Raw genomic sequence first — 576,716 nt, forward strand, 5'->3', positions numbered from 1 at the left:
GGGGTGGACTGTTTCCACAAGGATGGCCCTTGCCGCAGGAGGGTCCATCTGTGGACCAGACTGCCCATTCAGGGAGGTCCCCAGCTTAGAAGTCTTCCCATGTGGTGGAGGGCCCCCTACCACTGGTAGAATTCCAGTGGTGCTGAGAAGTAGCCCTTAATTGGTCAATGGGCAGGAAGACCGTCCTTGACCTGCCCTGCCTTTGAGAGAATTGCAGGGTGTAGGGAAGGTGACAGGCACTCCTCCAACCACCACCTCCTTTTTGATTTCACCCCCTGCTCCCCAATCAGCTCCCAAGGACACCCATTAGATTCCACTTATCAATTCACTCTGTGCCAATGGAGGTGATGGCTGTGCATGGCTGTGTCATGTAGAAGTTCCAACACACTGGTAATGAACTAGTTATTCAAAAGCTGGAGTAGCAGTGAAAAATATTCCACTGTCCTTCTAAAATGATAGAATTCAGTCAAAGCCAAAAATATATCAGTATTAGCACTGATGTTAAAAAAGTGTTTTCCCCTAAATAGTAGGAGATTTTAAAAAATAATGGTGTTTTATTTGTGTGCTTTTAAAGGCAAAGGATATTGGTGTGGAAAATAGCTTTGTTTTCACTTTGGCTACTCATCAAGCTCTCCACATCAGGTATATTATAGGCTAAGTGCAGAGTGAAGCTTCCTGTCCTCTTCCCTAGAAACATGCTTCCAACCCAACCTTTCTGTACAAGCATGATTTTTTCAAATTCAATTTTTTACAGGCTATCCCTTTGGCTTCTCTGAGCACCATTGATCATTTTGTGTCAGATTGGTCAAAAGTAGGCAGTTTGGTTGTGCTGTGCTCCACCATTCACGGGTAAAGCCTGCCCAAGGTCTTTCATAACCTGCAGGCAGACACAGGAGACTTCCATCTTTTCAATCCAGGCTGGGTCCTGACTAAAGATGAAGGACAGTGTAATAAGCCACTGCATCACTTTGTCCTACTGTGGACTATTTCTAAAACTATTGTTCACCACTGAGATGATCAGATTATTAACTCCACATTTAATTATATGAGAATCAATATTAGTTGTATTTTACTGTGAAACAAGCATATTGAAAAATTTCCTAACATTTTAATAGTTGTTACTTTATTATCTTAACACTGCTCACAAATAACATGGAGGGATGTGACTGAGGTCTGGGAATGTGATGACGTTACATTAGGAAAGAACATTTTCAGCATTAGGCTGTTGGGAGATTTTCACTGTTGTTAATATGAATAATGTCATTCACACCAAAGATTACATCATTGTTAAAAAGATCTTTAGGTTTAATTAGCAATGCTTCACTCCTTTGTTCAAAAATCACATTGCATCATGCTACAGCAGATGCCACATTTAGTGCATTGTGAACATACCCAATAATATCATTTAAACACAGGCTGTTCCTGGAATTGAATCTATCAGCAGCGGGTAGATAATCAGCCTCCGTGACTTTACCGGCAGCGACTGCCCCAGCCCATATCCCCCACAACCCAACCCCCTCATCTTCGGCTGAGGCTGGAACCCAGCAGTTGGCTGGACACAGCCTCCTGGTGGCAGGCTGGAGGGCCATTATAGCCTATTTTAATTCACTCCCCCCAACCTCCAGAGCAGTGTGTTTCAGAGGGCATGCCTACATCTGCAGGCCATTCTGTGGGGGTCTACCCCTCCTGGCACCTGGGGCCACAGTTAACTTTAATCTTTTTTTTCAGTCTTCAGAGGGCACCCCCATCTTGAGGTGCCCTTTTGCTCCCCTACCCACAGTGGCAGTGCCCACCTCTCCCCATGGAGCTACTGGCTGCCAATAGCCTTGGGCGGTCCATTTAGCTTTCCGCCTTCACAACCAGCCATCCTTAACTGGCCAAGATACCCGGAGGCAGCCAATTAAGAGGCCTCCTTAGGGAAGAATGCATTGGTAGGCAGATCTTAAAAATGATTGTGGTTAGGACCTGGAAGTTGTCCTGACCGGGGGTGAAAATCCACGGTAGTAAAGTTCCACCCTGTGTCTTTTTAATGGAGTTGTATATTGTCAACACAATGTCATGACATCTCCATAGTATTTTTGGTACAATTAGCACATCCTCAGTATGAAGGAAGTTACATTGTATTTGCAGTTGGCCTCCATGGCAGCATAAAACAAGGCATTAAACCTATTGACCCAATAGGAATCATTAACCAACTGCAAATCAAAAACTGGAAAGCCCCTTTCTGATAGACACTCAAGCATCACACTCCTACCACCTGAATTACAACGGATAAGCACTTGACCACAGGGGTTCTCAACCAGAGGCCCATGGCCCACTAGGGTTTTAAGAGGTTCACCACTGCCACCCCATGGCTTCTCCCAGTACCAGTAATCTAGCCCCCTGGCTTGGTCCAACTCTTACCGACTGCTGATCAACAGCCATCTCTGTTAGCACCATAACAGTCATGTGGCAATCTGATCTTTCACCTCTCTCTCGAACTTTTGCAAAGTTCAACATTAAAACTAAACTTTCAACAATATTTAATACATTTTCACAGTTTATATATAACAAACTGTTATTTCATGATTCCATAATATTTGATTTATTGCCATTCTCTCACAATTCATACCCCCTGACCCTGCCCTTTATGCTTTTAATGCTAGCCGCTGTTCTTTTTGAACTATAGGAACATATAGGTTCGTAAGTTTCAGCAGAGAGAGGATTCTGGGTATTGGAGACAGTGAGGGCTTTGGGTATTGGAGACGGTGAGGATTCTGGGTATTGGAGACAGTGAGGGCTCTGGGTATTGGAGACAGTGAGGGCTCTGGGTATTGGAGACGGTGAGGGCTCTGGGTATTGGAGACGGTCAGGGCTCTGGGTATTGGAGACGGTCAGGGCTCTGGGTATTGGAGACGGTCAGGGCTCTGGGTATTGGAGACGGTCAGGGCTCTGGGTATTGGAGACGGTGAGGATTCTGGGTACTGGAGACAGTGAGGGCTCTGGGTATTGGAGACAGTGAGGGCTCTGGGTATTGGAGACAATGAGGGCTCTGGGTATTGGAGACAGTGAGGGTTCTGTGTATTGGAGACGGTGAGGGCTCTGGGCATTGGAGACGGTCAGGGCTCTGGGTATTGGAGACAGTGAGGGCTCTGGGTATTGGAGACAGTGAGGGCTCTGGGTATTGGAGACAATGAGGGCTCTGGGTATTGGACAGGGTGACGGCTCTGGGTATTGGAGATGGTGACGGCTCTGGGTATTGGAGACGGTGAGGGCTCTGGGTATTGGAGACAGTGAGGGCTCTGGGTATTGGAGACAATGAGGGCTCTGGGTATTGGAGACAGTGAGGGTTCTGTGTATTGGAGACGGTGAGGGCTCTGGGCATTGGAGACGGTCAGGGCTCTGGGTATTGGAGACAGTGAGGGCTCTGGGTATTGGAGACAATGAGGGCTCTGGGTATTGGACAGGGTGACGGCTCTGGGTATTGGAGATGGTGACGGCTCTGGGTATTGGAGACGGTGAGGGTTCTGTGTATTGGAGATGGTGAGGGCTCTGGGCATTGGAGACGGTCAGGGCTCTGGGTATTGGAGACAGTGAGGGCTCTGGGTATTGGAGACAATGAGGGCTCTGGGTATTGGACAGGGTGACGGCTCTGGGTATTGGAGATGGTGACGGCTCTGGGTATTGGAGACGGTGAGGGCTCTGGGTATTGGAGACGGTGAGGGCTCTGCAGGTACTGGAGACTATGAGGGCTCTGGGTATTGGAGATGGTGAGGGCTCTGCAGGTACTGGAGACTGTGAAGCCTCTGGGTGTGAATGTTCTGATGAATACAGCACTATTTCTTCTGCAGCGCAGGAAGTGTTAGTCCCATTTAGTACAACCAATACATGCAAAGCTGAATTTTCAGCAATGAAAACAAAGTACCAAACCAGGATGAACATTGACAATTAAGAAAAACAAAATAATAAATATGTATGCTTAATTTTATAATTATTTTTATAGATAAATACTACTTGTATTGTGTTTTATTGAGTTCTTAAAACATGTAGGGGAACTCAAAAGTAAAAAATGGTTGAGAACTCCTGCTTTATGAGATTGAACAAGCAACAATGCCAACACATTTTTATCCTGAAATATTCAGCATATAACATTACCAACTGCTGGTTGAGGTACAGCACTATATTAAAAGTGCCTGTCTCAATCATGGTGGGAAGTGGAGGTGGTAGTTGGTGGTAGACACAAAATAAATTTATTCCCTGTTTATGCTCCAGACCCCTTTCTCATTTGGTACTCGATGGACTCATTCTTTCTTAAAATGATCCTAAAAAAATCCTTGCTTTTAACATTGTTATACAAATTAAGCCAAACTACAAGCAAAATGCTGAAAGATAAACATGAATATCTAGATGTTTATTGAAGCTGCAGCTGTTAAAGAAACAGTCACTGCATTTGTAGCAAGGATAAGTTTCAATCGTGCCCATGCCACTGAGCATCTAGATAGTGATTGAATTTTAGCAGACACCAGAGTGATCTGTGTCTATTCAAAGTCTGGAGAGGTTAAATACATTGAGTGCCCTTGTTTAAACATATTGGGCTGGAACTTGCTGAAAAAAATAACAGAGTGAGAATGACACATTCTATCATGATGTGTAAATTTGCTGGCAAGTTCAATGATCAAGTGATTCGCATGATATGTGAATCTCTAGAACTTGCTGCTTGTTATACAGCCCTTTGTTGTTTGCTTTGCACAAAATGACACCCTGATCTTAGCTTCCTGTTATCTTTAAAATTTCTGGATTTTCACATTAATTGCCCATTAAAGTTAATAGAAAGTTCATGATAGTAATTAATAGCCTAAGTATCCTTTTAACAATTGATAATTATTAATGACTATCAATAAATGACTCTGGCCCAGAAAATGAATAATTTAACTGTGGACTCTCATTCCTTCAGGTTGTGAATTGTTGTTGGAGATTATAAAAATGTCAAATTTTAAATTTAAATTTTGTTCTTACTTTTCCTTCCTGTTTCCTTTTTCTCTTTCCCTTAATCCAATGTTTCTTTCCCTCTTTCTATTTCTATTTCTGTAACTGATTTGATTTGAGAGAAGTTATTGCTCATGGCAAAATTGGCTGAAAAATAGGAAGTAGAGAGCAATGGTCAATGGATAATTTCTGGCTGGAGGAAGGTTTGTAGTGGAGTTCCCCAGGGCTCAGTATTGGACCCCTTGCTTTTCCTGATACATATTAAAGATCTAGATCTTGATGTACAGGGGACAATTTCAAAGTTTGTGGATGATACAAAGCTTGGGAGTGTTGTAAACTGTGAAAAGGACAGTGTAGAACTTCAAAAGGACATAGACAAGTCGGTGGAGTGGGCAGATAGGTGGCAGAAGAAGCTCAATGCAGAGAAGTCTGAGGTGATGCATTTTCGTAGAAAGAACATGGATAGACAATATAAAATCAGGGGTGAAATTTTGAAGGGGGTGCAGGAGCAGAAAGACCTGGGTATATATGTGCAGAGATGATTGAAGGTGGCAGGACAGGTGGAGAGCAGTTAACAAAGCATATAGTATCCTGGCCTTTATTAATAGAGGCATAGAGTACAAGAACAGAGAGGTTGTGCTGAATGTATATAAGACACTTGTTAGACCGCAGCTGGAGTATTACATACAGTTCTGGGCACCACATTATAGGAAGGATGTGAACACATTGGAGAGAGTGCAGAAGAGATTTACAAGAATGGTTCCAGGATGAGAAACTTCAGCTATGAGGATAGATTGGAAAGGTTGGGACTGTTCTCCTTAAAGAGAAGAAGGCTAAGAGGAGATTTAGTAAAGATGTTCAAAATTATGAGGGGGCTGGACAGAGTAGATAGGGAGAAACTGTTCCCACTCATAAAAAGATCAAAAAAAGAGGGCACAGATTTAAAGTATTTGCAAAAGAAGCAAATATGACATAAGAAAAAACTTTTTCACACAACAAGTGGTTCGGGTCTGGAATGTACTGCCTGGAAATATGGTGGAAGCGGGTTCAATTGAGACATTCAATAGGGCATTAGATGATTATTTGAATAGAAACAATGTGCAGGAATATGGGGAAAAGGCAAGGCAGTGGCTCTAGGTCATCATGCTCATTTGGAAATCCGGTGCAGACACGATGGGCCAAATGGCCTCCTTCTGTACCATTAAAATTCTGTGATTTGAAGTTATCCATTCTAATTCACCTCCTTCTCAGTTGTTCCTCTATTTATTTCTCACTGTTTAAGTCTCATTGATTAAAGAGAAATACTGTTGGTCCTATTGTTCACTCAGGTCCCAGAAGCCATGTTGCCCTCATGTTGTCTTTATCATCTTACACTTCCAACTAGTTAGGGTGCAAAGCCTTTTTGAACTGAAGGTACGGGAAAATGGCCAACTAAAAGCATATGGCATGAGATGCTTTATTCCAGCAAGTTCTGGCTGATTAATTCCACTGGAGGTCTGCTGGTCTCCTGCCGTAACTGCAGCAAGAGATTGATGGAGCCCCTCAAAATTGGTGTAAATGGCTGGCTCTTTACTCATTTATATCGTGTTCCTGTGACTTCAGCTGGTCCCCCCATTGCATCTCTGGCAGGAGAACTAGAGAAACTACAGAGTTTCAGGGCCACTAATTCTATATCCAGACTTTACAAAATGTGCTTTATTTATCTTACTTCACAAATACTTTTGGTACTGTTTTGATTATTGGACAATAGCCATCCACATCAAAGGAAGTTCTACCAATATCAGTCATAAAAATAACTAAAATCCTATTTAGTTAGCTGCTTTAAACAGCTTAACCTGGCATATGTTCATAGCACTGTAATGCCCTTTTTTTATTTCATTGAACTCTTTTCAAAAAAGAAATACATTACAAACCACCAAAGTATTAGACAAGAATTTCTTTTTCAGGTTGCTCAATGGTGTTAGAGCAGGTACTGAGGGTTAATATTGCTAGATCCCAGCACTTTTGGATGTGCATTGGGTTTTCCGTCTTCACCATCCCTAGAAATATCAGTCCTGAAAAATAGTTGGGGTGGAGCATTTAAAGGATGCGATAACCTTAAAATTTTCCACATTTTCCATCATTTTGACAATACTGATTGCTGGTAATCCATATTTCAATAGGCACCCAGTATTGCTCGGAGAGGCACAGCAATGCAAGTAATTTAATCACTCAAGATTGTCCAACAATCTTTTAAGCAGAATGGAGTGACAATTCTAATTGGCAGGTTTTGCCACTTTATTGGACCAAAGACCAAAGTTTTTTTAATATTCACACTGACTGCCTCTTTAAGCTGCTGTAGCTATGTGTGTCCTGTAGCAGCAACCATTTCCTACTCTCCCCAGTGACAGGCCCCCAAGAACAGGCGGCAATCCGGCCAAAACAAATTTAGAATTTAAATAGGTCCGATATTTTGGCAGGCTAGTCCAACAACTGCAAAACCCACCCTGCCACACTTCAGGCTGAGGATGGACCTGGTCATTTGGTCACAAAATAACTCTAAGCACCTCTGCTTTGACAGTTTGGCATGAAAAAGTGCATTAAAAATAACTGTCATGTAATCTGACAGAAATTCATATAATTCTATCCTGCAAACACTAGTGCTTGTTTCTTAATTTGTTGGCTGCTCAGTACTGCTGCTGTTGAAGTAGCTTGGATGATGCTCCTGGACTGCATACCATGCAAATGTCTGATCAAACCCACTGTTACTTTCTCACCTGAAAGTAATTTAGCTTGTTCTTGACCTCTTGTGTTGAATTTGCAAGTAAACTGTGTTGCACAAGAGACCCCTCATTTGGCACATTAGCTGTGTCACTTTGCCACAGTTGCTGTGACTGCAGTTCCCTGTAGCATTTTTCAACATCAATAATCTTATGGTCAGATGGAGCTTTGGTTAAATTCTTGGCTCTAGTCTGTGAGAAAGCTGAAATAATGTCTGTTGGTTGTCAATAACGTGCAAATGGTCGACATAAGCTTTCACATCCTGATGGTCTTTCTGAGTACCTTCTGTACCTGGAGTCAGAGGAGAAAATGCTGTAATTACTTTCACATTGAAGCTTTCTCATTGGTTAGCTAGGTGTCCTATAAGTGTGGAACCCTATCACCACAGGTGGAAATGTACTGTACGTTCACTGCAAGTGGTGTGGTAACTTTGTTTATATGCGTAAACGGTGTTTCTGTTACACATCTGGTGACATTGTGGTTGCAGAGTAGGAGTAGCTCTAAGGAAATTCATTTATGTTTAGGATTCTCCAAAACAAACTGGTAAAAAGTCCACTAAAACCAGCTTGAATATTTATTGACACCACTGTGTTAGTTAATGAGTTTCAGTGTCAGGCAATGAGTTGGAGGTGGGGTGGCACTTATGGCATGACTTACGGCAAATTGTCTACCGTAAAACAAAGACTATTTACTCAGCAGTACAGTCTGTTTAACCAGTGCACCATAGAAAACAGTCTAAAGAGTCTTTTTAAAAAGGATCTCCATGATCTATGGCAAATTGAAATCATGACAAAAACTACATCAATGCCTCCTGATAATGGAAAGGTGATCTCTCCAGCAAAAGGCAGAGTGAGGGTAGTTACTCAATACAAATCAATTATTTCCCCTGAGGCATACAGTGAGTAGAAGATAGTTATGTTCAAATTTCATGTGCAAAATTAACCCTAATCATTTCCAAACATGCTTGATGGAGGAAATCACCAATCTCCTCCATTCTGGTCAGGAATACTAGTGTAACTATATGCAGCTGCTAGATTTTCCAGTTGCCTCGTCTGCAGTGCATACTCCCACCCCCCGCCCCCCCCCCCACCCAAGGATTGGCCTAAATATCCAAGTGGTTATGGTACCGGGTTTGTAACCCCAAGATGAAGAGTTCAAATCTCACACTGGCAAACTATGAAACAATGTAACTTCATCTGAAATAGATGGAAACGGGTTTGTACTCGAAAGAGTTACAGATAGCCCAACAAATCTCCCACCCCCAAGTCCAGAGCCAAGGCTTAGGGAACCTAAGTGTAGCCAAAGCAGTATCTGAGCATTCTTTAATGCATGCAGTCCTTATCTGAAATTCCTTCAAATATGCTGAAGTAGATTGGAATGTGCATTTGAAAGTTGAGAGTGCTCATCTCTAAATATATTTCAAGCAAATGTTAACTTTTAGGATGAGGTTTTTTCAACAAGCGATCCATTTTTACAAAATCAAAATGTTAAATAATTAATTTTCTCCTTTGTAAGCTCAAAACTTTTGACACTTACTGATCTGATTACTTCTGCAGTGTCTCAGCAGCCTGATGGAATCTGCGATCATATGCTATGAACAGAGAAGCATGTGATTAAAAACAAGAGCAGAAACTACTTAAAGAGCCAGAAATGAAACAGGAATTATTTTCAATTTTTTTTTCCTAGAAGTACATTTGATTGTTGTTTCTGTAGCAAAACCTTTCCATTTGGAAGCAGATAAAATGTTGAGATTGCCAATAGAACATCCCTTGATTGGTGAAATTTAAAACCAAGTACCTTTGGATCTACTGTAGACTTATGCACACCAAATACTTAAACACATGGATATGACCTTTGAATGGTAATCATTCAAGAAAATTACTAAATATATACAAAAATACTAAATATATACAAATTACACATACCAGCTTTTCAAAGTTGACAAGATTGTCCAGGAAGGTTTTGTTTCCCTCATGGATAAACGTTACATCTAACAGAGAAAGAAATGAGCAACTGAATAACAAAGTCTCAAAAACATTTAAACACAGATGCAGTAAACGGTTTCAATAATAGTGCACTGAATACAGCAGAGAAATCAATTTGGACAACAGTGTTGACTGGGGAAACTATAACATCTCAATTCATTTTGTGAGCAATGTATTTATCATTTAATTGAAATATTTGGGCAACTTGCTTAGGAACAATGGGGTAAAATTGTTTAGTAGGAAAGTACTTCTAATGTTTGCACTAATTTCATCAATTTCCAGGTAAAATACACATACAACACTCGTGTAAATTTTCACTTTCATTGCCTGGGTTATAATCTGATGGAGCAAATCATTCAGCTTCTACTGAACCCACCTGATTTTTATTCTACTTAATTCAGTGAAATTAATGGGATGAGCATTGGATTGGTTCAATAATGAGAAAAAAAATTGTTATCTAGGTTCACGCCTGAATAAAATACACTTAGGAGAGACACTGGGCCATGCCCAGTACTTGTGCAGCTGTAATCCAACAAGGAGTCAACCCCATCAGCAGAGGAAGGGGATGGTGGCGGGCATGGGGCAGGGGGGAGTTGTGTGGTAAAGGGAAGAATAGTGAGAAAAAGGAAATTTAATAACACAGTAAATACACAGGCCTGGTGCAGGTGGAACAGCAAATTCGGAGAGGCAGCCAAACATCCATTGACTTTGGGTGGGAATTTCCTGTCCTGCCTGGAGGATCCCGGTCATACATTTGGTTTTTCAGAAATTTTTAACAAGGTTCCATCTATTTTTATAATTGGGAGTTGAGCATTGCTGGCTAGGCCAGCAATTATTGCCCATTTTTAATTGCCCTTCAGAAGGCGGTGGTGAGTTGCCTTTTTGAACCGCTACAGTCCACCCACAGTGCTGTTAGGGAGGGAGTTCCAGGATTTTGACCCAGTGACAGTGAAGTAACAATGGTATAGTTCCAAATCAGGATAGTTTGTGGCTTGGAGGGGAGCATGAAGTGGTCATATTCCATGCATCTGTTGCCCTTGTTTTTCTTGGTGGTAGAGGTTGCAAGTTTAGAACATGCTGATGAAGGAATTTCAGTGAGTTGCTGCAGTGCATCTTGTAGATGGTACACACTGCTGCCACTGTGCATTGGTGGTGGAGGAAGTGAATGTTTAAGGTGGTGGATGAGGTGTGAATCAAGCGAGAGTCGAGCTCCCTGAGTGTTGTAGGAGCTGAGCTCATCTGAGCAAGAAGGGCTTCCTAGAGGTTGGAACTTAAGCCACTTTTCTCCTTGATTTCTTTATATATGTAATTCTATAGAAGCCAGAAGTCCTATAGAAGTCTGGGGCACAATTTCAAAATTAGCACATGGCACAAAATTTGTGAATATTTTGAACTGTGAGGAGGATAAACTTCAAGAGGTTGTAAACAGGATGGTGGAATGGGCAGACACATGGCAGATGAAATTCAATGGAAAGAAATGTGAGGTAATACATTTGGTAGGAAGGCCAAGGGGAGGCAGTATAAAATAAAAATATATAAAAAATATAAAATAATCCTAAAAAAGGTGCAGGAACAGAGAGACCTGGGGTATATGTGCACAAATTATTGAAGGTGCAGCGCAGTTTGAGAAAGTGTTTCAAAATGGATCCTGGGATTTATGAATAGAGACATAGGCTGGGGTTTTCCAACTCCTCCCGCTGGCGAGATCTTCTGGTCCCACCGAAGTCAATGGGCATTTAAATAGCTCGCTGCATTTTCCGGCCCCATCCCCCGCCGCAGCAGGACCAGAAAATTTTGCCCATAAAGTACAAAAGCAAGGACGTTATGGTGAACATTTATAAAACACTGGTTCGGCCTCAAGTTGGAGTATTGTGTCCAATTCTGGGCACTGCACTAATAGGGAGGATGTGAAAGCTTTAGAGAGGGTGAGAAGAGATTTAGAATGGTTCCAGGGATGAGGTCTTCAGTTATGTGGATAGACTGGAGAAGCTGGGGTTATTCTTACAGCAGAGATGGTTGCGAGGAAATTTGATAGAGGTGTTCCAGATCATGAGGGATCTCGACAGAGTAGATAGGGAGCAAATGTACCCATTGGCGGAACGGTCGAGGACTAAAGGACACCAAGATAGGGTGAATGGCAAAAGAACCAGTGGCATGTGGATAAACGTCTTTATGCAGTGATTGGTTAGAATCTGGAACGCACTGATTGAGAGCTGGTGGAGGCAGATTCAATCATGGAATTTAAAAAAGAATTAGATAAGCACCTGAAGGGAAAAATTGCAGGTCAAACGGGGAAAGACAGGGGAGTGGGACGAGAAGAGTTGCTCTTGCAGAGAGCTGGCATGATGGGCCAAATGACTTCCTTCTGTGCTGTAACCAATCTATGATTCTATGATAAAAATGAAGAGTTAGAAGTTTGTAATTTGGTTTGAAATTTACTAATAGACAGGAAAGAAAATTATAGAGGTGATATGTTATTAGAATGTAGGTTCAAATTCAACATAATAGAGGGTCAAACAGTTGTTAGGAGAGCTAGCTGAAGCATGTTTATGCAGAGTCCAGACAATTCCTAGTGGACCTCTGGGGTTTGGTGTGACCCCAGGTGGGATTGAAGAGGAGAAGTGTCCTCAGTATGTGTTAATTGAATAGTTGCATGGTGCTAATTAGAAAAAAAAAGATCTAGAGTTCATAGTGGAAAATATGACACTTCCAGCATATCATTTAGCTGCAATAAAGATTTTTAAAAAGGGAAAAGGTGGCATTAGCAGAGGCACAGAGATTGTACTGTTGCTGCAGAAGGCTAATCCTATCTGTGTAGATCTGTGATGTGCGTAGTTCTGATCACCTAATCATACAAAGGATATCATTGCTCTTGAGATAGTATGGAGACAAATACTGAAGGTGGTTCACAGTATCAGGAATTTAACTTTAGAGAAAAGGTTAAGGAAGTTCTTTGACATAGGGTAGACTTTGAGATGATCATGATTATGAAAGAGATTGACATGATTTTATCTGTACAAATTGTTCATGGGGGCATTAGATTCAGATACCAGGAGTTGAATTTTCTCCCCGTCGGGCAGGCTGGGCAGGAGTGGGTGCCCCAGCGATTGGCTGCGCGCTGCCTTTTGACAGGCCAATTAAAGCCCGCCCAGTGTGACGTGCACTCGGAAGCGCTCAGCGCTATCTATGCGGATGGGGGGAGGAAGAAGAGTCGGGGCCTGCGCTCTTTCACGCTTATGTGCGAAAGAGCGCAGAAATCTCCCTGAGGCTGCCTCAGGGAGATTAATTTCATAATCAAAAATTGAAAGAAAGAAAAATAAAATTACTCAGAGATGTCCCCTCATGTGACATTGTCATATGAGCTGGGGCATGTTTATGAATTTTAAATAAAATTTTTTATTTAATTTATAAACCCCTCATGAAACCTCATCCCGCCCGTGGATGAGGTTTCATGAGAAATGCGAAGGCCGCCGGGGCTCTTCGTTTGTCTGCTAACCTTAAGATTGGACGGGCAGCTCAATCAGCTTAATTAGATTATTAACGGCCTTAGCAGGCCTTCGACAGCTTGGCAGGCGCGCAGCCGACTCCTGTGCGCGCCCACCAAACTGAAGATTGGAATGACGTGCAGTGATGTCAGGACACACGCATGACGTCGCCCCGCGTCATTTTATGTGTCGGTGTGCGGGGCCCACCCCTCGCACGCCGAATGGAAGATTCTGGTCCAGGGAATGCATCTTAAAATTGGAAAGCTAGGTGCAAGATCATGAGGCAGGCAACAGCTTCTCACATAAAGGGGAATAGAATTTGAGTAAATTCGCAAACTAAATGGGTAATAGAAGCAATAGGATTTGTTTCAGGAGAGAGAAGGTTAAGGGATAGGTGAGAAGGCGAGCAGGTAGGCACAATAGTCCTTTCCTGATCTATAGGCATTCTTGGAGCTCAATTTTCATGGTGGAAGACACGAATAACATCCACAAAGTTCAAGAAAGTCAGGGGGCAGAGGTGAGTATGGTGGCCATTACCAAGGAGAAGGTGCTAGGAAAACTGAAAGGTTTGAAGGTGGATAAATCACCTGGACCAGATGGATTACACCCCAGAGTTCTGAAGGAGATAGCTGAAGAGATAGTGGAGGTGTTAGTGGTGATCTTTCAGGAATCACTGGAGTCAGGGAGGGTCCCAGGGGACTGGAAAATCGCTAATGTAACCCCCCTTTTTAAGAAGCGAATGAGGCAAAAGACGGGAAATTACAGGCCGATTAGCCTGACTTCGGTCGTTGGTAAGATTTTAGAGTCCATTATTAAGGATGAGATTTCAGAATACTTGGAAGTGCATGGTAAAATAGGGCAAAGTCAGCATGGTTTCATCAAGGGGAGGTCATGCCTGACAAATCTGTTAGAATTCTTTGAGGAGGTAACGAGTAGGTTAGACAAAGGAGAGCCAATGGATGTTATCTACTTGGACTTCCAGAAGGCCTCTGACAAGGTGCCGGACAGGAGGCTGCTCAGTAAGATAAGAGCCCATGGTATTAGAGGCAAGGTACTAGCATGGATAGAAGATTGGCTGTCTGGCAGGAGGCAGAGAGTGGGGATAAGGGGGTCCTTCTCAGCATGGCGGCCGGTGACTACTGGAGTTCCACAGGGGTCAGTGTTGGGACCACAACTTTTCACTTTATATATTAATGATCTAGATGAAGGAACTGAGGGCATCCTGGCTAAGTTTGCAGATGATACAAAGATAGGTGGAGGGACAGGTAGTATTGAGGAGGCAGGGAGGCTGCAGAAGGATTTGGACAGGTTAGGAGAATGGGCAAAGAAGTGGCAGATGGAATACAATGTGGGTAAGTGTGAGGTCATGCACTTTGGTAGGAAGAATAGAGGCATAGACAATTTTCTAAATGGGGAGAGAATTCAGAAATCTGGAGTGCAAAGGGACTTGGGAGTTCTAGTCCAGGATTCTCTTAAGGTTAACTTGCAGGTTGAGTCAGTAGTTAGGAAGGCAAATGCAATGTTGGCATTTATTTCGAGAGGACTAGAATATAAAAGCAGGGATGTGCTGCTAAGGCTTCATAAGGCTCTGGTCAGACCACATTTAGAATATTTTGGGCAATTTTGGGTCCCGTCCCTCAGGAAGGATGTTCTGGCCCTGGAGAGTGTCCAGAGGAGGTTCACAAGAATGATCCCAGGAATGAAAGGCTTAACATATGAGGAACGTTTGAGGACTCTGGGTCTATACTCAATGGAGTTTAGAAGGATGAGGGAGGATCTGATTGAAACTTACAGAATACTGAAAGGCCTGGATAGAGTGGACGTGGGGAAGATGTTTCCATTAGTAGGAGAGACTAGGACCCGAGGGCACAGCCTCAGAGTAAAGGGAAGATCTTTTAGAACAGAGATGAGGAGAAACTTCTTTAGCCAGAGAGTGGTGAATCTATGGAATTCATTGCCACAGAAGGCTGTGGAGGCCTGGTCATTGAGTGTATTTAAAACCGAGATAGATAGGTTCTTGACTGGTAAGGGGATCAAAGGTTATGGGGAGAAGGCAGGAGAATGGGGTTGAGAAACTTATCAGCCATGATTGAATGGCAGAGCAGACTCGATGGGCCAAATGGCCTAATTTCTGCTCCTATGTCTTATGGTCTTATAGGTTGACTCCTTTACTGTAGTAACTTCCGTCTAGCTGATATTTAAACCCCAGTGTTGACAGACGTGAGTTTGGTAAGCGGATGTGGAGTTTCAGCCGGGCAACCTGGAAGCTGCCTCCATTAAATCTGGAAAGGGGTGGGTAGTTGGTGGATTGGGATCAGATTTGACAATTTTTAAATTTTATGCCTTTTATTACTGAATCTGATGTTCCTCTGATAACAAAATGTTGACAATATTCAATTTTTCAATTGTTTAGCAGACTGTTAAATACTGACATTAGTGGACTCTCAGGTTTAAATGAAAACCTACTGCTCAAATCAGAAAATAGCTCAGGTTTAACCTTCATGCCTGCTTACTCAGTCTGAGCTCTATAATCATCAGTGACACTGAATTACTCTGCAACTTACTTCAGGGCAAGATGAACTCTCTTGTTTTTCAAGCATAGGATTATGTTGCCATAGAACCCAAACATGTGTAAAGTGGCATTAAATTGATCTATTTTCCCATCAAACGCAACAGTAAAAAGTACTCAGCCCTCAGAAAGAACCCTGGCTGAGATTACCTTTCAGTAGCAGAGGCATGAAGGGAATCTTTGGTGGCTGCATCTTTTTGAAAGCATCCCTATATGCTTTATGATTCAGAGATGGATCCTGTAAAATGGTGAGACATTTAATGTGCTTAATGCAAAAAATGCATTGATAACAACTATATGCAACTTTAATAAACCATTGCCACTTTCTGCCTTTCAACTTTTTAAAAAAGTAATTGCCAGTAATTTCTGTGTGGGTTCTCTTGATCGTCAGCTGTAATTTGAAAGGAACCCCCAGAGAAATGGCATTAATTGGTGTTTATATTTTTTCTGGGATTTCTGCTGATCTTCTGTCGAAATGATTGTGAGCAGACATGGGCCTGAATTTTTCGCTCGTCGGGCGTGTGCAATTGGCAGGCCCAGGACGCACCCGACTGCAATCGGCCCCCGACCGCGATTTCACTCTGGCTGGCCAATCAAAAGGCTCAGCACTGCCAGTGGGGTTGGGAAGCAGGTGGGCGCTAACGTCACCGTGGGTGCTGGTGAGCACTTCCAGTGGGCACTCTGAAGGCAGACAGATGCCTCAGGGAGCTGCAGGCCTCCAAAGAATAAACAAAACAACAAAAATGCTTCAAAATATGTCCATCCAACATAATCAAGCAACCTAAAGCATACCTCATAAAAAACTAGCCCCCAGATGTCGCTTTCTATTTTCTATTTCCACAGAGATCTCACCCTGCCCTGGACCAAGGTTTGAGCAAAAATGTAAAGGCCGCCTGGCCGCTTTGTCCGTCTGCCAACCATATAAGTGAATGGGCCATGAAAAGTCGCTTTCAATTGCCTCCTTAATGGGCTTAATTGCCTCCTTAATTGTCAGTGGGTGCGCTTCCGACTGCCACGCGTGCCCGCCGAGCGAAATGTCGTGAGATGCCATCGGGACACTCGCCCGACGTCACCTTGCGCTGTTTCACGGCTGGATGGGTCAGGCACGTGCCCGCCCACAGGACGTAAAATTATGGCCATGGAAATATTACCATATAAAGGAGGGGATGGAAGGGAAATAAATGTTGGCACTAATCAAAGCAAGAGATGCTTATGTTGAGGTTTGGAAAACTTTTCCTTTGCCATAACCATCAATCAGTCGCAGGTCAAAGCACTGGTGAACCCTGGCCTGTCCAATCATTTTGATGTCAGCCAGTATGGCTTTGGAGTTCCATCTCTATTCTGCACATAGGAGACAGTCACTTGTTTTTAGCTCCCAGGTTTGGCCTGTAAGTCTGTGCGGTTTACAACATGACCTTCAGACTGGGCAAGTTGGCTCTCCGCAGTTCTCAGTTCATTCCTCTGCTTGCCACCCCCAGCCAAGTTTTGATTTCAGCTCCCTAGTCAGCCAAACCCAGCTCTACCATCGGCTCAATCTATAGGTTAGTTTTAGGGGAGAGCTCTTGAGACTTTATAGCAACAGCAACTTGCATTTATATACTGCATTTAAGGTAGAAAAATACCCAATTATGCACCTGAATTTCAATTTCAAGGGAGAAATCCACTGTTGCAATAATTTCCAATGAAAAACATTTCCAGTTCCTTCTTCAACCATTCTTATTTTCACTCTTTGTGAGCTGTGAGATTGACAGTTTAGGACCAATTGGTGGTAAGCTGTGTTTCCTTTTGTGATAATTAATCATATCAAATAAGAATGGGGCTGAAAATGCTTAAATTATTTTATATTGGACTGTGACAGCCAGTCATAGAATCAAAGAAAGTTTACTGCACAAAAAGACCACTTGACCTATTGTGTCTGTGCTGGCCAAAAAACGAGCCACCCAGCTTAACCCCACTTTCCAGTATTTGGTCCATAGCCCTGCAGATTATGGCACCTGAGGTGCATATCCAGACACATTTTAAATGAGCTGAGGGTTTCTGCCTCTACTACCCTTTCAGGCAGTGAGTTCCAGACCCCTACTACCCTCTGGGTGAAAAATGTTTTTCTCATCTCCCCTCTAATCTTCCTCCCAGTCACTTTAAATCTATGTCCCCTAATCACTGACCTCTCTGCTAAGGTAGATAGGCACTTCTCATCCATTCTAACCAGGGCCTGCACAATTTTGTACATCTTAATCAAATCTCCCCTCAGCCTGCTCTATTCCAAGGAGAACAACCCCAGCCGATCCAATCTTTCCTCATAGCTGCATTTTGCCAGTCCTGGCAACATCCTCGTAAATCTGTGCCCTCTCTAATGAAATTACATTCTTTCTGTAATGAGGTGACCATGAGAACTGCACACAATACTCAAGTTGTGGCCAAACTAATGATCTATATAGTTCCAGCATAATCCCCCTGCTCTTATATTCTATACCCCAGCTAATAAAGGAAAGGGTTCCATATCCCTTCTTAAATGTTGTACTGGTGCAGTCAGTGTACATACCTCTTTATTTCTGTAATTGGATGGTTTAGAGCCCAACTAGAAAGCAGTGTTTAACCACTGTGGGGCTAACTATATTTTAGTTATAAATCACTGTTTTGTCAGGAATAAAAGAAAGAGTTTGCATTTGAATAGCACCTTTCATGACCTGAGCATGTTTCACAGCCTTTCATAACCAATGATGAGCTTTTGAACTATAGTCACTGTTGTAATGTAGGAAATTCAGCAGCCAATTTGCATAAGTAAGGTCCCACAAACAGCAATGAAATAATTGACCATATCATCGGTTTGATGAAGGATAAATATTGGCTAGGGCACTGGGAGAACTGTCCCACTTTTCCTCACATAGTGTTGTGGAATCTTCTGGATCTACCTGAGATTATAGTCAAGGCTTAAATCCCATGAAATCCCATTTGAATGATGGTACCTCCAACATTGCAGCACCCTTTCAGTACTGAACTGAAGTGTCAGCAGATTATGCAATCATACCTCTGGAGTGCATTTTGAATCCTCTAACCTTCTGTCATAGAGATGAATGCATTACCATTGAGCCAAGGCAATGAGGGTTTGTATACCTGCCATGGAGCAATGCCCATCAGCGCATATTAGGAATTTGGGCATGGAGATTAGAGGATCCTGCATGATTTAACTTCCAATCATTTTCTTGGCATCTACATCTGAATTCCCAACATGTGAAGCTTTACATTGGGAATGTAAATTCATGAAATGACCCCTAAAGTGGTGTTCTGAATATTGTAAATATTCCGAAATGTACTGGCACTTACTGTTAAATGTTCAAGTTCTGAGAAGAGCTTCTTAAATTTCCCAGGCACCTTCTAAGGAATGAACAAAGCAGTGTAAATATAAATGCTCTCATTAGATAATATCGCATAAGCAAAATAAATAACAGGCAGTTGTTCTCCCCCAGGATTACTTTCCAAATGGTGAAAAGCCAGAATCAGTGGAGGTCCAAAAAGACCTGGGGGTTCATGTACAAAGACCATTAAAATGTCAAGGACAGGTACAGAAAATAATCAAAAAGGCTAATGGAATGCTGGCCTTTATATCTAGAGCAATAGAATACAAGGATTTAGAAATCATGCTTCAGGTATACAAAGATCTAGTTAGACCACAAGTGGAGTACTGAGAAGTTCTGAGCACTACAGTTTTGGAAGGGTATATAGCTCTTGGGAGGAATGCATTGTAGATTTATTAGAATGACACCTGGGGGCAGAATCTCATTTCCAAACGGAGGCGATTCAGGGTGCAAAACACTGCACTTAAATTTTTTTGGAGGAAAAACAATTTCCTCTGTCTAGCCAACCCTGTGCTATTTTCGTGTGGCCTTTTCACAGATCAGGAAAGCCTGGTGTGCAAAATGAACATGCACCTCTTCTGAGTTTGGGGGCCCCACAGGAAGGACTACATGAGGACCACAGGGAAATTGTATTTCCTCCCGCACACCATTTTTGTATGATGGTGTAGGGTTTTAGCATGTCATGACCATGGGGGAAGCCTGCTGCAGAATTGGGAACATTCTTACAGAGAAGTCTAAAATGTTTTGACACCTTTAAATGTCACCATTAGATGCTGTTTTGGAATATAAATGTTTTTAATGCAGTGATTCACCATAGGGACCTGTCCTACAAATGAAAGTTGACTCTTACATTGACCAGCATTGTGTAATTGTTGTTATACATTGCAGTACTTTTTGCAATTCTCATAAGTACCATGATGCATTAAAAGTGTAAAAATAAATGTCCTGTCAGCCTCTGCTGTCAAGTTGTGTGCTCTGATTTAAATTGGTTGAGAGGGCTGTTAAAAAAAATGCGCTTTTGAAAGTTGAAAAAATCTTTTCACCTTCTCCCCTCTATTGATTGACAGGCAGACTACTTTGAAATGGAAATGGGACACCATTCTGTTCTATCAATTTCGGCAATGTAGCTGGAAGCTTTTGTTATGACAGCTGCAGCCATTATGAATGCTTGGCTGAGTTTCAAAATCTAACCATGGCTTCAGGTCAACAGGTGATCTATTCATGCAAGAATGATTGACAATTTTAAGAGGCTGTAATAATAAATATACCCTTAATGTGGTTTCTTTGTTTACAAACCAAGCAGGCACTTAAAGTAGTTTCTTTTTCTTTCCGGTATCAATGATAGTGTGTTTGAAATCAGGGTTTTATTAGATTTTTAAAGGTTTTCTTTCCAGTGATTTAAAAAATAATTCCCATTGCTATTTCATGGCTCATGGATAAATGGACTCTACACAGTGGATACTGGTGCAGTGGCTATGGAGGATACATGGGGATCATGGTGATGCCATGAAGTGTCTGAGGGGGTGTAGGGTGGCATGGGAGATGGGTGGTGGTTGGGGGGCATGGGGGTGCCATGGGTGATCTAAGGGGCCATGGGGGGTGGGTGAGGGGCAAGGATTAGGGGCCCTTTAAACAATGTTGGGAGCTGCCAATGAACTAGCTGGCTTGCCATAGTCATGTGACTCTGCCATGAGGCAAGCATTGTAGGCTGTCATTTCTAATGAGTTCAATAAAGACTCTCACTGAGGCAGATGCTGATGAAGACTGGTGTCCTTTTACCTGAAACAACCACTCTGTAACACACCCTGACTTCCCATAATGTTTAATTTATTTCTATTTTCTTATGGTTGCACAATGAGGTCTCACATTCCTGACGATAATAGTTTGAGTCCTTTAATTAAAATCTCGTCTTACCTCCCAAGTCTGTGAGAGCCGGCAGATGGCAGCACAGTTGAGACCCATGATTATGGCGAAGAAAGAGTTAAGATTCCTCAATGCCCTGCAGCTAGAAATTAGAAGAGGTTTCAAGTTAGACTGTTGTGGAATTAAAAGCCTTGTGTTATGCACAAATCTGAAATATCTGAAACACTGCAAACTGCTCATTGAATAAGGATGTATTATCTGCTATCCATTACCTTACTGTCACACACAACTGGCAAGTTAAAATTAACACGGACATTTTTTTTCCTATTCTAACTTTTCTAACTCACTAGTACAATAGGTTCTTCATGTGATAGGAGTAAAACATGTTGTTGCTTGTTCCTGTGGGATCATTGATTATTTTAAATAAGCTATAAAATATTATTCTCTTAATAAACTTAATGTTCAACTTTATTTCTGTCACACCTAAAGGGTCAGGTCATACACAGTTCTGATCTGCAGTTACCTCACATTGACATCTCATTACATAATAGTCATATCTTTATTTATACTAGTATCATCATTTTAATGTAATAAAGGCTTCTCTCATGCCACATTAGGTGTTATTATCTAACAAAGTATTGTAAATAACAAAGTCTATCTAAATAGACAAAGTACACTAATAGTAGCAAAATATTGTGAGCAAAAGGGATGGAAGCAGTTTTAGTTCATAACAAAAAACAACTAAAACTGCTAAATCTGATCTGCTAGCATTTGGTACATTACAAAAATGCTGTTGTTGCTTGTGAAAGTTAAATGTTTCTAATGCCTGGACCTGAATTTTTAGGTCAGTGGGCGGGTGCATTCGGCCACTATCGGCTCTCGACCGTGATTTCATGCTGGTTGGCCAATTAACAGCCAGCCAGCATGAAGCACGCGTTGAGAAACTCAGTGCTGCCGGGTGGGGGTGGGAGGATGGTGCGGACCAGCACTGAGAGTAGGCTTCCTGAAGGCAGAGAGCTGCTTCAGGGAGCTGAAAACCTGAAAAATCAATAATAAAGGTTTCAGAAGCTGAAAGAATGTGTCTATGCCTCATAATAAATCACCTGAAAATATAGATGGTAAAAATGCTACCCACAGATTTTTATTTTTATTTTATTTCATAACGGAAAACAGGTCGCCCGTGGATGAGGCTTCATGTAAAATGTAAAGACCGCCTGACCGATTTGCCCGTCCGCCAACTGTAAGGTTGGATGGGCCACGAAAAAGCAGCGTCAATTGCTTCATTAATGGACTTAATTACCTCTTAATTGTGGGCGGGCACGTTTCTGACTTCTGCCCATGACCACCGACAGAAGTATGCTGCAATTGCGGGATGACATTGGGACGCTTGCCCGATTTCATGCTGGATCGGGTTGGGCACATGCCCGCCCGCCGAGCTAAAAATTCTGCCCTGATAATGTACCCTCTATTTTTTGTAGTGCACAGGCAATTGCTTTAAGCGATTGTAAGACTTGCGTATGGCTTGCGCAGCCACACAGCCGTGCAGCTTAAAGGGAACATTGCTACCTGACATCAATAATAAAGACCATGGCCAGAATATTCCCCCCATCGGGCGGGTGGGGGCAGTAGGGAAGCCGACAGCTGCCTGTGATCGGCTCTGCACTACGATTTCACATGGGCGGGTCAATTAAGGCCCACCCTGCATGGATCGCGAGCGGCAGCACTCAGAGCTACCTGTGCGGTTGGGAGGAGGAGGGAGAACCGGGCCTAGCACGCAGTTTCATGCATGCGCACGAAACAGCACTTCAATCTCCCTGATGCACAGAGCCGCCTCAAGAGGATTAAAGTGCTTCTTAAAAATATTAATAAAGACAGTAAAAATTTAATAAAACATGTCCCTTCGTGTGACTCTGTCATATGAGCTGGGACATATTTTTAATTCACAAATAGTTTTATTTAACGTTTATTTGCTTTAGGAAACCTCATCCCGCTCGTGGATGAGGTTTCCTAAAAAATGTAAAGGCCACTTGGCCTTTTTGCCTGCCTGTTAGGTTGGACAGACAACATAAATTTGAATTTAATTAGATTGTCAATGGCTTTAATAGGCCTTTTAATTATCGGCGGGCGGGCAGCCGACTCCAGCACGCGCCCACCAAACGAACTATTGTGAGACTGCACGGTGACGTTGGGATACACGCCCCCGTCACCGTGCATCATTTTACGCTCGGGCGTGTTGGGCACGCGCCCGCATGCTGAGTGTAATGTTCTGCCCCATAAGCAGCATACTACACTCAAGTAGTTCCAGAATGCTGACGATTTTTTTCCTCAGGCTAACACTGCTCAGTTTAGATCAGACCAGTTGACCAATGGTGAAGGGTGTAAAACAGGTTTTGCTAATCTGTTTTCCACCCAGCATGAACAGTTCAGATCAACCTGAAGTGCTTTTATGCTTTAAATCCATTCTCCTTCCCTGTCTCTCTTCTGCTGCCTATATTCTGTTCTGGGCTTGGTAAATTGTTGAAACGTCAGTTGAGTTTGGTGAATTAAGCTGCTTTATAGGGCTGAAATGATATTTCTTTGTGTTATGTCCCATTGTATTTCTTTTCACTTCGAATTCAAAGTTCTTAAAACAGTCATCAGCCACACTGCTGAGGATTGTTATCTCTGTGGCGGAATTTTGCATGTCTGCTGGCATCAGGCATGATCGGTGGCAAGAGTGGACAACATGGCGCGATCGATTTTACGGCAGTGGAAAAGTAGTTCTCGATTATCTGCTCAGCCTGCAACGGCGGGCCGCATTTCCTGCATCCCTAAAATGCTCATGACTTTGCAGTCTGTGCTGGGGAATGGGCGGGACAGAAAAGCTCTGGAGCACTTGGTGGCACTTTGCCTCTGCCTTGCTTGAGTGGGCAGATAATCTAAGAGTCCAACCCCAATCACATCAATGCAGCTACGCCTGAACTGTCTCACTTAATACAGGTTTCCCCAACGCGTGGCCACTTCCCTCGCCCACCCCAAACGCTTCTGCGTTATATTCAATGGCAGGGCTGCCCTTAACCCTGACCCCCTGATGCCCCTGAAGCTTGAAGTCCAAGAGGCGGCTCTGGTGAGCCCTGCACAACGTTACTGTGTACTCACCTCTGAGATCCCGGGAAACATTAAGGAGCTGTCACACTTAACCAGGTGTTATGATCCCAGCTGAGGTTACCCCTGGACAAGCATGATCTTAGAGTGGAACGAGCTTGACAGATCCTAACTTTTATTTGTTTGTTTAGATACATGGAGAGTAGCTGTTGAACAGAGTCACCGGAGTCAGCTGATGAACTTTTAACAAAAGAATAAAACATTTATTCAACAAGAAAAGAAGAACTATATTACAATACTCCTTCACCCACAGCTATACCATTACAAATGAATACAGATTTGTAAGGATAGCGCAAGTTACAAAGCTATCTTATACTCTAATGTTTACAGTAAGCACACAGTCCATGTAAACCTATGGCACCCTGTGGTCAGACACACCACACTCTGAAACCAAGTTGCAGGTGATACCTCAACCAGATGTTATAGATCTCTCCTCAATTTCCCCAGATGCTTGTCACACCTTAAACCAACCAGTCTCACTGAATTCCGTCCTTCACACGAGGATTTCCAATCTCCACTCTTGAAGAACTCACTTTGGAATCTTCTCCCAAATCCAAACTTTCTCTCAGATGCCTTCTACAAGAGTTCACCTCTATGGTTTTGAACTCTCCTTCTGATGTTCCTCTTCCCTGGGTCACCACATGCATTCAAGCTATCTTCCACACACTCTGTCTCTCTGACTCAGCCATTAACAGTACACCACTGCTTCACATGCCCAGAGCAAAGAGTCACAGACCTTCAGTTGTCTCTTTGGACCTTCGAGCCTCTTGCAAGCTGCCTTGCTTTAAATCTGCTTTCTGCAGTTTTGTCTTTAAATCTGAAGCTTGGAGCTTTTCTTTCTGTCCCTCACTCTTAACTTCATTAACAGGACCTTTTCCAGGTTCCTATCCTTCCTTTAACTAGAAGGCCTTCTCTGGACTTTCCCCTCCTCCACTCCCCTGGACCTTTGGGAGTTTTCTTTAGCTTGGGACTGGCTATCAGTCCACTTTGCTCCAGTCTCAGCTGGCAGCAAATTTTAGAACCAACTGCACTCCAACAGCTTCCAAAAAAACTGCTGTTTCTCTCCCTCTGTGTGTGTGTGTCTTTGGGAGAAAGCTGCCTCTCTGGTCCCCTGCTGCTAGGTAACAGTCCAATCCGTCTATCCCTGTATGTTTACTTTCTTTTCAGGGGTCATAAAACTCCTCATTAAAAATGCAAGCACCTTTTTACGGTGAAACTAAAACTCCATTTGACCTTTCTTAACACAGAGATACAGAAATTTAAATCAAACTTAAACTTTAAAGCTAAAACTCATTCCTAACACCCACAAAGACCAATATAACTTACTTAAACTATCTCTATTTCCTCACACCAGTACAGGTTCTTAGTACACCCATGCTAATCGCGTGTCTTTCTCTTTTATCTTGCAGGAGCAGGTTCATGGACCCTGGTGACCTAGCTGTATGCCTGATGGCCTACAGAGCATGAAGAAGATGGAGGAGAGAGCAGCTGAGGCTTCTGGCTGTGCAGAGGCAGGAGCAGCAACCACAGGAAGAGCGGGCAGCCAGGGCTCCCGCACACGCTGCCCAAGAGCCACAGTGAGCCATCGCAGGCCAGCTCCTAATGACACCCAGGATCCATAGACACTGCCTTTCATTCCTGCAGATGACCGAGAACCAATGTCTCTGAAGACTGTGCATGTCAAGGGAACTGGTAGGTCACATCTGGCAACTACTGCAGGATTTGGTGCCATAGGGGCGTGGAGGGCATCCACTGCCAGTGGCTGTGAAAGTGGCCACGGCGCTCAATTTCTATGCCAGTGGCTCCTTTCAGGGCCCCACAGGTGACCTCTGTGGGATCTCACAAGCCTCCACCCACAAATGCATCCATGAGGGTCATGGATGCCATCTTTGCGAGGGCACACAACTTTGTGCATTTCGCCTGGGACTGGGGCAGCCAGGATGCACTCATGTGGCACTCAGATCTCTGCCGCCACACACGGTGAACTACGTCAACCGCAAGGGGTTCCACTCACTGAACGTGCAGCTGGTGTGTAAATACCAGAAACGCATCCTGCAGGTGTGCGCACAGTTTCCAGGGAGTGTGTACAACACCTACATCTTCGGTCAGTCACAGATCCCTGCGGTCTTCCAGGGTCCACAGAAGCTGCAGCGTTGCCTCCTCGGGTACAAGGGCTACCCGCAGAGGATGTGGCTGATGACACCCATGCGGCGGCCTCAGACTGCAGCAGAGCGACACTATAATGTGGCTCATGTTGCAGCTCGCAACTTGGTGAAGCAGACCATTGGGATGCTGAAGATGAGGTTCCACTGTCTGGACTGATCTGGTGGAGCCCTGCAATACAGTCCGCAGAGGGTGTCATGCTACGCCCTTTACAACCTGGTGCTGCAACAGGGAGAGGAGCTGGCTGAGGAGGAGATGGAGAAGCTGCATGTCTCCTCCGATGAGGAGGACACCGATGGAGATGAGGGTGAGGAGGTCCTCAGAGGCAACGATGACGGAATGAGGCCCTCACACTGTCTAGATGAGGCAGGTGTGCTTGGGAGGCCGCTATAGCTGCCAGATTTGTGGAGGATGATGATGACATGCAGTGAGGAGACACCATAGATCCTCACATTGCATCTGTGAACATTTGACTAGAATCTGGCTTATGGCAGCACGAATACCTTCTGTGATAATGCTCCTGTCATGCGGACGCAGTGGAGGCCGTAACAGTCGCTCGATCGCAGGAGGATGATGATGACATGCAGTGAGGACACTCCATAGATCTTCACATAGTTTCTGAGAATATCTGACTCCTGGTTAGCTTCGCTCAGCTGCCTTGCACTCTGTGAACAGGATCATATGGAGACACAGTCATGAAACTTAAGAAGCACCTGACCATTTGTCTGCCTTCAGCAAATGAGCCCTTCAGGAGCACAGTGTTACTGGTCACAGGTGCTAAAGAGATGGGGGCCAGCCCCACCTTAAAGGTGCTGAGAGTACACAGAGAGAATGAGAGAACTCTGTGACGTCTTCCCACTACATTCTGGCAGCCATGACCAGCACTGGCAAGGTGCAGGCATCAGTAATGTTTCCAGGGAGTGTGAGGCCCGACCATCACTTTGGTTCGAAGGCTGCACAAAGTACAGGGAAGAGGCCCTGGACTGAGACACTTGCCTTTATCTTGTGCAGAAATGATCCACATCTGAGTGACAAGAACACTGCTCATCAGTACAAGGAGCCATAGGCAGGGATAGATTCTTGGGAATTTATTGAAAATAGTGAACATTATGTACAAGCGATTAACACCCGTGCCCAGGCTGTGCAGCTAATTCTCCTTAACTTTCCTAACCCTGCTGCTACGTCTTGGTGCTCCCTGGACACCCACAGTGGAGGTGGAGGCAGCCTGCTGACTGCAACACCCTGTCTGTGATGACCGTGGCGGGCGTCCACTGGAGGGCCGAGACTTGGAGGGCCCCGGCCTGCTTTCGGGGTCCTGCTGTGTGGCCATGGCACCCTCCTCAGTCTGTGGAGCTGGAGTTGCTTGGGCATCAGGAAGAGGGGATTTGAATGGGCCGGAGTCACCTGGGTGGATGGGCCCAGAGTGAGAAACCTGCTGATCCTCCTCCTTATGGATGTCCAGGGGCCCCAGGCTAACTCCTTGAGGAGTAGGGGTAGCTGGAGTGAGATCAAGCTGCCCGGCATCCCTCTCGCATACGCACTGCTGGAGGTCAACTACGGCATCAGCGATGAAGTTCAGCCCACGCAGCAGTGCAGGAGAGAAGTCCTGGACCAAGGTGTCCATGGCAACTGCCATCCTACCAGTGTTGACCTCGGTGCGTTGGCATGAAGGCAGATGGACTCCTCCTCCATCATGCCTTACAATCTGAGGAGTGCAGCCGACACCCCTTCCTGATGTTCCCCAGCTTTCCTTTGCAGCTCCAGCAACTGTGACATGATCGAGTCGAGGCTCGTCATCTGACTCGGACTCAGCAACATTCTGGCCGCCAGCAGCCTTCTGACTGCCAGAAACCTGGGAGATCCCTGCCTCCACCTGCTGTGGATCAGACTGTGTGATGTGCTCGCCAGATTGCGATCCTGTGGCTATTCTAAAGCTAGGTCCCACTGAGGTGTTTGTCTCTGTGCTGATGGAGGGTATGGGTGAGTGCTGTGACAGGACTTCAGGGAGGGTGCCTCCAGATTTCTTCGGGGCTTGATTGGATGCCCTGGGCTGTGGAGTCAGTCGGCTGTTTCCCAGATGTGCCTCTGAAAGCAAGGGGAGATAATTAATGTTTGGCACTGGCCTGTCAAAGAAGACATATCACTCAGAGCATAGTTGTCTGATGGATGTCGCACTGCTGGATCCTCACTTGATAGAGCAGCGCCGACCTCACCATCAGCACAGGACCGGTCCAGATGCTTGAGGTCCAGCTGGATTGCTCTATTTTCAAAGTCCATGAAACCTTGATTTCGGGCATTCCGCCACCAATCTGAGACCTCTCCCTCTTGTTGTGTGCCAGCTTGTCCTGCATGGATAGAGATAAAGAGAGTGTAAGCAGGACGCCTGCCAGGCCAGATGATAAGTATGCTTGGCCTGTGTGGGTAGTGAGTGGTCCCATGGACAGGATGAAGACAATGATGGTGAGTGTGTGAGAGTGAATGGTGATGTCCCTTGAACTGGCAGTGAGTGAGGGCCCTGTGGATGTGTGATGGGCTTGTGAGTGTGAGTTTGAGAGTGATGAGAAGAGTGACTTACCCTGTCAGAGTGTAGGAGATCATTCATCCTCTTGCGACACTGGGTGGCTGTCCTCTTTTTGAAGGCTGTTGGTGCTGACCAGCACTGCACCGCCTCCCAAGCCGGGTTAGTGCTGTTGCTGCCCATCCTTCGGCCAGAGTAAGGGTAGAGGACATCCTGGCGGGACTCCACAGCATCCAAAAGGTGCTCGTGGGATGCATCACTGAATCTGGGGGCTGCCATCTTCTTCAGTTTCAGGGCCATGTATTCTGTGCAGCAGTGGAAATCTGGAAGCACTGAGATGTCTGCTTGTGGCTGGACTTTAAACGTGGCGCCTGGCGTGATGCAGCGGTGGGGTGATGGCTGGCGGGCAAATGAGAGCCATGGAAATGGTATGTTTCCTGGGAGTGCATAAATAATGTGGTGGGTTTAGGACGATAGGGCATGAGAACCCACCATCATGGCTGGAGGGTAAAACGTTTTACCTGCGCGCTACCGCACTTAGTGCAAATCAGGGACGATTCCACCCCTGGTGTTCAATTGATCGGTGTTTGATTATGTGTGTCTGTTATCTGCTCTTTGTTCTCTAGGTGTAATTACTTAGAAAGAGAGACTGAACTAACCCATATTGCTGTAAGCATGGGGGTAGACATTTTAAAGCATTAAACAGAACTCCTGTTACACACATATAACCTGGAGTGTGTCATTTCTGCATATCTCTAAGGCACAAGACACAACAGTATTCTTTTGACAGCTCACTTGTCCTTATTTCTTTAGCCAACATCATTCAGCCTCACTAACCTTTGATGACTTTTCTGTCATTCACATTATTCTTATACACAAAATGACATGCAGTGTTCTTTATACTAAAATAGGATTGCAATTTTAAAAAAACAGCCAATCTTCAAAATTCCCATTATTACTCTAATCTGATTTTTCTGGAACAACTATAACCCCTATCCCCTCCCAGGATGGTTGGGGAATGGGTTGGGGTAGAATATCAAAAATCAGAAATGCAACACCAACTAGCCTTTTACACACACACTTTTGGTTTGAATAGTGGTGTATTGGTGGGGAAGGGGGCAAATAACCTGCTATACAGAGGCAGGTGTGCCATATGAATATTTTAATGAGGTTGTGTGCCATAAATTTAAGCAGGCTTTTAGGGTTATTGCCTGTGGGCTAGGTTTCACAGGGAACAGGAAACCTGACAAGGGGACAGATAGAAGTCCCAAGCTAGCGAAAAACCCCAAAAATCAAGGAGAGTGGAAGAGGGGAAAGTCCAAAGAAGACCTTGTAGTCAAAGGAAGGACAGGAACCTGGGAAAAGGTCCTGTTAATGAAGTTAAGAGTGAGGGGCAGAGAGAAAGGCTCCATGCTTCAGATTTAAAGTGAGAACAGCTTGCAAGAAGCAAAGGGATTAAAGAGACAACTGGAGGTCTGTAATTCTTTGCTATGGGCATGTGAAGCAGTGGTGTACTGTTGACGGCTGAGTCAATGAAAGAGAGTGCATGGAAAACAGTTTGAATGCACGTGGTGACCCAGGGAAGAGGAATATTGGAAGGAGAGTTCTAAATCCTGGAAGGTGTCTGAGAGAAAATGTCAGTTTGGGAGAAAATTCCAAGGTGAGGTTTTGGAGAGTGGGGATTGGAAACCCTTGTGTGGAGAATGGAATTCAGCGAGATTGGTTGGCTCATGGTGTGACAAGCATCTGGGGGAGTTGAGGAGAAATCCATAACATCTATTTGATGTGGCATATGTCACTTGGTTTCATTGTGGTGTGTCTGACCACATGGGGGCCATAGGTTTACATGGACTGGGTATATACTGTGTGCATTAAAGTACAAGATAACTTTTGTGACTTGTGTTATCCTTACAAATCTGTATAGATCTGTATAGGTTTAGTTGTGGGTGAAGGTGTATTGTAATATAGTTCATCTTTTCTTGTTGAATAAATGTTTTATTCTTTTGTTAAAAGTTCATCAGCTGATTCCTGTGACTCTGTTCAGTAGTTATTCTCCACATGTCTAAACAAACAAATAGGAGTTAGGATTGATCAAGCTGCGTTCCACCATGGGATCAGGCTTCTCCAAGGGTAAACTCAGCTAGGGATCATAACCTGCTTAACTGATAAATATTTATGGCTCTAATTTACAGTGATAAATTCTGCTTCTGTGGATGATCCTTTGGCTGAACGTAATCAATTAAAATGCTGTACAAGATCAGAAGCCAAATATTTTTACTACTGAACTATGAAAATAAATCAACATTTAAGCCCTTGGAACTTCTCCATGGGACCTTTCCCTTTGCACATTTGAGAATATGACCCTATTGCGTTGGACCTCAACAGAAGTTTTTCATTTGGCGATTTTAATATTCTATAATTGGGTAAGTAATTAAAAATAAACAAGCCTTTTTTTTTTGGAACAGAATTCTGAGTTAACAGAAAAAAACTATGGGAGTAAGCAATAAATTAATTTCCCTATTGGGTGGTAATTCACACCAGTGAAATATAAAACAATAATCTATCCATGTAATGAATTATCACTTGAGAGTTAGTATAATGTTCCAGTAATAAATCAAACACTCCCTAGCATTCCAGGACTCATTTCCATTCATAGTATAAACAGAATTGCTCTCTGATGACTATGAGTTCCAAAAGTTCTTTCACTTGTGTTAAAGACATGGGTATAACTCACTCAGAATATTCCTCCAAAGGCCAATGAACAAGGCCAGTGGCTGCAGAAAAAGCCTCATCATCAGTATAACTCTTACGGCTCAAAGTATGAGGAAGAGCATTGACTAAATGTGCTCACCTCTAGCATTCTACATTTTTCTGCTGCTTACGTTTTTTTTTATTCATTCAGGGGATATGGCCTTCACTGGCTGGGCCAGCATTTATTTTCCATCCCTAGTTGCCCTTGAGAAGGTGGTGGTGAGCTGCTGCCTTGAACTGCTGCAGTCCATGTAATGTAGGTACACCCACAGTGCTGGTAGGAAGGGAGTTCCAGGATTTTGACCCAGCGACAGTGAAGGAATGGCGATATATTTCCAAGTTAGGACGGTGAGTGACTTGGAGGGGAACGTCCAGGTGGTGGTGTTTCCATCTATCTGCTGCCCTTGTCCTTCTAGATGGCAATGGTCATGTGTTTGGAAAGTGCTGTTGAAGGAGCCTTGAACTCCTGCAGTGCACCTTGTAGATGATACACATAGCTGCTATGTTGGTGGTTGAGGGAGCGAATGTTTGTGGATGTGATGCCAATCAAGTGGGCTGCTTTGTTCTGGATGGTGTCAAGCTTCCTGAGTGTTGTGGGAGTTGTACTCATCCAGGCAAGTGGGGAGTATTCGATCACATTCCTGACTTGTGCCTTGTAGGTGGTGCACAGGCTTTGGGAAACCAGAAGGTAGGTTACTTGTCGCAGGATTCCTAGCCTCTGAACTGCTCTTGTAGCCACAATATTTATATGGCTAGTCCAGTTTCAGTTTCTGATCAATGATAACCCCTATGATTTTCATAGTGGAGTATTCAGTGATGGTAATTCCATTGAAACCAGGGGGGTGGGGGGGGGGTGGTTGGATTCTCTCTTGTTGGAGACACGTGCCATTGCCATCTTATGTGGCAAGAATGTTACTTGCCACTTGTCAGCCCAAGCCTTGATATTGTCCAGGTCTTGCTGCATTTGGACATGGACTGCTTTAGTATCTGAGGAGTCGCAAATGGTGCTGAACATTGTGCAATCATCAGTGAAAACCCCACTTCTGACCTTATGATGGAAGGAAGGTCATTGATGAAGCAGCTGTGGACACTACACTGAGGAACTCCTGCAGTGATGTCCTGGAGTTAAGGTGCCTGACCTCCAACAACCACAGCCATCTTCCTTTATGCTAGGTATGGCTCCAACCAGTGGAGAGTTTCCCCCCTGATTCCCATTGATTCCAGTTTTGCTAGGACTCCTTGATGCCACACTCTGTCAAATGCTGCCTTGAAGTTAAGGGTAGTTACACTCACCTCACCTCGGGAGTTCAGCTCTTTTGCCCATGTTTGAACCAAGGCTGTAATGAGGTCAGGAGCTGAATGGCGCTGGCAGAACCCAAACTGGGTGTCAGTGAGCAGGTTATTGCTAAGCAAGTGTCGCTTGAAAGCACTGTTGATGACCTCTTCCATTACTTTACTGATGATCGAGAGTAGACTGATGGAGCAGTAATTGGCCAGGTTGGGTTTGTCCTGCTTTTTGTGTACAGGACATACCTGGGCAATTTTCCACATAATCGGGTAGATGCCAATGTTGTAGCTGCATTGGAACACCTTGGCTAGGCGCAGCAAGTTCTGAAGCACAAGCCTTCAATATTATTGCTGGAATACTGTTAGGACCCATAGCCTTTGCAGTATCCGGTGTCTTCAGCTGTTTCTTGATATCATGTGGAATGAATCGAATTGGCTGAAGATTGGCATCTGTGATGCTGGGGATCTCTGGAGGAGGCCGAGATGGATCATCCACTCAGCACTTCTGGCTGAAGATTACAGCAAATGCTTCAGCCTTATCTTTTGCCCTGATGTGCTGAGCTCCTCCATCATTGAAGATGGGGAGATTTGTACAGCATCCTCTTCCAGTGAGTTGTTTAATTGTCTAGCACCATTGGCGACTGGATGTGGCAGGGCTGCAGAGCTGAGATCTGATCCGTTGGGATTGCTTAGCTCTGTCTATCATTTGCTGCTTATGCTGTTTGGCACGCAAGTAGTCCTGTGTTATAGCTTCACTGGGTTGACATTTCATCTTTAGGTATGCCTAGTGCTGCTCCTGGCATGCCCTCTTGCACTCTTTATTGAATTAGGGTTGATCCCCTAGCTTGATGGTAATGGTAGAGTGGGGGATATGCCAGGCCATGAGGTTACAGATTGTGTTCGAGTACAATTCTGCTGCTGTTGATGGCCCACAGTGTCTCATGGATGCCCAGTCTTGAGTTGCAAGATCCATTTGAAATCTATCCCATTTAGCACGGTGGTAGTGCCACATAACATGATGGAGGGTATCCGCATTGTGAACGCGGGACTTCGTCTCCACAACGATTGTGCGGTGGTCACTCCTACCGATACTGTCATGGACAGGTGCATCTGCGGCAGGCAGGTTGGTGAGTATGAGGACAAGTATGTTTTTCCCTCATGTTGGTTCGCTCACCACCAGTCGCAGACCCAGTTTAGCAGCTATGCCATTTAGTGCTCAGTCATTAGCGGTGATATCGAGCCACTCTTCGGTGATGGACATTGGACACTCAGAGTACATTCTGCACCCTTGCCACCCTCAGTGCTTCCTCCAAGTGGCGTCCAACATGGAGGAGCACTGATTCATCAGCTGAGGGAGGGCGATACATGGTAATCAGCAGGAGGTTTCCTTACAGTGCTCTGAAGAAAGGTCATACAGACTCGAAACGTTAACTCTGTTTTTTTCTTCACAGATAGTGCCAGAACCACTGAGTTTTTCCAATATTTTCTATTTTTGTTTCAGATTTCCAGCATCCGCAGTATTTTGCTTTTATCTTAGTGAACCAGATGGGTTTTTATAACAATCATTTCATGGTCATCACCAGACTTTTAATTCCAGATTTTTAATGGAATTCAAATTCCATCTGCCACAACGAGATTTGAACTCATGCCCCCAGAGCATTACCCCGGGTCTCTGGGTTATTACCCAGCAACAATACTACTGCTAAGCCATCACCTCCTAGATCATATGTGATGGTGACGTCATTGGTGAGGCTGGCTTGTAGGAGTGACTGTCTCAACAGAAGAAGAGATCTGAATTAGCAATGTAGATATTACTAATTAACGTAATGACCTCCAGCAATTGTCAGTCCAGTTGCACGCATGTTAGTTACATTTCATTGTGCTATAAGTCTCTTGAGACAAATGCCTAATTAGAACATCACTCTTTGTATGCAAATAGAAAGAGCAGAAAGAAATTATGTTACAGTTCATTATTTTTCAGCTATAGTTTTTGAAAAAATTGTTCTGCATGGCTCCCTCATTATTGCAAAAGGTCTCATAAATCTTCATAAATTTCTCCACTATTAAGAAATTTTTTTATTCTTTCACAGGGTGTGGGTCAGCATTCATTACCCATCCCTAATTGCCCTTGAAAAGATGGTGCTGATCCGCCATCTTGAATGGTTGCAGTCCATGTGGTGTAGGTACACCCACAGTGCTGCTGGGTGGGATTTCCAGGATTTTTACTCAGAGACAGTGATGGAACTGCATTTTGCAAATGTAACGATGCAACTATGCAAATTGTACCGAAATGTGTGGTTAGGTTGTTTGTGTGTGATGTAATGAAAATGGTGAAAAGTTTTTGCTCCCTAGCCAAAGAAAAATTGGGATACAAACAATGTGAAGGGTGTAAAGGGCACAAAATTCTTGAACTGTATTCGAGAGAACTTTTTCAGCCAGCATGTAACATGCCCAACAAGAGGGGGCGCAATTCTAGATTTAGTCTTAGGAAATGAAGATGGGCTCGTGGATGAAGTAGCAGTGGGTCATCATTTTGGAGATGGTGACCATAATACAGTTAGATTTAGCATCATTATGGAAAAGGACAAAGACAGAACAGGAGTAAAAGTTCTAAATTGGGGAAGACAGAGTCTACAAAGCTGAGAGGTGAACTGGTGAGAGTGGACTGGATACAAATACTAGAAGAGAAAACAATGTCGAATCAGTGGGAAGCATTCAAAAGTGAGATTCTACAGGTACAATGTAGACTTGTCCCCGCAAAGAAAAAGGGCGGTACTGCCAAATCTCGAGCCCCTGATTCCAGAAGCATACATGGCAAGATAAAACAGGAAAAGAAAGCTTATGACAGTCACAAAAAGCTTAATACTGCAGAAACCCTAGAGGAGTATAGAAACTACAGAAGTGAAGTAAAAAAGGAAATTAGGAAAGCAAAGAATCAAAGAAAACCCAAAATGATTTACCAGTACATTAAAAGCAAGAGAGTAACTAAGAAAAGGGTAGGGCCTGTCAGAGATGTACATGGTAACTCGTGTGTTGATGCTGAAGATGTGGGTAGGGTACTTTGTCTCTGAGTACTTTGTCTCTGTCTTCACTAAGGAGAGGGATGATACAGACATTCTAGTTAAAAAGGAGTGTGAAATATTAGATGCTTTAAGCATAGTGAGAGGATGTGCTGGAGGGACTGACATCCTTGAAGGTGGATAAGTCACCAGGGCCGGATGGATTCTTTCCTAGGCTGTTAGAGGAAGCCAGGGAGGAAATAGCAGATGCTCTGGTGATCATTCTCCAATCCTCACTAGATACAGGAGAGGTGCCAGAGGATTGGAGGTCTGCAAATGTTGTACCATTATTTAAAAAGGGTGTTAGGGATGGGCCAAATAATTATAGGCCAGGCAGTCTGACTTCAGTGGTGGGCAAATTCATTGTCACTTAGAAAGGCATGATTGGTCAGGAATAGTCAGCATGGTATTCTTAAGGGAAAGTCATGTCTTACTAACTTAGTAGAATTTTTTGAGGAAGTAACAAGAAGGATTGATGAGGGTAGTGTAGTGGATACTATCTACATGGATTTTAGTAAGGCATTTGACAAGGTCCCACATGGCAGACTGGTCAGAAAAGTCAGATCCTATGGGATACAGGGGAAGGTGGTGAGTTGGATCCAAAATTGGCTCAGCAGCAGGAAACAAAGGGTAACGGTCGATGGATATTTTTCCGGATGGAAAGCAGTTTCCAATGATGTTCCACAGAGCTCAGTGTTGAGTCCCCTGCTGTTTATTGCATATATTAATGATTTGGGCTTAAATGTGGGTGGCATGATTAGGAAACTTGCAGATGACACAAAAATTGACTGTGTGGATAGTGAAAAGGATAGCTGTTGTCTCCAGAATTATACCAATGGTTTGGTTGAGTGAGTGGAAAAGTGGCAAATGGAATTCAATCTGGAAAAGTGTGACGTAATGCATTTGAGGAAGGCAAACAAAGCAAAGGACTACTCAATAAATTGTAGGATATTGAGAGGTGTTGAGGAAGTGAGAGACCTTGGAGTGCATGTCCACAGGTCCCTGAAGGTGGCTGGACAGGTGGATAAGGTGGTAAAGAAAGCATATGGAATGCTTTCCTTGATTAGACGAGGTATTGAATACAAAAGCAGGGATGTAACTGTGGAACTGTATAGAACACTGGTTAAGCTACAGCTGGAATTTTGTGTACAGTTCTGGTCCCCACATTACAGGAAGGACATGACTGCTCTAGAAAGAGTTATAGAGGGGATTACAAAAATGTTGCCAGGGCTTGAAAATTGCCGCCATGAAGAAACATCAGATAAGCTAGAGTTGTTTTCCTTAGAAAAGAGGAGGTTCAGGGGTGACCTAATTGAACATACGTACAAAAAAGCAGGAGTAGGCCATTCAGCCCCTTGAGCCTGCTTTGCCATTTAATGAGGTTATGGCTGATCTGATAGTAACCTGAAATCCGCATCCCTGAAAACCTATCACCCCCCGCTTGCTTACCAAGAATCTATCCTCCTCTGCCTTAAAAATATTCAAAGACTCTGTTTCCATCACCTTTTCAGGAAAAGAGTTCCAAAGATTGACAGCCCTCTGAGTGAAAACATTTCACCCCATCTCTGTTTAAAATGGGCAACCCCTTATTTGTGAATAGTGACCCCTAGTTCTAGATTTTCCCACAAGAGGAAACATCCTCTCCACATCCAACCTGTCAGGATCTTATATGTTTCAATCAAGTCGCCTCTTGCACTTCTAAACTCCAGCGGATACAAGCCTAGTCTGTCCAATCTTTCCTCATGAGACAACCCACCCATTCCAGATATTAGTCTGGTAAAGCTTCTCTGAACTGCTTCCAACACATTTACATTATTCCTTAAATAAGGTGACCAATACTGTAAACAGTACTCCAAATGTAGTCTCACTGATGCCCTGTACAACTGAAGCATAGTCTCCCTCCTTTTGTATTCAACTCCCCTTGCAATAAATGATAACATTCTGTTAGCTTTCCTAATTACTTGCTATTCTTGCAGACTAATCTTTTGAGATTCAAGCACTAGTACACCCAGGTCGCTCTGCAACTCAGAGCTCTGCAATCTCTCACCATTTAGATAATAAGCTTCTCTTTTATTTTTCCTGCCAAAATGGACAATTTCATATTTTCCCACATTATACAAAATTATAAGGGGCCTTGATAGGGTAGACAGGAAAGACTTGTTTCCCCTAGCTGAGGGGTCAATTACCAGGGGGCATAGATTTAAGGTGCTTGCTAGAAGGATTAGGGGGGTTATGAGGAAGAACATTTTCACCCAGAGGGTGGTGGGCATCCGGAAATCACTGCCTAAATTGGTGGTTGAGGCTGAAATGCTCAACCCATTTAATAGGCACCTGGGTCTGCATCTGAAGCACTGTAACCTGCAAGGCTACAGACCAGGTGCTGGAAAGTGGGATTCAAATGAGTGGCTTGTTACTTTTCTTCCTATTTTTTTGGCTGGCGTAGACATGATGGGCTGAATGGCCTCTGTGGCTCTATGATTCTGTGGTTCTAAAAGCTTTGCCAAAACAGGCCGCAAGGATAGTGAGCACTGCAGATGTGACCTGGAAATGCAATGACCTTGAGATTGTTCTTGTTTTGAAATCCTTACATGAATTATTTGTACAGACTGCCATTTTCACTTACTGAGCAGCAACCTTTATGAACTTTTTGACAAGCTGCACACGTTTGGACAGCTGGCTGCAGAGGAGGACTTCAGTAGTAACCCACAGTTGAACCTCATTGCACCGCTGCAGCAGAAAGTCAAGGTTGGCCGTGGTGTTCCCTCTGCGGAATGTGTAATAAATCAGTTCCTGCTGCAAAGGAAACACAAACAAAGGAAGTCAGTGTATGTCCTCGTGTTAACAATGTAGGCACCGATGAAAAACAAGTGTCTATTATTTAATGAAATAACTCAACAGAACCAAAAGGCACCTGCATGTTCACTCTCCTTTAGCCCAGATGTTTAACTTTCTGTGTAATATTTCATGGGTTGCAATACATTGCCACAAATCACATTTATAGAATACAGGTTAATGTGTATTTATGCACCAGCCATGGCTCAATGGGCAGCTCTCTCACCTCTGAATCAAAAGGTTGTATGTTCAAGTTCTACCTAAGAGACTTGAGCACAAAATCTAGGCTGACAGTTTCTTAAAGTATTGAGGGAATTCCGAGCTGAGGAGAGTGTGAAAGAATGAACCTGGGACAGGCAGCCAGCAGCACCTAGAGGACAGTGTGAGAGGAGGACCCCAAGCCAGGCTGTTAGCAGCACCTAGAGGAGAGCAGAGGAACTATAAAAACAACACACAAAGTGGCGAGAGTTCGAGAGCAGAGGTGACAGAACGAATTTGGTGACTGAGGGAGTTCAGCGAGGAGGGAGGAAGTGCTTGTTTCATTTTCTACCTTTCCTCAGAATGAAGAGCGGCGGCTTTGCTAAGTAGGACCTGGTGAATAAATTAGATAAGTGTAATATTTTAAACAAGTAGCTATACTTGGATTTAACTGAGAAGTGCCAAGAATAAGGGAAATTTAGGGCCAATATAATGAAGTTAAGTAAATAATCCAAAGTAGAATAAAGCTAATGTAAGGGAAGTAGAGTTAAGACATGGCAGGACAGCTCAGTCAAGTGGTATGTGCGTCCTGTAATATATGCGAAGTCATGGACGCTGCTGGTGTCCTAGACAACAACATGTGCAGGAAGTGCTGCCAGCTGCAGAAACTTGAGCTCCAGGTTTCAGAGCTCGAGCAGCGGCTGGAGTCACTGTGGCATATCTGTGAGGCTGAGAGCTACGTGGATAGCACATTCAGAGAGGTGGTCACACCACAGCTTAAGGGTCTGGAGATAGAGAGGGAATGGGTGACCACTTGGCAGTCCAAGAGAAGTAGGCAGGTAGTGCAGGAGTGCCCTGGGTTCCTGCTCACAAATCAGTTTACTATTTTGGAAGCTGGTGAGGGCGTTGGTTCCTCAGAGGAGTGCAGTCAGAGCCAAGTTTGTGGCACCATAAGCGGCTCAGCTGTACAGGAGGGGAGGAAGAAGAAAGAAAAAGCAATAGTGATATGGGGATTCATTAGTTAGGAGAGCAGACAGGCATTTCTGTGGCCGTAGGTGTGACTTCAGGATGGTATGTTGTCTCCCTGGTGCCAGGGTCATGGATGTCACAGAGTGGCTGCAGGGCATTCTATTGGGGGAGGATGAACAGCCAGAAATCATGGTCCACATTGGTACTAGTGACATAGGTAAGAAAGGGGATGTGGTCCTACAATCAAAATTTAGGGAGCTATGTAGTAAATTAGCAAGCAGGACATCAAATGTAGTAATCTCCAGATTACTTCCAGTGCCACGTGCCAGTGAGAACAGAAATAGGAGAATAAGGCAGATGAATGAGTGGCTGGAAAGATGGTGCAGGAGGGAGGGCTTTAGATTCCTGGGACACTGGGACTGGCTCTGGGGGAGATGGAACCTGTACAAGCTAGACAGGTTGTACCTGAACAGAGCTGGGACTGAGTTCCTTGCGGGGCATTTTGCTAGTGCTGTTGGGAGAGCTTTAAACTAACTCAGCAGGGGTGTGGGAACGAAGAGAAAATATTAGAGAGGAATACCAGGGTGCACAAAATAATGGGAGGGACAGATGGCCCTATTATCGAGAATATTCTATTCTCGATAATATATAAAGTTAATAAGTGAAGTCGGGGTGAGGGAGAAAGTAACAAAATCTAAATCAGAAAATGCTGGAAAAACTCAGCAGGTCTGCTGAATTTCATCTGCTAGAGCTGCTGAGTTTTTCCAGCATTTTCTGTTTTGGTTTCAGATTTCTAGCATTGGCAGTATTTTGCTAAAATCTAAATCAAGGTTACTATGCACGTGTGTGAATGCATGGAGCACAGTAAATAGGATTGGGGAGTTACAGGTGCAGATTGCCACGTGGAAATATGATGTTGTGGCAATAACAGAGATCTGGCTCAAGGAAGGGCAGAACTGGGTGTTAAATATTTGTGGGTACAAGGTGTTCAGAAGAGACAGGAAAGGAAAGATAGGAGGAGGGGTGGCGATATTGGTTAAGGAGAGCATAACAGTGCTGGAGAAAGAGGATGTCCCAGAGGGTTCAAGGACAGCATCAATTTGGTTAGGGCTAAGGAACAAAAAGTGTGCAATTACATTGCTTGGTGTAGTCTATAGATCGCCAAATAGTAAGGAAGATGTAGAAGGACAAATCAGCAGGGAAACTGCAGAAAGATACAAGCATTATAGAGTAGTTATAATGGGGGACTTTAATTACCCGAATGTAGACTGGGACAGTGGTAGTTTGAAGGGCAGAGAGGGGCAATGTTCAGGAGAACTTTCTACAGCAGTATGCATCCAATCCAACAAGAAAAGATGCACTCTTGGACCTGGTTCTTGGAAATGAAGTAGGCCAACTAGATCAAGTGTCAGCGGGGGAGCATTTAGGAGACAGTGATCATTGTATTGTACGTTTTAGGTTGATGATAGAAAAGGACGATAGGAATCCAGAGTAAGAAAAATTAAATGGACGAAAGCTGACTTTAAGGGGCAAGAACGAAGCTGGGCCAGGCAAAACTGGAACCAAAGAATGGCAGGAAAAACTGTAGCTAAGCAATGGGCTACCTTAAAAAAATGGTTCTAGCACAGTCAAGGATATTCCATCAAAAGGGAAAGGTAGGACAAACAAATCCAGAGCCCCCTGGATGGAAAAGGAGAAGAAATTAAGATAAAGAAGAAAAAGTGTGCTTATGACAGATATCAGGTAGAAAATACAATAGAGAACCAAGAGGAATACAAAAGGCTCAGAGGGGAGGTGAAAAAGCATATTAGAGAAGCAAAGAGGGATTATGAGAAAAGATTGGCAGCCAACATAAAGGGGAATCCCAATGTCTTCTATAGTCATATAAATAGTAAAAGGAGTAGGCCCGATTAGGGACCTAAAAGGGAATTTGTACATGGACTAATAGGCCATGGCTGAGATAGTAAATGAATACTTTGCATCCGTCTTTACCAAGGAGGTGGATGCTACCCAAGCTATGGTGACAGACGATGAAATTCAGTCGCTTGAAGAGTTCAAAATTGATAAGGAGGAAGTGTTGAATAGATTGTCGGTACTTAAAGTTGACAAGGCGATGGGACCAGATGAGATTCATCCAAGAATATTGAAGGAAGAGAGAGTAGAAATTGCAGGGGCACTGGCCATAATTTTCTAGTCTTCCCTAGACTCAAGGGTGGTGTCAGAGGACTGGAGAATTACAATCATTACGCCCTTGTTCAAAAAAGGTTGTAAGGATAAGCCCAGCAATTACAGACCAGTCAGTTTAACTTCAGTGGCGGGCAGGATTCTAGAAACAATTATTCGGGATAGAATTAGTAGTCAAATGGAAAAATATTGGATGATGAGGAAAAGCCAGCATGGATTTCTAAAGGAGAAATCATGTTTAACTAACTTGCTGGAGTTTTTTGAAGAGGTAACAGGAAAGGTCGATGAGGGTAATGCTTTTGATGTGGTGTACATGGACTTTCAAAAGGGATTTGATACAGTGCCAGACAACAGACCTGTGAGAAAAGTTATTGCTCATGGAATAAAAGGCACAGTAGCAACGTGGATACAAAATTGGCTGAAAAATAGGAAGCAGAGAGTAATGGTCAATGGATAATTTTCGGGCTGGAGGAAGGTTTGTAGTGGAGTTCCCCAGGGGTTGGTATTGAGACCCTTGCTTTTCCTGACCTTGGTGTGCAGGGGACAATTTCAAGGTTTGTGGATGATACGAAACTTGGCAATGTTGTAAACTGTGAGGAGGACAGTGCAGAACTTCAAAAGGATATTGGCAAGTTGGTGTAGTGGGAAAATAAGTGGCAGATGAAGTTCAATGCAGAGAAGTGTGAGGTATTGCATTTTGGTAGGAAGAACATCGTCAGACAATTTAAAATAAGGGGTGAAATTTTGAAGGGGGTGCAGAGCAGAAAGACCTGGGTGTATATGCACATAGATCATTGAAGGTGGCAGGACAGATGGAGAGAGCAGTTAATAATGCGTATAGTATCTTGGGCTTTATTAATAGGGGCATAGAGTACAAGATCAAGTAGGGTATGGTGAATTTATATAAGACACTCGTTAGACTGCAGCTGGAGTATTGTGTACAGCTCTGGGCATCACATTATAGGAAGAATATGAACAAGTTGGAGAGAGTGCAGAAGAGAGTTACAAGAATGTTTCGGGGGTGAGAAACTTCAGTTACGGAGATAGATTGGAGAGGTCCCCACCTTCTCTCCTTGGAGAGAAGGTGGCTTAGAGGAGATTTGATAGAGATGCTCAAAATCATGAGGGGGCTGGACAGAGTAGATAGGGAGAAATTAGTCTCGCTCGTAAAAGGATCAAGAACAAGAATGAGAAGGCACACATTTAAAGTGATTTGCAAAAGAAGCAAATGTGACGTGAGAAAAAACTTTTTCACACGAGTGGTTCGGGTCTGGCATACACAGCCTGGAAATGAGGTGGAGGCAGGTTCAATCAAGGCATTCAAGAGGGGCATTAGACGATTATTTGAATAGAAACAATGTGCAGGGGTACAGGGAAAAGGCAGGGCAATGGCACTAGGTCATAATATTCATTTGGAGGGCCGGTGCAGACACAATGGGCCGAATGGGCTCCTTCTGTGCTATTAAAATTCTGTAATTCTGTGAACTGTTGGAGTGCTATCTTTTGACATCAAACCAATGCTGCATCTCCTCTCTTAGGTGGATATGAAAAATCCCAAAGTATTTTTTTAAGGAGATCAGGAGAGTCCATTCCAATGTCCTAACCAATTTTAACTCCTCAAAGGAGATCACTAAAACAGATTATCTGTTTATTATCTCATTTCTTTTTTCTGAGATCTTGCTGTATGCAAACTGGCTGCAATGTTTGATACATTGCAACAAAGACTATATTCCAAATATGCAGTGATGGTGTGAGACATATAGATGCAAGTTTTTTTCATTTTTTTACTATTTAGAGAGTACATAGCTCAATACGATTGCAAATGAGTCTTTCATGGGTTTGATTTGTAGACAACCCTGGAGGCAAATTCTGGAGCTGTTTCTTGTACTTGTTGTTCCTCAAACAACATTTTTTGGCTTTAAGTTAAGTAAGGCTTCCAGTGCAGAAATTATATTTTAAACAATTTGTACACTGTGTGTTAATATACCACTATTCTGCATAAAAATGATGACAATACAGAACTTTTTGCTCTTCTCTATGTTCTGACACAATAAACATTGGTCTGGCTGAACCATATGGATTCTTTCCTGATTTTCCACAGTGAATCCTCCAATTCAACAAAGGAAGTTCCGAATGGCATCAAACCCAAACTCAGAGGAAGATGAAGTGAAGAATGAATCCAACTATAAAGTTCTCACAAACCGCTTACTTTGTGCCTCAGGCAGAGAACTGAGCAGAGATCTTATCCATCCTTTCACAAGGAGATCAGCATCAGAAGAAAAAAGGCAATGTTATGTTCTCAGAAGTGCCCAGGAAACATAATTTAAATGGAGACTACAACATCTGTGCATTTCTCCCCCTCAGCTCACAGAGCCATAGTAATCGACTGATTTCAACATTACCAAGGCCATATGAAGCCTAAACAGTTGTCCTTAAACCAGAGGGCATTTTATTTTTATTCATCCAGGGGATGTGACGTCACTGGCTAGGCCAGCATTTATTGCCCATCACTAGTTGCCTTTGAGCAGGTGGTGAACTGCCTTCTTGAACTGCTGCAGTCCATGTGGTGTAGGTACACCCAGTGCTGGAGGGACTGACATCCTTGAAGGTGGATAAGTCACCAGGGCCGGATGGATTCTTTCCTAGGCTGTTAGAGGAAGCCAGGGAGGAAATAGCAGATGCTCTGGTGATCATTCTCCAATCCTCACTAGATACAGGAGAGGTGCCAGAGGATTGGAGGTCTGCAAATGTTGTACCATTATTTAAAAAGGGTGTTAGGGATGGGCCAAATAATTATAGGCCAGGCAGTCTGACTTCAGTGGTGGGCAAATTCATTGTCACTTAGAAAGGCATGATTGGTCAGGAATAGTCAGCATGGTATTCTTAAGGGAAAGTCATGTCTTACTAACTTAGTAGAATTTTTTGAGGAAGTAACAAGAAGGATTGATGAGGGTAGTGTAGTGGATACTATCTACATGGATTTTAGTAAGGCATTTGACAAGGTCCCACATGGCAGACTGGTCAGAAAAGTCACTAGTCCATGTGGTGTAGGTACACCCAGTGCTGTTAGGAAGGGAGTTCCAGGATTTTGACCCAGTGACAGTGAAGGAACGGTGGTTTATTTCCAAGTCAAGATGGTGAGAGACTTGGAGGGGAACTTCCAGGTGGTGGTGTTCCCATCTATCTGCTGCCTTTGTCCTTCTAGATGGTAGTGGTTGTGGGCTTGGAAGGTGATGTCCAAGGAGCCTTGGTAAGTATGTGCAGTGCATCTTGTAAATGGTACACACTGCTGCTACTGTGCATCGGTCATGGAGGGAGTGAATGTTTGTGGATGTGGTGTCAATCAGGTGGGCTGCTTTGTCTTGGATGGTTTCAAGCTTCTGGAGTGTTGTGAGAGCTGCACTCATCCAGTCAAGTGGGGAGTATTTGATCACACTCTGAGTTGCGCCTTGTAGATGTGGACGAGCTTTGGGGAATCAGGAGGTGAATTATTCATCCCAGGGTTCCTAGCCACAGTATTACATGGCTAGTCTAGTTCAGTTTCTCGGTTGTGTTCGAGTACAATTCTGCTGCTGCTGATGGCCCACAGCGTCTCATGGATACCCAGTTTTGAGTTGCTAGATCTGTTCAAAATCTATCCCATTTAGCACAGCAGTAGTGCCACAGAACAGGAGGCTATCCTCAATGTGAAGGCGGGACTTCGTCTCCACAATGACTGTGCAGTGGTCACTCCTACCGATACTGTCATGGACAGATGAAGCTGTGGCAGGCAGGTTGGTGAGGATGAGGTCAAGCACTGCTAAGAGGGAAGCTTTTTTTTAAATAAATGATTACTTTAATGTGGAGCCAACAGCAGCAAAAGTCTCCTCCTGTTTTCTTAGCATTACTGTATTTTGCTGCTGACCTCTACTCAGTCCTTCATCCTGTTTCCTCACCCTCTCAACCTCCCAACCCCAACCTTCCCAGGGTGAGGCAAATGTTGAATGTGGAGAGGACCAAAGTCAATTAAAATAAACCCTTGGATCATTTTCCTTAACTGAATTACAAACAACAAGATAGCTGTTTAAAATATACTACAGGCGGAGTTTTTCCTTCCAGGACTATGTCCTGTGGCGGGGCCAGGGCCAGGGGACGGTGGGGGAGGGGGGAGGGGGGGCGGGGTGTTCCCCGTCAAGGAGGCTGCAGGAATTCATGCTGTAACATGTGACCCCCACCTCATTAATTATGCAGTTGGGGGTTTCCTGACATATTGCGCGGCGGGACGGGCTGGATGGAGCCCTCTGCACTGTAATATCCAGGCACCGTATTTGATAGGTGTCCAGACACCAACTCACCCATCAGGCTGATTGAGGAGATGGCCAGAAGATGACAGGGACCTCTGGCATCCAAGCTCAGCGATGCCTCCCTGGGCATCCTCCTTGGCCAAGTGGAGACCAGGGGGGACGGATTTATCCAGCCAGTGGGAGGAGGAGGCCGGGCAGGGATACAAACCTTTCATAGGAACATGTCTCCAGGACAGTCAGTGCCCAGGGCCTCCCGGAGGTCCAAAAAAGGATGAATGACCTCATCCCGCCACCAGGGTAAGTGAGCCCTCAGCTGCTCACACTCACCTCAATGAATGTTCCAGGGACATGGGCCTCAGTGGCAACTTGATAAGGTCATGCCTCATAGCCCTAATGCAGTCCCTCCATTCTGCAGGGTGGAGAGGCCAGAGTGCGCCTCTCACCCTTCCACACAGGGACCTCACATGCTGTGTGGAAGGTGGCAGGAGAAGTGGGTGTTGAGGGCACCAGCAAGCACTGCTAATGACACACCTGTCTAAGCCTTATTCTTCTAACATGGCCTCACCGCTCTGGAATGTGCTAGCCCAGAACCCTTCCGGACAACCTGCAGTGCATCAACCACATGGCACATAACCCAGTGGATTATTTGTAAAAAAGATATGTGAAGTCGCTATATACAATTAAATGATAAATACAATTGCTCTCAATCCCATCTTCTCTCTTTGCTCAGGAGAAGTTAAGCCATAATTGTCAAGAGAGGGAGAAGATGGGAAGGGATTGGCTACAGTTGAAAGAGTTCACTGATTTTGAGGAGTGGGCAGCCTAGCTGGCAGGGGTGGAGTGGGACAGGGTCATTGAGATGGAGAGATTGGCTTTCAGCCTCCATCCAGTAAGGATCCATGTGTGTCATAGAAACCTCAGGAACAAGGGAGCCTCCATGTTGGAGGCAGCTCATGCAGCCACTTGTGCTCTTCTCTCTCACTTTCAGGTGTCTCCAGGAATAGAGCAAGACCTGAGACTCAGGAAGCCGTGTCTAGCTCTAACACCAGCCCGGAGAGGAGCGAGGACATCGCTGATGAAGAAAGTGCCCTTGTCAAGGCATCACAGCAGACACCTGCACCCTCCAGCAGCCCAAAGACACACACCTCGGTCAGTATTACTTCTAATGTAGGAAGGGTCTCACATTCTGGTGGTCTCTGCACATATATGTGTCTGCAGCAGGAAGAGGCAGGGTCAGCCAAGCTCACCAGCACTTGGAGGAGTGCTAGGGAAAAGGCATCTGCAAGGCCCGAATCTGATGACAGGCCTCTGGAATCAGCCCTCCAACTGATGGTGGAGAGTCAGCAAGAGGCAGGGGAACTTCAGGCAGAGGTGTTGGAGGCCCTCAACAAGGTGGCATGAGAGGTGGAAGAGGCTGTCCACCTGCTGGCTGAAAACGTGGTACCGACTTGTGCACAGTGGGGAGGGTGGCGGCCTCCACAGATATTCTAGTCCAACAGATTCTGCCAGAGATGCACGCAGACCTGCACTCCATTGTTGTAGCCATGGGGGCAGCTTTTACAGTCGGACCTCCCTACAGGTGTCCTTTCCCCTCAAGGAGTCGGGCAGGGCCTTTGGGCATCCAAAGGGAGGGGGAGCGGCAGCAGGACACCCCTGGGTCATCCACTCAGGACTCACTGAGGTTGTCTGGCCTTTCCAAACCCCTTTTCCTGTGACCCCTACAACCTCGTCCCTTATCACTGCAGATGGGGCAACTGGCCCATAGCAGAACAGCCAAAGTAAGCTGGGGTCCTCCAGGCCTCAGGTCTCCAGAGAATGGCTGCCAAGGTCATCCAAAGCAACAGGGCCAATAGGTCAGCAGGCTGCCTCCACCCCTGCTGCAGATGTCAAGGGGAGCTCTGGGTGGTAGGGAGAGAAAAGTTCAGAATTCCCAAGTGGTTGTACGTTTGAATGTCGTACATGTCAAACTTTGGTAAATATGGTTCACTTGCATTTTAATCATGTCTAATGTGGTGTATTTGCGATAGTCCTTCAGCCTTTGTGCACCCACCTACCTCTTCATCTTCCTGGGGACACCCTGATCCCTGGAATCAGGCATGTGCAGGGAGGCAAAGGCCTTTGACAGGACCCTTGCGAGCCATGTGCAAAAAGTCTCCCACGCACACGCTGAGCCTTTGCCCTTCACACTCTCATCTGTCCCAGGGTCCTAGCACTGTGAAAACTACATGCTGAGATTCCCCTTCTGTTGCCCAGTTGAGCTGACCTGCATCTCCAACCACTCCCGATGACCCAATTCCCATACAGTATCTTGAGACCTCCACCATGAGGCTCTGCATAGTTGCACCCAGCCATGGTGGTAGTAACATTCAAGCTGTACTCTAACACCTTTCCCCCCCCCACCCAGTCACCCACACCCTCTTCCCCATAACCATTGACCCCACCCCCGGAATGACCTGTGACCTCCCCACTGTCACCCTTCACCATCTCCCAACGCCTTCCATCAAGTCCAGGTTAATGTATAAGTCCCCATCCTTCCTGAAAATCCATCCCCATTATGTTAGACATGCCACCCCACTCCCCCCCAATTCGAGTCACTTCCCACATCACCACCAACAACCTTTGGCGCCCCATCACACGACATAGTCGCACCCTCACCTTCCCACTCTACCAACTCCCACCATTCCCTCCTTCATTGGTTACCCTCAGTTTTCCCCCCAGGAATCCATCATTGATTCCATCAACCCCTCCCTGTGAATCTCTTCATAACTCTATACCCCTCAATGCCCCTTTCACACCTTCTATATATCCCTTCACAAAAACACCTGCCCTCACCCCCAAGCCCGCAACCCAACACGGTCCTTCCTACCCTCCAGCTCTGTACCAGCTCAATCATTGCAAGACCTCTGCTGAATCTCTCTCTTTCCCCGACACTCCCAACCTCCCTGTCCCCCTCTAGGCCTGTACAGCGGCCCCACCTCTTCATTCTTTTCCTCCCCATCTTTTGACTGCTCCCCCTTCCCACCCCTCCACAGACCCTTGCCACCAAACAGTACCTGCTGCAGCCTTCCACCTGCAGCTTGAAGATTCAAAACTTGGGAGAAGTTGCTGATTGAAGAACCAATCCCTGGAGGAGGTTTCTGGTTGAAGACTTGATCCCTGGAAGAAGTTGCTGCACCAAGAACAACAACCCCCTGGATGCTGCTACGCAGAGAAGGTCCACATGGTTGGCGCTCTACCCACCCACTGCTGATCCACTGGCGTTCCAGGGTCCAGTCGCTGGAGGTCTCCATTTTGTCCTGAACTCCACAAGCTGCCCAAGGCCTTCTGAAGGTGAGTGCTGACATTTATAAGCCACCTTGGTCCAGACGTGCTCTGGACCAGCGTGACTTCCTGCTGGCGTCATGGACAGTCGGACGGGGGGGGGGGGCGGGGTTTGGGGCGGCGATTCCAGTTGGGCCTTCATCTGCATCCCACTAGCGGGATGCAAATCAGTTTCATGCTGGCATCTGGTGGAAACTGTGACCCACCATGGCATGTGGGTGTGGAAGATCCCACCGTCACTTTATGCCAGTGTGAAACCAATTTTTGAGCTCCCACCGCATTGCTTCCCCGCCACCTGCCATTAAACCCATTGTTGAGTGGACAATATGGTGGGAAGGCCAAAAATCAGAATTGATACCAGTTTGCAATCAGCCACTCCGCCCAACAATGGCGCCACATTTCCCGCCATCGAATGTCGGGAACTTCATTGTAATACGTGTGCATATCATAGTAAGCCCAGCTCGCCGGAATCATCCCCCACATCGGCAGGAAAACACGCCAGTGCAGAACACATCATGACAAGTGTGACATATAGAAGTTGGGAATTACTGTCAGGGCCTGGCTCACATTGCAGACATCCAAGGGGCAGAAGGTGCTGAAGCCCAACAGCAATGGGACTCCGGAGGAACATCCATTACATGCTGAGTGGATTCTCTTGGGTATGGCATGGCTGCAAAATAGCTCATGGAAGGTGGAAGGTCACCATTGACAGTCTGCTTTGGGACTTCAGTGTCTTGGCCGTTTTATGGATGATTGTCGAGTGGATGCAGAGCAAGGTCCAGCTGTGAGTGTAAGAGGAAGGCGTCGTGAAGGTGAGGTTGGGAGGTAGAGGGAGTACAAGGGGAGGAGGGGGTAATGGGGGAGAATAAGGCAACTGGGGAAGTAGATGTAAGGGAGGAGGAAGGTATAAGGGAAGGAGTTTGGAGGAGGGAAGGAGTCCAGAGAGGAGAAGGAGTCCAGGGGTGAGGAATGAATCCAGTAGGAGGAAGGAGTCTGGAGAGGGGAAGGAGTAGGGGCCAAAGAAGAAATGAGGAAGGGGGAAGGGGTAAGGCTGGAGGAAGAAGTATGTGGAGGAAACAATCTGGCGAGGGGAAGGAGTAAGAATGGAGGAAGGAGTTAGGAAGGGGGAAGGAGTAAGGGGGTGGGGTAAGGAGTCTGTGGGGGAGAGGAGTCTGGGTGGGGGCTGGGGGGTGAAGGAGTTCAAAGTGGGGAAGGAGTTCCAATTGGGGGAATGAGTCCGGAGTGGGGAGGGGTGTCCACGTGACCATGCAAGGGAGGGTTCTGTGGAGTTTATGACTGCCTCCTGGGGCAGGGTGGAAGGTTGAGGTGGTACAGTCGGAGGGTGCGATGGTATCGGTAGAAGGGGCAGCAAGGGTGGCTTGTGAGGACTCGGAGGCAGATACAAACCCTGGGGGTGGGAAGGAGGAGCTCGGGAAGGTTAATGTGGATTGGGCTGGGATTTTTGGGAAGGTAGGGTACGTGCACATTCACCTGGACATCCTTGAAAGAAAAGGGTTGTAGCTGGTAGGTGACAGTGGGGACTTGGAAGGTGGTGCCGGGGTGTGGAGTCAATAGTGATGGGGAAAAGGACATGGGTGACGGGGGAAGGGGAAAGGATGGGGAACCTGAAGAAGAATGTTAAATGCACCATGCTTGCAAATCCGAAAGTGAAAGGGGACTCGTGGTGGGCGGGAACAGGTGCTGCATGGGAGTGCTACAGAGAATGGGCAGAGATGTAGGTCAGCTCAGATGGACAACTGAAAGTGAACCCCAGCAGGCAGCATTGAAAATACTCATTGAAATGAGTGTGAAAAGTGGAGGATCTCTGTGTGTGGAAGAGTGCTTACATGAGGCTCCGAAAGTCCCTGCCACACACATTTCTTCCTCCAGAATCACTCGTGGGCCTGCTGTGTACAGCTGAACTGCTAGTGGTTGGGGGGGTTGGTGAAGAATGCATGGGTAACACGCGAAGCCTTTAATGAAACTGAAAGACACCAATACACGTTATTCAGTGAAAGTGAATATATTTTCACATTATAAAGTGACAAAACGTGTTCACCCGTGAAACCAACTGTGATCAGAATTTCCTAACTTTTCTAGCCCTTACATTTCTAGCTGCTGCCCTGATATCCGCAGCAGGGGTGGAGACAACTTGTGCAATGGGTGGCCCTGTTGCCTCTGATGACTTTAGCGTGGGTCTTCTGGAGAGCCGAGTGGGTCCTCTTGGGGGCCCCAGCTTGCTCTGACTGTCCTTCTGTAGGCAAGCTGCACCCTCCGCGAAGACAGAGAATGAGGTTGAGGGGGTCACAGGCAATGGGGACTAGGAGGGAGTGGACAGCCTCTGAGATTCCTGAGTGGATGACCCACGGTGTCCAGCTGCCGCTCGTCCTCCCTTTGGGTGTCCAAGGGTGTCCGGCCTGACTCTTTGAGGGGAAGGGCATGTGGGCACCACTTCATTAGAGAGCAGGCAGACACGCTCCTCTGACTCATGTACAACTCTGTTGAGGGCTTCCAATGCTCTGCGTGATGTTCCCTCACCTTCTGCTGACCCCCCAGGATGAGTTGGAAGGCCAAATCCAGAGCTTCATCATCTGACTCTGAACTCACAGATGTCTCTTGCCCAGCAGTCCCCCCAGTACTGGGAAGCTTGTTTGCCTCCTCCTGCTTTGGACATGTGTCCGTGCGGTGACCACAAGATTGTGAACCTGAGCTGAGGTGTGTGAATCTGTGCTGGTGCGTGGTGTGGGTAAGTGCTGTGACGGGTCTTCCAGGCTGCTTATTTCCAGCTCTTTAATGGAGGAGGTGTCCTCTTTGGAGGTGAGGATGTGGATGGAGCTGAGGGATTGGCTGGCTGAGGCTGTCAGTCGCTTGGCAGAGCTCCCTGTGAACCAAAGTGGAGATAATTAGTGCATGGCAGCAGAGTCAAAAGCAGGAGAGAGAGCACTCATTTCCATTGAGAGAGGGATGATGTGATGCAGGACCCTCACAGGATGTTCGCCGTCGACCTTACCATCGCCGCAGGCACAGTCCATGCCCTCATCTGTCAGCACGATGGTGTGCTCCTCAGTGTGAGTGAGGGGCCTAATGTGGGCCACTCCACCCCCAGTCTGGGACCTCACTCCACTGTTGTGAGCCAGCTTCTCCTGCATGAAAACAGATGGAGAGAGTGTGAGCTGGACACATGGCACTGCACGGAATGTTTGTGTGGTGAGTGGAGCCATGGACAGGAATGAGAATGTGAGCTCCAGAGGATATGAGCCTGATGGAGATGTGAGGGTATGTGTGAGAGTTAGTGGTGTTGTCCCTTGAGGTGTGAGATCCCTGTGGATGTGTGATGGGTTTGTGAGTGTGTGAGCTGAGAGTGATGAGAAGAGTAACTTATCCCAGCGAATGGAGGAGATCATTCTTCCTCTTGCAACACTGGGTGGCTGTCATTTTTTGCAGGGCTTTGGCACTGACCACCGCTGCCAGTGCCTGCCATGCTGGATTAGTAACCTTACTTGCTGGCCTTTGCCAGAGTAGGGGTTGAAGAGATCATGGCTCCTTTTGTTCGAGGGTCACAGAGAGATATAGCTCCAGCCATCTTAAAAGGTCTTTGTCCAGTTTTTTAAATTATAGAGATAGACATAAGGATAGCTACATATGTTTTATAAAAATATACAAGGTGAGATCTTAGTCCTCTCACACTGTTACAGCCTTTCTCAATCCCAGCCACCACTACCCTCCCTCATGTTGCAGCTGACTGGAAGGTCAGAGTCTTGCTTATGGTCTGGACAGAAGTCTACAGCAAAGCATTGACCCAGTCTGCATTTGGCCTCTCCAATGTAGAGGAGAATGCATCGTGAGCAGCAAGCACAGTTTACTAAATTGAAAGACGTACAAATAAATCATTGCTTCATCTGGAAGGAATGTTTGGGGCCTTGGGCAGTGAGGAGAGAGGAGGTAAAGGGGCAAGTGTTACGTCTTCTGCAATTGCATGGAAGGGTGCCGTGAGAAGAGGATGAGATATTGTGGGTGATAGAGCAACGGACCAGGGTGTCGCAGAAGGAATGATTTCTTCAGAATGCTGACGGGATGGAAGGAGACGATGTGTTTGGTAGTGGGTTCATGCTGGAGATGGTGGAGGAAATGGCGGAGGATGATTATTTGAATATGGAGGCTCGTGAGGTGCAAAGTGAGGACAAGGGGAAGCATCTTGTAGTTCTGGGAGGGAGCGGAAGAGGTTAGGTTGGAGTGTGGGAAATAGCTCGGACAGGGTTGAGGGCTTTGTCACCACTGGGAGTGGTGGTGGGGTAATCCTCGGTTCAGGTAAAAGGGAGGTATGTCGAAAGCGCAGTTATGGAAGGTAGCATCATCTGAATAGAAATGACAGACTCTAGAGAAACTGGCAGAATGGGATGGAGTCCTTACAGGAAGCAGAGAGTGAGGAAGAGTAGTTGAGGTAGCTGTGGGAATTGGTGGGCTTGTAATGAACAATAGAGGACAGTCTATCCGCAGAAACGGAGATAAGATGCCAAGGAAGTAAAATGTTGGTGATGGACCACGTGAAGGTGAGAGAGGGGTGGAAATTGGAAGCAAAATTGATTAATTTTTCTGGTTCTGAAAGAGAGCAGAAAGCAGCACCAATACAATCATCTATGAGCTGGAAAGAAAATTGTGGGAGGGAACCTAAGTAGGACTGGAACAAGGAATGTTCCACATACATGAGAAAAAGATCGGCATAACTACTGCTCATGTGGGTACCCATAGCCACAACTTTTATTTGTAGGAAGTGAGACAGGTTAATGGAGAAATTGTTCAAAGAGAGAACAAGCTCAGTCAGGCAGAGGAGAGAGATGGTGGATGGGGAACGTTTGGGCCTCCATTCAAGGAAGAAGTGGAGAGCTTTCAGACTGTCCTGGCGAGGCATGGAGATGTAGAGGGGTTGGATGTTCACAGTGAAGAGGAGGTGATTAAAGCCAAGAAACTGGAAATGGTTGAAATGCCATAGGGTGTCAGAAGAATCACAAATGTAGGTGGGAAGAGACTAGTCTTATTATGATTCTGGTTCAGCCTGATCAAGCTGACCTATTTCGCTTTCATAAACAAAACCAGAAAATGCTGGAAAAACTCAGCAGGTCGAACAGCATCGGTGGAGAGAGAAACACAGTTAACATTTCGAGTACGTATGACCCTTCTTCAGAGCTGACCCTTCTTCATCACTTTCACACCTGGATATTCACTCTCCTCAACAATCAAGTTACATTTTTTTCTGTTAACTTGAATGACAACTCCAATAACAACAATTTGGAGTTAAATAGTGCCTTTAAATTAGAAAAATAAGTCAAAGAAGGAGTTGCTACGAGGGTTGACAAAAGGCTTGGCCAAAGAAGTTTTTAAGGTGAGTTTGAAAGGAGAGAGAAGTGGAGAAGTCCAAGGGTTTCGGGTGGGTGGGGGCAGGCAGGAACTTTAGAGCATCGGGTCTAGGTGGCTGAAAACATGCAATTGTAAACTGAAAATACTGGAATCAGAGGAATGCGAGTTTGTGGTTGGGGGCTTGGGGTTTGTGTGCCAAACAAACATTTCTGTAAGGACATGTCCAATAGTTCTGAATAGAATAGTTATCATAGTTTTGAATAGCCATCAGACAGAAATAACTTTAGGTAAATGTTACATCATTATAAGTAATTCAGTGCACACTGATTTATGATCCTCTAGCTAATGACAAATTGCTTGCTCTGCCACTAGTTCAGTGTTTGCTTAATATAAACTGCTGGCTAAAGGGAACAAACAGCATGGGGCTTCTTTCAGTGCATTGTATGTACTTATTTCAGGAATTGTTAAGAAGATGTTCAACCGGTACTCAAAATGTTCACTTACAACAGTGAAGTTCCTGAACAGAACAAATAAATGCTTTGACGTGTGCAAATAAGTTACTCGGTAGCTTGTTTAATGGCTAACACTTACTTCACATATGCAGTTAAATAAATCCCAATCAAAATTGGTTAATTTGTTGGCCAATTGCCAGGTGTTCATTCCAAGCATTTGGATAGTTCGCTGTGGTATTTCATCACTTTCTGCTGTAAGAGTCTGGAAGAGATACATGAATATCAAATTAATAACTATATGTGCCTTCTATTGAATAAGTTATGAAGTCCTATAGTACTGGAATGATACGGTGGGATGATCAATACAAAACCTGAATGTGTTTGTCTGAAATTTCACTTTCTGCTGTGTTAGGTGAAGCGCTAACCCATTTAAAATGATGGTCCCCACTGAAGTATCAAAGAAGAGTTTCAAATTAATCTGTGATGTCACACTGGTACAGGCAGCAAAAAGAGAGAGCTGTATAAGCTTGGTAAAAGTAATACCCATGTTGAGCTGGACTAAATGGGTGTTTATGTCTGTTAATTTTCAAAATTGAGCTTGGCTTAGTGTCTAATTTACTTCCTGTTTGCCCTTGATTGTGTCACACAGTCCAGTGCCCAGACTATCTTCAGTTTCCAATACAGCCACATTCACATCTGCTTTGCATAATTTAATGCCTCCCAGCTGAGATCAGAGAGTAGACTGAGAAACCAAGAATGTTGGTGCATGGTTTACTGCACAAAAGTAGGACAACTGTTTCTTACCAAGAAATCAGTGGGATCTTTTTTACAAACAAATATCCGAGTGGTGGGATCCAGAGATTTAAAAATGGACACGTCATCAGGTTGAAGAATTCGCCTTTCTAGAAACAGGAAAAAAAAGCTTGAATTAGAAATCAGGCAAAACAACCATTTCAATTCCTAAAATCATGTCAAAACAGCTATGGGTAAAACCACTTTTAACTCTGCATTGAAACAATTAATAGTTTCTAAAATTAGGAACCTAAACCTAAATAATAATGGAAGCATCATATTTTGCATTAAAACCTTTAATTTGATATTGCAATAGGAAACTCACCCTCAGTGGAAGTGACTATCACTGGTATCAAATCCTCCTCACATTGCTGAAGCTTTTCAGCTACAATGTGGAGAAGCTGCTGTGCTGACGTTGACATTTTAGTTCGGAAACTGACATAAGAATGGTCTGCCACATAGACACGACAGAAAACTGCAGAGAAAATGAAATTAAATGTTTCAAAATTAATTAATTCCCAACATTTTGGAGTGTATAGGTAAAGCCTGCAGACAATAAGAAAACGTGGAATATTTTATTTCATGAAGCAATAAACATTATTATAAGACCATAAGACATAGGAGCAGAAATTAGGCCATTCGGCCCATCGAGTCTGCTCCACCATTCAATCATGGCTGATAGGTTTGTCAACCCCATTCTCCTGCCTTCTCCCCGTAATCTTTGATCCCCTTACTAAGCAAGAACCTATCTATCTCCGTCTTATATACACTCAATGACCTGGCCTCCACAGCCTTCTCTGGTAATGAATTCCGCAGATTCACCACTCTCTGGCTAAAGAGGCTTCTCCTCATCTCTGTTCTAAAAGGTCTTCCCTTTACTCTGAGGCTGTGCCCTCAGGTCCCAGTCTCTCCTACTAATGGAAATATCTTCCCCATAGCCACTCTATCCAGGCCTTTCAGTATTCTGTAAGTTTCAATCAGATCCCCCCTCATCCTTCTAAATTCCATCACGTATAGACCCAGAGTCCTCAAACGTTCCTCATATGTTAAGCCTTTCATTCCTGGGATCATTCTCGTGAGCTTCCTCTGGACCCTTTCCAAGCCAGAACATCCTTCTTGAGATACGGGGTCCAAAATTGCTCACAATATTCTAAATGTGGTCTGACCAGAGCCTTATAAAGCCTTAGCAGCACAACCCCACTTTTATATTCTAGTCCTCTCGAAATAAATGCCAACATTGCATTTGCCTTCCTAACTACCGACTCAACCTGCAAGTTAACCTTAAGAGAATCCTGGACTAGAACTCCCAAGTCCCTTTGCACTCCAGATTTCTGAATTCTCTCCCCATTTAGAAAATAGCCTAAGCCTCTATTCTTCCTACCAAAGTGCATGACCTCACATTTCCCCATGTTGTATTCCATCTGCCACTTCTTTGCCCATTCTCCTAACCTGTCCAAATCCTTCTGCAGCCTCCCCGCCTTCTCAATACTACCTGTCCCTCCACCTATCTTTGTATCATCTGCTAACTTAGCCAGGATGCCCTCAGTTCCTTCATCTAGATCATTAATATATAAAGTAAAAAGTTGTGGTCCCAACACTGACCCCTGCGGAACTCCACTAGTCACCGGCCGCCATCCTGAGAAGGACCCCCTTATCCCCACTCTCTGCCTCCTGCCAGACAGCCAATCTTCTATCCATGCTAGTACCTTGCCTCTAACACCATGGGTTCTTATCTTACTGAGCAGCCTCCTGTGCGGCACCTTGTCAAAGGCCTTCTGGAAGTCCAAGTAGATAACACCCATTGGCTCTCCTTTGTCTAACCTACTCATTACCTCCTCAAGACTTCTAACATTTGTCAGGCATGACCTCCCCTTGATCGTTATTTTATGTGTTATCAAGTTACAGCTATCAGTACTTTCCATATGTAAACACTAAAATTATACAAGAAATTGGAAATGAAATTTTCAAAACTATACCTTTCTGTAAGTTCCCATTCTGTTTGATGAGTGTGGACTAAGGTCATAGTGAGCCAGTGTGCATCTTACCTACCAATGGACTATTCTAAGTGGGGGAGGGGGTATGAAGGGCCATGGGGGTGGGTGGAGGGGCATGGGTTGGCATAGAGGGGATAAAGGGGCATAGGGGGGTGAGTGAGCAGCATAACCCGACCATCTCCCCCTTCCCACACCCATCAGAATCCAATTGTCTCTAAAATAGAGAATTGACATACCATTTTTCAAGCAAGAACACTCTCCGCTGCTGCTGAAATTCAGGCAGCTTCGTGGTTTTCTGGCGTGATTTTCAAAAACAAGAATCGGAACCACAAAGCTCCCCGAAGGTCAGAAGCAGCAGCGCAACATCTCAGTGAAACTGACTGACCGACAAGGAGCTCAGCCTCAAGGTTCAGATTTTTTTTAAAGTCGGTCTTTCAGTATGAAGATCTGGCTGTTCAGGCTGGGGGGTGGGGGGGGGCAACAAAAGAAACTCCGTTTGGAGCAATGAGGCCAGGTCCCAGCCCCAGGCCCCGGAGTTTGGCACCGTCTGCACACCCACCCTCCCTTTAGCCCTGCCTGCCTCCACACCCTGCTGCCTCCAAACTGCTTCCGGGGGGGGTGAGCACGACTCCCATAAAACCTGACCTCCACTAGAATGAAAATCTGAACTTCCGGGGCACTTCTTCAGGAGTCAGGTCTGTGGAGCCAGGAATTCTCCCGACTCTGCAAACCCAATTCAAGATCAAAAATTCAGGCCTTTGCAACTGGAAAAACTCCACATGTTCTCGAATTAACCAGGAAGGCTTGCAAACATTTCTGAAAATTCCAGAGTGGGCGAATAGCCCAGCTGAGCAGAATTAGAGTCCTATTGAAAAGGATCAGCAATAAAGAGGAGGTGAGGGGCCCCTTATCCTCAGTTCTCCTCCAAAACCAACCTTCTTCAGCTTCATATTCTTTAGGTTGCAGCCACTTCTCTCTGCAACTGAGTTGGTGGAAAATTGTTGTATTCTGTAAATAAATAAAAAATGGAGCATATTGACAGAGAAATGATACCATTGCTTTCTAGATGCAATTATGTAGATTAGCATCTTCACAGTAAGTTGTTTTACACATTTGTTCTGAAAAGGTTGTTTCAAAATTTTTGGTGTGTATACACTAGTCCGTTGATATTGTAGGAATTTATACATTGTTATCTTATAGACGTGTAATAAGTGCACTGACAAAGCTGTAAGTGGGAGGCCAGCACTGCACTAGAGAAAGTGGAACAAGGAAAATAAATCTATGTAATCCGCTTTTTTGATTTATAAAATAAAACTCATAAGGGTGTTTAAGTATTGTGGCTTTCCATGGAAGGTCAACTCACCACGATGGATAGTTACACCATAAAGATTCTGGGAAGGCAACTCAGGAGTTACTGGTTAAGTTGGATATCATGGGGGGAAAAATGGATAACATAAGAACTCCACGAATGGTATTGAAATAGTTGCCAAAACTCTTCATTAACTGCAGGTAAAACTCCTTTTAGGCTTCGCTACTCTGAGGGCTCTGCAACATTTACCCTAAACTTTTGTTTCTGCCTATTCAATAACTTTCTACGCTTTCGCCATACAATTTAAGGTTTGTAGCATGACTCCTGTCAGTTAACTCATTGAAAGCATTCTGAAAATTTACTTGCACCTATGGTAATCCCTTTATTGAGGTCTGATCTCATTATATAAGGTCATTAGATGTATGGGCAAATGTTTAACAGAAAGCATGTCTGTAGTAATAGAGTCAGGTAGAACTAGGACCGACCTATACAAGCTAAGGAAGCAGATTAAATATTTGGAAATGTTACTTTTCCCAGAGAGCAATTGAACAATGACCCAGGATTGTGGCAGAGCAGGTGGAATGGTCAGTCGCAGTCAGGCTCTGGATATGATCTGGAGGAAGATTGGGGATAAGGAAGGCTCAAGGCTTCCTTGTGAAGCCTGAGATGTAATATAAATAAATAAATTGGTGGAGGCAGGTTTGATCGCGATATTGAAAAGGGAATTGGATTGCTATCTGAAAAGAAAGCATGTGCAAGACTACGGGAGTAAGGCAGGGGAGTCGGGCTTTCAGAGAGCCAGTGGAGACTCGATGGGCCGAATGACCTTCTTCTGCACTGTAAAGATTCTGTGATTTCTCAGAGAAAAATTGTTGGAAGTAGTTTAATGGATAACTTAATAAAACTTGGTAAGAGACATTTAATGAAACAGAATGCGTGAAGCACGGAAGGAATGCTCTAAATTTATTAAGGACCACAAAGTGAAGGCAAGATTCTCACCCTTCCTGGAAACTTATCCTTTCTCCAAGTGGACCAAAGGATTAATAATAGCAACACTATGGCCAACAAGGTATAACATAGTGCCAAACCAGAACCCACATGGAAGCAGGTGCAGTGCTGGGAAAGGACGGACAGATGGAACGGCTTCAGTATGGGAGCTGGGGAATCTGAAAAATTATTTACAGCACTGAGCCCCAGGCAATCCCTGCCCAATCCACCTCTCAGTCAGGATGAAATGGGGGCATTCTTTAGAGAAAAAATAATGGGAAGTATTTTACTGATACCGTTCACTATCCTGAAAGGTTTACAGAGGATCAGATTAACCATTTCTCATTCCCCATTCCACTTCCCAAGAAAGTGGAAAAGTAAATAATAGCCAACAATTTGTGTTTAGAGACTCCCCATTACGGCTTTTTATATATATTCCATTCTGAGAACCCTGAAGTGATAAAGCATTTGAAATGGTAGAAGCAAAAAGCCCCCTTGTTAGGGGTTGAAGTGGCTGACTGAAATAATGTTAAAATGAGCAGCAAATTATGGTCAACCAACTGTTTGATGCTCCCGCAAGCACGACAAGCAAAGTTTAAATAAGCCAAAATCCTACCCTCATCCCCCACACCTAATGATGCAGCAACTTATGGGCTGAATTTTCCCCCCGCTGGGGGGAACGTTGAAGGGTGGGCACGTGCAGGCACGCTTCCGATCGGCGCCTCCGATTGGAGGTACGGTGCCATTTTACATGGGCAGGCCAATTAAGGCCAGCCCAGCATGACGTCCGCACGGAAGCGCCAAGTGCTCCCTACGTGTAGGGTCCTCAAAATCAAGAGTGCACTCTTTTGCGCATGCACACGAAAGAGCACATTCATCTCCCTGAGGCTAAGTGCAGCCTAAGGGAGATTGTCTGTAAATGTGAAAAAGACAAAATTAGAAAAATAAAATTTCCCTTACATGTCCCCTCATGTGACCTCATGTGACAACGTCACATGAGTTGGGACATGTCTGTAATTTTTACACAATCTTTATTAAAAATTTTTGAAGCCTGCATGAGACCTCATCCCGCCCTTGGGTGAGGTTTCATGCTTTTTCCAGTTCGCGCCAGGGCTCCTGGCTTGCCCACCAACCTTAAGGTTGGACGTGCAGGTCCTTTAGTTGCTTAACTGATCCTGTCAATGGCGTCAATTGGCCATTGACAGGTCGGCAGGCACACAGCTGATTTGGCTGCACTCCTGCCTTCCTGAAAATTTAAATCAGGCACAGTGACATCGAGAGTTCCCCCTGACGTCACCAGGCATCATTTTATGCGTCGGCAAGTGAGCCCCGCCCCTGCTCGCCAACTCATAAAATTCTGCCCATAGAGTTACAAAACTGTTGTTACAGGCTTTCTCATAACAAGTTACTTTAGTGTAACAAAAGCTTTAATGTTTCTTTTTCAACCCTGTCTAAAATAACAATAATGTATATATGGTTAACAAATCACAGTTAGAGGCTCTCAATTACCAAAACCAAACACAACTACTTGACAAAAGATGAGATTGATTCAGCAGCCATTCTTATTTCAAACTTTTACTACTTCATTTCCTCTCCAAGGACAGTCCATAAGTTATTTTATTCAGCATCATGAAGATATATTTTTCTGGTTTAGTGTAAAGTAGGTTCATGGGATGTTATTCTGTCTGCGTGTGTAATTTAATTACATTTTATAGCCAAGCAGACTGCAAGCCGAAGTTATCAAAACAAGTAAGGTGCAGAAGTATCTTTAGTATGCTAATGAGTAAACATGGTCTTAACATGAAAGATGTAAAGGGAATTTGCATTTTAGATAGATGAAGGGGGATTTGAATTTCAAAGAGGTTAAGGAGAATAGTAGCAACATTAAAAGATTTATATTATGAGAAAGGTAAAAGTTCCAAGGACACAAAAACATATGGAAACAATGGAATTTACATGCTAAAAAGGGGGAAACATGTATGAAGGAGAATGAGTCAGGAGAAGGCATTGTAAGATCTAACAGAATGGTGTGAAGCCTCCAGTATTTGTGCATTAAGCTTGCTGTCTACAGAAACTGAAGCTGGGGAAAGCTACTTTGGGCAGAATTTTCAGGTCGGCATGTGGGTATGCGCCCGACCTGCTCGAGCATAAAATAGCACATGATGATGTCAGGCAAGCGTCCCAACGTCATCCTGTGTTCGGGCGCATGCAAAAGTCAGAAGCACGCCCGCCTACAATTAAGGGGGAAATTAAGCTCATTAAAGTTGTAATTGTCCCCAATTTTTCGTGGTCTGTTCAACCTTATGATTGGCGGCTGGACGAATCGGCCAGACATTTTTCACGAAATCTCATCCAAAGGCGAGATCTCCAAGACCTCCTTTCCAGGGGACAGTTGTCCACTAGGTTCCTCGATGGAAATTGGCAGGTTTGTCTCTCTAGCCCCCTCGGGTCCCACAGGCTCCACTGGTACTTCCAAATCATATGACATGCAGCACAGACTCAAGTGTGGATGAAGACTGCATTTCTTTTTGTGCGACTGGCGTTATTTTGCGGAGATGATTCCATTATTAAATTAAAAAAATTAAAATCTATAGGCAGCATTTTTATAATGTAAATGTTCAGGTGAATGCTTGGACATTCTTGTTCTGATTTTAAAATCTTTATTTAATTCGTTGGGAGTCTTCAGCTCCCTGAGGCAGCTCTTTGTCTTTATGGAGCTTTCATTCCGTGCTTGCCCGTGCCCATGCTTATGTCAGCACCTGCCCTTCTCCTGCCCCCACCTCGGCAGCGCTGAGCATTTCAGCGCATGCTTCACGCTGGCTGGCCGTTAATTGGCCAGTCAATGTGAAATCGCAGCTGGGGGCCGATGGCGGTCAGTGGTCTGTTCCCCGGCCGCTCCCAGATCTGCTGATCGCGCCTGCATGCTGCTCTTTGAATTCTGCTGTCCAGGGTATTAAGTTCATTTGCTGGACCTGTTTAATATCTGAAAATCTACTTTTGGACCATTGCCTTAAAAGGGGTATAACTGGGAGCCAGGTTAATTTGGGATTTTAGGAGTTAATATTGTAGTAATTTGTATGTGCTTGAAATATTTTCTTTTGTCAATAACTTTTTATGTCTTGACTCTATGAGTTCATTAGTTGAGTAAACTTGAATTACACACCCTCACATACACCCGTTAGTTGATGCTTGCTGTCAATAATGGAGAAAGACCGACATAAGAACAGACTGTGATTGTTTATTGCAACAGAAGGCAGAGCGTTAAATCCTTGTGTGCTCCCACAACCACCTCCAGCTGTAGACTTACAGTTGAACAGGAGCCCGAACTGTACGTTGATTGGTCAGTACTGTCACACAGTTAGTCCACTTGTATTCTCTTGAAGGTACATGGTACTCCACTTTACCATATAAACATTTTAATTTTAGTTTTTTAAAAAAAATCTCTAAACTTTTGGTGTACTTATTACTGCTGAATTCAGGGTGCACATCTCAAAATAAATACAAATTGCAAAACTGTTGTGATAGCGGGATCAAGTTTCCCTCGTGGATTTGATCCGCCTGGCACAGATCTGCCATGTCATAAAATCAGGCAAAACTTTTAATTATAAATTTATGTTTACCTTAGGCTGACTAAATATAATTTGCAGCTTCTTTCTCCCTAATTAAATTTTGGGAAAGATTTCGAACAAATGAGGTTAGGAAGGCGGAATGAGGTAAAGCAAAAGGGGGGAGGAAACTGTCGTTAAATAGAAAATAACAAATCATAGGCTCTCAGCTTCTCCAAACACACAAACTCATAGCTCTTCATCCACACACGCTCACTTACATGCCACTACTTTCCAATAGGCCGCACAGCTAGGTGGTGCTGCAGTAACACACAAATCACCCACAGATTTTCCTTCCTTCCCCCTTTCAAGGTACAAATAAATGGATATCTACTAGCAAATTGAATGAAAGCTCTAAGGTAGAAGATTATTTTTCTTTTGTTTAAACTGCACCTCTGCTCCTCCAAAACTGAAAGACAAGGCCTTGATCATGGGATGGATTTTGAAAAAAAATAAGAGTTCCACCGTTCTCTCTGTGTAAGATGAAAGGTCGGTTCAAAGTACATTAAAATTAACTCTGACAATTTCTCCTTTCCTGGGCGAAGTGGGTCATTGTCATGCCTAGTAAAGACGAACCCTCTTCATAACTTCAAAGCTGTACTATTTTCCAGTGGAAGCTTCTGGAACTGTATTTTATATTTTAAAATGGACACTCATAAGATGGCTAATATGGCTGCCAAAGGGTCAAGAGACCATTGCAACTTCAGCATAGAATGTCTCAAGCTTCTGGGAAGTTCTTAATTGAGTCATCCTAAGTGGGGGATTTTGCTTTGAATGGGCATACCTAGACAGGGCCCCTTTATGGAATTCACACCTGTTCAAAGTTCACTCCAAACACAGAATCAATAGACCTCTAGACTTCTTGGCCAGAATTTTTCCGCCTGCTCACTGACGCGAAAATAATGCGGGATGACGTCAGGGGAAATCCCCATTTAAATATTCAGGCAGGCAGGCAGACAGCGAAATCAGCTGTCCGCCCGCCAACTTGTCAATGGCCATTTGAGGCCATTGACAGGGTAGTTGACCCAATTAAAGACCCTGCCTGACCAACGTTAAGGTTGGTGGGCAGGCCAGGAGCCCCAGTGGGCTTCTGATAAACATCAAACCTCATCCACTGGCAGGATGAGGTTTCATGTCTGTTTTTAAAAAGTTTAATAAAGTTTCTGTGCTTCTTATTAACATGTCCCATCTCGTGTGACATTGTCACAAGGGGGACATGTTAATCATTTTTTTTATTTTTCTATTTTTGATGTTTATAAAGTTTTCACTGATCTCCCTGAGACAGCACTTAGTCTCAGGGAGCAGGGAGCTGTGCGCTCTTTTGTGCACATGTACAAAAGAGCGCACTTTAACAGTTGGGGAATCCCTCCCCCCACATAGTAAGCATATGCGCTTCCTATCAGGCAGCCCACTGGGCGGGCCTTAATTGGCCCACCCACTCAAAATAGCAGCAGGGCCCATTTTGGTGCTGGCGAACAGCAGCCCGCCCGCCACTGAGCCAGAGGGGCCTGCCCACTCAACAAGGGCAAAATTCTGCCCCTTGGCTCCAAGATCCATGCTTAATAAAAGAGAGCGAAAGAGTCTAGTTATCTACAGAATACGTGTGAAAGACCACCAACTCTCTCCTATGATGTAGTGATATATTTGGATTTCCAAACCATTCTGGTTAGACAATGCCAGTATTGGTCATGTGCTGGAGAAAGACCCAGAAAAGATCTGGGCAAACTGCAGGAAGATAGCAAACGCTGCAGAACAGCTGCAACAAAAAGAATGTGACATCTTTGCTTTTTAAGAGCCGGGAGGCTGTAGAGTCTTTAAAAGCCTCCCAGGCTAATTCCAAAACTCCAAGTCCACCTGTAAAGAAATTTGACCTCCTGATAAGAAAAGAACAAGTGCCTAGTTTTGCAACCTGCTGAAAATTTGTCGCTTTGAGGGAACCCTGCAACAATCTGGATATCTGCATTCAGCTATTTGAACCCATCTAAACTACAATCCAAGAGTAGAAAAGGACTTCTTTCTCTACAAGATCTCCAATAACTGATTTCCTACAGCAAGCTAAGCATGTGAACTGTTAACTATCATTTTGGTTGAACATTTGTATAAATAAGTACACTATCTTCTTTAATTGTATCTTTCTTGAGTGTGTGATGTGTGACTGATGTAGCGTTTAGACTCGGGGTAAATTTGTGCATAAATAATCTTCTTTATTTTTAGACTCACAAAAGCCTGCTGCTGTTTCCTTTGATTGATCACACATAAAGAGGACTTAGAAAGGCACATGCCTACCTTTCCAAAACAACCACACTGATTGTAAATAGTAAATGATGGGAATTGGTGGTTTCATTTTTTAAAAATGGCTATTAGGGGCTCTGTAACTCTCACTCAGGATGCTTTATGATGTCCTGAGGTTGTGAAAGGTGCTATATAAATGCAAGTTTTTCTTTTTCAAGTCTGTCCAGAGCTAGGCAACAGTGCTGATGATGTACTGCAGGGACTCAATGGTGGGAGGATATAATTACACTAAGACGAGTTTATACAGGAGAAATCCATATTAAATGTGGACACAAGAAATTAAGTGAAGCAGTTGACCTAGAAAGTGTGACAAAATTATGACAATATGAAATCTAAGTGGTGCAGCAAGGAAGTGCAAACTGCAACACATATTTTAATGCATAATTACTTATCTACGTGCTATAGTGAGATCTCTGCCATACGCACATTCTCCATAATATAGATTTCTCACCTCAGAACAGAACGGTTCTACCCTTTCCTTAACTATTCTTTCTCTTTTTGTATGATTATAAAAGCTTTTACTATTTCCTTTCATATTATCTACTAGCATTTGTCCATATTCCCTTTAGCCCCTCTTATCTCCTTTTTCACGTACCTATGACAGTTTCTATATTCCTCATAATTTCATCTTTTTAGCTGCAATCTTATCATGTGCTTCCCCTTAAGTTTCAATCCCTGTTTAGCCATGGAACATTATACTTTGGTGAACCTTTTTATATCTCATGGAATATATTTATTTCGTCTTTTATCTATTTCATATTTGAGGATTTCCCATTGTATCATGCTTGTTAACTTTCCTGCTCAGCAAATTTAAATCAGATCACTTCTTATCTTGCTGAACTTTGCCCTTTGTTGATTTGAGCATGCTTAATGTTGACTTTTCATATTTCCTTTTTATTTTCACATTTAACCTAATAGCATTGTGTTCACTATTTCCCAACTGTCCTCCTACTATCACCAGTTACTTGACTATTTCACTTCCTAAAACAAAATCAAACAATAATTCTATTTCCAGTCTAACTCAGGATAGGTAAAACAATTCCACATTATTTCCCTGTTGTTTTAACATATCTGTATGAATTGTCTACATATCTTCCCTTCTCCACTGTTTGGTGACCAATAGTTGCGCCATTTCTTTTCCTATTAAAATAATAGTATCTTACAGCACAAAAAGAGGTAATTCAGCCCATTGTACTATGCCAGCTCTTTGAAAGTGCTATCCCAGTAGTCCCACTCCCCCACTCTTGCCCCACAGCACTGGAACATTTACCTTTTCAAGCATATTTACAATTTCATTTTGAAAGTTGCTTTATGAAGGTCTTTCCAAATGGATGTCAGCTTCATGCAAACCCCCAGAATAACCATGAAATTCCTACATTGGTGGCTAAGTAGCACCACCAACAACAAAATGACCAAAGGCATTTAATTTACAGTCACCACATAGGGCGGAACTTTAAGCTCAACCCAACTGGATGAGAAATCGCGTGAGGTGACGTCGGGCAAGCGTCCCGACATCATCTCGCGCTCGCGCAATATTTTGGTCAGCGGGCGCGTGCAAAAATCGGAAGTGTGCCTGCCCACAATTAAGAGGCCAATTAAGGTAATTAAAAGTGCAACTGTCTCCGATTTTTTTGTGATCTGCCCAACCCTATGGGCAGATGGATGGGTGAATTGGCCAGGCGGTCTTTGCATTTTTCATGAAACCTCATCAAGGGCAGGATGCAGTTTCTGTTATTAAATGAAAGAGAAAGAAAAATCTATGGACAAAATTTTTATCTTGTATATGTTCTGATGACTGATTGTGGTGCTTGCATATTTTATTCCTGATTTTAAAAACTTTACTTAATGCTTTGCAAGCCATGAGCTCCCTGTGGCAGCTCTATGCCTTCAGCGAGCTTTCTGTCAGCGCTCGCCCGCGCCCACGCTGATTTGAGTGCCCTCCCTCCTCCCACCCCGGCAGCACTGAGCTTCTCAGACCATGTTTCACGCTGGCAGCCGTTAATTGGCCAGCCAGCGTGAAATCGCGGTCAGTGACCAATCGTGGTTGGCGGTCCGTTCCCCAGCCGATCCTGAGCCCGCCGATCGCGCCCGTCTGCAAACCTAAAAATACTGCCCATAAATTAGACAGAGGCCAGAATTTTGATGTTGGCGGGTGGGTGCAGTTGGCAGGCCCGGGAGTGGCTGGGAAATGTCCAGTTGCCCGCGATTGGCCCCCGACCGTGATTTTGCGCGGGCTGGCCAATGAAGGGCCAGCCAGCATGAAAGGTGCACTGAAATGCTCAGCGCTGCTGAGGTAGGGGCAGGAGGAGGACGGGCACTGAAGTCAGCATGGGCATGGGGGATTGCTCACAGAAAGATCCCTGAAGGCATAGAGCTGCCTCAGGGAGCTGGAGAATTCCAGTCCCATCAAAATAGATTTTAAAATCAGGAAAAAATGCCCACATCAGAAATAGTCACCTGAACATGTACAACATGAAAATTCCATGCAAATGTTTTCATTTTTAAACATTTAATGACGGAAACCTCCTCCCGCCCTTGGATGAGGTTTCCTGAAAAATGGAAAGGCCGCCTGGCCAAGTCACCTGCCCGCCAACTGTAACATTGGATGGGCAGTGAAAAATTCCAGTTAATTGCTCAGTTAATGAGCTTAATAGCTTTCTTAATTGTCGGCAGGTGCACTTCCTAGTTTAGCATGCGCCCGCTGACTGAAATATCGCGCCTGCACTCTGAGCGAAAAGTTCCACCCAGGGTGTACAGCACAGAGACAGATCAATTGGCCCAACTGGTTAATGCTGGTGTTTGTGCTCCACACGGATTTGCACCCACCTCTCTTCACCTAACCGTATCAGCATAATCTTTTCACCCTTTCTCCCTTATGTGTTGATCTAACATCCCCTTAAATGTACAGTGGAATGTTCTAGACTAATATAAATTTTTGTAATATTAGTGAAAAATGATAACAAAAGAACTGTGCTTCACACCACTATCGTCAATTTGAAACACCACGACAAAATCCAAATTGTTTCTATGATAATAAGTCAGTGATCATTTAACCCAGGCCATGGACAAGATTTTAACTAAATTGAACAGAATTAAAATCCGGTCCCATTGCTCCACTCCGCAGACAACAGCTAAGAAAATGCCTTGGTTTTGCTTATACCTACGTTTAATTATTTAAGTCTGTAAAATATGCATCTAAGATCGCCATGTGATCTTCAATGTACTCTTATGTCTCACTCAAATATGTATACTTTGCAGTTAACAATGTTATTAGGTTGTACAACAATTCCTGCACACACTTGGATTAGCACTAACTAAAGAGCTGATGGTCATTGAAACTGTATGCCAAAATAACCTTTGAAATAATAAGCTACATACATGAAAAGGTTACCACAGAGCTGTGAAAATGAATCAAGTAATCAACTGACAAATTAACATCTAGAAAATAAACTGCAATTCACTGCATTCAATATTAATTTGATCACTATGTTGAGCATTTTGAATTTTGGTAGACCTGAAGTCAGCAGATTAAAATTTCTGAAGTAATTAGCTTTCACAAACACCAGTTCATTTGGGTTCTGTAGGCCCACATCAGCAGGAGCAAACTGCTGCCTGTACTGATTTCTCTATTTATGTAATTATATTTGTCAGTTAATCCCTTTCTAAGGTATTATCTGACTGTGAGTTCTTTGAGGCTGGATGCTTGCTCTGAGATCCTGGTTGGTCTGAATGCCTCTGCTTCTAGAATATGTTATTAAATGTATGTCTTCACTTGTAAATATACAGTCCCAGAAAGTCTCTTTGTATAGTGAACCAACTCAATTAATTCAATATTTTTCCAGTCTTTACTGTGCTGTTACATGTGGTTATTTCAGAATATTTTAAACTTTTGATTATTTTAATTGGTAGCTTGAATAAGTTAAGACCTCCTGATACTAAATTCAGTACAATTTGTTCTTAATAGCAGTGCCACCTAACTAACATCTGGGCTTTCGTAAGATTGATGAAACTTCACGATAATGCGAGAAAATGTCCTAATGTAGCAGCATTTATTCAAATAAGCATGAAACTCACATATTCACATGAAGTTAAAATATGATACTAAACAATATGTTTGGACTATAATTTTAGGGTGTATAACAGAAGCATATGTGCAAATTTGCCTTATTCTCCTTTGTTTCAGTGTCAGATTGGGCAGTAACTCCAGATGTACTGTACAAAATGTTAACATTGGTACAGAGCATCCCAAGACTAAGTTGTTGTGTAAAAGCAACTTAATCCCTATTTCATTGGGTGGAACTTTTTTTGTCCTGCATACAAGCTGTGCTTCAAAGACTTAAGATGAAGGTAAATTAAGCTGAGATTTGTTGTCTGTTTTAGTCTGATGCTAGTTTGCACAAGCTAGTTGAGTGCATGGCTTTGTAGAAGCAAAGCGGCTCCAAAATTGTCAGTAATCAGATACAGCTACTTCAATGCTTCAATTTGCATGAGGCTACTCAATGCTCAGAATGTCACTTATGGCATAAAGTCCACCCAGCAGTTTTAGGAGTAAAGTGTAAACTGTTATGGTAATGCTGCTCAAATCCCAAAGGGAAGCTTGAACAACTGTCAGAACTGTTTTGCAATTTGTGTAAATTTTGAGATACGGGCCTTGAATTCAGTAGTAATAAGACCACTGAGTCTTATAGGTTTCTTCCAAAACTAAATTAAACCTTTATTAATAGAAGAAATTAGTTTAAGTACACACATAGATGTACAAATTACTACTATGGTAACTTCTAAATCCCCTTTTTAGTCCAATTCCCAGCTACACTTTCATTAAGGCAACAGTAAGACACAAAGATTTTAAAAGACCCAGGCAAAGAAACACGATACCCTGAATAATCCAATTCACAGTGAGTTTTCTTAATTTAAGTTCTTTGTAGACAACAGCTTGAGCTTAGGTTCTGGAGGCTTTTCACACTTGTTTTAGACATTAGAATGCCTACCCTTACTCACAACCTTCTCTCCTTTATACACATTTTCCCTTTTGAATGCAAATTCCCATTGTTTCGCTATGTCTTTGGACTTTACCTCTCTAATAATAAAAATCTCTCACAGTACCAATTTTTCCAGTAATCTTTGAGAAAAACAAACACACTGACCAGGATGTTGAGGTCAGCAAGTGGGGGGGGGGGGGGGGGGGGGGGGGTGGCGGGGCCCATTTGCCAATGCATAAAATGACATCGGGCGGAACTCCCGACATCACCCTGCATCATTTCAGTTTTCAGGTTAGCGGGGGCGCAGCCAAATCAGCTGTGTTCCTGCCGACCTATCAACGGCTAATTGAGAGGCTACTTAAAAACTAATTGAACTAGTTAATGGACCTGCCCGTCCAACCTTAAGGTTGGCAGGCAGGCCAGGAGCCCTGCCGGGCTTCAGAAAAAGCCTGAAACCTCATCCACGGGCGGGATGAGGTTTCATGTCGGTTTTTAAAAATTTAATAAAAGTTTAATTAATAGTGATGGACATGTCCCAACTCATCTGACAGTGTCACATGAGGGGGCATGTCAGGGAAATTTTATTTCTCTACATTTACCATTTTTAAATTTGAAGCCAATCTCCCCAAGGCAGCACTTAGCCTCAGGGACATCAGTGCGCTCTTTCATGTGCATGCACGAAAAAGCATGCTCTTAGCTTAGGGAATGCCCCCCCAACCGCACAGGGAGCGCACAGCGCTTCCTGGTGGACATCACACTGGGCGGGCCTTAATTAGCCTGCCCACATAAAATGGTGGTGCGCCCACAATCTGGAGTGCCGATCGGAGGTGCACCTGCACGTGCCCGCTCATGAACTTCCCCCCCCTGCTGACGGGGGGAAAATTCTTCTCACTGTTTCTTAACTTATCCTGGCTAGGTGAAACATTTCACCCCTCCTTTGAATTCAAGCTGGTCTGGTTTATTTAAAATGCAAATGTTCCTTTTACCACTTACATTCTAAAACTTCCCCCATGTTTACCTACTTAATAGGAAAATTATTATATCTTCCTGACATAACACAGTGGGGCAATCATCAGCAGATTTTGATTGGTTGCAGGTATTTCACATATCAGTAATGACCCAGCAATGAAGGAGCACTTGTCACTGGCCTCTGAGAAAGCTGCCCACAAGGATCTAGTGATCTGTGCGACGTGGGCTTCTCTTTTTCCAAATCTGGCACCAGGTCAAAGGGAATGCCAGGTATTCAGCAACTGCAATGTCAGTAAACAAGATAAACAGCCAATCATATTAAAGCATTCTCACAGTTAAAAGCACTTTATCCATCACTTTTAATTTAATTTTTCAGATTACAAAATAAACGATTGTTTCAAATTAGATAGAAGCTAAAATGTCAATGCAAACAAACTTAAAAAAAAATTAAATGTCGATTTTTGTTATTGTAATGCAGAAATTTGATATTTCCTAAATATCAATACTGGGCTTTTCAGGGCCCAGTGAGAGTGTTTAGTGGTAATTATGAAACCCACTAACACTTCATTCAACAGAGTGTAACTTTTTCAACGGTTTACACAGTGAGATTAACAGCGAAAGAGTGATAGTTCCAATCAATTCATAGATTTTTATTGATTGCTGTCTGGGGTTGGGTGTTGGAGTGGGTGGGAGGTAGAGAAACCTCATCAGCGTACTTTCTAGGATCACTGACAGCAATTTCTGGATTTCTGTGTTATTTTGAGCTTGTGAGAACTCCACAAATTGCTGTCAGTTTCAGTGGAGTAATGACACCAACATTCTAACAGTTTGGCTATCATTATCACCACACATTTGGACATATATATAACATTGCATAAACAAAGAGGTTTAACACTGATATTATTTTCAGCTAGATAAAACACAGTTGTTTTGAAATGTTAATTGAAACAGATCCAGTTTGATGCCTTATTAGTTACAGCATTGTGTTCTAATTGGCTACAGCCTGGAACCAGTGGGTAAATTTGACAAATATTCCATCCTGTACCACCATAGTCACTATACAAGACAACATTTCCTCTGGAATAGAACACTGCAGCATTTTCAGGTTATATACCGGAATGTTGTAAGTAACAAATCTTGAACTTATCATGAATATATTACCTTTTTTTGTGGTGAATATTCATCAATGGTGCTGAAACAAAAATAAATTAATTCAGACTTAATGCAATTTCGAATGTATTATTTCTTTTTTGTACCCTTCTTTCCTTATACTCGCATCATGCCGAGAGGGCAAATAACCTCCTCCAAGCTTTCTGTTCCTCTGAAATAATCCACTAGGACATGTGTGAAAGTGGCTGAGATTAACTAACCCTCAGTCCTGCACCGTGCATATGACTGGACTCTGTTGATTTGTGGCAGGATAAATCAATATCAAAAGCCTATTTCCTGTGAATTCAGATTGCATCTTCATTGTTGTTAACTATCTGCTTTAAGCACAGACGGTCAGCTTTTCAAGTCTGGCTCACATTGGCAAGAAATCTGTTTGAAGATGCCTGAACATGCCCCATAATGCATAGTGTCTTGGCTTTATGCAACTAAAGAAAGAAACTGAAAGAAGCAAAGGGCCTGTGTGGAGGAGGAGATGAGGAGGTAAAGAGGAGAGGTGGAGGGGTAAGAGAAAAAAAAATTTGGGGGCAATCTGGATCAAAGGGAAACACAGACTTTGAGATGGGGGCAAGGGGAAAAAAACGGATGGCGAGATGAGAGCACAAAGGGCAGATTTTTACTGCCCACCACCCTACCCCCCCCCCCCCCCCCCCCGCACCCTTCGCCTGCTGGAGGATTTGCAGGCTTGCAAGTTGGGGGGCCCCGTAAAATTTTTCAGGTGGCCTTCCTGCCACCCTCATTCTTGCCCTGGCCTATCTACAATTTTATGTGGGGATGGACAAGACCCAGGACAGCCCACTATCCCTCGCCTCAATTCAGCTATGCCCTTAAATGACCAATTATTTTGAGGTTAGTGGAAGGAGTTCACGGGAAGGGTAGAAGCCCAACAGGTCACTTTGCTTCAGCCATGGTCAGGAAGAGAGCGGCACTTCCCTCAAGGGGCCCTTTCCACGTTGCTCCCCCCACCCCACCACACAAGATCTGTCCCTTGTAGGTGCTCCCTTCACCCACCTCTGCCTCTTCATCAAGGTCCCTAACACCTTCTCCCCACCACCACCTCCCTCTCCAACCCCACCCATGCCTTACCTCTCCTCCCCGCCTTGAGATACCTCACACTTATCTGGCCCTGGCCTCCAGAATTTAGAATCTAGGGACTGCTTGTAGTCTTAATCCTGGCTGTTACAGTCTCCTTCTTCAACATAAAAGTACTACTCATACACAAGGATTGGTGAAGCACTAATGTGGGCTCTTTATTTGAAGATAAGACCATATACAGATAGTATTCACTGGGAGGCTAAGTATGGTATATCTGAAATCTATCCTGTGGCTTGTAGACTACCTACAAGTAATGGGACTAATACATCATATTCTGATGAGGTAGCAATAATTGACAGTAGTTTAAGATATGTTCCTTTGAAGGCACAAGCACATCATTTCACAATACTGGCTGCTACTGCCGATGGTGGGAGTATAGAGCTGCCAGCATATCTGATTGGCCGACAGCTCTCTGAGATGGGAATTCTACCCGAAAGAGGAGTGGAAGCCCCGACTCCAGCCAATTAACAAAGGAACATAAGATCAGGAGTAGGCCATTTAGCCTATTGAGCCTGCTCTGCCATTCAAACCAATCATGGCTGATCATGTATCTCTGTGCCATTTTCCCCACTATCCCCTTGTATCTTGATGATATTGTATCCAGAAATCTTACTGATTTCTGTTTTGAACATGCTCAATGACTAATCTTTCATGGCCCTCTAGGGTAGAGAATTCCAAAGATTCACCGACCACCCTCTGAGTGAATAAATTCCTCCTCATCACGAAAGTCTGACCTCATTAACCACCATTTAAATGAGTATAAAGCACATTACAAAGTACAATCAGGGGCAATGCAAGAGGCAGCTGCAAATTATCAGCGACCAAAACCACATGCCAGGAACCTCACCTTGTCATGTATTCACTTGTGATGCTTCACATAATGCCAAAATTGAGTCAAACATGTGCAGGGATTGTAATGCATGCTGGGAGATGTAGCCTGCTCTGTTATGTTTTATGCTTGCTATCATGGACTGTGGAACTACAATTCCCAGGAATGTTTTGCCGGTATCATTATCAAAGATGACAGATGGTAGTTTGGAAGAAAAGAAAATAGTCATGTTGGTGGCAATAGTTAGAGGTTGGGGGAGATATTACTCTATCAGGGCATCTCATGGCATCCGCTGTTAGTTAGATTTGCCCCTGCATCCATCAACGCAAAAGGTCTTGGCCCACAAAGTTTCTGAAATGTGAGAGCTGATATTGATGCAGTGAGGAAAACAAGGCCTCTGAACCTGAGTAAACAGGAAAACCAACAAACTGGCCTCCTTTACAAACCAGAGCTTCAGTTGGGAAATAAACAGTGGAAGGAACATGAAGTAAATGGAATCAGGTCCAGTAAGGCAAGTCAAGGGAGAGAAAGAAAGATTGGATTAAAAGAGAGAGGAAAAAGATACAGAAAGGAAGGATATGAAAATTTTAAAAAGAGACCATTTTAAAATCTCCTAAAACAATTCACGACCTAAAGGAATACGATTCCATACTTTTAATGGTTAATTTTTTGGTGCCAGAGAGATTAATTGGCAGTCATTAACACTTATTACATCATTAACTGGGTATTTACACAACTACTATCCCTATCTGCTGGGGTTTAGTTCCTATCTACTGTGCAAATACTGCAACTTCACAATGTTCAATACATTTCAATGGTGAGGCTGACAGCAAGATACCATTTTGTAAAGCTAGCGGTAAAGTGGTGCAACTTGGCTAGAAATTTGTTGATATTCACATTTAACAATGCATCTGTGCCTTGTCTGACTGAATTCGGCCATTTACACATAAATAATGATGAACACCATTAGTCTTAAGTTGACAATGTTATTTTGACGGAATTAACAGGTCAAAAATATTGTTTATCACCTAATAATCAGCCACCAACAATAAAGTGACAGTGTGCAAAGAACTGGAAATTATCATGAGGCTGCCATAAACAGCCTTTTTGATATGGAAGCTCTGGATGTTTTCATATACTGAAACACAGTTTCGCAACTATGGGGCTGTGGAAAACCTAATAAGAATAAGGGGATAAATTAAAACAAATGTAAAAACTTGTAAGCTTTGAATTCATCATCGTCATGTAAATTAGTTAAGGCCTCAAAGAGCAGGAGTTCATTACTGTGTGGAGATTGATAGAGTGGAAGCCATTAATAATTAAACTTTGTTTTTCATGAGAACACTTTTATTGATTAGGATTTTCACTAAGCCAGAAGTCATTGGACTGAGCATTACTAAGTGACACTTTGATGAAATGACATAGCAACATGTCCTAAACTCTGAAACTGACTATATGTACATCCTAGTACCATGCATTACAGGATTAAAATAAGCATGGGATCCACAGACAGATTATCACATTTTAGCTAAAGATGTATTTTCTGCTTCTTCTGTTCATGAATTAGATCTTAAACCTCACTACGAAGCTCCTATAATGGATCAGATGGCAAGTGTACCTGATGCCTGATCCATCATGAATTAGATGGTCTCAACCTGCACTGCTACAGTTGGTTTTGAAGTCCCTGGACTGGTGAGGAGGAAAGAAAATCATCTAGGGTTCTATCTCCTCATCACTTAAGTGCCTATGCGTACACACCAGATTAAAGGCCTATTTTGCTTGGTGTGCTTGCTTGCATTTCCCTACAGTCCAAACACCCTTTTTGACACTCGGGCCTAGACTTTCTTGGAGAAACCTCTCCAACTTCAGGTGATACAAACATACTGGAAAAAGGAACTCGAGCAGAGAAGTTAACTATCATTCTGTGACTGCCTCGTCACACTTAAATGACAGCAGGGAGAGAGGGCCCAGGAACAACATCCCGGGGTTATCATTAACCAGAAGCTGAACTGGACTAGCCATATAAAAACTGTGACTACAAGAGCACATCAGAGGCTAGGAATCGTGCAATGAGTAACTCAACTCCTGACTCCCCAGAGCCTTATCGCCATGTACAAGGCACAGGTCAGGAGTGTGATAGAATATTCTCAATTTGCCTGGATAAGTGCAGCTCCAACAACACTCAAGAAGCTTGACACCATTAAGGACAAAGCAGCCGGCTTGATTGGCACTCCCATTCACTCCCTCCCCACTGATGCACAGTAGCAGCAGTGTGTAACATCTACAAGATGCACTGCAGGAACTCACCAAGTCTCCTTCAACAGCACCTTCCAAACCCACGACCACTACCATCTAGAAGGACAAGGGCAGCAGATAGGTTGGAACACCACCACCTGGAAATTCCCCTCCAAGTCACTCACCATCATGACTTGGAAACATACTGCCGTTCCTTCAATGTCGCTGGGTCAAAATCCTGGAACACCCTCCCTAATATCATTGTGGATATACCTACACCATAAGGACAACAGCTGTTCAAACAGCTCAATACTACCTTCTCAAGGGCAATTAGGGATGGCAATAAATGCTGGCCTAGACATCGATGCCCACATCCCACAAATGAATAAAAACAAACCTGGCTGACTTCCTTCCCAAGAAGCTTCCAGGAGACAAACAGCAGTGTTCCACACAGCACTATTGGGAATCTGACTATTGTACTATACTAAAGAAAATCTGACTGAATGCTTTGTGGAAAAAGAAGTTTGTGATCCTAATATTATCAGTATCATTTCCTCCGTTCTTTGCAGTCTGAACAAGAAATATTTGGCACTCAATTTTACAATTCAAATAAGAGGAATTCATTCTAAAAAGCAGTTCTATCCAATACACAGAAAGTAAATGAAACTATGGATTAGCACACCAAATTAGGAAAGCAGTCTGTTGAAGAGGACTTTTGAAAATCTATTTAGCACCGCTTTGTACACAGCTTAAATTTATGTTAATTTATGCAAAAGTGATAAAACATGGTGCAACTAGCAAGTTTTAAATCTAGATCATCACAAAGATGGAGGTTTAGACAGAGATGGTAGTGTTTCATTTGAACAGTGAATACTCAGTTTGCTGCAAGGCACAATCTTTGCCACCTTACGTAACACCACTTTATGCGAGTTTACTATATAAGAATTAATGGCCACTATAGGGAAATCTTTGCTAGTCAGTGAATGGTAAAATATCATAGAATAGAAGTTGTTACTATTCTGTTGAAAGCATGTACCCATGGAATGGGTTGTTTATAGAGTGCCTCAAGCTCTATGCTCCTCCTTTTGCTCTGTTGCCGCAATGAATCCTAATGATGGAGCCACATCCTGTCAATTCAACAAATACTAACAGCAGTAAGCACAGTTCCAGGCAAGGAATATTATTTTCACTGTACTCACTGTCTGCGGGGTGTCCAAAACAGGCTCTGGAGTTCTTTCAAATCCTTTTCCAAACTGGGATATTCAAAAAGATCATCAAGCACGCACCTATAAAGATTCTGTAAAACAAAAATTAAGAAAAATGCATTTGTTTGTGAAGGCTTTTAAAAACTATATAAATATAACTTCTTTCTTTTCAAAGTACTGTACCTTGAAAACCAATTTAGTATTTTCATCTTCTCGTAATAAAGTCCTGTAAAGATGTACCCATTGTGACACAACGCGTAGTACTTTGCGCTTTCGGTACAAGTTGTTATCTGAGTCTTCTTGTTTTTCTGTATATGTCTTCGAACAATAGGTAGCATTCAGTCAAGGAAAATACCTTTATGATTAAGAAACGTCATATCTTTAATATAATGTAAATTTTGCCTGTTTCTGTGCTTGTGAAAGACAGAATTTGTTTAATTTCTGGTTCAAATGGTTGGGAGCAGTCAGTACAGGCAAGCAATCATTCTGTCTTCAAGTTTATTAGTGGCCAACAGAAAGGATGGTGACGGCCATCAGCTCACAGAGCTGCTCTGCTGCCTTTGCCTCCAGAAGTGCTGGGAAAGGACAGGAATCAATATTTAATTGAATATTTCTGAACAGCAGCTGTACAATATGCAGTATTTCAGGAATGTTGGTTTGCTCTAATACAAATTAGCATTGATGCTGTGGTTCCAAACACTGTCCACTGATGTTCAGCCTGTGCTCCAAGAGTAGTGTTTTAATTTTTCAATGTCTCAATGAAACTCTTCAATATGAAGCTCCTCAAATACATATCAGCCAGAACTTTCCCCCCATTGGGGTGGTTGTGCAGGGGCGGGCGCGAAGCTGATTTGTGCCCCTGATTGGGGACGCGCCATCATTTTATGTGGGCAGGCCAATTAAGGCCTGCTCATTGTGATGCATGCGCGGAAGTGCTGAGGTGCCTCAGGGAGATTTGTTTCAGTGTTAAACTTTTAAATAAAGGATTTAAAAACTTTTGAAACATGTCCCCTCATATGTCAGTGTTACATGAGCTGGGGCATGCTAATGAAATTTTGGAAAAGAATTTACTGATTTTTTTAAACACTTCATGAAACCTTATCCCGCCCATGGATGAGGTTCCATGAAATATGCGAAGGCCGCCTGGGCTCTTCACCTGCCCGCCAACCTTAAGGTTGGATGGGCAGCTCATTAAAATGCTTTAGTTACTTTTTAATAGGCCTTTGACAGTTCGGCGAGTGCCGCCGAACTGGAAATCTAAATGACGTGCGGTGACATCGGGACACACGCCTGACGTCACCGCATGTCATTTTATGCGTTGGCGAGTGGGCCCTGCCCACCCCCCCCCACCACCCCCCCCCCCCACTCGCTGACGGGAAAATGCTGCCCCTCATGTCTAAAACCTTTATCCACCCTGGGATTTATGCCTATCATTCCATACTCATGGTTTTCTGATTCCTAAAGAAGTACTGTTGTCACTTTAATATCCCTCTAAATTGCTGTGATAATGTCAACTGCATATTAGAAAATAATCACATCATTTCCATTCACCAATTTTTACTGGATTTCCAAATGGAGCATAGGGGATATCAGTGGGCATGACACCAAAACAAACACTGGCATGACCAGAAGAAGGTTCATAGCCACCTTCTCAATTAGAGACGAGCAATAAATGATAGCCTTGTTAGTGTTGCCCGACTCCTACTCTTTGTATTTAAAAAAATGTAGAACTTTTGTAGCAATAATGCAAGAGGAGAAAAAAAAATCACAAAATTGTCTCGGCGCCCTTTAAAATATTAATTAGTTCAAAAGCCTTAATGACCTCTCTTTGTGTTGCCTAGTCCCTCAAGGTGAAAGGTAATGTCTATAATTTTGCCTGCCAAGTAATACCCAACGCTGTCATCTTAAATCAACCATACCATCGTAATTTAAGCCATTTGCAGGAATCTTAGCCAGTTGGACCACACACAATAATAAGGCTTGCCATTAAATCAAATTATTCTCTTATCTCCTTGAGGAGGGCTCAGCCGCAATGACCTTCCCTGTCGGAAACATAACTGATTTACAAACTGCACTTTTCTGAGTATCAAGGAACCAACACGTTTCCTGCCACTAATTTTGTTGACATGCCTGTCGTTTCAGAGGACATTCACTTCTAGAATGTAGTTATATCATCAATGCAGTCATTCTGCAAATAACAGCATCACAGGAATGTAAATTTTGTCTCTGGCAATTCAGGTCCCGAATGCATTAGCTTATCTCATTCATTGTATAGGGATTTAGCACTACTGAGTTTAAAATATTAAATTATGTAATTAGACATCAACTGGGTGTTGTATTTTTTATTGCTCTGGCCATTGCATTTCCTCCCCTTCCTCTCCTAAAAGTGCTGAATCTTAGTGGGTTAAAGATCCCCTAGCACCAGCCACCCTATGGTATTTGGCCAAAACAGCCATCTTTCATTTTAACAAATTAAGTGATACTGATTCTTTAACCATTGAGAAGCATCCGAGCAAAGGCCAATCCTGCTCTCATCCACATATTCGTTATTTTCTGTTAGTCAATTGTGTTCTTGGGGAACAAGAACCTTGGTCGATTTTCTTCCTCTTCGGTCTAGGGGCATTCAGGAAAATGGTAACACGTTTACTCTTGTGCTGACTAAGCTAAAGAAGCACTGACCAGGGATCAAACCTGGTTCTCTCCTGGTCAGAATTGTTCAATTTCACATTGGGCAGTGCAATTACCACTGTAATCGCGTATCCTATGAACATTAATACACAGGTCAAAGTCTGGCAACCAGCAAATCCATCATATTTCGGAAATCACACATCACACAAAAGGCCACTCCTGACTGCCTCCAAGATACATGAAATGCACGTAGCAACAACACATTATCTTATAAACGAGCTGACGTGGCACTGTATTGTTCAGCGATACATATATGCAGGGTGATGAGGAAGCAGTGGTCTTAATGCCCTTAAATTATTTTGTTAAATGCTCCTGTTGCCAAAAAAGTGGCACACTAAAATTAACGCTGGGATAACCAAAAACACAATTGCTTCATTGAATGTGGAAATAGAATGGAACAGTCTTTAAAGGAGAATGATCCAGTTAACTGTATGTCATTTGCACTTGATTCCCAGTCTCAGCTGAGGATTCCCCATTAGACTAACAAGGCCATTCTGCTGCCCACACAACCCTATGGTCTTTCTAAATTAAAGGAAAAAAAATCTGCAAATTCTGGAAACCTGAATTAAAAGTAGAGAGAAAATGCTGGAAAAATGCAACAGGTTCATTAGTACCTGGTTAAGGTGTCAGATTTGGGTTAGTGGTGGTACTCTTCACCTGAGTTAGAGTCTGTCCCACACTAAAGACTTCATCATACAATCCAGCCTGATGCTTCAGTGAAGTATTGGGAAAGTGGGAGGGTAACAGACAAAGCTAAGGAATGCAGATAGAAAAGAGAGTTAGCGGGTTCCTGGCCAACCTCCCACCTTGCACCCTCTGTAAACTTGAGCTCATCCAAACACTGGTGCCCATACCCTAAATTGCTCCAAGTGCTTTCCAAACATCATCCCTGCGTTTGATGACCCACACTGGCATCCTGCAGACAATGGCTTGTTTATAAGATTCTTAACTTTTCTTTCAAATCACTACATAGCCTCATCCCTCCCCACCTTCTTCAGCTCAATAACCCTAAAGGGTATTTGTGCTCATCCAATTCTGGCCTCACCCCACCATCAACAACCATGCCTTCAGCTGCCTTGACCCTAAGCTCTGGAAATCCCTCCACCACTATCTCTCTTCCCTCTTTTAAAATGCTCCTTAAACCTACCTCTTTGACCAAACTTTTCGGGCCGAATTTTGCCATCGGTGAGCAGGGGGCGGGGCCCGCTCGCTGACGTGTAAAATGTCCCCTGACGTCATCCCTCCTCATTTAAATTTTCAAGAAGGTAGGGACACAGCCAAATCAGCTGTGCACCCGCCGACCCGTCAATGGCCAATTGAGACCATTGACAGGATCATTGAAACAATTAAAGGACCTTCCCGTCCAACCTTAAGGTTGGCGAGCAGGCCAGGAGCCCCGGCGATAGAGAAAGCATGAAACCTCATCCGCCAGCGGGATGAGGTTTCATGTCGGGACTTAAACAGTTTAATAAAGATTTAGTGTAATTTATGAACATGTCCCATCTCATATGACATTGTCACATGAGGGGGACATGTTGAGGATTTTCTTTTTCTCTATTTTTAATATTTTTAAAAGTGTCAGCAATTTCCCTGAGGCAGCACTTAGCCTCAGGGAGATGTGTGCTCTTTCGTGTGCATGCGCGAAAAAGCACACTCTCGCATTTGGGGAATTTCCGCCCCCCCCCCCCCCACCGCCCGCACAGGAAGCGCATAGTGCTTCCCGCCAGACGTCACACTGGGCGGGTCTTAATTGGCCCCGCCCACGTAAAATGGCGGCGGGGCCCGCTTCTCCGGTGGGGATCAGCTCCCTGCCCGCCGGAGATTGGGTTGGGCCTAACCGCCCAGAAAATTCTGCCCTTAGTTACCTGTCCTAATATCTCTTTAAGTGGCTTGGTGCCAAATTTTGTTAATGGAGTGGTCATCCAGTACCAGCAGCTCTTAAAGGGCTACCGATCACTCTTAAAACTATCCTGCTGCAGATGGTTTGGAGTGGCTTGAAGAACTGAACAAAGCAGGATTGGCTATATTTTAGGAAGCAGCTTTGGAGTTAATGCTGCAAAAACGAAAACATTATTGGCATGGACCTCCTTAACAGAAACAGATTTGCAGAATCAGAAACTTTTTTGAAAAGCCGGCCTCTTCCCTGCAGGGAAGTGTGCTTTGTTTGCAGCTGAGCCACATTCTCTGGTGAACAGCAGTTCCACTGCAGGCTGAGAGGAAATGGATCAAAGGCCATAGTTGATCATCTGTGCCCAATACCTGGGATCAGATGAAAAAGAAATTTACCACTCATTGGGAGTTTCTATGGTGAGTTTACTACTATATATCAATCTGTCACCATCAACCTAGAGCAGCAACAAGAGTGGGGAATACGCAGCACTCTGGCAATTTTTCATCACTTTCCAAATACATATACAAACATACATGTTTAGCAGGGCATTCTATATTTCTGCTTTCCCAATGTGCTTGCCCTGGTGTCTATTTAATGTTTCAGCTGTTGTTCAGTTGGCAACACTCTCACTTCTAAGTCAGAAGGCACAAAGATCTTGGCTGACACTCCAGTGCAGTACTGAAGGAATGCTGCACTGTTGAAGGTGCTGTCTTTCAAATGGAATGTTAAACTGAAGCCCTAACTGCTCTCTCAAGTGGATATAAAAGGAGTCATGGTGCTATCTCAAAGAAGAGCAGAAGAGTTATCCTGGCCAATACTTATTTTGCAGTCAACATCACTGAAGAAAAAAGTCTGCTCTTTGTCACATCACAGTTTGTGCGATCTTACTGTGTCTATGTTGGCTGCCATATTTCCCATATTACAAGGGTTAACACACTTCAGAAGTACTTCATTGCCTGTAAAGCACTTGGGGTGTCCTGAGGTCATGAAAGGCACCATATAAATGCAATTTCCTCTTTCTATTCAAACAACAAGCATGCTTGCAATACAAGGGGCCGGCTTTTCTGATTCTGCAAATCTGTCTCTGTTAAGGAGGTCCACGCCAACAATGTTTTTGTTCTGAGGAGACGGGTGTGAGATGGAGTCAGATCCACTGCCTCCAGAGGCAGCAACAGAGGCTGGCGGCTGGTGGACCAGCAGAATGGAGGGCTCACCTCCATTCACTGGGACATTGACCCAGGTGTAAACATGGATATCAGGTCCTCAAGCTTTCAACCCTCATCCTCCACCCACCACCCATGCCCCCTCCAAGCTCCCATGCTCTCTCCACGTAGCCTCTTATTTCTCATACCACATGCATGCACCCTCATATCTCCCATGTCCCCATACATCCTCTAAACCTACTCTCCAAGTATCCACTATGTACAGAACCAATGAGTCATTGGCACATCTTTGAAATGCTCATGAAACTGATACAATAAACCAGGGGGCTTTGAAAATCTACTGTGAAAAAAACAGCTTAACTTACAACTTCAAAAAAATGTGAATTAGCCACAGCCGTTCATAGGATCAATGACAAAAACTGTTATCCATGTCATTCCTCTTAATCTTGTTAAATAAATACACTGGCATTGAAAAAAACTCTTCAAAGAAAGCTCTGGATGAATAAGTGCCCAGCAGCAGAGAAATATCAGGAGCTGGCACAGATAATGGAGGTGTCACTTACAATTAAACTACATTTGCATCATTCACATCCTGCTCTAATGACACACGGTGTGTCAGACAACATTCAGGCCCAGGCAGCAGCAGCTATGGTGCCTGTACTTGTAGGGCCGCCTACTTACCTAGAACGGGAAGGGACTAATCCACTTCCATCCTTAGAGACAGATACTGACATATAGCAATTAATCACCTCACTTTTTCTACCACCGGGGAAACAGAAGCAGCACATGGTTAGGAAATAGGAGGAGCACCAAGGTAAAACTGAACACACCTGCACTGTACAATGTTATAGTGAATATCAATTGGGTTAGCTGATATCCCATATTGTGTTGCTATACTTAATTTGGGATAAGACAGAATAAGGTAGCTGTGAAGGAGTACTGTGATATTTGTGGGTCTTGAAAAGGCTGAGAACAACAAGGTATCTTTTTCTTTTGCCAGGGCTTTGCACAGGATGGTGCAGGCACTAAATTCACATCATGGGACTGGTGTCCATTGTACCTTTCTTGAAGCACCAGCCTAACTCAGTTGATAGGACAATACATTGATTCAAAAGTTGTAGGTTCAAATCTCACACTGAGCTCACCAAACCTTTTCAGTATTTAATAACCAGTTTTCTGCATGCATACTATTGATCCCATAATAATGTGATGCTTTAATTCACAATTTCATTAACTCACTCTCAATGTGACATCACAGCCACATAATCTAAAGTCAGCAAAATCTTCCATATTAGACTTGAATCGAACACACATAAAATGGCATCATTGTAGAGACAGAAAAGAGCACCTGAATTACCAGCTCAGAAATGACATAATTTATAGTTTGTGAGTCAAGATGGTCATCCTTGAATCTGTCATTATTAATCTACAAGTATTCTTTTTGACATCACTGCATCCAGTGATTTTCAAATGTAAAACATGTAGGAAGCCACACTTGTTAGACTATAGTTCTATAAATAAAATTATACAATATAAATTACCTTAAAAAAACGTAAAAGGGATGGAACATAAATGGTACATAAACACTACTTTTAAGATTCTGACTTCAATGAATAATGTACATTTGTTTTGCTGAAATTAATAGCACTCACCAACTAAGGTGATCTAGGAGAACCTTTAATTCTATTTTTTGAGACATTGGGAGGTCTGTCCTTATGGAAAGGTATTTGACAAACAGCTCTATAACCATAATTAGTTGCTTTTCAAACTCTGTAGAAACATGAAAGGATATTGCCTCAGTAAGGCATGACACAAGTCACTAGTTGACATGAAGACTGTGTATGTGAGAAGAAAATCATCCAGCAAGATATCTGCAAAACAAAATTTTGTTAATCCAAAATGACTGAACATTAAAGTTTTGAGGGCTGAACTATTCTCTTCACAAAATATATGAACCCTGCTTGCACCAACATTTAAATGGTTATTTCCTTTCACTGCTTCTTCAGCAGCCTAATTCATCATTACTGACTTCTCACAAATCCATGTGGAATAGCTGAAGAACAAACCCATAAGGCTCCGTTTTATGCAACTTTAATCTAAAACCATGCATTGCACCAAAATATTCTCTTGCACTCAAGTACACGAGTAAACCTTATTTCATGCTTGAGACTTCCTTTTTGTGAGCAACACATTTCTATTGAAATTACACGAACTCAAACTCATGCTGATGTCGTTACCCAGATGTTACGCAGAAACTAACAGTTAAAAACTTTCTTACAGACTGCAATGTTTGTTTAAAAAGAGAATTGTTTTAATTAAGACACCTTAATAATTATGGCCTAATTCTAATAAGCGTGGCTATTTCAAAAGAAAGTGATATGCATACTTGCACTAGAAAATAGCTTCACAAATGTATTGCATTTATGGTAAGGCTTATGTTGTACCCCCCCATGTTCTGACTGCTCAGAGCTTGTGGCTGACTACAGCCAGTGTTAGTCAAATGATGGTGTTTGTAATTGATCTTAAGAATATGTTGAGTGTTTTTTTTCATAAAAAATTGGTTAGCTCAGTTGGCTAGATGGCAAGAGTGTAAAGCAGAATAATGCCAACTGTGTGGGTTTAATCCCTGTACCGGTTGTGGTACTTCATGGAGGCATGCCTCCTTACCTTGCCCCATGCTTGATGTGGAGAAGCGCCCTTCAAGCTGTGTAACCTATTGTTTCTCTGTTATGAAGAGAGATGCCTGTGGTCCTTTGTGGGTATGGTTTTGCATAAAAAGTCATGTAGATGGAAATGATCATTCCTGAGGGAAAAATAAGCTAATGGCCTGATAAAGGAATCTCCTTGATTCTCCTTGCAGTGAGTGATGGTCCAGTGCCAGTATTTAACCTGATGCAGTTTAACAACATCTTTTGAGCAGCATTATGAAAGAGTTTTGAACAGATTCAAATATAGAATCATCATCAAGTTGCATTGTACTATCATGAGATTGTACTATAAAAAGTTAGCGCCTAGTACACAGTTGCCCCACTTGGTCACCTCTAATTGACTGTTGCTTTAAGCTGTTGGATGTACAGGGATTATATAAACATGATTTTTATATCGTGGACTGCAAATGGATTTTGGATGCACCAAGTGACATAAGACAAACTACAGAGATATAATCATAATCTCAGAACCAGAAACCAACAACAATTACAGCTTGCATTTACATAGTATCACTCATGAGACGTAAAGATACCACTACTGTATCTGCATTGGATGCCAGGAGAAATTTACATAGTAAGTACCTTTTAGAGGTAAATGGACATACTGCTCAAAAGTTTTTCCCAAACAATTTCTGTGCTTACACAAACAAAATAATTCAGTCTTATTGTAGGACTCATGATTTTGGGAAAATTGATTTGGTTTTGTTCCATTTGGAGGAGATAGTATTTCATTGAGATTTGGGAATAAAGTCGTCAAGCATTGGTACTCGAGGTGATGGGAAGAACAGAAAGTTCACGGCTAATTCTCTGGCTGGGGTTTTGTCAACAGTCTATCATTCCCAATGTCGTAATCAGACCTGGGTACCATTTCCACTTTCTCTCTTTTTGCCTTTTCCCACACGATTACAATTAAAATTCTAAGTGCCCGCGGTGTGCATGGAAGACACGTGATTTAGCAGTGGGGCAAGCTTTTCATTGGTGAAAACTGCATCAGCTGACAATATTGCATCTACTGGCAGATTATTAAAGAGCCTCCTGGTCAAACAGGGAGGCTCTACATCACGGCCACAACTTTCCTGTCCAACTCCATTGACATTAATATAAGACTTAAGAGCACAAAGGTGGCAAGGGTGTTTTTCAAAATTAAAGTGCATTGCTTTCACTTTATAATACCATAAGACCATAAGACATGTGAGCAGAAATTAGGCCATTCAATCATGGCTGATAAGTTTGTCAACCCCATTCTCGCACCTTCTCCCCGTAACCTTTGATCCCCTTACTAAGCAAGAACCTATCTATCTCCGTCTTAAATACACTCAATGACCTGACCTCCACAGCCTTCTGTGGCAACGAATTCCATAGATTCACCACTCTCTGGATAAAGAAGTTTCTCCTCATCTCTGTTCTAAAAGGTCTTCCCTTTACTCTGAGGCTGTGCCCTCGGGTCCTAGTCTCTCCTACTAATGGAAACATCTTCCCCACGTCCACTCTATCCAGGCCTTTCTGTATTCTGTAAGTTTCAATCAGATCCCCCCTCATCCTTCTAAACTCCATTGAGATAGACCCGGAGTCCTCAAACGTTCCTCATATGTTAAGCCTTTCATTCCTGGGATCGTTCTTGTGAACCTCCTCTGGACCCTCTCCAGGGCCAGAACATCCTGAGATACGGGGGCCCAAAATTGCTCACAATATTCTAAATGTGGTCTGACCAGAGCCTTATAAAGCCTCAGCAGCACATCCCTGCTTTATATTCTAGTCCTCTTGAAATAAATGCCAACATTTGCCTTCCTAACTACTGACTCAACCTGCAAGTTAAACTTAAGAGAATCCTGGACTAGGACTCCCAAGTCCTTTTGCACTCCAGATTTCTGAATTCTCTCCCCATTTAGAAAATAGTCTAAGCCTCTATTCTTCCTACCAAAGTGCATGACCTCACATTTCCCCAAATTGTATTCTATCTGCCACTTCTTTGCCCAATCTCCTAACCTGTCCAAATCCTTCTGCAGCCTCCCCACCTCCTCAAACTACCTGTCCCTCCACCTATCTTTGTATCATCTGCAAACTTAGCCAGGAGGCCCTCAGTTCCTTCATCTAGATCATTAATGTATAAAGTGAAAGGTTGTGGTCCCAACACTGACCCCTGCGGAACTCCACTAGTCACCGGCCGCCATCCTGAGAAGGACCCCCTTATCCACACTCTCTGTGTCCTGCCAGACAGCCAATCTTCTATCCATGCTAGTACCTTGCCTCTAACACCATGGGCTCTTATCTTACTGAGCAGCCTCCTGTGCGGCACCTTGTCAAAGGCCTTTTGAAAGTCCAAGTAGATAACATCCATTGGCTCCTCTTTGTCTAACCTACTCGTTACCTCCTCTCAGAATTCTAACAGATTTGTCAGGCATGACCTCCCCTTGATGAAACCATGCTGACTTTGCCCTATTTTACCATGCACTTCCAAGTATTCTGAAATCTCATCCTTAGAGACTCTAAAATCTTACCAATGACCGTGGTCAGGCTAATCGGCCTATAATTTCCCATCTTTTGCCTCACTTGCTTTTTAAAAAGGGGGGTTACATTAGTGATTTTCTAGTCCTCTGGGACCCTCCCTGACTCCAGTGATTCCTGAAAGATCACCACTAACACCTCCACTATCTCTTCAGCTATCTCCTTCAGAACTCTGGGGTGTAATCCATCTGGTCCAGGTCATTTATCCACCTTCAGACCTTTCAGTTTTCCCAGCACCTTCTCCTTGGTAATGGACACCATACTCACCTCTGGCCCCCGACTCTCTTGAACTTTGGGGATGTTACTCGTGTCTTCCACTGTGAAGACTGACGCAAAGTACCTATTCAGTTCCTCCGCCATTTCTTTGTTCCCCACTACTATTTCTCCAGCATCATTTTCCAGCGGCCCAATGTCCACTTTTGCTTCTCTCTTACCCTTTATATATCTAAAAACTTTATTCATTATTTGTTGAGACTAGCTTATGGAGAGCTAAAAGTATTGGCATGCCTCCTGGTTGGTAAATATTAATGGTTACAGGAGTAAGAGACATTTGGTTTATTGTGGAAGAAACAATTAAGGTTGTGTTTTTGCATTCATGCCTTAGTGAATGTTCACGTTAGTGTGCAGCGTTGTACTCATCACTCTGTGGGACATGGTTGAATTCCGGCATGGCTGACCCTCTCTTCTGTGTATAGTAAAGGGCATTATCTGATATGACTCACATGGAGGATAAATGAAATGTTGTAGGTGAACTCAAAGCCCTGTAAGGACTCTGCCAGCAACACTCTGAGATGGACACATATTTGGACAGGGCTGACACTGTCCTTTAGGCCCTTAATTTTCTTACCTTGATGGACTGTCCCACTATCACTCCTCCACCACACTCAGGGCACCAGGCCCATCTCACTTCACTCCTCCATGCACCTGACCCCACCCTCTGTCCTCCACTGGATCCCTCTTCCACTTCTCCATGCTCCTGATCCCACTATAAAACCCTCTCACCACCGGTCCTGGGCCTCCATGCAACAGTCCATTCTTCTGCTCCCCTCCCTTGTGTCATAGAATTAAACAATGAAAGCTGTTGACCTTGCACACAACTGCACAAAGCCGACTGGTGCACGCCACTTTTCAGCAATTGTGAACCGGGTGCCACAAGATTCTCATGTGCCGCTGACTTTATCTTGAAGGTAGGACACAATTAGAAAAGTTTTACGCTAATAATATTCATGGCATACAAATGTATTACAAGTAGGAACCAGCCACAGGCCAGTGTAATGCTGCACACACTGCACACACTGCAAACACACGGCTGACTTTATCAATGCACCTCAACCCATAGCCTGGAAATTGAAATTTTGCATCCCACCTAATTAATACACCCTGCATACTACGTTTCCCACTCTTCAAGGCTCCAGAAACCCCCTCTTCTGGACTCAGGCAGGGTGCAGCCCAAACTAATGGGGTGATTTTATCCCATAAAAACAAGTGGGTTTGGGCTCAGTGGAATGATAAAATTTAAAAAGTCTCAAACCCAAATTCAATTCATCTCAAACTGAAAGCAAAATACAGTGGATGCTGGAAATCACTCCAACCTGCCTACTTTTAGTCTTAATAGCGGCAGAATGGTTGGGTGTGGGGGCTGGGGATGGTGAGTGCAGGCAACCAACCCACCCTAAGGAGATGGGTTGTTTATGTAAATATTTTACTGAGATGATGTACCTCACATTTTATTTTTCTTCCAGCTCTACTGCTGGCCAGTGGGTTTCCCAGACCTCAGGAAACCCGGCAGCTAAAAGGAGGTTAGGATGGCTGCATAGAAGAGGTAACAGCTTTTCCTGCACACCTCTTAATCACCCGCAATCCAATTCCTCTCCCACCATTTGTCCCTTCCCCATGAAGGAATCTCAAGTGATCGGATCCTCTTATGATCACTAATCCCCCATAATCACTGACAATTCTGCAATTGTCAAACCCTAGCTCTGTCCCCGAACTCTCTCCAACCCCTTCCCTTCACCCCCACGATCACCAGTTGACCCTTTTAACCACACTGTGCCCACCCCAATCCCCTCTGCAATCACTATCTTGAATAGCAGGAACACACCTGCTCTATCTCCTGAGCTATGATCTCCCCTGCAGGGTTCTCTACCTGACAGGGTGCCAAGCCTGTCAATCAATGCTCCACAGCAATAATTATGAATTGAAACAGCTCTCTGTGCTATATTTTCAGTATTGGCACTGCTAAAATAAACACTGTATGGTTAGTTTGTGCTGTGTTTTTGTTATTCTGTCATATTGAACTGAGTCATACAGATTCGGTAGGCCTCATGAATTAAACTTCAGTCAATGTGTATGTGGGCAGCATTAGGCTCAACTCTGATACTTCCCATGGTTGAATATCTTACTGACACTTATTATCTATATCTTTGAAAGAAAAAAGAAAGATTTGTATTCATGACCTCACAATGTCCAAAAGCACTTTGAAGCTAAGGAAGTACTTTTCAAGTGTTGTCACTGTTGTAATGTAGGAAATGTGGCAATTGATTTGTGCATAGGAAGCTTCCACAAAAATGTGTGATTTTCTATTTTAATCTGTTTTAGTGATATTGATTGAGGGATAAATATTGTCTAGTGAATTGGGGATAAGTGCCCTGCTCCTCTTCGGAATATTGCCATGGGATCTTTTATGTCCAGCTGAGAGAACAGACAGAGCCTTGGTCTATTGTTTCATCCAAAAGACAGCACATCCGACAGTGCTGCACTCCCTCAGTATTGCTATGGAGTTATTTGGCTCTTGACATTTTCTTCATAGTGCTAAATGTTGGATCTGACATCATAGGGCTGAGGTGTTGATTTCTCTCCTGACCGAATGTGGAAATTGATCGCATGTGTATTGTATTTGAATGTCTTTGTGTGCATACTTTGTAGCTGAGTGTGAGTTTTCTGTGAACCCTGGGAGTAGGTGGAAAACACTTGTGTTTTTTACTTGTCTGAGAGAAATATGAAGCAGCATCTCACTACAAGTAGGAACTTGTTTCTTAAAACTATTTCTTTTACAAATATTCATTAAATTCCACTGGCAATGACATGAGATTATTCAGCCTATTCCCCCAACCTCATTGCACCTCATTGCCTGAGAGTGAAAGGCATCAGCATGTCCTATGTGTCACACATCATTTTGGACAGACATGCCATCACTCCTACTGCATATGAATCAGGTCTCCTTACTTTGGAACACAATGACTTTTACCATACAGCTGCAACATTTTATCACAGTTGTTATCCGGTGGCTGAGCTGTACTGCTAATGATAGAGTTGATCTGCGGACACTTCTTGGCCAGGATTTTCCAGTCATTGGGCAGGTTCGGCCGCGAAACAGACTGCTGCCTGCGATCAGGCCGCACTGCCACTTCACGCTGGCCAGCCAATTAGCGGCCAGCCAGCGTGAATTGCACGCTGCAGCATTTGGTGCTGCCTGAGTTTGGGGGGGGTGGGATGGAGAGGGCGAGGGTGCAATTTCACACATGCACGTGGGTGCACAGAACTGCCTCAGGAAGTTGAAGCCTTTTGAACAGAAAAAAATAAAGAATTTAAAAATGTTAATAATATGTCCCCGCTCATGTGACTCTGTCACATGAGCAGGAACATGTTATAAATTAGTTTGAAAAAATTTTTTTTTTAAATCACTGAACAAAACCTCATCCTGCCCGTGGATGAGGTTTTGCAAAAAATCCAAAGGCCTCTTGGTTTTCTAGCCTGCCCGCCAATCGTAAGGTTAGATGGGTGGTGAAAAATGCCATTTAGTTAGAACTTTAATGCTCTTAATAGACCTGTTAATTGCCAGTGGGTGCACTGCCTTTTGTGCCTGCTGTCTGAAATATTGCCCAAGTGCGCAATGATGTCGGGACAGTTGCCTGATGTCATCGCACGTCATTTTACGCTCATTCGGGTCGGGCGCGTGCCCTCTGACGAGCACAATATTCTGCACATTAAGTTTATTTACTACATACTCAGCAGCATCTACACATGTGCTTTCAACTCCAACTCTATCTCTACACTGCCTGCTGAGGAAGCCTGCGCTGCTCTCCTATTGGTTACTGCAGATCATGTGATCTTCCTTAACAAATATTATTCTTAAGGGTACATTACACACTTAATAAAACCAGTCTGCCCAGGACAGCCTGAGGCAGTCACACTTAGTTAGCTGGTCCTGTTGGCAATCAAATGTGGAAATTAGGGCTTCTATCCCCTTTCTGTGACATAAATATTTAATATTTTAAACACTTTGCAATTATAGTAGCCATCGTATAAGCTATAGCAAAATTAACAAAGAGTGTTTTTAACTCTCTGCTACACTGTTATAATGCCAACAGTACATGGACATATGTTGAAGATATCAGAAAATGGTTTTCGGTAGAGAAATTGCAATAATCGCCAAAAGAACATCAGAAAAGGGACAATTCCCTTTTACAAACATATGAAGATACAAAAATGATAGGCAGGAAATAAGCAGCTAGTCCATCAAACTTGCCAACACCATGGCGGCTGAACCATCATGTCAAAACACTTTTCACCATTCCTTTCTGTACCTCCTCACAGCCCTCTAATTTTCTGGGACCATAAAATGGAAAAACAAAGTGCTATAAAGGGAAAAAAATACTCTGGAAAATCCCGCCCCTGCAACCCATCCCCCCTGTCCCAAACACCCCGGCAATCAAACTCAAGGCTGGAACTGGCACATATTTAAACTCTAGTTTTCTTCAGAATCACTCTGATAGTGATTTTCAATATCACTCATGATATTGTCAATGATTTGCACACCTAGACCCTGAAATTCCAAAAGAAACTGGAAGAACCCCCACAGAAATTTAATTGCATAAACTTGGAACATCTGAAAGGTTAATTACCATTGCTCTAAAGTGCATTTTATTTCTACCTTCATTTCCTGTTCAATCATTTCTTCTCTCTTTAAGGTGTTGTCTCATTGCCAGGGTACAGTATCACAGATGTTAATCATTCTCTGACATCTTAATAATGTGGCCTCAGGTGAGCGTGGATAATAAATGTTAGCAGGATACTTAGCCATAGGGTGCAAGGAAGCTCAGCCTAATCCTCAACTGAATACTCACTGAATAGCTGATCAAGATCAGGAATTTTAGCTGATTTTCTGTTCTCTAACCTGGGTGACTGAAACGAGTTGTGGCTTTTTCTAGCACAATCTGAATTAGATGAAGGAATTCAGCACAGACCATGGTTTCAACTTGGGTAGTTTCTGCTCTCTATGTTTCAGCCTCTCATTGCCTTTGAGGACACCCTGAAGTTTAAAATGTAACACATCCAGTCTGGCACAACATAGGCAAACAAGTTGAATGCTCAACAGTTACATCAGTAGTAGGGAAAATGCTAGAATTTATTGTAAAGGATGGGGTAAATGCACACTGGATAATAATGATCTGATTCGGCATATTCAACATGGATTTATGAATGGGAAATTATGTTTGACGAACCTGTTGGAGTTTTTTTGAGGATGTTGCTAACAGTTTTGATAAAGGGGTGTCAGTGGGTGTCGTATACTTGGATTTTCAGAAGGCTTTTGATAAAATCTCCTCCGGGGGTTGGTTAGCAAAATTAAAGCATGTGGGTTAGGAGGTAATATACCAGCATGGATTAAGGATTGGCTAACAGGCAGAAAACAGACAGCAGGAATAAATGGGTCATTCTCACTTTGGTAGGCTGTAAGTAGTGGGGTACTACAGGGATCAGTACTCGGGCCCCAGCTGTTCACAATATGTATCAATGATTTGGGTGTGGGGACCAAATGCAATATTTTTAAGTTTTTTAAAAATTCATTCATGGGATGTGGGGTTGCTGGCTAGGCCAGCATTTATTGGCCACTTCTAATTGCCATTGCGAAGATGGTGGTGAGCTACCATCCTGAGCCGCTGCAGTCCATGTGATGTAGGTACACCACAGGGCTGTTAGGAAGAGAGTTCCAGGATTTTGACCCAGCGACAGTGAAGGAATGGTGATATATTTCCAAGTCAGGATGGTGAGTGGCTTGGAGGGGAATTTCCAGGTGGTGGTGTTCCCATGTGTCTGCTGCCCTTGTCCTCCTAGTTGGTAGTGGTTGTGGGTTTGGAAGGTGCTATCTAAGGAAGTTTGGTGAGTTTCTAAAGTGCCTCTTGTGTCATCAAAGATGACACAAAGCTAGGTGGGAATGTGTGGTGTGAGGAAGATGCAAAGCAGCTTTAAGAGGATTTGGACAGACTTAGTGAGTGGACAAGAACCTGGCAGATGAAATATATGTGGAAAAAGGTGAGGTTATCCACTTTGGTAGGAGGAACAGACGCACAGAGTATTTCTTAAATGGTAAGGTATTAGAAAGTGTAGATGTACAAAAGGACCTGGGTGTCCTTGCCCATAAGTCACTGAAGGTGAACATGCAGTTGCAGCAGGCAATTAGAAACATAGAAACATAGAAAATAGGAGCAGGAGTAGGCCATTCGGCCCTTTGAGTCTGCTCCATTAATCATTATGATCATGGCTGATCATCCAACTCAATAGCCTCCTCCCACTTTCTCCCCATATCCTTTCATCTCCTTCACCCCAAGAGCTATATCTAACTCCTTTTTGAAAGCATACAGTGTTTTGGCCCCAACTATTTTCTATGGTAGCGAATTCCACAGGCTCACCACTCTCTGGGTGAAGAAATTTCTCCTCATCTCAGTCCTAAACCCCGTATCCTTAGACTGTGAACCCTGGTTCATAATGGCCTTTATTTCAAGAGGATTTGAGCACAGGAGTAGTGAAGTCTTGCTTCAATTGTATAGAAACTTGGTTAGACTGCATCTGGAGTGCTGTGTGCAGCTTTACCCCTTACCTTCAGAAGGATATTATTGCCATAGACGGAGTGCAATGAAGGTACACCAGATTCATTCCCGGGATGGCAGGACTGTCTCATGAAGAGAGAGTGGGAAAACTGGGCCTGCATTCTCTCGAGTTTCGAAGAATGAGAGTTGATCTCATTGAGTCCTACAAAATACGTAAAGGGATGGACAAGGTAGATGCAAATAAGATGTTTCTCTGGTTGGACGTCTAGAATCAGGGGACATAATTTCAAAATAAGGTGGAAACCAGGTAGGACCAAGATGATGAGAATTTTTTTTACTCAGAGGGTTGTGAATCTTTGGTATCTACCCCAGAGGGCTGTGGAATCTCAGTCATTGAGTATGTTTAAAGTAGAGATTGACAGATTTCTAAATATGAATGGCGAAAAGGGACATGGGGATAGTGTGGAAAAAGGCATTGAAGTGAATGATCAGCCATGATCATACTGAATGGCAGTGCAGGCTTGATAGGCTGAATGGCCTACTCCTGCTCTTATGTTGCTATGTTCTTTTTGTAAAGATGGTTTGTATAATTTTGTTATTTTGTTAATTAAATTAATCAAGAATCAGCTACAATTTACCAAAAAAACAAATATCTGAAGTGACTGTTAAAACATGGTGTAATCATTCCATATTTTCTCAGTGTGGAATATTCTGTGAATAAAAATTGGATAATATTTAATAAGAACTATGGAAAAGTAATAGTATCAACATGATCAGAACAAATCAGTGAAAGAGCTAATAAAAATGTTCCAACAAAATACTTAGGCTAGGAAAGGGACAAATCATCTGTCAGGATTTTTACTTCAGCAACCTTTTTGGAAAGTGCAAGTGTGTGGATAATGGGTACAAAGGAAATTGGGCTTAATTCTGATGCTCTCCAAGGTGAATAGCTTGCTGGGCCTCACTGTCTAGATTGATACAATGGCTGCCGGAACAAGGTACCAAAAAGCTGCCAGTGTCATGGAGCTGAATCATTACAGTGAATCAGCAACTTCAGGAGAAAGGAGGAGGAAAGGTCAGGGTAAAAGACACAGCAATATTCCCTTTGGACCAAGCAATAATGTAGTCGAATGTTTGCCTATTGATTAAATACGACTGCGAGTATTAAAAGTTATAGGACTAATGTACTAAGGAAAACTAAGACCACGCTGCTTTTCTTATGAATGAATCATAGCCCACAGATATAAGGGATTGTCTTAATTGGGTTAAAGGATATCAATCAATACAATAATTAAAGGCCCTAACAGAGGATGTTACAGAACATTGTACAAAGGCTGAAATGCTGTGTGTATCTGGCAGAGATATACTACTTTTGGAACTGGCCTGCATAAATAAAATCCTGACTATGAGGCATTGTCATGATTTACAGCAGTTATATCTACAACAGTGGAATCTTTCAGTCACTAAAGATTTCACAAAACCTCATTGATTGTCGTGATTTTCTCTTAACATTTAATGATCAGTGCAGCTCACCGCTGTGCTGTATTGCAGAATGGAGTGTGCTGGCAAACTCACAGTTGTGCTTCAGTGATTGACGGGAAATATGCTGGTTGTGCCTCAAGGCGTTAACAGTTAAGTGAAGAGTTGGAACTCAGCATTCAGAACTGTTGGATAATTCCTGCAGTAACTTGCAATGCCTCTGAACATTGCATTGTATTACACGCAAGTTAAAACACATACCAGTGTGTTCTGAGAAAGTAATAATTAGGTTAGATAGGCCACACTAACTGCAAATTAAGATTTTATATCCTGCTGCTATTTTTAAACATTAAAAACATGCTTCCATTTAAAGCATTTAACATTTTTCAAGGGGTTTTGAAAAGAACATCAGTTCCTTATCAATTGATGAAAATTTACACAATAATTTAATTGAGATATCAAATCAAGTAATTAGAAATAAAAATCAGACTGCCTCATTGGATACTTTGAATTATAAACAAAAGTCCTGAAGGCAGTCACTGTCCCATCAATTTTCCATAATCTTTATCTAGAATTTAACCAAGGCTCCCTCAACAGCACCTTCCAAATCCACAACCGCTACCATCTAGAAGGATATGGCAGCAGACACTTGGGAACACCAAAACTTGGAAGATCCCCCCCCGAGCCATTCACCATCCTGACTTCAAAATATATCGCCGTTCCTTCACTCTGCTGCATCAAAATCCTGGAACTCCCTCCCTATTGCACTGTGGGTGTACCTACGCCACATGGACTGCAGCGGTTCAAGAAGGCAGCTCACCACCAGCTTCTCAAGGGCAACAAGGGATGGGCAATAAATGCTGGCCCAGCCAGAGAAGCCCACATCCCATGAATGAATTAAAAAAAATGTCTGGGAAGGAGGTCAATGGAGGTGAGCTGTTTGTGCAGTGGACAGGAGAGGGAAGTTGAGAGAGACTACAGTGGTGCATACAGTGTGCAATAGTCATGGTGCAGGATTAGCAGTCTAGGGCAAGAGTTTATGTCCCATGGCTGGGCGTGTGCCTGACCTGATCGAGCATAAAATAGCATGTGATATTTCGGTCGGCGGGCATGCACGAGAGTCGGCAGTGCGCCCACCAACAATTTAAAGGCCTATTAAGGCCCTTAATCAATTAATTAAAAGCAATTTTTCGCTGCCCGTCCAATCTGACGGGTGGACGAATCAGCCAGGCGGCCTTTGGATTTTTTAGGAAACCTCATACACAGGCGGGATGAGGTTTCCAGCAATAATTTTTAAAAATTTAAAAAATTTACACACTATTTCTAATACGTCCCTTTTCATGTGACTGAACCACATGTGGGACATGTTTTTCTCACCTTATAAATCTTTATTTTTGTATCCACAATTCTTCAGCTCCCTGAGGCAGCTCTGTACCCTCAGGCAGCTTTTTGTGCGTGCTCCCCTGCACATGTGTAGACTTCAGCGCTCACCCTCCTCTCACCCCCACCCCAGTGGCACTGAGCTCCTCAGCGCACCTTTCACGTTGGCTGGCCATTAATTGGCCAGCAAGGTGAAATTGTGGTCGGGGGCCAATCATGGGTGACGGACCGTTTCCCAGCCACTCCTTGGCTCGCCCACTGTGCCTACCTGATGACTGGAAAATCCTGCCCCTAGGGATCAGATTATGGCAAAATTTAATTCAACTAGCATTAGGGAAAAAAGCAGTGAAAACCGCAATCCCAGTTGGTTTACTAACATCCTTTAAGCCTACCCTACATTTAACTCCAGTCCTCCACTACGTGATATGAGAAAGAAGGTGGCCATTAGTACCAACTAGGGTTAGAGGAGCACATAGTGAGAGGTATATGAAATAACAGAATAATAAATAGGAATGAGTGTGTTATACATAGGAATTAGAAAAGATGTCAATGAAGGGATTGTACATAGGTATGAATAATATATAACTAGGGTGCAATATATAGAGGTTAACACATAAACAGGAGAGGGATATGAAAGATTTCAAGTGGATTTCTAAGCTGCTTTCATTTTGCTCTTCCAACTATCATCACACAATCTGCTTGGTCATTACAAGGAAATACAAATTACATCATGGTTAGGAAAGAATGAAAGCATGTTACAAGTGCATTAGGATTCTGAGAAATATCACTGTCTGGCATCAGTTCATGAGGTATCTGTTAGTGCACATAACAACATTCATTATGAGCAGAATTTTACGCTGATCAGGCGGGCATGCGCCTGACCCGATCCGGCAAGTGTCCTGACTCCTCCCGCGCTCGGACGATATTTCAGTCAGTGGGCGCGCGCAAAAAACTGAAGCGCACCTGCCGACAATCAAGAGGCCATTTAATGTCAATAACAGCGCAATTGTCTTTAATGTTATGTCGCCCATCCAACTTTACGGCTGGCTAACAGGCGAATCAGCCAGGTGCCCTTTACATTTTTCATGAAACCTCATCCAAGAGTGGGATGAGGTTTCCATGATGAAATAAAATAAAAATAAAAATCTGTGGGCAGCATTTTTAATCATGCATATTTTCAGGTGCCAGATTGGGATGCTTGAACATTTTTTTTCTGCTTTTCAAAACTTTATTCGAGGATTTTCGGGTCTGCAGCTCCCTGAGGCAGCTCTCTGCCTTCAGGGGGCTTTTTCTCAGCGCTGGCCCACACCCGCACTGACTTCAGCGCCCGGCCTCCTCCTGCCCCATTAATTGGCCAGCCAGCATGAAATCGCGATCGTGGGCTGATCGCGGTCAGTGGTCCATTCCCTGGCCAGTCCTGGGACCACCGATTGCACCCGTCCGCCAAGCTAAAAACTCTGCCGTGTGTGTGTAGCACTTTGGGACGTTTTTTGAGGGATGTAATAAAGCATTATAAATGTAAAGCTGTTAAAGTCAGATTTTATTGCTAACTTAGCTTTTTGGGGAGCCTTTCAGTGTTTATGTTTAGCCTTGAAAACTGGGAGAAATCAGGGGAAAATCAATTGATGCCGGTAACCATTTTACTTTGAATATTATTGGGCCTCAGAAAACAAGAAATGAGTTAAACTAAATGACAGCCCACAGTTATTTACAAATCAGCAGTGGGGGAATGTGAAAGTATGAAAAATTGAATAAAAGGAAGTCAAGTTCACCCTGATATGTATACCTTCAATGTGTAATGTAGGCTATTAAATTGTTTTGATTGCTCAGTTGCTTTGGCCCTAAGATCTGGAATGCCCTCCTTATACCTCATTGTCTCTCTAGTGTCTTAAAATGTTTTATTATGTTAAAGGCACTATACAAATATAAGTTGTTGTTATATGTAGCTCACATATCACTTTCTTTTCTCTCAACCTATTATTTTATTTGTGCCAAGAGCATACGAAACTACTTGAAACTCAAAATTCACAGAGTCGGGATAAATATATTAAACCAACTATGTGCACTAACAGCTATCACCAAGGCATTGTTTTCATTTCTTATAGAGTTGGTCTTGGATTATATGGCAATATATTTCACTTTCACCATGTAAACTGGGAACAATAGAATTCAGATCTCTCCTTAATCTATAAAAAATATTTTTTTTGTTTTGGGAAAACTGGGAAGCTTTCAGTCCTTGGTAATGACTTTGAAACATAGCAAAATAGTTATGCGTCTTTACTTGTATCTCTTGCTCAGTCCATTAACATAAATACACTGAAGGCATAAATATCATTCAGAAATATGGGCCAGAATTTTACATAGTAGTAGCGGTCGCACGCTCAACCCGAAACAGGTTCAAATCTTGAGAGAAGACGCCCCAACGTCAAAGTGCACTTGCATGATATTATGGTCAGCGGGCGTGTGCAGGAATCAGAAGCACACCCACCAACAATTAATCAGCCGCTTAGCGCAATTAAAGGTGCAATTGAAGGCAATTTTAGGTTGCCCCTGCGACTTTTTGGCTGTCACACGGGCAACACAGGCAGGCGGCCAACTCGTTTTTTCACTTTTCTCATCCATAGATTGTGTGAGTTGTTAGGAGTCCAGGTGTGTGCATTCACCTGTTTTCTGATACTGAAAGGGGAGGCAGGATATGATATGCTTGCACATTGTGCTAGAGACTAAACTCCAAAGGCAAGTGTCACTCAATAGGAATCACAAGCACTCAATTTGTTGTCAAAATGTAGTCTATTTCATGTATGTTACTCTGAAAAGAAAAACAACTCTATGTTTTTCTATGATTCTTGCTGATCTTAAAAATCACTTTGTTATTGACAACACAGCAAAAGCTCTTGGGAATTAAGGCCTTGTGTAGGTAATAAAATGAAGGTGAAAAGGTTAGAATAATTAAGTAAGGATCACAAGTAACACAACTGCTATAGTAAGTACCTATATGAGAGATATAGGCTGTTTTTCAATGTTGTAGTTTGGTTGAAACAGTACACAATTTATGAACAGTATCTGAATTTCAACATTGAGTTACACCCACTTTCTTCCCAATATTGATATTCTTTATAAATTAATGTTACATGCGTGTTTTCTTTTAAAATGACGACTTTACTGTCATGAGTTAATATTGGTTGGCAGGATCACATGGCAGCTGGAAATATATTACAGTTTTGGTGGCGTAAGTACTGCAAATATTTGCCTTATAGGAGTAAACTGCAAAGTTGGAATTTTGTAATAGCTCACCTTATTCTTTGCTAAGCATCATGTGCAGAATTATGCACTTATTAAATTGTTCTAAAACATTCTGCTGGAAGCATATAAAACTGAATATGACAGTGTACAAAACACAAACAAAATAAAGAAAACCAGAGCGACATTATTTTAAGTTCAATAAATTCGAGTTGCACTACTTTTAAACAAAGTCAAAAATAAGAGCAGAGAGCAAAAATAGTTCACTTAATCCAATAACACATTGCAATAGCGATTTTATGGGGAGAATTTTCAGTTCGGGATGTAAAATGACGTGGGGTGATGTTGGGCGTGCGTCCCGAGGTCACTGCATGTCATTTAGATTTTCAGATGCGCAAAAGAGCACACTCCTGATTCAGGGGACTTCCCCCCCACCCCCCCACCCCCCACCCCCGCCCCCCCAACCATCCGCACAGGGAGTGCACAGCGCTTCCAGGTGTGCGTCATGCTGGGCGACCCCTTAATTGGCCTGCCCATGTAAAATGGCAGCGCGGACCCAATCAGGGATGCTGATCAGGTCCTTGCCTGCCTGCCCCCGCACAACCCCCTCAACGGGGGGTGGGGGGGGGAATTCTCTCCTATATAAATCTTATTTAGAAAGTGATGACATGAACAATTCTTTATGTTCATCTGTTTCTTCTGGTTGCTGGAGGCTCCCCAGCAGAAATACATTTTGTTTCTCTCAAAGACAAAGCTTCAAAATTCAGACAATTGGGGAGGATTGTGCAATCAAATTATGAGCCGACAAATGGGAACGATTTTAACCCAGGCCATTTTAGGAGCGGGAGCCCACAGGGCCAGAGGGAAACTCCTTCAGAGAGTTCACCATGAAGCCCAGGCTAATTTAACTCCTTGGCTTACTTTCAATAAAGCAGACCTGTCTCCAAACTAAAACTGGTTGGAGTGATGTCAGGGCTGGTGGGCAAGAACAGAAAGTGGGTTGGGAGCCCCAGGACACTGGGAATGCAAAAGAACACCTGGCATAAAGTTAGTGCTGGGGAGGGGTTTAAAGGAAGAAACCAGCACGAAGAGGGACAGACAAGGTCGGGACTGTTTCTCTTAGCCCACAAGGATTCCATATGAGAGTAAATTTTAATCCTCATGTTAGTCTCCTCAGGCCACTCCATGCTTTCCCACCAAGCCATGCTGTTGTGTTTGATGCCATGGAGTCAATAACTAGCAGAAGAAGCAAACCAAGAATACATTTTTTTTAATGCTTTATAGAGCCCTGCAGAACCACTAACACTGTGACACAGTGGCTCAGATGCCATCCCTCCCTCACCCTGCTAACATGAGAGCCTGCCAAAAGCCATTGTACAACCCTGACCCCAGATTTTAGATAGATTTAAGGTTGTTTGAAATGGGTGGATGGAAGTTCCACTCTGCCCTGCTTCAGGCCTCCCCAAGAATCCCAATGCTGAAAAAGGCAACATTGTTTATTCAGGGACATACAGGATTTTGGAAATTTTCCAACATTGCCCAATTAACTGCAGCAAGGCGCAGTCAAGATCCAAAATAATGTGCAACGCATTCTATAGAATCCCATGGGTTTGATCACTAAGCTAGAATTTAATATGAATTATAATCAAACTTTTAGCACAAGCAAACAGCAAAAGTAATGTTTCAGTTTCAAGTGCTTTCACTAAATGTATTGTGTCACTGTTTGGCTCAAAGTGTTTTAACAAGGCTCATGATAAGACTACTGTAATATATGCAGATTATTTTCTGGCGCAACGTTCATCACCATATAAAAGTCAACAGTAATGAATGATTTGTATTTGCCTTACTTCTGAACCTGATTTATTTGACAGAGGTGTACACATAACCCCTAGACACAAAAAGTGAACCTCATATGATTCAGCAATTGACCAGAAGAATTGTAGGGTTGATGTTGACATTTAAAGGTCAGTAATAGTTTGGGATTGTTTATTCTCTTTGTTTTAAAGCTGCCATTAGGTGTACAATGCTCATTTCATTCCTCTAATTATTGTTAGGTAACAACAGTGCTTTACCACTTAATACATCATGAGGAAATCCTATCTCATGTATTATGTCACCACTTAGAATACAGATAGCCTCTCCATCTTTCCATCCGGAGCATAGTGCATGATTCAGAACCATTTTCATTCATTTTGTTATGGATTTATAATTTGTATCACAGGAAGGAAGAAATAGTGTTAACTAACATGGTGAAAATCATTGCTTTGAATTTAGCTTTCTGCAAACGATCATTTAAAAATTTGCTTCCAAAACTAGAAAATGGTAACCAAGGGGTAAAACCTGATAAAGGTCAGTAAGATCTAGAGAGCTGGTTAAAATTCCTTGTGGTACAGTATTGTATAAACTATATTCAGTTAAGCAATTAACAAAAATATTTATGTAAAGAAAAATCAAAATAATAATAAATCGAACTTTCAGCACCATGCAAGATACACATATAAATATTACCTAATCATATAAACGTATCCATAGATTCAATGGCAGGATAATAGCCCTTACCTGTCTCTTTGCATTCACCTTTGCCCAGGTGTATATAGTTCAGCAGATGCTCCAGAATCTTCTCAGGGGTTCCAGCCACAACCATGTACCTATTAGACAGTATAGTTCCGACTGAGTCATCTTCTGCTGAAGACTGTGAAGGATTACTCCATTCATCCTCTGAATCCTCATCAATATATTTAAAATAAGGCACATCAAAAGCTGGCAAGGTCACATCAGTACAATCTTCAAAGATTTTGGAAACCCTTTTGTCTTCCATACAGGGATCAAAAACTCTTAGTATTGAACTTCCCATACTGTTCCCTTATTATTTTATTTCTAACTATTAAAGCATTACATAATTTCAGCGTTGTCTTTTGCTCTTTCTCACTGTTAGACTCCAGCTGATCTGATCCATCTGGCTGCTGAGTGCTCTGCAGAGTATGTGAACCACTTACCTCCAATCATTCCGGGCACTCCCTGCTGTGGGGGCTGGGCTAGATGACGACACTTTTTTCAGGATGAGTACATCTTGGCCTCGTTCTTTCACTCGAACTGTGTTCACTTCATCATTCTGTTACATGAGAGAAGAAGCAAATAATGGATTTTCAAGTATTTTGCACAAGGAGCTGAACAGTGCAGCTTCATCATCTGAAACAGAAATTGCTGTGCTTTACAATATTCACTTAGAAATCTGACTTCCTATTTTTCCCTTCAGTTAATGCTGCCAGCTCACAGCTAAATGCCAATTAATTGTTCACGCACAGGGGGCCAGTTTGCTCAGTTGGCTAGATGGATAGCCTGTGGTTCCGAATAACACCAACAGCACAGGCTTCAATCCCCATTCCAGCTGAGGTAGACTTGGGGCCTGTCTTCATGCCTGAACCTATGTAAAATCGTGGCATAAGCCGTGGTTCAGTGATCCTCGAATAATTGAGGAAGCTACTTGGAGGAGAATAGTTCATGAATGAAAGAGAATGGTCTTTAGTTTTTTTATTAATGTTTTAGCACACAATTTTTTTAACACAATTTTTTTCCCATTCATTTTAGATGTATTCAGATTGAAAGATGGGAGATTATGAAGCAATATTCCAACTCTGTCAAGTTTTTGTGTGGATTTACCACAATGGGAAAAATAGCATTCCAGGCAGTGACTTAGGATGGTATTAATGGGAAATTGCATATTTTGGTTTACAAACATACAAACAAAGAGCAGGAGTAGGTCATTCAGCCCCTTAAGCATGCTCTGCCAATTAATAAGATCATGGCTGATCTGATAGTAACCAAGCAACCCCCGATAACCTAGCACCCCCCCTTGCTTATCAAGAATCTATCCACCTCTGCCTTAAAAATATTCAAAGGCTCTGCTTCCACCACTTTTTCAGGAAGAGAGTTCCAAAGATTCACAACTCTCTGAGAGAAAAAATTTCACCTCATCTCTGTTTAAAATGGGTGGCCCCTTATTTTTAATCAGTGACCCCTAGTTCTGGATTCTCCCACAAGTGGAAACACCCCCTCCACATCCACCCTGTCAAGACCCCTCAGGATCTTATATGTTTCAATAAAATCGCCTTACTCTTCTAAACTCCAGTGGATACAAGCCTAGCCTGTCTAAACCTTTCCTGATAAAACAGCCTGCCCATTTCTGGTATTAGTCAAGTAAACCTTCTCTGAACTGTTTTCGATGCACTTTCATCCTTTCTTAAATAAAGTGACCAATACTGTACACGGTACTCCAGATGTGGTCTCACTACTGTTCTGTATAACTGAAACATAACCTCCCTACTTCTGTATTCAATTCCCCTCGCAATAAATGATAACATTCTATTAGCTTTTCTAATTACAGGTTCCATTAACTGCTGAAATGAGTTCACCACTCCCACATTGTTTAAGGTCTGGCTAAATGTGAGTTATAATGCTGGTACAATACGTAAAGAAAGAAGTGTTTGTTCCTATAACACATTTCATAATTTCAGAATATCCCTAACCGATTCACAGCCAATGAAATATTGGCCGAAATCTTCTGGCCTCCAGATCGTCAGAGATGGGACGTACGTTGGAAGATGCTTCTCTGGACCTTGCAGGTGTCCTGATGCTAGACATACATTGGAATTGCCCAGGAAGTTTAAACTTCTGATGGACAGATTCCCTGCTGTCCAGGCCCCTCTTGAATGTCTCTGACCCTGAGCTCAAGCAGACACTTGAGCCAGATACGCAGGACTTACCTGGATACTCATCCAGGAAATGTGAGACAGTTTAATACCTGGTCTAACAACTGTGTAACTCAACCAAGCAACACAACCAACACTCCCAGACCTTAAACAATGGGGGAGTGGTGAACTCATTTCAACAGTTGATGGAACCTGGGCAGCATCTTGTCAGCGATGATGTGGCCAATCAGAAGGCTGGCAGCTTAGCAGCCCCTGCAGCGCGCCTGGGGGCAGTGACCATCGCTGGTGGTGCACCTGGAGGAGGAGGGTGCAGTAATGACGGTGTGTCCTCAAAGCCGGATAAGTGGGGTCTGGGGGTATCAGCAATAGTCAGACAGTGGTGGGGGGGTGGGGTGCGCGTGCTGTAGTGGTTGGTGAGGGCAGGTGGCACTGTTGCTGCAGGGGTGGCCATTGCCACTGAGGGGGCCCACCATGGACTAATGGGTACCCAAACAGGAAGACACCTCCTGCCTTGAACTTGCCGGGATCCATTTGGGTTTACTTGATAAGCACCTTACCCAATGAGGGCCCATTCACCACTGGTAAAATGCCAAGGGAAGCAGGAAGAATCCCTTAATTGACTGGTGTCTCAATTGGGCATGGCTTTGAGGGCCTGTTCCCTGAGGGCTGGTATAATGCAGTCCTAGTATTTCAAGAAAATAATGCAGTAAATTTCCATTTCACTGTAAAACCAAAACATGAATCAATTAACATATTTTCACTAAATATTTTTAAAAATTTGTTCCTAGGATGTTGATGACATTGGCAAGACTGTATCCATTGCCCATTTTCAGCTGCTGTAAGGAAATGATTTTAGGCCATCTCCTTGAACTGTTGCCTTCCTTGTGGCAATGCAGCTTCCACACTGATGTTAAGTTGAGCGATCCATGACGTTGATCCACCAATGATGAATGACTGGCAGTATATGTTTGAATTACAAGCACCTGTGATGTAGACAGGAGCTTTGATTTGACAGTGTTCCCACAACATTGTCGTTCCTGTCTTTATTGATGGCATAGGTTTCAGGGAAGGAAGGTGCTGTAAAAGTCACCTTACTGAGTTGCTGCAGTGCATCCTCCAGCTCATGCACACTGCACTGCTGGTGGAATTCGAGTCCAGCAATATGGATACTGATCAAACAAACTGCCTTGTGCTGGATGATACAGAGTTTATTGAGTGTTGTTGTTGCACTAACCAAGGTGAGTGGTGAATATTCAATTATACCCCTGAGCATTGTCAATAATGAAGGACATTGAGGGATCAGGAGTGAGCTACTCATTGCAAACTACAGTCCCTTCTCTGCTCTTATAGCCATGTTTATTGATATGGTTAGTCCAATTCAGTTCAGCTTCTGGTCAGTGTGGAGCCCAAGGTGTTGATGGTGGAGGACTCAGTGATCAAAGATCAAAAGGTCAAGGAAAATGGTGGGACTTTCAAAGGCCATTACCTGGCAACGCGTGGTGTGAATGTTACCCGTCACTTGACAGCCCAAGTATGGATGTTGTCCAGGCCCTGCTGTAAGCTAGCAATGAGCTGCTTCATTATTAGAGAAGTTGTGAATAGAGCTGAAAATTGTGGAATTGTCAGAGAACAGTTCCACTCCTGACCATGTTCACCATTGATGAAGCAGCAGAAGATGGTTGGGCTGAGGACAGTTCCCTGCAAAACTCAATTACATCCTGTGCCTTTGATGATTTGTCCCTGATAACCGCAATGGCCTTGCTTTGCACAGGTTATGATTCTAGCTATTGAATCTATCTAATGAATTTTGCTCAGGATCCTTGATGCCATATTCAATTGGCTGCTGCTTTAAAGTCAAAGGCAATTACACTCACTTCCATACCTGGATCAAAATTGTGATTGGAGCAGATTGGTGCTAAAAACCTGAACTGAGTGTTGAGGACCAGGTTATAAATGAGTAGGTGTTGCTTGATGGCCCAATGGATGACTCCTTTCATTGGTTTACTGATTATTGGGCGGAGGCTGATCGGATTTTGTAAAATCATCTTTGAGCAACTATTTCACTCTGTGCAAAACCGTTTCTCATTCTCATCAAGAAGAATGCATGGGCAGTCAAAAAAAATAAAGTAGTGCTTCTTTATGTTCAAATGCTTGTTTTTTCAATTGAACAAAGCAACACACAAAGGAGAGAGGCACTTTAGAAGCATAAGAGATACAACAACAACCATTCCTTTCGAATACAATTTCAAGTTTATTTGCAATTAATTCTAGCTCTTATCTATTAAACTGCTTAACCATTGACAAGTCAGTGACAAAGAAAGGAGTCATGAACTCTTCATGACTATCTGACACAACGCTAAGTGAACAGAACGCTGCTTGTGTTAAAAGTGTAGGACCCCCAGTCATAGAGCCTCAAGAATTTCACTTAATGGCTCAGATGGAAACAAACAAAACTGAGAAAGGCTTTTTGTGCATCAGATTACGCTTAAGCCAATATGGGAACTCAAGACTGTTACCCTTACTGGTGAGGCACAACAATTTGAACTGCTACATTAATAGTCTTTTCAGCTCATTCCATGTCAACTAAAATCTGATCAGGCGCAATGTTTCTATACTTCCATATAGACCCAGGGTGGTAGGGGCGCAATTTTCAGAAGTGCATTCAAGTACTAAAGATCCAAGATTGGTTTTGAACTGAAACATCAGTTATGCTGCCTTTAGTGCTGCCTTGGTAAAGTAAGCCGGTCCTAGGAATTGTCCTGAGGCTTAATAAGAGGCTGCATGGCATTTTGGTGGCCAGCGCTTGCCCTAATCCCTCTTCTGAAAATAATCAGCTGTTTGAGATGTGGCTTTCAAGTGCTACTTAAAGTGGGACTTCATGTTCACTTACTGCTGGAATTATGAATGGGGGCTCTGAAACACATTGGAGAATTTATGGAACACTTTGTCAAGACATTACAAACACTAAAGTATTTATTCAGCAACTTCTCTGAGGATTTCACCTAAAAAAGTGGGTGCTGTGCTGGTCTACCTCATTGGACACCTTATAGGAGAGACCAGGAAAAGGGAGTACGTGGTCAGGGACATCTTGCTCGAAGCCCCCACTTGGTCTGGATGAGGAATGGGAGGAGGAGATGATAACAGTGCCAGCTGCTGTAGGAGAGAGGGACAGGAGGAAGAATCCTTCACAAAGGCAAGTTAAAATTATGATAATCAGCAATTAGGATGAATATCGTGTGCTAAATCCAGACTTTAAAGCAGGTGTGTTTTATTTTTCATTATCACAGCACCTGATTAGTGCCTTCCCAAAGTAAACCATCTCACCCTGCCCCCATCAGTTACCTTAACGCCAATGGTGAAAAAGATACTAGAATTGTGGGGCGAAATCTACTGCCCGATCCAATGGTGATTTTGGTGGCTGGGAGAGCATTCAACCAGGTGGGAAGGAGGTGGATGCACCACCCCCCCACCACCCCCCCCCCGCCCCCAACCGCCACCCCAACCTCATCCTAATTAAGCCCATGGCAGGAAGGCCTGTGCTGTGAATTGCCAGCTTCTGGGGGGGTGGTGGGGGAGGTCCCTCATTCAAAGGCACTCAGTGCCTGATCAAGGGAACCAGCATCGGGAAAGTTGCTGAGAGCAACCCTAGGCCCTTGCTGCTGACCCCTTTCCCACCTCTGGTCTGGGATCCAGTGACGATCCTAGGCCTCAGATGAGTGTTGAACTAACGGCAGCCACCACCTCCCTGGTGGTGCTGCCATTCAATAGAGCTGCCAGCTTGTAGTTGACCAGCAGCTCTCAGTGGGCAGGACTTTCACCCTGGGGTCCTTGGTCACTGGGAAGGCCTGATGTCAAGTGCACAAAATGCGGTGGGCCTCCCCGAAAAGAGGCGACATGGGGCTTTCACCAGATATCCAGCAAGACTCCTGTTGCTGCCACAAGATTTCACCCTTTGGGTCAAAGATCAGGTAACAAAATGTCTACAGACTGAGAATGCAATTAAAAAATCATCGGCATGAATTTCAAAAAGGAAGATCAACCTTAAATAATCTTAATTTCTTTGAAGTTACAGAGAAAGCAGACAAGAGCATTGTTGTTGATGCGGTACACATGAGGGTAGAAATTAGTTTAGCCCATTTATGGGCCTCAACAGCACCCCAGCATGCATACCTTAACAGAAAAGGCTAGGTCTGGACAAAATTGAGCCTAGGGCCTCATCTAAGTATTGCATATGAGTTGCCAGGCCCTATTGCACCACCAAGCTCTTCTCCAGTGTTCATTATATATTAATTGTGTTTAATTGTATGCAGGTGATGGGCATTAACGTATGTTCCTATAGACAGGAACAGACTGAAATTGTGATCATTGGGTTAGGAGGTGCATGTTTGTAAACAGAAGTTTATAAAGGTGTGAAAGATTGGCCTCAAAACCAGACAGTTTTGTCCTTCACTGTTTAGCTTTCTGGATAAGAACATTCAGGATTGAATTTCGGACAGCCTGACTCATTAGACCGCAATCACTAGGACTATGGAGATGGTGGAGGGAAGGAAAAGGAGCATTTCTCCACCTCCTGGCTTCACAGAAAAGCGTTATAAAAAATTAAAAATAACTTTTAGTTGGAATGCTGAGATGAGCAGGCCTGATGCTTGCTTTGCTCATTTTGACTTATTTAATAGAGGGCCACTTCAACAGCCATTAGGCTCCCAGCCAATTTCTTCAAGCTGTTTAATTCTTGTTTAAGGCATTTGACTGGGATTGGACGCAAGACTTCTCACTGTTAAATTGATATGTTTTGCGCCCAAAAAATGGGCGCAATGCAAACCAATTTCTACCTCAAGGACTTGCAGAAGGCCTTTGAGAAGTTGCTGCATGAGAGACTCATGACAAAACTCAGGGCATGTGGAATCAAGAACTGGTAGTGAAATCGATTGAAGGCTGGCAATAAACCAGAAAACAGAAGATCAGCATTAAAGGAAGCTTCTCAGATTGGCAAAAAGTGGGAAGTGGTGTCTTGCAGTGATCCACTAATGTTCATTACGTAAATGATTTGAACTCAGAAACTTGAGGCATAGTGTTACAATTTGTACATTATGCTGAATTGGATGGTATAGCTAATAATGTGGAGGAATGTCCCAAAATATGGAAAAGATATATAGGCTTACAGACTGAAGGGTATAAATGGCAAATGTAATTATATAATGCGTGAGGTGATTCATCTTGGTAGGTTGAATAAGAAGGCTACTTAATCCTTGAGAAGTAAGAAATTAATTAGGGTAGATGAGCAAGGAAGTCTTGGAAAGCAGATACATAAATCACTAAAACTATCAACAAAAATTGACAAGTACATGAAGTGTGCAAACTGGGATTAACCTCTAGAAGAATAAAATACGAAAGTTGGAGGGGGAATGCAATGCTAAATTCATATAAAACCTTAGTTCGATCACACTTGAGCATTTTGTGCAGTTGCAGTTTTTACAGTTATGTGTAGGAAAGAAGGGCCAGATGAATGAGTTAAGTGCCTTTATTGCACTGCTTGTGAGTCAAGAGGGGTAGGAGTATTTCTGCAAGGTTCAAAAACGTTACCTCAACACGATAGGACCCCAAGATCAGCCAATTCCCAACACCTCATGTTGTCTGACACCATCCCTCCTCCCCTTGTGATGTCTTATTTCCCCAAGATGTCTGACCCCAACACTCACACCAATCAATGCAATGTCTGACTAACCGACTGCTTTCCCACTGGAGAAGTATCCTGTCCATCTGTCTGGAGAGTTACAAAAAATCGAAACGATGTCCCATCATTAAATTCAGCCCTCATTTCTGGGTTTCTTGTCTGAAAATCGTTCTCCTTGCCACTTTTTTCTCACTCTGGAGGAAATCTCAAGGCCAGAGAGTACAAGTGGCACATGCTACATTCAGTGACATTATCATATTTTGAGTAATGGAAGATGTTGGCAAAATATAAAATATCGCGAGAGTATCCAAATTGTAATATTTATATTATTACATAAATATGCATATAGAGTAAAGACAGGGATATGAAAATTTTTCTGGCCCTATGCAGACGGGGTCAGAGAGGAGCAATGTCAGGATAGCTCCCAGAAGCATTCCCTCCTCTGTGGGACTTTCCCACAGGTGGGCTGGGAACTGGGTCAACTGCTTGCTCCATGGAAGTGGGCAGCCAATTAGTCCAATAAGGCCCCACTTAGGGGCTATTTTGAATTGGCTTTTTACCAACGTCAAAGCGGTCATCACCCCACCCCCACTCCCACCCCCCCGGCCACCCAACTCCCCCAGAAGCCTCCAGCTCAATCAATGAGGCTTCCCTGCTACAGGTCCCCTTGCACTCACTTACCTGCTTCGGAAGCACTCCCCTCTCTGAGTGGGGCTGTCAGCCTAACATTGCTGTGCGCCCTTGGAACCCACCTGTCACCCTTAATTGGTTGGCGAGTGCGAAGGTGGCCAATTAGAAGGCCACCTCCTGGAAAGTTGTGCCAGTGTGCGTGCTGATATCATGGGAGGAACTCAGAATGTCCATATGGGCCCGAGATTGGGATCTCGACTCCCACTGGGAAATTCAACCCACAGAGTTAGGTCACAGATTAGCCATGATCTCACTGAATGTTGGAAGAGGCTTGTGGAGTTAAATGGCCTACACCTGGTCCCAGATTCCTATGGGAAGCATTTTCCCGTCGGTGAGCGGGGGGCGGGGCCCGCTCACCGACACGTAAAATGATGCATGGTGACGTCGGGCAGTCATCCCGACGTCACCACGAGTCATTCTGATCCTCAATTTGGCGGGCACGCAGCAGAGTTGGGTGCGCATCCACCGAACTGTCAAAGGCCTATTAAGGCCTGTTAAAAACTAATTAAAGCACTTAACTGAGCTCCCGTCCAACCTTAAAGTTGACAGGCAGGTGAAGAGCCCGGGCGGCCTTTGCATTTTTCATGAAACCTCATCCACGGGCAGGATGAGGTTTCATGAAGGGTTTATTAATTAAAATAAAAAATTTTGAAAAAATTCATTGACACTGTCACATGAGGGGACATGTTTTAAAAGTTTTTTTCTCCTGCGTGAAAGAGCGCAGGGAACCACTCAGGGTATCCTCCCCTCCCTGCCTGCACAGGGAGCACTCAGCGCTTCCGGACACGTGTCACAATGGGTGGACATTAATTGGCCCGCCCAGGTAAAATGGCGGCACGTCCCTGCCCCCCGCACAACAACCCGCCGCCCCCCCCCACCGGTGGTTGGAAATTTCTGCCCTATGCTGCTATGACACCTTCTTTTACTTGTTTGAGCAGCTCTCTGCTTTGTTTTCAACTGGTGAATGATTGCAGTTGCAGAGTGTTTTTTGTAACCTTCAACATTTCTACATGTAACCTCAATCCTTCTGCTGATAATAAATATAAGTAAAATATGAACTAAATACATGCTCCTTTGATCTGTAAATTATAATAATTTTTTGCCTTCCAAGTTACTTTCCAGACCAAGGAAGTAAATGAAACTGAGTTGAAATGAATAGTTTATTGCATCCATAATAACAGACCAGAGTAGCCTAGTGCAGTAACACCTCTGCACTTAAAAGGATGGGGTTCAACGATCCTGTCTTTAACTGGTAATCAATTTGCATGAACTAATATCAAGAATAAGAAAATAAAGACTGTTGAATATTTTGAAGTAATTTCCGAGCTTTAAGGAATTGGTACATCAGTGATTCAAACCATTGCTGGAGTATAAACAAAAAAAATGATCATCAAATGATCCCAAAGGGCAACCGACACCTCTACAATTCTATTTTTGAACTACTTCCAAAGCCATTCAACAGCACTCAGAAACAAATAGAGCACAAGAGTATTTATTGTACTCCTTTGAGCTCCTTTTTGACTAAAGATACACAAATGATCTCCCATGGAAGAGGGCTTAGTAATGCTAAGAAAAAATGCCTCATGAAGATAAACCTTCCCAACAGATTTAATAATTGGACTCTCTCCCCCGTTGTATTGAAATATTAATGTCTATATTTCTCCAAAAGAGTTCTGAAATTGATTTCCCTTAGGATTTATTGAGCTTTTTGTTAAATTCTTCACTATAGTCTTTCTATCCAATGGGGAATTGAGTCTCATTCAGTTTTGACACATATATCACAAGTAGTTTGGTAATGTAAGAGCCATATGTTAACACTGCTGTTTCATTCCATGACAGTTTCTTGTTTCTTATATAAAGGCACAAGCGGCATGAGTCTTTGGGGGTGATTTCCCCTGGATACTTCTGACCCTTGTGTGGTGAGCAAGACAAGGTCTTGAGCTGCAACTCCAGATTAGCACCTCATTCAGCACAAAATTACATCTTTGTAAAAAATGTGAAGTACACTTTAGGAATGACGGTCCAAAGGATTGTTGAGGCTCTGACTGACAATTAAATTTCCCGCTAGCACTCATTAAAGAGATCCCATATGAGTTTGCAGCTTAGTAATGCAATTAATGACCCCTAAAAGCGACCAGCTAAATGGACATAAGGAAGTTGTTGGTGAGGATTGTGAGAAATGCTTCCTCAAAGCTGTGTGGTTGCATGTTCCCACGCAGGTCACACACAAGTTGGCTCCATTAATTTACTGCATGAGCTCGTCTATGCAAAAAAATTGAAGGGGCCACACACTTATGCAAATTGCCCGAGCACTCCAAAATAAATTAGAGGGTATATTGATTGTGTGCGTTATTTAATGCCACTGTTCACATGCTGTTGAAAGTCAGCTGACTAGACTGTGTTTGAAGAGGACCTTGAAGACATTTTGGAAGACTTTCCAGGGATATGTCAAGACTTCACCAATACTCTACCAACATCTTTCCTGGAAAATCTCTGAGGAATCCACCTAAAGGGAGTAAGTGTTGTGTTACTGTGCATTATTGGAGACCTCATAGGAATCACCAGGAGAAAGTTAGTGATGGGAATCTCGCCAGGGTCTGATTGAGGAATGGGAGGAAGGCGTGACACTAAGTAGAAACACACCAGCTGCTGCAGCGGAGAGGTACAAGAGGGACAGGTGGTGAAGTGGGTTCCTTCCCCTCCCTGGGTACAAAACGTGCCTCCTCCTCTGGACTTCCTTTACTAGAACCTCTAGTGTTGCATCCAAGAACCTGTGTGGCCTCTTCCTCAGTCCCTGAACCATTTGCCATGTTGCACTGTGTGTCAGCCAGTGCACTCCATGCCTTCAGTGAAAGTGTGTGCATGGAGGCTACATATATTAACCCAGGGAAAATTGCCCCTAACCACCAGTTAAATGTTAAATATGCAGGGCTCTGTTTTAGCACCCCTGGGCACATCTTAGACATGGTAATCAGTAATCAGCCCCAAAATTGCATGTTAAAACCAGATTTTTAAACAGGCATGTCTTTTTAACACTTGGCACCAGTTTCTACCCTTTCCTCAAAGCATTCCTTTTCTGTGAAATTTCCCAAGTACTATTTGGGAAAATGCACCAAAATAAGATCATCAACGTAAAATTAATTGAATTTAGTCCGACTTCTCAATTGTTTTATCTCCTTGAGTCTGCTAAGTGAAATGTAATATTTCTTGCACGCTGAAGCATATGTGTGTTCAACTCCAAATGCAGCTCACTTATTACAAACACATCGCCAAAGTCAATCGAAGCAACTTTTAGGAAAGCTGAAATATCTTTTTTTGATGGTCCAATTTGCTTAACATGTTGTTTGGCTTCCTCATGTTGTTAGCTTACATTAAAAAAATTCAGCAGGAGAACAAAATGGGATTTCCTGCTTTGTACTTAAGCTGATGTTTTTAGTAAAGTTATAGGCTCAAAGAGTTCCCTTCACCTAACCGGGAATCACTAGTGCACTGAGCTTAATCAAGAGCTTTTTACCATTTGAGTCTGTGATAAACTTTCCATTGATAACCCTAGGTGTTTTGTGTCAGTCACCTCTTTAAAAACTATAAGAAGGTCTTTATTTTCATTATGTAATAACATAATCACGTTTTTTTCAGCGATTTTGATATATTCACTTTTGAAGCATCCACTGAGTTCTATTTGTACAACACATCAATATTTGTAAATTTATTAAATGTCTCGAAAGTAATAGGTTTAAATATTCTATGTCAGGGCAAGTAGCTAATCTGCAATTAGTTAGATTTACCCTTGCATGATAAGGGTTTTAAATTATTGCATAGCAAGTTGCTGAAAGTGTGAGTTGGGAATCAGGGCACCTGAGATCTGAGAGACAGGGCAAGCTGTACATCTCATTAACCAAATGGATTAAAGGATTGTGAAATTAACAATGCAAACGCTGAGGGCAGAATCACCCCAGGTTTGTACTAAGTGCGGAAGTGGGAGTGAAAATAGTTGTTACACCGGCCGGCTGCAATGGCAGGTTTTCGGGCCGTACCATCTCATTCCCCGCATGTCCAGCTTCATTAATAATGCATTCCTGGGAAACACGCCAGATCGCTGGCAGGGTGATTCGCCCGCACCACTGTCACCTCAGTCCTTCAATAATCCGGGCGCCATATTTAATGGGGCCCCTGCACAGAGCTAGCACTATCCAAGGGACAGAAAGCTGCTGGAAAGTAATGGCTGCCAAAGGGAGGAAATACGCTGCCCCCAAATTTAACACACTCCCTCGGGCATTCACTGGGTGCAGTGGACGCCCACCATGAATTCCACTACCTCCATTCAGGGCAAAGATCAGCAAGCAAGGTCACCACTCCAGCATGGGAGGCGGGGGTAGCAGTGGTCAGTGTCAACGCCCTGCAAAAGAGGACAGCCACCCAGTGCCAAAAGAGGATGAATGATCTCCTCCATTCCTTCAGGTTAGGTCACCATTCTCAACACTCCTCATCGCTGGCATGCTCATCTTCGAGGACCTCATCATCATCACCCACTTCGATGTCCTTCTCATCAGACAAGATGTGCAGCTTTTCATCTTCTCCTCAGCCAGGTCATCCCCCCGTTGCAATGCCAGGTTGTGCAGCACGCAGCAAGATACGATGATGCACAACACCCTCAGTGCACTTTATTACAGCGCTCCACCAGTGGGTAGCCCTTGTCCTTGAGGATCCAACCCTGCAGACTCTGTGGACCCTGGAAGAGACCAGGGATCTAAGACCCACTAAGGATGTAGGAGTCATGGACACTCCCTAGGAATTGTGCGTAGAACTGTAGGATGCGTTTGTGGTGGTTGCATACCAGCTGAACATTCAGCGAGTGGAAGTCTTTGCGGGTGTCGTAGTTGACTGTTTGTTGCCATGGAGATCTAAGCACCACATGAATGCATTTGAAGGCATCCTGCAACTGTAGAAAACCAAAGATCTGAGTAAATCTCAATGCTTTTGCTTCCTGGCTTTCCTGGTTCTGGGCAAAATGCATAAAGTTCCATGCCCTTGCGAAGCTGGCATCAGTGGCCTCCTGGATACACTTGTGTGTGGAGGTTTGTGAGATCCCACACAGGTCACCTGTGGAGCCCTGGAAGGAGCCACTGCCATAAAAATTGAATGCCCTGATCACTTTCACAGCTGCTGGCAGTGGATGCCCTCCATGGATGAAATGTATCTCAGGCTGTTGAGTGAGGCAAGGGAGGAGATAGCAGGGACTGGCAGTAATTTTCAATACCTCTTTGACCACAGGAGAGGTGCCAGAGGACTGGAGGACAGCCAATGTGGTACTGTTATTCAAGAAGGGAGGAAGGGATAAACCAAGGAATACAAGCCAGTCAGTCTAACCTCAGTGGTGGGGAAACTATTGGAAGCAGATGGAAACAGTGTGAGCACTGGCCTGTTATAGGTGTAAGCTTGGCATGTATGAGTGGTGACTGGTGCCATGGATGGGATAAGGACACGATCCACAGGGCAGATGAAGTTTGTGTGAGAGTAAATATAGTGATATTCCTTGAACTGGCAGTGAATAAGATCCCTGTAGACGTGTGATGGGTTTGTGAGTGTGTGAGTTGACAGTGATGAGAGGGTGGGTTGACGCCACTACAGCTGTTAGCAGGACCCAGGATCCCTGACATCTTCCAGGGTCCATAGAGGCTGCAGGTTTGGCTCCTCCCGGACAAGGGCTACCCATAGAGGACGTGGCTGATGATACCCATGTGATGGCCTCAGACTGCAGCAGAGCAACGGTATAACAAGGTGGGGCTGGCCCCCCATCTCTTCAGCATCTGTGGCCAGTGATGCCATGTCCCTGAAGGGGTCAGGTGCTGAAGGCTGGCAAAGGGTCAGGTGCATTTAAAATTTCATGGCTGTGTCTCCATGATATGACCCTGATCACAGAGTACAAGCAAACTGCCCTCAGCCAGACAGCAGTCAGACATTCACAGAGGCAATGTGAAAAGCTGTGGAGTGTCCTCACTGCATGTGGTCATCATCCTCCTGGAACCTAGCGATTATTAGGGCCTCCGCTGCATCTCCATGACATGAGCCTGAGCACTGAGAGTATGTGCACAGCCATCAGCCACACAGGAGTCAAACATTCACAGATGCAAAGTGAGGATGTCAGGACTGTTCTCTCTGCATCTCATCATCATCCTTCACAAATCTTGCTGCTATGAGAGCCTCCCGAGCATGTCTGGCTCATCTGGCTAGTGCGATGGCCTGGATGACCAGCTGTCCCCAAGACCTGCCAGGCTATTGGCGGGTCAGCAGCTCAGCAGCTTCAGCAGTACCACCGGGAGCAGTGGCCACTGCCGGGGCTGCACCTGGAAGGACACCACTTATCAATGAATGTGTGCCCTCAAAACCAAGTAGGTGGGGTCTGGGGATGGCAATGCTGAGACAAAAGGGACTGCGAATAGGATCCCCTACCTTAGACCCTACTGGGAGACCACCAGGTGCCCCCCATGGGGTGACGGGTCCCCAGCCACTGGTTAAATGTCAACAAACATGGGAGGAGACCCTTAATTGGCCACTCAAGTGGCTTAATTGTGATCTGGGTAGGAGGGCCACCTTCCACCTTCCCCACCACAGCAAAATGGCATGGCAGTAAGAAAATGAAAGACACACCGCCCCCTGCCTCCTTGCGCTATTTTATGATCCCCCAACCCAACCCCACACCCCCACCTCCTCCACCTCCATTCTCTCTCTAATTGGCCAAGTAAAATGTCAGCCAATTACTTCAGACTTCCCAATGCTTAATCGGAGGAAATTCTGCTCATCCAGTACTGGATAGAAATATAGAAGCATGGAAAATTGGAGCAGGAGTAGGTCATTCGGCCCTTCAAGCCTGCCCTGCCATTCAATATGATCAATGCCACACTCCTGCTCTCTCCTTGTACCCCTTGATGTCTTTAGAATCCAGGAACCTATCTGTTTCCTTCTTAAACTTGGCGTCCACAGCCTTCTGTGCTAGAGAATTCCATAGGTTCACCACCCTCTGAATGAAGAAGTTTCTCCTCATCTCAGTCCTAAATGTTCACCAGACGGTGAACATTTGTTCTAGATCCCCCAGCTAGAGGAAACATCATCCCTGCATCCAGTCTGTCCATCCCTGTCAGAATTTTATATGTTTCAATGAGATCTCCCCTCATTCTTCCCAGCTCCAGTGATTTCAGGCCTACTCGGCCCAATCTCTCCTCATACGACAATCCTGCCATCCCAGGAATCAGTCTGGTGAATCTTCGCTGTACTCCCTCTATGGAAAGTATATCTTTTCTTATGTAAGGAGACCAAAACTGCACACAATACTCCAGGTGTGGTCTCACCAAAGCCCTGTGCAGCTGCAGTAAGACATCCTTGCTCCTGTACTCATGTCCCCTCACAATGAAGGCAAACATACTGTTTGCATCTTTAACTGCTTGTTGCACCCACATGCTTGCTTTCAGTGATTGGTGCTCAAGGACACTCAGGTCCCTTTGTACATCAACATTTCCCAATCTATCACCATCTAAACACTACTTTGCCATTCTGTTTTTCCTACCAAAGTGGATAACTTCACACTTATTCACATTATACTGCATCTGCCATGTATTTGCCCACTCACTCAACCTGTTTAAATTGCCTTGAGACCCTCCTTATCACTCATATTCCCACCAAGTTTCATATCATCAACAAACTTGGAAATATTACATTTGGTTCCTTCATCCTAATCATTGATATATATTGTGAATAGCTGGGGCCCAAGTACTGATGCTCCCTGTGGTACCCCACTAGTCACTGCCTTCCACCCCAAAAAAGACCCATTTATTCCTACTCACTGTTTCCCATCTGTTAACCAATTCTCAATCCATGCCAATATATTACCCCCAATCCCATGTGCTTTAATTTTACACACTCACCCCTTATGTGGGACTTTATCAAAAGCTTTCTGAAAATCCAAATACATCACATCCACTGGTTCTCCCTTATCTATTCTGCTATTTACATCCTCAAAATACTCCAGTAGGTTTGTCAGTAGGATGTCAGTCAAACAGTCTGATAATTAAGAGACAGTTGAGGGATTGAGCGAGTTGGTGGTGAATTAAAGTTAGGGATCATCAGCATTCATCTGGGTGTTGCCGAGGGGCAACATGTAGATGAGAAATACGAGGGCGGGCCATTGATAGATTCTTGGGGTCATTAAAGATACATCCTTTGGATTACTATATATAACAGAGCAGAAGTGAGAAGAGAAGCCATTGATAATTTCCTTTGGTCACATACACATAAGGTGCCATTTGTAATTTTCAGAAGAACTGTTTCGGGACTGTGACGAGGACAGAAACCTAATTGGACGGATTCAGACATGGAGTTCTGGGGAAGATTGGCATAAATTTGGGAGGCAAAAATGCATTCAAAGACTTCGGAGAGGAAAGGGAGGTTGAAGATGTACGATAGTTTGCAAAGACAGAGGGGTTAATAGCCCTCTTTGAAGAGAGAGGTGATGATGGTAGATTTGCAGGTAAGAGGGACAGATCCCGAGGACAGAGAATCATTAACAATATCGGTTAACATGGGAGCCAGGAAGGGAAGTTGTGTGGTCTGTAGTTTAGTGGGAATCAAGCCAATAGAGCATGAGGTGAGATTCATGGACAAGATGAGTTCCGAGAGGGCATGAGGGGAGATAGGAGAGATGGAGAGGGATGCAAGTTCACAGTTTGGACTGGGGGGAAGCAGCAGAGGATATTAGGCATAGCTGGCTAGAGGTAGGGAGGGATGCAGCAGAGGCAATTGATGGGATGATCTCAAACTTGGTGACAAAGAAATCCATGAGCTCCTCGCTGATGTTGGAGGTGCGATTGAAGGAGACAGGAAGAGGGATTTACACAGACAACTTGCAGTAGAGAAGAGAAGCCGGGGATTATCTTTGCCTTCACAGATGACAGCAGGTCCTGATAGTGCTTTATGTGGTCCAGCCAGATCTGGCAGTGAATGGCTAAACCAGTTGTCCACCGCATCTCTTCAAATTGGCATCCCTTAAACTTTATTAAACTTCTTCCAGCACTGTACCAAGGTCCTTGATGGTAGATTTTATGCCATTAACAGCTGTGGCCATCTGCTGCCACAGCTTCTGAACACTTGTCTGGAGGGCCCAGGCCTCCTGAGACAAGAGAAATTCGTTCCTCCTGTATGTTCACCTCGTGCATCAGGGTCTCCAACATGGCACTTGAGAACCTTGAGGCACACTCTCTGACATACTGTGCAATTTCTATTGCTTCTTTCAGGTCTTCCACTCTTCTTTTAGCAGTTTCAGCCATCAAGCACCACACCTTTAAGAGGCACAGCCTGGCTGTCTGTAGTGCAGGTTAGCTTCATGTGGTAGCCTCACGCAAACCTGAGCCTCACTGAGACATGCATGTCATTCAGGAATGCATTCAGTGTCAGGCAGATGCCATGATCATTAAAATTAGGCAGCACAAAGTTTGCATGCAGTGTACATCACTTTGAATGGGAGCGGTATAATTACACATTGCAATCCACATGCCCAATTTTGAGGCCACTCAGCTTAAATACTATTAATTAAATGCCTGAAATATGTTGGCACTATCCAAAAAGCTGAAGGGATTCAAACATGAGAATGCCTTAAATGTGGATACTAAGCCATGACAAACATGGATTGTTCTAAAATATGTGTTCTATATGCACCGCCCCACGGACCTCATTAATTAAATCTTACATTTTGTACAAGACAAGCTCAACTCTTCTGATAATTTGAGAAAGGCATTTAAAGAGATCCTTGGGATCAAAGAGAAAATTACCGACATTCTTACTTTCAATATTCAACTCCACAGCACTGGAACATATGTTTATGTTCTGGTGGAAACTTATTATGCATTTTAGCAGGATACAGGCATTACTTGTTTTCATGAAGAAAAGACCAGAACTAGATTTGCTTTTCTGAATATTTTTATTTTGAAAAAACTATTGCCTTGAGGACAACATGTCAAAAATAGCAGCATCCAAGGATTAATTCAGTTATTCTACTGTAGCAGTCTTTCCATTGCCTCAAATCTCTACATTGTGTATAAAAGTACCAGATCAAGCTATAACTTGAAACAGACCAAGACATGACATGATGATCTTGTGTCTAGACACAGTTCTCAATAGGTAAGCATGTGATTAAATTAAGTGAGAGCATGATTGTCTGAGAACAGCATCTCTAGCTAAAGACTTCTTGAGATAAATCACACAGTTTGAATCTTACAGGGACCCAATGCACCTGGCTGGAAATTAAAATCAAGGAAATTAAAGATTCATATCAAGCTGTGTTGTTTGTGTTTCTCTTAACATCGGCTGTTGAAGACCCACAAAAAGATATCAGATTTGAAATTTGAGAATCTGTGAGAGGTTTGTACCAACCTTGTGCATATTTTATGGCTGAGACACGTGGGGCAGCCATCTTATCTATGTTGGGCGGGCTGGGCAGGAGCGGGCGGAGGCAGGGGCAGGCGCAAAGCTGATTGCCGCCTGCGATCAACGGCACACTGCCATTTTATGTGGGTGGGCCAATTAAGACCCGCCCAGCATAATGTGCGTTCCACAGCGCTCAGCACTACCTGTGCGGGCAAGGGGAGGAGGGAAAATCAGGGCCCACGCTCTTTTGCAAAAATATTTATGAGTGCAGCAATCTCCTTGAAGCGCACAAGAAACTTTTCAATAAATAAAGAGAAAAATTATTCAGACATGTCCCCTCATGTGACAGTGTCACATGTGACAGTGTCACATGAGCTGGGGCATGTTTGTCAATGTAGCATAATTAATTAATTTATTTTATTAACCTTTCAGGAAACCTCATCCTGCCCATGGATGAGGTTTCCTGAAAAACGCAAAAGCCACTTGGGTTCTTCGCCTGCGTTGCTCACAAGTTTAATTTGTTTTGTAATGGCCTTAATAGGTCGAATGAAGTATCAAAATGATGCGCGATGATGTCGGGACGCACGCCAGATGTCACCTCGTGTCACTTTGTGCGTCGGTGTGTCGGGCACTGACTACAATGTTCTGGCAATGGTGCTGCATCTTACCTGTGTCAGGCGGGCTGGGCGGAAGCGGGCTAGGGCGGGCATGGAGTCAATCACCGCCCGCGATCGGCTGCGCGCCGCCATTTTATGTAGATGGGCCAATTAAGGTAGTGCTTAGCTCTCCCTGTGCAGGCGGGGTGTGGGGGTGGGGAAGGAGGAAGAGTCAGGGCCTTTCACGCATGCACGTGAAAGAGTGCAGAAATCTCCCTGAGGCAGCTCCGTGCCTCAGGGAGATTAAGTTGGTTATGAAAATCTAGAATAAATGATCTGAAAATTAATTAAATATGTCCCCTTATGTGACAGTGTCACATGAGCTGGCATATGTTTGTGCATCCCGCAAATTTTATTTAATTATATTTTCAGGAAACTTCATCCCGCCCATGGATGAAGTTCCCTGAAAAACGCGAAGGCTGCTTGGGCTCTTCGCCTGCCCACCAACCTTAAGGTTGGACAGGCTGCGCTGTTAATTAGCTAACTTAGTTAAATAGCTAAATTAGCTAAATGAATAGACGTTTGACAGTTCGGCGGGTGCACAGCCGCTGAACGCAACATCGAAATGACACACGATGACATCGGGGCGCACGCCCAACATCACCTTGTGTCATTTTGCATGTCGGGGTATCAGGCCTGCCCCCACATGCCAACGGCAATATTCTGGCCACAGGCCTGAATTTTTTGTTCGTCAGGCGTGTGGAATCGGGAGCCCGGGAGCAGACTGGAAACGGGCCCCCAACTGTGATCAGCCCCCAAAAGTGATTTCACACTGGCTGGCCAATTAACCGCCAGCCAACGTGAAACACATGCTGAGAAAGGCTCAGCACTGCCGGTGGGGGTGGGAAGAGGGTAGGCGCCAATGTCATCATGGGTGCTGGAGAGCGCTTTCAGTGAGCTCCCTGAAGGCAGACAGCTGCCTTAGGGAGCTGCAGATCTCCAAAGGATAAATGAAACAACAAAAATGCTGCAAAATACGTCCATGCTACACAATCAAGCACCTGAAAGCTTATCTCATAAAAAAACAGTCCCCAGATATCTCCTTTTATTTTATTTCCCCATAGAGATTTCATCCGGCTCTGGATCGAGGTTTGTGCAAAAACGCAAAGGCCATCTGACCGATTGGCCCATCCACCAACTGTAAAAGTGGACGGGTCATGATAAATTGTTTTCAATTGCCCCCTTAATTTGTGCTTAATTGTTGGTGGGTGCACTTCCAACTGCTAGGCATGCCCTTCGAGTGAGATATCGCACAAGTGCGCGATGACTTTGGGACATTTGCCCGACGTCATCTCACGCTATTTCGTGGCCGGCCGAGTCGACCGCGTGCCCACCCGTGGGACGTAAAATTCTGGCCATAAGGTCAACTCCAGTGTGCCACTAGAGTCAGGCATTGAGATCTACTAAAGATCAAGCTTTAAAATGATGATTCTTTCTTAAGGTTTATTATGTCAGCAAAATCAAAAAATCATCAAGGGGTTTTTTTGCACAAATATTAAGGAATTAGGCTAAAGACTTGCGGATATGCCAGAAACAAAGGTGTCTGATCAATGCGTTCTATTTCTAACTAAGGCAAACTGTGCAAAATTGCTCAGGTTCAGCTAACATAAATCTAATGGTGAGTGCACAGGAAAATATCTATAATTATGTGTCACCCACCCTATAATGTTATATAACTCATAACAACTAGTCTCATTAAACTAACCAATGAGTCAACACTGACAGTTTGATTAATATATGTGTACTCATTGATAATTTGAAAACACCAATGCATTTTATGAAAAAAACATTTATTTGTAAATTGTATCTATTTTAATTATTATTAAACTCAAGTGATTCAACAATTTAAAATTAGAAAACTGTGGCAAATTTAAATTGGAATACACTAGCCAACAAAAGATGATTTTGCAACTAGGCAAGAGCATAAACTGAGGAATTATTGTGATTAACACTAGCCTGTAAATACTTTAGGCTTTATTTGGATGACAGGCCTTCTCCATTAGGGATACTGAAGCAGCATGTGATAGACAACCTGGGCTTGGAGTTGCAAGCGGCATTCTTATCATTTTCCAGACAGTTCAGTCAGAGCTTCGGACCTGAAAGACCGGCTTTAAAAAAAATCGGAACTGTCAAACTGACAGGTTTCACTGACAGTTGCTGCACTGCTGCTTCCAACCTTCGGGCAGCTTCATTGTTCTGATTTTTTTTTTAAAAGCTACCCACAACAACTGTCACAAGAGTGCGCTTGGTTGAAAACCTGGTTGAGAAATGGGCGGGGTGGGTACTTTTAAGGTCATTCTCGATGAATGAGATGAGCTGGGCTAGATGGACTTTGTCATCCATAATTATCTTGCAAACACGGGGTGCATCAGGGTTAGAGTTCTGTTTACTATGTTGCTAATAGAAGTTTACTGTAAACAGGCTTTGTGGAGTGAAATTGTGTAATGGGCTCATAGTGAATCAATAAGCTGTATTACACTGCACATGATTATCAACAGCCTTTCCCATTGACTTCAATTTTGTCCTTTTGTCTACTTACCTATTATCCCACTCTATCTTGGTGCTTTTATGAGATTTTTGAGGTATTGCAATATCTTGTTAAAGTTGTGTTACATAGTTCACATTGAAAATATACTGTAGGGAGAAGCAGCAACCAGCAGAGTCTTCAGACTTGCTGATCAAGAAAGCACAGCTACAATTGTGGATCATTCAATCTTTGTCCTCTGGCTTCTTAAAAGTTGTATCACACAGAGACACCTGAGGGTATCAACGCATTTCACTGACGGTGAAGACCTATTTTGTTCAATCATTCCACTTTGTTGCTCAGGAACCATTTGATCTTTCTACCCTATGAGATTACAGATAAAATAGAATCCAACTACATCCCTTGTATGAAATGATTGTATTGAATAATATTATGCACCCAGGCAGGAGAAAGTCTTCCACCTCTTTTACAGAATGTAAAAGATCTTGTGCAGTTTAAGTAGTCTTAATGGCTGCAGACCATCCCAAAGCCTTTTGCAGCCAATGAGCTACTCTTGAAGTGTAGTCACTGCAGTGAAACTGGCAGTTCTGACTTTTTCTTTAAAGCTGGTCAACCACAATGCAACCACAAATCTTCAGGCAGAAGGTCTCTCTCAGCAACTATAAGGACTTTTAAAAAAAATTGACTGTCAATTAAACTATCAGTTGCTGAGAGCGGAAACTGACAGCAGGTCAGTGATTGGAGGAGCAACATGTGCGGGAAAGACAGAGCTGGCCGAGAGACAGATTCTGTCTCTCCAATGCTGGATATGTGCAAGATTTTTCATTTTATTCTTTGATTTCTGGTGATTTGCTTCCCAAGCTGGTTTTCAGTGGCTTTATATGGTGCTATCTGTTCCTCGCTCCCTCATGATGATTGGCCTATAAAGCTTATCTAGCAATGCACTTCATTTTATACATGAAAAAGAAATGATCAAGTTATATGCTCTGAACAGATTTTCTACAGGTATGAGTATAATGCTGAGGGCTTTCTAATGAAATTCTCATATTATCTTCCTTTAATGTTAATCTTACTAAGACCAGTTGAATGCAAGTTATTGCGGAAACCAATGAGACAAGGCAAGAGACTGTGCATTCAGAGCTCAAGTAGTCATTGCTCCAGCTCCTCCAGTCACGAGTTCCCGCCCTCCGGCTCTTGCAACTTCTGCAGAGACAGAATCTATGATTGGAGGATCAGTAAGGGTGGGACAGGAAGGCTGTGATTGGAGGATCTGGAGAAGTAATTTTGGCCATTCCCACTGGTCACCATGCAGGACTTTTTCACCAGCACTGAACATTTTGTGATGGCATCTTCTGGGAGGCCAAGAAGAAAAAGCAGAAAATGAAATAACAAGAGGGAATCTCCACTAGTAACAAGGCTGGAGGAGGCTCGGGGGAGCTGTCACTCAGCCATGCTCCAGGCTGGACCCGGCTTTCATCTGCGTCCACAGAATAAGCCACTCCCAGGGAACTGGAACATTGATTTTAGTGATACAGAGTTATTTTGAATGAGGTGAGTGAGCTGTGTATCCAAGGAGGGAGGAGGAGGCTTAGGTAGAAGTAAGTGAATGGGACCGTCCCATCTCCTCCTCTCCTCTCTCCCTCCTTCTTTTCTTTCTACAACTCTTCAACTATGAAACAAGGCAAATTGCAGCATGGAGATAGTCTTTCTTTTCCATTCAGAACAGGTATTCTAAATATATAAAACAAAACCTGAGAGGTTTTCTTGCAAACTGGGCTGCTAGTATTGAATCTTTCCCCTCAAATATGAATTTATTGTCATCATGTATGTATGGTGCATTGTGCAGAACATGTTTCTGAATGTTAAGGCTGTCACTGAAATCAGTGTTATCACCTGTACAATGTTATAAATAATAGTGAGATATTCCTGTCAATTTAGCAATATTGCATGATGCTGTTAAAGCTCTGGTTTGTTTCACAGTCACGGTGGGATCACCTATAGGGCACACACAAACTACCATTGCATTATATTGTTGCTGCTCTTAATATTAATGACCCATGCTGTAAATAAATCGGACAATATTTGCAACAAGATGATAACAATTGGGGATACCATTTTACAAGGTCCTTCCTGTGATTGTTTGGTGAATCTTGAAAGGAGGAAAAATAACATGCATGATTGTGGGGGAGGGGGGTGCAGTTAAGCAGATAGGGGTTGGTGTAGATAAGGGACCCAGAAACAGGAGAAGCACCAGGGTCCATGATTTCTCTCCCTGCACTTGGTCATGCTACATCCAGTCGTGAATGGTGGTGGACAATTTAAAACTCACTGGAGAAGAAGGCTGCACAAATATCTCCATCCTAAATCACAGGGAAGACGACCATATCAGTGCAAAAGACAAGGCTGAAGCATTTGCTTCTTCAGCCAGAAGTGCCGAGCGGATGATCCATCTCGATCTCCTCCTGAGGTTTCCAGCATCACATATGCCAATTCAATTCATTCCACATGATATCAAGAAACGGTTGAAAGCCCTGGATACTGCAAAGTCTATGGGCCCTGACAACATTCTGGCAATAGCACTGAAGTATTGTGCCCTGGCCAAGCTGTTCCAGTACAGCTACAACGCTTGAATCTATCTGACAATGTTGAAAATTTCCCAGGAATGCCCTGTTCACAAAAATCAGGGCAAACCAACCCAGCCAATTACCATCTACCAGTGATCATCAGCAAAGAGATGGATGGGGTCATTTATGGCACTATCAAGCAGCACTTAATCAGCAATAACCTGCTCACTGATGCTCAGTTTCAGTCCGCCAAGGTCACTCAGTTCCTCACTCATTACAGCCTAGTACCAAACATGGGCAAAAAAGCTGAACTCAAGAGGTGAGGAGAGAATGAATGCCCTTGACATCAAGGCAGCATTTTACTGAGTGTGGCATCAAGGACCCCTAGCAAAAATGGAATCAATGGAAATCAAGGGAAAAACTCTCCATTGTTTGGAGTCATACCTAGCACAAAGGAAGATGGTTGAGGTTGTTGGAGGTCAATCAACTCACTCCCAAGTTATTGCTGTAGGAGCTCCTCAGGGTGGTGTTCAAGGCCCAGCCTTCTTCATCTGCTTCATCAATAACCTTCTCTCCATCATAAGATCAGAAGTGGGGATGTTCACTGATGCTTGCACCATGTTCAGCATCAAATGTGACTCCTCAAATACTGAAGCATTCTGTGTCTATATGCAGCAAGATCTGGACAAAATTCAGGCTTGGGCTGTGCCACAAAAGCGCCAGGCAAATACCACCTCCAAGAAAGAATGTAACCATCTACCCTTGACATTCAATGGCTTCACCATCGCTGAATCCCCCACTATCAACAACCTGTGGTTACCATTGATCAGAAACTGAACTGGACCAGCCATATAATAACTGTGGCTACAAGAGCAAGTTAGAGACTGGGCATTCTGAGGCAAATAACTCACCTCCTAAATCTGCAAAACCTGTCCACATACCTTCAAGGCATGAGTCAGGAATGTGATGGAATACTCTCCACTTGCCTGGATGAATGCAACTCCAACAACACTCAACTCCATCAATCCCAATTTCAACATCAAGCTTGCATGCTGAGCAAATGGCTTGGGCCCTATTTATAAGGTTGCTGATAGGGCCAATTGCAGGAATCCCAACATGTATATTGACCAGTGATGGTGGGCTTGCAGTAGCTCAACACCATCCAGGACAAAGCCATCCACCAGCTTAAACATTCAATCCCTCCATCACCGATGTAGAGTGGCAACAGTGTGTAACAAATACAAACTGCATTGCAGCAACTCACCAAGGCTCCTTTAGCAGCACTTTTCAAATCCGTGACCTCTACCACCTAGAAGGACAAGGGCAGCAGATGCATGGGAACACCACCAGCTGCAAGTTCCCCTCCAAGCCACACACCATCCTGACTTGGAAATATATCGCTGTTCCTTCAATGTTACTGGGTCAAAATCTTGGAACTCCCTCCCCAACTGCACTGTGGGTGTAACTACACCACATGGACTGCAATGGTTCAAGAAAACAGCTCACCACCATCTTCTCAAGGGCAATTAGAATGGGCAAAAAATGCTGGCCTCGCCAGCAATGCCCACATCCTGTGAAATTATTTTTAAAAAGAACAATAATTTCTAGGATGATATTAGATACTATAGCTCCAAGAAAAACGCCTTTTAAGTTAACTTAATCTTCCTGTAATTAAGATCCACTTTCAGCATCTGATAGACTATTTTGCTTTGTGCCTTGAGGATTAACTTTTTGAAATTGATCATTTTTTTTGAAAACATCTTTCTTCAATGAATAGAACACAGCTGTCTGCCTCGGAGTTATGTTTCAAAGGGAGGGCTTCAGATTTCTGGGACATTGGGACCATTTCTGGGGGCGGTGGGACCTGTATAAGGCTGATGGGTTGCACCTGTACCTGACTGGGACTAACATCCTTGCAGGGAGGTTTGCTAGTGCTGTTGGGGAGGATTTAAATTAACTTGGCAAGGGGATGGGATCCTGAGAGGAGGTTCAGCAGGGGGAGATGCACAGCCAAAATTAGAAGAGCGAGCAAGCGAGTCTGGAAGGCATAAAAATTGTAGGCCAGTTAAGGCACAAGGAAGTTTGGCGAGGTTGGATGGGATTTATTTTAATGCAAGGAGTCTGACAAATAAGGCAAATGAGTTGAGGGCACAAATTAACACATGGAAGTATGATGTCATTGCTGTCACAGAGACAGGGGCAGGATTGGCAGCTCAATATTCCAGAATATAGGGTCTTCAGGCGAGACAGGGAAGAAGGTATATGAGGAGGGGGTTTCGAAATAATGATCAAAGAATCAATTCAAGCAATAAGGAGGGACGACATCTTAGAAGGCTCCTCAAACGGAGCCAAATGGTTGGAATTTAAAAACAAAAAGTGAGCAATCACATTGCTGGGAGTGTAGTATATGCCCTCAAACAGTCAGAGAGAAATAGAAGAACAGGCATAAAGGCAAATTTCAGAGAAACATAAAAATAATAGGGTAGTAATAGTGGTGGATTGCAACTTCCCCAACATTAACTGGGTTAGTCATAATATGATAGATTTGGAGGGAGCGGAATTCTTAAAATACATCCAGGAGAGCTTTTTAAGCCAGTACGTAGAAGGTCCTACAACAGAGGGGACGGTCCTGGACTTAATTTTGGGGAATGAAGCTGGGCAAGCAGTAGAGGTATCAGTGAGGGAACATTTTGCAGATAGTAATCATAACTCCGTTAGATTCAATGTTGTTACGGAAAAAGACAAGGATAGGCCAGAAATCAGAGTTCTAAATTGGGGGAAGGCCAATTTTAATCAGATCAGATATGATTCAGCCAGAGTGGACTGGGAGCAGCTACTTTTAGGTAAATCTGCATCAGAGCGGTGGGACTCATTAGGAATAAATAAGGGAGAGAACAGGGCCAACATTTTCCAGTGAAGATAAAGGGTGGGACCAACAAATCCAGGGAACCCTGGATGTCGAGGGATAAACAGGATTCGATAAAGAGAAAAAGGGAGGCTTATGGCAGATACTGAGGGCTCGAAACAGCGGAGTATAGAATGTGTAGGGGGGAACTTAAAAAGGAAATTAGGAAAGCAAAAAGGGGGCATGAGAAAATATTGGCAGGTAAAATAAAGGAAAATCCAAAGTTATTTTACAAGTGCATTAAGAGTAAGAGGATAACTAGGGAAAGAGTGGGGCCAATTAAGGACCAGAGTGGTAATTTGTGTGTTGAGCTGGAAGATGTAGGTAGGGTTCTAAATGAATACTTTGTATTGGTGTTCACAAGTGAGTATGGAAATCAGGCAGAAGGACTGTGATATAATTAAAGAAATTAGCATAGAAAGGGAGGAAGTTCTAAGTGGTCTGACAGGCTTAAAAGTAGATAAATCTCCAGGCACAGGTGAAAAGTATCCCAGGCTTGGGTTGAGTGAGGCAAGGGAGGAGATCGCAGGGGTGCTGGCAATAATTTTCAATACTTCTCTGGCCACAGGAGAGATGCCAAAGGACTGGAGAACAGCCAATGTGGCACCTTTATTCAAGAAGGGATAAACCAGGGAACTACAGGCCAGTCAGTCTAACCTCAGTGCTGGGGATACAGTTGGAAGAAATTCTGAGGGACAGAATTAATTAACACTTGGAGAGGTAGGGATTAATCAAGGACAGTAAGCATGGTTTTGTTGAGAAAAGGTCATGTCTGGCTAATTTGATTGAATTTTTCGAAGAGATGACCAGGTGTGTAGATGAGGGCAATGCATTTGATGTACTCTGCTTGGAGTTCAGCAAGGCTTTTGATAAGGTCCCGCATGGGAGACTGATAACAAAGGTAAGAGCCCATGGGATCCAAGGCAATTTGGCTAATTGGATCCAGAATTGGCTGAGTGGCAGGAAGCAGAGGGTGATGGTAGAGCGGTGTTTTTGTGACTGGATGCCTGTGTCTAGTGGGGTTCTGCAGGGATCAGTATTGGGTCCTTTGCTGTTTGTACTATATATAAATCATATAGACTTGAAGGTAGAAGGGTTGATCAGTAAGTTCGCAGATGACATGAAAATTGAGGGGGTGGTAAATAGTGAGGAGGATAGCCTTAGAATACAGGAGGGTATAGATGGGCCGGTCAGATGGGCTGATCAGTGGCAAATTTAATTTGGATAAGTGTGAGGTGATGCACTTGGGCAGGACAAACAAGACACAGGAATACACTATGAATGGTAGGACCCTGGAAAGTACCAAGGATCAGAGGGACCTTGGTGTGCATGTCCACCGGTCCTTTAAGGTAGCTGGACAGGGAGATAAGGTGGCTAAGAAGGCATATCGGATACTTGCCTTTATTGGCCGAGGCATAGAATATAAGAGCTGGGAGGTTATGCTGGAACTGTATAAAACGCTGGTTAGGCCATAACTGGATTATTGCATGCAGTTCTGGAATCCGCAATATAGGGAGGATGTGATTGCGCTAGAGAGAATGCGAGAATGCAGAGGAGATTTACCAGGATGTTGTCTGGTGTGGAGAGTTTTAGTTATGAGAGATTGGATAGACTGGGGTTATTTTTCCTGGAGCAGAGGAGATTGAGAGGGGACACGATTGAGGTGTATAAAATTATGAGAGGCATAGATAGGATAGACAGGAAGGAGCTTTACTCCTTGGTGGAGGGATCAATAATCAGGGGGCATAGATTTAAGGTAAGGGGCAGGAGGTTTAGAGGGGATGTGAGGAAGAATATTTTCACCCAGAAGGGTGGTGGAGGCAGAAACCCTCAATTAAAGAAGTATTTGGATGCACATTTGCGATGCCTTGGCATACAAGGCTATGGGCCCAGTGCTGGAAAATGGGATTAGAATAGTTAGGTACTTGTTTGACTGGTGCAGACTCGATGGGCCGAAGGGCCTTTTTCTGTGCTGTAGACCTCAATGACTCTATGACTCTATGATACATCTTGAAGTGCTCTATCAGAACAGAGAATGCTAAAATGCTAATGCAGAGCCTTCCCTCTGCCTGTGTCTTGAAATATACTGGAAAGTAAAAACCTCATAAACATTTTAATAGCGTTGTACCTGTCACATAATGGTGCAGCCTTTATTTACATGAGAAAGATTGCACTGATCTTTCACTAAGCTCAGTTAGTTACAATGCCCTTTCACTGACATAAATCAAACACTGTTAAAACCTCTGCTGCTCTTTTAAAAGCATCAACTCTCAAAGGAGAAGCAGAAATGACTGTCAGTTAGCTCAAGCTCACCCCAGCACAACATTTATATGATAATTACTGAGTAATGAATGGCGCTGAATATATGGCTGTGATCGTGGCAGTTGTGCCAGCATCATGCTCAAAATTCTCATTCAGCAATGACCCTGCCTGGGTTTGGAAGATCACTGGGCGGGTACCAATTAACACAGAGCTGGCAGGCATTCATGTCCATATAAACATGTCTGTGGCATTGGCTTGATGTGTTCCTGCATCTAGCTGCAATGTCAGGGTGTGTGGTGTGCAGGCTTGGGGAGGGGCCTAAGAGACCTTACTAAGTCTTTTCTTGCCTCTGACTAAGGAAGAGAAATCCAATTTTTTTTTACAAAACAAATTCCTTACACTATCATTGGGGTTCTGGCCTACTTCTCTCATCTGGACCCCCAGCCTTTTGGGATGCACTCTTCTGGCATTCATTACTTCACATCTCCCTTGGGATATCGGCCTCCAGTCTTATGTCTGGTACCTTTTCTGAGTCAGGGAAGCTGAAAGTCCTGGATGCAAATTCCACATCACTGGCCCCTTGCCATTATTAGCCTTGTAAAGACCAGGTAGAGGTTCCACCCCTCACAAGGTTGACCAGAAACCCTGAGAATCAGCAGGGACCTGGTGTATATGTGTGTCTGTGTTCTATTTCTTCCTGACGCAATTCTGTGCAAAACTGTTGAGGTTAAACTAACATAAACCTAGTGCACAGATCAAAATATCTATAATTATGTGTTATTCAGCCTGTAAGGTTGTATAACTGAAAGCAGTCAGTCTACTAGACTCTGACAGACCCCCAAGGAAATTCATGCATGTTTAAAGTTAATTCTATGATCCTACACTCTCATTGAGAAGCTGTGCTCACAGGGAACACAGGTTAGAAAGTTAGAGTCACAGTGTTATAGCCAGATATCCAACCAACACATCCTTCCAGCATGACTCCCCCGCTGGCAGGTTGGGATTGTGAACTTAGCCTCGATATAAAATATTTTGTGAGGAAATTAGAAACCACAACCCAATTTCTGTTAATACATTTCTGAACTGCTTTCAATGCCTTTTTATAAAATGCAAGCTCGACAAGATGATGCTGGCTAAAGGAAAAAATACTTTTCCCACTGAGCATCAGCATCAAGCACTTCCCAGTCAAAGGATGAATGGGATGCAGAGTGAAACTCATTATTCTGTCCCAATAATGAACCACAAATTCAGAAGAGCACTTCCTTATGCAAAAGTGATTTTTTTTAATAACATGTCAGAGACCTGGAGAATCTAACAATTTAGCACTGAGCTGGGTTCAAACTCAGGTTCCACACTTTAAAAGACACCGGGGTTGGTTTTAACTTTCAGGATTTCTTTCCATTGGCCTCTATGGAAAGAAAAAATTGGCTGTGGCGCATACAGGCAGTCGTTTCAATACCATCCCTATTACACCATTGCCCAAAGTTACAATCACCCCCACAAAACACAAAATTAGCAAAATACCGCAGAGATCTGATAAAAGGCCATTGGCTTGAATCTTCTGTGCAGTGGCAATCAAAGTCAGATTGCCACGCCTCTCCTAGTTACTTACCTGGAAATGAAGTCACTCTTTTCTCTTCCAGACTTCCGACTCAGGCCAGATGTTACAAACAGAAGAGAAAGAGGCAAACTGCACTGATTTTCTCTCACCAGTTGTCCGTAAACAGAAAGCATTTGGAATTATTTTTTAAGTATGCGGTGGCATGTTTTCCCAAGCCCTTGGTTTGTGTGATCCGCAGCAAACTCATGTCATGATTAACTCAGAAGGTTAGTTTATTTCACATTTCACATTCAAAACCTGGGGGAGGGGTGTTTGCAGCTTCCCACTCTATACACACACACACACACACACACACACACACGCACATACAGTAAAGGGGACAAGGAGTTGGGATAGGAAAAGGAGTTTTACAACTATAGGTACAAGGACCACAGAAATTAATATTATTTCAGTTGATTTCCACAGAGTTCCGAGTCAGGGTCCAATGAGGAATTCTTTCACACAGGAGTTCGAGTTCAGCTGGCTGAGGGCAGGAGTTGTAGGGTTCAATTTGCAATTGGTGTGGATACCACAGATGAAGTACGTACACAGAGACTGGGTCAGTTCTGCAGGTGATGGTAGGAAATCTTTCAGCAGAGACAAGCTTAGAGGGGCTGTGAGAGATGGTAACCAACAGCTTGATCGGCTGGGTGGCTGGAGTCCTTTCCAGTTGATATCAAAACAGCAGACTGAGGATTTCTCAGTTCACAAAGGTATTTAGAGATTTCAAAATAGTCACTCGAGTCATGTGACTTTCTTTCTCCACAATTATTTTCAAAAGGGATATTTATCCAATGTCTAGGACTGGCTTTAATTTCAAGACTAATAATGTCCCAGTCATTAATTGTTGAAAGAGTTATCATCCATATTGAGGGTCTGGTGTTGGGAAGCCATTGTCTGGGCAGACGCACTGACTCTGCCAACAAGGTGTGCTTATCAGATGCAAATATTGTCCTTTTGGTTCCCTTTTGAAATGAGTGTGGACTGTCCCAGGTATGATATGAGTATGTTAGCAGCTCTGCAAGCATTACAAGTTTCTATGTGTGAGTCTCCTGTTGTTTTGTGATGACAATGGGTCTGTACAACGAGAGCTGAAATACCATCGGCTGAGAAAAGAATGATTTTATTCCCGTAATTCCTGGGGGTAGCTCCCAGACAAAGGCCAACCCTGTGGCCATGTGACTTGTAGCAGCCATCAGTTTGGTTCAGCAGGAAATCAATTTTTTTTAAAAATAGCGGTATGAACAACATTCTGGATTTCTTTTCATGTCTCAGGGAGAGAACAGTGTAATGCAACAGGTTCCCAAGGTCTTCTGTTGAGGGCAGCTGAGTCGAAAGTAAGAAAGACAGGCCCCCTTTTTTTCGGCACTAGCTGCTATAAAGCAGGGAAGTTTGAAGGGTCAGCCACTTTGAGTAGCTAGGAAGAAGGTAAGTGTATAATGCAAATGGGCAGGATTGGTGGTGGGGGAGTAGGGGGTCAGTTGGTTAGAGCGGTCGGGTAGTCGGGAGGGGTCAGGTGGTCAGGGGATGGTCAGTGGGGGAGTGAGGAGGGTTGCCAGCGAGGGAGGGGTAGTCAGGGTCATTTAGTCAGGGGCTGGAGAATGCAGTTGGGGGTGGGGTGTAGTTGGGGTGTAGTTGGAGGATAGTGATTGGGGATAGTCAGGTGAGAGGGGCTTATCGGGGGGTATTTTAGGGGTGTGCAGGGCAGTTGGGTTATGGAGGATAGACGGGGGTGTAGTCAGGAGTGGGGGGTAATTGGGGGATGACACTCAAGGGAGTAGCCGAAGGGGAGGTATTCTGGGGATGGGGAGGGTAGTCAGGGGGTAGTTGGGGATTAGGGGCTCAGTACCATAGCTACCCAGAAATTAGAAATGGTTTGGGGCTTGGGGGGATAGTTGGGGGCCATTAATTCTGTTGCTCTTCACAAATGCTGCCTGACCTCCTGAGTAATTCCAGCATTTTCTGTTCTTATATTAAAATCGTCTGCAGTGTACTCACTCCTGGTTCTTCCTATTACCTCTCAATAACATCAATTCCAGGTTGCATCACGTTTTTGTACACTTCGATCTTTTTTTCAGGATCAAGTTTTGGTTGTTGTTTTGCGTGTTCTAATCAGGTAATAAGTGACATATTTTCTAGTTATTGATGAATCAAAATGGCTCCTTTAACATTTAGTGCCAGCTGCAGATTTTTCTTCTTGATTTCTCACCAAGACACTGGACTTAGAAAACTTGACAGACATTAAAATTAACTTTTTGATATAAGTCAAAGATCTAAATATCTAAGTCATATTCAAATTTGAAATGGAGCAGTCAAATGAGCTCCCTTTCCTCAATGTGCTAGTTGAGAAATCTGCCGATGGGTTCTCTCTCACTGTCTACTGCAAGCCCGCCTTCATTATATGCGTTTGGCTTCCTACATTTCTATGCGCTATAAGATTGATCTTATCAGCAACCTCATAAATAGGGCCTGAGGATGATTCCGGTGAGATGGGCTTATAATTAAATGCAAGTTTATTAAAATGACATTCCCAACATGCGGCAGCGGACAATGCAGCACACCATTGATGGGTGGAGTGGACAATGGCAATCTGGTTTCACGACAGCATAAAGCCGATTTTTGGCCTTCCCGCCATATTGTTCCACCCCATCCCGCCCGCCATAACAACCGACACCAACGGGGCCAGAAAATTCCAGCCAGTGATTCTATAATTACGATGGTATTCATGAATAGCCCATGTCTTTATTGTCACTTTTCCTTTCGTATTTCAGTTTTGAGTTGTTTTGCATTATACATTGTTCTTTATTCAGCATTTCTGCATGTTTGGCATCCGAGCTGTAATATTTGGCATTGTAAGCTACTGAGGAAATCTATTTTTTGAATTCTTTTGACAAGTTTCTTAAGTAGACAAGAAAGCAATTGTTCACTTAATGTGACGACTTGAGAAGTCCCTTCCTGTAACTGTCCATTCCTTTCAGCAAGGCAACTATATTAATTTTCAGTTGTGCATCCAGCATGAAAAAGTAAGATGTTCTGATATTAAAAACACAGGAGTGATCATTGAATAAATCTGTAGCCGATTTGGACTACAACGCCACAAGCGTCTACAGCAAATCTCTGCTTCATTCATTTGAGCACATGAACGTAGAAATATAAATCAATGGTGTGGAGGGGCATGACTTTGGGAAGAACCCATTTCTACCAGTTTTCTACTGCTTTCTGTGTTTAAAGACCAATTCTGACAGGGAGGAAAGGTTTAAGTATCAGCATTTTGAGGGGTAGGGTTTTCTGTATCCCTGGCACCCCTTTAATCTCACCAATTCTACTTCCTGCTCAGCCAGTGCTCAAAGCAGGTAATCTTGCTTTGTAGAGCAGGAAAACAGGGCCTACAAGGCTGTATTCAAATGGAAATCAGTCCCAGAGAGATTGTTTTCTCTTTGGAAATCAGCAAAACATCAAGGGAGCAGCCCAGAATGACTGTCTGTAGATAATAGAGCTGGATTTTACAGGACACAGGGGTCCTGCCCTCCCCCGATTAAAAATTGGCCACTTAAGAGCCTCAATAGGCCAAGGGTGGGCGGGCCATTTGAAGCCTCCCCCACCCCACCCCACCCCCACTGTAAAGTTTCAGACAGATCGGGGGCAGGTGGGTAGGTGATGGGAAGGCCACCGACTGTATTATACGTATCAACTTGCCTGCAGGAAAGCATAAAATTCAGCCCATTGACAAGACCGAAGCACAACCCCATGGAATAGAGTGACAGGATGCCACACCAGAATTTGGCTCACTTTATGGAACAGGCTCCCTAGTAGCTTTGTTAATTACTTAGGCACTTGCAGTGGTTTCTCTTCCTGTTCCTGCACCATTACCTCTGGTGTCTCCCAAGGATCAATCCTTGGCCCCTCCTATTTCTCATCTACCTACTGCTCCTTAGCACAGGGTTAGTTGTCATATGTATACTGATGACACCCAGCTCTACCTCACCAATACCTCTTTCAACTCCTCCATTGTTTCTAAATTATTAGACTGCTTATTCAACATCCAGTACTGGATAAGTAGAAATTTTTTCCAATTAAATATTGGGAAGATGGAAGCCATTGTTTTTGGTTCCCACTACAAACTCTGTTTTCTAGCTGCTGACTCAAGCCTTTCCAACAGTCTGAGATTAAGCCAGCCTGTTCACAGCCTTGGTGTCATGTTTATTCCTGAGATGAGCTTCCAACTTCATATTCATGGCATCATTAAGACCATACTCATTTCCACCTCTGTAATATCACCCAACTTCACCCATGTCTCAGTTCATCTGCTGCTGAAGCCCTCATTCATGCCTTTGTTACCTTGACTATTCCAATGCACTCCTGATTCCACTCTTTTCTCTGTAAACTTTAGGTCATCCAAAACTCCGCTCCCTGTGTCTCAACTCACAGCAAGTCCCGTCCCCCTATCACTCTTGTACTCGCTGACCTACACTAGCTCTCAGTCAGGTAATAGTTTGATTTTAAAATTCTCATCCTTGTTTTCAGATCCCTCTATGGTCTGGCCCCTCCCTATCTATGTAGTCTCCTCCAGCCCCACAACCCTCTGACTTATTTACGCTCTTTTAATTCTGGTCTCTTAAGCATGCCTAATTTTAATTGCTCCAACATTGGTTGCCATGCCTTCAGTTACCTCAGCCCCAAGCTCTGAAACAGCCTCCCTACACCTCTCTGTCTCTCTACCTCACTTTCCTGCTCTAAGATACTCCTTAAAATGTAGCTCTTTGCCAAGGTTTTTGGTGATCTGACAAAGGCCCAGATTTTCATGGAGTCATGGAGACTCCACGGACCTTTAAAAATGGTGCATGTGGAATTCCCATCCCCATTTCTGACAGATCCCATTTTTGCCAGTAGGGGAAAGGGGGTGGGGTGCTGAACTCAGCAGGGCCATTTGAACTCAGAATGGGCCTTAACCCACAATGTGGGAGTCACAAATTTTTAGAGTAGACATAAATGCTCTTGGAGGGCAGATAAGGTCTATAGAACTATCATGATTTGAAGTTATTTAAATCTCCAGCCCATTTTCAAATAAATAAAAATAGGCTGCCCTGCAGAAAAAATTGTCCTAGCAGCTATAATAGCTGTGTTTTGCCATTCTCCCAAGGGCTCTATCATCTAATTATGAATGCTAGGCTGCTTTCCACAAGCTATAGTTATCTCAGTGCATTCGCTGGGGGTGCTAAGTGTACATTTATAAGGGATTACGCATTTAAGGAGATTTAAAAGTTTTGTACGGACATAGCTGTGAATAGCTGTGTTTTTGTTTTAACAGAGTGATGGTTGCTATAGATACTTAGACCTTTATTTTATTATTTCATCATGGCTCCTGAGATCTGCCCATGGTGGATACAGGGTGAGTTGGCATGGAGGGTGTAAGGGCCAAGGGTGGGTTGACATATCTTAGCATTAAGTTAGCATGGGGCTATACTGGACCATGGGGGTGGGCGGGGGGCATGGCTTGGCATTAAGTTGGCCTGGGGACAAGGGGGCAGCATGGGGAGTGGGTGGGAGGGTGATGGAGCGTGAGGGCGAGGCCTACAGAACCTAAAATTCAACAAAACAACTGGCAGTTTTTTTAACCAGCCCACCTCAGCACTCAGCAGCTGCTGTGGCAGCCTCCAATTTCTGTGCAGGGGTGGTGAGCACCTCTCTTTCCTGCACCTGTTCTGCTGGAACGAAGATTAAGCCACCCAGAAGTAGTTCTCCCGAGGCGGTGCAGGGAAGCAGGAAATTTCCCAACTTAACCTACCCAACTTGGGAGCGAAAATCCAGACCATAATGTGATTTGATGTCATTCCTTGTTTTATAACGTTCCTGTGAAATGCTTTGAGACACTTCAATATGTTAAGGACACTACCTAAATATTAGTAGTTGTTGCTCTGTGTGCCTTGAATTTGAGACCAAGCCCAATTCAAGTTACTTGAATCTTGAAATATAGGAAGACCAGCTGAGATCACATAAGGCACACTCACAGGGAGATTGGAATGGTGTGGAGGTTTTGGGGTGAAAGGAGGGGATTGTGGAAAATCATTCAATAATTGGTGTATTTTCTCCCAGCAATACAGCCGCTTTACTAAGTCAGAAAAACCTGAACACTAAAGCAAATGAAATAACTGAGCTTGGACTGAATGAATCAGAACAGATATTATAAACATTCATGTTATATTATAAACATTATAAGTATTCATATGAAACTGACCAGTTGTGGACCGAAAACAATTAAGGCAAATGCATAACATCAACTGTCTACAAAGTGCAATGACCCATTCATGAATGAACAGTTATCATAAAGTTTAGGCTTAGGCCGCAGAAAATATTTGGCCGTTCTAAGAAAAGTGACAACCAAAATCTTCCCACAGAGCATAAGAGAATAATGACAGTTTTGCAATTGTCCTTCAAGCTGCAAAACATGGCTTGTGCTTTTAGACCCAAATTATTCTTAATTTTTTCAAACTTTTAAAACAAAGGTAACATGGTACCATGCTGAAGGGATGTGGCATTTATCTGGACCAACAATTATCCAATAGTCCACTCTACATCTTCCACTGTTGGAATATGAGGGACAATTTTCACCTCAGTCTGACTGTTGGTACCCAACTGGCACAGTTTACTGGAAGCTCACAGGGCCTGCATCTTTCTTGACTTGGGCCATTTGCAATATCTGGACACACTGCAGGGACATCCCCTGTCAAGGCCTTGGATTTGGGTTTTGGGTGGGTGTGGTGGGAGGGGGGAGGCAGAAAGGGTGGAAAGATGGAGGAGAATAGCTGAAAGCCTGACAGCAACTGTGAAAAGGGCCCGAGCCCTAAAGATTATCCTGGAGCAGGGGAGAAATTATTAAAACGAAAGTAAAATACTGCTGATGCTGGAAACCTGAAATAAACAAAAAAGAATTGCTGGAAATACTCAGCAGGTCAGGCAACATCCGTGGAGAGAGAAACAGAGTGAATGTTTCAAGTTGATGACCTTTTAACAGAGCTTGGAAAAGTTAGAAATATAATAGGATTTAAACACAGGTGCTGTAATTGCTTGGGAAGTTTATACTTCCAGTGGCTGATTTGCGCTGCCCCAGAGCCTCCGTGAATGTCTCTTACACTGATCTCAGTGTTGGAGACTTGGGCTATATACTTGCAAATAACCCAGCTATATATCCTAGAAATGCCATGCAGTTTAACATCTGGTGCAACTCAGTGATTAACAGTATAACTCACCCACCACCTCGCTGATCTGATCTGACCTGATTACCACCCCAACCCAACAAGACACCCCCACCCCCACGATCTAAACTGACTACCCTTCCCAATCAACCCTCTCCGCCGACTACCCTTGACCTGATCTGATTATCCCCAGACTAATCCTCCAACCGAATGTGAGTACCCCCGACCTAACTACTAAACCCCCCAACCCGACTATTCCCATGATTTGACCTTACTACCCATCTCCCGACCACAGTGGAGGAGGGCATTGAGGGTGCAGGCTTGGTAGACTGGCAATTTGGTGTCCTCAGTCAGGTTGCTGTTGTACCACACTCTCACTCAGCTTGGACATAACTGCAACAACTTTTGCAATGCATATATTGATTTCAGCAATCAAGTGACTGTTTGCTGGTGACTGTGGAGCCTAGGCATGTGAAGCTATCAACAACCTTCAGTGTCACGTTGTCAATGCTGGTAGATGGAGCTATGGCAACATCCTGAACCATTACACTTATTACTATCAACCAGAAATAGACCGTAAGTTATTGTACTACTGTTGGTTATGAGGGTAATCTGATTGTTACCAGTATTGCTATTAGTTATTAGTGTAATAAAGTTACCATTAGTTAATGGTGGAATTAAAGCTCCTCCCCCAGCTTTAGTTTCTTCCCTTCCCCAGCTCAGTTTCTCCCCTTTGCCTCCTCACAGGTCGTCTCCTGGTTCTCAGAACATCTTGCACAACAGCTGCTGGCACAACACCATGAGTAAAAATATTGAACCACAGGGGACTAACCTTTATAAGGTAAATGCAATAATATTTGTAGAAATTCTGTGATGTCACGTGATCAGGAAACACATGATCAGATTTCATGGGGTCACAACATCATGTGACCACGCCTCCAGGATTGCCCCAAATCTTCGTCAGCCTCCACTCTCTCAGTATCAGCCCTGATGGCATAATTGATTTAAATGAGGGAACTCAGAAAATATCATACATTCCCTCCATGTGCTCACAATGTAAGGCATGCCCACATTGCTGCATCACATGTGGTAACTTAAAGATCTTCTTTAACCTGTTTCCTGTCTGGAAAGTTAATAGGAGACAAGTCCCAACTTAAAAATATATTTTATACAGCATTGAATTATTCAACATTCAATTTCAAAGCATGAAATCAAAGATGAAAGGTAATACAATTCCTCAGAAGTCAGATTATTAATTTTCTAAGTATTGAGTTTGTAGAGTATGTGTGTGCTGTTCAATCACCTCATCATTGATAGAATCTTGAGTAAAATGATTGCTAAAAGGAGATCAAAACAAGATGGCCAAAAATACTCTGTACTAGGTGGAATCTCAAAAAGAGCAACAATTTCTGTACTCCTACATGACCAGAATCTTCTGTTCGGTGTGCGGGGGTGGGGCCTGCAGGCTGACGCATAAAATGACCAGAGTGACGTCAGGTGTGCGTCCCAATGTCACCGCGTGTCATCCTGATTCCGTTCAGTGGGCACGCACTGGCGTCAGCTGCGCGCCTGCCGAACGGTCAAAGGCCTGTTAAGACCATTAATAAAACAATTAACTCAATTGAGAAAGCTGCCTGTCCAACCTTAAGGCCAGGCGATCTTCGCATTTTTCATGAAACCTCACCCACGGGCGGGATGGGGTTTCATGAAGATTTTATTAATTAAATAAAAAATTTTATGAAAATTCATAAACATGTCACATGAGGGGACATGTCTGAATAATTTTATTTTTTTATTTTTTCCAACTTTACAACTGAAGTTAATCTCCCTGAGGCAGCTCCGTGCCTCAGGGAGATTTCTGTGCTCTTTTGTGCACATGCATGAAAGAGCGCGGACCACGACTTTCCCTCCTCCCCCTGCCTGCACAGTGCTACCGGGCACGTGTCACACTGGGAAGGTTTTAATTGGCCCGCTCACGTAAAATGGTAGCGCGCAGCCGATTGCGGGTGGCGATTGGCTCTGCGCCCTCCCAACAGGCAGAAGGTTTTGCCCCAAATCCAAACATATTATACAATTGGCAACCCTGTGATAATTATGGGGTCCACAACCCCGACACTGTCCAGCAAGTGCAAAATATTGCTATGAGCCAATAACTTTAGAAGTTAATGCTTAAGCCATCCCTGCAAATCAGCTTTACTTGATACATTGTGTTTCTTGCTGTTTTGTTTGGTTCAGATGTTTCCATTCTATTCACTTCTACTTCCTTAAAGATGTTTATCCCAGGCAGACTTGGCATTTCCAGGAGTGTTATTCTTTGAACTCCACCTGAATTTGAAATGAATGCTGCCAGTGATCTATATGTTCTACTGATTACAAAAGTGATTCCTCCAGCAGGAACAGGCATCTTGAGTTGGCTAAGGTGTTCAACAACCATGTTACCTTCTGATTAACACTCATATCTCAGATAGACACTGCACTGAAACCATGTAATGAGATGGTTTGTAGGTTTATCTCTTTGCCAGTGAGTATATCATAATACCCAACACAGTCTGCTGTAGTGCACACCTGAAGCTATGAAAGAGTGATTTGTATGAAACCTTTGTTAAGATGTACCAGGTTAACAGGGAATTATTTTTCATATATATTCTTTTGTCATTTACCTTAAATAAAAACGCTAGGTAGCTTTACCCTGGCCGATATTCTGATGCTGCCAAGAACATAAGAACATAAGGAACAGGAGCAAGAGTAGGCCATTTAGCCCTTGGGTCTGCTTTGCCATTCAATAAGATCATGACTGAACTGACTGTGGCCTTAACTCTACTTTGCTGCCTGCCCCCATAACCCATGACTCTCTTCTAGATCCAAGGCCAGGATTTCCTGTTTGGCATGTGGGGGCGTGGTGACGTCGGGCATGCATCCCGACGTCACTGCACATCATTCCGATCCTTTGTTTGGCGGGTGTGCACCGGAGTCGACTGCATGCCTGCTGAACTGTCAAAGGACTATTAAAGCCATTAGTAACAATTAACCAATTTGACAGGGCTGCCCATCCAACCTTAAGGTTGGTGGGCAGGTGAAGACCCCAGGCGGCCTTCGCATTTTTCATGAAACCTCATCCACAGGTGGGCTGAGGTTTCATGAACAGTTTATTAAATTTATAAATATTTTTTAAACATTTGATAAACATGTCCCAGCTCATGTGACACTGTCACATGAGGAGACATATCTGAGTAATTTTTTTTTCTCCTTTTCTCAATGCTTTATTCTTAAATTAATCTCCCTGAGGCATGGAGCTGCCTCAGGGAGATTTCTGCACTCTTTCGTGCGCATGTGCCAAAGAGCGCAGGCCCCAACTTTCCCTCCTTCACCCGCCCGCACAGGTAGTGCTGAGCACTACCGGGCGCACGTCATGCTGGGTGGGCCAATGGTGGCGTGCAGCGGATTGTGGGCAGCGATCAGCTCCGTGCCCGCCCACACCCACTCCCTGCCCGATGGGGAGAAAATTCTCCCCCAAGTTTTTTCCTCATTTGCACTCAGGTCACTTAAGTTTTGGACATGTTGTTGACTTTGTATGCCCACTCCTTGTATTATTTTACACTAAAGAGCATGTTCTTCACAGTAGGTTGTACTGTGGAGAGGGTGCCCTTCAATGCCAAACCATGCACCCCTCATTTCATCAGTTCTTTGTGACAGCACTTCCATAGCTGCATCGGATTATGAAGAAATTGTCTGGAGGTACTAAAGCAATTTTAAACGAATTCAAGCATTTTCCCTCCTCTGCTATTCTGCATTACGATTTACTGCCCTTTAATGTATAGCTGCGGTCCATGAAGAACTGCAATATTTCCCACCCCAATCCCACTATTAGTGAACCATGAGCCACAGCCTAGAATTTTTATTCTTCTGTTCAGTCTGTAAGCATGACCCTGAGTTTCCAGTTGTCTGTCATTTTAATTCTCTCCCACACACTAACCTCTCTGTCTTTGACCTCCTGCACTGTTCTAATGAAGCTCAACGGAAGCTCAAGGAATAGAACCTTACATTTCATTTAGGTACTTTACAGACTCACCCTCGAGTTCAACAATTTCAGATCATAACCACTGCTCCCCATTGTTTTGAACAGCAGTTATTGGTAATAATTTTGCTACTTCAATTTACACCTCATCTGGACCCATCTTTTCTTTCTTTACTTATCCCATTACCATCCCTTCATCTTGTACCATCATCCCTTTTGTCATTTAGTACTTCCTGCCTTCCAGCCCATTCACAGATCTTTCCTTTGGGTCTTTCCTCCTCTTCCCCAGCCCCTGTAAGCACTTAAAACCTACTACATTTCAAACTTTTTCCAGTTCTGATGGAAGGTCATTGACCTGAAACACTCTGTTTCTGTCTCTCCACTTATGCTTCCTGACCTGCTGAGTATTTCCAGGACAGCGTCTTCTGTCCTGATTTCAGATTTTGTGCATCTGAGATATTTTGCTTTTGTATTCAAGTTTAATTCTTTTCCAATCACCTGATTCAATAACATTCAATTTTGATAGTGATGAAGAAAACTTCTTACCAAGTATTAATATCTTTCAACTCAATCAGCACATTAGGAGTAGGCCATTTAGCCCCTCAGCATGTTGCACCATTCAGTGAGACCAAAGCTGATCTGTGACATAACTTTGCCCACCTGTCTTGGCTACATATTCCTTCATCTCTTCAGAACAGTTAGCTTCTACTGTGGGGTGACTGTACATCTTTTTCACCTGAAACCTGAAATGTTAACTCTGTTTTTCTTTTTAGGAACGCTGCCTGACTTACTGAGTGTTTCCAACATTTTCTGTTTTATTTCAGCTTTCCAGCAACCACAATGTTTTGCTTTTGTAGATCTTTGTGGATGAACTAACATCAATGAGTTGAATAACCTCATTCATGTGTAAATATCCTGTGATCTACTAACTGACTGTAACAGCTCTGTGCGCAGAGCTGGGAATAGCTGTAAGATGGAATGACCTGCAATACAAAGCGGCACCAGGAATCTGGGGAGTGGCAAATTGTGGGTTAACAGAACGGAGTATGTGTTTTTATCAAGCTGAAATTTAACATACTTTCCTTACTTTAAAATTTTACCTAATTGCTGCTGACTTGTAATTCTTAGCAATCAATCAGCTGTAAGTGGGTATCTGACTAGCTGTTAACTGTGGCTGCTTATCAACTGACTAACAAAAACAGAATTACCTGGAAAAACTCAGCAGCTCTGGCAGCATCGGCGGAGAAGAAAAGAGTTGACGTTTCGAGTCCTCATGACCCTTCAACAGAACTTAGTGGTAACTATTGTGTTTCTAAAAGTATACATTAAATGTCGGCTACACATATCACTGTGTGCATGGAGCTGGAAACATCTGTTAAAAGTAGTGTTTTGCTAAACAGAATGGCAATGGGAATTTGGTGAGTGGGAATTCAGTACAGAGGGAAGGAGGAGCTATGTGTTTTAAATCAAAGGACAATTGTAAATATATAAATAATCAGCGTAATTAGAATTACATATTTTTTATAAAACAAAATGATGGTATAGCTGCGACCATTGTCTGCAATTCCAGTGCCATGTGGGAACTCCAGAATGGCATCCTGAATAATCATACCTACAGGAAGTGCTTCCAGTTGCTCAAACTTGAACTTGGGATTTTTGAGTTTGAGGAGTGGCTGGAGCCATCACAGGACAGATAGGGGGCAGCAACTTCCTGGTGAGCATGTTCTAGAAGGTGGTCACTCTGCAGCAACAGAGAGGGAATGAGTGGCCATCCACAGGGTAGAATGAGACAGGCAGTGCAGGAATCCTTCGGGGGGTGCATAACCCTCAAACCAGTTTTCAGTGCTGAATACCAGTGAGGATGATGATGGGGGAGTATAGACTGCAGCATAGCACAGCTTTGTGGGGGAAACCATGACAGAGCAGTAAACATAGAAATGCTGTGGTCATAGATAGACAGATGTTTCTGCAACCATTGTTGTGAAGTGTTTATGATGTGTTGCCTCCCTGGTGCCAGAGTAAAGGTTATCACTGAGAGGGTGCAAGACACTTTCAGGAGCAAAGGGGAACGACCAGAAGTCATGGTCTAACTGGAAACCATGAAGTCATGATCCATTTGGTAACCAATGAGATAGGGAAGAAGAAGGTTGAGGTCCTGCAGTTAAGAGTTTCAGGAGCTAGGGTGGAAGTTAAAAAGAAAGACTTCAAAGGTAGTAGTCTCTAGATTTATTCTGAGTATGTTGCACTGGTGAGCATAGGAATAGTAGGATAAACAGGTTAACATGTGGATAGAGAAATGATGTAGCATGGAGGTTCAGATTCCTGGGGCATTGGGACCAGTTAAGGGGAAAGGATGGACCTGTTAATGGTGTAAGGGTTGCACCTCAACAGAGCTGGGAACAACGTCTTCACAGGGAGGATACCTAGTACTGTGTGGGAGAGTTTAAACTAATTTGGCAGGAGCGTGAGCAGCAGAGCGGAACATTAGAGAGGAGAACCCAGGTGCACAGAGGATTTGGAGAGACAAATAGTGTTAAAGTAAAAAAAGAGTTCAGAAATAAGAGGGATCAAACAGACTGCTTTGCATTTGTCCCCTAAAATAGCTTTGGAGTGCATGTACATAAATACATAGAGCAAGGTAAGTAAGGTTGATGAGCTGCAGGAACAAGTCCCCACATTGGACTATAATTTGCAGCAATAACAGATGCCTGGATCAAAGAAGGGGAGGATTAGGAACTTAATATTCTTAGCTACAGGGTATTCAGGAAAGGTGGGGAAGAAAAAAAGGTGGGTGTGGCAGTATTGATCAAAGAAACTATAAACACTGGAGATAAATGTTGTAGTTGAGGGAGCAAAGATATTTGCTTAGTATTAAGGAACAATAGAGGAGCTATTATGTTACTGAATACATACTATCGGCCAGCAAATAGTGGTAAGGAGATAGAGGAGCAAATTTTCAGGTGGTGATAATAGGAGACTTCAGTTGTCCCAGTATAGACTGGAAGAATAACAATGTAAAGGACAGAGAGGAGGATGAATTCCTGAAATGTGTACAAGAGAACTTTCCTGATCAGTTTGCTTCCAGCCCAACAAGGAAAGAATAGGCACTAGATCTAATTCTGGGGAATGGCCTGGAGCAAATAGAATATGTTTCAGTATGAAAGCATTGGGCGAACAGTGATCATAAATATCACCAGATTTAGAATTGTTAAGGAAAAGAATAAGTAACAATTAAGCACAAAAATACTTAAGCCCTCCCCTAGTTATGTCCGTGAGTTGAAAAGGGATCTTCCCAAGGTGAGTTAGAATCAAAACTTGCTAAGCAAAACAGTCATTGAACAATGGGAAGCTTTTACAGAAGAGATGCTTTGGGTATAGACTAGACACATTCAGTTGAGAGGAAAAGGAAGGGCATCCAAAGTTGGATTTACCTGGATGACTAAAGATGGAGGTTAAAATGAAAAAGCAAAAAGAAGCCTATGTGAACTGTAAAGTTAATATCTTCAGTAGTGAACTTCCAAGCTAGATGTAGAAAGTATAGAGATCTATATGAGAGGCAAAGAGAGAATGTCCCTTATAATATAGAGACTAGACTATTCACAGTACTCCAATGCGGTCTAGACAATGTTCTGTGTAAGCTTAACATAACTTCTCTGCTTATCCATTTAATCCCTCTAGAAGCGAGCCACAGTGCTTTGTTTCCTTTCTTTAAAGGCTTTATGGACCGGTGTCTGACTTTGAATGATTTGTGTATCTGCACCTCTAGATCTTTCTGTTCCCCAACTCATTTAGACAATTAGGGTGTGAAATTCATATCTGTAGGGCTGCTGGAGATGGTAAGGAAATTGGTGGCCCTTGAGTTGGTGCACTGCATCTCCAGCTGCCTCTGGCATGGCACCTCATGTGTGCTGCAAATTGGCGCTGTTGTGGTGTCACTCAGCTCTATTTTCAAACTTGGACCATGCAGGTCCGCTTAATAAATTCGCTTGTCAATTACTAAAAGAACGTGCATTTAGCTGCAAGGGCAGTGGGGGCCGGGGGGCATAGTGTTATTTGAAGGGCAATGCACCCAACATGCAAGTAAGGTAATTTAGAATTACTTCTGCTATTGCAAAGTTTGTGGAGATGCTGTGGAGTGATTAGCAGTATTATGGTGAATATCCCAAAAAACTACATCTGTGACTCTTCTAATGCACTCTGTCACTTTAAGAGTTTTCAATTTCCTGCTCCTAACCGTACCCTCTTTACCATGGACGTCCAATTTCTCTACACCTCCATTCTCCACCAGGATGGTCTGAGGCTCCCCGCTTCTTCCTTGAACAGATGCCCATCAAGATTCCACTGACCAACCCTCTCCTCTGCTTGGCTGAACTTGCTCTCTCTGAACAATTTCTCCTTTAATTCATCTTACTTTCCCCAAATAAAAGGTGTTGCTTTGGGTACCTGCATGGTCCTAGCTATGCTGCATTGTTGTGACATATGTCAAACATTTCTGGTTTCGGTCCACTAGGGTCTCCTCCCTCAACTCTTTTTCTGGTTCATTGATGACTATGTCAGTGCCGCATCCTGCTTGTGCCCTGAATTGGAAAACTTCATCAACTTTGCTTCCAATTTCCACCTATTTCTCAATTTCACAACTCTTCCCTTCCTTGAATTCTGTCTCTATTTCTGGCAATATGCCACCAAAATCCTGGAACTCCCATATGGCTGTACCTACACTACATGGACTGCAGCAATTCAAGAAGGCAGCTCACCACCATCTTCTCAAGGGCAACTAGGGATAGACAATAAATGCTAACCTAGCCAGCGATGCCCACATCCTGTGAAAGAATGAAAAAAACTAATATTCATAATAAGTTCACTGACACCCACAGCTACCAAGGATTCCACCCCCCTGGCATTTTAATTCTCCAACTTTCTCTCACATTGACATCCCTGCCCTTGGCTTACAGTGCTGTTCTAGTGAAGCTCAATGTAAGCTTGAGAAACAGCACCTCATCTTTTAATTAGGCAATTTATAGCCTTCAGGACTCAACACCGAGTTCAGCGATTTCAGACCATAGTCTTGGTGCACACTTAGTGCAAACCTGGGGCGATTCTGCCCAAAGTACAGTAGCGGGCATGAAAAATTACATTTTACCCACCGACTGCAATGGTGGGTTTTTGCACCGTATCATCTGCTTCCCACCTCATTAATTATGGAGCCACAGGAAACACGCTGTTTCGCTCGAGGGTGGCCTCCAATTTGCCCACCACAGTTACCTCACCGCTTCCTCATGCCGGGCACCATAATTAAACTGCGGCCGCACCCACTCTTCTCAATGCTCGCATGCCCAGGGCTGCTCCAGCGAAGACATCGCCCTGAAAGCCAAGAATAGTTCAGTGACCCGTCACTGGAATGCCTTTTGGAGGCCCGCCGTGATGTCCTCTACCCCTGCTCTGGCCACAGGCGGTCCAGCAATTTTTACCACTCTGGCTTGGGAGGTGGTGGCTGTGGTGATCAGTGCCAATGCTGCACAGTAGAGATTGGCCATCCAGTGTAGAAAGAGAATGAATGATCATATCCATGCTGCTAGGGTAAGGTAACCATCTCATCACTGTAAACTCACACACTCACAAGGCCATCATACATTCACTGACATCTCACTCACTGCCAGCTCAAGGGACATCAACAGTCACTCTCTCTCATACACCCGTACATCTCCATCTGGTTTCATCTCCTCTGGAGACTGCCTCCTCAGCCCTCACCATCTTCGGGCCACTTGCATTGATCAACATGTGCCCCCACACACACCTTGGGGATCCTGTACAGCCCTCGCCCTGTAGCCTCTTCCCTTGCCTGAGGCCACTTCTCCATCTTCTCCAAACAAGCCCTAGTCCTACAGCCGTTGAAAAGCCACCCCCGCCTTGTGGCTGTTCTGGTAGGTAAAAACCTGCCCTTGAGCCCCGCTAAAATTGATGTGGTGATGCCTGCGAAGGCTGGCACTGATGACTGTGAGTGCTGCCCAAAGCAAGGTAGGCAACCAAATCTTGAAGTCCCAAGTGTAGTCCAGCTCGCCAGGTGCACGTCGCTTATGTACAGTTGTGAAACACATTGGCATGTGCCAGGGTGATCCAGTGTGGGGGGATAATCCCAGTGAGCAGGGCTTCTGAGATGCTAAAGTATTGAAATTAGGTTCCTGATGTGCAGCGGTGGGAAACACAGCCCACCATTGATGGGTGGAGCGGACAATCGCAAACTGGTTTCACGTTGGCGTAAAACCGATTTTTGGCCTTCTCGCCATATTGTTCGTTCATGCCCACCATGACGCACGCCACCAATGGGACCGGTTGATTCTGCCCATAGTTTCCTATTTTTTGCATGTTTTGATTTTTCTCTTATTTTTTGCTTTCAGTCACCTGCTCTAGGCACATCTGTTGTTTCTTTAATGGTTCTTTTCTTGCTCCATCACCATTCCCTTTGGCCCTGGAAGACTAACTCTTCTATCATTCAATCTCTCCTGTCTTACTCTATCACAGATCTTCCTTTTGTTCTTGTCCCACCCACCCCTTGTTCAAAACCTATTACATTTCGAACTTTCCCCAGTTCTGATGAAAGGTTACAGGCCTGAACAGACCCTGTTTCTCTCCACAGGTGCTGCCATAACTTGCTGAGTACTTCCAGCATTTTCCTTTTTTATTTCCAGCACCCAGAGCCTTCTGTTTTTCAATCTCACAAAACTGGCCAGGTCATATAAATGGAAAGTTTTCAACATTCAAATTAATAACATACACCAGAAATATCAAAGGATGGAAGTTATGGGCTGGGCATGCACAATTTCACAGTATGTGCTTCCAGCATGTATGGGCGCACCAAAGGAAAAAAATCTTTCTTCATAGTTCTGAAGATTTTCCTGGTTTTGTATGACCAAATTCCACTGACATCTGTTTTTATTTTGGATTCCCAGCACTCATAATTTAGAAAACTCTCATTATCCTATTATACTTGACATTCCATGAATATTCTGCTGATGGTTGAGCTGATAACTGCCTCATTCATTGTTTTATCCTCATTTTTTTATCATTCCCTTTTTATCCTCTCTTCTATCCTTTTTTTCCCCAACCACCTCACCTCCCCCACCCCACCCCCAAAAGGGCCATCTGTTACTTGTTCCATGTTGTTCTTTCGCAGAGTGTTGATCCTTGTTCCGCTGTTCTGCTTTCTTACCTTTATGTCACTATCAGCACCTTCTTTAGCCCTTACCACCACCATTAACACTCCCTTTGTCTTTCTGTCCATGACATCTTTGTCAATCTCTCCTTAGCTCCCACCTATCGCTGGCCTTCTATCCAGCTTCACCTGCACCACCCCCTTTAAACAATATAAATTTCAACACATTTCTGCTTCTCTTTAGCTCTGAAGAAGGGTCATATGGACTTAAAATGTTGATTCTGTTTCTCTCTCCACAGATGCTGTCAGGCCTGCTGAGTTTTTCCAGCATTTTCTGTTTTTATTTCAGATTTCCAGCATCAGCAGTATTTTGTTTTTATTATATTGATAACTGCTTTGTCCTGTGTGAAAGTGAAAAATCCTGACTTGGAACATCCCAGGTTCAATCCCTATTTTGGGCAAATCTCAGCCAATGCTGAGGTACTATTGCTGCATTTGGTCTCAGTGCACTGGGATACAGCTTCCCACTCCAGTGGGAATTTGCAGAAATGCAGAAATGCCCTGTGGATGTTCACTGAGGACAGGATTGGACTCTTCTGTGTTGCTGCCTTAGTTGAACAGCCTGCTGGTTTACTAAGGTAAAGTCATGTCTGACAAACATGATTGAACTTTTTGAGGTGATAGCAAGGACGGTCAATGAAGGATAGTGCATTTGATGTAATCTAAATGGATTTTAGCAAGACTTTTGATAAGGTCCCACTTGGGTCATGAAAGTTAAAGCCCATGGGGCCCAAGGCAAAGTGGCAAATTGGATCCAAAATTGTATCAGAGGCAGGAAGCAAAGTGGAATGGTACATGCATGTTTTTGTGACTGGAAGGCTGTTTCCAGTTGGGTTTCGTAGGGTCCTGTACTAGGTTCCTTGCTTCTTGTGGTAAATGCCAATGATTTGGAACTGAATGTAGGGGGTATGATTAAGAAGCCTGCAGGTGATGCAAAAATTGGCTGGATGGTTGATAATAAAGAAGCAAGCTGTAGACTGCAAGAAAATATTAATGGACTAGTTAGGTTGGTAGACCAAGGGAAAATGGAGTTCCATCCAGACAAGTGTGAAGTAATATATTTAGGAAAGCTATAAGGCAGGAGAATATACAATACACAATAGAGTACTGAGAAGTACAAAGAAACAGAGGGACCTTGGAATGCATTTCCACAGATCGCTGAAGGTGGTGGACAAGTAGATAAGGTGGTCAAGAAGGCATGTGGGATATTTTACATCAAATATAAGAGCTGGGAGGTTACGCTGGAGGTTAAGTCAGCTGTGGCTCAGTTGGTAGCACTCATCTCTAAATGACAAGGTTCCAGGTTCAAGTCCCACTCCAAGGCTTGAGCACAAAAATCAAGGCTGACACTCCAGTGCAGTACGAGGGATCATGGCACTGTTAGAGGTGCTGTTTTTCAGATGAGATGTAATTGAGGCCCCGTCTGTCTGCTTGGATGGATGTAAAACACCCCGTGGCACTATTTCGAAAAAGAGCAAGGGAGTTATTCCCGGTGTTCTGGACGATATTTACCCCTCAATCAACATCTCAAAAAACAGATCATCTGGTCATTGGAGTTTGAGCAGCATATATTGGCTGCTGCATTTTGTACAACAGTGACTATACTTCAAAAAGTACTTCATTGGCTGTAAAGTGGTTTGAGATGTCCAGTGGTCATGAAAAGCTTGGCATAAATGCATGACTTTTTTTTAGTGTATGAAACACTGGTTAGACCATAGCTGGAGTACTGCATGCAGTTCTGGTCACCACACTATTGAAAAAAAGGGTGTTTGGACTAGAGAGGGCCCAGAGGAGATAAACAAGAATCTTGCCTGGACTGGAGAATTTTAGTTATGGGAAAGATTGAGTGGTTTTCCATGGACCAGAAGAGGCTGAGGGGAGACCTAGCTGAAATGCAAAAAGTCATGAAGACTCCAATCCTCCTGGTTGAGAAATCCATAACCAAGGGGCATAGGTTTAAGGATTTTTTGAGGAAAACTTATCAGCCAAAAGGTGGTGGGGATCTGGGAGTCGCTGCCTGAAAAAGCAGTAGGGGCAGAAACCCTCATGACACTTTTACTTGGATGTGCACTTAAAGTGCCACAAGCTACAAGGCTGCAACCAAGAGCTAGAAAGTGGGATTAGGCTGGATGGCTTCTTGTCTGCTGGCATGGGCATGATGGGCTGAATGACTGCCTTCCATGCTGTAAATTTTTATGATACGCATAAATGGAAATGGCTGTTTGGGTAAGGCAGAACCAATTGGTTCTATTTGACAGTAGCCCAGCAGAAATCACTGCCTTCGACAGAATAAGGAAGACTTCTTCAAATATAATCCATGAAGAGAGAAAGACTGGCACATACAAATCACTTTACTTTTTCATCTCATATCTGTTCAAGGCCCTGTGTTTGTCTTCATTGATATTCAGATGCCTGTACACTATCTGTATGCATATGAAATTAGAAGGCATTACTTCCAACTTCTCAAACATACAATTTACTACATACAATTTACTAAATTCACAAAATTCAGCTACACAGATTTTTACCTCAACACCATGTCTTGGGGAGTAATGATTTGATTTGGAAGGGGTGTTGGAATTCTTCCTTTGCTGTTTCTATAAATGTGAGACACCACATCCTCATACACCAATTCAACAGGTGCACATCTTTTTAACGTCAAACAAAGGTGAGTCAGGTTCAAACCAGTTGCACTAGCACCTCTTCTACTTCCTTGTAAACACACATACACACACTCTTCTTCAGCCTGTGCTACATTTTACCATCAATCAATTTTCTCATGTGGTTTTAATAATTATAGGATATGCTCACAAGATATGCCTGCTTTCCTCTGAAAGTCATAGATGTCAGATTCTCAGGAGAGACTATTTATGTTATATTTATGTGCATCAATGTTTTCATTCTTAAAGTAAGTAATGAGGTGTTAGCAGTTTGTATTAAAAAATGATTCCAGGGTAGGAGTGAATGTTTTGTGTGTAATAATTCTGTTAATCCTACAGTAGAAGGTAAAAACCATTTAGGTTGATTTAGTCTGTTTCAGATTAATCGGCATAAATAACAACTTCTTCACTCTAAAAGACTTTACTCGGTTAGATTTATCTGTCATCAATCACATAAGCACCTTATAAGTGTGGATTGTCTTTGACAAATCCTGGTAGGTAGTCATACTTTACTCAGCGCATACCTTCCCCAAGTAATTGGTAAATGCAAAATGTTCTCCCTATACTACGAGGTGAGTAATAGCTGAGCTGCCTATGCCAAAGTGATGACATTATTTACAAACAGGGTATATCACGTGAAGGTTTATACACATTGGCTAACAGCGAACTCCAGGTCTCCTTTTGCAGAAAACAGATAAAGAACGAACCATACCCCAAGGACCTTGGAGTCAACTTTGACTGCACCCTCATGTAATGCAAACACCAGAAAAGGGTCACAGAAAGGACCAAGACCGGAGTAAACATTATCTGGAAACTTGCCAGCTAGGGATTGAGTGCACATGGTGTTTGTACTGCTAGCCTTGCTTCAGCAGAATACTGCTCTCCTGTGTGGGCAGAAGCAACCACAAAAAATGCTTGGATGCTGTCCTCAACACATCAATGCCGATAATCAATGGTACACTGAAATCAATCTCTGTACAATGACTCCCAGTCCTGTCTAACATTCCACCTCCTTACGTGCACCAGAAGGCAAAGACACAGAGTTTGACTGCATCGAAGCTGACCCAGAACTGTCAATCCACGGACACCTTAAGAAACTACCGAACATGCAATCAAATCATGCAGACCTTTCTGAAGCTCAGTGAATGCTTTGAGTAATACAGCTTTTGACAAAAAGGACAAATGATGCAACCTTGGGGCTGACACCAATATCCCCAATGAAGACCTGGTGAGTCAAGCCCCCAGGGATTTAGGGATTTGACCACCCTCAAATGGAATTGTACACTCAACAGATCTGCACTCTCCATGCAAGAGCATCACACCTCCTCCACAACTGGCATTTCAAGGACAGCTCAGCATATGACAATGGTTACCCGGATCAGATTGTTCAACACATTGTGAATGAAAGCATTCTATGAAAATTTGCCGTAGGATTCAAGGCAATCCACCTATGTATGAACACACAGTGTTGTGACTTAGTTGTCTTATGTGGACTTGGACCTGTAAAGCTGCAAGATGTCATATGTCAGAAGCGTGGATTTGAGGAGAATTCAGTCAATAAAGTTTGAAGCATGCAAGGTGAAGAAAATGGTAGTGGCAACAATATGAAATTTTAATAACATCAACATCTAACTTTAGATGCCAACTATTTCTTTAAGAAATGTTATCTCATATTATTTCTGAAAAGTCAAGAGAATATGTGCTTCATTAAAGCACAAGTTCACGTCAATGATAAGGTGGGCCTCAATCTTGCGCCCATTGGGCACGCGCAATTGGCAGGCCCAGGAGTGGATGGGAAACCGGCCCCTGACCATGATCGGCACCTGAATGCGATTTCATGCTGGGTAGCCAATTAATGGCCAGCCAGCGTGAAACACGCTCTGAGAAAGGCTCAGCACTGCCAGTGGGGCCAGGGAGAGGGTGGGCACCGACATCACCGCGGGTGCTGGTGAGCAATTTCACTGAGCTCCCTGAAGACAGACAGATGCCTCAAGGAACTGCAGACCACCAAGTAATAAAAGAAAGCACAAAAATGCTGCAAGGAATGTCCATGCAGCACAATCAAGCACCTGAAAGCAAAACTCATTAAAAAAAAACAGTCCCCAGATACTTAATTTATTTTATATCCTAACGGAGATTTCATCCCGCTCTTGCATGGGGTTTCATCAAAAATGTAAAGCCCGATTGGCCTGTCTGCCAACTGTAAGGTTGGCTGGGCCATGAAAAATCGCTTACAATTGCACCGTTATGAGCTTAATTGCCCACTTAATTGTCGACAGGTGCTCTTCTGACTGCTGCGTGCAATCATCGAGCAAAGGTGTGCAAGTGTACAATAACATCGGGATGCTCGCCCGACATCACCTTGCACAATTTTACGCCCATTCCGATCAGGCGTGCGTCCACCCACGGAATGTAAAATTCTGCCAATAATATATCACGGTTTTCCCCTTTTTTGAAAAATTGCTTATTCTCCTGGAGGAACTAGTTGATTCAGAATGCCTTTTCAGCTTGAGCATTTCTGCCGAATAATTACCCCCAAAGGCATCTCAAGGAGACAGTATTCCCATTATTGACTTACTGTACGATAAATTTTCCCTTCACTCTTTTTATAAAGTTTAGTGCAGAAAATGAAGATATCTTGCTTCCAAGAAAAAGAGCAATCTTTTCCTGAAGATCATCCATTTTCTTTCCTATATAATAAAATCATAAAATGGTTATGGCAACGAAGCAGGCCATTTGGCCCATTGGTCAGAATCTTGTGTTCTCCCCTGTGGTGAATTTAGTGGTGGGGAGGGCATTTAATCATGTGAAGGGCAGTGGGTGGTGAGGGCACCTTCTGACTTCCAGCTCGATTAATTCCATGGCAGGAAGGTCCGTTGACAGCCTTCCTGCCCCACCATTAAATGAGTCCATAAGAAGGCAATTAATCCTGGTATCCCTGGTATTAACCCAGCAGTGAGCAGGGGAGCTCAGAATGCGGGAGCATGATGATCAAACGCTGGTGTGTTTGCTTGATGGCTCCTGGGGGTGGATTCCTTGTTCAATGGTACTCAGTGCTTGACCAAGGGACCCGGCATCAGGAAGGGGGAGTCTGCTGAGAGCCACATCCCTGCCCTTGCTGCCAAGCCCTTCCCCCAACACCTGCGACACCCACCCCGCAGCCCCTGTCTTGTTTCTTTTTTTAATGATGCACACAGGTCATCAACATTGTAGCTGAGCTAACTTTATTGATAGCACATTTCCCTAAAATGAACACATATCTTCAGTGCCTGAACTCTATCAAGACAGGTTCCAACATGTGCTATCTGACCTTCAACCTCCAGGTCAGGTGACCCCCCCTATCTAGTACAGAGTACTGTATAGTATCTAATACTGGAGTCCACAACCACAATCAGCTATGATCATGACATTTCCCTTTTATTTTTTGAAAACTTTTATACAACTCAAGTACACAAGGTCTCTTATCTATTCTTTCTTACTCTGTTTTGATCAGTCTGTTTTATCTTTTACTCATCTCTGTATTTCTGTGTTTTTTTCAAAATTCTTCGACTGGATGTTCTGAATGGTGACAGAGGTGATTTCGATAGACAAGGGGCCTTCTCCAACTCTGTGTCACTATCACCCCTTGGATAGTTTCCAGGATTCTCAGGCTTTGTCTGGTTATCTGTTGCTTCATTGGTGCATTCTGGTTTTTGATCTTCAGCTACACTTTCTGATTCAGAGCAGGGTTGTGTTTTATTTGTCTTCTGTAAGAATTTCCTGTTTCTCCTGTACTGTTGTCCGTTTGGAGTCTGCACTATGTAAGACATTGGTTCTCCTGTGATTCCTCTGACAACAGCAGGATTCCAGATCCCGTCATGCTGAATCTTCACTGTCTCTCCCAGGAAAATTATATTTCTGCTTCTGCTGTCTCAGTTTGAGCAGGTCCTGCATGCTGTAGCTCACTGGCTGTGGAAATAACAGTCGGATGTAGTTGGAAGCTTAGTTTTCAGCCTTCTTCCCATCAGAAACTGTGCTGGAGATGATCCAATGCCCTCTAATTGAGTATCCCTGAAATCCAGCAGAGCCAGACAGGAGTCTCTTCCGTCCGCCTTTGCCTTCTTCAGCAGGTATTTTAAGGTCTATATGGTATGTTCCACCATTCCATTGGATTGTGGATATTTGGGACTTGATACAATGTGGCAAAACTCCCAGTCCTGTGCAAATTTGTGAAACTCAATGCCTGAGAATTGTGGACTGTTATCTGAGATGAGCACTTTAGGTATGCTATGGCGAGCAGAAATGGATTTTAAATGATTTATTACAGTGTTGCTCTTACTGCCATTTCTCAACAACACAGACTCAAAAAACCTTGAGTAATAATCTACTGCTAATAGGTATTCACTGTTGTCAAATATGAACAAGTCCACTCCAATTTTCTGCCAGGGCCTCTCTGGAACACTGTGTGGTTGAAATGGTTCTTTTTATCGTGACTTACTGTACTCTTGGCACACTACACATGCGTTCACCATTTTGTCAATTTGTGCTCCTATTCCAGACCAATACATTACTTCTCGAGTTCTTCTCCTGCATGTTTCTATGCTGAGGTGACTTTCGTGTATGCGCTGCAGTATTTCTTTTCTCAGTGTTGCAGGAATTATGATCCTTTCTACCTTGAAAATTATTTCTTCTGCTGCATGAAGTTCCTCACAGAAGTTCAAGTACTCCTGTACATCAGAAGGGGCTCCGCTCTGATGTGTGGGCCGCCAGTTTGTACAATCTGCTGCAGTTTTCTCAGGGTGGTGTTGTTCTTGGTCACTTCCCTGATCTCATCCAGTTTGGTTACAGCCATAGGTAAGTTCTTTGTTAGCATGTGAACCTGTGCTCCCGTTTATTTATCCTCTTCCTCCGTGATGGGTAGGTACGTACGTGACAGAGTGTCTGTGATGTACATTTCCTTGCCCGGATTGTACTTAACTCTGACCTGGTACTTCTGCAGATGCATTAATAATCTTTGGATTTTTGGTGGTGCACAGTTCAGGGGCTTTTTAAGTATAGCTTCCAAAGACTTATGATCAGACTCTACCTCCACATCTTTGCCATAGACAGAATGGTGGAAGAGTTCTAGGCCAAACACAATTGCTAGTATTTCTATCTCTATTTGGGCAGACCGTTACTGTGTTTCAGTTATTGCTTTTGAAGCATGTGCCACAGGTGCCTCATTTTGCAAGAGCACAGGGCAGGCTTTGAAGGTCCGCTGAGGTCTTGACAGGCTGACTGACATCGTAATACTTTAACACTGGTGCCTGGGTCAGTGCTCTCTTCAGACTGGCCAAAGCCTCCTGGTGACTTTGTTCCCAGTGCCATTCCACCTCATTTTGTAGATGTTCTCTGAGAGGTGCTGTCAGGTCTGACATTTTGGAATGAATTTCCCAAGATAGGTAACCATTCCCCAAAACCTCTCCAAATCTTTCTTAGATTCTGGGGGTGGCATGTTAATGACTGCTTTGCTTTTACTCGGGTCCAGCTTCAGTCCCTCACTTGTTAGCACATGTCCCAAGTACTTGATTTCATGAAGACCTATTTTGTACTTTTGCTTCTTCAACTTGATGTTCCTTTCTCTAGCTCTGGCCAGCACGTGCCTCAGTCTGTGGTCAGGCTCTTCTCATGAGACTCCCCAGACCAGCACATCATCGATATAGATTTCCATGCCCTCTAACCCTTCAAACAGCTGCTTCACTGTTCTGTGGAACACCTCCAGAGCTGAATTAATACAAAAAGGTAAGCATAAAACCTGTATCGCCTGTATGGTGTGTTGAAGGTACAGAGATAGGAGCTGAGTTCATCCAGTTTGACCTGCCAGAAGCCTGAACTCGCATCCAAGACTGAATAGTATTTAGCATCAGCTAGCTTACATGTGATCTCTTCTACTGTGCATAGCTGCTAATGCTCACTTTGTACTGCCTGGTTTAGGTCTCTGGGATCCAGACAGACTCGCAGATTCCCATCTGATTTTTCAACAAATACAATTGGATTAACTCACTTTGACGGTTCTTCAATTTTCTTGATGATGTGAAGTTTCTCCATTCTGTCCAACTCTGCTTCCAGTCGATTCTCAGCATTACTGGTATTTTCCTGGGTGGGTGTATTTTGGGCATCAGTTTTGTCAATCGTGATGATGTGTTCTCCTTTTAGGCAGCCAATCCCCTGGAACACATCTTCATACTCGCTCAGGATGTCATCAGTGGTGACAGTCATTATTCTCTTGATTAGCTTCAGATTTTCACAAGCTTTGATTCCAAGAATGGGTTTTGCATCAGTTTTCACCACTATGAATGGAAGTGCTTGAGACTGTTTTTTGAGGTTCACTTTAAGTGTGCCTTCTATTATAATTTTTTCATCTGTATAAGAAGACAGCTTCATTTTTATTTTAGTTAGCTGTTTTTTGTTGCTTATCTTACAATACAGGCTGATGGGAATGACATTTGCTTCTGCACCTGTGCCAAGCTAGAAATTCACCATCATGTTGGCAATTTTTAAATCAACCTTTCACTTGTCTTCTTTGGAATTTGTTGTTGCTGCACCAACAAAAAGTTTCAGTGTCTGTGTCATCAACTGCAATTGTGTGCACTTTCTTCGATTTACACATCTTAGTGAAGTGGTTTAGTTTATCACAGTTCTTAGACTGCTTTCTGTAGGCTGGAGACTCATAAGACTCCCCAGACCAGCACATCATCGATATAGATTTCCATGCCCTCTAACCCTTCAAACAGCTGCTTCACTGTTCTGTGGAACACCTCCAGAGCTGGATTAATACAAAAAGGTAAGCATGATAAATGCTCTGTTCCGCATCGACTGTATTTAAATGTTTTAATGGCAATTTTGTTCTTTTTACGTTCAGACTGTCTATTTGTTCTTTCCAGAGGCTGTTTCTGTTTAACTGCATCTAACTGCTTGACCTGTGTGGCTTATTATCTTCTATCTGTTGAATCTGGAATTTCGTTGTCTCTGCCACTCTACAAATATTTATTCCTTTCTCCCGTGTGAGATCAGCTTCTCTCAAAAGCCGTTCTCTCAGAGTGTCATTTGCAATTCTGCAAATTATTCTATCTCGGATGAGTGATTCTTCAAGATCCCCAAATTCATACTATTTAGCTCATTTTCTCAGTTCAGTTATGTATTGACTAATGTTGTCACTGCCTTACATGCACGTAAAAAATCGGTATCTTTCATACGTGATGTTTTTCTTTGGGCTGCAGTAGGCTTCAAATTTTTCCATTATTTCTTTCAAGCTATTTCGTTTCTCATCACTTTCAAAGATGAATGTGTTATAGGCTTCTGGGGCTTCTTCCCCTGATATGTCAGGAAAGATGGGAGACTGCACCTAAGGGTCTTTTTTTATCACTAACCATCGCTGTGAGATACAGCTTGAATCGCTGCCGTAATCGCCTCTAGTTTTCAGTGAGATTGTCCTCTAAACTGAGCTCTGTAAGTGGATTCAGAATCTCCATTGTTGTGGTTAGTTTACTTCTGATACCATGTCTTGTTTCTTGTTTCTTTTTTTAATGATGCACACAGGCCGTCGACATTGTAGCCGAACGAATTTTATCGATAACATATTTTCCGCACATGATCACATATCTGCAGTGTCTGAACTCTATCAAGCTGCACCTGCACGCTAACTTTTTGTGTTTCATACACAATAGCACCCGGATTCCTCTGCGCTGCACTTTCTGGAGTCTGTCTCCATTTAAATAATAGTCTGCCTTTTGATTCTCCACACCAAAGTGCATGACCTCACACTTTCCTACATTAAACTCCATCAGCCAAGTGTTTGCTCACTCACTCAACCTGTCTATGTCCCTTTGCTTATTCCTTATGTCCTCATCACAACATGCCCTCCCACATATTTTTGTATTGTCAGCAAATCTGGATACGTTACATTCTGCCCCCTCCTCCAAGTCATTAATATAGATAGTAAATAATTGAGGCCCTAGGACTGATCCTTGTGGAACTCCACTCGTTACGTCTTTCCAACCTGAAAAAAACCCATTCATCCCGACTCTCTGTCTTCTGTGTGTTAACCAGTCCTCAATCCATGCTAATACATTACCCCAAATACCGTGAGCTCCTGTCTTGTGCAATAACCATTTAGGTGGCACCTCATCGAATGCCTTCTGGAAATCCAAATACACTACATTTACCAGTTCCCCTTTATCAACTCTGCTAGTTATATCCTCAAAGAACTCTAGCAAATTTGTCAAAAATGATTTCCCTTTCACAAAACCATGTTGACTCTGTTTGATTGCATTAAGCTTTTCTAAATGTCCTGCTATTTCTTCTTTAATAATGGACTCTAGCATTTTCCCAATGACAGATGTTAGGCTGACTGGCCCATAGTTTCCTGCTTTTTGTCTCCCTCCCTTCTTGAACAGGGGCATCACATTAGTGGTTTTCCAATCCCCTGGGACCCTCCCAGAATCCAGGGAGTTCTGGAATATTTTGACCAATGCCTCCACCATCTCTGCAGCCACTTCCTTTAAAACCCTTGGATGCAGGCCTGGTGACTTGTCTGCCTTTAGTCCCATTAGTTTGTCAAATGCTTTGTCCCTCGTGATAGAGACTGTTACAAGATCTTTCCTCCCATTAGCTCCTTGCTTATCTGTTATCTTTGGAATGTTTATAGTGCCCTCCATCGTGAAGACCGATGCAAAATATTGATTTAAATTTTCTGTCATTTTCCTGTTCCCTGTTATCAATTCTTCAGTTGCATATTCATGAAGGCACAGAACTTTGTGCATTTTGCCCGGGAGCAGGCAAACCAGGAAGCAAGAGCATCAGGATTTGCGCGGATCTCAGGTTTTCCACAGGTGCAAGGTGCCATCGATTGCACTCATGTGCTGCTTAAATCTCCATGGCAACAATCAGTCAACTACATCAGCCGCCAGGGCTTCTAATCACTGATGTTCAGCTGATCTGCAACCATAGCAAATGCATCCTTCAGGTCTGTATGCAATTCCCCGGGAGATTGAGCTGCCCTACACCCCTCTCACGTTGACACTGATGGAGGCTAACTATGGCACCAGTGATGGAGTTCAGCCTGCACAACAGTGCAGGACCAATGTCCTGGAGCAAGGTCTCCAGGGCAGCTGCCATTCTACCAGTGTTGACCTCGATGCATTGGCATGCCGGCGCCATCATGTTAGACTGAAGGCGGACAGACTCCTCCATCGTGCGTTACAATCTGAGGAGTGCAGTGGACATCCCTTCCTGATGTTCCCGAGCTTGCCTTTGCAGCTCCAGCAACTGAGGTATGACCGAGTCCAGGTGCTCCTCATCTGACTCGGACTCAGCATATTTCTGGCCTCCGGCAGTTCTCTGAGTGCCAGAAGCCTGGGAAGTCCCTTTCGCCACCTGCTGTGGATCAGACAGTGCGATGTGCTCTCCAGATTGTGATCCTGAGGCTACTCCAGAGCTAGGTTCCATTGAGGATGGTGTGGGTGAGTGCTGTGATGGGTCTTCAATTAGGGTGTCATCAGATTCCTCTTCCAAGGTGTCTTTGGGGCTTGAGTCGAGGGCCTGGCTCATGGACTCCCTCAGCTGTTTCCCAGATGTGCCTGCAAAAGAGATAATTAGTGCATGGCAGGGGACTGCGGAACAGGGGAACTGACTCACAGCATTGTTGTCTGATGGATGTTGCACTGCTGGATTCTCAATTGGTTGAGCATCATCATCCTCACTGTCAACACAGGAACAGTCCAAATCATCACCAGCCAGCTGGATGACTCTATTCTCAAAGTCTGTAAGGACCCTAATATCAGGCATTCCTCCACCAGTCTGTGATCTCTCCCTTTTGTTGTGTGTCAGCTTGTCCTGCATGAATAGAGATGGAGAGAGTGTAAGCAGGACACCTGCCAGCCAGATCATAAGGATGCCTGGCATATGTGGGTAGTGAGTGGTGCCACGGACAGAATGAGGGCATGATCTGCAGGACAGATGAAGGCGTATGTGAGAGAGTAAATGGTGATGTCCCTTTATTTGGCAGTGAGTGAGATCCCTGTGGATGTGTGAAGGGTTTTGTGGGTGTGTGAGTTGAGTATGATGAGAAGGGTGATTTACCCTGGTGGAATGGAGGAGATCATTCATCCTCTTCCTGCACCGGATGGCTGTCCTCTTTTGCAGAACACTGGCGCTGACCACCGCTGCCACCATCTCCCATGCTTGATTAGTCACCTTGCTTGCTGGTCTTTGCCCAGAGTAGAGGTGGTGGACTTCACAGCAGGCCTCCAGGGGTGCTGGAGGGCAGCCTCGCTAAATTTGGAGGCAGCATATTTCCTCCTTTTGACAGCCCTCAGTTCCCAGAAGTTTCCTATCCTTGAAGAGTGCTAGCTCTGTGCAGGGTTGGCCTTTAAATATGGCGCCCAGTTTCTGAAGGCCTGAGGTAACGGCAGGGCGGGAGAATTAGAGGATGCCCCTTCAGTAACCCAGCGTGTTTCCCTGGAATGCATTAATAATAAGGCTGGGCACGCCGGGCAGGGGACAATACGATGAGAAATACCGCCATTGTGGCCGGCTGGTAAAACGTCCTTTTTCCCGCCCACTATCACACTTAGTGCAAATCTGGGACGATTCCACACATTATACAATTGCAAGCATTTTCTTCCTTTAGAAAGCCACATGCCCAATTTTGCTGATGATGTAAAAATGGGCAGCATTGTAAGCAGTCTAGATGGAAGTGTAAAATTACAGAGCTATTGAGAGATTAATTGAATGTGCAAAACATTAGCAAACAGATTTTGAAGTAGGCAAATATGAGGTTATTCACTTTGGTCCTAAAAAGAATAGAACAGGATACTTTCTAAAAGGTGAAAAGCTAGAAATAATGGAAGTCCAAAGTGGCTTGGGATTTCTTTACATAAATCATTAAAATGTCATTGACAGGTATAGAAAATAATCAAAAAGGCTAATGGAATGCTGACCTTTCTATCTCTAGGACTAGCATACAAGGGGGTATACAAATGCTTCAGCTCTACAAAGCTCTAATTAGACCATATCTGTTGTACTGTCATCAGTCTGGACATCATGCCTTAGGAAGAAAATATTGGCTTTGAAGTGAATGTGGCCTAGGTTTACTAGAATGGTAACTGGACTCTATGGTTACATTGCGAGGAGGGATTACACAACTAGGCTTGTATTGTCTGGAATTTAGAAGGTTAAGGGGTGATGTGATTAAAGCTATCAAGGTATTAAGAGAAATAGATAGGGTAGATAGAAACTATATCCACTGGTTGGGCAGTCTAGGACTAGGGGGTATAGTCTAAAAATTAGAGCCAGACCAATCAGGAATAAAATTAGGAAACACTTTGACATGCAGACGGTGGTGGAAATTTGGAACTTTCTTCAAACAGCAATTGATGTTAAATCAATTATTAACTATAAAACTGAGATTGATGTACTTTTATTAACCAAAGGTATTCAGGGCAAGGTGAATATATCAAGTTATCAAGAATATATCAAGCCATAATTTTATTGAATGGTGGAACAATCTAAACAGGCTAAATGGCTGCCTTCGTTTCCTTTGTTCCATGTATTACATATCCTACATGAACTATGATCAAACCCATCTCAGTCAGGACCCCACTGCACTGCCCAATTCCACCCATATTTTATCTGTTGCCTAGCAGCAGCTGGAAATGTATTTCATGCTACACTGCCTGCCTTGAGTTTTTGCTCAAATTTGCATACCCAATTTTAAACTCATTGACTTCAATACTACTCTCCTATGATGGGCAGCAAGAAATTAGGATGGTAAATCTTAAAAATGTGAAACATGACCCCTGATAAGGGTCCACTGCTGCCATTTTCTACAACAGGTAACTAAGCACGCAATGTCTTGGAGAGGTGGGACACTTCATTAACATATTCACATCAGGCTTCCAAAGTGCAAATTGGAGCCTGATTTCAATTTAAGCATTGCTAGCTAAATTTTTCAAGGCTCAGGAAAACTGGCAGTGTGGGACCTACTGGTTAAGTTCCTTTTTATAGCAGTCCTTCTGGGCCAGGAGGAGGAGGAGTATATCTCGCAGTCACAGACTTCCCTCCAACTCCCAAAAACCACGCACTGTTCGCCCCCCTCCCTACACCATGACAAGACTAGGGGGGGGCCACCGAAAGCCATTCCCTTTGCTTCTGATACCCTGTCTACCCTGTTGCCAGTGCCCCCACCCCCCTCATCATCCCGCCCTACTTGCCTCTCTCCAGCGATGCAGTGACAATCTTGAGTGAAGGCTACGGTGTATCACTGACAGCAGTCGCTGTGCCTGGTTTGCCGCCGATTCTGGGGGCGGATTCCTATTGAGGATTTTGTGCGTCTGGTAACTTTTAGCTTCTCCCAGCTTTTTCATTAATAAAATGTTGCTTCATTTTACATCTTGTACTTTGACTTGTTAATTTAAAAAAGAACCTTCCAGTGTGCTGTTAAATTGTGAATTACAGAAAGTCAAACCTCTGGTGTAACTTGCAGATTCCAAGGTGAAAAAAAATCTAATCTTTTTAAAAAAAGTTAGTCTGTCGGGAGGCCCGATGCTGTCCAGTTAAGTGCCTGATTACCTGGTAATGGCATCAGGCCTCCTGGAGATAAGTGACACAGGGTTTCCACCAGTATTCCACCCAGTGCAGAGGACCGCTGTGCCAACACTAAATTCCGCCCCGTTTCTCCTCCTCTTCCTCACACTTATCCCTTTAAATTGCATCCTATAATTTTGCTAACTGTCTATATCTTGCTGAGGTCTTTTAGAGCTCTCACAGTTTCCCAAGCCCTTTACCTTTGCACATGTTCAGATTGTGATCTTTGTACAAATCATCTATATGTTTGGAAAACAAAAGTGGAACCAATGCTGATCCCTGGGGTTCACAACAGCCAACCCTTCTCCAGTCTGAGTAATACCCATTTACCTTATAACTTTTTTTCTGTTTGTTAAACCACATTTATATCCAGGTTTTTTTGTACCAATTCTAAATTTTAAAGAAAGAACTGCCTTTCATGACTTCAGGATGTCTTGAAGTGCTTCAGTCATTAAGTACTGTAATCACTGGTGTATTATAGGAAACCACAACAACCAAATTGTGTACAACAAGATTCCAAAGCAGCAATGAGTTAAATGACAAGGTAATCTGAATTGATGGCAATGGTTCAGGGATAAGTGTTGGCCATTCCACTGGGAAGACTTAGCCCTGAATGCCTACAACCCTGCTCTCTAACTGTCCACTAAGTGATGCATGAAAACTGGATGGTACTCCTAAATATTATTCTCTCCATGACAGTGGGGAGGGAATTGTCTTTCACTTGCTGTCTCTCCCTGATGTAACATCTGAGTTCAGTAAGTTAGCATGCTTGGGGAATCAGTGCAGCATAACAAACTGACATGCTTAATAAGGCACAGTCCGCTGCTCCCACAAAAGGGGAAGTGTTTTGGAAAAATCTAGGAAACTGCATTTAATATTTGGTGTTTTTCAGTTGCTGTCTGAGAGTCAAAACAGAAAAGTCTATTGTCTTTTTGATACAGACTGTAATGACGTAAAGAATTTCCCAGTGAAACAGTGACAAGCCTAATATAACCCAACAAAACTGCACTGTGTTCCAATTAACAAAATGAATATGAATGCTGTCCATGAGTATGCAACTGTAAAAATGAGATCTTAATAAGGGCTCACCTTTGAAATCCTGCTGAAATTCTCTTGGACCACTGGCTGAATGTGGCAATTATCTTCAGTTAGAATGACATGAGCTGCAGTTGACTGTTTCTGGACTAATTCAATGCCATCAAAATCATCTTCCTCCCTGATACTGCACACTAGTCCACCCTGGATAGGAAAGGGAAGAGCAAACAGATATCTTAATCCACAATCCCAAGACATGCAGCCTGAGCTTGACTACCCGTACTGCTAAGAATACAGCTACAGATCACCAGAAAATATCCCAGCACTGTAACTATTCAGACCATTTTGTCATGTCTGAATATCTGTAATACTGTCACACAGATATTTCTTCTTTAAAAACAGAAGCATTGTCAGTCACATCTTCCCTGGGAAGCAAATACACAATCTAATAGTATAGTCTGATGCCATACTCAGTTAGCTTATTTTCTACTGTCAGACCTCTTTCCTGTAAATGTACAAGGGCAGTCCATCACTCAAAACCCCTGGGAAAAGTTGACCAAGCAGCATTTTAGGGAGGGAAATGAACTGAAGCCCTTCAAAATAATTAATTGCCGTAAAAATATGCCATTTGCCCAAGCAAATTGTCTGTGAAATATTTACTCTTATGCAATCCATTTTTTGCTTCCTACTCTGCCCTTTGAGAAAAGTAACAGTATCCGTGGGAGTCAGTTATTGTGAAAGTACTTTCTTGGCATTGGTCCAGTCTTTTATCTAAAATAGCAGCGTCATCGCTCAGGACTGATTCACAAAAACCATCAGAAGACAACATGAAAGTGAAACCCTGAAACATGGTAAGATTTTGAAAACATTGCAATGGATTTCCCCCATGGACCAGAGCCGACATTGGCCTGCTGACATCCATTTTGCTTTCCAGGCCTCATTTGGATCAAGACCATGGGCTAAGGCCAGAGTTCCGGGTGATATGCCTGAGAGTTAAAATCAAACCTGGAATGAATGTTGCAAGAATCGCAGGTAACAGTGCATCCTGCCAATAGAAAGCAGAGACAATGCAGAGGTCAGCCATGGGCAAAGAGCCTCAGGACTCAGCAGTGGCGGGGGGTGGGGGGTGGGGGTGTAGTGGGGGGCGGGGGACGGTCGTTCTGTTCTAAAAAGAGTAATACTGGATGAACTTCTCAGGCATCAGGTGCAGCACTGACATTAATAGTCAGGCTTTCTGGTGCATCACATTGTCTATAATTCACCTGTCACTTGCAAACCTTAACCATGTTGGGGCAGACTCTTCTTTCACCCATCCCATGTTAGGAAGGGTGGAACTCTGGCATTTATGAGTTCTGCTGCAAATTTCGACCATGCCCTCACCCCCAATGCCACCCCCTCCCAAAGAAATACATCAATTTTGCCTTAAAACATAAATCAATATTTCACTTTGTGCTTAATATTTTACTTTAAGCTATATCACTAAGTGTTTGTGAATTTCATACCTCAAGCATCCTGATTCATTGATTTAATTGCAACATGTTGAGATAAATTTCCCTGGAGTTCTCACATTATAACTTAATTGGAATACCAGAGAAATCCTGGAGAAATAGCAGCAGTTGGGAGAAACCCTATGGAAGTTCCACCCATTTGTGTTTTTACTGTTTCCAACATTTCCCTTTACATTAGGGATGGGTAATGGAAGAAAAATATTGAGTATTCTACATGTGAGCTGCCTCACTGCTCTCCAGAAGATACAAGCTGTTAGTTAAAAATTCAGGAAGTGAGGCACCAAATGGAAGCTGACAGCTAAACTACAGGGACAAAGGAAGAATCAACAGACAGCATCAAGTGAACTTTTTGTACTTTGAGCAGCATTTGCAGAGAAGAGTCATGCGGGCTCAAAACGTTAACTCTGTTTCTCTCTCCACAGATGCTGTCGGACCTGCTGAGCTTTTCCAGCATTTTCTGTTTTTATTAGCAGAGATCTTGCCTGTCTGACCATAGCCAAGACATGGTGAATAGCATGGGAAGGCAGGGAAAAATATATGACAACAACTAAACTGAAAAAAAATCTCCTGAGTGTTAAATTCATGGAGACATTTCAGCTTGAGCACAACCTGATTCATCAAGCTTTACTGTTGCTAGATTGGTGATGGTACAAAAAGGATTAAATAATGAACATCAGTTCTTCACTGAAGAACCCATCTGAGCATCATAAATAAAGAGATCAATAAAATTCACAGTTGGAGACAAGAGCCAATCTTTTTAAAGGACCATTCCAAATCACGGTTCATATATTATTAGGAATATAAAAGCAAGTGATTAATAAAATTAAATAGTCACACTTGAACTGGAGAAACGGTTTCAGCTTGATTACTGTTTATTATCAAAAGCATGATGGTCCTGACGTTTCCTCTTCACATCTGTCATTTTGATTGCTCTGGTATTAGTGCATGTATAGGGTTGTGGGAAGGAATGTTTCTATGCTATCTGTATCTGTATTAGCTTGTTTACAATTAACAGAAACACATTCCAGGAAGTAAAATTACATTCTAGGTCCCATTTCTGTTCAGTAAGCATTTGGAACCAGTTGTGATAATGGAGTAGAAGTTAAATTTTGTTGTGCCTGTTTTGCAAGAGCAATGAGGCCCAATTTCGGGGGCCAATGTCTTGCATTCTATCGATGCCTGCAGAACTTCTGATATAAAATTGGCTCAGGCCATTTTTCTGGCATCCCTGGCAGCTACCTAAAGCAGGCAAAAAGGCCTGGCTTTTTAGTTGCTGATGTGCCAGGAGATGAGTCTATTAGCACACAGAAAATCCAGAAATAAGTACAGCACATTGTCATTTACTTTTTTTTATAACAGCCACTGCTCTACATCACTTCCGGGTTTCTCAACCAATTTGCTTGAGCAGGCATGATAGAGGCTCCCAGGATTCAATTTGAATTCTTTGGCCAAAATTTAACTCTCGCGGGTGCACACCCGATCCAACCAAGCATAAAATGACGTGCGGTGATGTCGGGCAAGCTTCCCGATGTCATCACGCACTCGCGCGATAGTTCGGTCGGCAGGCACAGGAGTCAGCAGTGCGCCCGCTGACAATTAAAAGGCCTATTAAGGCCATTGAATGAAATTTTTCCCTGCCTGTCCAACCTTACTATTGGCAGGCAGGCGAAAAGGTCAAGCGGCCTTTGCAATTTTTAGGAAACCTCATCCACGGGCGTGATGAGTTTTCCAACAGCTATTAAAAATTAAATAAAAATTAAAACATTTCGTTAATAACATGTCCCTGTTCAAGCGTGAAGATGACTATGTCAGGCTGTTGCATGACTAGTCTGTGAGACAGCTCTCCCGATTTTGGCACTAGCCCCCAGATGTTACTATGGAGGACTATGCAGGGTTGACAGGGCTGAGATTGCCATTGTCGTTTCCAGTGCCTAGGTCGATGCCAGGTTGTCCATCTGGTTTCGTTCCTTTTTTGTGACTTTGTAGTGGTTTGTTACAACTGAGTGGCTTGCTAGGCCATTTCAGAGGGCATTTAAGGGTGAACCTCAATGCTGTGCAAGCGCGCACAAAAGTCAAAAGTGTGTCCACCGACAATTAAGAAGGCAATTAAGCCCCTTAATGGCACAATTGTCTCTGGTTTCTCATGGCCCGTCCAATTTATGGTTGAGCGAATTGGCCAGGCAGCTTTTACATTTTTCATCAAACCTCATCCAAGGGCGGGTTGAAATTTCTATTAAGAAATAAAATAAAAATAAGTATCTGTGGACAGCATTTTTATGAGAAAAATTTTCAGGTTCTTGATTGTGATGCTTGGACATTTTTTTGCAGCTTTTTAAACCTTTATTTCATCATTTGAAGGTCCCCAGCTCCCTGAGGCAGCTGTCTGCCTTCAGGGAGCTCTCTCGCAGTGCTCACCCTCACCCACAGTAACGTCATCGCCCACCCTCTTCCTGCTCTCCACCTCAGCAGCAGTGAGCTTTTCAGCACACCTTTCCCACTGGCTGGCTGTTAATTGGCCAGACAGAGTGAAAGCAGGATCGGGGGCCGATCGCAGTCGACAGTCTGCTTCTCGACCACTCCTGAGCCTGCCAATCACATGTGCCTGCCAAAGATAAAACTCAGGCCATATATTAGGAGCAGGAATAGGCCACTCAGTCCCTTGAGCCTGCTCTACCATTCAAAAGATTATGACTGATCTGATTGTAACTTCAACTCCACATTCCCCCCTGCCCTCGATAATGTTTCACCCTCTTGCTTATCAAGAATCTATCTAGCTCTGCCTTAAAAATATTCTAAGACTGCTTCCACCGCCTTTTGAGGAAGAGAGTTCCAAAGACTCATGACCCTCTGAGAGAAAAAAAAAAAATTCCTCATCTCTGTCTTAAATGGGTGACTCCTTATTTTTAAACAGTGACCCCTAGTTCTAGATTCTCCCATAAGAGGAAAAATCCTTTCCACATCCATCCTGTCAAGACACCTCAGGATCTTATATGTTTCAATCAAGTTGCCTCTTAATCTTCTAAACTCCAGTGAATACAAGCCTAACCTGTCCAGCCTTTCCTCATAAGACAACCGGCCATTCCAGGCATTAGTCTAGTAAACCTTCTCTGAACCGCTTCCAACACATTTACATCCTTCCTTAAATAAGGGGACCAATACTGTACATGTGGTCTCATCGATGCCCTGTATAACTGAAACATAACCTCCCTACTTTTGTGTAATTGGCCCACCCACGTAAAATGGTGGCGTGCAGCCGATAGCGGGCAGTGATTGGCTCCGCGCCTGCCCTTGCCCACTCCCACCTGGCCCACCCAACATAGGTAACTACAGCTTATGAATTGTTGGCATTTGAATTTATCGTCTAGGCTACCTTTGCCCTTTTTGTTTCCCAGCCTACATGTAGCTTAAGATCCTCCATGATAATGACTGTACTTTTCCAACAAACGCCCATTATGTCCTCCTTTATATGTCATCCTAACATGTGATTACTGTTAAGGGGCCTGTACAACACTCCCACAAATGTCTTCTTGCCTTTATCATTTGTCATCTCTACACAAACTGCTTCCACATCCTGGTTTCCTGAACTTAGGTCATTCCTCTCTATTGTGTTAATACCATCATTAATTAACAGATCCACGCCTCTACTTTTTCCTAGCTTCCTGTCCTTCCTAAATGCCATGTACCCTTCAATATTCAGGTCCTTATCTATGTCATCCTGCAGCCATGTGTCTCTAATGGCTTTCAAAGCATAGTTATTTATTTTTGTTTGCTCTATCCATTCACCTGTTTTGTTTTGAATGCTACATTATTTCAGGTACAGAGTCTTTAATTTTGTTCTTTTGTTATTTTTGTAAGTTCTAGCCTTATCTACTGATTTACTCTTAGATTTGTGCTCTCTGTCCCTTCCAGTAACAGCCTGTTTATCCTTTCTCATAGTAATACCTTTCTCTCTTGCCTTGTCCCTACTCTTTGATTTATCAGATCTTCCCAAATTTGATCCCTTGCCTCCACCATTTAGTTTAAAACGCTGTCTACTTTCCTAGTTATATGGCTCGCTAGAACACTTGTACCAGCATGTTTAAGTTGCAGACCATCCCAGCAGTACAACCCCCACATTCCCCAGTACTCATGTTCGTGCCCCACGAACCGGAACCCACTTCTCCCACACTTTGAGCCATGCATTCATCTCTCTAATTTTATTTACCCTATGACAAGTGGCATGTGGCTAAGGTAATAATCCAGAGATTATTACCTTTGAAGTTCTGCTTTTTAATTTAGTGCCTAGATCCTCATACTCCCTATGTTAAACCTCGTTCCTAGTCTTACCTATGTCTTTGGTACCTACATGGGCCATGATAACTAGATCCTTCCCCTTCCCCTGCAAGTACATCTCCAGCCCTGAGCAGATATCTCAAACCCTGGCATCAGGCAGGCAACATAGCCATCTGGACTCATGCTCACGACTGCAGAGAACAGTATCTATCCCCCTGACTATGCTGTCTCCTATCACAACCACATTCCTCTTCCCTTCCCTAACTTGAATGGCATCCTTCACCATGGTGCCATGGTCAGTCTGCTCATCACCTTGCAGTTCTTCTCCTCAACCACACAGGTAGCAAGCACCTCTTACCTGTTGGACAAAGTCAGAGGCTGAGGCTCCTCCGTCACTACATGCTTGTTCCCCTTACCTGCCTGACCCACAGTCACATCCTCCTGCCCTGACCATTTACCAACTCTAAAGTTCTGCCTAATCTAAGGGGAGTGACTGGTTCCTGGAAAAAAATGTCCAGGTAACTCTTCCCCTCCCTAATGCCCCTCAATGTCCACAACTCAGGCTCCAGCTCAGCAACTCGGAGCCTAAGGTGCCTAAGCTGCAGACGCATTCTGATGATACGGTTGCCCAGGGTTGCAGTGTATTCCACAGATTCCCACATGCTGCAGTTACACCACACCACCAGCCCAGCCACTTCAGTCCAACATTATTTAATTAGTAAACTTGGATTATCAATCACGTTATCGACTATGCCTAGTCTCTTTCAAAACAACTGGCCAACATGGAACAGTGCTCTGAGCAAAAAGCAGTTCCCAAGGCCTCTATAGAGCTATCTAAATCAGTGAAATCCTGTTTCAGCCCATGACCTTCCCTGCTGCACCAGTGCCAAGTCTAGCAGTCACTCCAAATGGTTAGACCTGGATTCCTTTAGCTGGTAACTGATTAACCCAATATCTGGCCAGATAAAAACTCTAATTCTACCTCCCATGTTTTTTATGGTGTTGGCGACAACTGCCCAATATGGAGGCAATCTAGGAAAGCTTGATGGCATTGAAAGTTGGAGTCAGGGAATTACAAGTATCCTTCTAACTTCCCTGTTGTTACTCCCAAGTTCAAGCATTTGGGCAGTGAACTATCTGTCCTTTACTACTAGGCAATTCCTTTTTTTGAAAATTTTGCAACCTCCAGTTTATATTTTAATGGAGGGGGATGAAGAGCCTGGTAAACAATGCAAGGAGGAGGAATGCTTTCACAGGTCCAAGTGCAGATATGTTAATCGCCTGCTAAAGCCTTCTCCAGGGGAATCCCATGCTTCTACTATTATGGGGGTGGGCTTATGATGGTCATTTTGACTGTGGACATTATGGGCGTGAATTTCTTCAGGAGTTCTCCCACTCGTACATGATAACTTCACTACTTGTGCCGATTCTCTGGAGAATTTTTTTCCAACTCCAACACTGAAGTTATGCCCAAGGACCAGAAGACCCATGCAGAAATTCACCATCACATATCTTGGGAATTATGGGCAGGATTTTTCCCTTGGTGGGGGTGCTTTGCAGGGGTGGGGCAGGAAGTCAACCGTTGCCCACGATCGGCTCCACAGCACGATTTTATGCGGGCGGGCCAATTAAGGCACTGAGCACAGCCTGTGCAGGTTGGGGGAGGAGGGAGAGCATGTGCCACCCACACACCGAGCATAATACTCTGCCCTATGTGTTCCTTTTTCCTGCTCAGGATGGATATGTTTGTATGCAAGGGGTTTGTGTTTTCTAACTTACAGAGTGATTGTCCCTATTAAATGATTTTATCAGCAAGTTTCTGTGAGTTTTAAAATAAAGCGCATTATTTATTATCACACATTTACCCTGGATGTTTAAAACTCAATGACTCTCTCACACATGCAAAGGTTAGATATAGAATGAAGGTAAAATAAAATGGTTACAACTTTTACTTATTTCCATGCCTTTTGTGGCAGACCTGTAGTTTATTAGTTGAAGTTGATGCATTAGTTGAATTGAAGGTCTTGTAAAGCAGAGGATTCTCAGTAATCTGCGAGGCTTCTTGTAGTCGAACCTCCAGGATGTTGGTTGTCATGCAGGTGAACTTGAAATTTGAACAGGTTGGAGGGAGACCTTATCCCACTTTCAAGGTTTTGCTGTTTATTACTTTGGCCGCTTGGATGACTTGCAGTGGGTTTGATGGCTTACGGTGGAACTCCCTCTGCATGTAGTTTCTTGCTGAATTTTGAAAATGGACAATCAAATGGCTTCTCATGATGTGACTTACAAGTTTTAACTCATTGTTCCAAAAAAAGGGTGGTACGTTGATTACAGATGCTGTGTTATTGTTGAACACCTTGAGAGTTTGAGACAGCCAGTGTCTGTGTGTTTGAATGACCCATTCAATTTGAAATTACCCTTTTGAAATAGTTTCAGGAAAGGCATTGATACAACGTCAATCTAGAAGGTTCTTATATTCTTTCTTAAGACAGAGGAGTGATTTCAATCCACAAAAGGAAGTCAGGTGATCCTTGGGCAGCCTTTTGCAGCCTTTTGTTCAGTTTTTAAAATTATAAAGGATTGACAGAAAGTTCAATACATACTGGAAAATGACATTTTCCAGGAAAAGATTTTTGATAAAAGCTAGAATCTAAAATTCCTTGGATTGGGTTTCCAACACTCCTTCTGGTCCAAAGGCAGAAAGTCTGAGGAATTTCAGGACCAATGGGCAGGATTTTCCCATTAGCGAGTTGGGGGGGGGGGCGGAACCCGCTCGATGACACGTAAAATGACGCGGGATGATGTCGGGAAGAACCCCTGACGTCACCGCGCCCCATTTAAATTTTCCGGTAGGTGGGGGTGCAGCAAAATCAGCTGTGCACCCATCGACCTGTCAATGGCCAATTGAGGCCATTGACAAAATCAATTAAGTAAGTAAAGGACGTGTGCGTCCAACCTTAAGGTTGGCGGCAGGCCAGGAGCCCCGGCGCGAAATCGAAAAAGCATGAAACCTCGGGCGGGATGAGATTTCATGTAGGTTTTAAAAAATTTTATTAAAGCTTTTGTAAAAATTATGGACACGTCCCAACTCATGTGACAGTGTCACATGAGGGGACATGTCAGAATTTTTTTTTTCTATTTTTAATTTTTGTCACAGAACAGCCGATCTCCCTGAGGCAGCACTTAGCCTCAGGGAGATGGGTGCGCTCTTTCGTGTGCATGTGCGAAAGACCGCACTCTCAATTTAGGGAATCCTCCCCCTGCTCGCACAGTGCTTCCGTTCGGACCTTGCGTTAAGGCCCGCCCACGTAAAATGGCACTGCACCCCCAATCAGGGGCGCCAATCGGAGACGCGCCCACCATTCAACTTTGCCCCCAACAGGGGGAAAATCCTGCCCAATATGTTTTTGATATAAAATCAGGTTCAAAATTCTATGGATTAATTCATCAAGGTCCAGCATCTTTGTTAACTTGCTGGAGAAAAAAGACTGGAATTGCTGGACAAGGTATGCTAATCAGATCCCCGAAAATGATAGACTATCTATCTAAATAGACTATTTATCAGGGGTTCATTCCGAACCATCTGGTTCACTAAGGAAATCAGCCACTTGTAGCTGGTCTGGACTACATGTGACTCCAGATCCAAACAATATGGTTGATGAAATAGCCTAGTAAACCACTCAGTTTGAGCAATTAGAGATGGACAACAAATGCTGGCCTTGCCTGCATCCCACGAAAGAATAAAAATGACAGACTTGTCTTTTCTTCTCCCCACAGATATAAAAAATAGAGTTGACAAGGACAAAATGCCAAAAAAACAGCAGATGTAACTCCTCCCACAACATGCAATATAACAAATTAGATATGTGTCACTGTTCAACATAGCAGCACATGGTGGCTTATGCCACATTAATTATGCGGTTGATAAAGATCAAGCAACTCATTGCTATGCAGTAAATGTACCTTATTTCTCTTGATATTATTCACACAGCCTTTCAAATCAACTTGCTTGATATCACTTCTGTTCTCTTCTCCACATGCTGAAAAAAAATCCATAAATTTATCATTGCCTGAGCAAGGATTGTATCACGAGATAGTTTATTGTTGGGAAAAGCACAGGAAATGTTTGTGAACCACTTTCCAATTCTTTTCTCAAAGCTATCCACAATGTAAATCATGCATTTTACCTCCAGGAGAGATTTCAAAATGTGTTGCATTTTTGCCTTCAGGTAACGTTAATATTCTTTTCACCTAATTCTATACAAAATATATATTATTGGCATCACTGGCAAGGCCACTATTTAGTTCTGAACCTTAGTTGTCCTTGAGAAGGTGGTAGTGGGTCCATGTGGTAATGGTATGTACCACATTCCACAGTGCTATAAGTTAGGGAATTCCTGGCAGATATCAATGAAGGAACAGTGATGGTTGTCGAAGGATTCTGATGACAGGTCATTGACCTGAAAAGTTAACTCTGTTTCTCTTGCCACCGATGCTGCCAGACCCTATTGAGTATTTCCAGCATTTTCTGTTTTTATTACCTGAATTCAATTATTGTTTATCAAGAATCTCATTGATGTAAAAATACACTGTCTAGATTCTGATCTACATCTGAATTGTTAATTTATTTCCCCCTTTTTTTGATGCTGAAAGACATGCTGTGCATTTCAACATCAACTTGCATTTATGCAGCACCTTTAATGTAGTAAGGTGTCCCAAAGCACCTCATAAGAACATTATCAAAGAAAATTTGACACCGAACATGTAAGGAGATATTAAGGTAGGTGTACAAAAGGTTAGTCAAAGAGGCGGGTTTTAAGGTGCATCTTAAAGGAGGAAAGGGAACTGGAGAGACGGAGAGGTTTGGGGAGGGTATTCTAGAGCTTAGGACCTCAGCAACTGGAGGCATGGCCATCAATGGTGGGGTGAAAGAAACTGGGGATGTGCAAGAGGTCAGAATTGGAAGGATGCAGAATTTCCAGCATTTTTTGTGTATATTTCAGTTTCCAACATTTAAAGTTTTTTTTCTGTTATCTCTTCATCTGTTTTTTGTATGTGCAGTTCGGAGAGAGGTATACATATAAATTTTGACCTTTATGCAGATAATATACATGAAATTATTTTTAAGGAAGCAGCTGGTTTAAAACGTGATACAGCTATTATACAGACCAAGGCTGGTAGGAACTCCCAACTGGGTGTTACAGCAATGAGGTCAATCCTTTGTCATTCAGAGGATGTAGTATCAGTAATGTGCGATAACCTTCTACATTGTGTCAACACTCCTGACGGAAAGAAAGCGTGGGTGGGAATGGAATCAAGATACTCACATGATGTTTCTCCTTTTGAAGCAATGGCAGCAACCAACTCTTTCTTCACCTATTGTCCAAAACAAGGAACATAACATGAGTGTGAGCACTGGCTCAGATCAACAAGCTGCTGTGCTATTGTAAGCATATTCTGCAGCAGAAGAAACTGAAGATTAATTACTTCTTAAAAATAGGACCAAAAATTATCATTAGCACAAAAAGCTATTTTCAGTCAAATTTTGCTGCAATTGGCAGCAGAAGTTAAATTTATTAAAATTGGCACGAGCAAATACAGATACAATCCATAATGGAGTTGTGGCAACTGCAATCCAAGCACCTGAGGTCAAAATGTTAACTGCTAAATTATTCCTGTGGAAATAAGACTTTAAATGATACAGTTAGGACACAACACTACAAACTCTTCTCTAGCAAGAATGGTTTTAATCGAATGATTGTGTTCATAGGTTCTCCTCCTGAATAACCTGATTGTTTCCCCACACAACGACTGTAGTTCATTGTACACATTTTGAGGTGTTTCAATATGATAAGTCACTACATAAATACTAGTATTGTTTTTTCTACACTGGAGAGAAGTTCTCTCATTCATCAGGGCTGTCACTTTGAATGTGGATTTCAAAAGGCAGTTCACAATGTTTTGCCTCTAATATCATAGTCATGACCTTAATTTTGTTGGAATTTCTGCTGCACAATCATAAATTCCCAAACATGTGGTGGAAACTCTGTTCACTGTATAAACCACTGAACTTCCAGTGATGTTTTGACTTTCAAGTCCGAGAACTTCAAGGGCAAATCGATTGAATGAAAAGCAATGGCCTGGTGCAGCAGTTTTTTAACCTGTAAGTTGCAACACCCACTCCCAGCCACCAATCCCCTTCCCCCCACCATATCCCTTAGTGTCTGTGAGAAACAATCAGTGAAGATGGAGAAGGGTCTAGCAGAGCAATGAAAGAATGAATGGTATCTCTATGAAGAGGAGAGAGCCTCTGTGAAAGAGTGGCTCAGTGAAGGGAGGGAAAATGTGGCTCTCTGTAAAGAGAGGAAGAGATCTGTGTGGATACGGAGAAGGGAATTAATGCCTCTCTGAAGTATTTAGTTAGCCATATAATGTTAAGGTTACAGAGTAAATGTCACAATTTATTTTCAATTTCACCAAAAGATGGCCTGGTATAATAAAGATTGAGATCTGCTGCACTATTAGGTAAGAATCTCACTAATTGGAGCAGTAAACCATACTGGTCAGAGTGCCTCAGTCTATGTTGAATGAGCTAATCAGCAAGAACCAAGGAGCCAACTGACGCAGCTCCCTAGGCTACAGAGGAGAAAAAACAGCTCAAGTTCCCAGTCTGGTTCCAGTCAAGATTCCTGGAAATTCTCAGTGTGTGGGTACCAAATGTGAATTGGATTGGATTTTACAGTGATGCCTTGCACAGATAAACATCCACTAAGGTCAAGTGTCCTTTAGACCCTCAAGGGTATTTTTATCCGCTGCAGAATGGTTGGATAGGTGGCAGTGGGTGGGGGATTAACAATTCAAAAATCTGGAAACCAACCCCAACTCACCTCTAATGCGGCCATTTTCAGTTTTATCGGTTGGGTTTGGGGCGAGTGAGGAACCTGCTCCCAGGGAGTGGGTTTGTAATTTAAATATTTTAATGAGGCTGCATTCCTCCACTTTAGCAATAGTTCTACTTTTAATGCCTGGGGACCCTGCTGAATAAACTTCTCAGCTCCTGAGAATCTGTTTATATTAGTGGAATGTCTATTATAATAAAGATTTTCAGAGAAATGTGAGGGGATGACATCCATGTTTGACAGTATTGCAATCTGTAGCCATCTTCCAGCATGTTTCAACTTGCTTTTCTATTGATTTCAAATCAAGTCAGCCTGTTAAGTGGCTGCCAATTCACCCTCACCCATTTTTCACGATTGTCAAAGACCAATTTCACCAACAATTGTTGCAACTCTGATAGCTGGTGTTACATTTTTAGGGGCAATGTTTCAATGTTAGCTTCTGAATTAATAAGAAATATTTTTTACCGTTGCTGATAAGAGAGCAAGAGCCTGAATTTGGAGGACTTCATCGCATGGAATTATTTTCTCCTCTGCTGATCTTTGCTCTGATCTGAAAAGATAAAAAGGGTAGAAAATCCATTAATTCTTAATCTTATTTGAAATGTTCATTTATTTTGGAACAGTGAAATATATTTTGCTGTCCACTTGGGGCACAGAGAAATATATCAGCTGGTGACTTTTGGTTCCTCATCCTAAAGGTCAAAGAGTCAGAAACGTTTTTGTGTTCATTTACTCTTTTTAAGTTGGTTATGATCCAAAGGTCTAGCGAAAGCACACAGTTTAGATGAACAAACATTCCCTCAGACCCCATTGTGCTTCAGGGGGACAAAACTCGAACGCACCCGAAACCGGATCACAATGCGCAATTAGCCCACTTATTCCTTCTAATGCAGTCAGCTAACAAACTATGTGCAGCCTGCTAATTGAAGTGATAGTGAAGTGCAACCCAGTGTTAAATGTGCTTTTGAGTGGCTGCATACCTGAACAGGGAGTTTCAGGTTCGTCCGAGGCTAGCACCACTGAAAGTTAGGCTGCTCTACTTAAACCTAGTCTCTTAAAGGGCACATGGGTTCTGGCTAGAGTGACTGCTGTAAGTGTCTGGGAAAGATATCCTCAGTGGCAAGAATACTGACTAATCCTCTACAGCAGAGAACGTGCTCCAAGATTCTCAGATGCAGCACTGATGGTATCGATGCAGGATGTGGACAGGAGAAGAGATGTGCTCTATTCACGGATAGACAATGCAAAGGCAGTGGAATCATATAGCCATTGTGGTCATTGCAAGCTGTGTAGCCCTGAGGACCTGGGCGCAGTACTGCAAGAACTACCTCAAGTGGTCAAGGTCAGTGAATCCATCTTCAAATACCATGTTCAACCAACTGCACCACTATCCGCACACTCAGCTCAATCCACCAGACACCCCATCACTCACCTACCAACAATCTACAACAATCATGCCTCAAAACTCACATTAACAGCTTTACCTCACCCTCACATACACAGCACTGCTGCAAGCATCACATCAGGATTTCATATTTATACACTGCCAGCTATTCAACCATGATGGACACATCACCTAAATACATTGCACTACACTCACAGACAAACTTCCCTCTCTCTTATAGATCAAGATGGTTCATAATCAAAGGCAGCAACACCTAACGGGGGAAAGACAATGATGAAGGACAAACACTGTTAGTGCCCTGTAGTCAAAGCCAGAATAAGGATAGCCCAGCTGACAGCTCACTGGAGCTCACCAGAGGGTGCTGCTGAAGATTCAGCTAAGGACTTTGACCTACAGATAGAGGCTGATGGGTATGCAGACTGAAATGCCTATTGCATTGGCAGGCCTGTGGGAAAGCCTGCCATCACAGTAAAGGTGCATGGAGGAGTCCAGTACCAACTTGGCATAATGTGAATATAATATTAAATAATAGGAAGAATGTACAGGGTTACTCCGTGATTTTGACTATGTGCAGAGTTTGGAGTCCATCTTTTTCTGTGTGGAAGTGGTTAGCAATTTCATGACAACACTTGTGGGCCCAACATTATGCAACATCTGATGGCTGATGTCTCAGCTTACATTGGGGCACAAGCAAAAACTGCCCAACACTTGTTACTATTGTGGAAGCTCAGACTGAAATGATGCATGCTCAGCCTGCTACTATGCAAACTCATTCAACTGCCATCATAACTGCGGATACCAGTGTGCATAGGAACTTGCAGGATCTCACAGCAGCCCAGCAATCTGTCCTCCAACACATCGCCAAGATTGCTTCCCTGTAGGAGTGGCGGTGACACCTTGGAACACAAGCCTGAGGTTCCCAGTCAGGATAACAGCATTCATCCTCCCACATCTGCTGCTCTATCAGTGCCCTTCCTGTTGCCTGTCAGCCAGTCCAGAGTCCTGCCACCCATGCGAAGGTGATGCAGTCTAAAACTGGGCTTTCTGGGCCAAAGCTAGCCAAGGTCATTCTGCAAGATCATCTGCAAGCATCTCCCACTGAAAGTCACCAGCCTTCCACCAGCCATGCCGTAGCCACTGGGGTGGTAATATACTAGAACAACCTGTAACTAGTGGCGTGCCACAGGGATCAGTGCTGGGGCCTCAATTATTTAGAATATATATTAATGACTTAGATGAGGGAAGTTAATGTACTATTGCCAAGTTTGCAGATGATACAAAGGTAGGTGGGAAGGCAAGTGGTGAGGATGACACAAGGAGTCTACAGAGGGATAGAGACAGGTTAAGTGAATGGGCAAAAAAGTGACAGATGGAATATAATGTGGGATAATGTGAGATTATGCACTTTGGCACAAAGAATAGGGAAACTGAATATTATTTAAATGGAGAAAGACTGCAGAACGCTGCAGAACAGAGGGTTTTGGGATCCCTTGTGCATGAATCCCAAAAAGCTAACATACAAGTTCAATAGGTAATAGGGAAGGCAAATTGAAAGTTGGCCTTTATTTCAAAGAGAATGGAGCATAAAAATAAAGAAGTCTTGCTAAAAATATACAAGGCACTAGTTAGGCCACACCTAGAATACTGTGAACAGTTTTGGTCTCCTTATCTAAGGAAAGATACACTGGCATTGGAGGCAGTTCAGAGAGGGTCCACTAGGTTGATTCTGGGTATGGAGGGATTTTCTTATGTACAGAGGTTGAGTAGGTTGGGCTTGTACTCGTTGGAGTTTAGAAGAATGAGAGGCGACCTTATTGAAACATATAAGATTCTTAGGGGGTTTGATAGGGTAGATACTGAGAAGTTGTTTCCCCTTGTGGGAGAGTCGAGGGCATAATCTCAGAGTAAGGGGTTGCCCATTTAAGACAGATGAGGAGGAATTTCTTCTCTCAGAGCATGGCAGGAGTCTGGACTGGCTGACAGGCAACAGCAAGGGCACTGATAGAGTGTCAGATGTGGGATGATGAATGCTGTTATCCTGACAGCGGACAACAGGTTTGTGTTCCAAGGTGCCATTTCCACTCCCACAGGGAAGCAATCTTGGCGATATGTTGGAGGATAGATTGCTGGGCTGCTGAAAGATCCTGAAAGCTCCTATGCACTCTGCTTTTTGCAGTTATGATGGTAGTTGAATGAGTTTGCATCATAGCAGCCTAAGCATGCATGATTTAACATGTGGAATTCTCTACCACAGAGTGCTGTAGAGGCTGGGTCATTAAATATATTCAAGGTGGATATAGACAGATTTTTAATCAGTAAGGGAATCAAGGGTTATGGGGAAAAGATAGGAAAGTGGAGTTGAGGATTATCAATCAGCCATAATCTCATTGAATAGCGGAGCAGATTCGATGGACTGAATGGCCTACCTCTGTTCCTACATCTTATGGTCTTGTGGCTTTGTGTTAACAGGCAATTGCACAGAAAAGACAGTCACTAAGAAAGTGTATAATGGTTGACCTTTGCATGTTATATTCAATGGCTTCATTTATAAACTTGGTTTGGAATGTTTATTTTGGGGGGCTATTTATTTCTGTATTGTGGCCAAGAGGATGCTCTGATTGTCAGTAATGGAGGAAAGGTAAGATGTGAGACTATTGATGAAACAGGGAATTTACAGAGGTGAAATTTATGAAAGATGAAATTTCAGTTGGAACGCACATGAATCAAGTCAGAGCAACTCTCAACAGTTCCATCCTCGTGTTTCGGATCCACTAGTGTTTAGCGATATCTCCAAAATATACATTTAAATCTACATTGCCTTCTACCCTTTCACAGATGTTCCTTTTGTTTTTTCTCCCCTTCCCCCTTTGCCTGCCTCTATACTTGCCGAAAACCTATTACACCTCCAACTTTTTCCAGCTCTGACAAACGGCAATGAACCTGAAATGCTACCTTTGTTTCTCTCTCCACAGATGCTACCTGACTTACTGACCATTTCTGGCATTATTTGAAATTCATTCAGGGGATATGAGCTTCGCTGGCTGGGCCAGCATTTGTTGCCCATCTCTAGTTGCCCTTCATAAGGTAATGGTGAGCTGCCTTCTTGAACTGCTGCAGTCCATGCAGTGTAGGTACACCCACAGTGCTGTTAGGAAGGGAGTTCCAGGATTTTGACCCAGAAACAGTGAAGGAACTTTCCAACATCACAGTATTTCGCTTTTGTATAGCTACTGCAGGCTCCTATATAAAATGCTAAACAATTGATCAGTCCATTAAACTTATAATAGCTCAAAGGAGTCAACTGTCCCTTGATCATTCTTGTATCATGAGCATTCATCTCACCATCAATGAAAGACTGGTAGCTGCATCTGTGTACACATTTGAGCATACGCACATGGAACTCTGGTTCCTTTGCTTAGTGATGATGTTGGCAAGCAGAATAACCTCAATGATATAGTAACATAGCCAGCACTGCAGCAATTATTGTAGAATAAATGTGGAATAAGAACAGCTTCCAGGTCTGACCACAATTTAAAAAGCTGCCATAGATTGCAGTTTTGTAAGAATAATCTTTTATTGAATTTTGATATTACAGGACACCAAAATCTTGACCAAATTCATAATTTTCTGTAAGGTCACTCTATTGAGTTGCATGCATTGATCATCTATACATAAATCAAGAAGACATGTTAAACAAATGCTTGAGCAATTACAATTGATGTGCAGATATTAGTTTTTACCTGACATAGTTACTTTTGTTTGTCACCCCATTTCCTGATAGATTAAATTACTTTACAAAATTTTATCCCAATTTTCCATCAATCTTCCGTAATCCTGAAGATGATTGTTTAAGCTGAAATACAGTTCTATGGACACTAACAGACTCTGGTATCTCATCCAAGAAGCTATTTTGTATAGGTACTTCTAGATGTCTTAGGGGTCACTTTATGAAATCCTGTTCCCGGTGCGAACCTTGCCTGCCTGGATTACCTTATCAGTAGTACAAACATCCTACCAAGATTAATGGATGGAAAATCTATGGTGTTGAATTCCATTAATGCACACTCAGCTATTCCTCTAGCATGTTAGCAGGCATTTTACCATGATAGGCATTATAACTTAGTCAACCACGAATGTTCTTTTCAGCAGGAATCCCTAAAAAGTTAAAATGTAAGGTGGTAATTGTGGTTGGGGAAATGTACATGTAATTGATTTGTGGGTCACGGATTCGTGGGTCACGGTTGCCTCTCCCCACCAGTTGGCCTACTTCAAATGGATCCCACAATGGCTCAGCTCAGTCTGCTTCCATTGAGCTTAGTGCTCTTACCTTCATGCTGCCACTCTTTTCACCTGCCCCCAGGTTTTAACCTTTCTCTACCACTGCCCCTCGTGGTCTCTAAAAGAAATAGAGACTTGAATTTATATAGCTCACTACCAACGGATGTCCTAAAGTGCTTTACAGCCAATGAGGTACATTTTGAACTGTAGCCACTTTTGTAATGTAGGAAATATGGAAGCCAATATGTGCACAGCAAGCTCCCATAAAGAGCTAACGCCATGGGATATTTTATATCCATCTGAGAGGCCAGATGGGGCCTCAGTTTAACATCTCATCCAAAAAACAGTATTTTCAGGAGCGCAGCACTCCCTCGGTGCTACACTGGAGTGCCAGCTTTGATTTTTCTGTTCAAGGAGTGGGACTTGAACCCAGAGATTTCTGACTCAGAGGTGAGTGTGCCACCCACTCTAATCATGTTGTGCTGCGTCCTTCCATGGTCTTTACCTCTTCCCTTTCACAACATATACACAAATATATAGGAATACCCACCCAGTTCCTGCCCTCTCCATTAGTAGAGCACTTACTAATGAGAAGCAGCAGCAGGAATAATGTTGTTGAACAACTATATGTGTTTTGGTGACATCAGGTGGATTTAACTATTGACAATCTTGATTGCAATGTTTGTTTTATCAACATCATCTATTTGCAATGACTTATTTATGGCTGCCTGATTCTTCTCCCCTGGCAGCCTTTTAACTCAGTCAGTGAAGCAATACTGGGTTTTGTATGTGCAGGTGCAAAAAGCAACTTCAGCCAGCAAAGTCCTTGTAGATTTTAAACCACTATATAAAGTTATATATTCCGTCCCTTTGAAATCACATTTCGTTCAGGGCAAGTTGACCCAAATGAAATACCATACAATACTGAGCTTGTGGAGCATCTAGCACTGAATGGACCGTAAACTTCATTGGAAATGAAAATTGGGAGAGGTGTACAATCAGGCAGCTAGTTATTGGCTGTTTTAGACTCTCACTCAAAGTCAACATGATCCCCAATGAGTTGTGCCACAACTTCTCATTTCCCTCTGTTTCACCCTTTTTCCTTCCTTGTCATATGGTTCTAAAAAGAGGACAATTATTAAGGTGAAATAATAAAAAAAATACTAACGTTATTTGCAGATTTGTTCTGGATTGAACATAAGGGACTAAGTGCCCTAGAAGTCTTACACCATTTTTCCACTCCTCCTCCTTTCCGAAGGGGCAGGCCTGGACATCACATTCATCATCTGAAAACTGGTAGAAAATGTCCTTATCTTGAAAATTCTCTTGTTTTTCCATTGCTATGAAAGACAAAAGATCAGTTGTGAGATTTTTTAGTGATCTGTGCTGTGACAATATTATACTGCAAGACTGAAAGACCTAAACTGAAAACCATTACCTACTGCCCAGGCCTGTGGACTGTCATGTTGTAGAAAGTGGATGGTGTGTCATTTGCTGATAGAGTTTAGTAAAGGTTTCTAGTTCAATAAGTGGAGTGTTTAAAGTGCCTGCATCATCTGGGAAAAACACATTGCTGGAAAAGAAACTTATGGGACTAAAATCAGTCACCCAACACAATTTTCACTGCATATGGCACCAATTAGTTTAATTTTCATAATTGTACAGTAGTGCTTCAGACTTATTTAAATAAGATCTCAAATCTCCAAGTTAATGTGAAACAAGGTGTGATGTGTCCTTAATGTTCTTTTGCTTTCTCAAAACCCACTCAATTAATGTAATATGAATGCATGTCATTACTATGGTTGAGTTAAAATAACATCCTTTTAATTGCATCATCATGTGATAAAGAAATTGTAATTAGAGACAAACCACCCATGAATGCTCCTGAATAAGTAACGTTTTGAGCCATGGCTGATGGAAGGGAATTACATTACCATTTGCAGAGATGCAACTTGAAGGATCATAATTCATTTCAAGTTCTTTTGAAACTTAAATAACAATGATACTTCAAATGAATAAAGGTCAATTCAACTCCTTCTGGCTTTTCTGGCGAAATTCAACAAACCAAGACATTCCTAACATAAACTATATATCCTATAAACAGAGTTAATAGGGGATTTATTTCCCTTGAATGGTGAAAGAAATTAAAAGATGTTACATACAGATATCCAAATGCACTCCCCTCTCATTTGATAAAAATGATTACTATTTCCATCTATTTCAACATCAATATGAAAGAAATGGCATGTCACCTTGTGTATAGCTGATATTAGGGCAACTGGATTTTGCTACTATTTTTAACCCATGTTCTTTCCTATTTCACAACATTTGTTAGTTTATTGGGTGCATTCAAGAAAGTAGTGAATCTAGGCTACCACTCTCAGTACAGTACTAAGGAAGCATTGCTCTGCTGGAGGGTTCCATCTTTCAGATGAGATGTTAAACTGAGGCCCCACTTGGCATTTCAGGTGGACATAAAAGAATCCATAGCACTATTTTTTAAAAAGCACTGAAACACTTAATTGGTAATGGAACCAATGAGAGGTGAAGCAGCAAGCGGGTCTGCTTAATCCTTTTCCTCCCACTTATTATGTACATAGTACTTCTCTTAAACTCTTGCCTTTCTCTAACCAAAATTTGGCCCAATTAGAGATGGTATGCAGTCTTTAATTTCATCTATTAATGTGTTATAGCAACAGTCTGAAGATGTTTATAAGGAGCATAGTAACCATTTAAAAGTATGTAGGCACAAAAATGAATTTTCCTAAATGTCTATTTCTGGTCTTCCAGATGCACATATTTGTTTACTCCGATGGTATAAATGAAGATTCTGGTGCAATAATAGTTTGCGTAACACTGCTTCTAGCTTTTTGCTGACCACAGAAGGGCAGAGAGTAACAGTGCCTTCCATAGGTATAGGGGCAGCAGTTACACTACCACTTGCGCTGCAATATGAGCAGGACATTGTCTGGAGGTGGCAAAAAGGGGAAGGAGAAGGAGGGCTCTCCTTAGAAGGCCCTACCCTGAAAGAACCTTCCTAGAGCAATGGCACAAAAAATGCAAAGGAAGGAGGTGATGAAGTTGTGTCATCTCTTTCATGATGACCCAGAATCACAAATCGGGTGAGAATGACTTTTCCAGTTGCTGTGAAGTTCAATTTCATCCTTATATTCTACATGACAGAATAGCTTCCAGGTGGGAGCAGGTGAGGTCAGCCACATGTCACAGGTCACAATCCATGGTAACATTAGGAGGTGACAGGAGAAGAAGGGACTTCAACCTCATCTCGCTGAGAAGGGGAGACCAGGCTGAAAGGACACATGGATTTGCCAGCATAGCAGACTTCCTGATGTTGCAGGACACCATCAGCTTCACACACGTGGCTCTGTGGGTCCCCACATCAACAGGGATCAAATCCACATCCACAAGGGCAACCACTCTGTCACTGTGTGGCTGGTGTGTGACCACACCAAGAATTTATATCTGTAAATGCCCACTGCCCTGGCAGCACCCACAATATTTTTATCCCAGAAGAGTCAGCAATTCCCAGTCTTTGGGCCTTCAAGAAAGACAAATTGGTTGCTGCTTGGGAACAAGGGATACCCCTTCCACACATGGCAAAAGATTCACTTCCACCACCCCATCAAGCAAGATCAGAGATCTGTTATTGAAAACCATAGACTCGCCCTCAAAACCACAGAGCAAGCTATTGGGTTCCTTTTGGGCGAGACTTGAAAAGTGGTGTGAAAGGGCAACACCTAGTGAGAGTTCAAAGGCAGCACAAGAGGGAGTGAGAGGGACAGACCTGGCAAGAGTTGAAAACTGACTAGGGCTAGTCCATCGACCGACCGCGTCATGAACGAAAAACAACAAACTGACATTACAGTGAAATGGTAAGTGATTAGTTGGTGAGTATTTTACTTGTTTATATTTGAAAACTTGTGTAATCTATTCATAATTGTAATAGTACGTTTTACTAGCAGTAGTAAAGTTTATTGGGAGTAGTAGGGTTTATTAATTCTAAATTAATATGTTAATTTACACATAACAAAGATGACAGGAGTGGTGGAGGATTGCAACTGCAGAAGGTGGGAGCTTCTGGATGCCAGTGTGATGTAGGGCAAACATGTCTGCAATTACTGTCTGCAGCTTGAGGGGCTTCAGCTCAGAGTCATTGCACAGGAGAGCGAGCTGCAGTCACTGTGATACATCAGGGAGGGGGACAGTTACCTGGATGCTTTATTCCAGGAGGTGGTCACACCCCTTAGGATAGAGTCTTCCAATTTCGCCCATGATCAGGGACAGGAGGGTGTGACTGCAAGTGAGGGAAGTATGGGGATTGAGAAGGTAGAAGTGGAGGAGCCTCAGCCTTGTAATTGTCCAACAGGTTTGAGACACTTGCAACCCTGTGTATGAAAGCAGGGACTGCAGGGTGGATGAACAAACTGACCATCATACTATAGTACAGGAATCCATTCAAATGGGAGAGTTAATTGGAATATAGTGGTAGTAGGCGACAGCATAGTCAGATTCAGTTCCCTGAATTGAGAGCTTGAGTCCAGATGGTTGTGTTGCTTGCCCGGTGCCAGCGTTTGGGACATCTGCTCTGGGCTAGAGAGGAACTTGCAGTGGGAGGGGGAGGATCCAGTGGTCGTAGTCCATGTTAGTATTAAGACATAGATAGGACCAGGAAAGACGGTCTGCTGAGGGAGTATGAGCAGCTAGGGACTAAATTAAAATCAAAGGTAATAACCTCCGGATTATTACCTGAACCATGAGCAAACTGGCATGGCATATATAAGATTAGAGAGTTAAATTCAGGGCTCAGAGATTGGTGTGGGAGAAATGAGTTTCAATTTGTGGGACACCAGCAGTAGTGCTAGGAAAAGTGGAATCTGTACTGTTGAAATGGGCTTCACTGAACCATGCTGGGACCAGTGTTCTGGAGAGTCGTATAACTAGGGTGGTAGAGAGGGCTTTAAACCAAATAGTGGTAGTAAGGGATTGAGTGTGGGAAGATGTGATAAATTAAAGAAAGAAGACAAGGCTGGCTAAAGTGAACTGGGAAATTAGTTTAAGGGCTAGGTCAGTAGAGATGCAGTGGCAGACATTTAAGGAGATATTTCATAATACTCAGCAGAGATACATTCCAGTGAGAAAGAAAGGCTCCAGGGGAAGGATGCACCAGCCATGGCTAATTAAGAAAGTTAAAAGATCGCATCAAATTGAAAGAAAAAGTATACAATTCCATGAAGATAAGTGGCAGGTCAGAAGATTGGACAGACTATAAAAAAACAGCAAAAAATTACTAAAAGAATAATAAGGAGGGAGAAATTAAGAGTACAAGTGAAAGCTATCTAGAAACATGAAAACAGATAGTAATATTTTCTACATGTATTTATAAAGGAAAAGATTAAGTAAAGTGAGCGTTGGTCCTCTGGAGAGTGAGCCGGAGGAATTAATAATGCAAGATAAGGAAAGGTTGGATGGATTGAACAGAAATTTTGTATCTGTCTTCATGTAGAAGATACGAATAACATCCCAGAAATAATTATGAATTATCAGGTGAAAGAGAGGGAGGAATTTAAAACAATTACCATCACCAGGGAAAGGGTACTGGGAAAATTTTTGGAACTAAAAGCTGACAAGTCTCCAGATCCTGATGGACTTCATCCTAGGGACTTAAATGAATTGGCTGCTGAGATCGTAGATGTATTGGTTTTCATTTTCCAAAATTCCCTAAGCCAGAATTGTTCTCTCATTTGGGCGGGCGTGTGCCCAACCCAGATAGGAGTAAAATAGTGCACAATGATGTTGGACGAGCGTCCCGACGTCATTGCACACTCTCATGATATTTCGCTTGGCGGGCGCGCACAAGAGACGGCAGCACCCCTGCCGAAAATTAAAAGGCCTATTAAGGCCCTTAATCAATTAATTAATTTGAATTTTTTGCTGCCCGTCCAACCGTCCAGTTGGCGGGAGGGAGCATTGGCCAAGCAGCCTTTGCATTTTTGCAAAACCTCATCCATGGGTGGGATGAGATTTTGACCAGTGATTTAAAAAAATAAAATGCTTTAAAACTCATTTTTAACATGTCCCTGCTCATGTGACTGAGTCACATCAGGGGACATGTTTTCCTTATTTTTCAGTTCTTAATTTGTTATGTTAAAAATCCTGAGGCAGCTCTGTGCCTTCAGGCTGCGTGCATCCCTGCGCAAGCGCACACTTCAGCGCTCATCCTCCTCCCGCCCCCCACTCTGGCAGTGCTGAGCATTTCAGCGTGCCTTTCATGCTGGCTGACCGTTAATTAGCCAGCCAGCGTGAAATCGTGGTCAGGGCTGGATCGTGGGTGCCAGTCAGTTTCACAACCAATTCCGGGCCTGCTCGCCATGGTAAAAATCCTGCCCCTAGATTCTGGAAAGGTCCCATTAGATTGGAAAATAGTGAATGTAACTCCTCTTCTCTAGAAAGGAGGGAAATAGAAAACAGAAAACTATGGCCAGTTAGCTTAACATCTGTCTTAGAGAAAATGCTGGAATTTGTTATTAAGGTGGTTGTAGCTGGGCACTTGGAAAACTTTAATGTAAAGTTTTGTGAATGGGATATTTTGATAAATTGATTAGAGTTCTTTGAGGAGGTAACTTGCAACATGGATAAAGGGGAACCTGTGGATGTGGTATACTTGGATTTTCAAAAGGCATTTGAGAAGATGCCAAATCAAAGGTTACCATAAAAAAGAAGGGTTCATGGTGTAGGGAGTAACACATTAGCATGGATAGAGAATTGGTTAGCTAACAGGAAACAGAGAGTAGGGATAAATAAGTCATTTTTGAATTGGCAATCTGTAACGAGTGGAGTGCCACAGGGATCACTGCTGGGGCATCAACAATTTACAATCTATATCACTGACTTGGATGAAGGGACCAAATGAATGGTTGCTAAATTTGACACAAAGATAGGTAGGAGAGTAAGTTGTGAAGCGGACATAAGGAGCCTGCAAAGGGATAAAAATAGGTTAAGAGAGCTTGCAAAAATTTTATACATGGAGTATAATGTGGGAAAATGTGAACTTGTCGACTTTGGTAGGAAGAATAGAAAAATAGCATATTATCTAAATGGAGAGAGATTGCAGAACTCTGAGGTACAGGGGAATCTGGGTGTCCCGGTACACGAATCACAAAAATCTAGTATGCAGGTATAACAAGTGATTAGGAAGACAAATGGAATGTTGTCCTTTATTGCAAGAGGAATAGAATATAAAAGTACTGCTGTTTTGCTACAGTTGTACAGGGCATTGGCGAAACTAGATCTGGAGTACGTATACAGTTTTGGTCTCCTTATTTAAGAAAGGAAAGAATTGAATTAGAAGCAATTCAGAGAAGCTTCATTCAACTGATTCCTGGGATGAGGGGTTTAGAGGAAAGGTTGGTCAGGTTGGGCCTGTATCCAATCGAGTTTAGAAGAATGAGAAATGATTTGATAGAAACATATAAGATCCTAAGGGGGCTGGACGGAATGGATGCTGAAAGGATGTTTCCCCTTGTGGGAAGACCAGAGTGAGTGGACATTGTTTAAAAATAAGGGGTTTCCCATTTAAGACCAGATGAGAAGAAATTATTTTCTCTCAGAGGATTGTAAGTCTGTGGAACTCTTTACCAGAGAGGAGTAGGGGCAGAGGTAGATAGATTCTTGACTAGCAAGGGAATCAAAGGGTATGGGGGGTGGGCAGGAAAATGGCATTGAGGCCACAATCTGATCAGCCATGATCATACTGAATGGCAGAGTATGCTCGAGGGGCCGAATGGCTGACTCCTGCTTCTAACTCGTATGTTGTATGTTCGCTGCTTAGATCACCCAGGGCAATCCCTGCAGTACACACCGAAGAGGCATGTGGCAACCTGCATAATCTCACAATAATGAGGTCCCGCCCCGACCTCCTGGGATCCAGAGGCCACTTTGGGAGGAGGAGGAGGAGGAGACCACAAGTGCTATTTGAAACTAGGTGGAGCGAAAGGGACTGCATTGAATCTTCAATTCAGTTGAAAGGAACTTCCCACCCTCAGCAAGAACCCACCAGCCCCTTACAGTACATCTATTCCAGCCTCCCACTCCCCTTGGCCAACATTATTCAATAATGGCCAACAGCAAAAACCTTCACTTACATCCAGCAATAAATCATGCCACAAAAAACCAGAAACATTGTCAATCCCTTCATGCCTGTTCTAGTGCTCCAATGGTGTGTTACCCCAGTGTCTGCAACATGGCTGGTGGAAGGCTGCTGACTTTTAGTGGGGAAGACAGAAGATGAACTTGCAGGACAACCTCAAGTAGCTCTGGACCTTCAGGGCTGGTCTTCAGACTGCACCACTTCAGCATGGGTGGCAGCAGTCTGGGCTGGCAGATTGAGAGCCATCAGCAAAGGCACTGGCTGAGTGGCAGTGGTGGGAGCAGGAATGCCGTCATCCTGAGTAAGGACAGCAGATCTTGTGTGTTTCAGCGCCACTGCCACTCCCGCAGGACAGCCCCTCAGTAATTTGTGTAATCTGCTGCAGCACAAATGGTTAGACTGCTATGGGAGCTTGTGTGTTCCATTGAGCATTGAGATCCGCATACATGATGGGAGTTGTCTGAGAATGGATGGCAGCAGACAGGGATCTCATGACCTCTGTTTGAACTTCCTCTGCGGTACTGAGACATCAGGAAGCCTCCATCTTTGCTGCAGTGAAAGCTGAGGCAGTGACCAGCAGATGCTCCATCATGGGCCAGTCTGGCAATGCTGGAGGTACCCACCACTTCCATGGTGGAAACAATGGGTTACAAACTCTGCACAATGTCGTTGGCAGAGCCGAGCTCCTCCATGCTCCTGCCACTGACTGGAGGCTACCTGGCAGACTTGCCAATACACCAAACATCCTGTTATGCATTGTCATCAGCATTTTCCTCTAATCCAACCCATAGAGGCCCTCATCTGGGTCCCCTGCAGCAGAACTGGTCTATGACCAAGCCCTCCAGGGAGTTTGCACTCGGGCTGACATTTCCCTGTCTCCTGGCTTCATATCACTCATATCCAATGATTCAGCACTTGCAGAGCCCAACTCTAAATGTGTCCCTAACATTCGCACAGTGCCAATATCTGAGCTCTCTTCCTCCCCTTGCCCTTCCATGTGAGGCTGCACGGGTTGACTATTTGAAAGCACAAAAACATAAAGGGAGTGAAGGGCTAAGGGAAGTGTGGGTGAGGACAAAAGCTGGAGGTTCATAGTTTCTCCTTTGGCAGCTTTCATTTCATGGCACCTTTCAGGATGTGGGTGAGAAATAAGTGGAGAAGGCAGCAACTTCCATGATCCAAGATGTTCTCAGCAGTTATGGGTTCCACCAGCTCAATGACATTGGAGCTCATGATCCTGATGCGAGGGGATAAATTTGTGGTGGTTCCCACCAGTCATCTGTGTTTTCCACCCATTTTTTGTATTTGTTCTTGGGATGTATGCTATATTCCTGTTAGTGAAGGAAGAATCCAAAGCCAGTCTTTACTTGGGATAGATTTATTCACAGAGTGAAACAATACAGGTATATATTTCCTGACTCTACTCTACTCAGTGTATGTCGCTTTATATGTGCTCAAGTAACCATCCAATAATTGCCATCAAGCAATGATAATCTCCAGCAAGAGAGAATCTAACCTTCTGCCTTGACATTAACTTTAATTGATACAATTAAGAATGTGGCCAGCATTTATTGTCCATCCCTAATTGCCCTTGAGAAAGTGGTGGTGAGCTGCCATTTTGAACCGCTGCAGTCCATGTGGTGTAGATACACCCACAGTGCTGTCAGGGAGGGAATTCTAGGATTTTGACCTAATGACAGTGAATGACCAGCAATATAGTTCCAAGGCCTGAATCCTTTGGTCAACGGGCATGCGCAATCAGCAGGCCTGGGAGTGGCTGGGAAACGGACCCCGGACTGTGATCGGCCACCGACTGCAATTTCATACTGGCTGTCCAATTAACAGCCAGCCAATGTGAAACGCGCGCTGAAAAGCTCAGCGCTGCCAGGTTGGGGGCAGGAAGAGGGTGGGCGACAACACGGGTTTGCTCTGCGAGAGAGTTCCCTGAAGGCAGGCAGCTGCCTCAGGGAGCTGGAGACAAGCAAATAATGAAATAAACCTGCAAAAAGCTGCAAAAAAATGTCCACCTCATAAAAATGCTGTCCCCATATATTTGTTTTTATTTTATTCCCTCAAAGAAATTTCATCTCGCCCTTGGCTGAAGTTTGATGAAAAATGTAAAGGCCGCGGGGCCGATTCACTCATCCGCCAACCGTAATGCTGGAAGAGCTACAAAAATTCGCAGACAATTGCACAATTAATGGCCTTAATTAGCTGCTTAATTGTCAGCGGGCACGCTTCTGACTTTCTGCTTGCCCACCGAGCAAAATATTGCATGAGTGCCAATGACGTCGGGATGCTCACCCGGCATCATCTCATGTGATTTTATGCCCAATCAGGTAATAAAATTATGCCTTTTGTCAGGATGGTGTGTGACTTGGGGGGAAATTGCAGGTGGTGATGTTCCGTTGCATCTGCCACTCTTGTTCTTCTAGGTGGTAGAGTTGGGGGTTTGGAAGGTGCTGTCATCAAAGGACCCTTGATAAGTTTCTGCTGTGCATCTTGTAGGTGGTACACACTGCTGCCACTGTGCACCAGTGGTGGAGGGAGTGAATGCTTATGGTGCTGGATGGGATGCCGATCAAGTGGATGCTTTGATCTGGATGGTGTTGAGCTTTTTGAATGCTGTGGGAGCTGCACTCACCCAGGCAGGTGGGGAGTATTCCATCACACTCCTGACTTGTGCTTGTAAATGACAGACATGCTTTGGTGAGTCAGGAAGTCACCACAGAATTCCAAGCCTTTAATGTGCTCTTGTAGCCACAGTATTTATATGGCTGGCCCAGTTAAGTTTCTGGTCAATGTTAACGCCCCAGGTTGTTGATGGTGAGGGATTCAATGATAATTATGCCATTGAATGTCAAGGAGAGATGGTTAGGTTCTCTCTTGCAGAAGATTGACTGGCACTTGTGTGATCGGAAAGTTATTTGTCACTTATCAGCCCAAGCATGAATATTGTCCAGATCTTGCTGCATTTGGACACTGGCTGCTTCAGTATCTGAGGAGTTGTGAATTTTGCTGAACATTGTGCAATCATCAGTGAACATCTCCACTTCTGACCTTAGGATGGAAGGAAGGTTATTGATGAAGCAGCTGAAGATGGTTGGGCCTAGGACACTACCCTGAGGAACTCCTGCAATGATGTCTGGGTCTGAGGTGATTTTGATCCAAAAATCACAATCATCTTCCTTTGTGCTAGTTTGATGCCAACCAGTGGGGAGTTCTCCCGATTCCCATTGATTTCAATTTTGCCAGGGATTCTTGATGCCACACTCTGTCAAAACTGCTTTAATGTCAAGGGCAATCACTCTCACTTCATTTCTGGAATTTAGTTCTTATCTACATGTTTGGACCAAAGCTGTAATGCTGTCAGGAGCTGAGTGGCGCTGTGAGAACCCAAACTGGGCATAAATGAGCAGGTTAATGCTGAGCTAGTGCCACTTGATGCATCAACAATACCTTCCATTACTTTACTGAAGATTGAGGGTAGACTTATAGGGCGGTAATTGGCCAGGTTGGATTTGCCCTGCTTTTTGTGGACAGGATGTACCTAGGAAATTTTCCACAAATTTTGCTTCTTACCCACCTCATTTCCAAAAGGTGTGGGCAGACTGCAAGTCACAGACCCATGCCCTCTGGGTCTAAATCCAGACTTCCAGCACTTTTCATTGACCCACCTAGAATTTCAATGCAAGAAAACCTTTGATCAAATAATGTTACTGAACCCATTTTAATCAATGGTCACTAGGAAATATCATGAATTCTCCCAGCAAATGTATTAACATTGATGGCAAAACTAGGATATTGGCTCAAAAATATCATCAACAGGTGTGAGTCTTTCACAGGAAGCTTCCTTATATTGGCGGCGTTCCATATAGGATCAGTGCTACAGTGGCAGAAGGGAGTATCCAATTGTGCTTTGTGTAAGGTGCAATAGAGCAAAAAAATAGAATGATTGCACAAGAGGCCAGCTAAGCTTTAAGGAAATTTATATCAAATGTGACTTTGTGCAGACACTGGCTAACACAAAAGAAATTGGTGCAAGCCAGCCTAATGAAAGTAAACTGTTTAGGGTCAAAATAGCTGAGATTAGGTCAGCACACATAGTTCTTTCACAGAATTACCTGGAAAAACTCAGCAGGTCTGGCAGCATCGGAGGAGATTCTTCTCCGCCGATGCTGCCAGATCTGCTGAGTTTTTCCAGGTAATTCTGTTTTTGTTTTGGATTTCCAGCATCCGCAGTTTTTTGTTTTTATACACATAAGTTACTTACTGCACTTAAGCAACTGGCATGAACAACAATTAGTGTACAACCAAACATAAGGGGAAGTCGTGTGGCACATGGTAGCGGGAGAGATTCCTGGTCAGTCATGTGACAGAAAGAATATAAGAGCCTCTACCTTCACTCTCCATAGCTCCAGACGGTGACATGCACTGTGACATACATGCAACTTGAGCTTACTGAGTAAATTGTAAAACACCACCAACAACCTCAAAACTGCAGTCGTAGTAAATTATTGAACACTTTCTTTAATGGTTTATTTCTTGACCCCCTTTAATATTGCTGCTGATGTGTTTGTATAGAGGTGGGTGGCAACAAATTAAAGTGATTCCCTCCTTCACTATGGAAAAATAGAAAGACTCTACTGGTTGCCTCCTACAAGTATCGCTACTGAACCACTCGTGACATCACTCCCTGCCACGGCCCCATTTCAACGTGTTTATTATTTCTCTTTCCAGTGCAACTATTAATTAAATCAGTCATTGTTATCCGGGTCATCAGGAAAATCAGCTCTTTGGCAAGTAATTGTTTCACGTGGGCCAGTAACATTGAGGCTCAGGGTCAGACACTAAACTAATCATAAACGGGCACTAAAGATACAGAAGAATTGAGGTTTTCTTATAACAGAGTCAGCAGAATAATAATCATATGTTCCAGCTCATTTTGTGGTTATCCTTCGTATTAAGAAAGTTTTTAATAATTTACTACCACCGCAGTTTTAAGGTTGGTAGTGGTGGTGGCTTGTTACAGTACACTCAGGGAGGGCAGTAACATTGGTGCTGATGTTCAGTAACCGCTCTACACATCTCAGTAATGCAGCAGTTACCCTCCCTAATGCTCTTCTTAGCACCAGGTGGCTTTCATCTTTTACTCCAAGAGTATTTGGCTGTGGAGTACTGAGGGCAGGAATTCCTAATCTGGCAAGGGTTTAGTGGCAATGCTTGTAAAACATGGCAGAATCTACTCCATGGTTGAATATTTAGTGCCAAAAGGGAGCCGCAGCCAGGCAATCTGTGAGGAGTGCAGAAAGCTCTGAAAGAGCCTCTGTTGACTGTAAGCTCAAATTTCAGGCCCACTGATTGTTATATTATTCCATTCATGTATGTTACTTATAAAAAAGAAGAAAAAAATAGGCAAAGCAAAAATGGTGGCTTGGAGATCAATGTGAGGGGCATTCATAGTAGATATTCTTTTGTTGGTTATTTCATACTCAGTCCCCACCACAAACACCCTTACCACCAACTCGATCCCTCTTCCAGCAATGGTCTGAGGTTGAACCAGGCTAGTGTTATATTTAACCCCAAGATAAGCTTCCAAGCACACATCTTCACCTGTCTATTTCCACTTATGAAACATCGCCTGATTCCACCACTTCCTCAGCTCACAGGCTGCTGAAATCCTCATCCACTCCTTCACTACTTCAAGACTTAACCATTTTAATGCGTTCCTTGCTGGCCTCCCACATTCTACACACTGTGAACTTGAGGATATTCAAAACTCTGCAGCCTGTGTCCTAACTCATACCAAGTCCTGCTCACCAATCTCTCGCTGATCTGCTTTTGCTTCTAGTTAAGCAATGCTTTGAGTTTGAAATTGTGACCTGTGATTTTCATTTTTATTTGTTCTTGCGAAATGGGCATCACTCAAGGCCAGCAATTGAGAAGGTGGTGAGCAGCTTCCTTGAACCACTGCAGTCCATGTAGTGGAGAAACAAGCAAGATTTTTAAAAAAATTTTGTTCATGGGATGTGGGCATCACTGGCTAGGCCAGCATTTTTATTGCCCTTCCCTAATTTAAGAGTCAGCCACATTGCTGTGAGTCTGGAGTCACATGTAGGTCAGACCAGCTAAGGACAGCAGATTTCCTTCCCTAAAGGACATTGGTGAACCAAATGGGTTTTTGTGGCAATCAGCAATGGTCTCATGGTCATCATCAGACTTTAATTCCCGATTTTTATTGAATTCAAATTTCACCATCTGCCATGGTGGAGTTTGAACCTGGGCCCTTAGAGCAATACCCTAGGTCTCTGGAATACTAGTCAGTGACAATACCACTATGTCACCTCCTCCCCAGGCACAGTAAAGGAACAGTGATAGATTTCCAAGTCAGTTTGGTGTGTGGTTTGGAGGGGAACTTGCAGGTGGTGTTTCCATGTGAGTGTTGCCATTACCTTCTAAGTGGTACAGGTTGTGGGCCTGGAAAGTGCTGTTGAAGGACACTTGGCAAGTTGCTGCAGTGCATGTTGTAGATAGTACACACTGTTGCCACTGTGTGCTAGTGGTCGAAGCAGCAAATGTTTAGGATGGTGGATGGAGTGCTGATCAAGTGGGTAGCTTTGACCTGTATGGTGTTGAGCTTCTTGAGTCTTGTTAAGCTGCAGTCATCCAGGCCAGTGGGGATTACTCCATCATGCTCCCAACCTTGTAGATGATGGATAGGGTTTGAGGAGTCAGGAGGTGAGTTACTTGCTGAAGAATTCCCAGCCTCTGATCTTCTCTTGTAGCCATAGAATTTATGTGGCTAGTCCAGTTAAGATTATAGTCAATGGTACTCACCACCACACCACCCCCCTGGATGTTGCTGGTGGGGGATTCAATGATGGTAATGCTGTTAAAGGTCAAAGGGAGATCATTAGATTCTCTCTAGGTGGTGCTGATCATTGCCTGGCACCTGCCTGACAGGAAATTTACTTGTCATTTATGAGACCAAAGCCGGGATTTTCCATGCCCACTGGCATCGGGTATGTTTGGTGACATGAGCAGACAATATGATGCGATCGGTTTCTCGATGGTGTGTTTGCAATCGTCCGCTCAGTCCACCAATGACATGCTACGTTTCCCGCCATCGGACGTCAGGAACCTCATCGTAATACATCAGCATATCGTTATTAGGCCAGCCCACCGGACTCTTCCGCCATCCCACCCACCCCTCCCCACCCCCCCCCACACCCCACTGGATCATCTACCCATGTTGGCGGAAAAACACGCTGACGTATTTCACAACAGCACATAAGCGACGTGCAGCTGGCAGGCTGCACTTCACTCAGGATTTCAAGGTGTGTTTGCCTACCTTGCTTCGGTTAGCACTCGCAGTCATCAGCGCCAGGCTTCACAGACAGCACCACATCACTTTTAGGGGGGCTCACGGGCAAGTCTCTACCTACCAGATCAGCCATATGTGGGTGGCTTTTCAATGGCTGCAAAGCTAAGGCTTGCTTGGGGAAGGGGGAGAAATGGCCTCAGGCAAGGAAGAGGCTGCTGGACGAGAGCTGTTACTGGGGCAGGAAGGTTACCCAGGGTGTGTCTGGGGGCACATGCTGATCTGTGCAAGTGGCCTCAAGATGGTGAGGGCTGAGGAGGCAGTCTCCAGAGGAGATTAGGCCAAATGAAGGTGTGAGGGTGTGTGTGAGAATGGATGGTGAGTTGGCAGTGAGTGAGATGCCAGTGACTGTGTGATGGAATTGAGTGTATGAGTTTAGATTGATGAGATGTTTGCTTTACCCTGGCGGCACAGATGAGATCATTCATCCTCTATCTGCATTGAATGGCCAACATCTTCTGTACAGCATTGGCACTGACCACCACTGCTATTGCCTACCAAGCCGGAGTGGTAATGTTGCTGCTCCTCCTGCAGCCAGAGCAGGGGTAAAGGACATCACAGTGGGCCTCTCGCAGGCTGCAGTCTTCTTGCCTTTCAGGGCCACGTCCTCTTTGCTGCAGTCCTGGGCTGGGAGCACTGAGCACGACTGTACTTTAAATGTGGTGCCTGGCGTGATGAAGCAGCGAGGTGACGGCATGGCAGGTAAATCGGAGTCCGCCCACCATCAAAACAGCATGTATCCCGGGAATGCATAAATAATGCGGTGGGTTTGGGGCGATACAGCATGAAAATCCGCCATCATGGCCGGCAGATAAAACATCGTTTTACCCACCTGCTACCACACTAAGTGCAAACCTAGGACAATTCTGCCCCAAGCCTAGCTGTTGTCCAGGTCTTGCTGCATGCTGGCACAAAAGGAGATACAAGTAGAACTGAATAGTGTGCGATCATCAGTGAATTCCCCACCCTGACCTTATGATAGATGGAAGGTCATTGATGAGTCACTGGGCACCATTTTCCTGTCAGCGAGCAGGGGGCGGGGCCCGCTCGCCAACATGTAAAATGACGCGCGGTGATGTTGGGCGAGCGTCCCGACATCACCGCACATTATTCAGACATTCAGTTTGGCGGGCGCACACCCGAGTTGGCTGCGCATCAACCAAACTGCCAAAGGCCTATTAAGGCCTGTTAAAAAGTAATTTAAATTATTAACTGAGCTTCCCCTCCAACCTTAATGTTGGCAAGCAGGTGAAGAGCCTTCGCATTTTTCATGAAACCTCATCCACGGGCGGGATGAGGTTTCATGAAGGGTTTATTATTTAAATAAAACTTTTTGAAGTAAATAATGGACATATCCCAGCTCCTGTGACAGCTTCACATGAGGGGACATGTCCCTAAATTTTTTACCCACCTTTATTCAAATTTAAATAACTCCCCCAAACGGGGGGAAATTTCTGGCCATAGAGTCATTAAGGCACAGAAGGAAGCTATTGGCCCATCTAGCCCATGCTGGCTTTCTGCAAAGCAATTAGTCAGTCCCACTTCTCCACTTTATCAGCCTCATCCTGCAAGATTATTTCCCTCAAATGCCCATCCAACTTCTTTTGAAATTATTCATCATCTCCACTTCCACCACCCTCATAGACAGCAAGTCCCAGATCATTAACATTCCCTGTGTAAGAAAGTACTTCCTCATATTCTCCCTGCACCTCTTGCCCAAAACCTTATATCTGTGTGCCTAGTTCTTGCACCACCAACTAATGGGAGCAGCTTTTCTCTGTCTATCTTATCTAAGCCTGTCATAATCTTGTAAAGCTTTATAAAATAATCCCTCCTTCACTCTAAGAAGAACAACACCAACTTCTCCAACCTAACCTTGTAGCTAAATTCTCTCATCCCTGGAACCATTCTGGTAAATCTCAGCAAACCCTCATGTCCCCCTGTCCCTGCACACTCTTTAGAGCTGTGTCATTAAGTTTATTTTGCCTCTGTCGATTTATTCGGTCAAAATGCATCGGTTTTAAATTTCATCTGCCACTTGTCTGTCCATTCTGCTAGCCTATCTATGTCCTGTTGCACTTGATTGGTATCATCCTCTATTTCTGACACATATCAAGTTTGAGATCATTGACAAATTTCAAAATTTTAGTCTATATTCCAATACCCAAGTCATTTGTATCAAGCGAAAAAGCAGTGGTACTAGCACTGAATCTTGGTAAAACCATTGTCTAGCACCACCAGTATGAAAAACAACCATTCACTGTGACTTGCTGTTTTCTGTCCTCAAGCCAAGTTTTTATCGAAGCTGACACTGACCATGCTAAATCACAGGCCTCAATTTTGTTAACCAGCCGTTTATGTGATACTTTGTCCAATGCTTTCTTAAAATCCATACAGATAACACCCATTCTCTGTAAGTCAATTTAAAAAATAAGTTAGATTAGTCAAGCATGATCGTCCTTATACAAATCTGTGCTGGCTCTCCTTAATTAACCTAAATCCCTCCCAAGTGCCTGTTGATTTCTTTTCCCTGATTATTATTTCTAAAACATTACTCACCACTAATGTTAAACTGACCGGCGTCTGGCTACTAGGAATGTCCTTACTTCCTTTCTTACAAAAATAGGTGAGAAGGCAAGCGGTGAGGATGACACAAGGAGACTACAGGGGGATATAGACACCTTAAGCAAGTGGGCAAAAAAGCAACAGATGGACTATAATGTGGGAAAATGTGAGGTTATGCACTTTGGCAGGAAGAATTGAAGAGCTGAATATTATTTAAATGGAGAAAGACTGCAGAAGGCTGCAGCACAGAGGGATTTGGGATCCCTTGTGCATGAATCCCAAAAAGCTAACATACAAGTTCAACAGGTAATGGAAAGGCAACTGGAGTGTTGGCCTTTATTACAAAGGGAATGGAGTATAAAAATAGGGAGGCCTTGCTAAAACTATTCAAGGCACTAATTAGACCACATCTAGAATACTATGAACAGTTTTGGTCCCTTTATCTAAGGAAAGATATACTGGCATTGGAGGCAGTCCAGAGAAGGTTCATTAGGTGGATCCTGGGTATGGAGGGATTTTCATATGAAGAGAGTTTCAGTAGATTGGGCCTGTACTCATAGGAGTTTAGCAGAATGAGAGGTGGCCTTATTGAAACATATAAGATTCTTAGGGGCTTGATAGGGTGGATGCTGAGAGGCTGTTTCCCCTTGTGGGAGAGACTAGGACCAGACGGCATAATCTCAGAGTAAGGGGTCACCCATTTCAAACAGAGATGGGGAGGAATTTCTTCTCTCAGAGGTAGTTAATCTGTGGAATTCTTTACCGCAGAGGGCTGTAGAGGCTGGGTCAATAAGTATATTCAAGTTGGAGATTGACAGACTTTTAATCAGTAAAAGAATCAAAGGTTATGGGGAAAAGACAGGCAAGTGGAGTTGAGGATTATCTGGTCAGCCATGATCTCATTGAATGGTGGAGCAGACTCGATGGGCCAAATGACCTACTTTTGCTCCTACGTCTTATGGTCTTATGGTCTTTGAATAATAGTGTCACATTTGCCACTCTCCAATCCTCTGGCACCTCCCACATATTTAGGGAAGATTGGAAGATTATGACAAGTCCTTCTATTATCTCCACTCCTATTTCCTTTAGTAGCCTGAGATACAAGCCATTCAGACCAGGCGATTTATCAGCACTAAGCATAGCCAGCCTTTCCAATATGCCCTCCCACAAATTTCTACTCCATCTGTTACCATCTCCACTACTACCTTATTTTGTCAGCATCTTTTCCTTAGTAAGGGCAACTACAAAATAATCAGTGAGTATCCTAGCCTTGCTCTGTGCCTCTAAGCATAATCACCTGCTTCATCCCTAATAGGCCCCACCCCAACTCTTACTATTTACATGCTGAAAGAGGATTTGGGGGTTCCCTTTTATGTTACCTGCTATTCGATTCTCATATTCTCTCTTTGTCAATCTTATTTTTCTCTTTACTTCTTCTCTCAACTTATTGTATTTAGCCTGGTTCTCACTCGAAGAATTCACCTGACATGCATCATGCAACTTCATTTTTGTTTCATCATATTCTCGATCTCCCTCATCATCTAAGGAGCCATGTCTTTGGTTCACTTAACTTTTGCCCTTGCTAGAATGGAACTAGCCTGTTACTGAAACACCTCCCTCTGTTTCATTGCTATGTTTCCTGTTAGACTTTAGTTCCATTTTACCCAGGCTAGATTCCTTCACATCCCATTGAAGTTAGCATTCTGCCAATTTAGAAGTTTTACTTTAGATTGTTCCTTGCTCTTCTCCATTGCTCATCTAAGCCTCATTCTCCAGCAGCAGATCCAGCAATGCCTCCTTCCTAGTTGGACCGAGAACATACTGGTCAAAGAGATTCTCCTGAAGACAGTTCAGAAATTCCTCCACCCTTTAACATTTTCAAAGTTGATATTTGGGTAATTAAAGTCCCCCAATATCACCACACTATAGTCCTTGCACATCTTTGTGATTTCCACGCAGATTACTCTTCTATAGGAGATTTTTGGACCGAAGGTATTACTCTGAGGAGCTCCTGCAGTGGGGCTGAGATGATTGACTTCTGACAACTGTGACTAACCAGTAGAAGGTTTCCCCCATAATCCCAATTGACCACTTTTACTAGGGCTCCTTGATGCCACAACTTGATCAAATGTTGCCTACACCTGGGAAATTCAGCTCTTTTCTCCATGTTTAGACCAAGGCTGCGATGAGGTCTGGAGCTGAGTGATCCTGGCAGAACCCAAACTGAGCATCGGTGAACAGGCTATTGGTGAGTAAATGCTGGTTGATAACACTGTCATTGACACCTTCAATACCTTTTCTGATGATCGAGAGTAGACTGATGGGGCGATAATCGGCTGTATTTAATTTGTCCTGTTTTTTGTGAATAGGGCAAATATGGACAGTTTTTCACATTGTTGGGCGTTGGGTGTCAGGTGTAATAGTAGTACTGGACCAGCTTAGCTAAGAGCTCAGCTAATTTTGGAGCATATGTCTTCAGTATGACAGCCAGGATGCTGTCAGGCCCCACAGCCTTTGTTTGATCAAGTATGCTCAGCCATTTTTTGATATCACTGGAGTAAATCAAACTGGTTGAAGACTGATATCTGTGATGCTGGGGATCTGAGAAGGTGACCAAATGAATCATCCATTTAGCACTTCTGGCTGAAGATGGCTACAAACACTTCAGCCTTATCTTTGGCATTCGTGCTGAGCTCTGCCTTCATTGAGGTTGGGGATGTCCATGGACCCTCCTACTCCCATTAGTTGTTTAATTGTCCATCATCATTCATGAGGGGATTTGGCAAGTCTGCAAAACTTTGAGTTGATCCGTTGATTGTGAATTAGCTCTGTCAATAAACCCTGATTCCTCTGTTTAGCATGCACAAAGTCTTGTGTTGTAGCTTCGCCAGGTTGGCACCTCATTTTTAGGTATGCCTGGTACTTTGCCTAGCATGCTCTTCTACAATCTTCACTGAATCAGATTTGGTCCCTGGTTTAATAGTAATGGTAGAGTGAGTGATGTGCTGGGCCATGAGGATATAGATTATGGTGGAATACAATTCTGCTGCTGTTGACGGCCCAAAGTACTTTATAGATGCCCAGGTTTGAGCTGTTAGTTCTATTCTAAACCTATCACATTTATCATCATGGCAGAAGAAGGGATTTCATCTCCACAAAGAGTATGTGGTCATAGACAGATACCTCTGCAACTTGTAGATTGATGAAGACAAAGTTACCTAGGTTTTTCTCTCCTGTTGGTTCTCTCACTACCTGATGCAAGCCCCGTCTGGCACTTTTGTCCTTCAGGACCTGGTCAGCTCGGTCAGTATTAGTGCTATCAAGCCACTTTTATTGATGGACATTGAAGCCCCACCTATACTGAGTATATTCTGTGCTCTTGCTACCCTCAGTACTTCTTCCAAGTGGTGTTTAACATGGAGGAGTACTGATCCATCAGGCAGAATCATCTGTGCCCATTGGCGCTGGGCATGTTCGGTGGCGTGAGCGGACAATGTGACGAGAAGGCCAAAAATCAGTTTCACAACATCTTGAAACTAGTTTGCGATCACCCGCTCAGCACGTCAATGGCGGGCCACGTTTCCTGCCATCGGATGTCGGGAACCTCATTGTAATATATCTGCATAGCATTATAAAGGTAGCCTGCCAGACCCAACCCCCCAACCTGCTGGATCGTCCGCCCAGGTTGGCATGCGTGTTTCACAACAGCACATAAAAGGTGTGCACTTAACGGACTGCACTTTGAGGGGAACTTGGAGATGGGTGCACAGAAACGTTGCAGAGCACTCATGAGGGATGTCTGTTGGACTTCAAGGTTGATGCACATTGGTTGGTTCCAGGGTAGGGGGAAGGACAAAAGCTGCCCTATGATTGAAGGTAGCACACGAGCAAGCACGGGCTTAGGGGTCTGGTGGTTAACAGAAGTGGCCATGCATTTGGGACAACTTGTATAAGGTGACTATTCCTCTGCAGCTGAGGCAGTTCAGGCACAGCCACCTTGATCTAATTGGAGTTGGGCCTCTAGCTTATCTGCCCACTCAAGCAATGCAGAAGCATCAAAGTGCCACCAAATGCTCCTGAACTTTTCACCCCTGGGGCACAAACTGAAAATTAATGAGTGTTTTAGTGGACTGCAGAACAGTTGGACGACTGGACACATTGTACAATCTTCTCGCTAAAGCTGGCCATAGAGCAGTCACTGGTGGAGATGCTCACAGCTACTTTCAATGTCAGCATCCCGGTTTGGACCAGTCTCTCTCATGGTTCAAGCTAACAGTGCAGCCTTGCAGCTCAGATTAGGAGAATGCCTGTGCCCGAGCTGAGAACACAGCATGCTATCCAATGAGAAAAGCTGCTGCCAATCGGTCGGATGGAGTGGGGTGGAGTTTCAGGCAACCATGCAACGCACTAAACTCTTGCAATCCAAGTGGTGGCCAGCACTCACTGAGATGCATTAAGGGGCCTTCAGCCTTAACCAAGAGAGATTCTTAGAACACCCAAGCTAAACCACCTGTCTCTCTCTTTCATCCTGCAGGAGGAGTACATCAGGATCATGGAGCCTGATGAACTAGCTCTATGCCTTGTGGCGTACAGAGAGCAAAGACGACAGAGAAGAGAGCGACTGAGGCACCTGGCTATGCAGAGGGAGGAGCAGCACCCTTTGGAAGAAGGGGCGGCTGGGGTTCCCATATATGCTGCCAAAGAGCCACACTGAGCTGTCACTTGTCAGCGCCTAACTAGACCCAGGGCCTATAGATGCTGCCTTTCATTTCTACAGACGACCAAGAACCAGTGTCACCAAAGACTGTGCATGTCTAGGGAACTGGTCGGTCACATCTGCCAGCCACTGCAGGATTTGGCATCACATGGACATGGAGGACATCCACTGCCAATGGCTGTGAAAGTGACAGCGACGCTCAATTTCTATGCCAATGGTTCCTTTCAGGGCTCCACAGGTGACCTCTGTGGGATCTCACAAGCCTCCACCCACAAATGCATTCATGAGGTCATGGATGCCATCTTTGCGAGGGCACACAACTTTGTGCATTTCGCCCAGGACCAGGAGAACCAGGATGCATGAGCGATTGGATTCGCCCAGATCTTGGGATTCCCACAGGTGCAGGGTGCCATCAACTGCACTCACCTGGTGCTCAACACACGGTCAACCTTGTCAATTGCAAGGGCTTCCATTCGCCGAATGTGCAGCTGGTGTGCGACCACCACAAATGCATCCTGCAGGTCTGCGCATGGTTCCCAGGGATCGTGCACGAGTCCTACATTCTCAGTCAGCCACAGGTCCCTGATGTCTTCCAGGGTCCACAGATGCTGCAGGGATGGCTCCCTGGGGTCAAGAGCTACCCACAGAGGCTGTGGCTGATGATACCCGTGCGGCGGCCTCAAACTGCAGCACAGCGATGCTATAATGAGGCTCATGCAGCAGCTCACAACTTGATGCTGCAAACCATCAGGATGCTGAAAATGAGGTTCTGGACCGGTCTGGTGAAGCCCTGCAATACAGTCCGCAGAGGGTGTCACACAGTGCCGTCGCCTACTGTGCCCTTTCTAGCCTGGTGCTGCAAGAGGGAGAGAAGCTGGATGAACAGGAAATGCAGGAGCTGGAGGTCTCCTCTGATGAGGAGGATGTCAAAAGTGATGAGGGTGAGGAGGTCCTCGAAGGTGATGATGACAGCGATGAGGCCCTTGCACTGGCCAGGTGAGGCAGGCCCTAATAACAGCTAGAATTGTGGAGGGTGATGGTGACATGCAGTGAGGAGACACCATAAGATCTTCAAATTGCATCTGTGAATGTTTGACTCCATTGCTTATGGCAACGCACATTTGTTTTTATTCATTCATGAGATGCGGTCTTCACTGCCTGGGCCAGCGTTTATTTCCTATTCCTAGTTGCCCCTGAGAAGGTGGTGGTGAACTGCCTTCTTGAACTGCTGCAGTCCATGTGGTGTAGGTACACCCACAGTGCTGTTAGGGAGGGAGTTCCAGGATTTTGACCCAGAGACAGTGAAGGAATGGCAATATATTTCCAAGACAGGAAGGTGAGTGACTTGGAGGGGAACTTCCAGGTGATGGTGTTCCCATCTATCTCTGCCCTTGTCCTTCTAGGTGATAGTGGCCGTGGGTTCGGGAGGTGCTGTTGAAGGAGCTTTGGTGAATTCCTGCAGTACATCTTGTAGGTGGTACACACTCCTGCTACTGTGCGTTGGCGGTGGAGGGAGTGGATGTGGGTGTGGTGCCAATCAAGCGGGCTGCTTTGTCCTGGACGGTGTCAAGCTTCTTGAGTGTTGTGGGAGCTGCACTCATCCAGGCAAGTGGGGAGTATTCCATAACATTCCTGACTTGTGCCTTGTAGATGGTGGACAGGCTTTGGGGAGTCAGGAGGTGGGCTACTCATCACAGGGTCTCTAGCCTCTGACCTGCTCTTGTAGCCACAGTATTTATATGGCTAATCCAGTTCAATTTCTGGTCAATGGTAACCCCCAAGATGTTTATAGTGATTCACTGATGGTAATGCCATTGAACATCAAGGGATGATGGTTAGATTCTCTCTTGTTGGAGATGGTCATTTCCTGGCACTTGTGTGGCACGAGTGTTAATTGCCACTTGTCAGCCCAAACCTTGATATTGTCCAGATCTTGCTGCATTTAGATATGGACTGCTTCAGCATCTGAGGAGTCACGAATGGTGCTGAACATTGTGTAATCATCAGCAAACATCCCCACTTCTAACCTTATGATGGAGGGATGGTTGGGCCTAGGAAACTCCCCTGAGGAACTCCTGCAATGATGTCCTAGAGCTGAGATGACTGACCTCCAACAACCACAATCATCTTCCTTTGTGCTAGGCATGACTCCAACCAATGAAGAGTTTTCCCCCGATTCCTGTTTTACTAGGGATCCTTGATGCCACACTCGGTCAAATGCAGCCTTGATGTCAAGGGCAGTCGCTCTCACCTCACCTCAGAAGTTCAGCTCTTTTGACCATGTTTGAACCAAGGCTGTAATGTGGTCAGGAGACTTCATGGGGTCTGGGATCAATGTTGAAGACTCCCAGGGCAACTTACCCCCAACTGCAACCACCACCTCTGCCGCCACCTCTGCTGGGTCTGTCCTGTCAATGGAACAGGTCATACCTAGGGATGGTGATCGTGGTGCCTGGGACATTATCTGTAAGGTATGATTCCATGAGTTGTTGCTTGACTAGCCTGTGAGACAGCTAGACCCCAAATTTTAGAGAGGAGGGCTTTGCAGGGTCGACACGGCTGAGTTTGCCATTGTTGTTTCTGGTGCCTAGGTCATCTGTCCGGTTTTATTCCTTTTATGTGGCTTTGTAGCAGTTTTGATACAACTGAGTGGTTTCCTGGGTATCAGAGGGCATTTAAGAGTCAACCACATTGCTGTGAGCCTGGAGTCACAGGTAGGTAAGGACAGCAGTTTTCCCTTCCCTAAAGGGGCATTAGTGAACTAGATGGGTTTTTACAACAATCAACAATGGTATTCTTGGTCATCATTAGACTTTTAATTTTTTATTGAATTCAGACTCCACCATCTGTCTTGGCAGGATTTGAATGCAGGTCCCCAGAGCATTACCCTGGGTTTTTGGATTACTAGTCCAGAAACAATACCGCTACATCATCGCCTCCCATCTGTGATAATGCTCCTGTCATGGAGATGCAGTGGAGGCTCTAATAGTCATTCAACTGAAGGAAGGTGATGATGACATGCAGCGAGGACACTCCATAAATCTTCACACAGCCTCTGTGAATGTCTGACTCCTGTCTGGCCTAGGGCAGCTCGCTTGCATTCTGTGATCAGGATCATATCATGGAGACATTGCCAAGAAACTTTAAATGCACCTGACCCCTTCAGGAGCACAGCATCACTGGTCATAATTGCTGAAGAAATGGGGGCCAGTCCCACCTTATAGGTGCTGAGAGAACACAGAGAGAATGATGGAACTCTGTGATGCCTGCCCACAATATTCTGGCAGCAATGACAAGCACCATTGAGGTGCAGGCATCAGTAATGTTTCCAGGGAGTGTGAGGCCGGACCATCACTGTGGTCTGAAGGCCGCACAGAGCATAGGGAAGAGGCCCTGGACTGAGACACCTGCCTTTATCTTGTGCAGAAGGGATTCACATCTGAGTGACAAAAACACTGTTCATCAGAAGAGGAAGCCATAGGCAGGGAGACACTCCTGGGAGTTTATTTACAATCGTGAATATTATGTATAAGTGATTAGCACCCTTGCCAAGGCTGTGCAACGACATATTCTTAACCTTCCTTGCCCAGCCGCTACATCTTGGTGCTCCCCAGACGGAGGTGGAGACAGCCTGCTGACAACGATGCTCTGTCTGTGATGACCTTGGCAGGCGTCCTCTGGAGGGCTGAGACCTGGAGGACCCCGGCCTGCTTTCAGGGTCCTGCTGTGTGACAGTGGCACCCTCCTCGGCCTGTGGAGCTGGAGCTGCTAAGGTCACAGGAAGAGGGGATTCGGATGGGCCGGACACTCCCGGAGTCACCTGGATGGATGGCCCCGGGGGGCACACCTGCTAATCTTCCTCCCTATGGGTGCCCAAGGGCCCCACGCTGATTCCTTGAGGAGAAGGGGAAGCTGGAGTGAGATTGGGCTGCCCTGCATTCCTCTCACATACACAGTGTTGGAGGCTAATTGTGGCTTCAGGGATGGAATTCAGCCCATGCAGCAGTGCAGGAATGACATCCTGGACCAAGGTCTCCATGGCGGCCGCCAACGTGCTAGTGTTGACCTTGGTGCATTGGCATGCTAGGGCTATCACCTCAGCCTGAAGATGGATGGACTCCTCCATCGTGCCTTGCAATCTGAGGAGTGCAGCGGACATCCCTTCCTGATGTTCCTGAGCTTGCCTTTGCAGCTCCAGCAACTGTGACATGACTGGATCCAGAGGCTCATCATCTGACTCGGACTCAGCAATGATCTGGCCTCCGGCAGTCCTCCGAGTGCCAGATACCTGGGAAGTCCCTGCCGCCACCCTCTGTGGATCAGGAATTGCAATGTGCTCACCAGATTGTGATCCCGAGGCTACTCTAAAGCTAGGTCCTGCTGAAGTATGTGTCTCTGCGCTGGTGGAGGATGTGGGTGAGCACTGTGATGGGACTTCAAGGAGGGTGCCTTCAGATTCCCCTCCAGAGGTTTCTTTGGTGCTCGGTTAGAGGCCCCAGGTCGTGGATTCCATCAGCTGTCTCCCAGATGTGCTGCAAGAGCAAGGAGTGATAATTAGTGCATGGCAGTGGCCTGAGAAACAGGACACATCACTCTCAGCATAGTTGTCTGATGGATGTTGAACTGATGGATCCTCACTTGGTAGAGCACCACCGACCTCACCGTCAGCACAGGAACAGTCCAGATCTCGCTGGCCAGCTGGATGGCTTTGTTTTCGAATTCCGTGAGGACCTTGATGTTGGGCATTCCCCCTTCAGTCCGTTAAGTAGTATGTCATAAATGATCAGCTGTCATTTTTTACTAACAGGCAGCTTGATGCTCATTCTTGATCATGCACAACTTAGAATTATCAGAAAGCAAGGCTTGATTTTCTTTAAAAAATTAAAAAAATAAAGTTCATCAGTCTGCGACCTCTCCCTCTTGTTGTGTGCCAGCTTGTTCTGCATGAATAGAGATGGAAAGAGTGTAAGCAGGGCACCTGCCATACCAGATGATAAGTATGCCTGGTCTGTGTGGGTGGTGAGTGGTCCCATGGATGGGATGAGGAGAATGAAGGTGTGTATGAGCGAGTGAATAGTGATTTGAACTGGTAGTGAGTGAGGGCCCAGTAGATGCGTGATGGGTTTATGAGTGTGTGAGTTGAAAGTGATGAGAAGCGTGACTTACCGTGGTGGAACAGAGATCATTCATCCCCTTGCGGCGCTGGTTGGCTGTCCTCTTTTTCAGGCTACTGGCGCTGACTACCACTGCCACCGCCTCTCAAGCTGGCTTAGTGATGTTGCTGCCAGACCTGCGGCCAGACCAGGGGTAGAGGAGATCATGGCGGGCCTCTGTGGCATCCAAAACACTTTTGAGGGACATATCATTGAACTTGGGTGCTGCAGTCTTTTTGCCTTTAGGGGCCATGTCTTTCTGCAGCTGTCGTGAGTTGGAAGCACTGAGAGGTGTGTGTTTGGCTGCATTTTAAATATGGTGCCCGGTGTGATGAAGTGGCGAGATGATGGTGTGGCGGCCGAATGAGAGTCCGTCTGCCATGGAAATGGTATGTTTTCCGGAAATGCATAAGTAATGCAGCGGGCTTGGGACAATACAGTGTGAAAAGCCGCTACTGTGGCTAGCGGGTAACATGTCATTTTACCCTCCCACTACTGCACTTAGTGCAAACTTGGGACGATTCCGCCCATCAGCTGGTGGGGAGTGGTTGATAGTAATCAGCAGGAGGTTTCCTCACCCATGTTTGACTTGATACCGTGAGATTTCATGTGGTCCAGGGTTAATGTTGAGGACTCCCTCCTGACTGTATTCCACTGTGTTGCCATCTCTGACATCTGATGGGACAGGACATACTCAGGAATGATGATGAAGGAGTCAGGTACATTGGCTGTAAGGTATGATTCTGTAAATATGACGATGTCAGGCTGTTGCTCGGCTAGTCAATGGAACAACTCTCCCAATTTTGGCGTACGTCCCCAGGTGTTAGCAAAGAGGACTTTGCAAGGTCAGTTAAGCTGGGTATGTCTTTGTCATTTCCGGTGCCTAGGTTGATGTTGGTTGACACAAGCAATTAATACCAATTTAATGGTAGACATTTTTAGAGGACAGTTAAGAATCAACCATATTTAGTCCATCCATGGTCTCACCTCTCCCTATCTCTGTAATCTCCTTCAGCCCTACAACGCTCTGAGATCTCCACCTTCTGCCAATCCTGGCCTCCTGAGCATCCCCGATTTTAATGCTGCACCATTTAATGGCTGTGCCTTCAGCTTGGTAGGCACTTAGCTCCAAACCTCCCTCTCTACAACTCTCTGCCTCTCTACCTCACTTTTCTCCTTTAAGATACTCCTTAAGATCAAAAGAAATAGGAGCAGGAATAGACCATTTGGACACTCAAGCCTGCTCCACCATTCATTAAGGTCATGGCTGATCTGACTATGCCCTTAACTCCACCTTTCTGTCTGCCCCATGGCTCTTGACTTTCTTGCCGATCAAAAATCTGTCTAAATCAGGCTTCAATGTATTCAATAACCCAGCCTTCATAGCTCTCTGAAGAAGAGAATTCCAAAAACCAAGTGCATTCTAACAGAATAAATTCCTCCTCATCTTTGTCTTGTTTTTAAACTGTAGTCCCTAGTTCTACATTCCCTAATGAGAGGAAACATCATCTCAGCATCTACCCTGTTAAGCCCCCTCCGAATCTTACATGTTTCCATAAAATCACCCCTCATTCTCCTAAACTCAAATTAACATAGAGCCAACCTGCTCAACCTTTTCTCATAAGGCAACACCTTCATCCCAGGAATCAACGTAGTGAACTTTCCCTGAACTGTTTCCAATGTAATTTCTTAAGCAGGGAGACCAATATTATACACAGTACTCTGGTGCAGTCTCACCAATGTCCTACAGTTGTAGCAAGACTTCCCTACTTTTATACTCCATCCCCCTTGTAATAAAAGCCAACATTCTATTTGTCTTCCTAATTACTTGCTGTACCTGCATGTTAATTTTTTGTGATTCATGTACAAGGACATCCAGATCCTCTATGCTGCAGCATTCTGCAATCTCTCTCCATTTAAATAATACTCAACTTTTCTGTTTTTCCCATCAAAGTGGACAACCTCACATTTTCCTGCATTATATTCCATCTGCCAATTTTTTGGCCACCCACTTAACCTACCCACATCATATTGCAGATTCTTTGTATCTTCCTTACAACTTGTTTTCCTGCCTATTTTTGTATCCTCAGCAAATTTGGCTACAGTCAGTTCCTTCATCCAAGTCATTAGTATAGATCTTAAATAGTTGCCGCCCAGCACTGACCCCTGTGGCACTCCATGAGTTCCAGTTTGTCTAACTGAAATGACCCATTTATCCTGACTCTCTGTTTCCTGTTAGTTAGCCAATCCTTTATCCATGCTAATATATTAGCCCCAACATCATAAGCTAGTATCTTGTGCAGCAGTAACCTTTTATCGACTACCTTTTGAAAACCTCCCTCCTTGACCAAGCTTTCACTTAGTTGCCTTCATGTGGCCTTATGTGACTCAGTGTCAAATTTTGCTTTAAAGCGCTCCTTTGAAGTGCCGTCTTTTTACTTCAACAGTGCTATATGTAGTATATAGCAAGGCCTGAGCATTTTGTTATATTGCCCTCTCTGTTAGGGAGGTGTAAATAAAGTTAGTTCAATAATGGCTGCCGGCTGTAAAGCCACATGTCAATCTTTTCTCAGTGCAATACACAACAGAAGCTGATGAAGAGGCTGGGATAGAATTCTTTTTTACAGTTAATTTGAGAATTTGAGGACTGAAGAACATTGTGTAATATTTTTGGAACTTTTTAGGAATTTAGATGCTATCATTGCCGTGGTAGCTACCAACCATTTAAATGCCCCCATTCCCAGTCAAAGTGCTTTGCCTGTGGGAAAGGTGGCATTCAGGAAGAGAGGAAACAGTAATGCTCCAGGTCACAACCATGCACCAGCTCCAGGTCATGGTTGATCTAAAGCTAGTTCAGGAGTTTGGAAATCCTCGAATGTGCATACGATAGACATGAAAACAAAAGATGATGTTATTGAGCAGGAAGATCAAGAGTTGTACTCAGTCAGAGAGCAAGAAAAACAGAATGTGGGAAATGAGAGTAATAGTGCTAAAGATAAAATTCCAGCGCCCACAGTAGAAATGAAAGTCAGAGATTCACCACTTACTTTCATCATTGATACGACTGCAACAGTGTCTGTCATTTCAGAAGGAGGGTACAAGAAATCCCTAAGTCACATTCCCTTATCCAAAACTGGTGTGAAACTTACTAGTTATTCCAATAACAGTATTCCAGTGCTAGGTGAAGTTAATGTTATGGTGGAATATGATGATGCATGCGATTACTTGCCATAGGTGGTAGGAGCAGGAAACAAAGTCTCCCTGATGGGAATGAATTGGCTTAAGAATTTATGGTTAAACAGTGCGCCTGTGAGTGTGTATGGGAGTAGGAGAATGTGTGAGAGTGAGGGTGTGTTTCTATGAAAGTATGTGAGAGTGAGGGTGTGTGTCTGTGAGTGTGTGTGGGAGTGAGGGAGTGTGTCTGTGAGTGTGTGGGGTGAGGGAGTGTGTCTGTATGTGTGTGTGGGGGTGAGAGATTATCTCTGAGTGTGTTTGGGAGTGAGGGTGTGTGTCTGTGAGTGTGTTTGGGAGCGAGGGAGTGTGTCTGTGAGTGTGTGGGAATAAGGGTGTGTGTCTGTAAGTGTGTGTGGGAGGGAGGGTGTGTGTCTGAGTGTGTGTGGGAGCGAGACAGTGTGCCTGTGAGTGTGTGTGGGAGTGAGAGTGTGTGTCTGTGAGTGTGTGTAGGAGTGAGAGAATGTGCCTGTGAGTGTGTGTGGGAGGGAGGGTGTTTATCTGTGAGTGTGTGTGGGAGGGAGGGTGTGTGTCTGTGAGTGTGTGTGGGAGTGAGACAGAGTGCCTGTGAATGTGTGTGGGAGTGAGACAGTGTGCCTGTGAGTGTGTGTGGGAGCGAGACGGTGTGCCTGTGAGTGTGTGTTGGAGGGAGGGTGTGTGTCTGTGAGTGTGTGTGGGAGGGAGGGTGTGTGTCTGTGAGCGTGTGTGGGAGCGAGACAGTGTGCCTGTGAATATGTGTGGGAGTGAGACAGTGTGCCTGTGAATGTGTGTGGGAGCGAGACAGTGTGCCTGTGAGTGTTTGTGGGAGCGAGAGAATGTGCCTGTGAGAGCATGTGGGAGGGAGGGTGTGTGTCTGTGAGTGTGTGTGGGAGCGAGACAGTGTGCCTGTGAATACGTGTGGGAGCGAGACAGTGTGGCTGTGAATGTGTGTGGGAGCGAGACAGTGTGCCTGTGAATGTGTGTGGGAGCGAGACAGTGTGCCTGTGAATGTGTGTGGGAGCGAGACAGTGTGCCTGTGAGTGTGTGTGGGAGCGAGAGAATGTGCCTGTGAGTGCATGTGGGAGGGAGGGTGTGTGTCTGTGAGTTAAGCTAATGGAAGTGGATAGAGATACACAGACAGAAAGAGAAAGAATGAAGATAATTAATTGAAAATATGTGGGAAAGAAGAACAAAAGTTGTTCTTTTCATTGTCTTGAATCTTTAAGTCAGCGGGCAGGCGTGATTGGAGGGTCCGGGAGTGGCCGGGAAACGGACCGCTGACTGCAATCGGCCGCCGGCCGTGATTTTGCACTGACTGGCCGATTAACGGCCAGCCAGCATGAATCGCACGCTGAGAAGCTCAGTGCTGCCAAGATGGGGGCGGGAAGAGGGCAGGCACTGATGTCAGTGCGGGCGTGGGCGAGCGCTGACAGAAAGCTCCCTGAGGGCAGAGAACTGCCTCAGTGAGCTGAAGACCTGAAAAGCACAGAATAATTTTTTTTAAAATCAGGAACAAAATGTGCGTGACAATCAACATATACATTATAAAAATGCTGTCCATAGATTTTTCTTTCTCTTTCATTTAATAACGGAAGTTTCATTCCATCTTTTGGATGAGGTTTGAAAAGAAATGCAAATGCTGCCTGGCTGATTCGCCCAATTGCCAACCATAAGGTTGGATGGGCAACATAAAATTAAAGACAATTGCAATTTTGATTTCCTTAATTGGCCTCTTAATTGTTGGCGGGCGCGCTTCTGAATTTTGTGTGTATCCGCCGACTGAAATATCACGTGAGCGCCAGATGACATCGGGACAATCGCTCAACGTCATCTCATGTGACTTCACGTCCGATTGGGTCAGGCACGCGCCCACCCGCCAAGTTAAAAATTCTGCCCATTACTTCTTCTGAAGTTTGGATATTTTTGTTAAACACAAAAGTATTAAGGAAAAACATTGTTTTATATGTCAATTACTCTGCGTTGGTTACATATGCTTTGGTTTTGATTATAGCAAAAACAAGTATGCAACCCAGCCTGTTAAATTTTCAGGTATAGTTGATGTTGGTTTAGCCATATTGTATTCTGAGAACACATGTTCATGTATCGTTTTACATTTTAATGTATAAATCATTTTTTAAAGTGGAGAGTGTAATATATTACAAGATCTGAGCATTTTGTTATAATACCCACTCTATAAGGAGGTGTAAATAAACTTAATTCAATAATGGCTGCCTGCTGTGAGTCCTCATGGTGAGTTTTTCTCATTGCAATACACAACATTATATAAGGACAATTTTATTTTTTTGGAAGCATGTCAACGTTTTTCAGAAAATCAACATTAAAATCTAGCAATTGCCTAAACCTGGAAATCATTTATATTGGGCATCTTTTCACTGCAGTTAGTTACAAAGATACTGACTCCAGCATATTAAGCCTTTTGGGTAGAAAGGACTGTTCACTCAGCAGTTTGCACCTTGTTAAGGTGCAATTACCATTTTCACTTCTAACTGGTCTGGTCTTGGTCTCAGATTAGAGTTTATCACTGACCACAATAGCAAAGTAAATAGCACTTCATCAAGATTCAAAGTACAAAATAATGACATCACTGTTGTAGCATCAGCATCATTGCCTATCCTTACTAATGTACTTCATTTTCCATAACTTATGTTTCAGCATTCTGACAACAGAACCCAAAGAAGATTCTAAAATATGTAAAATCATAAGCTATTCCTTTGTAAAAGTACCTTAACCTTGAGAAATAGTTTTGTATGTGTGTTACTGTTGACTTTGTAGCAATAAATCTATTTCATTGCTACTTGAGTTCTTCCTTCTGAACACTATGAATGTCGCGGATGGGGAGGTTGAACTGCCAGCCGGTATAGCTGGTAAGCTGTGTTGGCACCAATGTGCCCATTATAAGCATAGTGTACTTTATCTAATATCAACCTTGCTTCTCCCTGTTCACCATGATAGTAATGTCTTTAAAACCTCCAGCAGCTTAATTAAACACAATATTTACTTCCTGAATTAATGCCATTTTTCCATTAACAAGTTATGCTTTTTCTAAGTACTCATCTATTAGATCTCTCAAATAGTTTCAATGGCTTTCCTTGCAGCTAATGGGCAGAATTTTCGGGTCAGCGAGCGGGAGTGGGGCCTGCTTGCCAACCGTAAAATGATGTGCGGTAATGTTGGGCGTCCGTCCTGATGCCACTGCACATCATTTAGATTTCCAGTTTGGATGGGCACACAGCCGAGACGGCTGCGCGCCCACTGAACTGTCAAAGGCCTGTTAAAAACTAACTAAAATATTTAAATGAGCTGCCCGTCCAACCTTAAGGGCAGGATGACGTTTCATGAAGTTTTTATAAATTAAATAAAGATTTTCATTAATGTTTCTTGTCATGTCCCAGCTCTATATTTAGCTTTTAAAAACTTTAACTAATCTCCCTGAGCCACCTCCATGCCTCAGGGAGATTTCTGTGCTATGCGCGCGAAAGAGCACTGGCCCCGACTCAGGGAGTCCCCCCCCCACCCCCGCCAGCAAAGGGAGCGCTCAGCTCTTTTGTGTGTGCTTCACACTGGGCCGGCCTTAATTGGCCCACCCACGTAAAATAGTGGCATGGACCTGATCGGGGGTGCCAATCGGGTTCGTGCCCGCTCTCGCCCGCCCCCGCACAACCCCCCTGACGGGGGGACAATTTTGCCCAATGTTATACTCACTGGTCTAAGTTATGCCTTGACCTTGTCTAAAATAATGCAGTTGTGAGCAAGTGATTTGCAAGTAATGGTGCATGCTTGCACTGTGTAAGTACCTTGACAGTGTAATGTCTTTATAGGATGTAGCTATTTCATATTGTATAATTTAACCTGGTTGAACTTGATGATATACAGTAGGCAGATCTAAAACCAAGGTATAGTATAATGCCTTCTCTTACGCATTTGCATCACTTGCAAAACAGGTGGTGGGGGAGGTAGGCTGGGAGGAACATTTGATATTGCTGAATCTGTCTTGAGTTTCACTGGCAGAGATTACTCAAGGTTGTTGAAGGCCGAAGTCTTTGTTGAAAAGCAAAACAAAGTTAGAATGTAGGAAATATATGTAAAGTCTAGGCCCCTGTGCTGCATGTTTATCCATTGCTACATTTTGACATATTGGGATTAGTTTCAAAACGCTAGCCTTTTAAAACCAGTGCCAAAAGTGCAAGAGCTCCATACTGCCCATCACTGAAGCAAACCATACCACAAGTGTGGTGGCACTGTTGTTTTTTAACCTCAGGATGGCTGCCGTAAGTGTAAACCAGCATCTCCAAACCTGTGCCTTTTTGTTTGAATATGATAAAGTTTTGAGGCCACATTTATTAAATCAGCAGGCCCAGCTGCGAACGCTTGCATGCCTTTGTGAAATCAGAGGCTGAAGCTGGGATGAATTTGGCAAGTGAGCGGAACTGACATTTCCCTTCTAGAACTATCCCATTCATTGAGCATATATGATCACCTGAAGATAGAATTCCCAGTTCTGTCAGAATCTGCCAGATGCCCTCCGCCTTGCTCCGAGTGTAGATGAATGGGCATTGATCGAGCAACCAGTCCACCATTTCAAAACCTACACAGCTACTCCTGTAGATGAGAAATAGTTCAGTTTCAAGTTTAAAGTGATGCACTTCATATGAACTTATTTTATGTTTTCCCTACTGTGAAATGTTAACATTTTTATTCATCAGTTTTTTCCCCATGTCAATTACATGATAGAGTTTTCCCCAATGCAGCTCTGATAATAGAAAAGTACACTGCATTTCGCATGTAAACACTTAAATAACCTCAACAGGTCAGATACTATTTGCATTTAATTACTCCATGCTAATCCACAAAAGGTCAAAACCCCATGTGAATTTATATCCTTAGATTAAAAGAAATAAGTCAGAAAAGTAATCAATGCTATTTTGTCCTTATCAATCTAGCTGATTCAGATCTTCGTGCATTGAATAGGTATTGAAAAGGCTTTGAAATTACTTTCAAAAGTTCTTAAGAAATAATTCTTAATCAGATCAGAAAAAAATAGTATACATCAAGTGTTAATGTAAATTGTGCCTTGCTATATTGTAAAGTTCAAAGATTGCAAATTGGGTTAGTACCGAGATCTATTTGAGATCTACTTTAAACTTGGTAGTCAATGATTTGAGACAGTGAGGCCTAAATCCTAACTGGCTCAACCTGAGCATATTTCCAGCCATGTACCAGAACAGAAAGACCCTAAACCTTACGTACATTTGTCCCTGGGCATCATCAGAAAAAATTACGAAAGTTGAGGGTGCCAAAGAGGCACCTCAACACAGCTCACCTGTCAAGGCCTCCTGGAGTGGGCAGCCAATTCTGATTCCAGCCCGCCCCTGGGAAAGTCCTGTTAGAGACAGGTATGAGTCCGGTAGCAGTTCTGACACAGCACCTCTCCCCCTCTCTGCACCCACCCCTCCCCCCAACTATTTTTCCACTCTCCCACTGACTCGAATCCAAGCTCCACAGGGCCAGAAAAATTCAGCCTAATTAAGGAGTCATTGAATTTAAAATAGTCACAAAGCGAAGTTAGTAGAAGTTTCTTTATCCAGGAACTGTTGATACATGGAATGTTTTGCCAGCAGAAGCAACTGAGGCAGAGGTAATTGCATCTATTAAGAGAAAATCAGCTAGTTTGAATTAGTGGAAGATACAAAGATGTGGGCAAAAGTAGGAGATAAGGATTGATCTACAGAAGAGCTGTCACAGATATAATAAACCAAATGGTCATTTGTGCTGCATTCCTCTGTGGACATGGTCTGTGGAGGGAGGGAGTTTCATGGGCTAGATTATTTTTTCTCAGTCAGGGATATTTAGGTCCCATGAGATACCAGGAAGTACAATTTAATCTCCTTATCAATCTGCAACATGCTAACAATTTCTAGCAACTTTTATAAAATAAATAAAAATTGCTGATGCTGTCTATTAATTAATTAATTGAATTGGAGAGAGACAGTAAGATTGTTGTGCCACCGTTGCCAGGAAAAGCTTTGAAACGTCAGCTTCCATTTAGAATGGATGAAGTAATATCAAAAAGCTGTAAATTATTACAATATATTTTAAATGCCTTCTTTCTTTTTCAATTATATAAGGAATAAAAGATATATATAATGGCAAAGTGCCTTCATTGCAAAATACTTACAATATTAGTTCTCACGCAGGCTATTCATTAATTTCTGCCAGTGAACAGGCATCTTTCAGAGAAAGACTGCGCTCCAGGTTGACTTTTTATGAGAGCTGATATTTTAAATTGATTTTAATTGCTTCTATCAGCAATAATTATATTCAAAAGACAGAATGCAGATTGGCATAATTTTTGTTTGGTGATCTGAAGCCACAATTTATTTGCTGAAATAAACCAGTTGAGGATAGAGTTTAATCTTCACTGCCTGGCAGAGCTGATCGTAAGCCTTTCACAGAATTTGTCTAATTTGCATTCCATTGAAATACATGAAATGAAAAATAGACTGATTCTGTAAAGGGCAAGCAATCAGCTTTGCCAGATTACCACCATGGTCATTCATAGTCAGCAAGCAGCAAAACTCTCCTGGGCTGTTTTGGGAAATGAATCACTGCCTCCAATCAGTATTCAGCAGCAAAAATAAAGTTGATCATTATCATGCTGCAGGATATTTTGATTATTTAGTCTTGGAAATTCAGGTCACCAGAGACTAAATCCACACAACATATCCTACTTCTGGGAATTTGAATCAGATATAGATCAGATGATGGAGAAATTCTATTATTCACATGTCAGTTTGTGATGATGAGATTCATTGTGGCTGAAGTTCAACCTGGGTGGTAGCACACAAGCAGGAGCTATTGTATCAACCGCCTCTTAAACTCTCAGACTGATATTTTGTTCCATTAATTTCAATGGAACTGAATATCAGGTGGGACGTATAACACGTGGCCAATATGACAACCCAGTTTCACACTATTTGGCATAATAATAAAATGGTGAGGGGCTTGAAAGGATGTTGTTTCCCCAGGCTGGGGAATCTAGAACACTGGGGCACAGCCTCAGGATAAGGGTTCAATCTTTTAGGACTGAGACGAGGAGAATATTCTTCACTCAGAGAGTTGTGAATCTTTGGAATTCTCTATCCCAGAGAGTTATGGATGCTCCAACATTGAGTATATTCAAGCCTGAGTGGTAATTGGGCAGAAGAGTGGAATTGTGGTAGAAGATTAGCCATCATTTTATTGAATGGCAGAGCAGGATAAAGTGGCCAAATAGCCCAGCCCTGCTCCTATTTCTTATATTCTTATTACAGTATTACTTCACACAACAAAGTGTTTAATTGCTAGCATCTCCAGGTCATCATGTTGTATGATGCGATACTGGGCAATAAAGGTGAACTCCTCAGGATCATCGTATTGTGGGGTCCACTTACTGGAAACACTAAACCTGGGGGAATATCTAGTGCAGACTTGAAATTTGTAACAATTATCCTTCTGCCTGGCATGAGCAGTCACTTCCAGCTGTGACTGAAGTTAGATGAATAATTTCACTATATAGAAATGTCAAATGGGTTGGGAAAATTGGAAAAACCATTGCCTTGCCACAAACCAAAGAGCTTCTATGCATTTTTTTCTGAAATAGATGGACTACAAAATAGAAAACTATTCTTTTGCTTTAATTTTTGCTCTAGGGATGTTGGTAACACTGGAAGAGTTTATTACCCATCCTTATTCGCTTTGAAAGCAGTAATGATCGCCACATAATATAGAATTGAAGCCACATGCAAGCCAGCCTTGGATAAAAACAAAAAACTGCGGATGCTGGAAATCCAAAACAAAAACAGAATTACCTGGAAAAACTCAGCAGGTCTGGCAGCGTCGGCGGAGAAGAAAAGAGTTGACATTTCAAGTCCTCATGACCCTTCAACAGAACTGACAGCCTTGGATAGCGGATGCAGGTTCTTTTCAGGGGGGCATTCGTGAACCAGTTGGGTTTTTGTAATGACGTAGCAGCTACACAAAGGCTAAAAGTGACTTTCACTGACTGGCGGAAAAAATTAACTTTTCAGCACTGTTAGTGTCTCGACCATTGTCCAAAAGATATCCATATCGATGAATTTAACATTTTCCACTCTGCATTTTGTGTCAGACCAAACATTTTTAGTTAAAAGAATAAACTATGCACTCTACCCAAAATAGCGTGATTATAGCCTTAAAATAGCATCATTCCTGCAGTGTGAGATTCAAAGATACATTTTGTGATGTGTTGTGAGTAGCTAGTTCATTTTTCAGATGTTTTGGAATATAACTTCTAGTTTTAGGAACTGAAGTGTTAAACGTATGATAAATGGAATCACTTGGTTAAGAAACTGATATGCATCTAATGAATGTACAAATCAAATAAAATTTGAGTTAATTACATTTAAAACGTAACTTAACTTTATTCAATAAGGTCTGCATTGATAATGAGAAAGCTAAACAATGGATTACCTACCTTTGAGCTTTAGATAGAGCCGGAAAGTCTACCTTTGTTTCAATAAAATATTTAAATTATTCAAATAGGTCCAAGATCAAAAGTAAATAAACTAGTGTTTAGAAAAAGGGGTGGAATTTTCCATTTATGAGACTAAGTGCAGTGGTGGGTGGTTTCAGCGTTACCTGTCCCGTTGCTCGGGATGACAGGAACTCGTGCCTGATTCCACCTTTGGAAGCTCATTAATTATGCACAGGTGAGTATCAGGCCGAATGACCTGGTGCGTCAGAAGCTGATTCGTCTGCCATGCTATCAGTTGGCAGAGTTGAAGGTCTGGATGCCATGTTTAAACCCCAGTCAATCACATACATCTCACTCTCTGCAGCTCACCCGTCTCCAGGAATCCATTACAAATATCTTCCATACACAACAAGAAGGCTGGACCCAGCTTCAGACACGGCACCTTCCAGGCCATGATTAGAGGAGTGCAGGCACATAGGAATGTGCTCTATCCCAGGGATGGTTCCAGGAAGCACACCAGCCTCACCTCTCAGGCCTGGAAGATCATCACCAAGGAGGTCCAGACTGAGATCCAGTGCAGGAAGAGGATAAATGACCTCATCCGCTCCGCCAGGGTAAGTCATCCTTCAACTCCCCCCAATTTCAAACTCTCATCATGGCATCATGTGCTCAGAGGGCTACTCTCTTCAGGGATTTCACACAACCATTATCAGGGGAAACCACTGATTGACTATTGGAACCTTTCACATCACCACCATCCCATCTATCATGCTGTGCACTCTCCATCCTAAGACCTGCTGGGGAGGGCTCACCACACACAGGGCACATGAATCTTCACTAATCTATGCTCCATTCCTTCACATAACATGCCTTCCTTGTGTCTTCATCCAAACCAAGCTTGCCCACAATAGGCAGGAAAGTTCCCAGACAGTGGGTGGGGGACACGACCGACAACATTAACCTCACAAAAGTTCAAGGAGGCTGCAGCCCAGATCACTGGGGAGGACAGGGAATGTTCCTGTGGGGAAGGTGAGATTGGATTGTCTCAACAATCTTGTACGGATCAATACTCCATGAGTTCATCACATCCTGACAAGCACAGTGAGCGACATGCAGTCTGACATTCCTCATGTTCATCTACTAAAACTCCATTCTCTATCTTATAGGCACCTGCAGCTCGAGGCCCACAAGGGACACCACCAAAACTCCTAGTCCCCGGACCATGTCCGAGGAGGAAGATGACAACCGCACCTTCCAGCAACATTTGGACACACACCTCAGTGGGGCACATCTCCAGGTGAGGCTCGGGCTCACTTTCTGGAGAACACTTTACTGACACATGCCAGAAGTAATCAGAGGCAGGGACAGGCCCGGTCTCCAGCACTCAGAGGGCTGCTGGAGAACAGCCACCTGCTCTGTCTGAGTCAGATGATCCAATATGTGGATAGTTGGAAAGAGGCAGGGGAACATCACGCTGTGGTATTTGAAGCCCTCAAAGAGGACAACCACCAAAGTCATCAAAGGCAAGAAGGCAAAACAACTCTGCTGTGGATGCCAGTGCAGCACCCAGAAGGAGTTGAAGGCTTAGAAAAATCAAAAATATTGATCACAACTTGTTGCACGAGTGAAAACAATAATTGTCACTAACTGAATGTCTGCAAATATATTCACTTTAAATGCATATTGTCTACTGTTATCTTTCAGCATCCTTCTAAAGGCTTTGCGAGGCTCCTACACTCCCAAGCAGTTTTCCTGCACACAGCCGAGCCCCATGATTAAATCTTCAGTGAGAAGCTTCTGTGGCAGAGCCTCTCAGAGCCTGGTGCAAGCACTGTCCCATGCATGCGGAGCCTTCATCCATCAAACTTATCCCACTGGTCCCTAGCATACTTAATGGTGTCTGCCATTGTTCCCTTTCTGTTCTCCAGCTGAGATGGCCTGCATCTCTGCTCATACACTGACCCAACTCCCATGCAGCACCTGTGCCAGTCGAACACGAAGCTCTGCTCACTTTTGATTTGATCAGCATGGTTATTGTCACTTACTCCATGAGCTCCTCCACCATTTCCCCTCCTCCATCACCCACGTCCTTTCCCCCATCAACATTGACTCTTCTGGCATCACCTTCAACATTCAACCTTCCCACAGTCACCCTACAGTCTGAATCCTTCTCCTTCCAGGATGCCTAGGTAAATGTGCACGATCTCTTCTTTTCAGAGCATCTCACACCTGTTCACATTGACCCCTCTGGCTTCCCCTTTCCCACCGCGTCGACCCACCACCTCCCCCACACCACCCGTGTCCATGTCTATCTCTGTGTCCCAACTAACAATCCCCTTCACCCAACACCGTCAACAGTCAAACACTCACCCTCCCACCTTACCAGCTTCCTCTGCCCCCAGTAACCTTAACCATCCCCTCCTATCACACCCACCCTGAGGTAGTACCCCAGGAGTCAAAAATGGACTCCCCTGATGTGAGCACGTTCACCTGGATATCTAGCCCCCCAACTTCAGACCTAGACATTCCCCCCAACCTCCTACATCACTGATCAGTACCTCCTGCTGCCTTCCACCCTGCAGCTCGAGGCTCCCTTCCCCCAGGCTGAAGTCCCCGGAAGATGGTTCAAAGCCTCAGTGTTGTTGATTCTCTGTGCTGCTCCTTCCAAGATTCCCTGTGCTGTCTGAATTCTGCAGGATCCTCAATTAGAAGATTGCCCAGAAAAAGCAAAGGAAGGCAAGTTTGTATTTTTTTGTCTGATTGTGGTTGGAAATAGGGGTTCCGACCCTGATTAGAAGATTTGGGCCAATATTAATACAAACTAGCAGAAACTGTATTCCAGGCTCTTTACTGTCAATTGGGGCTAAACACTTTTGTGCTTGGAATTCAGGAGTTGGATTTAGAGATTTCTGAGCAATTGTCTATCACTTAGAATTCTAGTCCGATTTCTGTCTGACAATCCATTTCCTTAGGTTTGATTTGAGCTCAGATTACAAAGGTGAGCTATTGGTTTTATTATACGGAAGCTCTCACAGTTACTTCTGTAACTTTTACTATTTTTACTTAATTTGCCAGCTGCAAGCTAAAGGAATGACAACTATATTAAATCAGTTTATACCCCAACTTGTAATTATTCTTTCTTCTAATGTATGTGCTTCTAAAATATGAGAAATGTATTTATTGCCTTTTGCTCAGATAAAATGTTGCCTATTATCTGACTTTGATCTTCACAGCCACCTCCATAGACTGATTTTTTTTTTGACTTACTTGCATTTTCCTGTGTTGGTCACACGATCTTTTATTAGGTGAGGTGCCTGTGTTGCAAAGTTGTTTCTCAGTGCTCGCCCTGCACAGCAAATGGTCTCGGAATACACCTAGGACAGAGAGATGAAAGAATTTATTTTAGCGCCAGAACTTAACTCGCATCTGTAACAACAACACAAGATACCTAATGTGCTTCAGAAACCCGCTAAGCCCAAATTATATATAATAATTATAGTCCACACACCTTCAAGTCCCCGAAATGTCAACATCTGCATACTACAGTGTTTTTTTTAATATGTGTGCACCCACATTCCTTGTTTGGTGCTCAAGGACTTACCTTCTCCTGTTCAGATAGGAAACGCTGAAGCGATGTCCACCTCCTGTTTCCTATATCACATACAGATAGGTGAATGAAATTCCATACCGGAGCAATGGCTGAGAAGACAGCTATTGATGGATGTCAACTTCTTTCAGCGTTACACTTAGTGAAGACAGTGCAAGAGTTTCTTAATCACTTAATGCATTTAACTCGTTGTAGTAACTGAAGGTATAGCCTCTCCTCCTGCCTATCAGGAGTCACATGATTGCTCTTGGCGGCTCCAACCAATGAGCCCTAAGCCCGGGTAATCTGGCAGGGGTGGGGGAGGGGCTTTCTTGTTGAGGACCTGGTTCAAGCTCTTTGTAATAAAGTTAACTGTTTCTTGTTGAAACCTATCCGGTACGTCAAGTCATTACATTTGGCGACGAGGGTAAAATATCTCCGACGCTGCACCTTGCCTTGATTACGTGAGTACACCGAATCTTAAGAAAAAGAAAAGACTACTCACCAGTCATGCCACTTTTCAGCAGAATCAATCCTTACAACGCGACTATGGAAGACTGGAACCATTGTGTAGAGCACCTTGATGTTTAGTTCATAGCGAATGAAATTACCACGGAGGAGAAGCAGAAAGCAATCCTTTTGCGTGTATGTGGTAGCAAGACACACAATCTCATCCACAGTCTGACAGCCCTGAACTCACCCAATTCTAAGTCCTTTAATGAATTAGTGGACCTCATGAAGACATGTTTCCAGCCAAAGCCATCCATAATAATGCAGAGGCCTAAGTTTAATTCCAGAGTAAGGGCCCCAGGAGAGTTCATCGCAACCTATATAGCGAAGTTGAAGCAGTTGACAGAACACTGCCACTTCGGAGACACACTCAATGATATGCTGCAGAACTGATCAGCGTGTGGAGTCCACGATAACACCATTCGGCGCCTTTTACTCGCAGAAGTCAACATGGATTTGAAGCTATCCATGGAAATAGTCCTAGCCATGGAAAGTGCTGCGAGAGACTCACAGGCTTTCTAAGACATACAACATGCTGCTGTTCTTCAGGTGGGGCAGAAAACTACCACTGAGCGTGGCGTGAAAACCAGAGACACAGCAGCAAAGCGAGAGGCAATATCGGCTGTTAGAAAAAATGTCCGCTGTTAAAAAATCAAAAAGGCCGAGTAGAAACACTCCAGCAGCCACTCCAAGGTTAATTTATTATAGATGTGGGGGTGACCACGGACCAGACACCTGCAGATTCAAGGAGGCAGAGTGCCATTACTGCCAAAAGAAAGGTCACGTATTAAAGCAATGCAGGGTGAAGTCAAAACTGCCCTTAAAGTAGCAAACCAATATGATTGAATTGAATAATACAACAGAAACTGAAGCTGTCGATGCCGACAGCTATTCCCTGTACAATGACACAGCTATAAAAACCAAACCTAGTGCTGTCATAATCCAAGTTAATGGGAAGCCACTAATAATGGAGGTAGATACAGGAGCCTCACCCACAGTGGTGGGAGAGCATACATTTAAATACCTGAATGAAGGTACCCAGCCACTGAATCTGGAGCAAACCACAGCTTAATTCAAGACATACACTGGAGAATCTATACAGGTGAAGGGCATTGCCACAGTACCTGTGTCTAATAGACAACAGACAGCTCAGCTTCCAGTGATCATAGTGACAGGTGAAGGACCTAGGCTTCTGGGACGAGACTGGTTACAAAAAAATCAAGCTTAAATGGTCTGAAATATTTCACTTGAGAACAGGAGGACTTCCTGAACTGCTAAAGAAATACAATGGTGCATTTCATGACAAATTAGGGAAGTTAAAAGGCTTGTAAGCAAAAATATATGTGGCACCCTGTTTTTTTTAAAGCAAGACCTGTGCCTTATGCCTTAAAGGAGAAGGTGGATGCGGAACTGTGCTATTTAAAAAAGCTAGGAATGATCCAACCAGTCCAATTTTTGGAATGGGCAGCACCCATAGTCCCAGTGGTGAAGCCTGACCAAACTATACGCATTTGTGCAGACTATAAATTGACAGTGAACAAAGCAGCCAAACTAGATGAATATCCTATCCCGAGGATAGATGACTTATATGCATGCTAGCTGGAGGCAAATCTTATACCAAACTATACATGAACCATGCTTACCAATAGTTAGAGGTCGATAGCACATCTGAGGATACATAATCATCAACACGCACAAAGGTCTTTATCAATATACTTGCCTACCTTTTGGAGTATCATCTACATGTGCAATCTAGAAAGGACCATGGAGAGTATTTTACAAGGACTTCTCCAAGTAGTAGCATAGCTAGATGATGTTCAGATCACAGGGTCAACTGAAACCGAACACTTGGCCAACCTAGAAGAGATACTAAGAAGATTTGTGGAAGCCGGTGCCAGAAATTACTTACCTAGGTCACAGGGTGGATGCCATGGGTTTGCATTCAGTAGAAGAGAAAGTTAGGGCAATCAAAGATGCGCTTTCTCCGTCAAGTGTAACCAAACTCAAGTTTTTCCTGGGTATGACCAACTATTATAGCTGCTTCTTGCCAACTTGTCAAAAGAGTTAGCATCATTCCAATTGTTGTTTAAAAAAAAAAATCATGGTTGGTCATGGAATTCACATCAGGGAGAAGGCTTTGTGAAAGTTAAGAATCCATCGAAAGAATTGGTATTAACATGTGTTGCTTGTCCTGACGGTGGGAGCTGTGTTATCACGTAAAATGGAAGATGGATCGGAAAGGCCATTGGCTATGTCTCAAGACCCCTCTCCGCACTCGAGAAGGGTTATTCCCAACTAGAAAAGGAAGGTTTATTGGTGATATTCGGAGTGAAAAAATTCCACCTGTATCTGTATGGTCGACTTTTCACCATTGTGTCGGACCGTAAACCATTAATGGGTCTATTCAGTGAGGATAAGGCCATTCCACCAATAGCATCGGCAAGAATACAACGATGGGCTTTAATATTATCTGCGTATGAGTGTACCTTTATGCACCGTCCTGGTTTGCATATTGCAAATGTGGACACATTCAGTCATCTCCCGTTACCAGATAGCATTGTACATGCTCCAATGCTTCAAGAAGTTGCGCTTCTCCTGAATTTCTTGGATTCTTCGACTGTGTGTGCGAAGCAAATTAGAAATTGGACAAACAGGGATCCAATTTTGTCAAAAGTCAGAGACCTTGTAATGCAAGGATGGTCAAATTCACCAGTGTCTGAGGAGATGAGATCATTCCATGCCCGAAAAACAGAGTTAAGTTGACAAGATGGAATCTTGTTGTGTGGATCATGAGTCGTCGTCCCTTCACAAGGAAGAGAATCACTCTTGACAGATTTTCACAGTGCTCATCTAGGCTTATCGAAGATGAAAATGCTTGCACAAGGTTACGTCTGGTGGCCAGGCATTGACAGCGACATTGAAAGCATGGCCAAGCACTGTCTCCAGTGTCAGCAACAACAGAAGTTGCCTGTTTCAGCTCCGCTGCATTCATGGGCAAGGCCTGGTCGACCCTGGGTTAGACTATATATGGACTATGTAGGTCCATTTTTAGGTACCATGTTTTTGTTGATCGTAGCTGCGCTTTCTAAATGGATGGATGTGTATGAAGTCAGGTCACCAACATCAAGCTCAACTATCAAAAAGCTGTGTCATAGTTTTAGCCTACCAGAAGTCATTGTTACTGATGATGGTACAGTCTTTACCAGAACAGGGGTTCATACATTTAATATTAAAACAACAGCATACATTCCCTCATCAAATGGTTTAGCTGAGAAACTGTACAAACTTTCAAATCTGGAATGAAGGAAAGGTATAAGAAGGTACTCTAGAAACTTGACTTTCCCGCTTTCGTCTCAATTATCATACAATGCCTCATTCAACTATGGGTTCAACGCCATCTGAATTATTGGTGAAATGCTACCTATGTACAAGTTAAGCCTGGTGTTTCCAAGCTTCATGGGGAAGGTAGAGAAGAATCAGGTAATCAAAAATTGAATCATGATATTCATAGCAAAGCTCGCAGATTCACTGTAAGAGATACAGTTTTCATGCAGACTTTTGAAAGTGGACCTTGTTGGATTCCCAGTACAATTATCTCAGAAACTGGTCCTTTGTCCTTCCAGATGGAAGTGGAAGACTGAATTGTTCGAAAACATATGGATCATCCTCGGAATAAAGAGACATTCCAACAACCTGCTATTCCACCTGTGATTAGCATTGAACCTATAATCCCTGAGCTGAGATCGACCTAGAATAGACATGCCCAATGTAGAGTTGCCAAACCTGAACTGACACTTTCTAATGATGTATCTGGAGCTGCAGCTTCTTATCATGTCGATCCGGTGGAAGAACCTCAAGTGGTACAGCTACGCCGCTCTAACCAAATATGGAAACCACCTCAGAGCCCTAATCTTTAATCACCTGAATCACATATATGTATATGTTGTTGAACATTCAAATGCTCTCTATAAATAGGAACTGTAAAAAAAAAACTAAAGGGGGTGGAAATGTAGTAACTAAAGGCATAGCCTGTCCTACTGCCTATCAAGGGTCATGTGATTGTTCTTGGAGGCTCTGACCAATGAGTCCTAAGCGCAGGTAATCCAGGGAGATGGGCTTTCTTGTCGAGGAACTAGTTCAAGCATGTAGCATCTCAAAAGCTCTCTGTAATAAAGTTAACTATTTCTGGTTGAAACCTGTCCAGTACGTCAAGTCATTCCATTTGTTCATACCGAAATTGGTTCCTTCATTAACCCAAAGTTTTCTAATTACAGTTGGGACAGAAATGTGCTGTGCAACTAACACATACCAGAAGCAGGAGGCTCTAGGACTGATAGGAAATTGATTCTCACCTCATCTGCATACTCCCCACCACAGCTCTCGCCTCCACAGGAAGCCCATTGAGCAAAGCATTTGAAACCTAGGCCCTCGGCTTCATTGACAGCAGCTCTCAGGTAAGTCTTGGGATGGGAGAGATGGAACAGGCTACAGGGGGAGGGATAATTGTGATGTGTGCGGCATTACAGGAGCACATACTCTCCTCCACTGGCTTCACAGGAAGGCTTTTTGAATAAATATTTTTTTCACCAACTACATTTAGCTGGTGATTGCTGGGGGTCACTGAAGATTCATGGCCTGCCCAGGAGAGAGAAATTTCTAAAAGGGACTGCAACAGAGATTAGGCTCTTCAGTGACATCACCTGATTGAGCTCTTTGAAACCTGATTGTATTTCATGATGAAGTAACAGAAAGATGCTGATGAAGGGAGTGCAGTAGATGTTGTATATCTGAAACTTTCAAAAGATATTTGAAAAAGTACCACGTAACAAACCTATTTGAAAAGTAGAAGCATATATGGGATTAAAGGGATGGTGATAACTTGGTTACTTAATTAGCTAATTGACAGGAGGCAGTGAATAGTGGTGAATGGATGTTTTTCTGACTGGAGAGAAGTATGCATTGGGGCCCTCAGGGTTGGTGTAAGGGCCATTTCTTTTCTTGTTTATATATACACGGCCTAGACTTAGGTCTCGGGTGTACTATTTCAAGATACGAAACTTGGTAACATGGGCACAGATCTTCTGTTCTCTAGAAGGCCATACCCCAGTGGTACCCTGGGAAGATGCGCTAGGAGACCGCTCATAGGTCTCAACACAAGGACTTCATGGGAATTGCCTGGGAAGTTTCAACTTCCGTTGAGCAATTACGGTGCGTCTGGAACCACCCGATTCTCTGATTTAAAGTCAGAGACTTCGGATGGTTTCGACTCACTTACCAGAATAGTTACCAAGGAAAAGTTAGAAGGATCAAAGTCACTTCTAATTTCTGGGTAACTATACAACTGATTTCCACCCCCCTGCCCCCCTGACTCCCCACTGGACCCACCAACTACTGTCCGACCCTACGACTACACCCACCTGACTAGCCCCCAACCCGATCACCCCCACTGAACCGACTACCTATTGACTATCCTAGACTACCCTCCCAATCACCTGACTACCCACCCCACCACCCAACTTTCCCCACCACCTGACGACCCCCCACTCCCCAACCATCTGACTGTACCCAGACCACCCTCCTGATCCCCCAACCACCCCATCCAGCCATTTCTTATGACCTGACTACCCTCCCAACACCTTTGACCCCCCCATCCCCTTCACCCAGCCATCTTCCACCCTAATCCCTTCCAAACCTATGTTACACACTCACCTTCTCTCTTGTCAAAGTTGTTTTGAGATATTGAAACTTACCAGCATATGGCAGCTAGTGCTGTAAAACGGGGTGTGACTTGACTTCCCCCAGTGCTCCCACACTGTGAAGGAAGGACTCCAGGAGCAGATACACTCCATATTTCTCAAAGGCCCAAATCGGAAGTCTGGGTGAGACATGTGGAGCTCCAGTGCAAGGCGGTAAGTAAATGGGAGTGGAGTGGTAACCCGATAATGATTGCCATTCCTTGGAAAACTCAGCCCATTGAACAGGCTAATGGCAGACTTCAGGGAGCACATAGACTGGTAAATTGGGCAGATGTGGCAGATGCAATTTAGTGCGGAAAAACATGCAGTGATGTGCTTCAGGAGAATCAACATGGAAAGGCAGTATAACCTAAATGATGTTACTGTGAGCAGGGCACAAGGTCAGAGGTTCATATTTACAAATCCTTAAAGGTGACAAGGCAAGTTGTTAAGGAGTTAAGAATACTGCCTTGTACAAGAAATACTTGGATTTGCAAATAGGGACACTGAATACAAAAACCTTTAGGGTTACGATCAGCTGAAGCATTGTGTGCAATTCTGGGCAGCACACTTTAGGAAGGATGTCAAGCCCATGAAGAAAGAACAGAGGAGGTTTATCAGGATGATAATAGGGATGAGGGACTGCAATTATAAGAAGCTGGGATTGTTCTCCTCAGAACAGGGAAGGTTAAGGGAAGACCTAATTTTGAGGTATCCAAAATGATGAAAGGTTTTGGTAGAGCAAGTAGCCAGAAACAAATCGCCTGTAATCAAATAAGTGTTTTTTTTTTCAATTCAGAAATGTAAAAGGCTGGGTGGAACTTGTTTCCTCTGCCAAGTGGGTTGGTAACCAGCGGCCATTGTTTTAAAATAATTAGCAAAACAACTAGAGGTGTAATGAGGAGGAATTATTTCACACAAAGTGTCGTTATGATCAGGAACGCACTACCTGAAATGATGGTGGAATCAGATTCTGTTAGAATTTTCCAAAGGGTGTGGGACATGTACTTGAAAAGAGCTGATTTTTAGGGTTATGGGGAGAACCTTGGGGTGTACGATTAAATTGGACAGCTCTTTCAGAGGCCAACTCACTGCTAAGTTGGAATACTTCACACCAGTTTTGCACTCGAAAGACAGTAGTAATGTATACTAACTTCTACCTCAGCCTCTTTTGTTTCTGAATTAGTAAAAACACATTTGCTTACAGGTGATTTCAACCAATGCTTTTTGACTCAAATTGAGGGAAAAGTAAAACCTAAAAGTAAGGCCTATGAATGAGGCCAAACTCAACACTAATTGCATCCAACATACCATGAGTTTGACTATAAGCCAGGTTGCGGCATTAATCAAGCCAATATCCTTCACAAATGCTGCATCTGGACACTCCTGCAAACTAACACAGAGGGCAGGATTTTTCAGTCAGCGTGCAGGCTGATACGTAAAATGATGCGCGAAGACATTGGGCGTACTTCCTGACATCGTCATGTAGTCCCATGATATTTTGTTCAGCGGGCGCGTGCCAGAGTCGGCTGTGCACTTGCTGATATGTAAATGGCCTATTAAGGCCATTAAGGAAGTTATTGGAGTAATCGTTAATGGTGCCCATCCAACCGCAAGATTGGCAGGCAGGCGAAAAGACCAAGTGGCCTTCACATTTTTTAGGAAACCTCTTCCATGAGCGGGATGAGGTTTCCTAAAGCCTTTATTAATTAAGTTTAAAAAATTTCCTAACTATAAAAACATGTCCCATCTCATGTGACAGTCACATGAGGGGACATATTTAAATAAATTTTTAATCCATTTATTCATTAATTACAATAGCGATTCAATCTCCCTGAGGCAGCTCCATGCCTCTGGGAGATTAACGCGCTCTTTCACGCGCATGCGCGCAGAAGAGCACTGGCCCCGACTCTCTGTCCTCCCTCCGCCCGCACAAGTAGCGCTGAGCACTACAGCCCGTGTCCTATGCTGGGCATGTCTTAATTGGCCCGCCTGTGTAAAATAGCAGTGCGGAGGCAATCGCAGTTGGCAATCAGCTCCACAACCGCCACTGTCTGCTCCTGCCAAGCTCGTCCGAAAACTGAAAAATTCAGGCTAGAAATTAGAATTACACTGCATCCAGTTACTCCATTTCAGAAGTTGTATGGTATCAGTTTAATACTTAAATAACTTTTCGAACCTACAATACTGCATCGAAAATTAGTGCGCACTATACAGATAATTGCGTACTCAGTTTTTGCAGACTTATAATTAAAATTATCAGCTAAAGAAGACGATTGCTTGCAGATTTTTTCTTTACTCTATTTGTGTCAAACATTGTCATGTGCCCTGGCCAACTGATTGCCACTTCTTGGTCATCTCCTTGGCATAGAAACAGCGAGCCAAGGGGCCTCCTTCTGTAAACCTCGATATGATTCTTACCTCTCTGTTGGAATTTGATAGATGATTATCAGTATTCTTCTCCAAGTTGGCCATCTGCTGATGAAAGAATGTAATTATTATTATTGTGTACCAGGAGAAGAAAACCTTTAACTGTTATTCTGGCTGATGATAGAACCCATCAGCATATTCAGCAACTGGCCTATAATTTGGTTTGAGATATAGAAAGAGTATGAAAGCATGCCCAGTGTAAGGAGTGGGGACTGTATTCCCTACAGCTTTGATGGGGTGGATTTGGAATTTGAGACAGTTTTTGGTTAATTGGTGGATGCCTTTGGGCCATCCACGTGATGTCATCAGTCAGTAACCCAGGCGATTTTGATGATCAATTCTCATTTAAATTTAATTGGTGGGCAGCACCTGCATTTCCAGCGGCCACAGGCCGCCCATTCAACTGAAACTCCTGTGCTAAAGACTTTCATGTTCAGTCAGTAGCCATTTTGTTGCACATCACTGTTTCCGCATGCTGCTCACATCTCACTGCTTCTCCCTCTCATCATGCTCACTAGGAGCTGAATTTTACCGGCACTCGAGGTATGGACTGTGAGGTGGGGAAAAGTAGTGAGGGAAGGCATGAGGTGGGGTGCCATTCACATTCATGATTCCATTGAATGTTACCATGGTGGGGAAGGGCAATGATGGCATTCCTGTTCAGAGGTCAATCAAGGCCTTTAAGCGTCCAATTAATGGCCACTACAGGGCCTCACCCCATCGCTGCTGGAAGTTTATCAGCAGCAGGTGAGTCTCCCACCAAATGGAAGACTGCCCAGCAAAACCATTAAAAGGTGGTGGCCTTCCTATGGGATGTCAGGGACAGGGCCCATCTGATATAGCATTCTGTAGACTCTGGAGGGACCCCCTCCCCCCAGCAGCAAGGGTCACCCTCGCAGAAACACACTCATCTCCTGCTCTCACCAACTGCACCCCCCCACCCCTCATTAGGATCTGCCAGATTGGCCCCAGTGACCCCTGACCCCACTTACTTTGTGGGAAGAATTTTCTCCCCATCAGGGGTGTTGGACGGGAGCGGGCACATGGGGGCGCATAGCTGATCGCCACCCGCGATCGACTGCATGCCGCCAATTGACATGGGTGTGCCAATTAAGGCCTGCCCAGTGCGACGTGCACCCGGAAGCATTGTGCGCTCCCTGTGCGGGCGGAGGGAGTAGGCTGAGCCGGGGCCTGCGCTTCTTCGCACACTTGCTCGAAAGAGCTCAGAAATCTTCCTGCGGCACAGAGCTGCCTCAGGGAGATTAATTTGAAAATATTTGAAAATTTTAATAAAGAAAATAAATAATTTTAAGGCACATGAGCTGGGACATGTCAATGAATTTTATTAAAAATTCGTATTAAACTTTAAAAATCTTCATGAAACCTCATCCCGCCTGTAGATGAGGTTCCATGATAAATGCGAAGGCCGCCTGAGCTCTTTGTCTGCCCGCCAACCTTAAGGTTGAAAGGACAGCTCAGTTTATTAGTTTAATTGATATTTAAATGGTCTTAATAGGTTTTTGACAGTTTGGCGGGCGCAGCCGACTCCAGTGCGCGCCCGCCAAACCCAAGATTTGAATGATGCGCAGTGACGTCTGGATGCACGCCCAACGTCACCGTGCGTCATTTTACCCCCGTCGCCGACCCAAAGATTCTGGCCTGTGAGAAGGCAAACATCCATTTTTAATGGCTGCAGTCCCGGCAGCGGCCACTGCTCCCTTTGGCACTGATGAGACTGAAGAGCTGCCGTCACTGAGAACACCTATTTCCAGCACAGTAACATCGCCCAACGCCTTAGCTCATGTGCTGCTGAAGCCTCATTCATGCTCTCATTACCTCCCGACTTAAATATTACAACACATTCCTCGCTGGTTTCCCACATACTGCCTTCTGTAAACTTGAGTTTATCCAAATCTCTGATTCTTATGTCCTAACTCACACCAAACCCCATTCAATTAACATCTGTGTGCTCAACCTATGCTGACTCCTGGTCAAGCAATGTCTTGATATTAAAATTCTCATCATTGTTTTAAAATCCTCCAATGGCCTTTCCCCTCCTTATTTCTGTAACCTCCTCCAGTATCGCAATGCTCTGACATGCCTGTGCTCATCTAATGCTGCGCTGCTGAGCATCCCTGATTTTAAATTGCTCCTCCATCAGTGACCATGCTTTCAGCTGCCTAAGCCCTAAGTTCTAGAATTCTTTCCCTAAACCTTTCTGACTCCCTACTTCCGACTCACTTTCCTCCTTTAAGATGCTCCTTAAAACGTACCATTTTGACCAAGTTTTTGGGCATCCGCTCTAACGTTGCCTTGCTTGGTGTCTAATTTTGCTTTTTAACACTCCTCTGAAGCAGCTGGTGCCATTTTGTTATGTTACAGGTGCTAAATCAATATGAGTTGCCTTTGTTGTTGCCATGAACTGAGTAAATGTTCTTGTCTCCAAGCAGCTCACTCCTGACCTGCTATGTTGTAGCAAACAGTGGAAAGGGGAATGCAAAGCTGGTGCAGTGTGTAGACATCATGATAGCGGTCAGGAAAGGAGGCACAGAGCTGCCTAACACTGGCTCTTCATTCACTAGCTGCACAATAGGGGAGTGGAAGCTTTTTCTGTTCATGAAACCCCCTTGTGTTTTGAGAGGTACCCTGAGCTACATGAGTTGAATCAGTCACTTAACCTGGGTAGGTCTGCTATTGCAGCAAAGCATGCAGCCCTTTATTTCGGGAAGTTTAGCCTCCATGGAGAACATTATTAATTAGTTGGCCTTAATGAAGAGGACTCCAAAGGTCTGCTTCACCCAGGTACGAATCACAGACTAACTGATGTCACCCACTGCAGCCTGAAAAAACCTGAGACAATAAAATTAAAGGCTGCATTTACATTCATTGCTGTATGTCCAACTGGCATATGGCTTGTGGCTCTCGTTCGAAAAGGCTACACAGGTCTGTGATAGCTTCTCTAATAAAATGGTGCCACTTGACATACTGTTGCTCAGAAAACTGGAGCTAACTAACTCATCCTGGAAAAGTAAAGAAGTTGGGGGCTTGGGAGAGGGGATGTGGATGATTTTCAGCAGTGCATTCAGGCACTAAAGATCATCCAAGGTGGCCAATTTGGGGTCTTGAGCTGAAATGCTGGTTTAACCCACATTTAACGCAAACACCAGAAATTGATGCGAGCATGAGGAATGGCAATGAGGAGGCTCATGAAACAGCTGATTGACATTTAAAATTGCCTCCAAGCGCTCATTAAGGAGGCTGCATGACATATTAATGGCCAGCGCTCGTCCCGACACCATCTCCTCTAAGCAACTAGCTGTTTGGGAATTAAACAAGTGTGGATTTCAAGTGTTCATTCATTCAAAAAAATAACCCCAGTGAGTTTGAAAGTAGGTCTCCTCACAGGTCCACTTACAGCCCTCGTACTACTGGGTGCATCCAGCATTTTGTGCTACTTTCAATTTTTACAGTTAAAAAGGAATAAGACCCCAATTTAAGAATTGTAACGAATCTGCCACCTCCTTCAGGGAAGTGCTTGGGCTGCCTAATTAATGAAGGCCTTGAATAGAACTGCAATATAGGCAAATTGACAGAATGAAAGTGGGACGGTAAATACATTTCTGCAATTTATGTAGGGCTGCAGCCCCATTCCTGCCTGTTGGATATGTTTGACAGATTTAAGCTTCTTCAGTAATGATTTGGAGGGTGAGTAAAAGTAATGAACTTAATTTACCTTTAGGTGGGCTTTGCTCACTCTCTACTCTCAATCCTATTTTGAAGTATGTCAACTGTTATCAATTTGACCAAATTTTAACTATGCTAAAATGTACGAGCCCCTGTGAAAGCATCATCTTACAAATGGGGAAAGAATAATGTTGGTCAGGTACACTATGTCAGGTACATCCACCAATTGAACACCAATGAGCATGAGCAACAGTGGCCACTGGTTCTCATTAAAGCTTTGTCCACCGCACTGTCTTACTGGAAGATGATAGTGAGGTGAGCAGCACCAAACTGAAGAAGTTTAGAAAGATTACAGGAAGTGCTAAAAAAGGAGTATTGAGAAAATTACGTGGAAAATGTGCCTTGTTTCATGAAAATGAATCATTGAGTAGCTGAAAATTCACAAATGTCATAATGTAAGAATTATGTTGACAGCAACACAAATGGTTTATAGCTGTAGACCACCACTCCATTTGGTGTATCCTGTGTACAATTTAGCCAGGTAGTTTATTACCATGAGGTATATTTTATTCATATAATAGTTATGCATGCAGAATGCAGAGTAATGTTTTAAAAGTCTGGAAAATACTTTATGCGAGTTTATTTGTGTTTTCAGGTGTATTTACTATTTATTTATGGAGCAATACATCTGATAAGACCATATCTGGATCACCACCTCAGCAAAGTAATATTAATGCTTTTCCATCTCAAACATCCATGACTAATAATAAACCTGCATCCCCCCCAATGTAACTTTCTCACAGTTTATAAAATGTTCTACATGCTACTCAGTAGTTTATTTTTCATAAACGACAGTGAACTCCTCCATTAATCTACATAATTTTATAATGCAGTGCATTTTACAGGCCAAAATTGCTTATGTTGATCATATGGATGCTGATGATGCTCATTACAATTTCTTTGATCCACTCTTTTAATGAAGCCATTCACCCTCATGTCTCTGTTCTGTAACAGAGAGGAATTTGGTATGAAAACCTTTATTGTGAATGATTGTATTGACATTCTAACTTTGCATGAAACAGCTAGCTTCACCTGCTGCTCAAATTTTTGAGATACCTTGCCCTTCCAGGGCAATCTGAGGTAGACTGGGCAGTCATATTACCCCGGTGGAGCAGAACATCTGCCTGTTCTATCTGTTAGAGAAGCTTTCTAATTTTCATTCTATTGATTTCAAATAGATTTTATACCACATTACAAATTCTGTGGCATAGATATAATATTACAAATATATATTTCTATAGATCAGACAGCCTAACATCAGTAGTGGGAAGGCTTTAAATGATCATAATCCAGGACAAAATAATGGGTTAATAAATGTTAAAAATTATGAATTTGTTAAAACCAAATAAGTCTGACATTCTCGATTCACAGGCATGATGGGCCAAATGACTATATAATTCTTTGGACTGGATTTTAATGTGCTGGGAGCAGGGGGATCTGCTGGCATGTAGGAAACCTGGAAATATGTTAGGTGTGCCTGGCAGTGGCATTTTAACCTCGCCACCTCAATTATCATTTTCCTTCTGGGTTTCTGGTTCAATCAGCTGCGGAAGGTATGATGTAAACCTGCACAAATAATGTCAACTCCAATATTTAAAGGCACAATCCAAACATGCAATTGGAAGGAGTTGAAGTTGGCTGTCAGAGAACTGGAAGTATTTCAATGGAGTTTCGACTGGGAAAGGCTGTGCCCCTTTTCAAAAATGCCTCTCTGAATGTACTGTTGGGAGCTGTGAGGAGCCAGAGGGAGATAGTCTTCCGCAGTAATTGAAAGAAGAAGCCTGCTGTTGCAGCAAAGAAGGCACAGTTGGAGGTTGCAGAGGATGTTAGGAGCAGCAGTGCAGTGCCACACTCCTGGATTCAACGCATAAAGTTGTTTAATGAACTAAGCAGGACAGGATAAGTCAGCACAGTGGCACTTCAAATACATTCTGTTGTGCACTTCACCCCACCCCATCATCCTTGCCTTCTCAAGCTTACTCCAGCACATTACTGCTCACACCCACTTAAGTATTTATTCTTTCGTGGGATATGGGCATCACTGGCAAGGCCAACATTTGTTGCCCATCCCTAATTACCCTTGAACTGAGTGACTTGCTGGGCCATTTCAGAGGGCAGTTAAGAGTCAATCACAATCCTGTGAGTCTGGAGTCACATGTAGGCCAGACTAGGTAAGGATGGCAGATTTCCTTCATGAAAGGGCATTAGTGAATCAGATGGGTTTTTACAACAATTGATGATAGAATCTTCAGGTGAGACAGGGGAGGGGGTAAAAGAGGAGGAGGCATTGCATTATTGTTAAGGAGTCCGTTACTGCAGTAAGGAGAGATGATATCTTGGAGGGGGCATGAAATGAAGCTTTGTGGGTAGAGCTTAGGAATAAAAAAGGGGCAACCACATTATTAGGTGTTTATTATAGGCCCCCAGATAGTCAGCAGGAAATTGAGGAGCAAATATGTGCACAATTTGTGAAGGTGTGTAAAACCAATAACAAAAGGGTAATTATATTAGGTGATTTCAACTTTCCCAACATTAATTGGGATAGACATAGTGTTAAGGGCTTGGATGGAGTGGATTTCTTGAAATGTGTACAGGAGAACGTTTTAGGTCAATATGTAGAGGGTCTGACAAGGGATGGCGCAGCGCTGGACCTAATTCTGGAGAATGAAGCTGGACAGGTGGCTGAGGTGGTGATGAGTGAGCATTTTAGTGATAGCGACCACAACATGATACAGGTTAAGTTTCTTATGGACAAAGAAATCGACAAGTTGCAAAAAATGTTTTGGATTGGGGGAGAATGGATTTTAGTAAAATAAGGCATGATCTGGCCAAGGTAGGCTGTAGGAAGTTCTGAGGAATAAAGGGACCTTGGCCTGTGTGTCTATAGATCTCAGCGCGGAGGGGCATGTTAGTGGGGTGGTGAAAAAAGCATATAGGACACTTGCCTTTATCAATCGAGGCATAGATTACAAAAGTAGGGAGGTCATGTTGGAATTGTAGAACATTGGTGAGGCCACAGCTGGAGTACTGTGTGCAGTTCTGGTTGCCACATTATAGGAAGAATGTGATTGCACTGGAGAGGGTGCAGAGGAGATTCACCAGGATGTTGCCTGGGATGAAACAAGTTATGAAGAGAGGTTGGATAGACTTGGGTTGTTTTCGTTGAAGCAGAGAAGACTGAGGGGCGACCTTATCGAGGTGTACAAGATTATGAGGGGCATGGACAGGGTGGATAGGGAGCAGCTGTTCCCCTTAGTTGAAGGGTCAGTCACAAGGGGGCATAAGTTCAAGGTGCGGGCAGGAGGTTTAAGGGGGATGTGAGGAAAAACTTTTTTACCCAGAAGGTGGTAATGGTCTGGAATGCACTGCCTGGGAGGGTGGTGGAGGCGGGTTGCCTCATGTCCTTTAAAAAGTACCTGGATGGGCACTTGGCACATCATGACATTCAAGGCTATGGGCCAAGTGCTGGTAAATGGGATTAGGTAAGTAGGTTAGGTGTTTCTCACGTGTCAGTGCAGAGTCAATGAGCCGAAGGGTCTCTTCTGCACTGTGATTCTGTGATCATTACTGAGACTAGCTTTCGAAGCCAGATTTATTAATTGAATTTAAATTCAACCAGCTGCCCTGGTATTATTAGTCTGATCATTAGGCTGGGCCTATAGATTACTAGTCCAGTGACATTACCACTACATCACCATCCTACCTAACAGGTGCAGCTACACCTCTCTTTCTATGCACTTCCTCATATCCCTACCTACTCATCCAACACTGACACTTATCTTCATCCTTATGCAATTACTTGCCTTTCCCTCATGGTTACCCTCACCAAGTGCTCTCCAGGCATCAGTTGAACACATGGGCCTGACTTTTTGGGACACCTCTAAGCCACGAACGGAGGTAGCAGACCCCGAAATTACTGGTGCTAGATTGTCTCAATTTCAAGATGCCAATCCTGGTGCCAGCAATAATCACCAGGATGGAACAAGGACAGGGCAGGAATCCCTCTCTCCTCCCAATTGAGGCCAGTTGAAAGTGTTTAAAAGCTTGTTCAGAGCTTGTCAAGGCTGGAACTCTAAACTTTTAAAGTGGCAGACTGGTTAACTGCACATTCAAAACCTGACCAGCTTATGGGAGAAGAGAGAACAAAATACCAGGGAGAGGGAGAAAACCAGAGGGGCTCTCCACAGCTCACACAACTGAAAACTTCAGAAGAAGAGGCCCTGAAAATCAGTGTTATCTCTGGATACCAGCTACCTGTTGACAAAGTTAAATAAAAGCTAGCCAAATTGCATGTCATACTGCTGTCAGTCATGTTGACCTGGTTCCATCAGAGAGTGAAATACATCAACTTTATAATGACTTGCAACATTCTTGCCTTGCCAGGAATAATTCATGTCTTTTATCTCCTACAGCGTCTTCACATATGCAGCAGGAATCGGTGGACATGGGGAAGCGACAAGTCCTCAGAGGAAATGAGTCTTTCTAAGGACGCACTCTCATAGGGTTCATACCGACCATGTACCAGCTCAGATACTCACACTTAGGTGGAACCAATAAGGCAGATAGTTGGGTTGCCCCTGTTCTCTTGCTCACTTCACAAGTGGGCAAGAGAACATGGTGAGAGAGAATCAGCAAGGGCAAGTCTGCTTCCAAAGACATTGTCCCATCCAAGCACTGCACATCTGGACATAGATTGTGTATCCCTAGGGTCATCAATGAGGAGGAGAATCATTAAGCAGCAGCAGACATTGTGTGATGAGTTGATATGCCTTTAAAGTAGACTCAACACAATTGTTGAGAGATTGGAGGAATTCGCCTCAAGCATGAGAAGAATGATATCGCAGGTAACTGATATCTTCTTTCATGCACAGAGTAGAACATCAAATGGTTCAACCAAATGAGTCCATCCCACCTTCAACACCACTGTGCAGATTTGGATGTCAACATGTCCACCACCCTATAAAGATTGACAGATACCTTAGCCTTGCCCTTACAGGGGCGCATTGATTTGCACTAAAGTATTCTCCAGCACAGTCATAGCAATGAAATGTGGCTGCCTGTGAAAGGATTGATGACGAAAGGGGTCATGGAGTGAGGATTCCACTCCAAGTGCTTCCAGGTGTCAGACAACATCCCACATCACAGTTTACACCCCACATGCTGCTTCCCCTCCCAATGGTCAAGTCTGTCCCTGCACAATGTAGAAGGTGTGGTTAATTGGTTGCAGATTTGCTTTGTGTCAGTGGCATCAGCCTAGAGTGGGAGCAGGAAGAATTTGCATTTCCTTATGGCATGGGTCAACTAGTGCAACCTAAATAAATCTTGCGTTAATTAGACCATCTCTGCCATCCTAGGCAACAATGTGAGCAGCTGGGGATGCAATGCCTTCTTCTTCCTCCCCTTCTGAATCATCTGAGGAAGATCTGAACTCCTTGCTTCACTGCTGCATAATGTTGTGCAGAGTTCAGCAAACTACGAACCTTCTGGAGACTTTGTTTGGTGAATACTGAAGGGAACACTTGATCTCTTCATGCAACTGAAACTCATCTTCGGTCTGCTGATGGTTGGTTCAATCACACACCCGATGGTGAAATAGCATTCATTATAATGCTTTTGGGTGTCAGTGATCAGGTTTCTGATGGGGGTCATAAGTCAAGTTTGCAGTAGGTGTTACTTGTCTGCTTCGAGGTTGGAAGAGATGAGGAAGCTTGGACTGTTGCAGGACAATAGCATCATGGCAGCTACCCAGGAACCTTAATCACACCTGCGTAAGTATCATTTTATTGCTGCACAGCAGCTATGCATTGATGGAGTGGAAGCCCTTGTGGTTGATGAATATACCTGGGTAATCTCGGGTTGCCCGGATTGCCATGTGTGTGCAGTTGATGTAGCCGTGCTTTTTGGGGAGCCAGCAAGAGCTCCATAACTGAGCATCTGCTCATTCTGATTGGCATCATCACTGACAAATAATTAAAGGCTTTTTAAAATCTAAATGCCTACAGCATTCATAATAAGATGGATGAATTGATAGCACAAATAGAAATAAATGAGTATGATATAATGACCATTACAGCGACATGGTTGCAATGTGACCAAGGCTGGCAATTGAATATTCAAGAGTATTTGACATTTAGGAATTATAAGTAGACAGGAAGAGGAGATGCAGTAGCTCTGTTGATAAAGGATAAGAAGTGAGAAAATGACCTTGGCTTAGAAGATCAAGATATAGAAACCTCTTGAATGGAGAAAAGAAATAGCAAGAGAAAGAAGTCACAGGTAGGAACAGTTTGTAGGGCCCCAGACAGAAGCTGCACTATATATCGAGAAATTATGAGGGCTTGTAAGAATGGAACTGCAATGATCATGGGTGATCTTAATCTTCATATGGATTGAATCCTTGAATTGACAAAGTTAGCCTTGAGAATGAGCTCATTATGTGTATTCAGGACAGTTTATTTGAAAATACATTCTGGAACCAATTAGCATACAGACTATTTTAAACCTGGTAATGTATAATGAGACAGAATTAATTAATGGTCTCATACTAAAGAATGCTCCAGGCAAGAGTGATCATAACATGATAGAATTTCACACTCAATTTGAGGATGAGAAAGTTGAATCTGAAACTAGTGTCTTAAACTTAAATAAAGACAATTACAATGGTATGAAGACAGAGTTGGCTACAGTGAACTTGGAAAATAGGTTAAAAGGTAAGATGGTAGAGAAGCAGTGGCAGACATTTATGGAGATATTCATAACTCCCAACAAAGATATATTCCATTGAGAAAGAAAACTCTATGAGAAGGATGCGCTGCCTAGGCCTAACTAAGAAAGTTAAAGATCATATCAAATTGAAAGAAAATGTGTATAATCCTGTGAAGATTAGTGGTAGGTCAGAAGGTACAAAAATTTTATAAAACAGCAAAGGATGACTGAAAAAAAAGAGAATATAGAATACGAGAGTACATTAGCAAGAAATATAAAAACAAACAATAGGACCTTCTATAAGTAAATAAAAAGGAAAAGAGTAGCTAAAGTAAACATTGGTCACTTAGAGGATGAATCTGGGGAATTAATAATAGGAAAAAAGAAAACAGCTGACATTTTGAACAAGAGTTTTGTATCTATCTTCATGGTAGAGAACACAAAAAAATCCCAAGAATAGCAGAAATTTAAGGGCCAAATGGAAGGGAGGAACTTAGAAAACCATGAACACTAGAGAAAGAGCATTATATTGCCTTTGAGAAGGTGGTCGTAAGCCATCTCCTTGAACACTGCACCCCGTGTGATTAATGTACAATCACAGTGCTGTTTAGGATTTTGACTGACCAACAATGATAGAATGGCAACATATTTCTAAGCTGGATGGTGTGCAACTTGCTGGCGAACTCCCCTGGGTGGTGTTCTCAGGTACCTGTTGTCCTTGTCTATCCAGGTGCTAAAGGGTTGTGAGGTGCTGTTGAAGAAGACTTGGCTAGTTGCTGCAGTGCATCTTGTAGTTTGTCCATACTGCACATTGTGCCAGTAGTGGAGGGAATAAGTAATTAAGGCAGTGGATGGGCCACCAATCAGGTAGACTTCTTTGTCCTGGATGGTGTCAATCTTCCTGAATGTTATTAGAACTAAACTCAGCCAGGAAAGCGGAGAGCATGTTCCATCATACTCCTTACATGTGCTTTGCACGTAGTGGAAAGGCTTTGGGGACTAGCCAGGAAAGTTATATGTCATCGAATACCCAGTCTCTGGCATGCTTTTGTTGCCGTATTTATATTACTGGTCCAGTAATGTTTCTGGTCAATGGTAATCTCCAGGGTGCTGATGGTGGGAATTTGGCAATGGTAATGTCCTTGAATGTCAAGAAGAGGTGCTTAGACTCTCTCATGCCTGCACTTGTGTGCCATGTATTTATTTTGGGCTTAACGCAAGTCAGAATGTTGTCAAGCTCTTGATGTCGTCCCCAAAGGAATCAACTTATGTCTGTTTGAGGCACTACATGAATGAAATTTTCCCAAAATTGAATTATATCACAAAGAATGAGGTCATTCAGCCCATTATGCCTCTTGGAAACAACTATCCAATTATTCTGACTCCTCTGCTTTTTCCTCATAGCTCTGCAAATTACATAAAAACTAATCCAAAATGGATTTCATTTTTTTAGAGCTTTGTTTCAATTTGGAATCTCTCATTACGTCTCCTTGTGTTCATTAGGAATACTAAATGGAGGAGAAAACAGGTCCATAATTAACCACTTTAAATAATTTCAGATGCTCATTCAATTTTTCCTTTGAGCCTAAAATGCCAAAAATAGATTGGACAATAAGTAACCTAGTTACATTGTTAGTAACATGCTGAATGACATACTCTGTCCCCAGCCTGGGAAAAAGTGGGTACAGCTTTTCTTATCAACGTTATACAAAGACACATGTGCCTGTATCCCTCTGTGCAACACTCATGTACCTATTTGTGTAATGATAAAAAACACCTTTAGAAACTAACATTATTATCTCTATGGTCTAACTGTAACTTAACGCTCCATATGTTTAATTGTTCCATTTCCTCAGATGAAGTGTCAGTCCTTACCCAACCTCTCTGCCTGTTTCACATCTGCAGCAAACGACCAGACTACATCACACATGCCGCAAACCAGTCAGCATCCAGATCTACTAACATTGACTGAATGCTTCACGTTTTTACCCAAAAATAATTTCAGGCATAAGTACCTGCTTTTTCTACCCAGTTTTTTGTAAATGATTCAGTTTTGCATTTAATGTTCATTTACAAATACTGGTTGTATTATTGATCAATATGTGTGGAGCCATTTATTATCTCTGTCATTGATTTAACCAAACAAATGTTAGCAATCCACATTTTTAAAAAGCAACCTTTATTCTTACATGACATTAAAAAAGGCACTTTGGACTCATTTGGCAGTGAATCTCTACTGGCATTTTATTAAACATGAGCACTGCTCCCATCATCCATTAATTATAATAATCTCTACTCTCTTAAATTGTGGTGCTGAATAGTAACAAGGGGAGCCAGAATGAAATATGCAAAGCAAAGAACTTGTCCATACATTAATAATATTTCTGTAAAATACTGAAGACTTTGACTGTTGTTAAAATCTTGATAGTGCATTAATGTCAACCCCAAGTAACTGCTAACTGCTTGAAACAAAAAAACGTCATATTTCTTACAGCAATTGCAATCATAATAATTCAAACTACTGTGATCTTTAGAACCATTTCCTATGACACGTCTTGCTAAAAGTTAGTACAAATCTATTTATCATATTTAAGGCTTAGTTGTCAATAGCACCTAATGTTATTGATGAATATTAACATCAACATTTTTGTAGAACAGTGATAAGTATATCTCTGAATTAGTTAATGGGTCTAAGGCACAGTATTCTTCACTAACATTTCTCTCAGGGGTTATAATTCCAAACAGGACCTTGTTCAAAGGCTACTCACAAAAGTGCTCCAACTTTCAAATGTAGCATCATGGACAGTGTAAACTATTCAATTCTTCATAAAGGGGCAAGTAGTTCAGAAACTTTAGGACCAATAGTTTCATTATTGGTCCTATAATGTTAAAAGCGTTATTTTACTTGCTGACTGGTTGCTGGGGTAGCATTGATTTTCTGACTGAATTTCCTTACTTTCCTCACACTTGATTGCAAGACAAGAGTGAATATTGCTGTATCTAAACTTTGGCAATATCCCACAGTATGATAGGTCATGGATAGAGGCTCAGAGCACTTCCAGGTCTGCAGGCAGGGACTACAAATTAAATGAAGGTTCCATTCTTCCAAAGCGGTGTACTTGAGAGGATTGCCTGTGATCTGACATAAAACAGGCAAGAGAATTGCTACAGCTTGTGGCTTAGCAGCCCAGCCCAGACTAAATATGGCTTGGGACAAAGCAGGTAGTTCACAAGAGAAACCCATCAGAAGATACCTCAGCCATCAGCATTAACCCATTTACATTTTATTTGCTTGAGCTATCATAGCAATAATAATAATTTTGATTTATTTTAAATTAATGTGCTCAGATCTACATCTCAATTGTGGTTAATGCCTTTTCAGGTAATCTTCAACTAAAGCTAATAAAAATGAAATCCATAAGGAATCCTACATCTCTTCCTCAACCAAGTGAAGTTTCTCCTGATGCTGCGAACATCAGAGAGAATCAATGTCCACTGGGCAACATACTTCATTTATGAATTGGCAATTTGCAGTGCCATTTTACAAAGTGAAAGGATGCTCTCAGATGGTACAAAGAGGCTTTGGATTCATAATTGGAGAGTTTCCATTTCTAGGTTAACTCTGAATCCACATTGTTCCATGTTCAATTGCAGGCTTCAAAATATTTTGTGCAATTTTGAATATTTCATTTTAGGTCTGTAATTTTTACTAAAATATTGAAATGTTGAAATAATTTCTGGAAGTACTCACCTTCCTGTTGAGACTACAGTCCTCCCACAGCAAAGAATTGCTCAGCTAATGCCTTGGAGTTCCAGAGCAATGAAAGGAATAGGGAAAAAGAAGTAGGAACCTTCGTGTGTGTCTAAAAAATTGTAAGTTAACACAATGCAAGCTACTTTCTACTCACCAGTGAATTTAATCACGTAGTTTTGCATTTTCTCACAAAGTGCCATAAAACTTAAGGGTATAGTTTACTTTTTTAGGAAGAGAAGTTTTCTTGCTGCATATGTTCTTAATTTTAATAGCTGCCAATTAGAATGATGATGGGTATTGCTAGCTATCCAACTCATGAAATTTGAGAAGCACTACAAAAACAATATGCATCTATATAGTGACTCATGAAGTTGAGAAGCATTACAAAAACAATATGCATTTATTTAGTAACTTTAACATGATAAAGCATGCTAAGAGGTGGTTTAAGAAGGGAATTCCAGAGTTTAGGGCCTAGACAGCTGAAGGCACAGCCGCTAGGGGGTGAATGAAATCAAGTTAGTGGATGGGTTAGGGTTGGGTTTGAGATTTTCAAACTTTCAACATCTTACCAACCACAACCTGCCCATCTTCAGGCATTAAGATTCCACCAATAGTCCTGAAGTTTAACTTTGGAACGCATTGGGAACAGGAAGGCCTGGTACAACATGGGAATCCCTGAAGTATGTGCTGTGCATCTGTCATTGGCTTTTTAACCAATTCATTGCATTAACATATAATTTATGGGTTTCCTAATAAATTAACTTGAGCAGGCGAGATGATGCCTCACAGTGAGTTGATTTCAATTCCAATATTTAAAAAGACGCCCCAAGTGTAGAATGTGATGGAATTTGGAGTTGGGACATTATGAATTGACAGAATGGAGTGCACATGCTCAAAAACAGCACCTCCATTTAGGAATGCCTCCCTGGATGCGATGCTTGGGGCTGTAAGTTGCCGCAGGGTGGTACTTCTTCCTACTGGCAGAAGTAATAAGACTTCCAGCAAAACCAAAAAGCTGTGGCTACAGGAATTCACAACATGGTGCCATGCTTCTGGATTCACTGCCAAAAGCAGTTTAATAATGCAAACAGGTCAGGAAATGTAAGTACAACTACATCCTGTGTTGGAATTTTACACACTACTCCTTCTCTGCGAATAGATTGGCACGTAGAGGGGTCATAAAATTGAGTGACATGGCACTGGTGTAGTACCCATCACTACCCACTACTGCTGGGATTTTGCCTTTATCAGGGGAGGCATCGAGCTGACCCATGGGCCAATAGAGGCCCTTAAGCTGCCAGTTAATGGCCACTTCAGGCCCCCTCCTGCTGCTGCTGGTATTTTATCTGTGGCGCTAGGTACCAGGGCCTGGCAGCCTTGTTGTCAGGCTAGGGGTGTGGAGTCTCCTGTTTGGACACCCTACACCCAACAGAGGCTTCCCAAGGTAGTCACTTCCCCTGCATTTCCCCCCCACTGCCCTGATGAAGCCAAGCACCCCCACCCCGCCTCCCCCCCCAACCAAATTCCACATTGGAGACTGCCAGCCTGGTTCCAGCGAAACCCAGGACTTGACTTTAAGTCCAGGTCTATGGTGTCTCTTCTTCAGTTACTGTCTGTAGTCTCAGCAGCGATCATTGCTCCTGATGATGCTGCTGGGACTGGAAAGCTAACAGCCATTTGAAAGGCTGATAGCCCATGGAGGCAGGACTTCCTCCAGATGGGAGTGAAGTCTCACCCTGAGCCAATTAATGGCTCACAGCCATTAAATCATTACATAGTGACCCAGCCAAGCAGAGGCAGGGTCGCCCTGACCTTTCAGCTGAAGGTGGAGCCACCAATTCCATAGAAAATTCCAGCCTTGAAGCGTATATTTTGCTAATTCTTCACTCTGCCTTAACCTATTCCAGCACATCTCTACTCAAACTAACTTGCCTTGTAGATTCAACCATCTTTATTTACGCACTTCTTCACATCTCCATCTGTCCATCATCCTTATCTTTATGCATAGTCTTTCTCTTCCTCATATTCTCTGTCAACAAATGTTCCCTACACATCCATTTAATTGTCACTCATGGGTCTCTTCCAGCCATCCTTGCAAGAGAAGAGTACAAAGATCATGATGGAGAGACAGAGGTGTGGACTTGGCCCTTCACCTATCTCCCAATGAATAGATGCAAAGGAGGACACACTGGGCATCAGCAGATTCTCAACGTGCTTGGATATCTAAGATGGGGAGATAATGGCTTTCCAGCTACCTGGTGAAAATTTTAAATATCAGACAGCCACAATGCTCAGGTTGACTTAATGTCAGCAGTGATTGAAATATAGTCATGTGCAATATAGGGCTGTATAATACGCTCCCAGATCAGGGGTGTTCGCCGCTTCACAGAGCGTAATATGGGGCGTGATGACTCCGGGCACCATTTCCTACATCATAACACAGGTTTGCAGTAATACGGTAGGCTGGCAGGTCAAAAAGTCAAAAACCTACCCATGTTATTCAAATGGCAATTGAGAAGGCAATTTAGGTCATTAGCAACCCAACTCTCAGGAATAATATGTTCTGAAGGCAATAATACAGCTTCAGAGTGAGAATCACGATAGGTGGGGAATCCATTTTTTGATGAGCAAGCCTATTTGGGCGAGTTTTAAAACTTCAGCTGAGATGAGAGTCTCAGCTTTTCAGTTAACACTTAAACGACTGCAGGGACTGCTCATGTGAATGAGCAGAGGAACCTTTTGAAGATTGTTTCATCAGGAGGACCCTCCTCTGATTCATAGGGCTGCATTCACCAGTGAGACCTGTAACACACTGGACCAACATTGCTTATACTGATGCCATACTCACCCTGGCTGGCCTCATGGGGCCATTGAGCCTTGTGTGGCAGTGGGACCAAGCCCTTCTAACCACATCCACACTGTTGACCTTTCCGGCCACCTCTTCCCATGCAGCATCACTGGGTTTCCTCCCCTTGCCAGCGGTTGGCAGAAGCTAGTCATGTGAATCATGAACTGAATGCAGAAGGGCACCAAGGGCAGTCTCACTCAATATGGGGGCTGGTTTGGCCCCTCTGGTACGCCTCTGCCCTCACTCCGATGGCACTGAAATCTATGTATGGAAACATGTAGCAAATGTACAACTCCTCAGTGCCAAAAGGTGGGAGACTTGCTGATCTTTTTTGTCACCTATGATGATTGACATGGTTTGCAGAGGTTAGCTACAATGTGAATGCACCTAACTGACCACACTGGAAATGCAAAAATCTTCTCTCTGTATAGTTTATCCACTAGACTGATCATCTGATGGATCACCTGACACTGTCCCATGCCAGGAGGCCCTTCAAAGTGCTGGCCCTGGCCTTGATCTGGATCACAGCCTACAGCCTCTGAGACTGGACATCCCAACCTCCGACACTCATTGGGCAAGATGAAGGTCTCCAACCCAACCTTGCCGCTAATTGCTGGCAATTAACGTATTATCGGGCACGTGCTGAAAGTGGGCTTGAGAGTCGGAATGCTGCTGTCTGCCGGGTGCAGGACCCACCAACAGCCCGTGACTGTATTATTCAGCCCATGATCACTTAAAATATTGTTCTTAATCTCCCACAGGGCTGTCAAACACCCTGCAGGATGTGGTACATGAGGTTATGATGACTTCTCAGAGGAGTTCACTCACTCTGGGGGTGCATCATCACAGGATTCATGTAGACCATGCAACAACTCAAATATTAACACTTCAGTGACAGCGGTAAGGCAGACAACTGGCTTTTTGCCTGGTGTCCCACACATCACAAATGGGCAAAGGCTCAAGAGAGACAGGGACAGCAGTAGAAAGTCCATGTCAGTGGGCACAGGATGCTCTGAGCTCTCCTCAGTTGAACACAGATGCTGTACCTCGGGGGCTGTCTATGAACAGGATACTTTTGCAGCAGTGGCAAAGAGTGTGATGAACTGACAGGTTTTCCAGTTGCACCATGCACACTGACGGAGGGATTAGAGGAGTCCATCTCAAGCACATGTGGCATGATGTCACAGCCTTTGCAATGATGTTGTCGTCCATGGTAACAGGGGCTTTCTACATGGAGCATCAAACATGACAATTGAACAAGTGCATGCAGGCTGTCACCAATGGCTTGCACAATCTGAATGCCACCTTAAAAAGGATGAATGTTACTCTAGCCTTGGCCGTTCATCATCTAATGAACTACAGCAAAGTGCTCTCCAGCTCATTGCTAGCAAGGAGGGTCATGACAGGGTTGATGGTAAAGGGGACACGGAGGTGAAGATGCAGCTCAAAGCACATTGCCACATGCTGCTTCCTGAACCAATGGCCAGTCTGAGCAGATGCAGGTGGATCAGTTTTTGACAGGGTCTTCAGGGGTCCCAAAACCCAGAGGACAACAGCTAAGAACATCTCAACAGCTAGGCAGGGATTTGAGCTGCCTACCTCTGAGTCTACTGGAACCACGGGACTTACACCATGTAGAAGTGCTGGAAAAAGGCAGAGTTAAGATTTGTTGTCGTACAAGGGTACGCACCGAGATGGGTTACACAACATTAGAATGTTAAGTTTCTGTTTAATTTTTGAACAACAAAAATATTACTTATTTTTACCACTTTCCCACCTTTCCCATTTTTGGTTGTTGCCTGGCATGTGGTCTTTTCACTTGTGATGAATGAATGGTAAGACAAGAATTGACACCAAGCAACGGGGAGCTGTGAAAGGGATGTTTGGTCATTTGCAGGATTGGTTTGTGCTGGGGCAAGGGGACTAAAGAGGCTTGTGCATGTGGCTGTCAAATGGGTGGACTGGTGCAACCTAATGAGGGTATGCCTTGGCCCAATGCCTCCTCCATTTAGGACTGAGAGGAGGAGAAATTTCTTCACTCAAAGGGTTGTAAGCCTTTGGAATTCGCTACCCCAGAGGATTGTGGGTGCTCCATCATTGCTGAGGCAGACAAATTTTTGGTCTCTCAGGGAATCAAGGGAGTGGTCAGGAAAGTGGAGCTGATGCCCAAGGTCAGCCATGATCATACTAAATGGCAGAGTAGGCTCCTTGGGCCATATGGTCTAATCCTGCTTCTACGTCTTGTGTTTTTGTGCACTTGTCTTCTCCCGCTCCTCCTTGGAATCATCCAAAGAGGCTCTATGCCCTGTGTCTTGTTCCTCCTGAAGGTTCAAACCTCACTGCTGTGCAATATTTTGTGAAGTGCAGCACACAACCATTCTGGAGATCCTGGCTGTTGTGTACTGAAGGATGACTTCAGATTTGTCCAGGCACCTGAAGCCCATATTCTTCATTTCGATGTTTTGTTCAATGACACATCTGGTGGTCATATACCTTTCTTTGTACACTCCTGGGACTCATTGGTTGGGTTCCTCATGGGTTCATCAACCATTTTAAAGTGGTTACCACTCGTTTCCAAGCAGCCAAATGACGGGCGGGATTTTCCAGCCCCACCTGCCACCCAGGTTCTTCCGGTCCCGCAAGAAGTCAATGAACTTTCGGCTGGGCTGCCAAATTTCCTGCAGTGGGTCCCACCATAGCAGGGCTGGAAAATCCCAGCCAATAAGTCTGTTTTGAGGTGCGAAGTAATTAGCAAGGGTGCACTGCCACAGGGTAGAAGAGTTCTGGGAACTGTCTGAAAATCTTGCACGCATCTGTGTAAATATCGGTTTGTGGTTGCACACCAGCTACACCTTTGTTTTCATGAACACTCCTGGGTGGTCTGAGGGTGCCTTAATTGCTACATGAGTATAGTTGCACCTATGGGAAGCCGGTTTGAGACACAAACCCTAATGCCCACTCATCTTGACTGGGATCATTGATGGCAAAGTTAACACAATTGCCCGCTCTGGTAAACCAACCATCAACTGCCTGTCTACTGAATTGTGGGCAGCTGACTGCAAGACCTGCCAATGTTAATATCCGTCTAACTGAGTGAATAACGTATTGAAATTGACAACCTGCCTCTCCTGAGGAGATTGCTTGCATGCAACTTATTACACTACAGTTAAATACGGAAGTCAGTGAGTTGGAGCTGATTTGCTAACATGCTATCGATTTCCCTGGATTTAACACCCCCACCCACAAGCTCCTGCAAATCACTCCAAACCATCTACAACTCAGAAACAGGTCACATGCCCAACTGGTCTATACCAGTATTTATGGTCCACACGAGCTTCCACCATAGGCATCAGGTGCCCACTGTATCCCCGAGGACTGCATTCAGGCGCAGAGTCCTGTGACTGTCTCCCTGGAGAGGCATAGTATCTGCAGGCACTGTCTCTTTGACATTTGTAGGTGTGCCACCCTGGCCCTGTAAGCTCTCAGATGTGTTGGGGCTTCTCTCTGCCTCTGCCTTGCTGTCTGGCCTCTTGTTGTTGTGCTTAATCTTGTTGTTGCTGTTGGGAGGTCTGCACTTGTCCTTGTGTTCATCCACATCTTGCATCCCCTCCAGCACTCAAGGGTGAATAAGGATGGGGTGGATGATCAGCCATGATCATGATGAAAGGCGGAGCAGGCTCCTATTTTCTGTGTTTCTATGTATTCCCATGATGCCACAACATCTCCCATTCATTAAAGGCAGCCTTTGAAGTGTCCTCCCTTAGAGACTCAGATACGTGACACTACTTTAATGAGCGGCCCATCTTCAGCTTGGTTGTGCACTGCCCCTTTAATTTTTGGACCCAAAACTTGTGCATTCTGCACTTTCTGCCTGAGGCTCTGCCCCTCAGAGTGTAAGATAATCAAGTTTTAACAGAGGAATCTTCTCCAAAATCATTCCAGTGCCCCGTAATTCACTTTCCTGCAAGTCAAAAAGACACTCCCAGTGAGTCAGGTAAGCTATAATTAAGTCGGCAACATTCAATGGCGGGTTATTGAAGGCATGACAGACTCTTGTCAGTTTCACTAAACTGGGAAGGCTGCATTAAATCCTGGCAAATAACATTTAAATTATACCCAAGTGGGCCATTGTCTGTAAAAATGAAGCTTCTGCCACTAATGGGTGAATTTCCCAAATCTTTACCTTCCTGCTGCTGAAATAATTGAAAACTGTTTTCCTACCGCTGGTATTCTGATGTGTGGCCTCTCACACAATTCTTTGCTTCCGCCATCTTGCCTGCTGTGGTGGGCTCCTTAAAATCCAGCCCCTACACCAACTTACTGTAATTTATCATTTCTTTTTATTCAATTATGGCATTTGAGCCTTGCTGGCAAGGCCAGCATTTATTGCTCATCTCTAATTGCCCTTAAGAAAGTAATGGTGAGCTATCTGCTTGAACTGCTGCAGTCCATGTGGTGTAGGTGCACCCACAGTTCTGTTAGGGAGGGAGTTCCAGAATTTTGAGAGGGTAAGGGGAGAGATTTCTGAGAGCGAAAGGGGGAGATTTGTGAGAACAAAGAGGGAAGAGACCTGTGAGATTGTGAGGAGCTATATGAGATTAAAGTTTTAAGGAGCTGTTAGCATTCAGTCTGACCTTCACGGCAGTCATTGCTGCTTCAGAGCTCATGACCACATAATTTCATCTCGCAACTCCACTGGGGGTCACAACCCACAGTTTAGGAAGCCATGTTGTAAATGGTACACGCTGCTGCCACTGTGCATCAGCAGTGGAGGGAATGAATGTTTAACATGCCAGTCAAGTTTTGACCTGGATAGTGTCATGCTGCCTGAGTGTTGTTGGAGCTGCATTCATCCAGACAAGTGGAGAGTATTCCATCACACTCCTGAATTGTACCTTGTACATGTTGGAATTAGGGAGTCAAGAGCTGAGCTTGTTGCCATAGAATTCCCAGCCTCTGACCTGCTTTTGTAACCACAGTATTTATATGGCTGGTCCAGTTAAGTTTCTTGTTAATGGTGACACTCAGGATATCGATGATGGGGGATTCAGCAATGAAAATGCCATTGAACGTCAAGTAGAGGTGGTTAGGTTCTCTCTGGTTGGAGGTAGACAATGCCTGGTACTTATGTCTTGTAAATTTGCCCTTATACAAATGCTTCGCCTTCAGTTGTTTGATGAATGTTTAAGGAGCAAAATAGTGACAATGTTCTGATGCATGTTGTATCAGGTGTTATTTGAGACACCCTTAGCTATAGTTTAATGGACTTTGGGAGAGAAATTGGTTCAGGCCTGTCATTGGGCCCTGACTCTGATTTCAACCCTGACCTGAGCAGATAAATCCCTTTGGGTTTCCTGCTGGGTTAATTCAAATGACAAGAGGATTTAAAGCAAACAAAACCATTAAAACAAGTTATAAAAACAGAAAATGCTGGGAATATTCAGCAGGTTAGGCAGTGTCTATGGAGATAGGAGCAAAGTTAACGTTCCAGGTTTGAATCAGGAGTATGAGAAGAGGCTGACGACTAGTATAAAAGGGAATTCAAAAATTTCCTATAAATATATAAATAGGGTAGTAAGGGGGTGGTGGGAGGAGGTGGAATGGGGCAGATTATTGACCATAAAGGGATCTACACATGGACACTGAAGGCATGACTACTACTTTGCATTTGTCTTTACCAAGGAAGACAATACTGCCCAAGTCATAATGAAAGAGAAGGAAATTGAGATTCTGGATGGGCTAAAAGTTAATAAAGAGGAGGTTTTAGAAAGGCTCGTTGTAATTAACGTTGATAAGTCACCAGGATCGGATGGGCTCCATTCTAGGATGCTAATAGAAGTAATGGTGGAAATTGTGGGGGCACTGGTCATAATCTTCCAATCCTTCGTTGAGACAAGAGTGGTGTCAGAGAACCAGAAAATTGCAAAGGTTACACCCTTGTTCAAAAAATGTGCAAAGAAAAACCCAGGAACTACAGGCCAGTCAATTTAACGTCAGTGGTAAGAACACCGTTAGAGACAATGGCCGGGATTTTCCGGCCCCTTCGTGGTGGGACCCACTGCAGGAGATTCGGCGGAACAACCAGAGCCCATTGATTTTCGGCGAAACTGGACGATCCCAGTGTCGGGCGGGGCCAGAAAGTTCTGCCCAATAGTGCATGATAAATTTAACAGTCATTTGGACAAGGTGGATTAATAAAGGAAAACCAGCACAGATCTGTTAAAGGCTAATCATGTTCCATGAACTTGCTTGTGTTGTTTGAAGAGGTAACCGAGATGGCTGCTGAGAGTAATGCCATTGGCATGCAGTAAATCGACTTCCAAAAGCCTTTGATAAAGTGCCACTTAATAGGCTTCACCGCAAAATTGAAGCCCAGGGAATAAAAGTGGCAGTGGTAGCATGCATATGAAATTGGCTGAGTGACAGGAAACAGGCAGTAATGGTCAACGATTTTACAGAGTGCAGAAAGGTATACTGTGGGGAAGGTGTTAGGCCCATTGCTTTTCTTGACATATATTAACAATCTAGATTTCGTTTTGGAGGGAAAAATTTCAACATTTGCAGATGAGACAAAACTTGGAAGTATTTTGAACTGTGAGGAGGATAGCAATAGGGTAAGATTTTCACGGAGTCAGTAGAGTAGATAGAACTATTCCCATTGGCAGAAGAGTTGAAACCAGAGGACACCAATTTAAGGTGATTGGTAAAAGAACCAACAGCAACATGAGGAACAGCCTTTTTACACAGCATGTGGTTAGAATCAGAATTCACTGCCTGAGAATTGGTGGAGGCAGATACAACTGAATAAGCATCTGAAGAGAAATGAACAGGGCTATGGAGAAAGGGCAGTGGGCTGGGACTCACTCTTGCTCTTGCAGAGAGCTGGCACAGATATGAAGGGCCAAATGGCCTCCTTCTGTGCTATGCCCATTCTACGTATGTATGATTCAGTATATTTTCTTATCCTATTTTAAATATTTCCCAATGAAATTGAATTCCATTCTTTATTCCTCATTTACTTGGGTTTAATCCATCCCTTTTAAACAGGTCAGGATTTCCACATACCCCATCCAAATCTAAATCTGTACAATCTAGTCATATGAAGAGATTTGTGTACAACAATTCTGAAGACATGGATGCTGTGGTAAATTATCAAGACTATTTTCTTCATCCAGATTCAATCAGAATGATCCAAATTGCTTCTCTTGTTTGCCTTGATGGAGTCTATAAATGCACACTCAGTCTGATACATTTTGTGTAACTGGAAAATCTTTCCCTATTGCTATCCTCCTCACAGTTCAAAATACTTCCAAGTTTTGTTTCATCTGCAAATGTCGAAATTTTTCCCTCCAGAACGAAATCTAGATTGTTAATATATGTCAAGTTCAGGTTTTCATTTGCTTTCATGTTCTTGTTATAATGAACATCTGTTCTGAATGGGAGTTCAGAATACATATTTCCATTTATTTTCATACCCCCACACACAACATTTAAGCCTTTAAAATCTCTAATAAGTAAATGTCTTTCTGCAATAGGGAATAAATAAAATTAGAAATAAAAGATAATAATGGAAGAAAATTATATTGCTAATTTTGCTCATGTTGAGTCATATTTTTTCATTACCATTCACACCCAGAGTATAATATATCCCATATGCAGAAAAAGTCATAAAACTGCAGCAATTTCATGTAACCATCTTTAATTCCTAAACTATGAACTTTTAATATTGCTCAGCATAGTTTCTCAGGAGTAATGAAAATTACGCGTCTAGGAACATTGTGGACCCTTTTAAAGTTTTGCCGTAATGAAAAGCAAGATGGCTTGTTTTTATACTTTTACAGAATAAATGTTGTTTTCCTCAGAAAATCATATAGTGCAGAAGGAGGCCATTTGACCCATCAGTTATGCTGTTGTAGTTCTTATATGATGAAAGATTGTAAAGTGTTGATATCCAAAGGGACTTGGGTGCCCTTGTTCATAAGTGACTGAAACCTCTTTTGAGAACAAACATGTTTCCATCTGTTCCTATTCAGATGAAGTTACATTGTTTCATAGTTTGCCATTGTGAGATTTGAACTCTTGATACTCTTTTGAGTAAACCTGTTTCCATCTGTTTCAGATGAAGTTACATTGTTTCATAGTTTGCCATTGTGAGATTTGAACTCTTGATCATGGGGTTACAAACCCAGTACCATAACCACTTGGCTATTTAGGCCAAGCTAAAGGAGCCTTGCGGTGGCCAGGAATCGAACCCAGGCCTCCCGCGTGGCAGGCAAGAATTCTACCACTGAACCACCAATGCCACACTTTTTTAGAAGGAAGCCTGTTGTCCCTAGCTGATCTGTAACTCTTTCGAGTACAAACACGTTTCCATCTGTTCCTATTCAGATGAAGTTACATTGTTTCATAGTTTGCCATTGTGAGATTTGAACTCTTGATCTTGGGGTTACAAACCCAGTACCATAACCACTTGGCTATTTAGGCCAAGCCCCCATAAGTGACTGAAAGCTAACATGCAGGTGCATCAAGCAATTATGAAGGCAAATGGTATGTTGGTCTTTATTGCAAGATGATTTGAGTGCAGGAGTAAAGTCTTGCTGCAATTGTATACAGCCTTGATGAGACCACACCTAGAGTCTTGCGTACTGTTTTGGTCTCCTTACCTAAGGAAGGATATACTTTCCATAGAGGGAGTGCAACGAAATTTGACCAGACTGGTCCCTGGGATGGTGGGATTGTTCTATGAGAGATATTGATGAGACTGGACCAGTATTCTCTTGAGTTTAGAAGAATGAGAGGTGATCTCATTGAAGCATACAAAATTCTTACAGGGCTCGACAGGGTAGATGCAGGAAGAATGTTTCTGACTGGGGGGCCTAGAACCAGGGGATACAATCTCAGAATAAGAGGAAGACCATTTAGGACTGAGATGAGGAGGAATTTCTTCAATCAGAAGGTGGTGAATCTTTGGAATTCTCTATACCAGAGGACTGTGGAGGCTCAGTCATTAAGTATGTTCAAGACAAAAATCGATGGATTTCTAACCATTAAAGATATTATGGGACAAGGAGGTAGTGCAGGAAAATGCTCTTGAGGTGGATGATCAGCCATGATCTAGTTGGATGGTTGAGCAGGCTCAAGGGGACGAATGACCTACTCCTGCTCCTATTTCCTATGTTCCCAACTATGAGAACTATTTTGCTAATGATCTTGCCCTCATTATTTTAAAGCTGTGTTGATTGAGGTAGGCCATGTCAGTAACCTTGTGCTGCACTACAATTCTACATCTTGTACAGTATAGGTCATTTATTGAGTAAAAAAAACATGACCCATAGTTTGCTGTTTAAATAACGGAGAGGTTAATGGCACTCTATTATTTATAGGTTAAAAACAAACTATAGGAACTTCAGGCAGATGCATGATTAAACACAGAAATACAAAATCTGGTGCCTGAGCTGCTTCGCTCTGCCATTAGCTTCACAAAATGGTATCTAGCTGTCTGGTTCATGATTGGGTGGTGTGAAGTTGCTGTACTTGCATGCTAAATACAGGTTAAACTTGCCAGAGAAAGTTAGTGCCTGTCTGTAGCAATGCAAGAGTCCTATTTAATTGAGCCTGGATTAGATTCATTCCTACAGCAAATTAAAGCCAGTCCTGTTTTGTTCCAACAATGTAGAATTAAATTATATATCTGGAATGGGGAAAAGAAAAAGCTCATCTCAGTAACAATGATTATGAAGCTGCTAGAATGTCATAAAAACCCATCTGGTTCATTAATGTCCTTTAAGGAAGGAAATCTGCCATCCTTACCTGGTCTGGCATATAACTGACTCCAGGCCTACAGCTTTCTTAACTGCCCTCTGAAATAGCCTAGCAAGCCATTCAGTTGCATCTAGTTGCTACACAAAAGTTGAATAAGAGTAAAACTGGATGGACTACACAGCATCAACTTAGGCAACAGAGGTGACAATGGTACACCCAGTCCAGTTGACCCTGCAAAGTCCTCCTTACTAACGTCTGTTGAATCAGTACTCCTCCATGTTAAACATCAGCTTATATTCCACCTCATTTCTATATTTCTTAGTTCTGAAGAAGATTCATACGGGCTCGAAACGTTGACTGTGTTCCTCTCCACAGATGCTGTCAGACCTGTTGAGGTATTTTTGTTTTTGTTTCTATTTTAACAATGTTCTCCAAGGCCATTGTATGGTCTGTCCAGTCAGAAACCAGTTTCATCAGTGAGAAGTTTACACAGGCTGGATCCCAGGCTGCAATGTTCTAGTGAAGCTCAACGCAAACTGGAGGAACAGCACCTCATCTTCCGACTAGGCACTTTACAGCCTTCCGGACTTAATACTGAGTTCAGCAACTTTAAATGCTGAACTCTCTCCTCCAACCCCAACCCCTTCTGATCCCCCTTTTTCCAATAATTTATAATTTTTTATATATTTTTTTCTTTTCCCACCTATTTCCATTATTTTTAAATGTATTTCCATCCATTATTTTATCACTACCTCTTAGCCTATTTCAATCCCTTCCCCCCCGCCCCACCCCCACTAGGGCCATCTGTCACTTGCTCGTCCTGCTTTCTACCCTTAGTGTCATAATTAGCACATTCCTTAGCTAATATCACCACCATCAATACCCTTTTGTCCTTTTGTCTATAACATCTTTGGCAATCTCTTCTTTGCCTCCACCTGTCACTGGCCCTCTATCCAGCTCTACCTGTCCCACCCCCCTTCAACCAGCTTATATTCCACCTCATTTCTATTTTTTTTAGTTCTGCTGATGATTCATACGGACTCGAAACGTTGACTGTGTTCGTCTCCACAGATGCTGTCAGACCTGTTGAGATATTTTTGTTTTTGTTTCTACTTTAACAATGTTCTCCAAGCCCATTGTATGGCCTGTCCAGTCAGAAACCAGTTTCATCAGTGAGAAGTTTACACAGGCTAGATCCCAGGCTCCAAGCATGAGTGGCAACACTCTAATCCATGACTCAACCCAGATCCCTCCATTTTTTTTCTCACCTAATTCTGATTTTAATTTCTATTATTAGACAACTTCCGATTACACATCCTGAGGGCTGGGTAACAACCTCTTCATGAGCACCATGCATACCATTCTTTTTATTAGACAATAGAAAACATGATAGGCGGGGGAGGGGAACTGTAACGAACAGTTCCTGTTTTTCAATTCTCAAGGGCAGCCATGCTACCAACCGTATTCCATTTAGCTGGAAGCTGATGAAATCTATCCAATCAAGGAATGCAGCTTTGTATATAAGTCTGATTGCCCTAAAACTGGATCATGACCTCTGGAAGGCAGTCAGTACATGTTCATGCTTGAACCATCAGGAATCACTTTTTCACGTAAATTTAGTGTAATAATTGCCCATTTAAAGCCATATGATAAAATAATTCAAAATATTTTGTCATTAATAGTGATACATGTATATTTAGCAGTCAAACTCAATGGACTACACTGAAATACACATTTTCTAAGCAGAAAGCTGCAAGCTAACGATTTGACCACATACATACCAAATCTCATCAAAAGAATATTCAATGATTTCTAACGTTACTGCTTGACAAACTACAATTTATAGGTAAAGTCACAATAAGGGCACTGGCTTATACAATTTCAATGAACTGATCCATTTTGTAAAAAATACTTTATTTGACCATTTATAATTGTCTGCAATGTTATTAAGTAACAGTAGGAACACAATAATTTATTTATAAACATTGCATTCAATGATCAGTAAAAATATTTTCTGCAAAATTTCATTGAAATTGCCTGTATAATATTCAGGCTTACTTGTCAGCACTGTGTCATTGTTAAAGTAAGCAAAGATCCTACAAATTTTATATTACAACACACTGACAATATGGCAACGGCCAAATTCTACATCATGAAGATGAACAAAAATTGGGGCAGAGCAATTACTGCAGCTGCAAGTTAAGTGTACAAAAGGCTTTTGACATTAAAAGGTGCATTACTTGCTACATCATCACCCAAAGAGGAGAAACTTCTGTATGCTGTAAGAACAATTATTGCTATTCCTATTTGTACAGTTACATGATCAACTAATTAATAGAAAATGGTTAAGTAAGTGATGCTTCATAAAAGTCCATTGTAAAATGGTTTCATTTCTCAAGCTCACAAGTGAAAATTAAACAATATAAAATGGCTATTGGTTCAATGTTGTGTATTTGTGTTCTATCACTACGTCACATTTTAAATTAATTTCACGTGGGCTTTTGTTACCTCCGTCACTGAAGGTGGGTGAAGAAACAAAAATTGATACACAGATAGGGTATGGTCTAAGGAAGTACTGATTAGTTTTTGGTGAGGATCCAGATCCGGATCCTGGATTTTCTTTTAAGGATCCATTAACATTGAGAGATTGAGCAAACTGACTTTCTTTTAAGAATGTTGTGGGTTGTTTAATTCAGAATGCTGTTGATTGTTTTAGAATGTTGTGGATCACCTCAACAGCTGTGCTGCAATTTGTCGCAGCTGTCAAAATGTGAGCAGAGTTTTCAGAACAGTTTGTTGGATATAGATTGACCGGAAGCCTCCTCATAGAGATGAAAGCTCTTAATAAAAATCTTTCTTTTTCAGATTTGTAGTTATAGAACATCAACCAGGCAAGTAAAAGCCTCATGAAAGATCTGCACATTATAATAACATTGAGTTAATGCAACATTGGGAAGGTATGCACTATATTGAGTACCCTTTTCATTTGATAGGTATTAAGTCAAAGAAAATCATATGATAACATGAGTACTTCATTGTAATCCTACTAGTTTGAAATTCTAGCATGATTTTGACAGTTATGAAGTTTAAAAATGAATATGCACCTGTTTATAATATTTTTGTTATCACAGTCAAAAATGCCAGTGATGTGGAATAAAGTAAGTTTTCTACTGTTGTCCCCAGTTAGATATAACACAGATAAAAGGCATATTGCTCATCATTGAACTTGAAAATGGTAGGTTCCAACAGCAACTGAACACAAAAGCAGAGGAATGTGAAATATGGAGAAATGAGTAGAGGACCTGTTCTTGGGCAGATCACATTAGTACTATCAAAGTGGCTCAGACATGGTGATTCCTGATACGTTACCAGACATTATTCTAAATGTATTAGCTGTGGCCCACATTGCATGGTACACTTTTCTTGCTCTTTAACCGGTGCAAGAGACTAAGTGGTAAAATGAACTTTAATACGTTACTTGCAACTAATGAATAGAACAGTCACTTAGAAGTGGGGCACAGATCATTTATTCTGCCTGAACAATGTGTTGTAACCTTAAGATTTTTAGTCCTCACACCAACCAGTCTCCACAAGTGAGATTACCAATTAGTGCAGCTGAAAGCTTTGCCAACCTATCAGTTTGTGCTAGATTCAAATCAATGTCTCCAAAGTTGAAGGAGTCTGCAACTTTACCACCCAATCCCTCACATCACCAGGATTTTAAGTAATAAAAATGTAACAAGGGAAATAATTTGCATATAATATCTTTTGACCAGCCACATATCATTGTAGTTGTTTGCAACACTATATTATTGTTACCAATTGATAAGATAGGTATAACATGCAATTACAGTTTTTTTTGTATGCAATAAAATTGTAAATACTAGTATAAAGAAAGATGTTGCAATTTTGCTGCAAATGGAAAACCAAGGAAACTTTCCATTCAGGTGATCCATTCTTATTAAATACCTTGACCAGATATTACACTGTGTAATATACTGTAACACAATCTAATAGTTAAGATGATATATGTTTAAGCTCCCTTCAATTTTATTGTCCTTTCAATTCCTTTCTATTTCAAATTTAGCTCACTAATTTCTCCCAGACAATTTTTCACAGAAATATTTATGCGTACATTACTGAATGAGCCGTTTGGTTGTGTAACATGTGAAACTACAATTAGTTACATTTTGTTTTTTGGAATGAATAAGATTTTAAATGACTGGTGTGTAGATATGTTATGGTTCAAATTAATAGAGCAATCAAACTCTCCTGACAGTTTCAAACTGTTGTGACAAGATTGTAAATCTTGTCTCAAAACAGTAAGTCACTGGAGATTAAAACTAAAAAAAAAGCTCCTTATTCACCTCAGCTTGCATTTACTATATGTTCCACCGTTAATAGCAAATAATCTATTTATAAAGATTTGATACCTGTTACAATTATATCTGTTTAATATTAAGCTGTTCAACATAATGCTTCATCTTGTACCTTCCAGACTGTATATTAAATGACTATCCAATCATATAAAGAGCAGTATAGCACATCTTCTCACTACTAGTAAGCAAATCTGTCCTGAATTATGCTAATATTTAATACATTGTAGAATTTACCACATCGGCCTGCTTCTTCTTGAGGTTCAATCCATTTTTCAAAAGTGCAGGTAGGTCTTTTATCTTCTGTTTCAATTGTCCTTGTCCCTTTACGTTTCTGCTCCATTTTAAAGCAGCTAAAAGTCCTACTTCTGGGACACAGAGACTGCTAGGAATATCAGTCGGTTCAGCCATTCTCTCACCAGCTATCACAGACACTCATTTTTGCTTTACTGCAATACACTTCAGTTTGTAGCTGAGTCTACTGTGTTTTGTTTGATAAGCTGCAGTTTTACCCACTCCACCCAGCCATTTGCCTTCTGCTATGCATATAATCTGCATTCTGCATTGTATATTGCATACTGAATGAGGTCATCTACAGGTGCAGGATGTCCCATTATGCAATGTTTCCTCTTTTCCCATTGTAAGCCTCCAGTGTACTGAGAAAGCTGGCATCTGTCTCAATTTCTGTTGTATTACAAATGTGAAAATTCATACTTAATAATTAGAATTTTTTTCACTAAAAATCTTTCAGTTGTGACAATGTCACTGCTTTTGAAAAATCCATTGCAAAATAATTCACATAAAAACACATTTCATCTGTAAATATTAAAACAGAGGTTATATTCCTGTTGGCACTTAATAAGCACAAATGAATTTCTATACACAATGCTATAGATGCAATGCACTTTGATCTTTAAGTTTTATAAACTCCAGTAACTTCATGTGCCTCAGATTTTAAATTGCTTTATTTAAGTTGTGTGATGATTAGTACTCCAAAGCAAATAATTAAACTAGCAAAGTGTTAAAAAATAATTAGTTCATAATCAAAAACTTTAACTGCTGCTGCTGCCACATGTAAATTTCTTCCTTCTGTCGACTAAGAAGTGATAAATCATCATTTACGCTTCTACTTTTAGAGATTTTAAAATCTCTGCGCTAACAACAACAGGCATTTATATAGCATGCATTTATATAGCATCTTTAACAATAGCAAGTTACTTGCTATTTGTTCCTTAGCTGTGCCCCACTTCCAAGTGACTGTTCCATTAATTAGTGGTAAGCAACGTATTAAAGTTCATTTTGCTACTTGGTCTCTTACACTTTTTTCACTCTTTGAACAGTACAACAGGCAATGTGTGCTCCAGCTTTACTCTGTTCTATTCTCAATTGCATTTAGGATAATGCAGTGTCTGAAATGTCTGTCGAGGTAGTAACATATCAAGAATCCGTCTGAGCCACTTTGTAGCAGCAGTGGGGATCCGCCCAGTGGCAAGTCCTTTACTCATTTCTCCACATTTTTGCAGTCCTTAGCTTTCCTGTTCAGTTGCCTGTAGGAGCCTTCCATTTTCAACTTCAATGATCAATATGACTAAGGGAAATAATACATGAGGTAGTTCCCGTTCCCCTCCTCATGGGTGCTTAAGGTCCTCTTCCCGAAGGATCCTTCACCTGTAAGCAGCCATATTCTCTCAAAGTTCTCATTCTTCCATCATCGCCATCGAAAATTTGTTAGTTCTGTCGTCAGCCATGGTCCATAACCCTGAGCATGGGACCCTTACCAGAGCCTGGGTTACTTGCAAAATGGGAAGGATGAACAACCCCTGAAGGCCCATCATGTGACAAAAAAAATTGCTTGGACCTCCTATAACACAATTATTTTTCCATATAAAAATTAGTTATACAGTTAAACAAAGACTTGACACAGACATGATGGGCTGATTGGCCTCCTTCCATGCAGTATGATTCTATGAAAAGTGATCCATCACTTTTGTACAGTCTGAGTACAAATAGTGTCACCCTTCAAGCAGTTCACCTGGAGGAAAACCTTCCTCAGTGGTTCGTCTAACAATATCATGAGTCCATTTATAAAGAGAAGTATATTATTTTAGTACACATGTATAGAAACCCCATACCAGGCCACCAGATATCATAACAGAAATGTGACCTGGAAGCACGATCAGAATATACACATTATTCAGTGATAGTTCAAGAACATTGCCCATGCTAAGCACCAAAATATCCAACAACATTAGATGTAACCAGCTAATTTTATTTTTAGTTAGAGTTTCTTTCCAAATAATATATAATTTATGCAAAGATTTCTGGCATGTTAAGTTCAAGATGCATACATTAGTGAGGATTAATTGACCTGCGGCAGTCATTTAACAATATATATATCATCTGCATAGTTTCAAATTCCTGAAATTCACAAGTTTTACTTACAAATCTGTGTTAGAAGCAGAAGATTCCTAATGGTTGTTTATTTACCGAAAATATAGCAAGTAAGCAACTAATGTCCTAAGTAAAGTCACTCATCTCTGCACCCATGTTTTTATGATAAATTGAGCACATTATATGTATTAGTAATCTGCAACTTTAAAATGGTTGATACGTACATGTATCATAAAATGGTTGGCCATATGACTATCAAATTTTTTTCCCAATTAGAAAGATACAGTACTTAAATTTCCATGCTTTGTAGTAGTCTTGTAATGATAAATTGAGATTATGGGGAAGTTCTGGCATAGTGGTAATGTCACTGAACTAATAATCCAGTGGCCCAGGCTAATCCAGGGACATGGGTTCAAATCCCACTACTGCAGCTGGTGGGATTTAAATTCAATCAATTAATAAATCTGGAATTAAAAGATAGTATCATTAATTGTTGTAAATGAAGAACACTAATGCCCTTTAAGAAGGGAATCTGCTGTTTTTCCTGCTGACCCACAGCAATGTGGTTGACTCAGGCCTCTGAAATGGCCTAGCAAGCCACTCAGTTCTACCAAATTGCTACAAAGTCAAAAAGGAATGAAACAGGGTAGACCAAATAGCCTCAACATAGGCACCGGAAACGACAGCACTGACCCTGCCAAATCCTCCAAACTAACATCTGGGGATTTGTGCCAAAATTGGGAGAGCTTTCCTACAGACTAGTCAAGCAACAGCCTGAGAGAGGCATGTTCATGAAATCAAAGTCCCAGACATCACCATCACCATCCCTGGGCATGCCCTATCCCAGGACAGATCCAGCAGATGTGGCAGCACAGCAGTATATAGTCATGAAGGAGTTGCCCTGATAGTCCTAAACATTACCTCCAGATTCCATGAAGTCTAATGGTATGCAGTCAAAAATAGGCAATCTGGCTGATTACCTACTGTGCCCTCTCCCCAGCCCACCCCGCACGGGGCCCGCTTGCCGACGCATAAACTGATGTGTGGTGAAGTCAGGTGTGTGTCCCAACGTCACCATGTGTCATTCCAATTTTCAGTTCAGCAGGCACACATCGCCGAACTGTCAAAGGTCTGTTAAGGCCATTAATTAACTAATTAAGGTGATAGTCAGGGCTGCATGACCAACCTTAAGGCACCTTTGTGCCTCAAGAATGCCTCAGCCATGCACGAAAGAGCGCAGGCCCCGACTCTCCTTCCTCCCCTCGCCCGCACAGGTAATACTGAGTGCTTCCAGGTGCGCATCACGCTGAGCGGGCCTTAATTGGCTTGCCCATGTAAAATGGCGGCACGCAGCTGATTGCAGTGGCAATCGGCTCCATGCCCATCCGCGCCCACCCCCGACCGGCCCACCCAACAGGGAGAAAATTCTTCCCTAAGAGTGGCTTGGTGTTGACCAAGCTGGCAAGTCCTAAAGGAAATAGCTGTTAGACTCAGTTTATGGCAGGTGCTGAGGGAACCAATAAGAAGGAAAAACCTTCTTGCTTCTGTTCTCACCAATCAACACACCATGGATGTATCAGTCTATGATAGTATTGTATTGGTAGGAGTGACGACCTTTGTGGAGGAACCAGTTTTTGTGGAGATGAAAACATATTGAGGATACCTTCCATCATGTTGTGTGGCACTACCACCGTGCTAAATGGGATAGATTTCGAACTGATCTAGCGACTCAAAACTAGGAATCCATGAGGCGCTGTGGGCCATCAGCAGCAGCAGAATTGTACTCAGCCACAATCAGTAACCTCATGGCCCAACATATCCCGCACTCTACCATTACCACCAAGGCAGGGGAATCAACCCTGGTTTAATGAAAAATGTGCAGGAGGGCTTGACAGGAGCAGCACCAGGCATACCTAAAAATGAGGTGTCAACCTGGTGAGGCTGCAACACAGGACCATTTGCATGCCAAACAGCAGAAGCAGCAAGTGATAAACAGAACTAAGTGATTTCACAACCAAAGGATCAGATCTGAGCTCTGTAAACCTGCCACATGCACTCTTGAATTGCGGTGGACAATTAAACAACTAACCAGAGGAGGAGGCTCCACAAATATCCCTATCCTCAATGATGGAGGAGCCCAGCACATTAGAGCAAAAGATAAGGCTGAAGCATTTGCAACAATCTTCAGCCAGAAGTGCTGAGTGGATGATCCATTTCGGCCTCCTTTGGAGGTCCCCAGTATCACAAATGCTAGTTTTCAGGCATTTCAATTCACTCCACATGATATCAAGAAATGACTGAAGGCATTGGACACTGGCAAGACTATGGGCCCTGACAAATTCCAGCAATAGCAAAGAACACTTGTGCTCCAGAACTAGCTGCACCCCTAGCCAAGCTGTTCCATTATATCTACAATAATGGCATCTACCCATTAACCTGGAAAATAGTCCAGGTGTGTCCTGTCTACAAAAAGCAGGACAAATCCAACCTGGCCAATTACCACCCCATCAGTCTACTCGCGATCATCAGCAAAGTGATGGGAGACGTTGTTGACAGTGCTATCAAGTGGCACTTAGATAGCACTGATGCTCAGTTTGGGTTCTGCCAGTGCCACTCAGCTTCTGAACTAATTATAGACTTGGCTCAAACATGGACAAAAGAGCTGAACTCAAGAGGTGAGGTGAGAGTGACATCAAGGCAGCATTTGACCGAGTGTGGCATCCAGGAGCCCCGGAAAAACTGAAGTCAATGGGAATTGGGGGAAAGCTGTCCACTGGTTGGAGCTATACCTAGCACAAAGGACATCACTGCAGGAGTCCCTCGGTGTCCTAGGCCCAGCCATCTTCAGCTGCTTCATCAATGATCTTCCCTCCATCATAAGGTCAGAAGTGGGGATGTTCGCTGATGTTTGCACAATGTTCAGCACCCTTTGCAACTCCTCAGATACTGAAACAATCCGTGCCCAAATGCAGCAAGGCCTGGACGATATTCAGGCTTGGGCTGATAAGTGGCAAGTAACATTCACACCACACAAGTGCAAGGCAATGACCATCTGCAATAATAAAGACTCTAATCATCTCCCCTTGACAGTCAATGGAATCGCCATTGCTGAATCCTCCACTATCAACATCCTGGGGGCTACCATTGACCAGAAACTGATATGGACCAATGTTATAAATACTGTGGCTACAAGAGCATGTCAGAGGCATAGCTCACCTCCTGACTCCCCAAAGCCTGTCCATCATCTACAAGGCACAAATCAGATGTGTGATGGAATACTCTCCACTTTGCTTGGACAAGTGTAGCTCTAACAACAGCTAAGAACATCCCTTCAATAACACCTTCCAAATCTGGGACCTCCACTACCTAGAAGAACAATGGCAACAGACACATGGGAACACCGCCACCTGAAAATCCCCCCTCAAAGTCACTCACCATCCTGACTTGGAAATATATCGCCGCTCCTTCCCTGTCACTGGGTCAAAATCCTGGAACTCCCTTCCTAACAGCACTGTGGGTGTACCTACACCACATGGACTACAGTGGTTAAAAAAGGCAGCTCACCACAACAGTCTCAAGGGCAACTAGAGATGGGCAATAAATGCTGAGCTTGCCACAATGTCCACATTCCATGAACAAATAAAATTTAAAAAAATAAGCTTGACACCCTCGAGTACGAAGCAGCCCGCTTGATTCGCACCCCTTCCACCACCTTTCACTCCCTCCAGCACAGTGGGAGCAGTGTGTACCATCTACAAGATGCACTGCAACAACTCACCAATGCTTCTTCAGCAGCATCTTCCAAATCTGTGACCTCTCCTACCTAGAAGGAGAAGGGCAGCAGATGCATGTGAACACCACAACCTTCAAGTTCCCCGCCAAGCCACATGACATCCAGGCTTGGAACTATAGCATCATTCCCTTATTGTGGCTGGGTCAAAATCCTGGAACTTCCTCCGTAACAACACTGCGTTTGTACCTACACCACATGGACAGCGATGTTTCAAGAAGGCGGCTCACCACCACCTTCTTAAGGGCAATTAGGGATGGGCAACAAATGCTGGCCTAGCTAGTGATCCCCACATCCTGTGAAAGAATAAAAAAAATTCTTGTAGCTGAAAACCTACTGAAACACCAAACCAGTCAAATCGAACATCTCAACATTGAATGCCAATATGTGAGAGCAAACCAGGATGATACAAAAGTTAGATTGACCATATAATGATGTGGTTTGCAGATGGAAAACAGAAAATGATAGTTTAATGTTTTCACCCTTACACATATTTAACCAGGAATCAATATTCATATATCAAGAACTGTGATGCCATTATTGCAGCTGAAATGTATTTTTACATTTGGTTGCATCTCCAGGGTGTGATCAGACAGATGTCTGCCTCCCACAAAATCAATACCCTGACATTACGATCAAGGCAGGAACCCCACTTCCGCATTACACAGGCTGCTTGGCAAATCATTGCAAGGACATTAGCTGAGTGTGTAGAATTAAAATGAATTGTATTGCAAAAATGAACATATAAAACAATCATTACAGCACTTGTCAGTGTAAGATGCTCAATGATTTCCTTTACATTGCTCTGATACATTTAGGAAATAATCATTTTGTGTAATATGTCATTTGCCACAGCAACATTCACTGTTCCGCAAAGCCTGTTCACAGCATCATGGGATGCTGAAAGACAAAGGTGCAGCTGGAACCACAACATCGTGTCCTTAACCCAACCCGGCAGCAGACTCTCTCTGTGCAAACGGACCTCTTTGTCCCTTCTATACACATGCAGAAAATCTATCTAAAACTTTTATCCTTTACAGGGGTTTTATCAATTCTATAAATCCCACTTCTGTCCACAGAAAGATAATTAGAACTGGGGAACTGAGTATTCGGCAGTAATACACCTGGTGATCATCAAATATAAGGCAATAGGAAGTCAAAGTGACATCTTTTTAGAAACAATCTGAAGATTTGGCAGACCCCATGAAACCTACTCACAAAGCCCTAGTAGACCACAAACTCCTGGTTGAGAATCTGTGCCTGAAGCTAATACCTTCTCCATTACATTGAAATGGAATTTGAATGAAGCCACCAATTACCTTTGAATTCTTCGTTAAACTTTTTGTCTTCAAACAAACTGGGACATCCTGTAATAGAATCCCAACAAAAACATTTGGGGGAATTATTTGTTTTTTTTTTGTTTGGCATGAGCATGACAATTTTACAGGGTAAATATTGGAAGGTATTATCAACAACTTAAATAACAAGTTAGTAGCAACTCTGTTTGAACATGAAACATTTAAACACAGGCAAAGACTGTTGACCTAATCCTAGGGCCTTCACTCTTTGGAGAGCAAAAAGATGAGGAGGAATTTATTAGCACTATCAGATTTCTACATATATGGAGGTGTTAGATCCAGGAGCGCTGTTTTGTCAGGTGGAGCAGTCAAAGACAAGGAACACAGTTAACGGTGTCTGAAGAAAATAAAACAGCTCAAAGTTTTTGTTTACAATTGTACGCTAGATTACCAGTAGAAAACCATGAAAGGCTTTTCTAAAAGATTGTATGAATTCCTATTGATAAAGGGGTGAATACTGAGTTATTGCTTCCAGAATCACATTAAGAAATTTGACAGGAAGCTTTGAAGAGTAGATTCGATGAACCAAAGGTCTTTTTCTGCCCAGTCGAGTAACAATGCAATTCAGTGCCTTTCTTCATGACAATGTGAGTTTAGCCAGTTGAGCAATTGGACCAGATGTGGATAGTGTAAATCCAATCCATATGCTGCAACTCCAAACTCCTTTTTGCAGCCAGCTTTGACTCTTTTTCAGTTGCTGGATGGCCTCCTTTTTTGTTGGCAGCCAACTAGCAGTGCAAGCAAGTGCTACAGGATCTCAAAAGATTTACTAAATTTAGTGTAAAAATCTGTAACAAATTGTTAGGAAATGATTAGAAAATCTTTTGTTCAAGAATATTCATTATTAATTGGCTTTCTTACGTTACGCACAGGCACCTTCCACCCACTTAAATGAATTTCAGGATCTGGAACGTAAGGAGCCTCATGGACAACCGCAACAGAGACAGAGACAGAGAATGGCGTACTGCTATTGTTGCCCACGAGCTCAGGCACTTCAACATTGACATCACCGCCCTAAGTGAGACCTGGCGGGCAGGGGAAGGTCAGCTCAAGGAACAAGGTGGCGGTTACACCTTCTTCTGGAATGATAAACCAGTAGAAGATCGCCGCCTCCACGGGGTTGGCTTTGCCATTAAAAACAAATTAGTTGGCCATCAAAGACACCCTTTGCGGGATAAACAAGCGCCTCATGACCCTTTGGCTCACCCTAGCCCAGAACCAATGCACTACAGTCCTCAGCGCATACGCCCCAACACTGGATGCCACAGACAAGTCCAAAGAGGAATGTTACTCCAGCCTCGAACGATCCCTGTCCGAGTCCCAGTGGGGAATAAGCTAATCCTACTTGGCGACTTCAACAACAGAGTTGGGAAGGACACAGACCTCTGGGGAGGTGTAATCCACAGAGAGGGGGTAGGGAAGTCCAACACCAACAGTACCCTACACCTGAAAAAATGCCTAGAACACGGCCTTGTCATAACCAATACCTTGTTCCATCAGAGAGACAAGTACAAGGCCTCATAGCAACACCCTCACTCCAAGCGCTGGCACCTGCTCGCCTACGTCATTGTCCGAGCGAGGGAGTGCAAGGACATGCGTGTCAGGAGCCAACGACTGCTGGATGGACCACTGCCTAATTTGCTCTGTCATCAACATCCATGTAGCCCCAAAGCAGCGATGACAACAGACACAATGCTGCAGGAAAATCAATACTGGACCCTGATAAGATTGCCCCATTCAGCCTCACTGCCAACCTGGCAACTGCCAGTGACCCAGAGACACAGAATGTCCACAGCACCTGGTCTTTCCTCAAGGCCTCCATCATCAACACCTGCGAAGAGATGCTCGGTCACTCAACAAGAAACACCAAGACTGGTTCGATGAGAACAATCAAGATATCCAGGAGCTGATAAGCCGCAAGCGCAAGGCATTTTTGAACCTGAAACAGCAACCCAACTTGAGAGCAAGACAACAGCTCTACAGACAGCTGAAGGCTGAGGTCCAGCAAAAGACCCGCAACCTAAAGAACAGATGGTGGGTGGAGAAAGCGCAGGAGATCCAACAGTTAGCCAAAAATCTTGGTGTGCAAGATTTCTTCAGCACAGTCAAGACCACCTACAGCCCAAGCACCCAAGGCCCCACTCCACTGCTGGCCAAGAACAGAGAGGTGCCCATCAAGGACAGAGAGGTAGTCAACACCCACTGGAAGGAGCACTTCGAAGCTTTTCTTAACAGAGACTCTGTCTTCAATGTGAGTGTCCTCAAATCCATCCTGCAGCATGCTCCCCACCACCATCTCAGCACAACCCCAACCTAGTCCGAGGTAGAAAACGCCATTCGACAGCTAAAGAGCAACAAGGCATCAGGAGTAGTTGGAATCTCCACTGAAGCACTAAAGCAGGGTGGAAAAGCACTATTGGCGCAAATACATGGCCTCACCTCCCTTATCTGGAAGGAGGAGACCATGCCAGGAGAGCTCAGAGATGCCCCAATTGTGACCATCTTCAAGGAAGATGACAAGTCCGACTGTGGTAACTATAGAGGAATCTCCCTGGTGATGGCCACGGGGAAGGTCATTGCAAGAATCCTCCTCAATCACTTTCTTCCTGTGGCTGAAGAGCTCCTCCCAGAGTCGCAATGTGGATTCTGCCCACTAAGGGGCACAACAGACAGGATCTTCACTAAGATAAAAAAACAAAAATAGCTGGGAAAAAATCAGCAGGTCTGACAGCATCTGTGGAGAGCAGGACAGAGTTAACTGTTCAAGTCCATATGACTCTTCATCAGAACTGAAGAGAAATAGAAATGAGGTGAAGTATAAGCTGTTTAAGGGGGGTGGAACAGGTGGAGTTGGATAGAGGGCCAGTGATAGGTGGAGGCAAAGGAGAGATTGCCAAAGATGTCATAAACAAAAAGACAAAGGGGTGTTGATGGTAGTGATATTAGCTAAAGGATGTGCTAATGGTGACAATAAGGGTAGAAAGCAGGACGAGCAAGTGGCAGATGCCTTGGTGGAGTGGGGTGGGTGGGGGGAAGGGATCGAAATAGGCTAAAAGGTGGAGATAAAACAATGGAAGGAAATAAATTTTAAAATAATATTAGAAATAGGTGAGAAAAGAAAAATATATTAAAAATAATAATAATAATTATTAGAAAAAAGGGGATCGGAAAGGGGGTGGGGATGGAGGGGAGAGTTCATGATCTGACGTTGTTGAACTCAATGTTAAGTCCAGAAGGCTGTGAAGTGCCTAATCAGAAGATGAGGTGCTGTTCCTCCAGTTTGCGTTGAGCTTCACTGGAACAATGCAGCAGGCCAAGGATGGACATGTGGGCATGAGAGCTCTTCATTAAGATATCCAGGTGCTGATAATTCTCTTGCGGTAATTGCAAGAGAAATGCACCAACCCTTGTGCATGGCCTTCTTTGACCTCACAAAAGCCTTTGATACTGTCAACCATGAAGGATTATGGAGCATCATCTTCTGTTTCGGCTGCCCTCAAAAATTTGTCACCATGCTTGCTCCATGATGACATGCAAGCCATAATCCTGACCAATGATTCCACTACAGACCCAATCCACATTCGGACCGGGGTCAAGCAAGGCTGATTCATCGTATCAACACTCTCCTCGATCTTCCTTGCTGCAATACTCCATCTCACCATCAGCAAGCTCCCTGCTGGAGTGGAGCTAAACTACAGAACAAACAGGGACCTGTTCAACCTCCGCCACCTGCTGGCCAGGTCCAAGGTTGTCCCATCCTCTGCCATTGAACCACAGAATGGCAGATGGTACTTGCGTCTGTGCAAACTCGGAGGCCGAGCTCCAAGCCATTGTCAACACCTTCACCGAGGTGTACGAGAGCATGGGCCTTACACTAAACATCCGGAAGACAAAGGTCCTCTACCAACCTGCCCCTCCACACCGCGCTGCCCCCGGTTATCAAAACCCATGACAAGGCCTGAGACAATGTGAACCACTTTCCATACCTTGGGAGCCTACTGTCAACAAGGACAGACATAGACGACGAGGTTCTGCCTTCAGTGTGCCAGCACAGCCCTCAACCACCTGAGGAAGAAAGTATTTGAAGGCACCCCACCCACCCGTTCCCCCTACCATCGTCTGCGCCACCTGTGACAGAGACTGTAGGTCTCGCATTGGACTCTCCAGACACCTAAGAACTCATTTTTAGTGTGAAAACAAGTCATCTTTGACCCCGAGAGATTGCCTTAGAAGAGGAAGACTACTCTCACTTATAAATGGCCATTAGGCATTCAGCAATGCTATATTGTAAGTCCCTGTATATCACTGCCCCATTTAACGTTATTTCACTTTAACATTGGTCAGTTAATGGCTCTTGTATTATCATTTAATGTTTGTTTTTAACATTGTTTCATGTAGGCCTGATGTGGGGCAAGGTGACCCAATCGGTGCCATTTTGAGTGGCCTCTCCTGCTCCCTAATCTTGCCGAACCTCCCACTTCCTGACTTGCCCACTCGCCGCTTCCCTCTCCTGAACCCTTGCTGTGACCAAGGGCTCTGGAGATGAATGGCAAGAGGAGGAGAATTTACCTCTTGTAATGAATTTTGGATACAAAGGAATGAAGTCCAAAGGATTGATGAGCTAGAATCTGAGCTCTGGATGCTGCGGCACATCCAGGAGGGGGAGAGTTACCTGGACACTTTGTTTCAGGAGGCAGTCACACCCGGTAGATTAAGTACCTCAAATTCGGTCAGTGGTCAGGGTCAGCAGGGTGTGACTGCAAGGGAGGCAGATAGAGGGATACTGTGTTCAGGAACAGAGGAGCCTCAGCTCTTGACCTTGTCCAACAGGTACGAGGTACTTGCTCCCTGTGTGGATGAGGAACAGGGCTGTAGGGAGGATGAGCCAGCTGACCACGGCACAGTGGCAAAGGAGGCCATTCAAGAGGGGGGAGCAAAAAGACAAGTGGTAGTTGTAGGGGATTCTATAATTAGAGGAATTGATAGCATCCTTTGTAAGCAGGATCGAGAGTCCCGCATGGTATGTTGCCTGCCCGGTGCCAGGGCGAGGACATCTCTGACTGGCTTGAAAGGATATTGGAGAGGGAGGGGGAGAATCCAGTTGTTGTGGTCCTTGTCAGGACAGATAACATAGGTAAGATTAGGAAGGAGGACCTGTTTGGGGATTATCAGGAACTAGGAATTAAATTAAAGAACAGGTCCTCAAGGATTATAATCTCCGGATTACTACCCGAGCCACGTGCAAATTGGCATAGGGAAGTGAGAATAAGGGAAGTAAACACGTGGCTAAAGGAGTGGTGTGGGAAGGAGGGGCTCCATTTTGTGGGGCACTGGCATCAGTATTGGAACTGGAGGGATCTGTATCGTTGGGACGGTCTCCACCTGAACTGGTCTGGGACCAATGTCCTAGCGAAAAGGGTAAATAGGGTGGTCAACAAGATTTTAAACTAGAAAGTGGGGGGGAAGGGAAGGGTAAAACTCCAAGAAGTATGACTAATGGGAAACAAAGCAGCAGGTTACCATGTGGGGTAGTGGATTCAACTTCATGGAAAATTATGAAAAAACTGAAAAGGAAGGAGAGCCCAGAAGAGGCTATTAAAGTCTTCAGAAGACAAAATAGGACAGAGTGTTTGGAAAGGGCTAGGAATCTAACTTCAAGCACATCAGATAAAGGGACAACAAGGAGAAAAGGGATGGGAAATAAAGGAATAAAGGTGTTGTATCTGAATGCACACAGTATACGAAATAAGCTTGTGGCGCAGATTGAAATTGGCAGGTATGATATGGTGGGCATCACGGAGACATGGCTGCAAGGAGATCAGGACTCGGAGCTAAATATCCAAGGATATACATCCTATCGAAAAGATAGGCAGGTTGGCAGAGGGGGTGGGGTTGCTTTGTTAATAAGAAATGAAATTAAATTGATAGCAAGAAATGACATAGGGTCAGATGATGTAGAATCTGTGTGGGTAGAGTTGAGGAACCGCAAAGGTAAAAAAACCATAATGGGAGTTATGTACAGGCCTCCGAACAGTAGTCAGGATGTGGGGCACAAGATACACCAGGAGATAGAAAAGGTGTGTAAGAAAGGCAAGGTTACAGTGATCATGGGGGATTTCAATATGCAGGTAGACTGGGAAAATCAGGTTGGTAGTATATCCCAAGAAAAGGAGTTTGTGGAAAGTCTACGAGATGGCTTTTTGGAGCAGCTTGTGGTGGAGCCCACTAGGGAACAGGCAATTCTAGATTTAGTGATGTGTAATGAGCAGATTTGATAAGGGAGCTTAAGGTGAAGGAACCCTTAGGAGGAAGTAACTATCCCTAGGAAGAAGCATACTAAAGGGAGGACGAGGCAACGATGGCTGACAAGGGAGGTCAGGGACAGCTTAAAAGCTAAAGAGAAAGCATACAATGCGGCGGGAAACCAGGGGATTGGGAAGCCTACAAAGACCAACAGAGGACAACTAAAAAAGAAATAAGGAAGGAGATTAAATATGAGGGTAAACTAGCCAGTAATATAAAAGAAGATTGCTAGAGTTTTTTTTTAGATATATAAAGGGGAAGAGAGAGGCAAAAGTGGACAGTGGGCCGCTGGAAAATGATGCTGGAGAAGTAGTAGTGGGGAACAAAGAAATGGCAGAGAAGCTGAATAGGTACTTTGCGTCAGTCTTCATGGTGGAAGACATGAGTAACATCCCCAAAGTTCAAGAGAGTCGGGGGGCAGAGGTGAGTATGGTAGCCATTACCAAGGAGAAGGTGCTAGGAAAACTGAAATGTTTGAAGGTGGATAAATCACCTGGGCCAGATGGATTACACCCCAGAGTTCTGAAGGAGATAGCTGAAGAGATAGTGGAGGTGTTAGTGGTGATCTTTCAGGAATCACTGGAGTCAGGGAGGGTCCCAGAGGACTGGGAAATTGCTAATGTAACCCCCCTGTTTAAGAAGGGAGTGATGCAAAAGATGGGAAATTACAGGCCGATTAGCCTGACCTCGGTCGTTGGTAAGATTTTAGAGTCCATTATTAAGGATGAGATTTCAGAATACTTGGAAGTGCATGGTAAAATAGGGCAAAGTCAGCATGGTTTCATCAAGGGGAGGTCATGCCTGACAAATCTGTTAGAATTCCTTGAGGAGGTAACGAATAGGTTAGACAAAGGAGAGCCAATGGATGTTATCTACTTGGACTTCCAGAAGGCCTCTGACAAGGTGCCACACAGGAGGCTGCTCAGTAAGAAAAGAGCCCATGGTGTTAGAGGAAAGGTACTAGCATGGATAGCAGATTGGCTGTCTGGCAGGAGGCAGAGAGTGGGGATAAGGGGGTCCTTCTCAGGATGGCGGCTGGTGACTAGTGGAGTTCCACAGGGGTCAGTGTTGGGACCACAACTTTTCACATTATACATTAATGATCTAGATGAAGGAATTGAGGACATTCTGGCTAAGTTTGCAGATGATACAAAGATAGGTGGAGGGACATGTAGTATTGAGGAGGTGGGGAGGCTGCAGAAGGATTTGGACAGGTTAGGAGAATGGGCAAAGATAGTGGCAGATGGAATACAATGTGGGGAAGTGTGAGGTCATGCACTTTGGTAGGAAGAATAGAGGCATAGACTATTTTCTAAATGGGGAGAGAATTCAGAAATCTGGAGTGCAAAGGGACTTGGCAGTCCTAGTCCAGGATTCTCTTAAGGTTAACTTGCAGGTTGAGTTGCTAGTTAGGAAGACAAATGCAATGTTTTCAAGAGGACTAGAATATAAAAGCAGGGATGTGCTGCTGAGGCTTTATAAGGCTCTGGCCAGACCACATTTAGAATATTGTGAGCAATTTTGGGCCTCGTATCTCAGGAAAGATGTGCTGGCCCTGGAGAGGGTCCAGAGGAGGTTCACGAGAATGATCCCAGGAATGAAAGGCTTAACATATGAGGAATGTTTGAGGACTCTGGGTCTATACCAATGGAGTTTAGAAGGATGAGGGGGGATCTGATTGAAACTTACAGAATACTGAAAGGCCTGGATAGAGTGGACGTGGGGAAGATGTTTCCATTAGTAGAAGAGACTAGGATCTGAGGGCACAGCCTCAGATTAAAGGGAAGACCTTTTAGAACAAAGATGAGGAGAAACATCTTTAGCCAGAGAGTGGTGAATCTATGGAATTCATTGCCACAGAAGGCTGTGGAGGCCAGGTCATTGAGTGTATATAAGACAGAGATAGACAGGTTCTTGACTGGTAAGGGGATCAAAGGTTACGGGGAGAAGGTGGGAGAATGGGGTTGAGAAACTTATCAGCCATGATTGAATGGCAAAGCAGGCTCGATGGGCTGAATGGCCTAATTTCAGCTGCTATGTCTTATGGTCTTATAGGATGTGTCAGACAGTAACTGAGAGAAATGTGGGGAAAAGAAAACATCAACACACAACTTCCTTCCAGAAGGCTGATAAATTGCTTATGTAAATAAATGGCTGCTTCAGAGTTGCAGCCTGAGTTTGTTGACTGCTGAGTAGTTGTGGCTGTGAGGTGCTGGGCTGCAGCTTCCTGAGGGGTGTGAGGGTATTGTTGTTGCAATAATTGGGGATGTTAAACCTGGGGAGGGAGAGCAATGCTGCTACTCCCTGGCTTCATCCTGGCTCAGCTTCTTTCTAACGCTCAGTGCTGGGGCAGCTCTCCCTTTCCAACCCTGCTGGGCTTTAAAGAGGGAGCAGCTCCCATGTCCATAGAACAGACAGAGGCTGAGTAAGTGTGGCCGCTGTCCCACTGGCTTTACCACAGCAGAGAGGAGTCATGTCCCAGCCAAGCCCAGCTGCTGTCCCAAGCATATTCAATCCATTGTGGAGTAAACTGAGTAATCCATTTGTCAGGATCAGGGACATATTACTGTTCTGAGATTGGGTCCTTCTGTCTTGGACTCCAGGGGCAGAATTTTCTGGATGACGTGCAGGTGGTGGGCCCCGCGCATCAGCGCTTAAAATGTCATGCACTGACATCGGGCGAGTGTCGACGTCATCACAACCATTGCAATATTTAGCTGGGCAGGTGTGCGATGAGATAAGGCCCTTAACTCAGCAATCAACGCCAATTTTGAGGGGCCCGTGTGATCTTCGGCTCGGTGCACGAGCGCAATGGGCAGGCGGGTAACTGATTTTTTAACAAAACTCATCCACGGGCGGGATATGTGGGCTCAGTGGGGTTGTTAATGTTTTATGAAAAGTATTTATTGCAGCAAATATTTTAAACTTGCCTGTGTGATCTGTAGCAGTTCAGAACGAATTTCAGCAGCTTGCTCTGTATTTTGAAGCTTCATCTCAGCAGTCTGCAGACAGTAATCTTTATCGGGCCTGCAGCTTTCTAGAGGCCTCCATTTAGCCTGGCTATCTCCACTGGAGGCAGCTCCTCTGAGGAGGAAGGGGGGGCTCGGATAAGGAGGAGGCCAGAATTGGACAGTCAGCCTCCAGGGGAGCCATCTTTGGGAGGCCTGCCGCACGCATAAGGGGCGCAGGGCCAAAAGGTTGTCCAAGGTGGAAGGGGCCGCAGAAGATGCCACTATCCTGCTGCCAGGGTATACAGGCGGTGAAGCAGCTACCTCAATATGACTGAGATGCAGTCCCGAAGGAGGCTCCGACTGTCAAGGGAAACAGTCAACTACATCAGTCAGATGATTGGCCCTGAGATCTCTCCTAACTGTGTGGGCAGACACCCCATGCCAGCAGCTCTGAAGGTCACAGTTGTCCTCCACTTCTATGCCTCTGGCTCCTTCCAGGGCTCGGTGGGTTATCTTTGTGGTGTCTCCCAATCAACTGCCAACACTTGTGTCTAGCAGGTTACAGACGCTCTGTTCAGACGGGCATTGATCTTCATCCACTTCTGCTGCGAACAGGCAAGTCAGGCACAGCAAGCCAAAGCGGCCATTGCTGGCTTCCCCCACGTCCAGGGTGCTATTGGCTGCACACATGTGGCCATCAAGGCGCCATCAGGTGAGCTCCGGTGCCTTTGTCAACGGGAAGGGCTTCCACTCCATGAACGTGCAGATAGTGTGTGATCACAGGATGCAGATTCTACAAGTCTGTGCAAGATACCCAGGCAGCTCCTATGATGCCTACATCCTCAGACACTCCCAGGTGCCGTGGCTCTTCAGTGCTCCGGCTCGGCTTGATGGATGGCTGGTGGGTGACAAGGGCTATCCCCTCAGAAGGTGGCTCATGACGCCTCTCCACCACCCAAGAACAGAAGCTGAGGGCAGCTACAATAGGAGCCATGGCTCCACAAGGGCTGTGGTGGAGAGAGCCATCAATCTTCTCAAATTGCGCTTCCGATGCCTGGACCGCTCAGGGGGCACACTCCAGTACCCCCCAGATCATGTCTCGGTGATAGTGGTAGCATGCTGCACTCTCCACAATCTTGCACTGGAAAGGTGGGACGCAGTTGACGATGAAGACCTTGACGCAATGGATGCGGCTACACATGATGAATCCAGCAGTGGTTCAGAGGATGAGGAAGCACAGGGCGATGATGAGGGGCAGCACGCTGACCCGCTACTACACTAAAGAGGCAGGGGCATCCAGAACACTTTAATCCAATGAACCTTCAGCTAGCTCCACACACATGGATCTGCAGGACCAGCATTGCCTGGCGCATCCATACGCAGCACTTAAGTGCTACATCTTCCATTTCATCAGCTGCAACCAAGGCCTTAGTACATAAACATCAATGTCCGCTCAAACACTCATGATATGTCTGTGAAACAGAGAAATGCAGCACACAGGAGACACCCTCAGCCATATATATTCCCTAATCTAAGGGCAACTGAAAAGCACCAGTGAGAAACCTGTGGTGTGCCTAATGTGCCTAATGTTTATGTTTGTGGGTGCTACGTCTTGGTGCCACCCCATCGGTCAGAGTGGCTTGTGAGACAGCCTGCTGACTCTGCTGTCCTGTTGGCCTTGATGACCTTGGTGGACCTCCTCTAGCCCGTGGAGCCTGTGCTGGCCCCGCCTGGAAGGGAGTGGCTGGTTCCAGAACTGGCACCTCCCCAGTTGTCGCAGCTTCAATGAATGCAACGGTCATTGGCAGAGGGGCGGAGGAGCTGCTGCCCTCATCTGGAGCGCCCTGAGAGAAGCTCGCAGCGGTGACAGGCAGCTGCTGCGCCAACGTGAGGTCACATTGGACCTCCCTGCTCACTGCAGATGGATGGGCACCGGGCTGGGACACTTGGTACCCAGAACATCTCCCACATTGCCAATGACCACCTGTGGCCATTAACACTGTGAGGGCTTGCAGCTCCGATCGTAAACCCATCAGAAGCTGATCAATCCGTTGAAAGCCCCTCTTCATGAGAGTCAGCAATCTCTCCATGGAGGAAGCCTGACGCTCTGTCCTGAGGTTCATGCCATCACTGATACTCTGCCTGGATTCCTCCACCACAGAGACCAACTGAAGCACACCCTCTTGCAACCCTGCCAAATGCTCTCATGCACCCGACCGCTTTTCCTGCAGCTGCTGCATGGTAGACATCTCCAGAGGCACATCATCACGGCCCGACTCAGCATGTACCTGGTCCCCCACAGTCCTCCGGCTGCTGGCACCATTGGCATTCTCTGTCCATGCCATCTTCTCCAGCGATTGTGAAGTGCCCTCTCCACTGTGCCCCGGGACACTAGCTGACGTTATAATCCCCATCGATGTGGTAGTCACTGCGCCCGTGCCTGGCTCGCTGAAATGTTAAGACACTCATGCCTCTCAGGTGTGGAAGGGGGACTCTGGACGTTCTCCTGGCCATGCGATGGTGATGCTGAAATTAACAACAAGGACAGTGCATCAGTTAGTGTTCAGTCAGTAATACCTTTCATCCCTTTCCCCCCAGGCTCAAAATGTGCTCAACCTTTAAGAACCTAAGGAGACAAACATTGTTGAGGTGGTAAATAGTGAAGAGGAGGCCCAAACATTACACATGCATACAGACAGGCTGGTCAGATAGCCTAAGGAATGCCACATGGAATGTTATGTGGATAAGTGTGAGGTTATGCTTTTGGGCAAGACAAACAAGGTACAGGAATACAGGAGAAATGGTAGGACCGTAGAAATTAAGGACGATTACAGGGACCTCGCTGGGCAGACCCGTTAAGGTAGCAGAACAGGAACATAAGGTGTAAAAGCCAGACTTGCCTTTATTAGCCGAGGAATAGAATGTAGGAAAAGGGAGATCCTGTTGCAAGTGCAGAAAACGCTGTCGAGGCCACATCTACACTTCTGCGTTCAGTTGTGACCTGCGCTTCATGGGAGGGATGGCATTAGAGTGGGGACAGTGCAGAGGTTCCTGACCAGGATGCATGCTGGCCTAGAGAGTTGGAGTTATGAGGAAAGATTGCAAACACTTGTGACATTTGCCATGGAGCAAAGGAGATTGACAGGTCACATTATTGACCTTCATACCGTTATGAGGGACATAGACCGGGTGGGCAGAAGGCAACATTTCCCCTTGGTGCAGGGATGACTAACGTGGTGGCATTTATTTAAGTTGAGTTCCATGAGGTTGACAGGTGAGGTGCTGAGGACCTTTTGGACAGAGTAATGTGGAACGCACTGGCTGAAAGGGTGGCGGAGGTACAAACCCTCCTAAGATGCAATAAGTATTTGGATGTGCAGCAGCGATGCCATGGCATGTTAGGCCATGGGGATAGTGGTCACAAATGGGATAAGGCGACTTTGAAAGGTGTTAGAGACGTGCATCCTCAATGGGCCGAGGGACCTTTGTGTATGACCCACACGTCTGACTGTATCAGTCTGTAAATGAGCAGTGTTGCTGCATTAATGATTGCAGCAACCATCAGTGCTTTGGATGGTGGGGAGACAGAGTGGATGGGACTGTGGGCCTCAAATACCTGGCCGCTGCACCCCAGCCTCACCGACACTTGCTGACCTGGCCGCTTGGCTCCATTCTAGCTCCATGGCCTGTCCTTCCAATCGGGTGAGTATGTGGAGCATGGGCTGGCCACCACCATTGCGCAAACGCTCTTGGCTGTGGCCTGCAGAACTGACAACACCATTTATTGGGGCTGATCGCTCATGTACTCTGCATGCGCACGCCGCACCCCAACCACAGTGGCCCATCTGAGGCCTCCAGCGGCTCCTGTCCGCACTGCTGTCCCAGAAGGTAGCATGGCTGCTTCCAACCCTTTCCCCCAATAGTCACCTTGGACACAGTTGGTGTCCATCACTTTCAATAACACACGGGTCTTAGCGCAACTAGGTGCAGCGCTGAGGCCAACAGATGGCTCTTGGCCGCAACACTTTGAGGCTTCCCTTCCACCATCTCATCACCATCAATAAGACATGTGTTGGAGTTTCGAGTATGTGTCTAGCGGCCTCCCCTGCAGGTTGCCCCCAGACTACTCAAGTGCGACAAACACCAACATATGCTGCGGGGAGAGCCCATCTTCTCATCAACCACTAAGGCTGATGTGAGCATGGCCACTATCTGCTTGTCCACCCAGCGTGCGCCAAATGCCCAATACAGTAACGACACTAAGACACTGAGGCCTTTCTGCCCTCAGCCTCAAAGGCAAAGGCTACCTGCTGGGTTAAAGGGCCAAGGCTGACATGGTACTCACCCTTCCAGAGCGCAACAAATCATTGAAGCGTTTGCGGCACTGGGTCCCTGTTTGACGGACAGCATCTTGGGATCTGACCACCTCCACCACCTCCTGCCTGGCCCGCTTCATGACGTGGGGGGCCCTCCTCCTCCCATCCTCGGGAAACAGGACCTCTTGCCGTGCTGCCACCTCCACAACAAGGGCAGCTAGGCAGGCATCAGAGAAGTGAGGGGCACATTGGCCCCCCATTGGCCTACCCTGCAGCCTGCCTTCCTCCTCTGGCCTGGCCTCCACCTCTGGCCTTCCCTATACCGGAGCCTGCCGTGCAGACCCCCTGCTGCTGTTACTGGCCATGGTGAACAGCCTAAAGGAGGCTGCCTGGCCTTTCTTTATACAGACTGCTGGTTCCCCATTGGAACCAGCGGTCTGTACACGCCCGCCGCAATTTTAAAAGTCCCGCTGTCCATGGGAGTGTGAAATGCGCTGGGTAGGCCTTAATTGGCCTGCCCGCGGAAAATGGCGGCGCGGCAATTGGATCAGCTCTGCCCGCCCAACATACGAAAAATTCAGCCTTAGGTGTGGGGCTTGACAGGCTGTAGTCATATCCTGGTGTCTGCTTAACACTTGTTTATTAGTACTACATCTAAACAAGTTGCAGAGTAGGAATGTAGATCCTAGGCTTGATTCCAAATTCTGGAGAGTCTAACACATCATCTACGTCATATATTAGTATATCCCCTCTGTTAACCCTACTACACCTTTCCCCAAGCATGCTATTCTACTTTTTAACAATGACATGAAACTATGGGTGGAATTTTGCGCTCCCGTCAGTGACAGGAATCATGGCAACGAGTACAATAAAATTGGCAGGATGCAAAAACCTGTTTCCCAACAGCGGGATATACTGCACCAGTTTTGTTCTCTTGACTTTCGAGGTGGATTAAAGGTGAAACAGGCCTCCCGACAAACAATGTTGGGAACCCCATTTGCATTCATCAACAGCTCATGCATGCTCATTAGAAGGCCACCTCGCAGGAATGAAGTTTTTCTTCCAAATTAGGTTTCTTGCTAGCAAGAATTTAGAATGTTCAGTTTTACAGCTGTATGTAAGTGGCACGCACCTGGCGAGCTTCACCTTTTCCACCACTTTGAGGTCAGCTGATACTGCTTTCACCTCCTTGGGGACCTCGCATAACTTCACTAGAGTGCTGCTAGCAAACACGGCGACTAGGCAGGCGAAGACTGGAAGTGTAGGGGAGGGTGGAAGGGTAGAAAGGTGGAGCGAAGGCTGCACAGGAGAGGCAGGCTGGTGGGGGGATGGTGAAGCGAGTGTCCAGAGAAGTATGGGGAGAGTGTTAGTGGAAGTAGGGGAGGGGAGTGTCTTAGAGGGCAGGGTTGTTGGTATCAACAGTGGGCTCCTGCAGGGAGAACGCAGGGTACTGGTGATATGAGGGAACAATCATAGTCAGAGAGGGGAGTGGGATGTGATAGGGTGGCAGGTCCAGTATGAGAGCCTGCTAGGTGAATGGCTCTTTGGGTGGGTTAAGGAGAGGGACAAGACAAGTGGCTCAGATAATGGGAAGGGGCAGGGTCAGGGCGGGCATGGGGATGGTGACGGGTGTCAACTCTGAGGGGAGGAACGGCATGTGGAAGTGGATCGTGATAGGGTCCAGGGTAACTGGGGAAGGTTCAAGGATGACAGAGAGAAATAGTGGTATTGATTGGGTCTGTGGTGATGGGGGAACTTGGTGGGTGATAGAGGTAGGGGGAAATGTGGTGGAGCGAGTTTGAATGGCGATGCATATGATTTTTGCAAACTGACCTTGACCACACAGTTAGTCAGTCAGTGAGATCCTTCAAATTGGGAAGAGGGTCTCTTAAGGTGGGTGGAGCTCAAGGGCAGCACAAGTGGCCAACTAAAGGGATACCCTCATAATAATGAGGCAACTGGATGTCATCCATGCTCAATTGTGTTCTCCTCTCAATGATGAAGCTGCATTGCAACAGGTTTGTACCTGACTTGTGGGTCTCATAACATCAAAATCCCAGCAAAGTGTGGAGCTCCTGTTCATTCTGTGCCTCTTTGCCATCGGCTGCAGCCAGAGGCAGGGTTGGAGGGAGGGAGAAAGGCAAATGCCTTCAAGGGGCACGGCTGGTGAAGGGCAGCCAACTCGTGACTCCAAACCTCCATCCTGCTAGGTGAATGGCCTTAGCAGACAAGGGATCATGCGGTTAGTCTTTCTATGCTGCCAAGGCAATGGTCTCTCTACAGTGTCTCAAGGGTAGTGGAGACAAATGGAAAAGTGTCCATATAAAGCTTCTTGCACATGGCTCTCATCATCTTGGTCAAAGAGTAATGTCACCATGTGTATTCATGTATCAACAGGAGAAATGGGCATCTCTGGTCTTCTAGGATATCCTTTACCTGGAAGGGGTGGCGTGGGGATGCCATGTCTGGATGGAGGCCAGGTGAAGGGCACAGCACTGGCTTTCCTGCCTAGGTAATGGCTCTCATCCAGATGAAGAGAAGGTGGGCCCATTGCAAGTTGGCATAGAGCCAAGAGGAGGTAGGGCCTGAGCAGCAAGAGGCAATGGGGCCTCTATAAGTTCAAGAGGCTGGCAAACATGGACCACTGCAACAGTGAGCACCGGCCGACCATGGGTGTATAACCGGCGGTGCTCTTATCTAGAGATGAGTGAAAGACAAAGCCAGAGATGCCCTCATATGTCCTGGAATGTGGTTGCTCACATATGCCACTTTCTCCAGCATGAGCTGTGCCGCAAGGACTCCATAGGAGTAAGGCAGAGCTCCTGGCCTGCATTGAGTGAATCTATATCCGGGTGTTATTTAAACTTTGTGCCAGGACCTCCAACCTCATGGAGTAACACTGGGGTGGGTGACCTCCTGCCCATCCCACCATGAAATTTGCCAAGCTCCTTGCAGATGCATAATCAATTAGCTCAAAAGTGGAAGATCGTGCGTGTTCATGTGCCCCGCCACCCAGCAGGAATCATGCCGACCACTCCGCCTGCTATCAAATTTAGTCTCCACAAGGGGAAATTCTGCCCTACATCTTTAGCTATTTACATTACATTTCTGCAACTCCCATTTTACAACTACTGATTCTTCTCAATTCCAACTCCCACTCTGCCCCCCTCCCCCTCCCCAAGTCACAGTGCTGGGGGATTCAACCTCCTACAGTATTCTCAGCCCTTAGGGAAGACAGCCTTCTTCTGCCTCTGGTAGGACATTACCATCTGCAGAATAGGACACCACTTTATCAGTATTGTTGTCAGCATGGCTGGGAGGCTGAGTGTAGGTTTCAGGATGACTGAACTGCAAGAACAACAAAGACTTTTCAATGAAAGGCTGATCAAAAGGGAAGACTAAAGGGAATCTAACTGAACCCTCTGGGACAAGAAGAGAAAAATCAAGGACAATCTGAGGAACTTGCTCTCTCAAAAGGCTTTGGGAAGAAGCTTCAGAACAGGAATGATCTTCAACTCCAGGGAAGACTATCACAGCTGTATCTTCCATTGCTGTATCAATGTCTGAAAAGACATTGAAGATCTGAGGCTTCAATGAATTTAGACAACAAAGGAAAAAATAACTAACTTCCTCTAAGACTGTCAGGAAAAGAAGAAGAAATGATTTCCCAATGATTTTTCAGGAGGACCGTCTACTTTCTGTAGGCAATGGTAAGAAAGCCACACTTCTCTCTGTGTGAGGCTGCTCCATTGGGAACCACTGCTGAGAATATAGTGAGAAGACAGCCTCATCTTCTGTAATGAGATGAAATTTCCCATAGACAATCAACTTGCGGACAAGATTGCTGTACAGGATTCTGCAGCTTCAGAAGTGCTAAAGATTCTACCGCAGCTTCTGTGCTGACCTTCAGCTCTGAAGAGAAGACGACTTTCAGCTAGGGACTGAAGTTAGGCTGCCAATTAACTTCCATCCATGGGAGATATCAGCTCTTTACAAGTGTGAACCTCTATGAACTCTAACCTGGACTCAGGCAATGCACTTTCTCTGGAAGACTCTTCATGGACAATAGGAGATAAAGTAAGCAATACATTGGTCGATTCAGTGGAACTAAGATCTGAATGCTTCTCAGCCACTAAAAGCACAGCTGATTCTAAAAAGATAACAGGGACTTCAAAAGGTGCATCCAACAATGGGAAAGATGGATCATCCTCTAGGACCTCAATCTCTAAGAGGTCACTCAGTACTGCAAGGGATTCTCCCTCATCGTTCTCTGGGAAGAGCCAATTCAGGTCCAGCAGATCTTCATGGGCTGGTCACCAACTGCTACAGTGACTTCTGTATCCTCCACCTCTAGTCTTAAGTTGTGAAAAACTGAGGGATTCATAACTTCCATATTCACCCTTGGTCTAATAGATGACGTGTCTGTAGAGGAAAGGAACTTACTGCTGAGTGTATAATCTTTTCAGTTTCTGAAGACTGAATATCCACTGTTTGTAAATAAAAGGTTTAAGATTTCTGCATGAAAGACAGTAGCTTTTTCGCTCCCATTTGCAGTGGCCATCATAGCAGGTGGGAACGAAAAATATCAGGAGATCGCAAAAATTGATTTCACGTCATTGTAAAACTAGTTTGCAATTGTCTGCTACACTTGTCTGTGGCGGGCCGCATTTCCCACCACCGCACATTGGGAATTTAATTTTAATACTTGAGCATCTCATTACAAGCCCTGCTCGCTGGAATCATCCCCCAATGCTGGATTATCCGGGCACATAAGTGACATGAACCTGGCTTTGCTTGGGACTTTGAGGTTTGTTTGCCTACCTTGCTTTGAGGAGCATTCACAGTCATTAGCTCCAGGTTTCGCAGGCAGCACCACATCACTTCTAGGGAGGCGTAAAGCGGGGGTGGCTTTTCAACAGCTATAAGGCTACGGTTTGCTTGGGGAAGGGAGAGAAGTGGCCTCAGGCAAGGGTAGAGACTGCAGGACGAGGACTGTGCTGGGGAAGGGTGTAACTCAGGGTGTATGTGTGTGTGTATGTAGGGCACATGTTGATCTATGCAAGTGACCTCAAGATGGTGAGGGTTGAGGAGGCAGTCTCCAGAGGAAATGCCAGTGAATGTGTGATGGCCTTGTGAGTTTTTGTTAATTAATTCACAGGATTTGGTCTTCACTGCCTGGGCCAGTGTTTATTGCCCATCCTAGTTGCCCCTGAGAAGGTGGTGGGGAGCTGCCTTCTTGAACTGCTGTAGTCCATGTGGTGTACACACACCAACAGTGCTGTTAGGGAGGGAGTTCCAGGATGTTGACCCAGCAACAGTGAAGGAACGGCGATATACTTCCAAGTCAGGATGGTGAGCGGCTTGAAGGGGAACTTCCAGTTGATGGTGTTCTCATGTGTCTGCTGCCCTTGTCCTTCTAGATGGTAGTGGTCGTGAGTTTGGAAGGCACAGTCAAAGGAGGCTTGATGAGTTCCTGTGGTCCATCTTGTAGATGGTACACACTGCTGTGACAGTGCAATGGTGGTGGAGGAAGTGAATGTTTGTGGAATGGGTACCAGTCAAGTGGGCTGCTTTGTCCTGGACAGTGTCAAGCTTCTTGTGTGTTGTTTGTGCTTCATTTACCCAGGCAAGTGGACAGTATTCCATCACACTCCTGACTTGTGCCTTGTAGATGGTGGACAGGCTTTATGGAGTCAGGAGGCGAGTTACCCACCACAGAATTCCTAGCCTCTGACCTGCTCTTGTAGCCACAGTATTTATGTGGCTAGTCCAGTTCAGTTTCTGGTCAATGGTAACCCCCAGGATGTTGATAGTGGGGGATTCAGCGTTGGTAATGCCATTGAGGGTCAAGGGGCGATGGTTAGATTCTCTCTTGTTGGAGATGGTCATTGCCTGGCACTTGTGTGGCATGAATGTTACTTGCCACTTGTCAGACCAAACCTGGATATTGTACAGGTCTTGCTGCATTTGGACATGGACTGCTTCAGTATCTGGGGAGTCACAAATGGTGCTAAGTATTGTGCAAACATTGACGAACATCCCCACTTCTGACCCTATGATGGAAGGAAGGTCATTGATGCAGCAGCTGAAGATGGTTGGGCTGAGGACACTACCCTGAGGAACTCCTGCAGTGATATCCTGGAACTGAGGTGATTGACCTCCATCAACCACAACCATCTTCCTTTCTGCTAGGTATGACTCCAAACAGCAGAGAGTTTTCCCCTTGATTCCCATTGACTCCAGTTCTGCTAGGGCTCCTTGATGTCACTCGGTCAAATGCTGCCTTGATGTCAAGGGCAGTCACACTCACCTCACCTCAGGAGTTCAGCTCTTTTGTCCATGTTTGAACCAAGACTGTAATGAGGTCAGGTGCTGATGAACCTGATCTGAGCATTAAGCAGATTGTTGTTAAGCAAGTGCCGCTTGATAACACTGTTGATGACTCCTTCCATCACTTTAGTGACTGTGTTAGTTTAGGTTAATGAGATGGTTGCTTTGCCCTCATGGCACGTATGATATCATTCATCCTCTTTTTGCACTAGATGACCAACCTCTTCTGTGCAGCATTGGCACTGCCCACCACAGCCACTGCCTCCCAAACTGGAGCGGTGACATTGTTGGATCCCCTGCGGCCAGAGTGGGGGCAGAGAACATCACGACGGGCCTCTAAAAGACTTTCCAGGAATGGGTCATTGGACTCTTCTTGGCTTTCAGGGCCATGTCTTCACTAGAGCAGCCCTAGTCTGCAAGCATTGAGAACTGTGTGGGCAGCCGAAGTTTAGATCTGGCACCTGGAGTGAGGAAACGGTGAGGTAACAGCATGGTGGGCGATTCAGAGGCTGCTGCCAGTGAGACAGCGTGTCTCCTATGGCTGCATAATTTATTAGGTGGGAAGCGGACAATATGGTGCAAAAACCCGCCCTTGCAGCCGGCAGGAGAAACATATTTTTTCACACTCGCCAGCACACTAAGCCCAACTCAGGGAAAATTGCAGCCAGTGAGTCGTTCAAATGATGAGCATCATGTTTTTCCTAGGATTCCTAGAAATAAGCCAACATCGCCTCTCAGTAGGAGTGTACACTGATTCTGAAAAACACAGAAAGCATCAACAATCTGTCGCCTCTTGTACCTAAGAGGAGCAATAATCCTGCTTTTGATTGGAAGGGCTATGCCACCTGCACCTTGTAACTTGATGTCTGATGGATAAAGGGTCATCAGCTGAAGTCAGCCGAGATCACCCGCTAATATATCAACAGCCACTCCTGTATCAATTTTAAAAGTACTATCAAAGCTTTGAATTTGGACTGTAACTGATCAATAGTCTGGATTAAGACTATCTACTTCCCTTAGGAACTCTGTAGGGTCGTCATTTTCTGGACTTTTTATTTCTTGGAAGGAATATGTTTCATAAATACTTGCTGGCGCATGACTTGATTAATATTACTGGTTTTTCAGGAACACTTGAAACATCCAGTTTTACCACACTGGAATATCCTGTGCTCCCTGCTAGGCAATGTTGGTGCCTACGCTGGGTTTTCATGTCACAACACAAGCATCTTAAAATGGTTGCTGGAGTGGAGTTTCCCATCCTTTCAGTTTGTTTGGCGGGTTTTCATATGGGCGGGGTTGCTGCCCATGGGCCAACCCAATCTACAGAGCCACGTGGACCCTCAAAGTACCCACTAATTAAATGCTCTACGCTCAGCCTGCCTCACACACTGGATCACTTGATCTAATGGAAGACCATTTTCGTTCTGCAGAAAATTGGAGAGTTTTTCATCCTGGACATCCACGTCTATGCAATCGCAGATAAGCTTGCCTCCAGTGCTCCATATCTACAAGAAATAGCTACGAATAATTCTGGCAATTCCCCAGGTCGTTGCGAGCGCTGGTTAAAACATGCTCATTCAATTACTAAAGTTTGCTTTGGGCTAAAATAGGCGTCAAAGGTTTTAATTATAGAATCACAGTCTGTGGCGGACTCTTGCCCAATTTACCTTAGGAAAATGTCATCTGCTACTGGACCTGATGCTGCTCGGTACTGGAGAAAATGGCATTTCCATAACTCCCATTGCTGGCCTCTCTGCAGGCACTCGAGGCAATAAAACAGGCAGGGCAAGTATGTGTCTCTAGTATGTCTCCTCCTACCGCCAAAATTTCTTCAAGCTGCTTTCAAAGGTTTCTTCACTCTGTGGTTCCTTTGATAACACTGATGTCTTTTACATCGTTATCTCAATGGCTGCCGCCATGTTCTGAGTTTAGGTCCTTCTGTCTTGCATTCTAGGCATGGGACTTAGTTATTAGATGGACTGCAGGCATACTCTTGTATCTGCTTAACAATTCTTTATTAGAACTACATCTAGACAGGTTACTGAGTAGGCACATGGCTCCTAGGCATGATTCCAACCTCTCTTTCAAGAATCAAACACACAACTGACTGGTGTCAATGGTACATCATCATCTACGTTATACATTAGCATACCCCGTCTGTTAACTAGCTATGCTTGCTTTACTACAGTTACCAGGAGATTTCTGATCAAACAAGAGTGAAGCTAATCACAACCCACTTGAAAGGAACTTACCTTCTGCAAGTTGATGCTGCTCCTCCTGCCACTCATCTCCTGAACCCCACTCACAGTGAGAGTTTAGGAAAGGGAAGCAGCGAATGGGAGAGTTGGTGAGCAGGAGGATCAGCGAGAGGGTAGATCAGCGAGTAAGAGAGGCTTCAACTAGTAGGGTCCGCAAGATGAAGGGTCCACAGCCAGCAGGAGAGTAAGAGAGCTGGAGGTTTGGGATGCAGAGCAGTGGTGAGCAGGAGATAAGTAGAAAGTTACTATATTTCTTATATCTTTAAACTTAATTTATTTTAAAAGTTATTTCATTTAGCAATATAGGAATCTAGCAATGTAGAATATTTAAACTTACGGGTATAATGTTTGAATGTTTATTTTCTGAGGAAGGTAGCTATAACTTTTACATTAGTTTTACTTGGAAAATCTGATTCACTTAAAGTCGCGTCACGTAAAGTTATGATTTTCAGGAATGCAACTACAACTTTAAGTGTGGACTTTCTGTGGCATCAAATACAGCAATATCCCATTTGTTTAAGTGGAACTGTACCTTTTTTGTTCATGTCAAAAAAAATCAATTGTGTCTTGAATGACTGCATGTGTAAATATATCGAGCTGTACAAATCAGGAAGTTCCTAGGTTGGTTCCTTTGTTTGTGCTAAGTCTGTTCAACACTGGGAGACAGGAAGCAGGTCACAGTTGATTGACTGATATCATCTGCGGCTTTTTAAATTGAACTAGTACCATAAAAGTTAAGTTTACAGCTACAGAGAGTGAGAGTAGTGAGGGCAGAGGAGTATAACTCCAGGTCCTCATGCAATAGGTGACAGCTGTTCTGTGACGCTTTGGTGAAAAATACTCTCCTCATGCACATCGGCCAGGATTTCTACCGAGTCAGGATGACTCAGAAGCCCTTTAAAAATGGCAACCGTTACCCGATTCTGGGATTCCCGACCCCATTCCCAGGGTTTCTGATTTTTGGGAGTATCTTTTAAGGGTGCAAGCTGGTTCGGATCTAAAACCCACATCTTACACTCCTGACCTGGCCAGCTCCATGGTGGGAATAAGCATGTCCTATATCTCTGCAAGTCGGACCAGGTTTTCAATCAGTCATAGTTCATGGCACCTCAGAGGTGTCGTAAACCATAGCGCACATGAGATGACCTTGTAAAAGGTAAGTTCAAAAGGCCCTCTCCATGCCCCCATGTCTTAGTATGCACCACTTATGACCCTTAAAGTTCCCCATGCCAAGCTGTGGCCCCCAAACAACCCCATGGTCCCTCATGCCCCCCCATGTCAAGATATGCAGAGTATGGGGCGGGGGTCCAGGGCCTGGGGCTGACAGCAGAGGGGGCCCAGGACATGAACAAGAGCAATAGCAGTGGTGAGGGAGCAGGGCCCAGAGGGAGAGCAGTAGTGGGGGGGAGGGCTGGGGCCCAGAGCAAATGTGGAGATCTCAGACTGAGAGCTGGAGGGTCTGGATCTGTAGTGTTTTTGAGAGAGAAGACCGAGTGTGAAATAGAGAGGAGAGTGAGTGAGAGAAAGAGAGGGGGGAGAGTATGCACCTGTCTGAAAGAGAAAGAAGGGAGTGTGAGATAGGGAGAGGGGCGAGTGTATGCGTGTGAATGAGGAGAGAGTGTGTGAGAGAAAGAGAGAGGACAGCGTGTGTGAGAGAAAGAGGGGAGAGAATGTGTCCGTGAAAGACAGAGAGGGGAGAGTGTGTGTGTGTGTAAGAGGGAGAGAGAGAAAGAGAGAGAGAGAGAATTGGAGAGTGTGTGCATGTATGTAAGTGAGAGAGAGGGGGGAGACTATGTGCATAAGATTGGCACACTCCCAGTCTCAGGGTTTTCATTCACCCTCACCCCCACACACACCAACACACACTCTCACCCACTCTCACAGTGGGTGTAAGTGAGCACCCTAGGCCTGTCAGTGAGCTAGACACACATGCTCTCAACCTTTCACACTTTAATGTCATCTTAATTTTAAAATAAGGAGTAATAAATAATCAAAGTATTGCTTTGACAGTGTTTTTTTTTGATTAGGAGGCGATGGCATAGTAGCATCATCACTGGACTAGTAATCCAGAGACCCAGTAATCCAGAGACCCAGTAATCCAGAGGCCCAGTAATCCAGAGGCCCAGTAATAAAAAGACCCAGTAATCCAGAGACCCAGTAATCCAGAGACCCACCACAACATCTGGAATTAAAAGTCTAATGATGACCACGAAACGATTGTTGTAAAAACCCATCTGGTTCACTAGTGCCCTTTAGGGAAGGAAATCTGCTGTCCTTACCTGGTCTGACCTACATGTGACTCCAGACCCACGGCAATGTGGGTGACTCTGAAATCGCCTAGCAAGTTGCATTAAACCACTACAAAGCCCAAAAGGAACAGACCAACTAGACACCAGAAACAACAACGGCAAACTCAGCCCTGTCGACCCTGCAAAGTTCTCCTTACTAACATCTGAGGGCTAGTGCCAAAATTGAGAAAGCTGTCCCACAGACAGCCTGACATTGTCTGTATGATACGATTCTGTGAGGATGACTATGTCTCAGACACCACCATCGCCATCCCTGGGTACGTCCTGTCCCACCGGCAGGACAGACCCAGCAGGGGTGGCGGCACAGTGGTATACAGTCGGGTGGGAGTTGCCCTGGATGTCCTCAACATCGACTCCGGATCCCATGAAGTCTCATGGCATCAGGTCAAACATGGGCAAGGAAACCTCCTGCTGATTACTATGTACCGCCCTCCCTCAGCTGATGAATTAATGATGCTCCATGTTGAACACTACATGAAGGAAGCACTGAAGTTGACAAGGGCACAGAATGCATCCTGGGTGGGGGACTTAAATGTCAATCACCAAGAATGCCTCGGTAGCACCACTACTGACTGAGCTGGCCGAATCCTAAAGGATACAGCTGCTAGGTTGGGTCTGAGGCAGGTGGTGAGGAAACCAACAAGAAGGAAATACTTGACCTCATCCTCATCAACCTGCCTGTCACAGATGCATCTGTCCATGCCAGTATCAGTAGGAGTGACCACCGCACAGTCATTATGGAGACGAAGTCCCGCCTTCACATTGAGAGTATCCTCCATCGTGTTGTGTGGCACTACCACCATGCTAAATGGGATAGATTTTGAACAGATTTAGCAACACAAGAACTGGCATCCATGAGGCGCTGTGGGCCATCAGCAGCAGCAGGATTGTACTCGAACACAATCTGTAACCTCATGGCCCAGCATATTCCTCACTCTACCATTACCACCAAGCCAGGGATTCAACCCTGGTTCAATGAAGAGTGCAGGAGGGCATGCCAGGAGCAGCACAAGACATACCTAAAAAAGTCAACCTGGTGAAGCTGCAACACAGGACTACGTGCGTGCCAAACAGCATTGGCAGCAAGTGATAGACAGAGCTAAGCGTTTCTACAACCAGCAGATCAGACCTAAGCTCTGCAGTCCTGACACATCCAGTCGTGAACGGTGGTGGACAATTAAGCAACTCAAAGGAGGGTGGGTCTCCACAAATATCCCTATCCTCACTGATGGGGGAACCCAGCATATAAATGCAAAAGATAAGGCTGAAGCATGTGCAACAGCTTCCAGCCAGAAGTGCCGAGTGGATGATCCATCTCGGCCTCCTCCGGAGGCCCCCAGCATCACAGATGCCAGTCTTCAGCCAATGCGGTTCACTCTACATGATATCAAGAAGCGGCTGAAGGCACTGGATACTGCAAAGGGTACGGGCCCTGACAATGTTCCGATAATAGCACTAAAGACTTGTGCTCCAGAACTTGCTGTGCCCCTAGCCAAGCTGTTCCAGTAAGTTACAACTCTGGCATCTATCCAGCTATGTGGAAAATTGCCCAGCTATGTCCTGTGTACAAAAAAGAGGATAAATCCAACCCAGCCAATACCGCCCCAACAGTCTACTCTCGATCATCAGTAAAGTGATGGAAGGGGTCATCAACAGTGCTATCAAGCGGCACTGGCTTAGCAACAACCTGCTCACTGATGCTCAGTTTGGGTTCCGCCAGGGCCACTCAACTCATTACAGCCTTGGTTCAAACATGGACAAAAGAGCTGAACTCCCGAGGTGAGGCGAGAGTGACTGCCCTTGACATTAAGGCAGCATTTGGCCAAGAGTGGCATCAAGGAGCCCTAGCAAAACTGGAATCAATGGGAATCAGGGGGAAATGCTCCATTGGTTAGAGTCATACCTAACATAAAGAAAGATAAAATGAAAACAAAAAATGCTGGAAAAACTCAGCAGGTCTTATATAATTATATATAATTATAATTATATATAATTATAATTATAATTATATATAATCGGATATATAATTATTTGGACAGCCAAGGGCTGATTAAGGATAGTCAGCATGGCTTTGTGCGTGGTAGGTCGTGTTTAACGAACCTTGTAGAGTTTTTCGAGGAGGTTACCAAGAAAGTAGATGAAGGAAAGGCTGTGGATGTTGTCTACATGGACTTTAGTAAGGTCTTTGACAAGGTCCCACATGGGAGGTTAGTTCAGAAGGTTCAGACACTTGGTATCCATGGAGAGGTTGTAAACTGGATTTGAAATTGTCTGTGTGGGAGAAGACAGAGAGTGGTAGTGGATGATTGCTTCTCAGACTGGAGGTCTGTGACTAGTGGTGTGCATCAGGAATCTCTGCTGGGACCATTGTTGTTTGTTGTCTATATCAATGATTTGGATGATAATGTGGTGAATTGGATCAGCAAGTTTGCTGATGACACTAAGATTGGAGGCGTTGTGGACAGCGAGGAAGGCTTTCACAGCTTGCAGAGGGATCTAGACCGACTGGAAAAATGGGCCAGAAAATGGCAGATGGAACTTAATGCAGAAAAGTGTGAGGTGTTGCATTTTGGAAGGACAAACCAAGATAGGACATACACAGTAAATGGTAGGGCACTGAGGAATGCGGAGGAAGAAAGGCATCTGGGAGTTCAGATACATAGTTCCCTGAAAATGGCGTCACAGGTAGACAAGGTTGTAAAGAAAGCTTTTGGCATACTGGCCTTCATAAATCAAAGTATTGAGTATAGAGTTGGGATGTTATGGTGAGATTGTATAAGACATTGGTGAGGCCAACTTTGGAGTATTGTGTGCAGTTCTGGTCGCCTAACTACAAGAAGGATATCAGTAGGATTGAGAGAGTGCAGAGAAGATTTACTAGGATGTTGCCGGGTCTTAAGGAGTTGAGTTACAGGGAAAGGTTAAACAGGTTAGGACTTTATTCCCTGGAGCGTAGAAGAATGAGGGGAGATATGATAGAAGTTTACAAAATTATGAGGGGTATAGACAGAGTAAATGCGAGTAAGCTCTTTCCAGTTAGATTAGGAGAAATAAACATGAGAGGACATGGCTTTAGGGTGAAAGGGGAAAGGTTTAGGGGGAACATTAGGGGGAACTTCTTCACTCAGAGAGTGGTGAGAGTGTGGAACGAGCTAACATCTGACGTGGTAAGTGCAGGCTCACTCTTAAGTTTTAAGAATAAATTAGATAGATACATGGATGGGAGAGGTCTGGAGAGTTATGGACTGGGTGCAGGTCAATGGGACTAGCGGAATAATATTTCGGCACAGACTAGAAGGGCCAAATTGCCTGTTTTCTGTGCTGTAGTGTTCTATGGTTCTATGGTTCTATGGTCTGACAGCGTCAGGAGAGAGGGATGGACAGAGATAATGTTTCGAGTCCGTATGACTTTTCTTCAGGTCTAAAGGGAGGTGGAAATGTGGTGAAATATATACTGATTAAGGGGGTGGGACAAGTGAAGCTGGATAGAAGACCAGCGATAGGTGGAGGTAAAGGAGAGATGGCAAAAGATGTTATAAACAAAAGGTCAAATAGTTGTTAATGGTGGTTGTACTGGCTAAAGGAGGTGCTAATGGTGACATTAAGGAAGCAAGATATGATAATGGCCAGACCAGGGTAAGCACTCTGGAAGATGACAGATGGCCCTAGTGGGGGTGGGATGGGGGAAGAAAGATCAAAAATAGCCTAAAAACTGGGGATAAAACAATAAATGAAAATGGAAATAAATGTAAAAAATAATAATAATGAAAATAAGTGGGAAAAGAAAAAGAAATAATGAAAATTAAAAAAGATGGTTGTGGTTGTTGGAGGTCAATCATCTCAGCTCCAGGACATCACTGCAGGAGTTCCTCAGGGTAGTGTCCTAGGCCCAACCATCTTCAGCTGCTTCAGCAATGACATTCCTTCCATCATAAGGTCAGAAGTGGGGATGTTCGCTGAAGATTGCACAATGTTCAGCACCATTCGCGACTCCTCAGATACTGAAGCAGTCCATGTCCAAATGCAGAAAGACCTGGACAATATCCAGGCTTGGGCTGACAGGTGGCAAGTAACATTCGTGCCACACAAGTGCCAGGCAATGGCCATCTCCAACAAGAGAGAATCTAACCATCATCCCTTGACATTCAATGGTATTACCAATGCTGAATCCCCCATTATCAATATCCTGAGGGCTAACATTGACCAGAAACTGAACTGGACTAGCCATAAAAATAGTGTGGCTACAAGAGCAGATCAGAAGCTAGGAATCCTGTGACGAGTAACTCACCTCCTGACTCCCCAAAGCCTGTCCACCATCTACAAGGCACAAATCAGGAGTGTGATGAAATACCTTCCACTTGCCTGGATGAGTGCAGCTCCAACAACACTCAAGAAACTTGACACCATCGAGGATAAAGCAACCCGCTGAATTGGCACCCCATATACAGATATTCACTCCCTCCACCACTGACGCACAGTGGCAGTAGTGTGTACCATCTACAAGGTACACTGCAGGAACTCATCAAGCTTCCTTGGACAGCACTTTCCATAGCACCACAATCACTACCATCTAGAAGGACAAAGGCAGCAGACAGACAGGAATACCACCACCTGGAAGTTCCCCTCCAAGTCACTCACCATCCTGACTTGGAAATATATCATCGTTCCTTCACTGTCACTGGGTCAAAATCCTGGAACTCCCTCCCTACCAGCACTGTGGGTGTACCTGCACCACATGGACTCCAGTGCTTCAACAAGGCAGCTTATCACCACCTTCTCGAAGGCAATTAGGGACGACCAATAAATGCTGGCCTAGCCAGCAATGCCAACTTCCCATGAACAAATACAAATATATAAAATGGTTGCTTCTTTTCATACCTCAGCTTTTTTTTTTAAATTCATGTTTAATGTTGTGCCAAACCTTATCTATCTGAAATTTGCTCATCAGTCCCTTGAGTGAGAAAAAAATTGAAATATGGCCCCTGACATGAAAAGGTTTTACAAGCCTGCTCTAAACTAATATAACGCTGAAGGCAGCATAGAGGTTGAAGACAAATATTTAATGGAGGCTTCTTCTTCCTGTTACTACATGTGCTCCTCACTGTGCAGACTAACTCAGATGAATGCTGCATCACATGATATTATATCACTTCCTGTGATGACATAACTACTTACATAATCATATATTTAAATAAGTATACTTCACATATAAGAAGCATCCTAATAGTACAGGTCCGCAGGCAGAATGGAAAATAATGGCCTCAAAAGGCATTTCCTAGCTACAGAATTGCCAACGAAAATCTCCAAGACACTTCCAAACTCAGAAACTCTTCACTTCCATCTCAGCTGATCCTGGCTGTAGCTACACATTATAATTCTGAGTTAAAGTTACCCTGAGCAAAGTGTTAGTGTAAAAGTAGGAAATTCAAAGCCACAGCATCACCTGCCCTTGTAAATGAGGGTCCATGGGACTCAGCGGGTTGATTGTGGGGTGGGGCAGGGGGGCAGCGCAAGACGTGTGAGGAAACTTGAAGTAAGTCAGAGGAAACAGCTTCTGCCCAAATTTCCCACCGCATTTACTTGCTTCAATTATGCACCAGAAGTAACCCAAAACCTAAGAGAAAATTTACCTCCACTCCTACCATTCCTATACATCAGAGATTCAGTGCTTTTAGAGAACAGTTCTGCTCTTGTTCCACCAAAGTTTATGATCTATTCTTCACCCATCATAATGTCAGATGCCACCATGGATGCCTCCGAGAATCCATCCAACAAACTGCAGAATGAAAGTAGTAACACGTCAACTCTTGGTCACTGATTTGAACATTGAATGAATTGCAGACTTGATTGTTCCCTGGATGAAAAACAGACAATTCTTGAAGGTAATAATGAAGTGAATGGAAGAAAAAAATCAAGAAAGATGTATAATGGGCAGCTGAATCGTATCAATCATTTTACGCTAACATCCTAATTCAATATTACCACCCATTAAGTTTCAGATGAGATACTGAGGCCCTGCCTGAATTATCAAAGGGGCCATGATATAAAGAGAACACATGATCATCAGCTTTAGTACCTTTATAAACTTCTTTCCTTCAAAACTAATTTTTCTGCTAGTTTTCTACAATTTAGCTCTTTCTTTTACTCCTCTGTCAACTTTCTTTTAAGAAAGTAATTAAGTGATTCACAAGATCGCATTATTTTTGGTGCCCATTATTTTCTTAATTGTCCTTTCATTTTTTCCACTGATAGAAATTGAAAAAAGGAATTCAACCTGCGCCTGTTGTGTATATTGCACATCAATATACCAAATGTGGAAAATGGCATCAAAGCACAGCAGGTGGGCAGCTTCAGAAAGGAAAAATGAGATTAACATATGAAGTGTAACCTTTCATTGGGCCGCATTAATAATGACATTTAGTAGCAGTGCTACAAATGAATCTGATTAACACAATTAACTTGTTATTCCATCACCATGGGCATGCTGCAAAGTTCCTCAAAATCATACATTTAAACTGGCTAACATGTAAGCCTATTTACATTGTGTAATGATCTGGGATCAGAATGGATTTCAGAGGGGCTTCTCTGTACTCTGTTCTAAGCTTGCAGTCTGCCCTCAGTCCCTAAACACTGTGTTGTATAATGATCAATTATTATAATTCTTCATTCTGAAATGCCAATATCAATTTCGAAATAAAGCCGCGCCAGCCAGAGTTCAGCACGCTGTCAGGAGTAGCGGGCGGAATTTTTCCTTCTGGAGACTAAATGCAGTGGCGGGCGGGTCTCGCTGTTGGGTGGCAGGGCAAGTAGTTCTCTGAATTGCATGGCAGAGCAGGCACTGATTCGTCTGCCCCACTATTACCTTATGGTGTAGAAGGACTTGGCACCATATTTAAATGCCACCCGGACACATTCATTACTCTCAGCAGGTCAGCTAGTTCTCAGGAAACATTTGATATCTCTGCACAAGGAAAAAAGCTGCTCCCAGGTTCAGCAATAACTCTTGAGGCCCTCATCTCTGGAGTCTGCCAGCACCAGGGTGTCCTCTACCCAAAGGATGTCACCAGGAGGCCCACCAGCCTCACCTCACTGGCCTGGGAGGTAGTTGCAAAGGAGGTAAGCTCGTCGGGCAAGCTAGTGCAGGAAGAGGATGAATGATCTCATCCACTCTGCCTGGGTAAGTCAACCTTCAGCTCTTTCCAATCCTACACACTCACAATGGCATCACGCACTCAAAGGGTTACATTGCTCAGGGACTTCACACAATATAACTCATCAGAACTGATTGTCTCACGGGAAACTTTAACATCACCAGCATCTCATCTATCATGCTGCACAAACTCCAACCTCAGCCCTTACTAGGGAGGGCTCAGCACACACCAGGCATGCATGCTTCCCAAACTCTCCTCCATCTCTTCTCATCACCTTCCATTCCATTTATCTTCATGCAGGCCAAGTTCGCCCACAACCGGAGGGTGATATCCCAGACAGGAGGAGAGATGGCAGACGTCCAGTCCCAGTGTGAAGGGGATGCTGCCAAGCTGGCAGGCAAAGACAAAGATTGCTCCAGTGACAAAGGTGAGATTGGTCTCTCCCAGCAAGCCAGTCTGGATAAGCCACCCATGAGTTGATCACATCCTGATAATCACAGTGAGTGACATGCAATGTTGTATTCTGCCTGCCTATAAATTAAATCTATCTTCTCTCTCTTACAGGCCCCAGCAGTCCCAGACAGAGCTCTAGATCAACAACAAGCCCCAGCACCCAGGTCGCCTCAGAGGAGGATGCTCAGGATGCATCAGAGGAAGACCTGTCACGGCATTCACCTACACCCTCCATCAGAGCAGAGACACACACCCCGGTGGGTCGTGGATCTAGATTAGGCTCGTGGTCACATTCTGGAGAACACATCACTGACATGCTTCTGCAGCAATGGGAGGCAGTGATAGCCCAGGTCTCTGGCCCTCGAAGGACTGCTGGAGATCAGGCACTTGCTGAGTTTGAATCAGATGATCAGCCTCTGCAAGAAGTCACTTCTAACATGCTGGAGATGCAACGTCAGTCAGCAGAAAACCAGGTAGAGTTGCGAGAGGCAGTCAATATGCTAGAGTGAAAGATGCAGGAGTTCATCCAACTTTCTATCTGATGCCATGGCTTCGACATGCCAGTGCCTTGAGGTCTCCATAGAGGACACCTGCTAAAGTCATCAAAGACAATAGGGCATAGTAGTCAGCAGGCTGCCTCTGCCTCTGCTGCAGATGTCTGGGATGCACCAAGATGTAGCGGTAGGGTTAGAAAAATTAAAAAACTTTGTAATCACTTCTGGATCACGGGTGTTCAGTCACTTTGTAAATACATTTGCAGTTCATGAGAATCATCTTGTCATTTGAAAGTGTCGTGCCTATGCATCTATGTGTCCTCTTATTGTGAGGGTGAGCCATGCTCCCACTCAGTGATTACTTCCCTTTGAGAGCCTCACATTCATGTGTTGTGTAGCTGAGTCATGATCGTTACTCGGTCCTTGTGTTATTGTCACAAAGCTATTAATGTTATAACATTATTGGAAATTATTTTTTAAAAAGTAGTGGGTTAGTCTGTGGGTGTGTCTTAATTGGATTAAAGCCAGCTAGTCTGGGTGCTTTGATGTACATTAGTTTTGAGATGTAAGACAGGTAGAGTGCATTTGCATTTTGTTGAAAAGAGCATTCAAGAAGGGGAGTGAAATTTGGCACCTAGCTAACAGAGACCAAGCAATGCTTATATTACTAATAAAATTGGTACTATGAAAGGGGTTTTATTGTTAGAAGAGGTAGAGTTCAAAAGGGCTGGTGAAACAATGAGAATTTACATTCAATGAGATGTGCTGGATATAACCGATAGCAGTTTTGTGTGTGCAGGGCAGAGGCAATGTAAGATCAAAGCCTGTTAGCCTACCACTGTGTCTGCAAGGAACCAAAGTGAAAGGAACCTAATTTTGAATTTGTAAGATGAAAATGCTTTGCCTGGTGTCTGCTTAAAGTCTATGGGTTGCTGTTGCCTTAGTGGAGATTAATGTGGGAATTAGTTAAAAATTATGATCGTAGTAATTTGTAGCCATTTAATTTGTGTCAACTAATAAATGTATCATGTAAAGGATGTAAAAGCCTCTCGAGAACTGGTGGTCTGATTCCTGAATTTAGAGCTGCATTTCAAACATACCGCTTAAAAATATAAGTAATGACAGTTGTTTAAAGTTTCCCTCTGGAATTTTTAAATAACTCAGCTTTACCAGCTGCTGTGTCATAACAGTTATGTCAGGGAGGTGTGTCTTTACTAGAAGTGTCTGCAAAATGCATTTGTCACCTCTACTCCTTACAAGACAACATGGAAGTTGGGTGTGTTTAATAGCCTTGGAGGGTTATCTGTAACTGATCCTCTAAATGAGATGGCTGCCTGCATTAGTAGTGACAAAACACAAATCCTGAAGCCTTGATAGTCTCTCCAACCATGCGCACATCTCAGTGTCCGCTAAAGGTTTCTCATTAAGGTGGTGATGACTGCATCAAGTCCTTTAATGCAGCATTTGTGCTGTTGTGCCAACTTTCATTTCCCAGACCAGGGGTCGCTGCTGACCTTTCCAAAGATTAGGGCCTGATGAATCATGAGAGTTGCTGGTGCAAGTACAACTGCAGAACTTACTCTCGATATTACTGGTTGTAAAGGCCTTTCAGTGCACTGGCATAGCACAAAGGGACAGAAGGAACGTGGCTGTGTCCTGTTGCCTATACCTTACTCCTCCGGGAATCTTGTGGCTTTCAGTGTGGCATGGGCACGTCTTCTATGTTGTGCTTCTCGATAGCATCCTCACGTGGAAGCTGACCCTCATCTCCCAATTCAAGTTCCTGCTCTTCATCATCCAAGGAGTTCTCAGTCTCCTCCATGTCTCCCTCGAGCAAGGGGTCCCCCCCCTCTTTGAAGTGCCAGGTTGTGCAGTGCAGAGTAGACCATGATGATGCAGGACTCCCTCTGCTTGGAGTACTGCAGAGCCCAACCGGAATAATCCAAACGTCAGAAGCGCATCTTCAGGATACCAATGGTCTGCTCAATGATGGATCGTGTCAACCTGTGTGCCGTGTTGTATCTCTCCTCCAAGGCAATCAGAGGATGACACATGGGTTTCAGGCGCTATTGTTTGAGCGGGTACCCCTTATCCCAAAGCAGCCAGCCCTGTGCTTGCTGAGGTCCTTCAAATACATAAGGCACCTGGGAGTGACTCACGATATATGAGTCATGGGAACTCCCAGGGTACCTGGCACAAACATGCATGATATGGTTCTGGTGATCACACACCAGTTGAACATTCAGGGAATGGAACCCTTTCTTGTTGATGAAGACCAGGGTCTGCTACAATGGAGCCCTCAAAGCCACATGTGTGCAATCAATTGCACCCTGTACTCCAGGGAAGCCTGAGATAGTTGCAAACCACCGAAATCTAGCAGCCTGGCGAGCTTCATCGAGTGTCAACTTCAGATAACGATGGCCCTTACTACAGAGGGCATCTGTCACCTCCTTTATACATGTATGTGCTGAGGACTGAGATGCTGCACAGGTCCCCTGTGGATTCCTGGAAAGATCCGCAGGCAAAAAATTGAGTGCGGCGGTGACATTCAGGGGCACTAGCAGGTGATGTTCTCTGAGTCCATGAAGCATTAGATCCTCCCACAGAATGTGGTAGATATGATCCACCACATCTCTTGTCAAGCGCAGACATGTGCGATATTGTCTTTTGCTCATCTCCAGATAGGAAACTCTTCTTCAGTAGACCTTTGGTCGTGCAAGTTGCCTCTGTGGGATGGGTCTAACCTCCTCATCCTCTGGGTGTTGATGGGGCACCTCCAGACCTTGTACTTGAGGTCGGGCCTCCTCTCAAAGCTGCACTAGGCAGCGCCAGGCTCTTCTCCTCCTCCATTAATCAGATCACTGCTATCAAAAGAAGGTAGCATTGAGCACAGGCCCCATTATTCAACCCTTCTTCTCCCTGTGGAATGATAGGTGCAATAGGTGAATGAATACTGGGCAAATATAGTAGACTTTGCACTTGCAACAGAAAACCACTGTCATGCCCTAGAGCTGCGTCTGCACTGCTAGCTTTTCACTGACACAGCCATGTAGCTGAGACGCACACTCAGAGATCTAGGTGACCAAGGTGTCAATTCTGATATTTGACATCTCAATCCCACAGAGGTTAGAAGAGGTTTGGAAATGTGCCACCTTATAAAATGCACTCCTGCAATCTCTGATCTGGTATACTGCTCAAGCTCAAATTGTACTTTAGCAATGACTGGATGCCCTTTGACCTGTTATCCATACCAGTTGGAGAAAGCACATTGGAGGCTTTCATTGATGATCTGGCAGATATGCAGCAGCTGTGCTTCCTTACTGTTTGTTTGCATTTTCAATTCTCACATTCCTCTCTGTTAATGCTCAAATGGAGCAACTGTATTGTGAAGCCCAAGACTCCTGCAGTCTCTTGCTACAGGGCACCGATAAAACAATGGCGCCAATTGCACCTTCTCAAGGGAGTCTTCCTCTTTACTCTCATCTCTGACTCTATTTCAATGTTGTGACTCTAAGCAGTGTGAAGGTGCCCCCTGAAAGGGCACCTTAGTCCAGCCGTGGGCTCCTCCCACACTGCCTCAGACTCCTCCATGCAGATTATTTTCCAGTTTTTATTTCAAACTGTGCAACAGCTTTAGGGGTTCAAGGTGGTGGTGCTGCATTTTTATTTTGCGACCAGCTTTGACCCTCCCCCTGTCAGTGTTCAGGTCCCTCCAATCTTCCTGGAACCTCACGTTGTGCAGGTAGAGCTCCCTCTGGTTATTCTCCAACCTCCCTAGCAACTCTAGATCCCCTTATTATTGTAGTGGACATCCTAGCCCTCCCCTCTGAACCCATCACTGTTGATGTCTCCATGCCCTATGTGGACCTCACCCCTCCCCATCTCGAGATTGTGTGCATGGTCACATACAGAGGAGAATACCCCCACCAAGGAGTGCTTTGAATATGTATTCCCCATTTACAGGCTGAAGATGCCTCCCCTGACCAGGACCATCCCATCTGCAATAAAAACAAAAAAACTTTGGATGCTGGAAATCCAAAACAAAAACAAAAACAAAATTACCTGGAAAAACTCAGCAGGTCTGGCAGCATCGGCGGAGAAGAAAAGAGTTGACGTTTCGAGTCCTCATGACCCTTCGACAGAACTTGAGTTCAAGTCCAAGAAAGAGTTGAAATATAAGCTGGTTTAAGGTGTGTGTGTGGGGGACGGAGAGAGAGAGAGAGAGAGAAGTGGAGTGGGGGTGTGGTTGTAGGGACAAACAAGCAGTGATAGAAGCAGATCATCAAAAGATGTCAACAACAATAGAACAAAAGAACACATAGGTGTTAAAGTTAAAGTTGGTGATATTATCTAAACGAATGCGTTAATTAAGAATGGATGGTAGGGCACTCAAGGTATAGCTCTAGTGGGGGTGGGGAGAGCATAAAAGATTTTTAAAAATTTTTTAAAAAACATTTTTTTTTAAATAATGGAAATAGATGGGAAAAGGAAGATTTATATAATTTATTGGAAAAAAAAGGAAGGAGGAAACAGAAAGGGGGTGGGGATGGGGGAGGGAGCTCAAGACCTAAAGTTGTTGAATTCAATATTCAGTCCGGAAGGCTGTAAAGTGCCTAGTCGGAAGATGAGGTGTTGTTCCTCCAGTTTGCGTTGGGCTTCACTGGAACAATGCAGCAAGCCAAGGACAAACATGTGGGCAAGAGAGCAGGGTGCAGTGTTAAAATGGCAAGTGACAGGGAGGTTTGGGTCATTCTTGCGGACAGACCGCAGGTGTTCTGCAAAGCGGTCGCCCAGTTTACATTTGGTCTCTCCAATGTAGAGGAGACCACATTGGGAGCAACGAATGCAGTAGACTAAGTTGGGGGAAATGCAAGTGAAATGCTGCTTCACTTGAAAGGAGTGTTTGGGTCCTTGGACGGTGAGGAGAGAGGAAATGAAGGGGCAGATGTCGCATCTTTTGCGTGGGCATGGGGTGGTGCCATAGGAGGGGGTTGAGGAGTAGGGGGTGATGGAGGAGTGGACCAGGCTGTCCCGGAGGAAGCGATCCCTACGGATTGCCGATAGGGGAGGTGAAGGGAAGATGTGTTTGGTGGTGGCATCATGATGGAGTTGGCGGAAATGGCGGAGGATGATCCTTTGAATGCGGAGGCTGGTGGGGTGATAAGTGAGGACAAGGGGGACCCTATCATGTTTCTGGGAGGGAGGAGAAGGCATGAGGGTGGATGCGCGGGAGATGGGCCGGACACGGTTGAGGGCCCTGTCAATGACCGTGGGTGGAAAACCTCGGTTAAGGAAGAAGGAACACATGTCAGAGGAACTGTTTTTGAAGGTAGCATCATCGGAACAGATGCGACGGAGGTGAAGGAACTGAGAGAATGGGATGGAGTCCTTACAAGAAGCGGGGTGTGAGGAGCTGTAGTCGAGATAGCTGTGGGAGTCGGTGGGTTTGTAATGGATATTGGTGGCCAGTCTATCACCAGAGATTGAGACAGAGAGGTCAAGGAAGGGAAGGGAAGTGTCAGAGATGGACCACGTGAAAATGATGGAGGGGTGGAGATTTGAAGCAAAATTAATAAATTTTTCCAAGTCCCGACGAGAACATGAAGCGGCACCGAAGTAATCATCGATGTACCGGAGAAAGAGTTGTGGAAGGGGGTCAGAGTAGGACTGGAACAAGGAATGTTCCACATACCCCACAAAGAAACAGGCATAGCTGGGGCCCATGCGGGTACCCATAACCACACCTTTTATTTGGAGGAAGTGAGAGGAGTTGAAGGAGAAATTGCTCAGCGTGAGAACAAGTTCAGCCAGACGGAGGAGAGTAGTGGTGGATGGGGATTGTTCGAGCCTCTGTTCGAGGAAGATGCTAAGGGCCCTCAGACCATCCTGGTGGGGGATGGAGGTGTAGAGGGATTGGACGTCCATGGTGAAGAGGAAGCGGTTGGGGCCAGGGAACTGGAAATTGTTGATGTGACGTAAGGTGTCAGAGGAATCACGGATGTAGGTGGGAAGGGAATGGACAAGGGGAGAGAGAAGGGAGTCAAGATAATGAGAAATGAGTTCTGTGGGGCAGGAGCAAGCTGAGACGATCGGTCTACCGGGGCAGTTCTGTTTGTGGATTTTGGGTAGGAGATAGAAGCGGGCCGTCCGAGGTTGGGCGACTATCAGGTCGGAAGTTGTGGGAGGAAGATCCCCAGAGGAGATCCCATCTGCAGCCCGGTGGCACCCTGCACACCAAGCTGTGCCTTATCCCAATTGAGCATGCAGGCCTTGCCCCTTCCTGGAACAGGACTTTGGTGTGCATGCCATGCGTGATCCTGTAAAATGGCCCACAAAGCCCCAGGACTTCCTTTAATTTCTTACCCCAATCTCTTGGCCCCAGACCAGGGACTATGACTATCTTTCAACGCCTCTCCTATTTTTTCTTGACTGATGACAACACAATCTCCCTCTCCCATCTCTCAACGGGTCTCTGTGCAATCCGCCCCTCATGTGCCACACTAACACAACTCCCCCACCCTCATATTCCAGAGTCTGGGTGCATCTCCTCCTATTCATACAGTCTGATTCCCATGCACCCGCTTCTGTATCTGCATTCTAATCTTCCATGTCGGGTTTCAGTTTCACCAACCTCAGTGTCCCCATCTGCCTGCCAACGTCCCTCCGACCTCTCCAACCTCACCATAGCCCAATGTCCCCCGTGTCTCTGTCTTCCTTCCCCCTGCTCAATGGTCACATGCTGGTCTCTGTTGCACAGTCCAGCCCTGCCTGAGAGCCACAGAACATACCCTCCCAGAGTACGGAGGAAGTCAGTGAGCAGACCAACCCTACACTTCAACCAGCGTGGTGTCTCACAGCATTGGTGAGAACCCAGAGCAGCGCTGTTGCTGGTAGGCTTTGAATGTTGCACTCACCTCGAAGTCATGAGTGAAGTGGGAGTGGACAGCTGCACGACACTCATCTCCAAGCATGATTTAGACCGGTCTAATTTCCCACCGGCATGATGCAAGATTGGTGGAGGGAACGTGATTCTGGCGAGTGGTGTTTTTAATAAGCATTCATGACATGGTAATGCCTGCAAATGGTGTTCCCAAAATGGATCAGCGGGAAACCCCACCTGCTATCAGCTCACCATGAAGTGGTGAAGGGAAAATTCCGAACTGATTTCCCGCCGGTGGGAATCTGATTTTTGGCCTCTCTCCAAATTTTGCACACCCTCCTGCCACAAAATCCCGCTGGCAGGGCCGGAAAATTCCACTCAAGGTCACCATTACTAAAACTAGCTTTGTCTTCCAGATTTCTTTTAAAAATAATTGATTTTAAATTCGACCAATTGCTATGGTGGAATTTGAACCTGTATCCCTTGGCCACTAGCCCAGTGAAATTAGCCCTGAGCCACCATCTCCCCGAACTTGGGAAGAGGGTAAGAGAACAGTAATAACTGTATTGACAGGGATGATGAAACATATATTTCTGTTAAATTTATAAACCAGATACATCTCATGTGGAAAATAGATTGTCTTTGTACAGTAAAATTATTTGAATCCAAGTATTGCAATTAAGCTCAGTGAATTGAAACAGCTAATAGCTGTCAGTTTTCTACAGCACATTTTTTATTGAACATAGATAGCAATGAAAGCAAAAGGCTAATGATGAAAATGTTTTAGTGAAATTGCTACAAGTTGTATACACAGCATTTTCATTAACTTATGTGGCTATTTAAGGGAATACATCACATTGGAATGCAAAAATATCACAGGATGAAATGAGGAATTACAGTATTACCACTACTGATTCCATTGTTATGTTTTGACTCAGTCCATATGCAACACTATTCAGAAAGATAATTGTGAAATGTTTTGCAGACTCAGTAGCTAGTTTTTTGCACAGAAGATGTATCTAGTTTATACAATTAATATATGTACAATCACTCCAGTTAATAGTTATTATTTTAATCACCACCAACACCCCCCAGCCCATACAACCTCCTCCCAACAAATAAAATCCCTGGGCAAGAACTGAGAATGACACATACCCCACTAGAGCTATACCTTGAGTGCCCTACCATCCATTCTTAATTAGCACATTCGTTTAGATAATATCACCAACTTTAACACCTATGTGTTCTTTTGTTCTATTGTTGTTGACATCTTTTGATGATCTGCTTCTATCACTGCTTGTTTGTCCCTACAACCACACCCCCCCCTCCACTTCTCTCTCTCTCTCCACCCCCCTCTCCGCACCCCCCCCCCACACACACCTTAAACCAGCTTATATTTCAACTCTTTCTTGGACTCGAACTCAAGTTCTGTCGAAGGGTCATGAGGACTCGAAACGTCAACTCTTTTATTCTCCGCTGATGCTGCCAGACCTGCTGAGTTTTTCCAGGTAATTCTGTTTTTGTTTTGGATTTCCAGCATCCGCAGTTTTTTTGTTTTTATCTCTGTGTTTAATTGACTGCCACTGCTTTTCGAGAAATGCCTACCTCCTTGAAGAAGTTCTGTTCATCTCTGCGACAAGATTTCCGTATCTCTCTTTTGCCTTGCTCACCTTCATTGCTTTCTATTTCCCTCCTGGTGTTTGACAAGGTGTTTACTAAAACCCTCTTTCACAGCCATATCTCCTTTCTCAGTGGCTGTCTCCGTCTCCGACTTACCCCACGTGGATTTCAACTGAAATTCCACCCCTCATGTTTCAAACCCACCCAGGATTACAGGTATCTCTGGGACATAAAACGTTTCTCGGACTGCTGTTCCCATCACATTCTGAAATCCACACTCAGTGCCATGCGCCGCCATATGAACACACTCGACCTCTCCCTCCAGCAGCACCGCCGTACCCTTTTTCAAAGCTGCGCGTGCCCCCAGTTTCATTTTATTCTTCTGCTCATCCGACGCCTCAACAAGAAACTTTTTCTCTTTCTCTCAAGTGCTAAGGAACGCAAGCTCCAACAACTCATCGACACCAACACCCATCTAGGACCCTCCACCCCTGCCCGTCCCTCCGTCCCCACCCCATCTTCCAATCCCAACCCCAGCCGTGTATTCATTATACCCCCTGACCTTCCCCTCTCCGATGCTGAATGTTCAGTGCTCAGCAAAGGACTTGTTTCATACCCTTACGCCCTCACCTCAATGAATTTCGGGCTCGGCATGATGCTGAACTCTTCTTCCGCCGTCTTCGTCTCCGGGCTCACTTCTTTGGGCAGGAGTACTCTCCCAGTTCAACGGATCCTTTTACCCATCTCTAATATTCTCCCTCCACCTGGACCCCTCCCTCTGGACTCTTACCTTCTCTTGATCTTTTCATTGAGAACTGTCGGCGCGACATTAGTCGTCTCAATTTCTCTGCTCCTCTCACCCATTCTAACCTGTCTCTCTCTGAACTTACTGCACTCCATTCTCTCAGGTCCAACCCTGACATTGTCATCAAACCCGCTGACAAGGGTGGTGCTGTTGTTGTCTGGCTCACTGACCTCTACCTCGCGGAGGCTGAGCGTCAACTCGCAGACACTTACTCCTACCTCTCCCTGGACCATGACCCCACCACTGAACATCAAGTCATTGTTTCCAGGACCGTCACTGACCTCAGCTCCTCTGGGGATCTTCCTCCAACAGCTTCCAACCTGATAGTTGCCCAACCTCGGACGGCCCGCTTCTATCTCCTACCCAAAATCCACAAACAGAACTGCCCCGGTAGACCGATCGTCTCAGCTTGCTCCTGCCCCACAGAACTCATTTCTCATTATCTTGACTCCCTTCTCTCTCCCCTTGTCCATTCCCTTCCCACCTACATCCGTGATTCCTCTGACACCTTACGTCACATCAACAATTTCCAGTTCCCTGGCCCCAACCGCTTCCTCTTCACCATGGACGTCCAATCCCTCTACACCTCCATCCCCCACCAGGATGGTCTGAGGGCCCTTAGCTTCTTCCTCGAACAGAGGCTCGAACAATCCCCATCCACCACTACTCTCCTCCGTCTGGCTGAACTTGTTCTCATGCTGAGCAATTTCTCCTTCAACTCCTCTCACTTCCTCCAAATAAAAGGTGTGGTTATGGGTACCCGCATGGGCCCCAGCTATGCCTGTTTCTTTGTGGGGTATGTGGAACATTCCTTGTTCCAGTCCTACTCTGACCCCCTTCCACAACTCTTTCTCCGGTACATCGATGGTTACTTCGGTGCCGCTTCATGTTCTCGTCGGGACTTGGAAAAATTTATTAATTTTGCTTCCAATCTCCACCCCTCCATCATTTTCACGTGGTCCATCTCTGACACTTCCCTTCCCTTCCTTGACCTCTCTGTCTCAATCTCTGGCGATAGACTGGCCACCAATATCCATTACAAACCCACCGACTCCCACAGCTACATCGACTACAGCTCCTCACACCCCGCTTCCTGTAAGGACTCCATCCCATTCTCTCAGTTCCTTCGCCTCCGTCGCATCTGTTCCGATGATGCTACCTTCAAAAACAGTTCCTCTGACATGTCCTCCTTCCTCCTTAACCGAGGTTTTCCACCCATGGTCGTTGACAGGGCCCTCAACTGTGCCCGGCCCATCTCCCGTGCATCCGCCCTCACGCCTTCTCCTCCCTCCCAGAAACATGATAGGATCCCCCTTGTCCTCACTTATCACCCCACCAGCCTCCGCATTCAAAGGATCATCCTCCGCCATTTCCGCCAACTCCATCATGATGCCAACACCAAACACATCTTCCCTTCACCCCCCCTATCGGCATTCCGTAGGGATCGCTCCCTCCAGGACACCCTGGTCCACTCCTCCATCACCCCCTACTCCTCAACCCCCTCCTATGGCACCAACCCATGCCCACGCAAAAGATGCAACACCTGCCCCTTCACTTCCTCTCTCCTCACCGTCCAAGGGCCCAAACACTCCTTTCAAGTGAAGCAGCATTTCACTTGCCTTTCCCCCAACTTAGTCTACTGCATTCGTTGCTCCCAATGTGGTCTCCTCTACATTGGAGAGACCAAACGTAAACTGGGCGACCGCTTTGCAGAACACCTTCGGTCTGTCCGCAAGAACGACCCAAACCTCCCTGTCGCTTGCCATTTTAACACTGCACCCTGCTCTCTTGCCCACATGTCTGTCCTTGGCTTGTTGCATTGTTCCAGTGAAGCCCATCGCAAACTGGAGGAACAACACCTCATCTTCTGACTAGACACTTTACAGCCTTCCGGACTGAATATTGAATTCAACAACTTTAGGTCTTGAGCTCCCTCCCCCATCCCCACCCCCTTTCTGTTTCCCCCTTCCTTTTTTTTTCCAATAAATTATATAGATTTTTCTTTTCCCACCTATTTCCATTATTTTTAAATATTTTAAAATCTTTTATGCTCTCCCCACCCCCACTACAGCTATACCTTGAGTGCCCTACCATCCATTCTTAATTAGCACGTTCATTTCGATAATATCACCAACTTTAACACCTATGTGTTCTTTTGTTCTATTGTTGTTGACATATTTTGATGATCTGCTTCTATCACTGCTTGTTTGTCCCTACAACCACACCCCCCCTCCACTTCTCTCTCTCTCTCTCTCTCCGCGCACCCCCCCCACCCCCCCACCCACCCCCTCCACACACACCTTAAACCAGCTTATATTTCAACTCTTTCTTGGACTCGAACTCAAGTTCTGTCGAAGGGTCATGAGGACTCGAATCGTCAACTCTTTTCTTCTCCTCTGATGCTGCCAGACCTGCTGAGTTTTCCCAGGTAATTCTGTTTTTGTTTTGGATTTCCAGCATCCGCAGTTTTTCTGTTTTTATGAAGTCCTCAGTTGATCCAATGTCTTTTTTTTTACTCTGTGAGACAATTTTGTGAGTGGATTCATCCCCTTTCAAAATAGCAAGTTTTTCCTCTCAATAACTTACAACAGTTGCAATACCACAAAATCGGCATCAGTTGTAACAGAAAAATTATAATTGTGTTCAACAGCACCACCACGAGGCTATCAGTTGTATTTCAGCCTGATCTTTATTAATAATACAAGCATGTATTCATTGGCTGAGAAAATTGCTTGTGCAATGCCTGTTTTGGGTGTGATTGAACAGATTGACAGCTCCAAGAATATAATGGCAAATGACAGGCTAAAGGTTAGATGGCTGAGAGTTTGAAAATATTGTTATAAATGACTTGGAGGAAGAGATTTTCTTGGGCAAATGCAGAAGAAAGTGGAGTTAGAAGGGGGTAAAGTTGTGAAGGATACAGGGAAATGATGGAGAATGGTCTTTGATCCAGACAAAGGAAGTTGAGAAACCACATGAGATGGTAAGGATGACGGGGTGGCAGATTAGGAGAGTTTATATGAAGGGGCAGATTGACAGAGGACAAGAAAGCAGTGAAATCTGAGGACAGGAAGGCCAGGCAAGTGAAGATAGAGATTGGAATCACCAAGAATAAGGACAGTAAAAGTGTGAGGGTGAAATTGGTTTTTGGTTGTATAAAATGGATTTGTAGCCAATCACCAGCTTATTTTGCACCATCTCTGATTTTCTTTTCCATATCAATGGGTAAGATTGGTCATGGTGTAAAACTGGTTGGCAATTCACTAAGAACCCATTTTGTGTTACTGGCACAGATGAATTTGAACGCACCCCCATTCCCCATCTCAAAAAAAATACAGATACATGGACAAACCAGGGCTTGTTTGAGCAGTTATTTGAAGTACTAACATGCCCTTGAGATTCATGACATGATTAGGTGGAAAGTGTCCCAGAGCCGTTCTGTGAAATGATAGCTGTGTAATGCCTTCTGCTCTATGTTGCTGTTTGTAAAGGTCTCATCGGGTAATTGAATGGTATGCAGCAGTAACTGATGGAAGAGCAGATGGGAAATAACGCATCTTAGATCCAGCAGCAGAGCAGCTACTGCAGGCAGAGAGACAGGTGTGTGAAACAGTGACATGATCTTCTAGTAAGCTCTTTTTTTACATAAAGTAAATGCATTTCATTTTGTGCTTTAGACATGTGGTTTACATGTTTGATACCTTTTGTGAGCGCTTTTTCTTCTCGTAAGTTGTGAACGGCTGTGCCTTGGTTGATCTCCTCCACCAAAATTGGTCATTATTCCCCAGGATTATCCTGGAATGCAAAAATAGGCCCATGGCTTCTTTCTCTACTGAAAATCCTTCTAACGCTTCTCTCCTTTGAGTCTTCCATTCTTACCTCCAAGAACAAGTATGAAGAGCTCATGGTTTTCTTTGTTACTAAGATTGAGACCATCGATCAGCAACCTTTGACACTCCTCTCCCCTTCCTTAGCCCACAGGCCAAACTTCTTCTAAGGTCGCATCCCTCCCTAGACCTGAACTCACACCTTTCTCTAGTTTCTCTTACCTCTTCTCATGCCCTTGGCCACCAGATCCACTGCTCTCTTGCTCCTCTTCCTAATAAACTACAGACACCAAATATTCCTTCCTGGGCCCTATATTAGCTAGTATTAATATTGTTAATGGTTCTCTCTTCTCAATTTCTGTCCCTCTCTCCTTCTGTAATCATTTACGCAAAAAAACAAAACTTGGCCCTTCCATCCTCGTAAACAACTGTCTCATGTCCAACCACCCTTTCCTCTTCAAAGTTCTTCAATGTCTAGTTATCTCCAAGAGTCCGTCTTTCCTGGAACTGAATCCCTCCAAACAGGTGTACTCCCTGCCACCATAGCTAAATTGCTTTTTATCAAAGTCATAAATGACATCCTATGTGCCTGTGACCATGGAGTACACTATCCCACCTTACACTTCTCAACCTGCCTGCAACCTTTGACACGGTTGGCCACACCATCTTCTTCTAAGGCCTCTCCACTGTCGTCCAGTTCAGTGGGACTATACTCACATGGTTCCATTCTTATTAATCTAATCGTAGGTAGAGAATCACTTGCAATGGCTCCTGCACAAGGATCTCCTTAGCCCCCTCCTATTCTCACCTACATACAGCTCCTTAGCAACATCATCCAAAAAGGCATTAGGTTCCACATGTACACTGAAAACACTTATCTTTAATGTGTCTCTATGTTATGAGCATGCCCAATGTGTGATGACATCATTAAACATGTGATCTGGCCATCTTAGTGTCTGTCTCTCTTTACAAGTTCTCCCCAATATGTAACAGATTTTTAGCAATGAAATAGGACTAAAGTGTGCAACCTTCTGCAGCAAACGGCAGTAGAGACCATGATGAACAAAATTAGTTAACTCCCAGTGACCTACCAGCTTGGATGATGAAGAGTTTTGTTTAGTGTTCAACCTCATTGTTTGAAAATGTATGGCTACAGAAAGTTTAGTAGGCTGTCGCAAGGTCCTAGTGTTCATTTGGTTCAAATACTGACTACACTGGCTTGGCAAGATTGTTTTGATTAGGTTGACTTAGATTCTGTGTCACTGTTACAGCCAGCCACAGTAAAGTATTTATCTGGTCATTGTTACATTCAAAAATGGAACAAAATAATTGTGTCCACAGGATACATTGAAAGGTTAAGGGTGTATGAGAGAGTGTGAAAACCATGCAGTTCATTCATTGAAAGAATGGACATGTTTTCCAGAGCCAATAATCTCTTAGGACTCAAAGGTGAAAGTGAAGATGTCCAAACCCAGTACAAGGCAATTTTTACTAGCTGAGATTGGCCCAGAAATGTATGGCACACAAACAAATCTTCTTGCTTCCTACAAGGCAAAAGATTGCCATTCAAACTAATTGTCATCAAGTTGGAGGAGCATTTTAATCCTAAGCCATTTGTAAAGAACATATCTTTTTTTTTCTGTTGGACTGTGGATTAAAATGACAATGGCTGCAGGTTGAAGGACTTGTCTACTGGAACAGTGTGAGGGATATACAATGTTGCTGCCCTGGAACAGGATGTGCCATGAAAGACAGGATTGTGCTGAGGAGGAGCCGGTGCTAATGGGGAACTGCCTGGCAACAACGTTTTAATTGGCTCCTGTCCAGGTGACCAAAATTTATGTGAGGGCAGTGCAGCAGAATAGCTCCTAGCCTGAAAGGAAAAAGACCTAAAACCTCTCTCTCCTGTGTGTGCGAGATTCTAGTAGCTCTACAATAATAGCTAGCTGGCTTTTTCTCCTTATCTCTCTATAATGTGGTCTCTCTCTTAAAAACCCTGTCGAGAGGCAAAAGGCAAAATCACTATTAGAGACATTGAAAGGCAAGTGCTCAACCAGTGAACTAAAGACTGAAAGTGCTGGAAGATCACCTCGTGTCATCAACAAAGGACTGAAAGGAATTTGGACGACATCAATCAAAATCAACCCATTGAAGCCTGTACTCCGGAGTTGATGCTATTGAACTGTTTTATCCCACCCTTAAAATCCATGTTTCTGTGTCTAATGTGTCTTATGTGTGTCTATAGGGATTTAAGAAAGGATAGAGTTTAGGTTATAGAGTTAGAAATTAGCAGTTCATATTTCTTTCTTTTGCCACTGGTTAAAGACAATTTGTTCAATAAACAGTTATTTACTTATTAAGTTTACAAACCTGGTGCTCGTATTCTGTTAACCTAAATTAAACAATTAGGTGGGTTGATCAAACTTTTTCACGTTTGTCATGGCTTGGGGAGCAGTGGGGCTTGACATTGCAGTGCACTATCCCCAGTGAGTCGTGACACACCATCCTTAGCTACCAGAGATAGTGGAAAGCTACAAAGTTGGAGCCAGAAACTGGAAATATAGTGAAACAGTTGGTGAATACATTGTGGCACTGAAGAATATATAATAACGTTGCAACTTTGTTACATTCTTAAACCATGCATTGCAAGACAGACTCATGTGTGCATCAGTGGATGAAAGAGTCCAGTCAAAAATTTTACATTTGAGCTAGAGTGTTTTGAGACAAAAACAAAAATACTTGGAAAAACTCAGCAGGTCTGGCAGCATCTGCAGATAGGAAGACAGTTAACGTTTCGAGTCCGAATGACCCTTCAACAGAACTATGTAAAAATAGAAGAGAGGTGAAATATAATCTGGTTTAAGGGGGGCTGGGGTGGGACAAGAAGAGCTGGATAGAGGGCCAGTGATAGGTGGAGATGACCAAAAGATGTCACAGACAAAAGAACAAAGAGGTGTTGAAGGTGGTGATATTATCTAAAGGAATGTGCTAATAAAGAGTAGAAAGCAGGATGAGCAAGGTACAGATGGCCCTAGTGGGGGTGGGGTGGGGGCAAGGGATCGAAATAGGCTAAAAGGTAGAGGTAAAACAATGATGGAAATACATTTAAAAATAATGGAAGTAGGTGAGAAAACAAAAATCTATATAAATTATTGGAAAAAACAAAAAGGAGGGGGAAAATCGGAAAGGGGGTGGGGATGGAGGAGAGATTTCATGATCTAAAATTGTTGAACTCAATATTCAGTCCAGAAGGCTGTAAAGTGCCTAGTCGGAAGATGAGGTGCTGTTCCTCCTGTTTGCATTGAGCTTCACTGGAACAATGCAGCAAGCCAAGGATGGGCATGTGGGCATGAGAGCAGGGTGGAGTGTTGAAATGGCAAGTGACAGGGAGGTCTGGGTAATACTTGCGGACAGACCGAAGGTATTCTGCAAAGCGGTCACCCAGTCTGCGTTTGGTCTCTCCAATGTAGAGGAAACCGCATTGGGAGCAACAAATGCAGTAGACTAAGTTGAGGAAAGTGCAAGTGAAATGCTGCTTCAATTGAAAGGAGTGTTTGGGTCCTTGGACGGTGAGGAGAGGGCAAGTAAAGGGGCAGGTGTTGCACCTTCTGCAGTTGAATTGGAAGGTGCCTTGGGAGGAGGTTGAGGTGTAGGCGGTGATGGAGGAGTGGACCAGGGTGGCCGCAAGTATTACCCAGACCTCCCTGTTGCTCGCCATTTCAACACTCTACCCTGCTCTCATGCCTACATGTCCATCCTTGGCTTGCTGCATTGTTCCAGTGAAGCTCAACGCAAACTGGAGGAACAGCACCTCATCTTCCGACTAGGCACTTTACAGCCTTCCGGACTGAATATTGAGTTCAACAATTTTAGATCATGAACTCTCTCCTCCATCCCCACCCCCTTTCTGATTTCCCGCCCCCCCCCCCCCCCCCTTTTGGCTTTTTCCAATAATTCATATAGATTTTTCTTTTCCCATCTACTTCCATTATTTTTAAATGTATTTCCATCCATTGTTTTATCTCTACCTTTTAGCCTATTTTGATCCCTTGCCCCCACCCCACCCCCACTAGGGCTATCTGTACCTTGCTCGTCCTGTTTTCTACCCTTAATTAGCACATTCCTTAGATAATATCACCACCTTTAACACCTCTTTGTCCTTTTGTCTGTGACATCTTTTGATTATCTCCACCTATCACTGGCCCTCTATCCAGCTCTTCTTGTCCCACCACCACCACCCCACCCCGCCAACAACCCCCCCCCCCCCCCCCCCCCCCGCCGCCACCCCCACCTTAAACCAGACTATATTTCACCTCTTTTCTATTTTTACTTAGTTCTGTTGAAGGGTCATTCGGACTCAAAACGTTAACTGTGCTCCTATCTGCAGATGCTGCCAGACCTGCTGAGTTTTTCCAGGTATTTTTGTTTTTGTTTTGGATTTCCAGCATCCGCAGTTTTTTGCTTTTATCTAGAGTGTTTTGAGGTTGATTTGATCTCGGGCATGGCATCAAAGAACTCATGAGAATTTTGTCCTGTGCAAGTGATTAGTACAGCTCTTGCCCACTTTCAGAAGGCTTTTGCCATGTCTAAAACAAGGATCAGAAGAATGCTGTTGAGTTTAGTGACTTGTTATCACTGTAATGGCAGCAATGGACTTCACAACCTTGAAGTGAATCCAGAGTGCTTAAGCAAAGAAAGGTTAGGAATGTTCAGTATGTATAGCACTAGCAATCAATCAGACGACAGAGATTTTTGAAAAAAAGGTTGGTAAATCAACAGTGCGTCGTAGGTCTGCAGATTGCTCAGTTATAAGTAAAGGCACATACAGTAGCAAGTTTAATGACATACCTCTAACTGGGAGTACATTTCAATTGAAAACCTACTCTGGTGAGGTGTTAGAAGCACATGGACAAATGGAGTGGAGTGTCCAATATAAGGGCAAGTCCCTCAGATTACCCATTATTGTAGCAGAATATGTAATCAAATCAATGTTAGTGGGTAAAGGCTGGCTTCACAAACCCAAGTAAGACTGGAAGTGTTCTTTTCAATTTGAGAGACCCAAGATGTTTGATCAGCTATTTAGTAGCTCTTGCAATATATTCAAAGATTGTTATGAAGGTATAATCGGTGTGAATGCACATTATATTGCAAGGATAGGCCAGTTTCTTATGCTTTCAAAATCTAAGTTCAGGAGGAACTAAAGAATTTATGGAGAAATGGTGTGCTAGTGAAAACTGATCCCAGTGGTTGGCAACCCCAATCATAGTAGTGCCCAAGTCAGACAAAACACTGAGACAAAAGTGGGCACTCCAACTCATGATCAACCAAGCACTTGATGATGAGCAGTATCCACTACTAACCTCTCAAGATTTGTACACAAAGTTAGCGGTATCCAAGGTGTTCATGAATTGGGTTTGTCCCATGCTTATGCACAGCTCAATGTAAATCAAGAAAGTCAACAGTATCTCACGATAAATACATGAGATTATATTCCCACATGTCTCTGCCTTGTTGCGTGAAGTCTTCTCCAAAAATATTCCAAGATATAATGGATAAGATTTTGCAAGAAGTGTTACATTGCTTAAGTAAGCAGGATAATATGTTAATCACAACCACAACAGAGCAAGAGAATATTGAAGTGTTGTATGAAGTGCTGAAGAGGTTTAATGGTCACACTGTGAAGTTAAAAATGAGCAAGTGTGCTTTTGTACAATCCGAGGTACATTGGCCTGAAAATTAATGAAAAAAAGCGACAGCTGCTGAAAGAGGATATATTCAATGCTCCAAAGCCAAATGATGTGTCTGAGGCATAGTTCAATATTTCTTGAAAATTCAAAAGCTTGCAATGGTGTCATTGCCATTACATGAGTTGTTGAAGAAAGATATGAAACTGGAATGGTCTAAAGCACAACAAGATGCTTACAGTGCATATAAGAGAAGCTTGACTAGTGATGCACTACTCATTCATCACAACACAAATCACAAACTGAAGCTAGTGTGCGATCCCTAAAACTACTGAGTTGGGCAGTGATCAATCATGTCATGAATGATTGTCAAGAGAAGCATTTGCATCAAATGCACTGCCCAATAGTGCTATAACTACACAGAGATAGAAAAGGAAGCTTGGAATCATCCTTAGAATCAAAATGTTCCATCAGTTTCTGTTGGGTAGAGACTTTCTGCTAGTAACATATCATAAAACCTTAACAGCTATCCAGGATCCAAAGTTTGCATTACCGACAATGGCAGGATCAAGGATGCATCTCTCACAATGTGATTACAACATTTGCTTTTGTACTACAAAGGAGGATGTGATAACTGAAGCAATGTTGCATTTGCCACATGAAGGCTCAAACGTAGGCTGTGAGGGTACAGGCACCTCAATAGGAGTTTGGGTGAGGACTTTCCAATCACTGCAACTGAAATTGCAGCTGAAACTCAGAAAGGCCTAGTTTTAAAAAGAATCTATGAACTGACTTTGAGTGGGTCGACACAGTTTGACAGATGTAGGATCGGAATCCCCTCAAACTGGAAAATTTATGGAGTATAAAACCCAAACCCACGGACATGTTTTGACCTCATGCTTTGTACCACACAGTACAAAAACCAAACTACGGCCAACAGCACAGGGCTGGACAGGAAGGGGTTAATTCAGACATTTAGTAAAGGACAGTGGCTCATCAGAAGGGTTTGGACTTTGACTGATTGCTATCATGGAACAATGGCACCAGGGAAATGCATTTACCTGCCATTGACTAATGCAATTAAGGCCGGAATTTTCCAGCCCTTCATGATGGTGGGATCTTCTGATCCCACCGATGTGGATGGGGATTTCAATGGCTCGCTGGCACCGTCACAGGGAACCCACCGCAGCTTGGGGTTGTGGGGTGGGGGGGGGGGATGGAAAATTCCAGCCCAAGAGACTGAATACCTGATACAATGGCCCAAGGATCGTGTCATCAATATAAAACAATGATGGAATTGTAATGCAAATAAGGCCTGCATCACAAACAATGGTACTGGAATCTGACATTGCAACTATGATTGGTTCCCCTTGAGGAGAGGAATTAAGTCATTCAAACCTTCACCAACCTTGGAACCAGGAGCTGTTACTGCCTCAGCCAGCAGGAGAATTGTTTAAACAATGTAAGAGCTGATCATATTTGTCAGGGTTAATTTTCCATGGAATAACTGTATTGTTTCAACCAACATAAACAGATCATATTCATCTGGACTATGCGTGGAATGAACTAAGAGGTGTTAACCACCGGACATTGGAACAGCAGGAACAACAGGAAATATGTTTGAGGTCAATCAGTATAAAAAGGGCATACAGAGTGTAGTTGCTGCAGTCGGAAGAAGGGTCAGGGATGGTCACATTGACTCAGGATCTACAATCAACCAGCTGTGTTGGGGATTGTAAGTGTTTTCAGCCCAATTGTAGTGATTAGTCTGAAGGTTTTGTTAAGTCTTGGCCTGTATTTTGTAAGATTTAAATGGGGTCGTAGTAACTTTGTTTTGGGTTAACTGGGAACAACAGCTGAATCGCAGAAGAGTTCAGCTGGGAATTTGGGGTATCAATTTCAGCCTGTCACAGAAGGTTTGGTACTGAGGATGGGTTGTTTTAATCTTGGGGCTTTCCTGTGTTATTTTAACTCATCATAGAAACATCTGTATTAGGGATATTAGTGGATTCCATAAATCATAAAATTTTTGGTTGAGCCAAAAATTGTGTCTGTGCAACTTTGTTCTTGATAAATCCTAAAGTCCAAGAATCATTTGAAAGGGGGAATGGGAACCTCTTACACAGGTGAACAGAATGAGGAACTGAAACCGTTCCACAGCTGACATAGTGAGTTTTCATTTGAACCAAGCTGCATTCAGTGGGGTCGCACAGAATGGTAGGTAGTACCTTGTTCTTTAAGAGACAAGATTCTGGCAGAGCTGCATACTGAACACATGGGAATAGTAAGCATGAAATCTATAGTCAGAAGTTTTGTTTATTGGCTTGGTGATCCAGAATTATTAGTTAGCAAATAAATCATTTGTCAAAATTGCAGAAATAAGCTGCCTAAAACTCTTTTACAGCCATAATCACAGGTGAATCAAACATTTCAAGGAGTGCATTTGACTTTTCTGAAAAGGAAAATTATCATTTCTTGATGCTTATTGACAGTTACTCTGGATTGAAGAATATGGGTCAAAATACCAATGCTGAAAGGACAACAGACAAGTTATGATCCATTTTTGCCTGTCATGGTTTACCTGAGGAGCTTGTCTCAGATAAGGTCCTCAATTTCAATCTGTTCCATTCCAGAATTTCATAAAGCAAAATGGTTTCAAACATACCCTCACACCTCTATATCATCTGGCATCAAAGGAGACAGCAGAAAGATCTGTGAGAATAGTCAAGGAAGCATGCAAGAAACACTACTTGAATGTCCAAGTTTCAGCATGAAATAGAGATTAGATAATTTGCTGATAAAGCATAGAACAATTCCACACTCCTTAACATGGTACACACCTGCTGACCTCTTAGTGAAGTGAAGGTTAAGAACATGTTTGAGTTTAGTAGGCAAATTCAGCAGAACTAAAGTTGAATGAAAATAATTCAGTCCAAAATGTCTGTACAACACAAACAAAACAGAACACACTTTCAGAAGAAATGAACATGTTCATGTTCTGAGCCCCCCTCACAAATCACAAAAATGGGATGTGGGAAATGTCGTAGAGGTTTGTGGTACTAAAAGATACTTTGTTTCAACTGGTGGAAATGTGAGCAATGTTCACATAGATCACATGATCCCAGCAAGGGATGATCCAAGACTTGAGCATGACCTATATTGAGGAGCTTATACCTAAGTGTGAACCAGTTCAGGATTTGGTGTCTGAAGTTCCAATTTCAGGAAAAGAAACAAGATCTCCTGTAAGTCCTGAAAGCAAACAGTCCAAACCTGACTCTACACTGTATGAAGATCAGGAGGATTTTGTAAAACAGTTGGTTAACCAAATCTATAAATCAAGTCTAAGAAGAAAAAAGTCAGTTGTTATTTTGCCAAGTGTGCGTATCCTCAAAGATGTGCTTGATTTTGAAGTTGTATAGTTAGTGTAACGGTAAATAGTTCATTAAAAAAACTTTTTTTGTGATGTATTCCTATGTTATGAGCATACCCAGTGTGTGATGATGCCATTAAGCATGTGATCTGGCCACCTTGGTGAACGTCTCTCTTTACACGTTCCTCCCAATATACAACACAACTCTACCTCAACACTACCATTGTCAACCCTTCCACTATCGCTAAATTGTCTGACTGCTTGCCTGGCACCCAGTACTTTCAGAAATTTCCCAGACTGAATATTAGGAAAACCAAAGCCCTTGTGTTCGATCCCCACCACAAACTCAGTTTGCTAATTATCATCTCCGTCCCTCTCCCTGACAACTGTCTGACACTGAACCAGATTGCTCACAACATGGTGACCCTGAGGTGAGGTGCCGACCACATATTTAAGCCATCACTAGGACCACCTACTTTTATCGCCGTAACATCATCTGCCCCAGCTCAAATTATCTGCTGCTGAAGTATTGTTTGATCATGCTCCTGTGAAACATCTTGGAATGTTTTACAAGGTTAAATGCAAGTTGCGTTGTTGTTGCTGTCATGCGCTTCCCATGCCTGGCTTCACTTTAATGAAAGACTCGATGAATCATTCATAAAAGATGGATTACATTAGCTCATAAATGTCCACTGTTCTAAATTCACAGAAATAATTAGGCTTCAGGACGAGATGACCTGTAGCAGTAGCATGCACAGGCTAAACTACTATCATTCACTAAATCTCCTTCTCCTCATGATCATTAGCTTCCAGAGAGTAAGCACTTCTATGCCATCATGTAGCCTTGTAGAAGTAATAATAGATACTACCTCTGAAAGCAGTGAACTTGCAGTGATGAACTTGCAGTGCCATCCCCGCAAAAAGGCTCTTGGTACTGATGGAGTTTTCACACAGGTCATTTTAAAGGATCTCTATATCCCAGCCAGACTGACAGTAGGCCATGCAGCCATTCATTAGCGCTGTTCTTTCAACAAAGGCAGAACATTGTTACACAGACTCAACAGCATAAAATAGTTTCTAAAACGCAACAGGCAAATGAATCAGCAAAATACATTAGACTCTATGGAGCTTTTAATTCATGAGACTATGTTGTAAATGGTTCTTTTTATGGCAGAAAGTGGGGGGAAAGGAAATTCTTACTTTTATGCAGAACAAGTGGATTTAAAGGAACAGCCACTTTGTCAAAATGAGGCAAAATATTGCATTTTTGTCACAGTGACTTTCACCAAAAGCTTAGCAAATAAAATCAATTTCTTTACACACTTTGCTCAAATATTTGTTCATTTTAGAAAGTTATGAAAACTAAATGTGGATGGATTGTGGGGTGGCTGAGCTGTGCTATTAATGATAGAGTTGATCTGAAGACACTTCTTGGTTGGAAGCTTTAAGTTTATTTAAAATATACTCAGCAGCTACTACACAGTGCTTTCAATTCCAACTCTATCTCAACACTGACTGCTGAGGTAGCCCCGTGCTCCTCTCCTATTGTCCTATTGGTCAAGTCACAAGTCATGTGATCTTCCTTAACAAGTTTTATTCTTAAAGGCACATTGCACACTAAATAAAACCATAATTGCTACATTCCGCCCCCTTTAAGTCGGCTATACATATTATATTTACAAGTACATATTTTTCAAGACAACATAATATTTGCATTGGGTAGGGAATTTACAAGTTTAGTCGTTCAGGTGGTTTCCTGGTATGTGTGGAATGTCGCAGCTCCACAACTTCAGATTCTTTGTCAGGAACCTCCTTTTCCAGAGTTGCCTGAACATCAGGTGTTTCGGTGGGCACTTGCAGTTCTGTATCCTCACCTCTTACAGGAACATCAGACATGTCAGTCCTGGGTTGACTATTCTCAACAGGAATCGCAGACCTGCTCATGATCACTGGTGGAACCATATCTTGATGATTTGTCTCTCTCTTCCTTAAATGGTCCACATGTTTACAGACGACCCGGCCTTCCACCTTCACGTGATAAGATAGAGGTCCAGTCACTGCACTTATTTCATCCGGTAACCACTTTGGTCCTTCCCCATAGTTTTTCACGTATACCGGCTCTCCCACGGTAAATTTCTACTTGTGACTATGCCAGTCATTTCTAGTTTTCTGGCTTCCCTTTCCCTTTCCACCTTCCCCTCTAAATTCGGCATTATTAAGTTCAATTTCATCCTGAGATGGCATTTCAACAATAACTCCGCAGATGTGACACCTGTTGTTGTGTGAGGGGTAGTCCTGTAATGAAAAAGAAAGTGTGCTAGCATGGTTGCCAAGGAATTGCAGTTAGCTTTTTCATGCCTGCCTTGAACGTTTGAACCTCCCTTTCGGCCAATCCATTTGAGGAAGAGTGGTCCGGTGCAGTTTTCACATGAGTGATACCATTGAGGCTGATAAACCATCGAAATTCAGCACTTGTAAATGCCGTGCCGTTATCGGAAACGACTACTTCTGGTAGTCCGTAAATGGCAAAACTCTGGCGTAGTTTCTCAATTATAGCGCCCAACATTGATGACTTCACCTCATATAAATCCAACCATTTTGAATGGGCATTGACAATGAGCAGAAACATTGTTCCCAGGAAAGATCCAACGTAGTCAATGTGTAACCACACCCATGGTCTGCCTGGCCACTCCTGTGAGTGCAACAGAGCTGTCACTGGCAACTTTTGCAGTTGCTGACATGGCACACAGTGCTTTACTAAACTCTCTATTTCGCCATCCATCTCAGGCCACCATAGATAGCTGCATGCTATGGTCTTCATTCAGGAAATTCCTGGATGGGCACTGTGTAGTTCAATTAAAAGTGGCTCCCTTCCATTTGGAGGAACTAGCACTTGTGCTCCCTACAATAAGATGCTATCCTGGCTGGTTATTTCATCTCTTCTGTTTAAGTACAGTTTCATTTCATCAGATACGGGCTCCTGTGACCAACTGTGTTTCACTTGTTCTTGTAATTGAGATAGGACCGGGTTCTGACTTGTCCAGTCTCTGATCTGCCAAGCACATGCCAGCAAGGAATCAAATAAATTTAATGGTAAAGCAAGTTCCTGTGGAACTGGGATGATTAATGGTGTCGGCATTTGCGATTTGATTGCCAGGCCTATGTACCTATGTACCTATAGGCCTATGGCCTATGCTGCCAGAATTAAGGCTGAGGCAATGGGTGGTATAGCCTTGTCCTTACTAAACAATCCTAGCAATGGTTTGTGGTCTGAAATGATTGCAAAATGGCAGCCAGGTATGTACTGGTGAAATTTTGTGACATCAAAGATGATGGACAGGCCTTCTTTTTCTATCTGCGAGTATTCCTTTTCCACTGTGGTGAGCGTTCTTGATACGTAACCTATTTGCCGTTCCATGTTGTCATACATCCATTGAGAGAGCACTGCTCCCATTCCTTAGGGAGATACATTACATGTCAGCACCAATTCTTTCATCTGGTCATAATACACTAATAGATTGGATGGATGCAATAATTCTTTCAGCTTAATGAAAGCTTCTTTCTGGGGCTGCTCCCAAAACCAACATTGGTTCTTTTTGAGTAGAGAGTGCAGGTGGGCCAGCACTGTAGACAAATTGGGCAAGAACCACCCATAATAGTTGGTCATTCCTAGAAATGCTTTGAGCACTGAGGCATTCTTTGATGCAGGTTCCTGTCTTATGGCTCTCACTTTCTCATCAACCAGATGGAGTCCTTGTGAATCTACCCGGTGATTCAAATAGAAATGTGCACTTTTCTTTTTTCTGGGGCAGACTTTAATCTCAGCCTTCTTTTTGACTTTACTATTGGCCAGACTTTTCTCAGATGCAAGCTTAACTTGTCTGAGCTCAGTGGCTGAGCCTCCCAAAATTTCATTATCTGTCTGTTTCTTGGGAAATTCTGCGACTTTTGCCTCCAAAGCCTCTTTGGCTTTATTTAGCTGATTCTTCAGCTCTTCCAAGTCTTTTTTGCATTTGTTTTCTGCCTCCTGGAAAATTGAACATTGTTGTGTCTTCTCTGCCGACTCATTCTTCAGTTTGTTCAAAGAACAGCTGAGTTCTTTCTGTCTCTCTTCATACTTTTCCAGGGGTACAAACTTTGACCTGAAGGAATCTTGTGGTGTGTGAAGGTCTTTCAACAGGTTTTCTTTTTCCCTCGAACTCTGTCATCAAGCAAGGTCTCTTTGATTTCCTTCTGCTTTTCCTCCAGATTTTGGCCTAAGACAGCCTGCATTTCTTCAGGTTGTTGAGCCTTTACACACTCCTTTTTCAAAACAGGAACACTTCCAGCTTCCTTTTGGAATTCCAGTGGCCAATCAGGGTTAATTTCCCTTAGCCAATTTCACCCTAGAATGCTTGGTCCTCTGCCTCTCAATACTTAGAGTGGTAGTTTTGCTGATTGGCTTCCATAATAGACAGTTACTCCGCTTATGCCTTTTACTTGAATGCCTTCACCTGTGTTTGTTTTTAGCTTGGTGTCTGTTTCTTCTAAAATTAATTGACTTTCACCATTATTCAGATATCTGAAGATATGTTCCTCAGTTACTCTAGTGGAAGCTCCCATGTCCACTTCCATTATGACAGGTTTGCCATTTACTTTCACCGTGACAAATATTGGTTCTGTCTTTCCAACTTTCAGATCAAACAACGAGTGAATGTCTGAATTTGATGTTTCAGGCTTTTCTACATTGTAGATTTCATTGGGCTTCTTCTTTGGTTTACAAGCCTGCTTGAATCTTTCCTTGCATTGCCTCATCATGTGCCCATTTCTATGACAATAGTAGCATTCGATTTTTTTCAACTGCCAATCGCTAAAAGGTTGATTGTTTCCACCTCTGTTAAAGTTATTCACAATTTCGCTGCTAAGTTATTTTTTTTTTTATTCTTTGGCTAGTGGGGGCTGTTTCCTGCTTCTCAGCAGAGTTTCGTTTATTCGCACCTCTTTCAGCTGAGGTTTCCCGTCCAACGTGGAGGATGGCGCCATTTTGTGCACCCTGTATTGCTTTTGAATCTCTTACTGCCCTTTCCATGTCCAGCACTATCTCTAGCACCTTCTTGAAATCCAGGTTCACTTCGGATAATAATCTTTTTGAATAGAGTTCTCTTTCACACCACACACTAAACAGTCTCTGAGCATGTCATTCAGAAGCATATCAAACTCACAATGTTCCATTAGCTCCTTCAAATTTGCCACATAGCATGCAATTGTCTCACCTGGGGCTCTATTTCATGAATTAAACTTGAACCTCTGCATCATGACTGAAAGCTTTGGTTGGAAATTATCCTTTATGAGGTCCAACAATTCATTGAAATTCTTCGAATCTGGGGCACTGGGTGCCATCAAAATTTGAATCAACATGTAGGTTTTGTTCCCAAAAGCACTCAATAGGTTTGCTTGCCTCTTCTCTTCCCCCATAATCTCATTTGCTTGAAAAGAGAACATGAGGTGTTCTATGCATTGAGACCAATCATCTGTGGCAGGCTCAAAAGGATCAATTCTCCCAAATTGTGGCATTTGGAGAGGGGATAACTTCTTCAATTTCTAACAGAGCTTGCTACTTTCAATCACTGGGTGAGGTACAGTGCCCATTTCTTTTTTAACTTGATTTCTTCTGTTCAATTCTGTGTAATCCTCAAAACCAGTTTGTTGTAGGGTGGCAGAGTTGTACTATTAATGATGAAGTTGATCTGCAGACACTTCTTGGGTGGAAACTTTAATTTTATTTACAACATACTCAGCAGAAACTAAATGGTGCTTTCAACTCCAACTCTATCTCAACACTGACTGCTGAGGTAGCTTGAGCTACTTTCCTATTGGTTACCACAGATCATCTGATCTTCCTTAACAAGCATTATTCTTAAAGGTACATTGCACACAAAATAGAACAGAAATTACTGCAGATGGACAATTCAGTAGGTATACCAGCATTACATAATTTTGCACACACCCACTCATTTAATAAAGGTAACCTGGTAGTGCAATAGCATAGTGATTATGATATAGGCATTTGATAGCTATGAGTTATACTTATGAAATTACTTTAATAAAGCTGGTAATTTTGTGGAGTAGAACCAAAAAAATTACCATGAAATCTATGAATTGTTGTACAAACCTCACGTGTCTAGTAATGATTCATGGCTCCAAGTCAGAGAACCTGCTACCCTTACCCAGTCTAACTGATATTATGTTGCTCTCTAAAATAGCTTAGCAAGTCACATAGTTAGGTAAACACTACCACATTATCAGAGAACTTTCCAAACACAAACAAATATAAAAAGATGCTTCCTGTCTATTGTAGTATATTGAAAATTGTATTGTGCATTTTTCCCATTTAAGGCTACCATAAACATATACCAGCAGAGGGAGTTTAAACAGAAAAAAAAGGAATCATTTGGTTTAGAAGTGCGTGCGGTTCTGTTTCTGAATGCTTTTTACTGAATGTCTTACTGTTTCTTCCCACAAAGTTCACAATGGTGAAGAGGATGGTGAAAAATAGGCAACATTGCTTTCAGGTATGAAACTTTTGGAAGGAGTTTTTCTACTTTCCACAGATGTTATTTTAAATTGGATTGAGGCTGTGTTAGACACACACAGGATTAGCACAGAAAAGCTGGCACAGTGTGCAGACACACACACGGATACATGAAAATACATGCCCACTGATCTCACCAAAGTAACCATCCAATCCAAAAAAATTAATCTCAGATCATCACAGAGAAGTCTTTGTTTTAAAGGAGTACGATCCCGGATCCTCGATCATGCGTTATCACTGCATTGCTGATCAATATGGCATTGTCTGTGCCCGATCTACTACCTTTTGAAATGCATTCAGAGCCATCTTCTGTATTCCCATGCTGGCAAAGGTGGCTGCAATTTTTCAAAGGCACGATGGCAGGTTATGCAATCTTAAATGACCGAAGGGAAAAGAGCTTACTTCTCCACTATAAAGGTGAAAAATTGGAAGATATTTTTGAAACACTTATGCCTATTTGGGCAAAATGACTATGGCTCAGCAACAAATGCTGTAATAACCTATTTCACACCCAAAAAAATACTATATACAAAACAACTGGCTTCCAGCGCCGTAAGTAAGAAGTAATGAGACAACTGACCAATATTGTGATTAAGGCAACTAGTAATCAAATGTGACTTCAATGATGTTGAATATGTCGAACAATAAATCAAAACACAAATAATCAAAGGTTGTCTCTATAGTCAACTGCTATCACACAAATCTTGGTCACCTGATCAGGAGCCAATTAAAATATTGTTGCTAGGCAGCTCTCCTTAATTCAGGACTCCTTTCTGGCACCATCTTGTTCTCTTATGGCACCCTATGTTGCAGGGTAGCAACATTATAGATATTCCTCACCCTGCTTCAGTGAACATCTCTTTCAACTGCAGTCATGGTAGTTTTTGATAGCCACAGTCCAAATTTAAAACCACAGTCCAAGAAAAATAAAAGATAGGTTCTTTACATGCCTCCACCCTTAAAGGAGATGAAACACCATTTCAAAAATGTATTTCATCAGAGGGTACATGACACACGGACAACAAAACGCAAGACTTACTGCCATTCATCCATCTTTCCCCCTTATACATATTTCAGTCATTTACACCGGGGCAAATGATCCACGATCACATTATCTTTACTGGCAATGTGAACAGTCTTTTAATTGAATGATTGAAACAATAGACTCCATCTAAGTAGTCTCACATTTCGAGTTTGAAACTTCTTAATAGATGCCAGTGGATTATGGCCAGTGTAGATTAGTGTTTCTTTGTTATCATGTATGATGTAAACTTCAAAGTCTTGAAGAGACAGCAACAATGCTAGAGTTTCTTTTTCTACTGTAGAGTACTTCCTCTGATATTGATTTAGTTTATTTGAAAAGTACACCGCCGGCTTCTGTATCCCTTTCCTTGCTTTTGGATTTTTCTTTTTTTCTTGATCTTTACTCTTGCCCTGTTCCACATCATTACTATTGGATTTAATTCGGTTTTCCTTGTGTTTTTGTTCCCTGCCTCAGTTTCTTGAGTTCGTATGTTTTCCTCTTTGTTTACTTTTTATTTTACCCTATCATTACTTCTAGATTTGTCCCTTTCCCTCTATCTTTGCCTTTACACTGTCTTCTATCTCGGCTTCTAGATTTTGATTTCACCCTTTTTTCTCACTCTCTGCTTTTACTTGGTTCTCGATTTTTAGATTTCGATTTGGCCCACTTTGCTCTCTCTTTGCTTTTACACTGTTTATGATCTCTGCTTCTGGATTTCACCTCTTTACCGTTACTCTGCTCAGGATCACATGTGCTGGGTTTTGACTTGACTTGTTTCTCCAACTCTTTTCCGTTAGTCTGCTGTCATGCTACTTTACATGCTCCTGTTTTCATTTTGGGTAATGGCCCTACACAATCTATTAATACCCGACTGAATGGTTCTTCAAAAGCTGGTTTGGGTATTAAAGGTGCTGGCTTGATTACATGTTAAGGTTTACCTACTATGTGACATGTGTGACACATCTTACAAAATTGCATTATGTCCTAATGGAGTCTTAGCCATGTAAAATGCTGCCAATGATGCTTGGGTTTTCCATATCCCTACATGTCCTTCCATTGGGATTTCATGTGCTACTCGCAATATTTGGGCAGTACCACTATATGATGAACAACCTTCCACTCCTCATCCGCAGGTCTGTGAGGGTGTCTCCATTTCCTCATCAGAACTCCCTTTCTAAGGTAATAGCACTCCGGAACTCCTTCAGCCTCAACTTCAGTGTGAGCAGACTGCGCTAACTTGTTTAACTCTGGATCTGCTTTCTGAGCCTCAATTAATGAAGACATGACAAACACTTCCTTTGAATTATCCTCATACTCAAAGAAAGTTTCAGCTACTCTAACATCTGCTCATTATATTAATTTGACCTCTGGTGATTGACTTTGTTTAGCTATTGCTTTGGTCACCACACACGATGGAAAAATACAAGGAACTTGTTCTTGAAACTGCTTCTTCTCTTTAGCCTCTCTTGGACTTTCAGTAATTATGGGCGAAGGCTTAACCTTCACTCCTGCCAAATCATTCCCCAGGAGTAAATCCACTCCATTCATGGGCAATTTCTTAACCTCTCCTACAACCACCGATCCAGACAACAAATCACATTCCAATTGCACTTTGTACAATGGAACCATGATACAGGGGAGAATTTCCCCCTCATCAGGCAGGCCAGTTGAGAGTGGGCATAGGTGGGTGCAGAGCCGATGCCACCTGTGATTGGCTGCATGGCACCATTTTGCATCACAATTAAGGCCCGCCCAGCATGACGCAAGCCCAGTAGTGCCCAGTACTACCTGTGTGTGCGGGGGGAGGAGGGAGAGTCAGGTCCTGCGCTCTAACGCACATGCAAGCGAAAAAGCACAAAAATCTCCCTGAGGCAGCTCCGTGAGATTAAGTGTAGCTTTAAAGTTGTAGAAAAAAGAAAATTATTCAGACATGAGTCCTCATGTGACAGTGGCACATGAGCTAGGGCATGTTTATGAATTTTGATAAAAGAAGTTATTTCATTAATAAATCCTTCATAGAACCTCATCCCGCCCTTGGATGAGGTTCCATGAAAAATGCATAGGCTGCCTGGACTCTTCACCTGCCTGCCAACCTTAACGTTGGACGGGCAGCTTTCTCAATTGAGTTAATTGTTTTATTAATGGCCTTAACAGACCTTTGACAGTTTGACGGGCATGCAGTTGACTCCGGTGCACGCCCGCCGAATGGAATCAGGATGACATGCGGTAATGTCGGGACACACGCCTGACGTCACAATGCATCATTTTACATGTTGGAATGCAGGGCCCGCTCCCGCATACCGAACAGAAGATTCTGCCCATAATTTCCTTTTATCCTGTTTACCAATACTTTAGCTTTCATTGTACTCTCTGGAGGGAAAACTAGGTCCTTCTCCAGCAAAAGAGTTTGAGTAGCTCCTGTGTCCCTTAATATAGTTATGGGTTTAGCTGCATCATTTGATGAAAAAGAGGTTGGCTTTCCTTTAGTCAAAAACCCTTTATATCTCTCAAATATCTTATTCATTTCATCTGTAGCCACAGCAGTGGTTGCCTCCAGACCCTTATTTGTAGTTAAAGCTACAATTTGATCCATGACATTTTCTTTTTGAGTTCCCTTTTCGTACTCACTCTTGTGCACCCCAATAAGTCCCATGGGCTTCCCTTGCAACTTCCAGCATTCTGTAAGAATGTGTCCCACTTTGTTACAATGGAAACACTTCAGCCTTCAAGTTTCACCTCCACCCTCACCCTCCACCTTCCTGATCTGGGGAGGAGATCACAAGGTAGTCCCAGCTATCCATTCATTACCCTGACTACTTGCCTTCCTCTCACTCTCCCACTTCCTATCCTTTTCAAATTTATGGGGATGATGGAAAAAGGGCTTAGCTTCATGGATCAGCTCATAAATGTCAGCCATTACTACTGCCTGTCTAGCAGTTGCATCCCTTTGTTCTTCCACACAGGTTCTTATTACAGAAGGTAGTGAGTTTTTCAATTCTCCCAAGAGAATGAACTCTCTGACAACTTCTTGGTAGTTTCAACTCCCAATGCTCATATCCACCTGTCAAAACTATTTTGCTTAACCCTTTCAAATTCAATATAAGTTTGCCCAGGCTGCTTCCTTAAATTTTGAAACTTTTGTCTGTAAGCTTCAGGGACCAACTCATATGCACTCAAAATGGCCTTTTTCACCACGTCATAATCCCTAGAAACCTCTTCTGACTGTGAAGCATACATTTCTTGCGCTCTTCCTGTCAAATTGCTCTGTATGGGCAATGTCCAGTTTTCCTTTGGCCGATTAATCTATTTAGCTACCTTCTCAAATGAAATAAAGAATGCTTCAACATCTCATTCTTCAAATTTTAGAAGAGCTTGTACAAATTTAAACATCTCCCCACTGGATTATGATCTGGATATAAATACTGCCTCACTTATTGGTGTCTCTTTTTTAACTGCCAGCATTCTAAGCTGGAACTCTCGCCCTCTTTTTCTCTTTCCTCCTTTTCTAACTTTGCCATTTCTAATTCCCTTTCTTGTTTTCTTTCTCCTGCCTTTCTGCTTGTTCCCTTTAAAATAACCTTTCTCTTTCTGCTGCCTCTAGTTCCAATTTTTTCACTTGCAACTGAATTTGAGCTCATTGCAATGAACCACCCTTTGGAGAACTCAATCTCTCAGGTATTCCTTCCAGTTTTAAATGCTGTGCTATCTCTTCGATTATCTCCGCCTTCCTAGCTTTGGCAGGCAACCCTATTCTTAATTTACTTGCCAATTTGATTAAGCTGGCTTTTGGGATCTCTTGTAAAATTGTCAGGGACATTTCTTCCACTTGCAGGAATGTTTTAGCAGTTTCCAGTGCCATCTTATTTTTGATAATACAACCCTGGTGTTTCCTTTTAATTTGTATTACTTACTAAATCTACACCCAAATCGTCATTGTCTTTTGTTCCAAAATATCCCAGACTCAAGCCCCCAAACTTTGTCATGACTCACTGGGGATACTGCACTGTAATATTAAGCCCCATTGTTCCCTGAGCCATGACAAATGCGAAAAGTTTGATTAGACCACCAGATTGTCCCAGTTCTATCTAGCTGTTTAATTTAGGTTAACAGAATATGAGCACCAGGTTTATAAACTTAATAAGTAAATAACTGTTTGTTGAAGAAATTGTCTTTAACTAGTGGCAAAAAAGTGTGAACTGCTAACTTCTAACTCAATAACTTAAAATCTACCCCTTCCTATACACAAACAAATACGCATACACACACACACACACACACACACACACACACACAAAATATGGATTTTAAGGGTGATGTAAAACAGTTCAATAGATCTGGAGTACAGGATTTTTTGGGTTGATTTTGGCTGATGTCTTCCCAAATTCCTTGCAGCTCATTGTTAATGACATGAAATGGTCTTCCAGCACTTTCAGTATGTAGTTCACTGGTTGTAAACTTGCTTTTCAATGTCTCTCCTGATGATTTTCCCCTTTTCCTCTTGACAGGTGTTTTTCAGAGAGAGCAGGTTATAGACAGATGAAGAAAAGGCCAGATAGCTAGCCTTGTAGATTTACTGGAGCCTGGCACACACAAGAGAGAAATGTTTTAGATATGTTCTCTTTGCAGGCTAGGATCTCTCTGCCCACTTCTATCACACAAAACCTTGGTCACCTGATTAGGAACCAATTAAAATATTGTTGCTAGGCAGTTCACCTTCATTCAGGACCCCTTTCTGACACCATCCTGTTCTCTTATGGCACCCTATGTTCCAGAAAGCAACATTGTAGATATTGCCCATCCCAATCCAGTAAACATGCCTTTCAACTGCAGCCATGGTAGTTTTTAACAGCTACAGTCCAATTTTAAAGCCTCAGTCCAAGAAAAATTTGAAAATACATTCTTTACACTAGAAGGAAATTTTAAAAATCCATCATTTTAACAGCACATGCTGTTCTGATTCAGAATGCTTCTCATGAATATGTTACTGTTTCTTCCCGAGAACTTCAAGAGTATATGCTCAGCTTCTGCTTACATTTTTTCGTCTGAAGATTTATATAAAAACGTAATTCAGCAAAGATAAACCTTGGCAAAAACAGAATTACCTGGAAAAACTTGGGTTTACTGAATCACTATATATTGGGCCAGATCTTGTTGGAGTGGGACATCTCATACATCATTAGTTAGACATTTTTCTGTATCCTTCAGTTAAAAAAAAACTTGCCTCAAATTGCTGGAAGCTGATAACAGCTTGGCAAGGGAAGCAGGGCATCCTGGACCTCTGTAAATAGTGAGGCCAACAGTGTGTCTCCTTAACCAATGAGATTTAAAGATTGAGAAAGAAATGTAGAAAAGAGAATAAGTTAGAGTGTCTGAATGTATTTTTCTTACTGTATCTGATTTGACTCAAAAATAGTGCAAGATCGATTTAAGAGAGAAAAGGAAACAGAAGGGAAAATTCAAGAAAAAAATCTAAAAAAGTAAATTAACATTTTTAAAACTTCTAGCAACAATTAATTACACACAGGAATAAGATTAAACCATTACATTGGCTATGCATGAACAATTATCACATTGTTCAAAAGGTACATACGTGCTTAAGCATCATGATATAAATTGCTGTATTTTACTTTAAGTGCCCATTCTTATCCCTTGTCATGTCACTACACCTTCCCTAGCCATTGTTCCACACAGGCTCTGGCTCAAGAGTTGAAGACCATGATAGCTGTATGGTTGTGGTGATAGAGGGTAATCTGGGAGATGTTTCATCGTTTGGGATGCCTCTCCAAAGTCACAGTCAACAGAATTTGTTTAGCTGTATCCCCTATTCTGCTCTAAAGGCTTTGCAGTGGTTGACACCAGTCCTGAGGCAATTGAGACACGGCCAAGTAGGCCATGTTTTGTTGGCTCCTGATGAGAGGGATTTCTTTGGGTCATGATACAACTCATGTGCCTTTGTTTGTTGATATTTTGATTGTGGATTCATTCTTCACTCTCCATTACCATACTGAGAAATCTGGGTGGCAGTAGGTTGGCTGTAGCATTTTAGAAGGATTTACAGATCAAGCAAAGCCTGACAAGGACTGCATTGTGAGTACTCTTTCTGTGACCCCCCAATTTCCCCAAATAATGTGCAAATTCAGCAAGTTCTTAAAAATAGCAGGGAGGTTAAGGACAAGATCCTATTTGAACAAAACAAACAGCAGAATTGTGTAAATCAATCAACAGGCTCTGTAAATTTAAATCCCATTGTAAATCCCTCAACCTCCTGAATTTGATGATCGATATGTGGATTGATAATGCCATGCATCACTAGTGCACCATAGGCCTGAATTTTTTGGGTGATGGGGTGTCGCTTCCTGAAGAGTCAGCAAAGCCAGGTGCCCTGCAGCCATTTCATGCCCGAATGAGCATTAAGTGGCTGCTGGTGGGACTTGTGTCCCTCCCTCTGGAGGGAATCCCACCTTAGAGAGTTGCCTGCCAATCAGGTTGGCTGGCGGCTCTCTAGTCCCTGCAGCAACAGAGCTGCAATGGGCTAAAGTGGACTTGCATGAGGATGAGTGAGGCTACGTCCAGGCACCAGAGGCCAAGGTAAGTTCAAGAGGTCCTGCTGGGTGGCCTAGATGAGGGAAATCAGGGCCTCAGGGCAGAGAACAGGTAGGCAGAGACCACTGGGCCTTAAAGAGGGGGGCGGAGTCACCAGACTGCAGAAGGGGCTTCTGATGGAGGTGCACCCCCCCAATTCCCCACCCAAGATTGATTGAAGTCCATTGATTTTTGGACTTCCCCACACAAGAGCAATGCTCCCGCCAGCCGAAAAATTGAGGCTGTGCAGGAGTAGCCACTTGAGGATCTCACTTGAGGCAAGGGCGGGCTCCCCGTCTGAGGCCTTGCCTGCCCCAGCATAAAACAGCTGCACAGTCGGGGTGGATGAGAACCCAGAGGAAATCCCGTTCCTTCAATTTCACGCTCCCCCCTGTCTAAAAACCCACCAGTGGGAGAATGTAAAATTTTGGCCATTGTTTTTCTAGCAAGATGCAGACCATTGTCTAGTTTCTCGATATTTAGATATAATTAGATATAACTGGTTCTGGTAGCAGCCATGTCCAACCCCCAACCATTCGGGATATGGTAGCATAGTGGTTTTGTTACTGGTCTGGTAATCCAGCATCCTGAAGCAATAATTCAGAGTGATAACCTAATTTCCCACCACTGGGCATTTAAATTCAATTAATTAAATAAAATCTGGAATAAAAGACTAGTAATGGTGACCAGTGGTGTTGAAAACACTCATCTGATTCATTAATATCCTATAGGGAAGGAAATCTGATGCCCTTTTCCATTCTGGCCTGATGTTACTCCAGGCTCATTGGAATGTGGTTGACTCTTAGCTGCCTGCTGAAATTGCCCAACAAGCCACTCAGTTGTATTCAAGAAGGTGATTCACCATTACCTTATCAAGGAAAATTACGACTGGGCAATAACTGGCTTTGCCAGTGAAGCCCAAGTCCTTTGAATGAATAAAGAAGAAAAATTGCACTTTTTCAGTGTTCAGTCTCACTGTATACTAATGTGATTGCTTCTGACAGGCTGCATTCCCACCTTTCAAGCGGTCTGATCAGTTAACGCCAACAAGCTTCATCCCCAGTGAAAACATTGATTTTCTTGTGACAAGCTGACATGTTTTGCAGTGCTGATTGTCAGTTGATTGTCACATGATTGACATGTATGAACTAGCCCCTAACACATGTCGCTTTCAATTCTTGCAGGCAAGAAAAACTAGAGTAATTTTATTCAAATCATGGTTAGACTCAATGCCTTGTATTTTAAACTGCCAGCACAGCAGATAGACATGGGGCAGAATTTTATGGCTGATGTGTGGGTGGTGGAGCTCGCACGTCAGCGCTTAAAATGTCACGCACGCCCACCATTAGTTAAAGGCCTTGTTAAGGCCCTTGACTTGGCAATTGAAGCTGATTTTGAGGAGCCCGTGCGATCTTCGGCTTGGCGCACGGGCCCAATGGGCAGGTGGGTAAGTGACTTCTTTTTAACAAACCTCATTCTCGGGTGAGATATGTGAGCTCAGAGGGGTTGTTGATATTTTTTCTGAAGTATTTATTGCAGAAAGTGTTTTAAACTTGGCTGTGATTGTTACCAGTTCAGATTGATTTCCAATAGCTTTCTCTGTATTTTGAAGTTTCAGCTCAGCAGTCTGCAAACAATTATCTTTATCGGGCCTGCAGCTTCCCGGAGGCCTCCATTTAGCCTGGGTATGGGTTCTGACATGTCCGCTGGAGGCAGCTCCTCTGAGGAGGAAGGGAGGGCTAGAATAAGGAGGAGGCCAGGACTGGACAGTCAGCCTCCAGGAGAGCCACCTTTGGGAGGCCAGGCACAGGCACAAGGGGTGCAGGGTCAAGAGGTTGTCCAAGGTGGAAGGGGCCGCAGAAGATGCCACTATCCTGCTGCCAGGGTATACAGGCGGCGAAGCAGCTACCTCAATACGACTGAGGTGCAGTGCCGAAGGAGGCTCCGACTGTCAAGGGGGGGACAGTCAACTATATCTGTCAGATGATTGGCCCTGAGATCTCTCCTAACTGTGTGGGTGGACACCCCATGCCAGCGGCTCTGAAGGTCGCAGCTGCCCTCAACTTCTATGCATCTGGCTACTTCCAGGTGGGTGATCTTTGCGGTGTCTCCCAATCAACTGTCCACACTTGTGTCAAGCAGGTCACAGACGCTCTGTTCAGACGGGTATTGACCTTCATCCACTTCCGCTGCGACCAGGCAAGTCAGACACAGCGAGCCAGAGGCTTCACAGCCATTGCTCGCTTCCCCCGTGCCCAGGGTGCAATAGACTGTACACATGTGGCCATCAAGGCACCAGCAGGTGAGCCCAGTGCCCTTGTCAACAAGAAGGGCTTCCACTCCATGAACGTGCAGAAAGTGTGTGTGATCACAGGATGCAGATTCTGCAAGTCTGTGCAAGGTACCCAGGCAGCTCCCACGATGCCTACATCATCAGACACAACCAGATGCCGGGGCTCTTCAGTGCTCCAGCTCGGCTGGATGGATGGCTACTGGGTGACAAGGGCCACCCCCTCTGAAGGTGGCTCATGACGCCTCTCCGCCATCCAAGAACAGAAGCTGAGGAGCACTACAACAGGAGCCAGGGCACCACAAGGTGGTGGAGAGAGCCATCAGTCTTCTCAAGATGCGCTTCCGTTGCCTGGACCGCTCAGGGGGTGCACTCCAGTACCCCCCAGGTTGCGTCTCTCTGAAAGTGGTAGCATGCTGCGCTCTGCACAATCTTGCGCTGGAAAGGGGGGATGCAGTTGACGATGAAGACCTTGACGCAGTGGATGCGGCGGCACATGATGAATCCAGCAGTCTCTCAGAGGATGAGGAATCACAGGGCGATGATGAGGGGCAGCACGCCGACCCGCTACTACACCAAGGAGGCAGGGACACCCGGGACAGTTTAATCCAATGAACCTTCAACTAGCTCCAAACACGGATTAGCAGGACCAGCATTGCCTGGTGCTTCCACACGTGGCCTTTAGGTGCCACATCTTCCACCTCATCAGCTGCAACTAAGGGCTTAGTACAGAAACATCAATGTCCACTCAAACACTCATGATATGTCTGTGAAACAGACAAATGCAGCACAAAGGGGACACCCTCAGCCATGGTCAGAAAAGTGGACTTTATTGTCATCAAAATAAAGCACAAACGTCACTCTGATGTATTTAATGATATATTTCCTAATCTAGGGCCAACACAAAATCACCAGTGACAAACCCATGGAGTGCCTAACGTGCCTTATGCTTTCACTTGCGGGTGTTACGTCTTGGTGCCACCCCATTGCTCGGAGTGGCTTGTGAGACAGCCTGCTGACTCTGCTGTCCTGTTGGCCTCGATGACCTTGGCAGCCGTCCTCTGGCCGGTGGAGCCTGTGCTGGCCCCACCTGGGAGGGAGTGGCCAGTTCCAGAACTGGCACCTCCCCAGTTGTCGTAGCCTCAACAGATGCAACGGTCACTGGCAGAGGGGCGGAGGAGCTGCTGCCCTCATCTGGAGCGCCCTGAGAGGAGCTCGCAGAGACGACAGGCAGCTGCTGCGCCAACATGAGGTCACTTTGGATTTCCCTGTTCACTGCGGATGAATGGGCACCGAGCTGGGACACTTGGTGCCCAGAACATCTCCCACATTGCCAATGACCACCTGTGGTCAGAGCATAAACCCATCAGAAGCTGATCAATCTGTTGGAAGCCCCTCTCCATGAGAGTCGCCAATCTCTCCATGGAGGAAGCTTGACGCTCTGTCCTGAGGTTCATGCCATCACTGATACTCTGCCTGGATTCCTCCACCACAGAGACCAACTGAAGCACACCCTCATGCAACCCTGCCAGATGCTCCCACACACCCAGCTGCTTGTCCTGCAGCTGCTGCATGGCTGACATCTCCAGAGGCACATCATCACTTCCCAACTCAGCATGTGCCTAGTCCCCTGCTGTCCTCCCTGCCATCTCCTCCAGCGATTGTGAAGTCCCCTCTCCACTGTGACCCGGGACACTAGCCGATGTCATAATCCCCACCGAAGTGTTTGTCACTGTTCTGGTGCCTGGCTCGCTGAAAGGATGTGACACAAGTTGCCAGTGTTGGCCCTCAGGTGAGGAGGGGGGGCTCTGGACTTGTTGGTGGCGACCATGTGGCGGTGATGCTGAAATTAACAAGGAAAGTGCATCAGTTAGTGTTCAGTCAGTAACACCTTTTCATCCCTTTCCTCCCCAGCCTCATAAGTCACTCACGTTTCAAGAACCTAAGGAGACAAACATTGTTGAGGTGGTAAATAGTCAAGAGGAGGCCCAAACATTACACACGCATACAGACAGGCTGGTCAGATAGCCTAAGGAATGCCACATGGAATGTTATGTGGATAAGTGTGCGGTTATGCACTTGGGCAAGCCAAGCAAGGTACGGAATACAGGAGAAATGGTAGGACAGTGGGAAGTCACGACGATTACAGGAACCTTGCTGGGCAGACCCATTAAGGTAGCAGAACAGGAACATAAGGCATTTAACAAGGTCAAAGCCAGACTTGCCTTTATTAGCCGAGGAACAGAATGTAGGAAAAGGGAGGTCATGTTGCAAGTGCAGAAAATGGTGTCGAGGCCACATCTACACATCTGCATTCACTTGTGACTTGCACTTCATGGGAGGGATGGCATTGGAGTGGGGAGAGTGCAGAGGTTCCTGACCTGGATGCATGCTGGCCTGGAGAGTTGGAGTTATGAGGAAACATTGCATACACTTGCGATATTTACCGTGGAGCACAGGAGATTGACAGGTCATATTATTGACCTTCATACCATTATGAGGGGCATAGACTGGGTGGGCAGAAGGCAACATTTCCCCTTGGCGCAGGGATGACTAACGTGGTGGCATTTATTTAAGCTGAATGCCTTGAGGTTGACAGGTGAGGTGCTGAGGACCTTTTGGACGGAGTAATGTTGGACACACTGGCTGAAAGGGTGGTGGAGGTACAAACCCTCCTAAGATGATATAAGACTTTGGATGTGCAGCAGCGATGCCATGGCATGTTAGGCCATGGGGATAGTGGTCACAAATGGGATAAGGCGACTTTGGAAGGTGCTAGAGACGTGCATCCTCAAGGGGCCGAGGGACCTTTGTGTATGACCCACACGTCTGACTGTATCAGTCTGTAAATGAGCAGTGTTGGTGCATTAATGATTGCAGCAACCATCAGTGCTTTGGATTGGGAGGAGACAGAGTGGATGGGACTGTGGGCCTCAAATACCTGGCCGCTGCACCCCAGTCTCACCGACACCTGCCGACCTGGCCGCCTGCCTCCTCCCCAGCTCCATGGCCTGCTCCTCATAAGTGGTGAGGTGCTGCAGCACAGCGTGCCCACCACCAGTCCGCTGACGATCCTAGCAATTGTTCTCAGTTTTTGCCTGTAGAACAGAGAAGAGCATTTATTGGGGCTGATCGCTCATGTACTTTGTACACGCACGGCGCACCCCAACCACAGTGGCCCATCTGAGGCCTCCAGCGGCTCCTGTCCACACTACTGGTGATCAGTAACCAGAAGATAGCACGGCTGGTCCCAACCTCCTCCCCCAACAGCCACCTTGGACGCATTCGGCGTCCATCACTTTGAATAACACACGGGTCTTAGCGCCCATGGCAAGGAGGCAAAACTAGGTGTGGCGCCAAGGCCAGCAAATGGCTCTTGGCCACAACACCTTGAGGCTCCCCTTCCACCATCTCATCACCATAATTATGACATGTGTTGGAGCTTTGAGTATTTGTCTAGCTGACCTACCCTGAAGCCTGCCCCCCTCCTCCTCCTCTGCCCTCAGCTCTTGTGCTGCCCGATGACTGGCCATGGCGAACAGCCTAAAGGAGGCTGCCTGGCCGCTCTTTATACATTCTGCCAGTTCTGCATTGGAACCAGCGGTCTGAACGTGCCAGCTGCCGATTTAATTTTCCCGATGAACACGGGAGTCTGAAACGCGCTGGGCATGCCTTAATGGCCCGCCAGCGCAAAATGGCGGTGGGGCCCGTTTCGGTGGTGGCGATTGGCTGCCAGCTCGCTGCCGATTCGGTCGGGCCCATCCGCCCGACAAGCACAAAATTCAGCCCATGATTGTGGAAAAATGGGAAAACTGGGAAAATTGTCTTGAGAGAAGGATTTTAAGGAGGCTTTTGAAGAAAGGAAAAGAGGTGACAAGATGGAGGAAATTCAAGGGGAGCTCCTGAGAATGGGAAATAGTGATTAAAGAGGCAGCAACCAATGGAGATGAGGCAATGTGGAAAAGAAGTAGACTAGTCGGAGGAGATTAGGGAAGTAGGGTAGGTTGAAGCTATGGAGGATTTGAGCACATGAATAAAGAATTTTTCAATTCATTGGGATCTAGAAGGCTAGCATGCCTTAGTGACGATGGGATGATGGAGATGGACATTGTCTTCTGTGTTCTGCATATGTTATTGTAGTTTATCAAGGCCGATAAATTAGCAAGAAGGGCTTTCATCATGATGTTGAAAACATGGGCTAAGTTTTAATAGCAGTGAAGACACAGACGAGCAATATGATATAAGAGGATGAAAACAGTTTTGTTGACTAATCAGATTTAAGGCAGGAAGTTCAGCTTGGGGCCAGAAAAGGTTAGTAAGGGGCATGCGAGGGGTCAGGTGACTACATTGGAGTGAGATGGAGACCGACTGAGTAGTGAATTAGGTTCACATGGGAATCTGGTGCACAGGGGAAAGAGCTGTGGTATACATAGGAATTATTCTAAGTCAGGAACAAGAACAACTGAGCAGAAAGGGACCTGGGTGTAAACCTCACCTTCGGAGCTGAGTTTGAAAAAAATATCGACAGTGACATCACAGCAAAGTCATAAGTTTAATGGTTGGTAAGGAACTACTGTTAGGGAGTGTCTTTAAATAGCTATAAATTAGAAAAGCATATTATATTTAAAGAAGGAGCTACTTGGATTTGAGTAAGAAACAATAAGAGGAAGTTTCAGCCAGTAACCTAAAGTAATATAAGTAAGCCAAAGTAAAATAAAGCTAAACTAAGGGAAGTAAAGTTAAGACATAGCAGGGCAGCTCGGTTGTATGGAATGCATGTCCTGTAAAATGTGGGAAGTCTTGGACACTACTGGTAACCTAGATGACCACATGTAGAGGAATTGTTGCCAGCTGCAGAAACTTGAGCTCTGGGTTTCAGAGCTTGAGCAGTGGCTAGAGTCATTGTGGTGCATCCATGAGGCTGAGAGCCACATGTTATTGTGCACATGCATATGTTATTGTAGTTTATCAAGGCCGATATATTAGCAAGAAGGGCTTTCATCATGATGTTGAAAACATGGGCTAAGTTTTAATAGCAATGAAGACACAGACGAGCAATATGACATAAGAGGAAGAAAACAGTCTTGTGTCGAGGTGGTCATAACACAGCTTAGGAGCCTGAAAGCAGAAAGACATCAGGCAGTCCAAAGCAACCAGGCAAATAGTGCAGGGATCCCTGGGGTCCCACTCACTAATTGGTCTTCCATTTTGGACACTGATGAAGGCATTGGTTCCTTAGAGGAGTGCAGTCAGAGCCAAGTTTGTGGCGCCACAAGTGGCTCGGCTGTACAGGATGGAAGGAAGAAGAAATGAAGAGCAATAGTGATATGGGATTCATTAGTTAAGGGAACAGACAGATGTTTCTATGGCCGTAGGCGTGACTCCAGGATGGTATGTTGCCTCCCTGATGCCAGGGTCAAGGATGTCACCGAGCAGCTGCAAGACATTCTTTTGGAGGAGGGTGAACAGCCAGAGGTCGTGGTTCACATTGGTAACAATGACTTAGGTAGGAAAGGGAGATGTGGTCCTGCAGACAGACTTTAGGTAGCTAGGTAGAAAATTAGCAAGCAGGACCTTAAAAGGTGTAATTTGCCACGTGCAAGTGAGTACAGAAATAAGGGGAGAAGGCAGATGAATACATGGCTGGAAAGATGGTGCAAGAGGAAGGGTTTAGATTCCAGGGACACTGGGGCTGGCTCCGGGCGAGATGGCAGCTGTACAAACCGGGCGGTTTGCACCCAAACAGAGCCGGGGACTAAGTTCCTTGTGGGCCATTTTGCTAGTGCGGTTAGGGGGGGCTTTAAACTAACACGGCAGGGGTGTGGGAACCAGGAGAGAATATTTGAGAGTAATACCAAGGTGCACAAAACACTGGGAGAGACAGATAGCACTAGAATAGAGAATAGTAAGTTAATAGCTGGAGTCGAAGTAAGGGAGAAAGAAATGAAGTCTAAATCAGGGTTATACTGCATGTATGTGAATGCATGGAGTATAATAAATGAGATTGGTGAGTTACAGATGCAGACTGCCAAGCAGAATTATGATGTTGTGGTGATAACAGAGACCTGGCTCAAGGAAGGGCAGGACTGGGTGTTAAATATTCCTGGTACAAGGTGCTCAGGAAAGATAGGAAAAGAAGGAAAGGAGGAGTGGTGGCTGTGTTGGGTAAGGAGAGCATTGCCGTGCTGGAGAAAGAGGATGTCCCAGAGTGTTCAAGGACAGAATCAATTTGACTAGAGCTAAGGAACAAAAAGGGTGCAATTACATTGCTCGGTGTAGTCTATAGACTATCAAATAGTGGAAAGGATGTAAAGGAACAAATCTTCAGGAAAATTACAGAGATATACAAACATTATAGTAGTTATAATGGGGGACTTTAATTATCCAAATATAGACTGGGATAGTGGTAGTGTAAAGGACAGGGTTCCTAGAGTGCGCTCAGGAGAATTTTCTACGTCAGTGTGTGTCCAGTCCAACAAGAAAGGAGGCACTGCCTAGACCTGGTTCTTGGAAATAAAGTGGGCCAAGTAGATCAAGTGTCAGTGGGGGAACATTTAGGACACAGTGATGACTGTATTATAAGGTTTAGGATGACGGTAGAAAAGGACAATGGGCGATTCAGACTAAGAATAATTAACTGTGGGAGAGACATCTACAATGGGGCAAGAACGGAGCTGGGCAGATAGACTGGAACCAAAGGTTGGAGGAAAAACAGTAGCTGAATAATGGGCTACCTTCCAAAATGAAATGGTTCGGACACAGTCAAGATATATTCCCTCAAAAGGGAAAAGTAGGGCAAATAAATCCAGATCTCTCTAGATGAAGAAAGAGATAGAAATTAAGATAAAAAAGAAAAAGTATGCTTGTGACTAGTGTCAGGTAGAAAATGTAATTGAGAACCAGGCTGAATACCCGAAAACCAGGAGGCTCAGAGGGGAGGTGCAGAAGCAAATAAGAGAAACAAAAAGTGATTATGAGAAAAGACTGGCAGCCAACATAAAGGGGAATCACAAAGTCTTCTATAGGCATATAAGTAACAAAAGGGTGGTAAAAGGAGTAGGGCCAATTAGAGACCAATAAAGGGATTTACACTGAAAGCAGAGGGCATGGCTGAGGTGTTAAATGAATACTTTTACCAAGGAAGAAGTTGCTACCCAGGCCATGGTGACAGAGGAGGAAACTCTGTCACTGGAAGGGTTCAAAATTGAAATGGTGGGGTATTGGATAAACTGTTGGTACTTTAAGTTGACAAGGCACCAGATGAAATGCATCCAAGGATATTGAAGGAAGTGAGAATGAAAATTGCAGGGGCACAGGCCATAACCTTTCAGTCTTCCATAGACTTCGGGGAGGTGCCAGAGAACTGCAAACATTATGCCCTTGTTCAAAAAGGCTGTAAGGTTAAGCTCAACAATTACAGATCAACCAGTTTAACTTTGTTGGTGGGGAAATTTCTAGAAATAATTATTCAGAATAGAATTAATAGTCATATGGAAAAATGTGGGCTGATTAGGAAGAGCCAGCATGGATGTCTTAAGGGAAAATTGTGTTTAACTAACTTGCTGGAATTTTTTGAAGAGGTAACAGTGAGGGTTGATGATGGTAATGCTGCTGATGTGGTGTACATGGGCTTCCAAAAGGCATTCGATACAGTGTCCTACAACAGACTTATGAGAAAAGTTATAGCTCATGGAATTAAAGGGACAATAGCAACATGGACACAAAATTGGCTGAGTAATAGGAAACAGCAAGTAATGGTGGATGTTTTTCAGGCTGGAGGAAGGTTTGTAGTGGAATTCCCCAGGAGTCGGTATTGGGACCCTTGCTTTTCCTGATATATATTAATGATCTAGATCTTGGTGTGCAGGGGACAATTTCAAAGTTTGTGGATGATATAAAACTTGGAAGCATTGTAAACTATGAGGAGATCAGTATAGAACTTCAAAAGGACATAGACAAATTGGTGGCGTGGGCAGTTAGGTGGCAGATGAAGTTCAATGCAGACAAGTGTGAGGTGATTCATTTTGGTAGGAAGAACATGGAGAGACAATAGAAAATAAAAATTACAACACTAAAGGGTGTGCAGCGGCAGAGGGACCTGGCGTATGTCTGCATAAGTCATTAAAGGTGGCAGGACAGGTAGAGAGAGCAGTTCATAAAGAATACAGTATCCTAAGCTTTATTAATAGGGGCATAGAGTACAAGATCAAGGAGGCTATGCTGACCTTATATAGGACACTAGTTAGACCTCAGCTGGAGTACTGTGTACAGCTCTGGGCGCCACACTTTAGGAAGGATGTGAATGCATTGGAGCGAGTGCAGAACAGGTTTACGAGAATGGTTCTACGGATAAGAAACTTCACTTATGAAGACAGATTGGAGAAATCAGGACTGCTCTCCTTGGAGAGGAGAAGACTAAAAGGAGATTTGATAGAGGTGTTCAAAATCATGAAGGGGCTAGATAGAGTAAATAGGGAGAAACTGTCCCTGACCATGAAAGGGTCGAGACTGAGGGGGCACAGATTTGAAGTGATTTGCAAAAGAAACAAACGCAATGTGAGAAAAAACTTTTTCACACAGAGAATGGTTCAGAACTGGCAGGCACTGCCTTGAAGTGTGGTGGAGGTAGGTTTAATCAAGGCATTCAAGAGGACATTAGATGGTTATTGAAATATTAACAGTGTGCGGGGTTACGGGGAAAAGGCAAGAGAATGGCCCTGAGTCAAAATACTCATTCTGAGAGTCAGTGCAGACACGATTCGCTGAATAGCCTCCTTTTCACTCTAACCATTCTATGATTCTGTGAAATCAAGCAATGAGCTTTCATATCTCCAGCCTCAGTTACAATTGCCACTGTGCTGCCATGGTGTTGTTTATACTGTTTGTTTGAGGGATTTAGTATCAGATGTACCCTTGGAAAGGTGGTGAAATCAAAAGAAAATGCAGAGAGGTAAAGCTGGGTGTCATTAGTGTACAAGTAAAAGTTGATTCTGTGCTTAGAGATGAATTTGCCAAGAATAAGCATGCAGGTGAAGTGAAAAGGGCTAAAGATGAAGTATTAGAGTATTTCTGAGATTACTGTGTGGACACAGGCAGTGAAACTGGGAGATGTAGTGACTTTAACAAAAGAGATAAGATTGGAACCATGCAAGATAACACCTGCAGATTAAAATTCATCTTCATGCTTAGATTCCCTTCATGACCTCGCCCTTCATTTATCTTCCAGCCATGCAACACTCAGAGAACTGTTTTCCTCCAACTCTCATCTCTTTGCATCCCCCATTCCCTTTGGTCAGCCTCTAGTGGCCATGCCTTTAGTCATGGAAACCCTACGCTCTGGAGATTTCTCTTCAAACTTCTCTGTCTTCCCCTCCTCCTTTAAGATCCTCCATAAAACCCACCACTTTGACCAAGTTTTAATCACCCTCCCAATAGCTCCCTCTTTGGCTCACCATCCGTTTTTGCCTGATTATGCTTCTTTAAGTCCCTGGGAAATAGTTCTACATTAAAGCATTATTTCACTGCAAATTGTTCTCATCACATCACAGAGGTAAACTACAGAGGAAAGGCATTAGCTCAGGATGGAGTGGCCCATTATTCTGAAAGCAGTAAGAAGGTCAAGGAGAATGGGGAAAGATACAAGTTCTGAATCAATTAGGCAGTGAAATTCCTCCATTCATTAGAAGAAGAACTTTCATTTTTATAGCACTTTTCACAACCTTAGAATGTCCCAAAGCACTTTACGGCCAATTAAGCACTTTTTAAGTGCAGTCAGTGTCATAATATAGGAACTGTGGCAGCCAATTTACGCACAGCAAGGTTACACAATCAGTAATGCGATAATGAGCAAAAAATCTATTTTTTGTGATCTTGATTGAGTTGTTGGTCAAGAATATCTCCCATGTTCTTCTTCAAAATAATGTCATGGGATCTTTTATGTCCACCTGAGGGAACAGACAGATTTAACTTTCGATGCACTCATCGTAGTGGGACGTGGTGATGCATCTGCACTGCTGTGTGGATGGAAGCTGCTAAATTACGCCTTACATTGCCTTCGGCTGTGCTTTGTCCGAAACCTGCTGACTCCTTCAATTGCTTTAATAGCACAGCAATAGATAATAACAGTAACTTGATGTGATCAAACAAGACCAAACTTGCACATGATGTTTAATAAACTTAAAATTGTTTTTGTAGTATTTGTACTTTCTAATGCAATAATCTTGATTATCTTCCCAGGTGAAATTCTGGAGTGTGAACAAAAATGTGCCAATGTTTCATAAATGCAAACGCAACAAACTGTCGAAATATTGGCCTGTTACCTCCGAGCTCCGGGTACCCCAAAGATGCGTTGGAAACATCCCTCCCACACCCCCACCACCCCCAGAAGTTCCCAGGTAAGGATTGCACGGCAATTGCCCAGGGTGTTGAAACTTCTGATGGGTATTTGCCCTGCACTGGGAACCATTCTGTGGATGTATAGTGGGTTTGTGAGTGTGTGAGTTGAGATTGATGAGAAAAATTACTTATTCTGGCAGAACAGAGGAGATTATTCATCCTCTTGCGGCACTGGGTGGCTGTCCTCTTTTGCAGAGTGTTGGCACTGACCACCGCTGCCACTGCCTCTCAAGCCAGATTGATGATGTTGCCGCCGATCCTACAGCCAGAGCGGGGCGGGCCTCCACTGCACCCAAAAGGCGCTCGAGGGATACTTCATTGAAGCTGGGGGCTGCAGTCTTTTTGCCTTTGGCGGCCTTGTCTTCTGTGCAGCAGTCGTGAGCTGGAAGCACTGAGAGGTGTGCATGCAGCTGGACTTTAAATATAGCATCCGGCATGATGAAGCAGCCAGGTGATGGTGTAGCAGGTGAATGAGAGCCTGCCCGCCACTGAAATGGTGTGCTTCCCGGGAATACATAATTAATGTGGTGGGTTTGAGATGATATGCGTGAGAAGCCGTCATTGTGGCCGGCGCATAAAATTATGCTTCTCCCGCCCGCTACCGCACTTAGTGCAAATCTGGGACAATTCCACCCCACGATAGAGGCGGAGAGGTTTAAGAAGGAATTTCCAGAGCTTAGGGTCTAGGTGGATAACTGAGGACACGGCCACCAATGATGGAATGATTAACATCGGGGATACTCAGGAGGCCAGAATTAGAGGACATCATTTATCTCGGAGGCAAAAACAGAATTACCTGGAAAAACTCAGCAGGTCTAGCAGCATCGGCGGAGAAGAAAAGAGTTGACGTTTCGAGTCCTCATGACCCTTCAACAGAGCTAGGGCCTAGTTCTGTTGAAGGGTCATGAGGACTCGAAAAGTCAACTCTTTTCTTCTCCGCCGATGCTGCCAGACCTGCTGAGTTTTTCCAGGTAATTCTGTTTCTGTTTTGGATTTCCAGCATTCGCAGTTTTTTGTTTTTATCTCGGAGGGTTGTGGGGCTGGAGGAGGTTACAGGGATAGGGAGGGGTTAGGCCATGGAGGGATTTGAAAACCAGGATGGGAATTTTAATTTTGAGGTCTTACTTAACCAGGAGCCAGTGTAGGTCAGTGGTAATAGGGATGATGGGTGAATGGAATTTGGTGCAAGTTAGGACACAGGCAGCTGAGCTTTGGATGACGTCAAGTTTATGGAGGGTAGGATGGTGGGACATCAGCCAATGGTGCACTGAATAATCAAGTCTGAAGGCAACAAAGGCATGGATGGGGGCTTCAGAAGCAGAAGAGCTGAGGCAGGGTAAAGTTGGGGGATGCTACAGTGGTGAGAATAGGCATTCTGAATGATTATACTAAAATGTGGCTGAAAGCTCATCCCGGGGTCAAATATGGCACCAAGGTTGCAAACCCAGACAAACAGTCGCTTTTTTTTAATGAATGAACAATACTTCATAGTACTGTACATATCTCTAGAAATAGGTACCCTTTTGGTAGAAAAGGTAGTCTTTCAGAAATAGACTCTAGTGCCCATTTACCTCACTGTTGATTTCCATGGGGTTAACATAATTTTTTTTGCAATTCTATTCCAGTACTATTGTTGATGGAAAGAGGTTTCTTTAGGTGCAATACCTAGGCACATACTGACAACCACATATAGTGCATGTAGGAAAATCACATTTACTGTCTGTGGAGCCCATGGCCAGAATTTTCCATGCCCATTGGCCTCAGGTGTCTTGGCGGGCATGAGTGGGCAATATGGCAAGGAGGCCAAAAATAGTCTCACGCCATCGTGAAGCCAGTTTGCAATCATCTGCTTCGACCATCAATGGCGGGCTGCATTTCCCACCGCTGCACTCGGGAAAGTCATTTTCATTCATCTGTATATCATTATAAGTCCAGCTCAACGGAATCATTCCACCCGACATCAAATTTACCACTCACGTCAGCAGGAAAACATGCCGGTGCAGAGCACGTCTTGATAAGTGTGATATGTAGAAGTGGGGACTTACTGTCACAACCTTGCACACATCGTGGACACCCAAGGAGAAGAAGGTGCTGGTGCCTAACAGCTACTGGCTGGAAAAACACATGCATTGCATGCTGGGTGGATTCTCAAAGAAATGGTTCTACTGCGAAGCAGCTCAGGAAGGTCACTGTTGAGGGTCTGCTTCGGGACATCAGTGTCTTGGCCATGGTCTGCAATGGATGATCATCGAGGGGGTGGAGAGAAAGGTGTAGATTTGACTGGGAGAGGAAGGTGTGTCGGGGGAGGATGAGGTTAGGAGGGGGGGAATGATGGCATCGGGGAGATGAGGTTGGGAGGGGGATGGATTACGGGAGGGGAGGAGGGTGTAACAGGGGTGAATGTGGCAACTGTGGAGGTAGGTGTAAGGGGGGAGGAAATTGTGAGGGAAGTAGTTTGGAGGGGGGGAGGACTTTGGGTGGAGGAAGGAGCTCAGAGTGGGGCAGGACTTTAGGGGGAGGAAGGAGTTTGGAGGGGGCAGTAGCCCTGGGGGAGGAAGGGGTTCCAAGGGTAAAGGAGTCCAAGGGGAGGAAGGAGTCCAGAGTGGGGGAAGGAGGCAGCACAGGCAGAGTCCAGAGAGGGGACTGTGTCTGCAGTGGGGTAAGCAAGGAGTCCATGGGGAGGAAGGAGTTTGCAGGAGGGAAGGAGTCCAGGGGGAGGAAGGAGTCCAGGAAGTGGAAGGAGTAAAGGGGAAGAAGGAGTAAGGAGGAGGAAAGAATAAAGGTGGAGGAAGGAGTGAAGAGGAGAAAGGAGTGAAGGTGGAGGAAGGAGTAAGGGAGCAGATGGCCAGATGAATGTGCAAGGGAGGGGCCTGTGGAATCAATGACTGCATCCAGGGGAGCAAAATGAGGGTGGCATGGTAGGGGGCAAGGGTGAGTATGAGAGAGGGCTGAGTGAGCCAATAGGGTGAGGGTGCGATTTTAGCGGTAAATGGGACAGCAAGAGTGGTTAGTGGGGACTTGGAGGCAGACACCAATCCTGGGAGTGGGAAGAAGGAAGTCAGGGTGATCACTGTGGGTAGGGGTGGAATTCTGACAAGGGTAGGGAACGTGCACATTCACCTGAACATCCTGGAAAGAAAAGGGTTCTGGCTGGTAGCTGACAGTGGGGAGGTGGGAGGTGATGCCAGGGAGTCAATAGTGATTGGGGAAAGAACATGGGTGACTGGAGAAGGGGAAATTACAGGGAAGCTGAAGACAAACTTTACCAGTACAATGCTTCCAAAATCGAAAGTGAGCGGATCCTTGTGTTGGACGGGTACAGGTGCTGCATGGGAGTGTGATCAGTGGGTGGGCGGAGATACGGGTCAGCTCAGGTGGACAACTGAAAGAGACCCCCACGGGCAGCATTGAAAATGCTCTCGACATTGAAATGAGTGTGATGGAGGAAGGCTCCACGTATGGGAAGAGGGGTTCAGGACACTTCGATGCCCCTCCAGGTCCTCCTTCCCCTCAAGGTGTCAGGCTGGGCCCCCAGGCATCTGAAGAGAGGAGGAGTGGCAGCTGGACACCCTTGGATCATCCACTCAGGAATCTCAGAGGCTGTCCACTCCCTCCGAGTCCCCTTTGCCTGTGACCCCCTCAACCTCATTCTCTGTCACTGCAGAGGGAGCAGCTTGCCCAGAGGAGGACAACCAAAGCAAGCCGGGGCCCTCAAGGCTTCGGCTCTCCAAAGGACACACTGGTCCACTCCTCCATCACCCCCATCACCTCAACCCCCTCCCATAGCACCTTCCCATGCAATCGCAGAAGGTGCAACACCTGCCCCTTTACTTCTCCCCTCCTCACTGTTCAAGGGCCCAAACACTCCTTTCAAGTGAAGCAGCACTTACTTGCACTTCCCTCAATTTGACCTATTGCATTTGCTGCTCCCAATGCGGTTTCCTCTACATTGGACCAAACGCAGACTGGGTGACCGCTTTGCGAAACACCTTCGGTCTTTCCACGAGCATAGCCCAGACCTCCCTGTCGCTTGCCATTTCAACACACCACCCTGCTCTCATGCCCACATGTCCGTCCTTGGCCTGCTGCAATGTTCTAGTGAAGCTCAACTCAAACTGGAGGAACAGCACCTCATCTTCCGACTAGGCACTTTACAGCCTTCCAGACTTAACATTGAGTTCAACAATTTCAGATCATGAACACTCTCCTCCATCCTTACCCCTTTTTGACCCCCTTTTTTCAAAAATTTATTTTTTAATTTTCATATCTATATATTTTCCCACCTATTTCTATTATTATTATTTTTAAAACTTATTTCCATTCATTGTTTTATCCCTACCTTTTAGCCTATTTTGATCTTTTCTCCCACACCATCCCCTCCCCCTACCCCACCTCCACTAGGGCCATCTGTCACTTGCTTATCCTGCTTTCTACTCTCAATCTTACCATTAGCATCTCCTTTAGCCAATATCACCCCTTCGAACTTTTGTTTATGACACATTTTGCAATCTCTCCTTTGCCTCCACCTATCACTAGCCTCCTATCCAGCTTCAACTGTCCCATCTCCCTTAAACAGTACACATTTCACCACATTTTTACTTCTCTTTAATTCTGAAGAAGAGTCATACAGATTCGAAACGTTAATTCTGTCTTTCTCTCCACAGACGCTGTCAGACCTGCTGAGTTTTTCCAGCAATTTTTATTTTTGTTTCAGATTTCCAACATCTGCAGTATTTTGCTTTTATTATAGAAATAATTAGTGCATGGCAGCAGAGTCAAAAGCAGGAGAGGGAGCATTCACATTTGCATTGACAGAGGGATGCAGGATGGTGCAGGATCCTAATGTGGATGTTCACCGCTGACCTAATTGTCCCGGCAGGCACGATCCGTGTATTCATCAGTCAGTGCGATAGCACGTTCCTCAAAGTGAGTGAGGGATCTAATGTGGACCACTCCACCCCCAATCTGGGACCTCTCCCTGCTGTTGTGAGCCAGCTTCTCCTGCATGAAAACAGATGGAGACAGAGAGAGCAGGACACATGGCACTGCGTGGAATGTTTGAGTGGTGAGCGGAGCGTGGGCAGGATGAGGACGCACACTCCAGAGGATATGAGCCTGATGGAGATGTGAGGGTGTCTCTGAGAGTTAGTGGTGTTGTCTCTTGAGGTGTGAGATCCCTGTGGATGTGTGATGGGTTTGTGAGTGTGTGAGTTGAGACTGATGAGAAAAGTGACTTACCCTGGCAGAACGGAAAAGAGCATTCATCCTCTTCCTTCACTGGATGGCTGTCCTCTTTTGCGGGGCATTGGAATTGACGACAGCTGCCACCACCTCTCATGCTGGATTGGTGATCTTGCTTGCTGGCCTTCACCCAGAGTGGGGCAGCAGCCTTCACTGCATCCAATAGGCACTCAAGAGAGGCAATGTTAAATCTGGAGGCAGCATGTTTCCTCCCTTTGGCAGCCATGACTTTGTATCAGCTTCCTATTCCTGGAAGAGTGCAGGGGTGCTCTTTAAATATGGCACCCAGTTCACTGAAGGCCTGATGTGACAGTGGGATGGTCGAATGAGAGGACAGTGACCCGCCATGTTTCCCAGGGATGTTTGATTAATGAGACAGGTTTGGGACGATACGGCATGAAAAGCCGCCATTGTGGCCAGTGGGTAAAACATTCTTTTTCCCACCTACTACTGCAGTTAGTGCAAATCAGGGATGATTCTGCCCTATGCATGTAATATAACCAAAAGATAAAACTAGAATATTATTTTAAAATTAATAGTGAGAGTAGGATAAAGGAAACCATGTTCTACCTAGTAAAAGCTAAATTCAGAACTAATATCAAGATTTTTTTCTTCATAGAAAAAGTGAGCAACACATGATGGCCAGTGTTGTGAAGCCATGCTTTATATCAAAAAATATTTTTGAATTTACTGGCTGGAAACCCCAAACTGTTTTTTTAAGACTAAAGCCACATGATGGTTGCCCATTTACATCACTGTACCTTATGTAATCAAAAAAATATTTAAATGGAGGAGCCTGTTTAAAAAGCCACATCAGGAACAATGGCCTTCAAAGATGATGAATGGAGCCCATCTCCTATTCCATTCACAAAAGGTCCAGATAATCACCCGGGTACTCAACTGGGTGGAGACAAACCATTAGACGTAATCACTTCAACAATGGGACCCTTCCTGAGTAAGGAATTCCCAGCCACAATCTAATCAAGTTACAATTAGGATACACTAGCCATGACCATATTTGGATCATTGGACAGTTGGAGAGAGAAAGTCATATGAAAACCAACCATTTGTATGTTTTAAGCACCAGATTACTCTGCAGAATTAGACAAGTAACTGAGGTGCTGAAGGAACAAGACTTTGAGTGGGTTCCTTTTCTTTCTCTCCCTTTTCCTCTCTCTATCCAGCTTGCAGGTTTTTGAACTCTATCTGCTGATTTTGACTATCCAGATACTGCAGGCAAAAAGGAACTTAACCCAACGCAGCTGTCTCTCGGAGAACAGGAAAATTATCTGTCTATATCTTTAAACCATCTTGACACTGAAAGCAGCAGGACCACCAAGTGAAAACAGCAGGACTGCCAAATTCAGCCTGAAGCTAGCCAAAGAACCATTTTCAAGAGTTATATACCCTTTTAATATTACTGGATTCTAAATAATTTATCCATCCTCCTCAATCTGTAATCTATTTGTTGTGTGTAAACGTCGAGTGTATGTGTGTGAAATTCGGTGCATTTTTTAAATTATTTTACTTAGACAGGGCTAAGTGCTATAAAAACTATAGTCTTGTCCTTTTAAAAGCTCAAGAAAAGCTGCCTGATCATGTCCTTTATGGTCATAGCACATAAACAGTTAAACACTGAATTGACAAGTATATCCATTAAAAAAAAATTTTTACAGTAAAATGGGAAGAAAGAAAAGAGAAGAGCCATTCAACCCCTGCTCACCTGATCATAACACTAGCTGTAGTAATGGAAGCAAAAGCTTTGGAATCATTCATGAAACAACTGCATACTGCAGTGGTGGGACACAAGGCTGATTCTGGGTGGAAGACTTAAGAAGGGTCAAATGGCCTTCCTCACCCATAATCATCTTGTGACCTATGTATCATTTTACCAACACACGGATGCTTCAACTAACACCACCAGCACAAACCCGAGATCTACCACTTTATGGCCCAATGTGTTAGTAGTAGTGACCTACCTAAGGACATATCCTCTGTTCATTTCTCCACACCTCACGATCTTGTGCTTTCCTCAATTGCTCATAGGTGCTCTTGTATTCAATTTCAAGTTATCTAAAATCATCATTTTCTTTCTCCCTCTTGGTCTACATCCCTCTAATCTTCCTTCAGTCACCTCCATCAGCAAGTTCTCTTCCTTAGATTTTGGCTAATCCAAACTTATTGTTTTTCTTGTTGATGTTCGCTAACAATCTTTCCTCCTCCATCATAATGAGAACTTCATCTTTGTTCTTGTTCCCTCCACCTGACCTGCTCCATCCTTGTCCAGAACCACATTTCCCAACTTTCTAACCTTTGGATGCTTTCTTTTCTCAAGGTCAATGTTTCAACCCTGTACAACAAGACACTTCAAATTACTGTCTTGATCATTCTTTTAAGGTTGCTAGTCATTCTTTTCTCAAGCTGGAAGAGTAATAATGGGTAATAATTCCTTTGAACTCTACCACTAAAATGTCCTCTTCACAGTACATTCTCGAGTTAGGCAACAGAGGGTGGTCAGTACACTTACTATTGGAGTATTTCTTCTGAGCTTTTTTTTTGACAGCTTTATTTTGAAGTTGTTCATTTCCATTTGAAGTTATCATTGTGATAAGTTAAAATGCTCTTAAAATGTAGCAATGTGGCACCCCTTTTGAAGGTTATTCTCTTCACAGATTATTCTATCCTATTCTTCTTCAATTCTATATAGATAAGAGACTGAAGTCTGAGAAGTACAACAGCGCAAACCCCACCTCCTACCTGTAGCCATATAATCTCTGAGGATTTGCAAAATAACAGAGAAAAACCCTGGGCCAGTAAGGAAAAATTACTGCAGAAAACTCCTCCCCAAACCTCTCAGGCAATTTGAATGAGTCCAAGAGATCAAATAAAGGCAGCGGGGTGGAATTGAACAGTTGAAATGGGAGACTTACTCACTCCTATCAAGCCCCTGTCTGCTCAACTAGAATCTTAAATTTCAACTGACATAGACACCGCCTCAAGCCAGTTACATTTGTAGATAAATTTGTCGAAGGGTCATGAGGACTCGAAACGTCAACTCTTTTCTTCTCCGCCGATGCTGCCAGACCTGCTGAGTTTTTCCAGGTAATTCTGTTTTTGTTTTACATTTGTAGATCCCTGTCCAATAATGGTAATAACACATAATTAAACCTGGGGCCTGAGAAGGGAGCAGGGATGCTTTCTCCACTGGGCCAAGCTGCCAAGAATAGGAGCCAGGGCCAGATGACACCCATCAAAGATTTTTCTTCATTCTTTTGTGGGTCCAGCAATGCAACAGTGCTCCTCCAGGTGCCAAGAATAACTTGGGCCTTCCTGCCCCTGACTTAACCACCCCACCACGCACCCCCGCCACACCCCACCCCCCACCGCTACCCCCTCCCCCCCCCCGCCCCACCACCCCCACCTTGCCCAAAGTGGGTGCCCCCTTCTGGAAAACTTATCTTTTGTTGGGCCCATTCCAACAGGTCCTCTCATCTTCCAATTTTAATGCTAAACATTTGCTCTCTTCTGATTTCCCAGCCTTTTTGACCTGGCAGTCAGAAAAAAGCATATTAATGAGATTCCTCTGTTAAAATCAGCTCAGCCTGCCTGCTGCCACTCTAGGCTGGTCACATGGCTCACTTTGTAGCATTCCCACCAAAGAGCTAAAATCAAGCCCAATGACACATATATTCTGCCCTCCCAGTTTCCCATCCAAGCCTCCTAAGATGAACTACCACCTAAACAGGCTCACAATTGATCCAGTGGTCAATTATGCAAACTTTTAACTTACGTGTGAACTCTGGATTTTGCATTGCCATCTACTTTACCATCATAAAATTATCTTCCTCCAAAGGTACCAGTCAAGCTCAGGTCAATTCACTGCTTCCTGATCTCTCTGTATATGCACCACTTTCTCGGTACAATGTAGGTTTGGGCCAGCAGAGGGTGCTCAATGCACCAAGTAATTGTGCTAACTATTTTGTTGATTTTGGAGAACAGATAGTCAGAGCAAGTGTATTACTTAGATGAAGCAAGGTTAGAAGGTGAGCGAATAAGGGGGAGAGAGGAGAGGCAAATGGAAAATGGATGAAGGATGGACAGAAGGGGAGTAGAGTGAAGGGAAGAGAGAAGAGGGGAGTGAAAAGAGCAAGGAAAGGAGGAGAGAGACAGCAAAGAAAGGGGAAGGGAGGAGGGGGGATTAGAACAGAAAAGGAAGACATGGAAAAAGAGGGGATGGCATAATGTGGAAGAGGTTGAAGGAAAATGGAATGGAGGAGGAAGGAAGAACAAAGAAAGGCTTCTATTTATATTGTGCATCTCACAACCTCAGAATGTCCCAAAGTGCTTTACAGCCAATGAAGTATTTTAGAATTACAGTAACAGTTATAATATAGGAGAGCTTTGGTGCAAGGCTATCAAGTTTTTACAGCTGATCATGTAAGGAACATATATTTCTATTTCTGTTGGACTGTTGTAAAGAACATGTCATTTTATTTTCTGTTGGAATGTAGTTTTAAAATTACAATGTCTGCAGTTTGAAAGACGTGTCCACTGGAACACAATGAGAGACATATACAATGTTGAAGTCCTGGACCAGACTTTGCTATGAAAGACAGGATGGTGTCAGAAAGGAGTCCTGGACAAGGGAGCTGCCTAACCATAGCATCTTAATTGACTCCTGACCAGATGAGAAGCAGTGCAACAGAATAGCTCCTAGCCTAAAAAGAACAAGACTCAGAACCTCTTTCACTGTATGTGGAAGATTCCAGTAATTCCACAATAATAGTTAGCTGGCTTTTTCTCCTCATGTCTCTATAACCTGCTCCCTCTCTGGAAACACATGTCAAGAGGCAAAGGGGAAAACCACAGTTAGAGATATTGAAGGGCAAATGCTCAACCAGTGAATTAAATACTGAAAGTGCTGAAAGACCATCTTGTATCATCACAATAACTAAAAGGAATTTGGAAGACATTGGTCAAAATCAATCCATCGAATCCTGTGCTCCGGGATTGGTGCTATTCAACTGCTTTATCCCACCCTTAAAGTCCATGATTTGTGTGTCTTATATATGTGTGTGTGTGTGTGTGTGTGTGTGTGTGTGTGTGTGTAGGGATTTAAGAAGGGGGTAGAGTTTAAGTTACAGCATTAGAAGTTAACAGTTCATATTTCTTTCTTTTGCCACTGGTTAACAAGAGTTTCTTCAATAAACAGTTATTTGCTGATTAAGTTTACAAACCTGGTACTCGTATTCTATTAATCTAAATTAAACAGTTAGGTAGAATTGGGGCAATCTGGTGGTTTGGTCAAACTTTTCACATTTGTATTGGCTCGGGGAACAGTGGGGCTTGATATTGCAGCGCACTATTCCCCAGTGAGTCATGACAAGGTTTGAGTGCTCAGGTCCAGGATATTTTAGATCAAAAGACACTAATAGGTAAGGCAGGACATATCTCCAGATCAGAACCCAGTGGGGAGATGTTTAACTTTGTACAAGCTCTTCCAAAATTTGAGGAAAGGGATGTTGGAGCATTCTTTATTTCATTTGTGAAGATAATTGAACAGGTGAACTGACAAAAGGAAAACTGGACATTGCCCATGGAGAGCAAATTGACAGCTAGAGCAGAGGAAATTTATGCTTCACTGTCAGAGAGGTTTCTAGGGATTATGATTTGGTGAAAAAGGCCATTTTGAGTGCATATGAGACAAGCATACAGAGAAAAGTTTCAAAATTTAAGGAAACAGCCTGGGCAAACTTACAATGAATTTGAAAGCATTAAGCAAAGTAGTTCTGACAAGTGGATACAAGCATCAGGAGTTGAAACTACCTATGAAGTTCTCAGAGAGACCATTCCCTTGGACGAATTTAAGAAGCCCCTACCTTCTGTAATAAGAAACCATGTTGAAGACCAAAGAGTTGCAACTACTAGACAGGCAGCAGTAATGGCTGACAATTATGAGCTGATCCATAAACCTTTTTTCCATCACCCCCATAAATTTGAAAAGCATAGAAAGCGGGAGAGTGAAAGGAAGGCAAGTATCAAGGGCAAAGAATGGATAGCTGGGAATACCTTGAGATCTCCTCCCCAGATCAGGAAGGAAGGCACTAAGGGTGGGGGTGAACTCAAAGGCCTAAGTGTTTCCATTGCAATAAAGTGGAAGGTATTCGTTCAGAATGCTGGAAGTTCTGAGGGAAGCCAATGGGACTTATTGGAATTCGTAAAAGTGAATCCGAAAAGAGAATTGAAAAAGAAAATGCCACAGATCGAATTGTAGCTTTAACTACAAATAATGGTCTGGAGGCAACCACTGCTGTGAATGCAGATGAAATGAATAAGGTAGATGAGAGATATAAGGGTTTTTGTCTAAAGAAAAGGTAACCCCTTTTTCATCAAATGATGCAGCTAAACCCTTAACTATATAAAGGGACACAGGAGCTACTCAAACTCTTTTGCTGGAGAAGGACTAGTTTTCCCTCCGGAAAGTTCAATGAAATCTAAAGTATTGGTGGAGAGTATACTGGTTCCATTATACAAAGTGCAATTGGAGTGTGATTTGCTGTCAGAATCGGTGGTTGTAGGAGTGGTTAAGAAATTACCAGTGGATTACTCAGGAAATGATTTAGCAGGAGAGAAGGTTATAGCTTCGCCCATAATTACGGAAATTCCGAGAGAGGCTAAAGAGACGGAGCAGTTACAAGAACAAGCTCCTGGTATTTTTCCATCATGTGTGGTGACCAAAGCAATGGCCAAACAAACCCATCACCAGAGGTCAAAGTAATATAATGAGCAGATGTTAGAGTAGCCGAAACTTTCTTTAAGGGTGAGGAAATTTCAAAGGAAGTGTTTGGCATGTCTTCATTAATTATGGCACAGAAAGTAGATCCAGAGTTAAACAAGTTAGCACAGCCAGCTCACAATGATGCTGAGACTGAAGGAGTTCCAGAGTGCTATTACATTAAAAACGGTATTCAGATGAGGAAGTGGAGACACCCTCACAGACCTGTGGATGAGGAATGGTTGGTTGTTCATCAGGTAGACGTACCACCCTAATATTGTAAGGGATATTGTGAGTGGCACATGAAATTCCTAAGCAGGACATGTAGGAATACAGAAAACACAAGCATTGATAAACAGGCATTTTACTACCTGGCCAAGAATTCATAAGGATGTGGTACAATTTTGTAAAACATGCCATACATGTCAGGTAGTAGGTAAATCTCACCATGTAATTAAACCAGCATCTTTAATACCCATACCAGTTTCTGAAGAATCATTCAGTCAGGTATTAGTAGATTGTGTAGAACCATTACCCAAAACAAAAGCAGGAAATCAGTATATCCTTACATTCATGGATATGACAACCCAATTTCTAGAAGCTATTTCTTTAAGGACAATTACAACTAAAGTGGTGGTGGAAAAGTTACCTCAGTTTTTTACTCATTATGGCCTACCAATTGAAATAAAACCTGACCAAGGTTCCAACTTCATGTCTAAAATTTTCCAGGACATAATCAGCAATTTGGTTATCAAACAAATAAAGTCTACCGCCTATCACCCATGGACACAGCGAGCTTTAAAGAGATACCATCAGATTCTCAAAACCATGATTAAGGCCTATTGCCAGGAATACCCAAAGGATTGGGACAATTGATTAGATTTCTTATTATTTTCTACCAGGGATTCTCATGATAAACCTGCTGGATTTAATCCATCTAAATTGATCTATGGTGATGGAATAAGAGGTCCATTAGAAGTGATTCAAGAAAAGTTCCTAAAGCTGAAAGGTGAATCCTCCATGTTGGATTACGTATCCACGTTTCTAGAAAGATTCACAGGAGCATGTAAAGTAGCACGTGAGCTTTTTAAAAATTCCCAAGCCAAAATGAAAGATTTGGCAGACAAACATGCTACAACTAGAATGTTCCAAGCAGGAGATGAAGTATTGGTATTATTACCTTTGCAAGATGAACCCCTGAAAGCAAAATTCAGCGGCCCCTACAAGATAGTTAGGAGAGTTAGTAAAGTGACTTATCTGATAGATACTCCTGAGTGCAGGAAGAAGAAATGTTATGTCACACAAACATGTTGAAGCAATATCATCGCAGAAAAGATGATAAGACAGAGCCAGTGTGCCAGGTGGTAGTAGTGGAGGATGACAGAGACAGTAAGGATAAGGTAGAAGGAGAAGTAGACAGTGCCCAAAGCGAACCTCCTCAATTTGACTAGCCAATACGACAATACTGGGATAGTTAGACACTGTGTTCTCATATTTAGAGGAAGGACCAAGGAATGATCTAAGAAGGTTACTTCAGGGGTTTAAGGGCATTTGTTGGGATACACCTGGATGTACTACACTAGCTAAACATGACGTGGACATAGAGGATTCAGTGACGATAAAACAACATCATTATGGTTGAGCTCAGAAAAACAAGCTCAGTTAGAATCAGAGTTCAAATATATGCTGGACAATCAATTGATTGAGCCTAGACAAAATGGCTGGAGCTTACCAGTAGTATTGGTTCCTAAGCCGTATGGATCAACTTGATTTTGTATAGACTACTGGAAAGTGAATGTAGCAACGAGGACAGATTCATACCCAATTCCTCAGTGATAAGATTGCACCGATAGGGTTGGCAGTGCCTTATTTCTTCCTAAAATTGATCTATTGAACTAGTACTGGCAAGTGCCATTAACATCAAGGGCTAAAGAAATAGTCATCTTTCTTACACCAAGTGGGTTGTATCAATGTCTAGCCATGCCATCTGGGTTTAAAAATGCCACATTCCAGGGACTTATGACTCAAGTCGTAGCTGAAGTACACAACTGTGTGGTTTATTTAGACAATGTCATAATATATAGTAACACATGGTAAGAACATGTAAGGCAATTAGAGGACCTGTTTAAGCAATTGCAGTTGGTTGGCTTAGTCATAAACCTGGCCAAAAGTGAATTTGCAAAAGCAAGGGTAACTTACCTAGGTCACATTATAGGACAAGGGCAAGTGTTGCCAAGAACAGCAAAAGTGAACACTCTAATAGAATTTCCTACTCCTAAAACTAAACGAAAAACCCTGAGATTTTTAGGAATGTGGGGGCTTTATAGGAAGTTTGTGCCTAAGTTCAGCACAATAGCTGTACCTTTCGCCAATTTGTTAAGAAAACAGGCAAAAGTGGTATGGTCAACAGAATGCCAAGCAGCTTTTGAAAAGCTGACGGCAATCTTAATTATAGAACCAGTGTTAGTCACCCCTGACTTTACCAAATCCTTTAAAATGGCAGTTGATGCTAGCGACTTGGGGGTAAATGCAGTCCCATAACAAGATGATCAGTTAGGGATAGAGAAGCCGGTGGGATGCCTTTCCAAGAAACTAAATCAATATCAGAGGAAGTACTTTACATTGTTGTTGTCCCATCAACACTTTGAAGATTATGTCCGAAAGGGTAACAAAGAAACACTAATCTATATTGACCATGATCCGTAGACATTCATTGCGAAGTTTAAAACTCGAAATGTGAGACTGTTTAGATAGAGTCTATTGTTTCAACAATTCAATGTAGAAGTTGTTCACATTGCCGGCGAAGATAATGTAATCGCGGATACATTGTCCTGGGTGTAATATATGAAAATAACTTAAGGGGGTAAGAAGTGCTGGAGATTGTAAAAGGGGGAGAAAGGATGAATGGAAGTAAGTCTCGTGTTTTGTTGTCCATATGTCACATACCTTGCGATGAAATGCATTTTTGAAATGGTGTTTCACCTCTTTTAAGGGTGGAGACATGAAAGGAACATATCTTTTTATTTCAGTTGGACTGTTGTAAAGACCATGTCTTTTTATTTCCTGTTGGAATGTGGATTTTAAAATTACAATGGCAGTTTGAAAGACATGTCCACTGAAACAGGATGAGAGACATATACAATGTTGAAGCCCTGGACCAGACTGTGCCATGAAAGACAGGATGGTGCCAGAAAGGAGTCCTGGACTAAGGGAGCTGCCTGACAACAGCATTTTAATTGGCTCCTGACCAGATGACCAGGTTTTGTGTGAGAAGCAGTGCAGCAGAATAGCTCCTAGCCTGAAAGGAACAAGACCCAGAACCTCTTTCTCTGCATATGGAAGATTCCAGTAATTCCACAACAATAGCTAGCTGGCTTTTTCTCCTCATATCTCTATAACCTGCTCTCTCTCTAAAATCCCAGTTAAGAGGCAGAGGGGGAAATCACTGTTAGATACATTGAAAGGCAAGTGCTCAACCGGTGAACTAAGTACTGAAAGTGCTGGAAGAACACCTTGCGTCATCAACAAGAACTGAAAGGAATTTGGAAGACATCGATCAAAATCAACCAATCAAATCCTGTGCTCCAGAATTGGTGCTATTGAACTGTTTTATCCCACCCTTAAAATCCATGATTTGTGTGTCTTATGCGTCTTGTGTGTGTGCATGTTTGTGTTTGTGTGTGTGTATGTGTGTGTGCGTGCATAGAGATTTAAGAAGGGGGTGGAGTTTATGTTATAGTGTTAGAAGTTAGCAGTTCATATTTCTTTCTTTTGCCACTGGTTAATGACAGTTTGTCCAATAAACAATTATTTACTCATTAAGTTTACAGACCTGGTGTTTGTACTCTGTTAACCTCAATTAAACAGTTAGATAGAATTGCGGCAATCTGGTGGTTTGGTCAAACTTTTCACATTTGTCACAGCTCAGGGAACAGTAGGGCTTGATGTTATAGCACATTATCCCTGGTGCATCATGACAATCTGGATAAAATTTTCAATTCATTGGCGAGGAGGAGGTTAGATTAATTTCCCTCCATCAAACATTATAGAGCTCTGATCAGACTAAACCTTGAACATTGAGTCCAGTTTTCATTTCCACATCACAAAAATGATATCCAAAGCACTGGTGGCAATACAAAGAAAATCTACCAGAACATGAGCTGTGAGGAAAGACTGGAGAAATTCTAACTTTTCAGCCTAGAACGAAGGTACTTGAGAGCTGATCTTTTAGAAGTGTATAAGATGGTTAAGGGAACAGAAAAACTTTTACCTAAAACATTACTTCAAGTTAACCTGCAGAAGTAAAACTAAAGAACACAGATTTAAATGAGCAAATGATAACTTTTGGACTTGGTATCAGGAAATTCTTCACTCAAAAAGTGAGAAGAAAATGAATGGATGCAACAATGCTAGGATATTAGGATCTCTCTGGCTGCATGAACTAAGATGGGCCAAATAGCCATTCTTGTCTTTCATTATCTTGAGACCAGGCTCAGACTAGGAGGTAGAGGAGGTGGCATTAGGCAAAACCTCAATCCATCAGGTGCCAATTTGTCTTTTTGATGTAGGGAGACAAAGTTAGATGTAAGCTGAAGCTCCCTGGCCTCTACCTTTATTGGAATAGTGGGAGGGTCTTGCTACAGCCAGCTTCATGGAAAGAAAAGTATGGCTTTCATAGTTTTACTGATGCAGAACAAAAGTATCTGATAACATAGGCTCAGGTACCCAAGTTTTGGATAAAGAAACTTACCATGGCAAGTTGCGATTGAGCCATCCCTCAAAGGGTGGGGAGTCATTTTACCAAAACATTAGGATAGTTATTGTATGCTTAACTTAAAGTTGAATTAACAGTCTTGAATCCTAAAATTTGCATTCCACTCAAGATCATTTTGAAATTCGGTGGCTTATATTGTCAGTGCTGGTGTGAGTCTAAAAGATGCTATAATTTTGCAGATCTTTGGAAAGCTTCTAACGGTAGAGGGCACTTTTGTCTTGGAAATGATCTATCACAATGCCACCTACAGGCACTGCATGGAATTTGATGGCCACCTACCATTTTCAATATATAATAGATTTTTTTTTAAGTTGCACTTTAAAACCTGTATAGTGTTAATGCTTGCTTATAATAGCGGTTTTGACAGTTTAGTTTGCCCTCTAGAGGAAAATCTTGCTTTGTGCACTAGCAATAACAAAATAATAAGTGGGCAGTTGGCGGTATAGAAATTGAGTATTGCTGAAAAAAGAGACATGCTGTCAAAGCTTTTTACCTTGCACTCACCAGGACAGGTGTAAGAATGTCAATTTAGAAAAGGGAGCAGCAATTTACACTGCATGAGAAAAGGGTGCTGGTTGGTGGGTAAGTTGACTCTGAATGGTCGAGGCATTGCCATGGAGAATGCACCAAGGAACTATCATCCCTATGCTTTTGATTGATTCAAAAAAAGCACAATGCCTGGGTATGTTCCTTGCATATGAATTGTTGCTTCCTTTGAAATTTGGCATTCTTGTATCTGTCCTGATGAGTCAAGACGAAAATCTTCAACAGCATGTCTCCTTTTTCAGCAAAAATCAAAAGTATTCTCTTTGTAAGCAGATTTACAGCTTTGTTATATGTAACATACAGAAGTCTCTCCTATTGTTGCAGATAATTTATTTTTATATGGAACATTCTTAAATACATAATAAACTCATACTCGAGTGCTCAATAACAACAGCCATTCTAATGTCTATAGCTGATGGTACAAACATATGCCTCATTAATTTGATATAATGCTGGAAAGAAAATGGTTGGGAATTTTGATGTAATTACTTTTCAGTCCTTCCAAAAGTATCCCTATCCACAATTAATTACTTATTTGCCTACCTACTTATTCCTTCAAATTTTAATGTCCAAAGAGTCCTTCATTTGGAAGAACTATTCAAACTGCAGTGAGTTAATGCCAAGTCAGACAAAAATAATTAACCTAAGACTTAGTCCATTTAGGTGTAAGTGGGTACATTCTTCACCATGGTAAGATTTGGTCTAATGACTACCAGTTCTCATAATCCACTTCATATCAAGCTGCATTGAAAATATTTCCACATATCATGAACTGTGGGCAGAATTTTTCGAGCCCGCTGGCAGCGGATGTGATAGGTGGCATGCGCAGAAAATATGGCGCGACCTGCTTCACCTTGGTGGGAAGAGATCGCGATTGTCTGCTCAGCCCGCCAATGGCGGGCCGCATTTCACATCATCGGCCGGCAGGGAGCTAATTGTAATACATCAGCATATAATTAAAAGGCCATCCAGCCAGGGTCTTGGAACCCCGCCGCATCATCCATCCACGTCAGCGGTAAAGCACGCCGAAATCTTTCACAATAGCACGGAGGCGATGTGCACTTGGCAGCCTTCACTTTGGGGGAATTGAGGTGAGTGAGCAGCAGCGTTTTCCACAGCTCACCTGCTGTTTACAGGCCTCGGGGCACTGGGGGGCAGGGGCAGCTGATACCTGGCCCCGAAGGCAACTGCTGTGGAGGGGGCAGTGAGGGGTGTCTGGGGGCAAGTGCTGGCCAGTCTCGGAGGTGACTGTTGGGCGGGGTATGTCCGGGGGCAAGTGCTGGCCAGCCTCAGAGGCAACCTCTGAAGGAGGAGTGTCCAAGGGCAAGTGCTGGCCAGCCTCAGAGGCGACTGTTGGGGGTGGCTGTCTGGGGGCAAGTGCTGGCCATCATTGGAGGCGACCATTGTCGTGGGGGGGGGGGGGGGGTTGGGTTCAATTGCTGCCCTGGTGCTGCATCCCTCGCACAGGCAATCGACGTGGGGGTGAGGGTAAGCAAAGGAAGTGGCTGCGCATCAGGAACACCTGTATAAACTGACCATGCCTCTGCAACTGAGACAGATCAGGCGCAGCCACAGTGATATGACTGGGGTCGGGCTCCCAGCCTGCCCGCCCATGCAAGCAACACGGAGGCACCAAAGGGCCACTACACCTTAAGCATCCCCGCCCACCGCACTGCCCACCCCTGCCACCCCCGGCACAGACTTCGAGTCTGCCACCACTTTAATGGACCGCGGAGCAGTTGGACTGCACATGTTGTACAATATCCTCACTAAAGCTGGCCATGTAGCAGTCACTGCTGGAGGCACTCACAGCCCCTTGCAATCTCAGCATCCCAGTTTGGACCAGTGTCCCCCATGTCACAGGTTGACAGGGCAGCCATGCAGTGCGCTCATCTCTAGCCATCCAAGGGGTAACCAGCACACTCCAGGAAGTGTTAAGGGACGGTCACACAGGGCTAGGAAAGGTGCTAAGTACAGTCATGATAACCACGTCTTTCTCACTTTTGAGCTGCAAGAGGACCACATCAGAAGCATGGAGCTTGGTGACCTAGCTGTATGCCTGATGGCCTATAGAGCATGAAGGAATAGGAGGAGAGAGCGACTGAGGATCTTGGCTGCACAGAGGCAGGAGCAGCAACCTCATGAAGAAGGGGCAGCAGGGGCTCCTGCACATACTGCCTAGGATTGACAGTGAGCCTTGGCTGGTCGGCACCTAGCAACACCCACTATAGACGCCACCTGCCATTCCTGCAGCTGACTGAGAACCAGTGTCACCAATGACTGCACATGTCTAGGGACCTGGTCACTCACATTGGCCACTTACTGCGGGACTTGACGCCAGGGGAACATGGAGGGCATCCACTGCCAGTGGCTGTGAAAGTGACCATAGTGCTCAATTTCTATGCTAGTGGCTCCTTTCAGGGCACCACAGGTGACCCCTGTGGGATTTCACAATCCGCCACCCACAAATGCATCCATGAGGTCACAGATGCCATCTTCTCCATGGCACACAACTTTGTGCATTTTGCCTGGGACCGGGACAGCCAGGATGCAAGGGCCATTAGATTCACCCTGATCTCAGGATTCCCACAGGTACTGGGTGCGATTGACTGCATTCACGTGGTGTTCAGGTCTCTGTCGCTACACTCGGTGGACTTCGTCAACCGCAAGGGCTTCCACTCACTGAATGTGCAGCTGGTGTGCGACCAACAGAAACATATCCTGCAGGTGTGCGCACGGTTTCCAGGGATTGGGCATGACACCTACACCATGAGTTGCTCGCAGATCCCTGAAGTCAGGCTTCTTCCCAGAAGCTGCAGGGATGGCTCCTTGGGTACAAGTACTACCCGCGGAGGCCATGGCTGATGACACCCATGAGGAGCCCTCAGATTGCAGCAGAGCGATGCTATAATGAGGCTCATGCAGCAGCTCGCAACTTGGTGGAGCAGACCATCGGGATGCTGAAGATAAGGTTCCGGTGCCTGGATCTGGTCTGGTGGAGCCCTGAAATACAGTCCGCAGAGGGTGTCACGCATCATCGTTTTCTGCTGCACCCTTTACAACCTGGCGCTGCAATGGGGAGAGGAGCTGGCTGAGGAGGAGATGGAGGACACTAACAGGGATGAGGGTGAGTGGGTCCTCGGTAGTGATGTTGACAGGGATGAGGCTCTCACACTGGCTAGACTAGGCAGGCGCAGTCGGGAGGCCCTCATAGCTGCCAGATTTGTAGAGGATGATGACGACATGCAGTGAGGTGCCCCCACAGATATCGCAGTTGTGAATGTTTGGCTCCAGGCTGGCTTATCTCAGCACCAATACCCTCTGTGAGAATGCTCCTGTCCTGCAGATGCAGTGGAGGCTCTAATAGTCACTCAATCACAGGAAGATGATGACAACATGCAGTGAAGACACTCCATAAATCTTCACATGGCCTCTGAGAATGTCTGACTCCTGTCTGATCGAGGGAAGCTCGCTTGTGCTCCATGATCAGGACCATCTCAGAGACGCAGCCTTGAAACTTTAGACACATCTGATGCTGTGTCTGCCTTCAGCACCTCAGCCCTTCAGGAGCTGGTGCACAGCATCACTGGTCACAGGTGCTGGTGTGATAGAGGCCAGCCCCACCTTAAAGGTGCTGAGAGCACACAGAGGAAATGAGAGAACTCTGTGGCGCCTGTCCACTACATTCTGGCCACAATGACCAGCACCACCGAGGTGCAGGCATCAGTAATGTGTCCAGGGAGTGTGAGGCTAGATCATCACTGTGGTCTGAAGGCTGCACAGAGCACAGGGAAGAGGCCCTGGACTGAGACACCTGCCTTTTGTCTTGTGCAGAAAGGCTTCACATCTGTGTGACAAGAACACTGTTCATCAGAACAAGGAGCCACAGGCAGGGAGACATTCTTAGGAGTTTATTGACAATAGTGAACAGTGTATACAAGTGATTAACACCCGTGGCCATGTTGTGCAATTGCTTTTGCCTAACTTTCCTAACACTGCTGCTATGTCTTGGTGCTCCCTGGACATCCACAGTGGAGGTGGAGGCAGCCTGCTGTGATGCCCTGTCTGTGATGACCTTGGTTGGCGTCCCCTGGAGGGCCAAGACTTGGAGGGTCCCAGCCTGGTTTCAGGTTCCTGCTGTGTGGCACTCTCCTCGGCCTGTGATGCTGGAGCTGTGGAGGTCACAGGTAGAGAGGATTCAGATGGGCCAGTCACTCCAAGAGTCACTTGCGTGGATAGACCTGGAGTGTGCACCAATTGATCCTCTTCCCTATGGGTGCCCGGGGGCCCCTGGCTGACTCCATCCACGGAAGGGGTAGCTGGAGTGAGATCACACTGCCCAGCACCCCTCTTAAGTACATACTGTTGGAGGCCAACTATGGCATCAGCGATGGAGTTAGGCCTGCGCAGAAGTGCAGGAGTGACATTCTGGAGCAAGGTCTCCATGGCAGCCACCATCCTGCCAGTGTTGACCTCGGTGTGTTGGCATGCCGGTGCTATCACCTCAGACTGAAGGCAGATGGACTCCTCCATCGTGCTTTGCAATCTGAGGAGTGCAGCGGACATCCCTTCCTGATGTTCCTGAGCTTGCCTTTGAAGCTCCGGCAACTGCGACATGGACAAGTCTAGAGGTTGGTCATCTGACTTGGGCTCAGCAATGTTCAGGCCTCCAGCAGTCCTCCGAGTGCCGAGGACCTGAGAAGTCCCTGCCTCTGCCTGCTGTGGATCAGAACGTGTGATGTATTCACCAGATTGTGATCCCAAGGCTACTCTAAAGCTAACTGCTGGTAGAAGATGTGGGTGAGCGCTGTGACAGGACTTCAGGGAGGGTGCCTTCAGTTCCCCTCAGAGGTTTCTTCAGGGCTTGATTGGAGGCCCTGGGTCATGGACTCTGTCAGCTGTTTGGCAAATGTGCCTGCGAAAGCAAGGGGAGATAATTAATGCATGGCAGTGGCCTGTGAAAGAGGACACATGACTCATGGCATGGTTGTCTGATGGATGTTGCACTTCTAGATCCTCACTTGGTAGAGCAGCACCGACCTCTCCATCAGGACTGGTCCCAGCCATCACCAGCCAGCTGGGTGCTGTTTTCGAATTCTGTCAGAACTTTGATCTCCGGCATCCCTCCACCCGTCTGCGACCTTTCCCTCCTGTTGTGAGCCAGTTTGTCCTGCATGGATAGAGATGAGAAGAGTGCCAGGGCACCTGCCAGGTCAGATGATAAGTATGTCTGGCCTGTGTGGGTGGTGAGTGGTCCCATGAACAGGATGAGGACAATGATGATGTGTGTGAGAGTGAATGGTGATGTCCCTTGCACTGGCAGTAAGTGAGGGCCCTGTGGATGTGTGATGGGTTTGTGAGTGTGTGAGTTGGGAGTGATGAGAAGAGTGACTTACCCTGGCGGAACGGAGGAGATCATTTATCCTTTTGTGGCACTGGGTGGCTGTCCTCCTCTGCAAAGCGTTCATGCTGACCACCACTGCCACCACCTCCCAAGCTGGGTTGGTGACTTTGCTGCGCATCCTGCGGCCAGAGCTGGGGTAGAGCTCATCCCAGCGGGACTCCACAGCATCCAGCAGTCACTTGAGGGATGCGGCGTTGAAGTGGGGGGCTGCAGTCTTTTGTTTTTTGCTGGCCATGTCTCCTGGGCAGCAGTCATTATCTGGTGGCAATGAGCACTTTGCTGGTGGCTGCCTTTTAAAGATGGCGGCCAGCATGATGAAACAGCGAGGTGATGGCGGGCAGGCGAATAAGAACCTGCTTGCCATGGAAGCAGCGTGTTTCGTGGGAGTGAATAAATAATGAGGTGGATTCACGATGGTACAGCGTGAAAACTTGCCATTTTTGTCAACAGGTAGAGCTTCATTTTACCCACCCGCTACCACACTTAGTGCAATTCAAGGAAAATTCTGCCCTGTATCGTTTTACCTAATGATTACTCAGAGATCAAATCAAAAGCAGGTAATAGACATGACTAAAGCCTCCCAAAATGTGAGGAATTTACACCCACGCAGAGAGATTTGTGTGCTTGAAAATAAAAATATTTGTTCTTAGAATTGTAACAGTTCATTGTCATATACGGTGCACATTTTGTCCAATTACTGTGAAGGGACTTTGACTTCTTTTCCACACAAATAATTTGCAAAAATGAAGTGAATTTTAGTTGGGATATTTTCAAAGTATAGCGAATTCAGGCATGTTCAAAAAGTTTGAGGCAAGAAGTATTTATGATGGTTATGAGCTTAGGTGTTTCCACATAATTGTAAATAAGCAGTTCATTAGCCTGTCTCTGTAATTCAAACTTCAACAACCTAACCCATTATATTGCAAAGTCTTTGGGAGCTATTTTGACCACTACCTAACTACATTATTGCATTCCTCACTGGCAGTACTCAGACGTCAGACATATCTCACATCTCCTCAACCAATGAGGCATCACACACAAACACACACACACAACAGGCAGCAACAGGACCTGATTGGAGGAGGAACTATGCTCTATGCTCTAGCCCTTTCAAGGTTATAATTTCAGGCTCCCAGAGCAAGATCCACCTCACCCCACCCTGAGCACATGTAACAGCCCCCTCACCCCATGTTCGTCCCCAAGGAAGAGGAGGAGAGTGGGGAAAAATGCACTGAGTACCACTGTCTCAGGCATCGGCTCAGCGACTGGCACCACATGTAACCTTTAACTTTACCTAGGTTAGAATATGATTCTCACAGTGGAACAAACTAAGCGCCACAGGTGCCACTTTTCCGAGGGGCAAGGTCAAATTCTAGCTTTGCTTTAGAGGAAAATGGAGGAGTCCAGTCCCACTTTGATCTATGGCTTGGCACAGAACCTGGCACACACCCTCTCCCGGGAGAGGCTGGTCAATTCAATACAGTCATGATATATAGTGGCATAATAGTTATGCTAGTAGAGTAATAATCCAGAGGCCTTGTCTCATGACCAGCTGACAGAAGCTCAAATACACTGCAGCAGCTGTGCATTAAGTAAACCTGGAATAAACATCTAGGCCTGAATTTTCACACCCGAGTCGGGAGCTCAGAGTCGGAGCATTTCCTGGGTCCGCAAACCAGACCGGGGGGAAAGTATCCCAGAAGTTGGGATTTTGTTCCTGGGTGGCGGAGTTTTCTAGGAGTCGGGCGGGTGATCCTGGAATGAGTGCAGAGGCTGCCAGGTGAGGAGGTGGGCTGGGCAGAAGGCCTGCATCAGTGCATTAGCACTTTGTCAAAGATTTTTAAAAATGCGTTTAACAAAAGGCCCCCAATCCTCATTGCTCAAACCCCCTCAACACCCACATGCTTCCCATGCCCTGTACATGCAACCCATGCCACCTCGTGCCCCCACCTACCTCATTCCATCCATGCCAACCTATGCCCCTCTACCCACCCCCATAACCCTCATACCCTCCATGCCAACCTATGCCCTCCACCCACCCTCATGGTCCTTTATCGTCCATATGCCAACTTAGTGCCAACTCATGCCAATCCATGCCCCACCACCCACTACCCTTTAGGCCCTTACATTTACCATGCCAACTCTCCCAATTTCTACCTTGATCATTCATGTCAAGCCATTTAATTCCGTGTGGTACTGAAACCACGTTCTGGGCTGTCACCACCCAGGCATTCTCCCCTACACACAGTGCATCAGCTGACTATTTGGTTTTCTTCCCCAGTGTGGGTAGAGGACAACCCCCTTCCATATGGATATCCACCAGGGGTAGACCTCAGGAGGCCACGCTGAGATTAAATTAATAAAATTCCAAGTATCTATTGCAGACTTTATTTTTAAGAAACACTCTCATTTGCTACTTTTACATTCCTTCAACTACATAATCCCTCATGAGAACAAATATTTCATCAAGTGTTTAATCCCTTATAAAAACAAGCATTTGAATTCACAGTCCCAGTTCAAAGTGTCTATAACCGCTTAGAACTATCAATCAAACTGTGAAATGGAAGGCACCCCACTATGATTATGGAAGGTTGTGAAATCAGTCTTGCAGCACAAATCCAGTAATGATAACCCTCAGGCTTACGTCAACAGACAGAGTGAAATAGCAAGCAATGTTTTTCTTTAATACTTCACCCAGTTGTTTCAAAGATTCAAAGGGCAAGAATTTTCAATGCCTTCACAGCTTGACAGTTGCTTTTGACAGTTCCTCTTGACAGTTTGGTTTCACAGATTGGACAGTTCCTCTCGACAGTTCCAGTGGGTTTATGCAGTTTTTGTGCAAATTTATGTCCACTTCTAACAATCCCAAAAGGTACCTTATCTTTCCCAAAGGGAAGCTTATCATTCCCAAAGGGCAACTTACATCTCCTAAAGGGCAACTTATGTTTTCCAAAAGGCAACTTATCTCTCCCAAAGGTACCTTATCTCTCCCCAAGGGCAGCTTATCACTCTTAAATGTCACCTGACCATCAAAGATGCCCCTGGACAATATTCAAAGGGGTACCCTACCTCCAAAAGGGTACTCCACCTCTCCAAAGAATTCTGCAAAGTTTGGACCTGCTCCTACCAGGTCTAATCTGCACACATCATGTTTGCCACACCCAGCTAACAAAACTCAGACATGAATGGAGGCAGCTGCTATTTTATATGGGCAGCTGCTTCTGCAAAATAAGCATGCACAAATCCTGACCCAGACTCATTCCCACTCTCACAAAAATGGTAGGTGCCATGGCTGGGGGCAGGACTTCTGTATTTCAGCCTCTTCTGCCATTATCGCAACTATAGGGAGGCTCTCCATCACTGTGAAAACTCAAGCCCTAGTATCAGTCATGGTGACCATGAAACTACTAGATAATTGTGTTTAAAAAATCCATTCAGTTCATTAAGTCCCTTTAGGGGAGGAAATCTGCTATCCTTACCCAGCAAAATGGCTGCCTCTTAAGTGCCCTCTGAAACGGCCTAGCAAGCCACTCAGCTAGGGCAATAAGGGATGAGAATATACCAACATCTTGTGAACAAATAAAGTAATGCACAGTTATTGTTCTATTGCCAAATTTCTGGGGCCCTTTTTTTTAAGTGATGCAGATTGTTTTAGATAAACCTCTGAAATATGTTTTTCCAAGGGGCTGATGTCTGTGTAAAATTTGTTCCCAATGAGTGGGCCTTTTAAGAATTCTTCCACACCCACCAGCAAAAGTTGTTTTTTTTTAATTTGATTTTCTGTGAAACCAGGAGGAGCAAGAGTGTTCTCCCTGACTCGAAGTTCAGACAAGCCCCTCACTCACCACCCTCCATTGCCCAATCCAACCACCAAATCCCCCAGTCCCAGTCCCAGTACAGATTTCTATGGTAGGCCAGGCCTGACAAATTAAGTGATTTTTTTGAAGAGGTGACTAAAGGAGTGGACAGGGGAATGCCTATAGATGTTATTTATATGGATTTCCAAATGGCATTTGATAAAATCCCTCATATGAGACTGTTAGCTAAAATTGAAGTTCATGGAATTGAAGGTAACTTTGACCTGGTTAGGAAATTGGTTGAGCAAAAGGAGATGGGGAGTAGGGATAATGGGCAGATACTCTAATTGGCAGGAAGAGACTAGTGGTGTCCCACAAGAATTTGTGTTGGAGCCTCAACTATTCTCTGCATTCATTAGTGACTTAGCTGATGGAAGATAAAGCCACATATCCAAATTTCCTAATGGCACAAAGAAAGGCAGCATTGTAAAGAGTATGGATGGGAACATAAAAGTACATACATATTAATGGATTAAGTGAATGGGCAACACTGTGGCAAATGGATTCAATGTAGTTGAATATAGTCATCCACTTTGCTGCCAAAGAGGACAGAGGACATTTCTAAATGGTGAAAAGTTAGAAACTTGTGGAGGTAGAAGGAGGCTTGGAGACCCTGATAGATCATTTAAATGTCACAAACAAAACATATGAGCATACGAATGAGGAACAAGAATAGGCCACTCAGCCCTCACCATTCAATAAGATCATGGCTGATCTGATTATAACCTCCCGCCTATCTCCGATAACTTTTCAACCCCTTGTTTATCAAGAATTTATCAATCTCTGCCTTAAAAATACTCAAAGACTCTGTTTTCACCGCCTTTCGAGAAAGAGAGTTCCAAAGACTCACGAACCTCTGAAAGAAAATAAAATCACCTTCTCTGCAATTTAAATGGGTGACCCCTTATTTTTAAACAGTGACCCCTAGTTCTAGATTCTCCCACAAGAGGAAACTTCCTCTCCACATCAACCTTGTCAAGACCACTCAGGATCTTGTATGTTTCAATCAAATCACCTCTTACTCTTCTAACCTCCAGTGGATACAAGCCTAGCCTGTCCAACCTTTCCTCATAAGACAACTCACCCATTCCAGGTATTAGTTCAGTAAACCTTCTCTGAGCTGTTTCTATCACATATACATTCTTTCTTATATAAGGAGACCAATACTGTACACAGTATTCCAGATGTGGTTTCACGGGTATCCAGTACAACTGAAGCATAACCTTCCTACTTTTATATTCAATTCCCCTCGTGATGAATGATAACATTCTATTAGTTTTCCTAATTACTTGCTGTACCTACACATAGCCTTTTCAGATTCATGAACTAGGGCACCCAGATCCCTCTGAATCTCAGAACGAAACAGAACAGGTATAAAAAGTATCAGAAAGCTAATGGAATGCTGACCTTTATATCTAGAAAACTAGGATACAAGGGAGTAGAAGTCATGTGACAGCTATACAGAGGCCTACACCAGGAGTACTGAAAGCAGTTCTGGGCACCACACCTTAGGAAGATAACAGCATGATAACAGCACAAAAAAAGATCCTTTGGCTCACCATGTCCATGACAGCTCTCTCAGAGTAACTCAGCTAGTCTCACTCCCCCGCCCTTTTTCTGTCACCCTGCAAATCTTTTCTCTTCAGATAATTATCCAATTCACTTTTGAAAGTCATGTTTGAACCAGCCTCTGCCACACTCTGTGGCAGGGCATTCCAGATTCAAACCACTCGCTGCATAAATAAGTTTATCCTCATGTAACCTTTGGTTCTTTTACCAATCACCTTAAATTGGTGTGCGTTGGTTCTCAACCCTTCCATCATTGGGGACTGTTTCTCCCTGTTCAGACTCTGTCCAGATGCCTCATAGTTTTGAACACCTCTAGGAAATTGCTTCTCAATCTTCTCTTCTCTAAGGAGAACAGTCCAAGCTTTGCCAATCTGTCATTCCCAAACCATTCTCATAAAACTATTCTGCACCCTCACTAAAGTGTTCACATACTTCCTAAAATGTGGTGCCAAGAACTGCACATAATTCTCAAGTTGAGGCTGAACCAGTGTTTCATAAAGATTCACCATATCATCCTTGCTTTTGTACTCTATTTATTTATTTATTTATAAAAGCACAGGAGCCCTGTGCCTTATTAAAAATTTTATCAACCTGCCCTGTCATCTTCAACAATTCATGTACATATAATCCCAGGTCCCTCTGCTCCTGCACCCCCTTTAAAATTGTATCCTTTATTTAGTTTTGCCTTTCCTCGTTCTTCCTATCAAAATATAACTCTTCACACTTCCCTGAATTAAATTTCGCATGCCATGAGTCTGCCCATTCCACCACCCTGTCTAATGTCCTCTTAAAGTCTATCACTAGCTTCCTCACAACTGAACTGTTCAAGTTAAATGGTGTCTGCAAGTTTTGAAATCGTGGCCTACACACCCAAGTCTAGTCATTAATATATATCAAGGGAAGCAGTGGTGCTAATAGTGACTGACCCTGAGGAACCCCACTTTATGCCAATCTGCAATCTGAAAAACAACGACTTACCATTACACTTGGCTTCCTGTCAATCACTGCATTCATGCTGTCTCTGCCCCTTTTGTTCCATGGGCTTCAACTTTGCTGATAAGCCTCTATGTGGCACTTTGTCAAATGCCTTTTCAAAACCCAAGTACACCACATTAACCGTATTCTCCTCATTATTATTATCATTGCATCGGGACATCTGAGGTTCCCATAGCATACCTTGGGGGTACATCCGGCCTCCAACTATCTGGAGATCAGATGATCTAGCTGACAGTTTTTGATTTGGGCAAGCACTGGGAAGGAAGTGGGGAGACAATTGTACCATCTACCCAATATTGACAGCCAAAATGCCTGCCCTACATGAGGGTCCTGGTTTTGGCCTGACTCTTATAGCGTGCAGACTGTGGCCGGGATTTTCCACCCCCCTTCGCCGTGGGCATCATGGAAAGCGGGAGCAGAAAATATCACAAGAAGGCCAAAAATCAGCTTTACATCATCATAAAACCAGTTTGCAATTGGCCGCTCCACCCGTCAATGGAGGGTTGCGCTACCCACCGCGGCACATCGGAAATGTCATTTTAATACATTTGCATCTTATAAGCCCTGCTCGCCGAAACATCCTTCCACGCTGGATCATCTGGGAACGTCACCGTGGGAATAAAATGACATGTTTCACAACAGGATATAAGCATCGGGCATCTGGCAACCTGCACTTCACTTGTTACTTCGAGGTTCGTTCGCCGAACTTGCATTGTGCAGCACTCACAGGAATCAGCACCAGGCTTCGCAGGCAGCATCACATCACTTTCAGGGGGGTGGTCACAGGCAAGTCTCTACATACCAGAATCATAGAATTTTAATGGCACAGAAGGAGGCCATTTATCCCATTGTGTCCGCACCAGCTCTCCAAATGGGCATTATGGCCTAGTGCCATTACCCTGCCTTTTCCCTGTACCCTTGCACATTGTTTCTATTCAAATAATCATCTAATGCGCTCTTGAATGTCTCCATTGAATCTGCCTCCCCCATATTTCCAGGCAGTGTATTCCAGACCCGAACCACTCATTTTGTGAAAAAGTTTTTTCTCACTTCCGATTTGCTTCTTTTGCAAATCACTTTAAATCTGTGCCCTCTTGTTCTTGATGCTTTTACGAGCAAGAACAGCTTCTCCCTGTCTACCCTGTCCAGCTCCCTCATGATTTTGAACATCTCTATCAAATCTCCTCTTAGCCTTCTTCTCTCCAAGGAGGACAGCCCCAACCTCTCCAATCTATCCTCATAGCTGAAGTTTCTCATCCCTGGAATCGTTCTTTTAAACTTCTGCTGCACTCTCTCTAATGTGTTCACATCCTTCCTATTTTATGACACCTGGAGCTGTACACAATATTCCAGCTGAGGTCTAACGAGTGTCTTATATAAATTCAGCATAACCTCCCTGCTCTTGTAATCTATGTCCCTATTAATAAAGCCCAGGGTAAGGTATGCTTTATTAACTGCTCTCTCCAGATGTCCTGCCACTTTCAATGATCTATGCACATATACACCCAAGTCTTTCTGCTCCTGCACCCCTTTCAAAATTTCACCTCTTATTTTGTATTGTCTGCCCATTCCTACCAAAATGCATCACCTCACACCTCTCTGCATTGAACTTCATCTGCCATCTACCTACCCAATCCACCAACTTGCCTATGTCCTCTTGAAGTTCCATACTGTCCTCCTTGCAGTTCACAACACTCCCAAGCTTCGTATCATCTGCAAACATTGAAATTGTCCTCTGCACACCAACATCTATATCATTAATATATATCAAATATATATCAGGAAAGCGAGGGTCCCAATACTGACCCCTGGGGAACTCCACTGCAAACCTTCCTCCAGCCCAAAAAATATCCATTGATCATTACTCTCTGCTTCCTATTTTACAGCCAATTTTGTAGCCATGTTGCTACTGTCTCTTTTATTCCATGAGCAATAACTTTTCTCTCAAGTCAGTTGTGTGGCACTGTATCAAATGCCTTTTGAAAGACAATGTACACCACATCAACAGCATTACCTTCATCAACCTTTTCTGTTACCTCTTCAAAAAACTCCAGCAACTTAAGTAAACACGATTTCTTCTTTAGAAATCCATGATGGCTCTTCCTTATCAACTCATATTTTTCCTTTTGACTACTAATTCTATCCTGAATAATTATTTCTATAATCTTGCCCACCACTGAAGTTAAACTGACTGGTCTGTAATTGGTGGGCTTATCCTTACAACAGTTTTTGAATAAGGGGGTAATGTTTGCAATTCTCCAGTCCTCTGAGTCTAGGGAAGGCTGAAAGATTATGGCCAGTGCCCCTGAAATTTCTATTCTCACTTCCTTCAATATCTTTGGATACATTTCATCCGGTCCCAGTGCCTTGTCAACTTTAAGTACCAACAGTGTATTCAACACTTCCTCCTTGTCAATTTTGAACTCTTCTAGTGACAGAGTTTCCTCGTCTATCACCATGGCCTGGGTAGCATCTACCTCCTCGGTAAAGATAGATGCAAAGTATTCATTTGATACCTCAGCCATGACCCCTTCGTCCATGTGTAAATTCCCTTTTAGGTTCCTAATTGGCCCTACTCCTCCCTTTACCACCCTTTTACTATTTATATGCCTACAGAAAACTTTGGGATTCTCCTTTATGTTGGCTGCCAGTCTTTTCTCATAATCCCGCTTCGCTTCTCTAATGTGCTTTTTCACTTCCCCCCGAACCTTCTGTATTCCTCTTGGTTCTCAATTGTATTTTCTACCTGACACCTGCCATAAGCACGCTTTTTCTTCTTTATCTTAATTTCTAAATCTTCTTTCATCCAGGGAGCTCTGGATTTGTTTGCCCTGCCTTTCCCATTCAGTGGGTTATACCTTGATTGTGCCCGAACCAATTCTTTTTTGAAGGTAGCCCATTGTTCAGCTAGTTTCTCCTACCAATCTTTCATTCCAGTCTCTCTGGTCCAGCTCTGTTCCTGCCCCATCGCAGTCAGCTCTCATCCAGTTAATTATTCTTACTCTGATTGCCTAGCGTCCTTTTCTATTATCATCCTAAATCATACAATAGAATGACCACTGTCCCCTAAATGTTCCCCTACTGACACTTGATCTACTTGGCCCACCTCATTTCCAAGAACCAGGTCCAACAATGTGTCTTTTCTAGTTGGATTGGACACATACTGCAGTAGAAAATTTTCCTGAGCACAATCTAGGAACTTTTGCCCCTCTCCACCCTTTGCACTACCTCTGTTCCAGTCTACATTTAGGTAATTAAAGTTCCCCATTATAAATATTCTATAATGCCTCTGTAATTTCCCTGCAGATTGTCCTTCTCACTATTTGGCGGTCTATAGACTACACCGAGCAATGTAATTGTACCCTTTTTATTCCTTAGCTCTAGTCAAATTGATTCTGTCCTTGAACCCTCTGGGACATCCTCTTTCTCCAGCACTGTAACGCTCTCCTTAACCAACACTGCTACCCCTCCTCCTTTCCTTCCTTTCCTATCACTTCTGAACACCTTGTACCCAAGGATATTTAACACCCAGTTCTGCCCTTCCTTCAGCCAGAACATCATATTTCCACATGGCAATCTGCACCTGTAACTCCCCAGTCTTATTTACTTTGCTCCATGCATTCACAATAACCCTGATTTAGATTTTGTTACTTTCTCCCTTAACCCGACTTTACCTATTAACTTACTATTCTCTATTCTAGTGCTATCTGTCTCCCAATATTTTGTGCACCCTGGTATTCCTCTCTAATATTTTCTCTTGGTTCCCACATCCCTCCCAACAGCACTAGCAAAATGCAAGGAACTCAGTCCTAGAGAGGTGCAACCCGTCTGGCTTGTACAGGTGCCATCTGCCCCGGAGCCAGACCCAGTGTCCCAGGAATCAAAAGCCCTCCCTCCTGCACCATCTTTCCAGCCATGCATTCATATGCCTTATCCTTCTATTTCTGTTCTCACTGGCACATGGCTCTGGGAGCAATCCGGAGATGACTACATTTGAGGTCCTTCTTTTTAATTTTCTAACTAGCTCCCTAAATTCTGATTGCAGGACCACAATCCCATTCCAACCTAAGTCAATTGGTACCATTGTGGATTCTGACCTCTGGCTGATCGCCCTCCCCCAGGAGAATGTCTCTCAGCCGCTCTGTGACATCTTGGCCCTGGCACCAGGGAGGCAACATGCCATCCTGGAGTCATGTCTACGACCACAGAAATGCCTGTCTGTTCCCCTAACCAATGAATCCTCTATCATTTTTGATCTTTCTTTCTTCTTCCTTCCCTCCTGTACAGCCGAGTCGCTTATGATGCCACAAACTTGGCTCTGACTGCACTTCTCTGAAGAACCAGCGCCCTCACCAGCTTCCAAAATGGAAAACCGGGACCCCAGGGGACTCATGCACTACCTGCCTACTTCCCTTGGACTGCCTGGTGGTCACCCATTTCCTCTCTGTCTCCAGACCCTTAAGCTGCAGTGTGACCATCTCTCTGAATGTGCTATCCACATAGCTCTCAGCCTCGCGGATGCGCCACAGTGACTCCAGCCGCCGCTTGACTTTGAGACCTGGGGCTCAAGTTTCTGCAGCTGGCAGCACTTCCTGCACATATGGTCATCTAGGACCCTGGCAGCATCCATGACTTCACACATATTACAGGATACACATTCCACTTGACTGAGCTACCCTGCCATGTCTTAACTCTACTTCCCTTATGTTAACTTTATTCTACTTTGGATTACTTATATTATTTTATTACATTGGCTCTAAATTTCCCTTTTCCTGGCACTTCTCAGTTAAAGACAAGTATAGCAACTTGTTTAAAAATATTACACTTTTCTAATTTACTCACCAAGTTCCTACTTCCTACTTACCAAGGCCGCCGCTCTTCTTTCTGAGGAAAGGTAGAAAAAGAAAGGAGTATCTTTCCACTGAACTCACTCAATCACCAAACTCCAACTGAAGCACTCAACTGCAGCCCAAAACAACATTCCAGTGCAGATCTGGATCAGACCAATGTTAAAGCACGGGTGGTTTTTAATGGGTTGTAGGGTTAGGTTTTCACTGGGGAAGGTGGGAACTGGCCAGAGGGATGGGGAGGGATTGCAAGGCTAGGCATATACTGGGGGTTATGAGTGGGGAAGTCTATGTTGAACAATGTACCTAGCCTCAAAATTGGGATACGTGAGGCCATAGGCACATCCAGTTCAAAATGTTCAGAGACTGACAAACAGACATGCAGCAGAAGCACAACGATCTCCTTGTTTTAACCCCTAATTTGCAGCGTGGAAATTCCCTAGAGTAATAATGAGCTCCATAGCAATTGGGCAAATGTACAAGCTCCAGAAGCCTGTTAGAAAGTTGGTGCTGGATGGTTCACTGAACAGAAGCCTCAGGCCCCCCTCAAATAATCTCATTTCCTGAATGAGCATTTACCCTCATGTTTATTCCCAAGAGTGTAGTATTGGAGCGCAGTGAGTGAGGCTGTCTGTGGCTGAAAGCAGCACATTCAAGCACCTGTCCAAAGTAATGTCATAGCAGTTGGTCATGTTGGTGGGGGTGGGGGCAACCTTGATATGTGCACAACGCTGGCCATTAATTTAAGGGCGAGTATTATAGACATGGGAACAAATACCTTGAACCCACATTCACTGTATAGTCATTGACAGAAAGAGAACCCTTAGAGAATAATGCTGATACCTGTCTCTTTCTTATTGATACTGCAGAGAGGAGACCATCAAGAAGGTGGAGGCTGGATTTATTGCCGCCTGAATTACCGCTTACAGGCAGGAAAAAAGGAGAAGATTGAGACAGAGGTGCCTGAATTGCTAAAGGGAGGACCAAGACCCTCAAGACCAAGGACCTGCAGGATCTCTTCCGGACACAGGGTATGAGGCTCACAGGTACGTTGTGTGTAGGTGGCTTGCAAGACCGAGGGTGTACAGAACCCGCATGCCTTGTCTGCAGATGAACAAGAACCAGTGTTGCTGATGGCTCTGTATGTCCAGGGACCTGGTGACTCACATTTGCGACATTCTCCAGGAATTGATGCCACATGGAATGGGAGGGCATCCATTGCCAGTGGCTCTGAAAGTAACAGCCACTCTGAACTTTTACACCAGTGGTTCCTTCCAGAGCTCCACTGGGGACCTCTGTGGGATCTCTCAAATGTCCAAGCACAGATACATTCATGAGGTCACTGACGCTCTTTTTGCCAAGGTCCACAATTATGTCAACTTCGACAGCACTCGAGCAAGCCAGGACACCACAGCACTGGGCTTTGCTGATATTGCCGGATTCCCACAGGTGCAGGGTGCCATCGACTGCACTCATGTGGCTATAAAAGCTCCCTGGCAACAGGTACTGCAGTACATAAACCGGAAAGGCTACCACTCGCTCAATGTACAGCTGGTCTGCGACCAGAAGAAACTGATCATGCAGGTTTGCACCAGATACTGTCCACGACTCATACATCATGAGTAGATCACAGACCCCAGACATCTCTGAGGAACCAAACAAGATCCAGAACTGGTTCCTCGGTGACAAAGGGTACCCGCAAAGGATGTGGCTGCTGATGTCAGGCTCCTGCAGAGAGAAGGTATGACGTGGACCATGCCACTAGCCGAGCATTGGTGGAGCACACCATAGGGATCCTAAAGATGCAATTCTGATCTGGCAGAGCACTCCAGTGCACTCCTCAGAGGATCTCATGGATCATCATGGCTTGAAGCGTGCTGCACAACCTGGCACGGCAAAGGGGGAAGGACTTGCCAGATGACAAGGTGGAGAATTGCATGTCTCCTCTGATGAGGAGGATATCAAAGGGGATAGGTGTGGTGAATTTGGGAAGATGAAGCTGCATGCCTGCCTTGTCTGGCCCGTGCTATGGAATAATGCACCATAGATGCCTGAGTCATCTATAAATGGATTCACACCAGCAAAACTTTATTGGCTCCTTGTCCCAAGGCCCTAGCAGGAACCAGACAAGGCAGGTGTGCATGTGAGGCCCTGATAACCACCAGGTTCCACAAGGAGGATGACGAGTTGTAGTGAGTACTCTGTTGGACATGAGCACTCCTTCATGGGCCAGCAAGAATTCCAGCTTTGCAATTCCTTTCATTGACAGCGAATAGTTATACATCAGGCTCACATTGTCCTGATCTTTTGAAGAATGATGAACTCTCGGCAGCATGGGTCCTTGCTGAGATGAGGTGCCAACTGGAGAAGGGCGTCCTGGCGTCAGACATCAGAAAGTGCTGCTTCTTCAAGCATCTCTGCAGTGTCCCAGTCGCAATGGCACCCAGGTGCTGTTGGTCAATTCTCAATGGTCTCGTAGCTGTATGCTTTCAATATGACAAGGCTCCTCAAGGAGATCCATTTGAAGCAATGCAACTACGCACTCTGTATAACATCAATGGTGAATCAGATAATTCACACTTGGGGCAAGGTAGCCAATGACATTCTGCTGCTGTTAATCCATTTAAAGATGACTCACTCATTTGTGGTACATTCTTCCAAATCACATGACATCTGGCATTCTCAGTTAGTGATCCTGAGCTGTATTTATCCTCAGCTTAATATGGATGTGGACCACTTGTGCCTGACGACGTCAAACACTTGCCTGCCAGACATTTAAATGGCTCCTCTTTAAGACATTGAGACCTCATGGTCAGCCCTGGACCTTGCCAAGTTCAAAATGCACTCACACTATAAAGCCGTCAAGGACACGGGCCACTGCAAATAAAGAGCACACTTCAGCTTTAGTACATCCTCACTCCTATTGCATTGCTCCTCTACACATTGTCTAAATCAAACATGTGCGCTTCCAGAGGCTGCTCAAAGCCTCTATTGCCTGCCAGAAATAACTGTTTGGAAGTAGCATCAGTGACCTCTGTAAGTGCTCAGGTGAGGGGATGCACAATGCTGCAACCCTCGTTTGTGACAAGATCCTTGTCCCTGCAAGACACACAACTACAGGGTGAGAAACACACAAGATTGGACATTCGAAATGCTGTTGGCTGATAGTAGTGCACATGAGCTCTGAGTATGGGCTCATAGCATGAAAACCCTGCTGAGAGACAGAGAGTATATGGAGTTGCAGGATATATGACCCTCCTCCATGCATGAACAGATCCCTCTTTGTACGCTACACCTTCATCTTTCAAGAATGCAGATGTGATAGGATATCACCTACATAAAGACTGCTGGAGAGAGTGTGAGCAAGACACATGCCAGGGCAGATGAGAAGGATGCCTGGCATGTGTAGGTGGTGAGTGGTGCCATGGACAGGATGAGGACACGATCTGCAGAGGAGATGAAGGTGTGTGTGAGAGATTGAGTGGCGATATCCATTGAGCTGGCAGTGAGTGGGATCCCTTTGAATGTCTGATGGGCTTGAGAGTGTGAGAGTTGAGAGTGATGGGATGATTGCCTTACTCTGGTAGCATGGATGAAATCATTCATTCCTCTTTCTACACTGGGTTGCAGAGTTCTTCTGTGCAGCATTGGCACTGACCACACTGCCACCATCTCCCAAACCTTTGTGGTGAGGCTGGCGGACCACCTGTGGACAGAGTGTGGGTAGAGGACATCAGGGCGGGCCTCCATGGCATTCAAAAGGCATTCCAGTGAGGCTTCACTGAATTTTGGGGTGTTTTCACCTTGTTGGCTTTTGGAGCCATGTCTTCAGTGAAGCAGTCTTCAGCTGCAGACAATAAGAGCTGTGTGTGTGGCTGCAGTTCAAATATGGCGCCCAGAGTGAGAAAGAGGTGAGGTCATGGTGTGACAGGCAAATCGGATTCTTTTACCCACCTCCAATATTCTCCCTCCACCCGGACCCCTCCCTCTGGATTCTTACCTTCTCTTGATCTTTTCATTGAGAACTGTCGGCGTGACATTAGTCATCTCAATTTCTCTGCTCCTCTCACCCATTCTAATCTGTCTCTCTCTCTGAACTTACTGCACTCCATTCTCTCAGGTCCAACCCCAACATTGTCATCAAACCCACTGACAAGGGTGGTGCTGTTGTTGTCTGGCGCACTGACCTCTACCTCGCAGAGGCTGAGCGTCAACTCGCAGACACTTCCTCCTACCTCTCTCTGGACCATATCCCCACCACTGAACATCAAGCCATTGTTTCCAGGACTGTCACTGACCTCATCTCCTCTGGGGATCTTCCTCCCACAGCTTCCAACCTGATAGTCGCCCAACCTCGGACGGCCCGCTTCTACCTCCTACCCAAAATCCACAAACAGGACTGTCCCGGCAGACCGATCGTGTCAGCCTGTTCCTGCCCCACGGAACTCATTTCTCGTTATCTTGACTCCCTTCTCTCTCCCCTTGTCCAGTCCCTTCCCACCTACATCCGTGATTCCTCTGACACCTTACGTCACATCAACAATTTCCAGTTCCCTGGCCCCAACCGCTTCCTCTTCACCATGGACGTCCAATCCCGCTACACCTCCATCCCCCACCAGGATGGTCTGATGGCTCTTCGCTTCTTCCTCGAACAGAGGCCTGAACAATTCCCATCCACCACTACTCTCCTCCGTCTGGCTGAACTTGTTCTCACACTGAACAATTTCTCCTTCAACTCCTCTCACTTCCTCCAAATAAAAGGTGTGGCTATGGGTACCCGCATGGGCCCCAGCTATGCCTGTCTCTTTATGGGGTATGTGGAACATTCCTTGTTCCAGTCCTATTCCGGTCCCCTTCCACAACTCTTTCTCCGGTACATCGATGATTACTCAGTGCTGTTTCATGTTCTTGTCGGGACTTGGAAAAATTTATTAATCTTGCTTCCAATCTCCACTCCTCCATCATTTTCATGTGGTCCATCTCTAACACTTCCCTTCCCTTCCTTGACCTCTCTGTCTCAATCTCTGGTGATAGACTGTCCACCAATATCCATTACAAGCCTACCGACTCCCACAGCTACCTCGACTACAGCTCCTCACACCCCGCTTCCTGTAAGGACTCCATCCCATTCTCTCAGTTTCTTCTCCTCCGTCACATCTGTTCCGATGATGCTACATTCAAAAACAGTTCCTCTGACATGTCCTCCTTCTTCCTTAACCGAGGTTTTCCACCCAAGGTCGTTGACAGGGCCCTCAACCGTGTCCGGCCCATCTCCCGCGCATCCGCCCTCATGCCTTCTCCTCCCTCCCAGAAACATGATAGGGTCCCCCTTTTCCTCACTTATCACCCCACCAGCCTCCGCATTCAAAGGATCATCCTCTGCCATTTCCGCCAACTCCAGCATGATGCCACCACCAAACACATCTTTCTTTCACCTCCCTGGCGGCATTCTGTAGGGATCATTCACTCCAGGGCATCCTGGTCCACTCCTCCATCACCCCCTACTCCTCAACCCCCACCTATGGCACCTCCCCATGCCCATGCACTTCCTCTCTCCTCACCGTCCAAGGGCCCAAACACTCCTTTCAAGTGAAGCAGTATTTCACTTGTATTTCCCCCAACTGAGTCTATTGTATTCGTTGCTCCCAATGCAGTCTCCTCTACATTGGAAAGACCAAACGCAAACTGGGCAACCACTTTGCAGAACACCTGCGCTCTGTCCGCAAGAATGACCCAAACCTCCCTGTTGCTTGCCATTTTAACACTCCACCCTGCTCTCTTGCCCACATGTCTGTCCTTGGCTTGCTGCATTGTTCCAGTGAAGCTCAACACAAACTGGAGGAACAGCACCTCATCTTCCGACTAGGCACTTTACAGCCTTCCGGACTGAATATTGAATTTAATAACTTTAGATCTTGAACTACCTTCTCCATCCCCAACCCTTTTCCGTTTCTTCTCCCTCCCTTTTGTTTTTTCCAATAATTTATATACATTTTTCTTTTCCCACCTATTTCCATTATTTTTAAATCTATACCTTTTATGCCCTGTTAGTCTTATTCCACTGCACCCCCACTAGAGCTATCTGTACCTTGTGTGTCCTGCCATCCATTCTTAATTAGCACATTTGTTTAGATAATATCACCACCTTCAACACCTCTTTGTTCTTTTGATTGTGACATCTTTTGATTATCTGTTCTTATCACTGCTTGCTTGTCCTTACAACCACCTCCCCCCCTCACTTCTCTCCCCCCAAGCACCCCCGCCCCCCACCCCTCCCAGCCCCCCAACCTTAAACCAGCTTATATTTCACCCCTCTCCTAATTTTACTCAGTTCTGTTGAAGGGTCATGAGGACTCGAAACGTCAACCTTTTTCTTTTCCGCTGATGCTGCCAGACCTGCTGAGTTTTTCCAGGTAATTCTGTTTTTGTTTTGGATTTCCAGCAGAGGCAGTTTCTGGTTTTTAACCCTAACCCTAACTCACTGCTGGAAGTGCTAATCCTAACCCTAACTCACTGCTTAAAGTGCTAACCGTAACCCTAACTCACTGCTGAAAGTGCTAACCCTAACACTAACTCACTGCTGAAAGTGCTAACCCTAACCCTAACTCACTGCTGAAAGTGCTAATCCTAACCCTAAATCACTGCTGAAAGTGCTAACCCTAACCCTAACTCACTGCTGAAAATGCTAACCCTAACCCTAACTCACTGCTGAAAGTGCTAATCCTAACCCTAACTCGCTGCTGAAAGTGCTAATCCTAACCCTAACTCACTGCTGAAAGTGTTAACCCTAACCCTAACTCACTGCTGAAAGTGCTAATCCTAACCCTAACTCACTGCTGAAAGTGTTAACCCTAACCCTAACTCACTGCTGAAAGTGTTAACCCTAACCCTAACTCACTGCTGAAAGTGCTAACCCTAACCCTAACCCTAACTATGAAGGAAAATTACTGTATGTCAGTAGTCTATTCATTGCCCTCAGAACCAATTGCTGATTACCTCCCCTCCATGTGCTTTCTCAGAAATCATGTTGTTACATGTATCCCTAGGCCTCCTTCTCCACCCTGTTAACTCCAGGATCTTGCTTAATTTGGAATACCTGTTTAAAAGGTTAATTTTTGGGATTGCTCCAAAGGTAAAAGGCTGCTGGCAATCCTGCAGTAATCTAAAGGAGTTATGCCATAAACCACAAATGCCAAGTTCCAGTAACCTATTGTCATCAATAGATTGCTATTTGTAAGACATTTAGTCATTATTTCTTATTAAAGAGTAGCAGGTCAGAACTGGATAATATTTTGGATGTAGATTTTGGATGTGAAATCTGAAAAATTAAGTAGGGTTGGAGCCAAAAAAAGAAAGTATAAGGAGAAACAATAAAGCCTCAAAGCACAGAAAGGAAGGTAATTGGCCAGAATTTAGCGAAAAAATTAGTGGTATGTAGACAGCCATAAACTAGTAGCAAGGTAAATATCACAGGAGAATAGGAAGCCGCCCCAAATTGATAGACAATTTTGTGCTGCTCTGCTGTTAGTTTCATCAAAACAGCATCTTATGCACGGCCACTTTGTGAGTTTCATGAATTTGCTAGATTTGTGCATTACTTGCCCATTAAACATGCCACAAAAGTTGTCTCAGAATTAATAGCATCCCTTTAACAAGGTGGTAATTTTTAATGTTTGTCAATCAACTTCTTTGGCCCAGAAAATTGAACAATTAAGTGTGGAGTCTTATTCTTTGTATTATTATTGGAGATTTTAAGGGTGTTAAATTCTAATTTTTTTCTTACTTTTCTTTCTGTTGCTTTCACCCTTTCTATTAATCCAATCTTTCTTTCTCTATCTATTTCTCTTCCTGTGCCAGATTTGACATTGATTCAACCATTCCAATTCACCATCCTTCTCAGTCCTTCCTCTGTTTATTTCTCAACACTTATATCAATGCAGTGAGGAGTAGTGATAAAGGTGCAATAGATCGTGATGTGGACTCAGTTTGGGTGGAAATAAGGAATAGCAAAGGGAGGAAGCCATGGGTGGGAGTCGTCTATAGGCCCCCGAAGAGTTACCTCGCTGTAGGACAAGTATAAATCGGGAAATAAGGAAGGCATGTAAGAAGAGTGCTACAATTGTCATGGGTGATTTGACTGGACAAATCAGATTGGCAGGAGTAACATGGAAGACGAATTCGTAGAGTGCATCAGGGATTGTTTCTTAGAGCGATACTTTGCAGAACTTACCCGGGAACAGGCTATTTTAGATCTAGCAATGTGCATTGAGGTGGGATTAATAAGAAATATTGTAGTTAAGGATCCTCTGGGGGTAGCGATCACAACATGGTAGAATTTCAAATTCAGTTTAAGGGCGAGCAACTCGGGTCTCAAACCAGTGTCTTCAACTTAAATAAGGGAAATTACAGGGGTGTGAAGAAAGAGTTGATTGAAGTGGACTGGGAAAGTAGACTAAGGGTAAGGTCAGTGGATGAGCAGTGGCAGACATTTAAGCAAATATTTCATAACGTTCAGCAAAAATTTATCCCAGTCAAAAAGGACTCAAATAGAAGGGTGAACCACCCATGGTTATCAAAGTGGTCAGGGAAAGTGTCCATTCAAAAACTAAGGCAAACAAAGCGGCAAAAACCAATGGTAGGCCAGAGGATTGGGAATCTTTTAGGAACCAGCAGCAGATGGCTAAAAAGCTAGTAAAGAGGGAGAAAATTGATTATGAAAGTAAATTGGCAAGAAATATAAAAACAAACAGCAAGAGCTTCTACTGGCATATGGAAAAAAAAAATGGCTAAAATGAGCGTGGGATCCCTGGAGGATGTTAATGGAGAATTGATCATGGAGAACAGGGAAATGGCAGATAATTTAAACCAACATTTTGCATCGGTCTTCATGGTGAAGGACACTATAAACATCCCAAAGATACCAAATAAGCAAGGAGCTAACGGGAGGAAAGATCTTGTAACAGTCTCTATCACGAAGGCGAAAGTATTTGAGAAACTAATGAGATGAAAGGCAGACAAGTAGCCAAGACCTGAAGGCCGGCATCTAAGTGTTTTAAAAGAAGTGGCTACAGAGATGGTGGAGGCATTGGTTGAAATATTCCAGAACTCACTGGATTCCAGGTGGGTCCCTGCGGATTGGAAAACTGCTAATGTGATGCCCCTGTTCAAGAAGGGAGGGAGACAAAAAGTAGGAACCTATAGGCCAGTCAGCCTAACATCTGTCTTTAAGAAAATGGTATAATCCATTATTAAGGAAGAAATAGCAGGACATTCAGAAAAGCTTAACGCAATCAAACAGAGTCAACATGGTTTTGTAAAAGGGAAATAGTGTTTGACAAATTTGCTAGAGTTCTTTGAGGATATAACAAGTAGAGTTGATGAAGGGGAACCGGTAGATGTTGTGTATTTAGATTTCCAGAAGGTATTCGATAAGATGTCACATAAAAGGTTATTGCACAAGTTAGAAGCTCATGGTATTGGGGGTAATGTATTAACATGGATCGAGGATTGGTTAACACACAGAAGATAGAGAGTCAGGATTAATGGATCCTTTTCAGGTTGGAAAGATGTAACTATTGAGTGCCACAAGGATCAGTCATAGGGTCTCAATTATTTATTATCTATTGTATATCTCCTTGGAGGAAGGGGCAGAGTGTAACGTATCCAAATTTGCTGATGATATAAAAATAGGTGGGAGGGCATGTTGTGATGAGGACATAAGGAATCTGCAAAAGGATATAGATAGACTGAGTGAGTGGGCAAAAACTTGGCAGATGAAGTTTAATGTAGGAAATTGTGAGGTCATGCACTTTGGTAGGAAGGATCAAAAGGCAGACTATTATTTAAATGGAGAGAAACTCAAAAAAAAGTGCAGCATTGAGGGATCTGGGAATTCTTGTGCATGAAGCACAAAAAGTTAGCATGCAGGTGCAGCAAGAAATTAAGAAGACAAATGGAATTTTGGCCTGTATAGCTAAAGGGTTGGAGTTTAAAAATGGGGAAGTCTTGTTACAATTGTACAGGATGTTGGTGAGGCCACCTGAAGTTTTGGTCCTCATATTTAAGAAAGGATGTATTGGCATTGGAGGCAGTTCAAAAGAGATTCACTTGGCTGATTCCTGGAATGAAGGGGCTGACTTATCAAGAACGACTAAGCAGGTTAGGCCTTTATTCATTAGAGTTTAGAAGAATGAGGAGTGATCTCATTCAAATGTACAAGATTCTGAGAAGGCTTGATAGGGTAGATGTTGAGAAGATGTTTTCACTAGTGGGGGGATCTCGGATTAGGGGACATAGTTACAGAATAAGGGGCCGCTCGTTTAAAACTGAGATGCGAAAGAAAATTCTTCTCTCAGAGGGTAGTGAATGTCTGGAATTCTTTGCCCCGCAGAGTTGCGGAAAAGGGGGTAGACAGATTTTTGAAATATTGGGGCATTGAGGGCTATGAGGAGCTGGCACAAAGTGGAGTTGAGGCCTGGGGCAGATCAGCCATGATCTTATTCAATGGTGGGGCAGGGTTGAGGGGCCGAATGGCCTACTTCTGCCCCTATTCTTTCTGTTCTTATGCTCTTACCTCATTGGGTAAGGAAATATTCTATTGGATTTGTTATTCACCATGGTCCCAAATGCCCCTTTGCCTTCCCCACACCATTGTCAGCTCACAGTTCCAGCAATGCTGTCAGAGAAAGAATTAAAGCTGATAGGTGCATGGGAAAGTCTATTTTTTTTGACTGAATTTGTTGATACTACAATTCTAGTGGGAGCACTTCCCACACAGGATGGGTTTTTGAACTGTTACTGGCAAAGAGGGAACTACAGCTTACAGCGTGTTTTGATGCGACTTTGTGAATGAGCAAATTTTCCACATGCATAATAAAAACGTTCAATCGGTGTCAGGAGTTATAGTAAACCTTTTGTATTAAGTTAAGGCCAGCATTTATTGTTTATGGCTAATTGCCCTTGAGAAGATGGTGGTTAGCTGCCTTCTTGAACTGATGCTGTACATGCGATACTGTATGAGGTAAATCAACAGTATTATGAGATAAAGATTTCCAGGTTTTTGATCCAACAATAATTGAGGAATAGCAATATACTTCCAAATTGAGATGGTGTGAGACTTAAAAGGAACCTTACAGCTGGTGGTGCTCCCAGGTACCTGCTGCCCTTGCCCTTTTAGGTGGTAGAGGTCGCAGGTTTGGAAGATACTGTTGAAGAAGCCTTGGTGAGTTGCTGCAATGCATCTTGTAGACAGTACACACAACAGCCAGTGTGCATGGGTGGTGGAGGGACTGAATGTTTAAGGTGGTGGATGAGGTGCAGACTAATTAGGCTGCTTTGTCCTGGATGATGTTGAGCTTCTTGCATGTTTTTGGAACCGCATACATCCAGTTAAGTGGGAAGTATTCCATCACACTCCTGACTTGTGCCTTGAAGATGATGGGCAGGCTTTGGGGAGTCAGGAGGTGAGTTACTCACCACAGAATTCTCATCTTATGTAGCTGTGCTCTTGTAGCCAAGCTTTTATATGGCTGGTGCCATTAAGTTTCTAATTAATTGTGACCCCCAGTATGTTGATAGTGGGGGATTCAGCAATAGTAATGCCATTGAATGCCAAGGGGGTGGGGTTGTTAGAGCCTCTCTTGTTGGAAATGGTTATTAAATGGCACCTGTTTGGCACAAATGTTATTTGCCACTTAGCAGCCCACACCTAAATGTTGTTCAGGTCTTTCTGCAAGTGGGCTTCATTATCTGTGGAGTTGCAATCAACAGCAAGCATTATCATTCCTGACCTTATGATGGAGGGAAGGCTATTGATGAAGCAGCTGAAAATTGTTGGGCTTAGGACACTACCTTGAGGATCTCTTGCAGCGGTGTCCTGGGTTTAAGATGATTGGTTTCCAACAACCATAGTTATCTTCCTATGTGTTAGCTATGACTCCAGTCAGTGTAGGGATTTCCCCTGATTCCCATTGACTTCAATTTTATCAGGGTTCCTTGGTGCCACTATTGGACATATTGCCACCTTGACGTAAAAGGCAGTCATTCTTATCTTACCTCTGGAATGCAGCTCTTTGGTTTGTGTATGAAGGTGAGTGATCTTGGCAGAACCATAATTGGACACTGGTGAGCTGGTTATCACTGAGTAAATGCTGCTTGATAACACTGTTAATGACACCTTCCATCACTTTGCTCATGATAGAGAGTAGATTGATGGTAAGCAATTGTTTGGATTGGATTTTTCATGCTTTTTGTGGACAGGACATACCTAGGCAATTTTTCATATTGTTGCGTAGATGCCAGTGTTGTTGCTGAACAGGAACAGCTTGGCTATAGGTGAGGCTAGTACTAGAGAACAAATCTTCAGCATTACAACTGAGTTGGACAGGGGAAATAGTGAGAAACTGTCTGCACTCAAGAGAACATCAAGTACTACAGGGCATAGATTCAAAATAATTGGCAAAAGGAGTAAAAGTGATATGAGGAAACATTGTTTCACCCAGAGGATGGATGGAGCCTGGAACAAACTTCCTGAGAGGGTGATGGAGGCAGGTTCGATCTAGGAATTGAAAAGGTAATTGGATTGCTATTTGAAAAGAAAGAATGTGCAAGGTTATGGGCATAAAGCAGGGCAGTGGAACTAGGCAGAATGTTCTTTCAGACAGCCGGTGCAGACTTGATGGGCCAAATGGCTCCTCTGCGCTGTAAAGATTCTGTGATACTGTGATGTTGTTGGGGCCATAATCTTTGCTGTATCTAGTCCACTCAGCTGCTTCTTGACATCATGTGGAGTAAATCAAATTGGATAAAAACTGCCATGATGGGGATCTGAGGAGGAGGCCAAGATGGACCACCCACCCAGCACTTCTGGATGTTGATGTTTCCAAATGCTTCAGCCTTGTCTTTTTCAATCATGTGCTCAATCATTATCCAGGATGTGGATGTTCGTGGAAACTCTTTGTCCCATTACCTGCTTAATTGCCCACTACTATTCACAAGTGGATGTGACTAGGCTGCAGAGTTTAGATCTTATCCATTGGTTGTGAGATCGCTTAACTCTGTCTATAACTTCCTTTTTCTGCTGTTTAGCATGCTTGAAGTTCTGTCTTGTTGCAACATTAATTTGGAGGGCACATAAACTTTCAAACCTGACAGATGTTATTCTCATTTCAAAGGACTGATGATGAAGACTTCATTTTTAGGCATGCCTGGTGCTACCCCTGGCATGCTCTTCAACACTCCTCATCAAACCAAGATTGGTCCCCAACTTCATGGTAGCGGTTGAGTGAGGTTAGAGATTGTGGTGGAAGTTATTCTGCTGTTGTTGATGACCCACAGTCCATCATGAATGCCCAGTTTGGATCTGCTACATCTGTTCTGAATCTCATTTATCATAGTGATAGTGCTAGACAACACAATGGAAAATGTCCTCAGTGTGTCAATGGGACTTTACCTTCACAAAAACTGTGCTTGGTCAGTCCTACTAATACTGTCATGGATGGATGCATCTTCAACAGGTAGATTGGTGAGGATGAGGTCAAGTGAGTTTACCCTCTTGTTAGTTCTCTCACGACCTGCTTTAGGCCAAACCTTGCAGATATGTCTTTCAGAACTCAATCATCTCGAACAGTAGTGGTGCTATCAAGCCAATCCTGGTGATGACATTTAAGTCCCCCATGCAGAGTATATTCTATGCCCTTGCTACCCTCAGTGTTTCTTCCAAGTGGTGTTCAACATAGAAGAGCAATGATTCATCAGCTGAGGGAGGGCAGTACGTGGTAATAAGCAGGAAATTTTTTGTCATGTTTGACCTGATGCCATGAGATTTCACAGGGCCCAGAGTCAATGTTGAGGACTCTCAGGGCAACTCCCACCTGACTGTACACCATTATGTTGCCATCTCTGATGGGTCTGTACTGCTGGAGGGACAAGACATACCCAGGGATGGTGGTGGAGGCATCTGAGACATTAGCTGAAAGGTATGATTCCATGAAGGCGACTATGTCAACCATTGCTTGATTATTCTGTGGAAAAGCTCTCCAAATTTTGGTACAAATCCCCAGGTTTTAGTGAGGTGAACTTTTCACTGTTGACTGGACTGGGTATGCCTTTGTCATGTCAAATGCCTAGGTGGATGCTCGGTGATCTGCCAAGCTTTATTCTTATGAGATTTTCATAGTAGTAAGATAATGAGTGGCTTACTTGACCATTTCAGAGGGCAGTTAAGAGTCAATACATTGTTATGCATCTGAAGTCACACATAGGCCAGACAGGTAAAGACAGCAGGTTTCCTTCTCTTAAGAACTTTAGGGAGCTGGGGATGAGATATCCTGCTCCAGCAATGGCCCAATGGATTTACCTGCAGGTTGCTTAATAGAAATTTGTAATATGCTATAAAAGAAAATGTTTTCTTACTATTTTCAGCATTTGCACTGTCATTGTTCAGAATTTTGCATTGTACTATGTTTGAATACATTTACACCTTTATTGCACTAAAAACATTTCCTATATATTTTTAACAGTATAAATCTTAAAACTGTCAATAGCTATGCCACTCAGGTACACAATGTCCTGGGTTTAGAATTGAACTAGGAAATGTGGAATGTGCAGTGCATCTGGAATGTAGAGAGTAGAAAATGAGCTTGCTGGTGGGATCATGTAGGTGACAGAAAATAATACCAGTGGGATGAAAAGTGAAGGAGGGAGGAAGCTGTTAAATAAACAAAAAGTTTTTATAGGCTGACACAAACACTTTTTAAGGCCATAAATATCAGGAAATGCTAGGATGGACATTTAAGACCAGTAAGAGGGAGGCAGGTTGCAAACTTATTTAAACATTTAGAATCTTGGGAGTTAGGTTTACGGTCAGGCAATACAATTAAATTCACAATATCCTCTCAGGTGAGAAGTCATTCGGCCTATCTCATTTATCCATTCAGAATAGCCCTGCCCTGCCTCCTTTGCTGCGTCTACTTGGTTGTTAAATTCTTCCAAGTTTTATTTTGCCTCCACCATTTTCCCTGCATTAAGAGCTAATTGACGCCAGTCATTAGATAAATCAATAGTTGTATTCAAAAGAGAAATGAAAACCTCTTCTTGACAGTGATACCATCAAATCAGCAGGCATTTCAAGGAGAATGCACATTGTTCACATGTTCCCACCACATAATGGCAGAATGTGGCATTGCTGGGGATAGAGGGAGCAGAAACACGTGTATTCAAAATGGCTAAAGTATATTAATTTGCCCTATCAAACCGTGGAAATGCAACCCAGATGAAAGATTCACTTGTGCCATTCCGGAAGGGGGAACACGATGCCCGCCAGTGTGCAGGATGTTGGTCAGCGACTACCGCGGATGCATCTCTTCCTTCTCTCAACAATTTCTCAAACACACCAGGACGCGAGATGACTGTCCTAGGCTTTCTGTTACACCCTTCCTCTGTTTGTTTTGTAGAAACTCCAGGCAGACTGGCACAGGGAGTGATTCGAAACAAAACAAAATGTAGAACAATGTTTCACAATCCCCCTGTGTGTGTTTATGTCTGTTGATTTTGGGAGAGGAGAAGGAAAGAAGCTATGAGGTTTCGGCTGATTTTTAGTCATAAAGTTATGACTGAGTGTGAAACGTTACCAATACTGAGTCACACCTTTATCTGTGTTGGAAATGAGTGTTTGAAAATACAGCGCTCAAAATGGTAGGTTTGTGTGGTTGACAGATTTATATCAATACCAGCAGGGTGCATTCTCTAGCTGTGAAGACATTGTATCTGTTATGTTTATACTGCCATTTCTAGGCCTGTTGAATCTCCTGAACATTTAAACGTAGCCATCCCTCACATTCTTCATATGTTTAAAATTTACTGCAGAATCCCAGAGTTAGGTTTACAGTCAGGCAATATAATAAAATAAAGAATGCACATTTATACAGTGACTTGCACAATCTCCATATATCCCAAAAAGGTTCATGGCCAATAAAGTACTTTTTGAAGTGTAGCCTCTGTTGGGATGTGGGAAAATGCAGCCAATATATGCACAGCAAGATTCCACAAAGCATTGAGATAAATTACCAAATAATGTGTTAGTGGTGTTGGTTGAGAAATAGATATTAGTCAAGACAACATATAAACTCCTATTCTCTTCTTCAAATAAGGCTATTTTACATCTACCTGAGAGAGCTGACAGTGCCTCAATTTAATGTCTGATCTGAAAGAAGATACCTTTGACAGTGTGGTTAGCATTCCCTCAGCACTGCACAAAGTGTCAGGCTGGAATACATGCTCATGTCTGTGGAGTGGGGATTGAATCTATGACCATTTAAATTAGAGGCTAGAGTACTACTCTTCTTATTAAGCAGCCCCTTAGGGTTGAGGATGACTTAAATACTATTACTGAACTACTGAGCCAAGTATGACAGCACCTGCAGTTGCCTACTGCAGTATATCTGCAACCTTAAGCAATAAAGGAGAGGAAATTTTCCACCATTTTTACTTCATATCTATGCAAATCATGGTTTAAAGAGTTCCCAGGCATTCTGATAGAAATACTGCTGATATTTTTTTAATATTCATATTTAATGCCAGTAAGGAACCTAAAGAACAACAATCTATCTCCTAATTTTAAAATATAACTAACTTTAGGATGCCAGTGAGCAGAGCTTTGTGCAATCCAGCTATATGACAGCTTCTTAATAACATTATGCCTTCTGTGCATTCAAATTCTTTTCAAGTTTCAATGAAATTGCAAACTCTGTGCCATTATTTCAGCTCAGAAAATACGAAAGGGCCCAAAGAAAAGCAAGTGATTCAATATTATTCTTGTGCAGTTCATAATGGAATACAAATCTGTAGCCAAGAAGGTATTTTTTACGAGGGAAACACAACCACAGAAAGCATCGTTGCTCATGCTCATGGTTTGCTGTACCAATGCAGCAAACTTAAGAGATGAGACATTTTGCTGCCACTCTACATACTTAACAAAATAATTACTTTCTTTACTCATGCTTACAATTCAGGGCAAGAAAACACATCACTGAGGTGTTTACCTGGGTTGCCCCAATGCTAGGTAGATTGTTGCATGATTTACTGAAGAATTTGACTAATTTTCTTTCTTGGAAAAACTCAGCAGGTCTGGCAGCATCTGTGGAGAGGGACAGAGTTAACGTTTCGAGTCTGAATGACCCTTCAACAGAACTAAGTAAAAATAGAGAGATGAAATATAAGCTGGTTTAAGGGGAGGGTGGGACAAGTAGAGCTGGATAGAGGGCCAGTGATAGGTGGAGATAATTTGGAGATAACCAATTTTTTTTCTTGTTTCACTCTTTTATGTTTGGATATTTGCAGAAACTATGATTAGTTTGTAAACATTGACTGTTAGCACTGCATTAGAGAACTAAAATGGTAGAATGGTTGGCCTGCCTTGGTGTACCCTAAATAGTATTATAACAAATTTAGGTGGTATTGATATTGATATTCATCCTTTGCCACTTAAACTTGTTGCAATAATTCCAATTTTGGGTACAATCTTAGAAACACAAAGTACTGTTTCATGGTACGATTTCTCCAGACATCAGGGGTTGATGTGGATGCTACACAGTTAATGAAAAAAGAAAGAACTTGTACTTTTGAAGGGCAATCACTAATTGTAATATAGAAAATGCAGCAGTCAATTGTAAGGTCAATAAACAGCAGTGATAACCTGCTTTACTGATCTTGGCTGATGGACGATTGTTAACCAGGAAGAACTCCATTGTTCCTTTGTGAATAGCAACATTGGAATCGTTTATGTTTACCTGAGAGAGCAGACAGCCACTGTCTAACTTTAACAACTCATCTGAAAAACAGAACTCTTAACAGTGCAGCACTTCCTCAGCACTGTGCTAGAGTGTCAGTTTAGATTATGTTCTCAAACCTCTGGAGTGGAAATTGAACACACAATCTTATGACACAGAAGCATGAGCGCTACCACTGTGTCAGTGGCACAGCTGACACCTAGTTAACTGGGTTATAATCCAAGAGGGCATTCCAATACACTTTATAATGTATTTTTCTCACTGTTAATGCACTATGCTTGTGAAAAAAGTTAGAAAAGATTACTTGAGTTCCAAACCAGAAATACTCTTTCATGTTTTTATAATTGTTATGGTTTCATGTTACAATAATCAATTATTTTTCAATATAACACATGAGTCAAATGTCCAAAATTAAGAAGCAAATATAATTTCCATCCAAAACTCTACGCAAGATAAAGCTTAAGACCAATGTGTCATTTTTTTTAAGGGAAGGTAACTGGACTGGGGTTGGAAAAGTAAATACAGTAGATAGCATATGGGGGGTGGGGGTAATTTTATGAACTTGTGTTCCAGGAGATGAGCAAAACCCACCAAAAGTACATATTAGGAACTTGGCACAAGATTCCAAAGAGTTTCTATTCATTCATTTCAGAGGATGGAAAGTCATTCAGTGCATGTGCCTCTGTTCATAATATCTTTTCCCCAGTGAGCAAGGTTCCACACTAGCAGTGTGACTTTGTTAACCCTTTGTTCACACTAATACAAAAACAAAATACTGCAGATGCTGGAAATCTGAAACAGAAACAGCAAATGCTGGAAATACTCAGCAGGTCAGACAGCTTCAGTAGAGAGAGAGAGAGAGAGACAGAGTTAATGTTTCAGATCAATGGCCTTTTTCAGAGCAGAAGTTAGAGATGCAATGAGTTTTATGTAAATATATAGGAAAGGAAAGGATAAGGGAGGGAATGAACAAAAGGAAAGGTCTGTGATAGGATAGAAGGCAGGAGGCATTAAATGGCAAAATTGGATGATGGTGCAAAGCAAACTGAAATATTAATAGGCCAGGAGGTAATAGAAACAAAAGGTGGGTCTAGAGGAATTGTAAATGGGAATAGCAGAATCATTGCCAACAGTTGCTGTGCAAAACAATGGGGGTGGGGGTTATGATCTCAAATTGTTGAACAATGAGTTCAAAGGAGAGATTCGGGAAGATTGCAATGTGATTAATTGATGATGAGGCGCTGATCATCAAGCTTATGTTGAGCTTCACTGGAACATTGCAGGAGGCCAAGGATAGAGAGTTCAGAGTCCAAGTGGGAAAATGAATTAAAATGGTTGTAAGCTTGGGGTCATGCTGCAGGCTGGATGGAGGTGTTCTGCAAAGTGGGCACCCAACCTACATATGGTCTTCCCAATGTAGAGAAGATCGCATTGTGAGTGGGGAATACAGTATACTAAATTGAAAGAACTGCAAGTGAATTGCTGCTTCACCTGGAAGGATTATTCATGGTCCGGGATGGTGGGGAGGGTGAACAACTCCCCAGAGTAGGTGTGTTGAATCTCCTGCATGTACAAGGAAAGGTGCAATGAGAAGGGGAAGCATTTTTGGGGGTGTTTGAGAAGTGATCCAGGGTGTGGCAGAAGGGATGGTCCCTTCACAATGCTGAAAGGGTAGGCGGGGGAAAGGGAAGATGTGTTTATGTGTTTGGAGGTGGCATCATGTTCAAGATCACGAAAATGTCAGAGGATGATCCATTGAATGTGAACACTAGGAGGGTGGAAAGTTGGGCCAAGAGTGGTTGTATTCTGGGAGGGAAGGGAAGAGATGACCACAGGGGTATGAGAAATGGAATGAACAGAGTTGAGGACACTTTCAGCATGGTACAGGTGAATTCACAGCTGATGCAAATGAAAAACATGTTGGAAGTGAAAACAGAAAATGTTGAAAACACTCAGCTGGTCTGACAGTGTCTGTGGAGAGAGGAGAAGAGTTAGCATTTCAGGTCTGCCTCACAGGAGAAACTGGAGGAATGGAATAGAGTTATTGAAGGAAGCCAGGTGGGAGGAAGTGTAGTCAAGGTAGCTGTGGAAATCAATGGTCTTCGTGTGGATATTATTCAAGAGTCTATTTCCAGAAATGGAAACAGAGAAGTCAAGGAAGAGAAGAAAAAGAGTTAGAGATGGACGATATGAAAGTGAGAAAAGAGTGAAAATGGAAGGGAAATTTACGATATTTTCCAATTCAGGATGAGGGTAGGAAATGACACCAATGTAGTCATAAGTGTACTAGAAAATGATGTGAGGGAGGGGACCTGAGTACAACTGAAAGAGCGAATATCCCTCATATCCCACAAAAGGGCACCTATAGTTTGGAACTATTTTGGTTCCCATTGCAACACCTTTAATTTGGAGAAAATAAGTGGAGTTCAAAGGATAAAATAGTTCCATGTCAGAGTAAGTTTGAGCAGGCAGAATTCAGTGGTGATTGATGGAGGCTGGTTTTATTTACGCTAACTGAACACAAAGAACTCACCTGAGATGGACCAGCCATTGCATTGTCCATTGATGTCGTATTGTTTATATTTTGCAATTATCCTTGTTTTGACTGCCAGTCCCTTCAATTCAACAATGAAATGTTGCATTCATCAAGGGACGGGATGGCAATAAGGTAGAATGGTACACCTCATACTCCCGGTCAGGTTTAGTCTACCCCCGAATGAAGGTCGAGGTCCTTCTGTTCCCACAATAATTGAGAAACATTTCCTTTGTTCACTATTTTAATGCAATTGTAAAATACAAGTACAAAGAATATATTTATGATTTTGTGACAATTACAGAATGGATAACATCACCCAGAATGCAAGTATAAAAAAGCACAAACACAAGTTCAGCATAAATAGCAAGCAGAGGAAACTTTCTCCAGACCATCATGTTTGTTAATCTGCCTCAAAATCAAATTTGAGATTGTCACTTTGATGCCAGTGAGTTATTACAGGTAGTTATTGTTGCAATAAATAGCAACTTGGAAACAGATGGAAGCTGAGTTCGTTTTATGCTGGGCCCTTACAAAGAGAAACAGGAGTCACTTGTCCAATTGATGTCAGCTCAAAGCCGTGAAGTGTAAGAATGGTTAACACACTGCACACACTTAATGTCCACTTCAAAAGATCAATGACCTGTTCAATGTTAAGTTGTCTTTAATATGATAATAAAGAATTTTAAAAATATAACCTTATTTTGTCACAACTAAAAGCAAAAAGGGACAGTTTAAGAAATGGAGAACGAAGCTGAGTGATCACAGTGTCAAGCAATTTGGCGATATTAACGAAAGTGTTTACGGTTTTGAAGATGTCATTGTGCCTCTGGGTTTTAATGACATAGAAATCATTCACACCACTGGACAAGGGTGCAAAGTTGCAGTAATGACATATACCACGGAGGAGAGTACAGGTTAGAGCGAGAATTATTGTCAGTGCAAATTGGACCCAAAGCGAATAAAATTTCAGTTAGCAGTATATTTTTTTATATATTAGGAATGTGATCCATGAGAAGATAAAGACCAGGTGAATAGCGCGTTTGAAATACTTTAAAAGAATTGTTAATCTTTTCTTTTTAAGCAATTATTTTTCAATCTGCACTTTTTTAGAGAGGACTCTTTTTGGCGACAAGAAAGCTGTCAATTCGCGCCTTGCAACTAGTGTCGCAGTCACTCTGGAAATCAGGTGATGTCATGACACCCGAAGTTTATCTGAATCTAACACTATCTGTCATCAACAACAAAAACAGAATTACCTGGAAAAACTCAGCAGGTCTGGCAGCATCGGCGGAGAAGAAAAGAGTTGACGTTTCGAGTCCTCATGACCCTTCGACAGAACTTGAGTTCGAGTCCAGGAAAGAGCTGAAATATAAGCTGGTTTAAGGTGTGTGTGTGGGGGGCGGAGAGATAGAGAGACAGAGAGGTGGAGGGGGTTGGTGTGGTTGTAGCGACAAACAAGCAGTGATAGAAGCAGAATATCAAAAGATGTCAACAACAATAGTACAATAGAACACATAGGTGTTAAAGATAAAGTTGGTGATATTATCTAAACGAATGTGCTAATTAAGAATGGATGGTAGGGCACTCAAGGTATAGTTCTAGTGGGTTTTTTTTTATTTTATATAATGGAAATAGGTGGGAAAAGGAAAAAAAAAAAAACCCACTAGAACTATACCTTGAGTTCTGTCGAAGGGTCATGAGGACTCGAAACGTCAACTCTTTTCTCCGCCGATGCTGCCAGACCTGCTGAGTTTTTCCAGGTAATTCTGTTTTTGTTTTGGATTTCCAGCATCCGCAGTTTTTTTGTTTTTACCTTGAGTGCCCTACCATCCATTCTTAATTAGCACATTCGTTTAGATAATATCACCAACTTTATCTTTAACACCTATGTGTTCTATTGTACTATTGTTGTTGACATCTTTTGATATTCTGCTTCTATCACTGCTTGTTTGTCGCTACAACCACACCAACCCCCTCCACCTCTCTGTCTCTCTATCTCTCCGCCCCCCACACACACACCTTAAACCAGCTTATATTTCAGCTCTTTCCTGGACTCGAACTCAAGTTCTGTCGAAGGGTCATGAGGACTCGAAACGTCAACTCTTTTCTTCTCCGCCGATGCTGCCAGACCTGCTGAGTTTTTCCAGGTAATTCTGTTTTTGTTTTGGATTTCCAGCATCCGCAGTTTTTTTGTTTTTATTACTATCTGTCATCATCCTGAGCATCTTTTACCTTTAACGCACGGAAACGCTGAGTAATTGATTACGTGGCGTAAAAAAATAAAGGGAATTACTAACTGGGTTTTCCCGAAAAGTAGGGATAATAAATAGTGAAGAAAAGGGCTGGAGACAGTTATAAATTTCAGAGCCTTTGCAAACTCCGGGAAGAGCAATTCGACATGAAAGCTGTGCAATGTTAGTGAACTTTACACCCAGTTATCGATGAATATTTCTTTTCAGAGAGAGCTTGGGGGAGTTTTCGTTTCTCATTTCATTTTATCTCTTTTCCTGCAGATTTCTGCCAAGCTGTCTTGGTGCTGTTTGCAAGAGCCGCTGCTTTCCCATTGGCGGATCTGACCGGAAGAGCGGAGCGTTTGCCTGCCGCAGCTCAGTCCTGTGCAGCCTGCGCCTTTCTGGCCCTGGAGATCCAGAACACAGCGGCTGGTCTGCGGAACACACAGGTGAGCGCTTGGGTGTATGGGGGGTTGGTGGGGCAAAAAGACTGCGAATTGAGGCTGGTGATTGGGGGGCTGGAGACTCAGGGACCCGGGGAAGGAGTCGCTTTGCACTCACTATGTGACTTTTCTTTCCCTTCCAGCTGTGTGAGTATTTCTCGTTCTGTGCCGGAGACTGGAGCTCGCTGCTCAGTTACAATTTCGACCTGCCACAAATCCGAGCTCAGGACAGATGCTTAAAGATGGATTTTCACAGGGTGAGTGAGAAGGAGAAGGAGCAGTGGTTTACTGTTTTCGGTGATTACAACAAAATAGCCTGAACAAAACTGAGAACAGAGATCGACTAAGACTAGGATATACGATCGAGTTATAAATTTTACAAAATATCTCCAGCAGCCCACCGTTTGTTTGAAATTAACTAACAAGTATGCCAAACATCGTAAAGGACAGGTGGTGCAGGAGGAAGCACTTAAGATTCTGGGACACTAGGACCCGGGGGAGATGTGTCCCGTACAAGCGGACGGGTTGCACCTAAACAGAGCCGGGATTGAGTTCCTTGGGGGCGTTTTGCTAGTGCTATTGGGGAAGATTTAGACTAACTCGGCAGAGGAATATCAGAGAGGAATACCAAGGTGCACAGCATACTGGAAGAGGCAGAAAGCACTGGAATAGAGAATTGTAAGTTAATAAGTGAGGTCGGAGAAAGTAGTAGAGTCTGAATCAGGGTTATTCTGCCCTGGTGTGAAAGCACAGAGTGTGGTAAATACGGTTGATGAGATACAGGTGCAGATTGCCATGTGAAAATATGATGTGGCAAAAACAGAGACTTAGCTCAAGGAAGGGCAAGACTGGATGTTAAATATTCCTGGATACAAGGTGTTCTGGAAAGATAGGAAAGGAATTGGCAGTATTCGTGGTATTGGTTAAGGAGAGCATTGCAGTGCTGGGGAAAGAGGATGTCCCAGAGGGATCAAATAGAGAATCAATTTGGCCAGAGCTAAGGAACAAAAAGAGTGCAATTACATTGTTTGGTGTAGGCTATAGACTGCCAACTAGTGGGAAGGATGTAGAGGAACAAATCTCTAAGGAAATTACAGGGAGGCACAAGCATTATAGAGTAGTTAAAATGGGGGGACTTTAATTATCCAAATATAGACTGGTATTGTGATATTGTAACAGGCAGAGAGGAGCAAGAGTTCCTAGCATGTGTTCAGGAGAATGTTCTATAGCAGTATGTCCAGTCCAATGAAAAATGAGATGCTGTTAGACCTGGTTCTTGTGAATGAGGTGAGCCAAGTAGGTCAAGTGTCAGCAGGGGAACATTTAGAGGACAGTATTCATTGTGCCTTAAGGTTTAGGATGATTATGGAAAAGGCCAAAGAACAATCCAGAATACAAATAATTAACTGGGAGAAAGCTAACTTAAATGGGATAAGAACGGATTGGGCTGAATAAATTGAAGTCAAAGGTTGGCAGAAAAAACTAGCTGAACAATGGGCTACCTTCAATGAAGAGATCATTCGGACGCAGTCAAGGTGTATTCCCTCAAAAAGGAAAGTTAGGGCAAACAAATCCAGAGCTCCCTGGATGAAAAGGAGATAGAAATTAAGATAAAGAAGAAAAATTATGCTTATGAAAGGAGTCTGATGGAAAATATAATTGAGAACCAAGCTGAATACAGAAGGTTCAGAGGGGAGGTGAAAAGGCAAATAAGAGATACAAAGAGGAAGAATGAAAAGTGACTGGCGATTAACATAAAAGGTGATCCAAAAGTCTTCTATAGGCATATAAACACTAAAATGTGGTGAAAGAAGGAGTAGGGCTGATAAAGGATCAAAAAGGGGATTTACACATGGAGGCAGGGGCATGGCTGTGGCATTAAATGAATATTTTGCATCTGTCTTTACCAGAGAAGAAGATGCTACACAGACCATGGTGAAAGAGGAGGAAATTCAATCACTAGGAGGGTTTAAAATTGATAAGGAAAAGATATTGGATAGGATGTCAGTGCTTAAAGTGGACAAGGCACCAGGACCGGATGAGATGCACACAAGGATACTGAGGGAAGTGAGATCGGAAATTGCAGAGGCAGTGACCATAATTTTTCAATCTTACTTAGATTCAGGAGTGGTGCCAGAAGACTGGAGAATTGCATACATTATGCCCTTGTTCAAAAAAGGGTGTAAAGATAAGCCCAGCAACTATAGACCAGTTAGTTTAACTTCACTGGTGGGGAAACTTCTAGCAACTATAATTCAGGAGAGAATTAATTGCTGCATGGACGTATGTGGGTTAATTAAGGAGAGCCAACATGGATTCCTTAAGGGAAAGTTATGTTTAACTAACTTGGAATTTTTTAAAGAGGTATCAGAAAGGGTTGATGAGGGCAATACTGTTGATGTAGTGTACATCGACTTCTAAAGTGCATTTGGCCGCACAACAGACTTGTGAGATAAGTTATAGCTCATGTATTAAAAAGGACAGGAACAACTTGGATACAAAATTGGCTGAATGACAAGAAACAGAGAGTAATGGTCAATGGATATTTTTCAGGCTGGAGGAAGGTTTGTAGTGGAGTTCCCCATGGATTGGTATTGAGACCCTTGCTTTTCTTGAAATATATTAATGATCTAGATCTTGGTGTGCAGGGTACAATTTCAAAATTTGCAGACGATACAAAATATGGAAGCATTGTAAACTGTGAGGAGAACAGTGTAGAACTTCAAAAGGACATAGGCTGGTGGAGTGGGCAGATAGGTGGCAGATGAAGTTCAATGTGGAGAAATATGACGTGAATGCATTTTGATAGGAAGGACATGAAGAAACAATATAAAAGAAGGGGTAATACTCTAAAGGGGATGCAGGAGCAGAGGGACCTGGGTGTATATGTGCAGAAGTCATTGCAAGTGGCAGGACAGGTTGAGAGAGTGGTTAGTAAAGCATACAGTACACCAGTTCAGCCTTCATTGGTGTATTATGTACAGTTCTGGGTACCACATTTTAAGAAGAATGTGAAGGCATTGCAGAGCGTGTAGAAGAGGTTTATGAGAATGATTCCAGGGATGAGGCACTTCAGTTATGAAAATGAATTGGAAAAGTTGGGACCCTTTTCCTTGGAGAAAAGAAAATGAGAGGAGACTTGATAGAAGTATTCAAAATCATGAGGGGCCCGGACAGAGTAGATAGAGAGAAACTGTTCCCACTCATGAAGGATCGAGATCGAATGGACACAGATTTAAAGCAATTGGTAAAAGAAGTGAAGGTGATATGAGAAAGAACTTTGGGTCTGGAATGCACTGCCTGAGAGTGTGTTGGAGGCAGGTCCAAATTAAGCACTCAAGAGGGAATTAGATAATTATTTGAAAAGAAACAGTCTGCAGGGCTATAGGGAGAAGGCAGGAGAATGGCACTCGGTGAATTGCTCATTCAGAGAGCCAGTGCAGACACTATGGGCCGAATGGCGTCCTTCTGTGCTGTAACAATTCTGTGATTCTGGTGAGAATACAGTGGCAAGCGTACATGCTGATTGTTTGTACTTCTTCCATTCAGGAAACCTGCCTCAAAGCGATTGGCTCTGGCCTTCAGAAGTACCAGCCCTTTTTGCTATTGGTGGAAACGTCCATCGCGAGTTCAAATAACCAAGTGACATGGATGCGGTCCAGCACCCAGCGCCTGGCTGAATTGGTCATGAACCAGGTAAGTGTGCACAGAAACAGTTACTAAAGTAGCCTCTGGCAGTCAGCGGATATACTTAATCTGAAAACCCAAGTCACTAATTATTCTGTTTACTATTATTTCAGATAAATGCTGAGTTTGGTAGCACTGATCTTGATGAGAGCGAGTTGGAGGCTTCTGCCTCAGACCTGGAGTCAAGTACAGATTGGAACCGACAGGTGAAAGTGCATGTCATTCTTCGGGACTTCACTAGATTCATCGAGAAAACAGCTCGAGCCATTCGTTTCATGACAGCGGTATCGAGTCCCTGAACTGAAACAATGGGCTAACCCCGATATTTGGTAGAACAGGAGCCTAGTTTTTCAAGGCACTGATGTTATTTATTTATTTGCTTATTTATTTATTTAACTAACGACCAAAAGGGCTCACAAGTGGGTGTAGTGCAGGGAAAGAATAATGACAACACTGCAGGATTGGTTGGGTTCTAACCAAACCGGATGGAAAACCCACCGACAGTTCTTCCTCTCCATTACACCCCGAAGTCGTTCAATCTCTTGTTTACGTTAGAAGTTGATGATTAAATTGTGCTGGGTTCCATTAGCCTGCACTGGCCATGAATCCGGTTCCAGGGATGGCTCACTTGCTTTGGAATCTACCCGGAACACAGAACGGAGCACAGGGAGTTCTGGCAGCTCAGCTTCCTGCCAATCCCACCATCATTGAAACCTCGTAAAAATGTGGTAAAGCGCACAGCAGCAACTGCTTCAGTGTATGAACGTTGTAGTTCAGCATTTGGTCAAACAATCTTTCATCAGGAAGTATGAAGGTTATTCTACAAAAAAAGGGATGTTGTATTAGTGCACTGCACTAAATAACATTATAAACTGAAGTTGTTACAGCAACATTAGCAGTTGCTTGGAGAATATGGCTTACACTGTTCAATGCTATTTATACTCATTTTTCATTTTATTTGCTCCATTCTTTATAATATTTAAAAACTGGGATGTATTTATTTTTGTTTTATATTGGGTAATATTGAACTGTGTGAAATTGCAGTATTTATGCAAATATTTATATATGCTTTAAGTACTATTAATTATAATTATTTCTTTAAGTTCCTAAGTTATAGATCTGTATTTTTCACTGATGTTTTTTATTAAAATTTGGATGAATAAAAAGTGGTTTATTCAAGTGGTTCAGTCAATGCAACTAAAGAAAACCAAACCCTTGTATTTGTATAGTGCTTTTCAGGACCACTGGTGTCCCAAAGTGCTTTACAGTCATTGAAGTACCTTTGACAGGCTCATTAAGATAGTTAAATGTCTTGCCCGGCCAACCTTAAGGCTGGTGGGCAGGCCAGGAGCCCCAGTGGCCTGTAGATTATTAATGAAACTTCATCCACTGGCGGGATGAAGTTTCATTACCGTTTTGTAAAAATTTAATAAATTTTATGAATTTGTTATCAACATGTCCCATGTCGTGTGACATTGTCACATGAGGGGGACTAGTTAATCATTTTAAAATGTCTCTATTTTTTGACTTTACTTATTTTTCACTAAACTCCCTGAGACAGGACTTTGCCTCAGGGAGCAGTGCGCTCTTTGAGAGTTGGGGATTCCCTCCCCCCTCAGAACAGGAGGTGCATAGCCACTGGGCGGGCCTTAATTGGACCGCTCACTCAAAATGGTGGCGGAACCCGTTTCGGCGGCGGGGTTCGGCTGCCCGCCCGCCAGTCAAGGGCTAAATTCTGCCCTCTGTAGTAATTTAGGAAATGCAGCAGTTAATTGTACAGCCCATACCATTTTGAGGCCACTTGCACAGATCAACATGTGCTCCCACACACGCCCTGGGATACCCCACTTTCTCAATACAGTTCTTGTCCTGCAGCCTCTTCCCTGCCTGAGGCCACTTCTCCCCCTTCCCCAAGTAAGCCCTAGCCCTGCAGCCATTGAAAAGCCACCCCCATCTTACGGATGGTTGGTAGGTAGAGACTTGCTTGTGTGCCCTCCCTAAAAGTGATGTGGATCTGCCTGAGAAAACTGGCGCTGATGACCATGAGTGCTGCCTGAAGCAAGGTAGGCAAACAAACCTCAAAGTCCCAAGCTAAGTGCAGCCCACCAGGTGCATGTCGCTTATGTACAGTTGTAAAACACATCGGCATGCAATCACACTGAGGTGCCCAGATAATCCAGCATTGGGGGATGATTTTGGTGAGCTGGACTCATAATGAGATGCAGATGTATTAAAATGACGTTCCCAACGTCCTGTGGCAGGAAATGCGGCCCACCATTGACGAGCGGTGTGGATGATCACAAACTGGTTTTATGACAGCAAGAAACCGATTTTTGTCCTTCCTGCATATTGTCCATTCACACCCGCCATGACGCCTGGCACCAACTGGGACAGAAAATTCCACCCTATGTTTCTATGTTTATATCCTTGTACAATGTAGAAGGTCTTTCACACTTTTTCTGCATTGCAACCAGGTCCTAAGTATAATCCCACAGCTAGTGAACACCTCTGTTACTTCCACTTAGGCTTTTTTTGTCAAATGGAAAGGCTTCCTCTTGCCATCCTATGGAAGGAGAACATCTTGCCATTCACTGACAGCCTGGAGGAGGGTGCACAGGGAGTCATCATTAAACCATAGGACTGCCTGTGTATCTTCCTCTGCCATTACTGATGGAGTAAGGTCAAGTTTGATTCTCTGCAAGCCGTTAAGCTTCTCTCCTCAGCCTCCAGTGGCTCACAGTCACGCAGGTGCAATGGGGCTGATCCCACCAGTCCCTCTTACTGCAGTTCCTTCTTTGTCTTACTTCTGCTCCCTTTGGCTTTCTCCTCCAGAGCACCTGCCCCCACCCACCACTTTATGCAGACTGACACTGGCAGCATCCATTTAAACCTCCCACTGGCAGCATCCTCCAGGCTTGAGCCCACCTCTATCACCACCTCCAAGACTGCTCTGAGCCTATCTGCAGCTATAAGTCTGAATAATTGGCCGGACAGCATGTGATTGAGATTGGAAGTTGTGAGTGGGGAGGAAAGGACATTATGCCCATTCCTGTTTCCATCCATTGGTCCCACAAACTGAACATTAACTTCTGCCCTACCTAACATAAAAACTTAATTGACTGTAGGGTGCTATATAAATATAAGTCTTTCTATAAAATAACACATATACAAAGCAGACACAGTAGATTGAGAAATTATTGAAGGGATGCGAATGTTGAAGCCAAGAGGTTAATTTTCTAGGAGTCAGGAGTGGACACTGAGAAAAGGAGGCTCGATGAAGGATGGCTGTGAACTGTTTGGAGGGTGGTGGGTGAGGTAGACAATGCAACCTCCACCACCCAAAGAACTGCCACACAGTGCAGGGGGAGGTCCAATATCTCACAAAGGTGGCTAAGGTAACTCAAGGCTGCAGTGCAAAAATGAGCCTCTACTAATCATTAAGCTTCACTCAGCTCAAGATCTAGCACAGTCTCTTTCTCTCTCTCTCTGAGCACCTGATGTGAGGGAAACTTTACAAAGGGCAATCTCTTCAAACATCCAAGCACCATTATTCAAAATCGCTCTCTCAACTCACTTTGCTTATCATGAGAGTTTCTTCTAATCTCAAGAGAAAATAATGTAAAGAAACAAGCACCTTTACCTCTCTCACTAAAAAAAATATGGTGTATAATCAGCACCCATAGAAGAATGACCAGGGAGGATCACTGTCACTGAAAACGTTGAGTCCACAGGATAGGGTGGTATTAGACTTAATAGTTAGATGTACAGCAAAATCTATAGCAGAGGGATGGAAGCATGGCAAGGGAAGGTTAGTAAAAACTGGGTGAGGCTCATCATGTTAGTTAACCTTAGTGTGCTTTTTCAAAGTATTGTTACATTGAGTCTAAAATACAGAAACAGCCCATTTGACCCAACTGGTCTATGCTGCCGTTTATACTGCATACGAGCCCCCCTCCTACTTTTCTTCATCCATTCCTATCTACAAATTCTTCAATTCTTTTCTGCCACATGTATTTATCTAGCTTCCCCTTAAATGCATCTATGCTATCCACCTTCGCTATTCCTCATGGTAACGCTTTGCACATTCTTATCATTCTTTGGTTAAGGTCACCTCTCAGCCCTCTCAGCCTGTACAGCCTTTCCTCAGAACTATATCCTCTCAGTTCTGTCGTCATCCTTGTGAATCTTTTTTTTCACATTCCCTAATGCCTCTATATTCTTTTTTCTAATACGGAGGCCAGCACTGTGCACAGTTCTCCAACTGTGATCTAATCAAGTGTGATCTAATCAATGTGCAATTCAAGGTGAACATAGTTTCTCTGCTTTTCAACTCTGTTCCTCTAGAAATGAACCCCAATGCTTAGTTTGCTTTTTATATGGTATAATTAACCTTTAGTGAATTGTGAATGTATATGACTGGATCCCTTTGCTTCTCTACCCCATTTAGTCTCCAAGGAGTATGTGGTCTGTTTATTCTTCCTGCCCAAATGGAGCACCACACACTTACATATATTGAATCAATTTTCCAACTGCATGCCCATTCTGCAAGGTTATGAATGTCTTACAGTTTGTTCCATTCCTTCTTTAACTATATCCCTCAATTCAGTATCATTGCAACATTTTGAAATTGCACTTCCAGTTTGTGACTCCAAATTATTGATGTAAATTGTGAGCAAGATTGGTCTCAACACCAACTACTGTAGAACATCACTTCCCATCTTTTGCCAGTCTGAGTAGCTACCGTTAACTATATCCTCTCTTGTAGTCAACTTGATGACCTTCCTGTTACGTGTGCCCTGACTCCACATAATCTGAACTTAGTCGTGGTGTACTATGTGGTACTATATTGAAGGCCTTCATAAAATTACATCTATTGCCATTATCCTTGCCTGCTATTTGTGTTCCCTCTCTCTTCATGTAGCATCTTCATTGTCCAAGGTTTGCTAATCATGGCTCAATGATGCCATGATGTCACAATGGGGCAAGTAGAAGAGGCAAGTCCCAAGAATTACCTCATCCAGTACAAGGAACGAACCTACTCCACTGACATTATTAAGCACCACATTCGATGCAACTGAACTAACTGGCCCTACAATTTGTGCTACTCCTTCAAATAATTCAAAAAGGCTCACCAAGCAGGATCTTCTCCTTTGAAAGATATGCTGGCTTGTCTTTATTACATTGTTGGTTTCTACAAGTTTTCATATTATATCTTTGAGTAAATATTCCATTATCTTTCTAACAATTGACAGTGAGCTAACTTATCTATAATTCTCTGGACTTATTCCATCACTCTTATATATAGGAACAACACTAGCTGCCTGATCACATCAAATGTATAAATTGTCATGAATGCTGAATTTACAACACTGTTATATTTTGAACTGTACATTTAACTTAAAGTAAAACTGAGAATTCTGGATAAATACGCTCAGAGACATGCCCTTGTGATCCGGTTGCTATGGGGAGAGACACTCATCAGAAACCCATTGAGGTTTCAGGTGCCATTTTTAACACCTTTTCACAGTATCTCACAGAAAAAGAACAGCTGCTGTTTGAGACAGGAAGACAAAGAAGCTATTGCTGCGGGGAAGCAGGTAGGCTGCTTTGTACTACCAACCAAGCAGGGTGCTGGTGAAAGTTCGGTTTTTCTTCAAAAGAAAGAGCAGAACAGATGGGGATTTTGAAGTTTTAAGGAATGGAGAGTTGTCAAGGTATGCCTTGCTGGTGGTAATCATACCTGGGAAAACGTGAGCTGAGTGGAATGATATTTGAAGGATGCTGGAAGTTTTGACCTGGCATGGTGTGGGGAAGAGAACCTGTTGGAGAGCTGGGAGTGACTGTGGGACTATTCCTATGATGATCCTATGAAATCTACCAAAATGCGACGCACAGCAAAAGGGTTTCAGAAGACATATTCCAGTTGCTTTCGAAGCTTACATTCATTTGTTAGCTTGATGCATTAGATCCTGTTAATTAATGTTTGATCTATGTTGCTTTTAGCTTGTTTGCCAGGGCAGAAGCCTAAAAACTTGAAATCGTATCCGTTGGTTCTTTCTGTCAGTTGCTTGGAAATTCAGCTCTTTTCAAATGTTATCAATCTTTAGGGGGTTCATGACAATATATATACTAATGCTTCTGCTATTTCTCCCCTAAATTCTTTTAATATGCATGAATGCAATTAGTTTATCAATTACATCCCCTTCTTTTCTATATTAGATATAATTTTTATATAACATATCATTTTTATATAATTTATACAATTTTTATCATCATCTTTTAATATCATTCCCATCTTGTTAGTCACCATGGTAAATACAGAGGTAATGTAATTATTTAATATTTCTGTATTTCGCTGTCATTACTGTGAGTTTATCTTGTATTTGCCTTTGTGGCCATACCACTATCCTGATTTTCTTTTCCTTTTTATGTACCTGTAAAATGTTTTGCTATTTTTAATTCCTTGATAGTTTAATGGCTTAGTTCTTTGCTTTCCTAATTCTTTTCTTAGTTTCTTTAATAACCTCCTTGTTTTGCTCTGAAGAAAAGTCATGCGGACTCGAAACATTAACTCTGTCTTTCTCTCCACAGATGCTGTCAGACCTGCTGAGCTTTTCCAGCTATTTTTGTTTTTGTGTCCTTGTTTTGTGGCCTGTTTCTTTAAAACCTATGCCTCAGAGTATGCTTTTTCCTTCAGTTTCAATTGCACCCTTATGTGTTTATTTATCCATGGTAATTGATTACTAATTAGTTTGTTCTTTTTTCTAGAGGAATAAGTTTTGCCTGAACTAGATTGATCATTACTTTAAACCCTTCCCACTGCTATTCTATCTCTTTATTTTTCTAAATGCTTCTTGAGGTTACCTTCATTAGCTCCATTCTTGCACCTTCAAAATTAACTTTTTACCAATCTATTACTTTTGTCTTTATCTTATGTCTTTTTCCATCATTATTTTCAACCTTATTATGCAATAGTTGTTATTGACTAGATGTTCTGCTCTGTTTCCTTCCCTTATTTTCTCTGGTTAATTTTCCCTTGCTAGATTCAGCAGGGACCCTGTTCTGGTTAGGCTCCTAATGTACTGGGTAGGAAAGAAGTCCTGTACACACTGTAAAACTCTTTCCCCCTTTTCCATACCTTTTCTTGTCAGCTCACTTGGTGTAGCTGAATTTTCTCATGATTATTATTTGATGTATTTTACTCATTTCCTAAATTTGCCTATATAATTATTCCTCCACTTTCCTTCCACCATTAGATTGTCTATAGAATACTGAAATTAATGTGATTGATCCCTTAATTTGTATCCTTTGTCTCAATCCATATGGATTTTGTTTATATTTTTATCTTAGTTGTTGCCCATTTTTCTACAGTCATTATGTTACATCCAATCAGTACAGCTACCTCATTCCACGATCCTTCTCCAACCTTTCTAAATAGGTCATATCTTCAAATATTTTACTGTTATTACTATTCTTTATGTAGCCATATTTCACTTATCCCTGTATCATCTAGACCTCTAGTTGCTCTGTTTTGTTTTGGTGCTATACACATTGCTTTGCTTCTGTATTAATTCCTTGACCATTTATTCCTTACTTTAACTTGACCTTTACGCCTCAGAAACCATGCCCTGTGACAATGAAGACACTTCCTTATTGCGCTCTCTAATGCTTTCATATGACAGAGCATCTAACAAATGCCTGGCACCCATTGTCATTACTAGAGAAAGACACAGGAAGCTGCCAGTGGGCATGATAGGTGGCATGCGCGGACAATAAGGCGCGATCTGGTTCAGGACGGTGAGAAGGCAGGTCGCGATCATCCACTCAGCCCGCCAATGTTGGGCCACCTTTCCCTCCAAAGGTCATGGGGAAGCTCATTGTAAAAGGCCATCCTGCCAGGTTCTTGCACCCCCACTGGATCATCCGTCCACGTTGGCAGGAAAGAATATCGATGTGTTTCACAACAGCAAACAGGTGATGTGCACTTGGCGGCCTTCACTTTGGCGGAACTGGAGGTGAATGAACAGCATTGTTCTGCAGAGCTCGCCAGGGTCGCTTGTTGCTTTACAAGCTTCAGGGGCGCCGGGGGCCTGGGGTGAAGTGCAACCCTGTCACAGAGGCAACTGTTTTCGGGGGGGAGGGTGTCCTAACTGCTGCCTAGCCTCGGAGATGACTGTTATGCAGGGCCCTGGCATTGGATCATGTGCAAGAAATCAAGGTGGGGGGCAGGTGAGGGAAGTAGCCACTTAGTAGGGACAAATATATAAACTGACTATTCCTCTGCAACTGAGACAGTTCAGGCATAGCCACAGTGATATGACTGGGGTCAGGATCCTAGCCTGCCCACCCATGCAAGCAAAACGGAGGCACCAAAGGGCCACTAAGTGCTCCAGAACCTACCCACAACAACCCCCTCCCCCTGGCCCCAACCCACCATCACCGGCATAGACTGCGAGCCATGACCACTTTACTGTACTGTAGAGCAGTTGGACTGCACAAGTTGTACAATCTCCTCGCCAACGCTGGCCATGTAGCAGTCACTACTGGAGGCGCTCACAGCCCCTTGGCAATCTCAGCATCCAGGTTAGGGCCATTGTCCCCCATGTCGTAGGTTGACAGAGCATGCATGCAGCGCACTCATCTCCGGCCATCCGAGGGGTGACAAGCACTCTCCAAGAAGCATTAAGGGGCTGTCACACAGGGCCAGGAAAGGTCCTCTCTCCATTTATTGCTGCACGATGACCACATCAGGAGCATGGATCCTGGTGAACTAGCAGTATGCCTCATGGCCTCCAGAGAGCGATGAAGACAGAGGAGAGAATGACTGAGGCTCCTGGCTGTGCAGAGGCAGGAGCAGCAACCTCATGAAGAAGGGATACCTGGAGCTCCTGCACATGGTGCCCAGAAGTGACAGTGAACTATGACTGGTCGGTGCCTAGTGACACCCAGGGTCTATAGATGCTGCCTGCCATTCCTGCAGATGTCGCCGATGACTGCGCATGTCTAGGGACCTGGTGGCTCACATTGGCCATTTACTGCAGGACTTGGCGCCAAGGGGACATGGAGGGCATCCACTGCCAGTGGCTGTGAAAGTGACCATGGCGCTCAATTTCTATGCCAGTGGCTCCTTTCAGGGCTCCACAGATAACCCCTGTGGATTTCACAATCCGCCACCCACAAATGTATCCATGAGGTCATGGATCCCATCTTCCCCATGGCACACAACTTTGTGCATTTCGCCCGGGACCTGGACAGCCAGGATGCAAGGGCCACTGGATTCGCACTGATCTCGGGATTCCCACAGGCGCAGGGTGTGATTGATTGCACTGTTGTGGCGCTCAGGTCTCCATCGCTATACATGGTGGACTACATCAACCGCAAGGGATTCCACTCACTGAACGTGCAGCTGGTATGCGACCACCAGAAATGCATCCTGCAGGTGTGTGCATGGTTTCCAGGGATTGTGCACGATGCTTACATCCTGAGTCACTCGCGGATCCCTGCAGTCTTCCAGGGTCCACAGAAGCTGCAGGGTTGGCTCCTCAGGGACAAGGGCTACTCGCAGAGGTGTGTCTGATGACACCCATGCGGCTGCCTCAGACTGCAGCAGACCGACGCTATAATGAAGCTCATGCAGCAGCTCTCAACTTGGTGGAGCAGACCATTGGGATGCTGAAGGCCCTCCTTAAATGTCCTGAGAGCACACAAAGAGAATGATGGAACTCTGTGGTGCCTGCCCACTACATTCTGGCAGCAATGACCAGCACCGCCGAGGTGCAGGCATCAGTAATGTTTCCAGTGAGTGAGAGGCTGGGCCATCACTGTGTTCTGAAGGCTGCAGAGAGCACAGGGAAGAGGCCCTGGACTGAGACACCTGCCTTTATCTTGTGCAGAAAGGTTTCACATCTGAATGACAAGAACACTGCTCATCAGAACAAGGACCCACAGGCAGGGAGAGACTCTTGGGAGTTTATTGACAATAGTGAATGTTATGTATAAGTGATTAACACCCGTGCCCAGGCTGTTCAACTAATTCTCCTTAACTTTCCTAACCCTGCCGCTATGTCTTGTTTCTCCCTGGACATCCACAACTGAGGTAGAGGCAGCCTGCTGACTGTGTCTCCCTGCCTTTGAGAATTTTGCAGGCGTCATCTGGAGGGCTGAGACTTGGAGGGTCCCAGCCTACTTTCAGGGTCCTGCTGTGTGGCAGTGGCACCCTCCTTGGCCTGTGGAGCTGAAGCTGCTGAGATCACAGGAAGAGGGGATTGGGATGGGCAGGACACTCTTGAAGTCACCTGGATGGATGGGCCAGGAATGCACACATGCGGATCCTCCTCCCTATTGATGCCCGAGGACCCCAGGCTGACTCCTTGAGGACCAGGGGTAGCTGGAGTGAGATCGAGCTGCCCGACACCCCTCTCACGTACACACTGTTGGAGGCCAACTATGGCATCAGCGCTGGAATTGAGCCCACGCAGCAGTGCAGGAGCAATATCCTGGACCAAGATCTCCATGTTGACCTCGGTGCATTAGCATGCCAGCGCTATCACCTCAGCCTGAAGGCGGACGGACTCCTCCATCGTGCCTTGTAATCTGAGGAGTGCAGCAGACATCTCTTCCTGATGTTCCAGAGCTTGCTTCTGCAGCTCCAGCAGCTGTGACATGACCGAGTCCAGAGGCTGGTCATCTAGCTCGGATTCAGCAATGTTCTGGCCTCCAGCAATCCTCCGAGTTTCAGAGACCTGGAAAATCCCTGTCTCTCTATAAGCAGGACTCCTGCCAGGCCAGATGATAAGTATGCCTGGCATGCATGGGTGGTGAGTGGTCCCATGGACAAGATGAGGACAATGAAGCTATGTGTGTGAGGGAGTGAATGGTGATGTCCCTTGAGCCGATAATGAAGGCCCTGTGGATCTGTGCTGGGTCTGTGAGTGTGTCAGTAGAGAGTGATGAGAAGAATGACTTACCCTGGCGGAATTGAGGAGATCATTCATCCTCTTGCGGCCCTGTGTGGCTGTAATCTTCTGATGGGCATTGGCGCTGACCACCGCTGCTACTGCCTCCCAAGCCGGACTGGTCATGTTGCTGCCCACCTGCAGCCAGAATGGGGGTACAGGACATCCTGGCCCAGCCTCCATGGCATCTAGCAGTCACTCGAGGGACCCATCATTGAAGCAGGGGGCTGTGGTCTTTTTTCCTTTGCTGGCCATGTCTCCCAGGCAGTGGTGATGAGCTGGCGGTGATGAGCATTGTTCTGGCGGCTGCCTTTTAAACATGGCGGCTGGCTTGATGCAACAGCGGGATGATGGCGGGTGGGTGAATGAGACCCCGCCCGCCATGGAAACATAAGGAATGTGGCAGTTTTGGGACGATACGGAGTGAAAATCTGCCATCACCATTGTTGGGTGGAACGCCATCTTAAAGCAAATTTGGGAAAATTCTGAGTCAACAGGGAAACCATCTCATTCACTTATCACTCAGCCTCATCTCACTCAGAAGGCATCTCAATGGAATGATAGATTAGGAACTAAAGTAAGAAAGTTAGCTGATACATTATGGGTAGTTCTGACATTAAGGAATGTAGAGGGAGAATTGACTTGGCACTTCCTGGCAAATGACTTGATCATACAGAGTTCATTCCTGTGCTTTAAATTTTGGGGAAATAGTTAATATCAGGGGGAATGTAGATGTCTGAATTAAGAAGGAACCTGGGCGAAATCTTGGAAATTGAGAAACTTTGTGAGGGTATGAGGAGCAGAGCAGCAGTTAGACAATTTTATTTAATGGAAAAATGTTTTAAAATTTCTGAACTGTTCATTGTGTTCTCCTTGCTCTGACAGTTGGTCCTCTTCTTTTCTGACTAGTCTTTGTGTAGAGAATAGATACGTCCAGTGATGCCTTACTCTAAGGGTTTCCATGTAAGTCATGTTTTCATCATCCTCTTCTTCATGACACCAAAATAAATCTATTCCTACTGATTGAGAAACATGGGGCTGGATTTTACGCCACCCACCCACCTGTATTTTCAGCAGGAGGGATGTGGGTGAGCACGTAAATTCCCAGTGGTGCCCAGCCCCCAAACTTCCTGCAAGCTATCCCCCATAATACACTAGGTGGATGGGCACTGATATAGGCGGCCCATCTGTCATGTTTGTTACCAAGCCAATTGACTGGGATGTAACACTGCCTACCACATAATATGGGCTGGCTTTGGCAGGCTGTGAGTTGTTTCAGGCCAGGTTGAGAAAGGGCAGGAAGAAAGATGGGACATCTTTCGAGAGGTTCCCTGTGTGCATCGGGGGCACCTCACCCAAAGATGTCACCCCCCTCCCCTGCGTTCCAAGCCGCCCACCCTCCAAAATCCAAGGCCCCCATTGTACTCCACTGCCCCCCTTCAACCGCCGCCCCAGGATGTCAGATCCTTCCCCACCCTAAAATTACGAGACCCACCTCTCTGTGGCAGCCATCCCTCTCCTTCGTGCCCCTTCCAACAGTCCCAATAGCACCCACTGCTGAGCTCTGGTGCTGCTTGGACTGCTAGAGCTGCCGGCCAATCAATTTGGCAGGCAGCGTTCCAAGGCGGGACTCCCTCCCACTGAGGGGCGGAAGTACCACACTCAGCTAGCTTAGCCCACCAGCAGCATATTACGGCTGCAGGGCAGGCTTCCTTCTGGTACATCAGCCGCTGGTCAACTTTTCTGCAGGAGGGGCGGGCCACCCCACCCCGAGTAAAATCCAGCCCCTGCTTCCACATCTAGATTTCAAATCAGTACTTTAAGCAGAACTGAGTAAAACCAGCAACAATAAGTCCTGACTCAACTCCCAAAGTACTAACAAGTTTGCTATGGAGGCAAAGAAACACTAAGGGTGAGATTTTACTGGCACCCTGGAGGTGGGCTCGGAGGCAGGGCCAATAAAATGCCAGGAAGCCGCATCAGGAGGGCCCCCCAATCTCTTGCCGCCACCAAGTCATTTTACCAAGAGTGGAAAGGGCAGGGCTCACCCACCCACTGACCAGAGGCAGGCAGTCAATTAAACTCATTAAAAAGCCCAAGTGAGGGCCATCCTCCTGGGCCACCAGCATTTTTCCAACGGTGGAGTGACCCCCCTCCCCCCAACACCTGGGGAGGTTGCCAGCTTTATAGTTGCAGCCTCCCAACAGCTTCCTGGGGGCAGGGGGAGACATTCACATCCAGAGGCTCCATGACTCAAGCAGGGGTCACCCGACTGCAATCGCCAGGGCCTGTTTGCCTGGGCCTGGCATAGGAACATACATTTTACCTCTCTTGCAAAGGCAAAATGGAAGTGGCCTTTCCTCCTCCTTGCAGCCTCAGCAGCGGCTGCCTCGCTCTCTGATTGGGCTGGAAACCTGAGAGCCAGGCCCTCACCCTAAATTGGATGGCGGGCCCAGTGACAGCTTATTAATTTACCACCATGGGGACAACTGCCACCACAGTCCAGCTGGCCACATGCGCAGACTCAGGATCCACAATGGCCCTGACATCAAGACTCAACCCGTGCCAGGAAAATTTTGTTTGTAACTCAAAATTACCTCCCCAATGTGGTAGTTCTTTGAACAAACCACATGATCTAGACTTCCCTTTTTAAAGGTGCAATCCCTATAAAATGGAAACTACACTAATGCACCGCAGACTGCTGGATAATCACTTTGAAATACTCTTGTTTAGAGTATAACACTCAGGACATGACAGCAATGCTAAAAGAAGCTTAATTACCTCACTTGTGTTGTCAAGGTGAAGGAATGCATCTGCATATCACATCTCAGACCCACCACACCACCCAGCACTCATGCTGCTCAATGCACCACTCTCCCAACAGCACACTGTGGCACTCAGAAAGCATCCCTAACATCCTTATTCACCATCTGATCCACTCCGCCCCCAACCCCTCAACCCCCTACAAATCATTCCAAGCACACACACACCACTACAAGCCTTTCCAAACCTACAGCTACTCATTTATGACAGGCACTCACTCAAGCACACTGACACACAAACACTGACATTCTGCCCTCTATCATTTTTTATTTATTCATCCATGGGATGTGGGTGTCGCTGGCTGGGTCAGCATTTATCGCCCATCCCTAATTGCCCTTGAGAAGATGGTGGCGAGCTGCCTTCTTGAACCGCTGCAGTCCATGTGGTGTAGGTACACCCACAGTGCTGTTCGGAAGGGAGTTCCAGGATTTTGACCCAGCGACAGTGAAGGAACGGCGATATATTTCCAAGTCAGGATGGTGAGTGACTCGGATGGGAACTTCCAGGTGGTGGTGTTTCCATCTATTTGCTGCCCTTGTCCTTCTAGATGTTAGTGGTCATGGGTCTGGAAGGTGCTGTCCAAGGAGCCTTGGTGAGTTTCTGCAGTGCATCTTGTAGATGGTACACACTGCAGCTACTGTGTGCCGGTGGTGAAGGGAGTGAATGTTTGTGGATGTGGTGTCAGTCAAGTGGGCTGCTTTGTCCTGGACGGTGTCAAGCAGCTGCACTCATCACACTCCTGACTTGTGCCTGGTAGATGATGGGCAGGCTTTGGGGAGTCAGGAGATGAGTTACTCGTTGCATGATTCCTAGCCTCTGACCTGCTTTTGTAGCCATAGCATTTATAAGGCTAGTCCAATTCAGTTTCTGGTCAATGGTAACCCCCCAGGATGTTGCTAGTGGAGGAATTCAGTGATCTGCACATCACATCTCAGACCCAGCACACCACCCTCATTGCAGGAGAAGGTTTCTCTACAGGCAGGAAAGCCACAAGGTTGGCGGAGGACCAGCACATCTGCAACCCCTCAGCGCCCTCAATGACATATAAGATGGGCACAAATAAATCCGATAGGGAATTCAGGAGAAACTTCTTTACCAAAGGGAGCGGTTAGAATGTGGAACCCAGTTCCACAGTGAGTAGTTTAGGTGAATCTCAATGATGTGTTAAGGGGAAGCTAGATAAGCACACAAGGGAGAAAGGAATAGAAGCATTTGCTGATAGGGTTAGAAGAAGATGGGTGGGAGGCGGCTTGTGTAGAGCATAAAAACTGGCAGGAATCTGTATGTTTGAATGGCCTGTTTCTGTGCTCTGCATACCTGATGGCTTTGTCAAAAGCATATAAGTGAGGTTTAGCTCAAAACCCAAAGATAGGGACTGCAAAGTAGCATTCTCTGATATACATCCAATGTTAGAAAAAGAAGAGGAGTTCAGTAATAAAACCAAGTACATTAATGGATGACTGGTAATCCTTTGTCAAAGCAACAACTTCACTTCCAAGAAATAACTTGTAACAATTATTTATAATAATAAAAAGAACTGAGATAGGTGAGATGGGCTGCATCTTTATACATTAATAATTTAGATGAAGGAACTGAGGGCATTCTGGCTAAGTTTGCAGATGATACAAAGATAGTTGGAGGGACAGGTGGAGGAGGCGGGGAGGCTGCAGAAGGATTTGGACAGGTTAGGAGAATGGGCAAAGAAGTAGCAGATGGAACACAACGTGAGGCAGTGTGAGGTCATGCACTTTGGTAGGAAGAATAGAGGCATAGACTATTTTCTAAATGGGGAGAGAATTCAGAAATCTGGAGTGCAAGGGGACTTGGGAGTCCTAGTCCAGGATTCTCTTAAGGTTAACTTGCAGGTTGAGTCAGTAGTTAGGAAGGCAAATGCAATGTTGGCATTTATTTCAAGAGGACTAGAATTTAAAAGCAGGGATGTGCTGCTGAGGCTTTATAAGGCTCTGGTCAGACCACATTTAGAATATTGTGAGCAATTTTGGGCCCCGTATGTCAGGAAGGATGTTCTGACCCTGGAGAGGGTCCAGAGGAGGTTCACGAGAACGATCCCAGGAATGAAAGGCTTAACATATGAGGAACGTTTGAGGACTCTGGGTCTATATTCAGTGGAGTTTAGAAGGATGAGGGGGGCTAATTGAAACTTACAGAATACTGAAAGGCCTGGATAGAGAGGACGTGGGGAGGATGTTTCCATTAGTAGGAGAGACTAGGACCCGAGGGCACAGCCTCAGAGTAAAGGGAAAACCTTTTAGAACAGAGATGAGGAGAAACTTCTTTAGCCAGACAGTGGTGAATCTATGGAATTCATTGCCACAGAAGGCTGTGGAAGCCAGGTCATTGAGTGTATTTAAGACCGAGATTGATAGGTTCTTGATTGGTAAGGGGATCAAAGGTTACGGGGAGGAGGTGGGAGAATGGGGTTGAGAAACTTATCAGCCATGATTGAATGGCAGAGCAGACTCGATGGGCCGAATGGCCTAATTTCTAATCCTAGGTCTTACGGTCTTATGATCTTAATCAAATATGAACTAAGAAGTTTGTGAGGAACATTAAGTCAGCAATTAGAAACTGTTTAAACTAAATAACCAACGGAAGCAAAGAGATAACAGGGTCTCAACCAGAATGGGTTGTAGGGTAAAAAAAGAAGTCCTCAAGTGGGAGTAGACACAGTAATCCTGAGAAACATAACTGTTGAGTAACAGCTCACTTGGTAGCACTCTCACCTCTAATTCAAAAGATTCTGGGTTTAAGACCCACTCCAGGGCTTGAATACAAAGATCAAGGCTGTCTCTCCAGTACATGCCTGAAGGAGCACCATTCTGTTGGAGGTATCGTCTTTCAGATAAGACATTAAACAGAGGCCCCATCTGCTGCACAGGTTGATGTAAATGATCCGCTGGTGCTAAGCCGAGAAAGGGCAGGGGAGTTATTCCTGATGTTCTGGCCAATATTCATCTCTTAATCAAAATCGCAAAACAAAATCGCTTACCTGGTCATTATCACATTGATCTCAGTGCTGTGGCTTGGACTTGCCTTCGAGCAGAGAGCACAAAAAGCAGAATAACATAGCTGTTTGTGAGAATTTGCTAAGCACATATTGACTGCTGTGTTTCCTTCATTGTAGTGACTAAACTTCAAAAGTACTTCATTGGCTGTAAAGTGGCTTGAGATGTCGGTGGTCATGAAAATCACTATGTAAATGCAAAGGCCGAATTTTCTCCCCATTGGGGGTGAAGTTCAGGAGTGGGCGCATGGAGGCACACCTCCGATCAGCGCCCCCAACCGGGGGAGCGGCGCCATTTTACGTGGGCGGGCCAATTAAGGCCCGCCCAGTGTGACGTCCGCCAGGGAGCGCTATGTGCTCCTGTGTGGGCGGTGGGGGTATTCCCTGAGCAAAGAGTGTACTCTTTCGCACATGTGCGGCCTCAGGGAGATCGGCTCCAAATGTAAAAATTATAAAAATAGAAAAATAAAACTTCCCTGACATGTCTCCTCATGTGACAGTGTCACATGAGTTGGGACATGTCCTTAACTTTTTTTGAAACCTTTATTAAAAATTTAAATACCCTCATGAAACCTCATCCTGCCCCTGGATGAGATTCCATGCTTTTTCTGAAGCCTGCCAGGGCTCCTGGCCTGTCCGCCAACCTTAAGGTTGGATGGGCAGGTCTATTAATGATTTTAATTAGTTTCTCAATGGCCTCAATAGGCCATTGACAGGTCGGGGAACATGCAGCTGACTCGGCTGCGCCCCCGCCAACCTGAGAATGAAAATGATGCGGGTGACGTCGGGGGTTCCACCCTACGTCATCCTGCATAATTTTACATGTTGGTGAGTGGGCCCCGCCCCCCCCCACACGCCAATGGGAAAATTCTTCCCAATGATGCAACACTGGTTAAAAAAGAATTCCTCGATTTGAGATTTTTTTTCTTCCAACCGTTATGTTTTGTACATTCTACTCAGCCATATTCAAAGCAATCATAAACTCCAAATTTCAGCCAAAATCTCTTGCCACTGAAATTGCATTGAAAGTCCATCGTTGAATTATTTCTACATAAATTGAAATATTGGATAATTTGTTGTATATCCCAAAAATGCTGGGTTTAACCAAAAGAATGTCCCACTTTATTTCAAGATAGTGCATGACCACTATAAGATCTCAGGAAAGCCAGTCTTCACCCATCAGTAACATAGGAAATAGGAGCAGCAGTGGGCCATTCAGCCCATCGAGTGTGCTCCTCCATTCACACAGATCACGGTTGATCATGTACTTCCACGCCATTTCCTCTCCTCTCCCCATATCCCTTGATGACATTGGGATCCAGAAATCCATGAACAAGCTCAATGATTGAGCTTCCACAGCCCTCTGGTTTAGAGAATTCCAAAGTTTCAACACCCTCTGAGTGAGGAAATTCCTCTTCACCTCAGGCATAAATGGCCTGTTCCTTATTTTGAGACTGTGTCCCCTGGTTCTAGATTCACCAACCAGGGGAATCTTCCTATCCACATCTACCCCTGTCACGCCATGTAAGAGTTTTGTAAATTTCAATTAGATCACCTCTCATTCTTCAAAACTCTACAGAATACAGGTTCAGTTTCCTCAATCTCTCCTCATAAGACAATCCCACCATCCCAGAGTTTAGTCTGGTGAACCTTTGCTGCACTCCCTCTATGGCAAGTATATCCCTCCTTGGATAAAGAGACCAAAACTCTACACAAAACTCCAGATGCAGTCTCACCAAGGTTCTACACAATTGCAGCAAAACATCTTTACTCCTGAACTTAAATCCCCTTGCAATGAAGACCAACATACTATTTGCCTTCCTAATTGTTGTTGCACCTGCATTCTAGCTTCCAGTGAGTCATGAACAAGAACACCCAGGTCCCTTTGAACATCAACACTTACTAAACTCTCGCCATTTAAGAAATACTCTGCCTTTCTGTTTCTTCTACCAAAGTGGATAACCTCACACTTACTCACATTAGATTCCATCTGCCATGTTCTTGCCCACTCACTCAGCCTGTTCAAATCCCCTCGCATCCTCCTCACCACTCACATTCCCACCTTGTTTTGTATCATCAGCAAATTTGGAAATATCACATTTGGCCCTCACATCCAAATCATTTACATAGAGTGTGAATAGCTGTGGCCCAACACTGATCCTCGTGGTACCACACCAGTGACAGCCTGCCATCCTGAGAATGACTTTTTATTCCTACTCTTCATTTTCTGTCCATTAAACAATTCTTAACTCATAGCAGTTATTATCCCAAAGCCATATGCTCTAATTTTGTATACTAACCTCCTGTGTCAGACCTTATTGAAAGCCTTCTGAAAATCCAAATACACCACATCCACTGGTTCTCCTTTATCTATGCTACAAGTAACATCCTCAAAAAATCCCAACAGGTTTGTCAAATATGATTTCCCTTTCATAAATCCATGTTGACTCTGCCCAATCATATCATTGGGGAGAATTTTCTCCCCATTGTGCGGGCTGGGTGGGAGCGGGCGCGGGTGGGCCCACAGCCAATCGCCGCCTGCGATTGGCTGTGAGCCGCCATTTTATGTGGGCGGGTCAATTAAGGCCTGCCCAGCGTGATGCACACCTGGAAGCGCTGTGTGCTCCCTGTACGGGAGGGGGGAGGTGGGAAAGTCAGGGCCTGCGCTCTTTCGTGCATGGAGTTGCCTCAGGGAGATTAATTTCATTATGAAAACTTGAAAATAAAATAGAAAAAATTATTCAGACATGTCCCCTCAAGTGACAGTGAGCTGGGACATGTCAATGAATTTTAATTAAAAATTTTATTTAATTCATATAAATCTCATCCCACCCATGGATGAGGTTTCATGAGAAATGCAAAGACTGCCTGGGCTCTTCGCCTGCCCGCTAACCTTAATGCTGGACGGGCAGCCCAGACAATCAGTTAATTACTTGTTAAATGGCCTTAATAGGCCTTTGATAGTTCGGCGGGCACACAGCTGACTCCGGTATGCGCCCGCCGAACTGAAGATTGGAATAACACGCGGTGATGTCGGGACGCATGCCCAATGTCACCATGCATCATTTTACATGTTGGCAAAAGGGGCCCACCCCCCATGCCGACCAGAAGATTCAGGCCATTATTTTCGAAGTGTCTGGTTATCACATCTTTTATAATAGATTCTAACATTTTCCCTGCTACTGATGTCAAACTAATAGGTCTGTAGTTCTCAGTTTTCTCTCTTCCTTCCTTCTTAAATTGTGAGGTTATATTTGCTACTTTCCAGTCTGCAGGAATCTTTACAGAATCTATAGTTTTTGAAATATAACCACCAATGCATTCACTACCTCAACAGCCACTTCCTTCTATACTCTGGGATGTAGCTCAGCTGGTCCAGGGTATATATCAACCTTCAATCCAAGTATTTTTTGAGTACTAACTCTTTATTAATATTAATTTATTTCAGTTCCTCATTTTCACAAGTCTCATGGCTCACTAGCATTTCAGGGAGATATTCTGTATCTTCCTTCATGAAGACAGACACAAAGTAAATGTTTACTTTTCCACCATTTCCCTATTCTCCATTATAAATTCTCCTGTCTCCACTTTTGACGAACCACATTTGTCATTGCTAATCTTTTCCTTTTCACATACCTACATGTCACTCGCTAGCTTGCATTCAAATTCTTTTGTACCTTTCTTTATCAGTTTATCCTTTGCTCATCTTTTGCTGGATTCTAAATTGCTCCCAAGTGGACTTATCAATTTTTCTGGCAACCTTATAAACCACTTCCTTTGGTCTAATGCAACTGATTATGTTAGCCATGGTTGATTCACCTTCCCTGTTGGGATTTTTGTGTCTTTGAGAAATGTATTTTTGTTGTAATACTTCTTCAAATGCTAGCCAGTGCCCATCTACTGTCAAATCCTTTAATGTATTTTCCCAATCCACCATAGCCAACTTGCCCCTCATACCTCCACAATTTCCTTTGTTCAGATTTAGTTTCAGGATAAACTACATCACATTTATAATTAAATTAAACCTCTATCATATTATGGTCACTATTTCCGAATGGCTCCTTTACAGCAAAGTTATTAATTAGACCCTTCTCATTAGATCAGGCTTGTCCAATGTCAGCCCATAGTTCGGATACAGCCTGCAAAGACCCCTATGTGGCCCTGGAGGTAGTTTTCAAAATGTCAATAGGTGCGGTGGAACAATCTTAAAGCAACTCCAGTCACAGGCTGTCCCGCCCCCACATTTGCTGCTGATAGGCTCACGAGTGAGCTTATCAGCAGCAAATGTGGGAGAGAAGCACTGGTGTCAGCAAGTAGGCTCCCAAAACAGAAGAAATGAGAAGAGAGTGAAAGAGAGAGGCAGTGTGCCAGATGGGGGAGGGAGAGATTCATTCCATGCTGGGCTGGGTCAGGTGCGGGAAGGTGAGACTCCCGGCCGGGCCATGCTGGGTGGGGAGGGAGAGACTCATTCCAGGCCAGGGCAGATGGGGTAAGGAGAGACTCGCTCTGTGCTGGGCAGAGCCAGGTAGGGATAGGGGAGGCTGGGCTGGATGGAGGAAGAAGAGACTCGCTGCTGGGCCAGGAGACACTGGATGCGACTGTGTGAGCCATGCGTGGTGAGGATGAAAAGACTCGCTGCCCTGTGGGAGAGTGTGAGTGAGTGAGCGTATGTGGGAATGAGTGAGTGTGGGAGGGAGTGAGTGTGCATGGAAGGGAGGGAATGAGTGTATGCGTGGGAGGGTACGTGTGTGTTGGGATGGAGTGACTCTGTGTGGGAGAGAGTGAGTGTGTGTGGAAAGGAGGGAGTAAGAGTCTGTGGGAGAGAGAGAGTGAGTGTGTGTGGGAGAGAGTGAGTGAGTGTGTGTGGGAGGGAGTGAGTGTGTGTGGAAGGGAGGGAGTGAACGTGTGTGGAAGGAGGAAGTGAGTATGTGGGAGAATGTGAGGGTGTGTGGGAGTGAGGAAGTGTGTAAGGGAGTAAGTGTGTGTGTGTGTGTGGAAGTGAGTGTGTGTGTGTGGGAGTGAGTGTGTGAGTGTGTGTGGGAGAGAGTGAGTGTAAGTGGAAGTGAGTGAGTGAGTGTGTGGGAGGGAGTGGGTGTGTGTGTGTGTGGGAGGAAGTGGGTGTGTGTGTGTGTGAGAGTGGGTGAGTGAGTGTGTGTGGGAGGGAGTGGGTGAGTGTGTGTGTGTGTGGGAGGGAGTGAGTGAGTGTGTGTGGGAGGGAGTGGGTGAGTGAGTGTGTGTGGGAGGGAGTGGGTGAGTGAGTGTGTGTGGAAGGGAGTGGGTGAGTGAGTGTGTGTGTGAGGGAGTGGGTGAGTGAGTGTGTATGGGAGGGAATGGGTGTGTGTGTGTGTGTGGAAGGGAGTGGGTGTGTTAGTGAGTGTGGGAGGGAGTGGGTGAGTGAGTGTGTGTGGGAGGGAGTGGGTGTGTTAGTGAGTGTGGGAGGGAGTGGGTGAGTGAGTGTGTGTGGGAGGGAGGGAGTGAATGAGTGAGTGTGTGAGAGTGGGTGAGTGAGTGTGTGTGGGAGGGAGTGGGTGAGTGAGTGTGTGTAGGAGGGAGTGGGTGAGTGAGTGTGTGTGGGAGGGAGTGGGTGTGTGTGTGTGTGTGGAAGGGAGTGGGTGTGTGTGGGAGGGAGTGGGTGAGTGAGTGTGTGTGGGAGGGAGTGGGTGTGTGTGTGTGTGTGGAAGGGAGTGGGTGTGTGTGGGAGGGAGTGGGTGAGTGAGTGTGTATGGGAGGGAGGGAGTGAGTGAGTGTGGGAGGGAGTGGGTGAGTGAGTGTGTGGGAGGGAGTGGGTAAGTGAATGTGTGTGGGAGGGAGTGCATGAGTGAGTGTGTGGGAGGGAGTGGGTGAGTGAGTGTGTGTATGAGAGGGAGTGGGTGAGTGAGTGTGTGTGTGGGAGGGAGTGAGTGAGTGTGTGTGGGAGGGAGTGGGTGAGTGAGTGTGTGTGGGAGGGAGTGGGTGAGTGAGTGTGTGTGTGAGGGAGTGGGTGAGTGAGTGTGTATGGGAGGGAATGGGTGTGTGTGTGTGTGTGGAAGGGAGTGGGTGTGTTAGTGAGTGTGGGAGGGAGTGGGTGAGTGAGTGTGTGTGGGAGGGAGGGAGTGAATGAGTGAGTGTGTGAGAGTGGGTGAGTGAGTGTGTGTGGGAGGGAGTGGGTGAGTGAGTGTGTGTAGGAGGGAGTGGGTGAGTGAGTGTGTGTGGGAGGGAGTGGGTGTGTGTGTGTGTGTGTGTGGAAGGGAGTGGGTGTGTGTGGGAGGGAGTGGGTGAGTGAGTGTGTGTGGGAGGGAGTGGGTGTGTGTGTGTGTGTGGAAGGGAGTGGGTGTGTGTGGGAGGGAGTGGGTGAGTGAGTGTGTGTGGGAGGGAGTGGGTGTGTGTGTGTGTGTGGGAGGGAGTGGGTGAGTGAGTGTGTATGGGAGGGAGGGAGTGAGTGAGTGTGGGAGGGAGTGGGTGAGTGAGTGTGTGGGAGGGAGTGGGTAAGTGAATGTGTGTGGGAGGGAGTGCATGAGTGAGTGTGTGGGAGGGAGTGGGTGAGTGAGTGTGTGTATGAGAGGGAGTGGGTGAGTGAGTGTGTGTGGGAGGGAGTGGGTGAGTGAGTACGTGTGGGAGGGAGCAGGTGAGCGAGCGAGTGCACGGGAGGGAGGGGGTGAGCGCATGGGAGGGATGGAGTGAGCGAGTGCATGGGGGGGACTGAGTGAGTGTGTGGAGGGATTGAGTGAGTGTGTGGGAGAGATTGAGTGAGAGTGTGGGAGGGATTGAGTGAGTGCATGGGAGGAATTCAATGCGTGCGTGGGAGGGATTAAGTGAGCGTGTGGAAAGGATTGAGTGAGTGCGTGGGAGGGATTGAGTGAGTGCGTGGGAGGGATTGAGTGAGTGCGTGGGAGGGATTGAGTGAGTGTGTGGGAGGGATTGAGTGAGTGTGTGGGAGGGATTGAGTGAGTGTGTGGGAGGGATTGAGTGAGTGTGTGGGAAGGATTGAGTGAGTGCGTGGGAGGGATTGAGTGAGTGCGTGGGAGGAATTGAGTGAGTGCGTGGGAGGGATTGAGTGAGCGTGTGGGAGGGATTGAGTGAGTGTCTAGGAGGGATTGACTGAGTGCGTGGGAGGGAGTGAGTGAGTGCATGGGAGGGATTGAGTGAGTGTGTAGGAAGGATTGAGAGAGTGCGTTGGAGGGATTGAGTGAGTGTGTAGGAGGGATTGAGTGAGTGCGTGGGAGGGATTGAGTGAGTGCGTGGGAGGGATTGAGTGAGTGTGTAGGAAGGATTGAGTGAGCGTGTGGGAGGGATTGAGTGAGTGTGTAGGAAGGATTGAGTGAGTGCGTGGGAGGGATTGAGTGAGTGTGTAGGAAGGATTCAGTGAGTGCGTGGGAGGAATTGAGTGAGTGTGTGGGAGGGATTGAGTGAGTGCGTGGGAAGGATTGAGTGAGTGCGTGGGAGGGATCGAGTGAGTGCGTGGGAGGGATTGAGTGAGTGTGTAGGAAGGATTGAGTGAGTGTGCAGGAAGGATTGAGTGAGTGCGTGGGAGGGATTGAGTGAGTGTGTAGGAAGGATTGAGTGAGTGCGTGGGAGGGATTGAGTGAGTGCGTGGGAGGGATTGAGTGAGTGTGTAGGAAGGATTGAGTGAGTGAGTGGGAGGGATTGAGTGAGTGTGTAGGAAGGATTGAGTGAGTGTGTGGGAAGGATTGAGTGAGTGTGTAGGAAGGATTGAGTGAGTGCGTGGGAGGGATTGAGTGAGTGTGTAGGAGGGATTGAGTGAGTGCGTGGGAGAAATTGAGTGAGTGTGTAGGAAGGATTGAGTGAGTGCGTGGGAGGGATTGAGTGAGTGTGTAGGAAGGATTGAGTGAGTGCGTGGGAGGGATTGAGTGAGTGTGTAGGGGGGATTGAGTGAGTGCGTGGGAGGGATTGAGTGAGTGTGTAGGAAGGATTGAGTGAGTGCGTGGGAGGGATTGAGTGAGTGTGTAGGAAGGATTGAGTGAGTGCGTGGGAGGGATTGAGTGAGTGTGTAGGAGGGATTGAGTGAGTGTGTGGGAGGGATTGAGTGAGTGTGTAGGAAGGATTGAGTGAGTGCGTGGGAGGGATTGAGTGAGTGTGTAGGAAGGATTGAGTGAGTGCGTGGGAGGGATTGAGTGAGTGCGTGGGAGGGATTGAGTGAGTGCGTGGTAGGGATTGAGTGAGTGTGTAGGAAGGATTGAGTGAGTGCGTGGGAGGGATTGAGTGAGTGTGTAGGAAGGATTGAGTGAGTGCGTGGGAAGGATTGAGTGAGTGCGTGGGAGGGATTGAGTGAGTGCGTGGGAGGGATTGAGTGAGTGTGTAGGAAGGATTGAGTGAGCGTGTGGGAGGGATTGAGTGAATGTGTAGGAAGGATTGAGTGAGTGCGTGGGAGGGATTGAGTGAGTGTGTAGGAAGGATTGAGTGAGTGCGTGGGAGGGATCGAGTGAGTGCGTGGGAGGGACTGAATGAGTGTGTAGGAAGGATTGAGTGAGTGTGTATGAAGGATTGAGTGAGTGCGTGGGAGGGATTGAGTGAGTGTGTAGGAAGGATTGAGTGAGTGCATGGGAGGGATTGAGTGAGTGCGTGGGAGGGATTGAGTGAGTGTGTAAGAAGGATTGAGTGAGTGTGTGGGAGGGATTGAGTGAGTGCGAGGGAGGGATTGAGTGAGTGTGTAGGAAGTATTGAGTGAGTGCGTGGGAGGGATTGAGTGAGTGTGTAGGGGGGATTGAGTGAGTGCGTGGGAGGGATTGAGTGAGTGTGTAGGAAGGATTGAGTGAGTGCGTGGGAGGGATTGAGTGAGTGTGTAGGAAGGATTGAGTGAGTGCGTGGGAGGGATTGAGTGAGTGTGTAGGAAGGATTGAGTGAGTGCGTGGGAGGGATTGAGTGAGTGTGTAGGAAGGATTGAGTGAGTGCGTGGGAGGGATTGAGTGAGTGCGTGGGAGGGATTGAGTGAGTGCGTGGGAGGGATTGAGTGAGTGTGTAGGAAGGATTGAGTGAGTGCGTGGGAGGGATTGAGTGAGTGTGTAGGAAGGATTCAGTGAGTGAGTGGGAGGGATTGAGTGAGTGCGTGGGAGGGATTGAGTGTGAGAGAGGGATTGAGTGAGCGTGTGGGAGGGATTGAGTGAGTGCGAGGGAGGGATTGAGTGAGTGTGTAGGAAAGATTGAGTGAGTGCGTGGGAGGGATTGACTGAGTGTGTAGGAGGGATTGAGTGAGTGCGTGAGAAGGATTGAGTGAGCGTGTGGGAGGGAATGAGTGAGTGTGTAGGAGGGATTGAGTGAGTGTGTGGGAAGGATTGAGTGAGTGCGTGGGAAGGATTCAGTGAGCGTGTGGGAGGGATTGAGTGAGTGCGTGGGAGGGATTGAGTGAGTGCGTGGGAGGGATTGAGTGAGTGCGTGGGAAGGATTGAGTGAGTGCGTGGGAGGGATTGAGTGAGTGTGTAGGAAGGATTGAGTGAGCGTGTGGGAGGGATTGAGTGAGTGTGTAGGAAGGATTGAGTGAGTGCGTGGGAGGGATTGAGTGAGTGTGTAGGAAGGATTGAGTGAGTGCGTGGGAGGGATTGAGTGAGAGCGTGGGAGGGATTGAGTGAGTGCGTGGGAGGGATTGAGTGCGTTGGAGGGATTGAGTGAGTGTGTGGGAGGGATTGAGTGAGTGTGTAGGAGGGATTGAGTGAGTGCGTGGGAGGGATTGAGTGAGTGCATGGGAAGGATTGAGGGAGCGTGTGGGAGGGATTGAGTGAGTGCGTGGGAGGGATTGAGTAAGTGTTTAAGAAGGATTGAGTGAGTGCGTGGGAGGGATTGAGTGAGTGTGTAGGAAGGATTGAGTGAGTGCGTGGGAGGGATTGAGTGAGTGTGTAGGAAGGATTGAGTAGTGCGTGGGAGGGATTGAGTGAGTGCGTGGGAGGGATTGAGTGAGTGTGTAGGAAAGATTGAGTGAGTGCGTGGGAGGGATTGACTGAGTGTGTAGGAGGGATTGAGTGAGTGCGTGAGAAGGATTGAGTGAGCGTGTGGGAGGGATTGAGTGAGTGTGTAGGAGGGATTGAGTGAGTGTGTAGGAAGGATTGAGTGAGTGCGTGGGAAGTATTCAGTGAGCGTGTGGGAGGGATTGAGTGAGTGCGTGGGAGGGATTGAGTGAGTGTGTAGGAAGGATTGAGTGAGTGCGTCGGAGGGATTGAGTGAGTGTGTAGGAAGGATTGAGTGAGTGCGTGTGGATTGAGTGCGTGGTGGGAGGGATTGAGTGAGTGCGTGGGAGGGATTGAGTGCATGGGAGGGATTGAGTGAGCGTGTGGGAGGGATTGAGTGGAGTGTGTAGGAGGGATTGAGTGAGTGCGTGGGAGGGATTGAGTGAGTGCATGGGAAGGATTGAGTGAGCGTGTGGGAGGGATTGAGTGAGTGCGTGGGAGGGATTGAGTGAGTGTGTAGGAAGGATTGAGTGAGTGCGTGGGAGGGATTGAGTGAGTGTGTAGGAAGGATTGAGTGAGTGCGTGGGACGGATTGAGTGAGTGTGTAGGAAGGATTGAGTGAGTGCGTGGGAGGGCTTGAGTGAGTGTGTAGGAGGCATTGAGTGAGTGCGTGGGAGGGATTGAGTGAGTGTGTAGTAAGGATTGAGTGAGTGCGTGGGAGGGATTGAGTGAGTGCATGGGAAGGATTGAGTGAGCGTGTGGGAGGGATTGAGTGAGTGCGTGGGAGGTATTGAGTGAGTGTGTAGGAAGGATTGAGTGAGTGCGTGGGAGGGATTGAGTGAGTGTGTAGGAAGGATTGAGTGAGTGCGTGGGAGGGATTGAGTGAGTGTGTAGGAAGGATTGAGTGAGTGCGTGGGAGGGATTGAGTGAGTGTGTAGGAGGGATTGAGTGAGTGCGTGGGAGGGATTGAGTGAGTGTGTAGGAAGGATTGAGTGAGTGCGTGGGAGGGATTGAGTGAGTGTTTAGGAAGGATTGAGAGAGTGCGTGGGAGGGATTGAGTGAGTGCGTGGGAGGGATTGAGTGAGTGTGTAGGAAAGATTGAGTGAGTGAGTGGGAGGGATTGACTGAGTGTGCAGGAGGGTTGAGTGAGTGCGTGAGAAGGATTGAGTGAGCGTGTGGGAGGGATTGAGTGAGTGTGTTGGAGGGATTGAGTGAGTGTGTGGGAAGGATTGAGTGAGTGCGTGGGAAGGATTCAGTGAGCGTGTGGGAGGGATTGAGTGAGTGCGTGGGAGGGATTGAGTGAGTGCGTGGGAAGGATTGAGTGAGTGCATGGGAGGGATTGAGTGAGTGTGTAGGAAGGATTGAGTGAGCGTGTGGGAGGGATTGAGTGAGTGTGTAGGAGGGATTGAGTGTGTGAGAGGGATTGAGTGAGCGTGTGGGAGGGATTGAGTGAGTGTGAAGGAGGGATTGACTGAGTGCGTGGGAGGGATTGAGTGAGTGCATGGGAAGGATTGAGTGAGCGTGTGGGAGGGATTGAGTGAGTGCGTGGGAGGGATTGAGTGAGTGTGTAGGAAAGATTGAGTGAGTGCGTGGGAGGGATTGACTGAGGGTGTAGGAGGGATTGAGTGAGTGCGTGAGAAGGATTGAGTGAGCGTGTGGGAGGGATTGAGTAAGTGTGTAGGAGGGATTGAGTGAGTGTGTGGAAGGATTGAGTAAGTGCGTGGGAAGGATTCAGTGAGCGTGTGGGAGGGATTGAGTGAGTGCGTGGGAGGGATTGAGTGAGTGCGTGGGAAGGAATGAGTGAGTGCGTGGGAGGGATTGAGTGAGTGTGTAGGAAGGATTGAGTGAGTGCGTGGGAGGGATTGAGTGAGTGTGTAGGAAGGATTGAGTGAGTGCGTGGGAGGGATTGAGTGAGTGTGTAGGAAGGATTGAGTGAGTGCGTGGGAGGGATTGAGTGAGTGTGTAGGTAGGATTGAGTGAGTGCGTGGGAGGGATTGAGTGAGTGCGTGGGAGGGATTGAGTGCGTGGGAGGGATTGAGTGAGCGTGTGGGTGGGATTGAGTGAGTGTGTAGGAGGGATTGAGTGAGTGCGTGGGAGGGATTGAGTGAGTGCATGGGAAGGATTGAGTGAGCGTGTGGGAGGGATTGAGTGAGTGCGTGGGAGGGATTGAGTGAGTGTGTAGAAAGGATTGAGTGAGTGCGTGGGAGGGATTGAGTGAGTGTGTAGGAAGGATTGAGTGAGTGCGTGGGAGGGATTGAGTGAGTGTGTAGGAAGGATTGAGTGAGTGCGTGGGAGGGATTGAGTGAGTGCGTGGGAGGGATTGAGTGCGTGGGAGGGATTGAGTGAGCGTGTGGGAGGGATTGAGTGAGTGTGTAGGAGGGATTGAGTGAGTGCGTGGGAGGGATTGAGTGAGTGCATGGGAAGGATTGAGTGAGCGTGTGGGAGGGATTGAGTGAGTGCGTGGGAGGGATTGAGTGAGTGTGTAGGAAGGATTGAGTGAGTGCGTGGGAGGGAATGAGTGAGTGTGTAGGAAGGATTGAGTGAGTGCGTGGGAGGGATTGAGTGAGTGTGTAGGAAGGATTGAGTGAGTGCGTGGGAGGGCTTGAGTGAGTGTGTAGGAGGGATTGAGTGAGTGCTTGGGAGGGATTGAGTGAGTGCGTGGGAGGGATTGAGTGAGTGTGTAGGAAGGACTGAGTGAGTGCGTGGGAGGGATTGAGTGAGTGTGTAGGAAGGATTGAGTGAGTGCGTGGGAGGGATTGAGTGAGTGTGTAGGAAGGATTGAGTGAGTGCGTGGGAGGGATTGAGTGAGTGTATAGGAGGGATTGAGTGAGTGCGTGGGAGGGATTGAGTGAGTGTGTAGGAAGGATTGAGTGAATGCGTGGGAGGGATTGAGTGAGTGTTTAGGAAGGATTGAGTGAGTGCGTGGGAGGGATTGAGTGAGTGCGTGGGAGGGATTGAGTGAGTGTGTAGGAAAGATTGAGTGAGTGAGTGGGAGGGATTGACTGAGTGTGTAGGAGGGATTGAGTGAGTGAGTGAGAAGGATTGAGTGAGCGTGTGGGAGGGATTGAGTGAGTGTGTTGGAGGGATTGAGTGATTGTTTGGGAAGGATTGAGTGAGTGCGTGGGAAGGATTCAGTGAGCGTGTGGGAGGGATTGAGTGAGTGCGTGGGAGGGATTGAGTGAGTGCGTGGGAAGGATTGAGTGAGTGCATGGGAGGGATTGAGTGAGTGTGTAGGAAGGATTGAGTGAGCGTGTGGGAGGGATTGAGTGAGTGTGTAGGAGGGATTGAGTGTGTGAGAGGGATTGAGTGAGCGTGTGGGAGGGATTGAGTGAGTGTGAAGGATTGATTGACTGAGTGCGTGGGAGGGATTGAGTGAGTGCATGGGAAGGATTGAGTGAGCGTGTGGGAGGGATTGAGTGAGTGCGTGGGAGGGATTGAGTGAGTGTGTAGGAAAGATTGAGTGAGTGCGTGGGAGGGATTGACTGAGGGTGTAGGAGGGATTGAGTGAGTGCGTGAGAAGGATTGAGTGAGCGTGTGGGAGGGATTGAGTGAGTGTGTAGGAGGGATTGAGTGAGTGTGTGGAAGGATTGAGTAAGTGCGTGGGAAGGATTCAGTGAGCGTGTGGGAGGGATTGAGTGAGTGCGTGGGAGGGATTGAGTGAGTGCGTGGGAAGGAATGAGTGAGTGCGTGGGAGGGATTGAGTGAGTGTGTAGGAAGGATTGAGTGAGTGCGTGGGAGGGATTGAGTGAGTGTGTAGGAAGGATTGAGTGAGTGCGTGGGAGGGATTGAGTGAGTGTGTAGGAAGGATTGAGTGAGTGCGTGGGAGGGATTGAGTGAGTGTGTAGGTAGGATTGAGTGAGTGCGTGGGAGGGATTGAGTGAGTGTGTAGGAAGGATTGAGTGAGTGCGTGGGAAGGATTCAGTGAGCGTGTGGGAGGGATTGAGTGAGTGCGTGGGAGGGATTGAGTGAGTGTGTAGGAAGGATTGAGTGAGTGCGTGGGAGGGATTGAGTGAGTGTGTAGGAAGGATTGAGTGAGTGCGTGGGAGGGATTGAGTGAGTGTGTAGGTAGGATTGAGTGAGTGCGTGGGAGGGATTGAGTGAGCGTGTGGGAGGGATTGAGTGAGTGTGTAGGAGGGATTGAGTGAGTGCGTGGGAGGGATTGAGTGAGTGCATGGGAAGGATTGAGTGAGCGTGTGGGAGGGATTGAGTGAGTGCGTGGGAGGGATTGAGTGAGTGTGTAGGAAGGATTGAGTGAGTGCGTGGGAGGGATTGAGTGAGTGTGTAGGAAGGATTGAGTGAGTGCGTGGGAGGGATTGAGTGAGTGTGTAGGAAGGATTGAGTGAGTACGTGGGAGGGATTGAGTGAGTGTGTAGGAGGGATTGAGTTAGTGCGTGGGAGGGATTGAGTGGGTGTGTAGGAAGGATTGAGTGAGTGCGTGGGAGGGATTGAGTGAGTGTGTAGGAAGGATTGAGTGAGTGCGTGGGAGGGATTGAGTGAGTGTGTAGGAAGGATTGAGTGAGCGTGTGGGAGGGATTGAGTGAGTGTGTAGGAAGGATTGAGTGAGTGCGTGGGAGGGATGGAGTGAGTGTGTAGGAAGGATTGAGTGAGTGCGTGGGAGGGATTGAGTGAGAGCGTGGGAGGGATTGAGTGAGCGTGTGGGAGGGATGAGTAAGTGTGTAGGAGGGATTGAGTGAGTGTGTGGAAGGATTGAGTAAGTGCGTGGGAAGGATTCAGTGAGCGTGTGGGAGGGATTGAGTGAGTGCGTGGGAGGGATTGAGTGAGTGCATGGGAAGGAATGAGTGAGTGCGTGGGAGGGATTGAGTGAGTGTGTAGGAAGGATTGAGTGAGTGCGTGGGAGGGATTGAGTGAGTGTGTAGGAAGGATTGAGTGAGTGCGTGGGAGGGATTGAGTGAGTGTGTAGGAAGGATTGAGTGAGTGCGTGGGAGGGATTGAGTGAGTGTGTAGGTAGGATTGAGTGAGTGCGTGGGAGGGATTGAGTGAGTGCGTGGGAGGGATTGAGTGCGTGGGAGGGATTGAGTGAGCGTGTGGGAGGGATTGAGTGAGTGTGTAGGAGGGATTGAGTGAGTGCGTGGGAGGGATTGAGTGAGTGCATGGGAAGGATTGAGTGAGCATGTGGGAGGGATTGAGTGAGTGCGTGGGAGGGATTGAGTGAGTGTGTAGAAAGGATTGAGTGAGTGCGTGGGAGGGATTGAGTGAGTGTGTAGGAAGGATTGAGTGAGTGCGTGGGAGGGATTGAGTGAGTGTGTAGGAAGGATTGAGTGAGTGCGTGGGAGGGATTGAGTGAGTGCGTGGGAGGGATTGAGTGCGTGGGAGGGATTGAGTGAGCGTGTGGGAGGGATTGAGTGAGTGTGTAGGAGGGATTGAGTGAGTGCGTGGGAGGGATTGAGTGAGTGCATGGGAAGGATTGAGTGAGCGTGTGGGAGGGATTGAGTGAGTGCGTGGGAGGGATTGAGTGAGTGTGTAGGAAGGATTGAGTGAGTGCGTGGGAGGGAATGAGTGAGTGTGTAGGAAGGATTGAGTGAGTGCGTGGGAGGGATTGAGTGAGTGTGTAGGAAGGATTGAGTGAGTGCGTGGGAGGGCTTGAGTGAGTGTGTAGGAGGGATTGAGTGAGTGCTTGGGAGGGATTGAGTGAGTGTGTAGTAAGGATTGAGTGAGTGCGTGGGAGGGATTGAGTGAGTGCATGGGAAGGATTGAGTGAGCGTGTGGGAGGGATTGAGTGAGTGCGTGGGAGGGATTGAGTGAGTGTGTAGGAAGGACTGAGTGAGTGCGTGGGAGGGATTGAGTGAGTGTGTAGGAAGGATTGAGTGAGTGCGTGGGAGGGATTGAGTGAGTGTGTAGGAAGGATTGAGTGAGTGCGTGGGAGGGATTGAGTGAGCGTGTGGGAGGGATTGAGTGAGTGTGTAGGAGGGATTGAGTGAGTGCGTGGGAGGGATTGAGTGAGTGCATGGGAAGGATTGAGTGAGCGTGTGGGAGGGATTGAGTGAGTGCGTGGGAGGGATTGAGTGAGTGTGTAGGAAGGATTGATTGAGTGCGTGGGAGGGAATGAGTGAGTGTGTAGGAAGGATTGAGTGAGTGCGTGGGAGGGATTGAGTGAGTGTGTAGGAAGGATTGAGTGAGTGCGTGGGAGGGCTTGAGTGAGTGTGTAGGAGGGATTGAGTGAGTGCTTGGGAGGGATTGAGTGAGTGTGTAGTAAGGATTGAGTGAGTGCGTGGGAGGGATTGAGTAGGTGCATGGGAAGGATTGAGTGAGCGTGTGGGAGGGATTGAGTGAGTGCGTGGGAGGGATTGAGTGAGTGTGTAGGAAGGACTGAGTGAGTGCGTGGGAGGGATTGAGTGAGTGTGTAGGAAGGATTGAGTGAGTGCGTGGGAGGGATTGAGTGAGTGTGTAGGAAGGATTGAGTGAGTGCGTGGGAGGGATTGAGTGAGTGTATAGGAGGGATTGAGTGAGTGCGTGGGAGGGATTGAGTGAGTGTGTAGGAAGGATTGATTGAATGCGTGGGAGGGATTGAGTGAGTGTTTAGGAAGGATTGAGTGAGTGCGTGGGAGGGATTGAGTGAGTGCGTGTGAGGGATTGAGTGAGTGTGTAGGAAAGATTGAGTGAGTGAGTGGGAGGGATTGACTGAGTGTGTAGGAGGGATTGAGTGAGTGAGTGAGAAGGATTGAGTGAGCGTGTGGGAGGGATTGAGTGAGTGTGTTGGAGGGATTGAGTGATTGTGTGGGAAGGATTGAGTGAGTGCGTGGGAAGGATTCAGTGAGCGTGTGGGAGGGATTGAGTGAGTGCGTGGGAGGGATTGAGTGAGTGCGTGGGAAGGATTGAGTGAGTGCATGGGAGGGATTGAGTGAGTGTGTAGGAAGGATTGAGTGAGCGTGTGGGAGGGATTGAGTGAGTGTGCAGGAGGGATTGAGTGTGTGAGAGGGATTGAGTGAGCGTGTGGGAGGGATTGAGTGAGTGTGAAGGATTGATTGACTGAGTGCGTGGGAGGGATTGAGTGAGTGCATGGGAAGGATTGAGTGAGCGTGTGGGAGGGATTGAGTGAGTGCGTGGGAGGGATTGAGTGAGTGTGTAGGAAAGATTGAGTGAGTGCGTGGGAGGGATTGACTGAGGGTGTAGGAGGGATTGAGTGAGTGCGTGAGAAGGATTGAGTGAGCGTGTGGGAGGGATTGAGTGAGTGTGTAGGAGGGATTGAGTGAGTGTGTGGAAGGATTGAGTAAGTGCGTGGGAAGGATTCAGTGAGCGTGTGGGAGGGATTGAGTGAGTGCGTGGGAGGGATTGAGTGAGTGCGTGGGAAGGAATGAGTGAGTGCGTGGGAGGGATTGAGTGAGTGTGTAGGAAGGATTGAGTGAGTGCGTGGGAGGGATTGAGTGAGTGTGTAGGAAGGATTGAGTGAGTGCGTGGGAGGGATTGAGTGAGTGTGTAGGAAGGATTGAGTGAGTGCGTGGGAGGGATTGAGTGAGTGTGTAGGAAGGATTGAGTGAGTGCGTGGGAGGGATTGAGTGAGTGTGTAGGAAGGATTGAGTGAGTGCGTGGGAAGGATTCAGTGAGCGTGTGGGAGGGATTGAGTGAGTGGGTGGGAGGGATTGAGTGAGTGTGTAGGAAGGATTGAGTGAGTGCGTGGGAGGGATTGAGTGAGTGTGTAGGAAGGATTGAGTGAGTGCGTGGGAGGGATTGAGTGAGTGTGTAGGTAGGATTGAGTGAGTGCGTGGGAGGGATTGAGTGAGCGTGTGGGAGGGATTGAGTGAGTGTGTAGGAGGGATTGAGTGAGTGCGTGGGAGGGATTGAGTGAGTGCATGGGAAGGATTGAGTGAGCGTGTGGGAGGGATTGAGTGAGTGCGTGGGAGGGATTGAGTGAGTGTGTAGGAAGGATTGAGTGAGTGTGTGGGAGGGATTGAGTGAGTGTGTAGGAAGGATTGAGTGAGTGCGTGGGAGGGATTGAGTGAGTGTGTAGGAAGGATTGAGTGAGTGCGTGGGAGGGATTGAGTGAGTGTGTAGGTAGGATTGAGTGAGTGCGTGGGAGGGATTGAGTGAGTGCGTGGGAGGGATTGAGTGCGTGGGAGGGATTGAGTGAGCGTGTGGGTGGGATTGAGTGAGTGTGTAGGAGGGATTGAGTGAGTGCGTGGGAGGGATTGAGTGAGTGCATGGGAAGGATTGAGTGAGCGTGTGGGAGGGATTGAGTGAGTGCGTGGGAGGGATTGAGTGAGTGTGTAGAAAGGATTGAGTGAGTGCGTGGGAGGGATTGAGTGAGTGTGTAGGAAGGATTGAGTGAGTGCGTGGGAGGGATTGAGTGAGTGTGTAGGAAGGATTGAGTGAGTGCGTGGGAGGGATTGAGTGAGTGCGTGGGAGGGATTGAGTGCGTGGGAGGGATTGAGTGAGCGTGTGGGAGGGATTGAGTGAGTGTGTAGGAGGGATTGAGTGAGTGCGTGGGAGGGATTGAGTGAGTGCATGGGAAGGATTGAGTGAGCGTGTGGGAGGGATTGAGTGAGTGCGTGGGAGGGATTGAGTGAGTGTGTAGGAAGGATTGAGTGAGTGCGTGGGAGGGAATGAGTGAGTGTGTAGGAAGGATTGAGTGAGTGCGTGGGAGGGATTGAGTGAGTGTGTAGGAAGGATTGAGTGAGTGCGTGGGAGGGCTTGAGTGAGTGTGTAGGAGGGATTGAGTGAGTGCTTGGGAGGGATTGAGTGAGTGTGTAGTAAGGATTGAGTGAGTGCGTGGGAGGGATTGAGTGAGTGCATGGGAAGGATTGAGTGAGCGTGTGGGAGGGATTGAGTGAGTGCGTGGGAGGGATTGAGTGAGTGTGTAGGAAGGACTGAGTGAGTGCGTGGGAGGGATTGAGTGAGTGTGTAGGAAGGATTGAGTGAGTGCGTGGGAGGGATTGAGTGAGTGTGTAGGAAGGATTGAGTGAGTGCGTGGGAGGGATTGAGTGAGTGTATAGGAGGGATTGAGTGAGTGCGTGGGAGGGATTGAGTGAGTGTGTAGGAAGGATTGAGTGAATGCGTGGGAGGGATTGAGTGAGTGTTTAGGAAGGATTGAGTGAGTGCGTGGGAGGGATTGAGTGAGTGCGTGGGAGGGATTGAGTGAGTGTGTAGGAAAGATTGAGTGAGTGAGTGGGAGGGATTGACTGAGTGTGTAGGAGGGATTGAGTGAGTGAGTGAGAAGGATTGAGTGAGCGTGTGGGAGGGATTGAGTGAGTGTGTTGGAGGGATTGAGTGATTGTTTGGGAAGGATTGAGTGAGTGCGTGGGAAGGATTCAGTGAGCGTGTGGGAGGGATTGAGTGAGTGCGTGGGAGGGATTGAGTGAGTGCGTGGGAAGGATTGAGTGAGTGCATGGGAGGGATTGAGTGAGTGTGTAGGAAGGATTGAGTGAGCGTGTGGGAGGGATTGAGTGAGTGTGTAGGAGGGATTGAGTGTGTGAGAGGGATTGAGTGAGCGTGTGGGAGGGATTGAGTGAGTGTGAAGGATTGATTGACTGAGTGCGTGGGAGGGATTGAGTGAGTGCATGGGAAGGATTGAGTGAGCGTGTGGGAGGGATTGAGTGAGTGCGTGGGAGGGATTGAGTGAGTGTGTAGGAAAGATTGAGTGAGTGCGTGGGAGGGATTGACTGAGGGTGTAGGAGGGATTGAGTGAGTGCGTGAGAAGGATTGAGTGAGCGTGTGGGAGGGATTGAGTGAGTGTGTAGGAGGGATTGAGTGAGTGTGTGGAAGGATTGAGTAAGTGCGTGGGAAGGATTCAGTGAGCGTGTGGGAGGGATTGAGTGAGTGCGTGGGAGGGATTGAGTGAGTGCGTGGGAAGGAATGAGTGAGTGCGTGGGAGGGATTGAGTGAGTGTGTAGGAAGGATTGAGTGAGTGCGTGGGAGGGATTGAGTGAGTGTGTAGGAAGGATTGAGTGAGTGCGTGGGAGGGATTGAGTGAGTGTGTAGGAAGGATTGAGTGAGTGCGTGGGAGGGATTGAGTGAGTGTGTAGGTAGGATTGAGTGAGTGCGTGGGAGGGATTGAGTGAGTGTGTAGGAAGGATTGAGTGAGTGCGTGGGAAGGATTCAGTGAGCGTGTGGGAGGGATTGAGTGAGTGCGTGGGAGGGATTGAGTGAGTGTGTAGGAAGGATTGAGTGAGTGCGTGGGAGGGATTGAGTGAGTGTGTAGGAAGGATTGAGTGAGTGCGTGGGAGGGATTGAGTGAGTGTGTAGGTAGGATTGAGTGAGTGCGTGGGAGGGATTGAGTGAGCGTGTGGGAGGGATTGAGTGAGTGTGTAGGAGGGATTGAGTGAGTGCGTGGGAGGGATTGAGTGAGTGCATGGGAAGGATTGAGTGAGCGTGTGGGAGGGATTGAGTGAGTGCGTGGGAGGGATTGAGTGAGTGTGTAGGAAGGATTGAGTGAGTGCGTGGGAGGGATTGAGTGAGTGTGTAGGAAGGATTGAGTGAGTGCGTGGGAGGGATTGAGTGAGTGTGTAGGAAGGATTGAGTGAGTACGTGGGAGGGATTGAGTGAGTGTGTAGGAGGGATTGAGTTAGTGCGTGGGAGGGATTGAGTGGGTGTGTAGGAAGGATTGAGTGAGTGCGTGGGAGGGATTGAGTGAGTGTGTAGGAAGGATTGAGTGAGTGCGTGGGAGGGATTGAGTGAGTGTGTAGGAAGGATTGAGTGAGCGTGTGGGAGGGATTGAGTGAGTGTGTAGGAAGGATTGAGTGAGTGCGTGGGAGGGATGGAGTGAGTGTGTAGGAAGGATTGAGTGAGTGCGTGGGAGGGATTGAGTGAGAGCGTGGGAGGGATTGAGTGAGCGTGTGGGAGGGATTGAGTAAGTGTGTAGGAGGGATTGAGTGAGTGTGTGGAAGGATTGAGTAAGTGCGTGGGAAGGATTCAGTGAGCGTGTGGGAGGGATTGAGTGAGTGCGTGGGAGGGATTGAGTGAGTGCATGGGAAGGAATGAGTGAGTGCGTGGGAGGGATTGAGTGAGTGTGTAGGAAGGATTGAGTGAGTGCGTGGGAGGGATTGAGTGAGTGTGTAGGAAGGATTGAGTGAGTGCGTGGGAGGGATTGAGTGAGTGTGTAGGAAGGATTGAGTGAGTGCGTGGGAGGGATTGAGTGAGTGTGTAGGTAGGATTGAGTGAGTGCGTGGGAGGGATTGAGTGAGGTGCGTGGGAGGGATTGAGTGCGTGGGAGGGATTGAGTGAGCGTGTGGGAGGGATTGAGTGAGTGTGTAGGAGGGATTGAGTGAGTGCGTGGGAGGGATTGAGTGAGTGCATGGGAAGGATTGAGTGAGCGTGTGGGAGGGATTGAGTGAGTGCGTGGGAGGGATTGAGTGAGTGTGTAGAAAGGATTGAGTGAGTGCGTGGGAGGGATTGAGTGAGTGTGTAGGAAGGATTGAGTGAGTGCGTGGGAGGGATTGAGTGAGTGTGTAGGAAGGATTGAGTGAGTGCGTGGGAGGGATTGAGTGAGTGCGTGGGAGGGATTGAGTGCGTGGGAGGGATTGAGTGAGCGTGTGGGAGGGATTGAGTGAGTGTGTAGGAGGGATTGAGTGAGTGCGTGGGAGGGATTGAGTGAGTGCATGGGAAGGATTGAGTGAGCGTGTGGGAGGGATTGAGTGAGTGCGTGGGAGGGATTGAGTGAGTGTGTAGGAAGGATTGAGTGAGTGCGTGGGAGGGAATGAGTGAGTGTGTAGGAAGGATTGAGTGAGTGCGTGGGAGGGATTGAGTGAGTGTGTAGGAAGGATTGAGTGAGTGCGTGGGAGGGCTTGAGTGAGTGTGTAGGAGGGATTGAGTGAGTGCTTGGGAGGGATTGAGTGAGTGTGTAGTAAGGATTGAGTGAGTGCGTGGGAGGGATTGAGTGAGTGCATGGGAAGGATTGAGTGAGCGTGTGGGAGGGATTGAGTGAGTGCGTGGGAGGGATTGAGTGAGTGTGTAGGAAGGACTGAGTGAGTGCGTGGGAGGGATTGAGTGAGTGTGTAGGAAGGATTGAGTGAGTGCGTGGGAGGGATTGAGTGAGTGTGTAGGAAGGATTGAGTGAGTGCGTGGAGGGATTGAGTGAGCGTGTGGGAGGGATTGAGTGAGTGTGTAGGAGGGATTGATGTGAGTGCGTGGGAGGATTGAGTGAGGCATGGGAAGGATTGAGTGAGCGTGTGGAGGGATTGAGTGAGTGCATGGGAGGGATTGAGTGAGTGATGTAGGATGGATTGAAGTGAGTGCGTGGGATGGGATATGAGTGAGTGTGTAGGAAGGATTGAGTGAGTGCGTGGGAGGGAATTGATTGGAGGTAGGAAGGATTTGAAGTGAGTGCGTGGGAGGGCTTGAGTGAGTTTGTAGAGAGGGTCTTGAGAGGCTGGGGGATTGAGTGAGTGTGTAGTAAGGATTGAGTGAGTGCGTGGGAGGGATTGAGTGAGTGCATGGGATAGATTGAGTGAGGCTGTGGGAGGGATGGAGTGAGTGCGTGGGAGGGATTGAAGTGAGTGTGTAGGAAGGATGAGTGAGTGCGTGGGAGGGATTGAGTGAGTGTTGTAGGAAGGATTGAGTGAGTGCGTGGGAGGGATTGAGTGAGTGTGTAGGAAGGATTGAGTGAGTGCGTGGGAGGGATTGAGTGAGTGTATAGGAGGGATTGAGTGAGTGCGTGGGAGGGATTGAGTGAGTGTGTAGGAAGGATTGATTGAATGCGTGGGAGGGATTGAGTGAGTGTTTAGGAAGGATTGAGTGAGTGCGTGGGAGGGATTGAGTGAGTGCGTGTGAGGGATTGAGTGAGTGTGTAGGAAAGATTGAGTGAGTGAGTGGGAGGGATTGACTGAGTGTGTAGGAGGATTGAGTGAGTGAGTGAGAAGGATTGAGTGAGCGTGTGGGAGGGATTGAGTGAGTGTGTTGGAGGGATTGAGTGATTGTGTGGGAAGGATTGAGTGAGTGCGTGGGAAGGATTCAGTGAGCGTGTGGGAGGGATTGAGTGAGTGCGTGGGAGGGATTGAGTGAGTGCGTGGGAAGGATTGAGTGAGTGCATGGGAGGGATTGAGTGAGTGTGTAGGAAGGATTGAGTGAGCGTGTGGGAGGGATTGAGTGAGTGTGCAGGAGGGATTGAGTGTGTGAGAGGGATTGAGTGAGCGTGTGGGAGGGATTGAGTGAGTGTGAAGGATTGATTGACTGAGTGCGTGGGAGGGATTGAGTGAGTGCATGGGAAGGATTGAGTGAGCGTGTGGGAGGGATTGAGTGAGTGCGTGGGAGGGATTGAGTGAGTGTGTAGGAAAGATTGAGTGAGTGCGTGGGAGGGATTGACTGAGGGTGTAGGAGGGATTGAGTGAGTGCGTGAGAAGGATTGAGTGAGCGTGTGGGAGGGATTGAGTGAGTGTGTAGGAGGGATTGAGTGAGTGTGTGGAAGGATTGAGTAAGTGCGTGGGAAGGATTCAGTGAGCGTGTGGGAGGGATTGAGTGAGTGCGTGGGAGGGATTGAGTGAGTGTGTAGGTAGGATTGAGTGAGTGCGTGGGAGGGATTGAGTGAGTGTGTAGGAAGGATTGAGTGAGTGCGTGGGAAGGATTCAGTGAGCGTGTGGGAGGGATTGAGTGAGTGGGTGGGAGGGATTGAGTGAGTGTGTAGGAAGGATTGAGTGAGTGCGTGGGAGGGATTGAGTGAGTGTGTAGGAAGGATTGAGTGAGTGCGTGGGAGGGATTGAGTGAGTGTGTAGGTAGGATTGAGTGAGTGCGTGGGAGGGATTGAGTGAGCGTGTGGGAGGGATTGAGTGAGTGTGTAGGAGGGATTGAGTGAGTGCGTGGGAGGGATTGAGTGAGTGCATGGGAAGGATTGAGTGAGCGTGTGGGAGGGATTGAGTGAGTGCGTGGGAGGGATTGAGTGAGTGTGTAGGAAGGATTGAGTGAGTGTGTGGGAGGGATTGAGTGAGTGTGTAGGAAGGATTGAGTGAGTGCGTGGGAGGGATTGAGTGAGTGTGTAGGAAGGATTGAGTGAGTGCGTGGGAGGGATTGAGTGAGTGTGTAGGAGGGATTGAGTGAGTGCGTGGGAGGGATTGAGTGGGTGTGTAGGAAGGATTGAGTGAGTGCGTGGGAGGGATTGAGAGTGAGTGTTGTAGGAAGGATTGAGTGAGTGCGTGGGAGGGATTGAGTGAGTGTGTAGGAAGGATTGAGTGAGAGTGTGGGAGGGATTGAGGTGAGTGTGTAGGAAGGATTGAGTGAGTGCGTGGGAGGGAAGGAGTGAGTGTGTAGGAAGGATTGAGTGGAGTGCGTGGGAGGGATTGAGTGAGAGCGTGGGAGGGATTGAGTGAGCGTTGTGGGAAGGGAATGAGTAAGTGTGTAGGAGGGATTGATGTGAGTGATGTGGAAGGATTGAGTAAGTGCGTGGGAAGGATTCAGTGAGCGTGTGGGAGGGATTGAGTGAGTGCGTGGGAGGGATTGAGTGAGTGCGTGGGAAGGAATGAGTGAGTGCGTGGGAGGGATTGAGTGAGTGTGTAGGAAGGATTGAGTGAGTGCGTGGGAGGGATTGAGTGAGTGTGTAGGAAGGATTGAGTGAGTGCGTGGGAGGGATTGAGTGAGTGTGTAGGAAGGATTGAGTGAGTGCGTGGGAGGGATTGAGTGAGTGTGTAGGTAGGATTGAGTGAGTGCGTGGGAGGGATTGAGTGAGTGCGTGGGAGGGATTGAGTGCGTGGGAGGGATTGAGTGAGCGTGTGGGAGGGATTGAGTGAGTGTGTAGGAGGGATTGAGTGAGTGCGTGGGAGGGATTGAGTGAGTGCATGGGAAGGATTGAGTGAGCGTGTGGGAGGGATTTAGTGAGTGCGTGGGAGGGATTGAGTGAGTGTGTAGAAAGGATTGAGTGAGTGCGTGGGAGGGATTGTGTGAGTGTGTAGGAAGGATTGAGTGAGTGCGTGGGAGGGATTGAGTGAGTGTGTAGGAAGGATTGAGTGAGTGCGTGGGAGGGATTGAGTGAGTGCGTGGGAGGGATTGAGTGCGTGGGAGGGATTGAGTGAGCGTGTGGGAGGGATTGAGTGAGTGTGTAGGAGGGATTGAGTGAGTGCGTGGGAGGGATTGAGTGAGTGCATGGGAAGGATTGAGTGAGCGTGTGGGAGGGATTGAGTGAGTGCATGGGAGGGATTGAGTGAGTGTGTAGGAAGGATTGAGTGAGTGCGTGGGAGGGAATGAGTGAGTGTGTAGGAAGGATTGAGTGAGTGCGTGGGAGGGATTGAGTGAGTGTGTAGGAAGGATTGAGTGAGTGCGTGGGAGGGCTTGAGTGAGTGTGTAGGAGGGATTGAGCGAGTGCTTGGGAGGGATTGAGTGAGTGTGTAGTAAGGATTGAGTGAGTGCGTGGGAGGGATTGAGTGAGTGCATGGGAAGGATTGAGTGAGCGTGTGGGAGGGATTGAGTGAGTGCGTGGGAGGGATTGAGTGAGTGTGTAGGAAGGATTGAGTGAGTGCGTGGGAGGGATTGAGTGAGTGTGTAGGAAGGATTGAGTGAGTGCGTGGGAGGATTGAGTGAGTGTGTAGGAAGGATTGAGTGAGTGCGTGGGAGGGATTGAGTGAGTGTATAGGAGGGATTGAGTGAGTGCGTGGGAGGGATTGAGTGAGTGTGTAGGAAGGATTGAGTGAGTGCGTGGGAGGGATTGAGTGAGTGTTTAGGAAGGATTGAGTGAGTGCGTGGGAGGGATTGAGTGAGTGTATAGGAGGGATTGAGTGAGTGCGTGGGAGGGATTGAGTGAGTGTGTAGGAAGGATTGAGTGAATGCGTGGGAGGGATTGAGTGAGTGTTTAGGAAGGATTGAGTGAGTGCGTGGGAGGGATTGAGTGAGTGCGTGTGAGGGATTGAGTGAGTGTGTAGGAAAGATTGAGTGAGTGAGTGGGAGGGATTGACTGAGTGTGTAGGAGGGATTGAGTGAGTGAGTGAGAAGGATTGAGTGAGCGTGTGGGAGGGATTGAGTGAGTGTGTTGGAGGGATTGAGTGATTGTGTGGGAAGGATTGAGTGAGTGCGTGGGAAGGATTCAGTGAGCGTGTGGGAGGGATTGAGTGAGTGCGTGGGAGGGATTGAGTGAGTGCGTGGGAAGGATTGAGTGAGTGCATGGGAGGGATTGAGTGAGTGTGTAGGAAGGATTTGAGTGAGCGTGTGGGAGGGATTGACGTGAGTGTGTAGGAGGGATTGAGTGTGTGAGAGGGATTGATCGTGAGCGTGTGGGAGAAGGGATTGAGTGAGTGTGAAGGATGATTGACTGAGTGCGTGGGAGGGATTGAGTGAGTGCATGGGAAGGATTGAGTGAGCGTGTGGGAGGGATTGAGTGAGTGCGTGGGAGGGATTGAGTGAGTGTGTAGGAAAGATTGAGTGAGTGCGTGGGAGGGATTGACTGAGGGTGTAGGAGGGATTGAGTGAGTGCGTGAGAAGGATTGAGTGAGCGTGTGGGAGGGATTGAGTGAGTGTGTAGGAGGGATTGAGTGAGTGTGTGGAAGGATTGAGTAAGTGCGTGGGAAGGATTCAGTGAGCGTGTGGGAGGGATTGAGTGAGTGCGTGGGAGGGATTGAGTGAGTGCGTGGGAAGGAATGAGTGAGTGCGTGGGAGGGATTGAGTGAGTGTGTAGGAAGGATTGAGTGAGTGCGTGGGAGGGATTGAGTGAGTGTGTAGGAAGGATTGAGTGAGTGCGTGGGAGGGATTGAGTGAGTGTGTAGGAAGGATTGAGTGAGTGTGTGGGAGGGATTGAGTGAGTGTGTAGGTAGGATTGAGTGAGTGCGTGGGAGGGATTGAGTGAGTGTGTAGGAAGGATTGAGTGAGTGCGTGGGAAGGATTCAGTGAGCGTGTGGGAGGGATTGAGTGAGTGCGTGGGAGGGATTGAGTGAGTGTGTAGGAAGGATTGAGTGAGTGCGTGGGAGGGATTGAGTGAGTGTGTAGGAAGGATTGAGTGAGTGCGTGGGAGGGATTGAGTGAGTGTGTAGGAAGGATTGAGTGAGTGCGTGGGAGGGATTGAGTGAGTGTGTAGGAAGGATTGAGTGAGTGCGTGGGAGGGATTGAGTGAGTGTGTAGGTCGGATTGAGTGAGTGCGTGGGAGGGATTGAGTGAGCGTGTGGGAGGGATTGAGTGAGTGTGTAGGAGGGATTGAGTGAGTGCGTGGGAGGGATTGAGTGAGTGCATGGGAAGGATTGAGTGAGCGTGTGGGAGGGATTGAGTGAGTGCGTGGGAGGGATTGAGTGAGTGTGTAGGAAGGATTGAGTGAGTGTGTGGGAGGGATTGAGTGAGTGTGTAGGAAGGATTGAGTGAGTGCGTGGGAGGGATTGGGTGAGTGTGTAGGAAGGATTGAGTGAGTTGCGTAGGAGGGATTGAGTGAGTGTGTAGGAGGGATAGAGTGAAGTGGCGTGGGAGGGATTGAGTGGGTGTGTAGGAAGGAATGAGTGAGTGCGTGGGAGGGATTGAGTGATGTGTGTAGGAAGGATTTGAGTGAGTGCGTTGGGAGGGATTGAAGTGAGTGTGTAGGAAGGATTGAGAGAGGTGGGGAGGGATTGAGTGAGTGTGTAGGAAGGATTGAGTGAGTGGTGGGAGGGATGGAGTGAGAGTGTAGGAGGATTGAGTGAGTGCCGTGGGAGGACTTGAAAGTGAGAGCGTGGGAGGGATTGAGTGAGCGTGTGGGAGGGATTGAGTAAGTGTGTAGGAGGGATTGAGTGAGTGTGTGGAAGGATTGAGTAAGTGCGTGGGAAGGATTCAGTGAGCGTGTGGGAGGGATTGAGTGAGTGCGTGGGAGGGATTGAGTGATTGCGTGGGAAGGAATGAGTGAGTGCGTGGGAGGGATTGAGTGAGTGTGTAGGAAGGATTGAGTGAGTGCGTGGGAGGGATTGAGTGAGTGTGTAGGAAGGATTGAGTGAGTGCGTGGGAGGGATTGAGTGAGTGTGTAGGAAGGATTGAGTGAGTGCGTGGGAGGGATTGAGTGAGTGTGTAGGTAGGATTGAGTGAGTGCGTGGGAGGGATTGAGTGAGTGCGTGGGAGGGATTGAGTGAGTGTATAGGAGGATTGAGTGAGTGCGTGGGAGGGATTGAGTGAGTGTGTAGGAAGGATTGAGTGAGTGCGTGGGAGGGATTGAGTGAGTGTTAGGAAGGATTGAGTGAGTGCGTGGGAGGGATTGAGTGAGTGTATAGGAGGATTGAGTGAGTGCGTGGGAGGGATTGAGTGAGTGTGTAGGAAGGATTGAGTGAATGCGTGGGAGGGATTGAGTGAGTGTTTAGGAAGGATTGAGTGAGTGCGTGGGAGGGATTGAGTGAGTGCGTGTGAGGGATTGAGTGAGTGTGTAGGAAAGATTGAGTGAGTGAGTGGTAGGGATTGACTGAGTGTGTAGGAGGGATTGAGTGAGTGAGTGAGAAGGATTGAGTGAGCGTGTGGGAGGGATTGAGTGAGTGTGTTGGAGGGATTGAGTGATTGTGTGGGAAGGATTGAGTGAGTGCGTGGGAAGGATTCAGTGAGCGTGTGGGAGGGATTGAGTGAGTGCGTGGGAGGGATTGAGTGAGTGCGTGGGAAGGATTGAGTGAGTGCATGGGAGGGATTGAGTGAGTGTGTAGGAAGGATTGAGTGAGCGTGTGGGAGGGATTGAGTGAGTGTGTAGGAGGGATTGAGTGTGTGAGAGGGATTGAGTTAGCGTGTGGGAGGGATTGAGTGAGTGTGAAGGATTGATTGACTGAGTGGTGGGAGGGATTGAGTGAGTGCATGGGAAGGATTGAGTGAGCGCTGTGGGAGGGATTGAGTGAGTGCGTGGGGAGGGATTGAGTGAGTGTGTAGGAAAGATTGAGTGAGTGCGTGGGAGGGATTGACTGAGGGTGTAGGAGGGATTGAGTGAGTGCGTGAGAAGGATTGAGTGAGCGTGTGGGAGGGATTGAGTGAGTGTGTAGGAGGGATTGAGTGAGTGTGTGGAAGGATTGAGTAAGTGCGTGGGAAGGATTGCAGTGAGGTGTGGGAAGGGATTGAGTGAGTGCGTGTGGGAGGGATTGAGTGAGGTGTAGGAAGGATTGAGTGATGTGCAGTGGGAGGGATGAAGTGAGTGTTGTAGGTAGGATTGAGTGAGTGCGTGGGAGGGATTGAGAGAGAGCGTGTGGAGGGATGATTGAGTGCGTGGGAGGGATTGAGTGAGCGTGTGGGAGGGATTGAGTGAGTGTGTAGGAGGGATTGAGTGAGTGCGTGGGAGGGATTGAGTGAGGGCATGGGAAGGATTGAGTGAGCGTGTGGGAGGGATTGAGTGAGTGCGTGGGAGGGATTGAGTGAGTGTGTAGAAAGGATTGAGTGAGTGCGTGGGAGGGATTGTGTGAGTGTGTAGGAAGGATTGAGTGAGTGCGTGGGAGGGATTGAGTGAGTGTGTAGGAAGGATTGAGTGAGTGCGTGGGAGGGATTGAGTGAGTGCGTGGGAGGGATTGAGTGCGTGGGAGGGATTGAGTGAGCGTGTGGGAGGGATTGAGTGAGTGTGTAGGAGGGATTGAGTGAGTGCGTGGGAGGGATTGAGTGAGTGCATGGGAAGGATTGAGTGAGCGTGTGGGAGGGATTGAGTGAGTGCGTGGGAGGGATTGAGTGAGTGTGTAGGAAGGATTGAGTGAGTGCGTGGGAGGGAATGAGTGAGTGTGTAGGAAGGATTGAGTGAGTGCGTGGGAGGGATTGAGTGAGTGTGTAGGAAGGATTGAGTGAGTGCGTGGGAGGGATTGAGTGAGTGTGTAGGAGGGATTGAGTGAGTGCTTGGGAGGGATTGAGTGAGTGTGTAGTAAGGATTGAGTGAGTGCGTGGGAGGGATTGAGTGAGTGCATGGGAAGGATTGAGTGAGCGTGTGGGAGGGATTGAGTGAGTGCGTGGGAGGGATTGAGTGAGTGTGTAGGAAGGATTGAGTGAGTGCGTGGGAGGGATTGAGTGAGTGTGTAGGAAGGATTGAGTGAGTGCGTGGGAGGGATTGAGTGAGTGTGTAGGAAGGATTGAGTGAGTGCGTGGGAGGGATTGAGTGAGTGTATAGGAGGGATTGAGTGAGTGCGTGGGAGGGATTGAGTGAGTGTGTAGGAAGGATTGAGTGAGTGCGTGGGAGGGATTGAGTGAGTGTGTAGGAAGGATTGAGTGAGTGCGTGGGAGGGATTGAGTGAGTGTGTAGGAGGGATTGAGTGAGTGCGTGGGAGGGATTGAGTGAGTGTGTAGGAAGGATTGAGTGAGTGCGTGGGAGGGATTGAGTGAGTGTTAGGAAGGATTGAGTGAGTGCGTGGGAGGGATTGAGTGAGTGCGTGTGAGGGATTGAGTGAGTGTGTAGGAAGATTGAGTGAGTGAGTGGGAGGGATTGAGTGAGTGTGTAGGAGGGATTGAGTGAGTGAGTGAGAAGGATTGAGTGAGCGTGTGGGAGGGATTGAGTGAGTGTGTTGGAGGGATTGAGTGATTGTGTGGAAGGATTGAGTGAGTGCGTGGGATGGATTGAGTGAGCGTGTGGGAGGGATTGAGTGAGTGCGTGGGAGGGATTGAGTGAGTGCGTGGGAAGGATTGAGTGAGTGCATGGGAGGGATTGAGTGAGTGTGTAGGAAGGATTGAGTGAGCGTGTGGGAGGGATTGAGTGAGTGTGTAGGAGGGATTGAGTGTGTGAGAGGGATTGAGTGAGCGTGTGGGAGGGATTGAGTGAGTGTGAAGGATTGATTGACTGAGTGCGTGGGAGGGATTGAGTGAGTGCATGGAAGGATTGAGTGAGCGTGTGGGAGGGATTGAGTGAGTGCGTGGGAGGGATTGAGTGAGTGTGTAGGAAAGATTGAGTGAGTGCGTGGGAGGGATTGAGTGAGTGAGGGTGTAGGAGGGATTGAGTGAGTGCGTGAGAAGGATTGAGTGAGCGTGTGGGAGGGATTGAGTGAGTGTGTAGGAGGGATTGAGTGAGTGTGTGGAAGGATTGAGTGAGTGCGTGGGAAGGATTGAGTGAGCGTGTGGGAGGGATTGAGTGAGTGCGTGGGAGGGATTGAGTGAGTGCGTGGGAAGGATTGAGTGAGTGCGTGGGAGGGATTGAGTGAGTGTGTAGGAAGGATTGAGTGAGTGCGTGGGAGGGATTGAGTGAGTGTGTAGGAAGGATTGAGTGAGTGCGTGGGAGGGATTGAGTGAGTGTGTAGGAAGGATTGAGTGAGTGTGTGGGAGGGATTGAGTGAGTGTGTAGGTAGGATTGAGTGAGTGCGTGGGAGGGATTGAGTGAGTGTGTAGGAAGGATTGAGTGAGTGCGTGGGAAGGATTGAGTGAGCGTGTGGGAGGGATTGAGTGAGTGCGTGGGAGGGATTGAGTGAGTGTGTAGGAAGGATTGAGTGAGTGCGTGGGAGGGATTGAGTGAGTGTGTAGGAAGGATTGAGTGAGTGCGTGGGAGGGATTGAGTGAGTGTGTAGGAAGGATTGAGTGAGTGCGTGGGAGGGATTGAGTGAGTGTGTAGGAAGGATTGAGTGAGTGCGTGGGAGGGATTGAGTGAGTGTGTAGGTAGGATTGAGTGAGTGCGTGGGAGGGATTGAGTGAGTGTGTGGGAGGGATTGAGTGAGTGTGTAGGAGGGATTGAGTGAGTGCGTGGGAGGGATTGAGTGAGTGCATGGGAAGGATTGAGTGAGAGTGTGGGAGGGATTGAGTGAGTGCGTGGGAGGGATTGAGTGAGTGTGTAGGAAGGATTGAGTGAGTGTGTGGGAGGGATTGAGTGAGTGTGTAGGAAGGATTGAGTGAGTGCGTGGGAGGGATTGAGTGAGTGTGTAGGAAGGATTGAGTGAGTGCGTAGGAGGGATTGAGTGAGTGTGTAGGAGGGATTGAGTGAGTGCGTGGGAGGGATTGAGTGGGTGTGTAGGAAGGATTGAGTGAGTGCGTGGGAGGGATTGAGTGAGTGTGTAGGAAGGATTGAGTGAGTGCGTGGGAGGGATTGAGTGAGTGTGTAGGAAGGATTGAGTGAGTGTGTGGGAGGGATTGAGTGAGTGTGTAGGAAGGATTGAGTGAGTGCGTGGGAGGGATGGAGTGAGTGTGTAGGAAGGATTGAGTGAGTGCGTGGGAGGGATTGAGTGAGAGCGTGGGAGGGATTGAGTGAGCGTGTGGGAGGGATTGAGTAAGTGTGTAGGAGGGATTGAGTGAGTGTGTGGAAGGATTGAGTGAGTGCGTGGGAAGGATTCAGTGAGCGTGTGGGAGGGATTGAGTGAGTGCGTGGGAGGGATTGAGTGAGTGCGTGGGAAGGATTGAGTGAGTGCGTGGGAGGGATTGAGTGAGTGTGTAGGAAGGATTGAGTGAGTGCGTGGGAGGGATTGAGTGAGTGTGTAGGAAGGATTGAGTGAGTGCGTGGGAGGGATTGAGTGAGTGTGTAGGAAGGATTGAGTGAGTGCGTGGGAGGGATTGAGTGAGTGTGTAGGTAGGATTGAGTGAGTGCGTGGGAGGGATTGAGTGAGTGCGTGGGAGGGATTGAGTGAGTGTGTAGGAGGGATTGAGTGAGTGCGTGGGAGGGATTGAGTGAGTGTGTAGGAAGGATTGAGTGAGTGCGTGGGAGGGATTGAGTGAGTGTGTAGGAAGGATTGAGTGAGTGCGTGGGAGGGATTGAGTGAGTGTGTAGGAGGGATTGAGTGAGTGCGTGGGAGGGATTGAGTGAGTGTGTAGGAAGGATTGAGTGAATGCGTGGGAGGGATTGAGTGAGTGTTTAGGAAGGATTGAGTGAGTGCGTGGGAGGGATTGAGTGAGTGCGTGGAGGGATTGAGTGAGTGTGTAGGAAAGATTGAGTGAGTGAGTGGTAGGGATTGACTGAGTGTGTAGGAGGGATTGAGTGAGTGAGTGAGAAGGATTGAGTGAGAGTGTGGGAGGGATTGAGTGAGTGTGTTGGAGGGATTGAGTGATTGTGGGGAAGGATTGAGTGAGTGCGTGGGAAGGATTGAGTGAGCGTGTGGGAGGGATTGAGTGAGTGCGTGGGAGGGATTGAGTGAGTGCGTGGAAGGATTGAGTGAGTGCATGGGAGGGATTGAGTGAGTGTGTAGGAAGGATTGAGTGAGCGTGTGGGAGGGATTGAGTGAGTGTGTAGGAGGGATTGAGTGTGTGAGAGGGATTGAGTGAGCGTGTGGGAGGGATTGAGTGAGTGTGAAGGATTGATTGACTGAGTGCGTGGGAGGGATTGAGTGAGTGCATGGGAAGGATTGAGTGAGCGTGTGGGAGGGATTGAGTGAGTGCGTGGGAGGGATTGAGTGAGTGTGTAGGAAAGATTGAGTGAGTGCGTGGGAGGGATTGACTGAGGGTGTAGGAGGGATTGAGTGAGTGCGTGAGAAGGATTGAGTGAGCGTGTGGGAGGGATTGAGTGAGTGTGTAGGAGGGATTGAGTGAGTGTGTGGAAGGATTGAGTGAGTGCGTGGGAAGGATTGAGTGAGCGTGTGGGAGGGATTGAGTGAGTGCGTGGGAGGGATTGAGTGAGTGCGTGGGAAGGATTGAGTGAGTGCGTGGGAGGGATTGAGTGAGTGTGTAGGAAGGATTGAGTGAGTGCGTGGGAGGGATTGAGTGAGTGTGTAGGAAGGATTGAGTGAGTGCGTGGGAGGGATTGAGTGAGTGTGTAGGAAGGATTGAGTGAGTGTGTGGGAGGGATTGAGTGAGTGTGTAGGTAGGATTGAGTGAGTGCGTGGGAGGGATTGAGTGAGTGTGTAGGAAGGATTGAGTGAGTGCGTGGAAGGATTGAGTGAGCGTGTGGGAGGGATTGAGTGAGTGCGTGGGAGGGATTGAGTGAGTGTGTAGGAAGGATTGAGTGAGTGCGTGGGAGGGATTGAGTGAGTGTGTAGGAAGGATTGAGTGAGTGCGTGGGAGGGATTGAGTGAGTGTGTAGGAAGGATTGAGTGAGTGCGTGGGAGGGATTGAGTGAGTGTGTAGGAAGGATTGAGTGAGTGCGTGGGAGGGATTGAGTGAGTGTGTAGGTAGGATTGAGTGAGTGCGTGGGAGGGATTGAGTGAGTGTGTGGGAGGGATTGAGTGAGTGTGTAGGAGGGATTGAGTGAGTGCGTGGGAGGGATTGAGTGAGTGCATGGGAAGGATTGAGTGAGTGAGTGGGAGGGATTGAGTGAGTGCGTGGGAGGGATTGAGTGAGTGTGTAGGAAGGATTGAGTGAGTGTGTGGAGGGATTGAGTGAGTGTGTAGGAAGGATTGAGTGAGTGCGTGGGAGGGATTGAGTGAGTGTGTAGGAAGGATTGAGTGAGTGCGTGGGAGGGATTGAGTGAGTGTGTAGGAGGGATTGAGTGAGTGCGTGGGAGGGATTGAGTGAGTGTGTAGGAAGGATTGAGTGAGTGCGTGGGAGGGATTGAGTGAGTGTGTAGGAAGGATTGAGTGAGTGCGTGGGAGGGATTGAGTGAGTGTGTAGGAAGGATTGAGTGAGCGTGTGGGAGGGATTGAGTGAGTGTGTAGGAAGGATTGAGTGAGTGCGTGGGAGGGATTGAGTGAGTGTGTAGGAAGGATTGAGTGAGTGCGTGGGAGGGATTGAGTGCGTGGGAGGGATTGAGTGAGCGTGTGGGAGGGATTGAGTGAGTGAGTAGGAGGGATTGAGTGAGTGTGTAGGAAGGATTGAGTGAGTGCGTGGGAAGGATTGAGTGAGCGTGTGGGAGGGTTTGAGTGAGTGCGTGGGAGGGATTGAGTGAGTGCGTGGGAAGGATTGAGTGAGTGCGTGGGAGGGATTGAGTGAGTGTGTAGGAAGGATTGAGTGAGTGCGTGGGAGGGATTGAGTGAGTGTGTAGGAAGGATTGAGTGAGTGCTTGGGAGGGATTGAGTGAGTGTGTAGGAAGGATTGAGTGAGTGCGTGGGAGGGATTGAGTGAGTGTGTAGGTAGGATTGAGTGAGTGCGTGGGAGGGATTGAGTGAGTGCGTGGGAGGGATTGAGTGCGTGGGAGGGATTGAGTGAGCGTGTGGGAGGGATTGAGTGAGTGTGTAGGAGGGATTGAGTGAGTGCGTGGGAGGGATTGAGTGAGTGCATGGAAGGATTGAGTGAGCGTGTGGGAGGGATTGAGTGAGTGCGTGGGAGGGATTGAGTGAGTGTGTAGAAAGGATTGAGTGAGTGCGTGGGAGGGATTGAGTGAGTGTGTAGGAAGGATTGAGTGAGTGCGTGGGAGGGATTGAGTGAGTGTGTAGGAAGGATTGATTGAGTGCGTGGGAGGGATTGAGTGAGTGCGTGGGAGGGATTGAGTGCGTGGGAGGGATTGAGTGAGCGTGTGGGAGGGATTGAGTGAGTGTGTAGGAGGGATTGAGTGAGTGCGTGGGAGGGATTGAGTGAGTGCATGGGAAGGATTGAGTGAGTGTGTGGGAGGGATTGAGTGAGTGCGTGGGAGGGATTGAGTGAGTGTGTAGGAAGGATTGAGTGAGTGCGTGGGAGGGAATGAGTGAGTGTGTAGGAAGGATTGAGTGAGTGCGTGGGAGGGATTGAGTGAGTGTGTAGGAAGGATTGAGTGAGTGCGTGGGAGGGATTGAGTGAGTGTGTAGGAGGGATTGAGTGAGTGTTGGGAGGGATTGAGTGAGTGTGTAGTAAGGATTGAGTGAGTGCGTGGGAGGGATTGAGTGAGTGCATGGGAAGGATTGAGTGAGCGTGTGGGAGGGATTGAGTGAGTGCGTGGGAGGGATTGAGTGAGTGTGTAGGAAGGATTGAGTGAGTGCGTGGGAGGGATTGAGTGAGTGTGTAGGAAGGATTGAGTGAGTGCGTGGGAGGAATTGAGTGAGTGTATAGGAGGGATTGAGTGAGTGCGTGGGAGGGATTGAGTGAGTGTGTAGGAAGGATTGAGTGAGTGCGTGGGAGGGATTGAGTGAGTGTTTAGGAAGGATTGAGTGAGTGCGTTGGAGGGATTGAGTGAGTGCGTGGGAGGGATTGAGTGAGTGTGTAGGAAAGATTGAGTGAGTGAGTGGGAGGGATTGACTGAGTGTGTAGGAGGGATTGAGTGAGTGAGTGAGAAGGATTGAGTGAGCGTGTGGGAGGGATTGAGTGAGTGTGTTGGAGGGATTGAGTGATTGTGTGGGAAGGATTGAGTGAGTGCGTGGGAAGGATTCAGTGAGCGTGTGGGAGGGATTGAGTGAGTGCGTGGGAGGGATTGAGTGAGTGCGTGGGAAGGATTGAGTGAGTGCATGGGAGGGGATTGAGTGAGTGTGTAGGAAGGATTGAGTGAGCGTGTGGGAGGGATTGAGTGAGTGTGTAGGAGGGATTGAGTGTGTGAGAGGGATTGAGTGAGCGTGTGGGAGGGATTGAGTGAGTGTGAAGGATTGATTGACTGAGTGCGTGGGAGGGATTGAGTGAGTGCATGGGAAGGATTGAGTGAGCGTGTGGGAGGGATTGAGTGAGTGTGTAGGAGGGATTGAGTGAGTGTGTGGAAGGATTGAGTAAGTGCGTGGGAAGGATTCAGTGAGCGTGTGGGAGGGATTGAGTGAGTGCGTGGGAGGGATTGAGTGAGTGCGTGGGAAGGAATGAGTGAGTGCGTGGGAGGGATTGAGTGAGTGTGTAGGAAGGATTGAGTGAGTGCGTGGGAGGGATTGAGTGAGTGTGTAGGAAGGATTGAGTGAGTGCGTGGGAGGGATTGAGTGAGTGTGTAGGAAGGATTGAGTGAGTGCGTGGAGGGATTGAGTGAGTGTGTAGGTAGGATTGAGTGAGTGCGTGGGAGGGATTGAGTGAGTGTGTAGGAAGGATTGAGTGAGTGCGTGGGAAGGATTCAGTGAGCGTGTGGGAGGGATTGAGTGAGTGCATGGGAGGGATTGAGTGAGTGTGTAGGAAGGATTGAGTGAGTGCGTGGGAGGGATTGAGTGAGTGTGTAGGAAGGATTGAGTGAGTGCGTGGGAGGGATTGAGTGAGCGTGTGGAGGGATTGAGTGAGTGTGTAGGAGGGATTGAGTGAGTGCGTGGGAGGGATTGAGTGAGTGCATGGGAAGGATTGAGTGAGCGTGTGGGAGGGATTGAGTGAGTGCGTGGGAGGGATTGAGTGAGTGTGTAGGAAGGATTGAGTGAGTGCGTGGGAGGGATTGAGTGAGTGTGTAGGAAGGATTGAGTGAGTGCGTGGGAGGGATTGAGTGAGTGTGTAGGAAGGATTGAGTGAGTGCGTGGGAGGGATTGAGTGAGTGTGTAGGAGGGATTGAGTGAGTGCGTGGGAGGGATTGAGTGGGTGTGTAGGAAGGATTGAGTGAGTGCGTGGGAGGGATTGAGTGAGTGTGTAGGAAGGATTGAGTGAGTGCGCGGGAGGGATTGAGTGAGTGTGTAGGAAGGATTGAGTGAGCGTGTGGGAGGGATTGAGTGAGTGTGTAGGAAGGATTGAGTGAGTGCGTGGGAGGGATGGAGTGAGTGTGTAGGAAGGATTGAGTGAGTGCGTGGGAGGGATTGAGTGAGAGCGTGGGAGGGATTGAGTGAGTGCGTGGGAGGGATTGAGTGTGTTGGAGGGATTGAGTGAGTGTGTGGGAGGGATTGAGTGAGTGTGTAGGAGGGATTGAGTGAGTGCGTGGGAGGGATTGAGTGAGTGCATGGGAAGGATTGAGTGAGCGTGTGGGAGGGATTGAGTGAGTGCGTGGGAGGGATTGAGTAAGTGTTTAAGAAGGATTGAGTGAGTGCGTGGGAGGGATTGAGTGAGTGTGTAGGAAGGATTGAGTGAGTGCGTGGGAGGGATTGAGTGAGTGTGTAGGAAGGATTGAGTGAGTACGTGGGAGGGATTGAGTGAGTGTGTAGGAAAGATTGAGTGAGTGCGTGGGAGGGATTGACTGAGTGTGTAGGAGGGATTGAGTGAGTGCGTGAGAAGGATTGAGTGAGCGTGTGGGAGGGATTGAGTGAGTGTGTAGGAGGGATTGAGTGAGTGTGTAGGAAGGATTGAGTGAGTGCGTGGGAAGGATTCAGTGAGCGTGTGGGAGGGATTGAGTGAGTGCGTGGGAGGGATTGAGTGAGTGTGTAGGAAGGATTGAGTGAGTGCGTGGGAGGGATTGAGTGAGTGTGTAGGAAGGATTGAGTTAGTGCGTGGGAGGGATTGAGTGAGTGCGTGGGAGGGATTGAGTGAGTGCGTGGGAGGGATTGAGTGCATGGGAGGGATTGAGTGAGTGATTGGGAGGGATTGAGTGAGTGTGTAGGAGGGATTGAGTGAGTGCGTGGGAGGGATTGAGTGAGTGCATGGGAAGGATTGAGTGAGCGTGTGGGAGGGATTGAGTGAGTGCGTGGGAGGGATTGAGTGAGTGTGTAGGAAGGATTGAGTGAGTGCGTGGGAGGGATTGAGTGAGTGTGTAGGAAGGATTGAGTGAGTGCGTGGGAGGGATTGAGTGAGTGTGTAGGAAGGATTGAGTGAGTGCGTGGGAGGGCTTGAGTGAGTGTGTAGGAGGGATTGAGTGAGTGCTTGGGAGGGATTGAGTGAGTGTGTAGTAAGGATTGAGTGAGTGCGTGGGAGGGATTGAGTGAGTGCATGGGAAGGATTGAGTGAGCGTGTGGGAGGGATTGAGTGAGTGCGTGGGAGGGATTGAGTGAGTGTGTAGGAAGGATTGAGTGAGTGCGTGGGAGGGATTGAGTGAGTGTGTAGGAAGGATTGAGTGAGTGCGTGGGAGGGATTGAGTGAGTGTGTAGGAAGGATTGAGTGAGTGCGTGGGAGGGATTGAGTGAGTGTGTAGGAGGGATTGAGTGAGTGCGTGGGAGGGATTGAGTGAGTGTGTAGGAAGGATTGAGTGAGTGCGTGGGAGGGATTGAGTGAGTGTTTAGGAAGGATTGAGTGAGTGCGTGGGAGGGATTGAGTGAGTGCGTGGGAGGGATTGAGTGAGTGTGTAGGAAAGATTGAGTGAGTGAGTGGGAGGGATTGACTGAGTGTGTAGGAGGGATTGAGTGAGTGAGTGAGAAGGATTGAGTGAGCGTGTGGGAGGGATTGAGTGAGTGTGTTGGAGGGATTGAGTGATTGTGTGGGAAGGATTGAGTGAGTGCGTGGGAAGGAATCAGTGAGCGTGTGGGAGGGATTGAGTGAGTGCGTGGGAGGGATTGAGTGAGTGCGTGGGAAGGATTGAGTGAGTGCATGGGAGGGATTGAGTGAGTGTGTAGGAAGGATTGAGTGAGCATGTGGGAGGGATTGAGTGAGTGTGTAGGAGGGATTGAGTGTGTGAGAGGGATTGAGTGAGCGTGTGGGAGGGATTGAGTGAGTGTGAAGGAAGGATTGACTGAGTGCGTGGGAGGGATTGAGTGAGTGCATGGGAAGGATTGAGTGAGCGTATGGGAGGGATTGAGTGAGTGCGTGGGAGGGATTGAGTGAGTGTGTAGGAAAGATTGAGTGAGTGCGTGGGAGGGATTGACTGAGGGTGTAGGAGGGATTGAGTGAGTGCGTGAGAAGGATTGAGTGAGCATGTGGGAGGGATTGAGTGAGTGTGTAGGAGGGATTGAGTGAGTGTGTGGAAGGATTGAGTAAGTGCGTGGGAAGGATTCAGTGAGCGTGTGGGAGGGATTGAGTGAGTGCGTGGGAGGGATTGAGTGAGTGCGTGGGAAGGAATGAGTGAGTGCGTGGGAGGGATTGAGTGAGTGTGTAGGAAGGATTGAGTGAGTGCGTGGGAGGGATTGAGTGAGTGTGTAGGAAGGATTGAGTGAGTGCGTGGGAGGGATTGAGTGAGTGTGTAGGAAGGATTGAGTGAGTGCGTGGGAGGGATTGAGTGAGTGTGTAGGTAGGATTGAGTGAGTGCGTGGGAGGGATTGAGTGAGTGTGTAGGAAGGATTGAGTGAGTGCGTGGGAAGGATTCAGTGAGCGTGTGGGAGGGATTGAGTGAGTGCGTGGGAGGGATTGAGTGAGTGTGTAGGAAGGATTGAGTGAGTGCGTGGGAGGGATTGAGTGAGTGTGTAGGAAGGATTGAGTGAGTGCGTGGGAGGGATTGAGTGAGTGTGTAGGTAGGATTGAGTGAGTGCGTGGGAGGGAATGAGTGAGTGCGTGGGAGGGATTGAGTGCGTGGGAGGGATTGAGTGAGCGTGTGGGAGGGATTGAGTGAGTGTGTAGGAGGGATTGAGTGAGTGCGTGGGAGGGATTGAGTGAGTGCATGGGAAGGATTGAGTGAGCGTGTGGGAGGGATTGAGTGAGTGCGTGGGAGGGATTGAGTGAGTGTGTAGGAAGGATTGAGTGAGTGCGTGGGAGGGATTGAGTGAGTGTGTAGGAAGGATTGAGTGAGTGCGTGGGAGGGATTGAGTGAGTGTGTAGGAAGGATTGAGTGAGTGCGTGGGAGGGATTGAGTGAGTGTGTAGGAGGGATTGAGTGAGTGCGTGGGAGGGATTGAGTGGGTGTGTAGGAAGGATTGAGTGAGTGCGTGGGAGGGATTGAGTGAGTGTGTAGGAAGGATTGAGTGAGTGTGTGGGAGGGATTGAGTGATTGCGTGGGAGGGATTGAGTGAGTGTGTAGGAAAGATTGAGTGAGTGCGTGGGAGGGATTGACTGAGTGTGTAGGAGGGATTGAGTGAGTGCGTGAGAAGGATTGAGTGAGCGTGTGGGAGGGATTGAGTGAGTGTGTAGGAGGGATTGAGTGAGTGTGTGGGCAGGATTGAGTGAGTGCGTGGGAAGGATTCAGTGAGCGTGTGGGAGGGATTGAGTGAGTGCGTGGGAGGGATTGAGTGAGTGCGTGGGAAGGATTGAGTGAGTGCGTGGGAGGGATTGAGTGCGTGTGTAGGAAGGATTGAGTGAGCGTGTGGGAGGGATTGAGTGAGTGTGTAGGAAGGATTGAGTGAGTGCGTGGGAGGGATTGAGTGAGTGCGTGGGAGGGATTGAGTGAGTGTGTAGGAAGGATTGAGTGAGTGCGTGGCAGGGATTGAGTGAGTGTGTAGGAAGGATTGAGTGAGTGCGTGGGAGGGATTGAGTGAGTGCGTGGGAGTGATTGAGTGTGTGCGTGGGAGGGATTGAGTGCGTGGGAACGATTGAGTGAGCGTGTGGGAGGGATTGAGTGAGTGTGTAGGAGGGATTGAGTGAGTGCGATGGAGGGATTGAGTGAGTGCATGGGAAGGATTGAGTGAGCGTGTGGGAGGGATTGAGTGAGTGCGTGGGAGGGATTGAGTGAGTGTGTAGGAAGGATTGAGTGAGTGCGTGGGAGGGATTGAGTGAGTGTGTAGGAAGGATTAAGTGAGTGCGTGGGAGGGATTGAGTGAATGTGTAGGAAGGATTGAGTGAGTGCGTGGGAGGGATTGAGTGAGTGTGTAGGAGGGATTGAGTGAGTGCGTGGGAGGGATTGAGTGAGTGTGTAGGAAGGATTGAGTGAGTGCGTGGGAGGGATTGAGTGAGTGTGTAGGAAGGATTGAGTGAGTGCGTGGGAGGGATTGAGTGAGTGCGTGGGAGGGATTGAGTGAGTGTGTAGGAAGGATTGAGTGAGTGCGTGGGAGGGATTGAGTGAGTGTGTAGGAAGGATTCAGTGAGTGCGTGGGAGGGATTGAGTGAGTGCGTGGGAGGGATTGAGTGTGTGAGAGGGATTGAGTTAGCGTGTGGGAGGGATTGAGTGAGTGTGTAGGAGGGATTGACTGAGTGCGTGGGAGGGATTGAGTGAGTGCATGGGAAGGATTGAGTGAGCGTGTGGGAGGGATTGTGTGAGTGCGTGGGAGGGATTGAGTGAGTGTGTAGGAAGGATTGAGTGAGTGCGTGGCAGGGATTGACTGAGTGTGTAGGAAGGATTGAGTGAGCGTGTGGGAGGGATTGAGTGAGCGTGTAGGAAGGATTGAGTGAGTGCGTGGGAGGGATTGAGTGAGTGTGTAGGAAGGATTGAGTGAGTGCGTGGGAGGGATTGAGTGAGTGTGTAGGAAGGATTGAGTGAGTGCGTGGGAGGGATTGAGTGAGTGCGTGGGAGGGATTGAGTGAGTGCGTGGGAGGGATTGAGTGCGTGGGAGGGATTGAGTGAGCGTGTGGGAGGGATTGAGTGAGTGTGTAGGAGGGATTGAGTGAGTGCGTGGGAGGGATTGAGTGAGTGCATGGGAAGGATTGAATGAGCGTGTGGGAGGGATTGAGTGAGTGCGTGGGAGGGATTGAGTGAGTGTGTAGGAAGGATTGAGTGAGTGCGTGGGAGGGATTGAGTGAGTGTGTAGGAGGGATTGAGTGAGTGCGTGGGAGGGATTGAGTGAGTGCCTGAGAAGGATTGAGTGAGTGCGTGGGAGGGATTGAGTGAGTGCGTGGGAGGGATTGAGTGAGTGCGTGGGAAGGATTGAGTGAGTGCGTAGGAGGGATTGAGTGAGTGCGTGGGAGGGATTGAGTGAGTGTGTAGGAAGGATTGAGTGAGTGTGTAGGAGGGATTGAGTGAGTGCGTGGGAGGGATTGAGTGAGTGTGTAGGAAGGCTTGAGTGAGTGTGTAGGAGGGATTGAGTGAGTGTGTAGGAAAGATTGAGTGAGTGTGTAGGAGGGATTGAGTGAGTGTGTAGGAGGGATTGAGTGAGTGTGTAGGAAGGATTGAGTGAGTGTGTGGGAAGGATTGAGTGAGTGTGTAGGAAGGATTGAGTGAGTGTGTAGGAAGGATTGAGTGAGTGCGTGGGAGGGATTGAGTGAGTGTGTAGGAGGGATTGAGTGAGTGTGTAGGAAGGATTGAGTGAGTGTGTAGGAGGGATTGAGTGAGTGTGTAGGAAGGATTGAGTGAGTGTGTAGGAGGGATTGAGTGAATGTGTAGGAAGGATTGAGTGAGTGTGTAGGCAGGATTGAGTGAGTGTGTAGGAAGGATTGAGTGAGTGTGTAGGAGGGATTGTGTGAGTGTGTAGGAAGGATTGAGTGAGTGTGTAGGAAGGATTGAGTGAGTGTGTAGGAGGGATTGAGTGAGTGTGTAGGAAGGATTGAGTGAGTGTGTAGGAAGGATTGATTGAGTGTGTAGGAGGGATTGAGTGAGTGAGTAGGAGGGATTGAGTGAGTGTGTAGGAAGGATTGAGTGAGTGTGTAGGAAGGATTGAGTGAGTGTGTATGAGGGATTGAGTGAGTGTGTATGAGGGATTGAGTGAGTGTGTAGGAGGGATTGAGTGAGTGTGTAGGAAGGATTGAGTGTGTAGGAAGGATTGAGTGAGTGTGTAGGAAGGATTGAGTGAGTGTGTGGGAGGGATTGAGTGAGTGTGTAGGAGGGATTGAGTGAGTGCGTGGGAGGGATTGACTGAGTGTGTAGGAGCGATTGAGTGAGTGCGTGGGAAGGATTCAGTGAGCGTGTGGGAGGGATTGAGTGAGTGCGTGGGAGGGATTGAGTGAGTGCGTGGGAAGGATTGAGTGAGTGCGTGGGAGGGATTGAGTGAGTGTGTAGGAAGGATTGAGTGAGCGTGTGGGAGGGATTGAGTGAGCGTGTAGGAAGGATTGAGTGAGTGCGTGGGAGGGATTGAGTGAGTGTGTAGGAAGGATTGAGTGAGTGCGTGGGAGGGATTGAGTGAGTGTGTAGGAAGGATTGAGTGAGTGCGTGGGAGGGATTGAGTGAGTGCGTGGGAGGGATTGAGTGAGTGCGTGGGAGTGATTGAGTGCGTGGGAGGGATTGAGTGAGCGTGTGGGAGGGATTGAGTGAGTGTGTAGGAGGGATTGAGTGAGTGCGTGGGAGGGATTGAGTGAGTGCATGGGAAGGATTGAGTGAGCGTTTGGGAGGGATTGAGTGAGTGCGTGGGAGGGATTGAGTGAGTGTGTAGGAAGGATTGAGTGAGTGCGTGGGAGGGATTGAGTGAGTGTGTAGGAAGGATTGAGTGAGTGTGTGGGAGGGATTGAGTGAGTGCGTGGGAGGGATTGAGTGAGTGTGTAGGAAAGATTGAGTGAGTGCGTGGGAGGGATTGACTGAGTGTGTAGGAGGGATTGAGTGAGTGCGTGAGAAGGATTGAGTGAGCGTGTGGGAGGGATTGAGTGAGTGTGTAGGAGGGATTGAGTGAGTGTGTGGGCAGGATTGAGTGAGTGCGTGGGAAGGATTCAGTGAGCGTGTGGGAGGGATTGAGTGAGTGCGTGGGAGGGATTGAGTGAGTGCGTGGGAAGGATTGAGTGAGTGCGTGGGAGGGATTGAGTGCGTGTGTAGGAAGGATTGAGTGAGCGTGTGGGAGGGATTGAGTGAGTGTGTAGGAAGGATTGAGTGAGTGCGTGGGAGGGATTGAGTGAGTGTGTAGGAAGGATTGAGTGAGTGCGTGGCAGGGATTGAGTGAGTGTGTAGGAAGGATTGAGTGAGTGCGTGGGAGGGATTGAGTGAGTGCGTGGGAGTGATTGAGTGAGTGCGTGGGAGGGATTGAGTGCGTGGGAACGATTGAGTGAGCGTGTGGGAGGGATTGAGTGAGTGTGTAGGAGGGATTGAGTGAGTGCGTGGGAGGGATTGAGTGAGTGCATGGGAAGGATTGAGTGAGCGTGTGGGAGGGATTGAGTGAGTGCGTGGGAGGGATTGAGTGAGTGTGTAGGAAGGATTGAGTGAGTGCGTGGGAGGGATTGAGTGAGTGTGTAGGAAGGATTAAGTGAGTGCGTGGGAGGGATTGAGTGAATGTGTAGGAAGGATTGAGTGAGTGCGTGGGAGGGATTGAGTGAGTGTGTAGGAGGGATTGAGTGAGTGCGTGGGAGGGATTGAGTGAGTGTGTAGGAAGGATTGAGTGAGTGCGTGGGAGGGATTGAGTGAGTGTGTAGGAAGGATTGAGTGAGTGCGTGGGAGGGATTGAGTGAGTGCGTGGGAGGGATTGAGTGAGTGTGTAGGAAGGATTGAGTGAGTGCGTGGGAGGGATTGAGTGAGTGTGTAGGAAGGATTCAGTGAGTGCGTGGGAGGGATTGAGTGAGTGCGTGGGAGGGATTGAGTGTGTGAGAGGGATTGAGTTAGCGTGTGGGAGGGATTGAGTGAGTGTGTAGGAGGGATTGACTGAGTGCGTGGGAGGGATTGAGTGAGTGCATGGGAAGGATTGAGTGAGCGTGTGGGAGGGATTGAGTGAGTGCGTGGGAGGGATTGAGTGAGTGTGTAGGAAGGATTGAGTGAGTGCGTGGGAGGGATTGACTGAGTGTGTAGTAGGGATTGAGTGAGTGCGTGGGAAGGATTCAGTGAGCGTGTGGGAGGGATTGAGTGAGTGCGTGGGAGGGATTGAGTGAGTGCGTGGGAAGGATTGAGTGAGTGCGTGGGAGGGATTGAGTGAGTGTGTAGGAAGGATTGAGTGAGCGTGTGGGAGGGATTGAGTGAGCGTGTAGGAAGGATTGAGTGAGTGCATGGGAGGGATTGAGTGAGTGTGTAGGAAGGATTGCGTGAGTGCGTGGGAGGGATTGAGTGAGTGTGTAGGAAGGATTGAGTGAGTGCGTGGGAGGGATTGAGTGAGTGCGTGGGAGGGATTGAGTGAGTGCGTGGGAGGGATTGAGTGCGTGGGAGGGATTGAGTGAGCGTGTGGGAGGGATTGAGTGAGTGTGTAGGAGGGATTGAGTGAGTGCGTGGGAGGGATTGAGTGAGTGCATGGGAAGGATTGAATGAGCGTGTGGGAGGGATTGAGTGAGTGTGTAGGAAGGATTGAGTGAGTGCGTGGGAGGGATTGAGTGAGTGTGTAGGAGGGATTGAGTGAGTGCGTGGGAGGGATTGAGTGAGTGCCTGAGAAGGATTGAGTGAGTGCGTGGGAGGGATTGAGTGAGTGCGTGGGAGGGATTGAGTGAGTGCGTGGGAAGGATTGAGTGAGTGCGTAGGAGGGATTGAGTGAGTGCGTGGGAGGGATTGAGTGAGTGTGTAGGAAGGATTGAGTGAGTGTGTAGGAGGGATTGAGTGAGTGCGTGGGAGGGATTGAGTGAGTGTGTAGGAAGGCTTGAGTGAGTGTGTAGGAGGGATTGAGTGAGTGTGTAGGAAAGATTGAGTGAGTGTGTAGGAGGGATTGAGTGAGTGTGTAGGAGGGATTGAGTGAGTGTGTAGGAAGGATTGAGTGAGTGTGTGGGAAGGATTGAGTGAGTGTGTAGGAAGGATTGAGTGAGTGCGTGGGAGGGATTGAGTGAGTGTGTAGGAAGTATTGAGTGAGTGTGTAGGAAGGATTGAGTGAGTGTGTAGGAAGGATTGAGTGAGTGCGTGGGAGGGATTGAGTGAGTGTGTAGGAGGGATTGAGTGAGTGTGTAGGAAGGATTGAGTGAGTGTGTAGGAGGGATTGAGTGAGTGTGTAGGAAGGATTGAGTGAGTGTGTAGGAGGGATTGAGTGAGTGTGTAGGAAGGATTGAGTGAGTGTGTAGGCAGGATTGAGTGAGTGTGTAGGAAGGATTGAGTGAGTGTGTAGGAGGGATTGTGTGAGTGTGTAGGAAGGATTGAGTGAGTGTGTAGGAAGGATTGAGTGAGTGTGTAGGAGGGATTGAGTGAGTGTGTAGGAAGGATTGAGTGAGTGTGTAGGAAGGATTGAGTGAGTGTGTAGGAGGGATTGAGTGAGTGTGGAGGAGGGATTGAGTGAGTGTGTAGGAAGGATTGAGTGAGTGTGTAGGAAGGATTGAGTGAGTGTGTATGAGGGATTGAGTGAGTGTGTAGGAGGGATTGAGTGAGTGTGTAGGAGGGATTGAGTGAGTGTGTAGGAAGGATTGAGTGAGTGTGTAGGAAGGATTGAGTGAGTGTGTAGGAAGGATTGAGTGAGTGTGTGGGAGGGATTGAGTGAGTGTGTAGGAGGGATTGAGTGAGTGCGTGGGAGGGATTGACTGAGTGTGTAGGAGGGATTGAGTGAGTGCGTGGGAAGGATTCAGTGAGCGTGTGGGAGGGATTGAGTGAGTGCGTGGGAGGGATTGAGTGAGTGCGTGGGAAGGATTGAGTGAGTGCGTGGGAGGGATTGAGTGAGTGTGTAGGAAGGATTGAGTGAGCGTGTGGGAGGGATTGAGTGAGCGTGTAGGAAGGATTGAGTGAGTGCGTGGGAGGGATTGAGTGAGTGTGTAGGAAGGATTGAGTGAGTGCGTGGGAGGGATTGAGTGAGTGTGTAGGAAGGATTGAGTGAGTGCGTGGGAGGGATTGAGTGAGTGCGTGGGAGGGATTGAGTGAGTGCGTGGGAGGGATTGAGTTCGTGGGAGGGATTGAGTGAGCGTGTGGGAGGGATTGAGTGAGTGTGTAGGAGGGATTGAGTGAGTGCATGGGAAGGATTGAGTGAGCGTGTGGGAGGGATTGAGTGAGTGCGTGGGAGGGATTGAGTGAGTGTGTAGGAAGGATTGAGTGAGTGCGTGGGAGGGATTGAGTGAGTGTGTAGGAGGGATTGAGTGAGTGCGTGGGAGGGATTGAGTGAGTGCCTGAGAAGGATTGAATGAGTGCGTGGGAGGGATTGAGTGAGTGCGTGGGAGGGATTGAGTGAGTGCGTGGGAAGGATTGAGTGAGTGCGTAGGAGGGATTGAGTGAGTGCGTGGGAGGGATTGAGTGAGTGTGAAGGAAGGATTGAGTGAGAGTGTAGGAGGGATTGAGTGAGTGCGTGGGAGGGATTGAGTGAGTGTGTAGGAAGGCTTGAGTGAGTGTGTAGGAGGGATTGAGTGAGTGTGTAGGAAGGATTGAGTGAGTGTGTAGGAGGGATTGAGTGAGTGTGTAGGAGGGATTGAGTGAGTGTGTAGGAAGGATTGAGTGAGTGTGTGGGAAGGATTGAGTGAGTGTGTAGGAAGGATTGAGTGAGTGCGTGGGAGGGATTGAGTGAGTGTGTAGGAAGTATTGAGTGAGTGTGTAGGAAGGATTGAGTGAGTGTGTAGGAAGGATTGAGTGAGTGCGTGGGAGGGATTGAGTGAGTGTGTAGGAGGGATTGAGTGAGTGTGTAGGAAGGATTGAGTGAGTGTGTAGGAGGGATTGAGTGAGTGTGTAGGAAGGATTGAGTGAGTGTGTAGGAGGGATTGAGTGAGTGTGTAGGAAGGATTGAGTGAGTGTGTAGGCAGGATTGAGTGAGTGTGTAGGAAGGATTGAGTGAGTGTGTAGGAGGGATTGAGTGAGTGTGTAGGAAGGATTGAGTGAGTGTGTAGGAAGGATTGAGTGAGTGTGTAGGAGGGATTGAGTGAGTGTGTAGGAGGGATTGAGTGAGTGTGTAGGATGGATTGAGTGAGTGTGTAGGACGGATTGAGTGAGTGTGTATGAGGGATTGAGTGAGTGTGTAGGAGGGATTGAGTGAGTGTGTAGGAGGGATTGAGTGAGTGTGTAGGAAGGACTGAGTGAGTGTGTAGGAAAGATTGAGTGAGTGTGTAGGAAGGATTGAGTGAGTGTGTGGGAGGGATTGAGTGAGTGTTTAGGAGGGATTGAGTGAGTTTGTGGGAGGGATTGAGTGAGTGTGTAGGAAGGATTGAGTGAGTGTCTAGGAGGGATTGAGTGAGTGTGTAGGAGGGATTGAGTGAGTGTGTAGGAAGGATTGAGTGAGTGTGTAGTAAGGATTGAGTGAGTGTGTAGGAAGGATTGAGTGAGTGTGTAGGAACGATTGAGTGAGTGTGTGGGAGGGATTGAGTGAGTGTGTAGGAGGGATTGAGTGAGTGCGTGGGAGTGATTGAGTGAGTGTGTAGGAAGGATTGAGTGAGTGTGTAGGAAGGATTGAGTGAGTGTGTAGGAGGGATTGTGTGAGTGCGTGGGAGTGATTGAGTGAGTGTGTAGGAAGGATTGAGTGAGTGTGTAGGAAGGATTGAGTGAGTGTGTAGGAAGGATTGAGTGAGCGTTTGGGCGGGATTGAGTGAGTGTGTAGGAAGGATTGAGTGAGTGTGTAGGAAGGATTGAGTGAGTGTGTAGGAGGGATTGAGTGAGCGTGTGGGAGGGATTGAGTGAGTGTGTAGGAAGGATTGAGTGAGTGTGTAGGAGGGATTGAGTGAGTGTGTAGGAAGGATTGAGTGAGTGTGTAGGAGGGATTGAGTGAGCGTGTGGGAGGGATTGAGTGAGTGTGTAGGAGGGATTGAGTGAGTGTGTAGGAAGGATTGATTGAGTGTGTAGGAAGGATTGAGTGAGTGCGTGAGAGGGATTGAGTGAGTGCGTGGGAGGGATTGAGTGAGTGTGTAGGAAGGATTGAGTGAGTGCGTGGGAGGGATTGAGTGAGTGTGTAGGAAGGATTGAGTGAGTGTTTAGGAGGGATTGAGTGAGTGTGTAGGAAGGATTGAGTGAGTGTGTAGGAGGGATTGAGTGAGTGTGTAGGAAGGATTGAGTGAGTGTGTAGGAAGGATTGAGTGAGTGTGTAGGAGGGATTGAGTGAGTGTGTAGGAAGGATTGAGTGAGCGTGTGGGAGGGATTGAGTGAGTGTGTAGGAAGGATTGAGTGAGTGTGTAGGAGGGATTGAGTGAGTGTGTAGGAAGGATTGAGTGAGTGTGTAGGAGGGATTGAGTGAGTGTGTAGGAAGGATTGAGTGAGTGTGTAGGAGGGATTGAGTGAGTGTGTAGGAAGGATTGAGTGAGTGTGTAGGAGGGATTGAGTGAGTGTGTGGGAGGGATTGAGTGAGTGTGTAGGAAGGATTGAGTGAGTGTGTAGGAAGGATTGAGTGAGTGTGTAGGAGGGATTGAGTGAGCGTGTGGGAGGGATTGAGTGAGTGTGTAGGAAGGATTGAGTGAGTGTGTAGGAAGGATTGATTGAGTGTGTAGGAGGGATTGAGTGAGTGTGTAGGAAGGATTGAGTGAGTGTGTAGGAGGGATTGAGTGAGCGTGTGGGAGGGATTGAGTGAGTGTGTAGGAAGGATTGAGTGAGTGTGTAGGAGGGATTGATTGTGTGTGTAGGAAGGATTGATTGAGTGTGTAGGAAGGATTGAGTGAGTGCGTGGGAGGGATTGAGTGAGTGCGTGGGAGGGATTGAGTGAGTGTGTAGGAAGGATTGAGTGAGTGCGTGGGAGGGATTGAGTGAGTGTGTAGGAAGGATTGAGTGAGTGTTTAGGAGGGATTGAGTGAGTGTGTAGGAAGGATTGAGTGAGTGTGTAGGAAGGATTGAGTGAGTGTGTAGGAGGGATTGAGTGAGTGTGTAGGAAGGATTGAGTGAGCGTGTGGGAGGGATTGAGTGAGTGTGTAGGAAGTATTGAGTGAGTGTGTAGGAGGGATTGAGTGAGTGTGTAGGAGGGATTGAGTGAGTGTGTAGGAAGGATTGAGTGAGTGTGTAGGAGGGATTGAGTGAGTGTGTAGGAAGGATTGAGTGAGTGTGTAGGAGGGATTGAGTGAGTGTGTAGGAAGGATTGAGTGAGTGTGTAGGAGGATTGAGTGAGTGTGTAGGAAGGATTGAGTGAGTGTGTAGGAGGGATTGAGTGAGTGTGTAGGAGGGATTGAGTGAGTGTGTAGGAAGGATTGAGTGAGTGTGTAGGAGGGATTGAGTGAGTGTGTAGGAAGGATTGAGTGAGTGTGTAGGAGGGATTGAGTGAGTGTGTAGGAAGGATTGAGTGAGTGTGTAGGAAGGATTGAGTGAGTGTGTAGGAGGGATTGAGTGAGTGTGTAGGAAGGTTTGAGTGAGTGTGTAGGAAGGATTGAGTGAGTGTGTAGGAGGGATTGAGTGAGTGTGTAGGAAGGATTGAGTGAGTGTGTAGGAAGGATTGAGTGAGTGTGTAGGAAGGATTGAGTGAGTGTGTAGGAGGGATTGAGTGAGTGTGTAGGAAGGTTTGAGTGAGTGTGTAGGAGGGATTGAGTGAGTGTGTAGGAAGGATTGAGTGAGTGTGTAGGAGGGATTGAGTGAGTGTGTAGGAAGGTTTGAGTGAGTGTGTAGGAGGGATTGAGTGAGTGTGTAGGAAGGATTGAGTGAGTGTGTAGGAAGGATTGAGTGAGTGTGTAGGAAGGATTGAGTGAGTGTGTAGGAAGGATTGAGTGAGTGTGTAGGAGGGATTGAGTGAGTGTGTAGGAAGGTTTGAGTGAGTGTGTAGGAGGGATTGAGTGAGTGTGTAGGAAGGATTGAGTGAGTGTGTAGGAAGGATTGAGTGAGTGTGTAGGAAGGATTGAGTGAGTGTGTAGGAGGGATTGAGTGAGTGTGTAGGAAGGTTTGAGTGAGTGTGTAGGAGGGATTGAGTGAGTGTGTAGGAAGGATTGAGTGAGTGTGTAGGAGGGATTGAGTGAGTGTGTAGGAAGGTTTGAGTGAGTGTGTAGGAGGGATTGAGTGAGTGTGTAGGAAGGATTGAGTGAGTGTGTAGGAAGGATTGAGTGAGTGTGTAGGAAGGATTGAGTGAGTGTGTAGGAGGGATTGAGTGAGTGTGTAGGAAGGATTGAGTGAGTGTGTAGGAAGGATTGAGTGAGTGTGTAGGAGGGATTGAGTGAGTGTGTAGGAAGGATTGAGTGAGTGTGTAGGAAGGATTGAGTGAGTGTGTAGGAAGGATTGAGTGAGTGTGTAGGAGGGATTGAGTGAGTGTGTAGGAAGGTTTGAGTGAGTGTGTAGGAGGGATTGAGTGAGTGTGTAGGAAGGATTGAGTGAGTGTGTAGGAAGGATTGAGTATGGGCAGATTCTCCCCAACTGAAACTAAGTGAGTGGCGGGCGGTTTCGGCAGTGCCCAGCCTGCCGTCCAAAATGGTGGCTACTTGTGCCTGATTCTGCGCTTGGAGCTTCATTAATTATGCAGAGGCACATTTCGCTCGAATCACCTGGCGGGTCATGAGCTGATTCATCCGTCCGCCGTCAGCCAGCGGGTTTGAAGGTCCAGGCACCATATTTAAAAGCCAGCCCAACACACAATCTCACTTTCTCCAGCCCACCAGAGATGTCTACAAAACATAAGAGAAAGGCCAAGAGCCTCAGGACAAAGCCTGCACCCCGCTTCACCCACCAGGCCCTCCAGGCCTTGGTCAGAGGGGTGTAGGCACAACGGCATGTGCTCTACCCCACAGATGGCTGCAGGAAGCACAGCAACCTCACCTCTTGGGCCTGGGATACCGTAGCGGAGCAGGTCAGCGTGGCTGACACTCGCACCCGAAGTGCCACCCAGCGCAGGAAGAAGATGAATGACCTCATCTGCTCCGCCAGGATAAGTTATCCTTAAGCACCCTCTCATCATGGCATCATGCATTCAAATGGCGACTCTCTTCAGGAGCTTCAAGCAACCATTATCAGGGATCACATATCAACATTCGTTCTCGCACCGAGAGAGCACGTTCACATCACCACCATCCCATCTATCATGTTGCTCACAATCCATCCTCTGGCCCTTCTGGGGAAGGCTCACCACACACAGGGGACATGCACCTCACCCAAACTCTGCTCCATCCCTTCTCATCACATGCCTTTCTTTCTTCTTCATATAGGCCAAGCTGATGCACAACAGACACGAGAGAGCACAGACCAGAGGAGGGACGGCTGACATCCTCACCCTCAGTGAATTCGAGGAGGCTACAGCTGAGCTGGCTGGGGAGGACAGGGATCGTTCCTGTGGGAAAGGGGAGATCGGCCTCTCCCACCAACCCAGTACAGATCACAGCTCCATCACTTCATCAAATCCTGACACTCACAGTGAGTCACATGCAGTCTTATCTAGCTCATGCTCATTTACTGAAACTCTCTTTTCTATTCTCCAGACACCAGCAGATTGAGGCCCATGAGCTATCCCAGCGCAAGCCCTGACCTCATCCAAGGACGAAGCTTCAGAAGAACCGTCACGGTGCTCACACATACCCTTCTCCAGCTCAGAGACACACACGTCAGCGGGGCACAGCTGTAGATTAGGCTCGGGCTCACGTTCTGGGGAACACCTCACTGACAGTCCCCGCAGCAGTCGGAGACAGGGACAGCCCAGATTGCCGGCACTCGGAGGATTGCTGGAGACCAGTCACCCACTCGGTCCAAGTCAGACAATGAGCCTCTGGAAGCGGTCGCCAAATCTATGCTGGAGAAGCAACGACAGGCAGTGGAACATTAGGCAGAGATTCGACAGTCACTCAGCAGACAAGAACGAACGACAAAGGAGTTCATCTGATGTGCGAGTGCCTCAAGGTCACCAGGGGAAGGCTGGCAACCACCATAGAGACCTTGGTCCAGCAGATCTTGCCGGATTTGTGCTCGGCCCTGCAATCCATGGCCACACACCATGATGAGCACCTTCAGGATGTAGGCGACATAGGGATGAGGCACCGTGACCTCCCTCCAGGTGCACCATTCCCTGCAGGAGTCAGGGTGGAACCCTTGGCCGCCCACAGGGAAGATGAGAATCTTCCAGACAACCCGGGGGCCTCCTCTTAGGACACTCCAAGTGCGTGAAGTTGCTCACACCCCCTCTGCCTGGGACCCCATCCACCCACGACGCTTCTGCCCCTGAGCAGGTGACCTTTATCAGGCCGGGGCGCTCCAGGCCATGAACCACCAGAGGACATCCACCAAGGTCATCACAGACACCAGGACGTAGCAGTCAGCGGCTGCCTCCACCTCTGCTGCTGATGTCTGCTGCTCCCAGGTGTAATGCTAGAGTTAGGAAAGTTATGAAAAATTGAAGTCACTTTCGTGTCACGGGTGTGCTAGGCATGTAACTAAATTGCACTTTTGTTAATACATTTGATGGTTATATGAATGTTCCTGTCAACTGAAGGCGTTGTGATTTTGTACTTTGAAGACCTCATATTGAGGTTTAGCCTTCCTCCCACTCAGTGATAGTGTCCCACTGTGAGATTCACCTTCCTGTCGTGTCAACCTCAGTTGAGCTAGTATCCACATCTTGTGTGATGTCAGGGAGATGTGTTTAAATCTTTATTGAAAGTGTGTGAATTAAGCATTTCTCACCCTTCTTCCACGAGGAACACCATTGAGTGAAAGCAGCTCAACAGCATTGATGATCTAGCAGCATGTGTGTCTCTTCAGTGGTAGTGGCAGAAGAAAAGACATGCACAGGAGGAGGAGATCCCCAGGCATGTCCACATTTCAGTCGTAGCAGCGTTTGCATCATTAGATGGCGGTGAAGACTTCAAGTCTTCTCTCACATCGTCTTGCTCTGAAGTGGACTCTCAATTCCCAGAGTCAGCTCACTCACAGGGCCCGATGGACCAAAGCAAAGATCATGGCCTGGTGATTCATGAGATAAGTGTAAATGGAGAACTCGCTCTCGCTGCAAGTGGATGGTCATCCCCTGAGTTGAAAGAAGATGGCATTGAGGGCTAGGAGAGTTTGGCCATATTCCCTTACTTAGCTTTACACTTCCTGGAACCTGCCAGTATCACAGGCACGCCTCCCACATCTTCCTTCCCCCATGGTGAGATCACGCATTACTGACCCTCAGCAGCCTCCTCAGGTTCCTGGGCCTCCGGATCTTCATCCTCTGATGAACTCTCAACCTCCTCCAGGTCATCCTCTGGCAGGGGTTCACCTCTTTGCATAGCCAGGTTGTGAAGGGCACAACACACTGCAATGATGCAGGGAACCCTGTTGGATGTGTATTGTAGTGAACCACCTGAGCGGTCCAAACATCTGAAGCACATCTTCAGAAGCCCTATGGTCTGTTCTATAACGGAGCATGTGGGCCTGTGAGCAGCATTGCATGTCTCCTTGGAACGACTCTGCGGGTGAAGCACCGGTGTCATCAGCCAACACTTCAGTGCGTACCCTTTATCCTCAAGTAGCCATCCCTGCAGACGTAATGGCCCCTCAAAATTCTCAGGTGCTTGGGAGTAACTCAGGATGTAGGAGTCATGGCTACTCCCAGAGTGCTGTGCACAAATGTGCAGTATGTGCTTCAGTGATCACACACCAGTTGTACATTGATGGAATGATAGCCCTTGTGGTTTATAAACATTAGAGCCTGCTGCCATGGAGCCCATTTAACCACATGGGTGCAGTCTATCCCATAATCATGGGTGATTTTAATATGCATATAGACTGGACTAATCAAATTGGCAAGGGTAGTCTTGAGGGAAAGTTCATAGAGTGTATTAGAGTTTGTTTCTTGGAGCAATATATTGTGGAACCAACCAGAGAGCAGGCTATTCTGGATTTGGTTTTGTGTAATGAGATGGGATTAATTAATGATCTCATAGTAAAGGATCCTCTAAGGAAGAATGATCATTACATGCTAGAATTTCAAGTTCAATTTGAGAATGAGAAACTTGAGTCCCATACAAATATTCTGGAGTTAAACAAAGGTAACTACATAGGTATGAGGGCAGATTTGACCCTAGTGGACTGGGCAGGAAGACTACAGGGTAGGACAGTTGATGAACAGTGGCAGATATTTAAGGAGATATTCAATTCCTCCCAAGTAAAATATATTCCAATGAGGAAGAAAGATGGTAAGAGGGGGATAAAGCATCCATGGCTAAGCAAGGAAGTTAAAGATAACTTAAAGGCAAAAACTAAGGCATACCAAATTGCATAGGTCAGTGGCAGGCTGGAAGATTGGGAAACTTTTAAAGATCAACAAAGGGTTACTAAAAAAAATAATAAAAAGAGCAAAGGTAAATTATGAAAGGAAACTAGAGCAAAATGTAAAAACTGATAGCAAAAGCTTATACAAGTATATTAAAAGGAAAGAAAGTAACTAAAGTGAATGTTGGTCCCTTGGAGGGTGAGACTGGGGAGTTAATTGTGGGGGATGCAGAAATGGCAGTGATGCTTAATCAATATTTTGCCTCAGTGTTCACACTGGAGGACACTATTACCACCCCAATAGTAACAGGTAGTGCAGAGGATATAGAGAAGGAGGAACTTAGAACAATCACCATCACTAGAGAAAAAGTACTGAGCAAACTACTGGGATTAAAGGGTGACAAGTCCTCAGGAACTGATGGCTTACATCCCAGAGTCTTAAAGGAAGTGGCAGCAGAGATAGTGGATGCATTGGCTATAATATTCAAAAATTCCCTGGATTCTGGAAAGGTTCCAGTGGATTGGAAAAATGCTAATATAATGCCCTTACTCAAAAAGGGGGGTAGGCAGAAAGTAGGAACCTATAGACCAGTTAGTTTAACGTCTGTCATTGGGAAATTGTTGAAATCCATTATTAAGGAAGTAGTAATGGGGCATTTGGAAAGTTAAAATGCAATCCATCAGAGTCAGCATGGTTTTATGAAGAGTAAATCATGCTTGACTAATTTGCTAGAGTTCTTTGAAGATGTGACAAGCAAAGTGGATAATGGGGATCCTGTAGATGTAGTATACCTGTATTTCCAGAAGGCCTTTGATAAGGTGCTGCACAAAAGATTAATACACAAGATAAAATCACGTGGAGTTAGGGGTAATATATTAGCTTGGATAGAGGATTGGCTAACCAACCTGAAAGCAGAGAGTCAGGATAAATGGGTCTTTTTCTGGATGGCAAGCTGTAACTAGTGGGGTGCCACAGGGTTCGGTCCTTGGGCCCCAACTATTTACAATCTATATTAATGACTTGGATTCAGGGATAGACGGTACTATAGCTAAATTTGCAGATGACACCAAAATAGGTGGGAAAGTAAGTTGCAATGAAGAAATAAGAAATTTACAAATGGATATGGACGGGTTAGGTGAATGAGCCAAAATTTGGCAGATGGAGTTTAATGTGGATAAGTACTTGACTAAAGGCAATCTCTGATAAATGCCACATCTCATTTCATTAACAACCATCAACAAATGGAAAATTTTGTCTAACTTCCTTCAGTTGGTTATCCATTTTGGTCGGAAGAATAAAAAGGTGACTTATTATTTAAATGGAGAGAAACTTCAGAATGCTTCAGTGCAGAGGGATCTGGGTTGCCTCGTGTATGAATCGCTGAAAGCTAGTAAGCAGGTACAGCAGGTAATAAGGAAGCAAATGGAATTTTGGCATTTATTGCTAAAGGAATAGAGTATAAAAATAGGGAAGTGTTGTTGCAACTGTACAAGGCGTTGGTGAGACCACACCTGGAGTACTGTGCAGAGTTTTGGTTCCCTTACTTGAAGAAGGATGTAGTTGCACTGGAGGCGATTCAGAGGAGGTTCACTAGATTGATTTCAGAGATGCGAGGCCTGTCTTATGAGGAGAGATTGAGCAGTTTAGGCCTATACTTGTGAGAGTTTAGAAGGATGAGAGGAGATCTAATTGAGGTATATAAGATGCTAAAGAGGATAGACAAAGTAGATGTGGAGCGGATGTTTCCCCTTGTGGGACATTCTAGAATGAGAGGCCATAGTTTTAGGCTAAGGGGTGGTAGATTTAAATCAGAGATGAGGAGGAATTACTTTTCTCAAAGGGTCGTGAATCTGTGGAATTCACTACCTCAGAGCGCTGTGGATGCCGGGACACTGAATAAATTTAAGGAGGAGATAGACAGATTTTTAATTAGTAATGAGTTGAAAGGTTATCTGGAGAGGGCGGGAAATTGGAGTTGAGGCCGAAATGAGATCAACCATGATCATAATGAATGGCAGAGCAGGCTTGAGGGGCTGAATTGCCTACTCCTGCTCCTAGTTCTTATGTTCTTATATTCTTATATTGCACCCTGCACTCTAGGGAAGCCTGAGATGGTGGTGAGGCTGGTGAATCTCACAGCCTGGCTATCATCGCCAGAGTAAACCTGACATAATGACAGGCCTTCCTGTAAAGGGCATCTGTGACTTTCTTTATGTGTTGCAGACATGCTGCACAGGTCATTATCCTTAGAAAGAGGCCAAGAAATTGAGTGCAGCAGTCAACTTCAAAGCCACTGTCGGAGAATATCCTCCAACTCCACATAGCATCAGGTCTTCATGAAGAATGTGGCTTATGTGGTGTACCAGATCTCAGGACAAGCGCAGACATGCACGGCATTGCCTCTCACTCATTTGTAAATAGAAGACTTTTGGACGATAAATCCTGGGTCTGGCAATTTGTCTGGGCCTCTCCTCCTGACTCTCCTGCTCATGCTGTGGCTCCACTTGACCATGTCCCTCCTGCTGGAGCTGCGCACGGAGTCGCCTCTCCCTCCTTCGCCTCCTCTATTGCATTAGGACCCTGACAAAGGCAGCATTGAGCCATGGATTCAGATCTGCTTTTACCTTCTCTCTGAAAGGAAACATTGAAGACACTAATGATTCAAGCAGCAAGAAAGCAAAGCTCAGAGGATGACACGTTTGGAAACTGTAAGAGTCCACAGCTCTTCCTGCCCTACTTGCATGGTGGCTGATGCTGCCTTGTCCCTGAGACGCTACTACGTACATCAAGGTGACCAAAATGGCATCACAGATATGTAACATCTTGAGCGCTGTGTGGGATGCTAAAGTTTAAGTGAGATGATTGACCCAACTTAGCTCTGTGCTCCAATCTCTGATATGGCTTAGTAATGGCCAATCAGTTGCTCATGGTCAATGAGTGGATGCCCTTTGGTCCATTAGGAGTGTCACATCTGGTAAACATGTGACAGGCCTTCATTGATGGAATAACATACATGATACAGCTGTGTTTCCTTCATTATTGCCGACATTCCCAAATTCTACAATCCTATGGGTTATTCTTAAGATGCAGCGACTATGATGTGAAGCCACTGGGTTCTGCCCTTTAACAATGCTAATGAAGCCATTGGCTTTCAGTGGCTTTCATTGCAAGAAGGCCTCCCTCCTTTCTTTCTAAGCAGACTCCTGCGGCAACTAGAGGTTAGAGGGCACCCCAGAAAAACCCCCCTCGTGTCCACCCTTCCCTCTCACTGCTATTCCACAGCCTTCCCTCCTCGTTGACCCTCCCATGTCTATCAGCCCAACTCCTCGCCTCACAACCCACCCCTTGTTGAAGTGCTAGTCTCTGAAATTGGAGGCCTGGATGAGTACCACAGCACAGTGGTGTTCCTCGGGACAATGAAAGCAAAGACCAGGAGCAGTCGAGCCCTACAGCCCCAGCAGAGTGGTGTTCATCGCAACAAGACTGGCGCAGCGCCATGGCGGGTATGTTCCACTCAGCTCAAAGTTACCTGTGAACTGAGTCTGACTTGTACAACAGCTTAGACAGTTTGATGCTGACGTAATTTCCCACCAGCGTGACAGAAGATTGGAAGGCCTGGCAAGATACTGGTGAGCAGCTGTTTTAATGAGCATTCATGACATGCTAATGAATGCAAATGGTGTTTGTACCACTAGTCAGCAGGATAACCAGCCCGCCAAGAATGCACCATCAGAAGAATTGCTTTTACGTTGGCGGGTTTCCGATTTTTAGCCTCCTGCTAGGTTTTCTGCTCCCGACCGCCATGAAATCCACCACGAGCAGGATGGGAGAATTCTGCCCTATGTGTGGAAAGGAGTGATTGTGTGTGTTTGTAAGAGTGAGTGAGTGTGTGCGGGGGAGTGAGTGAATGAGGGAGTGTGGGGAGTGAAGGAGTGTGGGGGTTGAGTGAGGGAGCATGGCGGAGAGAGTGAGGGAGTGTAGGGAAGAGAGTGTAGGAGTGTGGGGAAGGGAGTGAGTGAGTGTGGGAAGTGTACGTCTGGCTCACTCACAGTCTCAGGATTCCTGCTCATCCTCACCCCCACACAACAACACACATCATACCCACTCACACAGTGGGTGATGGTGAATAAGTGAACATCAAGAGATTGGGAGTGAGCCAGCTAAAACCAACTCTGCCCCTCTCGCGCTCTAATAGTGACCTTTATTAATTACTCTTTAATTATCAATTTATTGCTTTGAAATTGCTTTATTTTTGCTCAGCAAGTTTCTTCTTGTCTTCATACCTTAACTTTTTTTGGAATTCATGTTTAATAGAACCATAGAACCATAGAACACTCCAGCACAGAAAAACAGGCCATTCAGCCCTTCTAATCTGTGCCAAAATATTATTCCACTAGTCCCATTGACCTGCACCCAGTCCATAACCCTCCAGACCTCTCCAATCCATGTATCTATCTAATTTATTCTTAAAACTGAAGAGTGAGCCCGCATTTACCACATCAGATGGCAGCTCGTTCCACACTCACCACTCTCTGAGTGAAGAAGTTCCCCCTAATGTTCCCCCTAAACTTTTCCCCTTTCACCCTAAAGCCATGTTCTCTCGTGTTTATCTCTCCTAATCTAAGTGGAAAGAGCCTATTTGTATTTACTCTGTCTATACCCCTCATAATTTTGTAAACTTCTATCAAATCTCCCCTCATTCTTCTACGCTCCACGGAATAAAGTTCTAAGCTGTTTAATCTTTCCCTGTAACTCAACTCCTGAAGACCCGGCAACATCTTAGTAAATCTTCTCTGCACTCTTTCAATCCTACTAATATCCTTCCTGTAGTTAGGCGACCAGAACTGTACACAATACTCCAAAGTTGGCCTCACCAATGTCTTATACAACCTCACCATAACATCGCAACTCCTATACTCAATACTTTGATTTATGAAGGCCAGAATGCCAAAAGCTTTCTTTACAACCCTGTCTACCTGTGACGCCACTTTCAGGGAATTATGTATCTGAACTCCCAGATCCCTTTGTTCCTCAACACTTCTCAGTGCCCTACCATTTACTTGTGTATGTCCTACCTTGGTTTGTCCTTCCAAAATGCAACACCTCACATTTTTCTGAATTAAATTCCATCTGCCATTTTCTGGCCCATTTTTCCAGTTGGTCCAAATCCCTCTGCAAGCTGTGAAAGCCTTCCTCACTGTCCACAACGCCTCCAATCTTAGTGTCATCAGCAAACTTGCTGATCCAATTCACCACATTATCATCCAGATCATTGATATAGACAACAAACAACAATGGTCCCTGCACAGATCCCTGAGGCACACCACTAGTCACAGGCGTCCAGTCTGAGAAGCAATCATCCACTCTTTGTCTTCTCCCACACAGCCAATTTCGAATCCAGTTTACAACCTCTCCATAAATACCAAATTTCTGAACCTTCTGAACTAACCTCCCATGCGGTACCTTGTCAAAGGCCTTACTAATGTCCATGTAGGCAACATCCACAGCCTTTCCTTCATTTACTTTCTTGATAACGTCCTTGAAAAACTCTACAAGGTTCGTTAAACACGACCTAACACGCACAAAGCCATGCTGACTATGCTTAATCAGCCCTTGGCTGTCCAAATAATTGTATATCCGATCTCTCAGAACACCTTCCAATAATTTACCTACTACTGATGTCAGGCTCACTGGCCTGTAATTACCTGGTTTACTTTTGGAGCCTTTTTTAAACAACGGAACAACATGAGCTACCCTCCAATCCTCCGGCACCTCACTCGTGGCTAAGGACATTTTAAATATTTCTGCCAGGGCCCCTGCAATTTCTACACTAGTCTCCCTCAAGGTCCAAGGGAATAATCATGTCAGGCCCAGGGGATTTATCTACCTTTATTCGCTGTAAGGCAGCAAGCACCTCCTCTTTAATCTCTATATGTTCCATGAAACTACTGCTTGTTTCCCTTCCTTCCTTATACACTATGCCAGTTTCCTGAGTAAATACTGATGCAAAAAAACTGTTTAAGATCTCCCCCATCTCGTGAGGCTCCACACATAGACGACCACTCTGATCTTCAAGGGGACCAATTGTGTCCCTTACTATCCTTTTACTCTTAATATACTTGTAGAAACCCTTCAGGTTTACCTTCACATTATCTGCCAAAGCAACCTCATGTCTTCTTTTTACCTTCCTGATTTCCTTCTTTAGTATTTTCTTACATTTTCTATACTCTACAAGTACCTTGTTTGCTCCTTGTTGCCTATACCTGCTATACACCTCTTTCTTCTTAACCAGATTGCCAATATCCCTTGAAAATCAAGGTTCCCTATGCCTGTTACTGCCTTTAATCCTGACAGGAGCATGCAAACTCTGCACTCTCAAAATTTTGCCTTTGAATGCCTTCCACTTACTGAACACATCCTTGCTAGAAAACAACTTTTCCCAATCCACTCTTCCTAGATCCTCTCTCATTTCCACAAAATTAGCCTTTCTCCAATTTAGAATCTCAACTCGAGGACCAGACCTATCCTTATCCATAATTAGCTTAAAACTAATGGCATTGTGGTCACTGGACCCAAAATGTTCCCCTATACATACTTCTGTTACCTGACCTGTCTAGTTCCCTAATAGGAGATCATGTATTGCATCCTCTCTTGTTGGTACCTCTATATATTGATTTAGAAAACTTTCCTGAACACATTTGACAAACTCCAAGCCATCCAGCCCTTTTACAGTATGGGAGTCCCAGTCGATATGTGGAAGGTTAAAATCTCCTACTCTCACAACTTTCTGTTTCTTACATCGGTCTGCTATCTCTCTACAGATTTGCTCCTCCAATTCTCTTTGACTATTGGGTGGTCTATAATACAACCCTATTAGCATGGTCACACTTTTCCCGTTCCTCAGCTCCACCCATATGGCCTCTGTAGACGAGCCCTCCGCGCTGTCCTGTCTACGCACAGATGTAATATTTTCCCTGATTAGTAATGCCTCTCCTCCCCCTTTCATCCCTCCCCCTCTATCACGTCTGAAACAACGGAACCCTGGAACATTGAGCTGCCAGTCCTGCCCCTCCTGCAACCAAGTCTCACTAATAAGAATAATGTCGTAATCCCACGTGCCAGTCCACGCCCTAAGCTCATCTGCCTTTCCGACAATACTCCTTGCATTGAAATAGATGCACCTGAGAACATTTCTATCACATACAGACCCTTGATTTCTGTCTATACATGCATTCCTCGCTTGAGCTTTATCCTCCTTCACCTCACTATCTGCTTTAACACTCTGGTTCCCCTCCCTCTGCAAATCTAGTTTAAACCCGCCGGAGCAGCAGTAGCAAACCTACCTGCAAGTATGTTGGTCCCCCTCCACTTCAGGTGCAAACCGTCCCGTTGGAACAGGACCCACCTTCCCTGGAACAGAGCCCAATTGTCCAGAAATATGAAACCCTCCCTCCTACACCATCTCCTTAGCCACATATTTAGCTGCATTATCTTCTTATTTCTAGCCTCACTAGCACGTGGCATGGGTAGCACTCCTGAGATTGCAACCCTGGAGGTCCTGTCCTTCAACTTAGCACCTAACTCCCTAAACTCTCTTTGCAGGACCTCCTCCTCCTTCCTATCCACGTCACTGGTCCCTACATGGACCACGACATCTGGCTGCTCACCTTCCCTCCTGAGAATACTGAGAACTCGATCCGAGATATCGCGGAACCTGGCACCAGGGAGGTAACAGACCATCCGGGATTCTCGATCTCTCCCACAGAACCTCTTATCTGTCCCCCTAACTATCGAATCCCCCATCACTACTGCTCTCCTCTTTTCCCTCCCTCCTTTCTGAGCTGAGAGTCCAGTCTCGGTGCCAGAGACGCGACCACTACAACTTATCCCTGGTAGGTCGTCCCCACCAACAGTATCCAAAACGGTATACCTTTGTTGATGGGAACTGCCACAGGGGTGGTCTGCTCTTTCTGTCTATTCCCCTTCCCTCTCTTGACAGTCACCCAGCTTCCTGCCTCCTGACTTTTAGGGGTGACTGTCTCCCTGAAACTCCTGTCTATTACTGCCTCTGCCTCCCGTATGATCCGAAGTTCATCCAGCTCCAGTTCCCTAACTTGGCTTCTCAGGAGCTGCAGCTGGATGCATCTTTTGCAGGTGTAGTCATCAGGGACAATTGTGCTGTCCCAGACTTCCCACATGCTGCATTCAGAGCACTCGACTGCCCTAACTGCTGCCTCCATTACCTACTCCTAATTTAATAAAAGGAACTTACCCAGCCTTACCTCACTGGGAGCAAGCTCGTCCTCAGCCTCTGCTCACCGAAGCCTCTCGAGCCAAAGCCTCAAAGCTCCACTCTTTCACTGGGCCTCTCACATGCTGGCCGCTCCTCTTCAGCTTCCCCTCCTTTTATCTTCAATCTCCCAATCACCTCTCCTCTTGCGCTGTTTTCAATCTCCCGACTGACTCTCCTCTCGTGCTGTTTTCAAATGTTACGCCAAACCCTATATTTCTGAAATGTGCTTATTGGCCCCATAAGTGAGAAGAAAATGGAAATGTGCCCACCCCCACCCCACCCCCCCCCCCCCCCCTCCACTCCCTGCAAGTGAAAAGGTTGGGTAAGCCTGCATTAGACAATAATAAATCTAAAATAACCTGATTCCTACTTGGTTTCTCAACATACTGCTCCAGAAACACATTCCAGCAGTTCATCATCCACAGCATTTGTGCCAATTAGGTTTACCCAGTCTATATGTAAATTGAAGTCACCTATTATTACTGTATTACCCATGTTACATGGAGCTCTGATTTCCTGGTTAATGTCGTGTCCAACATTACCACTATAGTTTGGTGGCCTGTAAACAACTCCCACCAATGTTTGTTGCCCCCCGCTGTTTCTTAGCTCCACCCACACTGATTCTGCATCCTGATCCTTTGATCAAAGATCTTCTCTCACTAATATACTGATCTCATCCCTTATTAACAATGCTACCCCACCTACTTTTCCCCTCCCCCTATCCTTTCTTTGTTTTCATATACAGGATGTGGGCATCGCTGGTTAGGCTCACATTTATTGCCCATCCCTAATTGTTCTTGAGAAGGTGGTAGTGAGCTGCCTTTGTGAGCCGTTGCTGTCCATGTGGCATAGTGCTGTAAGGGAGGGAGTTTTGGGATTTTGACCCAGCAACAGTGAAGGAACTGTGGTGTATTTCCAAGTCAGGATGGTGATTGGCTTGGGGGGATCTTCCAGGTGGTGGTGTTCCCATGCACCTGCTGCCCTGGTCCATCTAGATGGTAGCAGTCATGGGCTTGGAAGGTGCAGTCTAAGGGGGCTTGGTGAGTTCCTGTAGTGCATCTTACACTTGGTACACACTGCTGCTACTGTGCGTCGGTTGTGGAGGGAGTGAATGTTTGTGAATGGGGTGCCAATCAAGCAGGTTGCATTGTCCTGGATAATGTTGAGCTTCTTGAGTGTTGTTGGAGCTGCACTCATCCAGGCAAGTGGGGAGTATTCCATCAGGCTCCTGGTTTGTGTTTGTAGATGGTGGACAGGCTTTTTGGAGTTAGGAGGTGAGTTACACTCTGCTGAATTCCCAGCCCCTGACCTGTTGTTGTAGCTACAGTATTTATATGGCTAGTCCTGTTCAGTTTCTGGCCAATGGTAACCTCCAGATGTTGATAGTGGGGGATTCAGTGATGGTAATGCCATTGAATGTCAAGGGGTGATGATTAGATTCTCCCTTTTTGGAGATAGTCATTGCCTGACACTTGTGTGACGCAAATATTACTTGCCACTTGTCAGCCCAAGTCTGGATATTGTCCAGGTCTTGCTGCATTTGGACATGGACTGCTTCAATATCTGAGGAGTTGTGAATGGTGCTGAACATTGTGCAATCATCAGTGAACATACCCACTTCTGACCTCATGATGGAGGAAGGTCATTGATGAAGCAGCTGAAGATGGAGCGGCTAAGGAACTCCTGCTGTGATATCCTGGAACTCATATGACTGACATACAACAACAACAACCATCTTCCTTTGTACTAGGTATCTAACTCTCCAGTCAGTGGAGAGTTTCCCCACTGACTCCCATTGACCCCAGTTTTTCTAGGGTTCCTTAATGCCACACTCACTCAAATGCTGCCTGGATGTCAAGGGCAGTCACTCTCACCTCACCTTTTCTCATGTTACCTCTGTATTTGGCAAAATTACCTTAAAATTAATTTAAATGTAATTGAAACTGAAAATAAAATGGCTACACAATTTTTCTGCAAGTTCTGAAAAGTGGGGTGAAATCACTGCTGGACATAGATCCATTCCATTTACAGTAGTATCTGTATTTTATGCAAAAACGAATTAGCCAGTAATAGGAGTATACTGGGTTTAACGCAATCTCAATAAGATGGCACACTATGTATCTATAACCACCATATAACATCAACACAACTAGGAGCTATTAAAATGCATATAACTTTTGCAAAATATTCTCTGATTATGTTTTGCTTTCTATTAATACCATGTTTATTTACCTATATTGACATCAGATCAAGATCATAAGATCATAAGAAATAGGAGTAGGAGTGGGCCATTCGGTCCATTGAGTCAATCCCACACTTTGATAAGATCATGGTTGATCTGATTGTGTCCTTAACTTCCACCCACCACCCCACTCCCCACCCCCCATAACTCTTAACCTCCGTGAGATCAAAAATCTGTCTAACTCAGCCTTGAATATGTTCAATGACCCAGCCTCCACTGCTCTCTGTGGAAGAGAATTCCAAAGACTAACGACCCTCTGAGCGAAGAAATTGCTCCACGTCTCCATCTTAAATGGGAAACCCCTTATTGATAAATTGTGCCTCTAGTTCTAGATTTGCCAATGAGAGGAAACATCCTCCCAGCATGTACCCTGTCAAGCCCCCTCACAATCTCAAGGTGAACTGTACATCCTCTTCCTTTGGCTGCAATGCTTCCCCTGGTATTCAATAGCAATTCTCACTTTACATTTCAGTTTGGTGAAGACGGTTGTGGGACAGATGTTTAACTTCCGTGTCTTTCAAGTTCTCTGTTCAATGCTCCAATTTACTGATCTTTTCTGTTGCCCCCATGATAAGGGTCTTGTACTTTAGCTTAGCAATGATCTGGAATTTGTCCCTGTCTTTACTCAAACATGCATTGCACTCTACAGTTGTCTCCCTGGGTGGCTTGAACTAAGTGAGAAGCCAGGAGCTTGTTGAGTAAGGGAATTCAGGGACGGGGGAAGGAAGTGCTCCTTTCTTTTTCTACTATTTTCACCCTCCTGCTTTTGGATCTTATATTGGTGCAACAGTAGGAACTGATTGATGAGTAACCAGTAAGTTATTCTACTTATAATAAATAGTTTTTAAAGTTAAAGTATGGAAGGGCAGCTTGGCTGAGTGGAATGTCCCTCCTGAGGTATGTGGGAAGTTGTGGACACATCAGGCTTCCTAGGTAAACACATCTGCAGGAAGTCTCACTGTCTGCAAAAGACTGAGCTCTGGGTTTCAGAACTCAAGCGGTGTCTGCAGTCACTGTGGTGTATCCGCGAGGCAGAGATCTACGTGGGTAGTGTGTTTAGGGAGGTGGTCACATTGCAGGTTAGGAACATGCAAGCAGAGAGAGAATGGGTGACCACCAGGGAGTCTAAGAGAATCAGGCAGGTAGTGCAGAAGCCTCCTGAGTTGATCTAGGAAATTAAACAGGAAATTAGAGATGGATGTAACAAGCATGCCATAATAATCCTGGGTGACTTTAATCTACATATAGACTGGGCAAAATAAATTAGCAATTACACTTTGGCAGATGAATTCCTGGAGTGTGTACGAGATGATGTTTTAGACCAGTGTGTTGAGGAACCAACTAGGGAACAGGCTATCCTAGATTTGGTTTTGTGCAATTAGAAGGGGTTAATAAATAGTCTTGTTGTGTGCAGTCCTTTAGGGAGCAGTGACTATAACTTGGTAGAATTCTTCATTAGGTTGGAAAATGAAGCTGTCTAACCTGAAACTAGGGTCCTAAATCTAAACAAAGGAAACTACAAAGGTATGAGGCATGACTTGGCTAAGATAGATTGGGGAACTTCATTAAAGTCATGACAGTGGATAGAAAGTGGCTAATATTTAAGGAACTATGTATGCATTGCAACATTTATATATTCCTTTCTGGCGCAAAAACACAACAGGAAAAGTGGCCCAATCATGGCTAACAAAAGAAATTAAGGATAGTATTAGATCCAAAGAGGAGTCATATAAAGTTGTTAGAAAAAGTAGCAAGCCTGAGGGTTGAGAACAGTTTAGAATTCAGCAAAAGAGGACCAAGAGATTGATTAAGAGGGGAAAAATAGAGTATGAGAGTAAACTTGCAAGGACCATGAAAGACATAAAAATTTCTATAAATATATAAGAAAAAGATTAGTGAAGACAAATGTTACAGTCCAAAACAGGAGGATTTATAATAGAGAACAAGGAAATGGCAGCTCAATTAAACAACTACTTTAGTTCTGTCTTCACAGAGGAAGACACAAATAACTTCCTAGAAATGCTGGGGAATCGAGGGGCTAGTGAGAAGGATGAATTGATGGAAATTAGTATTACTAAAAAAAGTGCTGGAGAATTAATGGGACTGAAAGCCAATAAATCCTCATGGCCCGATAATCTACATCCCAGGGTACTAAAGGAGGTTGCCATGGAAATAGTGGATGCATTGGTTGTCATCTTCAAAATTCTGTAGATTCTGGAACAGTCCTGGCAGACTGGAAGGTGGAAAATGTAACCTCACTGTTTGAAAAAGGAAGGAGGGAAAAAACGGAATTACAGGCCAGTTAGCCTAACCTCAGTGGTAGGAAAAATGCTGGAGTCTATTATAATGGATGAGATAACATTTAGAAAATAGCAATGGGATTAGACAAAGTCAACATGGATTTATGACAGGGAAACCATGTTTGACAAACCTACTGGAGCTTTTTGAGGATGTAACTAGCAGAATAGATAAGGGAGAACCAATGGATGTGGTGTATTTGGATTTTCAGAAAGCTTTTATTAAAGTCCCACATAAGAGGTTAGTGTGCAAAATTAAAGCACATGGGATTGAGGGTAACATATTGGCATGGATTGAGAATTGGTTAGCAGACAGGAAACAGAGTAGGGATAAATGAGTCTTTTTTGGAATGGCAGGCAGTGACTAGTGGAGTACCGCAGGAATCAGTGCTTAGGCCCCAGCTATTCACAATATATATCAATGATTTGGATGAGGGAACCAAATGTAATATTTCCAAGTTTGCTGACAACATAAAACTAGGTGGGAATGTGAGTGGTGAGGAGGATGTCAAGAGGCTTCCAGGCAATTTAGACAAGTTGAGTGAGTGAGCAAATATATGGCAGATGCAGTATAACGTGGATAAATATGAAGTTATCCAATTTGGTAGGAAAAATAGAATGGTAGAGTATTATTTAAATGATGATAGATTGGGAAATGTTGATGTACCAAGGGACCTGGATGTCCTTGTACACCAATCACTAAAAGCAAGCATGCAGGTGCAGTGAGCAGTTAAGAAGGCAAATCGTATGTTAGTCTTCATTGTAAGAGGACTTGAGTACAAGAGCAAGGATGTCTTACTGCAGTTATACAGGGCCTTGGTGAGACCACACCTGGAGTATTGTGTGCAGTTTTGGTCTCCTTACCTAGGAAAGGATATATTTGCCATAGAGGGAGTAGAGCAAAGATTCACCAGACTGATTCCTGGGATGGCAGGGTTGTCGTATGAGGAGAAATTGGGCCGACTAGGCCTTAATTCACTAGAGTTTAAAAGAATGAGAATGGATCTCATTGAAACATAAAATTCTGACAGGGCTGTACAGACTGGATGCTGGGATGATGATGTTTCCTCTGGCTGGGGGGATCTAGAACAATGCGTCACAGTCTCAGGATACAGGGTAGACCATTTAGGACTGAGATGAGGAGAAACTTCTTCACTCAGAAGGTGGTGAACCTGTGGAATTCTCCACCACAGAAGACAGTGAAGACCAAGTCATTGATATATATTTAAGAAGGAAATACATAGATTTCTGGACTCTAAAGGAATCAAGAGGTATTGGGAGAGCGCATGAGTACAGTGTTGAGATAGAGGATCAGCCGTAATCATATTGAATGGAGGAGCAGGCTCAACGGGCCGAATAACCTACTCCTGTTCCTGTTTTCTATGTTTCTAAGAAGCCCAACACCATCCAGAACAAAGCAGCCTGATTGATTGACATCCACCACCTTCAACACCCATTCCCTCCACCACCGACACACAGCAGCAGCTGTAGATGCACAATGGTAACTCACCAAGGTTCCTTAGACAGCACCTTCCAAACCCATGACCACTACCATCTAGAAATATAAGGGCAGTAGCTGGATGGGAACATTACCACCTGGAAGTTCCCCTCCAAGTCACTCACCATCCTGACTTGGAAATATTCACCGTTCCTTCACTGTCACTGGGTCAAAAGTCCTGGAACTCCCTCTATAACAGTGGGTGTCCATACATCATATGGACCGCAGCGGTTTAAGAAGGCAGCTCACCACCACCTTCTCAAGAGCAAATAGGGATGGACAATAAATTCTGGCCTAGCCTGCGATACCCACATCCTGTGAATGAATTAAAAAAAAGAAAAAAACCATGCTAGTGCTGGAAGCAGATTCAATAGTAACTTGAAAAAAGGAACTGGGTATGTACTTGAAGAGAAGAAATTTGCTAAGGGGAAAGAACAGGGGAATGCAACTAATTAAACAGCTCTTTATAGAGCTGACGCAAGCACGATGGGCCAAATGGTCTCCTTCTGTGCTGCTTCATCATATGATTCTACGATGACAATTTCACTCATCCTATATTTTTGAAAACTTATCAATTACATATTAAAAATGATGAGCACCTGCATTCCATTGACATGGTACCTGCAGGTGACATTCTAAGGTTAGATTATGTGGCTCATTGACAACAAATTTTGACTAACATTATGCAGCAGGCCCACTACTGACTATGAACTCCCACTTTACAGGAAATGGACTTTTGGCTTTTGCTTACCTCAGGAAGTTGCACTGAATTGATCTTCCCCAGTTCTCATCATTGATCCAGCAAATGTAGGAAATAAAACATACTTAGCTTAGATTCATTCAATGGTTTGTTTGGAAAATAATGGCGTTCCCCAATCACAGCCCAATATCATCACTGCTGCCCGTATTTATCATTATAACACAAAAGTACCCGAGAAAAAAATGAACTCAGACGTGTGACTCCTCCAATCTTCGAATCCTGTCCTGCCTCATCACATAATTTGACCAGGAAAGAAAGTTAATAACAGGCAGAGACCATAGTTTGTCTGGACCCTTTCACAAAATTTGCAATACATTGTTTCTGTCTGAACCAAGCTCAGTTCTCCTGCTTTAGCAGCAGACAAGCCTGTGCCCAGATGCCAACTGTGATTAAATGTATTCATAGAGGTTTCATCACGAGTTGCCCCCACACTCCAGCCATTAATTGGCCAACATATCCACCCTTGTGATGCACTGCCTTCCTATGCCAATTGGAAAGCAAAAAGACTCATTACCCAATTAAATGATGCTTGGCTGTCAGCCTTGTTCTCCCATTTTCAATATTTTTATATCTGGTAAAGAGAGTAAAGGGAGGTAAAAGGAGTGACAAGGTATTGGAGGTGTTGGCAGGCTTAAAAGTGGACAAATCTGTAGGTCTGGATGATTTGTGTCCCAGACTGCTGAGGTAGGCAAGGAAGGTGATCGTAGGGGCTCTGACCCAAATTGTTAATTCCTCGCTGGCCACGGGGGAGGACCCAGAGGACTGGAGAGCAGTTAATGTGGTTCCGCTATTTAAGAACAGTTGTAGATATAAGCCAGGGAACTACAGGCCAGTGAGTCTCACGTCAGTGCTAGGGAAACTATCGAAGAAATTTCTGAAGCAGAGGACCTATCTCCACTTGGAGAGGCAAGGTTTGATCAGAGATAGTCAGCATGGCTTTGTCAGAGGGAGGTTATGCCTAACAAATTTGAATGCATTTTTTGAGGATGTGACCAGGTGTATAGATGAGGGTAGTATAGTTGATGTTGTTTATATGAATTTCAGCAAAGCCTTTGACAAGTTCCCACATGGGAGATGAAGAAGGCAAATGCACATGGGATACAGAGTAATTTGATAAGGTGGATTCAAAATTGGCTTAGTTGTAGGAGACAGAGGGTGATGACAGAAGGATATTTAAGTGACTGGAAGCTAGTGTCAGTGGCATACCACAGGGATCTGTGTTGGGTCCCCTATTATTTGTCATTTATTTAAACGACATAGATGACTATGTGGGGAGTAGGATTAGTAAGTTTGCAGATGACACAAAGATTGGCCGGGTGGTTAACATTGAGGTTGAGTGTCTTGGGCTACAGGAAGATATAGACAGGATAGTCATATAGGCAGACAAGTGGCAGATGGAATTTAACCCTGAAAAGTGTGGAGTGATACACTTTGGAAGGAGTAATTTGACAAGGAAGTATTCAATGAACAGCATGACACTAGGATGTTCTGAGGAACAAAGGGACTTTGGCGTGGGTGTCCATAGATCTCTGAAGGCAGAGGGGCATGTTAGTGGTGTGGTGAAAAGGCATATGTGACACTTGCCTTTATCAATCAAGGCATAGATTACAAAGGTAAGGAGATCATGTTGGAGTTGTATAGAGCCTTGGTGAGGTCACAGCTGGAGTACTGTGTGCAATTCTGGTCGCCACATTATCAAAAGGATGTGATTGAAGGGGGTGCAGAGGAGATTCACCAGGATGTTGCCTGGGATGAAACATTTAAGTTATGAAGAGAGGTTGGATAGACTTGGGTTGTTTTCATTGGAGCAGAGAAGACTGAGGGGCGACCTGATCGAGGTGTACAAGTTTATGAGGGGCGTGGACAGGGTGGATAAGGAGTAGCTGTTCCCCTTAATTGAAGGGTCAGTCACAAGGGGTCATAAGTTCATGGTGAGGGGCAGGAGGTTTAGGGGGATGTGAGGAAAACCTTTTTTACCCAGAGGGTGGTGACAGCCTGGAATGCACTGCCTGGGAGGGTTGCCTCACATCCTTTACAAAGTACTGGATAAACACTTGGCACATCATAACATTCAAGGCTATGGGCCAAGTGCTGGTAAATGGGACTAGGTAGGTAGGTCAGGTGTTTCTCACGTGTCCGTGCAGACTCGATGGGCCGAATGCTTCTTCTGCACTGTGTGATTCTGTGATTCCCTGCATGGAAAAGCTCAACGAACATGGTAAAAAAAAAAATCTTTTTAAGGTCTCAATGATTTTTCTCCAGGACTGCACACAGCAGTGTCCTGGAGACTGCAATTCCTGGAGATTCCGGGCCAATCCTGGAGTGCTGGCAACCCGAGCCCAGAGCCATCTATTGCACCTCTTTTTCCCCTCTTGCCCTTCTCTACCGGTTTTCTATTCCCCTCTTTTATCCCATCCCAACCCCTTTCCTCTCCCATTCCACCCCTCTTATCTCTTCTCTTCCACGCTTGTTCTCCTCCCCTCCCTCCTAAAAAACACTTCTGTTGGAGACTCCCACTCTGCTACACGACCGGAGATCACTGCCCCATTCATTGCTCTACTGTTCATGATTACAGTCATTGTTTGATTTACAGCAGCGAGGAAGTGACCACTATGACAAATGCTGGTGGTCTGACGCCCGAAGAAATTCCAGAAGTTGGAAAGCTGATGAGAAATCACTTTCAACAGGAAATTGGGACACAATTAGAATGATAATGACCCAAGTGTGTAAGTTCTGACGAAGGTTCTCGACTCGAAAAGTTAGTTTTTTTTTCAGTTCTTGCGGACTTCGCGCTTTATTTTTCACATCTCCACAATTTTGATATTTATTCTGTTCTGCTTCCTTCTTCCTTAAAACGTCCCCGCCTGGAAACATACGCGTCTCCAATCGGGTTCGCAAGTTAAACATCAAATAAAGAACCCAAACTCAGCTATGTCTCTTGCGCGTCTATATCCTTCCTGGCCAATATCTGGAGCGATTGTGAACCACGTGCTCTACAAACCCCGTCTCCCAATTTTAAAAAAATGACCTGGAAAGTACGACTTTCTCTTTTCTTTATAACTTCCTTGCATATACATGCCACAGTGTTATGCAACAAATGCTGCCGCAATCCCTTTCCCAATTTCCTGTTTTACTATTTGTCATTTAATTGGTTTTTCATGATAAATATCTTCCTCGAGTCTTAAGAATGCGTCAGGTTGGGAAGCTGCCTATCAATTACAGAGCTGCTGGAATACGTTTTATTTTATATGCAATACAGGTAAACATCGAGACGTTTTCCTTTGTTCGTTCTTTGGATAAACGATTACCAAGGGACATTTAGCTAATGTTAAATGAGGACTTGCGCTTTCTGTATGGTGTGGTCAACGCCAAATTTTATCGCAGTAATAAAGAATCAATCAATGTGTGTCCGGAAATATTAAGAATTTGGTAATAGTTCATTAAATGTTCGGTTTAAAAAATAATAAATGTAATTGCCCTCAACACATCCTGTTTTCAATAAAGTACTGTAAAACAACAAGTTAATGCACACATACACAGACAAAAATATTCACACATAAAAACATATATGCACACACAAAGGCATATACATGTATATGAAAAAGAACCTGCATTTATGTAGCGCCCTTAATTAACAAAGCATCCCCACGCACTTCATAAAAGCGTCATTAATCAGAGTTTGACGCTGAGCCACTAAAGGCGATATTTGGACAGTCAAAATGTTAGTCAAAGAGGTAGATTGATAAAATCATTTTAAAGGAGAGAGGTAGCGAGGAAGAGAGTTTAGGAAGGAATTCAGCAGCTTAGGTCGAGGCAGCTGAAGGCAGGGCCACCAATGGTAAGCCATTAAAATCGGGGATGCACAAGGTGACAGAATTAGAGGAGTACAGAGTTCTTGGAGGATTGTTTGGCTGGAGGAGGTTACAAAAATAGGAAGGGGTGAGGCCAAAGAGGGATTTGAAAACAGGGTAGAGGACATTAAAATGGACGTGTTGCCAGACCTAGAGCTGATGTAGATCAGCAGGCAGATGGGTGAGGGGTGAACAGGATTTGATGTGAGATAAGATAAGGGTGGAAGAGTTTTGGATGAGCTCAAGATTATGAAAAAGAAAAAGATTTGCATTTATATAATATTTTTCCCAACCTTGCAATGTCCCAAAGTTCTTTACAACCAATGATGCACTTTTGAAGTGTAATCACTATTGTAATGTAGAAACCTTGGCTGCCAATTTATGCGCAGCAAAATTCCACAAAGAGCAATGTAATAATGACCAAATCATCTGTTTTATGTGGTGTTGATTTTAGAATGAAAAATGGCATGTTGGCCAGGAGAGCATTGGAATAGCCAAATCCAGAGATAACAAAGGCCTAGGTGAGGGTTGCAGCAGCGTTTGCTGATCATACAGGGCAGAATTTTATGGCCCCGTTTTGGCGGGGACGGGGCCGTAAAATGCAGCGGGCTGTTATAAATCCCATTGATGACAGCAGGAACTTAAAATCCCTCTGTCATAAAATTCTGCCCACAAAGTTAGGTAGGAATGTAAGCTGTGAGGAGGACACAAAGAGGCTATAAAGTGATATGGACAGGTTAAATAAGTGGGCAACATGGTGGCAGAAGGGGCATAATGTGGGGCAACGTATGTATATTCACTCCACTAATAAGAGAAAAGCAGTAAAAGGTGAAACTTGTCAATTTTGATGTTCATAGGGACTTGAGTGTATTTGTACAAGAAACACAGGATATTAGAATGTAGGTGCAGCAAGCAATTAGGAAGACAAATGGCACATTGGCCTATATTGTAAGGAGATTGGAGTGCATGAATAAGGAGTCTTGCTGCAATTGTATAGAGCTTTTGGTGAGACCGCTCATGAAGTACTGTGTGCTGTTTTGGTCTCCATATTTAAAGAAGGATATACTTGGATTGGAGGTGATACAGTGATGGTTCATTAATTGTGTTCCTGGGATGAGAGGGTTGTCCATTGAGGAGAGGTTGAGTAAATTGGGCCTATGATCTCTGGAGCTTAGAAGAATGAAATGTGCTCATTAAAGAGGCTTGACAGGATAGACACAGAGAGGTTGTTTCCATGGTTGAATAATCTAGAACATGGGGACACCAGTCTCAGGATATGGGGTCGATCATTTAAAACTGAGAGAAATTTCTTCACTCAGAGAGTTGTGGATCTTTTGAATTCTCTACCCCAGAGGGTTGTGGAAGCTCCATCATTTAATATATTTAAGGCTAGGACAGACAGATTTTTGTCTCTCAGGTAATAAAGGGATATAGGCAGCAGACAGGAAAGTGCAGTTGAGGCAGAAGATTAGCTATCATTGTGTGGAATGGCAAAGAAAGCTCGAGTGATCACATGGTCTAGACCTGCTCTTAATTCTTATGTTCTTAACAGATGAGATGAGGCTGGGCAGTAGTCAGGCAGTCTTGTTGAAGAGGTTGGAAGCTCAGCTCAATGTCAAATAAGACAGAGATGATAATGGATTCGATGGATAGGGAGTAGAGTTTTTGGTGCAAACTGTAGGCAATGGCTTGGGCCCTCTCAATGTTTAATCCAAGGACATTTCTGCTCATCCAGTTCTGGAAGCCAGATAAGCCAAAACAAAAGGCAGTGGAGGGATGGAGAGAGCTAGTGGTGAGGTATGGAATAGTCTAGGTGGAACTTGACATTAGGCCAAGCATGGATCCTGAAGGAACACCAAGAGAAGCCATTGCAGGAGATTCTCCTGCTACCAATGGATAGATAAGAATGGGACCGGACGAGGGTAGTCCCAGCCGGATTACCTGAAGGAAAGGTGTTGGAAGAGGGTGGGGTGCTGTCCACCTTCAGGACGGCTGCAGACAGGTCGAGGGATGCATACACACAAACACATTAACACACATACACACTATCATGCCACTCCATTCCATGCTCCATTGAAAAAAATGCCGCCTGTATCTGAAGTTCTTTTTAAGCAATAATAAAAACAAAAAAACTGCGGATGCTGGAAATCCAAAACAAAAACCAAAACAGAATTACCTGGAAAAACTCAGCAGGTCTGGCAGCATCGGCAGAGAAGAAAAGAGTTGACGTCTCGAGTCCTCATGACCCTTCGACAGAACTTGAGTTCGAACTCAAGTTCTGTCGAAGGGTCATGAGGACTCGAAACTTGAGTTCGAACTCAAGTTCTGTCGAAGGGTCATGAGGACTCGAAACGTCAACTCTTTTCTTCTCCGCCGATGCTGCCAGACCTGCTGAGTTTTTCCAGGTAATTCTGTTTTTGTTTTTGTTCTTTTTAAGCAAACCTTATTCAAAAGCTTTGAGAGGTCGAGTGTGTAATTTATTTTTGGCAGTTCTGACCAAGGCTTGGGTGCTTGGGGGGGAGTTTTTGGTAAAGTGTTTGTCACAATCAAAAAACACTCGTGCCCACATGTGCGATGCTTCGCTCCCTCATTTCCTCATACTGAATTTAGCGCGATTTGAAAGAAAGGAATTTCCTCAAAGGCTCCAGCAGTACCGCAACCTCAGTCATTTCCCAGATATTCTTCCCGGGTCTCCGGAATTTACCACCATTTTACCCATTAAAATCTACTTATTTGTATTTCTTGAAGTTTGTGCCAATGGTATCATTTTCAATCAGTGGCGTTCAAAAAAAAACTAGAAAAAATATTCAGCAAGTATTTTACATTTGGTGAACGCCAAACTTTAACAAGTATAATGTTCAGATAAAATCGATTTGATAATTTATAATTATATTCATGCTATGCTCTGTCAGATTGCCCTTTTCAGATTCTATGGCGAATGTTGGCGGGATGCCTAACGCATAGCCAGTCCTTACAAAATCGTACAAAACCCGATTTGTTTATTGCCACGTTAATTTACTGTCACAATGCACCGAGTAACAATCTCACCATGTTATCGCCAATGTGAAAAAGGGGTGATACTGGCTAAAGCAGAAGTTTTCACCAAAAATAAAAAAAACTGTTTATTTGTTATGAAGTGTGATCAAGTGATAGAATTCACAGCACAGGCTGTGGCAATGCGACTCATGGTGTCAGTGTCTGTGTTAACCCTTAGATCGGTGCTATCCACTCTAATACGGTTTCTTTGATCTTACTCCAATACTTCAATATTTTCGTTTGAAATACTTATCCAATTTCCCTTCAAATAATCTAACAGTCGCTGCCAAATAAAAGGAAGACTCGCATATTCTAGAGCCCTTCGTGTGGATGCATTCCCCAAATTGTTACTGGCCAATAGAAAGACCCCTTATCCATTTATCCTCTCCGAACCTTTCCCAGTTTTTGAAGCCTTTCATGCATCCCAAATAATCCTCCCTGCTTCAATGAAAAAGCTCTGTTATTTCAATAATGTTTTTCACTAGTTTTATAACATTTCATTTCTAGCAAATCCTCTCTGTACACCTTTGTATGGTTCCAGTATCCTTTCTTTAATCGAGTGCCAGAACCACATTCTGAGAAGGATACCAGGTATGAGATGTTATAGTAATGGAGAAAGGCTTGAAATAATAAAGTTTTGTCATTGAAATAAAGAGGATTAACTGGATTCTAAAAAGGCTTTGAAAATTGGAAATGTTTTTGAGAGGAAGGTTGGAGAAAGGCACTTTCTATTGCCTAGTCATAATCTAAGAAAAGATGGTGGTGTAGTGGTAATGTCACTGGGCTAGTAACCCAGAGGCCCAGGTTAATGCCTGGGGGGCAAGGATTCAAATCCCACCATGGATTCAAGGGCAGTTAGGTTTAGGCAGCAAATATTGGCCTTGCCAGTGATGCCCACATCCCAATTAAGCAGGGGGTGGGGGGGAATCACACCAAGGGCTCCAAGACATGGACATGGAAGCTTTCACCAGTATTTGACAGCAGCTGCAAGATTATTTGAAAGCAAGTTGAATAATTTGTACCCTAACACAGATTCAATATCACTTCTTGCTTATATATTGATGGTGTCTTCTGAAGCCTGTCATATTTTCCTGCCATTCATTTCAATGGCAGGGAAATCAGCTAAGTTCTGACCTCCTCTTCACCAGATTTTCTTCTTTCCAGCAATGCTCAATGCCCAGTTGATAAAGAAAAAAGTTAGCTGAGGGAATTATTTTTAATTTAAACAGTTTCCTTACTTAAGACTGATAATATTTTGCCAACCAAAGAGGTCCGTTAATCTAATTTGCATATACAAATGAAACTGGTTATTTTTCTTTTATGTATTGTCAGACATGAAATTCCTCCTGATAATAATTTTGGCAATTATGTCAACATTAGTACAAAATGAAAACTTCCTGGGCATGTACTGCTGTGTGGGTGGAAATCCCACTGGTAACCAATTTGATTTCATTGATGGTGCTTTCCTTATTTTTTTGAAAACAGAAATCAAATATCAAAGCCTTGCAGTCCTGCCACGTATAGTCATGAATAGTGGTGAAAAATTAAACAACTAATGGGAGGAGCAGGCTGAACAAATACCCCTATCCTCAATGATGGGGGAGCCCAGCACATCAGTGCAAAAGACAAGGCTAAAGCATTCAAAATAATGCCAGAAATGGATGGTCCATCTTGGCCTCCTCCTGAGATCCCCATCATCACAGATGCCAGTCTTCAGCCAATTCGAACCATCTTCAGAAGAAGTACTGAGTAGATGATCCACCTCAGCCTCCTCCTGAGATCCCCAACATCACAAATGCCAATCTTCAGCCAATTCGAATCACCCCACTTAATGTCAAGAAAGGACTGAAGGCATTGGGTAATGATGCTACAGATTGTGCAGAAACACAGTTCTCTGCCGACAGCCCACAGTACCTCATGGATGTCCACTTTTGAGCTGCTAGTTCTGAATCTATTCCATTAAGCACAGTGGTGGTGCTGTATAACATGATAGAGGAAATCCTCATGTACCTTTTCTCCACAAAGATTGTGGAGAGATCACTCCTACCAACTCTGTCATAGACAGATGCATCTGTGACGTGTGGTTTGGTGAGAATGAAATCAAGTTGGTGTTTCCCTCTTGTTGGTTCCCTTGCTAACTGCTGCAGGCCCAGTCTAGATGATATGTTCTTCAGGACTTTACCAGCTAAGTCAGAGTGGTGCTACTGAGCTCCTCAAAGTAAAATATGACTAATAAGTACTTGATTTAATTATCCCTTAGACTCTCAGAATTAACACTACTGATGTCCATCTCACTCATTCACTCAAAATGTTCATTCTTTCCACAACATTCAACAACAACTGCACAGTTGAAAAGCAGATAATCCATCTCACCTCAGATTTCAAACTACAGTGCATTATAGGGACACTCAATCATCTCAGGATCGGGCACCACTGCAGGAGTTCCTCAAGTTAGCACCTAGGCCCAACCATCTTCAGCTGCTTCATCAAAGACCTTCCCTCCATCATATGGTCAGAATTGGGGATGTTCACTGATAATTGCACAATGTTGAGCATCATTCATGACTCCCTAGATACTGAAGCAGTCTGCGTCCATATGCAGCAAGACATGGACAACATTCAGGCTTGGGCTGGTAAGTCACAAGTAACATTCGCACCATACAAGTGCAAGGCAATGGCCACATCCAACAAGAGAGAACTCAATCATCTCCTCTTGACATTCAATTGCCATTGCTGAATCCCGCACTTTCAAAATCCTGGGGTTACCATTGACCAGAAACTAGACTGATAATATAAATACTGCGGCTACAAGAGCAGATCAGAGGCTAGGAATCGTGTTATGATTAATTCACCTCCTGACTCCCCAAAGCCTGTCCACTATCAACAGGCACAAGTCACGAGTGTAATGAAATAGTCTACACTGGATGAGTGCAGCTCCAACAACACTCAAGAAGCTCAACGCCATTAAGGATAAAGCAGCCTGCTTGATTGGCACCCCATCTACCACTTTCAACATTCACTCCCTCCACCATCAATGCATAGTGGCATCAGTATGTACCATCTACAAGATGTACTGCAGCAACCCACCAAGGTTTCTACAAAAACATCCTCTAAACCCACGACGTCTACCATCTAGAAGGAAAAGTAGAGCAGATGTATGGGAACACCACAACCTGCAAGTCACATGCCATCCTGCCTTATATCGCCATTCCTTCACTATCAGTGGGTCAAAATCCTGGAACTCCATCCCTAACAGCACTATGGATGTATCACATGAACTGTAGTGGTTCAAGAAGGTGGCACGCCACCACCTTCTCAAAGGGAATTAGGGATGGGCAATAAACACTAGCAATGCCCACATGCTGTGAAAGAATAAAAAAACACTGGCTAAATACAATATTAATGAAGAACCACCCCTCTTTATTGGCTTGCATTGTTTTGTTCCTCCTATTTTCCACCCCACTGTTTTACCCTACTGTTTGACTGCAGTGATTTAATGTCTACTCTGCTGATTTTGACCTGAGAGAATGAAAACCCAAGAAGAGCACTGAGTTATGCATAGGATAACATGGTCTGTCTATGCAGCAGACATAGTAAAGCTCAGTGTCTGCATGGTAACAGCATGAGCATCTCTGAGAGATGTTAAAATTGGTGGTACCCTGATGGAATGGAGTATACTGCAGATGATTCAAGAGCTACCACATACTCCAAGGTATTGTGCAGAGTTTCAATGCTGTGCATGAAAGCCCCGGAAACAGGGTTTGTAAAATCCTCCATGTTGGCTATCTCGTGCTGATCTCCAGCAATCTCCTATTAAAAGCCGTGTCTCTCAGGTCAAAATGGCTTCTCTCTTCAGCAGGCAATGGACAAGAGTTAGCGCTCGAGACTGCTGGCTCCTTTTCTTCTCTTGTTACTGTCACCTGCTCCTACACATTTGTACTCTGGTGATCACCCAGCGCATTCTCTTCAAAAGTTGCTGTCAAAATCCTGTGGTGTATTTAATGCTGAGCTTGACCACCTAAGAAAGATCATCAGCCCATCTTACGGTATGACTTTGCCTATCTATCTCTTGGAACCCAACTCTGACATCTGGCACAAAAACAGAATTACCTGGAAAAACTCAGCAGGTCTGGCAGCATCGGCGGAGAAGAAAAGAGTTGACGTTTCAAGTCCTTATGACCCTTCAACAGAACTAGGTGGATCCAAGGAAAGGGGTGAAATATAAGCTGGTTTAAGGTGGGGAGGCCGGGGTGGGGGGGGGGGGTGGTAGTTGGGTGGGGGGAGAGAAGTGGAGGGGGGTGGTGTGGTTGTAGGGACAAGCAAGCAGTGATAGAAGCAGATCATCAAAAGATGTCAACGACAATAGTACAATAGAACACATAGGTGTTAAAGTTAAAGTTGGTGATATTATCTAAACGAATGTACTAATTAAGAATGGATGGTAGGGCACTCAAGGTATATCTCTAGTGGGGGTGGGGGGAGCATAAAAGATTTAAACATATTTAAAAATAATGGAAATAGTTGGGAAAAGAAAAATCTATATAATTTATTGGAAAAAACAAAAGGAAGGGGGAAGTAACAGAAAGGGGGTGGGGATGGAGGAGGGAGTTCAAGACCTAAAGTTGTTGAATTCAATATTCAGTCCGGAAGGCTGTAAAGTGCCTAGTCGGAAGATGAGTTGCAGTTCCTCCACTTGCACTGGGCTTCACTGGAACAATGCAGCAAGCCAAGGACAGACATGTGGGCAAGAGAGCAGGGTGGAGTGTTAAAATGGCAAGTGACAGGGAGGTTTGGGTCATTCTTGCGGACAGACCGCAGGTGTTCTGCAAAGCGGTCGCCCAGTTTACGTTTGGTCTCTCCAATGTAGAGGAGACCGCATTGGGAGCAACAAATACAGTAGACTAAGTTGGGGGAAATGCAAGAGAAATGCTGCTTCATTTGAAAGGAGTGTTTGGGCCCTTGGACGGTGAGGATAGAGGATGTGAAGGGGCAGATGTTACATCTTTTGCGTGGGCATGGGGAGGTGTCATAGGTGGGGGTTGAGGAGTAGGGGGTGATGGAGGAGTGGACCAGGGTGTCCCGGAGGGAATGATCCCTACGGAATGGTGAAGGGAAGATGTGTTTGGTGGTGGCATCATGCTGGAGTTGGCGGAAATGGCGGAGGATGATCCTTTGAATGCGGAGGCTGGTAGGGTGATAAGTGAGGACAAGGGGGACACTATCATGTTTCTGGGAGGGAGGAGAAGGCGTGAGGGTGGATGCGCGGGAGATGGGCCGGACACGGTTGAGGGCCCTGTCAACGACCGTGGGTGGAAAACTTCGGTTAAGGAAGAAGGAGGACATGTCAGAGGAACTGTTTTTGTAGGTAACATCATCGGAACAGATGGGACGGAGGCGAAGGAACTGAGAGAATGGGATGGAGTCCTTACAGGAAGCGGGGTGTGAGGAGCTGTAGTCGAGGTAGCTTTGGGAGTCGGTAGGCTTGTAATGGATATTGGTGGACAGTCTATCACCAGAGATTGAGACACAGAGGTCAAGGAAGGGAAGAGAAGTGTCAGAGATGGACCACGTGAAAATGATGGGGGGGTGGAGATTGGAAGCAAAATTAATAAATTTTTCCAAGTCCCGACAAGAGCATGAAGCAGCACCAAAGTAATCATCGATGTACCGGAGAAAGAGTTGTGGGAGTGGGCTGAAGTAGGACTGGAACAAGGAATGTTCCACATACCCCATAAAGAGACAGGCATAGCTGGGGCCCATGCGGGTACCCATAGCCACATCTTTTATTTGGAGGAAGTGAGAGGAGTTGAAGGAGAAATTGTTCAGTGTGAGAACAAGTTCAGCCAGACGGAGGAGAGTAGTGGTGGATGGGGATTGTTCGGGCCTCTGTTCAAGAAAGAAGTTAAGGGCCCTCAGACCATCCTGGTGGGGGACGGAGGTGTAGAGGGATTGGACGTCCATGGTGAAGAGGCGGTTGGGGCCAGGGAACTGGAAATTGTTGATGTGACGTAAGATGTCAGAGGAATCACGGATGTAGGTGGGAAGGGACTGGACAAGGGGGGACAGAAGGGAGTCAAGATAATGAGAAGTGAGTTCCATGGGGCAGGAGCAAGCTGACATGATCGGTCTACCGGGACAGTTCTGTTTGTGGATTTTGGGTGGGAGGTAGAAGCGGGCCGTCTGAGGTTGGCCGACTATCAGGTTGGAAGCTGTGGGAGGAAGATCCCCAGAGGAGATGAGGTCAGTGACAGTCCTGGAAACAATGGCTTGATGTTCAGTGGTGGGGTCATGGTCCAGGGAGAGGTAGGAGGAAGTGTCTGCGAGTTGACGCTCAGCCTCCACGAGGTAGAGGTCAGTGTACCAGACAACAACAGCACCACCCTTGTTAGCGGGTTTGATGACAATGTCAGGGTTAGAGCTGAGAGAACGGAGTGCAGTAAGTTCAGAGAGAGAGAGATTAGAATGGGTGAGAGGAGCAGAGAAATTGAGACGATTAATGTCGCGCTGACAGTTCTCAATGAAAAGATCAAGAGAAGGTAAGAATCCAGAGGGAGGGGTCCAGGTGGAGGGAGAATATTGGAGGTCGGTAAAAGGATCCATTGAACGGGGAGAGGACTCCTGCCCAAAGAAGGGAGCCCGGAGACGAAGACGGTGAAAGAAGAGTTCAGCATCGTGCCGAGCCCGAAATTCATTGAGGTGAGGGCGTAAGGGTATGAAACTAAGTCCTTTGCTGAACACTGAACGTTCAGCATCGGAGATGGGAAGGTCAGGGGGTATAGTGAATACACGGCTGAGGCTGGGATTGGAAGATAGGGTGGGGAAGGAGGGACAGGCAGGGGTGGAGTGTCCTAGATGGGTGTTGGTGTCGATGAGTTGTTGGAGCTTGCGTTCCTTAGCACTTGAGAGAAAGAGAAAAAGTTTCTTGTTGAGGCGTCGGATGAGATGAAGAATAAAATGAAACTGGGGGCACGCGCAGCTTTGAACAAGGGTAAGGCGGGGCTGCTGGAGGGGAGAAGTCGAGTGTGTTCATATGGCGACGCATGGTACTGAGTGTGGATCTCAGAATTTGATGGGGACAGCAGTCCGAGAAACGTTTTATGTCCCGGAGATACCTGTAACCCTGGGTCGGTTCGAAACATGAGGGATGGAATTTCAGTTGAAATCCACGTGGGGTAAGTCGGAGACGGAGACAGTCACTGAGAAAGGAGATATGGCTGTGAAAGCGGGTTTTAGTAAACACCTTGTCAAACACCAGGAGAGAAATGGAAAGCAATGAAGGTGAACAAGGCAAAAGCGAGATACGGAAATCTTGTCGCAGAGATGAACAGAACTTCTTCAAGGTAGGCATTTCTTGAAGAGCAGTGGCATTCAATTAAACACAGAGATAAAAACAAAAAACTGCGGATGCTGGAAATCCAAAACAAAAATAGAATTACCTGGAAAAACTCAGCAGGTCTGGCAGCATTGGCGGAGAAGAAAAGAGTTGACATTTCAAGTCCTCATGATGCTTCAACAGAACTAGGCCCCCTTCTCTCTCCCCTTGTCCAGTCCCTTCCCACCTACATCCGTGATTCCTCTGACACCTTACGTCACATCAACAATTTCCAGTTCGCTGGCCCCAACCGCCTCTTCACCATGGATGTGCAATCCCGCTACACCTCCATCCCCCACCAGGATGGTCTGAGGGCCCTTAGCATCTTCCTCGAACAGAGGCCTGAACAATCCCCATCCACCACTACTCTCCTCCGTCTGGCTGAACTTGTTCTCACACTGAACAATTTCTCCTTCAACTCCTCTCACTTCCTCCAAATAAAAGGTGTGGCTATGGGTACCCACATGGGCCCCAGCTATGCCTGTCTCTTTATGGGGTATGTGGAACATTCCTTGTTCCAGTCCTACTCCAGCCCCTTTCCACAACTCTTTCTCCGGTACATCGATGATTACTTCGGTGCTGCTTCATGTTCTCGTCGGGACTTGGAAAAATTTATTAATCTTTCTTCCAATCTCCACCCCTCCATCATTTTCACGTGGTCCATCTCTAACACTTCTCTTCCCTTCCTTGACCTCTGTGTCTCAATCTCTGGTGATAGACTGTCCACCAATATCCATTACAAGCCTACCGACTCCCAAAGCTACCTCGACTACAGCTCCTCACACCCCGCTTCCTGTAAGGACTCCATCCCATTCTCTCAGGTTCTTCGCCTCCGTCACATCTGTTCCGATGATGCTACATTCAAAAACAGTTCCTCTGACATGTCCTCCTTCTTCCTTAACCGAGGTTTTCCACCCACGGTCGTTGACAGGGGCCTCAACCGTGTCCGGCCCATCTCCCGCGCATCCGCCCTCACGCCTTCTCCTCCCTCCCAGAAACATGATAGGGTCCCCCTTGTCCTCACTTATCACCCCACCAGCCTCCGCATTCAAAGGATCATCCTCTGCCATTTCCGCCAACTCCAGCATGATGCCACCAACAAACACATCTTTCCTTCACCCCCTCTGTCGGCATTCCGTAGGGAACGTTCCCTCCGGGACACCCTGGTCCACTCCTCCATCACCCCCTACTCCTCAACCCCCACCTATGGCACCTCCCCATGCCCACGCAAAAGATGTAACACCTGCCCCTTCACTTCCTCTCTCCTCACCGTCCAAGGACCCAAACACTCCTTTCAAGTGAAGCTGCATTTCTCTTGCATTTCCCCCAACTTAGTCCACTGTATTCGTTGCTCCCAATGCGGTCTCCTCTACATTGGAGAGACCAAACGTAAACTGGGCGAACACTTTGCAGAACACCTGCGGTCTGTCCACAAGAATGACCCAAACCTCCCTGTCACTTGCCATTTTAACACTCCACCCTGCTCTCTTGCCCACATATCTGTCCTTGGCTTGCTGCATTGTTCCAGTGAAGCCCAACGCAAACTGGAGGAACAGCACCTCATCTTCCGACTAGGCACTTTACAGCCTTCTGGACTGAATATTGGATTCAACAACTTTAGGTCTTGAACTCCCTCCTCCATCCCCACCCCCTTTCTGTTTCTTCCCCCTTCCTTTTGTTTTTTCCAATAAATTATATAGATTTTTCTTTTCCCACCTATTTCCATTATTTTTAAATATTTTTAAATCTTTTATGCTCCCCCCACCCCCACTAGAGTTATACCTTGAGTGCCCTACCATCCATTCTTAATTAGCACATTCGTTTAGATAATATCACCAACTTCAATACCTATGTGTTCTTTTGTTCTTTTGTCTGTGACATCTTTTGATGATCTGCTTCTATCACTGCTTGCTTGTCCCTTCAACCACATCAACCCCCTCCACTTCCCTCCCCGCCCCCCCACCCACCACCCCCCCCCCCCCCCCCCCCCAACTTAAACCAGCTTATATTTCATCCCTATCCTTGGATTCACCTAGTTCTGTTGAAGGGTCATGAGGACTCGAGACGTCAACTCTTTTCTTCTCTGCCGATGCTGCCAGACCTGCTGAGTTTTTCCAGGTAATTCTGTTTTTGTTTTGGATTTCCAGCATTCGCTGTTTTTTGTTTTTATCTCTGACATCTGGCACTCCTATGAAAATAAAGAGAGACAAGAAGTAAGATTTAACAAGGAAGGGAAGGAGGTGCCTAATTGCATTTTGTACAATGGCAAGAAAGGAATTAATGTTAAGTTTTTGTCATTATGTATTTTATCCAGTCGGCGAGCTGTCAAGCTATTGAATTCAAATTTAGACAACTTGTAGATTCTATTTATACTTGATTGCCAGTTATTTCTGAGTTTAAAGAATACACAGCATTGCTTTGGTAATTATTAACCCATCATGCTCCCCACTCCCCAGAAATTGAAATTTTAATTGGGACCTTCTGCCTGCCAATCTCTACCAGCAGCTGGAAGTACCCAATCCTTCCCGTCCTACTGCTGGTACAATAGACCATGATCAGGGCTGTCTCCAGTCCATTTAAATTACCAGGGCATGGAAATCAAAGAGATCTTAGGGATGGACAGGACCAGCGCATTTCAAGTGCTAGGATGGAAAAATCTGTGTTTAGAGATCTTGCAAATAATGTGAATATGCTATATTTGTTAGATTTGATTCCTTCCAGTTGCTAGCTGCTTGCTTTTAGAGTCAGTGTTCACTATTTCTGATCGTTGTTTGCATTACTTGCATATAGTGCCTTAAAGGCTTGTGATACCTGGAAATTTTAAATCTATTCATAATTCACTTTTGTGCACATGCAATGTTTCACTGTATAGACAAAGAAGGCAAGCCAATTGCTATAAGGCAAGTTCAGGCAGCGTTCTCCTATGTGGAGCAAATGAGAGTTCTAATATTCACTCCCAGATGACTAAATTAGTGAAGTCAACAATGATGTAATCAATGATGTAATCATTTCAGAAGGTTGATGTGCATACCTGTGTATCAAGTTGCACAAGAATCTAAATTGCCATAGTGTGCAAAACCACACACACAAAATTTTATTTCATAGAAAAAATTTCACTGGTACAAGGAGAATGAATTGGATTCATACAAGTAAATTGATAGATTGCCATTTGATTTCCTGTTGTAAATTGGCCCAAATCTTCTGGTATCTGGATCATCAAAATCTGGATTTAAGTTGAGAGATGTGCATCAGGACCCTGCAGAAGTCCTGATGTACACACATGTGCTAAAATTGCCCAGAAAGTTCAATTCCACTGATTTACATTGCCTGGGACTCTCCGCGCATGTCTCTGACGCTGAACTCAGTGTCAGAGACTTGGCCAGACACACAGGACTAACCTGGATACTTACCCAGGAAATTTTATGTTGGTTACATCCTAGGTCTAATTCAAAGATTGCCAATGTAACTGAATTGAGAACCACAACCAACCCCCAACAAGACCCCAACCCATCCTGACTACTGCCCCGGATCCGACTTGACTACACCCCCATCCGACTAGCCCACCACCCCCAAACACAGCTGACCCGACAACTACCTGCCCTGACCGTTTCCCCTTCCTGACTACCCACTCACACTGGAGGATATAAACCGTTCTCATCTTCTTCATCTATAGAATCAACATTGGCATATTATTTGAATTCACCTGAGAGATTTTCTAAAACTCTTTCATTCAAATCTGGTGAATCTTCATTTCTAGACAAAGAGTAGTTTACTACCAATATGTTGTATCAGTGTTCCTGTCATTTTACCATACGTAACCAATTACATCATCTCATCCACCACTCCCATCCACCTCTCCTATGGCAACCCCATCCCATAACATTCCATCCTTCCAATGCCATACATAACCTATTCCTTCCATTCCTCTCATTTCATCCACATGCTGCTCTTGCCATTCTCACCCCTCCCATCAATCTCATCACATCGCTCATGGAAGCAAGCTCTGCAGCTTTGTTGTTGGGCTCCCCTTCCCTTCTGCTGTTTTTGTTTTCCAGCCTCCACTACCCCTGCCACCAACCATTGGCAGCCACACAAGTGTCATCCATTCCAGTGGTCCAAATGAACAATGTACTTCTGCATGTGTCCCTTAAACTGACCAATGAAAGCAATCCAGACTGACAAAAACTGACATTAAGGTAAAAATAAAATATTGCAGATGCTAAAAATCTGAAATAAATACAGAATGCTGGAAAAACTCAGGAGGTCTGGCAGTATCTGTGAAGAGAGAAATAGAGTTAACGTTTCGAGTCCGTATGACTCTTCATCAGAGCTCTGGAGAAGAATCATATAGACTTGAAACGTTAACTCTGTTTCTCTCTCCACTGATGCTGCCAGACCTGATTAGCTTTTCCAGCATTTTCTGTTTTTATTTATTATAGCCAAAAACTGATTATTATTATTATTATTATTATAGATTACTTATATATCTTCACTGCTTTTATGGAGTGATAAATATAAAATTCTATTCTAATTGTATCTTACATTTGCAGCAAATTTCTGTGAACGAACATAAGGTGAGGACAGGACTGAACTTGATAGTAATGCACTTGCCCCCCCGTCTTCCTCCACATCTGGTGTAATAGCCTCCTGACGCTCACTCTTGGGACTCCAATACGGAGAGTGGCCATTTGAGTGGAATGTGCCAGAAGACTCACAAACAGTGGAGCCATGCTCCAGGAGACAATATTATCAGAAGACAAACAAACTGATGGTGATTATTAACAACAAAAGAGAAAAATAGAAAGAAGCAGGAAAAATATTTCATTATAAAATGGACTGATGTGGTTCATTAGCATTATAGTGCAAGTGTTAATTATGGGGTCTTAACAATAAATTGAAACAAACAACTCATTGATAATAAATAAGATGATGATATTTAAAATAGTAATATTTTTGTATGGTCCAAATAAACCACAGAAGAAGACATTTAAAGTACCCGTGTGATAAATATTTTAGTTTTGAACTGTGAGTGCAAATATTTCAGTGACTAAGGGGTTTCTCTTCATGCAAGTCAACACTTATGAAAGTTAAGGATTATATGCACACTTGAGATTTAAAAACGAAAGAACCTACATTTATGTCACATCCCTTTGGTTGTCTTCAAGCACTTCACATCCAATGAATTATTTTCTGACATGCCATCATCTGTTATGTTGGCAAAAGGCAGCAGCCCTTTTGCACACAGTTAATGAGATAGTTCAATCTGTATTTTTGGCCATGTTAGATGGGGAGTGAATGTTGTTAGGACCATTGGAGATATTAATGGCAGGAGATCTTCTACATTCACCTCAACCTGAAAATCAGGCCTTGGTTCAACTACTCATCCAAAGAACAACAGCTCTGGCAATGCAGCACCCTTTCATCATGATACTAGATCATTGGTTCTCAAACATTTTCAACTTTTCCAATGAGCTTGTAATTATGGACCCAGCCCCGTTTAAATTACAATGTTATATGATGATTGAATAGTCTAAGTCAAGAAGAACGAGATGTGATCTAACTGAAACATTAAGTGAGTTTGAGAATATGGGGTCAGCCATTTAGGATTGAGATGAGGAGAAATTTCTTAGCTTAAAGGGCTGTGAATCTTTGGAATTCTCTACCCCAGCAACCTGTGGACTTCCAGTAGTTGAGTATGTTCAAGATAAACATTGTAGATTTTGGTATTAAGGGAGAATAGGAGCCAAGGAAGAGCTGGGGCCTGTGGAGCAGGAGCCTGGGGAGACCAGAGCACACTGAAAGCACCAGATGAGCGGTGGGAACACTTAAGTATCATGGAAGCACAACACAGAGAATGGGGAGGCCAGAGCACAGAGATAGCAGGAGCCAAAAGACAACAGGAGCCAGGAGGGAGGAGAGCACTGAGACAGCGCAGAGAAAACACTAGGGGAGTGTGGGGAGAGCTGAAGTATGTGATGATCAGAGCACAGAGGAAGCAGGAACCCAGGGAGAGGGTTATGGCACAGTGGGAAAGCAGGATCACAGTGGGGGTAAAACATGCTGCTCATTCATGCCCAGGCAGTCTCAAACATCTCCCAACTGTAAGGCAGGTCCAGCAGCACAAATCCTTTGGAAGGTCTCTGTGCACCCCAGTTGGAGAAGTATGGCATTAGAACCAGAGTAAAATTAGTTTTCAGTTGTTTAAAGCAACATTCTACTTTCAACTATTTTTTTAAAAAACTACTGGATGTCAAGGGTAATGTAGGATATAGAAAAATTATAAGTAATTGCTGCAATTTGACAACTTTTCTGCTTAATTCATTTTTGGCTTACTTCAGGTGTGTGGGAGCAATGAGTGTGATGAGGCCTGAGTGCAATGAGATGCAAGTGCTAACTAGGGAATTTAGTGTAGGTGGGAATTTGGTGCAGAGGGGAAAGGGCGTGCTACCTTTTATATATTTTGTAAGCCTCCAGAAGCTGGTGGCTATTCAAGGCTTTAATTAGGGAGCAGGTGGGTGATTATTTGATGAGTGTTTAAGATTTTACCCCTCTAAAATGTGGGCAATAATTTAAACAGGTAATGGAGAATATAACTATTGCATTAAATTTGCAGCTTAACCAGTTAACCACTTGGTTTAACTGCAGTTGAGTGATATTTCCAAACTTGAAACCTAATTAGTTAAATTAAGCACAATAACGATGGCTGGGAAGTGATGTGTTGCTGCTGTAACATGTGGGCTATGGCGGACAGCAGTGTGATCCATGGCAACCACATCCACAGTGTCTGCAGCTCAAGGAGCTTTGGCCCCTAATTGATGAGCTGGAGTTCAAACTTTGGACACTGCGATGTATCAGGGAGGAAGAAAATTAAATGGACACTTTGTTTCAAGCGGCATTCACATCCCATAGCCTAGGTACTCCAGATCTGGTCCATGGTCAGGGACCAGGGACAGGAGGGTGTGACTGCTAGTAAGGAAAATATGGGGATCCAGAAAATAGCAGTGAAGAGTTTCAGCCCTTATAATTGTCCCACAGGTTTGAGATTCTTGTAACTTGTGTGGTTGAGAGCAAGGACTGCAGATGCGCAAACTGACCACAGCACCTCAGGAGCCATTCAAGTGGGGAAAGCAAGCAGCAATACAGTTGTAGTAGGGAGCTATATGGTGTGATGGATAGCTACTTTTCTCTGCAGCCGAGAGTTTGAGTCCTGAAGGCTGTATTGCCTGCCTGGTGACAGGATTAAGGGCATCTCCTCAGACTGAAGACAAATTTGGGGAGGTAGAGAAAGGATCCAGTTATCAGGGTCTGGGAAGAGTGCCCTGCAGTCAGCATCATGGCAAAGCAGTTTGGGAAGAGTGCTCTGCAGACAGCACCATGGCGAAGCAGTCTGGAAAGAGGGTTGTGCAGTCAGTTCTTGTTATAAATAACAAGAGTGACATCACAAGACATCATGAGAGAGCAGCAGAGAGATCAGAACCAGCACGAGCGTGGGGAAGCTTCAAAAAGTGATGTCAGCACAAAGGTGAGATCTGATTGATGAGTAGTGGGTAAGTGTTTTGCTCCAGTTTTTTCTCCAGTTTTTCTCCAGTTTAAAATAGATTAAGCTATGGAAAGGTAAGAGTTCTAGTTTTTATTTAAAGTACAAATACTTTAAATTTTTTGCTGTATTTAACTTAAAGTAAGGGTTTTTTTTCAACTAGAGGCATGGTAAGGCAGCTCAGTCCCATGTTATGTACTGCCTGTAACATGTGGGAAGTCCTAGATGCTGGTGCCAGGGTCAAGGATGTCACTGAATGGCTGCAGGTCATGCTAAAGGGGGAGGGCAAACAGACAGATATCGTGGTACATATTGGTACCAACGTCATTGGTAGAAAGAGGGATGAGGCCCTGCCAGCAGAATTTAGGGAGCTAGGAAGCAGATTAAAAAACAGGTAGTAAATCTCTGAGTTACTTCTGGTGCCAAGCGCTAATGAGTATAGAAATAGGAGGTTAGTCCAGATGAATGCGTGGCTGGAGAGACGGTGCAGGAGGAAGGGCTTTAGATTTCTGGGACATTGGGTCTGTTTCTGGGGGCAGTGGGACGAGTTGCACCTGATCCAGAATGGGACCAGCATTCTTGCGGGATGTTTGCTAGTGCTGTTGGAGAGGGTTTAAGCTAACGTTGGCAGGGGGATGGAATCCTGAGAGGAGGTTCAGCAGGGGGAGATGCACAGCCAAAATTAGAAGAGAGAGAAAGTGAGTCTGGAAGGCATAGAAATTATAGGCCAGTTAAGGCACAAGGGAGTTTGGCAAAGTTGGATGGTATTTATTTTAATGCAAGGAGTCTGATGAATAAGGCAGATGAGTTGAGGGCACAAATTAACACATGGAATTATGATGTCATTGCTGTCACAGAGACATGGTTGAGAGAGGGGCAGGATTGGCAGCTCAATACTCCAGGATATAGGGTCTTCAGATGAGATAGGGAAGGAGGTAAAAGAGGAGGGGGTATCGCAATATTGATCAAAGAATCAATTACAGCAGTAAGGAGAGATGACATTTTAGAAGGCTCCTCAAATGAAGCCATATGTTTAGAACTTAAAAACAAAAAAGGAGCAATCACATTGCTGGGGGTGTACCATAGGCCCCCATACAGTCAAAGAGAAATAGAAGAGCAGGTATCTAGGCAACTTTCAGAGAAGTGTAAAAATTATAGGGTAGTAATAGTGGGAGATTTCAACTTCCCCAACATTAACTGGGTTAGTCAAAGTGCGATAGGTTTCGAGGGAGCGGAATTCTTAAAATGCATCCAGGAATGCTGTTTAAGCCAGTACATAGAAGGATCTACAAGAGAGGGGGCAGTCCTGGGCTTAATTTTAGGGAATGAAGCCAGGCAAGTGGTAAAGGTAGCATTTTGCAGAAAGTCATCATAACTCTGTTAGATTCAAAGTTGTTATGGAAAAGGACAAGGATAGGCCAGAAATCAGAGTTCTAAATTTTGGGAAGGCCAATTTAAATAAGATCAGATATGATTTGGCCAGAGTAGACTGGCAGCAGCTACTATTAGGTAAATCACCGTCAGAGCAGTGGGACTCATTCAAGAAGGAATTAGGGAGAGTACAGGGTCAACATATTCCAGTAAAGATAAAGGGTGGGACCAACAAATCCTGGCAACCCTGGATGTCGAGGGATATACAGGATTGGATAAAGAGAAAAAGGGAGGCTTTTGGCAGATACCAAGGGCTCAAAACAGCAGAAGCCCTAGAGGAGTATAGGATGTGTAGGGGGGAACTTGAAAAGGAAATTAGGAGAGCCAAAAGGGGGCATGAAAAACATTGGCAGGTAAAATAAAAGAAAATCCAAAGTTATTTTACAATTGTATTCAGAGTAAGAGGATAACTTAGGGAAAGATAGGGAAAGAGTAGGGCCCATTAAGGACCATAGTGGTAATTTGTTTGTGGAGCCAGAAAATGTAGAAAACTTTGTGTCGGTGTTCACAAGCAAGAAGGACGACGTGGGTATGGAAATCAGGCAGAATGACTGTGATATAATTAAAGAATTTAGCATAGAAAGGGAGGAGGTTCTAAGTGGTCTGGCAGGCTTAAAAGTGGATAAATCTCCGGGCCCGGATGAAATGTATCCCAGGCTGTTGAGTGAAGCAAGGGAGGAGATAGCAGGGGCACTGGCAATAATTTTCAATGCCTCTTTGGCCACAGGAGATGTGTCAGAGGACTGGAGGACAGCCAATGCGGTACCGTTCGTTATTCAAGAAGGGAGGAAAGGATAAACCAGGGAACTACAGGCCAGTCAGTCTAACCTCAGTGGTGGGGAAACTATTGGAAGCAATTCTGAGGGACAGAATTAATCTACACTTGGAGAGGCAGGGACTAATCAAGGACAATCAACATGGTTTGTTAAGGGGAGGTCATGTCTGAACAATTTGATCGAATTTTTCGAAAAGGTGACCAGGTGTGTAGATGAGGGCAATGTATTCTATTTGGACTTCAGCAAGGCTTTTGATAATGTCCCGCATGGTAGACTGATAACGAAAGTAAAAGCCCATGGGATCCAAGGCAATTTGGCAAATTGGATCCAGAATTGGCTGAGTGGCAGGAAGCAGAGGGTGATGGTTGAGGAGTGTTTTTGTGACTGGATGCCTGTGTCCAGTGGGGTTCCACAGGGATCGGTGTTGGGTCCCTTGCTGTTTGTGGTAAATATAAACGCTTTAGACTTGAATGTAGGAGGGTTGATCAGTAAGTTTGAGGGCAACACAAAACTTGGTGGGGTAGTAAATAGTGAGGAGGATAGCCTTAGATTTCAGGAGGATATAGACGGGCTGGTCAGATGGGCTGATCAGTGGCAAATGGAATTTAATCCGGATAAGTGTGAGGTGATGCACTTGGGCAGGACAAACAAGGCATGGGAATACACAATGAATGGTAGGACCCTGGGAAGTACCGAGGATCAGAGGGACCTTGGTGTGCATGTCCATTGGTCCCTTAAGGTAGCGGGACAGGTAGATAAGGTGGTTACTTGCCTTTATTAGCTGAGGCATAAATAATAAGAGCAAGGAGGTTATGCTGGAACTGTATAAAACACTGGTTAGGCCACGGCTAGAGTATTGTGTGCAGTTCTGGATTCCGCATTATAGGAAAGATGTGATTGCACTGGAGAGAGTGCAGAGGAGATTTACCAGGATGTTGCCTGGGCTGGAGATTTTAGTTATGAGGAGAGATTGGATAGACTGGAGTTATTTTCCCTGGAGCAGAGGAGATTAAGGGGGGACATGATTGAGGTGTATAAAATTATGAGGGGCATAGATAGGGTAGACAAGAAGGAATTTTTCCCCTTGGTGGAGAGATCAATAACCAGGGGGCATAGATTTAATGTAAGGGGCAGGAGGTTTAGTGGGGATTTGAGGAAGAATTTTCTCACGCAGAGGGTGGTGGGAATCTGGAACTCACTACCTGAAAGTGTGGTAGAGGCAGAAACCCTCATAACATTTAAGAAGTATTTGGATGTGCACTTGTGATGTCATGGCATACAAGGCTATGGGCCTAATGCTGGAAAATGGGATTAGAATACTTAGGTACTTGTTTGACCAGCAGAGACTCGATGGGCCGAAGGACCTTTTTCTATGCTGTAGACCTCTATGACTCTGTGACTCAGGGCTGAAGACAAATTTGTGGTAGTAGGGAAAGAATCTAGTTATCGTGGTCCACCTGGGTGCCAGTGACATCGGTAGGACTAAGAAAGAGGTTCTGCTGAGGCAAGATGAGCAGCTAGGGAATAAATTAAAAAGCAGAACTGCAGAGGTAATAATCTTGGATTGCTACTGGAGTCAGGAGCAAATTAACATAGGGTAAATAGGATTAAAGAGCCAAATGCGTGGCTCAGAGATTTGTGCATGAGAAATGGATTTAGATTCTTGGGGCACTGACACCAGTACTTGGGAAAGCATGAGTTGTATCGTTAAAATGATCTTCACCTGAATCACAATGGAATCAATGGATTGGCAAATCATATAACTAGGGCTGTAGAGAATCTGTTATCATTGTTCTGGGTGTTAGAGAGGGTTGTTCATGATCTGGACTTACAGGTAATGCTGGAGGTAAGACCATTGGTAAACTCTACTTTTTAATTGAACATTAGGCTAACTATGCAAAATACAGACTGCACGAGGCTCTGCATAGAACTATCTCTCGCCATGCTCTGTTGTCATGTGATCATACATCACTGATCATGTAGACTATATGTTTACATATTTAACATTAATCCTTTATCTGACACCTACCTCAAAGTCTCTGCCTTCTTCTCTGGTTCACAGAGATAAGTGTTTTGGTGGATTCATCAATCTCTCTGACGTTGTTTTCATCCCCCATGGAGGTAGTATAGGATTCAAGTTCTCTATGTTCTCATTTGAACTCTGTAGAGTAGTTTGTGAGCCATCAGAGACTATTCGTTCTCTGTTCAGGTTGTCTTCCTGATCATACGGGTAGCTAGTCCATTCCATTGATGGTCTTCTTGTAGAGATGTGTACTTCTATTTCTTCTCAGTGTTCCACTTTCAGTCTCTACAAGATAAGATCTTGGACTTTGGGTCTTTTCCACTATTTGGCCTTCTTGATTCTGGTATCTAATCCAGACTCATTCACCTGGTTGCAGGTCTGGTAACTCATATACTCTATGGCGTTGATTGTAGTTTCTGGTTTGATTTTCACAATACTCATTCTCCTTCTCCCTTATTCTCTCTATATCAGTTGCTTTGAAACATGGCATGAGTGTAAACAGAAGAACAGGAAGTTGAGTCTGTAGCCTTCTTCCCAACAGAAGTTTGGACGGAAGCTAACCATTCTGAAGGGGTGTGAAATGGTAGCTCAGCAGTGGTAAGTTGATACCATCATTCTTTTTCAACATAGCTTTTACCATTCTTGCTCCTCTTTTGGCCTCTCCATTTGCTTTTGGATACCTGGCTGAATAAGTTGTGTGGACAAATCCATATTCTTCTGTAAGTTTCTTCAACCTTTCATTTGCAAACTTTGGGCCATTGTTTGAAATGACCAGTTTGGGAATGTCATGTGTAGTAAAAATTTCTTTTAGTGAATTGACGGCTGTTTCTGAGGTTGTATCGTGAAGAAATTTTACCTCAATCCATTTGGAGTGATAATCAATGTCAATGAGGAATTCCTTCCCCTTGAACTTAAAAAGGTCCATTTCAAGACATTCCCATGGTCTGGATGGGAATGAAGATACTATCAATGTTCTTTCTGCTCTTGGTGAGAATTGCGCAAGTGATGCAGCTCAAAATCATTCCCTCTAATGATTTTGGGCTCACCAGACTGAATTTTGTATTCTAGCTTGACACTTTTTAATGCTTCGGGGCAGAATTTTCGGTTTGGCGAGTGGGGGCAGGGCCCGCTTGCCAACATGTAAAATGATGCGCGAGTGTCCCGAAGTCATTGCAACACTTCATTCGATGGGCACGCGCCAGAATTGGCTGCCCGCCTGCCGAAATGTCAATGAGCAATAAAGGCCATTAAGAAATCAATTAAAGCAATTAAGAATGCTAAGGTTGGTGGGCAGGCAAAGAGCCCAGGCAGCCTTCACATTTTTCATGTAACCTCATCCATGGGCGAGATGAAGTTTCAGGAAGTGTTTAAAAATTGAATAAAATTTTTTTTTTTTAATTCATTGACATGTCCCAGCTCATGTCACATGAGGGGACATGTTTTAAAATGTTTTAATTTCTTTATTTACATGTTTAAAACTTAAACAAATCTTCCTGAGGCACTTCTGTGCATGCGCGAAAGATCACAGGCCCCAGTTCAGGGAATCCACCACCCCCCCACCCCCTGCCCACACAGGGAGCGCTCAGTGCTTCTGGGTACGCGTCACACTGGGTGGGCCAATTGTAAAATGGCAGTGCAGACCCAATCGGAGGCACCGATCAGGTTCGCGCCCGCCCCCGCACAACCCCTCAATGGGGGGAAAATTCTCCCCTAGGTGTCCCTGGTATATTCTCTGAAGGATCTCAAGTCTGAGGGCATTTGGTATGACCAACTTCTCACCATAAATTTTTAAATCATCCATGACACTGAGATGTCTTCACTGTGTGAAGTATTGTTTCAGAATGAGATTGTTTGAAACATATTCTGGCCATCCATTTTTGCAGTATTCTCTAATTTTAGCACATTCTTCATCTGCTTTTTGTGCTTGTCAGATTTGATTCAGCCCGTGTTGTTGCTGGTAGGAATTTTGTAGTCAATGAGGTATATGGCTCTACGTCCTCAATGAAATTTGTGTCCTCCTGTTCAGGTTTCTCAACAGGAATGCATAACAATGCATCTGCTGTTGCATAGAAACATGGAAACATAGAAAATAGGAGCAGGAGTAGGCCATTCAGCCCTTTGAGCCTGCTCTGCCATTCACTATGATCATGGCTGATCATCCAACTCAATAGCCTGCTCCCACTTTCTCTCCATACCAAGTTACTTGTTGTTTGCCTTGGATACATTTGGTCATGGCATCTAACCTCTTGAGACTCAGCTGAAATCTCTGCACTCTAAGTGGCATCTTTGCTACTTCTTTGGTATTTAATGAGGCGATCAGTGGCTTGTGGTCTGTTTTGATGGTCAGAGACATAATCAGCGAACTTCTCACTGGCCCCTGTGGCTGCCAATGCCTCTTATTCAATTACAGCATATCTTTGTTCTATTTCAGTCAATGACTGAGATGCATGATATACTGGCCTGCGTGTTCCATCTTTCTGGATTTGAAAGAATACTGCTCCTAGTCCAGTCACTGATGCATCCGTAGCAACTATTGTGGTCAGTTCCGGTTCATAGTGTGTCAATATGCCTGGAGAAATGAGCATCTCTTTTATTTTTTGGAATGGGAATTGTTCTGTTCTGCCCAATACCATGCTTGGTCTTGACTAAGCAATTGTTGTGGTGATTCGTTCACATGTGCCAGATTGGGGAGGAAGTTCCCTATTGGTTGTCCATCCCCACAAGGTGTTGAAGCTCTCTAACATTGGGGTGATGGAAAATCCCTGATTGCCTTGATTTTTTTGGAGATCAGCCCGATGCCTGATGCGTGAATGATGTGTCCCAGAAATTTAATGGTTGATTGTAAGAACTCACACTTACTTTGAGAGTTGGCCGTGCTTCTTCCAAACGTTACAATCCTTGTGTCATGCTCCAGTGTAGTGGACCCATGAATCAGGATGTCATCATGTGACAGATGTCCCCTTCTAGTCCCTCCAAAATGCCTGTAACTGTTCTCTAAAAAACGTCTAGTGCTGAAGTGATCCCAAAGGGTTGACGATTGAAGCAATACCTCCCAGAGGGTGTGACAAATGAAGTCACTAGTTTGGATTCCTCATCCAAAGGTAGTTGCCAGAATTCACTGTTTGCATTCAAATTTGTAAAAATGATACTCTTTGCTAGCTTTGCCAGACTCTCATCCATTGATGCCATTGGGTGGATCTCCTTTTCCACTGCTTTGTTTAATTGTGTGAGGTCAACACTGATTCTTATTTGAGCCATTCAGTTTCGATACTGGAACCATGCCTGAACACCAACTCATAGGTTTGGTTACAGGTGAGAAGATTCCCTGATGCAGCATTGACCCAATTTCTTGTTTCACTTTTTATAAAAGTGGATGTGAAGGATACCCTCCAACAAGTTATGTGACACTACCATCGTGCTAAATGGAATAGATTTAGAACAGGTCTAGCAACTCAAAACTTGGCAACCATGAGGCGCTATGGGCCATCAGCAGCAGCAGAATTGTACTTGAGCACAATCTGTAACCTCATGGCCCGGCATATCCCTCACTCTACCATTACCATCAAGCCAAGGGATCAAACCTGGTACAATAAAGAGCATAGGAGGGCATGCCAGGAGCGGCACCAAGCATACCTAAAAATGAGGTGTCATCCTGGTGAAGCTACAACACAGGACTACTTGTGTGCCAAATAGCATAAGCAGCAAGCGATAGACAAAGTTAAGCAATTCCACAACCAACAGATCAGATCCAAGCTCTGCAGTCCTGCCACATTCAGTCATGAATGGTGGTGGACGATTAAACTACTCACTGGAGGAGGAGGCTCCACAAATACCCCCATCCTCAATGTTTGGGAACCCAGCACATCAGTGCAAAAGGCTGAAAAGCATTTGCAAGAATCTTCAACCAGAAGTGCCAAATGGGTGACCCATCTCGGCCTCCTCCAGAAGTCCTCAGCATCACAGATGCCAGTCTTCAGCCAATTCGATTCAATCCACATGATATCTAGAAACAGCTGAAGGCACTGGATACTGCAAAGGCTATGGGCCCTGACAATATTTCGGCAATAGTACTGAAGACCGGTGCTCCAGAACTTGCCACACCCCTAGCTAAGCGGATTCAGTGCAGCTACAACATTGGCATATACCTGGCAATGTGGAAACTTGCCTAGGTATGTCCTGTACACAAAAAGCAGGGCAAATCCAACCCAGCCGATTACCGCCCCATCAGTCTACTCTCAATCATCAGTAAAATGATGGAAGGGGTCATCAATAGTCCGATCAAGCAGCATTTGCTTAGCAATAATCTGCTCACTGATGCTCAGTTTGGGTTCCAGCAGGGCCACTTGGCTCCTGATATCATTACAGCCTTGGTTCAAACATGGACAAAAGAGCTGAACTCCAAAGGTGATGTGAGAATGACTGCCCTTGACATCAAGGCAGCATTTGTCCAAGTGTGGCATCAAGGAACCCTAGCAAAACTGGAGTTAATGGGAATCAGGGGGAAAACTCTCCACTGGTTGGAGTCATACATTGCACAAAGGAAGTGAAGTTGGTTGTGGTTGTTGCAGGTCAATCATCTCAGTTCAAGGACATCATTGCAGGAGTTCCTCAGTGTAGTGTCCTAGGCCCAACCATCTTCAGCTGCTTCATCAATGACCTTCCTTCCATCATAAGGTCAGGAATGGGGATGTTTGCTGATGGTTGCAAAATGTTCAGCACCATTCGCGACTCCTCAGATACTGAAGCTGTCCATGTCCAAATGCAGCAAGACTTGGATGATTTCAACTTTGTAGATCGGTTGTAGATCTGTGCAAGTTTTGCAACTTAACAGTGAACATGTTTGGTTGGGGACCACATACAAAGTTCCTTTTCTGTTCCTTTGTACTGAAGTTTGGCAGTCAACTGTCCCTTTACCTTAAGTTGAATGTCTCTTGGACCGTGGAGTCATATGGTCGAAAGCTGGAGGAAGTCTTGTTTTAACCACTATTCTGTGCCTGAAAGAATGAAACTCCTACTTAAGTGTTTAATTTGTTGAACATAATATCTGCACTCCGATAGTTTCCATTTGATCCATTATCCTTTTCTTCTTCAATTTCTTGAATGCTACATAATCTTAATTGTTTCTCCTTTATTTTTGCCTTAGGAGCTTTTTGCTGCTGCAAACTGATTTAAAATTGCCTTTCTTCTTGCAGGAATGGTACTCCGCCTTTTTGGCAGAGCATTCTTTGTGTCAACACAGCCTTTTCCCACCACAATGAGAACGCTGAATAATGATGACTACCATGCCCACTTCCGTTTTTTCCTTGTTTGGGATTAGGTTTGCTGCTACTTCTGTATCCTACAAACTGCACTATATTGTTTTTCTCCACAAGATTTATTTTCCTCCTTGAATAAAAACCTGGTTTTGCTTTCTCACTCCTGCCTGCCTTGTCAACTGCACAACCTTCAATAGGGTCGAATCTACCCTCAACTGCAGAACATCAGGTAAAGTCTCTTCTAAGACTCCTACAACAATGCAATCATTAACTAATTTGTCTTTCAATGCTCCACATTAACAATTCTCAGATATTTAATATAAATCGTTAATGAAGAAACCTAGGGTCTCTTCCGGCCTTTGGGTGTGCCCATTGAGTTTTTTCCCTCTCTATAATGTTGTTTCTTCAAAGACTAAAGTAAGTATCAAAGGCTTTGATAACTTCTTCCTACGTCACCATGTCTTTGCTTATGCCCTGTCTATAATATCATCTGCACTACTTCCTATGGTGTAGAGTAAAGTACTTACCTGTTCATTGCTACTCTTCTTTGCTAATCCTGAAGCTGTTCTGTACCTGATAAACCTGCGACACAAGTTCTGCCATTTCTCAGCTTAATGCAGGCCTTCCACATGGTTGAAGCACTCTGCTAAAGTTAAGAATTTTTCCATGGCTTCCATTCACTGTAGTCTTTTCTGGAGTTCCATTAATGATTTCTCTATGCTGTCCTTGTACTGCAGTCATTTCTCTTGCTGCTTCCTCACTTGTTACTCCTTTCATAATGTTTTCTGCTGTCACTATCTGTTTCCATTGTTGTGGGTCTTAGAAGGGGTTGTTCATGATTTGGGCTTATAGATAATAATGGAGGCAAGGCTGTTAGTGAACTTTACCTTTTATTGAACAATATGCTAACTAAGTACAATATAGGCTCAGCACAAGGTTCTACATAGAACTATCCCTTTCCATGCTCTATTGTCATGTGATGTTATGTCACTAATTATGTGCCCTATATGTTTATATATTTAGCATTAACCCTTTATACTACAGAAAAGTCTTTAAACTAAATAGTTGTGGGGAAGGGTTCACTTAAGGGGAGATTTGGGAAGTTAAAGAGAAAGGACAAAGGCAATAGTGTAGATTGGCGATGTGTGCAATGATAACCACAGTATGACAGGAGGACCAGAGCGCACAAACATAAGAGTGCACCAGCCGATAATGTCACAATAGGGAAAGATGGTAAAAAGACAGAATTAAAGGCTCTTTACCTGAAAGCATGCAGCATTAATTCTAAGATGGATTAACTGTTAGCACAAATAGAAATTACAGGGACTTGGGGCAGAAATTTCTGTGCCTGCTGGCATCGGGCATGTTTGGTGGCGTGAGTGAACAATATGGCAAGAAGGCCAAAAATCAGTTTCACAACATCATGAAACCAGTTTGCAATTGACCACTCAGCCCATCGATGGCGGGCCACATTTCCCGCCATCGGACGTCGGAATCTCATTGTAATATATCTGCATATTATTATAAGGCTAGCCCACCAGAATCATCCCTACCCCCTCTGGATTATCACCCACGTCAGCGTGATTGCACACCAACATGTTTCAAAACAGCATATTTAAGGCTTGCGCTTAACGGGCTGCACTTTGAGGGTAACTTGGAGGTGAATAACATTGTGCAGCGCCTGCCAGGGTCACCTGTTGGACTTCAAAGTTGAGGCAACTTGGAGAAGGGGACAAGAACTGCCCTGTGGTTGAGGTGCATTGGGGAGGTGGGAGGAAGGGCTGTCCTGTGGTTGAACATGGTGCACAAGCATGTGCAGAGCAGGGAGGAAGGGAAGCAGCCAGGCATTAAGGAAACCTTGTATAAAGTGACCATTCCTCTGCATCTGAGACAGTTCAGACGCAGCTACATTGACATGCTTGGAGTTGGGCCACTCAAGCAATGCAGAGGCATGAAAGTGCCACCAAGTGCTCTGGAGCTTTTCACCCCTTGTGCACAGTCTGCAAACTAATGAGCATTTTGGTAGACTGCAGAACAGGTGGAAGACTGGGCACGTTGTACAATCTCCTTGCTAAAGTTGGTTGTGGAGCAGTCACTACTGGAAGCACTCACAGTCCCTTGCAATGTCATCATCCTGGTTTGGACCAGTCTCCCCCATGGTTCAATCTAACTGGGCAGCCTTGCTGTGTGGATTAGGAGAATGCCTGTGCCTGAGCTGAGAGCGCAGCATGCAATCCAATGGGCAAAGCTGCTGCCAATCAATCAGGGGGAGTGGGACAGAGGTGGTTGGGGTTTCGGACAGCCATGAAGCGCAGTAATCTCTGGTCATCCAAGTGGTGGCCAGCACTCTCCGGGATGCATTAAGGAGCCTCAGACTTAACCAAGAGAGGTTCTTAGAACACCCATGCTAACCCACATCTCTCCCTTCCATCCTGCAGGAGGAGTACATCAGCAGCAGGAGCCTGGTGAACTAGCTGTATGCCTCATGGCATACAGAGAGCGGAGACAACGGAGAAGAGAGCGACTGAGGCGTCTGGCTGGGTAGAGGGAGGAGCAGCACCCTCAGGAAAAAGGGGCGGCTGGGGCTCCCACACACACTGCTGAAGAGCCACAGCAAGCCATCGCTGGTCAGCGCCTAGCTAGACACAGGGTCTACAGACGCCGCCTTTCCTTCCTGCAGATGACCAAAACACAGTGTCGCCAAATACTGTGCATGTCTAGGGAACAGGTCTGTCACATCTGCCAGCTACTGCAGGATTCAGTGCCACAGGGGCATGGAGGGCAAACACTGCCAGTGTCTGTGAAAGTGAGTGCAGCGCTCAATTTCTATGCCAGTGGTTCCTTTCAGGGCTCCACAGGTGACCTCTGTGGGATCTCATAAGCCTCCACCCACAGATGCATTCATGAGGTCATGGATGCCATCTTTACAAGGACACACAACTTTATGCATTTCACCCAGGACCAGGAGAGCCAGGATGCAAGCGATTGAATATACCCAGATCTCAGGTTTCCCACAGGTGCAGGGTGCCATCGACTGCTCTCACATGGCTCTCAGATCTCCATCAGAACAAGCAGTCAACTGCAAAGGAATTCCATTCACTGAATGTGCAGCTGGTGTGCTACCACCACAAGCACATCCTGCAGGCCCGGGCACAGTTTCCAGGGAGTGTTGACAACTCCTACATTCTCAATCTGTCACACATCTCTGATGTCTTCCAGGGTCCACAGAGGCTGCAGGGATGGCTCCTTGAAGACAAGGGCTACCCGCAAAGGCCGTGGCTGATGACACCCGTGGGGCGGCCTCAGGCTGCAGCAGAGCGACGCTATAATGAGGCTCATGCAGCAGCTCGCAACTTGGTGCGGCAGATCATTGGGATGCTGAAATTGAGGTTCCGGTGCCTGGACCGGTCTGGTGGAGCCCTGCAATACACTCCACAGTGGGTGTCACACATTGTTGTCATCTGCTGTGTCCTTTACAAACTGGCATGGCAATGGGGAGAGGATCTGGCTGAGGAGGAGATGGAGTAGCTGGAGGTCTCCTCCAATGAGAAGGAAGTCGAAAGTAATGAGGGTGAGGAGGTCCTCGAAGGTGATAATGATGGCAATGAGGCCTTCGCTCTGGCCATACGAAGCAGGCATGCTCGAGAAGCCCTCATAGCTGCTAGATTTTTGGAGGATGATGATGACATGCAGTGAGGAGATCCTTGATCCTCACATCTCATCTATGAAAGCTTGACTCCAGTCTGGCTTATGGCAGCACACGTACCCTCTGTGATAAGGCTCCTGGCATTGAGGCACAGTGGAGGCCTTAATAGTCACTCGGTTGCAGGAGGATGCTAATGACATGCAATGGGGAAACTCCATAGATCTTCTCATAGCCTCTGAGAATGTCTGACTCCTGTCTGGCCAAGGGCAGCTCACTTGTGCTCTGTGATTAGGGTCATGTCATAGAGACACAGCCATGAAACTTTAAAAGAACCTGATCCTTTGTCTGCCTTCAGCATCTGAGCTCTTCAGGAGCACAGCGATCTCACTACAGTTTCCCCTTCTCTTCAAGGAGTCAGCCAGGGGCCCTCGGGCACCCATAGGGAGGAGGATCATCAGGTGCACACCCTGGGGTTATCTACCCAGGTGACTCCGGGAGTATTCGGCTCATCTGAATCCCCTCTTCCTGTGACCTCAGCAGCTCCAGCTCCACAGGCTGAGGAGGGTGACGCTGCCATGCAGCAGGCTATTTTGGGCCTGGTGATGTACATTGAGACAGGATTAATTAATGACTTCATAGTAAAGGATCCTCCAGGTATGAGTGATCCTAATATGATAGAATTTCACATTGAGTTTGAGGGTAAATAATTTGGGGGGCTGAAGATAGTGACTTAAACTTAAATAAAGGCAATTATAAGGGTATTAAGACAGAGTTAGCTAAAATGGAATGGGAAAATAGATTGAAAGGTGGGGCAGTAGAGAAGCAGTGGCAGGAATTTAAGGAAATATTTCAGAACTCTCAACAAAGATACATTCCATTGAGAAAGAAAGACGCTATGGAAGGATGCACACCTGTGGATAATTAAGGAAGTTAAGGATGGTATCAAATTGAAAGAAAATATGTACAATACTGCAAAGGTGTGTGCTTGCACAGATAGGGAAAATTTTATAAACCAGCAAAGGATAACTAAAAAAATAATGAAGAGGGAGAAATTGGAGTATGAGGGAAAATTAGCAAGAAATATAAAAATTGACAGTAGAAGCTTCTACAAGTAAATAAAAAGGAAGAGAGTAGCTAACGTAAATGTTGATCTCTTAAAGGATGAGACTGGGTAATTGATCATGGGAAACAAGAAAATGGTGGACAGTTTGAACCAGTGGTTTGTATCCGTTTTCACATTAGAAAACACAGAAAGCATCCCAAGAATAATAGAAAATCAAGAGGCAAAAAGTGTGGAGGAATTTAAAACAATCATGATCATTAGGGAAAAATTACTGGAAAAACTAATGGGACTAAAGCTGACAAGTACCCCAGACCTGATGGCTTGCATTCTAGAGTCTTAAAAGAAGTACCTACAGAGATATTGGAAGCATTGGTTGTAATCTTCCAAAACTCCCTAGATTCTGGATAGGTCCCAGCATCTTGGAAAACAATAACTGTAACACCACTCTTCAAGTGGTAAACTTGAGGCAGGCAGTAAGTAGGAAACCATAAGCCAGTTAGTCTAACATCTGTCATTGGGAAAATTCTGGAATCCATTATTAAGGAGGTAGTAGCAGGACATTTAAAAAAAATCATAATATATTCAGGCAGAGTCAACATGGTTTTGTGAAAGGGGAATCATGCTTGAAAACCTTATTAGATTTATTTGCGGATGTAACAAGCAGGGTGGATAAAGAGGAATGAGTAGGTGTAGTCTATTTGGATTTCCAAAAGGCATTCAATAAAATGCCACATAAAAGGTTACAGTACAAGATAGGAGTTCATGTGTTGGGGGTAATACCTTAATATGGTTAGAGGACTGGCTAACTAACAGGAAACAGAGGGTCAGGATAAATGAGTCATTTTCAGGTTGGATGAAGGGAGATACAGTATTATAGCCAACTTTGCTGATGATATATAAAGATATATAAGGAAGCAAGTTATGAGAAGGATACAAAGATTCTGCAAAGGGATATAAATACGATAAGTGATTAGTCAAAAGTTTGGCAGATGGAGCATAATTTGGGAAAATATGAGGTTGTTCATTTTGACGGAAAAAATGGAAAAGAAAAATATTATTTAAATGGAGAGGCTGCAGAATGTTGCAGTATGGTGAGATTTGGGCGTCCATGCACATGAATCACAACAAAATTAGCATGCAGGTACAGCAAGTAATTAGCAATATTGGCCTTTATTGCAAGGGAGATAGAGTATAAAAAGCAGGGAAGTCTTGCCACAATATCTGTACAAAGCATTGATGAGATCACATTTAAGATGGAGACGAGGAGGAATTTCTTTACTCAGAGGGCCATTAGTGTTTGGAATTTTCTCCCCAGAGCGCATTGGAGGCTGGGCATTCAATATGTTCAAGGCTGCATTAGACAGACTTTTGAGTGATAGAGTTAAGCGTTATGGGGGATAGGCAGGAAAGTGGAGTTAAGGCCACAATCAGATCAGCCATTATCTTATTGAATGGCTGAACAGGCCCGATGGGCCAAATGCCTTATTCCTGCTCCTATTTCTTATGATATCATAAACTTTAAAAGCAAACTTAAAACTATGCTGTATTTTTGTTTGAAACCCACACTAATAATCCCTGGTGTAGCTGCAAGGCATTCAAAAGAGGGTCAACATTGGCAATATCTGTCAAATTATAGCTATGTACCTATATGGTTGGATTCAACATTTTCCTTTGTGATCCAGTTGGATTTCACAGAAGTGAATCCAGTTTAGTATTAGACCAGGACTAAGAGGATGTCGGCCAACAGCATAAACAGCCCATTAGTGGTACTGAAACTGCATGTCATACCTAAACATTACATAACATCACTAAAAGAGATGATCTGGTCATTATTTCATTGCAGTTTTTGGGACCTTGCTGTGCTCAAATTGGCTGCTACATTCCCTACATCAATAACAACACTTCAAAGATGCTTCATTAGTTTCAAAGGACTTGGGATGCCCTGAGGTTGTAAAAGTCACTATAAAAATGCAAGTTATTTTTCTAGGTTAAGGATTCTTGATGAAGGAATTGGAACTGACCTAGAGGTGCTCCTCTGAAGTGGGTGATATTGTTGCATAGAGCAGAGGAAAGCATCCAGTTGTCTAACCCATGCATGTTCAATGCTGACACAGATTACTGAATGGGAGGAATACATTGCACCCCAGTAATAGTTTCTATACTTGGATGAGTAAGTATACCCAGTAACTATTGCACATTGAGAACATTTCAAATATTTGCCAATCAGAAGTAAATGATAGTGCTATTGCTGATATGTGTTGAATAAGTAATCTAATGAAACTTGAGGTTGAAACTAGAATAGTATATGCTTGAAACTCATCCCAGCTAATTTATCTCTTTTTAGATTTGATGAATCTATATGAAATAGAGAGCCTTCATACAGTTCCTTAATTCTGTTTCATGAAAGCTAACCACAAATCCTTTTAGTGCCAGATGGAGCTGATTACATAAAATGAACGGCTGAATGATGACTCAGCGGGTTTCTTTCAGCAAGGGATGCAAGCTTTGCTCCTTTAGCCTCAGCAAGTCATTCATAAAATTGTGCCACTGTTTCACTGGAGTAAAGATATAATCACTTACTTGTAAAAACAATCTCAATTGATTCTTACACATGGAAATTACTTGCTGGAACTTATGCTTAGGCTGTCATTTTCTGATAACTATTTCTGCTTTAATGAGAATGGTGCCTCATTATTTAAAGTTCTATGGAGCCAATTTTAGCTGTCGAGTGCACTTCCCATGTTCTTTGAAACAACAACATATATTCAGTGAAAGATCCAAAGATGTCACGTGAGTTTAAGTGAGTTAAGTGACTCAAATATTGTCCATTCACTTGTGGGTTCAATTCTAGTTTAGACTGATGGAACGCAAAAGCTCCTCTCCACTGTCTCTATGAATACTGTGTGGATGATTCAAGACTGCTGTCCAAAATGGGCGAGTGTCAGGTGGCCTGACCATTTTCATGACATCAGCGAATTCCAAGTACCAGGCAAATACCCCTTGCAGTTCTGGGGTGGATAGAAACTCATGTCTCCAACAGTGTACCACAAGTTTTGAACACCAGCTCTTTCAGAGACTGCTCTGTCCATTTCTATCAGAAAACTGCGATCAAAGTCCAACAGCCATTGGAGGACTCTGAATTATAGATTTAAGCAACATCGCACGTGAAGCAGGCAGATGTGATGGTCAACCATTTGCAGCTCACCTGAAAAGTGTATCAGGCAAACCTTGGGTAACAATGGGTGAGCCAAAATGGCATTAACCATCAACCCGCACTCATTATCACTTGCCTACTGCCGGTTTTTCAAGCAGGAAATGGGCAGTGGAATTGAAAATTGTCCGTATGAGGTGAGTTAGAACAGTTTCAACACTGTTCTTAACAGGCACGATACTATAGCATTCTGATGTGTTCTGTCACTCAGGGGCACCACAAGATGATGGTGTGGGTAAAGCAAGATTATCAACTTTGTAGAATCATCTTTAAATGATAGAGTCCATAAGAACATGCCATCCCGATTCTATGGAAACAACATCCTCAAGCAACACCCTATAATTGTCATCCCTAAAATGACCATAGATCTCAGTTCAACACCAAAGTGAGGCTCCTGCACTCATGTCAGACCAGGTTTATTAAATTAACTGGCTGTAATTAGAGCTTATGCTGAACAAGCTCCAGCTGGTATTTTCAGGCCTTGAGCAGCCTAACCGGTGTTTCTTAAAGGACCACTAAAGGCCGCTGAAGAAAAGGACCCAAAACTTGCAGGAGTGTAGTATTTTGTGGAGTCAGAAGGAGCTAGCTTGCTTCCCCAGTTTCACCCAACAACTTTAGGCCATAATCATCCCACACTCACTGTCCCCCACCCCCATCATTCCCCTGAATGAAATTGGTACAGCCACGTCAATGAGTGGCTTTCAGTTGCCTGATTGGTGCCTACAGCTTGCCTAAATTATGATGAAGAAGCCAACGAGTAATTTTGTTTTGCCTTTGGACTTTAGGTTGTGGTGCGCCATCTCTGTGCACTCCCAAAATTGAACCCAGTTTCCGATGCAAACAAATTTAGGGTTTAATTATTCTGGTGTATCCGGGCAGAATTCCCAACCTTCACCATCCATAAATTTAAGCATATCCAAAATGGTGCTGCCTGTAGTCTACCTCACACCAAGTACTACTCGCCAATCATCCTTGTCATTGCTGACCCATCTTGGTTCATGGACCCACCCACCCCTCCCCCCACTGCCCCCTGCTGATGCCTCCTCAAATTCAAAATACTCATTCTTTTTAAAAAATTCTTCCATGCCATAATCGCTCTGATCTCTATAACACCAATCTGCCCTAATCTCCTCCCCACACTGCCCCATCGCAACCCCTAACTCCCATGTCCTCTGGCTCTGACCTTCCCTGCAAGATTCTAGGCTCATTGCAGGACCTTGACATGATTTTCATGTACTAATGGTGGGCTGTATGTTTTGTATTGGGCTCACTGGTCCCTGACATGGAGCACACTAGCCTGCAGTCCTTAAAGAGACTGTTGCCCACCATTTCAAAGACAGTCAACCTAAATGCTCTTTTACTCTTGTGGGGCCAGGAAGAGCTTCTCTTCGAAGCAGAAACATACTCCAACATGCTGTCATTCCATAGGTACTCATGCCCAAGGTCTCTTCGCCCTCCCCTAGTCCATGTTGTCAGCCAGCTCAGCATAGGAGTTGGACAATTCCCCATCCTCCCTGTTCAGCACTCATGGCTTGCTAGCTGCATGTTAATAAGACCTGGCCAGCAAACAACTTAGGCCTCTCCTTACTGTTGTCAGGTAGACAAAATGATTACTACTGCGGGCCTTTTCTACCTGATGGTTCATTTAGACACACCCTTAGACAGTGGGGTTACTTTAAATGCATAGCTAGCTGAAAGCAATTTTAACCTATTTATCTAAAGACATCGGCCAGGATTTTCCGGTCTCGCCCGCTGTGGGACCAGAAATTCCTGCCCAAAGTCAGCAGACCTTTGGCTACTCCGTCAAATTTTCCATCCTGCTCATGATGATTCCTGACACAGGTGGGACAGGAAAATCCCAGCCATTGTTTCTCCTACTTTACAACAGAGACAACACTTCTAATGTATTTCATTGGCTTAAGGTGCTTTGAGATATGCGGCGATCGTGAAAAGCTCCATATAAACGCAAGTCTTTCTTTTATTTTTCTTTTCATAAGAAACATAATTGAGCAATCCCACTGAGGAAGTCCATGATTAAGGTGGGCCAGGTCAAGACTCCAGCATAACTTACAGCTACACAATGTGGCTAATCAAATATTGAATAAACTTAATATTATCCAATGTGGTATGTGAGGTTATGTAATGGCACAGTGGAAACTAACAGGAAACCTTGCATACAACCTGACATCTCAGGCAGTTTATTCTTGAGCTTGCTGATATTTTTCCGGGTGAACCCAATTCTCGTTGTGTGCAAAAACTTCAATGTTGATGCAAAAAGAGGCAGCAGTTCATCTTCAGCTGCAAATTTCTAGGGGTCAACCTCAATCGGCTCGAAAGAAAGATGAAAGTGGAAAGGGTAACAGCCATTAGCATCAGGAGGAGTCAGCAACCACTTTCTGGTTTGCCCCCCATTAGGAAACTGAGGGCTGCAGTTTGTTACAAGCCTGCAGCAGCTTAAAGGGGAGGATCTTTTCATGACCAAATCAGGAAAGCTAGAGTGTGGATGTGCAGCAAAATGCCTGGGAGAACAAAGAATTTCAACTGGGTTGCAAGGTATCCAAATAGATTAGTGGAGATGTCGATGGAGCAATTTCATCAGAGAAAGGAGATCCCCTTCTCCTTGGATGGTCAGAGAATGCCAATTTGGTGAACTGGTATGGCAAGAGGTGGCACAACATGTGAATGCAAGCAGCAATCTCTCCAGTGCCTGGCTTCAGTCAAGAAAGGGATTTTATGATCTCAGTAAGAGTACCAAGGCAAGAGTCCCCTTCAGGTCTCTCAATCTTTTTGCATAGCCGTTGAGAAGCTGACCTTTGCCTTCTCAGCACCTTGTGATAGAAGGGGAGACTTCACTGAACCTCCTTTTTGCTGCACTCATAACCTCAAAAGCTGCTTGTGCCCTCACATCTACTTCTTCTTCTTGACCACACTGGCGGATTCTTTCTGTTATCACGTAAATATGACAAACTGGATCATTCATAGGAAAGATTGAAAACCCCTTGCACAAGGTACATTTTTACCACTTTCCACTCTTCTTGCAGGAGAAAGGAGACAAGATCACAGGAGAAGGACCCGTCACTCTACAAACCACTCATCCTGCCGAACAGGTTGTCATTGAAATTATGAGAAGACAAACAAAACTGAGCATCCAAAATGGAGGCCTATCGCAGAAGGATTTGTCAACATCTTCCCTACCACTTCTCTTTTAACTTAACACTTTCAGTCATGCACTCTCTAATCTCCTGACAGCCTGGAGGAGAGTGGTGCCAGTGATCTGACGAATGCTTGCATCAAATCAATATTCTAACCCTTGATCCTCCCCACTTTCTCTCTCCTTCGCTGAATCTCATCCAGCAGAGTTTGTTGGTCAGCCTCTTCATCATCATGTTCTCAAGGCAACCAAGAATGGTCAACAAATGCTGTCCTTGCCAGTGGCACTCATATCCAATGAAAATAATTATCTAAAAATCTATGAATCCTTCTTTCCTGTCTTCAATGCCCTCACCTGTTATTTGACAATCTCTTACATAAAAGCCACTGGAAGACATTCTTTAAGTGTGGCATAAGACATCACACAAGCTATCTAGTAGCACCATCTGATAGTAAATTGACTCATTGAAGCACCAGCGCACCTCCCTTTTATTTCTAATCCATTCGTGGGACGGGGGCTTCACTGGATGGGCCAACATTTATTGCCTATCCCAATTGCCCCTGAGGAGGTGGTGGTGAGCTGCCTTCTTGAACTGCTGCAGTCCATGTGGTGTAGGTACACCCACAGTGCTGTTAGGAAGGGAGTTCCAGAATTTTGACCCAATGACAGTGAAGGAACGGTGATATATTTCCCACCCTATATAGCTGCTGCTGGCCCAGCCTGCTCCCACAAGCTTCAGCTAACTGTGGCTTTTTCAAGGCTGCACTCTTATTTCTAAGCACCTGTTTTACAGGATAACGGACAGCCACCAATGGGCATTAAAGTGAACTGACCAGGAAAATCATGGCTGGAGAGTCCCAGTGGATGCACAAGCAACGGAATTGAGAATGTAGAATTTCAGCACCTACATTTTAGAACATTGGGTCAAATATTTCTTCACACTATGTAGGATTTAGCATTCAACTATCTTACAGGAAAAGAGGCATTATTTGTCAGAAGGGATAATATGGCTTATTTTGTTTTGGACAAGCTTAAGATTATGGAGAAAGGGAGGCAGGCAATGAGAGCATTGGATAAATCCAGTCCAGGAATGGTAAACGTTTGGATAAGATGTTTACAAATTCAATTATGATATAGGTACAATTATTTATTCACTTCTTGTGATAAAGAATTTGATAACTAACTCCGATTTTTAAATTGCTGCAAGACATGGGAGGAAAACCCAATTTTATTACTGTAAGTGCTTAGAAAAGAAAGTGGAGAGGTTTTTTTTTTACCAGGCAGCACTTTCGCTATGATATAGGGAATAATCTCTTTTGGGAGTTCCCTACATTACCTCAAGAAAAAGGCTAAAAAAAAGAACTGACCATGGCAGGATTGCTTGCCCCTAGAAAGTCTATATACACTTCTTTACTGTTTTTACGCATAGCCTTGCGCATGAAGGGGGACACTGTAGGGGTTTCCACCGGGAAAGCCAACGATTGAACCTGGACAATAAATAGGCGGCAGTGATTCCCAAATGGCAACAAAGGTCTCAGCACTCGACCCCAAGACAGCTCCACATAGACAATCCGGTTAACAGAGCCTGCGAGCCTCAGCATGCCTTCGCCGCACTGTTAGTACAAACTCTGGCTCTTTGGGCTCTGCTGATTGCCCTTGTCTCCGGGGAGAATCGCTACTGACGGCCCTTCTTGTTTTTCTCTTCCAGATCTCTGCCAGTCTGTCCTGCTGCTGTCGCTGTGGGTAACAGCCTCCTGGATGTCTCCAGTTGCCATCTCCCCGCTCCCCGAATCCTCGGGGGACTCTGAGGACTTTTATGTAACGACGGAAACACCTGCCGCTGCTGCTAGAGATTTGAATCTTGAACCCTTGGCTCTATTTATCCAGAATATTGCCACGGAACAGCGCAAACGACAGGTGAGTCAGAATAAAATTTACAAATGAAATGAACTTCAGTAATAAGGTGCAAGTGACTGTGGAAGGAAAATGATAGGCTTCCTTTTTAATTTTACTTTGTCATTTAATGTGGGCATATTTATTTTATTACCTCAATTAGTGGATAAGAATGACTCCGTCCAGTTAAAACCCACCAATAAATAAGTTGGATGCCAGGAAGACTGGACATTTGGACTAGACGGCCTTCCTCATTAGCACTCATGATTGGGTGTCTGAGAGAAAATGCTTTGTTGGAGCTGCCATGTTTATTCCGTTCCCAGGGACCTGCAATGCCCAGAGCTCATCTCCAGTGACCCACAGGGCAACCAAGAATTTTGGCAATAACAATGGTGGAACTCTGGTTCTCAGCATAAAAGGTTGCCACCTTTCCCAGCTCTTAAGCTAAAAAAACAGAAATCCTTAGCTCAGGGTAGCGAGTTATTTTGGGGTGAATGGGGAAATTTGACGTGCGGTGTTGATGCTTAATTCTGGTACTCTGGTTAGTTAGTCAGATTCGGACCTTGAGGGATCTGTTCAAAGTCCTGTCCTTTGAGGAGCATGTTACAGAAATGGCAACGGAGAGGCCTTTTTTATAATTAGATGAATAAATTGCGGTTTTTGTTTTAGTTGTGCAACTATTTTTCCATGTGTGATGGGGCTACGGATTCACTGACTATGTACAACATGGAACTGCCACGGATTCGAAAGAAGGATAAATGTTTTGAGACGAATTTCCAGAAGGTGAGGCGTTTAACTAAAAGTTATTTTTTGCTCCCTGTAGCAGAGCGACTTGTCCCCACATGCTGCTGAATTGATACATTAGACCCTCACTTTCAGTGAAAAGGTAGATTTACACAACCAGTGCAACACTAGCAAAAATAATAGCATTTATTCATTTTGTTCTCGTCACTTCTCTAACGATTGCTCTTGTTCTAAACTATGTTAAAGAAAATCTGTTAAAAAAAAGTGAAGAAAGGCAGGAACCCTGAATTCTTATAGGGGTTGACCTGATCTTCTGGCCTAACTTAAACAAAGGTCCTCAAAAAGCTCAAAGGAGCACGTTAATAGTCGGTTTTTGCATCAATCTTACAATGTGAGCTTTTTGGCGTTTTTTTAAAGCCAATTACAAACAATTTATACAAAATTGTAGGGGAAGCAACAAATAATCAACGAACACGATCCTTAGGTGCTATTTCTAAGCTATCAGTGCTTTATAATAATGATTTAGTCAAAAAAATCTAGTTTAACTTCTTGTTCACTCCAATGAAAATATTCATCTCCATTTCTTATGGCATTTGTTAATTGGGGTGTTAAAGGCTCTGGCCGACAGTTTCCACATGATTTCTGCGAAGTTATCAACTTAACTGGGATAAAATGGAATAAAATAGCATCAAAGGTTGCAGAATTTTAAGCGTGAGCTGTGCCCTATGCTGGAGTATCCATGACGTTCTACACTGGTTCAAAAACCACTTGTGTGAAGCAGTCGCTGGTCGCAATCCTGCACCACCTCCCCTGCCCCCCCAAATTGCAGCTTTTGAACAGAGATATAAGGTGATCTTCAGCTTCAGCTGAAGGAATTTTCCCCTTGGCTTTTATTTGGCCTCATCCAGCACTTTGAAGGCCCATCACTGCTGCTCCAGTCGCAAATTAATGATACTCCATTATGCTGTTCGATTGCGACTGATTTGGGTGATTATATATTCGGGTTTATGCCAATAAATTTGAGCAGGAACCTCAGCCTTAACATCAGTTCGCCCAAACCTACGCAGTGGCCAACAAAACTGGACGCATCCTGCTGATCACACCGCTAGCGGAATCTCCGTGCCAATTTGTAACAGGTCAGAAATAATTACAGTTTAAAACTGAATAAATTCTTCTAATAGGTAAACAATACAACGGAGTTATTGAATGAATAGTAATGCTTGGTTTTACAGCAGGCTGAAAAGCACGGGAACATTCAAGACTAATGCAACTTTTAGATTAAATTAATAGAAGGGTTACTCTTCACAATCGCAAATAAAAAATACATCTTATTTCTGCACAAAAAAGAAACAAATCAGTTAAATAACTTAAAAGGTGACATCCTTGGCTCCAGGGTAACATCTTGCCTGGGAGTTAGGTTCAGGTTTCACTTCAGAGACTTGAGCACATAACCTAGGGTGACACTTCAGTGTAGTACTGAGAGAAGGCTGCACTGATTGGAGATTTTTTATCTGTGGCCTTATCTGCCCTATTAGGGGTATGTGATAGATCCCATGGCACCTTTTAAGGAAGAGTGTATGGAAGTCCGCCCAGTCTCCTGACTAATATTTATCCCCAAACCAGCTTTAGTCAAATAACTTGCTTGGTTGTTTATCTCTGCTCTGTGTGAGATGTTGCTGTGTGCAAATTAACTGCTGCATTTCCTATAACAGTGACTACACTTCAAAAGAGAGGGGTTTGTGCTTGCTGAAGTTATAAAAGATCCTTTCTAAACACAAGATTTTATTTTGAGGATTTAATACATTTTCATAGTCTTATACAAAATACTGAAATTCTGTTGCCAATTTATGTTTCTTGCAGAAAAAATGTTTGTCCAACATTGTCAAGGGATTTCAGGAGTACAAGAAGTACCTGTTATTTGTGAGACAATGGATTGAGAGTGATAAACTGCAAGTGGATGCAATGCTGAGTAGCTCAAAGATTTTGGTTGATCTACTCCCACTGGAGGTAACAATTGTCTGGGCAATAAATACTAACACAGGCATAGTTTAAAGCCAGGAGAGAAAAAGTGAACATAAACTTTAGACTTGCATAGAATAACCTAGATTATACAGCACAGAAACAGATCATTCAGCCCAATTGGTCTATCCTGTTGTTTATATTTCACACAGACCATCCACTTCTGTTCTTCCAACCCTATTAATATGATCTTCATTTCTTTTCTCCCTCATATGTTTATCCTGATTCCCCTTAAATGCATCACTTTAACTATTTTACACAAAGTGTAGATCAGACTGTCCAAGGAGCCAATGGAGACAGAAAGCATTAGCAAATCCAAGAGAGAGTGGGATAGTTTTTGATTAAACCATTTAAGAGAAAGTTACAGTACATATTTCTTAATGTTCAGACCAGCCACTGGTCTTTCCCATCCTGTATGTTTCCAGGTTTCTATGTAACTATAAACTAGTCATAGCAGTAGTAAGATGATCAGTGAAGTAATGTAATGTATTTCTTTAGATAAATTTCTCTGAGGAGGTTACTTATTTGATCAATATTATTAGATAAATTTCAAACTCCTTCAAGGTGCATATGTCTGTGATACAATATTTTGGATGCTCAAACAATTTTTGGAAATGTTTGGCTGTGTATGGTTCAAATGAAAAAAAGCGATATATATATATATTCTGCATGTACCCCATGGGTTATACATTTTAATTGTTATTATCAAAACCATAGCATTTTTCTACTTTTCATTTATGTTCTTTAGATTTAGATTGCTAATTTACAAGTTCAGCCCAGCTATTGGAGCTCTATAAATCTTCAGTGGAATGAGGATAGAATTTCTGTGGGTTTCTCTCAATTCCCATCAGTAGAAACCCCAGAGAATCAGTGTAAGCAGACAGTCATTTTCACCATTTTTCTGGGGTTGCCACCAAACTTCTGTCAAAAAGAGATCACCAGAAGAAATTCTACTTCCAACCTTTTAATATAACATTGCTTCAGAATAGCAAATAAATGCATTCTAAATCACGTTCCTTTTTTTTCTTCTCTCTTAAATAGAGCAAGATTCGTGAACGCATTATTCAACAAGAAAAAAGCAGTGAACAAGCTTTCAATCCAGACCAGTCTTCTGAAAATAACTGGGATAAGCAAGTGGCAATTCATGTGATTCTTAGAAACTTTGTTCTCTTTATGGAGAGTACTATTCGAACCATTCGATTCATGAATTGAATCCCTACAGCTGTTTAATTTGATAAGTACTAATAATACTATTCCAGTTCATGTCTCCTGGATGAGATCTGTTTTATGGTAGATACAATATTGTTCTATATTCAGAACCAGCAGTATCAGTTTAGTTCAGTTCTATGAGACTGAATATAGTAATCCACATTTGGCTATTTATAATATTTTTATTTAATATTTATTTATTTACAACAATTAATTTAATGTTGGTGAGCCAGAGTCCTGTTTTGTAACTGCACCTGGCCCAAATCTTCCAAATCACACATGTTTGTACTGCTGCTGAAGCAATTGAAATTGTAATTGAATTGAAAATAAACAAACTTTAATTAATTATTATATGGTATTCCAATTTTGTTTCAACTACATTACCATTCTTCATGTGCTGCTTGTCAAAATATATATGAAACATCTGTGAAAACAGCAGTATAGTCCAGCAATTTAGCAACTGGTTAAAATAGGTGTGATGAATCTATAATGATTTTGTCACCTAATTAGCTGCTGTGCAAAACTCCAAAACCTAACTGTCTGCAATCAGTCAGAAGAGCTCAGAAAAATTACTTAAAATAGAAGAACAGTTACTCAACACCAAGCTTCCCATTCCATATACAAGTTCCAACCTAAAAAACCTGCTGCTCATCCTAACTACTTTGTCATTTTTAAAATTCATTCTTTCGATATGGCCATCACAAGCAAGGCCAGCATTTATTGCCCACCCCTAACTGCCCTTGAAAAAGTTGTGTTGAATCGCCTTCCTGAATTTCTGAAGTCTATGTGGCGTAACTACATCCACAGTGCTGTAACGGAGGGTGTTCCAGCATTTTTGACATAGTGATAATGAACGAGCATTGATATATTTCCAAGTCAGGATAATGTGCAACTTGGAAGGGAACTTGCAGGTGGTGGTGTTCCTGTGTGTCTGCTGCCCTTTCTTCTAGATGGTGGAGGTTGAGGTTTGGAAGGTGCTTTCAAAGAAGCCTTGGCAAGTTGCTGCACTGCATTTTGTAGAAGGTACAAACTATTGTCATTGTATGCCAGTGGTGGATGAGGTGCCGATCACGTGAGCTGCTTGGTGTCGAACTTCCTGAGTGTTGTTGGTGCTGCACTCATCCAAGCAAGTGGAGAATATTCCATCACACTCCACACTTATGCCTTGTAGATAGTGGACAGGGTTTGGGGAATGAGGTGAGTTACTCACCACAGAATTCCTAGCCTGTGGTCTGCTGTTGTATCCATAAGGCTGGTCCAGTTCAGTTTCTAGTCAGTGCTAACCCACAGGATGTTAATGGTAAGGGATTCAGCAATAGTAATGTTGATAAATGTTAAGGGGAGATGGTTAGATTTTCTCTTGTTGGAGATCGTCATTGCCTGGCACTTATGAGGCACAAATGTTGTTTGCCACTTATCAGCCCAAGCCTGAAAGTTTTCCAGCTCTTTATTGCTGCATGTGGGCATGCTTCATTCAAGTTTCCATATGAGGATTTGTGGCTTGGCACAAGGGTGAACTGTGCTTCCATGTGTGTTTTGCTCTTTCAACCTCGATCATTTTACAGAAATACAAGGTCTTTGACGCAACATACCTGCTAAACTAGAAAAGTAGCATAATCTGAAATAGCTTTAAAAGGATTTGACAACTTGAGAATGTGCTGACACATGAAAGCAAGTAATTAATGATTTTGTACTAAGTACAAACAACATTCTGTCACTTAGAATATAACAACACAGAGAGAGGTTGTTTGGCCCATTGAGTCTGTACAACTCTTTTAGAGAGAATCCAGTTAGTGCAGCTCTTCCCCATGTTCCCGCAATTTTTTGCTCCTTCAAGTATTTATCCAATTTCCACTTGAAGGCTGCTATTGAATCTCTGTCCACCACCATATTTGATCATGCCTCCAAATCCTAGCCATCTTTGCATAAAATAGATTATCCCGTTCCCTCTGATTCTTTTTTCCAATCACTTTAAACTGTGCCATCTGGTTTCACCCATTGCAAACAGTTTCTCTTTATCCACTCCATCTACACTCCTCATGATCATAAACACTTCCATCAAATCTCATCTCCATTCCAAGGAAAACAGCCCCCTAGTCTCCCCAGTCTTCCCACCTAACTTTAGTCCTGCATCCCTTGAACTATTCCAGCAAAACTTTTCTATACTCCCTACAAAGCCTTCCTAAAGTGTGGTACCCAGGGTACTTTAGCTGGACTGAACTAATTATTTTGATATAGTTTTAGGAATAACTTTCTGGCTTTTATACACTACGCCTCTATTTATAAATTCCAGGGTCCCCTATGCTTTATCGACATGGCCTGCCACCTTCAAGCGATTGAACTAACGTACATCCAGGTTTCATGTTTGACACAGTGTCCCCCGGTGTCCCTTCCATTTCTAGATTTGACCTTGGCTACCCAGAGGATGAAAGCTTAGTGCTTACAATTTGAGAATCTCAATAAAAAATTCAGCCATTAATGGAAATTAGATTGTAATACATGCAGAAACTTCTAAGTACTCATAGGCCTGAATTCTTCAGACGGCAGGCGGGCTGTGGGGGAGCGGGCGTTGGCAGGCCAATCAAGGTGCGGGCTGTGCGGGCAGGAGGAGGAAGGAGAGTCAGGGCTTGCGCTCTTTCGCACATGTGTGAAAGGGCACTTCAATCTCCCTGAGGCAGTTCCAGGCCTCAGGGAGATCAAGTTAATACTAAAACTTTTTCAAAACTTAAGTTAAAAATTATTTAAACATATCCCCTCATGTGACAGTGTCACATGAACTGGGACATATTTGTGATTTCAGCAAAATTTATTTAATGATTTTATAAAGCCTTCAGGAAACCTCAGCCTGCCTGTGGATGAGGTTTCCTGCAAAACGCAAACACCACTTAAGTTCTTTGCCTGCCTGCCAACTTTAAGGTTGGGTGGGCAGCATTGTTAATGAGCTTTATTACTTTTTTAATAGCCTTAATAGGCCGCTGACAGTTTGGCGGGTACTCAGCCGACTGCGGTGCATGCCCGCCGATCGAAAGATCGAAGTGACGCATTATGATGTCAGGACTCACACCCGGCATCATATTGCATCATTTTACATGTTGGCATGTCGGGCTCATCCCCACATGCCTGCGACAATATTCTGGCCATACAGCCAGAATGATATACCTGAGAAGAAAACCTGAAAAGAAAATCCACAATTAATGGTGATTTCAAGGTGGGTGGGGGCTGGTGCAGTATTACAAGGGTGTGTGCGCCCCTAGACAACATTGAATATTTACATTAAAACAATGCATTCTTTTTATTTTAAGTGATTATACTTTACAACTGATAGATTGGTACTCTAAAAGAAGGAAAAATAACAAGGATACATTTAAATTTCAAACAGAATCCCTTACCTAAGAATTTCCAAATAGTTGCTATACCACATCTAACCCCTCTGGTGCCCTAGCTCGCAAAGGCACCCTACCCACTCCAGGCCCAGTTCACAGGACACTCTCTTCTAAACCAATCCTTTTGTACTGCCAATCTTCTCTCACTCCTTCATCAGTTCAACTTTGCACTCTTTTTCCTCTTCCACCTAGTTAAGTTAGTACTGTATTGTTCTTCGACTCTCCTCTGTTCAAGCTGGTACACGTCATTCCTCCTCAAAATAAATGCTGACATTTCTTCTTTCTCCCAATTAATGCTGGGACACCCTCTTTCATCACCAATCCCAGACTACTGCTTCCATCTTTTCCCCATGTCCCCCAGAGGTGGTATCCAGATCTATTCAAACTAGGAGAAGAGTGTCCTGCAGCCAGCATCATGGTGAAGCAGTCTGGGAAGAATGTCCTGCAGCCAGTTCTTGTTGAAAATAACAAGAGTGACATCACAAGACAGCGCGAGAGAGCAGCAGAAAGATCAGAACCAGTGTGAGTGCGAGGAGCTGCAAAAAGTGACATCAGCACAAAGGTGAGAGCTGATTGGTGAGTAGTGAGTAAGTGTATTTCTCCAGTTTTTTTTCTCCAGTTTTTCTCCAGTTTAAAATAAGGTATGGAAAGGTAAGAGTTCTAGTTTTTACTTAAAGTACATAAATAATTTAACTTTTTTTTACTGTATTTAACTTAAAGTGTGGGTTTTTTTTCAACTAGAGGCATGGCAGGGTAGCTCAGTCCCATGTTTATGTACTGCCTGCAACATGTGGGAAGTCCTAGATGCTCCTTGCACTCTGACCAACCATGTGTACAGGAAGTGCCACCAGCTGCAGCTACTTGAGCTCTGAGCTTCAGAGCTTGAGCAGCAGTTGGAGGCACTGAGGTGCATCCGTGAGGCTGAGAGTTTTGTGGATGGCACATTTTTAGACATGGTGATCCCACAGCTTACAGAAGTGCAGACAGAGAAGGAATGGCTGACCATCAGTCAGAAGAAAGGTGTTAGGCAGGTAGTCAGGAAATCCCCAGGATGCATCTTGCTCAAGAACTGTTTTTCTGTGTTGGAAAATTATGAGAGTGACGGTTCCTCTGGGGAGTGCAGCCACGCTTAGGATGCTGTGAATGGCTCAGCTGCACAGGGGGGAAGAAAAAAGGGAAAAGCAATAGTGGTCAAAGACTCGATAGTAAGGGGAACAAACAGGTGTTTCTGTGGCTGTAGATGTGACCCCAGTGTGGTATGTTGCCATTCTGGTGCCAGGGTCAAGGGTGTCACTGAACGGCTGCAGGGCATTCGAAAGGGTGAGGGCAAACAGACAGAGATCATGTACATATTGGTACCAATGACATAGGTAGAAAGAGGGATGAGGTTCTGCAAGCAGAATTTAGGGAGCTAGGAGACAGATTAAAAAACAGGACCTCAAAGGTAGTAATCTCTGGATTACTTCCAGTGCCATGTGCTAGTGAGTATAGAAATAGGAGGCTAGTACAGATGAATGCATGGCTAGAGAGATAGTCAGGAGAGAGGACTTTAGATTTCCGGGACATTGGGACCATTTCTGGGGGCATTAAGACCTGTACAAGGTGGACCGATTACACCTGAACCGGAATGGGACCAACATCCTTGCAGGGAGACTTGCTAGTGCAGTTAGGGATGGTTTAAACTAACTTGGCAGGGGGATGGGATCCTGAGAGGAGGTTCAGCAGGGGGAGATGCACAGCCAAAATTAGAAGAGAGAGCAAGTGAGTCTGGAAGGCATAGAAATTATAAGCCAGTTAAGGCACAAGGGAGGTGGCAAGGTTGGATGGTATTTATTTTAATGCGAGGGGTCTGACGAATAAGGCAGATGAGTTCCATACATCATGGAAGTATGATGTCATTGCTGTCACAGAGACATGGTTAAGAGAGAGGCAGGATTGGCAGCTCAATATTCCAGGATATAGGGTCTTCAGGCAAGACAGGGAAGGAGGTAAAAGAGGAGGGTGTATCACAATGTTGATCAAGGAATTAATTACAGCAGTAAGGAGGGATGACATCTTAGAAGGGTCCTCAAATGAAGCCATTTGGGTAGAACTGGAAAACAGAAAAGGAGCAATCACATGGCTGTGAGCGTACTATAGCCCCCAAACAGTCAGAGAGAACTAGAAGGGCAGTTATGTAGGCAAATTTCAGAGAAGTGTAAAAATTATAGGGTAGTAATAGTGGGGGATTTCAACTAACTGGGTTAGTCATAGTGTGATAGGTTTAGAGGGAGTGGAATTCTTAAAATGCATCCAGGAGAGCTTCTTAAGTCACTATATAGAAGGTCCTACAAGAGAGGGGATGATACTGGACTTAATTTTAGGGAATGAAGCTGGACAAGTGGCAGAGGTATCAGTGGGGGAGCATTTTGCAGATAGTGATCATAACTCTGTTAGATTCAAGGTTATTATGGAAAAAGACAAGGATAGGCCAGAAATCAGAGTCCTAAATTGGGGAAAGGCCGATTTTAATAAAATCAGATATGATTTAGTCAGAGTGGACTGGGAGCAGCTACTTTTAGGTAAATCTGCGTCAGATCAGTGGGACCCATTCAAGAAGGAAATAGGGAGAGTACAGGGCCAACATATTCCAGTAAAGACAAAGGATCAGACCAACAAATCCAGGGAACCCTGGATGTCGAGGGATATACAGGATTGGATAAAGAGAAAAAGGGAGGCTTATGGCAGATACTAAGGCTTCAAAACAGCGGAAGCCCTAGAGGAGTAAAGAATGTGTAGGGGGGAACCTAAGAAGGAAATTAGGAGAGCAAAATGGGGGCATGAAAAGATATAGGCAGGTAAAATAAAGGAAATTCCAAAGTTATTTTACAAGTACATTAAGTGTAAAAGATTAACTAGGGAAAGAGTAGGGCCCATTAAGGACCAAAGTGGTAACTTGTGTGTGGAGCCGGAAGATGTAGGTAAGGTTCTAAATTAATACTTTGTGTCGGTGTTCACAAGTGAGAGGGATGATGTGGGTATGTAAATCAGGCAGAAGGACTGTGATGTAATTAAAAAGTTAGCATAGAAAGGGAGGAGGATCTAAGTGGTCCGGCAGGCTTAAAAGTAGATAAATCTCCAGGCCTGGATGAAATGTATCGCAGGCTGTTGAGTGAGGCAAGGGAGGAGATAGCAGAGGTGCTGGCAATAATTTTCAATACCTCCCTGGCCACAGGAGAGATGCCAGAGGACTGGAGGATAGCCAATGTGGTGCCGTTATTCAAGAAGGGAGGAACGGTTAAACCAGGGGACTACAGGCCTGTCATTTCCCCTCGGTGGTGGGGAAATATAAGAAGCACTTCTGAGGGACAGAATTAATCTACACTTGGAGAGGTAGGGATTAATCAAGGACAGTCAGCATGGTTTTGTTAAGGGGAGGTCATGCCTGACCAATTTGATTGAATTTTTCGAAGAGGTGTCCAGGTGTTTAGATGAGGTAGTTTGATGTGGCAAATGAGGCATTTGACGTAGTCCACTTGGACTTCAGCATGGCTTTTGATAAGGTCTCTCATGGGAAACTGATAACGAAGGTAAGAGCCCATAGGATCCAAGACAATTTGGCGAATTGGACTCAGAATTGGTTGAGTGGCAGGAAGCAGAGGGTGAAGATCAAGGGGTGTTTTTGTGAGGTCTAAATAAGACATTGACAAATGGAAAATCAGCCTCTAATGCCATTACTATTTTAGAGTCTTTTAGGGCCTATGAGGAAAAGACTAAATAAAAGAGAGGTTGCTTGAGAGTCACTGGTCTCCACACCCAAAAACATGCTTCACCTGTAATAAAAACAGAAAAAGCTGGTAAAACTCAGCAGGTCTGACAGAATCTGTGGAGAGAGAAACAGAGTTAACGTTTCAAGTCTTCAGAGCTAAAGAGACATAAAAATGCGATGTGATGGATGTTGTACTGTTTAGGAGAGGTTGGAGCAGGTGGAGCAAGAGAGAAGTCAGGGATAAGTGACAGCTAAGGAGAGATTGACAGAGATGTCATGGACACAAGACAAAAAGAGAGTTAATGGTAGTGGTAAAAAGTAAAGAGTAAAGAAGGGAGGCAGATTCCCTCAGCCGGGAGTGCGCTCTTTTGCACATGTGCACGAAAGAGCGCACTGATCTCCCTGAGGCTAAGTGCTTCCTCAGGGAGATCGGCTCAGAATTAAAACTTTGAAGGCAAATGTTGAAAAAATTTCCCTGACATGTCCTCCCATGTGACACTGTCACAGGAATTGGGACATGCCTATCACTTTAACTCAAACATTTATTTAATTTTTAAAAACCCTCATGAAACCTCATCCCGCCCGTGGGATTGCCAATGCTTTTTCTGTAGCCTGCCAACCTAAGGTTGAACGGCCAGGTCTATTAATTAGGCTAATGACTTTTTAAATGGCCTCAATTGGCCATTGACAGGTCAGCGGGCACACAGCTGATTCGGCTGCGCCCCTGCCGACCTGAAATTTGAAATGACACGGGGTGAGGTCGGGAGTTCTGCCCGACATCACCCCACATCATTTTCCACGTCGCCGAGCGGGCCCCGCCCCTCCCCCGCTCGCTGACCTAAAGATCCTGCCCATAGAATAATGTAAACAGAAAGAATGTAGCAGCAAAAGGAATAAGAGCAGGAATAGGCCTCCGCCGTTCAATAAGATCCTGGCTGATCTGTTTGAGGCTTTAACCACTGCCTGCCCTATAACTTTGACTCCCTTGATCACCAAAAATCTAACATAGCACTGAATATATTTAATGACCCAGCCTCCACTCCTTTCTGGGGTAGGGAACTCCAAAGGTTAACAACCCACTGGGAGAAGAAATTCTTCTTCATCTTCATCTTAAATAGGAGACCCCTTGTTTTGAAAAGGTGCCCTTAGTGCTAGATACCCCCATGACAGGAAACATCCTCTCAGCATCTACCCTGTCCAGCTACATCAGATCTCAAATGTTTTACTAAGGTCGCCTCTCATTCTTCGAAACTCCAATGGGTAGGAGCCCAATCGGCTCAACCTTTCCTCATAAAAAACCCCTGCATCCCAGGAATCAAACTTGTAAACCTTTTCTGAATTGCCTCCAGTGCAGTATATCGCTCCTTCAATAAGGAGACCAAGGGCTGAGTTTTTTGTCCAGTGGGCGGGTGTGTGCCCAACCCAAATGGGAGTAAAACAGTGCGCGATGAGGTCAGCCAAGCGTCCTGATGTCATCGTGCACTCTCGCGATCTTTCAGTTGGCGGGCACATGCAGATGCCCGGAATGGCACCCACCATTAATTAACTGGCCACTTAAGGTCCTTAGCAATGCAATTGTCTGAGATTTTTCATTGCCCGTGTGATTTTCTGCTCGTCGCGGGGCAAAACAGGCATGCGGGCAGCTGACATTTCCTCAAACCTCATCCAAGGATGGGAGAAAAAGGGTCAGCAGCATTGCCAGTGTAAGTAGTGAGGAGTTTTGGAGATAGTTTGCAACTGGTTGCTTATTGTTACTTGGCAGTTTCATCTCTGTTCGGGGCTTGATTCTTAGCATTTCCAGGCCTCGTATCAGGATGCATCGCTGTCTGCCAGGCCCTCAGAGGATTCAGACCATGTGGACCTTTCCAGGTATCAACAGCTTTCCCTTACCCTGGTAATGGGGATTGTGGTCTCCACTGGGGTTACCTCCTCTGAGGAGGAAGGGAGGGGAAGAAGGGAGAGGAGGCCACGTGTCCCTGTGCAGCTTCCAGAGGAGGGATCTGTGGTAGGAGAGGTGCAGGCACAAGGGCTGCAGGGCCATCAAGTAGTCCAAGGCGGAAGGGGCCGCAGAAGACGCCACTATCCTGCTGCCAGGGTTTACAGGTGACAATGCAGCTATTGCAATATGTCTGAGGTGCAGTGCTGAAGAAGGCTCTGCCTCTCAAGGGAGACTGTGACCTCCATCTGTCAGATGATTGGGCCTGAGATTGGTTCTTTCTAGGAGTCAGTGGGGGATCTGTGTGGATTTTCCCAATCAGCTGTCCACAGTTGCATCAAGCTGGTGACTGAAGCTCTGTTCAGGTGGGTACTGACCTCTATTCTTTACTGTGCGGACGAGGCCAGCCAGGCTGAGTGAGCCAGAGGCTTTGTAGATATTGCTGGATTCCCCCACGTCTAGGGTGCCATCAACCGCACACATGTGGCCATCAAGGTGCCAGCAGGCGAGCCCGGTGCCTTCATCAACAGGAAGGGCTTCCACTCCATGAAGGTGCAGATAATGTTCTTCAAGTCTGTTCAAGGTACCCTGGCAGCTCCCATGACACTTACATTGAGACACGCCCAGGTGTTGAGGCTATTCAGTGCTCCAGCCTGACTATAGCTGCTGGGTGACAAGGGCTATCTATTGAAAAGGTGGCGTTACAATACAAGTCATGGCTTCACAAGGGTGGTGATAGAGAGGACCATAGGTCCTCTCATGATGCACTTCCGATGCCTGGACCGTTCAGGGGAAGCACTGCAATGCCCCTCAGAGTGGGTGTCACTGATAGCAGTTGCATGCTGCGCTCTCCACAATCTGACACTGGCAAGGGGAGACCCAACCGAGGAAGAGGATCTTGAGGCAGCTGTACAGGCCACAGAGGATGAATCCAGTAGTGAGTCAGAAGAGGAGAACAGTGAGGAGAACGCAGAGGGCATAGAACCAGACCTCGGTAACCTCCAGGGAGGTAGGTGCACCAGGGACGCCTTGATCCAATGATCCTTCAGCTAGGCTGTCAAAGATCAGCTTCAAACACGTGCCAGAGCTGCCTCCTCTGTCCTGGATGTCTTTCATTTGAACATAAAGAACACTCAGTGCCTGTGCAATAAAGTTTAGAGCCACTTATATCCAGCATTACATTCTGGCATATCCTGCACCAATAAAATAAAAAGGCGAAGCATACTCAGGTTACGCTGACAAAAACAAAATTTATATCATTTTGACAAGTACAGACTATTTATATCAGCTTCTCTGATCTTAAGTCCCAGACCAGTATATATCAATAAACATAAATGAACAGAAAATCACCCGTGACCTGTCCCTCTTGTACTCATGGTGTCTTTAACTTACGTTTGCGAGTGCTACGTCTAGGAGGCACCAGCATTGGAGACAGCCTGCTTACTCTGCTGTCTTGTTGGCCTTGATGACCTTGGCGGTCGTCTTCTGGCCAGTGGAGACTGTGCTGGCCGCGCCTGGGAGGAAGCAGCCAGTGCCACGGTTGGCATCTCTCCAGTCGCTGCAGCCTCATCAGATGCCACAGTCACTGGCGGACGTTGTGGAGGAGCTGCTGCCATCGTCCAGAGTGCCCTGAGAGGAGCCTGCAGAGATGACAGGCAGCTCTTTCACCAATGTGAGGTTGCTGTGGACCTCCTTGCTCACCATTGATGGACAGGCACCTAGCTGGGATACTGGCTGCCTCATCCATCTCCCACACTGACCACCTGAGGTCATTGCCTGTGTGAGGTCTTGCAGGTCCGAGTGCAACCCCAGGAACCCCTCATTCTGTCCCTGGAGTTGCCTGTCTATGAGAGTCACCACTCTGTCAATGGAGGAGGCATGATGGTCAATGCAGTGGTCACACTCCTCATGGGCTCCTTCATCACAGAGACCATGTCACGCACACCCTCATGGATCTCTCCCAGATCCTTCTGCACATCTCGATGGACATCCAGTATCTGCCACCTAATGGATGACTCCAGAGGCTCATCATCTGCCTTCAACTGAGCATTGTCCTGGTCCCCAGCAGTGCTCCAACTGCTGGCGCCCTGGGCACGGTCTGCCTCCACCTGCACCTCAAGCGAGTGTAAAGTCCCCTCACCAATGTGCACCGAGATACTGGATGCCAATCTAATGCCCACCAAGGTGCTGGTATCTGCACTGCTGCCTGTTTCAGAGAGTGGGTGTGATGCAGGCGACAGTGATGCCCAGCAGTCCTCTGGCGTCAGGTGTGGACCTTCGGGGTCTGCAATTGGGATGCCTGATGGCAAGCTTAAAAGGGAGAAGAAGGACGTGATTAGTTAAAGTCATCACACTCACTGAGCACTCCAGGCACCCTGGTGGGACAATGGAGACCTGTATCATGGTGCCATTGTCTTTCAACGATCAATGGGGACTCCAGGTTCAAGGCTCCCACCAATGAGGAGACTACATTAGAATGGTTGCATAATCCGAAACTCTCGCTTTTGTGCACTGTGTTCTTACCTTCGTCTGTCACCCCTGCCTTTCCACACGTAGTTGAACACGGAGGGTGCCAGTTTTCCAGCTCCAGGGAATCTTACTCAAACCAGGAGGGCAACAGCAGGTTGAGCAGGCATCCACCTGTATGTGCCCTCTCAGATTGGTTATGGCTCCTCTTCTCCTGAAAGGACAGAGGAGCATTGATTAATCCACTCTCTACCTGCAGCGCCATTGCAGCCTGGCCGGCCCAGGTGAGGAACATCTCACAGGGCACATCCAAGTTGCCGCCCTCAAGCTGCAAGGCACTCAGTCCAAGCAACCAGGGCTCACCCCCATTGCCATAGGTGTAATTGACGGTTGGCACTCAGGCTCTAACACCCCTGAGGTCCACGGGGGGGACAGCCACACCTTAACACATCTGCACACTGACCCATGCCAACACGGCACTCACCCTTCCTGAGCGCAGCAGGTTATTGAAGCGCTTCAGACACTGCTCTTATATGCGCCGCTCCACATCATGGCTGCTCACCCAGGCGACCACCTCCTCCCATGCCCTCTTGGTGAGGTGCGGTGGCCTCATCCTCCCATCTCTGGGGACATGGGTATCTCACCTGGGGGCCACCTTCTCCAGCAGGACCACAAGGCACTCATCTGAAACATGGGGGACCAAGTGCCCACCCAACCTGCCACATTTGAGGGCATCATCAGACTAGCAGCCAGACATCTTTCCCCGGCAGCCTTTCTGGGCCTGCCTGGGCCTTCTTTATACTGGCCGCCGGGTTGTCATTGGCCTCAGTGACAAACAGGCCCCTGCCCCGGCTTGGCCCTTCCTGGTCAGTGATGAGCCATGTTTCACGCTGGGCGGGCCTTAATTGGCCCACCAGCGTAAAATTGTGGTAGGGCCCAATCGCGAGCGGCGGTCGGTTTCGAGGCCGCTCCCAGGCCCGCCTACTGTGCCTGCCTGACGAGGTCAAAATCCAGCTCCAAAACTGTGTGCAGTACAGCAGGTACAGTCTCACTAATGCCCTGTACAGTGGTGACAAAACTTGCCTATTTTCATACACCACCTTCTTGCAATAAAGGCCAACATTTCATTTCCCTTCCTAACTACTTGCTGTACCTGCATGCTAGCTTGTTGTGATTCATGTACAATGGCACACAGGTCTCTCTGTACCACTGATGTGTCAGTATCAGGAAAGTATCTGAAGTTTTGCATCCCAGACTATAGCACACATATCCATTAACTTGCAGAAATATCCACAGAAAACAATATTAATCCTGTATTTAATTTGTGGTCAGCAGGTAACCAAAAGATCTAATAGAAAGGAATTTGTTTTCTTTTTGTCACACAAATACACATCTTTGAGGAAACACACACGAAATCAGGTACTCACAGAGTGTTCACCCAGTTATCCAGCTGCCTGGCAACATGGCGAGGGGGGAAGGGGAATGGTGCCATCTTTCAGATAAGATGTTAAACTGCGATTCTGTCTGCCTGCTCAGGTGGATATTGGAAATCCTGTGGTGCTTTTCAAAAGACAGCAGGAGAGTTCTTCCGGTGTCCTGGGCAAAAGCTCATCAAACATCAGCAAAACAGGCTACATGGTTACTTATCTCATTGCTGTAGCTCCTGGTTGTGTGTAAATTGGCCGCTGAGCTGCTTGCATTACAAGAGTAATGACACTTCAAAAATTCTTTATTGGTTGTGATGCATTTTGAGATGTCCTGAGGACATGAAAGGCTCGGTTTATATGCAAGAAATGCCAGGTCAGCTCAAGCCCAAAGGAAACGGATTGGGGCAGAACACAAACAGCAGGGATGTGGTTAAGAAGAGAAACATTCAGGGAGGTACTAAAAAAAGCCTACATAGTGAGAAGTAGAGATATAGCTGCATCAACAGTAAAGGAAAACCACAAACACTGATCGAGGCTAAAAACAAATAGCAGAACTGCAGTAAAAAGCATTGAAAGTAGGAGTTAAAAGAAAGTGGCAGCACTAAAAGATAACCATACAAATAGAAAGAAGAGTAATAAAATGTAAACACTAGAAGGAAAAAAAGAGCAGGACTGGAACTCATGGGGAACAAAGATGAGGAGAAGGAGTATAAGGGCTATGGTTATGCAATGATGTAGATGTGAACCTCAGTCAGTCCAGCTACCAGAAGTACAGAAACCACATATTACTGAAGTCAAGTCCAAGAACTAGACCATTTTTTTCATTCATTTATGGGATGTGGGCATCACTGTTTAGGTCAGCATTTATTGCCCACCCCTAATTGCTCTTGAGTAAGTGATGGTGAGCTGACTTCTTGAACCACTGCAGTCCTTGGGATGTAGGTACACCCACAATGCTGTTAGGGAGGAAGTTCCAGGATTTTGACCCAGCGACAGTGAAGAAACAGCAATATATTTCCAAGTCAAGATGGTGAGTGACTTGGAGGGGAATTTCCAGGTGGTGGTGTTCCCATGTATCTACTGTCCTTGTCCTTCTAGGTGGTAGTGGTCGTGGGTTTGGAAGGTGCTCCCTAAGGAGGCTTGGTGAATTCCTGCAGTGCATCTTGTAGATGGTGAACACAGCTGCTACTGTGCGTCAGTGATAGAAGGAGTGAATGTTTGTAGACGGGGTGCCAATCAAGTGGGCTGCTTTGTCCTGGATGGTGTCAAGCATCTTGAGTGTTGTTGGAGCTGCGCTTATCCAGGCAAATGGAGAGTATTCCATCACACTCCTGTCTTGGGCCTTGCAGATGGTGGACAGGCTTTGGGGAGTCAAGAGGTGAGTTACTCACTGCAGGATTCCTAGCCTCTGACCTGCTCTTGTAACCACAGTATTTATATGGCTAGTCTAGTTCAGTTTCTAGTCAATGGTAGCCCTCAGGATGTTGATAGTGGAGGATTGAGCTATGGTAATGCTATGGAATGTCAAGAGGCAATGGTTAGATTCTCTCTTATTGGAGATGATCATTGCCTCGCACTATGTGGCATGAATGTTACTTGTCACTGGATATTGTCCAGGGCTTGCTGCAGTTGGACATGGACTGCTTCAGTTTCTGGGGATTCGCGAATGTTGCTGAACATTGTGCAATCATCAGCGAACATTCCCACTTCTGACCTTCCAATGGAAGAAAGGTCATTGACCAAGCAGCTGAAGATGGTTGGACCAAGGACAATGATGTATGGATCAAGAAAGCTGAGGCCCATTTTAGCTTATATTTATACACTACAGAAAGTTGGCCCAGCATTAAATAATGCTATGTTTTTTCTAGAAGTATAACAACAATATCTATGACAATCAGAAAGAATATCAAATTCACAAGTCTAACTTGACTGCCAGCCAAGATCCAGGGTGAACCACTTGTCATTCTCCAATTGTGCACCTATTCATTTGGATTCAGGGGTTGTGCTAAATTGGTTCCAATGGCGGTTTAGCATGAAATAAATGAGCCATCAGTGCTACTGGCACTCTTCATTAGCAACTCATGTAGGGGTCTGAGAGCTAGGGAATGGCAAGAATTATGACATGACCAGCTTCAGTTTCTGATGATGGTAGACTCGTCACTATTCAAGTATTCAAGCTGTAAGTCACTTCATCACTGTCTGTAGGTCCCCATTTGGCTGAAGAGTCCAATGCGAGATCGACATGGACATCTACAGAATTGGCAGCTCATGTTGTCATTGTTGGTGCTTTGGAAATCTTCTGCAGCTGAGCCACCTCGGGCTTCCTCTGGACATGTCAGTTGCTGCACATTTAGTGTAAATGGTCCTCTTTCCTGATTCCCAACATGCTTCTCCAATCACAGCAGCACACTTTACTCATCTCCTTCTGCTATTACTCTCACACTGTACGACAGCTATTTCCCTGACTTCCCTGACCTCCTCACACTAGTGTAATTTTAACATAGCCTCACAGGTATTCCTCCAAAGCATCCCCCAGGTTATTGGTAGGTTAATACTAACACAGTCCTTGCTTTCTTGCAGGAGAAGCTAGCACACAATAACAGGGAATGGGCTGCATATGAAGAGGCCCATCATCCATTGGTGCCCTGTTCCGTCTGGAAGATTCCATCACAGGTAGTCAAATCACAGAATCATAGAATGATACAGTATAGAAGGAGGCCATTCCGCCCATTGTGTTTGTGCCAGCACTTTGAAAGAGCTATCTAATTAGTCATACTTCTGCCCTTCCCCCTTGGCCTTGCAATATATTCTCCTTCAAGTATTTATCCAACTCCTTTTTGAAAGCTATTATTCCATCCGCTTGCACCACCCTTTCAGGAAGTAACATCATTATAACTTGCTGCTGAAAAAATTCTCCTCGTCTCCCCTCAGCTTCTTTTACCAGTGCCTTAAATCTTTATCCCCTGGCTACTGGCCCATTTGTCATTAGAAACAGTTTCTCTTTATTTGCTCAATTAGTACCCAGCATGATTTTAAACACCTCTATCAAATCACCCCTTGCCTATTGTAGGAAAGAAGCATGTCATAAGTGTAGTCTTTGGAAAGGTTGCAGGAAGCATTCTGTAGGGTTTTGGCCATTCCACACTCTTTCCATTCCACACTCTGCATAATCAAGATTCCTGCTTTCATCAATCACTCAAAGGGTCTCCTTGCCTTTCCCACTAAATCCTAATCCTTGGAGCAGGCTTTCAAGGTGACAGAGTGGAGGAGAAGAAAAAACACAAAATTATTCAAAACAAATTGGGTTTGAACTCTGAAGGGTTAATTCTATTTTCGGGTGATGGTGCAAAATGGACGATAATCGCATCAGTCTCTCATTGTACACCACACTCAGTTTTCTTACCATTGAAGTCAATGAAAGTAAACATCAGGCAGAGGGTAAACTGGGTGGCCAATTCAATAACATTGACTGAAGTTAAAATGATCTAGTAAGTCCCTCCACCACAACTTCCTCAATTTGGCACTCAAATTGAAACAAAAAAAGAATTAAAATAGAGAATTATATAGCCTAAAAATACAATCTATATAATGGTTAAAGCAAAGCATACCAAATATCATACAAAATTGTCATATATAGCCACAAATAAATCAATAACATATTTAGCATGGGAAATGTGCATCACAAGTGCCATTTATATTGCAAACTGTTATTATATTGTGTGCAACATAAACTGATGAACAGCTCCTCTGGGGATTTTCCATCATCAGAACAACAATCACTTTCAAATATAAATTGTTAATTATAAAGAAGAGAACAAACAGCAAAAACTAATGATTTATTTGAAACATAAACCACTGATTGACATTACACACTGAAAATGTACTCATGCTTTGGGATTTAATCAGGATACAGGAATCACAACAATCTTATGAGGATAGAAGGATCTAATAGAATCATATCAGGATGGGGGGATCGTAACAGAATTACAACAGTATGGAGGAGTCATAAATATATTAGGATAGAGGGATCATGCCAGAATTGTATCAGGATAGAAGGGTCATAGGGGGCCCATTAGCTTACATGGCTAGTGTATGTTTCAAAATAATACCAACAACATGTGTTTGATTTTCATTCTGGCTGAGGTAGATTTGGGATATGCTTTCTGTTGTAATATGCCTTTAAGGGGTAGCATCATGCTATCACTAGAAGGGAAGTGTGTCATGAAATCCAGTCCCAGTTGCACTTTAGCCTGTGAGCAGAACAGCACACACAGCCATGCTGCTGATGTCTTCAAGTTTTCTACATTTCTATAAATGTTCTCATGTGGCTAATCTTAATAAATTAACCCATAATGTGTTTACCCAATCCCATAAGGGTGATTGATGCCATTATATCATTATAAAAACACGACATGTTGATCAGTGATGGTCAGACAGTATGGCAGCAAGATTAAGTACCGGTACAACATGTGAGCAGCCTTAGATTGTGCTATAGGACATGAGAAGACCCTGGATGTTTTAGTCAGAGCACAATGAGTTTGCAGCTCCGGAGAGCATTGAAACCCCAGCATGCTGATTGCACAGAAAATCTTCAAAGACACAGCGAGATAATGCTCAAGTAAAGAGCTGGTAAGCAGACTGATCCCTCATGGTGAGATTGTAGCACTTAGCCTGTCAGTTCAGTGAGTGGGACAGTGCATTGAGAGGACCAGCACCGGATTAGCTCAGTCGGAAAAGGCGAGTGACCAGGGTGTGGGCTGGATTCATGGGCTAAGTAAGGGAGATTCAAAAAAAACAAAGAAAAAACAAACAAAACCATCATCAAATTATGCCGGAGAACGCTGTGGATTATAATGGGTGGCTTCTGGAGTTGTTGAACAGTACATTGAATAAAACAAGGAGGAAGATCACAGGGATATTGTCAGAATGTCCAGAAAATTCTCCAGTTTGAATTGGGATGCAGCTGACCTCCTAGCCAAATTCATAATGTTTAAACAGTGCACAGAGCTATGGTTTCTTGATTCAAGTGTGCTTGAAACAGACAAGCAAGCCATAAAAATTCACCTAGCAATTGGGAATGAAGGTCTACATAGTCTGAACATGTCAGGATTAACAAAAGAAGAGCTAAAAGATCCCCAAAAGCTGTGGACTACATTGGAAGACCAGTTCAGAATCAGGTTAAACTTCTGTATTCATCAACTAGAGTTCATGTCATTTCAATAATAGCCTACAGAATCCATAGGCCACTTTGTTACAGATGCAGAGTAAAGGGTATGTACTGTGATTTGTCAAACACAGGGCTAACAAACAGGACTATTGAGTTAGTAATTGCATCCACTCCCATGGAAGCATTGTAGAAATTTCTGCTAGACAAGCCCAAAATGGATTGCATCAAGAGCTACTCAAGGATGGACATAGGTACAAAGCAATCCTTGCAAGTCAATGAAGCTTACAGGTTCCAAATACAACCCTAATTGTTGATGCTCTCACAAGAACACCCAAACCCATTAAGATATGTAGAAGGTGTGGCCTTCTCCGCGCACCAAGGAAATGCCCAGCTTTCCTTCAATTCTGCAAGGCATGTGGTAGAAAAGGCCATTGGCAGTGACAGTGCGCTAGAGCAAAGGCTGATGCAGGTACAAAGAGCCATGCACTGATCCAGACAGACCGTACACAATGGGTACCATCAAACAATAAGAATGATCATCCGGTATCCTGTCAGGAACATATACACGAGGTAATTGAGAAACCAGAAAATGACAATGATGTGCACTATGAGACAAAGAGCGGTGAACACATGTTTCATGCTGTCAATCTCATGGAAAACATAGATACTGTTACACTATCCGAAGTGTTTGCCAAGATTCAAATTATCTGTCCTAAGAAAGTTGGCAACTACTTGTTGTTGGTCAAGATTGACATGGGGCAAG

At 44.7% G+C, this 576,716-nt stretch overlaps 3 protein-coding genes across 5 annotated transcripts; 2 read left to right on the forward strand and 1 right to left on the reverse strand.

Moving 5' to 3' along the window:
• Nucleotides 1-5,979: 5,979 nt before the first annotated feature.
• Nucleotides 5,980-273,546, reverse strand: rapgef5a (Rap guanine nucleotide exchange factor (GEF) 5a). Of its 2 annotated transcripts, XM_041183142.1 has the most exons (26): nt 273,267-273,546; nt 241,832-241,888; nt 232,847-232,953; nt 225,566-225,687; nt 191,043-191,214; nt 184,657-184,741; nt 182,620-182,668; nt 181,256-181,332; nt 171,567-171,716; nt 105,835-105,950; nt 105,398-105,486; nt 86,492-86,570; nt 79,141-79,288; nt 78,952-79,049; nt 73,588-73,618; nt 59,221-59,293; nt 56,617-56,766; nt 56,304-56,401; nt 55,639-55,761; nt 38,529-38,698; nt 21,035-21,125; nt 19,089-19,139; nt 15,915-16,002; nt 9,651-9,715; nt 9,262-9,316; nt 5,980-8,016 (listed from the first exon to the last, which is right to left on the reverse strand). In XM_041183142.1, the coding sequence occupies exons 1-26, from the start codon at nt 273,438-273,440 to the stop codon at nt 7,898-7,900; spliced, it is 2,637 nt and encodes an 878-aa protein (XP_041039076.1). In that variant the 5' UTR covers nt 273,441-273,546; the 3' UTR covers nt 5,980-7,897. The 2 variants fall into 2 exon arrangements, with proteins under 2 accessions (XP_041039076.1, XP_041039077.1); XM_041183143.1 differs by lacking the exons at nt 105,398-105,486; nt 181,256-181,332; nt 182,620-182,668; ... (4 more) ...; nt 241,832-241,888; nt 273,267-273,546 and having other exon boundaries at nt 171,567-171,631.
• A 143,831-nt stretch (nt 273,547-417,377) lies between these two features.
• Nucleotides 417,378-423,893, forward strand: LOC121276433 (interleukin-6-like). Of its 2 annotated transcripts, none has more exons than XM_041184825.1 (5): nt 417,378-417,426; nt 419,026-419,192; nt 419,330-419,443; nt 422,736-422,882; nt 422,987-423,893. In XM_041184825.1, exons 1-5 carry the CDS (start codon nt 417,399-417,401, stop codon nt 423,170-423,172), a joined length of 642 nt encoding a protein of 213 aa, XP_041040759.1. In that variant the 5' UTR covers nt 417,378-417,398; the 3' UTR covers nt 423,173-423,893. The 2 variants fall into 2 exon arrangements, with proteins under 2 accessions (XP_041040759.1, XP_041040760.1); XM_041184826.1 differs by lacking the exon at nt 417,378-417,426 and adding an exon at nt 418,699-418,926 and having other exon boundaries at nt 422,987-423,892.
• A 121,218-nt stretch (nt 423,894-545,111) lies between these two features.
• On the forward strand, nt 545,112-557,829 carry LOC121276043 (interleukin-6-like). The gene is made up of 5 exons (XM_041183989.1): nt 545,112-545,235; nt 553,670-553,878; nt 554,524-554,637; nt 556,459-556,605; nt 557,659-557,829. The coding sequence occupies exons 1-5, from the start codon at nt 545,112-545,114 to the stop codon at nt 557,827-557,829; spliced, it is 765 nt and encodes a 254-aa protein (XP_041039923.1).
• Nucleotides 557,830-576,716: the final 18,887 nt, after the last annotated feature.

Source organism: Carcharodon carcharias, chromosome 3 (assembly GCF_017639515.1).
Source record: "Carcharodon carcharias isolate sCarCar2 chromosome 3, sCarCar2.pri, whole genome shotgun sequence".
In the NCBI taxonomy this organism is placed as follows: Eukaryota; Metazoa; Chordata; class Chondrichthyes; order Lamniformes; family Lamnidae; genus Carcharodon; species Carcharodon carcharias.

Coding starts and splice junctions, on each gene's coding strand:
- rapgef5a (XM_041183142.1), bottom strand. CDS start 273,440: ATGGCTGAACCGACTGATATTCCTAGCAGTCTCTGTGTCCCAGAAGTA. Junction 184,742..191,042: donor AGAACAAATCTGCAAATAAC/GTTAGTATTTTT, acceptor TTATCTTTTCAG/ATCAGAGCAAAGATCAGCAG. Junction 86,571..105,397: donor AGGTGAATGCAAAGAGACAG/GTAAGGGCTATT, acceptor TTTGTTTTGCAG/ATATCTTGCTGGATGATTTT.
- LOC121276433 (XM_041184825.1), top strand. CDS start 417,399: ATGACATATACCACGGAGGAGAGTACAG. Junction 417,427..419,025: donor TACCACGGAGGAGAGTACAG/GTTAGAGCGAGA, acceptor CTTTTCCTGCAG/ATTTCTGCCAAGCTGTCTTG. Junction 419,444..422,735: donor TAAAGATGGATTTTCACAGG/GTGAGTGAGAAG, acceptor TCTTCCATTCAG/GAAACCTGCCTCAAAGCGAT.
- LOC121276043 (XM_041183989.1), top strand. CDS start 545,112: ATGCAGCAGGCTATTTTGGGCCTGGTGATGTACATTGAGACAGGATTA. Junction 553,879..554,523: donor CGGAACAGCGCAAACGACAG/GTGAGTCAGAAT, acceptor TTTTTGTTTTAG/TTGTGCAACTATTTTTCCAT. Junction 554,638..556,458: donor TTGAGACGAATTTCCAGAAG/GTGAGGCGTTTA, acceptor TGTTTCTTGCAG/AAAAAATGTTTGTCCAACAT.